The sequence below is a fragment of the Crinia signifera genome, chromosome 4, assembly GCF_055691185.1.
Source record: "Crinia signifera chromosome 4, ASM5569118v1, whole genome shotgun sequence".
Classification (NCBI taxonomy): Eukaryota; Metazoa; Chordata; class Amphibia; order Anura; family Myobatrachidae; genus Crinia; species Crinia signifera.
Window position 1 is genome coordinate 225536133 of NC_139220.1, and position 576716 is coordinate 226112848.

The window sequence follows — 576716 nt, forward strand, 5'->3', positions numbered from 1 at the left end:
CCCCGGCCCCTAATACATAGACAGTGATACAGGAACTGTGCTGATTGGAAACAACTAAGTGCAGATGGTCTGGGTGCACCAAGTAGGAATCTGTCTCCAAACGTACTTTACATACACAAATACAGAGAAAGGTGGGGAGGGGGGCTTGTAACCCTTATTATAAACATATTAAAAGGTACTACAATGCTAAGACTTGTAGTCCCATCCACCACATCCTGATGAATCCTAGCAGATTGCTTATTAACATTGGGCCTGATTCAGGTCTGTTTGCTGTGAGGGCAGTGTCACAAAGTACTAATGTACAATACACAGACACAAGCCCCGTACTACGCATATGCAGTCTGGCTCCTACATTGTCAGATGTGGGAGTGGAGAGGAGGTGGGAGTGGTCTCCAAACCTGAACAAGCCTTTGCTTTGCTGTTTTCATTTTGTGGTACAGGTTGAGTATCCCTTATCGGAAATGCTCGGGACCACAAGCATTTCAGATTAGGTTTTTCTTAAACATACTTGCCTGGTCCCCTGATGGTCCCACAGCGTCCCCCGGTGTCCAAGGCGGCCTTCAGGATCTTCTTCAGCGGTTCCAGTGGTGCATTGTGCGAGTTTGCAGGTGCACTGGTGATTTCACCATCGCAATGCAATCCTGGGACTGCTGAAGAAGCTCCTGAAGGCCGCCGTGGACATGGGAGGACTTGGTAAGTATAAACTATATATATATTTTTTGGAATATTTCGTATAGATATGGAAGACTCTACCTGTAGTACGCGGCCCTGGTCTCTGTCTTCCGACAGAGATTTCATGGTCTCATGGCTTACTCAACCAGACAATGGTGTTGCAGTGATCCGATGCTACATCCTTGGACTCAGCAGAGGATCACACATGTATCATGTATGCAGGAGGCCTCTACTACTTATACCAGACACTTCCTGCTACATTGCTATATGTAAGTATTGCTGCTGCTTCCAAGTAGGGGGTTTATGTACTAAGATGGGAGTTCTATTGAAGATGGGATGTTCATATGGCCATACAATCAGATTCTAACTATTACTGTGTACAAGTTGCTAAATAAATAGGAAATAGATTTGATAGGTTGCTATGGGCAACACCCCATCTTCTATAGAACTCCCATCTTAAAAAAAAAAAAGTGTGTGTGTTTTGGGACTTGGGCTGCACATCTTCATTTGAAAATAATAGGGGATATGTACTAAGCTTTGGAGTGGAGATACAGTTTAAAGAGATGAAGTACCCACCAATCAGCTCCTAACCATCTTGTTATGGACTGTTTGAAAAATGACAGTCAGGAACTGGTTGGTTGGTGCTTTATCTATGTATTTTATCTATGAACATTACTAGGCATAGACATGGACTTGTCAGCTCTTAAACTAAATTGAAATGCTGGTTTAAATAGTGAGGTAGATATTACTATGATTCATTTTAGTGATTTTAGACAGACCAGTGTCTTTGTTTTGATGGGCAGCTTGTGACACAGTTAGTGCATACTTTACAGACAAACATCTAAAAACTCCTGGAGAGGAGAAGCATCTGTGACATTATTAAGCCCCTCCCCATCACAGTAAACTGCCATGATTCACAGGTCCGAGGTGAAGTTGCGGGAATAAATTACGCAAATGAACTCAGACTCCAATTCTGCCCACTTCACTAGGCTCCTCCACATGCTGGCACTTGGTACCAGCATGTGGGGCATTAAGGTCCACTTGTATCTATTCTCCTTCTGTAATAGAAATATTACAATAAAGATAGTATATACATTATACACAGTATAACTTTAATATAAACACTTACATATACGGGTAAAAACCGGACCCGGACAAGAACCTGGAATGCTAAACCGGACATCAAACTCTGCATTCCAGAGCTTGTAGTGTCCTGTCTGGGGTTGTCCTGTCCGGTGGGGCTTTATGTGACAGCAGTCACCAGGGACAGGAGGAGGGGGAGAATAAAGCCTCCCTGTATGGTCCTGGCATGTAACAAAAAAGGAACGGTCCGGACCACACGAGGAGGCTGTAATCTCCCCTTCCCCAATGTCCCTGGTGAAATCTATCACAGGCATCTCCCTGGACAAGACACCCCTCGGATGGGACACCCCCTTGGATCATACAATACAAGCTCCGGAATGCAGAGTTTGATGTCCAGTCTGGCGTACTGGGGTCTTGTCCGGGCTGGTTTTTACTTAGTGGGTGTGGGAGGTTAGGACCGCACCCAGGGGTGACATTAAATTGCCGGTTCTTCTGCAGTGACCCGGTTGCTGCAGTGTGATATTCTCCTGTAGTACTCGGCTCCTGGCACGGATGAAGAGCTAGCAGTAAAGCATACCTCTTAACTTTGGTCCCCTCATAGTTGTGATGTTTCAATAAGGGGGCGGAGCCACAAAACCCCTGCCATGTCCTGCTCTCCCTGAACAACTGGGCACGGCATATATTCAGATATCACTGGCTGCCCTGCATAGCAGATCAGCAGTGATCACTGGCTCCCCCAACTGCCCCTTGTGGCACCAGCGACGCGTGGGTGGGACAGCGTCCAATAAGCATGAAGACCCTTCTTCAAAACGATAATTCAAGGCCACACCCCTTTAAATCATGCCATGCCCCTTTTCAGGTGTACCGTGTTTGGTAATGCAGAGCGCTCACTGGTGATATTTCTGACTCACCTTGTCTAGAGACAAATGTCCAAGAGGAATCCGCTACATAGGAGGGGGATCTATACGTACCAATCCTTGTGCTGTTTGGTCTTCTTATCCATGTGTGCATTCCAGGATTTAAAAAAAAAAAAACTGAACCAGGCTGTACCTAGAGGTGCTATACAGTATATGTATATATATCCAAGTATTTTCCGTCATTTGCAGAGCACGCATCGCCCGATGCTGGTTTTACTTTTAGAGGCAGACCCCACATCATTTTTTTTCTAAAGTGAACTTACAACACAAAAACATGCATACAGTAGATCTAAATGATCCACGCAGTCCACACTTCAAACACACTTGTTATATAAGCAAGTGCATTGATTTGGTAAATTGAGGTACATTTTTTCATGTGAGCTTCACAAAAATGATTCTTAGTAAATTCACGATTTGCTATGGATCCAATGCAATTTTAACAATGTTTGTTCTGATTGCCACTTTAAAGAGACTGGAGATTTATTACCAAATCTCTCACTTTCTGAATCTCTCATCCTATTAAATTTCCCCTATGATTTCAATGAGAATTGGTCTTTAGTAAATTCACAATTGGCAAAATCATGCACGTTATCACAAAACACTTGAAAATGTCCCCAAAACACTTGTTATTACGTTTCTTCCCTAGATTGTGAGTTGTTTATCTTCACCTGACAAGGTATAAAACCAGCTACAGGTTCAGTCACTCTGTAGCCTTGACAAAGACAGCAGGCCGCTGTCGAAATGCGTTTGCCACAGGAGTGACTAATCCTATTCTCACCTAGGTTGTGGCTTTTAACACTCCCAGCCACTTACACGGGTATTTAAGCTTTTTAAATTATTTTTTAATATTGTGTGTGAATAAATTTGTATATGTGCCCTAAGACGGTTCCTATATTTATTTTTATACACACTGCATATGAGACCAAGATTTGGTCCGATGGTCTGATGATTTGGCACCTAAAAAAGATACCCTGATGTTCTTCTTGAATGCTATGTGGCTGTAATTACGGTACGCATTATTGCTAATAGGAGACATTTACACAAAATGGTGATGTCCTTTAAAGATACCTGGTACTTGTGTAGTTTGGCGGCGCCCATCGCATCGCATACCATAAGGCATGCGATGGTATGCGATGCGACGCGATATCGCGCGATATTGTACAATGCCATACAATTTTAAAATTGTATGACATTGTATATGGCATACAATGCGATGCAATTAAACATTGTATAAGCACCCTAATGGGTGCTTACAATGTTAAATGCACCCCCCCACCACCCCCCCACTATAAACGTGAACCCGAAGCGTGGCGAGCGCAGCGAGCCCGCGAGGGGCGTCAGTACGCGTCCTCCGACCCTTTCATACCTCCACTATCCACGTCGGCGTGGAGTTGAGAATAGAAAGTGTGGCGAGCGCAGCGAGCCACCGAGCCCGAAGCTTGGCGAGGGGACGCGGATACCTGTGAAGGCCGCGAGGGGACTCCGATACCTGTGAAGGTATCCGCGTCCGCTTGCCACGCTTTGGGCTCGGTGGCTCACTGCGCTCACCACTTTTTCTATTCTCAACTCCACGCCGACGTGGATAGTGGGGGTATGAAAAGGTCGGAGGACGCGTACCGGCGCCCCGCGCGGGCTCGCTGCGCTCGCCACGCTTCGGGTTCACGTTTATGGAGGGGGGGTGGTGGGGGGGTGCATTTAACATTGTAAGCACCCATTAGGGTGCTTTAAAGCACCCTTTAGGGTGCTTATACTATCTTTCATCGCATAGGGGGCAAAAATCGCGTCGCATCGCATGCCATCGGGGGCATGGCATGCAATGCGATTAAAACATTGCGCGATAGAGATCGGAGGCGCCGCCAAAATACAAAAGTACCAGATACCTTTATGAACACATAACCATTAATCTCTGTGTGAGTTTGGTACGCATAAAGATCCCTACGATACCCCTATGCAAATGTGTACCTAATAAGGTCCTGAATCACACATATTGTTTTTTCGGTAATTGTTTCCTAGCACGGCCACACCGATTTACATCGGGGTGGTCGTGTCGGAAAAATCGGGTCGAACGCATCGCATGCGATTTGGTCGCATGCGATGCGATCGACGCGACCGACCGATTTTCGACCCGATTTTTTGATTGAATGAAATGTAAATCGGGTCCCTGGGACCCGATTTTACATTGGATTCAATGTAAAATATTCCCAACCCCCCCAAATTTAACGGCGTACACCCCACCCCACGATAGACGCCAACCCGAAGCGTGGCGAGCGCAGCGAGCCCGCGAGGGGCGGCGATGCGCGTCCTCCGACCTTTTCATTCCCCTACTATCCACGTCGGCGTGGAGTTGAGAATAGAATAGTGTGGCGAGCGCAGCGAGCGGACGTGTATACCTGTGAAGTTATACGCGTCCCCTCGCGGGGCTCGCTGCGCTCGCCACGCTTCGGGCTCGGTGGCGCGCTGCGCTCGCCACACTATTCTATTCTCAACTCCACGCCGACGTGGATAGTAGGGGAATGAAAAGGTCGGAGGACGCGCACCGCCGCCCCTCGCGGGCTCGCTGCGCTCGCCACGCTTCGGGTTGGCGTCTATCGTGGGGTGACGACGGGGACATCTATAATGTGAAATGGGTCATATTGGCCCATTTCACATTTTTCACATTTTCTCACGATTTCAATGTTAAAAAATATTTTAACATTGAAGCCTATGGAAAAATCGGGGGCATCGCGTCGGGACCAATGTTAATGGTCCCGACCGACGCGATGCCCCCGATATTTTACCTTTCCCGACACGATTTCAATGTTAAAATATTTTTTAACATTGAAGCGTATGGAAATATCGGGGGCATCGCGTCGGTCGCGTCGGGACCAATGTTAATGGTCCCGACCGACGCGATGCCCCCGATATTGTGTTCTAGCCGGCAAAATGGACCTGATTTCAAAGGAAATCGGGTCCATCGTATGGATCGTGTACCTTAACTTAAAGGTACACGATCCATAAGATTGTGGCCGTGCTAGGAAACAAGTACCGTTTTTTCTTTCTTCCATCATTCTGACACACCCATGTTCAATCATGTATGGAACCTAAATTAATGGTCCGAAGGGTAAAAGAAACCGCTACGAGAGTATAAAGATCCACTAATTAGTGAGTACGGTACGCGGCATACCTTCGACCTATAGCGCCTCTACACAGAAGGTGATCCACCTAAAAGAAACCTTTATACACGGGGTCTCACAACTAACCTTGTGAGTTCGGTACGAATATAGTTACCACCACCATTCCCTTCACTCACGTGTTCTAATCGAATAATCACCTGACACCGATTTTTTTCTATATCTTTATTCCATGTACACCACATCAAATTGAATTACCACCATTCTTCAACTGGAGTCAAGCGCCATCATTGTTGTTTTCCAAAGCACAGTGTTTATTTTCACTGCATTCCTTATTTATGCAAAAATAGAACATTTTAGAACTATCCAGTACATGATTTTAGCTTTCACATGTGGGCTGGGGAAGAGGCCTGTATTGTTACAGTATATTGAGTAACACACTGGGGCTGTCTGAATAAATACAATGTATTTGGTTTATTCACTAGAAGATCTGTCAGCATTTGTCACTTCTTCTATGGATAAAAGCTGTGAAATCACTTTTTAGAAACCGAGAGACAGCAGACTGCAATAATAATGGTGAATGACACACTATTATGTCTCTTGGAATGGCAATCTAACAGTTTCCTGTTTTTCAGGACAAAAGATCTACAGTTTCAGCATCTGGTAGCTTAAATTGAAGTGTTTGAAAATAATATGATGTACGATAAGTGGTTACATTGTCCCAGACAATGGTGGCAAGAATAGTAGCTGTACAAAATAAAAGCAATAATAACTATCTCTAACAAACGCAGAAATCAATTATTTTTAAGCAGAAATTAATTTGTAAAGGCTGCAGTGGGGCTTTGTGAAGATACAGTACGTAATTCAGCATCAGGTTTAGCATTAGGCACAAAGGGCCTGATTCAGACCTGATCGCTGGGCTGCAAATCTTCAAAGCCTAGCGATCAGGTAAATGCTGCCCCGCCAGAGTGTATCCCTGCCCCTGTGCACAGCTGCGAATACTTTCATAGATGTGCACACATAGGGGAATTCCATTCGCAATCGCTTGCCATCAAATGGATTTCCGAACCCTGTTCACAGGCATTGCGAGGTCAGCGGCCCTCCTTCGCAACACCCGTGCGCCGTCTGCGTTTTCCGAAAATGCCAGTGTACCACCCACAAATAGACCCCAGCTGTCAATCACATTGTCAGCCATCGTTCGATTTGTTCGCAGAAGGACTCGGCACATGCACCCCGCGTACGGTACGGTATGCCTATGTGGTCATTCGATAATCACTCGGGCTGCAAATTCGCAGCCCAGCGATTGGGTCTGAATCAGGCATAAGAGGTAGATCTACACTTATCCGATTTGGGCCGATTTTGCCCGATCCCCTCTGACCCAATGCACTGTCCCAGGCGCATTGGATTGGAGTTGGGAGCTCGGACAGGCTGCACATTAAATCTATCGGATCGGACACATCAGTGGCACATCGCAGGTGCTTTTTAACACCAGCGATGAGAATTCTCTCAGCCACTAACTGGCCGGCCATTCTTTTCAAAATATTTTTTTAAATTCAGCTGCTGCTCCCTGCCCCACCCGGAAAATGCCACTATGTGCTCCCCGCTGCTGTCTGGACCACGCTGCCAGCTACCCGGGAGTTTTTTTACATGCAATAAATTGAGTGCCAAATCGTAAGTGAGCCTCCCAGGGAGCTGCCGGGAAGCTCAAGGGCAAACTGGTCCGATTTGTCCTTATGACAAGTCCAGCCAGTGTATGGGGGTCTTAAGAGTTGGATCTTTTACAGAGTACGTTAATAATCTTTCCTTATCAAGGGTTACTATTGTGATGTTATTAGTGATTGTTTCACCAGCAAATGCTTTCTGGGCATAATATGGGGAAACCTGTATTACAAATATCCCATTCTTTAAGTAAATAAATATGTACTAGTAAATGTACTCAGCTTAAGTAACACAAAATATCACAAGTTACCACACCAAGGGCCTAATTCACACTGTAAAGCACATTTTTATCTAATGGATAAAACCATGCTGCACTGCAGATGGGGCCAATGTAACATGTGCCATAAGAGTAAACCTGGGTACAACCGATGCATTATATCTAAGAACGATGCTGTTAACAGATATATCGCACCTTTAGATTTGGGTGGGATGTGTTCAAACATGAATCGTCCAAATAATTCCACAACAAGTATGGATCATTAGGCCACCAGCAACACCATTATTGCATGGCTCGCTACGGTCTGCACACTTCGGGCACGGTGCCTCGCTACGCTCGGCACACTATTTTATTCTCCCACCACACCCTAGTGGATGGTAGGGCATGAAATACCACCTGTCGGCACATGTCGGCTCAAAAAATAGTACAAAAACCCCATGTCGACCTAATGACCCTGTCAACCTTACCCACGTCTACCTAATGACCCTGTCGACCTAACCCAGGTCGACCTAATGACCCTGTCGACCTAACCCATGTCGACCTTAAGTCATGTTGACCTTCCTGTATGTCGACCTTAAGTTAGGTCAGGGTTGCCGACCCTCCCGGAATTCCCGGGAGTCTCCCGAAAATCGGGTCCCCCTCCCGGCCCCCCGGAAGGGTGGGCAACCCTGCAACCCTCTCAGAATCTGGGGGACACCCCTGAGCCCCCCGAATCGCGGCATGTAAATGCCGCAATCCGCGGGTCTCAATCGTGTCATTTTAGCCCCGCCCCCTCCATGGAGATCAGTCATTTCTCCTATTTCCCGTAATGGGGGTGGGGCTTGATAACGTCACAGTCAAGCCCCGTCCCCCGATCGGGTAAGGAAAGTCTCCTCTCCGGGCTTCTCCCGGAAAGAAGCATTTAAAAGTCGGCAACCCTGAGTTAGGTCGAACTAAATGCATGTCGACCTAATGCTTGTCGACCATCACGCTGGTGACCCAATGACCGTATACCGCTCCAACAGATTTCACATGCATACTATTCAAGGCAGTGACCACACATGCTCTCAGCTGCTGTAACTCAGTAGTTAATGAGCACAATGTTTACAGTAAATACTTTCTTGCCCTGTGTTTACAGTGTACTCATTTATTCCGCCTGACACTGTAAAGTAATCAGGTATTGTGTATATAAACAGTAAGAATATCACAAACTAATATATCTATTCGGCCTTACAAGGATATCAGGAGGTGCAACACAGAACCTATTTAGTAAAAATGGTGCCACACCTTGTAATAAGTACATGTATAGAACTAAACAATTCTATTTTAGGAAAAATATTTTGGTTAGCAGCACTTAGGGTGGGGGCAATCCAAAAAGGTGTAATACTGTAACTTTTTGGACAACATGGTCATAATAATAATAATAATAATAATAATAATAATAATAATAATAATAAACATTCATATTTGCAATGCTTAGTAAAAGAACATTATTATCATAGATATCATATTTAAATAATAAATACTGTATGAATATAGGGCCTTATTCAGATCTGAGCTCAGTACAAATTTGTTCGGAAAATAGCCAAAACCACGTGCACTGCAGGTGGGGCAGATGTAACCTGTGCAAAGAGAGTTACATTTGGGTGTGGTGTGCTGAAACTGAAATCTAAATTGCAGTTTAAAAATAATGCAGCCAGTATTTACCCTGCACAGAAACAAAATAACTCACCCAAATCTAACTCTATTTGCACAGTTTACATCTGCCCCACCTGCACTGCACATGGTTTTGCCCATTTTCCGAACAAATTTGTACTGAGCTCAGATCTGAATTAGGCCCATAGTCCAAAGTACTGTTTTAGATTTTGAGTAAAGAGTTAATGTTCTGTATTTCGTGTGTCTATGTTGTGTGTCTGATGCTTCCTCTGTTTATCCTTACAACATAAATGCTCTTATTCTAGTGTAACCCAAAACATTCCTAACATCAGGTTATTCTCTTTCAGGACATACAACTAGACACAGAGGCTATGAGGGAAGAAGTGTGATACATCTCATAAGGTTTGTAAACTCTATTATTTTTTATAGTGAAAAAATATAATTTCTTATTCAAAAAGATAAACTCTGTACACACGGAGTGATTTGGTCGCTGAGCGGTTTTGGCTTAATATTGCTCAGTGATCAGTGACCAGCAATGGTTGCTGATGACCGCAATGGTTGCTGATGACCAGCATCAGTGACCAGCAATGGTTGCTGATGAAAATGGAGATAATGCAGGCAAAAGCCGCTGATTGCAGGAGCAGCTCCTGTGAGCAGTGACTATATACCCAGCAATACTGGTTGAAATCGCCCCATGTGTACGAGGCTTAAGACCGAAGAAAACAACTAGGCTTGATTGTTTACAGAATATGTCAATGTAAATTAATTATTTTCTAGTATATTTAGAAAACATGTCCTATTTTAATATAGTAAGTTTGCTTGTATGTGCTATATTATGTGTACAATATTGTAGTTTCTGTTTTGTTATATTTTATATCTAAAAACTGGATTGATATTATCGTTTCTAGAACCAAGCATATCAGAATAATTTTACTTCTATTATTGCCCAATTGTTTTCAATACTAGTGTTAAATATAACTAATTGGATCAAGAAATGTCAAAACTATGGTTTAGTTGTAACTGACTACAGTACAGTATATAATGTATAATGCATACGCATCACAGTGACAAGCAGAACGAGGGCGGAGCCGGTGGAGCACAAGCTCCAGGCGCCGATTGATCACAGGGCGCCAGGAGCTGTGCACTGCCAGCCTGCCTGCCTCGCCCGCTCCCCGTTGTGTTGTGTGCCGCTGTCTGCCACTATTTTTAATTTAAGTCTCCTGCTGGACTGCGATGCTCGCCAATAAGTCCTCGCAGTCCAGCAACCAATCAGAAGCATTGGTGGCTGCTGGACTGCGAGCGTCTATTGCTTAGCTCCGCGGTCCAGTAGGAGCCTTGAATTCAAAATAGCAGTGGACAGCCGGAGCAGGGTTGGCCGCTGTCCTGCAGGCTGGCTTGTGATTTGTTGTGCGGGGATCAGGTGGGCGGCTCTGCAAACAGCAGAGAACGAAGTGCTCCCTGTAGCTCCTGTATCTTCTCGTTGCCTCTCTTTTCTTCAGGGGCCCACGTGATAGATAGGAGGTAAGAACATTAGCAGCCACTCAGCCCTCCACATTCCCCATGCTTCCTAACTGCTGTACATTCCTTAGCAGCAGCAGGGAGGGGGAGGACGGGGGACTGAGGAGAGACAGAGCACTGATCTCTCCCTCTACTTCTGCTGAAAACATATAGTACCTATATCGTAGGTGCAGCAGGCAAAAAGCCCAACTGCACCATATGATCCTTCAGGGGAGGGGAGGTGGCGAGGAGGGGGATGCGCGAAACATGCCCGTGCTCCGGTCAACGTGGCACCTACCTACACCACTGAGCAGAACAACAGTATAAGAGCCCACACATGCGAGAGAGCTTTATTTGTACACTGCAATTTAGATCCCTACTCAAATCTAACTCTCTCTGCACATGTTACATCTATCCCAACTGCAGTTCAACATGGTTTTGTCCAGGTCACAGGAGCGTAACTTCCAGAGGCAATGGAGTCGCCTGCCTCAGGGCTCCAAGCCCTGAAGGGGCATCTGCATGTACAGCAGCAGTACAGCACCCGTGCAGTTCACAGCAGAATCCAATGGAGCTGCTCTTCCAATGGGGCTGCTGTTGCAGAATTAATCAGCTCTATCCCAGGAACCCTGCTAACACCTGCAATAGGGGACAGGGCGGCTCCTGCCTGGTACCGCTCAGCCTGCACTATGGCTGGAGTATGATATACTGTAGGACCCGCCGATAAAAACTGATTCTGCATGGTGCAGACGGCTGAATTTCATGAGTCTGACCCTGACCCACCGGCTGTTGACACACAGTATAGCTGGAGCCCTGACAATTCACTGTGGGCTCCGGTCACTGTAGACCAACAAGGGGATAACATTCTGTAAGAAATGTGTCATTTGTGAAACACACACACACACACACCATAATACTACAGGCAAGTTAGGAGGGATTCTTATACTGTGTCTCTGCACCTAAAAAATTGCAAATGATGTTTTACTGCTCTGTCACAGTGAACAGTGACAGGAAGACAGGTGAGGTGAGTCACTGAGAGGTAGATGTATGAAGCAGTGATAAGGGAGGAAAAGTGATAAAGTGCCTGGTACTACCCCTGAGTTTTGTATGAAGGGGAGGAGAAGGATTACTGTGCAAGCTGCCAGAAACTGTAAGAGTGATGTGTTTGCAGTGTGTGAGCTGATTTAAGGCCCCCATACACTAGAATGTTTTTTTGGCCGATTGTCTGATTTCCGAACGATCGTCCGATATATCGGCCGATTTTTAACGCTAATTGACAATAATCGGCCGATTATTGTCGATTATCAGTAAAAATCGGCCGATAAATCGGACGGTCGGTCAGAAATCGGACAATCGGCAAAAAAATCGTTCTAGTGTGTGGGTGCCTTTAGTTAAACACTTGCCGATGATGGTATCGGGTGGTGTGGGGGTGGGAGGAGCGATGTGGGGAGTGGGACACCATGCTGAAGCTGCAGCATGGCCCTAATTAATGAGCTCCTCTTTCATCTGTAAGAGTATTCATTAATGACTACGGGGTTGAACGCACACACTAGACTAGATAGTAAAAGATATCACTCCCTAGGACCCTTTTGTGCAATATCTTCCTTTCCTGTATAGTGTGATGAGCTTTACTGTATATCAGTGGCATATTTATAATGGGTGCAGTGTGTGCAGTGCACAGAGCCCCTGAAACTGGGGAGACCCACACCATACCTTCTAAATGTCCCGATTTTCATTAGACAGTCCAGTTTTTCCACTCAATCCACTTGCGGTCAGCAGTGTTGGCAGTTAAGATAAGAAACCTTACCAGAGCCGCGGTGAGTAGACACTTTGTGCATGCACACAGCATCTATTCACGGAGACAGAGGGGATGGGGCCATGACCAGCAGCTCACAGAGTGCTGACCATGCCCCCATAGTGATGATAGCAGGGACTTGGCTTGTGATTGCGGCGTTGGCACAAAGCCATGCTTCCTTTCTGAGAGGCCACAACCCTTTTTGGTAGCATGCGGCTTCCACCGTGCACAGGCGTCCTGCTTCCCACACTTCAAATGTAGGGAGGTATGCCCACACTGCACCCGTTTCTTTAAAACTAACCCCTCTGGAGTGCCACGATGAAGGTAGCAGCGCTGCGCAAATCACTGCAAAAAAGTATTTTGCTCCAAAAGAAATATGGAAAACTCATGTTGACCTTGCCATGCTGACCTTCCAACCCTGTCACCCTTAAGCTGGCCATACATCAGAAAGATCGATCTTAAGATCGATTGCACTCATGATTGTGTACAATTTCCCTTGAAATCCCCGGCAGTCCTTGGTGGTTTTTGGACACACAATCTACACACAATCCATCATACAATCAGTCATACAATCCATCTGCTGCATGATTTTGTACACAAGATGTGCACACAATCTGCATACAATCCATCATACAATCAGTCATACAATCCATCTTATGATGGATTGTATGATTGTGTACACAAGATGTGCACACAATCTGCATACAATCCATCTTACAATCAATTGAGATTGTATGATTGGGTACAATATCTTTCTGATGTATGGCCAGCTTTAGCCATGTCGACCTATTTCATGCGTCAACCTAAGCTATGTTAGCCTTCAGTGGTCCACCCAATGCATGTCGACCTAATATGGGTCGAGCTAATGACCCATACCCGGTGGCACAGTGCCCTCACTTCGGAACAGTAGTAGGGTGGTATACAAGTGACATCACTATGCTCTAGTGTAAAATATAGGGATGTTAGATGCCAATGCGTTTTGTGACCTGTTATACCACTTTCACACTGCCTAAACATTAAAAAAAACGGTATTTTGAAATGGTATTTAAAACGGGTCTGAGCCTTCACATTGCAGTAGATTACCGTTTTAAATACCGTTTAAATACCATTCACATCAAACAAGAAATTGACGGTAGCCACTCGCGCTCAAAGAAAGATTGCTGCTGGGAAAAACCACAAAATGGGATACCAAACCTAAATAAATACACCATGAAACAGAAAAATGTGGATCTCCACAGCGCTATCTCCTGGATCTCCTCAGTCTCCCTTATTACAAGTTTCCAAGCAAGGGGGGAGGGGGGGGGGGGGGGAGAGGGATTCTCCAGCCGTGTAAAGATAAAATAAGATAACACAATTTTCTGAGTTAACACAATCTGGAACACTTCGGATCCCAGATTGACTCACCTAGTCAAACTAGGAAGCGTTTACGTAGCGGTATCTTTACAGGTTACTATGTGTAAAACATATACAGGTAGACTCACCAAGGGACAAATCCCTATTTTTTTCAAAAGGTATCTTTTTATTATTTTTATTCCATCCTCCACAAATGACCATAGCTACTTATTCCAGAAAAGCAGATTTATTCCTTAAAAACAGGACCTCCACCCTTTTAGCACGCTGAATACTCCTCTCCCACCCGGAATGAGAAAAGCAGAATCCAGACCGTCTTCAGATGACAACTTCCAGACGGATAGGGCTTAGGTCCAAAGTAAAAGAGTCCTTAAACACCAACGCGTTTTGAACTGACAAGTCCTTCCTCAGGGTGTAGAATACATCAGTTAACCCGTTTAATCCCCTGAACATGTTTCAAGGCAGAGCGCAGGGGCCAGCCTATCACAGGTCTGTAGTCTGTTGTTTTTACTAAATACCGTTTCAGAGCCATTCTCACTGCATAAGAAACTGCTCTGAAATGTGTAGGACTCTGCTTTTAAACTTTTTGAAATACCGGTTATCTTTAACAGGTAAATGAACTCTGGTGCTTTTCCACTGCAGCCTTAAACATTTTAAAATGGAAAAAAAACGGCAATATACCGTTTAACAAGTGCGGTGTGAAAGGGGTATTAGATACATTTAAAATGTGATTACATTGGTATTTTGCTGTTATGCAGCTCCCAGGAGCCCAACGTATATATATCTTTAACCTTTTAACAGTTAGTGGTGACAAAAACAAGTTTATCAGGGGTAAACATGACTTTGAGAAGGATATATTTATTTTAGTATACTGTGGGCCTTATTCTGGTTGGAGCGGCCGGGCCGTACGCGCACGTCCCGGGGTTTTTAATGATCTGCGCATGCGTACATTCGCTAATGCGCAGGCGCGAACACTCCACAACGCTTACGGACGGGTCTCTACGTGCGAAAAAACCTGTACGTGAGTGTACGGGCATTGGGGGCGGCATAGGGGCGTGATGAGGGGTGCGGCCGAAATAATGAGGGAAAATGGGCGTAAATATGGGCGTACACGGGGGTGTGCACCAAAAATGAGCGGTGCTACTACCGCACGATCGACTAAAGCACCGTTCATTTCGGACACAAAACAGGCGGCCGCCAACCGCCATCTCAAACCACCCCTACAGATACCGCATGTCAGCGTGCGCCTGGGTTAGCTAATTTACGCGGATTACTACCAAACACATACACCTGAATGTAATAAGCAATGCTGCAGTCTATTAAGTCCAAACCATGATTTCACTACCTGCAAGCCACACACATCACTCTAACACATTGGAAGCTTATCTTTCTATACTTCTCTACATTTAAAGGTTTGTTTAAATTGAGGTAAGAATCTTTGTAAGACCTGCTTATATATGCTAAGGTAGGTATTTGTTAAACAGTTATACACATTCACTACGTGCTTTCATAGACTTTACACAGTAGCACACTCAATCGACACAAGTCGACATGTGTCGACGTGTTCACTCTAATACAAACATAGGTTTTGTATTTATGATACAATAACATAAACCACATCTATCACCTACAAAGGATGTTTCAGCAATGTTTTAATCCCATGGCCACTATTTTGCACATTAATTAATTCAATCAATTAATTCATTTTCATAATTATAGTTGAAAGGCAACATTTGCAGGTCCATATATATGAAGGGTATGTCAGCGTACACGGACGTACGCTCACTCTCACGAGCGGTGACATAAGCTGACTTTTCTATTGAAAACAATAGGGACCCATCCGTGCAAGCTGGCGTACGCTCAGATCTCCGCAAGAAGGCGGTGGGAAGACGGACGAGAGACGTCCGTAAACGGCGGCGTACGCTCAGTTGTACGCCAGTTGTCTGAGTGTAAGGGCTGGCCCGTCCGTGTACGTTGGCGTACGCTCATTAGTACGCCACTCCCCTTCTACGTTGTTTATGCCTGTACGTATGCGGCAGAGTAGTGGGTGGACTTAACCCCAACGGCCGCGTACGGCTAGCTTACGGTAATTGCGAACGTACGCACGTTTGGCCGCTCCGATCAGAATAACCTCCTGTATGTAGTAAATGAATGACTCAATCTTGCTGATCTACAAGAGCAGAGCTAGGAAGAGATTGTTAGATCAACAAACACACTATTCGGTTCTTATAGAGTGTATACTTGTGTGGAGTGATTGTGTGCTCCAGTGCCCAATTTTCCCCTTGTAGATGCAACATAAACCATTTTAATTAATATTGTGTCACCAAAAGGGATTGAAATGGGCAATTGAATTCTGCCAAGATAGAGTCTTCTGATGAAAACATATCTTTATTGATTGTAGAAAAAGAAAATCATTCTTAAAATGAAATCCTGAGAAAAATCATATCCCTGAGAGAAAATTTGTGAGTGGCAGGCTAAGATTAACATCATAAAATTGAATTTGTGCTGCAAAGCTTTGATGTAATCAGCAGCTGGGAGATGGTATTGCCCTCACCGTGCTCTCTTTGATTGTCGGGAATTATTGTGTGGAATGAAATAAATGTTTCTTGTGTCATTTTTTGTCTGGAAACACAAAGCTGGGCTACAAGTTGATTTTTTTTTCTAAACCATAAAATTGGTTGTATTTCGTTTATCATTTGTGATCGTCCTGCTTTTCTCTAAGCTCTTGTAATAAGAGTTGAATACAATTTACTTTACATTGTCTCAAATGGTCTAAACACTAAAGATTGTACTATTGCCAGACAGCTTTTGTAACAGACTGTATTGTATATACAGTAACTGAGTACATCACACATTTTTCCCCATGTAGCACCATTGTAATGGCTTATTAGCTCTGGGAATACCCTGATTACTGAACATCCACGCTTCAACATGCAATAGACATTTATTTTAGCTTAGACATGGGCATGAGAAGCAAATTTAGAAATGGCCTTCTTTACCATTTTTGGAATTTTTTCTTAATAAATTATTCCCCATAGTATAAAACTACAGAAAAAGAGGGAAAATACTACGCTATAATCTGTAATTCTTCTCACGGGATGCAGTTTAAATCCCGGTGGTCAGGATCCCGGCATTCAAAATCCCGAAGCCGGAATCCCGAACGCCGAAATCCCGACACTTTCTCCCCCCGTGGGTGTCCATGACACCCTCGGAGGGAGAATGAATTAGTGTGCCGAGCGTAGCGAGGCAACGGGCCCGCTGCGTGGCGAGCCCGCAAGGGGGGGCGATCCACGTCCCCCATTGTCGGGATTTCGGCGTTCGGGATTCCGGCGTCGGGATTTTGAACGCCGGGATCCCGACCGCCGGCTTTTCATGCCGAATCCCTTCTCACATATTAGTCACTTTTAATAGTTTTTCCCTTTTAGCACTGGAGGCCACTATTTGGCATTCAATCAGAAGAATGTACAATATAAAAGAAAATATATTTTTTAATTCTAACTCATAAAAAATGAATAAAATAATCATACAACAAATAATACAAAATATACAACACAATTAGACAGCAAATAATACAAAAGGACATAAATGCCAATAAGGCTATCGATGTAAAAATGGAATTTTTCAGCAAAAATATCCCTGTGCAATCAGTATTGGTACTCAAATATTAGTAGTATGAGCAAGCATGATTCAGCAGAGTCACTGTGTAATAGAAAGCAGCAATTATAATTTCTTGTTAGTAAGGCAGAGTGACACAAAAGCATAGATAGGTTAATCCATATTGGTTAGTAGTGCATAAGTGGTCAATTCCATGGGATAACGGAGAGTTGTTATATTTACCACTCCTTTGTGTATCAGCAATGTTAGTTATTGAATAATGAACAGGGGGACACCCCTCTCACCAATGCGTCAGCTCAATTTTAGACTGATTACTCAGTTTCAGTTCAATGGTTTGGAGGTTGTTGGTGGTGGGGGGGTAACCGTCCAAAAACAGAAACACTGGTACCAGGTCTTTTCCCTAACACGTTTCAACCGCCTAAATGCTCAGCGGCTTCCTCAGAGAGCATGTGAGGCTCTGATTGAATGCCAAATAGTGACCTCTAGTGGTAAAAGGGAAAACTATTAAAGTGACTAATATGTGAGAAGAAATACAGATTATAGAAACATAGAAACATAGAATTTGACGGCAGATAAGAACCATATGGCCCATCTAGTCTGCCCCTTTTTTTACCCTTCAGGTAAACTCAACCCTTTTTAATCCTTATTTCTTTGTAAGGATATTCAAATGCCTATCCCAAGCATGTTTAAATTGTTCTACTGTCTTAGCCTCTACCACCTCTGATGGGAGGCTATTCCACTTATCCACTCCCGGTTCTTTGAAGTAATTCTTTCTAACATTTCCCCTGAACCTCCCTCCCTCCAGTTTCAGTGCATGTCCTCGTGTTTTATTACTTCCTTTCCTTTGAAGAAAATTTCCCTCCTGTACTATGTTAAAACCCTATATTTGAAGATTTCTATTATGTCCCCCCTTTCCCTTCTCTGCTCCAAACTATACATGTTAAGATCTTTTAGTCTATCCAGGTAAGTTTAGTGATGTAGACCATTTTAGTTCCCCTTCTTTGTACACTCTCCAATGTATTTATATCCATCTGAAGATATGGTCTCCAGCACTGGACACAGCATTCCAGATGAGGCCGTACTAATGACCTATAAAGTGGCATTATAGCACAGTATATTCTCTCTTTCTCTGTTTTTTCAATTTTATATATGTGGTGAAGTACCCACATTTTTACTGCAGCTTTTACCTGTAATTTGGGTACTTGTTTCCTAGCACGGCGCCCATCTAGTTGATTGTATGCCTTAAGTTTAAGGCACTTAAGGCATTCAATCAACGCGATGGACACGATTTTCTGTCAATTAACAGCTAATTTACCGGTGAAAGACAAAATCGGGTTGATCGCGTCCATCGCGGCCCCTAATAAGGGGCCGCGATGCGACCGACGCGATTAACGCGATTTTCCCATAGGGAACAATGTTAAATTATTTTTAAAGTGAAAATCGGGTTGATTGCGTCGGTCGCGGGCCATTATAATGCGATCAACGCGATCAACCCGATTTTACATAGGTGACAATGTGAAATGGGCCATTTCACATTGAATATGTTTAAAAAAGTATGTTTAATGCCCCCCCATTTTTAACGCCACCCCACTATTGACGCCAACCCGAAGCGTGGCGAGCGCAGCGAGCCCCGCGAGGGGACGCGGATACCTGTGAAGGTATCCGCGTCCCCTCGCGGGGCTCGCCACGCTTCGGGGTCGGTGGCTCGCTGCGCTCGCCACACTTTATAAAATCAACTCCACGCCGACGTGGATAGTAGGGGTACGAAAAGGTCGGAGGACGCGTACCGCCGCCCCTCGCAGGCTCGCAGCGCACACCATGCTTCGGGTTGGCATCAATAGTGGGGTGGCGTTAACAATGGGGGGGCATTTCAAACATGAGGGGGCTTTGGTATAAAAATGGGGGGTTTGGGGGCTTTTTACATTGAAATCAAGGTAAAATCGGGTCGATCGCGTCGATCGCATCGCATGCGATTTGGTTGGCATGCGATGGACGCGATTTTTCCGACCCGATGGATACAATCAAAATCGGTGGCGCCGTGCTAGGAAACAAGTACCGTAATTTGTCCATTTTTCTATTAATTATTTGTATTGATTTGGACACATCTATGCAGTACACCCACAAGCGCACAGCCACACCCCATCCCATTCTCCATAGTTACCAGATTTCAGTATAAAAATGGGGGGTTTTGGGGCTTTTTACATTGAAATCAAGGTAAAATCGGGTCTCAGGGACCATTTTACATTGATTCCAATGTAAAAATCGGGTCGATCGCGTCGATCGCATCACATGCGATTTGGTTGGCATGCGATGCGATCGACGCGATTTTTCCGACCCGATGGATACAATCAAAATCGGTGGCGCCGTGCTAGGAAACAAGTACCGTAATTTGTCCATTTTTCTATTAATTATTTGTATTGATTTGGACACATCTATACAGTACATCCACAAGCGCACAGCCACACCCCATCCCATTCCCCATAGTTACCAGATTTCAGTATAAAAATTGGGGGTTTTGGGGCTTTTTACATTGAAATCAAGGTAAAATCGGGTCTCAGGGACCATTTTACATTGATTCCAATGTAAAAATCGGGTCGATCGCGTCGATCGCATCACATGCGATTTGGTTGGCATGCGATGCGATCGACGCGATTTTTCCGACCCGATGGATACAATCAAAATCGGTGGCGCCGTGCTAGGAAACAAGTACCGTAATTTGTCCATTTTTCTATTAATTATTTGTATTGATTTGGACACATCTATACAGTACATCCACAAGTGCACAGCCACACCCCATCCCATTCCCCATAGTTACCAGATTTCAGTGTGTCATCAGGAATATCTCTTGCCCTGGCACTACTATTTGTCTGTCTTGCTATTCCTTTTCCCCACACCACAGCAGAGAGGCAGAGGTCTCATCACACAGGCCAAATGCCAGATGATAATTATGCAACATCTATGCTGTACTTATTTATAAGAACCCCACCAAGGATGATAGGAGGAGGCACTTCATTAAAAGGTTTAATTGGCAGTGTATTCTTGAATAGGATATAGTATATATCTAAATATCATATTATCACAATCATAGATACTGTAGAATAACATTCACTTTGTATTGCAACGTTTAACACATCGTAGATGACAATGACACATTTTAGTACACATGGTATCTATGCAAACAATCCTAAATACCTATTCAATGTTACTAGAGAATTGTTTTCTACAAACCTATTTACTATACTAAAATATCTGAGTATATCTCTAAAAATGGTACATATCAAGCTTAAGAATGTCCCTTTTTAGAACTGAATGTCTCTTTCTTAAATGTCATTGTCTAGGGCACTTATGGCATGTTAGATTTTCTTAAATGACTTGATTGGTGGTAATTCCAGCCATGTTTGAATCTCTGTTTATGCGAAGGCTGCTAAATTGTACAAGAAAATAAAATGTCTTTCCCTAAATAATACCATTGCAGCACTGTATAGCATACCAAATAGATACTTAGGTATAGCAAAATGGTTTACTCTCGCTAACTTGGCAGATCCAGCTTCTCCTAAGCAGAAGGTTACAGCATACATTGGAACTACCTATTAAACATGCTTGGGATAGGCATATAAATATCCTTACAAAGAAATAAGGATTAAAAAGGGTTAAGATTAACTGAAGAATAAAAAAGGGGCAGACTAGATGGGCCCAATGGTTCTTATCTGCCGTCAAATTCTAGGTTTCTATGTTTCCTGTGACACTGCAAGTTCCTGTCTATCCTTTGTTTCACTGTTTTCAACAATAACTTCTCTTATACACAGGTTCCTACGCCTCCAAAATCATAGACTTTTCTAATCCTCCTCCTCTCCTTTAATGGGAAATTCTATAACTGCTCATGCTCTGGTGCCTTGTGGGGGCTGTAGTTCTCTGTAGTCATGAACCTTGCAGTTAATACAATGGTCCACATTGGAATGCAGTTAAAATTTGACTTCACAGAATGCAGGGTAACAAAAAACAACAATAGAGGTTGGGATGCCAGCGGTTAGAATAGGAAAGCCGGCTTCCTGCTGGAGGGAATCCCAACAGGAGTCTGGTAAGCATACTTTCCTGCACCTTCCTATCCCTAACTCTCCCCCATAGTCTAATCCAACCCCGTGAAGCCCAACCCGAACAATCCTTGATACTGCCTAATAATGCTATTCTACCACCTATAATACCCAACAGCCTCCACCTTCTAAGTGCCAAACCCTAACCCTCCCACCCCGCAGCCTAACTCTAACCTTAATCCTAACACACCCGCATACTTACGATTGGGATGCCAGCATTCTGGATTCCGGCAGTTGGGATACTGGCTCCAGTATCCTCTTTGATGTTGGCATTCGTTCACTGGTCTTCTGGCCACTGATTGTGGTTCATCAGTATTCTGAATGCCGGCATCCCTACCTGGGCTGCCATCAGAAATTGTGGTGTCAAATGTAATTGAAACATGGAGGACCCCTTGCAGAAATGTTACCTCCTTGAAAGTAATTATGTAAACAGCATCTAGAACCATCATCCAAAGTAATTCAGCGTGCTTTAGCGCAAGTGCCTGTTTTACCCCAAAGTCAAAAGGCACTGTAGGTGAGTAGATATGACATCTCAAGGAAGCACCTGAGCCTGTTGCATTCTTTTGGAAAATTCTATCTGTTTTCCTGTCTGCGTGTGATGGCTTAGGCTATATGTTTTATTGCTTGACATTGTGAGTATATTTGTTTAGTTTTCTAGCTCTAGGTTTAGCCATGTTTTCTGTAAATAATTCACCTGTAAGCAATACCTGCCTAGTGATTAATGTAATGTGCACAAGTATGTATAGAAAGTTTGCAAACTAAAGCTGGCCATACACGTACATATCTGGTAATATCTGAATGACAGTTTGTCAACCAGCCAGATCTGACAATAAATCTTTAAGTGTATGGCCACCTTAAAAATCTGCATTTCTGTGTCTGCAGTTATAAAATACCTGTCTGTTGCATAGTGTTATGTACAGTGACCTTCTCCATGAGTTTGACCTCAAAATGTAGAATAGCACTAAAACATGTTGGGCTTTGCACTTATTTAGGGATTGCCATTGACCATCGATGATTTGAAATCATCGATGGTTTATGGCCAATATTGAATACTTTTGCCATCGATGTGGGAGAACCAGATGGTTTCCCTACATCGATGGCAAAGGAGAACTGATGTTTCATTTTTTTCTTCAAGATGCCAGGAAACTGAGCATAGCTCCGCCCCCGACATCCAGAAGTCCCGCCCCTGAGTTCTGATTGGCCCATGGGTGATTCAGTCAAAGATAATGGATGACCATCGATGGTTGTCCATCAGATAGTTTATGACTATCAATGGCTGGTTGCAGAATCGCCATCGATGGCAACCATCAATAGTGACTGCACCGTCCCTACACTTAATATTAGGGTTGGTTTTGAAGTCAAGCCTGAAGAGATTCAGCTCTACTTCATAACTCCATATACCACCATTAAGTAATAATAGAGGGATTTAATTTAGGATGATCCTATAACGCTCACTGAGAAACATACTGTAGGCAGCGGTGTAGCTAGGTGCCATGGTGCCCGGAGCAAGGGCATATTTCGCGCCCCCCCCCCCCCCCCCCCCCCCCCTGGTAAGAACCTGTAACGGAATCTGCTGCGCTATATAAGACGCTCTAACAGAATATGCTGCGCTATACAAGATGCTGTAACTGAATCTGCTGCGCTATATAATACGCTGTAACAGAATCTACTGTGCTATACAAGACGCTGTAACGGATTCTGCTGCGCTATATAAGACACTGTAACGGAATCTGCTGCGCTATACAAGACGCTGTAACTGAATCTGCTGTGCTATATAAGACACTGTAACTGAATCTGCTGCGCTATATAAGTCACTAACGGAATCTGCTGCGCTATATAAGACACTGTAATGGAATCTGCTGCTCTATATAAGATGCTGTAACAGAATCTGCTGCACTATATAAGACACTGTAACGGAATCTGCTGCTCTATATAAGATGCTGTAACGGAATCTGCTGCGCTATATAAGACACTAACAGAATCTGCTGCACTATATAAGACACTGTAACGGAATCTGCTGCGCTATATAAGACACTGTAACGGAATCTGCTGGGCTATATAAGACACTGTAATGGAATCTGCTGCGCTATATAAGTCACTAACGGAATCTGCCACGCTATATAAGACACTGTAATGGAATCTGCTGCTCTATATAAGATGCTGTAACAGAATCTGCTGCACTATATAAGACACTGTAACGGAATCTGCTGCGCTATATAAGACACTGTAACGGAATCTGCTGCGCTATATAAGACACTGTAATGGAATCTGCTGCACTATATAAGTCACTAACGGAATCTGCTGCGGTATATAAGATGCTGTAACGGAATCTGCTGCGTGATATAAGACACTGTAACAGAATCTGCTGCGCTATATAAGACACTGTAACGGAATCTGCTGCGCTATATAAGACACTGTAACGGAATCTTCTGCCCTATATAAGACGCTGTAACGGAATCCGCTGCGCTATATAAGACGCTGTAACAGAATCTGCTGTGCTATATAAGACACTGTAACGGAATCTGCTGCGCTATATAAGACACTGTAACGGAATCTGCTGCCCTATACAAGACGCTGTAACGGAATCTGCTGCGCTATATAAGACACTGTAACAGAATCTGCTGCACTATATAAGACGCTGTAACGGAATCTGCTGCGCTATATAAGACACTGTAACGGAATCTGCTGCGCTATATAAGACACTGTAACGAAACCTGCTGCGCTATATAAGATGCTGACAGCTGTACATAAATAAATATATATATACAGATATATACCCCCCTTCCCCCCCCCCCGGCACCACGAATCCCCCAAACCCCAAGTTTACAAGTTTATCAACATCAGCTAAAAATGCACTGTCTGCAGGAGCCTATGATGAGTTGCAACTCACCATTAGGATCAGCATTAGGATGCTGCCACTGCTCTCCGTGAAAGGGGGGACTTCTAACCTCTGCACTTTCACATGCCTCAGCTCGTCAAGGAGGAAAACTCTCAAAGGCGGCTATTGTTCAGTACAGGTGGGCGCCACACTGTACGCGGCGCGCATAGGTCATCATATTCAAACGCAGGCCAGGACAGGAGGCTGACTGTCACTCATGTGATCAAGCGCAGGGTGGGCAGTTAGGTGGGTGAACCGTGTAACACGGACCCGGGCACAGCAGTGAGCCTCACAGTCATGGGGCAGCAGTGTCTGAAGGTGCTTCCTGCAGACCCCGCTGGTGGTGGCTCCTCCACGGGGTCTCTGACTGCCATACAATTACGCCACTGCTCCAGAGTTCCGGCTGATGATGTCCACCCGCAGGCGCTGCGTATTTCCTGTGCCCCTGCACAGTGAGTGACAGGTGCGTGCCGGGCAGCAAGCCGGGCTTTCATTGGAGATTGCTGGAGCTTGCCCAGCGGGGGGTGGGGGGCAGGGGGGGGCGAGTCCACGCAGCAGCCGGAGGTGGGGTGCGATGTGAGTGCGGCTAATAGCCGCACCCCCGCACCCACATTGTGATGCCCTGTATAGTACGATGCACTGGATCATTTGCGGAGGGAGGGGGGGGGCTGCCGGCGGTGCCAATTGACAATCGGCGCATGAGCTCCGGTGGCTCCGCCCTCCCTACGCCTCTGACTGTAGGTAAAAATTTACTATTGAAGATGGGATGTTGCCCATAGCAATCAATCAGAGTCTATCTGAGTGATTCCCAAACTGTGTGCCATGGCACCCTGGGGTGCCTCAGATCCCTTGCAGGGGTGCCTCATGTTGGTGGTCCAAGACCAATTCAAATTAATAATTGTTAATGTGATGTGAAATATCAGTGGCTGTGGCTGCCAGTCCTATATTATTTGGACAAACAGAAGCAAATCTTGTCCATCACTACATAAATAAAACTAAATATGTTATATAGACACATTTTATTTAATATACAATTTATCAAAAATTTCCATATCAAACTTTTGGCCTAGGGGTGCCATGGATAAAATTCTGATACTATGGGGTGCCATGATTCTAAAAAGTTTGGGAACCCCTGGTCAATCTAATAACTTAAAGGTGCTAAATAAATAGCAACAACTCATCTTCAATAGAACTTCCGTTTTAGTACATTTACCCCATAATTTCACATATTCAGTGTTTTTATTTTCCGAATGATGATCAGGTAGTGAGTGGGACAGACAGGTATGTAATGGAGACAGACAGCAAGGCTTCAGTAGTGTGTACAGTAAAATTCTGTATAAAATGTTATGTGCCAGGATTGTAGATCCAAGATTTCTTTATGTAAGCTGGGAATAATAAATAATGAAAATGCAAAGTACAATATTGGCTGCTGTCTACTGATGGTGACATTTGGCTTAGCAGTTGACCTAAGTCGTATTGATTCAGAAGACTGTTGCTGTAAATGAAATGTATTAACTGGTAGTACGCTAATCAGTGTAATAGCAGCAGTTTTTGTTATCTACATTTTTGTTAATGTAAATTAATAATTAGTGGTAACTGCACTAATAGAAATGACCAGGTGATTGCTAAAAAAGGGGGACATTTAATAAATGTGCAATAAAAACATAATAGTCTCATAAATCAATAAAGGAAAAAAGAGAAATATTCACCTAATTGGATATAAGTCCAGCTGCTATGCTGATATAGGTAGCAGAGTGTTTGTTCCTCTATTACCCTGGTGTTTGAGTGAAGGTCAGCACAACCTGTGTGGTTCCAGGTACCTCTGTGGATGCCATTGGTAGTTGTAGGGGGATGGCGTTCCCCCTCCTAAGAGTAGACTGCCATCGCAGTGGTGGAGAAAATGGTAGGTGCAGGCCACAAACTGGAAGAGGTGAATCCTGGGTGTAATGGAAATGGCTTCACTTGCCATGATTAGTCGATCCATAACCTACAAAAATGCAGATTCATATGTATTTGCCTACAAACAAGCATTAGACCCGTAGTCTGAAGGTATTTTATACAAGGTTTTAAATAATTTTGTGTATTAAACAAACTGGGCACATTGAACCATAAGAAACCAAAAATGTCACTATCACAGTCAGGCTAAAAAAAAATATGTAGATTTCAGATATTGGATTTTCAGATATGGGAAGCTCGACTTTTATTCTTATCATTCACATTTACCAATATACATTAGCAGAAGCATATTCCGTTACAATTTGCAAGAATAACCAAGGAGGCATAGACGTGTCCCCAGCATTAGTCATTGGCCCTTCATCATTCCTAATCCCAGGCTTTCATAAATTGAAAGGTAGAAGGTTTTGAAAGAGTAAACATAGGCACTGTACAGTAATGACATGCCAGAATACTAGGAATTTATAGGGTGTCTGCAGGTGATGGGTTGATGCTACAATATAAATATCCAATGCATACCCAGCACTGTCATCCAAGAGGACAGTATTCATTACACACATTTCAGAATGATCTAAGAAAAAATAGATTGATGAAAATATAAAATATACTTTAAACTGTACTGAAGCTAACTTTACAAAGATTTAACTTTCTACGTATGAAGTCTGGAGGTAAAATGCATCATTCCATCTCACACAGATGTTTCACTGTAGCCTTGTTAAAGGATGTTTCCTGAATAAATCTATATTTTTGTTGAAGAAAATATGTGTATCGCCAATGAAAAGACAGGAGGTGAAATGTAATAGGATGAGAGAATCAGAAAGTGAGAGATTTAGTAAGAAATCTCCAGGTTTTTTTTAAAGCGTCAATCATTTACACTGCAAAATCAAACTGGTTTTGCAGTGTAAAATGATAGTTGCTTTAAAAAAAAAGATTTCTTACCAAATCTCTCACTTTCTTATTCTCTCATCCTATTACATTTTGCCCCCCCCCCCCCCTATGTCTCTTCTTTCTATACAGGTACTTACAGGTAGCTAGATTCTCTCGTAGCTAAATTTTGTAGTGGTCCTTAATCCTAGAAGAATATCTGTCTGCAGTGCTGCACAGATGTTTTTTTTGATCATTTGCTTAATGGATAAACCCCCCTTTTTCCCTGTCCTAGTACTGACTTCCTATTGGAAGCCTCTCAACCACAGATACTACAGGCAGTACCATTGGAAGATGTTCCCTCCCTCTGGGACTGACAGTCTGGGCTGCAATTAGCAGAAAGCTGGTTTCTTGTAGGAAGCGACTCAATGCCTGATCATCAGCCCTAGTTGGCTCCCATGGGCTGCAGCCGATGGGCTTTTACTCATGCACAGTACTGTCACCACTACTGTACAAGCGTTGGGCCCAATGCCTGTCAACTGCATTATAAATGTGTCAGAACCCTGCCAGGGACCAAGCGGCAGGGAAAAGACGGCAGGTAGAAGCTGCTGCTGCATCTGTACATTTAGTATCTCTACATATTTTATTTCCCAGTGTATTTTAAGAAATCAGGAGGCATAAGCATAAATGTTGTTATTTGTATAAACTTCACACCACTAAATACTAAGATTCCAGAGCTAGTGTGTTAGAAAGCCCCCTTTGTGAAATCAGACTTCTCCACATGTCCCTAATATGTCATGAAAACCCTTTAAATGCCTCATTAATACTGTATGCCATGAAACTCTGATAAATGCCCATTATATGCCATCAGACCTGTCCATACAACCTTTATATGCCATCAGAAACCCCACACTCAGTGATTATTCAGTCCCCTACTGACTAAAACTCTAACATTGGGCGAGATTTACAAAAGGGTAAATGCCGTAAAACCCCCGTTTTACAGCATTTTCCTATGTATCAATCCCCGTCCGCCCCGTTTTCGCAAGGCTGTATATCGCCACCCCCTGGGTGGCGATACCCTATAGAAGCCTATGGGCTTCTTTCGCCTCCCGCCGTACGACGTCTGCGTGCCCCCCCCTCCCATCCTCCAAAATCTCCTCCCCCCCCTGGTGTGACAGCTGGGAGGACATCCGGCTTCAGGGGGGAGGAGGAGACGCAGGGGGACGCTGCCAGCCTCCGGGAGGTGACGGAGACCCCGGCAGACCGCATCACAGGTATCACGGGGGTCTCCGTCACCGCAACCCGATGCAGCATCGCGGCGGCTGCAGTGCGAAGGGCGGCGATGTATGTTAATACATCCCGCCCATTGTCACATAATGTTTTAAGATAAATTACATAATTTGTCTGAATTTCACACCACTATTTATAATGTTCCAGTGTTAATTTGAGTGGAAGAATGTTATAATGTACCTAGGTCTGTAACTTGGATGGTGCTGAGCGTGCCTCACACAGAGCGCAGGTCTCCCTGGGGTGGTGGAACAGCAGCTGCAATGATGTACTGTACCTCTTGCTTTGGTGCTTATTAGTGGTACACAGTGATTGTTTTTTCACCTTCCAGCTGCTGCATTCTGCTGAGGAGGCGGAGCTGTTAAGCAGCCAGGAGAGTGTAAGTGAACAGTGTGTTAGGTGCAGAAGACCTAAAACTATGCTACAGTATGAAAAAGGGATGAAGGTACTGTAGGAAACCTTTCTCTATTGGGACACACACTCTCCACCTTTACATTTAGGGTGCATGATAATTGAATGTATTATTCAATTATCACGCATAGGGATTTTAGAATTTCTCACCAAGCTACAACTGATGCTGAATTAGGCCCACTACTGTGTAGCATCACATGTATAAGGGGTGTTAATGTGTGGCATAATGTGAATAATGGGTACTTGTGTGTGGCATAACATACAGTAAATAGGGAGCTTTACTGTGTAAGATAATTTGTATAAGCGGGACTACTGTGTGAAGGAATCGGTATAAGGTTACATTACTGTGTGGTATCATTTGAATTGGGGTTACTATTTGTGGCCAAGCCCCTTCCCAGCAAGACCACAGTCTATTTTGACCTTTGGTGCCTACTACGAATGTACATATGTCGTTTCGGCTTCCTCAGCAGGTGAATGATGATCATTCACCCAAGGAAGCTGCTGAACAGACAAAAGGTGGAAAAACGCGTAGAGGGCACGGGGTATGGCTGGACAAGCTAAGGATTGGACCTCTGATTGTTCTCAGAAAAGACCGCAAACTAGGACAGCACCAGCAGTCGGAGACCATTAGCTGGATCCCCCCTGTTATATCTGGATACACCGAAGTATTGAGCAAGTTGAAAAATGTGCACATTCAATATTAATTACTAACAATACTAATTGATTATAACAGAGGAGATTCCGATACAAATATGCATGCATTTATTAACTGCTAAAGCCATACTAATTGAGTTGCGAAGAACATTTAAATTTTTTATCTTTTTGGAAATTCCCCTAAATGTGTGTGAGTCTTGTTTGTCTTATCGTTGGCCACGATATTATAAAAATTTTTAATAAATAATTGTTTACTCAGTACAGCGCTACTCCATTTTTTTCCTTTTTGCTTGGTTGGTTTTAAAAGGGGTTTGGTTATCCCCCTTTTTTGGAATCGCTGCAGTACAGAATATTATACAATCAGCGCTCAATATCATGTTTTTTTAAATCAGGAGTTTGCAAGGATCTGTACATAAAGCTCATCTTAAATCTTGCCAAGCAATTTCCTCTGGTTTAGAACATGTTAATTTGTCTGGATACTGTTTTTAAGACTCCATCTCTTCCACCTCTTGCTTTACTGCTGCCCGCTTCGCCTCAGGTATGCGATATGGCCTTTGTTTGCCTTCCCCGAATGGCAGAAAACGCATCTTGGTACTGTACTGTGCCATCAAATTCACCACATCGTGTTTCTGACCAGGACTAAGTGTGACTTCAATGGGTACCTGACATTCTGGAACCTTTTTAGTCACCAAAGAGGGCTGACCGGCACTTTCCTTTTTAACAACTTTTAACAAGTTTATATGGTAGATTTGTACCTCCCTTATTCTACCCTCCTGTCAAACCTTGTAACTGACCGGTCTTATCGCCTCTATGATGTCATAAGGGCCCCACCATGGAGTATATACATACCCTCCAACATTTGAAGGGCAAAAATTGGTACACATACAGAAAGGGGGCATGGCCATGGGCAAAGGGGGCGTGGTCACACCCACTTTCCGAATGTGTACTGGGCATTTTTTTGTGTGTGTGTGTATATATATATATGCCCACTCACTGTGTGCCGCTCACTGCTCCCCTCTCACTTTGTCCCGCCAGCCACCGCAGGTGCTCCAGAGTCCCCCTGCTCCGTGGCGCCTTGTATGCTCTGCAGACCATGCACCGGCGGAGGAGTGCGGAAGTCCTCCTGCTTCATGGTGCCTCAGCAGAGCATGCGCCGACGTAGGAGTGCGGGAGTGTACGCGCCGGAGTCGCGTGACGTCAGCGCGACTCACGCTGACAGCCGGCAGGGGCTCATAAAGGACCACTGGGAACGGGTGCTGGAACCAGGCTGAAATTCGGTACATCGGTACACTTTGTTTTTTGCTGGTACAGACCGTAAAAAAACGGTACTGTACCGGCAAAATCGGTACAGTTGGAGGGTATGTATATATTACTTACTATAGCACTTTGTCTCCCGGTTTAAAGGACCAGTTGACTGCGGTGATGACATAACTTTGCTTCGGACATTTTGGGGGCTTTTCCATGTGTTTGTTCATGAGTGGTGCAATCTGCTTTAAACGGTTGCACAATTGGGACACAATCTGAGCAATGTTAGGATCCTGACAAGGTTGTTGGTCCCACCCTTCTTTTAATAAATCCAGAAACCCTCTGGGCTGTCTCCCATAGAGGAGCTCAAAGAGACTAAACCATGTAGAGGATTGGGGTACCTTTCTTACCGCAAACCTCAAATAAGGTAGGAGCAATCCCAGTCTTGTTTTTTCTTGAGACACTGTCCTCTTTATTATTTGTTTCAGGGTTTGACTAAACCTTTCTACCAGACCATCTATTTGTGGGTGTTGCACTGAAGTGGTAATCCTGTCTACGTTTAACAACTGGCACAAATCCTTCAAAAGCTTGGAAACAAATGTGGTACCTTATAGAGATGTGCAGATTATGATTTACTCTGATTTAATCTGATTTCAAAGCAGGATCTTATTGGCTATCCCAAATCACATGACAGCCGATAGTCAATAAGATTCTGATTTCAAATCAGAGTAAATCAGAACCTACACATCTCTAGTACCTTGGTCTTCCCAAGCTCTCTCTAGCAATAGTGCAGTAGTGCCAGATTTCATGTTACGCAGGGGTATAGCCTCCGGGTATCGGGTGGCATAATCCACTACCACTAGTATGTATTGGTGCCCTTGGGCAGATTTTTCCACTGGCCTTATCAGATCCATACCAATTCACTCTAAAGGCATAAAATGATAGTGAGGGGTACCAGTGAAGCCCTAAACTCTGGCCGAGGGACTGTCTTCTGGCACACTGGGCATTCCTGACAATACCTCTTGACTAAGGCATAGATGACTGGCCAAAAGAACCGCAACTGTATGCGTTGGAGTGTGTTCTCCTCCCCTAAATGGCTAACCCACAAATGCATATGTGCAGCTTCTAATACATCTAAAGTTTTCAAGGAACTAACAACTGATCTACTCTCTTCACCTGTAAAGTAGTAAAACAATATAACAAATAATTTTTCAATACAAAATATGGCACATCCTCTGATGGTAAAGCAGTAACCACCCTACCATTAACCAATTTCACAGTCTCACCGGCGTGTACCAGATTACTGTCATTGCGTTGATCTCACCCAACGTCCTGCAATGATATCTTCTCACTAGCAGGGTTCCATTGGGCCTCAGACTCAGTTTCCTGCGGTGGTTCAGGAGCTGCAGTAGCTCTTCCGGATGCCAAGCTTTGGTAGTCTCAGCGGCTGACTGTCTGTTAGTGTCATGCAGGGGCTGACTGGCAACTTTTAGCCTAGGGGGCAAGTACTGAGCACCGGCCCAAAAAGGGGGTGTGGTTGCCATTAAGCTGACTGGGGCTGTGAGGCAGACTGGGGTGGTGACACTGGTACATAGACAGATGCTGACACTGTAATACAGACAGCTACTGAAACATTACACACAGAAGCAGGCAGATATTAACAATCTTACACATGGAAGTTGACACACAAATGCTGACACACAGACAGATGCTAACACACATACTGATATGCATACAAATTCTAACACACGGACAGAAGGACACTGACAGATGCTGACACACTAACCCTTGACACACAGACAGACAATGAAAGCAGACCATATACCGTTATGCCCAATAAACACAGGGTTGCCGACTTGCAAAAAATCCTCTCCGGATTCCTCTCCGCCCGGAGAGGAATCTTTCATTACGAGTTTGGGGGCCGGGGCTTAACAGTGACGTCATTAAGCCCCGCCCCCATTACGGCAAATAGACTAAATAACTGATCTCCATGGAGGGGGCGGGGCTAAAATGACATGATTGTGCCATTTTAGCTCCGCCCCCTCCTCTGAGACCCACGGATTGCGGCATTTAAATGCCGCGATCGGGGGGGCTCAGTTGGGGTCCTCCTGATTCCGGGAGGGTTGCCCACCCTTCCGGGTGCCGGGAGGGGGGACCCGATTTTCGGGAGACTCCCGCAAATTCCGGGAGGGACGGCAACCCTGAATAAACATAATGTCACACACCTTAATGCGATACAGTTATTTAAGATTAACGGTGCCCCCATCAGCTGTATATTCCCAGGTGCCAATCTCTGTAAACTGCACACAAAACAATACAGAAAGGCAAATCTTGGTTGGTTGCTTAAAAGTAAAACTTAGGTGTATTTATTGTCTTTAGTGAATACAGCTATGTTTGAAAAATAATTCTGATTTGGTCTTCTATTAACTTATTTTCCAGTGCTTTTATATAAAATGAGTCCATAGTACACAATGTTTTAATAATTATTAATAATACATTATGTTACCATCCATGCTTTTGGTACATTGATTTTAGCTCTGCATTATTTTTCCTTAGGTGACTGTGACACAGATCTGCCACACTGTGGTGCTACTGCGCTTTCCATTTATTATTTCATGTATTTTAATAAACCTAGTTAAAGATGAACCATGCAGCTTCTTTGAAGTTTTACAACTTGTTCATGTACAGGTGGGGCTTTAAATCCTTTAATGAACCAGCGTGCCCTTGTTAGAACATCCGATGTTGACTCTCTCATTAATAATCATAGTATATACTTGGCCAAAAATTGCCTATACCAGTGGGAACTATAAATGGTGCAGGGATGCAGCTGCTATGGTGCTCGGCAGCATGGGGGGCATATGAAGGCAATACCACTGCACCCTTTCCAATTATTTTTCTTGCATTTTTTTATTTCTGGTTGGTACTGCTGCATGCCAGGTTCGGAGCCTGGCAGTTTACTTGCTGGGAGGGAAGAGGGAGGCGTGAAGTTGCCCTTAATATGTGACCGGAGCCGCTTCTTGAACTTGGAAGCATATGTAGCGGTAGCAGTAGAGGTACAAGTGCTGCAAAGCTCGAGGATGCGGACTGATACCACATTATCCAGTAACAGTGAGATACCCTCACCCCTACTGTCCATCTAGTTCCCCCATCCATCTATGCCCCCATATGGTGCTATGTACATCCATCCATATGTCTGTCTGTACATCTAAACATCTATGGTCTCAGATGGGGTCTGTCCATCTGCCCTTCTGTCTGTCTGTCCAATTACATTTGAGTCCCTAGCCTCCATACCCCTTCTTATACACGCTAGTATCCTGTTGGCCTTATTTGTTGCTACATGACACTGAGCACTACACCCCAGTTTGTCAATTTGGACTCTTAGATCCTTTTCCAGTTCTAAAATACCCAAAGCAACCCCACTTAGGTTATAACTAGCACACTGGTTATGTCTCCCAAGCTGCATAACCTTGCATTTATCCACATTGAACCTCAGTTTCCAATTTTTTGCCCACTCTTCTAGTGATTGCTCTGAAGTGTGGAGACATCATTGATTGTTCTTATTACTTTTCTTTGCTGAGTATACCCACCCCAGTATTGTTAATAAATATGTTAAATAATAGGGGCTCTAGCACTAACCCCTGTGGCACTCCAGTACTGGTATCATACTAGCTTCTTACCCATCTACAAATCTTTACCCCTAGGCCCAAATCCTCAATTTTATTTATCAACCTATTATGTGGAATGGAATCAAAAGCCTTAATAAAATACAAGAAGACCACGTCTACAGCATTTCCATTATCTAGGTGGTTGTTTGGCACAAGCGATTTTTCACAAACCCATGTTGGTTGATACTGATTACACTATAGAGCTCTAAATGTTTTTGGATACCATCCCTTAAAATTCCCTCAAATAATTTACCCCCCTATTGATGTTATGCTCACAGGTCTATAATCCCTTTTTCCTTTTTTGACTATTGGTACTACCTCTGCTATGCTCCAGTCCTTAGGCACCTAACCAGCTGAAAATGAGTTCTCAAAAATGTAATACAGAAGGTTTGCTAATTCCACCCGGAATTAGAACCTGCAGTGTCTCTACTGCTCAGTCCTCCTACCTTTTCTCTCTCTCCTTAACACTCTCCCATTCTTGCTCCTCTCTCTCTCTTTCTCTCCCTGACACTGTCTCGCTCCCTTTCTCACACACACTTTTCCCATCACTCCCTCTGATATTGTCTCTCTTTCTCTCCCTGAAACTCTCATTGTTTCTTGCTTTGTATCTCTTTCTCCCCAACACCCTCTCTCTCTCTCTTTCTCACTCTCTCTTTTCTCATTTCCTCTTTATCCATGAAAAGGACGTGGGGTGAGTTTCTTTTAAGATTTTGCTATGAGGCCCCTAAATACTGTATTGTAGGTGAATGTGTAAGAGGCACGGGGCGTGGCCTACGCTGACGCTTGCTGCGCGTACTCACCTTGCAGCGCTCCGTCTCTCACCTTCGGGCCGACGATGGCCCCGGTACTTCCCTCTTGCTCCACTGGTTCCCGAAGCGACTGCACCTGTAAGGGAAACAGGGGAGGAGAATCCCCCGAGGGGGGGGGGAGGGGATGCTCATCACAGGCACTAATGGCCTCAGACTGGTTACACCCGCTTGTGGAACACGGCGGGTGTAACTTGGGTGGGGGAACGATCCGGGGAGGGGAAGGAGCACAAACAACACAACAACAGATGCAACACAGTTTACACTCACCAGTCGTCCACTGGTCTTCCGTCACGCTTCCGATGCGGATACCGGCACCTGAAAGTGAACTCACGTAACCTCCTGCTCCCTGGGGCAGGGCAATACGCCAACGCGCCTGTGGCCTAATGCCCGCGCAACCTGCAGCCTGAAGTGGTCTTACATAACCTGCGACCTAGCGCTGGATCCTTAGATGCCACAGCCTAGCGTCGCTCCACCTGCAACCTGAATTCGTGGCCTATTGCCGCAGACCGATTTATCCTACTGAGAGGCCCCAGACCTATGAGGGTCTGGGCCTAGTACACAAGGGACTAAGTTACTTGGATGAGGGCCAGGAGGACCCCAGCGGTGCTGGTTCACAGGCCTAGACGACCCGGCTGCAGCCTACCCAGGCCAACGGGCCTGACTCTGCTGCACGACTCTGTGGGCCTAAAGCCCAGGACACCAATGGGCCTGATGCCCAATCACAAATGGGCCTAATGCCCAGCACAGCCAACCTAAGGGCCTAATGCCCAACTATACCAAAGGGGCCTAATGCCCAATTATGCGCACAGGCCTAGTGCCTGAATTGGGCCCACGGGCCTACCGCCCGAACACCTGGTGGTCTAGGGAGGGGACCCACACATGGACTTACCCGTCCTGGGGTAGCTGCTGGACCAAGCCTGGTCCAGCTACACGTGCGGGGTAGTCTTCCTGAAGTCATCACCGGAGCAACAGGGGCCGAGGCAAGCTCTTTTGCGTTACACCCTGCTGCCCCTGGGCTTCCGGTGTCCGTCGCTCTGCACTTCGCCCGGCGGGTGGCAGCGTGTAGCAGTACCTCGCACACGACCGCTGCCTTCCAGGGCTTCCGCCGTCTTCTCTTCTCCGGCGGCAGATCCTCCTCCTCTCATCCCTGCCACTCTACTACTCTCTCGTTCCCGGGGCTGGTTAGTTCAAACCAGCGTCCGGGGGCGGAGCTATGACGCGGAGCTTTTTCATATTGGTAAATTTCCCCCAGCTTTGCAGGGGTTTGCAGTGATGATCACAACATATGGGATGCCGGCAGTCAGAAGGAGAGGGATTTAAGAGAAACACTGGTGTCAGATGAAAACACGGGGAGGGAGTGGCCAGAAATATACAGAGGAGGTGTGCCTTGTGATGTGTGGGTGTGGTCAGTTCTATGTGGGCATCTACACCCCTCAAAAATAGAAAATTTGCTTTATTTTATGAGTACATTTTGAATTGCAGTCTTTATACTTACTATGTTGGATGTGAATACTGATAAATGATCAGCCAATCAGTTCCTAACTGCCATGTTACATTCTATCTAAAAATGACAGATTGGAGTTGACTGTTTGGAACTTTATCTCCATCCACATAATGGGGCAGATGTATTAAGCCTTAACAAGAGATAAATGCAAGGGTGATAAGGAGAGATAAACGTCCAGCCAATCAGCTCCTTACTGACTTTTTTCAAACACAGCCTGTAACATGACAGTTGGCAGGTGATTGGCTGGATGTTTATCTCTCCTTATCACCCTTGGATTTATCTCTTGTTAAAGCTTCATACATCTGCCCCATTATCTCTTAACGGCTTAATACATAGACACCATAGACTTCAGATAGAGATTTCATGCACCAGCTTTCATGCACCAGCTATCCTGAGTAAGCAGATGGTTACAAAAGCTGCATACACACTGCACAAAGGCCCTTATTCTGATTCACTCGCAGAGGTAAATTCCTTCTCAAATGGACAAAACCATGTGCACTGCAGGGGGGGGGGGGGGGGCAGATGCTCTGGGCACGGTGGCTCACTGCGCTCGCCACACTTTATAAAATCAACTCCACGCCTACATAGATAGTGGGGGTATGAACAGGTTGGGAGGACACTTACCGCATCCGCTCGCCACACTTTGGGCTGATGTGGATAGTGGGGGTGTGCTAAATCGATTCGCGGAACGAATCGTATACAAATTGCATGAAAATCGTATGCAATTCGCCGGCGAGGTTTGCATATGAATTGGATACGATGCGATCTGCAGGGGAGTGCCACCGTTAAACTACACAAGGACCAAGGTTTCGTGCATGGGAGTTGGGTAGTGCTGCAGCTTCACCTATTATTATTATTATATTTTTATGCGCCACAAGTGGTACGCAGCGCCGTACATATAGAACACATTAGAACAGTACAGGGTAAACAGAACTAGACATAACAATGACAGAAGATCAAAACAGAGCACAATTAACAATTAACAGCACAAATCTTAGTGCACAATACAGCTGAGATATAGGGAAGTGAATGAGAATAGATGCAGGTATAGATTGCAGGTGAGTAAGAGAGCTGTAGTTGAAATGCAAGAAGGGTGCTGTGAGAACAGGAGGGAAGAGGGCCCTGCTCTAAGGAGCTTACAATCTATCTGCCACTGTGACAATGATTAAAGGTGCTGAGCCTCAGGAGCCAAGGCACACTGACTGCACAAGTGTGCAGTGCATTACTGGGAGTTGTCTAAGTCCCATGAGTCTTTGCAGAAGAGGTCAGAGGCTAAGAGGCTTGTGCTGAGCTCTGCTTGGTGGAGCTCATCACATGCTTCTCAGGCCCAAGGAGGACAGCAGCAGAATCCTCATCATGGGAGGGTTTTAAATTAGAGGCAGCGCTGAGCCTGTCAGGGCTCCAACAGAGTAAGATACAGAGGGACAAACATGGGCTATATATATATATATATATATATATGTGTTTATATTTACCCCCCCCCCCCCTGCGGTTACCCATTGACCAAGTTTATACTGCCTTTACTCTGTGTTTTGACAGTGTATTATTCTCCTGTACAGTTTGCTGCCAGTAATGACAAGTGGGAGTGGGCCTCCCTGTCTAAAGTGACCCCCCCCCCCCCCCCGATGGCTTAATCCGGCCCTGTTGATGAAGCATGCATTGTTAATAATATTAGGCCAGATTCAGGTTAATTTGCAAAGCAAGTTTGGTTTGCTAATGGACAAAACCATGTTCACTGCAGGTGGGGCAGATGTACCATGTGCTGAGAGAGTTAGATTTGGGGGAGTTATTTAGTCTCTGTGCAGGGTAAATACTGACTGCTTTATTTTTACACTGCAATATAGATATCAGTTTGAGTTCAGCAGAGTACCCAATTGTTATTGAACCTGACTTGAACTTACTTGAAATGTAATCGCTGTGATTGAAATGTGATCGCTGGCAATATATTGCTCAGCAATCATATTGCCCCGTGTCCAGTTTTCATCTGCGACCAGAGATGGTTGCAGATGAAAATTTAATCACTGCTGGGTGAAGAGGCAGGGGATGTCGCTGGTCGGAGGAGCATGCTCCTCCGACCAGCGACCATTCAGGGGCTGAAAACGGGAGCGCGCACCCGGCGATTTATCGCTGGTGCACACTCCAATCACTGGCAATATGGTCGCTCAGCGACCATATTCCCAGCGATTTCAGCCCCTATCGCCCCCGTGTGTACACAGCATAAGAGCATACATCTTTTAAACAGCAAATATATTTGTGCCAGTTTGTGTCATTGCTACAGTAAGACACACTACAAAGGTCAATAGCGGTTTATAGTACAAATTACAATGCAACTCTGTGGTGTGCAACAGGGTAGATATAAAGCTTGGGAGGAGTTCCCGAGTGTCTGTATATCCTGCCTATATGTGATTGTCTGGCTTAGCAGTGATCACCATCCACTGAGACAATATTGTTTTCAGTACTGTATTTTTTATCCGTGAAGCATTTGCCACTCAGTGGTTAAACTGTGTATTGCATGGCATGGATTCCCTTGTGACATACTGTACGCCATGAAATGCTGTGACAGGGATGCCACACCTTTACATGCTGTCACTGGGAGGCTTGCATGAAGCGCTATGAGCAAAGATGTAAGTGGACACATCTGTATTCACACCAAAATAGTCCACATGGCATCAACAAGGCTTGTAATTGAATAGTTAAACAATAAAAATCTTCCAATTTGGTGCATAATATTAGCTGACATGTTAATCCCTGCAGATATCTCAATCATGACAGTGGTCATACATGCTATGCATTACATAAGGTTTATCTCATGGTTGCCTACCTGAACCTCTCCTTCAGTGAGAAAATGCTCTGTTCCTGGACTTCCCTGGTAATGTATGATTGCCATCACCTGTGGGGAGCTAGGTAATTGATAAGAAAGGTGTTTCACCACAGGTGATGGCAATCCTACATTACCAGGGAAGCCCAGGAACAAGCATTTTCTCCTTGAAGGAGAGGGCCAGGAAGGCAACCATGGTTTATCTAAAATAATACTGTGAAAACCTCAAATAATATACAGTAAAATGCTAACATAAACAGCATAACTCTTAACAGAGGTACAAAATGTTCCGTTCCTAGATTTCCTTCTCAATTTATAATTGCCTTCACTTGTGTTTGAAAAACCTTTGTTATCAATTAACCTGATAAAACATTCCTAAAAAAGTCCAGGAACAGATCATTCTCCTGGAAAGGGTCATGTTGAGAGTTATAAACACATACCTACCAACATGACCCTCTCCAGGAGGGACAGATTGCTCTGCTCCTGGACTTCGCTCTTGATGTATGATTGCTATCACCAGTGGAGAAACACCTTTCTTATTAGTAAACCTGTTCAACACAGGTGCTGGCAATTATATATTAAAAGGAAAGTCCAGAAGCAGAGCATTGTGTCCCTCCTGGCATGGGTCATGTTGGGAGGTATGTAAACAATGTCACCCTCCTGTATTACTTTAGTGCAGTTAAACTTCCTCCTTCACTAAGAAACAGGAAGACATGAAAGTCCTGAACACATGACTGCAGCAGTGTCCTTGTTGCCTTAACAACCAACCACTGCTTGTGTTCCAAAGCCAGGAAGTACCAGTAAGAAGCACTTCCTGGTTGTCTAACACAGGCAAAGTTATGCAGTGGCTGCAAGATGAGTGCATATACACTTACAATGCTTAAATAATTCATCTTTTAAACACAATAGTTATGCTAAATATAATTATGGCACATTACTAATACCAAAATGAGGTAGTTTATGTAATAGCAAACTGATCTATTCTAACTTATCTGTCCATGGGATATTTAAAGGCGTAGCAGTACATTCCCCTGTACATGTGAAGATCCCAAGGACAAATAATTGGTTCTGTTTTTCTGGTTTCTTATACCTGTGCTACTTACTATATCGTAGATAAATCACTGCGTAATTTGAAACCTTTTTTTCCCAGTGGTAGTTTTACTCTATGGGGAGTAAGATATCCCTAATTATAGGTTTTTTTTTAATACAGTGTTATTTTATTTACCAGAGCACGTTAGGTTTTATTTCTTTTACCCTTTATATGCTGATCCTGATGGTTGGTCATGTGACCAAAGAAGCATAATGATAACCTATTTATATTTTATCCATTTTTTTTTCTCTCCATTTTCTTCAACTTGCTGACACCTACATTTGTGTGATATACACTAGTATGCGTTCTAACCTTTTTCTACTGTTTCCATTTTTCTATGTGTGAATTACCATCACATAATACTGGCCTTTCACATGTTCTGTGACAAGTGTTATAACTATATTATCTCAATACTGTCACAATCTGAGAAGTAATTAGTATATACCTGTGTGTCAATTGGTGAATCTGTGCACTACTAATATATATAGTAACAGTATTTTTGGGATGGTCATAAAATAACAATACTGACACCAAGGTATATTGTGAAAACAAAACAGTTTTATCAAATCACAGGTGCTTTTCTACATAAAGACCAAGTTATTTAACAACACTCTGGCACTGATTGTTTTTGCCCCCTCTCTTCTTTCTATCTATTCAGTGCTGTTGAATTATGCATTATAAATATGTTATATTACACTGCACAGGGCTATGGGGTATGGTAGAGGGTTCCGACAGTTGGGATACCGACATTCATTAGCCAGATGTCCAGATCCCGCAGTGTGGCGAGCTTTGTTGCGCTCGCCACACTGCTCTCGCCACGCTGCGCTCGCCACGCTGCAGTCGCCTCTATGGTGGTCGTGGATTCCCACAAGGGAGAATAGCTGGTGGCCGTCAGGAACCTGTCTGTCGGTATTTTAACAGTCGGGATCCCAACGTCGGGTAAATGACTGTCGGGATCCCGGCTGTCGGGACCTCGTCCGGCACCCAGGGCTATGATGTATTCTTTACAGTGCAATGCTGTATTTAACCCTTTGTTGCATGATTTATTTTATTTTTAAAAAAATTTCATGCTCCTTGTGTATTGTACTGACAAGGAAAAATAATGAAAAAAAATCACAGGCAAAAAATAAAAGATTTATTTTGAAAAAACCCTCTGTAGCAAATAGTCCACAGCATGAAACAGTTGACTGAGTTTCAAGTATTTAATAGTGAGATTTTGGGTATGTAGCAAATTTGGTATATAAATCTGGTATATTATCATGCATGCACTAACAATTAATACAGGGGTGGCCAAACCTGTCCTCAAGATCTGCCAGCAGTTCATGTTTTTTTGGCGCCCTGTGAATCTATAGTAGGAATGAATACAGCATGTTTGTAAAGGGTGCCAGATGGGGTCCCGACAGTCGGGATCCCGACTGTCAAAACACAGACAGCCGGGTTCCCGATGACCACCTGCTATTTTCCCCATAGAGTAGTAGAGAGCCACCGTGCCCGCAGCATGGTGAGTGCAGCGAGCCCGCAAGGGGCTTAGTTGCGCTCAGCATGCTGTCTGGGTCTGGCCAGTCGGGATCCCGATGTTGGGATAATGACTGTCGGGATCCCGACTGTCGGACCCCTATACCACACCCATTTGTAAATGTGACAGTTAGTAATGACTACTGCTGTGCACCAGCTAGGTGACTTGGAAAACGTGGACCTTTGGTAGATCTCAAAGACCGGTTTGGCCACCCCTGATTTACTATATATATCTATGGAGACCATGTACTCTCTAATAGTTAGCCTGCCACGCCCCCTCTGGAGACTGACCATACCCCTAAACATCAACCCCTACTACTACATCCCCCAGTAGGTCCTTGATGCATAAGTCCGACACTGGAGCACAGTGACATTTGTTTAGGCATATCTGCAGAATGCAGGGTGTATAATATATAGGCGCCTCTCCATTGGCACTGCCATGTTTCCAGAGATCTGAGCAACAGATTTTATTGGAAACTATAGAATTCTTAGGGAAAATGGTGCCTGTGCCATTTTCCTGGTGATCAGCATGTACCCAATAGAAGTGCCAGAGTCAGAGTCTGTATCAGTATTAAACCCTCCAAAAAGTTCTTTCTCCCCAAGTGCTAATGCAGCATTACAATGATTTTAGCCAACTGTAGTCTATGGGTCACATTTGCACATGGCTAATTACTGATTGAGTACAGTATATAAACTTACTCTGCTCATGTCCGAATCCAAAAGGAAAAAGATAGTGTTAGTAATCACTTAACTTTTTAGCCTTTGCGGGCATGGTCTCTTTCTGAAACCCATGTCCCAGCGGGACACCATTGGTAAATTGCCCAGATTAAATATTTCCTATTGCCACAATAATAATTTATTCTTATCTGGGCAAAACTGTCTGTGAACCTTGTTATATCACCTACTTAGGGCCAGATGTACTAAGCTTGAGAAGTGTTCAAATGGAGAGTGATAAACAACTAACCAGTCAGCTCCTAACTGCCATGTCATAGGCTGTCTTTGAAATATGACAGGTGCTGATTGGTTGGTTAGTGGTTTGTCACTCGCCAATTGGATGGTGAGCGAGACCATCCAGCACTCGAGTTCCTTTGGAAGTAATAGCCAAATGGTTAACAACAATACAAAGGCTCTTTCAGCGTGATCCCAGTGCAGAGGTATACCATTTATTGGATATACAGTATGTATGCACGATGTCCATTGCACAATATCATTGATGAAAAAATATTTCCACAATTTACAGCTTCTCTCAAGTGGTAAAATATATATTTTTTTAATTTGCTATATTGGTCATACAGTAAGTCATATAGGGCCTTATTCTAGTTCACTCTTTCTGACAAAATCCTTCTTAAATGGACAAAACCATGTGCACTGCAGGTGGGGCAGATGTTAATTGTGCAGAGAGAATTAGATTTGGGTGGGGTTTTACTTCAAAGTGAGATCTATATTGCAGTGTAAAAATAAAGCAGCCAGTATTTACCCTGCACAGAAACAAAATAACTCACCCAAATCTAATTCTCTCTGCACAAGTTACATCTGCCCCCCTGCAGTGCACATGGTTTTGTCCATCTAAGAAGGATTTTGTCAGAAAGAGTGAACTAGAATAAGGCCCATAGTTGTGTGTATGATTGACAGAAAAATATGATTTTCCTTTACTTACACTGTTGAAAATCATAGTTGATAAATATATTACTGCTGTAACACAGGACATTTATGGAACATGAGATGAAAGCGGGAAACTTCAAGTATGCTGATTGTTAATCCATAAAACATAACATTATGGTCAAATAAAAAGTAGACCTACTAGAAAAGTACACAGCATGTGCCATGTTTCTTTGCGACCCCCTCCAGCTGGCCTGTGACCCACAGCAAGGTAAAGTCAAAGGTCACCGTATCTTCCTTTTCTTTGTCTCTCTGTGATCTGCAGAGCAGCTGCTAGTGCAATAGAAGAAGAAATAGGCTACCTCTCCATACATTGCTCCTTGGTAATTAGAAGGGGACAGTAAAAAACAGATATTTTCTCTGGCTAAGCAGGAGAACTGGAAGGTGAATTCATTTTTACAACACACAAGCTAAATTTCCATCCTTCCTGAGCAGGGCCTAGTGATGAAAAGTTTGCTTAATGGGATGGGTATATGAATTATGAACATATAGTTTATTTTGTCACAAGTGGTATCATCTCCTGGAAACTGCTAAGGCTCATAATATTGCGCAGTAAATTACTGTTATTCTTTTGTAGGTGGGAGGATGGGATGTCGAGGTCATCTCTATGGTAGCTCATCAGTTATTTTTTTATTGTAGCATTTAGATTCCATCTTGGTGATGACGGTATATCTCATATTCTAATAGATTTATAGTTAAATCTATGTAGCAGCCATCGAGTGTTAAAAGAGTCTGAAGTATATTTCTCTCCAACACATAGTACTCCCCTCCAATTCTGAAGGAATAAAGCATCTTACTTTATTACAGGCTGCACAATGCAGCTTCAGATCCGAGTCACAAATTATTCTGACAGCTCAAGTCTGCACAGAAAAACCATGCAAAATCAACCATAGGCCGAAATCATCTTTTAAAATGTTTAAGCTTCTAACCATAGCACAAGAAGCAATGGAATAAGACATTAGTTTTTGTTCACTGAGATAGCCCGATGTAAAAAACCCATCACTCGTGTACTTTAAGTGCATTTGTTATGTTTTTCTATTGAGCATTAAATATCATTGTTATTATAGTTTTTGTAAACATATTATGCAGTACTGTACACATAAACTGATATAACATGTCAGTATAAGGTAAGGGTTCAGGATGTGGGGCCCCCTGTTTTGGTGTGGCAAGGCTGCTTTGGGACATCATTATTAAAACACTTAGGGGAGTTTTCAATCCCGGGTCACAACTGTTGGGACATCCCAACAGTTGTGACCCTGGCTCGTTCTCGGCCTGCTCGACTGATATAGGGATTCAATGTCCCACATGCCGAATGAGGAAAAGGGGACCGTGTCCTAAAGAAACAGCCGTGGATCGTCAAGATACGGCCGTGATCTCCACAATCCACAGCCGTTCTCGGCAAAATGGGCCAGACTGCTTTTAAAGTCAGGTCCGTTCTGCAGAGAATCCTCTTCAATGCTGTCGGAAACATTTTAGTACCTTAAACTGCTTCTTGTAACTAGTGTAATGCCTTGGGCGGTAAGGTTGTGGTTTAGGGGGTTCCGTGTTCTAGGCTTGAACATCATACTTGCCTACCCTCCTGGAATGGTCGGGAGGCTTCTGAAAATTGTGTCCCACTCCTGGCCCCCAGGAACGGTGGGCAAGCCTCCCGCATACCCTTGGATCCCAACATCCCCCCCCCCCCACCACCACCACATCCAGCTACCCTGCTGGTCAAATACCAGCAGGTCAACACAGAGGGGGTTGGCATAAATTATTATGCTGGGCTCTGTCCCCATAAAGCGCTGCTGAAAGTCTCCTCTCTGGGATGAAGAGAAGAGAAATAAAATGTTGGCAAGTATTTTGAACATTACCAATGTTGGGACTCACCTGATAAGGTCACCTGGCGTGGTAGGTGGGTTCATATTTTTCAGGCCAAAAATTACGCTCAGAAACTCCATGTTACATTTTTAAGTTTATTATTATTATTATTATTATTGTTCTGATTGCCAGTGCTATTGGTGTTTTAAATTTGTACCTGCATTTTCTCTCTCTTTTTTTCTCTAAAGCACCAAATCCATACAAACATTTCTACGTTTCCCAAGACAGTTATGAGTTTGGAGAACTGTCCTAAAATCAAGGTGTTTGTCCACTTGGTTCTGACCCATTTCTGTCAAATACACATCAGTATGCTACTGTACCTGCCTGCAGTAGTGCCAGTGTCCATCATAGTAGCCTAGACAGTGGGCCTGGGGTCTGCATATCAAGTGCAGCAAAGCCCAAACCCCCTTTGGAGGGGTCTCTAGTGTGAACCACTGATACATTAGACTCCTAACCTCTGATCTGGGTAGTAGCAAATTCTATGAATACAGATTTAAGATGTAGCCAGGCTCATCTATGCCATGATGCGTATGCATGGGCATACACATCATGGCATGATGCAGTATTCGCCAGGCTGCGACTATCCGGCAGCTGCCCATAAAAATGCATGGCATGCGCATGCATCTGCACATGTGTGTCTCATTTGTGGCCTCACTTCCATCCATCTGCATCTGTACATGTAACATCCATTCTAGGCAACAATAATGTAATGTGTACCTGCACTAGATGGTAATATTAGTCTTTAAAGTTGAGGTTAATGGAAAATATTTAAATCTACTGTGCATACTACTCTTACATTCATTTGCATACAATGCCCTTGTTATTATTGGGCTTTATTCTAGTTCACTCTTTCTGCCAGAATCCATCTTAGATGGACAAAACCATGTGCACTGCAGGGGGGCAGAGAGAATTAGATTTGGGTGAGTTATTTTGTTTCTGTGCAGGGTAAATACTGGCTGCTTTATTTTTACACTGCAATATAAATCTCACTTTGAAGTAAAACCCCACCCAAATCTAATTCTCTCTGCACATGTTACATCCGCCCCACCTGCAGTGCACATGGTTTTGTCCATCTAAGAAGGATTTTGTCAGAAAGAGTGAACTAGAATAACCCCCTATTATTATTATTATTATTATTATTATTATTATTATTATTATACCACAATACATCTACAGTTCTGTACATGAAGTGCACACAAGCATACAGTGCAAATACAGAACAAAAATATACTGTACACATGGTTGTCTAAAAGTACACTGATCATTGACGTTTAATAACCGTTGATGGGTTTTCCAGCATTTGCTGGATCCAATGTTTCTAGGTCCCACAGAGTTTAGCCTCACCTCCGTATTGCCTTTTCAAGGTACAGTAAAACTCTTAACCTAATTGGCCCGAGTCAAAACGTGCCCCACCCCCGCACCCCAAAATGGGATGGCCATCTATGAGTGCTAAGCATTGATGATTCATAGTTGATGTTTTCATGCCATCTATGTTACCACACATAGCACCACTGATAGTTTATTTAAAGATGGCCATCCCTAGTTAAGGTCCAATAATTACAAAATAAATGTCAAGGGGGAGGGGCTAAAGGAAAAAGGTGGAGATGCCTGTTCATGCCAGCTTACAATTATTAGGGAGACGCTACCAAGAAATGGGAAGAAAGAAACATATAAAAAGAAGCAACTGAAAGTAAGCAAGTGGCAAATATGATACATAGGCAATTTTGATATTAAGTTGAGCAACAAGTTTACGTTAATGGCATTCATTTAATTGGCACAAGCCAAGTATATAAATGTTATCAGACAGTGTCACAATGACCTTTATTGAGTTTGATTGTAGTTGATGCCAGCAAGGAGTCATTGTATTCTCCGGTTAAGGACTGGCAGAAAATGTGCATGACACTAGAGTAGTAGGAGATGAGGAATTTTCTGAATAACATATTTTGGGTTCTATTCATGAAGCACAGAGAAGCCCAGTTTTGTGTTAAACAGGATTTTTCACTGCCTAGTGATAGTCATAGAGTCTGATTCCGACCTGTTTACTGGCCTGAGAGTGTTCGGAGCCCAGCAAGCAGTTAGCCACCACCCTGCCGAATGCACGCCCCTGTGCATGGCATGCACACAGGGGGAAATTCATTCACTATCGAATGATTTTTTCCCCTGCTCGCAGTGCTGAGTGAGCCAGGACTCACTCTGCGCTGCAAGTGCCATGGGAAGAAGGAGGCCATTCAGGACGTCAGCGGCCCTCCCTCAAAATGGCCAGGGAACGCCTACGTTTTCTGGGGGATGCCCAGAAAACGTCGCTGTCATGACCCCAAATGCACGCAGGGTGTAAATCACCCAGAAAGCAGCAAGGGAAGGCTAGATGGCTCATACATGTGCACTATGTACCATGCATATGCGTGGTAGTTTGATAATTGATCGGGCTGCCAGCCAAAGCAGCCTATGCATGCTGGGAGTATGCTCTTGCGCAGTAACAAGGCTGATACTGGACATGTGCCGGTCATGGAGCTTGTCATCTACATTGTACAGACACTGGGACCACACGGGGATCAGGCGAGTGGCGGCTGTGGGAGTTCCGGCATCGCGGCTTTCCTCCTATGCTCAGATCGGAGCTGCTGCTAATGAGTACGTGGCTTAAGAGAGGAAAAGGCACATGAGGGGAGAGGAACCTGCTCATGAGAGCTTACATTCTAAAGGGGAGGGGCAGACAGACAGGCGTGGCACAGAAGGGGTAGAAGTGGGCATAAACAAAAGGTTGAGATGTCTTGGTTTAATTAAGAAGTGGGTCTTGAGAGCCCATTTATACAGTGTAAATGGTATCTGGTTCAATTGGACACCTGTTAACTCTGCCACATTGCATGGTTTCTACCCGGTTTGGATTATTGGTTCAATTGCCACAGGTTTTTCTTATTTTACATTGAGGCGAGACCCCAGTTGACCCAGAAAAATCACAGGTTATTTTGGCAGTGTAAAGGGGTATATGCAACACTTGTATGAATCTGTATATGTGCGTCTGAGTCTGTATATGATGCACAACTGAACATATTTTGGAAAAAAAACATGCACACAGATACTAAGAGTAAAGTACAAAGTAGAGACTAAGACGCATTTTCAAAGCACGCCTGATTTTAGGAGAGTCTCACTGGACCTGGTTTGGCAAGACTGCAGCAATGATGTACAGTAGATGGACACATCTGTAGCTTTAATAGAATTATTTTAATTATTATTAATAAAAAGTCCAGACCAATGTATTGTGGATGTAAAGTGTGGAGCATTTGTTCTTAAACTGTAGAAGTAAAAGGGTTAATGCTGGGACATTTCTGCCTGAGCAGTCAGACCTGGCGGTGTTACACACGTCATGATTAGCTCCAGTGCATTAGTCACAATTATGCCGCTGGCCCTATTTGACTTTGTAAAGTCAAATCTTTTTTTTTATTTTTTTTACAGTAGCGTGATAGAAACATTTGGTACATCCCGTGCACTTTACTATGCTGTGCTGCAATTATTCCTACCAGCTTTCATATATATTGTAATATAATAATTCTGTAATGAAGCATATCTAAACTAGAGACATCACGTTGTAAGGAATTGCGGGATTACTTCATCTTTGTGTCATGGATGATACAAAGTGGACTTTAAAGAAGTATGTGAGTAACTGCACTAATCTTTCTGCTTACTTCATAATCTTTTGAGAAATGTTGAAAAAAAATGTTGGAGTCAGTATATTAATTTATTGGTATAATTTATAAACTAGAGATAAAAGATCTTCATATAAAATTTAGTTTCAGATCTTTTATTTGTGGTGTGACTGATTTTCTGTAGCCTGCTTTCCACTGTGATGTCATTGCTATTTAGCACAATAATATTGGGGTGTCAAAGATCTTTGCAAGGCGTATGACAATTGCAGATACAACCTTTTAAAGCAAGCTGAAACTAAATGTGTCTTTATTAGTTTATTACTAGATTGCTGTTATTCTAGTAACAGTGCGTATGTAATACTATACTTTGTACATGTATATATAGGCATGATTCATACAGGTTCTGCAGCTGATTAAACTCAGGTGACATAGAGGCTTGCCACAGATAGCCACAGAACTTGTGCAAATCATAGGTGTCCCGGAGTAAAAGGATAGTCTATGTACATATGATTTATAATATGGCCAGGTCTATCTATCTATCTATCTATCTATCTATCTATCTATCTATCTATCTATCTATCTATCTATCTATCTATCTATCTATCTATCTATCTATCTATCTATCTATCTATGTGTCCATATACACTTATCCTCAATTCACTCCCAATAGCCCTGGGGGGTTCTATTGAAGATAGGTGTTGCCGTTAGTAACCAATCAGATTCTACTGATTTATTTATCAGCTTCTAAAAGATAATAGATAGTATCTGATTGGTTGCTATGGAAAACATTTTTAATAGAACTCCCATCTTAGTAAATTTACCCTTAAGCTGTGCCTTGTGTACTACTGTGTAGTTTTGTACTGAATTTGCATGTTATTTGCATCTCTAATGTGAAAAAAGTATAATACACTAGTACCCATGGCCCTGCCAGTGGCAAAGCATGGAGCAGCTGTGTGTACTCCTAGCACACTAACATGGGAAAAAAGGCCAAATAAATGCTGACTGGTACCAGTAAGCTGCACAACACTGGTATTACTAACCATGTAAGAGTGTCAAAGGCATGCCATATGGCACAAAAATGATGGGTTAACATCTATAGCTTTTCCTTTTGACTCCCTCCCCCCTCTCTATTTCACTCTCTGTGTCTCCATTTCTCTCTCTTTCTCTTCTCTTTCTCTTTGTCCTGCTGCTCACTCTAGCTTCATCTTTCCTCTTTATTGCTCAATTCTCTATCCCACTCTCCCATTCCTCTATGAGCGCATCTCTATCTCTCTCTGACCCTTTTGTTTGTTGTTCTCTTTTTTTCCATGCACTCTTTTTATACTTTAGTACAGCGGTCCTCAAACTATTTTGTTCTGGGACCCCATCAGGCAATAAATATAATGACCGGACCCCAGGAAGTTGCTGCAGAAGGACATCACATGTGTAGTCAGCAGACAGCACATACATGGCAGCATTGTTGAGGCACAAAATGATGTGAGGAGTCTGAAGTAACAGACAAGTCAACATATTTATCAGACTCCTTGGGCGAAATGTAATGGGAGGCGTTTTTTTTTTTGCGATTTTTTCCCCGCAAAATATGCCGTTTTCGGGCATTTCCCGAAAATCGCATATTTTATAGGGTGCGATTTGCGGCAAAAATCGCATTTTTTAAAGGTGCGATTTTTAGTTAGACTAAAAATCGCATCCAGATGTTTTCCCATTAAAAAGGATAGAACTCGCATATTTAATGGGTTGCGATTTTTAGTAAAGGTTACTAAAAATCGCAAAAAAAATAGACCAGGTTCTGCCTGGCGATTTTATCAGAAACATGCACAGATCATTGAGATCTGTGCATGGTTCTGTTGTAAAAAAAATAGTTAAAACAAAAAAAAGGAAAAAAAACGGCATGCGGTCCCCCCTCCTAAGCATAACCAGCCCCGGGCTCAAAAAGCCGGTGCTAGTGTCATAAAATCAGAGGGACAAACAAATAGGGGTTCCCTTGATTTAATGAAACCAGCACCAGGCTCAAGGTCCAGCGCTGGTTCCCAAAATACGGGGGACAAAATGACTAGGGGTCCCCCGTATTTTAAGAACCAGCATCAGACCCAACCAGCCAGCAGGGTAATGCCACAGCCGGGGGACACTTATTATATAAGGTCCCGCGGCCACAGCATTATCCCCGTGGCTGGTCAGCATGGGCAGGGGTCCTGGGGAAGTGGGACCCCCCCCCAATGAAGGGGTCCCCCCCCCTCCAGGACTTACCAGCCCATGCTGAAAGTCCGGGGCTGTCCCCGATGCCCCTGGGCGGTGGGCATCGGGCTGATGCAAAGTGTAAAAAAAAGAATAAAAACTATTGTTTTCTACTGTAGAACTATGAGTCCCAGCAAGCCTACTCCGCATGCTGGGACTTGGAGAACCACAAGTCCCAGCATGCGGGGCATTAAAGGGCCCGCTGGCACTTGTAGTTCTACAGTACAAAAAATAGTTAAATAAAACACACTGACACCCTGAAAAATAAAAGTTTAATACATACATAACACACAAATACTGATACTTACCTACCTTGAGCCCGTAGGTTGGTCCCTGGATCCGGGGTCCGGGGCTCCAGGGCAGACGAGTCCGGTTCCGGGGCCTTGGTCCTGGTTTCGGGGCTGGTCCGGGGTCCTGGGCTCCAGGGCAGAAGAGTCCGGTTCCGGGGCCTTGGTCCTGGTTCCGGGGCTGGTCCGGGGTCCTGGGCTCCAGGGCTGATGTCTCCGGGGTCCAGGATCCGAAGTAGTCCAAAAGGGGTACCTAAGGAAGGAAATCCTACTCACCTGGTCCCCGGCGACGACCCCGCAGAGATGTTTCATCTTCCGACTTTCTCGGCTCCTGATTGGCCGCTAGGCAGCCAATGGAATCATTCTGAGGAGAGGCGCGGAAGATGTAACATCTGTGCGCCTCTCCAGTCCGTGAGCGGGTACCAGCCAGGAGCAGCGCGTCTGCCGGAGAAGATGCCGGGGTCGTCGCCGGGGACCAGGTGAGTAGGATTTCCTTCCTTAGGTACCCCTTTTGGACTACTTCGGATCCTGGACCCCGGAGACATCAGCCCTGGAGCCCAGGACCCCGGACCAGCCCCGGAACCAGGACCAAGGCCCCGGAACCGGACTCTTCTGCCCTGGAGGCCAGGACCCTGGACCAGCCCCGGAACCAGGACCAAGGCCCCGGAACCAGACTCTTCTGCCCTGGAGCCCAGGTCCCCGGACCAGCTCCGGAACCAGGAACAAGGCCCCGGAACCGGACTCTTCTGCCCTGGAGCCCCGGACCCAGGATCCAGGGACCGACCTACGGGCTCAAGGTAGGTAAGTATCAGTATGTGTGTGTTATGTATGTATTAAACTTTTATTTTTCAGGGTGTCAGTGTGTTTTATTTAACTATTTTTTGTACTGTAGAACTACAAGTGCCAGCGGGCCCTTTAATGCTCCGCATGCTGGGACTTGTGGTTCTCCAAGTCCCAGCATGCGGGGTAGGCTTGCTGGGACTCATAGTTCTACAGTAGAAAACAATAGTTTTTATTCTTTTTTTTACACTTTGCATCAGCCCGATGCCCACCGCCCAGGGGCATCGGGGACAGCCCCGGACTTTCAGCATGGGCTGGTAAGTCCTGGAGGGGGGACCCCTTCATTGGGGGGGTCCCCACTTCCCCAGGACCCCTGCCCATGCTGACCAGCCACGGGGATAATGCTTTGGCCGCGGGACCTTCTATAATAAGTGTCCCCCGGCTGTGGCATTACCCTGCTGGCTGGTTGGGTCTGGTGCTGGTTCCTAAAATACGGGGGACCCCTAGTCATTTTGTCCCCTGTATTTTGGGAACCAGCGCTGGACCTTGAGCCTGGTGCTGGTTTCATTAAATCAAGGGAACCCCTATTTGTTTGTCCCCCTGATTTTATGACACCAGCACCGGCTTTTTGAGCCCGGGGCTGGTTATGCTTAGGAGGGGGGACCGCACGCCGATTTTTTTTCCTTTTTTTTTTTTTTACAACACAGCGCACTGTACTGAAAATGTGCCGATTTTCATGACTGAAAATCGCACATTTTCAGGACTTAAAAAGCGCCCGAAATCGCACCATATCGCACTTTTTTGCCGCAAATTCGCATCTCATTACATATGCGAATTCACTGCAAAAAACGCGATTTTTAAAGGTGCGATTTGGTGCGATTTTTTTCTTACGAAAAAAATCGCACCCTATTACATTTCGCCCCTTGTATCACTAAATAAGATTACAAAAGTCATCAGCCTGATGGTCAGCAGCATGGAGTCGCGACCCCATGCTGAGAAGGTAGGGACCCACTTTGGGCTCAGGACCCACAGTTTGAGAACTGCTGCTTTAATAAATCCTTTGCAGGCACATACATGTTGCAATAACAGCGTGCAATGCAACGCTTTATCGGGCGGATTGCATCGCAACGCATATGTTTTGCATGCGATGCAATCCACGGCCAGTACAAAAAGTATGTGCAGCACATACTTTTTATACTGTGCATTGCGATGCCCGCGGGAGCGCGCATCGCTTCGCATTGCTTATTATGGGCACCTTAAGTTCTAATAAAAATAAAGGACATGTGTTTTGATTAAGTAATGTTTAGTATAAACAATAGGGGTAATTGCAGTGTACTTATCACTATGTTATAAAGTTAGTTGTGTTCCCCAGAATCACACATACAATAGGTCCAACAGGACAGTTATTCTGTGCAAATCACAGAGAAAGAAGAAACTATTTTGTGGATGCACTATTTTGTATAATTAATATGTAAACATATAGCTTTTATTTATTTTAAAATATTTAAAATGTACTTACTGTTTAGCAGCATATGATTATGTGTCAAATGACAAAATATACAGTTTTAGCGTATGGCAAAAATATTAAGAGGCACACTAATAATGCAGAATTGTTATACAGTACATTGCATCTGGAAAGTATTAATATCGCTTCACTTTTGGTCAACATTTTGTTATGTTACAGTCTTATTCAAAAATGAAATTAATTATTTTTTTTCCATTAAAATTCTACACACAATACCCCATAGTGACCACTTGAAAAAAGTTTTGGGGAGATTCTTTTAATTCATTAAAAATAAAAAGATTAGGAAATTGCATGTACATACTAAGTATTCACTGCCTTTACTATGAAGCTCAAAATTGAGCTCAGGTGCATTGTGTTTCCACAGATCAACCTTGAGCTGTTCCTACAGATCATCATCTGCAGGTTTTTGGCGGATGGCAATCCAGCAGACGGGGATGAGATGTGGACGCCTGAGCATCTCACATGCTTGTGCGGCCATTGGCAAGAGAATGGGGCACGTGAGCATCTCAACATTTTGGCAGAAGGCGCCGGATGGCACATGTCGTAGTCGCGATGGGAGCCGCTCAGATGAGAGTGGCTCCATCTGTACAGCTTGATTGGTGTCCACCGGTGGTACTGTAAATTCAGTGGATTGGAAATGATTTGGAAAGGCAAACACCAGCATGAAGTCAATGGAATTGTCTGTAGACCTTCGAGACAGGATTGTCTCAAGGCACAAATCTTAGGAAGGGTACAGAAAAATATCTGCTGCGTTGTAGGTCCCAATGAGTACAGTGGCCTTCATCATCCATAAATAGAAGAAGTTCAGAACAGATCAGGGGAGAAGAGCCCTAGTTAGGGAGGTGACCAAGAACATGATGTCATAGCTAAAGCATTTATCTGTGGAGAAAGGAGAACCTTCCATAAGGACAACCATCTCTGCAGCAACCCACCAATCAGGCCTGTATGGTAGATTGGCCAGACAGAAGCCACTTCTTAGTCAGAGGCGTAGCTACGTTTTGGGCGCCCCCCCGCCGTTAGGGGGGGACGCCCCCCCCCCCGCCGCCGCCCCGCCAAGCACCCCTACCCCGCCGCCCATGCAAACCCCCCCTCAATCCCCCACAGCCTTACCTATCGCGCTGGTCCCGGCGGCTCCGTTCTTCTGCTGAGGACCACCAGAAAATGGCTGCCCCCATACAGCAGACAGTTTTAGAGAACTGTGTGCTATATGGGGGCGGCCATTTTGTGGTGGTCCTCAGCAGAAGAACGGAGCCGCCAGGACCAGCGAGATAGGTAAGTCTGCGGGGGATTGGGGGGGGGTTAACTATAGCACCGCAGCCCCCGGCGCTCCCACATGCACAGTGCCCCCCCGCGGTGGCGGGGGCTGCGGTGCTATAGTTACGCCGCTGTTCTTAGTAAAAAGCACATGGCAGCCCACCTGGAGTTTGCCAATATGCTCCTGAAGGACTCTCAGACCATGAGAAACAAAATTCTCTGGTCTGGTGAGACAAAGATTGAAGTCTTTGGTGTGAATGCTAGGCATCATGTTAGGAGGAAACCAGGCACCACTCTTTACCAGGCCAATACCCTCCCTACATGTTTTTCAGTGGCAGGAACTGGGAGACTACTCAGGATAAAGGGAAAGATGAATGCAGCAATGTACAAAGACATCCTGGATAAAAACCTGCTCCAGAGCGCTCTTGGCCTCAGACTGGGGTGACGGTTCATCTTTCAGCTGGTCAAGGATTCTAAACACACAGCCAAGATTTCAAAGCAGTGGCTTCAGGTTAGCTCTGTGAATATCCTTGAGTGGCCCAGTCAGAGCCCAAATTTGAATACGATTGAACATCTCTGGAGAGATCTGAAAATGGCTGTGCACCGACACTTCCCATCCAACCTGATGGAGCTTGAGAGGTGCTGCAAAGATGAATGGGTGAAACCACCCAAAGATACAGTAGGTGTGCCAAGCTTGTGGCATCATATTCAAAAAGACTTGAGGCTGTAATTGCTGCCAAAGGGGCATTATCAAGTATTGATTATTTTTCATACATATGCAAAAATTTAAGAATTTGGAGGGGAAAAAAAAATGAAATTATTCCATCTTGGAATAAGGCTGTAACATAACAAAATGTGGAAGAAGTGAAGCGCTGTGAATACTTTTCGGATGCACTGTATCTGAAATTTCTGAATATTATTATTAAATAGAGCTGCACTCAAAAAGTACTAATATGTCTTATGATTAACATGCTTTGGTCATTTAGGGGTGAAGCAGGGGAGGCTATATGGATGCTGTGTGTTCTGCATCTCTGAATCAGTCCCATTATCTCAAATACAATGTGCTCAAAAATTATATTAGTATTTCCAATATCAATAATTAGGAAAATGTACAATTCGATTTGCAAGTGTTTCAGTTGAAATATTGTAGATATACATTACTGTTTTACACCTATATAATCAGGGTTTCTGCTGTCCTACCATTTTCCCTCAAGAGCAATGGATGATGGACCAGAGAATCCTAGGATAATAAGGTGCATAGATAGAAAATAAGAGTCACTTCTACACTATAGTATTGCAGGGATTATCCTGTGGCCCAGGTGAGAGAGCACCTACAGTATATAGTAGAGAATGAAGATACCTGTGTGGTTTAGTTCAGGAAGGTTCTAAATATTCAATCCCATCTGTGCTGAAGGTCAGTCCCGGGCCAAAAGATTACTAGTGGCCCTGCATGTATGTAAAAAAGAAACTGTACGCACAATGGTACCAGCATGCGTACTGTTTCTTTTTTTATCAGCACATGATTTTATTATATAGATGTTCTGGTACTTGTTTCCTAGCACGGCCACAACGATTTAGATCGTTGTGGTCGGAAGATAAAAAATCGGATCGATCGCATCGCATGCGATTTGGTCGCATGCGATGCGACCGATCCGACCGACCGATTTTTCACCCGATTTTTTTTATTTTTTCACCCGATTTTTTTCAATTGCCCCCCCAAATGTTACTAAGTGGGCTAGACCCCACGATAGACGTCAACCCGAAGCGTGGCGAGCGCAGCGAGCCCGCGAGGGGCGGCGGTGCGCGTCCTCCGACCTTTTCATTCCCCTACTATCCACGTCGGCGTGGAGTTGAGAATATATAGTGTGGCGAGCGCAGCGAGCCACCGAGCCCGAAGCGTGGCGAGCGCAGCGAGCCCCGCGAGGGGACGCGTATAACTTCACAGGTATACGCGTCCCCTCGCGGGGCTCGCTGCGCTCGCCACGCTTCGGGCTCGGTGGCTCGCTGCGCTCGCCACACTATATATTCTCAACTCCACGCCGACGTGGATAGTAGGGGAATGAAAAGGTCGGAGGACGCGTACCGCCGCCCCTCGCGGGCTCGCTGCGCTCGCCACGCTTCGGGTTGACGTCTATCGTGGGGTCATGGCGGGCACATAAAAAATGTGAAATGGGTCATATTGGCCCATTTCACCTTTTTTATCATTTTTCCCTATGTGAGATGGACTTAATCAAGTCCATCTAATCTTGTGCCATTATAATGGCACAAGACCGACGCGATCCTCCCGATTTCAATGTTAAAAGATTTTTTAACATTGAAGTCTATGGAAAAATCGGGTGAATCGGTCGGTCGCATCGCGGCCGATTTTAATTGGTCGCGACCGACCGATTGACCCGATTTCTGTCATTCAAAGGGAAAAAATTGTAAAAAATCGGCCACATCGTGAGGATCGTGTCCCTTAACCCCTTCCTGACAGAGCCAGTTTTTGCGTTCCTGACAGAGCCCTTTTTTTCAAATCTGACATGTCTCACTTAAGTGGGGATAACTTTTTTTTGCTTTTACTTATCCCAGTGGTTTTGAGATTGTTTTCTCGTGACACATTGTACTTCAAATTAGTGGTAAATTTGGGTCGATACAGTCTGTGTTTTTTTGTGAAAAATACCAAAATATCGTGAAAAAATGGAAAATTTAGCGATTTGCAAAATGTTAAATTTTCTGCTTGTGAGACAAATAATCTCACCACTCAAAATAGTGAATAACTAACATAGACCATATGTCTACTTTATGTTGACATCATTATTTCAACTTCCTTTTAATTTTTTGGGACACTAGGAGGCTTCAAATATGACTAGCAAATTCTCAAATTTTCAAGAAAATTTCAAACACTGATTTTTTTAGGGACCAGTTCAGTTCTGATGTGACTTTGAGGGACTTGTATGTGAGACACCCCCATAAATGATGCCATTTCAAAAACTGCACCCCTCACAGTATTCAAAACAGCATTTTGGAAGTTTGTTAACCCTTTAGGTGTTTCACAGGAATTAAAACAAAGTGTAGGTGAAATTTCAAAATTTCTTTTTTTTTGCAGATTTGCAATTTTAATACATTTTTATAAGGAACACAGTACATTTTACTAGAGAAATGTGACTAAAAATTGATTCCCCCAATTCTTTGGTTTTCATAAATATCCTATATGTGGCCCTAGTGTGCACGGTGACCAAACCACAGGCTTCATAATAGAAGGAGCACCTACTTGATTTTGGAGACTCCTTTTTATGAGATTATTTTTTAGGCACCATGTAGGTTTCTAGGCACCATAAGATGCTAAAAGTTAGGAACCCCCCCACAAGTGACCCCATTTTGCAAACTACACCCCTCAGGGAATTTATCTAGGGGTATAGTGTACATTTCAAACCCCCAGGGGTTTCACCAATTGTGGTACAACTGGGCAGTGAAAATGAAAAAAAATAATTTTTCATTTTCACAGCTCAGTTGTATCAAAATTGGTGAAACCCCGGGGGGTTTGAAATGTACTCTATACCCCTAGATGAATTCCCTGAGGGGTGTAGTTTGCAAAATGGGGTCACTTGTGGGGGGGTTCCACTGTATGGGTGTTTCGGGGGTCATTCAACCAGAATCTGTGCTGCAAAATCCAAAAATCACTCCTTCCCTTCTGAGTCCTGCCATGCACCCAACTGGTATTTTTTGGTCACATGTGAGGCATTGCCGTACCCGGGAGAAATTGGGGCACAGATTTTGGGGTGCTTTGTCTCCTTCATTCCTTGTGAAAATGAAAAATTTTGAGCCAGATCTGCATTTTTGTGTAAAAAAATTTAATTTTTTACACAAAAATGCAGTTCTGGCTCAACATTTTTAATTTTCACAAGGAATGAAGGAGACAAAGCACCCCAAAATCTGTGCCCCAATTTCTCCCGGGTACGGCAATGCCTCACATGTGACCAAAAAATACCAGTTGGGTGCATGGCAGGACTCAGAAGGGAAGGAGTGATTTTTGGTGGTGGAATGAATGGCGGGTGCTATGTCGCATTAGCAAGACCCCCGAAGCACCAATACAGTGGAACCCCCCCACAAGTGACCCCATTTTGGTCACCAGCTTTGGGAGGGGGGCTGGCGCTGCGGCTGGCGGGGGGGTGGGAGGGGTGCTGGCGCTGCGGCAGCCGGGTGGGTGGGAGGGAGGGGGGCTGCCGGGTGGGAGGGGGGGGGGGCTGGCGATCGTTGGTGATCGGTGCGGTATACGCACACACACACACACACACACACACACACACACACACACATATATATATATATATATATATATATATATATATATATATATGTGTGTATATATATATATATATATATATATACATATATATACACACACATATATATATATATATATATATATATGTGTGTGTATATATATATATATATACACACATTTGCACATTATATTTTATTTTATTTTTAACTTTTCCAGCAGCAGCATGATGCTGCTGCTGCTGCTGCTGCGGGGGGGAGGGGGGAGGAGGGGAGCGCAGCGTGCGCTCCGGACGTAGCGGTGGAGCCGCTGGAGCTGCTGCTGCTGCCGGGTGAGTGCCCGGCGGGTGGGAGGGGGGTGCTGCCGCTCGGTGGTGATCGGTGCTGCACCGATCACCACCGATCCCTGTGTTACCGAGCGGCTTAGCCGCCGGTAACACAGGAAACGCTGTGAATGGCTGTTCAGATTTGAACAGCCAATCACAGCGATCGCCGACCGGGGGGGGCACCCCTGCCCCCCCTGGGCGGCGAGGGGGGATGTCTGCTGTCAGGGACAGCAGACATCACCTAACTGTCACTGCGTCTCTAGACGCAGTGACAGTTACAAACCATGACGTACATTTATGCCATGTGTCGGGAAGTACTTCCCGACCATGACGTAAATGTACGTCAAATGTCGGGAAGGGGTTAATTAAGAGCCACGATCACTCACGATTGTGGCCGTTCTAGGAAACAAGTACCGATGTTCTTAATGAAATAGGTATACAAGGATGCATAGACCACATACAAAAGATAAAAACACCCTGTAGTAATGAAAATGTTTGGAAATCACAAAAAGTACAATAGACAACAAGATAAATGATAATGCTATAGGTGAAATATATAATAAAATCATGCTGATAAGAGAAATAGACAGATGAGGAATAAGATAGAGATAGAGTAAGATTAGGATATAGAGGAGCTTAAACAGAGAGGTAGACAAAGAGAGACAGACAGAGAGAGAGTAAGAGAGAGAGAGAGAAAAGTGAGCTAATAAATTTGAACCAAGGTGCATAGAGAGGGGAGGCGGTGGTACTCATAACATGGGCCAAGCAAGTTGGAGGGGCCCATTGGTGATTGTCCCACTTTGCATCCCCTATAACAACTGCGCTGCTCATAGTGGGGTTTATTCTAGTTCACTCTTTCTGACAAAATCCTTCTTAGATGGACAAAACCATGTGCACAGCAGGGGGGCAGATGTAACATGTGCAGATAGAATTAGATTTGGGTGAGTTATTTTGTTTCTGTGCAGGGAAAATACTTACTGCTTTATTTTACACTGCAATATAGATCTCACTTTAAAGAAAAACCTCACCCAAATCTAATTCTCTCTGCACAAGTTACATCTGCCCCACCCGCAGTGCACATGGTTTTGTCCATCTAAGAAGGATTTTGTCAGAAAGAATGAACTAGAATAACCCCCAGTATATTTGGCCCTTTTGGTTATGTACCTCAATACCCATGTGCCGTTTAGCTTTTGATGGCTCTGATTTTGAATTAAACTGTCCTGGTAAAAGGACGGCACAGTGGAACCCTATACAAAATGCAGTTTACTAAACCATTTGTTTTTTTACCTCTTGTACTAAAGCTGCTCACACATAGTAAGATTTTGGATTAAACTGGCCACCCATTACACAAAATGTGGTTTAATTCAAAATCTGATCAGACTGAATTCAGTCACTTTAGATTTGATCAAGTTTGAAAATCCAGTTTTCCACTGAGCCCAATAAATGTGTGAGGCATACTTGCCTACTTTTACTATAAGCATGGATGTGTACTGCTACATCTGAGAGGCAGGTGTGTCATAAAAACATCTTACATCCAAATATATTCGAGCTCTAAAGCAGAAAGTAAAGGCCCCCTTACATTTGTCCGACTTGTCATAACAACGACAAGTCGGACCCGATTGTCCCAGCAGCTCCCCGGGAGGGAACACATGCGATGGCACTTCATGTGCCAAGTTTTGCATGTGATGAATCGCATGCGATTTATCACATGCCACTCCCGGGGAGCTGCAGGGACAATGGGAGCGGGGGACAGCAGCAGGAATATGCCCGCAGAGTGGGCAGGGGGGGGGGGCGGGGTGCAGGGAGCCGGGCAGGAAGCCGCTGGGCAGGGAGCAGGGGGGGCGGCGGCGCAGAGTACCAGGGAGCCGGGCAGGAGAACACGATGCAGCAGCAGCACTTCCAAAAAAAAAGAAAAACCCCATACAAACGAATAGGAAGCCATTAATTGGCTGAGACCTCTCTCAGCCAATCAGCGATTGGCTGAGAGAGGTCTCAGCCAATCGCTGATTGGCTGAGAGAGGTCTCAGCCAATGAATGGCTTCCTATGCGTTTGTATGGCCCTTTTTTTTTTAAGTGCTGCTGCTGCAGCGTCTTCTCCTGCCCGGCTCCCTGTACTCTGCGCCGCCCCCCCTGCTCCCGCTGATGCTGCCCGGCTCCCTGCGCCTGACTCTGGTAGGTCCCCTGTTGTGGGGGAGCACGGCTCCGGGCAGCACATAAGATTTAGCAAATCTTATTGCAGCCCGTCCGACCTCCCATCTCCGATCCGATGCGCACGGGGCCACGCATCGGGTCGGAGGGGATGTCACCATATGCGATTTGGGACGATTTCACGGCCCGATTCATCCGAATCGGGCAAAATCGTGCCCAAATCGCATAATGTAAGGGGGCCTTAAGATCTACTTGTTGATACTCCTGTATTATTTATTTATTTATTTAGTAACAGGTTCTTATTAAGCGCAGGAATTTTGTTGCACTCTACATTTGAAAACAGTCGGGATATGGTCAGTAGGTCTACAAGCATTGGGTCGACAAACATTAGGTCAACATGCATTAAGGTCGACATGCATTAAGGTCGACATGCATTAAGGTCGACATGCATTAAGGTCGACATGACTGAAGGTTGACATGGGGAAGGTCGACAGTCAAAAGGTCGACATGTGGTTTTTCAAATTTTTTTGAGCCAAGATGTGCCGACAGGCGGTATTTCATGCCCTATCATCCACTAGGATGTTGCGGGAGAATAAAATTGTGTGCCAAGCATAGTGAGGCACCGTGCCCAAAGTATGGCGTGCGCAGTGAGCCATGCAAGGGGACGTAGTGCTTCTCTTCAGTGTCCATGTCGACTGTGTCAAAATCCGGGACAAAAAAATGTGAAAACCCCCATGTCGACCTTTTGACTGTCGATCTTCCCCATGTTGACCTAATGATTGTGTCAACCTAATGACCCTGTCGACCTAACCCATGTCGACCTTAATGCATGTTAACCTAATGGTGTCGACCTAATGCTTGTCGACCAAAATGTTATCTACCCAATGATCCCAACCCAAACAAACTGGGCAAAACAATCAACACAGTAGTTAGTGTATTGGGTTTTATAAGCAGTTCCATATAAATGGATGCAATAAACCTTATTAAAAAAATCCATTTAGCCAGAGGGATCATTGTGCCTTTTAACCAAGTAGTGAAATAGCACTGTTGATCCCATTTCTCTGATTACTCCCCCCCCCCAAGAGTATAACAGCTACATAATGGGGGTAAGGTGTAATCTGGTAGATTTATAGACTCTTCAGGGAGTCAGGGAGATGGCTACTATTCAGGGAGTCTCCCTGACAATCAAGTGGTGGCAATACTTGTGTGCTCAGTGAGTACAGATTCTGAGCTAGCTGTTCCTTTGGAATGACAGACTAAAATTATATTATGCTTTTGACATTAAAATGTGGCCAATCTATTTTCAGACACTGTTACCATGGAAGTCAGGCAAACAGATACAGTAGAACAGTAGAAAGTTGCTGTGCCTCTGTGTGTATTTTGCATACCACAATGTTTTGTGTGTAATAGTAAATGTTTTTATACTACAGTATATTTCATTTCAATAGCCTAGAAAGTATTTTTTGACCCTCCATAGGAATCTGCTATATGAGGACTGCCTGCAGAAAATGCAGAACAATATGACAATATTAATTCCAAATTAAAACTATGAAAAATTGATATTACTTATCTCCTCCTTGCATTTCTAAGTTTTACCTAAATTACAGTTTTCTATGCTATCTGTACACTCCACTGCATATCATTTATCTGACTGCTATAATTAGCGGTGTTAATTATTATGTTGTAATAATGAGCCAAGCCTTTGAAAAGAAAGAAGAGTCTGATTGTGGCATCATTGCTCTTACGCTAAGCTATTCAGTAGAAAGATGCATCCCTATAAGATCCCGTTTATTTTTCTGTTTTTATTAGATATAACTGTGAATGCAAAGAAAGGTGATTGCTTTTGACTGCATGCAACAAGAATGGATAGAGTTCACGACTGAAATTATGTAGTGATGCTATAAAACTTTATTTTTAAAGCAGGTAAACTACCGTTTTATAGTAGGTCAAATATTCTATGGAACAATTGTATGGATTTCTGCATTAGCGCTGATAGGAATATATTTAGGAAATCAAAGGCACCTAGTACAGTCAGTAAGCAATTTGTTATCCTCTTTAAAAGCTGTACACGATAGGGGAGCAGAGAGCCATTAATACAGTAAATTGAATAGCTGTAGAATGTACTCGTTTGTAGGCATAGAGTGTGCTATCGGAAGATAGAGTGTTCACTCTCATCTTCGGCAATAAATTGTAATGGTACAGTGGCAGATAGCATCCACAGCAAAATTGTGTTTTTGTTTTCTTTAGATTCCAGCATCTTTATATTTTCCCTTGTCATATACTGCGTTTTGTCATTGTGGCTGAAAGTGACAAGATAGAACACTGGGCTCATCAAGATGCTATTGTGGTGTTTTATGTGGAGAATAGTGTAATAAAACAAGAAATTTCTAAGGAGTACCCAGGCTGTTTTATTTCCCTCTCTTTCTCTTTTTAAATGATATCTCTTATACAGTTGGATCATTTTCATTATTTAAGTTTGCTGACATATATTTCATGTAGCGGCTGTCTAGTAGGTTGTCACTTTTACAATTGGGTAGAAATGATCAAATATATTTTACACGGAGCAACAACAACAAAAAAAGGAACGACACAGATATAAAGTCTGATTGTGACAATATTTATACATTATTGTATAGTTCTCTCATTCACCCTAATTTCCAGGGACAGGTTTAGGTTTTATGGAATTGTTCCTGAAATGTCCATATTGTCAATACTGTGTTAAATTGCCACTATCTAGTCTTATTCCCTTGGCTTTATAAATGACTACTTATGGAGGTGCTTCATTTTAAAGGGATGTAGTTAATATGCCGACAGTCGGGAATCTGGCGTTCGGGATGCCGACACCAACATCCCTACTGCTGACATTAATACCACCCAGAATCCCAGTGCACAGGTACTATGGTGGATGGAGCTAGCCCGCAAGGGGCCTCATTGTGCTCCCCTGCTGCCGGCATTCCAGCAGCCAGAATCCCGCCTGTCGGGAAAACATTCGGAACCCATTTAAAATGCTCCAATTAAAACCAAGTTCAGTAAAATGTCATGATGTACTTGTGTGGGATTCCTCCGGGTACTCCGGTTCCCTCCCGCAATCCAAAAATATACTGGTAGGTTAATTGGCTCCCAACAAATTAACCCTAGAATGTCTGTGTGTGCGTGTACATGTGGTAGGGATTATAAAGTGTAAGCTCCACTGGGTCAGAGACTGATGTGAATGTTCAAATATTCTCTCTGTAAAGTGCTGCGGAATATGTGTGCGCTATATAAGAAACTGTTAATACATAAATTAATGATGGTAGCTGCAATGTTACATATATATAGAAAGCAGAAGAACATGGGCCTGATGTAGAGTTGAACCTGTTGGGTGTAATTTCTCACTTACTGCATGCACAGTACTAAATGCGTACTGTATGTGAGTTCTACGCATCGCTTCAATCACACTTACTGTAGTTTAGTGCCCTTTAACATTAGCAGTACACACATGTACCAGTGATTACATTTCCGTTCTGTTCGGCACCATTCTATTAACATGTTCTCTCTGCACTTTGCCAAGGTAGGAACATCCCAATACAGCTGAGATATTCCACCTATTCACATGTACAGATGCATCTATAAGTATCTTCCTCTGTGTTGCTCATACATAGGTGCTCTTTGTTCTAGAGCATGCACAGTGTAAATTTACAAAACATGCTTTGCAATGGACTTCTCCATTAGCAAAGGGTCCCTGGCAACTATAAGCCTGATCCAGAGCTGGGGGCATTACTGATGTTTGTGCAATTTACAGTAGTGATTATTTGCTGCCTATTATGTACAAAATGTCTTACTGCGCACATATGAACCAAGATGTGTGATGGCGTATGACATCACAACTGAATGATACGGACTCTGTTATGCGTGGGTGGTTCAGGGAGGAAACTTTGAGGTGACCTAAATTCATTGCAAAAAAAATTAGGTGTCATGGGCATGTAATGGGAGTATCATGGGTGTGTTTGGCAGGAGTTTATACTGTCACCGATGTTGCAAAGATGGTGGACTAATCTTTTACCCCAGCACACTAGTACACAAAAGACATTTTTAAACTGGCATTAGCTTATTTTCACACTTGAAAATCTGTGAGACATCATAGCATACTTGCCAACTTCTTAGCTGGGCTTTGCGGGAGAGAGGGGGCGTGGGAGCACTCAATTGTATTTTGGATAGCTCCACCCATGGACCCACCCCATTTGGCCCATGGGCGGAGCTATCCAAAGTACATTTCAGAGGGTACTTTAGAAAGTTTAGCACTACATTTTTCAAACTTGAAATCCTTCTTTCTTCACCTTCCACCCTCCACGCTGCTGCTTTATAAAAAGAATTGTTCCGCTCCTCCTGCACCCTCATTACTGCTTCATAAAAATGTTAGAAGGCAGTGAGGAGGGGAACAATTTTTATGAATCAGCGGCAGCGTGGGGTCTGTTGTGGGCGGGGGTTTGAGAGACAGCCTGAGCCTAAAGTAAACAGCGGGGAGAAGAGGGAGAGAAGCAGGAGGGAAGTGCCGAAGCAGCCAGCCGCTAGCTTACCATGTCATCTGTGGCGCTGCCAGGCTGCCCTCTGCTGCTCCTGAGTCCTTTTGCCTCCTCTGCTGCTTGCTTGTGGTGATCCCGCGGCTGCCCCATGCTGTGCTGTTGCCGCTATGATGGTGACCACGTCCTGTCCCACAGAACCCTGGCCGTCATTTAATAGGACAGCCGCATTTAGGAGGTTACCGTTGGCTCTGCACTTTGTGACTTGCGCATGCGCAATTTTGCCAGGCAGGCTAAAATCCGGGAGGATCCAATACATTCCCAGGAGAAAGGATCGAAAAGTGAGATACTCCCGCTAAATGTGGGAGGGTCGGCAACCCTGCATCATAGCCGTGCATGACCAGTGTCACCTCTGTATCAGGCCTATGTTTATATTATAAAGTATGTTGGCAAACTATAGTACAATAAAATTAAATACTGTATAAGCACGTCTGATTTCAGTAACATTGCTTTGTCTTTGAGGCGTAGATATTATACTGACTGTTTTTTCATGGTTCCATTATTACCAATTACCTCTCATTACAGTACACTATGTAACAAATGTACTTTATATTCCGTTACAATATAAATAAACATATAAATACAGTGGCACGCTGGCATGTGCTTTTACATGAATATAGGGACAAATTCAGACCCATTCATTAAGGGACGAATATGGCCCCGTCCCTGATGGACAGGGATTTTTCGCCAAGCCGTTCAATCCATAGTGGGAGGGAATGGGTGGGCAGGGGGTTGGAGTATGGGAATGATCAGTGTTTTATGGGCGTTTCCATAAAAATGTCCAATCGGGGCAGGCGGCTGATGTCACATGATGTCAACAGCCCGCAGTGTCATTCCACAGCCACTTTTTACGTAAGGTCCCCTGGCCATACCATGCGCACCATGACTGGTGAGCCCTATACGGGGTACCATCTAAGGCTGGAGCCCGGGGCTGTCCCCAGCGTTCCAGGGCGGTGGACGCCAGGCTGATACGTGTAAAATTACAAGAAAAAACATTTACAGCTTTTTACAGTCGAACTACAAGTCCCAGCAAGCATCCCCCGCATGCTGGGACTTGGTGAACCACAAGTTCCAGCATGTGGGACAATAATGGACCCCCTTGGACTTGTAGTTCACCTGTAAAAATGTTCAAATAAAAAAACAGACACATAGAATATTATAGCTTTAATACACACATATTACTTTTACTCCAGTATACAATACCATTCCAGGATCCAGTGGTGATCTCCCCTGCACTTCACCTGCACTGACAGCAGGGGTGAGCCGGCTCCCCTCGCACTCAGTGTTGGGTAAGGTGTCTTCCCATGCACTAATGACAGTGAGAAATGCCACTGTCATTGTGCTGTAGAAGCCCTCAGCCCTGATTGGCTCTAGGCATCTCCATGGAGGGGTGAAGCCTGGGGGGACCCCTTTATTGAGGGGGTCCCCACTCCCCCAGGTACCCCCTCCAGGGCTGACTAGCCACAATGCGCATGGTACGGCTGGGGGAGCTTACATAAAAAGTGTCCCTTACTGTGGCATGACACTGTGGGCTGTTGGAGCCCGGTGCTGGTTCAAAAACACAGGGGACCCCCAGTTTTTTTGTACCCCGTATTTTTGGAACCAGGACTGGTCCAAGAGTCCGGGGCTGGTTTCAGAAATACGTTGGGCCCCTACGCTTTTTGCTCCTCATATTTTTGGAATCAGGTCTGGCTCAATGATTTTTTTTTTTGCACGAGATTTAGTTTAAATCTCTCCTTAAATGGCTTTTTTCTAATTTCAAGATTTACTGGGGTCATCAGATTTCACAGAGTATCACAGGTGTTGGCTCTATGGTGACTGACCATCCCAATTTTAGTGAACAGCGCCGATTTGTGGACTTCAAGAGGTTGGGGATTACAGGCAAGTGCATGAAATTTCATAAAAAAATAAACAAACTTTGTAAGAAAGAGGACATGACTAAATAAATGAAGTAGGGTAAATGTAAACTGTAGACTTGATTTACATGGATCAGGGACTGGACTTTTTGTTCATACTTTTGTATTAAGTATTGGGAGATATGCATCTAAACAATTTTATTCTCTTCTGGATCAATCATGTGAGTAATTGTCAGCTTCAGATGGGTGACAGAATGACATATGAAACTCTGATGGGACTGGGACTTGTCATTGCCTTGGGCTGCTGAAATGTCTAATAATCTGATTCTTTTAAAAATAAAAATCTCTGAATTGAAAAAAAGACACTGACAAAAACAGGATCAAAATGGATGAGATTATCAGCATTGCCATAACCATAGCATGAAAATGAAAACTTGATTGATTAGTATTTTTGTCAACTGTAAATGAGAATCAGCATTTCGTGGGATATTTCAATAGTAAAAAAATATGTAAAACTGTATAGAGATATAGCTATAGAAATAAGAAATATAGTAGTATGGTCATCTGTACATAAGGCTATGTGGAATATTCTTAGTGTGCTCATGGCATCATTTGTTTTTTTATATATTGTTTTGGGTCATATACTGTAGACGTGCATAGAGAAACACAGACTTAACCAAAATCTGGATTTGATAAATATGCATGAAGTAGGTGTGCATAGGGTACCTTGAATCCAAAGGTATAACTACCATAGGTTCAAAGGATGCGGCTGCTATGGAGCCCATCTTTGCTGTCAGTTGTTAAATAGACGGCCCTTACAAACTTTTGCTATGGGGCCTACAAATATCTAGTTACGCCCCTGCTTGAATCATTAAGTGGCAAAATCCTACTTTTACAAGAATGCTTCTTTATCTGCTTTTTATATTACATCGACAGTTATCACAACATACTGTATGGTGTTGTTTTGTGCATGTGCTGGCTGGGTACTGTGCATAAAGTGCTCTTGTACAGGTACACAAACTGATACAGAGATGCATGTTCATCTGTTTGCAGAATAAGACCAGTGTGAACATATACAGACCTTGCCTAGAAACCTAATGTGCATATACTATATGCAGATATGGAGACCTTCAAACAGATCTGGATTACGGCCTAGCAGGGCCCAGGGTACTTAGTACAGGAATGCCAGGGTAAGAGAAGGGGCTATTTAGATGTGCATACCTTCCAACAGGATCCATCCTAGGAGGGACAAAATGCTCTCTATCTGGACCTCCCTCTTAATATATTATTGGTGTCACCTGTGTTGAACTATTTAATTTAAGTTATTTCAACACATTCATTCAATCATAAATTAATAAGGAAATCCATGTAGAGAGGATTTTGTCCCTCCTAGAATGTCAGGGTGGGAGGTTTAGATTGTGTATATTAAATTTCAACTACTTGAGTATAATTAATAATGTCTGGGTACTGTTTAAAGTTTCATCGAATTAAGAGACAACTATTTTTAAAAAGTTTTCTTGTAGTGAAATAAAGACGTCTTAAAGAACCTTAAAATACACGTAGAATAATAAAAATCTGTTTCATCTATCTTGTTACATGCACAGCAGCAGCCTCTGTTGTAACGTGCATGGGTGTAAGCAATGATAGTGTTGGGCTGAGCCCTCAGCCGGGACCGCTGTCACAGACACCAGAGCGAATAATAACGGGGTGCCACCAAAAAAACCACACGCCAACACAAAATGGTACACTTACAATAACGGTACCCCAAAACAGGCGTGAGCCCACAACTGTGAGCCTCTCCGAATCACGGAGAGCTGGACTAGGAAAATAGCAAAAACTAAGGACCATGGGCAGCTTGCACGCAAATATAAAAGTTAAGGAATCGGGCTCCACTGGAGCACTTACGTAACCAGACCGGTAATGAGCACGCCTGGGGGGACTTGGCAGGACCAGATGGGGATAACGCTGACCAAGATAGATCCGGACCAGGACTGGAGAACGACCGCAGCAAGGTGGCAGCTGGACCACGGCTGGACGGTGGCAGCAGCACCAGAGTTGGTGCACGGCTGCAACACAGTGAGGAAAGCACCTGGAGCAAGGCGGACCGGGACAGCAGAGTTCAGAAGGCACTCTGCAGTGAACAATATCACCGGCGGGGCTGTGCTGGGCCAGCTCCCTTAAAAGGGATGCACTGGCCAATCAGCCTCCGCCACTGGACCAGGCCCCCAGCAAGCCTTAATCTAAATCAGCTGGCCGGGCGCGCGCCACCCGGCATCCCCTGGTTGCCTGGCAGCCTCCAGGCAACGCGGGCCGATTACTGTCAGTGTCCCCCGGCCGGGCGGAAGTTATGTGCCGCGGCCGGGCGGACTTGTGCCCGCCTGCACGGACACCGCCGGGCGGAAGTACCCGAAATGCCCTTCTAAGAGTGCCGGGACGCTGCTGCGGCGGTGCCGCAAGAGAAGCATTGTCAGCGCGGCTGACATCTGTACTACACACTGTACACCTGGGACAGAAATCATGAGAGCTATCGATATCACTGACTGAGGGGGGCTTTGGGTAAAGTATTCCCTGCGTCCCCCCTTAACCTTGCTATGCCCACAAACATTGTGTACTTCTCAAATCTTATCACTGTAGAGGCAGAACTCCAGTCGGAAAGGGTGTTCTGAGTTAGGCAACACATTGAGGATGATGATTTGTAGTACTGTAAAGCAGGCAGACATGCTGCTGATGCAGAAGTGTAAGCACTATGAGATTTGCTATGCATACACCAGTGGTTATCAAATAATGTGCCGTGACACCCTGGGATGCCTTGGGACACTTCCAGAGGAGTTTGGTGGTTCAGGCCCAATACAAATATTTTATGGTCAATGTAATAGGCAAAACCAGTACTTGCCGTTGCCGATCAAAAAATATGTGGACAAATAAAAGTGAATCTTTTCCCTCATCATATAATTGAACCTAAATATGACATACTGTATAAACTCATTTACCCATAATTCAAAAACGTTTGGGAAGCACTGGCATACGCTATTTTCCAGTACACTTTTCTTTTCAGTCATTTATGATACAGCCTATGGGTGCTAACCGAATAGCTCTGAAATCCAGTAGCCCTTGGGTCAGCGGCGTAGCTTTGTTTGGGGCGCCCCCCGCCATTAATGGGGGCGCCCCCCGTGCCCTCCCCCCATTGCCGCATGCTTACCTGTCCGCGCGTCCTGGCTCCCCTCCTGGCTTCAATAAATTGTATGCAGACGGACCACGATAAAATGGCCACCCCCATACCGCAGACAGTTTCAGAGAACAGTCTGCTTTATGGGGCGGCCATTTTATCGTGGTCCGTCTCCATAGCATTGATTGAAGCCAGGAGGACGCGCGGACAGGTAAGCATGCGGTGGATGGGGGGCGGGGGATTACTATAGCACCGCAGCCCCCCCCCCGGCGCCCCCATATGCACAGCGCCCCCCCGCGACCGCGGGGGCTGCGGTGCTATAGTTACGCCACTGCCTTGTGAAGGGGCAGGGTATGAGCAGTGAAGGGGCAGGGTATGAGCAGACTGACATGTAACCTGTCTTAGTAAATATGTATACAGACTTAAAGTGAAATGTCATATCTCATGGCTTATTGGCTTATAAGGTTATATTATATCAAACTACCAAACACCCAAATTAGGGATTATAAGTAAACAAGACAAATAATAAACATGTATAGTACAGGGGGGGATAGCCATTACTATTGTGCTTATGGGGTGGGTGAAATCACTTTAATCAATAATTATTTTATTTTACCACTGGTCAAGTAGGGCTAAAGAGTAGTGGGGGACAGGACATGCCCTTGCTATACTTGCCAACTCTTGCGTGCCCACTCCAACCTCCATTCTGCCTTTCTAAGCATGAGGAGTCCTGATACCAAAATATGCTCCAGTCTATGGATGGATATATAAGAATTTATGTTGGGATGCACAGTACAGAAAAAGATTTTGGGAATGCTACAGTACACATTGTTATGTCCACATTTACATGAGCCCAAAAAGTTAATCTTGCCAGCAGTTTTCATATCATTGCCCTACTGGAGATGTAGTCAGGATCTCAGCAGTCAGGATCTCGACAGTCAGAATGCTGACAATGGTATCCCAATGGTTACAATGCTGGGGATCCTGACAGTAAGTACTGGGATTAGGGTTAAGCACTAGGGGGAAGATTAGGCTCTGGCTGCTGGGCAGGGCAGGGTTGGGCTGCAGGAGCATTGGTTAGGTGTACAGTTAACATACTCACTGCTATATTGTAGAATGCCGCTGTGTGTATTCTGACTGTAAGGATCCCAACAGCTGGAATTACAATACCCTATTACTAATTACCATCCTACTGATGCATGCAATAACTGCTGCTATGACAAACAGATACAAATATTTTCAACATGTGAGAAAATGCGTGTGTTTGTTTGTTGATTGAGATAACTCCTGTTGCTAATAAGCAATTTCAGTTTTTAGTACTATGGGTAATAATGAGTATTTAAATAAGGTCAAATGTTAAACTTAATAGTTAAACGAGTATTGAAAGAAAATATGTTTTAAAACTTTGATGGTGTCAGAATTTTCAGTATTTATATTCGTAACCTGAACTGTTGTAGAAATATAAAAAGTTTGTTATTTATTGCAGACTAAACTCATGATGAAGAGCAGTACCCAATCCGTGGCACTATGGGGAAATCGAGCCCCTGCTCACAGTATCACAGCCATGATGATAACTGATGATCAAAAAACCATTGTCACCGGAAGTCTGGAGGGACAGATATGTCTTTGGCATTTGTCAATGGAAATGAAGGTTTGTGAATAAAGACTTTTTTTTATTAAGTTGAGTGCATGGATCCATGTGTGTGATTGGGTTACATGAAATGGTTGCCAGTTATAGGATATGCAAACACCTTAAACTCAAAAATGTGTGTGTGTGTGTGTGTGTGTATATATATATTAGACCACTACTATAAATGTAAGTACCATATATATATATATATATATATATTAGAGATGTGCACCGGACACTTTTTCGCGTTTTGGGTTTTGGGTTCTGATTACCTTCAGGTTTTGGGTTCTAATGGGTTTTGCCAAAACACCCCCTAAAGGTTTTGGGTTTTGGGTTTTGGGTTTTGGGTTCTGATTTTTTTGAAAAAAGCATAAAAATGGTTAACATTGCATAATTTAGGTGTTTTTTTGCTCCTATGCTATTATTAACCCCATCAGCTTTCTTCTCCACTCATTTACAGTCTATTCTGAAGACCTCACACCTCACAATATTGTTTTTAGGCCAAAATGTTGCACCGAGGTAGCTGGATGACTATGATAAGCAAGACAAATGGGCGGCACAAACACGTGGCCCATCTAGGAGTGGCACTGCAGTGGCAGATAGAAAAACTAGGCCCCAAAGAGCACATTATTCAAAAGAAAAAAAGAGGTGCAAGATGGAATTGTCCAAGGGCCCTCCCACCCAAACTAGGCCCCAAAGAGCACATCATTCAAAAGACAAAAAAGAGGTGCAAGATGGAATTTGTAGAGTTTTATTTTAGGGATCATATATCTCTCTTATCCCAATAATGGTTATTGAGATTGAAATATTATATAAAATATATTTATTATATCTGGTATTGATATAATAACATATATATTTGACATCTGCAATTTTATTCTAATAGACCTTACAATACAATATGCAGAGTACTTGTCATAATTTGATTCCCCAAATATGAGAGTTCGAGACTTGTAATTTTAGCTCCAATTGGAGGATTTTATTTATAGGCAAAACAAACCATTACAGAATACATTAACACAGTAATTTATGTATATGCTATTATATATATATTTATATATACGCCTCCTTGCTTATATTACATAAAATTACATTAAACAATTGACAGACTTAGACTGCTACGATACTAACATAAATTGTAGACTTCAGTATTCCATAACTTTATCAACAACTGAACATTTATATCTACCATGATTACTCACTCACTCCAGCCCATCGCTTCTAGGTTCCGTTCCTCTCTCCTGCTCGTGGCTCACATCTCTCCTCCTGACTCACTGAATGGGTTTCTTGCTGACTGTCCGTGTGTGTCTGTGTGCGAATGTGAGTGAATGTCTACTCTATCTCTCTCCTTATATCACAAATACATGAATTGAAGTTCCCTGTTCTCATGACGTTATTGAATTTATGGATGCTAATGGTGACAGGGTCTCCTGCTTGTCTGGACGCTAGTGGTAATCTCCATTGCCTGTTTCTGGGCTCTTCCTGTGCATCAATCTATTTTACACTCCTGTTGTCAAAATACAATAGTGTCTTGTCTGTCCTGCAAAGTAACTTGGATGATGTACTAGCAGCTACATTCTCCAGAAAGGAAACCAGATGGCTGGAGTCTGGCCCATAGTGTATACATTGCTTAATTAATAAATATAGATATATCTGGGGAGGGTAACAACACTCTACTGTATCTGCTTAATAGTATGCCTTAGACATTTTGTCTCCTAAATTAATTCAGTTGCATTTGATATGTTACAAAGTGGTCATTCATATTATTTAGTAAACCCAAAAGCTATACTACGATGTCTAAACATTAAACTCTGATGTCCTAATTATTAAGCTATTCCTATTTTTATATACACATACATAATTTATACTATGGTTAAAATCACATTACATTAATGATGGTATAAAACAATATCTATATGCCTATATGGTAACAGTCCCCCGCTTGTGACCATGAGAAATTATTTTGATTGGTCACACAGAAAAATACCATACTTGCTTCATATATATTTCCAAACTTTCTTTTTCAAACTATCCTAAACATAAATTAACCATTAGTATGAAATATCCTTCATTTAATTAACCTGATTTACCCAATAATAACTAAATTTGACCAGGACAGAAGGTTTTTATATTCAGTATTCATGAGGAAAATATTTTCATTGCTACAGACAGTTATATGCCACGCCACGGCTTGCCTTGTAGATCTTGTTTGGTCGATGTGTGAGGACACTTTCCTTGTACTGTTGCTCACAGTGATTTCCTGGCTGAGGGCTGTCACCTGTGTGGGTTGTAGTTCTTGGAGACACTTTACATTTGCATTTAAATGCACGTAGAAGTAGAATTCTTCATAGAGGCTGTTGACTTGCTTGAAATGTTGCTTTACATGTATAGAGGCTGTTGACTTGCTTGAAATGTTGCTTTACTTGTGTGGCCCTTGGAGTGCTGTGGTCTTGATAAATTTCTTCACCACAGTTTTGCAAAACACAGTGCCTTTGATAAGCCTCATTAATGCAGTCCTTAGCGAGTTTGCTTTGTATGTCCTTTACGATCCTTTACGATTATCGCTGTGATCGTGACAAGTGTCCTTGTGCGTCCTTTAAGATTATCGCTGTGATCGTGACAAGTGTCCTTGTGCGTCCTTTAAGATTATCGCGCTGCAATCATGATAAGTGTCCATGTCTCTCTTTAACCCCAACCTCGTTGTGTTGAACAAAACAGTTTGTGACGTTGAATACAGCAGTTGAAACTTTAACCAAGTATTTTTGCTTTACTTGTTGATAAGAACATTTATCTTCAGGCATTGGCAGGTAAATGTCTGGGATAGATTCTAAAGGATCCACTCCGTCTATACTAAATTTCCTCACTGAATAATAATTTACCATTCAGTCTCTGATCTTTTACCTACCTTCCTATATACTATCTTATCTTAAACTAAAATAACCATACACCAGCTAAATCCAATAACTAACAATAATATTTTGATTTGGCATATCTATGAAAACATCCTATCAATACATATTTTGATTTAACGTATCTATGACAACATCCTATCAATACAACAAATGACTATGATTTTGCTTCAAACAAATATTAGATATCTATTAAGAATGGGTTTGGCTATATCTGATTCCTTCCAGTGTTGTGTGATATGCAGCCATGTGCATATACAATAACTACAATATTCTATCTATGCTATTATTCATTCTCTTAGACTTGGTTGAGTCTGTATTAAGAGAATGGTCCATCTCAACAACTAACAAAACATTTTTCTTTTCCAATTTGATGTAAGGCATACCATTCTTTGTCTGATATTTAAATTAGTTTGAAGCTTTTTAAGAAGGAAGCGTATATATAATCAGCATATACTCATATGAAGAATATGAAGAAAAAATAAAATATTTACAAGGTATATACAATGACATAAGAATGAGGATCATATGTGTGAATTGATCGGCAATTAAAAATGTATGTACAAAAGGATTCTGCATGCTTGGTGGTTAGAATAAAGCACACTGTAAATGGAATGTCCATGTGTCACAGTGTCCTGACAAACAAACAAACAATGATTGCTGTAGTGAGGGGGTTAATGAACTTCTCCTGAAGAAGAGAAAAGGGGATTTTGTCCATGTGTCCAGAAAACAAATAGTAGTTGCTGTATTTAAACCTTTTCCTTCTCTGAAGGACTGAAGAAAGAAAAATAAACTAATAAAAAAAAAGTCCTTTGATTTTTGTCCATGTGACAGTTTTTGGATCCTCCTTAGGTGACAAATACAAGCTGTGCGAGGTACTGGCTCTTTGCATAATTGCAGCAATAAAAGGGTTAGTAGAACTTTGGTGTAAATTGGAGCTTTGTTTGGGGTTTTGCATCCATTTGTATTAAAGCTGCTTGTGCAGAACTTGTAACCTAAAATTGAAACAAAAAGAAATACAATTACTATTATTGCTAGTGGTGTGACATTGCTAGCTATATCTTTTGTGCTATCTGCTGGTCCAACATTGCTGGCCATGTTTTCTGGTTTGTACCATTTCTCTCCTCTATGTAATAGTATATGTCACTGACAACATAAACTTTGCTGCAGGTATGATGCAGGTTACATTTAATCTGGATCTTGTATCCATTTAAACATGTGGCAGTTCCTTACACCACCCAATAACTAGATTTAATCTATAAAGTAAATGAACAATACTCCCTGTTGTCATTGCCAGGATGCATCTTTTCTCGATTTGCTTTTGGTGGTCCTGCGAGTTTCTTCAGTCTGGAAACTTGGAGCTTCTGAAAAATATACTTGTGTGGCGAAAAACTGGTTAAATATGCTTGGTATGACTCGGGGCTTCATGTTTGACCAAACCTAAAATAAAATGGTTAGGACTCCAGGACATATAAACCTTCTCATCCTGGTGATGCTTTTTAGCATTCCTGTACTTCTGTGTGGTGTTCACAGATTGACACTCTGCATGTGGTCTCTCTAAGAGACTGTGGACATTTGCTCCACCACTAGATGTCTCTAACTGCTGTGTGGGGGTTACAGAGATGGTGGAACCTTTTGTGTGATCATGCATGCTCAAATTCATGCCATTGCTCAGCTCAGACATATTTGTGGCTGAATACATTTGCTCATTTAATTCTGTGACAACTTTACCTACAATTGGAGTGTGTGTGTACAAGGTTATTGCCAGTTCCCTTTTCCCTGAGGGCAACACAATTCCTTTTGTCACAATAGGGACTATGAGTGTGGATTTTGCAGAATCACTCTCCTTATTGTACTGATCTCCCCCCTTAATCAAAACAGTGCAGGGGACATCTCTCATTGCTCCTGCCTTATTTGTAGTAATATTACGTTCTCTCTCTATTACAGAGCCCTGATTAGCATCTGTGACCATTTCAGACTTTGTAGTCTGTTTGTGAATGAGCCCCTCTGTGGTCTCATCCCTGCTCCTAACACCTTTGCTGGGTGCTTCTGTGATCCCTTCATGAGAGATCTGGGCAGTTTGTTCACAATCTACCAGAAAATTTACTTTTGTCTCAGAATTCTTCTGAGTACACTTCTTAACCTTTAGGGATTTTAAGAAGGAATGCACCTTTGCATTCATTTTCAGGCATGCGCTCTTAAGACGTGAACCTGATTTCTCTTTACATTCCTGCTTAACTTCTAAAGTCGCTGCTCTGTGCAGTTTCCTAAATGCTACAGCAACTCTTTTCATTTTCAACATTGCACTTATTTTACAATGCTGTATTTATATTTTGTACACAAGATATCCTCCCAATGAGAGTGTCCGGATTCTCAAAGTTAACTCTAATATCTGGTACTAATTATCATTTATTTGAAAATGCTCATTTCCACTTTTATTTATTCTAGGCCTTTACCATCATGAAGTGCCTATTAGTAACATACCCCACTGTGATCTTGCAATGTGTCAGCAGGCTAACCAGCCCTTGTGCTGATCCTAGTAAATATAGTATTAGTTAAAAATGTTTCTGAATGAGTCCATATTATCAATATCTAAGCGTGCACTCCCAGATAATGGTAACAATGGAATATCAGTTCTGTTTCACCAATACGTTATTCTAGGTCTACAAACAATGCAAGATAAAAATACACAATAGTATTACGTTTTCCTAGATACATCCTCACTGTGATTCTGTAGGTTAGGTAGCCAGCTTCACGCATCTGCTACTCCTTATAAATATTATAATCATACAATCAGATACCAAAATTCACAAGTCCTGCTGCGGTCGCCATTGTAGAGTTTTATTTTAGGGATCATATATCTCTCTTATCCCAATAATGGTTATTGAGATTGAAATATTATATAAAATATATTTATTATATCTGGTATTGATATAATAACATATATATTTGACATCTGCAATTATATTCTAATAGACCTTACAATACAATATGCAGAGTACTTGTCATAATTTGATTCCCCAAATATGAGAGTTCGAGACTTGTAATTTTAGCTCCAATTGGAGGATTTTATTTATAGGCAAAACAAACCATTACAGAATACATTAACACAGTAATTTATGTATATGCTATTATATATATATTTATATATACGCCTCCTTGCTTATATTACATAAAATTACATTAAACAATTGACAGACTTAGACTGCTACGATACTAACATAAATTGTAGACTTCAGTATTCCATAACTTTATCAACAACTGAACATTTATATCTACCATGATTACTCACTCACTCCAGCCCATCGCTTCTAGGTTCCGTTCCTCTCTCCTGCTCGTGGCTCACATCTCTCCTCCTGACTCACTGAATGGGTTTCTTGCTGACTGTCCGTGTGTGTCTGTGTGCGAATGTGAGTGAATGTCTACTCTATCTCTCTCCTTATATCACAAATACATGAATTGAAGTTCCCTGTTCTCATGACGTTATTGAATTTATGGATGCTAATGGTGACAGGGTCTCCTGCTTGTCTGGACGCTAGTGGTAATCTCCATTGCCTGTTTCTGGGCTCTTCCTGTGCATCAATCTATTTTACACTCCTGTTGTCAAAATACAATAGTGTCTTGTCTGTCCTGCAAAGTAACTTGGATGATGTACTAGCAGCTACATTCTCCAGAAAGGAAACCAGATGGCTGGAGTCTGGCCCATAGTGTATACATTGCTTAATTAATAAATATAGATATATCTGGGGAGGGTAACAACACTCTACTGTATCTGCTTAATAGTATGCCTTAGACATTTTGTCTCCTAAATTAATTCAGTTGCATTTGATATGTTACAAAGTGGTCATTCATATTATTTAGTAAACCCAAAAGCTATACTACGATGTCTAAACATTAAACTCTGATGTCCTAATTATTAAGCTATTCCTATTTTTATATACACATACATAATTTATACTATGGTTAAAATCACATTACATTAATGATGGTATAAAACAATATCTATATGCCTATATGGTAACAAATTGTCCTACGGCACTCCCACCCAAACTAGGCCCCAAAGAGCACATTATTCAAAAGACAAAAAAGAGGTGCAAGATGGAAGTGTCCAAGGGCACTCCCACCCAAACTAGGCCCCAAAGAGCACATTATTCAAAAGACAAAAAAGAGGTGCAAGATGGAATTGTCCTACGGCACTCCCACCCAAACTAGGCCCCAAAGAGCACATTATTCAAAAGACAAAAAAGAGGTGCAAGATGGAATTGTCCTACGGCACTCCCACCCAAACTAGGCCCCAAAGAGCACATTATTCAAAAGACAAAAAAGAGGTGCAAGATGGAAGTGTCCAAGGGCACTCCCACCCAAACTAGGCCCCAAAGAGCACATTATTCAAAAGACAAAAAAGAGGTGCAAGATGGAATTGTCCTACGGCACTCCCACCCAAACTAGGCCCCAAAGAGCACATTATTCAAAAGACAAAAAAGAGGTGCAAGATGGAATTGTCCTTGGGCCCTCCCACCCACCCTTATGTTGTATAAACAGGACACGCACACTTTAACAAACCAATCATTTCAGCCACAGGGTCTGCCACACGACTGTGGCTGAAATGATTGGTTCGTTTGGGCCCCCACATCACAAGCTGCCATTTAATATGTCCCTGCACAAACTGGCTCTACAGAGGCAAAAGGTCGTCCTCATCCTCATCCAGCGATTCCTCACCACCATCAGTATCTTGTTCTTCCTCACCCTCACAGAGTATTAATTCGTCCCCGCTGGAATCCACCACCACAGGTTCCTGTGTACTTTGTGGACGCTGGTCTTTCTCGTAGAATTGATAATTCATTTTTATGAACATCATCTTCTCCACATTTTTTGGAAGCAACCTCCTACGCTTATTGCTGACAAGGTTCCCAGCTGCACTAAAAACTCTTTCGGAGTACACACTGGAGGAAGGGCAACTGAGGTAATATAGAGCCAGTTTGTACAGGGGCTTCCAAATTTCCTTTTTTTTCTGCCAGTACTGGTAAGGACTCTCTGACATGCCTACTTGGGTGCTGTCACCCATATAATCCTCCACCATTCTGTCAATGGTGATAGCATCATAGGCAGTGGAAGTAGACATGTCAGAAATTGTTGGAAGGTCCTTCAGCCCAGACCAAATGTCCAAACTTGGTCCTTTATCACCACCAGCGGGGGGTTTAGGAAATCGCAGTTGTTTCCTTGCAGAACCAGTTGCTGGAGAAAATGAAGGAGAAGGTGCTGCTGAGTCACTTTCCACTTCAGAAGATGACAGTTTTCTAACCAGCAGTTCTTTGCACTTCTGCAGGCTTGTGTCCGCCGGAAAGAGTGACACCACGTAGGCTTTAAACCGAGGATCGAGCACGGTGGCCAAAATGTACTCCTCTGATTTCAAAATTTGTACCACCCTCGAATCCTGGCAAAGCGTATGAAGGACTTCATCCACAAGTCCCACATGCTTAGAGGACTCGCTCCGTCTCAGCTCCTCCTTCACTTTCTCCAACTGTTTCTGCAAAAGCCTGATGAGGGGAATGACCTGACTCAAGCTGGCAGTGTCTGAACTGACTTCACGTGTGGCAAGTTCGAAGGGTTGGAGAATCTTGCACAACACTGAAATCATTCTCCACTGTGCTTGAGTCAGGTGCATACCCCCTCCTTTGCCTATGTCATAGGTGGATGTATAGGCTTGAATGGCCCTTTGCTGCTCCTCCATCCTCTGAAGCATATAGAGGGTTGAGTTCCACCGCGTTACGACCTCTTGCTTCAGCTGATGGAGGGGCAGGTTCAACAGTGTTTGCTGCCGCTCCAGTCTTTGGCATGCAGCCGCCGAATGACGAAAGTGGCCACAAATTTTTCGGGCCACCGAAAGAGTCCCCTGCACAGCTCTGTTGTCTCTTAGAAAACTCTGGACCACCAAATTTATCGTGTGAGCAAAACAGGGCACATGCTGGAATTTGCCCTGCTTTAATGCCCGCACGATATTGCAGGCATTGTCTGACACCACAAATCCCCAGGAGAGTCTAAGAGGGGTAAGCCATTGCCCAATGATTACCCTCAGTTTCTGTAAGAGGTTATCGGCGGTGTGCCTCTTACGGAAAGCGGTTACACACAACGTAGCCTGCCTAGGAAGGAGCTGGCATTTCCCAGGTCCTACTACTGGTGCTGCTGCTGTTGTTGCTGCTGGACAAGGTGATTCATCTACCCAGTGGGCTGTCACGGTCATGTAATCCCTAGTCTGCCCTTTTCCACTTGTCCACATGTCCGTTGTTAAGTGGACAGTGGGTATGACCGCATTTTTCAGGGCACTGAGAACACTTTTATGCACTTTACTGTACAGCTTCGGTATCGCCTGTCTAGCGAAGTGGAATCTTGACGGTATTTTGTAACGGGGACACACTAAGTCCATCAATCGTCTAAATCCTACTCCAGCAGTTATGGACACCGGAAGCACATCTAATACAATCAGATCTGCTAAGGCCTCAGTTACCCGCTTTGCCATTGGATGACTGCTGTCATACTTCATCTTCATGGCAAAGGACTGTTGGACAGTCAATTGCTTAGTGAAATAAGTGTTCCGACTTCCCCTCCGGGATGATGAATGACTCCCAGCAGCAACAGCAGCAGCGGCAGCAGTAGGAGGCGTAGCAATGCAGGATCCTCCAGAAGAATCCCGGATAGGAGAGGAGTCAGTCAGGCAAGTAACATGGCCTATAGGACTACTCCCAATCCTCATTGAGGAAGAAATTGACGAGGAGGGACTTTGCGGTGTAGTTGGGCACGTGGACACAACAGGACAAAGGGATTTAGTTGTCCCTGGACTGTGTACATTCTTAGCCACAGTTTCTGAACTAAACAGCAACTTATGAACGCTCTTCAAGTGACGTAGAAGGGAGGATGTCCCTAGGTGGGAAACGTCCTTACCCCTGCTTATTTGAGCTTTGCATAAGCTACATATGGCAAAACAATTGTTGGACGGTTTGGGATAAAAATAATTCCAGACCGAAGAGGTGGATTTATTGGTCTTCTGTCCAGGCATGGTGATGCCCTTTGGGATCTCACGGACAACAACTGTCTTGCCCGGTGCCTCATTTAAGCAAACCGCATCAGCATCGTCCTCCTCGTCAATTTCTCCCTCAGCACCAGCTTCATCAATATCCTCCTCCTGGTGTACAACACTGACACCTTCATTATCGACATCTGCAACTGCACTGTCTGTGATCCTTCCAGCACATGCAGAGGGTGTGCTGCGAATGCTGAAAGGAGCATCCTCTTCCCGTACAGTGATGGGAAGGTCAGGCATCGCAACCACCAACACCCTTGGACTCTCCACTGGGATTTGTGATACCATGTCTTCTTTGGAAGGCAGAGTTGTTTGCTGGATTTTTGTTGGTGACACCTTAAATCTCTTAAATTTTAAAGTGGGAGAAGGAGGAGGAGGAGGAGGAGGAGGAGGAGGAGGAGGAGGACTTTGATCATCTTGTGAAGCTGAGCCACTAGTCATGAACATAGGCCATGGCCGTAGCCGTTCCTTGCCACTCCGCGTTGTAAATGGCACACTGGCAACTTTAAGTTTCTCCTCCAATGATTTGCTTTTTCTTTTTAAGGGCCTTTTACTCAACTTTGGCTTTTTGGATTTTACATGCCCTCTACTTTGACACTGGGCATCGGCCTTGGCAGACGACGTCGATGGCATTTCATCGCCTATGTCATGATGACTAGTGGCATCAGCTTCAGAAGCACGACGAAGTGGCTCCTCATCTTTTCCTTTTTTTTTATCCTCCATATTTTGGATATCTAACGGTAGGCAGCGGTGTCAGCAAACTGGATACCGAGATATCAGCTGGTTGTTGTCACTATCCAGTGACAACAGCAGCAAGATACAAAAGTGGATATATATCAGTAACACAACAAGTGGCGTCAGCAAACCAGAGTTATGTACTGCGATATCTAACGGTAGGCAGCGGTGGCAGCAAACTGGATACCGAGATATCAGCTGGTTGTTGTCACTAGCCAGTGACAACAGCAGCAAGATACAATATTTATTTTGTGGATAGTTACACTGGTAGGTAACACAACAGGTGGCGTCAGCAAACCGGAGTTATTTACTGCGATATATGTAACGGCAGCGGTGGCAGCAAACTGGATACCCAGATATCAGCTGGTTGTTGTCACTAGCCAGTGACAACAGCAGCAAGATACAATATTTATTTTGTGGATAGTTACACTGGTAGGTAACACAACAAGTGGCGTCAGCAAACCGGAGTTATTTACTGCGATATATGTAACGGCAGCAGTGGCAGCAAACTGGATACCCAGATATCAGCTGGTTGTTGTCACTAGCCAGTGACAACAGCAGCAAGATACAATATTTATTTTGTGGATAGTTACACTGGTAGGTAACACAACAAGTGGCGTCAGCAAACCGGAGTTATTTACTGCGATATATGTAACGGCAGCGGTGGCAGCAAACTGGATACCCAGATATCAGCTGGTTGTTGTCACTAGCCAGTGACAACAGCAGCAAGATACAATATTTATTTTGTGGATACACTGGTAGGTAACACAACAAGTGGCGTCAGCAAACCGGAGTTATTTACTGCGATATATGTAACGGCAGCAGTGGCAGCAAACTGGATACCCAGATATCAGCTGGTTGTTGTCACTAGCCAGTGACAACAGCAGCAAGATACAAAAGTGGATACACTGGTAGGTAACACAACAAGTGGCGTCAGCAAACCGGAGTTATTTACTGCGATATATGTAACGGCAGCAGTGGCAGCAAACTGGATACCCAGATATCAGCTGGTTGTTGTCACTAGCCAGTGACAACAGCAGCAAGATACAAAAGTGGATACACTGGTAGGTAACACAACAAGTGGCGTCAGCAAACCGGAGTTATTTACTGCGATATATGTAACGGCAGCAGTGGCAGCAAACTGGATACCCAGATATCAGCTGGTTGTTGTCACTAGCCAGTGACAACAGCAGCAAGATACAATATTTATTTTGTGGATAGTTACACTGGTAGGTAACACAACAGGTGGCGTCAGCAAACCGGAGTTATTTACTGCGATATATGTAACGGCAGCGGTGGCAGCAAACTGGATACCCAGATATCAGCTGGTTGTTGTCACTAGCCAGTGACAACAGCAGCAAGATACAATATTTATTTTGTGGATAGTTACACTGGTAGGTAACACAACAAGTGGCGTCAGCAAACCGGAGTTATTTACTGCGATATATGTAACGGCAGCAGTGGCAGCAAACTGGATACCCAGATATCAGCTGGTTGTTGTCACTAGCCAGTGACAACAGCAGCAAGATACAATATTTATTTTGTGGATACACTGGTAGGTAACACAACAAGTGGCGTCAGCAAACCGGAGTTATTTACTGCGATATATGTAACGGCAGCAGTGGCAGCAAACTGGATACCCAGATATCAGCTGGTTGTTGTCACTAGCCAGTGACAACAGCAGCAAGATACAATATTTATTTTGTGGATAGTTACACTGGTAGGTAACACAACAAGTGGCGTCAGCAAACCGGAGTTATTTACTGCGATATATGTAACGGCAGCGGTGGCAGCAAACTGGATACCCAGATATCAGCTGGTTGTTGTCACTAGCCAGTGACAACAGCAGCAAGATACAATATTTATTTTGTGGATACACTGGTAGGTAACACAACAAGTGGCGTCAGCAAACCGGAGTTATTTACTGCGATATATGTAACGGCAGCAGTGGCAGCAAACTGGATACCCAGATATCAGCTGGTTGTTGTCACTAGCCAGTGACAACAGCAGCAAGATACAAAAGTGGATACACTGGTAGGTAACACAACAAGTGGCGTCAGCAAACCGGAGTTATTTACTGCGATATATGTAACGGCAGCAGTGGCAGCAAACTGGATACCCAGATATCAGCTGGTTGTTGTCACTAGCCAGTGACAACAGCAGCAAGATACAATATTTATTTTGTGGATAGTTACACTGGTAGGTAACACAACAGGTGGCGTCAGCAAACCGGAGTTATTTACTGCGATATATGTAACGGCAGCGGTGGCAGCAAACTGGATACCCAGATATCAGCTGGTTGTTGTCACTAGCCAGTGACAACAGCAGCAAGATACAATATTTATTTTGTGGATAGTTACACTGGTAGGTAACACAACAGGTGGCGTCAGCAAACCGGAGTTATTTACTGCGATATATGTAACGGCAGCGGTGGCAGCAAACTGGATACCCAGATATCAGCTGGTTGTCACTAGCCAGTGACAACAGCAGCAAGATACAATATTTATTTTGTGGATAGTTACACTGGTAGGTAACACAACAAGTGGCGTCAGCAAACCGGAGTTATTTACTGCGATATATGTAACGGCAGCAGTGGCAGCAAACTGGATACCCAGATATCAGCTGGTTGTTGTCACTAGCCAGTGACAACAGCAGCAAGATACAATATTTATTTTGTGGATAGTTACACTGGTAGGTAACACAACAAGTGGCGTCAGCAAACCGGAGTTATTTACTGCGATATATGTAACGGCAGCAGTGGCAGCAAACTGGATACCCAGATATCAGCTGGTTGTCACTAGCCAGTGACAACAGCAGCAAGATACAATATTTATTTTGTGGATAGTTACACTGGTAGGTAACACAACAAGTGGCGTCAGCAAACCGGAGTTATTTACTGCGATATATGTAACGGCAGCGGTGGCAGCAAACTGGATACCCAGATATCAGCTGGTTGTCACTAGCCAGTGACAACAGCAGCAAGATACAATATTTATTTTGTGGATAGTTACACTGGTAGGTAACACAACAAGTGGCGTCAGCAAACCGGAGTTATTTACTGCGATATATGTAACGGCAGCGGTGGCAGCAAACTGGATACCCAGATATCAGCTGGTTGTCACTAGCCAGTGACAACAGCAGCAAGATACAATATTTATTTTGTGGATACACTGGTAGGTAACACAACAAGTGGCGTCAGCAAACCGGAGTTATTTACTGCGATATATGTAACGGCAGCGGTGGCAGCAAACTGGATACCCAGATATCAGCTGGTTGTTGTCACTAGCCAGTGACAACAGCAGCAAGATACAAAAGTGGATACACTGGTAGGTAACACAACAAGTGGCGTCAGCAAACCACAGTTAAAAATTTAATTACTGAGTCTGCGATATCTAACGGCAGCCAGTGGTGTCAGCAACAACAACAACTTAATTATTTTTTTTTATATTTTTATATATTTTTAATTTTTTTTTTATTTTTTTTATATACTCTGAGAGGTAGGTACAAGGTAGTGGCACTGGCAACAACAGAGGTGACTGCCTGGTAGGTGTTTACAACCATATAACAGGTAGCCAGGCAGCACAAAAACCCTCTCTGGCAGCACAATAAAAATTATTAAACCCCCCTCTGTCTGTAGTATTCTGTAGCAGGCTAGCAGCAGCAGTGACACAATTAGAGATGAGCAGGCTATAGCAATATAGAAAGAAAACCCCCTCTGCGGCAGTACAATAAACCCCCCTCTGTCTGTAGTATTCTGTAGCAGCAGCAGTGACACAAATTACAGATGAGCAGGCTACAGCAATATAGAAAAAAAAATCACTCTCCAGCAGCACAATAAAAATGATTAAACCCCCTCTGTACTTGCAGCTCTTTAGCAGCAAGCAGCACAGTGACACACACAACGCTCCAGCAAACCCCCCTCACGGAGCAATAAATAAAAACCCCCTCTCTGGCAGCACTGCTGCCTGCTCTGCGTCGCCCCACAGAATGAAGATGGCGGCGGCGGGTCCCGGCTTTTATGTAATCCGGATCTCGCGAGAATCCGACGTCACCAATGTGACGTCGGGCCTCGATTTCGGCTCCGGGCCTGCGCGGGAGTCCGCGGACGTCCTGGATCCGGATTCGGATTCAGGACGTCCGTGCGGATCCGGATCTCGGAGATCCGGACCCGCTCATCACTAATATATATGGTACTTGTTTCCTATCTGGGCGCCCAGGTTTTCTACGTACGGCACCGTAATGAAATCGGATCGCATCGCATCGTACACATACACGATATTGAACGATGCGATGCGATGCGATCCGATTCGATTTCCCATAGGAAACAATGTGAAATGGCTCAATTTAGCCAAATTCTCATAGGAACAATAGTAAATGGGCCAAAAACACCCCTGAACATTGAAATGTCCCCCCAAAAGTAGTTGACGCCACCCCGCCATCAACGTGAACCCGAAGTGTGGCGAGCGCAGCGAGCCCGCGAGGGGCAGCGGTACGCGTCCTCCGACCTTTTCATGCCCTACTATCCACTAGGGCGTGGAGTGAGAATAGAATAGTGTGGCGAGCGCAGCGAGCCACCGAGCCCGAAGCGTGGCGAGCGCAGCGAGCCCCGCGAGGGGACGCAGATACCTTCACAGGTATACGCGTCCCCTCGCGGGCTTCCCAGGTGTCCATGGCGACGCGGACACCTGGGAAGCCCGCGAAGGGACGCGTTTACCTGTGAAGGTATCCGCGTCCCCTCGCGGGGCTCGCTGCGCTCGCCACGCTTCGGGCTCGGTGGCTCGCTGCGCTCGCCACACTATTCTATTCTCACTCCACACCGACGTGGATAGTAGGGCATGAAAAGGTCGGAGGACGCGTACCGCCGCCCCTCGCGGGCTCGCTGCGCTCGCCACGCTTCGGGTTCACGTTGATGGCGGGGTGGCATCAACTACTTTTGGGGGGACATTTCAATGTTCAGGGGTGTTTTTGGCCCATTTACTATTGTTCCTATGATAATTTGGCTAAATTGAGCCATTTAACATTGTTTCCTATGGGAAATCGAATCGGATCGCATCGCATCGCATCGCATCGTTCAATATCGTGTATGTGTACGATGCGATGCGATCCGATTTCTCTACGGAGAATAGCATGGTGCGCAATTAACTTAGCGGGCGCCCAGATAGGAAACAAGTACCATATATATATATATATATATATATATATATATATATATATATATATTAGTGTTGGGCAACAATTACAATTTTTAATCGCGATTAATCGCATGAAATTATTCCGATTAACTGCGATTTATCGCACTGATAGGCACATAAGGGCTGCTTACTAAAATCTTGTTGCCAGGGGTTCCATGCTCGTTGCCAGGTGGGATTACATGCTTGTTGCCAAGGGAGATTGCTTGCTTGTTGCCATAGTGGGTTCCATGCTTGTTGCCAGGGGTTTCATGCTTGTTGCCAGGGGAGGTTTACTTGCTTGTTGCCAGGGGAGGGTTTACCTTGATTGTTGCAAGGGGGGTTTACATGCTCCATGCCAGGGGGGTGGGTTTACTTGTTCCATGCCAGGGGTTTTTTACTTGCTTCATGCCGGGGGGGGGCTACTTGCTCCATGCCAGGGAGGTGTTACTTGCTCCATGTCAGGGGTTGCAGTTTTACAGTGCTCCTGGAATCCACACTTCTGGGTAGGGCTGGGCACTCTGCACTTCCCCGACAGATGCTAGAGGTAAAGCGTCTGTTTCCTTCACAGTGGCAGCCATATTTGGAGGGGCGCAGGGTCTCTCTCAGTCATGTCACTCCATGTTGTAAATGGCATATTGGCAAGCTTACATTTCTCCTCAAACGATTTACATTTAATTTTTTCTTCCTGTTACTGAACTTTTGGGATTTTACATGCCCTCTACAATGACATTGGGCATCGGCCTTGGCAGACGACATTGATGGCATTTCATGTTCTACTGTATGTCATCATGACAAGTGGCAGCAGCTTCAGCACTAGGAGGAAGTGGTTCTTGTTCTCTCACTAGTTTTGGTTCTCCATAATCTTTAAAGGCAGTATCCCTGGACTGTACTTATGTAGCAGTATCACTGGACTGGACTATACAGCAGTATCACTGGACTTTAACTGCAGTATTACTGGACTTATGCAGAAGTACCAATGGACTTTAATGGCAGTGCCACTGGACTAGACTTATGCAGCAGTATCACTGGACTGGACTATACAGCAGTATCACAGGACTTGACTATACAGCTGTATCACTGGACTTTAATGGCAGTTTTACTGGACTTATGCAGCAGTACCAATGGACTTTAACGGCAGTGCCACTGGACTGGACTTTTGCAGCAGTATCACTGGACTGGACTATACAGCAGTATCACTGGACTTTAATGGCAGTAATGCTTGACTTATGCAGCAGTACCAATGGACTTTAATGGCAGTGCCACTGGAGTAGACTTTTGCAGCAGTATCACTGGACTGGACTTACTGTATGTCGCAGTATCACTGGACTTTAACGCCAGTACTACTTGCAGCAGTATTACCGGACTGGACTTATGTAGCAGTAACACTGGACTTATGCAGCAGTACCAATTGACTTTATTGGCAGTGCCACTGGACTGGACTTATGCAGCATTATCACTGGACTGGACTATACAGCACTATCACTGGACTTTAACGGCAGTATTATTGGACTTGTGCAGCAGTACTAATGGAATTTAGCGACAGTGCCACTGGACTGGATTTATGCAGCACTATCAATGGACTGGACTATACAGCAGTATGAAAAAAAAATGACAGAGCGCAAGTCTATTTTACACAGGTTTTGAATCTGCTGCTGTCCTTAAAAAGGGTATACTCCACCCCTTAATTTAAGAGAAACAAGGCAAAATAGAATAAAGACAGCGCTGATTCTGACTGTAATCTTAATGAAATGTATTACTAATAACAACAATCATTTGACATGAATCACACAAATCACCGGCCGGTAATGATCATAAAAAACATAAAAATTTTAATATACTGAATAGGAAAACACTCTATTCAATTTGAGGTAATGCCTGGGTTATTTTGTTAGTAAAGCATAGCAACTGTTATGAATCCTTTCCCTACTAAAGTAATTAAAATCAATTAATCCAGGTTTTGATTTTTTATTGTAATTTCTTTGTATGGAAAATGGGAATAATTACCAGTCAAAAGTTTATTAGCTCGCTCACAGCTTGGTTGGTTAATGAATCAAGTGTTAGTAACATGCATTTTAGCCAAATTTAGCAGGGAGATGCAATTTCAATCAATGCTCAGAAATAAGCTTAGTGCCTGGGCCCATAAGAGCTCGAACTTGCCAGTCGTCCCGTGTTGCTGCGGTCTAAAACCGTCGGCCCCGGCTGCTGGTCCTTTGTCAAAGTTTGCAGCCCTTCAGGGTTCTCTCCATGGGACAATCCGGGGTGGCAGGGTGTTCGGCAGGGTGATCGGCAGTGTACACAGAGTCCTTTACGCGTTTCTCCGCCTACAACTCGGCAGATTCCTCAGAAAGGTGTATCAGCAGTATCACTGAACTTTAACGGCCGTTTTACTGGACTTATGCAGCAGTACCAATGGACTTTAACGGCAGTGCCACTGGACTGGACTTATGTAGCAGTATCACTAGACTTAACAGCATTATTACTGGACTTATGCAGCAGTACCAATGGACTTTGACAGCAGTGCCACTGGAGTAGACTTGTGCAGCAGTATCATTGGACTGGACTTATGTCGCAGTATCACTGGACTTTAACGTCAGTATTATTTGACTTATGCAGCAGTATTACCAGACTGGACTTATGTAGCAGTATCAATGGACTTAACGGCAGGTGAGAGTCAGTGTGCTCTCACCTGGCTCACCTCTTTAATCTTTCCCTATCCCCTGGGATCTTCCCTTCCTCCTTCAAACACGCTCTTGTCTCCCCAATTCTCAAAAAAACAAATCTGGACCCCAACTCTCTGTCCAACTACAGGCCCATCTCCCTCCTCCCTTTTTCCTCCAAGCTCATAGAATGTCTGACCTATAATCGTCTTCTAAGCCACCTTACTGCTAACTCCATTCTAGACCCCCTCCAATCCGGGTTCCGCCCTTTACATTCCACTGAAACTGCCCTGACCAAAGTCACTAACGATCTACTATCGGCTAAATCCAAAGGCCTCTTCTCTATCCTCATCCAGCTTGATCTGTCGGCTGCCTTTGACACTGTTGACCACCCTCTCCTGCTCAACACCCTCCGCTCCTTTGGCATCACTGGCACGGTCTTCTCCTGGTTCACCTCATACCTCTCCGATCGCTTCTTCTCCGTCTCCACTCCGAGCTCCTCCTCTCCTACTACCCTGCAGCCAGTCGGTGTTCCCCAAGGGTCAGTCCTTGGCCCTCTCCTCTTCTCCCTCTACACCACCTCTCTGGGCACCCTCATCAGCTCCTATGGTTTCAATTACCACCTTTATGCTGATGATACCCTAATCTATCTCTCCTCCCCCGACCTATCCCCATCACTCCTGTCCAAGGTCTCCGAATGCCTCACGGCCATCTCAGCCTGGATCACCCAACGCTTCCTGAAACTAAACATGGCTAAAACTGAACTTCTAATCTTCCATCCCCCGAACATCCCCTCTTCTCCCACTATCTCCATCAGCATTGGTGAAACCGAGATCACCTCCACTGACCAAACGCGCTGCCTCGGTGTCATCATTGACTCCTCCCTCTCTTTCACCCCCCCACATTCGTGCTCTCTCACAGTCTTGCTGCCTTCACCTACGCAACATCTCGCGCATCAGACCATTCCTCTCCACTGATGCGACCAAAATTCTCATTCACTCTCTTGTCATCTCCCGCCTTAACTACTGCAACATCCTTCTCTCTGGGCTACCTCTCACCCGCCTCGCACCTCTCCAATCCATTCTCAACGCTGCTGCTAGGCTCATCTTCCTCTAGCGCCGCTCTACCTCCGCCTCTCCCCTCTGTCTATCTATTCACTGGCTCCCCATTCCTTTCCGAGTTCTCTTTAAACTCCTCACCACCACCTACAAGGCTCTCTCCTCCTTTACCGCTCCTTACCTCTCTTCACTGATCTCTATCCACACTCCCTCCTGTCCTCTTCGCTCCGCCGCTGACCTCCGAATGACCTCTCACCTAATCACCTCCTCCCACTCCCATGTCCAAGACTTCTCTTGCGCTGCCCCCCTGCACTGGAACAACCTCACGCCACCCATCAGGCTTTCTGATTCCCTTACCTCCTTCAAGCGCTCCCTCAAAACCCACTTTTTTCGACTAGCTTATCCCTCCTCCTAACCTCTTTTGATCCTCCTATCCTGCCTCCGTTCCCATCCGTTCCTACCTGTCCTATTGTTTTTCGTTCGTCCACCCACCTCCTTTTAGTATGTTAACTCTTATGAGTAGGGCCCTCCTTCCTCACGTACTCACCCTACCTCTTTACCTCACCTGTGCTCCTGTCCTGTTCTTCCCTTCCTCTACTTTATCTTCAGTCTCCTCGACAATTTCGACACCTACTACAGAACTGATGCTGATTTTAGTTCTACCAGCTATAACCCTATTTATGCTGTATTTTATCAACACACCCTGTACGTTACCTTGTAATTTGTTTTTTTGTTTGCTATGTACGGCGCTGCGGACACTTTGAGGCGCCTTATAAATAAACGTACTACTACTACTATTACTGGACTTATGCAGCAGTACCAATGGACTTTATTGGTAGAGCCACTGGCCTGGACTTATGCAGCACTATCACCGGACTGGACTATACAGCACTATCACTGGACTGGACTATACAGCACTATCACTGGACTGGCCTATACAGTACTATCACTGGACTTTAATGGCAGTATTATTGGACTTATCCAGCAGTACTAATGGAATATAGCGACAGTGCCACTGGACTGGACTTATGCAGCACTATCACTGGATTGGATTATACAACAGTATTACTGGACTGGACTATACAGCAGCATCACTGGACTTTAAAGACAGTTTTACTGGACTTATGCAGCAGTACCAATGGAATTTAACGGCAGTGCCACTGGACTGGACTTATGTAGCAGTATCACTAGACTTAACAGCAGTATTACTGGACTTATATAGCAGTATCACTAGACTTAACAGCAGTATTACTGGACTTATGTAGCAGTATCACTAGACTTAACAACAGTATTACTGGACTTATGCAGCAGTATCACTGGACTTTAACGGCATTGCCACTGGACTGTACTATACAGCAATATCACTAGACTGTATTATACAGCAGTATCACTGGACTGGACTTTACAGCAGTATTACTGGACTTATGTAGCAGTATCACTAGACTTAACAGCAGTATTACTGGACTTATGCAGCAGTATCACTGGACTTTAACAGCATTGCCACTGGACTGTACTATACAGCAATATCACTAGACTGTACTATACAGCAGTCTTACTGGACTGGACTTTACAGCAGTATCACTGGACTGAACTATACAGTACTATTACTGGACTGGACTATACAGCACTATCACTGGACTGGACTATACATAACTATTACTATACTGGATTATAAGCAGTATCACTGGACTGGACTTTAAGCACTATCACTGGACTGGACTTTAAGCACTATCACTGGACTTGGACTGGATTATAAATTTGCCGGGTGGGACAGCAGGTAGGTGGGCGGGCAGACAGGCAGGCAGGCAGAGAGGATGCTTCCTCGTCACTCTCCTAGACTGGAGTGAAGATGACACCTGGCTGCCCGCTCTTTTATTGGATCATCCGACATTCGTCAGCGGGATCTCGCAAGGTCCAGAACCCCGCGCTCCGAGTCTGGGCGGGAATGCCCAAACAGGCTCAGAGTGTGAGTTTGGATTGGAGGTGTACGGGGATGTCCGGATTCTCCCAGTCCAAACTTGCACATCCCTAATTTAAACCTGCTCTGACCTGTGCACATTGCCAGAGCAACACCTTCCTTCTAGCATAGTTCCTGGTCTCCGGACCGCAGTAAGTTCTGTACATGTTCTCTGTTCATATATTCGCTGCCTGTATCCTTCTGCAGCTTATCTTTGGATATTCATTCTTGTATTCCTGTTGGCTTATCCTTAACTGCTTTGACTCTGCTGTATCAGCTCACATGTGTACCAGACCATGTACCTGCTGCTGTCATTATCTCTGTAACAGTGTCAACTGCATCTATTCAGCCCTCAGTAATGCTCTGCCTCAAGGATGTTTTGAATTGCTCCGGCATTCAACTGCTATTGCTCCTATCCACTGTTATGCTCACCCTCTGTATACCATCTACTACGGTCCTCAACAGTGTCTCCTACATCTGGTGGTCACATTGACTTTTGCTCTGTCTCTCATTTTTTCCACACCCTGGTCCTATAGTTGACTTACCTTTTCTTCATTAGTTTGGGCTGTTTCTGAGTCTCATAGATTTGATTCCAGGGTTGTGGTAGTATATGGTTTCCATTTCTTTCTGGATGTGATAGCTGGTGCTTCTGGTTATCGAATCTCTGCTCTCAGCTCTGAGTGTCGGACTCTGAATCCAGTTTCATACTAGTTACTGTGGTTTGGATCCCAGGGTAATACAGCTCATATAGTTGGTCACTGTGAAATTCCTATTCCTAACATTAGTTGTGAGTTCTGTGATTCTGATTCCAGGTTTGGTACAATGCCACTTTGAGCTTGCCTGAGCTCTCATTATAATGTCCCAGCCTCTAGTGCCATAGACCTGGAGCTGACGTACATACATAGGCCACTGTTGCAGATTTTGGGGTTATTTTTTTTGTTTTTGTTTTAGCAGGAAGGCCTAACAGTTACATTAAAGGTGCCCATACACAGGTCCGATTTGGCCTGTTTTCACCTGATTCAGATTGATCTAGCCAACAGATTGTGTGAAAAGTGGCCAAATCAGACCTGTGTTGACATCCAATCTGATGTGCGGTCCCGTGCGCATCGGATCGGAGTCTGAGATCATACATGCTGCACATACAACCTCCGACTTGGCCCTCCTCCCTGCAGTGGGGAACATGTAGAAGGACCACATACATTGTACTCCATGCAATCATGCTGCCCGGGAAGGTCCCGGGTGGCTCAAGGGGGATTGGATGACAACACACTGCTCCGAGAAGCAGTGTATGGCCACCTTAACTTCCCATCAGTATGTGGGAATGCTATGGAACTTTTTGGAACAAAAACTCGTCAATCTTGGAAATCCGAATGTGTGGTTTCAACAGAATAGGGCCACCGCTCACATGGCGAGAAGATCTATGGAAGTATTGCAAGCACTGTTTCCAGGGCAATTGATCTCATTACATGGTGACTTTATGTGGCCTACACTTTCAGCCAATCTTGCCCCTTGTGACATTTTTTTTTGGAGACTTCTGAAAGCTGAGGTCTACAAACATTGATCAAGAACCATTAATGAATTGAAGGCTGGTATATGCCAAGAAATTGCAGCAATAATGATGAAATGACCTGCCAAGTGTTGTGAAATTTCAGAAATTGATAATATAAGTGTTTCATGAATGAAGGCCATAAAAAAACTGTATTCCTTGCATTTAGAATAGCATTTACCATGCCTCTTTTGTTAACCTTATTTTGCTGTACTTTGCACATCAGATGACGTACTTAGATATCTGCTATGATAGTACCCGCCTACTTTAGTGTAACGGCTACAAAAATGGGGAGGTACTCCTGATAACCCAGAATAATGGATAAGCAACACATGATGCAGTTTGAATTTAATTATGTCATCGTTGCCCCGCCCCCTTCCTCCCAGAGCCAGTAATCACTTCCAGCACTGCTCACTTCTGCCGTGCAATGCCCCCTGTTGGGCTGGCCTGGCCGCGTCCTCACATAAAGTATGTAGTACCGCTGGTAATATTTGTCTTTAAAGAGAATAAACTGTCATATAATTTAAAAATTCTGGTCTCCGTATCTGGTTGATAGTTCTACAGTGTCTAGGTCAACAGTCAATAGGTCAGCCCCAAAATGTTGACATTGACAATATGTCAACTTGCAAGATGTTGATACTGACAATAGGTCGACATGCAATAGATAAACATTGATAAAAGTTTGACACAAAGTCGACATGAAAAATGTTGACCAAAGAAATGGTCGACATGGGTTTTTCACTTTTGCTCATTTTTTCACTTTTTCATACTTTTGCCAATACTGACATTTGCTAATGTCGACATGTTGCATGCCAACCTTTTAGCATTGACCTATTCACTCTCGACCCAGACACTGTAGATCTTTCCATCCAGACGTCTGGATTCATGCATGAAAATGCTGAGTGGACAATGAGAAGTTGAGAAATACTAGATATTTCTATTTACATTCTCCATGCAGCAATTCTTACAGTTTCCTATTTAGTAATTTGGGGTATAGATATTTTGCCTTTTCAGTGTATTTTTTTCCTAAGGATAGTGGAAAGTTGCAAGTTGCTTTATTTGACGAAGACAGATATCTATAAAGTAATGTTCTTTGCTTGGACAATGTTTGTAATTTTGGTGAAATCATCGAAAAATATAATAGTTTCCCATTAGCAGTGTGTCTAGCATCAGTGATCTGGTACTTTGTTTCATTTGTGTCGTGGTTTCACCAACAAAAAATGTAATTACTCGAAAATACGAATTGAGTCAGTTTGAAATGAGAGAATCAGCCATTGAAAAGCATAATTTTATGGTTCACATCTCTTAAATTTGGACTATGTGGCTGTTTGACCGTGTGTGCTTTATTGCAGCTGACAGAAAAAAAAAATGTATATTTCGTTAACAATAAATGTTATATATAAGTGTATAGACAGTGCTGTCTTTCCCTGCGCTGTGGAGTCTGAGTACTAGAGCGCTCAGTCTCCACTGCGCATGTGCAGATCACCGGAAAAATTGCCATTTCCAGATTTCTGCAGCACCCCTGACGCACACTACACCCATTATAGATACGCCATTGTGGCTACATCTGCACATGGATAAACAGAAAAGTAGATATGAGATAAATATATATGAGATGGATACAGTCAGTGGTGTAACTACTGTAAGGCAGCCCCAGCTGCCGCTTGGGGGAGCAAGCCACAGTGGGGTCTGTGTGGGCGCCAGCACCCGCTGGACGCACTGACATTCTGCTGCCTGTCGCTGTCCACTGGCTGAGTACCAGAGGCTAGTCAGACACAGTGCGGGTGCGGCCATGGCAGAGATGACCAATCCCTCCACTGATTCAATTGACTGTACACAGAGCCGGCTATTGGCTACTGTGTACAGGATGGGCGGGCGGGTGGACGTGCTAGGGCGGCCTGGGATGCGTCGGAGCCAATGAAAGCAGCAGTGTCTGCTGGTCACTCTCCCTCTATCCTGCTTTAGGTTCTCCGTTATGCGTGTGACGTCATCACGTCACACACTGGGGAAACACGCTGGAGAGGAGACCGGGGGGGGGGAGGGGGGCACAAATTTTTTGGCAGGGGGAGCAAAATTTAAAGTTACGCCACTGGATACAGTATATATACAGGTTAATAGATATGAAATAGATTTATGTTTGATGGATATAGAGAGGATTTGATGTCAGTTAGAATGTAGATTTATGTATAGAAAGACACAGATATAAAGTATGACTGATAGACTTATGGATAAACCAATTTAAAATAGATACATTTATTCCAAATAAAGTATCATTTAGAAGCACATTTATAAAATGAAAAGTTTGTACAGAACACTGTCAGATTCCTAGCTTTGAGTACAGTTCTGTTTGTTAGAGATACTGTACATTTAATACCGCTTTCACACTGCCAAAATGTTTTAAAAAACGGTATTTTGAAACGGTATTTAAAACAGGTCTGAGCCTTCACATTGCAGTAGATTACCGTTTTAAATACCGTTTAAGTACCACTTCACATCAATCAACCCGTTTAATTCCCTGAACACGTTTCAAGGCAGCCAGCCTATCACAGGTCTGTAATCTGTTGTTTTTACTAAATACCATTTCAGAGCCATTCTCACTGCATAAAAAATGGCTCTGAAACATGTAGGACTCTGCTTTTTAAACGTTTTGAATTACCGGTTATCTTTAACCGGTAAATGAACTCTGGCGCTTTCCCACTGCAGCCTAAAACGTTTTAAAAGGGAAAAAAACGGCAATATACCGTTTAACAAGTGCAGTGTGAAAGGGGTATAACTTGACTTTATTGGGAACATTATAAGGCTGTGCGTGACGCCACACAATGATGTTGTGAAAAAACATAAACTCACCATCGGGTATCTTTATGCATACACTTTAACAAATCTTTAACGTTTATCAACTTAAACCTTTCCATCTTAACACTTAATATAAGACACGGACACAAGTGCTGGTGTTTCAAAATGAATGTCAAATTTATTGATTGACAACTATGATCTGAATATATATATATATATATATATATATATATATATATATATATATATATGGTGGCGGCAATAAAGAATGGTCAGGGGAAAGGGGTAACATCACCACACACGATTCACACAATGCTGGTGATCAACTCTCCCTTCACAACCCACCCGTGCAGGTGGTGTTAGCCATCTCCTGTCCAGGAGCATGGGCTAATGACATATCGATGTTGGGAGAGCAGACCCACTATCTACATACTACTGCATATAAACAGGGACCGTTCTTTACTGCCACTGAGAATAGGAAAATAGGGATGGAGGGAGGGGAAAACTTCACAAAGAGGCCGACCACCTGACTCCCTGTGCTCTCATAGACTGCCAACTCCTCCCCTGCTCATCCATTGGCTATTCCCTACCTCATTTGATCTCACTATACTAACAACATGCTACTTAAAGTGACAGCATCACAGAACCCTTCAGTGGTTTATAGCTACTCTGTGCTTAATCAGCCATTGGTTCTCTGAAATTTACTGTACATTTACACTGCAGCAATTACCTGGGACTGTGAACACCCACGTTGTGATAATGAATGCTGTGTTGCATTTGACTCATTTGATTTTTGTGTTTTTCAGATTAAATCTAAAGCAATTCTTCTAGGTCACACTTCTGCTGTAACGTGCTTAGCAAAGGCAAGAGATTTTGAAAAACAGCCGTATGTTGTTAGTGGAGCAGAGAATGGGTAAGCGACGGGTAATATTATTATTGCTTATTTGTATGGCACCACAAGGGTTCATCAGCACCTAACAGAATACATAAACAAATAAGCAAAAACTAGTCAACAATGATGTACAGTACAAGACAATTTAGGATAAGTACATGGTAAATAAGGATGGTTGCATCAGGGGACAGGACACTCATATAATAATTATGATGGCATAGACCTAGGATTGTGTGCTGTTGAAAGGAATGTGTAGTTAAAACTAGTCTGAGAGGAAAAAGCACATGAGGAGAGAGGGCCCTGCTCGTGAGAGCTTACATTTCATATGAGAGGGGCAGACATACAGGGTAGAAGGGTTATTTTACACTGTAGCTGCAATTGATGAATACCAAATATTGGGGCAGATGTATTAAGCCTTAACAAGAGATAAATGCAAGGGTGAAAAGGAGAGATAAACATCCAGCCAATCAGCTCCTTACTGACTTTTTTCAAACACAGCCTGTAACATGGCAGTTAGCAGGTGATTGGCTGGACGTTTATCTCTCCTTATCACCCTTGGATTTATCTCTTGTTAAAGTTTTATACATCTGCCCCATTGTTATCAGTTAATTGGGGGTTTATGTACTGAGATGGGAGTTCTATTACAGATGGGGTGTTAATATGGGAAATCAGTCATATTCTTCTATGTATTATCTTCTAGAAAGTGCTAAATAAATAAGAAGTAAATTCTGATTGGTTGCTATGGGCAACATATCCTATTTTCAATAGAACTCCCATCTTAGTAAATATCCCCCTTTATCGTCCGTTTTTGTATAAACACAGTAAATTATATAGGTTTCATTTTGCCTCTCCAACCTGTCAAGGACTCAAAACAGTAACAGGCACTATAACCACCACCAGCCAGTGCAAGCAAAATCTGAGATTTGTGGAAAAGACAAAAATAGATATAATAGTGTAAATACATACAATAAAATAATGAACATAATGCAAATGACAGTGCAGTTGTAATAGAACATACAAAGTAGCAATGCTAGTAATATTATTATTAACAGTTTCTAATATAGCGCATACATATTCTGCAGTGCTTTTAGAGAGAATATTTGAGCATTCACATCAGTCCCTGCCCTAGTGGAGTTTACACTCTATATTCCCTACCACATGTACACGCACACACAGAGTTAATTTTGTTAGGAGACAATTAACCTACCAGTATATTTTTGGATTGTGGGAGGAAACCAGAGTACCTGGAGGAAACCCATGCAAGTACGGGGAGAATATACAAACTCGGCACAGTTAGGGCCATGGTGGGAATAGAACCTATGACCTCGGCGCTGTGACACAGTAATGCTAACCATTACACTATCCGTGATAACACATATATTTGTTTAAAGGCCTGGAATCATCCATTCTGGGAGGTGCATTGACTTCTTCTGTATCCATAACACTGTAATTTAATACCTTATATGTTTGTACTACTATTATACAAATGCTAACTGAGTCCAACATATTATAGTTCAGGTCTCAGGTTTCCTGAGTGGAGATGGAGCTAAAAATATCTAAAAACATTTTTTTATTATAATAACATTACTCTAGTATTAACAATACTTACTGTTTCTTATTTTGTGATATAAATGTGTAATGTTAAGTTTCAGTAACCCAACACATCATTTTGGTGCCTTATCTGAATGCTACAAGATGATTTATTTTTAAGAGAAAGGTTGTAAGCAAACATACAATAATCCTCATGGTGGCGCTGTTTAATCTTAAGAGTAAATAATTGTCTTTAGAGAAAATGATAAAGAAGCAACATGTATAAAATGTGTGGTAGAGATTCTGTGAAATGACCCATTTTCTGCAGGATGTAGTCCTGAAGAATGATACTTCTGGTGACATGTTGATGAGACATAATAGCTGTATACCTACAATTTGGTTTATTCCAGGCATGGCCTTAAAGTTAGTTTGATATAAGAAAGCAGGGTGTAATTACCTAAACAAAAAAACATTTTGTCTATGCCGTCCCTCTCTTAATGACCACAATATTTTCTTCACCAGTAATCTGTAACAAAAAGCTACGTAAATGATTGCACTCACTTAAATACAGTCTGTATACGTAAAAAAGATCACAGAATTGTCTAAGTAAAACTGACAGTGAATAACCCAGGGTTATGTCTTACAGGGAAATGTGTGTGTGGAATGTCACCAGTGGGCACTGCATAGAGAATGCAAAGCTTCCGTTTAGGCACACTGCAATCTGCGTAAGTATCCCAGATTTGTCACAACATTTTATATGGGGAACTTCTTTGGAAGCCATTAAACTCCAATTAAAATAAATGCTACTAAACACTATTTATACAATTCAGTATCTGTCCCTGAAGCCCCTTGCTGAACATTTAGGGGTTTATTTACTAAGATGAGAGATCTATTGAAGATAGGATGTTGCTACGGGCAACCAATCAGATACTATCTATTATATCCTAGAACAGTGGTTCTCAATCTCTGTCCTCTGGACCCCCACACATTGCACGTTTTCTAGGTCACCCAGCATGTGCACATGTGCACTCATTACTCACTGACACATTTTAAAAGATCCACAGGTGGAGCTAAATATTTCACTTGTGATTCTGGGAGGAGACAGACCTGCAAAACATGCACTGCGTCCTGAGGATCAAGGTTGAGAACCTCTGTTCTAGAAGGTACTAAATAAATAGATACTGATTGGTTGCCCATAGCATCATCCCATCTCAATATAATTCCCACCTTAGTAAATAAAGACTCCAACAGATTTTTTTTAAACATGAATAGTAATAAAAATATCAATGGACAAGGAATGACTAGAACTATTCTATCAGTGATATTGTACTGTATGTTATCTGTGGAAATTAAAGTATAGGAGATAAATATATGTTATTCTGTTTAGAACGTCTTCTAATTGCAAAGGTGACAATTGTTATTAGCACATTGATAGTGTACTGTATTACCGCTGCCAGTCTGCTGCCACCACCATATGCAGAGAAGATCAGACAGCTACACCAGGGAAAAGCCTGAAATGACAATAGAGGGTGTAACTGTCTGGGCTGATAGAACAGGTAACAATCCATGAGCACCAGACTCTTTCAATTCCCATGACATATTTTTCTTATTTTTAATTATTTGTGACATTTCCTCGGCGTTACACAAGGTCCATTCTAATTAGTAAAGAATCCATTCTAGAGGGAGTAACTCTTGGGTATGCCCATGAACTCAATGGGCACATTATTATACAGACTTAAATAGTAACCAGCGGTCAGGATTAGATTTGTGGAAAGGCGACGGAAAGGTACCAGAATTGTAGGGCCCTCTGCTTCTCATTTTCCCCCATTTATTATTGCAAATATCTATAGATTTATTATTTATGAAGATATTTACATAGCATACCTTTATGTAGTACCATTTGTTTTTGCTTATAATTATACAATACAGGTATATTTATTTATTAATTATAATATACAGTATGTAAGTACATGCTGCTTTTTCGTTTAATTACTCACATCAGTTCCTGCCCCAGTACAATGAACAGTATATTTCCTGCCACTTGGAAACACACATACACACTTGTGTTGCGATTATTTTTTGTCACTTGAACTCATGACCTCAGGACTGTGAGGCAGTAATACTAACCACTATTACAGCCTCGAAGTCCTCATGCTAGCATAAAATAATCAAAGATTATATTAATTGTTAGAATACGTTATTCACAAGATCCATAAGATATAGTAGAGTTTGTCCATAGCGCTCTTCAGAAGCTGAAAAGGTATTGGGTGGTGTATAATAAAACCAGGGAAGGATTGTCCATAGCCCACGTAGGGAATGGTCAGTGAATATTTTTTAAGATGTGGCCCTGGCAACACTAGTTGCCTCTTCCCACTTCTGTCTCCCACACAGTTCACAGAGCAGAGAAAATCAGTATAATTTCTCGACTGAAGTTTTACCAACAGTCATTATACCGACACCCATTGATAATAATGTAGCAACTTGGTCAATATACCAATAATCATTACTCCGACATGTTCAATTTACCAACAGTCAAAATGCTGACATTTAACATGCTGACAAGCAACTTCAGGCATATATTTGAAAATGATTTGGGAAACTGAAATTTTCAAATATATGCCCTAATTCACTACATAGCTTATGGCCGGGAAACTGCATTCTGCGCATGTACAAGACTGGTCCTGTGATCACATAGCAAAAATGTGATCGCCTCTGCCTGATTTACAGTCAGAGGCGTTAGCAGCGAGGGGCAGCTGGCATTTTTAGGACTAGCCAGGCCAAGGACTGCATGGGTGCCGTTTCCTTGGCCTTGCAAGCCATCTTAAAACAGGCAACTTGAGTAAATTTAGACAATTGCATAACTATGGAGGGTGCACGGGGTGGAACTGCTATGGGGCCCAGGCCTTTAGGGGGCCAGAGGGCTCAGCAGGCAATCCCCTGCAACCTTTAGATTTTATTTAGTTGCCTTGGCATCCCGTCCCTAGTGTCTTCCCCTGCCGCCCGTGCCTCCTCTCTCACCCCTCCGCCAGCGGCTATGGTTTGGCTAATGAAGGGGGAGGAGCTGGCATGGCTAATCCAGCCTCTGCACTACCCTTATCCTACCCCTCTCTGGGGCTCAACGGCACTGTCTGGTGACCAGCTCGGGCACAAAATGAAAAAGCTGTGCTGCTTGCGCTGGCAACACGGGGCTGGCAGCGCTGATGTGCCAGAGATTTGCGCTGCTGAGGGGACCCGGCACTGCTGAGGAGGAGATCTGAAGCTTATCCGATGCCCTGGCGCGGATGCGGAGACCCGGTGCAGTGCAGATGGTAAACAAGGGTGGGGTGGTGGTGGCACAGGTCAACTGTAAGGGGGTGGATTAGGAGTGCATTAACTGATTATTTTCTCAATAGTTTCAAACTCCAGCTCCCCCCCCCCCCACGACACATCTCCATTCTCTCTCCTATCCTTATTTTTCTTGTCTTGCACTCTCTAACTCCCGAGCCCCCTCTCTTTCCTATTTTCCCTTTCCTCTTTAAGGGGCCCATTTATTAAGGATCGAATATATAACGTGAGCTGGGTTGAATATTACCACCCAGGACCTCATTGTAATATGCGATCCTATCGCGGGGATATGCCATCCCGCACACCGCAGGGATAGGGCCAAAAGGAGCACGTCCCCAATAGATGTGCTGTTTCTCTTAAACTGTGTTCACAAAAGGGGTTAAATACTTACTGAGATCCATCGGGATTTTGGCTGACGGGACGCTGCTGATGGCATTGTGACCATCATGATACTGAATTCTGAAGTTTCTAGCCAACACGTGTCCTCAGCCTTAGTGTAGTTAAAATCAAACTGTTCTCCATTAATATTAATATTGCACATATGTGCATTAATGATACTGAGGGAGGGAAAAATTTGATTTTTTTATTTTAGTTTTAAGGGGTCAACATTTGTAGTGGCAACTATTGCAGCACTCCAGGTGGACGTATTCCCCGGTGCACTATACTGGCCGCAACTTTAATTACAGCTGTGCTGACACAGAAGCAATAATCCCACTTGTATACTAAATTATTGCTAGTTGCTATTACTATTACTATAAAAATAACTGTTTTTCTTTAGATTTATTTAATATGGCTGATTTTTAATCTTAAAATATAAATGATTTCACATACTGTATGCTTGAATATAAGCACTGTGTCGGTAAATTTACTGTAGCTGATACTGAAGGCACACGTCCTTAACAGTATGGTGCTGTATTCAATAACTGTATTTATTTTTATTTTGCTATCGTTGGCTCACAGTACTACCATTGCTCATTCCGAATGACAGGGGAAGGCTGGCTGCTTTGCTGTGGTTACTATCAAGATGTCCTCATTGTCGATGCAAAGACCTTGCAAGTCCTTCATACTTTCAAGTCACAGTCTTCAGATTGGATTAGTTGCATGTGCATTGTCCATTCCACCAGGATTCAAGGTACCGCACTGACAGAGATACATTTATGAAAATAATTAACATTTGACCTCAGTCTTTCTCAGGGTACAGGTACCATGGCAGTGCCAGACTGTGAGTTTCATGGTTTAAGCAAGTATGACTTTTTACACGTAATGGATATGTTATATTTAGTTTTCTATTCAATTATTACAAGCAATATGTAATCATCCATTGTTGATATGAGCAATGATATAAATCTTAATATAAAGGTCAGTTTACTTAATTAAATGTCACAACATCTGATATACAGGAGAACAGAAATAAATTGTCATTATTCGGGTTAGTCTATTGTTACAGGTTAGTCAGCTGTTATAGTCAATAATTACATGGAACTCCCCCCGATTTTTATCTAATGCACATAGAATACCGTTAAGGTAGAATATGGGCTGTAACTAACTAAAGTAGGGAAGGGTAGGGTTGCGTCTTCTGTAACCCTAAGTTGGTGACTCATGGTGGTCGCTGGGTGGCAGCGCTGTTCCAGTATGCTGTCACCCATGTATGGTGTGCTCACCTATTTCTCAGGCATGTATGGTGCGTTCCTCTCCCCCACCCCCAGAATGTGTGGGGCACTCCTTCCCACCCCCTGGTATGTATGGTGTGCACTCCTCCTCCAGAGAGACAGTGTCCCAGTGTGCTGCAGCAATGTCCATGGAGGAACACACAATCACACACATAAACACTTTCTCTTTCTTTCTCAACTTACAAACATGCACACTATGATTTTTTTTCTAATTTTATCGCTCCCCACACGTTTGCACTGGGGAGCGATGTTTACCGTCTTCCCATGCGCATAAGCATTTATTTGCGTGTGTAGATGCTTGGTGCAAGCGGGTGCAGCAAACTGATTGTTCACTATCCTGTTCGCACCTAACAGTTCCCATGGTAATTTCCTGATGACAAGGGTGCAGACAGGTGATGTCATCGCCAGCTACCCGCACAGAGCAGCCGCGGATCTAAGACACCACAGAGGTTCATTCAATGGTTGCCGACCATCAAATAATTTTGTCCCGCAAGGCTGCAAATGGATGTATATGCAAAACATCCATTCGCATGCGTGCGGGGATATTCGGTGTGCGAGGGGGGGGGGGGTGGACGCTGGTAGTGCAGGCAGGCAGCTTTTGAATGACATGCAAAGCTGTGAATTTAGCAGCTTGCATGTAAACCAGAATACGCTCCTATATACGCACTGCTGCTGCACTGGATCCAGAAAACAATTAGACTAATTAAGTTAATTGGAAACTTCCACAGGGACAAAGAGCAAGTACCAATGATTTTTTCCTAAAATGAATGAGTTAAGGCAAAATCAAGCTTGCTCTGGAGATCCCATTTTCAGTCCAGCAGTTGAACAGAAAACCCCCAGGGCTTTGGGAAAACCAGGGTAGAATCACCAATCACCACACCGTTGTGTGTCAGCCGCCGTTCTCCGACAGAAGGGGACACGCGCGCACAAAATGCTCATGCGCAGCGGTGTAACTATAGCACCGCAGCCCCCGCCACCGCGGGGGGGGGGGGCGCTGTGCATGTGGGGGCGCCGGGGGCTGCTGTGCTATGGTTACACCCCCCCTGTGGTAGTCCTCAGCAGAAGAACGGAGCTGCTGGGACCAACGAGATAGGTAAGGCTGCAGGGGATTGGGGGGGGGGGGGGTTGCATGGGCGGTGGGGGGGGGTGCTTGGCAGGGCGGCGGGGGGGTGCTTGGCAGGGCGGCGGCGGTGGGGGGGGGTGCTCGTGCGCCCTGTTCTGTTGGAGACCTCCGCTGCCCTCCACCGGTCTCAAGCTGCTCCCCTGCAGCCCCCCCCCCCAGTATGCTCCCAGCCGCTCCCCGCTGCCTTGTTGATGAAGATGCGCGAGTGTGGGAGATATTCGCGCTTCCCCATCAGATGGAGCTCCTGTCCGCCAGCCTGCGCCAGCACAGGAGATCTGGCGATCCTGCAGGTTGGCTGACAGGCGCTCCATCTGTATGCTGCTTCTTGTTGTTGCTAAATTTAGATCAAACTCCCGAATCATATATACTGCAGGGCCATTAATCATATACATTATCTTTCATTTAGGTTCTGATTATGAGCTGCAGGCAAAGTGGCTGTAGTTGCCGCAGAAGCCGGATTTGCTAACATATAGTAATTCACACCAGTGGTTCTCAAACTCGGTCCCCACACAGTTCACGTTTTCCAGGTCACCCGGCAGGTGCACAGGTGTACTCATTAGTCACTGACACATGCTAAGGACCAACTTTGGGAACCTGTGCTTTATGCTAATGCAAGACACTGTTGGGCTAATGCATGGGTTTGCGCATCTGCAAGTAGACAGCTAAGCAGCCCATTGAATTTACTCCAACTGCCGGAACCATCATCATTAGTATTGAATCTTGCACCAGCCGCACGGTAGGTGCAAGAGATCCATTAGAAATATAAGTGGTAATGTAATTATGTAGTATTATTAAATAAATGCCAAAATACAGCAATTAAAAACATGTACTGTAAATCATACAGTGAATGACTGTAAAGGCCTACTAAGTGTAAATACTACTGATTTCAGCAATTGATTCCTTTATTTATTTATTTATTTCTGCAGAAGATTCACTGGTAGCAATATCTGCTGCAGGAGAACTTAAAGTGTGGGACCTGTCATCTTCTGTCAACAGCATACAGGTCAGCTGGAATAAATTAAAAGTTATTTGGGACAGTTATGAAATATTGACGTCAAGACAACACAGTATTATTTATGACAAAACATTAGATTTGTATCATCTTCTACACAGTACTATTAGGATTATATACTGTATACTGGGTTTTGTCACCTGCATTCTTCAATGTTCTTAAATGTTTTTTTTTATTTATTTTAGTAATACTCATACTTTATGAATAATATTACCATGATGGAAAATAACTTTATGTCCTAAAACAACTCTGGTATTTTTACATATATAAACCTATTTTTTGTACACAACACTTTCTCAGTTATTACTAATGCTTTCTAATCATAACACTTTTAGGCCCTGCAGTAATTACATTTATTTTATAATAAATCACTCTTGCAAGCAGCATTAATACAGTTGCAATATATGTGAAAGTGTGGCTTGCAAATGGAATTTCCCAGAAATCTATTGTCCACCACAGGAATAACATAAACCTCCCTCTAATCCTTTCCATTGTGTTGGTGGGGCTAACTATACAATGCTGCACATGCTGAGCAGAACACCCTATCATGCACTGATGAGCCCAAAAAAGGGTGAAAGAAAAGTCTTCCTGTAGGCTGGATCCTCTTTTAGCATTTGCCTGTGTAATGTTCTGAATGCCTGAGGCCGGAAGAATAGACTCAAAGAGTAGCAATGTAACTTGTATTGTAAGGGGCATTTATACAAATTTACCCCAGATGAGCTCTAAACTATCCAGAATCTTTTTTTACTATTGTAGTGGAGCTACCAGGTATATCCTGAGGAAAGTAAGAATATATACTTTATTTTACATTTTAGTAGAACTTAACCCATACCAAATATTTTAGCAGTAAAATCCCCTCCCCCTATGGCTGGTGCCACAAGTGGACGTGCTTGGCCGCAAGGAGGCTGTGTGGGGTCACTCACACACACACACATGCAGAAAAGGATCCGCCCACTGCTGACCTGATTTCAGGGGAAACACAGTGAGGCACAGCCGGATTGTGTGTACACATACAGTACATGGAATACATACATACATTACCGGTTGGCAACTCTGATTGGCTAGTTGGCAGCACTGACTGAATTCATAATACTACAATCAGTGTGTCAGTCCATAGATCCCTACCAATGGTCCCAATCAATGTTGCTGCTACCCAGGTCCCTTTTTGGTCTGAGCCCAGGACTGAAGTACTATCCCTCCCCCTTGATGAGTTCTAGCTATGCCCCTGAGTCTACGCAATACATTTCTTAATAATGTCCATTTAAATGGACAAGAATTTTTGTAATTTGTCATATGCTTTTCTTCAGTTCACAAAGCCAGTTTGCTGTGTTTCAGGAGAAGGGAAAAATATACAGAATGTCTCAATAAATATACAATAATGTATTAATGTTTTTCTGATATTGTTAACAGTTACAATAAGAATGCATACTGTAGTATCTAGTTTCTAATTCATTTTGGGTAGTTATTAGTATTTTATGTCTGTTCTTGCTCACAGGATAAGCAAAATGTTTTTGAAAGAGAATCAAAGTATCTGGAGGCGGCAAACCACTGCGCTGTGCGGTTCTGCACATACACAGAGCGTCTACTGCTAGTGATATGCTCCAGTTCCTGGAAGGTGATGATCTGCTTATTACGCCACATGTCCTCTCTGTCTAACAACAGGAACAGCCTCTTAAATAACTGCTTTTGTTGATGTTAGATTGATATCCATATTTTTCTCACTATATGGAGATGTTAAACAGGTAAAGTGTCACTTCAGATCTTCTGTAAAGATGAAATTACATGGCTGAGATGAGAAATCTTTTATTCTCGCTGTTTCGAAGGTTAGCACAGTAGATGCTCTCAACAAATTCAGTTTCTCATTATTCCAGTACATGGCCATATAACAGGTTTCTGAATGCCGTATTGTTTGGCTGAAAATTGGGAAGCGGTCTAAAAAGAAAATACTGTATATTGTGTTTATTACAATACTGCAGGCCAAATAATGTACAACATTGTAACATCATCATTTTAATGTAGAGCTAGTTTATGTATGCATGCATTTGCACAGTGTACTTGGGCCTCAGTCATGTTTGTACAGTAACTAAAGCAAAAAAATGGAAGCAATTGGGCAAAAGGATGTTGTAATGCATCTGGGGCAGTCTATTCAAAGAAGAGTCTATTCAAAGTCAAATCTAAAAGACAGTATAAAAACAAAACCTGTCCAGTTTTTGTGGGCTGCATGCAATAGCAGCCAGTATTTACCGTGCACAGAAAATATATATAACCCACCCAATTTTAAATCTCTCTGCACATGTCACATCTGCCCCACCTGTGCAACATGATTGTTTTGCTTTACTAACAAACATGAATCGAGTCGTAATTATCTTGCTTTGATCCCAAGTGTTATTGTGTTTGCAAACCTAGAAGAAGTTTTTTTGTGCTCTTTTGCAATATACAGTGTGAGTGTTGTTTAAATCCCCAAAGCAAAACAGAACCTTGTAAGCTGGCTGGGAATTAGTACTTATATTTAGAAGTAAATCAAAGTAGAAATACTAGCTCTTCAGAGCAGGGCCCTCTTCCCTCCTGTCGTCTAAGTCCTCTTCTCTTCACATTTCACTCACAGTTCTCCCATACTCGCACACTCAGTGTCCATCTTTGACCACTAGCCCCTAGTAGTACGTATCAAATCCTCACTACTTACATTTAAGCTGTAATGTGCATTGAACTGTGGCATTCACTTTACCTGTAATCTATTTCTGTTATTTATTTACTGTCATCTAAAAATTTTGTCTCCCTGTACTGATCCTTTGTATGGCGCTGCGTAACAGTTGTGGCTTCTTATAAATAAAATTATAATAATAATTATAAAAAAAAGTGCATTTTGCAGCATATGTACTATCCATTGTAGCATGGACCCAGTAATTGAATCACTGTAGGGCTGTGTAAGGGACGTGGGAAGCATTATGGGTTAGATGTATTATACACAGACGTATCCTGCGGTTATTACACTTCCAGCTTCACTTCTGTGCCAAGAACAGGTACCCCTGTTACCTTGCACTCATCTCCTCCTCCATACAATTGAGAGAATTAGTATCATAGCACATAATAGTGCTGACACCACTTTCACATGAAGACCATTTTACATGTCTCACATCTGGACGCTTTTCTCCCGGAGCTGTTTTTTTCTTAAAGTCTACAAATTTGTTTAAATCATGATGCCATAAGGTGATCCAAGGTGTATTTCATTAGAAATAGCATTAAAACATAGAAATGCAGATTGGCGGCTCGTACCTTATTGGGGGAGGGGGCCGCAGCAGGGGTACCATGATTCAGGCACCCCCCTCTGGCCGCATCAGGACTACCACGATTCAGGCACCCCCCCCCCCCTGTTGCCGCCGCCTCCTGGCGGGGGGGGGGGGTCTGCAGCTAAAAACCGCCACTGGAAATGTATCACAATAACTAAAATATTAACAGTATAACATTTAGCTTGTAGATAATATTATAGGTAGGTCATTAGGTCATTATCAGTTAGATACTGTATGCAGTTTATCATTATAGATTTGTAAAGCTACAAAGGTGTTTAAGTATTAGCATCAGATAACACTTTCTTACTGTACTGTACTGTATGTCTAATACCATTTGAATAAATCATCTCTAATGTGTTTAGTTATAGCTTTAATAATAATTGCAATAATGTGCAGTAATATTCTCCAGCTACCAGATTTTTTATTATGAGAATGCCTTACACATACAGTACTGACACAGAAAGTAGTGATACTGTATCTCGGAGGCACTGAGTGAATGAAGAGGTTCTGTAAACGCCACCCTCCGGAATGCCCCCCCAGGCCCCGAATCTCCTCACTAGCATGCGAAGGGATGTGAACTCAAACATAGGACAAAAATCATTCGATGGTCGTTGACTATCAAATAATTTTTCTCCCCTTCGTCTAATAAAGGTCAATCTAGACTGACTTTTATTCTGGGCACTCTCCGCCGAATTTGCCGTGCCTGCATTCTCAGGGTATCGTCCAGCATTTTTATGGGGATGCCCCTAAAACGCTGGGCGTTCCCATTTAAAGCTGTTTGCTCCAAGGGTTTGCGCATTAACATTGTGGAAGGGGACAAATTCGGCCCCTAAGGGATGGGTCTGAATCGGCCCCTAAATTCTTCTGAATATTTTCTCAGCTGTCATTTTTTGGATAGTTAGGAGATGGCGTTTAAAGGAGCAGGCATATTTTGAGTCTAGTAACACCCAATAACATAAAGAAGGGCTTCACTAACAGTAATTAATTTTCGTACAACAGCATGGCCAAATGTAATTAATTCCATCAGCATTTTCTGAGACTGTTCTCCAGGAAGAATGATGAAATAAAATATTCAAAGATTGAATTGCTGTTTTAATTACAAACTACTGTTTTTGTTTTCTGGATAGTTAATTATGATACATGGTGTGGCATTTTGCTTAGGACAGCAACATCCAATCCTGCGCCTTGGGATCCCTCATCTATGACACCTGATCCTCTCTTAGTATGAGGTTACAGCCTCTGATCATTTATTACTCACCGCCCACACGCAATATCCTTGCAAGTAATTAGAGATGTAAATAGACTTATTAGGGTTAGCTAGTTAACTTATTTTTTTTAATTAATAGGAAATATCAAAATTAGCATACATTTTCTAATTGTATGTATAATAATAACAATTGTTATATATTAAAGTGTTCTTTAAAATCTCAAATGCGACAAATGCAGGGACCCTTCATCTGGAGTCACACACACACACAGCCATACTAGTCCTATTCTGTGCCTCCCAAATGTCCTGATTTTGGCAGGGTGGTGCCTTTTTTTTGGGACTGTCCTGCTGTTCCATCCACAGGCAGCAGTGTCCTGTGGTGTTGGGGGGGGGGGGGGGCAGTTGGGTGCCCTTCTCTCACTCACTGCTCTGCGTATTAGAGCAGTGGTGTATACATGTTGTGCACAAATAAATCCGGAAAACTCATGTCGACCTTTGCATGTGTCAACCATTGCCAAGTCGACATGTTGCCTTTGTCGACATGTTGTCCATGTTGACCTTGTGCATGTCAACTACTGTATATGGTTTCGCTTATTCACTGTCAATCTAGACACTGTCATCAACCTATAACCAGATACCAAGAGGGAAGTTACAGAATGAACAATGCAAAACATTTTCACTCTTCTACTGTACAAACACATACCTAGGCCACTATACTATTAACCATATTTTCGGCTGATAAAAATGGACGAATATTGCAATTAATGATCATTATCGCGGTATCCAATTAATGGCCATTTTTATTGGCTGAAAATGGATTCGATCGGTGAGGGGGGGGGGCGAAAACAATTGGGATCAGGGATAACTGTCCGATCCCATGTGTTTTCGTTCATCCGGTGGCTGGTTATCGGGGATTCGGCACACGAAACATAATACCGATAACAGCGGGAATTGGAGCGAAGGGATGCCGGTATTGGGGCTAATAGGACAGCCCCGGTCAAACTTATTAGCAGCATTGCACTGCTACTTGTAGGATAGCGCCATTAGTCATAAATTACTGCTCTGAAGAAAGGAGACAATGTAAAGTTCTCTACAGTAATAGAAATAGTAATGCAACATGTTTTATTTCTTCAAACTCCTCTAAAGAGGGCTTGTCAACATCTGCATTATTTTTGAAAAATTTACTAATTTCAGACAGTCCTAGTTTTTTATTTCCATTTTGTTGTCATTTGTGCATGATTTTTATGACTTTATGTATGTACTGTATTGCTATTCCCTTTAGGTCTATGATTACTGTGATTTTTCCCTCCTCTGCACTGATGTCTGTAAAGATGGTCAGAGTTTTGGTGGGGGTGAGTTCCTGGCTGCTAACAGACTGATCATCTGGACCGAGGATGGGCACAGCTATATCTACCAGCTGCTGAACAGGTGGGCTCAAATAGGACTGGCATATGATAAATCCAGGTACAAAATAAGCTGTTTGTACGTGTATTGTAGAAAATCCCTGCTTGTCACACTTGATCAAAACCCATAACAAAACCCCTTTGACATTAGAACATTTGGCTTGAGTTTGGCACTCCTCAGTCTTTATGTGAAACAGCAGGACATGAAGAAATAAGATTACCCATGTAGAACTTGATTGGACAGATGGTGCTATGATTTCCAAGAACACAAAAGTAATTAGTTACCATCTTTGTAACTTCTTGCGGTGCTAAGAATTTTAACCCCGTCAGTCACCTTTTGTTTGATGTCATTTTAAAGCCTCATGTTGCTTTATTTCTACAGTGGCCTTCCCAAATCTATATGTCCGGTTGAAGGAGGATTACTTAAAGAAACAATCACTCCGCACTTACTCTGTTCTACAGGCATAAAGGAAAAGGTACATTATTACCAGTATACTGAAAAACAATCACTTATAGCACCACCTTAGCTTAATCACTCTAGTACTGAGAAACCTGTACAACATCATGAGCTATAGATAGATAGATAGATAGATAGATAGATAGAGATATATAGATGTAGATGCTGTTATCACACAACTACTGTATATAGATGACCTTCTGTATGATATAGCAAAACAACTAAATAAAAAACTTAGATGAGTGTTTGTGTATTAAAAAAGAGATGGGTGCAGCAAGTGCAGTGTGGGCCCCTCCTGGACTATGGGGCCTGTGTACACCTCACACACTGCATCCACTGTAAATACACCACTGGTGACACTATGGAAAATTTAATTGAATAGCTGTTTCCACCTTGCCCCAGTACAATGGACTTAAATCAATTTTATACCTTATCTTTAATGCTTTTTAACAATACATTGGGGTACACACACACACATGCGCGCGCACACACACACACACACACACACACACACACTCAAAAGTGACTTTACAGCATTACACCTGTTGATCTTAAAATAAAGCCATACTTACCTATTTTCTTAAATAATGTCATTAGCCAATCCCACCCACCAGTTTGCCTGCTATCCTTTGACACCGCCTTCCCACCTGCTGAGCCTTGACTCAAAGGGGACAGACAGAATGTTGGCAAAAGGGATAAAGCACAGTTCCAGGCCAGATACCTTCTTCCCATAGCACACTGAAGTCTGGCTCTATCAATAGTGTTCCTGGCTGTGTCCTGAGAAAGATACTGAGAATGGCATTGAGAAGTAATATGTTGAAATCCATGTTTATTCATAAATAGTAAAATAGCCAAAATAGCATTGTCTATTATAAAGGGGACATGACCTATCAGAGGCGTGGCCTCACAGGAAGTCCACGATAACATCACTTCGAGATTTCCCAGGATTCCTGGAGATGCTGGGCTTTCAGGGACTCTCCCTGCAATGCTGGCTCCTCATCAGTGATAGCAGCCAGTTGCTGCACAAGAATGTCACAGTGCAGCACCTGGCTCCCAACCACTGAGGAGAAGTCTGCATTTTGGTGTCACCCCCTGTCTGCACACCCCAAGTGATGCCTCTCTGAAAACCAGTTTGTGTATCACTTGCACAGCTGGCCCCTTAAACAAGCCCAGGCCTGGGTGATTAGTACTCCCCTTCATCCTCTCGACACCCCTCTGTCGACTTCTAATTAAAAGCATATAGCAAATATACTATATTATATGGTTTATGTAAAGAAAACTGAGGGATTTATGAAATGGAGGGTTCATTATCTATAAAAAAAGGACAGAGAAAAGTGCATTTGTATATTTTATTATTAAAAGACAAAACATCTCATCTTTTAACCACAAAACTCCCCTTTGGAGGCTTCACACAATTTTCAATTGTGCTCTTAGATAGTTACCAGAGTGGAGCAAGATGAGGGAATGATCGTCTATCTCCTTTAGGAAGCTAATAATGAATGGTGAGGGCTTTTCTTGTAGATAGAGGTTATTTCAAAAGAAGGTCAATGGAATTATTTAACCAAATCCTACTATGATTAAGTCCTACTATTATGCCTCACACAATGTTGAGCCTGCATGAAGGCCATGGGAGAAGGTCCTAAGTAGGTACTGCATGTATGATTGCTTAGTTGTGGTATCAACTAAATGAAGGACAGAATATACACCTCCCACCCTCCAAATTGTAAAGGGGTAAGAAGTCTTGAAAGTCTGGGTTGTGTAAGAAAGTCACACAAAGAGATTTAGGGCATTTAAGTGAACCTTGTGACTAAGGATATTCCATAATGTGTGCAATAAATGGTTGTCACTGATCTCTGGTGGAATATCCTGGTCATATTGGTGGAGAAAACTAATAAGGTTCAAAGGTTGAACAAAGTTCGCTCCAGGCCAGTGCAAATTAATATATCTTTGTCACTTAGCCAGTCACTTAGGTCATACCATTTGTTAATGCTTACTTTTGATACAAGTTATACTGTATCAGCTTTGTATTACATATGTTGTCACAGCCCAGGGTACGTATAACATAGGCTTTAAACGCTAAAGTTCATTTTGCTGTGAGCTTGACTCTTCCCATCTTGGGAAAATGAGCATACTTTTCATATTTCAGCCACAAGTGGAAAGGGATAGCTATAAGAGTCTGGAATGATAGTTGGAGGACTAATGGGCCCCATACATCAGCAATCACAATTTATGGATTTTCAGATATTGTGATATTTTTGCCAGATAAATGGATTTTCAGATCTATCCGACTTTGCCCACACATTACAGATTTTTTCAGTGATCGGCAGTTTTTGCCATCTAAAGATTGCATCTTCATATCTGGAAATTGCCCCAATCGATTGTCATTTCAGCTGTTCATAATGTAAATAGATGAAGACGACGAATTGGGAATGCCCACACATATAAAAAAGATCTGCAGATAATACCAGATTATTAAACATGTTTAAAAACCTGATTAAGCAATCGATTGGCGATTCTGATTGGGATTGCCAAAAGGGGGAGCCCACACATCTAAAATTAATTGTGGCAATCATCTCTATATCTGAAAATTGTCACAATTAATTGCTGATGTATGGGGCCCTTTAGTAAAAAAAAAGCATTTTTGTTTTTTTGCTGCAGAAGGTCAGAAGGTTAAATAAAAATGTGTTGCTTTCAAGAGTCAAAATTGCATGTAAATCATATGGACAACATTTCTCTGCCAAACGATGTGGGTGATCATCTGGTGAATTTTCTACTGCAAAGTCTTGCTACAGTAATTTCACTCTGCTCTAAGGAAAACTCTCCAGAGTCCCTCATTACTGCATGGTCACATGATGATGATGTCATATGCAGGAAGGCCTTCAGATATTGGCCTTATGATAGGTTCCCAAACACCTTGACTATGTATGACAGCCACAGTACTAAATGACAACCAGTGTTGTATATATGTTTAATAAGATTTTTTTCATTTACAGATAACACTCCTGGACCATGTTTATAGACAAATTTAAAAATGAAGGCAATGATTTTACTAAGACAACATGACTACAACAATCATTGTCCTTTCAGGCATGATCAGAAACCTTGGGTTGTAGTAAATAAATCCCATAGACTGCTTTAAATGCAACAGATGTGTATTCTGTATATCAGTTATCATATTTTGATAAAACATTTTCTGATATATTTATACAGAGCTATACATGTACCATGGGATTCATGAATGAGAGGAAAGAGCCATTTTTTAAGATCTTATATTCTGGGGATTCATCTGGCAGACTCAACTTCTGGCATATTCCTGATGTTCCTGTATCACAATGCGACGGCTCCCCAATGGGTAAGACATTGTGTATGACATGATGCAGTATAACATGGTGAACGCGAAACTTGTGAATAACATTGTAAGTGTAATTATGACTACATGTACACCAACAGGTGAGGCTGCATAGTGTAGGAGTCAGCTCCTGTCACAGTGTAGGAGTCAGCTCCGCATACTGACTGATCTTCAGGGGCAGCTGAATCTCAAGAGCCCCGGCAAGATGAATACAGTGTTCTAGGCCACAAGGCCATGTCTCCCACCTGTGAGGTCAGGCCCCTTTTCACCATCGTATGAAGAACAGGCCCCCTAATAACCACTGAATTACCACTGAAATGATAGCTTCCTAATTCATTGTTTTATACAGATATAACTTATGTATATTAATATGCGGATATAGCTTTCTGTTAGGTGACAGAGAAATTACTTTGTTCTAGTTTTAATTATGTGCTCGTTATCTTCTAGTTTTTAAATGACTGGATCAGTTTATTCCAATAGTGCAGGATTTATGATCACATGTTACTCCATAGAGGCTTACGGCAGTACAAACTGTAAATGCAGCGAATAAAGAATTTACTAATTGTACTATTAAATTGCAAAATGATAATGAAATGTGGTGTACATGTAACTATGCAGAAAAGAGCTGGAAACGAGAGCTGCTGAGCTAGGCTGTGCTTGGCAGATTAGCATCTTGGAAGTTCATTTAATAATTGCCTATTCAAAGGATTATGATTGGCGCTATAGGAGTCAATTAATACAAAATTCAATTTAAAAATGTATAACTATCAATAAGATTGAATAGAAGATGCAGCCAAGATAAAGGAATTGCTAACCATTAAGATAATAAAACAAGACGATTCAATATTCTGGCACTGTCTCAGCCCAACATAAATATTAATAAATATAAATAGATTTAAAAACTCTCATTAAAATGAAATAATATTTTCATATGTTAGTAAAAACGAAATAGATCAATAAAAACCTGAGGAGCCCCACTGATATTATGTAGACAGACGATGCCAACTATTCATACAAGTGTTGTGAACAACCGAATTATAAAAGTGGAAGACTTTTTCTACAATAAAGTGCTAACACTGTGTTCACTTTTAAAAACTAGTAAGATGCTATCAGTACTTTGCAGTGCTTTCTGGTGGTTCTCAGGGAACACCCTTTTTTGGTATAATTTTTAAATTCTTATGACTAGTTTGATAAAAAATAATACTAATTTTAGAAATAAAAATTGTATCTGAATTCTTTTCCAGAGGATGGAAGCAAATACAAATCATATATCAACTTGTAACTTTAGGTGAAAAAACACACTGGTACTTTATATAGAACAGTTTGGCAAGACAATGCAAACATCCGAACAGAACCAAATAATGTGAAGGTGTGGTATAGTAGGTCAACAATGTCTAGGTCAGTGGTAGCCAACCACGGTCCTCGAGAGCTACCAACAGTTCACATTTACCAGACAACCTAGCTGCTGCACAGCTGCACTCATTACTAGCTGAAACATTTTCAAAGATCCACAGGTGGAGCTAATTACTTCACTTGTGATTCTGTGAGGAGATCTGGAAAACATTAACTGTTGGTAGCTCTCGAGGACTGGAGTTGGCTACCCCAGGTCTAGGTCAACCACAAAAGATCAATATGCACAAGGTCAACACTGAAATTTTTTTTGGGTCAACCCAGAAAAAGTCACCGAATGAAAAGGTTGACATGCATTTTTCACACTTTATGGACACCTCAGTGCGTGGACCCAAAATTAGTGTACTGTAACCCCTTACAGCCTTGCTTCCTAATCAGAATCCACATGGATGGTAAAGTATGAAAATAATCCTATAAAACCCACATCGACCTTTGGCTTTTGTCGACATTTTCACCATCTTGACCATATATGTGTTGACCATATAGCATCAACCTATTGTCTGTCAGCCATCCTGATACCATAAAGTGACAAAAGAGAACCAGAGGCAGTACTGCCATTGGTGAAGCAAGTATAGTTCCCTGAGGATTAAGGGGCCCACTGATACGCCATTCCTGTCACCCACTGTTTTTCCCTGTCACCCTCTGCCTCTCCCAGTCACTCACAGCCATGTTGCATATTGTGAACTTGGGTTGGTATAAGTGGTGTTTTTTACCTATGGGCTGCAGGGCTGCAGCCCCCCCAGGTAAAATACGCTACTGTTCTCTGCCTAGTGAAGTCAGATGCAGTCTGTGAGACTGCTCTGGCTTCATGTGACTGGCAGTGACTTCCTCTGGAATGCCTCTATATGGGCTGCTGAGTGGCAGCTCATAAAACATGGGTTCCACACATGCGCAGTACAAAGACGATACTGCACATGCGCCAGACCCAGGGCACTGATCATGCCGCTGTGGGCTGCTACAAAAGCAGCCCATAGAGGCTGGGGGCAGCGCATGCGAAGTACCGCAAAAGCTACTGAGCAGGCACCAGCCCTGTGGCGGGGACCAAGACCAGCGGTCGGGAGCAGGAGTGGTGGTAACCAGAAGCACGGCAGCAGTGGCACCAGCTGAGGGGGGGGGGGGGGCATTGTGGAAGTCCCCCTCCTCTGCAGAGGTAGGAGCCGCCACTGGTTGGTATATTTTTGCACCTGGGCACACCACCCATAAATTCTGCCACTGAAGAGAACTATACTCTGAAACCTAGCTGGCATCAAGATTATCAGGTTAACAAATTACATGTCATCAGTGCCTCTGTCTGAAAAAGGAATCTGCAAATATTTGCTTATTGTAAACAACAAAATACATTTAACAGATAAGAAATTCAATACATTGTTATTTTCTAGATAAAATGTTTTATGTCTGTACAATGACTAAACTTTCATTATATTTAGTTATTGATAACTTATTTTTTTTCCATTAGAGATACCACTAAAGGTAACAATGACACTTCAGGAAATGTTTGACAAGCATAAATCAATGTCTGAAGGAATCATAGATCACCTCTGTAATCCCGAGGAAGGAGCGTCATTTTCTGCAATCACGGCATCTCTCTACATCCCCGGCCTTGATAAGTTGGTGTGTGGCTGTGAAGATGGCAACATTGTCATTACATTTGCATTGCATGCTGCCAGGGCAAGACTTCTTCTAGACCACCCGTTACTCAGAGGTAATAATACACTGTGAAGCTGCAAATACCACATACAGTAAAACCACAAAAGTCTCTATAAAATATTACTTTTAAATTCATTCATGTGCTGTACTCAATGCTGTGTTTCGGATGCTGTAGATGCACCTAAGTTGATCTTGCTCCCAGGCCCACCGGGTGTGCTCAAAGTGTATAACATGTCTCCTTAAACACCCCAGTCCCTTTATCTTTCAAAATACTGTAGCACCAGCCAGAAGCATCTACTCTCCACAATAAGCAGCTGAAAGGTCTAACTGTTCCATCTGTCTCTCTCTATCGCTCTTGATGCTGGGTGTCCCTACTTATTAAGGTCTATTGAGAGTATTAGATTCTGATATGAATATCAAGCTACATCTTATTTTTTCTGGTTTACTACTATGTTTAGCAATTTGTCTGACTTGGAGCTCATTTGATTGCTGCTTGCTCTGGCTGCTACCTGGATTACTATCACTTTTTTACTTATTTATTAGTACTTATCTATTTTAAGCTTTTGCCAACAAAACCTGACTGATATTACTTTGGGGGGTTGACTGATGTTCGTATATATTATTATTATTATAATTGTTTATTTATATGGTGCCACAAGTGTTTCTGCAGCCTAACAATACATAAATGAGCAAAAACAAGATAACAATGCCTTACAGCACTAGTGTGGCCAATCCCGGGATCGGGATCGGCGGGATCCCGGGATTTGGCCTAAAAAAGTCCGGGATTTCAATCCCGGGATTGGAGAATCCAATCCCGGGATTTCGGGATTAGACTGCGCATGCGCAGTCTAATGCCGGGCAGCGTCTGAGCACTAGCTCAGACGCTGCCCGGCTGTTCCCGTAACCTGACCCGGCGTGCGGCCTGCGTAGCGTGACAGTAGAGGTCACGCTGCGCAGGCCACCCGTCACCAGTGACCGCCGGCCTGCCTCCGCCTGCCCGCCTCCCGACAGCACGCCGGCCCGCCTCCGCCTGCCAGCCTCGTCTCCGCCGCCCGCCTGCCGTCTTCTATGGAGGTGCACTTGCCGGGAGGCACCGTGCACCTCCAAACCCACTCCCGGCCACCCGCCCGCACCCTAATGTAAGTAGATGTGCGGGTCGGCCGGGGTGGGTACTATGCTAAAAATGGGTTTTTTTTTGCTGGGGATGCCAATCCCGGGATCCCGGGAATCCCGGGATTGAGCATTTTTCAATCCCGGATCCCGGGATTGAAAAAATGCCCCGGGATTGGCATCCCTATACAGCACAAGGCAATTTAGGACAAGTACAAAGTAAATAGAGACAGTTGCATCAGGGGGAAGGCCACTGAAGTAATAATTAGTGTGCCAGAGGTCTAGGGTAAGGTGCCATTAAATTGAGTAAGGAGTAAAAAATAAATGATATATTCGAAGAAAGCACATGAGGAGAGAGGGCCGTGCTTTTGAAAGCTAAAATGTTAAATCCTTGATTTTGATTTTTTTTTGTGATCTGATCTTTGTCTTAGATGTATTTGTGTTGGTTGGCTTTCTTGCCAATGACTGTTACTAAACTGAAAATATGGACAATGCTGTTTTGTTTCCATTATCTGTATTTGTACCATTGTTTATCTTGTACAATATGTAAAAAAAAGATTTTTCAATCAGAATGGCCACACAAGTACTAATCAGGTTTCCTCCGATCATATTTTCTCAAGTCTAACTTCTGTCTGGATCAGGCTGCCAGACAACTCTTTGGGGACCCACAAAATGATCATAGCTTTTAACCCTTTCAATGCCGAAGTTTTTCTGAGAGATCCTCAAAATATTGGCTAAGAATCCCAGCTTCGCTCACAGCGACTGTTTTTTGGGTGCAATATTCAACTAAACTTCAATCAATTGACTTAGCTGTATTTGTATTTATTTATACTGAAAGAACAGTCACTGGACCTTATTCTGGTTGACACGCAAGGCTGAGTATTCAGGTTGGGATCATTTGGTCTACAGCATTATGGTCAACAGTCATTAAGTCAACACCATTAGGTCGACATGTGAAAAGGTCAACATGGGTCTAGGTCGACATGGGAAAAGGTCGACATGGTTATAGGTCGAAAGGTCATTAGTTCGACAGGTCATTAGTTCGACAATGGATAGGTCGACAGTCAAAAGGTCGACATGGGGTTTTTCACTGTGTTTTGACCTTAATGTCAACACAGTCAACTTGGACACAGTTTAAAGTGCACCGCATCCCCTCGCATCGTTCGCTGTGCTCGCGATGTGTCAGGCACGGTCAGGGGCGGATCCAGGATAAAATGACAGGGGGGGCACCATGATAAAAGAGTGTTTAGGTGGGGGAGGGCCAGTGTTAGTGGTGCCAGTGTACATGCTAAGAGAGCGGCAGAGAGAGGGTGGCAATGGGATTAAAAATAGGCCCACCATGGCAACAAAAGTGAAGGATGTAGTTGTGCGCGTACAACACCATATACAACTTCTACACATTATGCTACAAAATACAAGACCCCATTATACTTGCCCCTTACACATGATGCCAAATGGAATGAGCCAAAATTCAAACAATGCCACATGGATTGTGTCAAAATTCACATAATGCCACACGGATTGAGCCAAAATTTACATAATAACACACGGATTGAGCCAAAATTCACAAAATGCCAAATGGATTGAGCCAAAATTCACATAATGCCAAATGGATTGAGCCAAAATTCACATAATGCCACATGGATTGTGTCAAAATTCACATAATGCCACACGGATTGAGCCAAATTCATAAAATGCCATATGGATTGAGCCAAAATTCACATAATGCCACACATATTGAGCCAAAATTCACATAATGCCACACGGATTGAGACAAAATTCACATAATGCCACACGGTTTGAGACAAAATTCACATAATGCCACACGGATTGAGCCAGAATTCACATAATGCCACACAGATTAAGACAAAATTCACAATACGCTTCATAAACAGGGACATTGTCCCCCAAAGGCGCGCATTAAATATTTACACCATGTTAAGCTACACGCCATTATGTCCATTATGTATTATGCCAAACACCATAATGCCTATTAAAAATTATGCTACATACAGTAAGTGCTGCTTATCTACATGCTCATTGCCAAGGGTTCCATGCTCATTGCCAGAGGTTCCATGCTCATTGCCATGTGGTATTACATGCTCATTGCCAATGGGGAATACATGCTCGTGGTAAATGGGGGACAGCCGCCGCCAGGCAGAAGTGATAGCCACTGACAGTGGCAGAGCCTGGCTGTATTCCGAGCACTGCAGGTCCCAGCTATTTGAAATAATACCCATTTCACACCAGAAAATGCATTCCCAGGTTGGCCCCTTTTACACGAGCCTAGTCCCTGCATTTTCTGGTTTGAGGGGGAGAGAAAACCACCCCTCCCCCCCTTTAACCAGTTATCTCATTTAACCGGCTATATCTTAACTAACTGACCCATTTACATGAGACAAGTATCATATTGAAGAACTTTTGAGTGGGCTTTGAATGATTTTGGTCCAGTGAAACTGGAACGTTTGGTTCCAGAGTAATCTGCCCTCAAAGAACATGAACAGCCATGAAATTACATTTCAAAAATAAAAAAATCGATTTACACGCTATATCTCTGGAACCGATTGACCGATATGGACCATCCTGGTATCATATTGAAGGCCCAGCGATTTGAAATTGAATGACATCACAAACCACAAGCTCCTGTGATGTCAGGGGGGGAACTGGCAGCCGTCGGAACCGGGTGGGGGTCGGAATTGACGGGTCCCATATTATCCTATGGGGAAAAAATGTTACAGCTTTGCCAGGCGATATCTCCGGTTCCCGGGGGGCTAGAGACATGGGGCTGGGCTCGTTGGAAAGCTCTGGTCCTCATCTACAAAAAGAATGACAGGGGCACGTGCCCGGGTGCCCCCCCTGAATCCGCCACTGGGCACGGTGCCTCGCTACGCTCGGCACACTATTTTATTCTCCCACCACGCCCTCGTGGATGGTAGGGCATGAAATACTGCCTGCCGGCACATGTCAGCTCAAAAAACCCCATGTCGACCTTTTGACTGTCGACTTAGACACTGTCGAACTAATGACCTGTCGAACTAACGACCTGTCGAACTAATGTCCTTTCGACCTAGAACAATGTCGAACTTTCCCCATGTCAACGTAGACCCATGCCGTCCTTTTCACAATGACGACCTAATGACTGTCGACCATCATGCTGTAGGCCAAATGACCGCTTCCCGAGTATTCGCAGCCTTGCGAGTCCACCAGACGCCGCCCTACGAATGCCGGGTCGCCTGCCCACCTTCGCACGCCGATGTTACTGCATCCCGCCCATAATCATTTACACTCAACAATTAAATCATATTCGCTCATTAATTTTCCTAGAAGTTCCATTATTAAACAGTATAACCCTCATATAGATTTAGAATTAAGGTGTTTATTCTAGTTCATTCTTTCTGACAAAATCCTTCTTAGATGGACAAAACCATTTGCACTGCAGGGGGGCAGATGTAACATGTGCAGAGAGAATTAGATTTGGGTGAGTTTTTTTGTTTCTGTGCAGGGAAAATACTGACTGCATGATTTTACACTGCAATATAGATCTCACTTTGAAGAAAAACCCCACCCAAATCTAATTCTCTCTGCACAACTTACATCTGCCCCACCCGCAGTGCACATGGTTTTGTCCATCTAAGAAGGATTTTGTCAGAAAGAGTGAACTAGAATAACCCCCTAAGTGCTTACATGAAATCAGGATGTCTTTAACCCTTTGAATGCCAAGGGAATTTGACAAAATAGGTGTGAAAATTGCTAAGCAAACATTTTTTTAATACATTTTTTATTGAAACCTTTACATCACAGTACAGTAAGTCATACACATCACTACATACAACATGAATATGCAATGCAGATACAGTACATGTGCATGATGTATGTACATTCATACAAAAATGCAAGCAGTACAAATGCAATATCAAATAGTATTATAAATCTTGTTTAACGTAGAAAAAGCAGATTTATCCTTTCCAAGAGGGTTATGAAAAAGTTACACTATTTTAATACCTATAAACTAAATGATGCAATGTTTCTCTACCATGTTTTCTTAATTTTCAAAACCCAACTAAGTGAACAGAGTTCAACAAGTAATTATATTAAATATTCAAAAACAAACCGGACACAATATGCCGGGTAGGTATGGCACATATATATATACATATGCGCCAAATATATAGAAGATTACGTCTAAAGCACCACACTACATTAAACATCAAGACAAAATATACCCAGCTGATAAGTAATCTAATGATTTATTGGACAATGTAGTGTCCAAAAGTAGGTATAGCTTGAATAATATAAGGAAAACCTGGCTAATTTAAGCATATGGTAATATCGGGATCTGAGTATATGAAGGAAGTAACCTGCAAAATAGTACTTTATAAACAGCTATAATATTTATGGGGGATGTTCCTATGATATATTAAATGTTCGAAGCAAAATATCCTAGACTTAGACAATAAACTTTTCGAGTGTGCCATGGCATTTAAGAGAGGTCATAACAAAGCAGTCAGTCCAACTCAATGTGTAAATAATACTACCTAAGCATTCATGTCACTAGACCAAAACGGCCCTGAAACAAGGACAACATATACCGAAAGGGGCTTGGGGACATAAGGAGCCAATTCCGAATCAGGTTTATCATTTCGGAAGGAAATAAAGTTAAGGGAATTCCATAGTAGGTTGGATTAAATGTGTTGTTGTCAATGAAAGGCTTCTGGTTTTAATCAGGAGAAATCTGCACTGGCAGTTCTTCCATGTTTAAGTATGTATCTTTTGTCATGGGTAAATCTGATGTCTTTGTATTCAAAGGTGTACAAAAGTCTTTATACCCACAATATGTAACAGAGATGGATTTAGGTATGCTTGTGTCAACCATGTGTGTAGAGACAGTGGGTGTAAGGATGTCCCCAGGGCTCACATCCAAACACTCAGCAGTTAGAGGAATTTTGTGTGAAGGTGGGAGTTTCAACACTAGGAGACTGATTATCCAAAGAGACCTCCAAGCGGTCGAAAAGAGATAATATACTATGATTTTTTCGTGATACTTTGGTCGCCAGCATGATCGCAATAACATTGTTACCAATTTTGGGGGTATTGGTACTTTCAATGTTTATGAAGTAAAATCTGTGTGGAAAGCAATATTGAAATATACAGGTAGAAATGCACCAATAATTGTACTTTATATTAGAGTGCAATCAGATTGTTCAACATTATACAGTTAGCCCAGTAGATTACACAGTAGGGGGTGACCAGATTAGGAGGTTTCAGCACTATAAAGTGAAATAACCGTATTATTACCACTAGGCGGAGATATTGTTATGCAGAGTGTACACAATAAACTGCAGTAGTGAAGTAACCAGTTAAAATAACAGATCAGAACAACGTCTATATTAATATTAGCAAATAACTGTAGAAATTATAGTAATTGGAAGATCAAAAAGGTTCTTCTGCAGTTGCAATATCTTCCTCTTGACTGGGCAGTGTATTTAAGAGAACTGACGCTGAGCAAACATTTTTATTCATCCTAAGGATCTGTAATGTTTACCTTGAATAGGAAATACACAACATTTTTAACTTGAATTTATATAACAAATGTTAGCAACATCTCACTCACGGAGATGTTGGCACTCAAAGGGTTAAAACTGAGTTTTGTCTCCCATATGCTTTCCCATGGCTGCTGTTGAAAGATTTAATGGTTATTATCATTAATATTCTTTTGAGTCTCTGCACGGCATACAGTAGATTTTAGGACTGTGCTATTGATCTCTTCCCCAAATGTATGTCCTGGGAGGGTAAAATGTATACTAGGATAGTAAAATAAGAAAGCCCCGTACAGTTAATTTGAGGTGGGGATCAAATAATACCCCTTTTACACCAACGAAAAACCCAGGTCGGACCCAGGTCGGACCCAGGTCAGTGTTGGTGTAAATGGGACCGACCCAGGTCCATTGACACTGGTCTCCTACCCAGGTCCTGACCAGGATTGAACACTGGTCGGACCTGGGTCGTGAGCGGTGTAAATGGTCCCAACCCAGGTCGGGACATCTGGGTAGTGCTGAAAGGATACCAGAAGCATGGGACGCCTTTCTGTAAGTCAGTACCATGCGTTCCACAGTGCATTGCAGCAGCAGAAGACAGCAACCCGTGCGGACAGTGCACACAGGTGGACCTGCCACAACCCTATCTGGCACTAGGATGCAGCACTGTCAGGCAGTAGTGGGACCAAGAGCTGAAAGGAGGAGGGTGTGTGATGTGCCTCCCACTCCAGTGACTCCATTTTTTAAGGGATATATACTCTACCTACAGAAATCATTTATGTTTGTTTTGGGGGGGCTGGGGGGAGGGGTATGGATTGTATGGTCGACCTAAAGATTGTCGACAGTCATAAGGTCGACAGGTGTCTAGGTCGACATGGGATAAGATTGACAGGTCATTAGGTCGACACAAGCATTAGGTCGACATGGTCTAGGTCGACAGTCAAAAGGTCAATATGGGGTTTTTCACTGGTTTTTTTTTATAGTCGACATGGACACAGTTTTAAGTGTCCATGCACTCTGCACACTATTTTATTCCCCCACACTGCTCCAGTGCAGTGATGGCTAACCTTGACACTCCAGCTGTTGTTGAACTACACATCCAAGCATGCCCTGCATCAGTTTTAGTATGGCCAAATAGTAAAACTGTAGCAGGGCATGCTGGGATGTGTAGTTCAATAACAGCTGGAGTGTCAAGGTTTCATCCATCACTGCCCTGGTGGATATTAGGGCATGAAATACCGCCTGTCGGTATATGTCGGCTCATTAAACAGTGAAAAATCCTATGCCGACCTAATGCTTGTGTCGACCTAATGACCTATTGACCTTGTCCCATGTGAACCTTGCAGTATGTCGACCTAGTGGTGTCGACCTAATGACTGTCGACCATCTTTAGGTCGACCAACTGACTGCTGCTGCAGGGGCAGAGGACTGGGGGGAGCACATGGGTGATGCTGCACTTTTATACCGCTATGTGCGCTTCATCACTGAATATAACTTTTTGAAAAAATATTTTGCTAAATAAACCAACCAACATTTTTCAATGCTAACTTTTCATGTCTTTTAATTTTTATTTAAATCATTGAGGGAAGGTTGGCTGGCAGTTTATCAGTCCTAAAATTGACATTTTTAATGTCATTCATAGGGAAAAGCAGGGCTGACCCAGGTTCAGTGTAAATGGTGCAGACCCAGGTCCGACCCAGGTTGAAGTGCTGTGTAAATGGGGTATGAAGCAGGGTCCGACCCTGGAAACTTCCGTGTTCAAAGACCAGGGTCCGACCAGGGATTTTGGTGTAAAAGGGGTATAAGTTACCTACCTCTCCAACCACAGCAGGATTTTCCATTGTAAACCAAAAAATATATCAAAGGGCCCCTTACACTTGTGAGATTTTGTCAGATTTCCCCCAATTCAGGTGGATTGGGTCAATTTATCTGACAAAATCGTATGTGCTTGATGAGTAGGACCCAATGCACAATCCCGTGTCATTGGGTATAACCAAGAGATTGCACGAGATTGATCCTCCTGCACATAGGATAAATCTCGAGTCAATCAGGTCCAACTTGTTGGACAATAAGTTGGACAAGTGTAAGGGGGCCTTAAGAAAGGCTATGTATTTATGTTTTTCAATACTTTTCAATATATTTATATTTTACCACTAGCAATTTCATAAAAGAGGAAGTCTGTCAACCTCACATATATACAAATCCGCAACATTGGAAATAGTTCTAGCTAAATATCAAGACCGTGGTTCACATTTAAACTAAATGGGAAAATAATTTACAAATCAATAAACTCAATAAAAAATATCCTCCTGTCTACAAGTATGCTTTAAAAAGTACGAGTCAGTAGCATTGATTTGTTTAGTTCTGATATAAACTGTAGTAGTAGTGCACCTTTTCTGAATTTATCAATAAGAGGATTTGCCTGAGTGTGTCTTGTTAAAATGTATTGTTAAGGTGGATCCAGCCCCAGGGTGTTCAGCACAGATTCCTACCCTAGCACACTACCACAACTATAGCCCTCTTATCCAAATTAGCTCTTACATATTCAATGGGAAATCCTGGTATTTGGCAAAAAAACACACTATATATATATATATATTCACAGTGAAAATTGACAAGCAAACCTTTTTATTAAACCCTTTGAATGCCAATGTTGCCATGAGAGATCCTCAAAATATCCACTAAAAATGCCAGCGCCACTTACAGCGACTGTTCTTATTTTGGGGGTGAAATGTTTAACTAAACTTCAATTAAATGACTTGGCTGTATTTGCATTTATTTATACTTAAAGAACAGTTGGTGTGAGCTGGCATTTTTAGCGGATATTTTGAGGATTGCTCACACTCAATTCCCCTAAAGGCTCACATTCTTTCCTCCCAATAATGCATAACAATCTTAAAACTTAACAACTTAGAATTTAAATAAAGACTAGAAGACACTGATTAAGGCAAATGAAAACATGTTTTCCTAACGAAGTGCCTCCACCAAAAACATTAACTTATGTAGGTATCTGCAATTTCCTGATGATTTCAAATACACTCAATTAAATATGTTCCACTGTGGCAACTGTTTGTCACATTGTACTGCCCCACACAAACAAGGAGACAAACAGCAAAAACATCTCACGCACCAGCAAAAATAGCAAGCACAAATGGGTAGCGAGGGAACATTTTCTGTAAAAATAGATCACATACCGAAATTCCCAACCCCAGACTAAATAACTTTCAGATAAGTCACACCCCTCAACTTTAATTGGCCAATGGATGGCATAAATAAATTCTGGCAGCAACAATTATCTTACCTCTTTCCCACCCATTGTTTGGAGACCCCTAACCAGCCTTGTGGAATTATGTTTCTTCTTATTGCACAGCTTCTACATTTCTTTAAATGGTATTTGGATTCTGTGTGGGAATATGCAAAGGGAAAGCTGAAGAGTGAGGATTGACTGTAAAATGGAATAACCAATGGGAATATATACTGTATATGGAATGTGCTTTTTTATAATGAACTAAAAAAAATTGTTGTAAGATTTACTAAAAATGAAAAGAGGGGATGTTGCCCATAGCAACCAATCAGACTGGCTATCATTTCACTATTGAATCCTATAAAACGACAGACAGAATCTGATTGGTTGCTATGGGTAACATCACCTCTTTAAATTTTTAGAAGCTTTAGTAAATTTACCTCTAAGTAACCCTAAGTAACTCTTTCTTTTACCACCAGAATCTAATATAAACTACAGATGGAGCCGCTGTCATGCTTGCTGGGGATGGCGATAGAATCGCTAGCCCCCACCAGCCGCCGGAAAGGGGCGCACGTGCATGAGACGATTGTGTGCCCTGTTCCGACATAGCTCCATGTCGGTCCCTGCCGCCTCGCGGCCAGTCTCCATCCTGCTGACAGTCCTTCCTAACCCTGCCCGTCTCCCTGAAGCCGTCCTGGCGCCCAGCCGCCGACTGACTGGGACACGCGTGCGTGTGAGATGCTCACGCATCCCAGTCTATGGAGTCCCTCTCCACTAGCACTCACCAGTGGGGACATTCTGGTGAGCGCTGGCAGAGAATGAGAGGGGCTTCATCTGTAAGTGGTACACCATTAGGTGGAGATGTTCTCCACTATATCTTTGTCTAGGGTTTGATATATCTCTCCAAATGTCTCATTGTATTTATCAGACATGTATGTTTATATGGGTAGTCACTTACCTATTAATATATATACATATGTACAGAAGATCAAAAAGAAACATTATCTAGCTCTTATAAACTGAGGGTGTGATATTTATATAAATATTGAGTGGGATTTATTTTAAATTATGTTTTTTAACCAATTTGCAAGGTATGTGTACATGTCAGAGATATGCAGTAACTACAGTAGTTAATTAAAATGTAACTATTTCTGGCAATTAAATGTAAAATTGTATCTTTTATCAACGTTACAGCTAATATTTTTTTTCTCATAGGTTCGTTGCTACACAAGGTATTTTCAGGCCATTTCTGCAGTGTGACCAGCTTACTTTATCCACATGAGCGGTCGGAGAAGTTTGATCCAAGTTGGCTCATCTCTGGTGATCAGAATTCATCTATAATTTGGAGAGACGTGTTCACAGGAGAAATATTTCACACGTTCACACTACAGTCTGGATCAATACTGAAACTACTTGTTTCCCCATGTGACTATAAAGTAAGAAGATTGGTTTTAGTCATATCTACTTTGAAATTCTCCCCTCTGTGCAATCCCTAAGGGCAGGTAGAGGTGGGAATCGGAAGGGTTGGGGTGCACCATTTGCACCATTGTGGCATCCCCTACTTTGCAATGCTGTGACTATGGGCCTTATTCAGATCTGATCACAGTACAAATTTGTTCTCAAAATGGGCACTGCAGATGAGGTAGATGTAACATGTGCAGAGGATTTGGGTGAGTTATTTTGTTTCTGTGCAGGGTAAATACTGGCTGCATTATTTTTACACTGCAATTTAGATTTCAGTTTCAACACACCCCACCCAAATCTAACTCTCTCTGCACATGTTACATCTGCCCCACATGCAGTGCACATGGTTTTGCCCATTTTGAGAACAAATTTGTACTGCGATCTGAATAAGGCCCTATATGGGGTCTCAAGAGCCATGATAAGGCTAATCCCTTACTTAGAGACCAGTGTACTCTACTGGGAGTGCAGAATAATGCCTCATAATTTGTTATTCTTCCAGTCATTTTGGGACAAGTATGGTGTAAATGCTACTATTTGGTGGTTAAATGTGTATGCTTGGACAGTACAGTTACATTATCAGAATCAGAATAGCTTTGTTGGCCATGTATACTCTTGTATAGTAGGAATTTTTTTGTGGATACAGTGCAGCTTCAAGCATGGTACAAGAGGGATATCAGGACATACATACATACATTGCATCAGTTGCGCATACAAATGTCAATTCACATGTTATGATTTGCAAGGTTAGACAGAGCAGTTAGGTGTTTAGATTTGCAGTATCTTAGAGTACATTGTTCAATAGCTGAATAGCTATCGGGAAGAAGCTTTTTGCAGTTCTTGACGACTTGGCAGGGATGGACCTGAAGCATCTACCTGATGGGAGACTATCAAACAAGTTATGTCCAGGGTGGAGTTTGTCCGCCACGATCTTCCCAGTTCGCTTCTTGACCCTGCTTAAGTATTGTTCCCTTACAGGGTGAGGTCCGTCCCAATAATCTTCTCTGCTGTCTTCAACACTCTTTGCAGGCTTCGTTTGTCAGATTCATTGGACCCTTCATACCAGATTGTAATAGAGGAGCATAGAACAGACTCCACGATAGCAGTGTAAAAGAGCTGCAGCAGTTCCTGCGGAATGTTGAATATTTTCAGTTGACTCAGGAAGAACAGCCGCTGTTGGGCCTTTTTGACAATGGAAGCTATGTTGGGCTCCCATCTGAGGTTGCGAGAAATTTTTGTCCCAGGGAATTTGAAGGTCTCTACCCATGAAACCACTGTGTTGGAAATTACTAGTGGGATCTTCACATTTGGTTTTCTCCTGAAGTCTACTATCATCTCAACTGTTTTGATGGAGTTTAGGTCCAAGTTGTTTCTGCCGCACCACTGTGAAAGTCTGTCCACTTCCCGTCTGTATGCAGACTCATCTGCCTCCTTGATTAGGTCGATGATGGTGGTGTCATCAGCAAATTTTATGATTTTTACTGACTGGTCACTCGAGATGCAGTCATTAGTGTAGAGGGAGAAGAGTAGGAGGGAAAGAACACAACCCTGGGGAGCACCAGTGCTGATCGTACGAATGGCGGATGTGAAGGCTCCGGGTTTCACCACCTGTTTCTGTGCCATCAGGAAGTCCACAATCGAGGAGCAGATAGATTCTGGAACTCCTAGCAAGAGAAGTTTGGGCTTTAGGATAGCGCGGGCAATTGTATTAAATGCCGAGCTGAAGTCAATGAATAGGACCCTCGTGTAGGTGCCTGGATGATCCAGGTGTTCCAGGATATAATGCAGCCCTAGGTTAACTGCATCCTCAATGTTTCTGTTGCTTGGTAGGCGAACTGCAGGGGGTCGAGATGCGTGTTTGTCACCTCCCTCAGATGGTTCAATACCAATCTTTCGAATGTCTTCATGACCACTGATGTTAGTGCGACTGGCCTGTAGTCATTTAGATCCTTCACAGCCAACTTCTTGGGAACCGGAATATTAACTGAGCGTTTGAAGCAGACGGTGACCCTACTTGTTTCCAGTGAGGTGTTAAAGATCACAGTGAAGATGGGGAAAGCTGCGTCGCACAGGCCTTAAGGGTATATAACACACATACACATACACAAATATTTTATCTGGAATTCTGTTCTAGTTCTTTGCAGTGATTTTCGGTTTTAATTATTGATTAAAGCACCTTTGTTTTGGCACAGTTAAAAATAATTTAAAAAGGCAGCTTTAGGTCAGCTAAAGCTGACATTTAAAAAAAATGCCTGACCTTTTAAATAAAATACATAGAACTCTGATAGACAGTTAACACGCAACACAAAAGTCTCTATCCTGCAGTGGAAAATATCTACAGTATGTACTTTTAAAGATAACTGTCAAAGGAGCTGCCTATCTAAACAATATTTTATTTTTATATATATATAATATTTTTCATTCTACCTGACATAGAGAATGTCAATGCCAATGTGTTGTTTAATGGTTTGCACAGGAGAACATTGCCTTACCAGAGACCATTAAAAACAGGCAAAAGCATAAAACATATATATTTTTATAATGTTTTCAATTGTCACTCTTGCATATTACGAATTTTCATAAAAAATATCTCTAACATATATTCATGTAGTTCACATGAGCACTGGAATACTTAATATACATTCTTTAAATAAGGTTATGGCACATGTGCCCAACAAATCCTTTTCTGTAGTTGCAGTTTGCACTTTTATCTCCTTATGCTTAGAGAATTGGAATGGACAATAAAGAGTGAACCTTATTCAGGTCTGTTTGTTTGCACGGAGACCGATGTTATGCGTATGCACAGGCGCATTTCTGCACATGTGCATATGCTGGGTGCATGCGGCCACAGCAAACAGATTGTTCGCAAGGTGCATATACACAAGACTTTTTGGCGGGGGTGTGAGGCGGTGGCTGATAGTTGCGCCCATGGGAACGCCCAGCGTTTCATAGGCATCCCCATGAAAATGCTGGGCTTTCCCATGGAAATCACCCGGTAACGTGGGTGCCGGGCAGCTGACATCACCGGATGTCAGCTGCCTGCCCACTTCCAGCCGAATGTCTACGCATATCTAAGGTTACCTGAGAGTAACCTTAGATGTGCGTGGGCCTTCAATATCATTCGATGGTCGGCGACCATCAAAGGATGTGGGTGTTCCCACTGGCCTGCGAATGGATGTTTACATTAAACATCCATTTGCAGCCCGTGAAGGCATATGCAGCGTGCGAGGGGGGGTGGGCGTACCGGAATTCGGCAGGCAGCGTCTGGTGGACAAGGCTTGCACATCAACCAGAATAACCCCCAGTTTGTACAAGCATACATCAATGGCAGGGAGGATGTTCACACAAATGCGTGTCAAGGACACCGCAAATGTATAAAAGCGAGTGTCAGCGCTGTGGATACCAATAAATGGATCAGACGGTTCTCAAAAATATAACAAATTTAATAATACAGTATAATATACAATAATATATGTAAAAAATAAAAATAATATTAAAAGGTGTGAATCAATAGACTGAATGTCCAATAATTTCTTTAAAAAGAATATCACCGGGATATTTGAATAAATTGGCACTTATTAACTGACATGAATGTTACCATCCTGGGTGGTCTGGTTGGTAGATGGATCCAGACTGGTGATTGATTGTGTCCTTAGGTGTCCTATAATTTCAAGGACTCACGGTTCCCACTTGTACAGATTGCCTCTTGTTTTGCTGGAGAAATTAGGGATAGTGCTGTTATCCCAATACGATAGGTCCAGTATTATTGAGGAGCATCCGTGGGTGGATCGGACAGGTCACCAAATGGGCAGGGATGGAGTCAGTCGGCCAGGTATTGTGCAGCTCAACGCGTTTCCCCGGAAGATTTGTGCATCCGGCTTCTTCAGAATACCAACCAGACCACCCAGGATGGTAACATTCATGTCAGTTAATAAGTGCCAATTTATTCAAATATCCCGGTGATATTCTTTTTAAAGAAATTATTGGACATTCAGTCTATTGATTCACACCTTTTAATATTATTTTTATTTTTTACATATATTATTGTATATTATACTGTATTATTAAATTTGTTATATTTTTGAGAACCGTCTGATCCATTTATTGGTATAGCCAGCGCTGACACTCCTTGCTTTTTTATCTTTTCTACCCCCTGGGGTCTGACAACCCCGTGTCAGCTGCTGATTGGTTGCGCACCACGCACACACACTTCTTTTTCACACCTCAAATGTATATACACCTATCAGGGGGCAGATCACATGTGGGTGTTCAACCACCAGTTCAAGAGACACATTGATAATAAATATCAGCCACATCTGATTCTTTGAATGTGTCATGTTCACTCCCCCTGAAGTGTGCAGACGGGGGCGTGGAGGTGTGTGAGGCGGCGGCCCGGACCATTTGCATATGGGAACGCCCAGAGTTTCATGGGTGTTCCCATGAGAACGCTAGGCATTCTCATGCAAATGCCCTGATGACCTGGGTGCGGGGGGCAGCCAGCTGACATCACCGGATATCAGCTGCCCGCCCACTTCCTCCCGAGCGTCCATGCATATGTAAGTGACTTCAGAGTCACTTTCATATGCCTGCACCTTCGCCATCATTCGATGGTCGGCGACCATCGAATGATGTGGGTGGATACCACTAGGCTGCGAATGGATGTTACTGTGTAACATCCATTTGCAGGCCATGTGAGGGAATCGCCCTTGCAATTGGGTGCCGGCCAGGCCACCATTCGCAAGGCTGGGTTTGGCGGACTTGCAAGGCTGCAAATTCGCAAGGCTGCAAATCAATCAGAATAATCCCCTACATTTATTAGTTGTAGGGCTGCTGTGAACACTTAAAATGATTTGACATTTGCAATCAGTCTGCAACAGGAAAATAGGTTCCTAATTCAAGGGAAAGACAAAAAAAATATTTTGTATTTAATCAAATTAAATTAGTATTTTGTTTTGTATGTGGATCTGCATTTACCTGTATTTTGCATGACTTTAAGAACATTGCCAGGGCATAGACCGTCTTAAGTGCATTATACTTAATACAGTAAAGTATTATATTGTATGCAAATAGCATTTACTAATCCCATAGCCAGATTAAAGGGGATACACACACAGGGCATACTGTACCCCAGGCCCCCCTTTTTAGGGGGCCCCCTAGCTGTTCCGTTTATGCAGCAGCAGAACCTGTCAGTCAGGATGCGAGCAGGACAGTATGGAGTGCAGGTAGAGATACATGTCCCCAGTGAGTTTTTAGCAAAAAAAATAAATTTTTTTCACTTTCTGGAATGTCCGTATTTCGGAATAATTCAGATAACGGATATTCGGATACGGGATACTCGACCTGTACAAGAGTATCAGGTTTCAAAATCTGGAACTGGAATGGGTCATGGTATATGCATAATCTAATACTGGGGTAGCCAACCCTGGTCCTCGAGAGCTACCAACAGTGCATGTTTTGCAGGTCTCCTCACAGAATCACAAGTGAGCTAATTAGCTCCATCTGTGTATCTTTTAAAATGTGTCAGTGATTAATGAGTGCAGCTGTGCAGCAGCTAGGTTGTTTGGAAAATGTGCACTTTTGGTAGCTCTTGAGGGCTAGGGTTGGCTACCACTGATCTAATATAACCCACCACCACCATTTCCACTGGTGTCCCTATGTCTCAAGTGCCCCGGGCAACCCCAAGGCTTAATCTGGCCTTGACTATTACCAATCAAAGACGTAAGTTGGATCCAGAGAAAGGAATGCTAGTATTAGAAGTAATAGACTGCCCCCAACCGTCTTCTGGGACATACACCACTAACCTGGGTCACCCATGGAGCGGGTCTTAGAAACCATTGCAGCTCCCTGTTTGCCAGCTTCTTTGTAAGATTTAAAAACAAACACATTTTGCACCTGTATTTTTGGCACAAAAAGTACATGCAACTCAGCATGAGCCCCCATATAGGGGGAAGTGGACAGTTGTGTACATTTGTACAAATTGTAAGCACCTGGATAATTTGTGATTTGTACAGTAAATTACATTTCAGAACTTGATCCTAGTATAATGACCCTCATGAGTCATAAAAACACCACAAGACCTTATGCTATTGACTGAATCCATTGAAATTGCTATAAAAGCAGGTTGATAGCTTCAGAACTATTTATATCCTATTTATATTCTGTCATTTATTTTTTTTCCCTCTTTTTCACTCACAGGTGAAATTGTTCCAGAGCATATTTTGTATGTGTAGCGATAATTCAGTGGCACTTCTAAATCTACAGGAGCGAATTTGCTTTTTCCATGCTAGAAAACATCTATTTCCCGTAAAGACAATGAAATGGCACCCTGTAGAAGACGTCTTGGTTGTTGGCTGTGAAGATGACTCTGTATACATATGGGAAATTGAAACAGGTACTTTTATACTTTTAACAGCCTCATCACATTATACATTTAACCAGTGTTATTGATATTCTGGTTATAAAACAATTTATTTAATGTATATATAGTGATCATCATTTAAAGTAACACATTGGGCTACTTTAAATGATTGTAGATAAATACATTTTTGTATATGTAATTACATGGTCAGGGGGGTATTAACAAATATTAAGGAGGGGGCCATGTGAAGATGACATTCATGCCCCATTTCTCTCCCCGACCCTTCCATTTTACCTGTGATTTATGCAGCACTGCTGTTGCTGGACCCACAAAAGGCAAGTATTGAAGAAATGGGTGTGGTCTGTGTGGTGTGGGTGTTTTACTACAGTGTAGGGAAAAACTTTTTATACTTAATATCCGTTAACTGAAAATACAAATGTATTGGTATATATATATATATATATATATATATATATATATATATATATATATATATATATATATATATACCATTCCAGGAGTACTTTAGCAAAGCACTGAGGCGGCACCACGGATATTTGAAGCAAGTAAAAAGTTTTATTAACGTTTCGGGGAACGTCAGTCCCCGTCGTCAGAACATCAGATAATACAAACATGAATTCGCTCACCTTATATCCCCACCGTAAGTGACACACAGACGGAGCCGGGCTGCTGGGCGGCACGCTGCACTGGGACGCACAAGGGGTCGCTCCCCAATGATGTCATAATGTATTGAATATTCATGAGAAGTGAATGGCGTCTCCGCTGTCTTAGCAACGCGGCTCCGGCTGTCAAAAAATAAATGAAATAAAAACGGCAATCAATGAAAGGTACAGCTGACAGAGTGTCCACATTTACAGTCAAACAACCAGATACATTTCAGCACAATCAATGCATAATGCTGTTCCATGAGATGCGTTCATTGAGCCCTTTAGGGGACACTGTTTGTAAAGTGTGGATCCAGAAAGATTCACGTTTGAGCAAGAGATTGGCTCTATCACCGCCTCTTGGGAGAGGGGGGATATGATCAATAATTTTGTATCTAAGGGTAGATATCTGGTGTCCTGCTTCTCGAAAATGAGATGCAACGGGTTGCTCCATAGGTTTACCGGCCAAAGCCGCTTTGATGGCTGACCGATGGAGACCCATTCTCTCCTTGAACGTGCGGGTTGTCATACCCACATAATGTTTGCCACAAGGACAAATAATCATGTATACAACGTAGGCAGTGTTACATGATACCACATGGTTAATTTTATATTTTTTACCTGAATGGGGGTGGCAAAAGGAATTGCCTACAAGCAAGTAATTACAGGTAGTACAGGAGGGGCAGCGATAACAACCAGGTTTTTTAAAGGATTGGAGAGGGTTGTGATATTTGGTAATGTCTGCATGTACCAAATAATCGCGTAAATTCTTGTTACGGCGATATGCTGTCATGGGTCTTTTATTTTGGAGTCCGGGTAATTTCGCATCTGATGCTATAATGGGCCAAATCGCCCTAGTAGCTTTGGGGATCACTGAACTAGAGGTGTCATAGGTGGTAACCCAAGTAAATTTGTCCTCATTAGATGTTTTAATTTTAGGTTTTAATAGACTTTGCCTATTCAGTTGAAGCACCTTTTGTTGGCTTTCAATTAAGTCAGAATTCTTATAACCCCGGACCAGAAATTTATTTCTGATTATTTCCAATTCATTGAATAATAATCCATGGTCACTAGTAATGCGTGCCGCTCTTAACATTTGTGAATAAGGTAATCCACGTTTCAAGGAGGGGGGATGTTGGCTGCCAAAATGTAAGAGTGTATTTCTGTCGGTGGGCTTGTAAAAAATTGATGTTTGTAAAGAGTTGTCATTTAAAGATACACATACATCAAGGAAATCAATTTGACTTTTGCTACTCCTATAAGTAAATTTCACAGGAGATTGCGCATTGTTGATACAAGACATCATTTCATCAAATAACTTTACATCGCCCTGCCATAATAAAAATACATCGTCGATATATCGGGAAAACATCGAAATATGACATGCAAAATTATCATTTTGAAAAAACAACAATTGTTCCTGATGGAACATGAAGATATTTGCATACGATGGGGCCACAGGGGACCCCATCGCACACCCGGACACCTGTAAATAATGGCAACCATCAAAACGAAAAAAATTCCTGTTTAGAACTAATTCAAGCAGGGTCAGAAATACCTGTTTGTCAAAATCAAATGTGTCACCCAGTTCATCAATGAATAAACTCATGGCCTGTAATCCCAAATGGTGGGGGATACAGGTGTAAAGACTGTTCACGTCTAATACACACAGCACAGACTCCGAGTCAAGTGTGTCTTTGGCTTTGGTATCCAGTATATTCAAAAAGGTGGTTGTGTCTTTTAAGAAGGAGGGTTTTGTCGCGAGGAACGGTTGTATAATCAAGTCCAAAAACTCAGAAACAGGGTGAAAAAGAGAACCTCTCGCAGATATAATGGGGCGAGGTGGGGGTTCTGTAGCGTTTTTATGCAGTTTAGGCAACGAATATAAAATAGGCATAATAGGGAATTTTTGGGTCAATGCATCGGCCAATCTTTGATCTATCTTCTGTTGTTTCACAAAATTTGTTAAGATGGCTGTTAATTCCATTTGGTACTCACTGGTCGGATCTTTATACAATTTCTGGTATGTAGAGGTGTCAGATACATGTTCCAATAACACCCGTCTGTAAGATTCCGTGTCCTGCAGGACAATTCCGCCCCCTTTGTCCGCAGGACGGATTATAATAGAATGATCCTTACTAAGAGTAAGCAAGGATTGTCTCTCAGATCTTGACAGATTGTAATTGGTTTTGGTGTTAGCTTGGGTGTATTTACTCATAGTTAGGTCTAGCATGCGGGTATAAGTTTTGATGGAAGCATTCATCGAAGGTGGTTCAAATTTTGATTTGATTCTTTGATTACAAAAACGGTCTTTAGGCGATAATACTTGTGTCTCAGTTGAGTTTTGAAAAAACTCCTTAAGTCGAAGACCCCTGTTCATACGATGCATGTCAATTTGCCATTCAAAGTCCTTGTGTGCTGATGTTGGAACAAATGATAAACCTTTATTTAACACCACCAATTCCGATTGTGTGAGTACTCTGGACGATAAATTGAAGATTAGTTGCCCTTTTTGTTCGTTGCTTTTCTGGAACCTTTGGGTTTGACCGCCTCTTCTGGTTCTGGTTCTATTGGATTGTTTACCCGTGCTTTGCGGGTGCGTACCCCTAAAGGGGGCCGTGACTGTACAGATGTGGTTGGCTCATCAGAATCCATAACGTTGAAGTCACTGTCTGAATGGGATGATTGTCCTTGTTCAGGTCTGGATTTTTTATTGCGCCAGGATTGTCTGTTAGTAGGACGTTGGCCACGGAATTGCTCACGATTACCGCTCAACCATCTATAGACCATGTTAGTTTCATAGTCTTGTTTCACCGTGATTAATTTGGATTTTTTGAAACGCAGTAGTTCTTTACGGTATTGGTCGCATTGCGTAGATAGTTTAGACCACCATCTATCATAATTAGTATCATTTAATTTGTCTTGATTAGAAGACGTAATATCTGCAATCTTAGATCTGACTATTTTTAACTCTTTGCCTGATTCTTCTATTACGAGTAGCATCAGATCAAAGCTGCACCGGTTTAGTACAGCCACCCATCTCCTGCAGAATTCAGGACACATCCTGCCAAGAGGCGGTCAAACCCAAAGGTTCCAGAAAAGCAACGAACAAAAAGGGCAACTAATCTTCAATTTATCGTCCAGAGTACTCACACAATCGGAATTGGTGGTGTTAAATAAAGGTTTATCATTTGTTCCAACATCAGCACACAAGGACTTTGAATGGCAAATTGACATGCATCGTATGAACAGGGGTCTTCGACTTAAGGAGTTTTTTCAAAACTCAACTGAGACACAAGTATTATCGCCTAAAGACCGTTTTTGTAATCAAAGAATCAAATCAAAATTTGAACCACCTTCGATGAATGCTTCCATCAAAACTTATACCCGCATGCTAGACCTAACTATGAGTAAATACACCCAAGCTAACACCAAAACCAATTACAATCTGTCAAGATCTGAGAGACAATCCTTGCTTACTCTTAGTAAGGATCATTCTATTATAATCCGTCCTGCGGACAAAGGGGGCGGAATTGTCCTGCAGGACACGGAATCTTACAGACGGGTGTTATTGGAACATGTATCTGACACCTCTACATACCAGAAATTGTATAAAGATCCGACCAGTGAGTACCAAATGGAATTAACAGCCATCTTAACAAATTTTGTGAAACAACAGAAGATAGATCAAAGATTGGCCGATGCATTGACCCAAAAATTCCCTATTATGCCTATTTTATATTCGTTGCCTAAACTGCATAAAAACGCTACAGAACCCCCACCTCGCCCCATTATATCTGCGAGAGGTTCTCTTTTTCACCCTGTTTCTGAGTTTTTGGACTTGATTATACAACCGTTCCTCGCGACAAAACCCTCCTTCTTAAAAGACACAACCACCTTTTTGAATATACTGGATACCAAAGCCAAAGACACACTTGACTCGGAGTCTGTGCTGTGTGTATTAGACGTGAACAGTCTTTACACCTGTATCCCCCACCATTTGGGATTACAGGCCATGAGTTTATTCATTGATGAACTGGGTGACACATTTGATTTTGACAAACAGGTATTTCTGACCCTGCTTGAATTAGTTCTAAACAGGAATTTTTTTCGTTTTGATGGTTGCCATTATTTACAGGTGTCCGGGTGTGCGATGGGGTCCCCTGTGGCCCCATCGTATGCAAATATCTTCATGTTCCATCAGGAACAATTGTTGTTTTTTCAAAATGATAATTTTGCATGTCATATTTCGATGTTTTCCCGATATATCGACGATGTATTTTTATTATGGCAGGGCGATGTAAAGTTATTTGATGAAATGATGTCTTGTATCAACAATGCGCAATCTCCTGTGAAATTTACTTATAGGAGTAGCAAAAGTCAAATTGATTTCCTTGATGTATGTGTATCTTTAAATGACAACTCTTTACAAACATCAATTTTTTACAAGCCCACCGACAGAAATACACTCTTACATTTTGGCAGCCAACATCCCCCCTCCTTGAAACGTGGATTACCTTATTCACAAATGTTAAGAGCGGCACGCATTACTAGTGACCATGGATTATTATTCAATGAATTGGAAATAATCAGAAATAAATTTCTGGTCCGGGGTTATAAGAATTCTGACTTAATTGAAAGCCAACAAAAGGTGCTTCAACTGAATAGGCAAAGTCTATTAAAACCTAAAATTAAAACATCTAATGAGGACAAATTTACTTGGGTTACCACCTATGACACCTCTAGTTCAGTGATCCCCAAAGCTACTAGGGCGATTTGGCCCATTATAGCATCAGATGCGAAATTACCCGGACTCCAAAATAAAAGACCCATGACAGCATATCGCCGTAACAAGAATTTACGCGATTATTTGGTACATGCAGACATTACCAAATATCACAACCCTCTCCAATCCTTTAAAAAACCTGGTTGTTATCGCTGCCCCTCCTGTACTACCTGGAATTACTTGCTTGTAGGCAATTCCTTTTGCCACCCCCATTCAGGTAAAAAATATAAAATTAACCATGTGGTATCATGTAACACTGCCTACGTTGTATACATGATTATTTGTCCTTGTGGCAAACATTATGTGGGTATGACAACCCGCACGTTCAAGGAGAGAATGGGTCTCCATCGGTCAGCCATCAAAGCGGCTTTGGCCGGTAAACCTATGGAGCAACCCGTTGCATCTCATTTTCGAGAAGCAGGACACCAGATATCTACCCTTAGATACAAAATTATTGATCATATCCCCCCTCTCCCAAGAGGCGGTGATAGAGCCAATCTCTTGCTCAAACGTGAATCTTTCTGGATCCACACTTTACAAACAGTGTCCCCTAAAGGGCTCAATGAACGCATCTCATGGAACAGCATTATGCATTGATTGTGCTGAAATGTATCTGGTTGTTTGACTGTAAATGTGGACACTCTGTCAGCTGTACCTTTCATTGATTGCCGTTTTTATTTCATTTATTTTTTGACAGCCGGAGCCGCGTTGCTAAGACAGCGGAGACGCCATTCACTTCTCATGAATATTCAATACATTATGACATCATTGGGGAGCGACCCCTTGTGCGTCCCAGTGCAGCGTGCCGCCCAGCAGCCCGGCTCCGTCTGTGTGTCACTTACGGTGGGGATATAAGGTGAGCGAATTCATGTTTGTATTATCTGATGTTCTGACGACGGGGACTGACGTTCCCCGAAACGTTAATAAAACTTTTTACTTGCTTCAAATATCCGTGGTGCCGCCTCAGTGCTTTGCTAAAGTACTCCTGGAATGGTATTCAATTGAATGGGCTGAGCACACGGTAATTTATACATTGATTGTAGAGTGCCGGACCGACAAGACTTCTATATATATATATATATATATATATATATATAGTCCAGAGATCCCTCCTTTTTGGGGGGGGAAATTGAACACTCTCCTTAGAAATATGACAAAGTCATTCGTTTTGTAAAAAATGGTAATAGTAGTATAGTTTATTTAATTCTCCTCAAGCCCCGACGTTTCGGTCCATATTCAGACCTTTATCAATTGAAGCAATTATTGATGAGACCGACCCTCAATCCTAAATCCGAACACAAAACCACGTGGCTTTACAGTAAGCGTCCAGGCTGTTTTCGGTGTACAGGGTGCACCACGTGCAGCAGCATGATGCAGGGCCCCACCTTCCCACATCCCCACTCTGGGAAACCGATAAAAATTAAATATCGCCTACATTGTCAGATGGACTTTGTGATATACCTCCTCAATTGCCCATGTGGGTTGGCCTATGTAGGAATGACCTCACGGAAATTTCGTGAGAGGATGGCCAACCATCGAAATTCCATCAGAACAGCATTAGAAACAGGGAAGGCTGAGCTCCCAGTGCCCCGACATTTCTTGTCAGCGGGCCATCAAATATCAACATTAAGATGCCGTCTGATAGATTGGGTCCCCCCGATGGCAAGGGGAGGTGATCGAGGACTACTGTTGAGAAAAACGGAATGCAGGTGGATCCACCAATTGGGTACATTGTCCCCACGGGGCCTCAACGAACACAATCCCCTAGCTATATTTCTTAAAGACTAAAACCGCCATCCATCTGAAATACCGTGAGAGATTATTCTTCTTCACTACCCAAGACTTTTCGTGAATAGTATCTCTATGTTATGCACTTTAACATCTGTCAGGACCATGGCACTAGGGATGTGACTATATTTGGATCCACCCACATCAATTGTAATTATATTGTAATGTATAGAACCACCCATTGTGAATCACATATAATCGTAATCAAAAAATTTTTTTTATAAAAATATCTATAATTGTATATATAAAATATACTATAAATATTATATTAAATAATCTAAAAATTTAAAAATTTAAAAAATAATAAATAATAAAAATAAATTTAATCCAATTATCTTTTCATCATTTAAGGGTCCATTACAATATCCTTGTAAACTAAACGTCAGTTTTGACGAATTTCTATCATATCTCCCAATGGGTGGTCCCTTGTTAAGTCACATCCTATTATGGTCAGGCTTTATCCACATTCACAACGGACTTAAAAGCAGTGCATATGTTCTTATAATGTTATTGTGTCCTTTTTTAATGTATTATACCCTTCAACCTCTAGGTGGCGCTAAAACATTATGCGTTCCACTTGCGGCTCAAACAGACGCCATCTTTGTTTACCCTCCGATATACGACCAAGTTTCTTTTCACATAAATATGCGCTGCAGCAAATCACAGTAGCGATTTGCTAACTGTCCGCTGTAACTACATTTAGCATATATCCATGGCCCCCCGAGCCTGTAACACATCGACTGATACCTTCAGCCGATGTGCGGCTCATCTGTGCGTTCCACCAGGAGTCACTTCCTGGTTACGCACTTCCGGTTTTGCCGGAAGTGCGTGCGCGCAGTGCCGCGCCAATCAATTGATTGGCGCCAAAATGCCGCTTGTTTAGATGATTCATTTGGGTATAAAAGCCCGACCAGGACAGTCCTATGATGTGGCTGATCCGGTCTCCTGGGCTGAGGCGTTTGCCTCCATGTATGCGCTGATGACTCTTCACTAAAGTATGTAACTTTGTCTTTTTTGCTGTATGGATGTTTGCTTAATGGTCTATGTGCAGACATCTAAATTGCATCTTTTGTATATGTATTGTTGTTATAGGCTCCTTGATAAAGGTCTGAATATGGACCGAAACGTCGGGGCTTGAGGAGAATTAAATAAACTATACTACTATTACCATTTTTACAAAACGAATGACTTTGTCATATTTCTAAGGAGAGTGTTCAATTTCCCCCCCCAAAAAGGAGGGATCTCTGGACTATATATTAGAGGGACATGGTTCACATGTCTCCTCTTTTGAACACCCCTACAAGTTGTCCACAAGCAAGTGTGAGTGCGGTCTCACTGTGGTCTATATATATATATATATATATATATATATATATATATATATATATATATATATATATATATATGAATGAAAAGGGAGCGCCACACACCTGGAAAATACAAATGTATTGGTATATATATATATATATATATATATATATATATATATATATATATATATATATATATATATATATATATATATATATATATGAATGAAAAGGGAGCGCCACACACCTGGAAAAATTTAGAATAATAAACTATTTTACTGTAATATAATTGTATAAAAATCAATAAACATAAAATATCATTCAGTACAGCATAATTAGCTCCTGATAAAAAATATGAAAGTAATTAATAAAATTAAACTGGACCACCTCCGGAATGATAAAGTGCCTGTGGAATAGTTTATATGACAAAATGTCTTTAGGATGACGGCATGAGGCGATTATATTAAGTCAATACTCTGTAGTCGCAGATATTAATAAAGGTTGATGTTCATCCAATATTTGTAACATCCACGATCAGATGCAGGAATAAATTTCAACCCTTAGTTGAATTTGTGGTAATACCTTTAGTCTGCCCAGACTCTGAGACCTGCGGTAGCCAGTGGAGGATGTCCTTAGTGCGGCTCTAACTACGACCCGCACAGCGGTCGGCAAATTGCCGGTTGGCCGCCAGTGATGAATCAGCAGGGAGTGAGCCGCACTAACCTGTGATGTTTGTGCAGGTTCTCCGTACGCGGCTTTCCAAAGATAAACAGGTGGGAGCCTGTCTGCGATGCGTGGCTGAGGCAGAGAAAAGGTGGCCGTCTCCAGAAGATGGTGAACAATCCGGGATGATGACAAATAAGGGGGTCTAAAAAGTGGGTTTTACAGTGTAGCCTTCCCCCCAGCACTCAAGGGCCTATGTGCACTGTACATCTTGCAACCATTTTAGATACGCCACTGCATCCCCACTGGTTGGCCAAGATGGCACTTACTAGTGGTGCCAAGGGTGTAAAGTGTGTGGGGGATGGATGCACAGAGAGGGAGTTTGTGACATTGGGGAAGGCCCTCCAATACTGTTCCCAGCCTTGCCTTTCATTCTGAGATTCTAACTTTGATGTCTGTCACAAAATTTCCTTGATGGTGCTGCTGAGAATTTCACTGCACATGACAACTTGATCTCACAACTCCGAGCCAGTCCTTATATTGTGCCAGGCTTGAGCACAGAGAGTTACATTTAAATAAAGTTACTAATTATGTTGCCTCTGTTCAAGTATTTCTATACTTAAAGCTGGATTGTTAGAGTACCTTGAGATTGGGAAGAATTCCTTGAGGTTGGGAATCCCTGCTTTATGCCTACTTGTATGTACATTTAAAAACACATTCCGTTATTGGAAAACATCAGCTATAATATTGTTCTCTCTGTGGGGCTTAGTTATCATATAGCTGTTAAATAAGTTTTGGCCTATTTGCCCAAAATCAGCAGGTTCATAGATTGTAGAAGTGTTAATTAAGTAGCAGACTTTTACAAAAGCACTGCTTTCATTGCTGCTGAAAGAGATATTGGTTCTGAATACATTTATAGATGTTATTGAAGATGGCTACCTGATTGCGGTAGGAGATGATGGTTCAGCTTCTTTCTCTGACACCAACCTTTAGCATTACCTATCACATGCCGCCATGTGGCGACACGGCGGGCACAGTACTCACCCATCCGTGTCCGCCGCTGGCTGGCATGTGTCTGGTGGGGTCCCCGGGCAGTCTGGCAGCAGCATGTCATTGTGGTTCAGGATGCTGGCCCTGAGGGTTTTGCTGGAGGCGTGGCAGTCTGACTGTGTGTTGGTTGGTGCCGGGAGGCCGGCACCGCCATCTTGGAAAAGGGCAAAACAGTGATTGGCCAGGTCTGGGTCTTTCCCTCCTCCTTTGTCAAGGTGGCAAATGGCAGTAACCTCCATGCTATAAAGAGGATCTGCCTAGGCAGTGCAAATAGTCTCTTGGGCAGTAGACACCTCTGGGAAGATCCTGACTCTTGTGTCCTGTCGGTCAGTAGCCCTGGTGGCCTCTGACCTCATCGCAGCCTCTTCCTGGTAGTCCGGTCCATTGATCCACCTCCATTCCCAGGGAGCCACTGGACCTTCACAGTACCCTCCAGTTCCACTTCATCCAGATCCAATCTTCCAACCAACTAATCTTCCAACCAACCAATCTTCCAACCAACCAATCTTCCAACCAATTCCAATATTTATGCAAAGACTTGCTTCTCAGTTTGTTCCAAGTTTTATGCAAAGACTTATTTATGATTTCTATGACATCAAAGAAGGGTACTTGTGAGTTATCCGGGCTGCCGATTTTGTCCTTAAGTTTGGTTAACTTAAGGACACCCGACCGACGCGATGCCCACGATTTAGCTCCAAATCGGGGACATTGCGTCGGTCGTGGCCGTTATAAGGGGCCGCGACGCGATGCCCCCGATTTCCCATAGACAGTAATGTTAAAAGACACGATATCGGGGGCATCGCGTCGGTCGTGGCCGTTATAAGGGGCCGCGACGCGATGCCCACGATTTCCCATAGACAGTAATGTTAAAAGACACGATGGACCCGATTTCCCATAGACAGTAATGTTAAAAGACGCGATGGACCCGATTTCCCATAGACAGCAATGTTAAAATAAAATTACAATGTGAAATTGGGCAATATGTTTTAAAAAAAAATGTTTCATGGCCCCCCACCACCGTTAACGCCACCTCGCTATTGACGCCAACCCGAAGCGTGGCGAGCGCAGCGAGCCCGCGAGGGGCGGCGGTACGCGTCCTCCGACCTTTTCATGCCCTACTATCCACTAGGGCGTGGAGTGAGAATAGAATAGTGTGGCGAGCGCAGCGAGCCACCGAGCCCGAAGCGTGGCGAGCGGACGCGGACACCTGTGAAGCCCGCAAGGGCACGCGTATACCTGTGACCAAGACCTGATTGCTCATCTGCAAATATGCAGATGACTGCGAATAGTTAGCCGCCGCCAGAGTGAAAGCTTCCTTGTGGAAGCTGCAAGTTATCTGTCCACCCTCCATCTCTCCCCTGCCCATCTCTCAACTCAGTCACCTATACCCCATTTCACTCTCTTTTCACCATTTCAGGGTAGGGGGGTAATAAGGTTGATCGGAAGTATGTGTCTGGGAAGGGGGGGGGGCACTAACTTGTGCCTCTCTCCCTTCCCATCTCTGCCCCTTCTCCTACTCTTTCGTTCAGCTCTACCTCCTTCCTATATTTCTTTCACGCGAATGCCCCATCTTCTATCTCTCTCAACTTTGTCTTTTGTCTTTGTTTCTTTCATTAACCTTTCTCTCTCATCTATGTCCACTCCTTCTCCTCTATCTTTCATTTTTGTCTTCTTCCCCCTTTCTCCCTTTCATCTCTGTCCTCTCATACTCACCATGTTTCTCATCTTTGGACTTTTCAGCTTTGGGGAGAAAGATTGGAAGGGGTGCTGTTACAGGGACATGCAGGGAGGGGGCATCAAGTTTCAGCATTGTCTAGAGGGTAGAGAGCTATTTGTAGCAGGCAGCCATTGAGAGCTGTGAATGGAGGTAAGGGGCGGGACCTCCTTGCAGCTTTGTAAAGTACAACTGTTAGATGCACAGATAGAGCATTATGTAATCTCTTATATATTTGGCTACATCTGTCACTCAAAGTGTGTCTGGAGCTGTAACGCTGGGTTGTGGACTTCCATCTTAATTTATGATTGTCATCACCTGTTTTAAACAGGGTAATTGATAAGAAAGGTGTTTAAGCACAGGTGACGGTAATCCATAAATTAAGAAGAAAGTCCAGAAACAGAGCAATGTGTCCCTCCTGGAGAGGGTCATGTTGGGAGGTATGCACCTACCCCCCCCCCCCCATTCACGGCATCCCCACGATAAAATGGAACATGCAAAACACTAACATGGCTATGGTCGACAATGAAAAAGGTTGACAAGATTTATTTTTCACTTTTTCAATGTTTTCATATTCATTCTCATGTGTCGACATGGACACCAATGAAGTGCCACACTTATGTCAACATTTACATGTGTTGACCTTTCTGTGTTGATTTTTTCTTGTGGCAATTCGCGGCACCCCCCGCAACCCCCCTCCCGCGATTTGCAGCACACCCCCCGCAATTCGCGGCACCCCCGGTGACTCCCGCGATTCGCGGTCCCACCCCGTGACACCCCCCCTCCTGCGATTCGCGGCACCCCACGACCCCCCCTCCCACGATTCGCACCAACCCCCCCGGGCCCCCCCTCCCATGGTTCACGGTGCCCCCCACGACCCCCCCTATTGCAATTCCCCACCCCTGACCCCCCCTCCTGTCATTGCGGCAACCCCCTGCCCCCGCGACCCACCCTCCCGCGATTCACTGCAACCCCCCGCGCCCCCCCCTCCCACAATTCGCGGCACCCACACCCCCCCCCGCGACCCCCCCTCCCGCAATTCACGGCATCCACCCACGACCCCTCCTCCCGTGATTCGCGGACACCCCTCACCTCCTCCCTCCCCCCCACCCCCGCGCGCGATTCACGGCAACCCCAGGATTAAATGGCACATGCAAAACACTGGCACGGCTATGGTCGACAATGAAAAAGGTTGACATGAGTTTTTGAAGATTTATTTTTCTTTTTTTTAATGTTTTCATATTCATTCTCATGTGTCGACATGGACACCGATGAAGTGCCACACTTATGTCAACATTTACACGTGTTGAACTTTCTGTGTTGATTTTTTCTTGTGGCGATTCGCGGCACCCCCGCGACCCCCCTCCCGCGATTTGCAGCACACCCCCCGCAATTTGCGGCACCCCCGGTGACTCCCGCGATTCGCGGCCCCACCCCGTGACACACCCCCCCTCCTGCGATTGCGGCACCCCGCGACCCCCCCTCCCACGATTCGCGCCAACCCCCCGGGCCCCCCCTCCCGCTGTTCACGGTGCCCCCCACGACCCCCCTACCGCGATTCCCCACCCCTGACCCCCCCTCCTGTCATTGCGGCAACCCCCCGCCCCCGCGACCCACCCTCCCGCGATTCACTGCAACCCCCCGCGCCCCCCCCCCTCCCACAATTTGCGGTACCCACACCCCCCCCCTCGCGACCCCCCCTCCCGCAATTCACGGCATCCACCCACGGCAGCACCCCTAAGCCCCACTTTAGTCCCCCGTATACTCACACACCCCTATCACTACCCAGCTTCCTGCTCTCCTGAACCGTAACTTCCACCACTGGGGAGTCGCTGACGCTGTTTTGCCCACATGCCCCTATCATGCCTCATAGCCCAGCCTCCTGCTCTCATGCACCCGAACTCCCACCCAGTAGGAGGAGACACTGACTCAGGGCCACCATCCTGTACTCCTGTACTGCCATGCTGGACCCTCACCCACTGGCAGAAGCTGCACAGTATCTCCCACCCTCCTCTTTAGTCCCCCTTATGCCCACACACCCCTATCACTACCCAGCCTCCTGTTTTCCTGTGTCGTGACCTCCGCCAGTGGGGAACCACTGACTCAGAAACACCCTACTATACTATTGCACACACACACCTAAACAACATGCACACACAGCCCCCCCCACACCCACAAATGTCACTGTACCATCCACACTATCAATGTACATCTTACTCTGTAACCGCTTTTTAATTAAACAAAACAATACACACCCCCTTCCACATCATATGCTCTCTATTTAACACATTTTACCTATAACTCAAGTTGCAATACAGGCATCTTTCATACAATTCTAACCATCTTTCTCATATGCAAATGTTCACAAATTAAGGGGGCGCAGCCCCTTACGACGGTGTGAAGAGCGCCCGTAGGGCGCGATGAATCACCTAGTATATATATATATATATATATATATATATATATATATATATATATATATATATGAAAAAATAGGAGAAGTGCACCAATGAGCAGAATGTAAAACAATTCCTTTACTAATAAAAAAAGCTCACATACATAGAGGTTTCAGCTTGCCAGTGACAGGTGGATATAACATCAGCGTTACATAGATATAACAGCCCTCATGGTCTCTGTCTGATTCCAACAGCCTCTCACGCTGTGAAAGCGGACCTCTCGCCGACACCTGCACTCATTCACCCAGGTAGTAAGACGCAACCACGTCCTCCGTCTTAGGCCACGCCCAACGCGTTTCCTCACGCCAAAGGACTTCGTCAGGGGATGAGATCTAGTACAAAAAGTATGTGCAACTTCCCAAAAAACTGTCTGCTGTTAGGGGGCAGCCATTTTCTCATAGTTATTTTTCATTAGAAGTACTGCAGGAGGAGATGGAGTCAGGACAAGATCTGCGCTGCGGCCGGGAGTCGGGACCCTTAATGCGGCGGCGCTGGCGGCGGCATGCGGAGGGGTAAGGGGGGGTTGTTAAATATAGTTGTAACTATAGCCCCGCAGATCGGCGCCCACAGCCCCTCAGCGCCTCCCCGTCACCGCGGGGGCTGCGAGGCTATAGTTACGCCACTGATATATACTTTTCCATATAGCCGGCACTCGCACATTTGCAAAACACCTGCTCCAGGTGCCCTCAATCTTCGTGTTAGGAAGAAAAATATAACTGCTGTAGTCCAGCAGCACTCTGAAGACTTATATCAATCATGCAATAAATACAATGAACTCTGTAGAGCTTTTTGCCTAAAGGCTACCCTTCAAGTGTACTGTTAAGTATCCAGTATCCAGGTACAGACTATTTCAGTCTGAATAGAGGGCACTCAACAAACTACAGCAATTTTGAAGAAAAAGTTGAATACATCACCATAAATCGATAGTCGACATTTCGGACTGGAATAGTCCTTAATCGAAACAAGCACAGAGACAACAACCTTGCAGCAAATGAGAAGGGCAGCACATAAATACTCATATATATACTCAGGTAATGTCCTGCACTCACAATATAGGACCAGCGTGTCTGGTGCTCTCTCTTCCTCAATGTGGAAAAATATATCTTTGGCAGTGAGAGGCACTCATAACAAAATTAATCTCTAAACAGCTACATCAAAGAAGACCCAAGGCAAAGGGATATGATATCGACATTTTGGGCGATAAAGGACTTTATCGCCCGAAATGTCGATATGATATTCCTTCCTTCTTTGATGTAGCTGTTTAGAGATTAATTTTGTTATGAGTGCCTCTCACTGCCAAAGATATATATATATATATATATATATATATATATATATATATATATATATATATATATACTGTATGTCTATCATTTGTTATAATATCAAAGTTCTTCAGCATTGGCATGTTTATCTATATAAATAAGACTAGTTTATAAATATAACTGAAATATTGATGCTTTGTATAGCAGACCAATTTACAAACTGCAAACTATCCCATTTAGCATTTATGGTTACATTATAAATGTTGTTTGTTAATAGAATATTGATCTTCTCCAAATACATCTAGATAAATGTGTTTTTATATTCCGACCAATAGACACATTAAACCAATTACTCAGCTATGAGATTTTTGAAGTATTCATAAACAATAATTTAGATCACAAATAAAAAAAAACATACATATCTAGAATAAATGAAAGAAATTAAAATGCAAATGAATATCAAAATAGGTTTTTATGCGTGTTTATGAAAAAATATCTAGGATTTAGGAGAACACAAGTTAACCAGTGTTCACCTATGTCTGCTTGTCATAAGCAGTATCTGTCAGATCCTCTATTTGACCTTTGTAGCTCGTGATTCTGTCTGTCTACTGCACTCATGCTCTCTGCCATACCTGCTCTTAGCGTAATTGTTTGTCTGTTCAGTGACAATGAGTGGCAGATTGAGACAGTTAGGATGGGTACTGTGTTTTCAAGTAAGAGGCAATATCAGCTTTGTATTCGCTCATACTGTGTGCTTTAAATTAACTGGCTATGTTCCACAAATCTTGTCAAATGCTTGACTGTTCTAGATCTATTAAAATGATCTGAAATTATGTTTCTGCTGGTGCAAATGGTATCCTGCACATTTGATACATGGTTTTGCTGGGTAAATTTGCTCATATTTTTTTATTTCTAGTCTTGCTATTCTTCTAAAATTCAGCTTTCCAGAATGACTTCTTCAGAATATATGATACATTTATAGGAAATGATACAGAAGGATGCTCTTTGTTAAATACCACTCTCAGAATGTATATAGGATTTGGCACTTTTTAAAAATGACACATGGTTACATGCATATGCATGTTCACCATGTAAATGTTCAACTATACTCTGTAAAGCGCTGCAGAATATGTATGCGCTATAAAAGAAACTGTTAATAAATAAATGCATATATTTATTAAGTGGAGTAAAGGTCTGTAATGTAAACACTATTTTGCACCAACTGCATTCATTTTCATAAAATTGTAGAACAAGGATGTACTAACATGTGCTTCGTGCCACTCAAATCTGGTCACATTGCAACAATCCACATGTAAAGTTTGTAAACACACTAGTAAGCCCGTTCAAAGCAAATGCTTCGAAAGCTAGTCTGCTACCTTGTTACATTGGTCATTCTGTAATTGAATCTTATGAATCTTATAGCATAAATTTAAAATTGGAACACAGGGCTGCGAATTTATAGGCCTGCCGATTATCGGATGACCACGCATGCACCTGGTACGATGTGTGAAGGTAGCCTGCGATTGCCCTCAGGATGAGTGACACCCTGCGGGCGTTTCAGGTGGTAACATAGGGTTCTCCAGGAGTGTCCCGGAAAATGCAGGCGTTCCCCGCCATTGGGAGGGAAGACAGCTGCCGTCTTCTCCCCACAGCCATTGCAGCACTGAATCTAGACTTACTCGACACTGTGAACAGAGGGGAAAACCGTTTGATGGTTAGTTATTTGAAATGGTTTTTGCCTCATGTGCATGGCTGCAAATGCAGTTGCAGCTGTGCACATGGGCTGGAGGAATGTGACTGGCGTGTCAGGGCTGCATTTACCTGATCGCTGGGCTTTGAAATCTTGCAGCCCAGCAATCAGGTCTGAATAACCTCTATGTCACTTGTGGAAGGGGGTTCCGAGGCACATACAGAAATGGGTATATTTCGATGGGAGGTCAGATGCACACTTGGGAGGGGGGCCGGAGGTAAATTTGTGGAAATAAGGGTCAGAGGCACACTTGGGAAGGAACAGGAATATTGGCACACTTGGGGAGGGATGGGAAGCTTCTGCATTTCTTTACATTGTGGAAGCATTATAGCACTGCATGTGTAACGGAAGCATTATGTTGGCGGTGGAGGAAAATTAACTAGAAGGAGAGTTGGGGACAGCGAAATGGATCATTATCTCAGAAATTAGATCATCTCTGTTCAGAGAGGAATTCCATTACATGGCTGTTGGCAGAACTGCATGATACGTTGCACCACATGCCCAACATTCATGTACTCGGGGAATTTCAAAACCACATATGTCAGCAGATTATGCAGTAGTCATATTTGCATAAGATTCCCAAGAGATGTGCCTCAGTAACAAATATTAAGATACTGCTGGGAACACATTGAGCGATATGTCAGATTGGACCGACATATCGCCTACTCAGAGCGTATACTCAATATGTGGGCTCCCATGGTTGCTATCTTTCTGCAGGTTTGATGTGTTGCAATATTACATAAGGCTTGTTTCTAGTGTGTACAGGAGCAGTGATAAATCCCATATGACCAAATGACGCGATATATCATTTGGTCCTTGGCAAGATTGAAGTGTGTGCATGCTCAATTTATCTTGTACTTGGCTCAAAGGAATTTGTCAGTCAAGTTGAAGTGATTGGTGGTCTTTCCAATGCTGATGCCCAGCTGATGCATTCTATTACAAAATATGTCCAGCAATTCTAAGTTATTGGCAAAATAGATTATATGAGTTTAATTGTATTTTTTTTTAAATCACATTGATGAGTGTGTTCATAAAAATGTTTGCAGATGTTCTTAATTTTACTTTTATATACTTTTCATACAGCAACAGTGGTCAATGACCAATCTTCTGTGTATAAGCCATGTCTTTGGTCTTCTTTTGTTCTCCTCATCCTTTGTCTCTCACTCAGCAATAGTCATCAGTCAGAATTAGATTTGAGTTGGGATGTAGGACCAGACTGATAAATTCTGCAAGGGCTTTTCAGCTGCTGGAGGCTGGGACATTGCTGGGGTCGGGGTCACAGTGGTCAGCAGCATGTATTTGAAATAACTGTGTTTACCCTTAAGGCTCATATGCGTGCAAAGCTTTGTTACAGGCTTGTGAGTTTGGCTTAGAACGTTAACTCTTGCCATACGGCTAAATTTACTGCACTATCCTTTGTTACATCGGTCATTCTGTAATTGAATCTTATGTTCGGTGCATCTGTTGTAAAATAGCAAATGACAATAGATTTGTTTCCTTATATTTGTAATGATTATTAATGTTTCCAAAAGTCCCAGCTTTATTTTTTTTATTTTTTTAATATAAACTTAAATACATTTCTTACATAAAAATAACATTATTGTAGATTTAACACTGTTAACTAATTTAATGATATAGTAACATTTATCTAATTTTATTGTATTGATTTGCTTTGAAACCTATTCAACCTATTAATATCTTAAATGTTTTATTATATATTAATCCAACCATGGAAACTATGTTTTTTAAATATCTTTGAATAAACTAGAATATAATATTTTTATGATGAATCAAACAATAAACACAAGTTCTGATTCAGGATTTGTACGTTAAACCAATTACTGTACAGTAGCTTGTCAAATAACCTTAGCTACATTCACAGCACAAATTGAACCGTAAATCTAATCAATAGTTGAATCAGTACAAAACAGCTTACAGTTTAATTGTGGATGTTTTGTTCATGTCTAAATGTAACATGTACAGTATATACCATTAATTTAACATATAGTGTAAGTTTGTATTGCTTGTATATGTGTAAAAAATATATGTGTACAGTATGTGTGTATATATATATGTATATATATATATATATATATATATATATATAGTTACATAGTTACATAGTAGGTAAGGCTGAAAAAAGACTTGCGTCCATCTAGTTCAACCTGGTATAGATATCCATTGCTGATTTGGTAGGTTCTGGTATTTTACAGACAAATTATATTTCTTATTTGTACCCATGGATGTTTTTCTCCAGTAAATGTTCGTCCAACTTTGCCTTGAACGCATTTAATGAGCCAGCCATTACCACCTCTCTGGGAAGAGAGTTCCAGAGTTTGACTGTTCTGACCGTAAAGAAATTCTTTCTACTAGCTGAATGAAATCTTTTTTCTTCTAATCTATACTCATGCCCTCGCGTCCTAGATTCCTTTCTAGTAGAAAATAGGGTGTGTGACAGTTCCTTATATTGGCCCTTGATATACTTGTACATGTTGAGCATGTCCCCCCTTAAACGTCTCTTTTCTAATGTAAATAGTCCCAAATTGCTTAATCTCTCCCCGTAGCTTAAATTCTCCATTCCCCTAATAAGCTTTGTTGCTCGCCTTTGGACTTTTTCTAATTCTATGATGTCCTTTTTATAGTGTGGGGCCCAGAACTGTACTCCATACTCTAGGTGAGGTCTCACCAATGCTTTATATAGTGGCATAATTACCCTTGAGTCCCTAGTTTCCATTCCCCTCTTAATACATGCCAGAATTTTGTTGGCCTTTTTTGTAGCTACATTACAATGGGCACTACATCCTAGATTGCTGTCTATTTGGACTCCTAGATCCTTTTCAAGTATGGAATTACCCAGTTCCTCTCCGCTAAGGTTGTAACTTGCACACTGGTTGTGTCTCCCAAGGTGCATAACCTTACATTTATCTACATTGAACCTCATCTTCCATTTTTTAGCCCACTCATCTAGAATTGCAAGATCATTTTGAAGCATGGTGACATCTTCTGGTGATTTGATGACTTTGCTAAGTTTTGTATCGTGCGCAAAGATGGATACATTGCTGAGTAACCCTATCCCAATATCGTTAATAAAAATGTTAAACAAAATGGGCCCCAAAACCGAGCCCTGGGGCACTCCACTTAGTACCGGTATCATATCTGATACGGCACCATTCACAACCACTCTTTGTTCTCTATTACATAGCCAATTCCCTACCCATCTGCAGATATTTTCACCCAATCCTAGGTTCTCCATTTTATTAATCAATCTCTTGTGTGGGACAGTATCAAATGCTTTAGCGAAATCTAGGAAAATCACATCTACAGCATTTCCATTATCGAGGTTTTTGCTAACCTCTTCATAGAACCCTAGTAGATTAGTTTGGCATGAACGATTTTTCACGAACCCATGTTGGTTAGTACTGAGTAGACGGTGATGATCTAAATATTCCTGGATACCATCCCTTAAAAATCCTTCAAATAGTTTACCCACAATTGATGTTAAACTAACGGGTCTGTAATTAGCGGGATCTTCCTTTTTTCCTTTTTTGAATATTGGCACTACCTCTGCTATTCTCCAATCTTTTGGTACTATACCTGATGATAGTGACTTGCTAAAGATATAATGTAGGGGGGTAGCTAGTTCATCCCTTAATTCCATTAATACCCTCGGATGAATCCCATCTGGCCCTGGTGACTTATTTGTTTTGAGTTTGCTTAGCCTCAGTATTATTTCCTTCGGCGTGAAATCCACAATGAGATCTGGCTTATTTGTCCCGTTTGTGGTAAATGTTCGTTCCACAGTCTGCTCTCCCTTAGTAAATACTGATGAGAAGAACTCATTTAACAGTTTTGCTTTTCCCTTGTCCTCAGTAACACTTTTTCCACTAGTATCAGTTAGTGGGCCTATGTTTTCCTTAATTAAACGTTTACTATTTATGTATTTAAAAAACTTCTTTGGGTTGGTTTTGCTTTCAGTGGCTATGCACTCTTCATATAATATTTTAGCAGCTTTGATTACCCCTTTACAAGTTTTGTTTGATTCTTTGTATTTTGCGAACGCCTCCTCATTGAAGTTATTTTTATAGAATTTAAAGGCTCTGATTTTATTGTTGATAGCTGACCTTACTTCTTTGTCCAACCATGGTGGCTTTTTTTTGTTGAATTTACCTTTAATTACTTTAGGAATGTATTCAATAGTTAGTGAATCAAGCACCTTTTTTAGAGTATCCCACATTTCCTCTGCATTTTTTCCCTCCATAACCGTTTCCCACCCAATTCCTGTAAGGGCTTCCCTGAATAATTCAAAGTTCGCTTTTCTGAAGTTTAGTATTTTTGCAGATCCTTTTTGATGTAATTTACTGAAGTTGATTTCCAGTGAAACCATATTGTGATCACTATTCCCTAATTGTTCAATTACTTTTGTGTTTGAAACTAAGTCTGTGTTATTTGTTAATACTAAGTCCAAGAGCGCCTCATCACGAGTTGGAGTTTCTACCGTTTGTGTAATAAACTGGTCTTTAAGTAAGCTTAAGAACCCATTGCTTCTTGCTGATTTACCTGTTTCGTTTTCCCAATCAATGTCGGGTAAATTAAAATCCCCCATAATTAATACCTGACCCTGATTTGATGCTTGTTTGATTTGGTTTAAAAGAAGAGACTCTTCCCTTTCATTTATATTTGGTGGTCTATAGCATACCCCTATTATAAATTTGTTTTTTGGTTTCTTATTATTGTCGGTTATCTCTGCCCACACTGTCTCTGAGTTGTTGTCTTCCAGGTCTGTGCTCATATTTTTCTCACATGATGTTAAGTTATTATTTACATATAGGCACACACCCCCGCCCCTTCTATTTTCCCTGTCTTTCCTGTAGAGTGTATATCCCTCCATGTTTAATGCCCAGTCATGCGACTCATTACACCATGTTTCTGAAATACCAATGATGTCGTAGTCATCCCTACTGATCACTGTTTCAAGCTCCCCGATTTTACTCACTAAGCTTCTTGCATTAGCCAGTAAGCATTTTAATTTATGTTTATTTTTAGATATGGCTCTAATATTGTGATTAGTTTCACCCCAGGACCCATTTGAATTCTTTACTAGCTTCCCCTTTCCCCTCTCCCCTTCAATAGACTCTCTACAGGCCTCCCCACCATGCACACTGCCTGCCCTCTCCATAGTTCCGGGAATTCTTCCTCTGTCATTCCCTCCTTCCCGTATACTAAGATCATCTGTACCTAAGAACTGTAATGGGGTAACGTGACTGTTACAACATAACATTTTATTACATGACATTCCTGATGCACCCTGAGAGTTACCCCCGATTTTACCCTTGTTATGTCCCAGGGCTTTGTCTATGTCTCCGTCCCCCCCCCCATCTCCTTCCCCCATATGATTCCTGATCCCAGTCCGGCTTCTCTCCCTGATGGTCCCATAATGTCTTGCTGCCCCCACCCCCCCGTCGCCTAGTTTAAAATCTCCTCCAACCCTCTAACCATCCTTCCCCCCAGCACCAGTTGATATATATATCAACTCTCTCTCTCTCTCTCTCTCTCTCTCTCTCTATATATATATATATATATATATATATATATATCTATCTATCTATCTATCTATCTATCTATCTATCTATATATATATATATATATATATATATATATATATATATATATATATACACAGTACAAGTCAAAATTTTGGACACACCTTCTCATTCTATGGTGTTTGTTTATTTAAATTATTTTCTACATTGTAAAGTAGATTAATGCTGAAGTCAATGAAACTATGAAAGAACACACATGAAATTATGTTGTAAATCAAGAAGTTTTAAACAAATCAAATATATTGGATTCCTCAAAAAAGCCCCATTTTGCTTTGATGACAACTTTGCACACTCTTGGCATTCTCTCACCAGCTACCCAGAGGTGCTGAGCACTTGGATGCTTTTCCCTTATTCTGCGTTCCACCTTATCCAAAACCATCTCACTTGGTTTTAGGTCTTTGAGGAATATAAAATATAAAAAAATATTTTTGTCTAAAATGTTTTGGTTTACAACATATGTGTTCTTTTTGATGTCTTCAGTATTAATCTACAATGTAGAAGAGAATTTAAATAAACAAAAACCATTGAATGAGAAGGTGTGTCCAAACTTTTGATTGGTACCGTATCTGTATAAAAATATATATGTGTGTGTATTTGTGTTAACTGAAAAAGTCAAGCACATTCATTGTCAAGTAAACATGCACTAACTCACAAGAGCTCACACATACACTCCCTTATATGCACATCTAGACTCACAAAGACACACCCGCATAGGACTTTTGTGTTGGTGTGGGGAAATTATGGAAGAGCTTGCTTTATATTCCAGAGATTGCATCTAGGATAATTTTGCACATACTATTCAGGTCTAGGTAGTCAATAGAAGCACAGTGCTTTCCTCACCAGGCACTGGTTGCCTCTTTGGAATCATAGCTCAATGGAGATCGGTTATCATTCTTTTCTTTCTTGGGAGATCAAATGAGGCTATGACAGTGGAGAGGCTCCACTCTGATTTAATAGGATGAGAGATTCAGAAAGTGAGAGATTTGGCAAGAAATCTCGTTTTTTTTAAAGCAGCAATCATTTACACGGCAAAACAAGTTTGATTTTGAAGTGTAAATGATTGCCGCTTTAAAAAAAGTGGAGATTTCTTACCAAATATCTCATTGTATTAAATTTCACCTGTGGGCTCCATAGCACACTGATATTCTGATTTTCTGGGGTTTTTCTTGCTTTACTTTGATCTCAGTGATCTCAATGTATTGTGCCCAAAAGTAATAGAATGGGTGTGCTACTGTGCTCCCATACAACTAGAGACAGGTGGCTGGTCTCCATATAAATCCACATAACATGTCCTGTTTACACTGTAGATTCATCTTTTTATCTATAATTTGTGTTGTAATGTATTAATGTATTCCTACCATAGCATGCAGCACTGTAAAGAGAATGCTTTTCAGTCACACCCGTCCCTACCTTATTGGAATTTACAATTTGAACAACCACACACATGCACACATACACACAAACAGGTCCATTTTAGTCATAAGCCAATTCACCTACCAGGAAATCTTTAAGGGGACATTCAATCTTGGGCAATATATCCGCCAGGCAGAAATATCATCCATTTCCAACAAGATTAGGTCAAATTGACAATTGACCTAGTCAATCTCAGGTACATATTTTCCGACTGTAACAATAGATTCCAACAGTCGGAAACTCCATGGATCAGAAAAACGAAGGCCGATAGTCAAAAATGGCCAGAGATTTAACAATCCAGCGGCTGTTTTGACTTTAAACAAATCTACATGAAGGTAGTCCCGTCCATATAATATATCAAATGTGGCAGAGACAGCATAAGTTCACATGTGGGGAAGGTGAACTATCCGGTCCAGGTTTTAGAGCAGCAGCAGGATAATTAGATCCAGTCCAGGTGTCCTAGGCTGATGTGATCAGGGTTTGGCTGATTAGTAGCACTTGTGGCTTTCTGTTAAACACGTGTCTTTCATGAGCATTCTACATGACGCTAGTGATATCACTTGGTGCAGCACATCAAACTTAAGATCCATTCACACTGAGTGATTTTCACCCATATAAGCAATTTTTTAGGGCAGGACACTATGGAGAGCTGTCCACCCAGATGCTCATCTTCTGGTAATACCAGCAGATGAGCGGCGGCCGCCTGGATTGATGTAGGAGTGCGCATCAGCGCTCACCACTGGCCTGTACACACTGGGCAGCTTTTGAGTTGAAAGCAGCTCAAATGACAAAACTGTGCTGCTTTCAGCTCAATATCACCCAGTGTGTATGGGCCTTAAGGGTATAGACAACATGCCGTTACCAAACAGCATTTTGTGCCGACTTCACACCAGTGTGTACCCAGCTTACAAATTCATACCAACTAATTTGGAACTAAATGTAGAACAGCATTTGAATGTAGTTTTTGTTATATGTAGGCCCTCAAAGGGTAACTGATTGTGTTATATTTACACTAATGCAATATATTTGTATACTGTATTGAACAGTTAACACAGCAAGCAGTCACTGGCCATTCATGTATTCCTGCACTCAGATGCAGTAAGTGTGAAATGACTTTGCTAGAAAGAGGGCACCAGGTTGATCTTTATGCAGTTCCTGTGAGCGAGGCAATGAACTTCATCTGTAAGTGATGAAAAAATGATACATCTTCAATTGCTCAAAGTTCCATGATAGATACAGCACGATTCAACTGTCACTCACTAGCTTCTTGAACTCTGACAGAAGACTTAAAATAATAAGCAACCCTGTCAATGAAACACATTTTATTGTTTGACAGAAGAAACCTTATTTTGTCAAAGCAAACAAGATGCTTCACCAAAGGCACTTTCTCCTGTTTCATTGTGTTTTATTTACAGCTAATTATGACTAAATCATGTATGCATTAAGAAATGTCTGCATAGTTCAATAAAACAATGAAGGGTTTTCATGTTACATTTGAAAGCTTATGACTTGCACTGTCAGACAGGAAAAAAAAAGCTTGAAAAACATATTCAGATCATTACTGCACAGAGCACAATCGTCAAGATGCTTCTCAGTGTGTAAATGTCAGCACAGTAAACAATATATTAGCATTGGTAGTGGAGAATATTGTATTTTTTTCCATAATTTATTTATGACATATGCCACAGGGGTGTACAACGTGGGAGACCATAGCTAGACAGAAAATTGTTTATATCTAACAAAATAACAGATTTTACTTGGATATGTATGTAAAAAGGCAAGAGAGTATCTGTAAAATACTGTGCAAAAGTTTTAGGCAGGAGTAGGGAAAAAAATATTGCAAAGTAAGAATGATTTCAAAACTAGAAGTGATAATAGTTTATATCAGTCAATGCAAAGTAAGAATGATTTTAAAACTAGTAGTGATAATAGTTTATATCGGTTAATGCAAAGTGAATGAACAGAAGATAAATCTAAATCAAATCAGTATTTGATGTGGCCACCTTTAAAACAGCATCAATTCTTCTATGTACAGTACACAAAGTTAGGGATATCAGGTGTATAAAATGTGGGATAATGAGCATCATTTTAATGTAGGTTGAAAAACAGTTAATAGCCGAAATAGAAACAGCTGTGTAGGAGGCTTACTACTGGGTGAGGAACAGCCAAACTCTGCTACAAAGGTGAGGTTGTGTAAGACAGTTTCATGTCAAAGTTTATATACCATGGCAAGACAGAGCAGCACGAAGGCAAATTATATTTATACTGCATCAGCAAGGTCTCTCCAAGGCAAAGATTTCAAAGCAGACTGGGTTTTCAAGGTGTTCTAGTCAAACTCTTTTGAAAAAGCAAGATATTGATAAGAAGTTATCATGTAAGGCCCCATTTAAAATGAGTTGCTTTAACTAGATGAGGTAAAATACTTATTTAATGAACAATATAATAATAAAGAAAATCGTACATAGCTAAAATTATTGATAAAAATGTATAGGTGCATATAAGTGTTGATATAGTCACCTGTATCAATAGAAGTTTAAAGTCAGTGACTCGGTGGCAGGATTTTAAACTTTTATTGATACAGGTGACAATATCAACACTTATATGCACCTATGCATTTTACCAATAATTTTTATTATGTATGATTTCCTTTGTTATTATATTATTTATTAATTGTTTTACCTCATCCATTGCATTTTAAATATTCAGCGAAGCACACTTTCCATTTTATTTTGAAAAAGCACAAAGAAACTGGCAATGTTGAGGACCGTATATGCAGTGATCCGCCAAGGAAACTATGTCAGATGAAAAATGCATCATGCTTACTTACCTTTGAAATTGGAAGATGTCCAGCAGTGCCATCCACTCAGACCTGGCAGAAACCAGTGGGAACCAGATACATCCATCCACTGATCAGAGAAGTCTAAGAAGAAGTGTTCTTCATATAAGAATTGCAGCCAATTGCATATGCAGAATTGCAGCCATAAAGCCATACCTTTGATATGGAAACAAATCAACTCAACTATGCATGAAAACATAGGAACTGGGGTGCAGAACAATGTCAGCAGGTGCTCTGGACTGATGACTCAAAAGTTTAAATATTTGTCTGTAACAGAAGGCAATTTGTTCACCAAAGGGCTTGAGAATTGTACAATAAAGAGTATCTGCAGGCAACAGTGAATTATGGTGGAGATTCCATGCAAGTTTGGGGCTGTATTTCGGCAAATGGAGTTGGGGATTTGGTGAGGATTAATAATGTCTTTAATACTGAAATGTCTTTAATACTGTCTTTAATAATGAAATATAAACAGGTACTTATCCATAAGACTGCTCCATGCAATATCATCAGATTTCTCTTCTGTTCATGCACTTTGGATTTTGTTAATTGATAAAAATAAACTATTACCACTTCTATTAAAAAAAAAATATATATACAGGTGGGGATCCGGCTCTCCCTGTATGGAAACTCCTGCTGCGCTGGGTGCCCACTTCAATGAAGCAATAGAAGGTTTCAGGGGGTGGAAGTAGCACTCCAAAACGGCTTTGAAAAACGGCTCTTAGTCAGTCATGAGTATGACAACGTTTCATTGCTCTTTATTGAGCAATTTCCTCAGGTCATGTTACATATATATATATATATATATATATATATATAGAGAGAGAGAGAGAGAGAAAGCAGTTTTTGGAGGCTTTCCACTATATTTGGTGTACATTCCCCCCTTTAGCCTTATATGAATATTGTGTACAAACTGGCGTGATCTAGGGTCGATTTGCCCGCGATCACCGTGTCTTGTGCACACTGTGTGTAGTAGTATTGCCCACATCAAACACAAGGGGCCTGATGTTGGCTTGCTGGTTAGTGTACATTCACTGCCTAGTGAGCACCTTAATGCAGCCCCACCGAATAAATGGCCACCCCCCGGTGCCTGAATCCCTTTGCTAGCATGTGAGCGGATGTGTTCACTAACAGATCCCCTCCCATGCGTCAGCTAGTACTCACCATCAAATGATTTCTCATGCTTTCGGTAATAAATATCAGTCTGAACTGACTTTTATGACAGCCGCTATCTGCCATGACATTGATGTCATGTGAGGTCAGCTGCTCACCATACGCAGGCATTTGCCCGTCTTTGTTCCCAGTCTTCATCTTCATGGTAATAAAATGCTGAGTCTACCCCTGCAGCCGCCCCCTGCACGCTCACAGCCCTCCCCTTAGTGTGTGAATGAGTGTGATACTTGCCGAAGCCATTCACACAGCCGGTCTGCATATGCAAATTCTCGCCCATATGCATGCACAGGACCAGCAACATTAGTCACTGGGCCGAATTCGGTCCACACTGATCCAACCTGAAACTGCAATGCAGTGGCTACATGCACATTTCTGTAGAAGTTTCTTATAGATCATGACATCTGGATGGATGTGCATCCCTACTAATCTGAGTTTCCCACATAAAAGATGGGCCTAGTATTGGTTTAAGGAGCTGGAGAAAAAGAGTTGATCAAATGGTGTTGTGGTCTCCTAGACACGTATGTAGCTCATTCATTAGGTGTATCTTCCTGCATGCTGCTGACTGGCCAATATGTCTGACATGCAAGAACGTGATGTATGAGAACTCAGATTGGGCCCATTGATGCAATCTCTGTTAATCTAGTTGGCCAAATAGTAGTCTACGTTCTAGGCTAAGACCATCTTTGAGTATGATGCATTTATTCTGCTCATTATCCTAAGGCTTTGGATGGTGACAAATAATGCACAAGCGATCTACTTGTCAAATATAAATGTATAATTATAGCGCATGCTGGCCAGGTTATGGAAAGGTTGAGAATAGAAGGCGAGAAAGCAAGAGAGATGGTTTTAAAACATGTCAATGAAGCGTGAATCTATAGATTGTTGCATTGTATGCAAGGAAAGGCTTTTATTAAAAGATCATGTCACTTGGGTAAAACAGTTTGTTTTAAAATGATGTGATCTCTTGCTGTTAATACTATTAGCATCGAACAACATTTTTACTTGCCAGGCTGGTAACGTACAGGTCAAATGGCAGCCAGAGGCACCATATATCTTCTTGTTGTACACTTGACAACAAGGATTTTTAATAGGGTTGCTAATTTAATATATAGAATGGTTGGCACCTGATGTGACAATAAAACATAGGCCTGATTCAGTGTACATGCAGTTGTATGAGTAGCTGCGATTTAATTTGCATCAGACCAGCATAAATATGCTAATGACTCCACTGCGGTTTTGTGCAGAGATGCCCACTGTTGGCACCTCAAAAATCAGCCACTCACATACATTAACATCGGGTGCACATCAGCCACACCATCGGACCTCTATGCTGTCTCAGACAAAGCACATTTCCTAGAACTCTGGGGCCTCTCAAGCTTTGAATGAATTAGCAGTCTATAACATGCCCTCAAAATGGTCCTGACATGCCTGCGGTTTTCCATCTCTCTATTTGCTAACAAATCTTCTGTGTGTGCGCCATAGTATATTGCTGCTTCTGCACATTGCGGGTTTGGTGCATGTGCAGTTGCAAAAATTTCAATATAAATTGTTCGACATTGACATCATGTGCACCTCTAAATCAGACCCAGAGTCCATGTGATCGCTTTAGGGAACCAGACGTTTCAACAGAAAATTAGATTTGTATTATATATACCCTACACACATCTTGATGCAAATCCCTGTCATATAAAGACCATCCCTTACTCATCTATAATAATCAAGTAAGCCATGTCCTGAGACTGAGTGGGAGTGCTAACAGCTGGTGGCTGGTGTAAATGTTGCACACAGGGGATATAGGGTGCTGAGGTTCAATGGTATATGCAGGACCATTTTATTCCTTTATTTCATTTATGTGTCTCCAGCAAGGTCAGCGCCTCATTTTGTTATAGATCAGCTGTGATTATTCTGATCACTAAAGACCTAAATGAATCAGCATTTTAAGAACAAAAATACAATTATGTACAAAATATGTTGTCTTGGACTCCAACTGTACACATTTAAGAAAGATTAAATGAAGATTAAATCAATGAGGGGAAAGGTTAGAACGTTGCATACATGAACTTAGTGACACTTTCACTTTTCTACCATGCAAATTCAGCCATCTTAAAAAGTCTTCCAGAACAGTTTACAGCGGCTGATCCAAATTGTGTGAACACTTATTTACGGTACAGTTTATTTACAGTTTCTTATAGAACGCAGCTTATTCGGTTGTGCTTTACAATTGGAAACAGTGATAAAAAAACTGGGTAGTAACAAACTGACACTGTATAGAGATAGGAGGGCCCTGCTCGCAAGCTTACATAAAGAGATCTTGGATAAGATCTTTTTGCACAGTGGGTCCACAACATATGTCTTTATTTAATCATATCTTTTTTTGCAGTAATAGTTTTTAAATTCTAGAAATACATTTTTTACTTATGAGATGACATGAAAGACTTCTCCGCATTTCTGCTGCTTATAAACCATGTACTACTGTATACTACAGTAGCTCACAGCAGAAAATAGCATGAGCAAACCCTGTTAAATATTGTATGGATGAACTATCAACCACACAAAGAGTTCTTTTCTGCAAGGATAACAGCAAGGTCTTTTTCAACAGTCACTTGTATTTACTCAGTATACTGTATGTATGTATGTACGTACGTACGTACGTGTGTGTGTGTGTGTGTGCGTCAACACATATAGCTATATATCTGTTTAGCTATATATATATATCTGTTTAGCTATATATATATATATATATATGTATAGTATCCAATTTTTATTATTACTTGGCAACACAATTGTCATAAATAAATAAAGATATCATAGAACCAATATTATTATAGATATTTGTTCTCCGTGTGTTTGGCTGTAATGTTTGAAGGTTGTTTTATGTTACAAGATCAAAGTCATTGATCAGTTTTGCCTGAAAACAAATACACCTCTGCGGGAGTTATTGGGGAAAAGTGATAGTAGACAGGGAATTGTGTCTGATTCAGGTTCATCTTCTTTATGAAAGCAAAGTCCATATAGAATGGTGAAGATATGTTAATGATCATTTAAAAAAATGAAAAACCTATTTTGGAAAATTTAGTGGCATGTTACAGATATAGCGCAGGCTATTGCCTGGTCCTTTCATGGAAGCTGATGAACAGGATGTGCAGGGGCTTTGATGCCATTCTGTACAAAGAACATCTATGGGAGAAACTATATTACATCTGGCCAGAGTGGCCTCAAGTCACCCTTTTCAAGGCCTCTTTCTACATGACCTTCAAGCTACCTGTTACCACTACTGATCTATAGAAAGGCCAAAATCAATAGTCTGGCCTTCTTCTATTTTACGCCAGCTGGGAAATGAGCCAAACAGCTGATTTTTAACTTGTGGAATAAAAAGTAAAATAATCAGCAGGCCTCCTCTAACATCTAGATAAATAGTCATATCAGTGACAATTGCATAAAATTTTTCTGTCCTCCAAACACACCGTAGAGGAAACTCGCCCTCAATAATATGCCATGTGAAGATTCTAAATATGTTCTAGTGTTATTGTAACACTCGGGCCTGAGGTTACAGAGATTTACCTTTCAGGAACATCTTCAGTGGCAACTCAGAATTATTCACAGAGAGGCAGGAGTTAAACAGGTGACAGTAAAATAAAGGGGGTTTTATTACAATTTCAGCTTCTTCAATAAATAATAGCAATTGTCACCATTTACTTAGAATACAGGTTCTGAGGTCTGCATTAGTCTGTATGTCTCTTTAAAGAAGCTCTTGGACAGTTAAACAGTCTCTTTGTCATTAAGGCTCTGAATCCTTGCTTTTGCAGTATTAGGACTAAACTTTGTAGCACTATAACGCAAACAGCAGTAGCTGAAACTTGCAAATGCTGGGTGACAAACACAGACTAGTCATATATAAGTTCTGCTTCAGCTGCTTTACTGGGAATGTCTTTACTTGCTGGGTCTGTATCACAAACAAATGCCTGTCCATCACTGGTTACTCACAGCAGCCAGGGTGCTCATCTCCTCTCAGCACTACCTTATAGCTTCACTCACTGTGGCTATGGAGGGATCACATAAACTCCAGGGCCTCCCAAAGTCTTTCTCTGCAGCTTAGCTGGCTATCTTCATGAGAGGTCAGTGCCCTTGCTCCTTGTAATGCTCCAGCAGCTATCACTCTGCAACCATGCTCTCTACATATGCTGGCTGACTCTGTCCTCTCTTTACTTTCACTTTCTAAAAACCTCCTCACCTCATCCTGTGCATGTGTAGCCAGCTTCTGACTCTGAGCCAATCCGTGCACTAGGAAGTGCATGCTATACAGTTAAGTTAACCTCTGCAGTACTCAGAGTGTCCCTGAAATGAGGCAGCAGAATAAATAAAGCACATGGATGTTTTCCATAACAAAACAACAAATATTCATACACATTCCTGTATATTGCAAAAAAAAAACAGTCCCAGTATTTCTTTCTGGGGTGCTACAAACTCCCACACTAAAAGGTTGCATGTCCTCATGCAAAACGGTAAGGTTCAAGGTCCCGAATAAACAATCTGTGTCCATATGATCTCTGATTGGCACTTTGTGTCACATTTTCCATTCCTGTGCGCCCCTCTCCACCAACATTGCATTGGTAGTCAAGTGGAGGACCTCTGTGATGTGAATAGCGCCAATACCGTCTGCGATGTGTTACATATCTGCTGCCTTGAACTGCTGCACCATTAGGACCGGTGACATTTACAGCCTGTTGACCTTTAGATCCAATGATAACATCAAATTCCACAATTTCTCCATCTCCCAGGCTACGAAAATATTTTCTAGGGTTATACCTCTGGATGTCTGTATAATGAACAAACACTTGTTTCTTCATGTCGTGTCGATTTATGAAGCCATAGCCATATTGCCTGTTAAACCAAATAACTTTTCCCCTAACTCTTCTTGCAGTGACTTCACACTCTGGGTCTGTAGCTGGTGTGGTAACCACTTTAATTTGATTTTGGATTATAGGATGGATATCCACATCTCTGATCTGCTCTTCTTTGGTGCGCCATTTTGTCTCTCCTCTGCACTTCCCTTCTTGTTGCATGAGGTATCGCAATTGCTGTGACATTTCGGTGATTCCGTGGTTCAGTTCAGCCACTTGCTTTTCTATAGTACTTAATGGATCAGGACCTATGGCCGGAGCACCCTGTGCAGCCGCTCCTTTCGGTGTATGCAGATCCATGATTTCCATCTTTGCATTCTCTGGGGCATATTTATTTTCTTGGTACCCCAACATTTCTGGACAGGACAGTTCTTGACTGTTTAATTTCCCTACTATTTTAATGGCAGATTCTTTGAAGGATGAAAAGGAGTTCGTAGATAACTGTAACTGAAGGAGGCGTAAATGCACCTTCACCATCTCACCGTGGGAACCCTCTATAAATTGATTTATCAATACTTCGTCTGTTGGTCGGATTTCTGTTGGATCAATGGCCTGAAGTGTTCTAAGTGCCTTCTGTAATGCGAGGGCAAAATCACGCAGTGTTTCTCCTGGCTGCTGCTTTCTTGTGTAAAAGGCCACCTTCAGTTCAGACAATGTTCTTGTATCAAACGTTGTGGCTATTCGTTGTAGGATCAGGTTGACTGTTTTTCTTTGCTCCTCTGGCCATGAAGTCACCTCTTCTAAGGCTGTGCCTTTCAACTGCCCAATTAAGATCTCCACTTGTTGCTGGTCTGATAATGTGTAAAGGATAAACATCGACTCCATTTTTCTTTTAAAGTCTGTTAAGGTATTTGCCTCTGAAGCTTCTCCACTATAAACTGGGAGCCATGTGACCCCAAAGTGATAGGGCAGCATTATTGGGTTTATGTTGGTCATGGTTGGAACAGTATTTGGAGAATCTCCCGCAGCTTGTTCATTGGATGACATGTTGATATTGTGTTTGTATCCTGTTCGTAGGACGCCAATTGTAACACTCGGGCCCGAGTGTTACATTATTAGAAGTCCTCAAAAACATTTAATAGATTTTCCAAAAGAATCAAATTTGCCTTCAATATTTTGCTTAATGACCATGCTACTGGGGCCACTAAGGCTGATCTTTATGTTAAACCTCTGCTAAATATTATGGACGTTCCAGGAAGGAGTAGTACTGTATGTATTGACATTTGTTTTGGAAATTACTGGTAGATTGGTTATTACTATATCATAGCACTGAGGTCTTGAGTTAGATTCCCATCACCATCCTAACTATTTGGATTTTGTATATTCTCCCTGTACTTGCGTAGGTTACTACCAGTGTTTTGGTTTCTACCCACAATCCCAATATATAGTGGCAGGCTAGTTGGGTCCCAAGTATATTAACCATAGTATGTATTTGTATTTGTACAGTATGTGTCACATTATGGCCCTTATTCAGATCTGATCGCAGTACAAATTTGTTTGGAAACTGGGAAAAACCATATGCACTGCAGGTGGGGCAGATGTAACATCTGTAGAGAGAGTAAAATTTGGGTGGGGTGTGTTGAAACTGAAATCAGTGTAAAAATAATGCAGCCAGTATTTACCCTGCACAGAAACAAAATAACTCACTCAAATCTAACTCTCTCTGCACATGTTACATTTGCCCCACCTGCAGTGCACATGGTTTTGCCCATTTTCCAAACAAATTTGTACTGCGATCAGATCTGAATAAAGACCAATGTCCCTGTGGTACATACCAACTCTGCACAGATAGTGCCTTAGTCAGGAATTGAATGAGCTCAGGGCAATGAAGCTGTAATGCTAACCATTACACCAAATCTGCTGCTATAATATAAGTTTTTAATTCTGTACAATCAAAAGTCAGCAGAAGATATATTATTATCACCAGATTGAAGGCATGAAAAGTGGTGATGTTGAGAGACTACAAAAATCAGCAATGATTATTTTTTTCTTTTTTACACAAGCAGTTTGACCCAACAACATCCATAAAATTGAATTAAAACCATACACTATAGTTTTTATTAGTCACCATCATGTGCTCTATCACTGATGGAGACTCACAAATGACCTCTATTAAGCAACAGAGTTTTATCTTAGATTCTTTATAATTCTGTGAATGAAGTTTGTAGTTTCTATGTCAAAAAGTATGTTGTACAGTGTTTTGTGCAGTAAGTTATGATGTGGAAACACAAGTAATACCCGTAATTAGACCACAAGGGGATTTTGAAGTATCTCAGAGCCCAAACCTCAATTTATGGCGAATTTTAGGTGAGAACTAAAAAGATGGTGGTGAGTTTACGATTTGGTCTCTTGACATCTGTAATCACAGAAGGGTTTGGAATTAAATATTATTCAAAAAATGTACTGCCTAATTGATATGTAAAATTAATAATTAGAAATGTTGTGTATCCCAACAAATCAGTGGTTTGTGCCGATTTGGTAGTTAAAATGAGGAAAGCACAAGTAGCCTCCAACCAAACAAGAAATGCCCCTGCACCCCTTTATCTCACACTAATAATCTCTCAATGCTTTTGTACAGGTTCACAAAAACTGGAAGGTACCTGGCTCTGCCCAATGCTCCCATAAGCCAGGGACAACAGTACTATCTTGTCCCACAAATCCATGAACGTGGTGGAAGACACTTTCTCTCTGAAATTTTCTGACCTCTTTAGCGTTTAAGGTGGTGTATTCAATCTCCTGCTGCTATTCCAGATGGGGGAAATAGCAGTGGGTCCCTATTCAATGCTGTCTTTCCCGACAGCATTGAGCAGGAATGTCGACAGTTGGGCCTGTTCTGCCAAGAATGGCCATGGATTGTTGAGCTCCTGGAAGCAGCACAACGATCCATGTCCATATCTCACGGCCATGCCCCCTTTTCGGCTTTCGGCAGGTGGGACATTGAATCCTGCCTACCGATTTCACGTCAAGCCGGCCAAGAATGGGACAGGGTGACTGCTGTTGGGCCAGCCCGACAGTCATTGAATATACCCCTAATGTATAGTTGTAAGCTATGCCAATGTTTTTGCAGTTGAGCCGTTATCAGCTGACTGTGCATACACTCTGTATGTGCCACAATGGTCATGCGTAGGCACTCACAGTGAGGTATCATTTACAAAGTGATTGATAAGCAGGGGACATTTGGGGGAGAGACTGTGTAGTTATAGCACAAATGCAGGAGTGTAGCAATGGTTTCTGGAGTGTGTCTAAACCAAAGCCGGAAAAAGGTTTGTGGGTGCCCTGGACAACACGGTTTGTGGGCCCCCACCCTCCACTCCAAACACCTCCCTTCCCGGCCAGTCGGTCGGTCAGAGGCACAGACAGTCCACACACACACACACACAGACCCCCCCCCCCCCCCCCCTGACGGTACCTTGCGGGGATCAGTTCTGCGCTGGGTCCCTGCGGCGGATGTGAGGTCAGCAGCGGGGTTCCTGTGGCGGATGGGAACTACTAGTTCCCATCCGCTGCAGGGACCCTGCTGCGGACTTCACATCCACCGCAGGGGCCCCCTGCAGCGGATGGGAACTGCTAGTTCCCATCCACAGCAGGGACCTCATATACACCGCAGGGACATGCTGCCCGCCCTGCTGACTGGCACCCACCCGCTGCCTGTCCCGCTGCCTGGCACCCACCCACCACCGCCGCAGCAGTGGGGTGGTGGGTGTGGGGGCCCTAGAATGTGTGGGGGCCCCAGGGTGACCGCCCCTGTTGCCCCGTGGGTAATCTGCTACTGGTCTAAACCTGCATCTTTAGTCAAAGATAGCTCTGCGTGACTATAGAGGTACAGTACTCAGAAGGCCACAAACTCAGCAGTTCTCAAAGGTTTTTGCTAAATAATAAAACTAAATAGTTATGCCACTAAATGTGTATGTGTATGGATATGTGCATGTATATACAGATGTGCCCACGGACATCTTGTCTATTTTTCTCAATTTGACATTGCAAACATGCAAAACACAGCTTAGCTGTTTTTCCATATGTAGCAAGTAGATGGATTCTAATTATTTTTCCAGCGGTATAATTTGTATAAAGTAATAGATTAGAGAAGCAAATTTTTTGAAAAATCAGTATGTATATATACACAGGGGTTTTCCACTAGCACTTGCGGGCGGGGAAAAGGGAGACTGTCATGTTGAGAAAAAGAAATAAAGGGCCCCATTATATTTAAGGCATAAATTAGAGTATCTAAGGCATGTCATGGGGAACAAGATACATGCAATGAGAGCCACGGGTTCTGGTCTTTGGGGAGTATTCAATGCATTTTTTCTCCATGTGCAGCGAATCCTGTTTAGGATTCGCTGCACATTTGCAGGGTTCCGGAGGGCTGCAGCATTTGCTGCCAGCCCTTCCTGTCATCCTATTCAACGCCGCAGGGGCTCACTGGCCATGACTGCACATTTTAACCCCTGCAGCGAATTCCCCCAGAATTTGTGGGGGAGAAGGAGGGCTCTTGGGGACACAGGCAGCAGAAGCTGCCCCCCCCCCCCCCCACGGGAGAGCTGGCAGAGGACAGGGGTAGGAAGCCGCTTCACTGCTCGTAATAAGCCGGGACCAGTGTAAAGTGAAATATATGAATATTTAATGAGCAGCTCCCGGCTCCCTGCTGGCGAATGTATAAAAAAAAATGTATATATAAAAAAATTAAATATATAGTAATGTGCTCAAGCACATGAATAAAAATAGCATGCCCCTTCACAGAAAAAAAATTCTGATTTTTTTACACCAAAAACCCCCCAAAAACCCTATATTTTAAAAGATCGCTTTCCAGTTCACCTAAAAAAGACGTCGAAAGCAAAACGGTGAATCATGGCAAAAATCAGGGAGAAAGCAGTTCTCCATCCTAGCATTGAATACACTCTTGGCGAATCCCAGTGAAAACCCCGTTGAAATGCACCAGCGAATTGCAGCGAGCATGAAACGGAGAACTGGCCGGCATTCACTGTTCACTTTCGGTGAACAGTGAACATTGAATAGGGTGAATCAGATTTTCAGTGAAGAAAATTCACTGCAAGGAGTGAAAACAGCCCGATTCACTGAAAAAAACGGTAGTGAACGTACCATATTCTTTATATTATTATGCCTTCTCATTATTATAATTGTTCATTCTTTGTCATGTGCTTGATGTGAGGCTATTACTTGTTTAGCACATTTATAGAGAGTCAGGGACATTCTGAATATGAAAGTTGGACAATTTACACAATAGGATAAATTAAATTGCCAATTTTTATTTATAATGACTAAAATACAAATCTTATTCGCTAGCAAGGTTGCCAGATCTATACATTCATAAATCAATGCATAGTTCATTATTTTCATTTGAAAGAATATTGCCGTGATTTTAGTGATAGTCTTAAAGACCAAAACGAGCAACCTTCTTACAGCAACAAAGTTTTGCTTTATCTATTACTGAAACCATGTAAGCAACAGCGGGTGGCCATCTCTGGTATAATTGAAAAGAAATTTATCACTTCCCTCAAAAAGGGCTGACAATAACATAGAGCATGTCATTCAATGTGCGATGACAAGTATGGAAATGACTGGTTCAGACACATAAGACCACCTTACCGCTGCATAGAGATGAATATCCTGCTGAGAGAATGAGTGCTGTCTAGATAGGCTGCCAAGGCTTTTCGTCAGAATACAAATCGTTGCTACTTATTGCCTCATAGAATGTTCCTGTATTTATTACAAAGATTTTATCTCCCAATATGAACACAAGAGGGCAGCGCCTGTGCTCATACATTGTTTATTTATCTACAATACTTATTTCCGATAGTGTATAAGCTAAGGCAGTTGTGGGGAGATCATAGCGTACATGGAGTACAGACTAGGGGTCTTATTCAGGATTGATGGCTAATCAGAGAATTTGCAAATTGAGCAATTATCGAATGACTCTGCAGGACCATATAGCAGGAAGTTATCATTACACATACAGATAGAGCCATCCTCATCTAGCCCTTTAATAGGATTAAGTGAGTAATAGGATAACTCTGCTATTCCGCTACTGTATTGTGTTATGTATTGTATTGCAGCTGAGAACAATAGGCCTTATCTCACCATGGCTATCCAGAGGAGGCTGGCTGGGGAGGGCTCATCTGTAGATGCCGCAGAATACTGCAGGTTGATTGACTGACTGGAAGCTGGCGTTTAGGGGAGGAAATATAGGAGTGTTTGTGAAAACGCAGCCATGCCCAGATGTTTTTCAGTATGTCTCTGATGTCAGTGATGACCGCTTCCAGCCTGATTCTTGAGAAGATTAGTGGAAGCCCTAGACTGGGGCAGATGGAAAAAACTTTTCGATGGCAAGATGATATGATTCCATTGCAAATTCTCCATGCAGAATTAGGCTTTAGATACTGAAGCTGGCTGCATGCTCACATGCAAGAGCTAGTGGTGGTTATCCACCTAAAGGGAATTACCTATGCTTAGGGTTACCACCTCATCCCTTTAATTCCGGACACATATTAATTACACAGGTTCAGTGACTGATTAAAACCAGGTGAAATTGAGTCTTGAAGTCAGCCACAGAAGCTGTGTAATTAATATGTGTCCATAATTAAAGTGATGAGGTGGTAACCCTACCCATAGTTTCAATGGGATAGTGCAGCTTTTTCAGGTTTTCAGTTTTCCATGTGCATTTCCAGATGGACCTCCCATCTCACAAAAATACATACTGTAGATTTGTATTACTGGGGTAATGCATGGTGCATACATATGTATGTTGTGCAACAATACCTACATGCCTATAATTTGCTCCTTTTGCTTGTTCCTAAATTACTTTTTCAGTTTGTTTGTTTTAACCCTTTGAGTTGCACATCTCTGTGCAAAATATCCTCTAAAATGCCAGTTTTGCTCACATATTCTATACAAATTCAAATAAAAAATGGTTGTGTATATAAAAAAGCATATTTCCTATATAAGGTAAACATAAGAGGTCATTATGATGAATAAAAATGTTTGCCTATTTTGACAAATTCACTTGGCACGCAAAGGGTTAATCAAAGTAACAACCAATTAGATGTTTTTATGCCATTGTCTATCTTGCACTAGAATTACACTTGCTTATTGTTCATTGGTTGCTCTGAGTTACTATACTTTTGTACTTTGGGTAAAGTTTAGATCCCCTAGTAATTGCAAGGTATTCTGCACAAATACAAGATCAATTCTGTTCATGCACGAATACATCCTGTGATGTTGGAAGCTGGATGGCAGCAGACTGTCAATGTTGCCATCTGTGGGACAGGGACAGTGCAGCAATGGCCTCTAGTTGTGAAAATGGAGGAATGATGCCCCTGTTTGGGGGGTGCAGAGTTCTACATCATTGGGTGGATATTACCTTGCTTCTGTGGTATGCAGCTTGCAGGGCACCATGGGTGCAGCAGGTCAGATACTGTATCTATTGGGGGCACATGGTACACAAAAACTCTGGGGTCCTTAGGGGCCTACATTCCACTCAGTCATGCACTCTGGCATTGGTTCTTCAGAAATTTCTGGAAAAATGACATGGACATCTTTTCCCCAGTGATTTGTGCATGCGCAGTAGACATATCACTGTGCCATGTTCCCAGATACCTGTGCATGCCCAGTAGACTCTGGTCCAGTGCCAGTCTACTCACAAGATAAATGGAGCACCCACATAGAGACTGAACACAGGGCCCTCCTCTCTTAAAATTCCACTGGTGAGAACGCCCTGGCACTACCCTGCTTTACATCTTTGGTTGCATGTAATTACATGCAACAATTTTCTGAGCATCAACAGTGTAAATTCACAAAGGGTACATACTCTACAATGAGGGTGCACCCAACTCTACATCACCCTCTATATTGGCATTCCCAACCCCGGTCCTCAAGGCACACTACCAGAACAGGTTTTACTGATATCCAGGCTTCAGTACAGATGGTTAGAACAAGACAACAGCACGCTATGAAGGGGGCTCTCACAAGTTCTTCAGTAACGGCATTTGAACTAACATTGGTCCTGAAAAATGCTCTTTCACTTACATTGGAATTAATAGATTTTACATTACAATGTATTTGAAGAAAAATCTTGTAACTGGCACAGAATAGGGTGTATGTAGTTTTAATTCAGTATAAATTATAGGTCAGTGATGGCTAACCTTGACACTCCAGCTGTTGTTGAACTACACATCCCAGCATGCCCTATGGCCAAATAGTAAAACTGTAGGAGGGCATGCTCGAATTTGTAGTTCAACAACAGCTGGAGTGTCAAGGTTAGCCATCACTGGTATAGGTCATACTCTATCTAAAAATATTATTTGCAATAAAGATATAATAAATGTTCAATACTTTAATAAGAATATTTCATTGTGTATTATTAATTTTAATTCATTTACATGTGTGTGTGTTTTTTGTTTTGTTTTTACCAGGCACTTTAGAGCGCCATGAAACAGGAGATATGGCAAAAGCAATTCTTGCTGCTTGTGAGGACTTCACCGTTGACGTGACAAACTCCATAGTAAGCACCTCTCAGGAGACACAGCGAAACATGAAGATGACACTCAAGTCATCAAACTCCAATAAACTGGGAGCCCTGTCCCATAATGTAATGCACCATGACAAGTCCCCAAACAAGGTAAGCAAAATTTATATTTTTATTGAAATGTCTCAAGATATGATCTGGAGAAGCCCCATAGTAAACTTAAGTGTACAGTGCACTACAAAAATAACTATTCTCTGACATGTAAACCACATGGATATTTCTGCTGGAGAGGTGCGGTTATTCATTTACAAAAGAAAGAGTTTGTCCAGAGATCTGCTATATCTAAATACAGCTATTTGGAACAGGTACAGCAACTGGGACCGGTATATACAATGAGAATGCAAACTTCCTGGACCCGGCAGAGCAGTTCCAATGGCCATTCGGAGTAAGCTTTGGTTTACGTAGTATGGTCAAGGGCTTCCTTGTGGCTGTGCAGTACCACATTGGATCAGGCTCTATATTTGCCAGCCAAACTCCATGCTGCAAATGAATATGCATGACTCTACATGCCCTTTGTACTATTGGTCAATTAAAGGACAAGAAAAGATGGAGAGAGCACCATGGTGGCCTAACATTTCTGTACACTAGATATTGCCGAACATTTTTTGCTTTTCCAGCCCACATTCTACATTTCAATTGAAAGAGAATAAAGACAAGAAAATAAAGCTAGGCTCAAGAACATATACTGTACCAAATATTTTTTATGGGCCTCTGTTTTGCTAGGCATCAGGAGGGGACAAATATTAGGAAGGAAAGTATGTACATGGGTGGATTTAGAGTGGCACAAAAAGTGGCCATATTACTTTATGAATAAGTCACTATTCTGTCTATATGGTACATGCCCACAGCACAATTTTGTTGACTCAGTACTGAGTGTGAATACTTGTTCCCACACTGTTGCACTCATGTAGCAGCACGTGGACATCCAGCCGACGACTGTGCCACTCTGCGGAGCTTGCAGGTCTGCGGAGATACAGAGGTACAGTATGCCTTGGGCAGCTGATCCTTCAGTCATGGGAAAGGTCGGTACTCTTTAATAAATCAGGATTTGTAAATGACACACTATTTTAGTGGATTATAAAATATAGAAACATAGAATTTGACGGCAGATAAGAACCACTTGGCCCATCTAGTCTGCCCCTTTTCTAAACATGTTACCTCAAACCATATTTGATCCTTATTTATTTGTAAGGATATCAATATGCCTATCCCAAGCATGGTTAAATTACGCTACTGTATTTGCGTCTACCACCTCTGATGGGAGGCTATTCCACTTTTCTACTACTCTTTCTGTGAAGCAGTAACTTTACTTCCGATTGCATTTATGTTCCGATTGCATTAAGTAAATGTATCCTTAAGAGAGTAATTTTGAGTTGGAAGCATTTGTCAAAAAGGATAAATATTCTGATTTTGAACTGACTGTGCCAAACAATACTAATCGCATATGTACTAACTTATCACATATGTACAGTACATGTACTAACTGATATATATATATATATATATATATATATATATATATATAAATATAACTGATATACAGTATACTTGTCAACCCTGTTGGAAATGATTATTAGTCTCCTGTAAATCAGGTGGCCTTCCCAGCCCCCTGAAAGGTGGGTAAGCATACCATATCTTATTGGAGCCCCCCCCCCCTCTGCCACCCACATACAGAGCATAATTGGGCAGACTGAGGGGGTCTCGATGAAAGGATTCTTGCTAAATCACGTCACCTTAGCCTCACCACTACTAAGCCCATGCCTGTTTTTAAGGTGCAGTATAGCAGGGGTCGGAGCCATGATGGCCAATGCACAATTAAAATAATTGAAGTAGCATTTCAACCATGTATGAATCCTGACACTTGCTTTTTTATAACTATATGGTCAGTACACATACGTTCTGTAATCCTACTATGCTAACTGCATCCCTACCACCGGGTTTTTGATTTAAAACAAGTGTATATGTTTAGTACAGATTGGTGCAATAAAAGGTTGGGGGGCGGATGCACTAAGCCTCAAAAGTGATAAAATCTAGAGTGATAAACAACCAACCAATCAGCTCCTGCCTGACAATTTTCAAACACAGTCTGTGACATGGCAGGTAAGAGCTGATTGGCTGGCTGTTTATCACTCTTCATTTTATCACTTTTGAAGCTTAGTGCATCTAGCCCTAAATCCTTTGGTGTGTGTCCTGTATGTCCACAAATTATTTCTGTATGGCATACACTTCCAGAAGAATCAGCACTGGAAGGAAGTGTGTGCCATACAGACAAGTGTCTGGTTACGTGCTCATACATGCTGATTACATACTTTTTATCAACACTTGATTATATTTGATAGATTTTCCTTAATTTGATCTATTTTCTTACAATTTGACATGTTGCTGACTAAAAAAAAGACTGAAGCGAATGTGAATGTGTGTAAGATCAGGTTCCAGTGGTCATAGACATAGTGTACAGCAATGTGTCATATTGAGATGTCATGTAATTAGACAAAAAAAAAACAATAACAGAAGATTATTATTAAGTGTGAACAATTAGAGGCAGATTAAATTAGGTGCATTGGCCCATTAGAGCAGCTGATTTCTGCTTACATGTCTATGGTCAACACCATATGGTCAAAAAGTCAGAACAATCAAAAGATCAACATGGCGATGGCCGACAAATAAAAAGTTTTCATGTTTATTTTATTCTTTATGGTTTTGAATCTTTTAATACTTTACCATCCTTGTGGACTCCGATTAGGAATTGTAAAGTTTAGTCATTGCACAGACATAAAATATTCTATCTAAAAATAACAATTCATTGAATTTCTAATCTGTAAAACATTTCTTTTGTTGTTGTTTTTGTGGATGCCAGATTCCTTCAGACAAAGCTACTGATGAAATAGGTCATTTTATTCTATAGTTCTCGTTTATCACTTTACGATAGCTGAGTGGCTGACAGACAATGTCTAGGTCGACAATAGTCAATAGGTCAACACCATATGGTCGACATACATATTGTCGACATGGTTAAAAGGTCGACATAACCAAAAGTTAACATACTTGAGCCATGCCAGGGAACGTCGTACAAATATTGGGGCTCCACATGCCAAGGAGTCAACATTGACACAAAAAAACTTGAAAAACTCACGTTGACCTTTTCATGTGTAGTCCTTTTTTTGTGGCAACATTTTGTTTTTATTGACCTTTTCCAGTGTTGACCTAGTGCATATTGACCTTTTGGGGTCAGCCTATTGGCTGTCAGCCTAGACATTGTGAGCTATACCCCACCCCATGTTCATAATCTGTGAACAACCAGCTATAAGACCTATGCTACACAGCTGTTCCAGCGGCTAATAGAATTCAGCCCTCAAACGTGATTTCCTATGAGGCTGGCCTCAATAATACAATTTTATCGTAAATAATGTACATTCAGTTCACTCATACAGAGCATACATAAATGCATCCTAAAGAATTGCCCTACGTGTCATTCTCTGTGTTTTAGGTTCAATGTAGAATGGACTGATTATCTTATTCCTATATCTAAATACACATCTAAAAACATTTTATCAGCGAGTAATAAATAAAAGAGATGTTAGTTATTAGCCTTAACATTTCTTTCAACGTGTAAGTTACACTATTTCTACAAGTGTCACTATTCAAAGTTAAATGTGAGGTTACCGAGGACAATCGCTGAAGCAAAGTAACTCCCCTTGTTATATCTCAGTTACCGCTGTTGTCGTGCTCACAGAGAGACCTGCAGGTTAATCTATTCAGATTTGCGTATCAATGCACGGAGAGGCCTGTTCAGCACAGCTGAACTTCAAAGATTCGACCGTGTCACAGCATTTGTGCTCATGTAAATTTGGGTTACAAAAAGAAGAATGCCTCAATTTCATGGTCCCCTGTCCTTTCCTATTTGATTATTGTAGTGCACGTGCCAAGTGGACTCCCAGTAACAGAAGGCTACTGCCTGGTCTTGTGTGACAAATGCAGTTGACACAAGATCCATATTAATGTTGTCAAGGATCTTTGATGTATCTAAGCAGATTTTAATTATTTTTAACACCGCAATCCCTATGTTATATGGTTTAATAGTTTTTTTTTTTTTTTTTTTTATAGGATCACTTTTAACCCATTCAGATCTAGAGCAGGCTGTAGTGCACTACTGTAGCCACAAGATACTTTATATTATTAAAAAAAAAAAAAAAAAACACACAGAAAAAGAAAGAACTTGATATTTGCTTCCTTCGCCAACAAAGGACATTCATCAAGTCAGCGATTTGTGTGGCAAAGTGCCATTTGAATAGTGTATTGTTAGAATACTTATGGTCCGCTTGACAAGGACTCTTGCTGTAAATAGTGCAATTTGACTCCAGCTGTTAAAGAGTGTCTCTGACAGGAGCCAAATAGAATGGAGATGCTTTACTGCACCGCAGAAAAATCAATATTGGGTTTTTGTTCACAGTAACCTGCTCTTTTCTGCAGATTTATACAATCATATATGGACCGTACTGAAAAGAATAGAGAAGAGTCTTAACTATAAATAATATTAGTGCGATTTCTATGCATAGAAAGTATTCGTGTTTTGGAACAATAAAGGCGACTGTTATCATTTTTCCTTTAATTTCCTTGTATATTTTATTTGTCTTTATTCCGCAGTTAGTGCCAGTAATCAAAGCCATCCATAAAGTATTTTATGTTGCTTTGTTATTCTACAAAGGTAGATGCAGCTTCCTGTAGGGTTGGGAGCCATGCAGGAGCACACTCTGAAATGTATGACGGGATGAGACCAATGTTGCGTCATTTCTGTTGAGCGATGCGACTATTTCTCTTTCATGAAATAGATAAATAAAATATATATGTTTTTAATAAAACACAATCACTGTGCATTGTGGATTGTGACTTGCATTCTTTTTATAGAATATACCAATATATCTATGTGAAAATCAACTCTTTTTTTCCAAGACTACAATATCTGTACATGCTTTCTTCAAGTCTTGGAGGCAGGATAAATTAATGTAAAGATTATTTGATTTTCAATGTGCTTTTTAATCTACAGTGTAGATCATAATGGTGTTTACTGATAATATGTGTTGATAATATGGAGCACATAAAAATGAAATAGTTTACAATTAAAAATGTGGCACCTGCAGCAGCAGAGATAACGTATAATCTATCTAACAAAATACATATCAAAACGTCATTCTAAATATTTTTCGCATTTTTTTTGTCTTTCAACATTTGTTCATTTTATGGTTTGACTTTTTTACAGTATATAAAGTACCTCAAATGTTTAATTCCTTTTTGCAGAGTATATTTCAGGCACTTTGTAATCTGGGTTTATACACCACATTTCTGCTTAGTACACACCCATTTTGTTTAATATGCTATTGTTATACTGTTATTGTTTATACATTCTAAAATAAAAAAGGCAGCTGCTAGGAATCCTCCAATGCTGTTTACTCAATGATCTTTTATGTAAATGTGAAATAATTGCTTATAATTCTTTACTTATTGCTGGATTTTACTTGTGTTGAAGCAGGAAAAAGTAAGAAAAAACAAATAAATATATATTTTAGGCAGTTTCACTATATATATTATCTCTCTCTCTCTCTCTATCTATCTATCTATCTATCTATCTATCTATATATTATATATATATATACATACACAGACACACACACACGGTGATATATATATATATATATATATATATATATATTATATACAGGTCGAGTATCCCGTACCCGAATATCCGTTATCCGAATTATTCGAAAACCAGACATTCCAGAAAGTGAAAAAAAAATATTTTTTTTGCAAAAAACTCACTGGGGACATTTGTAACAGCATCACTGGGGACATGATATGTAACTGGCACTATATATGTGCAAGACAATGATTGCTTGGCATTCAAATTCAGTGCTGAGATAGTACACACATTTTGTTTCATGTTTTGAAACCTTGTTTTTTGAACAAATAAAATATATTTGTGTGCATTTCATGTGGTAATACAATATATTTGTGTGTATTTTATGTGTTTATACAGCATAAATGCAAGATACTTCAAAATACATCATTGAAATATTAAAATATTCTGAAATACGGAATAATCCGTTATCCAAAATTCTCCTGGTCCCGAGCATTTTGGATAAGGGATACTCAACCTGTATATATATATATATATATATAAAATCAAATAAATGACAACAATGTAGATACAATCTTTAATGCCCAGTTTTTTTAATTATTATTATTTTGTGGCGATGGTCAGAATAAATGTTATTTATGTATGACCACGTCCCATGTCCTATTGAAAAATGATGTTGCACAGAGGTCACCTAGAAAACCAGGCATTTCATCTACAGCTGCAGGACAGTTCACTAATTAAAAATAAAGTGAACCTATTGCTTCTCATTAAAGGGGTAAAAAAGCCTTTTAGTAATGTTCTTGGCAGCTGAAATATAAGTAAAAGACAATATACACACTTGCTAAAATACATATACTGGGAATGGATGCCTTTACCATATCTCTTTCTTCAATGTTTCGGTCTGCCTGATGAGGGAGTAGGCCGTGACGCTGCGTGCCATGTGCATTGGTTCAACCTTAGAGACTGTTAAAGGGTCATCTGGCCTGGGGCAGCCAATTTGCTTTATCTCTAAGCCTACAGTAGTTCAGCTTCAAATAGTCCTATCATAGATCTGATTTTACACCCCCCCTCCCAAATCCCAAAATTAAAATATTTAAAAAAATGCTTTGTTCTAGATTTCTGGCAACCTATTCTGAGGTTCCCTCATGTTCAGAGCCAGCCCTAAGAATTTTAATGACCTAGGCAAGATTATTGTTGGTGCCACTACCCGATAATCCTGTCCATAATCTCAGAAGGCCGTGCACAGCCAGTAGAGACTAGCTAGAGAATTAGCTACAGTGGCCACCTTTCAGTTGAACTGTTGACTTCACTGTCGTCGGCCCAATCAGAGTTTCTGAAATTACTCCATGACAGAGCAGGTGTGAAGGCTATCCATGTTTGAGTGCATACATTGAAATCAAATTGACTGAGGCACTAAGGGCCCGATTCAGGTTTAATCACATGACTGCATTGTCGATTATCGAATGACTGTTGATGCATACGGCCCACAGTACGCATGCGCGAGCAATTCGTCCATAGGGAGCCTGCGATGGCTAGCCATCCCTGGCTGCCTGCAGGAGGAGTGACACCCTGCACGCTTTTAGGGGCGGAAACTCAGCATTATTTGGGAGTGTCCCAGAAAACATAGGCATTCCCCGGCTGTAGAGAGGGAGGGTAGCTGACATCATCTGCAGCCTCCTTTGGCCCCACGGCCATCGCAGTGCTGAGTAAATAAAAATTTGGCGCTGTGATGACAGGGGAAAAAAACATTCAATGGTGGATGCTTTTGAGGTTTTCCCCTCATGTACATGGCTGCGATCACTATGCGTTGGTGTGGCGGTTGGCGGCATTTTCCTGCTCGCTGGGTGCAGAAATCCCGCAGCCCAGCGATCAGGTCTGAATCAGGGCCTTAGTCACGTGTGCTCATGCACGTCTATGCTTGAAACCTGGACTGAAAGGCACAGTATGCAATACTCATTACATTGAAAAAAAGAGATCAACACAAATATTGTATACATTGAAAAACCCAGATCCACTAAAATACATAAAAAGCCAGATGCACATAAAAATATATTAAAAAAGTGATATTCACATAAAATTATATTAATAAAAACCTAGATTAATATAAAAATACATTATATGTGTGTATTGTGTCTGCTGACACCACCTTATCAGGAAGATGAGGAAGGAAGGATGAGTTCCATTGTTTAACTGCCCTGACCGTAAAAATTGATTTTCTTCTTAGGGTATGAAATCTTCTCTCCTCTAGTCTAAATGCATGCCCATGTGTCCTAGAGTCCTTCCTCAAAGCAAAAAGGGTGCCTGAGAGTTCCTTATATTGACCCCTGATATATTTGTACATGTTAAGCATGTTTCCCCTTAAAAGTCTCTTTTCTAGCGTAAATAATCCCAATTTGTCCAATCGGTCCTTATAGCTTAAATTCTCCAACCCTTTTATTAGCTTGGTTGCTCTTCTCTGGACTGTTTCCAGTTCTATGATGTCATTTTTATAATGTGGGGTACAGAATTGCACTCCATATTCTAGATGTAGTCTAACCAATGCCTTGTAAAGTGGCATGATTACATTTAAGTCCCTAGCCTCCAAGACCCTTCTTATACAGACTAGTATCCTGTTGGCCACATTTGCTCCTACAAGACACTGAGCACTACACCCCTGTTTGTTGTCAATTTGGACTCCTAAATACATTTCTAGTTCTGATTTACCCAATGCCTCAGTGCTTAGATTATGACTAGAACATTGGTTATGTCTCCCAAGATGCATAACTTTGCATTTATCAACTTTGAACCTCATTTTCCATTTTTTTGCACCCACTCATAGTTTATATAGATCGTTCTGAAGCGTGGAGACATCCTTGTCAGTTCTAATCACCCTGCTCAATTTTGTGTCATCAGCAAAGATGTAAACAACCCAGATCCACATACTTTTTTTTTTATAGTATTAGAGGTTGTCTGGTAGCAGCAGCGCCTGATTAAGGTCTGTGGGGCCCTGGAAAATAAATATTGTGGGGGCACCCTCCTCTAACCCCCCTTACCCCCACAGCACTCACCAGAGTAGTTATTCTCGCTGCCCATCGGAGTCGGAGCTGCTGCACGGCCACGGCCTCTTCATGGCGCATGGGACATGGGGTGATCTGGCTGGGAGAGCGGGGTAGGTTCCCCCCACTTCCCCGGAGACAGTGTGACAAGAGAGCGGGGAGATGCAGGGCTGGCAGGTGAGTGGGAGAACCTGGCATCTATCCCCCAGCACTGCTGCAATTCTTCCCATGCTGCGGTGGATGGGCAGTGACAGGGTCCCTGTGGCAGATGGGGACTAGTTCCCATCCGCCACAGGGACCCCGATGCTGACTGTCCAGCCGCCGCAGGGATACCCTGCCTGCTCCATGCTGCCCGGACCCCAGGGACGCATTGCCCGGACCTCGGTGCCTGCCACCCACACACCTCCCACCTGGAGTGTGGGGGCCCCTGATGTGTGGGGGCCCTGGGGCAACCGCCCCTAGTCGCCCCTTAGTAGATCCTCCACTGGGTAGCAGGCTAGGGGGACTGAGGTTGTGGGGGTGATGGACTGTGACTAATGGGTAGATGGTGTGGGGTGTGTAATACACAAGGGGAAGTAGGGAGGCACTGGGTGTCACACAGGTAGGGGGTGAACAATGCGACATACATGGGGGTACAGGATGTTGCATGCAGCAGAATGGAGTGTACAGAATGACACACAGGGATGTACAGGTTGTCATGTACACTTAAGTAGGTGGGTACAGAGTGTCAAATATTTAGAAGGGGAGCTAGAAGTATACAAATTGTCACACATCTCTGTGAAGGGGGGTAGAGGGGTCACACATACAGTAGTAGTGGGTACAGGAAGTAATAAACTGGGGGGAGGTGGACGTGGGTAGGCTAGGTACAGGGCTTCCTGGACACTTGTCTAGTAGCAGTATAGAGTGACTGGGTGCACTCTTACAGTAGGGGGGTTCCCCATGTGTTTAGCCTATGGATACACAATTTATATGTGTGTGTGTGTGTAAAATCTATAATCTTTTTTTTTGCACTCAATTACAGCCTTGGCTACACACACATACACAACACATGCACTCAGTCATAGCCATACCCACACATATCCACCACCCACCCGCACTCTCTATCCCACCACAGTGCTGCTCACATACGTCCCTCCTGCAGTGCACTTAATCCCACATGCCCACTCTCCCACCACAGCCCTGCTCAAACATGTCCACTCACCATTGCACTCACCCACCAAAGCACACTGTACTGCTCACATGCCTGGTGGCTGGTACCAACAGGAAACTGGATGTAGTGAGTATGTTTGTGCACTTCCTGTACAGTGCACAATGGGGGTCATTCTGGTTGGCTCACTAAGCAGCGGTAGTTCGCTGCTTAGCTAGCCTTCTAACGCCGCCCGCCACCCAGCGAATATCCCTGCCGCTTTGCAAATTAATGTTTAGCATAAACATCTATTCGCAGGGTAGTGTGCGGGCCCGGAATCATTCGATGGTCGTCCGGAAGGCAGGTGCCCGTCTGTGTTCACATGTAGATGCCCTTAATGGGATGTGATTTTATTGCATTTCCCAAAATCGCACCACATCGCATTATTTGACCGATTTTTGCAAATTTAATGAGATGCAAAAAAGTGCGATTTATGGTCATGAAAATGTGCGATTTTTCAGTCATAAACTGCGCATTTTGTCAGACATGTGCGATTTTGGGGAAATTTAAAAAATAAAAAATAAGTGTAAAACTTTTAATATCTATATATTGTATAGGATATAATATTGTGACTAGTAATGTTTTGGACTTTATTGTCATGATTTCTGTTTATGTGTACATGTAGATTAAACATCAAACAGCCCACCTTACAGGGTTAGGGGGGGGGGGTGCGGGGAGGCGGTGGGGACCCCGGGTGACCGCCGACAAGCCGGCGGGGACCCTGGGGAAGCCGTCGGAAGGGGAAACGCGCGCATCTCGTGCGTGCGCGTCCCCTTGCGCAGATACAGATGGCTGGTGGCGGGGGATGGGGGCTGGCATCGCCATCGCCATCCCCTGCAAAGAAGAGACCCACTCCATCTGTATGTCCAACCAATCAGAACCTACTTCTTCTTAGCACCCTCTAGAAGATAACAGACAGGATATGATTGGTTGCCCCTAGCAACAACCCATGTGAAATAACTCCCATTTTAGTATATTTTCCCCATATGTGTCTGCTTTGTGAACAGTTTCAGCACCATCTAGGTTGAGTTGGGTACATACCTGTATCTTTTTTTTTTTTTTTTTTTTTTGAGAGCCCAGCACATCAGTATAGGTGTCATTCCTTAAACTTGAGCCAAGTGTGGATAATGGCATAGTCAAAACCCAGCAGATATAGGCTATGGAGACCTTATGTCATAATTGCACGACTTTAACACCATGTAAACTGATACTGTATTTGCGCAATTCACCACATTATTCTGTAGAACTGCAGAAGGATGTCATTACTAGCTGCAGTAATGCTAATCAAATGGCTGCTGAGGAAATTTCTTCTGTAAAACAAACGCTTCCTTCCCTAAAAGTAGGGATGTGCAGATCTGGATTTAGCTGTATCTCAAAATGGGATCTTATTGGCTATTCGGCTTTCACATGTTTTGGAGCCAAAACATGTGGCAGCTGATAACCAATTAAGTACCCATTTTAAAATTCTGGTAAATCTGGCTAAGGGCGGGATATATTAAAATACATCGCCGCCCGTCCGCAGCGAAGCAAGCGCATTTGTATTAACATATGCACCTAGCATCATAATGCAGTGAATGAGGCCCCCCGCGATACCTGTGATATGGTGTGCGGAGGGTCTCCGTCACATTCCTGGGCACCTCCTCCTCCCCTAACGCTGGGAAGCCTAAACAGGCTGTCTCCAGCGCCTCCTACTCCCCCCTGCAACTGGAAGGACATCCGGCCACATTGTTATGGGTAGGAGGAGGAGTTTACCTTCCAGGAGGAAGGTAAGCCAGGGGGAAGGGGGTCGGCATCTGTGGCGGAGGTGGTGGGTTAAGGCGGGTGGCTATAGAAGTCCATAGGCTTCTATAGGGCCAGCGAAGATGGGACGGCTGGGTTTTGGTACATTTGAAAATACGGTAAAAACCCTAAAAACTGACGTTTTTCTGCAGTTTTTTTTACCTTAGTACATCCTGCCCTAAATCCGGATCTGCACATCCCTAAGAGTGTATGGCAATAATGCGATTTCCACCATCCACACACAGTAAACATTTGCACTTGCTGAATCTTGGTGACACAAGGCAAGAGTTGTCTTGTGACAATGGCCCTTATTCAGATCTGATCACAGTACAAATGTGGTCTCAAAATGGGAAAAACCATGTGCACTGCAGGTGTGGCAGATGTAACATATGCAGAGAGAGGGTTAAATTTGGGTGGGGTGTGTTGAAACTGAAATCTATATTGCAGTGTAAAAATAATACAGCCAGTATTTACCCTGCACAGAAACAAAATAACTCACACAAATCGAACTTTCTCTGAGCATATTACATCTGCCCCACCTGCAGTGCACATGGTTTTGTCCATTTTGAGAAAAAAATTTGTACTGCGATCAGATCTAAATAAGGGCCAATGTTATTTGCATGAAGCTAAAGCCATAGTTGCCTACCTCCTGCATTCTGCAGGAGACTCCCTGAAATAGCAGCAATCTCCCTCTTTCCCTCATTAGTCTAACAATCTCCCTCATTTCACCTAGCCCACATTACACTGTTACATTTTTGGGGAAAAAAGGAATGAGAGATAGATACATTTACATTGAATCATCAGCACCATTTCCCAGCACTTTAGTAAGTATAGTAGCTCTTATTAACTGCTTTGGGGCTCATCTACATTTGGATATAAGTCATTTTAAAAGATTCCTCTCAGATGTAGCAGTACACACCCACGCTTCTAGGTGTCATGTTCACAATCTCTTTTCACAATCTCTCCATATATGGAACTACACATGCCCTTTGGGTGGAGCATGACACGCCCTCTCAATGTGGCACTGTGGAAAATTCTACCACCAACTATAATCTCCCTGAAACTCGTTTTCAAAAGTAGGCAAGTATGGCTTAAGCTCCTTGTGATTCTGAGTCAAGCATATGTAGAATTGAAGATTGTTTGTGATGGATATATTGCACCTAGCATGATGCGGTACAATTTGCCAAAACTAACAATGACTATAGCATGTGATTGCAAGTCCCGAGGACACACATTTAATAATAACAATACTGTGACTTATTTTGAATGACTGCTGAATGCCTGAATGCCTGAAGTACAATGCAGTCACCTACTGCTCCTAACAATAACTACAGTATTTGTAAGCAATATGAGTTCTGGTTGCTAAATAAACAATGAATAGGTTGAAACCATAAAGGATACATGCATTAGGTTTACAGGTGCAAAAAGTCGACTGTGTTTAAGGTCAACATGAATAAAAGGTCAACATGTTCAAAATGTCGACACATGACTTTTCAAAATTTTTAGGGTTAGGCTGTTTGAGGGGATGGTCAGGGTTAAGGCACTGGGGTTGGGGGACAGTTAGGGTTAGGCACTAGGGGCAGAGCCGGCCTTAGGCATAGGCAAACTAGGCAATTGCCTAGGGCATTTGGAATGCCTATGGGCATCATCAGCTTCTGCTGATTAAAATGATATGCAGCATGCCTATATTCTGTGTGTGAGTGAGGCTGTATCTGCATATGAAATAGTGTATTCATGGAAATCACTGTAACATAGCATTCTCTATGCAGGTACAGCCACAGTCGCACACAGAATACATACCCTCCAACATTTCATGGACAGAAATCGGTACACAATTGGAAAGGGGGCGTGGCTGTGGGCAAATGGGCGTGGTCAATGGTAAAGGGGGCGTGGTTACGCTCCCTTTCCAAATGTGTATTTGCCATTTTTTTCATTATATCAGCCGGGCACTCCGTGGGTTCCTGAAGCAACTGCCGGGGGGCCCTCCAGGCACAATTGACTGTGATACGGTAATTAACAGAGGCACTCCAGCGGTCCCCTCACCACCCCGCTGAATATACGGCTGAGCGCTCCCCCTCACCTCCCAGCTGAATATGCCGCTGCTGCTGGGGGCTCCCGCTCAACTCCCACCTCAGAGACGCTGCTGCCCCGCCGCGTCCGCCAAGAATTTCAAAACCTGTGTGAGGCAGCGTTCGGGAGCAGGGCCGTGGGCTGCGTGATGTCATTGCGCTACGCACGCTGTCCCAGGCCGCAATGCACTTGGCTAGATCTTAACCTGCGCAGTGCCTGGATCAAGTGCACCCGTCCAGCTTCACTGGAGTGAGAGGAGCGGCTGGGAAATGTAAAAAAAACGGTACATTCGGTACATTTGTATTTAGCCGGTACAGACCATAAAAAAACGGTACTGTACCGGCTAAATCGGTACAGTTGGAGGGTATGAGAATATATTCATGCCACATATAATTTTAATCATCGGAAGCTCCTTGTGTGTGCTGGTCATAACAATGCAAATAAGACAAATTTTCAGCAAAAAAGGCACCCAACGTTAGCAGAACTGGCCAGGAGCTGCATGGCCTATTGAGTCAAGATGTATGAGGAAACATCTGTATCCAAGCAGAGGCAGAGGTCACAGTGTTAGTGGCTGTGCGAGTGCTGTCTGTGGGTGGGTTGGTTGTGCAATAGTGTTCGGCATATGTGTAAGGGGCATTATGTGTGTCATGTATAAATGCATTAATAATGTGCGACATATGTGTAACAGGCATTATGTGTGTCATGTGTATAAGGGCATTAATAATGTGCAACATATGTGTAAGGGGCATTATGTGTGTCATTATGTGTATAAAGGGCATTAATAAAGGTTGGCATAATGTGTAAGGGGCATTATGGTTATAAGGACATTAATAATGTGTGTCATGTGTAAGGGGCATTACTGTGTGGTATTATCAGGGGTACCCAGAGAAAGGGGTAGGGGGTACAAATTACTCAGGCCAAAGTCTGATGGAAGGGCCCAGTGGGGGCCCCGGGCCCCCACTCCTTTTGTGACAGAAGCAGCTGCAGCTCTACTCCTCTGCACACCACACACTGATTTGTGCTGGGTTGCAGTGTGGCCATGGAGGTGCTTAAAATACCATATTTTCTCAGGATTTTTTTGTAAGGGAATAATTTGAGAAGTAATGTACATAAAGTAAAGTGGTACTACTGTGTGATGTAACGTAAATAAGAGGCACTATCGCATGATATATTGTGAATAAAGTTGCACTACTTTGTGGCATAATTTGAATTGGGGGTATTATTGTGTGGCCATGCCCCTTCCCAGCAAGAACACACCCCTGTTTGGGCTGCGCACCGAATGTGTGCACTGTTTCTATTTAAAATAGTGCCGGTAGGAGCACAAAAATGATGACTTATGATGAGGGTTGATGGTGCTGGGAAAGGGGAGCAGGGTCAGAGGCGAAACTAGTGGCGGTGCTAGGGGGCAACAGCCAAAATTTTGCCTAGGGCATCATTTAGGCTAGGGCCGACTCTGACTAGGGGAATGGTTACAGATCTAGGCTAAAAAACATGTAAACATCTATGTGATGACCATTTATATGTAAACTCTTTGAATGTGTTGACCTTTCTTACCTGTCAACCCTACACAACGTTACAAGCCCGAATCCCGATGCTAGCATGTGCGTCGCTAGCTAACACATCCCCTTGCATGCGGCCAAATGGGAGATAAATCATTTGATTGGTCGCACACCGTTGAATGATTTCTCTCCCCTCCGGTAATAAAATTCAGTCTAAATCAAAAAGGGGGCGGGCGATGATGTCATGTGATGTCAACCACCCACCCCGAGCAGGCAGCGCCACGCCTGCATGTGCAGGGGAACGTCCAGTGTTTTTATGGGGATGCCCATAAAACACTGGGCATCCCCCTGCTTGTTGCCCCCTGCCCACCCCCAATCTGCCCCTTCTGGAGTGAACAGCTTGGGGAGTGCGAAAATAGCCAGAGCTGCTCGCTCCCTGGGTTTGCCCATGCGCATTTACATGTATGCACATGCACAAATCCCCCTGCATTGGACACAGTGACAAATATGGACCCGAATGAACTTTCTGAATTGGCCCCATTGTGTAATATAATTTCTTACGGTATATACCTGGAGTTTGTTTGGTGTGCTGAATATTGCGCCGCACTGTACAGAAATCATTTGTATTTACTTTTATCCTTTTTATTGTCTCTAATGCTTCCAAGCACCATCAAAAGGGTCACTGGATTGTGTTATATATTTCCTCTCTTATATGTGTGACTGTATTCATTTTGTAGGTTTATGCCAGTGACAGGCATTCATTAATGTAGGTTCCTGTGCTCTGTATGGAGCATGATGTATGATGGCTTCTTCCTATCTGCCAGACTGATAAAGAGGTCTGTCATACACAGAGAGCTGATAAAGCTGTGCTGCCCAAAAGAGGCTCATGAGGGAAGACAAACATTTGCATTGTGCAGCTGAGACAAGTGCTGGGAGACTGGAGAGATTCCCCCTGTGCTGAGAATGCTCACCTGGAACTAGAGAGCTGCTATTTATTATTCCTGGAAGCAGTTCTCCGCAGGTGCACTTATCAAGCTATGTGTTCTTCCACACACTTTACAAATGACAAATATATTGGATTAAAGCAATAGAAAACTATGTAAGGCAGTGGTAGCCAACCCTAGCCCTCGAGAGCTACCAACAGTGCACATTTTCCAGACAACCTAGCTGCTGCACAGCTGCACTCATTAATCACTGACACATTTTAAAAGATACACAGATGGAGCTAATTAGCTCACTTGTGATTCTGTGAGGAGACTTGCAAAACATGCACTGTTGGTAGCTCTTGAGGACTAGGGTTGGCTACCCCAGATGTAAGGGGATGGCACATTAGAAAGGTATTGGAAATATAATGTATAAATGCCTATGTATGAATGCGGACTATTATGGGCCTGATTCAGATTTGTTCGCTAGGCAGCGTATGTCATAGTTGCCTACCCTCCTGCATTCTGCAGGAGACTCCCTGAAACAGCAGCAATCTCCTTCTCTCCCTGATTAGTCTAGCAATCTCCCTCATTTCACCTAACCCACATTAAACTGTTACACCATAGTTACCTCCCCTCCTGCATTCTGCAGGAGACTCCCTGAAACAGCAGCAATCTCCTGCTCTCCCTGATTAGTCTAGCAATCTCCCTCATTTCACCTAGCCCTCATTATATAGCTGTTACATTTTTTGGGGAAAAAAATGGAATGAGAGATGGATACATTTACATTGCATCATCAGCTCCATTTCCCAGCATTTGTGATGAAACACAATGATCCCTATGGCTACATGCATGTCTTGTGGCCATTTATATGGAACCACGTTTAAAACACAAAAGATGAACGATCCCTGACACGTATCAATGACTTTTCTTTAGTAATTATAGTAGCTCTTACTAACTACATTGAGGCTCATCTACTGTATATTTGGATATACTGTAAGTCATTTAAAAAGATTCCTCTCAGATGTACTAGTCCACACCCACACTTCTAGGTTCCACCTTCACAATTTCTCCATATATGGAATAAGACACGCCCTTTGGGTGGAGCATGACATGTCCCCTCTATGGGGTGCTGTGAAAATTTTTGCTACCAACTATAATCTCCCTGAAACTAGTTTGGCGTATGTTCGCAGTCTAGCGAACAGGTAAACGTCACCTGCCTGAATGCTGCCCCCCTCCTGGCTCCCCGAAATCCCATCACTAGCATGAAAGAGGATGTGTACGCGAAGACATCTCCTCACATGCAGCCGAAAGGAGGAGAAATATTTTGTTCGTCACCATTGAATGATTTCTTCAGCCTTCGCTCTGAAAAGTAAGTCAATACGCAAATGAACAGGTCTGATTTGGCGTCTATGTGTCCTGGTATCTCTAGGGCAATCTTTGTATATATGGAGTTATTTACTATATATGCTTATTTGCACAGTATCACTAGGTAAAGTGTTTATAGTATTCTGTATTGGAAGTTAACATTTTATGAGGTAGAAAATTAACAAGCAGTGGTAGGCATACATGTAATATCCTCTCTTCTCTTTTTACTGCCACTCAGATATATAAAATCTTTACACATTAATAAATATCAGCATTACATACTGTATTGCACACCAGCATCTTGTTTAGCACCACGTAATGTGCTCTTACTCATTGTGCACCTGTGTCCAGCTTACAATGAGGTAGTCTGTGTAATCAGGCGTGTTTTGTTTCTCATTGTATTTCATTTGCTGTTTCACCATGGTGCATACTGTGCAGAGGTGAGAATGTCAGCTAGAACAGCTGAGGTTGAGGAAGAGCCAAAATCCATCCAAAGTCAAATATTATAGGCACAGAGCCTACAGTAAGGAGCACTTACTGTAGGCTCTGTGTGTAGAGGTACCGGTAAGAATGGTTGGTCTTCACTGCAGGATGTAGGGGTACCGGTACGAATGGTTGGTCTTCACTGCATGATGCCTATAGGTCTCAACTCCAGTCAGTACTCCTAGGTAGCTTCTGTCTGATGTTATACAGATAAGGCAATAGCAGAAACCAGGGACACAGGTCAGGGCTTGGGAAAATTATCAGTATTGAGGCCATGGAAATCTATGAGAGATGCAAGGTTAATGAATTGCTTTATCTAATGAAATGAGTCATTGTTAGTTGGGTGAATATTTGCTTAGCATATTAATCCATTTATTAGACCACGGACATAGACAAAATGATATGCTAGCTAATGAAGTGCTGTGTTAAATACCTTGCATTTCCTTTTGTTTTGGTATGCGATTATCTCTTTTGTATCTCATTGACGGTAAAGTGACATACTGTACTTCTCTCTTGCCCTTACTATTAATGGTTAATTCAATATGAAGGAAACGGTTACCTCATATTTGCCTAGTATGCTGCCACCTCCTCCGGAAGAAGGCAGTGCAGGAAGGAGTTAAGGGGCATGACTATGTGGAAAGGTGGGTTAGTTGGGGGAGTGGCTCTATTAATGCATAAGTGGCTCCAACTGCCTCTATACAGTGCCAAAAACCAGGCACTGTAAAGTGGGGTTGTGGCTACAATGACACGATTAAGCACGAATTGCGTTATCGAGGCCGCCTGGGACTGCCCACTTATACTGTCTTGTGGGAACACAAACTAAAGCATAATAATAATAACAATATTTAGCTAGTTCTCTATTTAGATACAGCAGTGCTTTTTTTGTTATCAAAGCACTATAAATCATACTTTTTCTATGTCTTACATTTCCAATCATGTATTGAAATAAACTGTATTATTTGGTATTTTGTGTATGGGTGGAGAAAAATCTCACAAATAGGTCATGATTTAGGAATTTTGCACGGTTCTTTTGCAACCAGTAAGACACTTGGGACCAAATGTAATAGGGTGTAAGAATCAGAATGTGAAATATTTTGGGGGAGTTTTTCTATTTTTTCAAGTGGCGATCATTTACGAAAAACCATGGTGGTTTTGCCATATAATTGATTGCCAATTTAAAAAATGGGGCAAACGCACATGTAATAGGATGCAAACTGCAGTAAAAATCGTACTTTTTCCTGCGAAATTCGCATAAAATATACAACTCACAAATGTATTAGGGTGCGATTTCTGGTAAACGTGACCAAAAATCGGAAAAACAAATTCAAGCTGGTGAGTTTGACAGAATCATGCACAGATCAGTGAGATCTGTGCATGTTCTGTCCAAAAATTGTGTTAAAGTGAGCATAACCAGCCCCAGGCTCAATAAACTGGTCCTGGCTTCAAAAATACAGGGAAAATGTGTAGGAGTCCCCTGGATTTAAAAAAAACAGCACCAGACCGGCTCTGGTTCCAAAAAGTACGGTAGACAAAAAAAGCTGGGGGTTCCCCATATTTTTAAACCAGCACTGGGCTCCAACAGCTAACGATGTCATGCCACAGCCAGGGGACACATTTTATACAAGGTCCCCCGGCCTAAAATGTGTAGGGGTCCCCTGGATTTAAGAAACCAGCATCAGGCTTTTGGACTGGCCCTGGTTCCAAAAATATGGGGGCCAAAAAAACTGGGGGTTCCCCATATTTTTGAATCAGCAACGGGCTCCAACTGTCAGCGATGTCATGCCACAACCAGGAGACACATTTTATTCAAAGTCCCCCGGCCGTACCATGACCACCGTGGCTGGTCAACCCTGAACAGGGTCAGTGGATGAGTCAGAACCCCCATCCAGGGCTAAAGCCCAGGCTGTCCCCAGTGACCCAGGGCGGTAGATGCTGGGCTGATGTGTGGAAAATTGGAAAAAAATTGTTTAATACATGTGAACTGCAAGACCCAGCATGTGGGGCATTAATATGCCCGCTGGGTCTCATAGTTCACCAGTAAAAAGAATGGGGAAATAACAACACATCAGTCCCTGGGACACCAGGGACAGTCCCGGCTTCAGCCCTTGATGGGGGACCCCCTATAATGGGGGGTTTCTGACTCCCACACTGACACCATCCATGGCTGGCCAGTCATGGTGGTCATGGAATGGCCATGGGACCTTTTATAAGATGTGTTCCCCAGCTGTGGCATGACATTGCTGGCTGTTGGAGCCCAGTGCTGGTTTCAAAATACGGGGGATCCCAAGTTTTTTTGTCCCCTGTTTTTATGAGCCCGGGGCTGGTTATACTCAGGAAGGGGGACCCCACGCCACTTTTTTTTACTAAATAAATGTTTAAAAAATCACTTATGTACATTATTTGAACATTTTCGTGACTAAAATGGGTACTTGTGTATTATAGCGGCACCCATCGCATCGCATACCATAAGGTATGCGATGGTATGCAATGCAACGCAATATCGCGCGATATTGTACAATGTCATACAATTTTAAAATTGTATGACATTGTGCATGGCATACAATGCCATACAATGCGATGCGATTAAAAATTGTATAAGCACCCTAATGGGTGCTTACAATGTTAAATGCACCCCCACGCCACCCCCCACTATAAACGTGAACCCGAAGCGTGGCGAGCGCAGCGAGCCCGCGAGGGGCGGTGGTACGTGTCCTCCGACCTTTTCATACTCCCACTAGGGATGCAGTTAAAATCCCGGCGGTCGGGATCCCGGCGTTCAGAATCCCGACGCCGGAATCCCGACCGCCGAAATCCTGACACATTCTCCCTCCGTGGGTATCCACGACACCCCTGGAGGGAGAATAAATTAGTGTGCTGAGCGTAGCGAGGCACCGGGCCCGCTGCGTGGCGATCCACGTCCCCCCCTTGTCGTCATTTCGGCTGTCGGGATTCCAGCGTCGGGATTCTGAACGCCGGGATCCCGACCGCCAGGATTCAGTACTGAATCCCCCCACTATCCACGTCGGCGTGGAGTTGAGAATAGAAAGTGTGGCGAGCGCAGCGAGCCACCGAGCCTGAAGCGTGGCGAGCGCAGCGAACCCCGCAAGGGGACGCGGATACCTTCACAGGTATCTGCGTCCCCTCACGGGCTTCACAGGTATCTGCGTCCCCTCGCAGGGCTCGCTGCGCTCGCCACGCTTCGGGCTAGGTGGCTCGCTGCGCTTGCCACATTTTCTATTCTCAACTCCACGCCGACGTGGATAGTGGGGGTATGAAAAGGTCGGAGGACGCGTACCGCCGCCCCTCGCGGGCTCGCTGTGCTCGCCACACTTCGGGTTCACGTTTATAGTGGGGGGGGGGTGGCGTGGGGGTGCATTTAACATTGTAAGCACCCATTTTGGTGCTTAAAAGCACCCTTTAGAGTGCTTATACAATGTTTCATCGCATAGGGGGCCAAAATCTCGTTGCGATGCGATAAAAACATTGCGCGATGTACATCGGGGGCGCTGCTATAATACACAAGTACCCAAAAATGTGCACTTTTTCATGAGTGGACACATACGGCCAGATTCTCTAAGCTTCAAAAGTGATAAAATAGAGAGTGATAAACAGCCAGCCAATCAGCTCCTGCCTGACATTTTTCAAACACAGTCTGTGACATGGCAGGTAGGAGCTGATTGGCTGGCTGTTTATCACTCTCCATTTTATCACTTTTGAAGCTTAGAAGATCTGGCCCATAGCCACTCATGAGCAAGTTGCTGAACTGGATGTGAATTTAGATGCTTAATCGCTTACAATGGTGGCGATACCCTGGTGGAGATTCTGCACCTCGCATAGGGAGGTGCAAATTTTGATGGTGCAATTGATTGTTGTGTCTAAAGATGCACCAAACGGTAGTTTACCATTTAAAGAACATTCACATCAGTCCCTGACCCAGTGGAGCGTACAATCTATATTCCCTACCACATGTACACGCACAAACAGACATTCTAGGGTTAATTTTTCGGGGAACCAATTCTCCTACCAGTATATTTTTTGATTGTGGGAGGAAACTGGAGTACCCAGAGGAAACCCACACAAGCATTGGGAGAATATACAAACTCCGAACAGTTAGGGTCATGGTGGGAATCGAACCCATTACCTCAGTGCTGTGAAGCAGTAATGTTTACACTGTTCATGCTGCCCTGCATAGCATAGAGTCACACACAGTACACCAGTAAAAGATTCTCACACAGATGAGCCTTGGGTAGGCGGCGGGTAGTTGTGCCCATGGGATTGCCAAGCATTTCCTGGGTGTTCCCATGAAAATGCTGGCCATTCCCATGGTAATGAGCCAGTGAAGCGGGTGCAAGGTGCGGGCAGCTGACATCACAAGATGTCAGCTGCCCGCCATGTTCCCCTCCAGGACACAAGCAAAGCTAAGAAACCTGAGAGTGTCTTAGTTTTGCGTGTACCTTCCACATCATTCGATGGTCGGCGACCATTGAATGACATGGGTTTGGCCCCGTAGGCTGCGGATGGATGTTTATGCAAAACATCCATTCACAGCTGTGCGGGCGAATTTGCCCTGCGAAGGAGAGCAGCGGCATGTGCGAGTGGCAGCCGGTCGTAAAAAGACACGCAGCACTGCGAACTTCGCAGCACTGTGTGTGAACCAGAATAACCTCCAAAGTAGAAATGTGACAGTAGTAGAAAGATTAAGGGTGCATTTACATCATTATATGCCCATGTTTAGGTGATCAGAGCTTGTTACCACATTATTATTTGCAGTAGAACAAAAGACCCTTTGCAACAAGTTGGCATTAATTTCCTGAAAGCACTCTGCACTGTTATATTACCACTCCCAGCAGGCACCTCATCAGTCACAATATGTTAATGGTAAGCACTTATATGTAATAACGCATTCTGTATGTTTTGCCCATATTAGCACACTTGCTTATATTTACCAATTCTAATTTGGACATCATGCACAATCGCAATGTTTTTAGCAACTCTTTTAGTGCCTTTAGGAAAGACTCGTCTACATAGCGTCTGGCCACAGACAAGGGTCGGTAGAAAATCCTAACCCAGTAATTCGTGCCAAGTCAAGTGAAGCAGAAGAATTGCCTGTCTGCTAAGCAAACCCCACTTTAATTGGTAATGATAGCAGGTATTCTCAGTAAAGTCTTTGCTGAAAGAAAACAAAAAGTATCCAATATAGTAATTTATTACCAGTCAGTGGGTTTTGCACACTGGGTTGTTTTACCCCTGCAGTGGTCAGAGAAAGCGAAAAGGTACTCTAACACTTAGCCGAAAATGGAAGCCCTGCTGCTACCAGAGATGCATGGTGGTCAAATGATTGCGTATGCCATTAGCTTGGTAATGTTTTCTCTATTGTAAACTCAGATCCCTGTGTTCCTTGTGTGCATCAGCTGCAGATTGAAGGCTTTCACGTTTGTGTTCTATTTGTGCTGCCAATCATCGCTCTGCTATCCACTAAGTGAATTTTAAGAAGCCAAGTTATTTTTCCTTATTGGCAGACATCTGTTGAACAAACTGTGTGCTCTGACATGCAGGCGGGGGAGAGTTATGTATTAATTCAGGGCATCAAGATTACTTTTTTCTAATCAATGTGGGTATAGTCTACAATTTTTACTTTACACATTTACTTATGTTTTGATTTTAGAAGGGTTTTACTGTAATTTTACTTATGCAACATTGTGATTGTAATCTAATTTGTGTTCTACACTAAAACAGTATAATACAATATTGCATAAGTGCAAGTGTATAAGGTCGATATTGGTCTGCATACCCAGATACTGTGGTTGTCAGATATGTGTTGATGATAGGTTTATTTCTGTATATAACTTCTGAATGTGCACAATTAAGTATAGACCATACTCATACTTCCAAACATGACCAGGAGGGACACAATGTTCTGTTCATGGACTTCCCTGGTAATGTATGATTGCCATCACCTGTGGGGAGTTAGGTAATTGATAAGAAAGGTGTTTCACCACAGGTGATGGCATTCATTACCATGGAACGGAAGTCCAGGAACAGAGCATGGTGTCCCTCCTGGAATGGGTCATGTAGGGAGGTATGCCATACTTCCTGTTCCTACTCTAAATAATATCCAAGTAGGAGGTGTAGGGTGCAGAGCCCCTTCTGATGTAATGCTGAAATTCCAAGTGATGTGCACAGGGGCAACAATATCCCCCAAATCACTGTATTTCAAATACTGTATATAAATCTTTGGTGGCTTTACTTTATAGACCTAAGATCCACAACCACTATAATACTGTAACTATAGTAGCTGCAGCAATGGGGCAAGGGCCACTTCAAGGTTCCAGTGCACCCCATGCACCCAATTATTTCTCATTTGTCATCTCCAGGAGCTCTTGCTGGTCTCTCATTGGTGGCCTGAGTGGCTCCTCCACACTGTGCTGATTCATAGCCAGCTCGGCTGAAATGTTCATGGGTGGTGGAGCAGCAGAAATTGTCATGTTACTGTTTTGTCCCTGGTAGGTCATGGAGTCTCCTGGAGAACCCTTGGTTTTGTGCTGTCAGACATTTTTGATGTGGGCATATTGGGATATATCTCGGTGACTGGTGCTCAGAGCACTATCACTTGTTTATTTAATTTCAATGCACCCAATGTGGCACAGTGTAGGCATGTTGTTGGAGTGATGCATGTGTGTTGCTGGAGGTAGAAGCTCGCAGAGATGCTAGGCTTACTAACATTAGGGTCATGCTCGGACAGACGGTCTGCACATAGCTTGTGGCTGGTGTGGGTTTTGGTGGTGCAACTGATGTTGGTGTCTATTGAAATTTTGCTATGGAGCCCGCAAAGGTCTAGTTATGCCCCTGTCTCTAACAACAAATTACTGAGTACTTATCCCCCAAGCAGTCATATGCTGTCTCAAAGCATACCTTGTACTGTAATAGTTATTATTATTATTATTATTATTATTATTATTATTATTATTATATTATCTTTTAAAAAAGGCACCATAAGGGTTCTGTAATTCTGTAGAAGGGGACAAAACTGACAACAAATAATGATTGAAGAAGACTAATAATGAGTATACATAATTACAGTGTGCAGCTAGTATAATTCTATAGAGAAGTGCAATTCAGAAAAGAAAGTCCAGAAATGAAGATTGTCTAACCACTTCATCATTAAATTGTATGCACCACCATAACTGTAGCCACTACTACATTCTACCACCACCATTATATACAGTACTGTAATTTGACAAAAACCTATAACGCAACAGCATACAGCGCTGTCTTGGTCATAAGGACTTATATTCTCCCAGGCGCTCTTGAAAGAAAAAGTTTACTGCTGATATATGTCAGCAGGGTTGAGTAAAATGTTGTCAGTTTTAAAGAAAGAAATAAGGAGGATATTTGTCTTTCTGAAGGATTGCTCTCTGTGCATTCAATAATAATCTTGAAAGAAATTTATTTTAGAACTGTTATGTTTCAAGTCTATAAAGAAGGAAATCACAATGGGGGGAGTTCTGTGACTTGTGCGTGATAGCTGCAGGGGGAACTGGTCACATCCAGGAAGGCTGTCAAGTCTGCTGGCAATGGCAAGCCACTTGTGTTCACGCAGGCATCTGTAAGTCACCACTACTGTGAGTTGAGATAGCCAAATAAAACTCCTATGGTTAAAACTGCTGGTGTTGAAAATATGAAATGCGGCTGGCATGTTAAAGGATATGTATTATAGTCAGTACCCAGTTGCTGTAAAAGCATGGCATTGTAGAGTGTATTAAGTTTGATTCATGCTGTTACAGATTGGAAGCTTTTCCTTCAACATTATAGTGTTTTTTATTTGACTGTTGCCAGGCCTCAGACAAATGGAAAAAGTATTGTACAGCTGCGAAAATCACACTTACTGAACCTCTGTTTAAAGTCTAGGCAAACATAAGTGCTGGATGGGCTTGGTAGGGACATTGGGGTATCTACAATCTGCGCAAGGTATGCGGTGCACATGGGCCCCTGGTGCAGTGCCTGGTGCAGCGGGGCCCACACCCACATCCTGCATCCATAGAAGTATATATACCCCTCTGGTGGCCAGCAGTGCAGACAGAACTCACTTACATTTTCCCATGCACAATAGAGGAGTCCCTGGGAACAAGGAGTGGGTTCTTCGTTCAGGGGTCTTGCGCATGGCAAGTAGACACTGACACAAAGTCAGCCTCTACTTCACTGTGAGGGGCCTGCATGGAGCCTGCACATGGGTTACCTCTTCTGTTAAACCGCCCCTGCCTTGGGATCACTGGCAGCTCTTGAGGTGGGGCTTAAACACAGTTCAAATGTAAAAAAATAGAAGCCACATCAACTGCCAGTGAGTCCCAACCGGTGATGTTTGACAGCCCCAGCTCTTAAGCCACCACTGTTAGTGAACATACATTGGGTAGGATGCAACAAGCATCACATTTTGCTTGCGATACATCCCGCCACTCTTCATTTATGAATAAACAACAAGAGAAGCACAGGAGGAGGAATAATCACCATGGGATGTAGAATTAAAATGTATTTATTATTATAAAACCTAGTACATTTACTGATAATGAATAAAGTTCAGGTAATAAAATTGTATAAAATCTCACTGTCAGGAAGGATGTTGGAGCCAACAAGATTTGGGACTTGGATCTGAGTCCTGATGGTAAGTGCACTTTACCGTGGCCAATAAATTGTATTTCCACTGTTTGGAATGTGTGGTACTGGAAAATCCAGACAGGGCCATCAGAGATGGATGGAATTGAAGTGGCGGAAGTTGGGGGTCCAATCTCTGTGGGGGGGGATCTGGGGCCAGCCGTGGATACTGGGATGGGGCAAGATGGTTTCAGGGGATATTCTCCTTGGAATGACGGTGGTGGTAATGCACCTGACGATGTCCAAAGGTGATGGTGGTCCTTAAAGTTGCCCGGGGGGGGGGCTTGACTATAACAGGTGGCTAGGATGGATACTCCTACCTGGAGTTATCTCTGTCAGTGGCCCCGTGCTGTTGTCCTCAATGGAGGTTGTAGCAACAGATGGTTGGGTGGTCCTCAAATTGGCCCGGGAGGGAACTTGACTTGAACAGGTGGCTGAGATGTATGAGCCCACCTGGAGAGAACTGAGAACTCTGTCTCAGTTGGTGGTCCTGTACTGGTGTTATTGATGGGGAATGTCTCAACAGGTGGCTTAGGTGGATGGCTTACCTGGAGATGGATCTCAAGGAGGGGTTCCAGTAGCAAAGGTGGTGGTATGGTGAGTGGATGTCCAGATTCTCAAAAAAGGGAAATGAGTGGCTTGGGTCCAATCCTGGAAGTGAGAGGGTCTCAGCCTTAATTTATGAATGACGTAAGCTTGAACAACATCACAAAAGATGGCTTTTGTGGCAAGAGCCGTCCTTTGCAGTGATAGAACTTCCAGGTTTATGACCCAACTGCACATGCGTCTAGTAATTAACGCATCACGATTGGATCCTTCTCAGTGGGAAAATGTGAAAGAAATCCATAGGCTTCTATAGGGCAATGAATTGCCACTGCATACAAGCCCTGGAATCAATTGCATTCTAGGAATTGGTGCCAGAGGCGTAATTACCATTGGTGCTGCAGATGCAGTGCAACGGGGCCCTTAAGGACTGAGGGGCCTACTGCTGCCCCTGTCACCCTCTTCCTGTCACCAACTATTTTTCTTGTTACAAAGGGCCTGCTGCTGCCTCTTCCTGTCCCCTTGCCTCTCCCTGTCACCATTTGCCATGTTGCATATTGTAAACTTGGGTTGAGGTGAAGGCTCATTACCCACAAGTTCCTCTACTGCTTGATGCAGTTTCAGCGGCTTGTCCACATATTTTACACCTGCATACATCCTACCCTGTCTGCTTTACTACTGCTGAAGATCTATTTGCATCCTATTTACTTATTTCTTCAAGTAATGAGAGTAAAGAGTCTTCTTCCATTAGTTACATTTGCACATTTTACCAGAGCAGAATATGAATCATTAGGAGTAATTGCCCATGCTCAATTTTTAACCTCTGAGGGTGAATAAATCATATCCCGGTATGGTGCTGTTTTAAGACTACTAATCCACTATACATTTTAAGGATGAATCTATCCAGTTTTCTACCATATGCACTAATATTTAGACAGTTTAAAAATCTGCAGATATTTTATGAATTCTACCCATTATATTAGATATATTATCTAGGGGCAATAAAGATTATATAATGTGTTTATAAAGATAATTCACATTGACACTTTTCAGGTATATGCTTTCTAATCTGATTGTCACACGATTTTTTGCGACTATGCATACGCATAGTTAGTTATCCGCACGTGCAGCCGGTGTGTGTGAGTGACCATGGCGAAAAGATTATTCACCGGGCACTCGCACAGAACAGGGCGGAGCATGGGGCGGCAGGCTGGGGGATTCACCCATGGGAATGCCCAGCGTTTCATGGGCGTTCCCATGAACCACTGAGCGTTCTCATGGTAATAGGCCGGTGGTGCAAGGGCCGAGCAGCTGACATCAGCGGATGTCAGCTACCCACCCACTTCCTGCACAGGGCACACGCAGATCAGAGACACCACAGAGGTGTCACAGATGTGCGAGCGCTGGAGAAGTCATTCAATGGTCGCTGACCATCGAATGATTTCTCCCCCGCACCCAAGGCTGCAAATTAATGTATATGCCACCGTGTGGTGGCGTCTGGTTGAATCGCAAGGCTGCGAAATTCACAGCCTTGTGAATCAACCAGAATAACCTCAATTGTTCAGTTGGTTATATTATATGCATGGTGGGATTTGTTTATTTGGAATAAAATAATTTTTTATCAATTAAAATATTTGTATAATATTTTTTGTTAGTTGTACAGCGCTTCGTAGGAGAAACTTTGGATTTCAACTATATTGTTTAAAGGTGCGAAGCAGCCTGCAATGCCCCACCAACATATTGCCCATTCTGAGGCACAATCGCAACAGTTTATGTAATGTTTTATTGTTCCCAAAGTAGTTGATAAAATCACAAATCACATAGTGCCAGGTCCACTGAATTCAAATTGTCACTGTTCCTCTATGTTCTTCTGTTTAGATAATTAGTAATAATTAATTATAGGGGTTGAGTTAGTATTTACTTCAAGTATTTTAATATGGTCCCCTATTTTAGTGGGACCAGACAAATCCAGGGCTGCTGAGAGCGGCCAAAGGCCCAGGAGCAGATGAGGGGGTGCTGGCAAATCCAGGAAGGCCTAGAAGGCCCAAAGGGTCTGTGTTTAAATACAGGGCTCAATGGCCAAGCCCCTAATAAAATTAGAAAAAATATTAAGCTCTGGTGCCCTGCGCACGGGGGTGCTGACAGCTACACATCTGCCCCTCTCTATCCCCCATAGCAGCTAGGCCCCACCGATAAGTCCAGGAAATGAGTACAAACTCTCTTTCTCTCAGTGCCAATGGCCAAACATGCCATACAGTAGCTTGATACTGATTACAGATTTGGCAATGACAACTCTGTGAAGCAGCAGTCAAACCGGTGGGGGTTGTTTTCCCGCCATTTCTCACTTTTTTGAGAGGCACCGCAGATATACCAGCGGCAGTGTTATATATATTTTTCATGTACACTGGTATTAACCAGAAAGTAATTTGAATATACCAATATTCTTGTATCGTTATCAGGTTTTCAATATAGTTAATCTATTACCCATATCTGCCACCCAACAAACACTTCAATCGAACAGTGTTCAGAAATATCTGTTATGAAACGTTACTAAGCACAGGGGAAGATATACCGCTATCTCCCATTGTGCTCTAACATACAGTGCATGCACTAATATCTATTGATTCTTGCATTTGCAAACCTGACTCTTTATTATATATGCAGTCAGAGACTAAAATTTAGAGGAAAATCTCACTGATCACAGGGAGAGATATTCCGCTATCTCCCACTGTGCTCTTTTTCACAGTGCATGCACCAATACTCTGTCTGTAACGAACTTGACTGTTGAAAATACACACAGTCAAAAGATTGAAAGTCACAAGAGGATATTTACAACATTGGAGTAATACATTAACCAAAAAGTATATATTTTCGCAAAACTTAAAAAGTTAATTCATCTGTCAGTCGCTCTAAAACCGCCCAATATTTATAAAAAGTGACGATATCATACCAAGGTATCACTTTATTATTATTAATATTTGTTTCATGTATGTGTATGTCATTGTATATGTGTTGTAAGTCAATTTTATTCTTTATTACAGATATAATTAAAAGTTAAATTTTAAAAGAATTTCTGAAAAAGTTGTGCCCCCAAAACCAGAGAGTACTGTTCCTGTCTATTTCTGTACTGTTCTAATCCACTCTCAGGGGAGCACCTCCACCCTGTTACTGTGTAGCGGCAATCTAGCTCACTATTGTTTATATTGTGGAAAATCATATTGAAGGTTATCATAATTAATAATTTTCGTGCCTATGACTAGTGCATCGGTATCCTTCCATCTTCCCCATTCCCTTGTTCATCATCAACTCTGTGATGTTCATGATTTGCTTGTTTTTTAACATCAGTAATGTTTATTAATACCTATTATTAGCGGAAAACAGAAGAAAAGGTGGGAGGTATAAGGAAGGTATGCACAACAATGTTTAATTGAACAGTCCTTTAAAACAGTATAAACAGTACAAACAAAAGAATGAACGATCTCATCGTGAAAGGGGTCAGCAAAAAAATCAACTTAATTTAAACTGAGCAGTAAAAGAACTTGAGACATGCTTTATAGACAAATTGGGCATCTTCCCCATCAGTAAAAATTATTTTCAAGCTATCCATTTCCTTATTGGGGAGAAAGCGGAAGAATAGTATGGTATAAATTCTGTGTCCATTATAAAATAATAGTAAACTTTTTGGAATACCTTAATTAAAGGAGGTGGAAAGGGCCGTGTCCATCCAGCACTGAGCTAGGGCAGCTAGCACTGTTATACAAATATGACCGAGCATGTATTTCTGATGGTGTTAACCAATACAGTACGGATGGTGTAATAGTTAGCAATACTGCCTCACAGGTCATGGGTTCGATTCCCAACATGGCTCTAACTGTGCAGAGTTTGTATAGTCTCCCCGTGAGTGCATGGGTTTACTCCGGGTACTCCGGTTTCCTCCCACAATCCAAAAATATACTGGTAGGCTAATTGGCTCGAAAACAAAATTAGCCCTAAATTGAATGTGTGTGTGGGTGTACAAGTGGTAGGGAATATAGATTGTAAGCTCCACTGGGGCAGGGATTGATGTGAATGTTCAAATTTTCTCTGTAAAGAGCTGTGTAATATGTATGCGCTATATAAATAACTGGTATTAAATAAATAAATAAAATAAATAATACAGGATAGATGTGCAGCAGAGCTAGAGAAGGAGAGGGAGGTAACATACTGTAACACTTTATTAACCCTTTGAGTGCCTAGTGAATTTGTCAAAATGGGTGTGAAAATTGCCAAGCAAAATTTTTGGTACTTGTGTAGTTTCACGGCGCCACCTAACTGTCAGTGTAGCTCAATGGCAGCCTAGTGTAGTTAGCGTAGTGTCCCAGCGGCAGCCCTGCATAGTCAGCGTAGTGTCCCTGTCAGGCAGCATAGTCACTGTACTGTCTCCGAGAGATGCCGCTCTTTCCCCTGTGTCCCTGGCAAGCCTAGTAAGTGCCTCACACACAGCGCCGGTAACTGCCAGATCCCCTGCGCTGGAGGATGCTGGCTGAGAGGTGAGCATGGGGGAGTTAGCGGCGAGGCGCCCCACCGGCCTGAGATGCACAATCGTCTCAAACGCTTGTGCGTCTCAGTAATTCATGCGGCAGGGTACGACAAACCTGCCCGTTTCCGCTTCAGGGAGATGGTCAGGGTTAGGGGTTGATATTACAAAAGTGTGGCGGGCACAGCGAGCCACTGAGTCCAAAGCGCGGCAAGCGAAAGCATAAAAGGAGCCCAAAGTGTGGCAGGCGCAGCGAGCCCCGCGAGGGGACACGGAATACACATTAAGTAATCCAAATCCCCTCACGGTGGCTGGCTGTGTTCGCCATGCTTCGGGCTCGTCTTGTGCGTGCACTCACCCACACTTCGGGCTCAGTGGATATTACCATAGAAACCAAGTAACCCTGAAAAGTCATATAAGAATCATTAATAAACCATCGGGTCCAGAAGTCTTATAATATGGAAGGGACTTAATTGCCACCTCTACCACCTTGGACATCCAAGGGGTGTTTAAATCAGTTGCAGTAGGTGGTTTGCAGTCAAGGAGGGTAAACCAATTTCTGACAGAAAATAGCCAATAGAAGATAGAACATAAACACATCAAAGCCACTCATGTATCCCAATGGTAACCTGCGGACAGAGACAATGCCAGGTTCAGAATTATATGTTAGGTCCAACACATTCCCACAATGTAATGTCTAAAAACTGCCAACTTGACAATTATGTCCCTAATATAGAGGAGTTTAGCCACAGCTTCCATAGTGGAGATAGTGATGAGCCACCATGGTTGATAATCAATTTCATAGGAAATCCCTGGCTAATTGGGGTGTCTTGAAATTGAAGAGCAAAGGTGACAGGGGTCAAGAGTCTACATTTGGAGATAACCAAGTCAGGGAAGAGTTATAGACACCCCAGATCCCTATATGATCTGGGGTCTTCGGATATTGTCGATACTGTAGAAGTTGCAGATGTATAAGCACCATTAATCTCAAGCATCCAAGTGATAGGAATACAGCATAGGCTGTGCTGTCTGGATTTGTTCAAAAAGAGTGTTGTCCCACAACTGCAAACTCCTTTGGAAAATGTAGAAATTGTATAATTAATGCAAGGCATTTATAACTGCTCCAATTCCCCAACACTAATCCGATACACCGTTTAGTGATCCATCTGTAACTGTGGAAATTCAGCATGTTAAAAATCCCTGACACAGATTTTCACAAATTAACCGGTGCTTGCAGAATTGGGAAAAAAGGGCAACCCATAGCAGATGTATGGGCACCATAAATATTAACAAACAATAATAATCCCATTGTACTGTATGGAGTTTATTAAGATACTTTTTTTTTTTAAATAGTTAATCATGGAACAGATTCACAGAATAGTTATTGTTAGCATAAACTGTGATGAGTTGTTATCATCATCAATAGCTCTTTCTACACTTTATTTATTCCAACATTCACAATGTTTTCAATGCACTTACTGTTTATAAAAGTTCCCTATGTTGACAATGTAAAATTATTTTTGTCCTAGGTTGTGGATTCCAGCTACTCTTCCAACCCCTTTACTGTTCTACCAGTGAATTCTAAGTATAGCATCAATCTACATTTGCTTCTGTTTGACCTGGAAAAAGTTTTGGAACTTTTGCAGTCTTCTCGAGCCTATGGGTTAAAGTCTGCAAACTCCTTCCAGAGCTATGATGCCCTAAAAACATCTAAAACGTCTTCCGAGAAAAGACCTCTGACACTTAAAAGAAATAAAACTGCTGGTTCTCTGTATCAGATGGAGGGCCCAGTCTCGGAATCAGCAACAAAAGAAAATGTTAGCCGACCTCTAGAAGAAAGTGGTGGCATCAAAAGACACAAGAAATTCAAAAGTACTAAAAAAAACAAAAGTCAGACTTCAGGAAAAGTAGATGTAAACATGGTTACGGATGCTGCAAAGCTGCTACTGTCTTGCCTCTTACCTTGGGGTGTAGATAAAGAGCTGGACAATTTCTGCATTAGGCACCTAGACATCCGAAAGCTGCAAGATTCAGTCACCTTTGGGGTGATATCAGACATGGATCATGTGTGTTTGATGCTACCTGGTTGGAATCAAATAAATCATGACATGGTTGGAGAATATTCCCATAATCTTTTGTCAAAGAAAGTGATTGAACTGTCAGCTAAATATTCTCTTCTGGCACAAAAACAAGGTATTAAAAAAGAGCCACCAGGGGACTATTTCACATCCACTTTAGGCCTGGACACTCTTCTCCATTTTCTAAAGAAGGTATTATGTGTCAATTATGCAATGAGCATGGCTTCAGTATCAAAACTGAATAATCATTCTGGCAGGTAAAATATTGCTTACAAAAGTTTAAAATGTATCTAAACATGTATTCGTTGTATTGTCTTGTCTTGTTGGGCAGTGCTTCCAGGAGAACGTACAGTACTCTGTAACTAAAATCTTTGCTATGCACTCCATAGAGGTTCACAGGAAAATCAAAAGTGGCCTACCATAGTAAACAATAATGTGCTGTTATGTTCATCTTGGTGATGTCGGGCGGTGCAATGCTAGGAATTTAATCCCCTCCCCCCCAAGTGTTTTTTCTTGGTGCATCCCAGGCAGAGCGCTGTCCATCTATAATAAATTTGTTTTGTAGGCATGGACAGCAGTAAGATACCCAGCTCACTTAAACAATTTATGTTACTAGAAACTAGTAACATCACTGAGACATGAGGAACGTCTGCGTCTCAGTGATGTCACAATTATCTAGTTATTTTATAGGCACCATCCTTTTAGTTGTTTGTCCAGCCAACAATATGGCTTCCTCCACTGTGCGCAGGATATAGACCCACTGAGCTAGATGTATCAAGCTTCAAAAAGTGATAAAATGGAGACTAATAAACAGCCAGCCAATCAGCTCTTAACTGCCATGTTACAGACTGGTTTTGAAAAATGACAGGTAGGAGCTGATTGGCTGGTTGTTTATCACTCCTTACTGTGTCACTTTTTGAAGTTTGATACATCTGGCCCACTAAGTTTCCATTTCTTTCAGATAATGAAGCTGAGTAATATGGATCAAGGCAATGATTGTTTTTTTTTCTTTTTAGACAAATTGCCAGGCTTTTAATGATATTTCCGTGCATCCTGATTTCATTATTCTCATTTAGCTCCTTAATTGTTTATTTCAGCATTTGATACCTATTAAATAATGAATTATTGATCATATTCAGATGATAAGTGTTGACATAGAATATGATGGAGAAACTAGATTTCCAGGAGAGAGAGAGAAGGCTAAGGGAAATGGATTAAACAGAATACACAATTAGTGTAACAAATGAATGAACATCTAAATAATTTTAACTTAAGGCAGAATGATTAAGGTGAACATTATTGACTTACTATTATCATATTTCCTTAACTGATTTTCAGAAATATTCTGTGAATTAGTATTAGTAGGTTTTTCTTTGATACTGAATGAACACATCAGATTTACCTTTGGGAAATTCCAGATAAACTGTAAACGCACATAAATGAAATGATATGCTTACAGAATTTAGATTCTGTATTTGGATTTTTTTCCAAGTGCTCTGGTTGTATTAGATATTTTGATGTTTAGTTAAACTGTGTGTGTCACAGAAAGTTAAACATAGAAGTAGAAGGAACAGTATTATAGTGAGAGTATACAGTGCTAAACCAAATTACAATGTTTATAAAACGATAGATTACATGCAGTGTTCACATAATTATGAAATGCCCATGCTAAACTGAGTGCATAGAACCTTTTACTAAAGTGGTAAAATCAGATAAAAATATTTTAAAAGCCTTAAGACAGGCATATCCAAATTATGGCCCTCCAGCTGTTGTGAAACTACAAGTCCCATCATGCCTTGTCACAAATTTGCCTTGCCTTGTAGTTTCACAACAGCTGGAGGGCCACAGTTTGGACAAGCCTGCCTTAAGACATACAGTAGGAGTCTATTTAACATCAGTTTCCCGTGGGCATCCTCAACTACCATTATTCAACATGGGCCTGTAAACCATCAGTTTATTTAGCCTATTTTTTGATTAAAGTTTATTTTTCGTATCGTAACCACTTTATTTGATGTATCCATTTTGCAAATAAAAAAGTGAGGTTAAGTATTTTGGGCTATTGCTGGACATGCCTAGTATTGGAGCTAGATTTCATTTTACATGTGAGGACCACTGATAACGTGATTGGGGATGTGGGAACTCTATTACGTACAGGGGGATGTGGGAAGGAATAAATATATATATTCATTTCATGCTTTATGTAAAAAAAATGATTTATATTAAAAAACAGCAGGAAAAAAGTAATTCACTTGGTAAGATGTCTTTCAATTTTATTAACATACGAACATGCAATATATGTGTGTCTATGCAGTCAAGAGAAGATGGAGTTTACGCGCAGCAAATGGAAAAGCTCAGAACCTTTTGGATCCTCATTTCCCGCTTTTACAGATAACTTGCAGGGTAAGTTTAATGGTTACTTACAACAATAAATAATGTTACATATTGCAATTTTCACTATTTCCACTTTAATATTAGTTTAACTGCAAGACAGTAAACAATTTATTATATTTCTGTTTTATCATCCTACTGTAGCTACAGTATTATATACCTTACTAGGGGCCTGGTTCAAAATTGGGTACTTGTTTCCTAGCACGGCGCTCCCGATTTTGATTGTATCCATCGGGTCGGAAAAATCGCGTCGATCGCATCGCATGCCAACCAAATCGCATGCGATGCGATCGACCAGATTTTTACATTGGAATCAATGTAAAATGGTCCCTGAGACCCGATTTTACATTGATTTCAATGTAAAAAGCCCCAAAACCCCCCAATTTAATACCAACCCCCCCATATGTTTGAAATCCCCCCCCATTGTTAACACCACCCCGCTATTGACACCAACCCGAAGCGTGGCGAGCGCAGCAAGCCCGCGAGGGGTGGCGGTACGCGTCCTCCGACCTTTTTATACCCCCACTATCCACGTCGGCATGGAGTTGATTTTATAAAGTGTAGCGAGGGCAGCGAGCCACCGAGCCTGAAGCGTGGCGAGCTCCGCGAGGAGACGCGCATAACTTCACAGGTATACGCGTCCCCTCGCTGCGCTCGCCACACTTTATAAAATAAACTCCACGCCGATGTGGATAGTAGGGGTATGAAAAGGTCGGAGGACACGTACAGCCGCCCCTTGCGGGCTCGCTGCGCTCGCCACGCTTCGGGTTGGCGTCAATAGCGGGGTGGCGTTAATAATGATGGGGGCATTAAACATACTTTACAACTATATTAAGGGCCGCGATGGACGCGATCAACGTGATTTTCTCTTTCACCAGCAAATTAGCTGGTGATTGACAGAAAATTGGGTCCATCGCATTGATTGTATGCCTTAAGTACCTTAAAGTTAAGGCATACAATCAACGAGATGGGCGCCGTGCTAGGAAACAAGTACCCAAAATTGTATGCAACCCTTATAGTTTGCGTACAAATCCAATGTTGAGAGATCTGCACATGTGCAGATTTCATGCAGTTCCTCCCAAGAACTAGTATCATTCACATTCTGCTGCTATTTGGCGGTGAGACGGGGTGGCATCGGGGACTATTTTACAAAATGTAGCATGCCAAGACAAGAGATTGTATCTTCCGAATCGGCTTTCCTTGCCCCGGCAGAAGAGTTCCAGTGTTCAGTCTGAGTTAGCTTTGTCTTACTCAGCTAACTCTAACTAATGGTCACAATAGTTTTCCAGTACTGCGTCTTCAGATGCAGAGACATCTTTTTTTCAGGTGCCTCCTGCAGCATTAACATATTTTCACATTCTACTATGTCCAAAGATGCAGCAGTGATGTAAATAGTATCTACCTCTGAACCATGCTCTTACTTGTTTCTTCAGCACTCAATCATGATAGGATCATCAACCCATTCATACCTATTGTACAACCACTACTGTCATCATCAAATCATAATTATTACTAGTAACTCCTAACTAATTGTATAGACAAAATTAAATATAAATAACATTTGTTCATTATATCCATCCAGATCGAAATGGGTTCAGTTTTTCGGATCCAGAAAACATTTCTTTAATGAGAATAGTTTCTACTTGGAAAGACCAAGCAGTGCAGGTAAGTGTCCATTGTTTTGTTTTAATAAACACAATTTTGAGGTTATTGCAAAGTGTCATTAGGGTTGTTAAAAGCAAAAGGTGATTTTGAGTTAACATGGCGTATTATCTAAGGAGGGGCAAAGGAGGACTGTTTCTATCTGTGTAAATGGGACATTGCCTTTGTTCAAGTACTGTGACACCAAGAAATGGAGAAGTGCTGCAGACCCATAAAATAACTGAGCAGAGCTCCAAATAATTTGCACTAGTTTGCAAAGTTCTATCTGTTTACAAGTGAATCACCCAAAAGCCAGTGTATGGTTCAAACATCATAAAAAAATAAAATAAAAGGTTTTCTGTGATTCGGACATCTTTGACATTGTTGCGGGCACTGTTTAGATAGCTTCCATAGCATCCACTCAGTGATTTTAATACAATAAAGTGTTTCTGCGGGATGCGGTCATTTGGTCTACAGCATGATGGTCGACAGTCATTAGGTCGACACCATTAGTTCGACATGGGAAAAGGTCCACATAAGGTCAACATGGTTCTAGGTCGAAAGGTCATTAGTTCGACAGGTCGTTAGTTCGACAGGTCATTAGTTCGACAGTCTAGGTCGACAGTGAAAAGGTCGACAGGGGGTTTTTCACTGTTTTTTGAGCCGACATGTGCCGACAGGAGGTATTTCATGCCCTACCATCCACTAGGATGCACTGTGTCCATGTTGACTGTGTTGACATTCAGGTAAAAAAACAGTGAATATATATATTCTAAGAAAACCACATGAGGACAGAGGGCCCTGCTCATAAGAGCATGGGATGCAAGCATGGGGGGGGGGGGGTGTTATTTAATATAATTTAAGTTATTGACTAAAGCAAAAAGAGGAAATATTCTACTGGGGAATGTCGGACCTTGCAGATAGATAAATTGGAGGGGGATAAAGTACTTATCAATCAGATTTTAACTTCCATATTACAGGATGTGTTTGAAAAAATGACAGAAGCTGATTGGTGAACCTATAATACCTCTTATTTACAGTATATTCAATCTATAGTCCACTAAAAAGTGTTACAATCAAGAAAAGTCAGATGAAGCGCTCCGACTTGGGATATTCAATCCACAACTTCAAAGATATTCCTTTGTATTCAATATCTTGAGAGTTCTTAGACCTCAAAGAGAAGAAAAACAAAATGCCCTATTTATATTGTATAATTGTGTTTTTTGGGGGCACATTTAACTTCTTTACATAGTGAATAGGAATACAGTATGTAAGTGGTGACTATCATGGACCTTGGACATATATAAGCTCTATGCAGGCAGATAAGAAAAAATCCCACCATGCAATGCAGGAGGGAGTGACTATTGGTAAAGGGTATAAAAGCCTACCAGGGGAGGCAGACCATACACCCTGAGGAAGGCTTGTTTAAGCAGAAACACGTTGGTGGATTGGTGAGGGATAATATACCTAAGGCTGGACTAAAGGGGCATATGTGATTATTCCTTTCTAAAGGAAAATAGCTTTGACTAACATCTTCACATAGCCATACAGTATATGGTACTATGCCCATAACTACTATTTTATCATTGTAGATTGTTATATTAACAAAACCCAGATGTATCTGATTAGTTCATGGGGTTTGTCTTGTGGCCTAAGCTAGGACCCTTCTTTGGTATGGAGTTTATACATTAGATGTGTACTATTTTGGATTGTCTACACTGTGAGAAGGGCGTTTTGTTTTTCTTCTCTTTGAGGTCTATGGCCTCTACAGATATTGAATACAAAGGATCATTGTTGAAGTTGTGGATTTAATATCCAAAGTGGGAGCGCTTCATCTGACTTTTCATGTTTGTATCATTATATATGAATAGTTGGTGACTATTCGCCATGTATAACTGCACCCTTTGTTTATATGATGGGTCTTCCATTTTTCCATTTGCACAAAAAGTGTTGACTGCCACTCTAGTACCAATTGGGGATTAAAATGATACCTTAAAATAAAAGAAACAATACACATTAAGTAATAGAAGCACTGTCAAACATTAGCTGTTAGTGATAAATAAAATATAAATAAAAATTCAAGCAAACAATAACAAGGAGCTTTATAATGACCTAGTCTTTATTTGTGTAATTCAATTAAGCAAAAGCAGAGTGAAATAATTAACACAATATTGTAGCATCCACTTTTTCAAAGGAATAATCTTGATGGTAACAAAAGATTAACTTAATGTTGTATGAAGTGTTGAAATTAGCATAGTTCATGCAGCTCCTAGCAATCAAGGCAAACACATGCACTCCTTTCCATGTAAGTCCCCACAGGTCTTATAATAATATCCCTTTCAAACCGCAAATCCGGGTCACACCCATGATTTGGTCATGAGTCATTTGCTGTCTGAACGCTCCCTGCAACAATCCAGCTTATTGCTGGGTTGCTGACGTCAGACAAGGCAGAGTGGTGGTGCGTCATCAAGGACCTGGGGAGATGGCAGCACTTAGAGCTGACGCTTTCTAGAAGCACTGCCTCCTCCATAGTGTAAACAGGACCCAGGTTGCTAGACCTGGGTTACCCGTTCACCCAGCACAGCAACCTGGGTCACAGTCATGTTCAACCCTGGTCATGACCAGGGTTGAAATTCCAGGTTCCTCAACCTGGGAAACATGGCTGTGGCACTTTCAGACCACAGATCAATCCTGGTTAACACAGCAATAACCCAATTTGATTTGGTGGTCTGAAAGTGGTATTAGTCACTTAACAATTTTTTTTTAGGTAGATATACTGTAAATTGATACTGTATGTTTATCCAGCAATTTTACGGTTGATTGTTCTATTATTTATTTATTGTACGTAAAGCTCTTTTTTTTTACCTGAATGGTCTACAGTAGTTCAGCAATTATGGTATATCCTGTTATGGAAAAATTGCATTTTAACAGTCCAATTCTAGTTTTCTTAGATTAATTTAAGTCAAATATTTAAATTAAATCGAATGTTTACTGTAAATCTTTACTGGAGTTAGAATAGTTTTGAAATGTGATATGTATTAATGCAAATAATGATGAATGTTGCTGTCAAATGATATTCACTTATGCTCAAGGGGTCTTGTCCTCAATGACTCATAGGTAACAGAAGCAATACAAGCAGTGTTACTAGTGGAAGTCAGGCGTTGGATGGAGTCTTCAAGAAAAAGCATTATAATATCTCAGCCAGTTTCCGTTATGGACAATGGTTGTCCACAACTACCTTTAAACATGGAATTCTCCTACAATGTCGAACATTTGTTTGAAGACGCTTCACTGCAAAGTAAGTAGGAAGCATGGCATACTATTCTGAATCCTTTATGAGAAGCATGTTACTCTTTTACCACTTACTGTACTGTGATATTATACTGATTTATTACTTTGTTATTACTACTGTATGGGGTATATAACAAACGTTATTACAGTCTGCAGGGATTCCTAAACTTTTTCAATTAACAGCGCCCCTAGACCATAATTATAATTTTCCAAGCACCACTAGGCCAATGTTGAAATGTAATTTACTGTGAGGTTCCATGGGAACATTACTTATTAATCCATCAGGAAACAGTGACATCATAGAGGATAAAAGCAAAAATGATTAAGGTTTTACTACAGCTTTGTGCTTAAATGAATTTCCCCAAAAAGTTTCCTATTGAGATACTCAACAAAACTATAAAAATTGCAAAACTTTGCTTAGCTGCCATCTTTAGGATCAGTTATACCTGTATGATGTGGTGCTTCTGTTTGTCCATATCATTTATAATTGGCAGCCAACAGCATGTGATTTGTGACAACCCTAGTGGATTGTGCATGGTGTTCAATGCTCTTCTTAGTTGTCTTTGTGATAGGACAAGCCAGAGGAACAGAGAACCCCAAATTCCCAAGCGCAAGAACACCAGTAAATAAAGTGGCATTTAAATTAGCTAAACTCCAACACTGCGTCACTTTAGCTGTTTGAAGAAAAGGAGTAATAAGCCAATGTATAATTTACCAATGCTTCAATTTCGCAAACCCTTATTGGCCACAGTTAATGTAATACTGTATTACTTTAATTCCAGGCCATTGATATGGTCAACACTCATTTGAATAGACAATCCAATGTCAATTAAAGCAATATTTAAAATAGTTTCTAAAAATACATACAGTATACTCTTGATACTGTGCACAATGGGAGTAACTTTGATATCCTACATCCAGAATACTTACGGGGCCATATAAACTGCACTCTGGACCTCTTACAGTATTTTACCTTGTGTGGGGTTTTCTCTAGGTGGGAAAATGACTATGTTTAATGTGTTACATAATAGGCATATAGGTAGGACAAGAATAGAATGAGTTAATAGTCGATTTATTCCTCAAGATACCTATTGTGTTCATCACATGAACAATAATTCAATGGTTGGCATGTAGCTGACAATATAATACAATATATTGTATTATACTTATGTTTTTGTGATGAACACAATTTGTATGTTTATGCAATACATTGTATGTCTATGCATTACATTGTGTGGGTCAAATTTGTGGTATTATAACATAGCCATTCTCACTAAACCTTTTAGCACATTGCTGTTTGGTGCAGGTGCTTTTTTAATGGTCCTACCTGGAAATTGGTGTACACCACACTTTTATCTTAGTACCTTGGCAATGTACCAATGTAGGACTTCTATATAGTGCAGGGTGAAAACTCACTGTATATCGATTGACTTTGTCTATTTTTCATTGGTCCTGACATTTTAGTGACTATATAAGTAATCCTAATGTATGAAGATTTGAGTATAACCCTACAAAAAAGGGCAGGTATAATTAATAATACAGTATTTTAATCCTACTGTATATAGATTCATGAATCAGTTTAGTAGTGCCAATAGTCAATTGTATTTCTACTGATCCAGTGTTTCCTATTCCTATGACAACAAAGATTTCTGTTTGTATAGAAACTTTCAGTGTATGTAATAATGCTAAGAAATAAGAGAGATCAGTTCTTTACCAAATGCATCGTATGCTGCTTACTTAAATAAGGGGTAAAGTCCATGGTTTGTGGTAAATTAATATGAGGTACTCAGATTAATACTTTATTTCCCTGGGTTCATTGTTAGATGCAGAAAGTCTTTATTTATCCTCATTGGAAACTGCTCCATTAAGTCATTACAATGTATCTCAATTCCTGTCCCTCAGTGTATTTGACATGGCCTCCAGTTAGCATTTAACTGATTGGCCAATCTGATTTACAGACAATCAGATCACAGTAATTACCCATACAAGTGGATTTACTGAGTCCTACAACAAATTTATCAGATGAAAGTTTATATTGTAGTGTTTGATACAAGAGATTCCTAACCTATATGGAAGCAATAATGTCAGAAGCAGGACCCACCTCATTTTAATGCAAGTCTGCCCACTCACAGTATAACTATTTTTACAAATTAAATGCCCTTTTCTCACGCAATTGGAGAGTATTGTTGTGGAACATAGGGGACAATGCTGCTTATTCTTATACTTATGTGTTATGTAACTGTGGGCAGCTGTTCATGTAATTAAGTCCCTTGAACTTACCATGGGGCTAAGCAGTGCCTGATTACCAAATGGGCTGATTAGGCTGCAGTCTAGGGCGCCAGGACTGGGGGCTTTCAGGTGGCACTCAGGGATTAATATTACAGGCTATTTTCTTTCATGCTTGTTAGAAATCGCCTGTCCCGATGTAACGTGGAGGTTAAAGTTCTTAAGGTGGCTGTGCCAATGTGACCGTTTTACTTGCTGATGGAACCATTACTTTATGTTAATTGCGCTACAGCGCCAGCTGGTCAGCCTAAAACTGAAGACTCCTTCCCATGCCACAAGCATTAGATCCTACATGCCAATTCTTCATTACATACACATGAGCAGTATAAAGGATGTGTCTCTGAGCGCTAATACATGTGCAGCATTACAAAAAGAGCAACATGTGTATTAGCCTAGAACACCTGGAACCTTTAATCAGGCCCTGGGGCTAAAGGTGCCCATACACGTACCAATTACCCGGTACTTTTTGTGCTAAAATAGCATCGCATCCCATGCACAACACATGCACAACGATGCTATTTTAGCACAAAAAGTACCGGGTAATTGGTACGTGTATGGGCACCTTTAGGCTAATCTGTATGAGTATGTGACTTAATAATACTTTCACGCAACTGTCTATCCTGCTTTTTGTTCAAGCTGCTATTAGATTATTGCAATGCACATTAATCCAAGTGTTTTTCTATTTGTGTTGGAGATATTGTAGAATATGAATACAAAACAGTCGTCATCATGCAACACCAATGTCTAGGGACTTCTATTTGAGCACTGTGAATAGAGAACAGAAAAGGAAGGTCCTTTGGTTCATCTATGTGCTTTGCTAGTTAGCTTGGATCATAGGTGCCGATTTATGTTTTTGCTGGTGGGTGCTCAAGCAAAAAATGTAGGGGAGTGGCTTCATGGAAAAGGGGCATGGCCACCAAATAATACTGATTTATATTACGCAGCACAGTTGTCTCCAATATTAAAATTATGGCAACAGTGCTAAATACATAAATGCCCACAAAGTGCAGGTACAAATATCCCCCCCCCACAGTGCCAAATACATAAATGCCCCCACAGTACCTGTGCAAGCGACGACGGAGGGGGAGTGCAGTGGGACACGGTCAAGTGGGCCGCTGCTGAGCGGGTGGGTGCTCATCAATTTCCATGGGTGCTCGGGCCCTCAAGCACACACAGAATCGGCACCTATGGCTTGGATAACAAATTATACTGAGCTGTTTGTTGTCGTGAGGTGATGGGTGCAGCAGTCCTGTGCCTGACAGATGCATGAAAATAGCTAATGAAAAATAAATTGACATGCAATTTTAGAAAATATAATAATTCATAATTCACTGTATTTAACATTTAATGCAAATAACATATATATTTTTCTCTATTAATACCACTCCACTTGCCATACAACATTAGGAAATCTAAAACTATCCGACACAAATTCGACTTAGTGCTCTTCTTTGAGATCCTTCTTTACCCATTATTAGTTTTTAGTTTACCCCCTTTTGGGGTTGTTTTGTACTAGAAAGATTGTAATGTTTTATTTATTGCCTGTTTGATTCTGCAATACTGTATCTTGGCTGGTACCAGAGTGGAACTGATACTGGGCCTATTTTACTAAGCTCCAAAAAGTGCCAAAGTGGTCAGTGATCAACTAGCAGCTCCTATCTGCCATTTTTCAAACCAAACCTGTAGCATGGCAGTTTGGAGCTGATTGCCCGGCACTTTATCACTATCACTTTTTGAAGTTTAGTACCTCTGGCCCTTTGAATGAAAACATATAGGCCTCAAACAAGGTTGTTTATTTTCCCAAGTTTGTTTCTTTCTTGTTACTTTTGTATTAATAAATTTCTAAATAGTGTTTGCATTCAGGGGACTCGAGGGGGATGGGGAGGTTATTAATTACTGGTAAAAATGTAATGAGTGGTTATGGCCACAAATGTATGTCTGGCCATGCCTCCGTCTTTAGCACCCGAGCACACCGTATTTCTCAGCAGCCCCGATTATGTGTAAACACAGTTAAGGTCTTCAATGGTGGAAGCGGCATAAGAATTTTAGGTACTTATGTAGTATCTGGGCTGCCGATTTTTTGATTGTATGCCTTAAGTTAAGGCATACAATCAGATGCGATGCGATGCGATATCGCATCGCATCGCATCGCATGCGACCATCGGATGCGATGACCCGATTTTTCCATAGGAATCAATGTTAAAATGGACTGAGTCCATTTTAACATGGAATTCAATGGGAAAAAGGGGTCCTTTTCATACCCCTACTATCCAAGTGGGCATGGAGTTGGATATAAACCTGTGGCGAGCGCAGCGAGCCACCGAGCCCGAAGCGTGGCGAGCGAAGCGAGCCCCGCGAGGGGACGGTATTCTGTGTCCCCTTGCGGGGCTCGCTACGCTCGCCACGCTTCGGGCTCGGTGGCTCGCTACGCTCGCCACAGGTTTATATCCAACTCCATGCCCACTTGGATAGTAGGGGTATGAAAAGGACCCCTTTTTCCCATTGAATTCCATGTTAAAATGGACTCAGTCCATTTTAACATTGATTCCTATGGAAAAATCGGGTCATCGCATCGCATCGCATCCGATGGTCGCATGCGATGCGATGCGATGTACCCGATTTAGAAATCGGCAGCCCAGATACTACATAAGTACCGAATTTTACTATGACTATAATCCATTGGTAGTTGTCCAGCTCAAGGATAGTATTGAATTATTCTTATATAATAGCGAAAGAGGGGGTAGGGGGTTCACCAACAAATATACCAATCACTAAGAAATTTCGGTACTTGTTTCCCCAGCACGGCGCCACCGATTTTAATTGTATGAAATCGGGTCGCAAAAATCGGGTCGATCGGATCGCATGCAACCAAATCGCATGCGATGCGATCGACCCGACTGACCCGATTTTACATTGGCCCCAATGTTAAATGCCCCCCAGACCCCATTTTTCATTGTATGCCCCCCCCATTGTTTACGCCACGCCACGATCAATGTCAACCCGAAGCGTGGTGAGCCCAGCGAGCCCGCGAGGGGCGGCGGTACGTGTCCTCTGACCTTTTCATACCTCCACTATCCACGTCGGCGTCGAGTTTATATAGTGTGGTGCGTGCAGCGAGCCACCGAGCCCGAAGCGTGGCGAGCACAGCGAGCCCCGCGAGGGGCCACGCATTACTCCAGACGTATTATGCGTCCCTGCGTGGGGCTCGCTGCGCTTGCCACGCTTCGGGCTCGGTGGCTCGCTGTGCTCGCCACACTACATAAAATCAACTCCACGCCGACGTGGATAGTGGGGTATGAAAAGGTCGGAGGATGCGTACCGCCGCCCCTCGCGGGCTAGCTGCACTTGCCACGCTTCGGGTTGACGTTGATCGTGGCGTGGCGTTAACAATGGGCGGGCATTTGACATAATTCACCATCAGGGTGGGTTTACAATTAAAAATCGGGTCTGGGGGCCATTTAACATTGGGTCCAATGTTAAATCGGATCTCAGGGACCCAATGTAAAAATCGGGTCGGTCGCGTCGGTCGCATCGCATGCCATTATAATGGCATGCAATGCGACTGATTTTCAAAGTGCGTTAAAAACGTGTTTAAAGCACTAAAATCAGGTCGGTCGGGTCCCATCGCATAACTTAAGTTAAGGTATGCGATGGGACCCGACCGGCGCCGTGCTAGGAAACAAGTACCGAAATTTCTTCTATTGGAAAAAATATATATTTCTTACAATGGAAACAGTAAAAAGACAGTATTTCTAAAAAGAGTATTAAAAAAAAAAAAAAAAAAAAGCATAAAAAAATTAGGGGACACAGAAGATTTTGGGCCAGATGTATCAACCTTCAAAAAGTGATAAACTAGCCAATCAGCTCCTATCTGTAATTTTTAAACCCAACCTGTAACATGGCAGTTAGCAGCTGATTGGCTGGCTGTCCATCACTCACCAATTTATCACTTTTTGAAGCTTGATACCTCTGGCCCTTTGAGAGAAAAATATTATAAATAAAAACAATGTATTAGGGCAATGGTATATCGTGGAAAGGGGTCAGAGGCAACACCCAACGCATTTCATCGTTAGATTTCTTCAAGTATTATATAATTATTTACTTCCACATCGCCTATAAAGATTTTTGTTTAAGACAGACAGACAGAGCTTAAAGTTTAATAATCATGGATCTTGGATGGAACGTGACCTACATCAATGCTCTTATTTTTACAGTTACCATTCATAACCATTATTGCTTAATCACAAACTAGTCCTCAGTTGTAAATGGAGACCTCACTACCCAGCCATTTATATACATAATTCCCAACGCTGTTATTGTTAGAGGATAAGATGGATATTTAACTAGTTTAATATTTATTTACATCAACAATATGTAATAAACTGTTGAAATGACTGAAATGGAGTTTCCTTATTTAATATTCCCTAGAGTATTTTCAGTTTATTTTTAATTCTATTTTTCCTCTTCAAAATGACGAGCATAATATTTTGGGTTTCAAATTGCACTTACTGTATTTCTTGTAAGAGAGAGCACATCCATTATGTTTCAGCTTCCAGCCTTTGACTTCAACTTAATATTAAATCATCTTCATTTTACTCAAATGAAATGTTTTTTTTTTTTTTTTCATACCTTATTCCTTTCTTATTGCTAAAAGTCCTGTATGATAGAAAGCAAGCCTGCTGAATCCTCACATTCCTTCTCTCTTTCCCCTTTGTGTATTTTACTGGAGAACGCCTTAATGTAGTAGAAATCAGATTTGGTGTGTATTTTTACACAAAATCAAATTGCACAGGCGCCACTCCAGCACTTCAGCCTTCTTCCAAACACTAAGAGGATAAGGTTCCACCTGCACTTCTTACCGCAGTGAAACATCCTTACAGGAAAGGCCTTCCTGTAAAGAAAGCTGACTTGTTCCAAATGAGAAATCATTTACTGTATTGCTTCTCAATTTACGACATGCAGAACATTATACAGAACTCTGCCTGTATCCATTTTTCCTAAAATAGGGATCATATAGAATTTATTGGAAGGTGCTGCAAAGCGAAGCCGCTGTGCATCGCAACATTACACCTTGTGGGATATTCTGGCTGGGGCCACCCATTCGCAAGGGCGACTCGCTCGCAGGGGTTTGAAAATGGATATTACGCAGTAACAATTATTCGCAGGGCAGGGGGACCCTCCCACATATTTCGAAAGATGTGTAAGGTGCACGCATATAAAAGTGACTCTTAACAAGTCTCTTACATATGCGTGCACGCTGAGAAGGAAATGGGCAGGCAACTAACATCCGCTGATGTCAGCTGCCCGCGCCCCGCACCTGTGTCATGGCCTCATTAGAAAACGCAGGGCAGTTCCTAAGCAACCAGAATAAGGCCCCTTGTTTTTGAAATGCTGTGACTTAATGGTCTAACCAGTGTTCATCCAGGTTCATGCCAATCCACTACCCATGGAAGACACCTCAATAACATAAAAGTGCACCTACAGTTTGTGTAATGACAATCAGAAAAATTGCCTCTTAAGCACTGGGTAAAGCTATAGATGTCACATTTAATATTTCAGGTAAAATTGGCTCGATTAGGCTCGATCATTTCAGTATAGTAGGTACTAACATTTTTACACTGAGCCTGTAGGTACTGCTTACACTGAGCCTGTAGGTACTGCTTACACTGAGCCTGTAGGAACTGCTTACACTGAGCCTGTAGGTACTGCTTACACTGAGCCTGTAGGTACTGCTTACACTGAGCCTGTAGGTACTGCTAACACTGAGCCTGTAGGTACTGCTTACACTGAGCCTGTAGGTACTGCTTACACTGAGCCTGTAGGTACTGCTTACACTGAGCCTGTAGGTACTGCTTACACTGAGCCTGTAGGTACTGCTTACACTGAGCCTGTAGGTACTGCTTACACTGAGCCTGTAGGTACTGCTTACACTGAGCCTGTAGGTACTGCTTACACTGAGCCTGTAGGTAATGCTTACACTGAGCCTGTAGGTACTGCTTACACTGAGCCTGTAGGTACTGCTTACACTGAGCCTGTCAGTGATTTTCAACCTTTTTACCTTGCAGCACACTAAATAAGATTTTAAAATCGTCAAGGCACACCATGAGATCCCCACAGGTCAAAACACATTGGTCCCCACAGGAAAAAACCAAACCTATTGCCCCCCATATAAAAAAACAATCACACTGGTCCCCACAGGTAACACAAATAAAATACATTGGCCCTTTACATGAAAAGAAGAGACCACTAAATAACACTTGAACTGGTGGTGGCTGTAAACTAGTTTGGGCATCTCTAGATCTGGGGGCACACTTGAGAACAGCTCAAGGCACACTAGTGTGCCATGGCACAGTGGTTGATAAACACTGCTGTAGGTACTGCTTAATGGTGCAGAATTCTGATCATTAAAAGTATAGGGTCAGAGCCAAAAAACATCAAAACAATCATGTATACTGTTTGTGGTTCTTATCTGCTGCAAACTAAGGGATGTATTCATTGCGGCCGGCAAAGGGGGTTAAACAGCGGGGATTGCCAAAAACAAGCGATCCTCGCTGTGTAACCTCCGCCCTTGCCGTTAACACTATTCAATGCGGCAGGGTAATCCTCGCTGTCAGATACCCCCAAACAGTGAGGCACGCCGCTAATGCAGAGAGCCCGCTGCATTTTGCAGCGAGCCTCGCTGTTTCAGCGGCTGCATATGGCGCTTGCCCCTTGCTTCAAAAATGGAGCGAGGGGGAAACAGCGTACGCAGCGGGGTCAGTTGAAAACTGACCCTGCTTGCTTTCACAGCTCGCCCCCAGCATTGAATACACCCCTATATGTTTCTTTGGCTTTTAGATGAACGTACAATACACTTTCAGCTATTGTTTTCAATATATCTGCTTATAAGTGTGCACTGGCCCCACCATTAATATACGAGAAAGATGCAATTGGCTATTTGTCTGCACTTTATTTGTTGGCTTAACTTGGCTAGCCTCTCTACAGATCTGCAGGATATTGCAGTGTTTCATGTATTCCTTGCCAACTGAAAAACACCCTCTCAGATACCACTTTTAAGTGAAAGCAACCAGCCCAAGCGCCGCTGCGCCACATACCTGCCTGCGATAAATGAAGAAAATATCGTAACACAGCTGGCTAAGTGTCTACCACATTTTTCTGCTTTTAGCAGGATAAGAGTTTATTTTTTAATCCTTTTTTTATTCAGACATATTATGTGATGTTAGCAGGCAGTTCTAGCAAATTCTATACCAGAAAAGCATTTGTTTTTCCTTTGTGACTTTTTTACTTTTCAATCTCCTGTTGTTTTCTAGCAAACTAAAGGTCAAGTGAAACAGTTTTGTTTAGAACACTGCAGTACTAACTGTGAGAAAATACCATTGTACACACAAGTTCCTTAACCCTTTCAGAGATGTGCATTATGGCATTGTCCCCCTTTTATTAATAAGACAAATGTCACAGACCTCCAGCTTTTCAATATGATTCTGATTTCTAAGCACAAACGTACAAATAGGTTTTAAAACTCAACTAATCGTAAACAACACAACGAAATGGTAAAAGCTGTTTAAAAAAACAGAAAACTTGAAATGTCATTCCAACCAAGTGTTTGCCCTTTATTACTCTATATGGCACTGAATGAGAGGATGGATGGGATTTGCATAATAAATGGATCTGGTCAGTGTAGGATGGGGCATGACGGACCCACCAATGGAAAGCAGTTGTAAGGGCCTATATTAAGGGGTGGGCCCATTTTCCTTCAAGAGCGTGGCCAGCTGCCACATTGGTTTTCCTAACCATAAGTAAGTGCATGGGCTATATATAGGGAGGCCAATCCCGGGCCATTTTTTCAATCCCGGATTCGGGATTGAAAAACTGTCAATCCCGGGATTGGCCTCTTGATATGCTCAATAACTGATAAATTACCTCTAAGCATAGAGGAAATGCGTGGCAGGCAGGCGGCATGCGGCATTTGAGGCGGGCCGGGGAGGAGGCGGGTGACAATGTCTCCGAGCAGACACGGTGGAGGAGGCGAGGTGACTCGGCGAGCCGGGGAGGAGGCGGGTAACTTGGCTAATTCGGTGGCGTGTGAATCAGTGTGTGGTTGCGCAGCGTGATGTGATCTATCACATCACGCTGCGCAGCCACACAACCTTGTTGCCAGGCAGCGCAGCGTGATGTTAGAGGTCACGCTGCACAACCACAGTTTTCGAACACCGCCGCGTTTGCCCGGAGTTCAAGTTAACCGCCTCCTCCCCGGCCCGCTCAGCGGTACACATAAGAAGGGGATCAAATGCGCATGCGCATTTGAATCCCGTAGTCCTGGGATTGGAGCCGCCAATCCCGGGATTCAAATCCCGGCAAAATATGCCCTAAATCCCGGGATACCGACGATCCCGATCCTGGGATTGGCATCCCTAGATATATATAGTGTCTGGTTTTTATCACCGGCCAATCAGCTCCTACCTGTCATTTTTTAAACCAAGCCTGTAACTTCACAGTTAGGAACTGATTGGCCGGTGATAAAAACCAGACACTTTATCACTTCACCGAGCTTAATAAATCTGCCCATCAAATCTGTGGTCATAAATGAGAAACTCACAACCACAAGCTGGTCACATGCACACAGACTTGGAACCTATACAGTGATACTGCTTAAAAAATTGGAAATGTAACCTGAGCAGTAGCCCCGGCTACCAGACACCCAGAACATAGAAACCTATCACCTGCCACCAATAGTAATTATAAAGGGAGCATTAGCTTGTTGTTAGGAAACTGACACAGTAAGTATACGTAAGTGAAGTACTTGCTAAGATATAGTCGTTTTTTAGAACGCAATCATAGTGCCTGATTCAGACGCTGAAGTGCGGAAATCGCTATTTAGATATTTCTGCACTTCTACCCACGTGCTGGATCATACACATGTGCAATCCCTGAAACTGTGACAGACCATAGGGAGTGTGGTGACTGACCGTTTTGAGGGAGTGGTCCGGACAACAAAAATGTGCCCAGATCGTTTGGGGGGAGAGTTGCGGTGGCTGCATGACGTCACACACAGCCGCTGCCACCCGAAACATGGACAGCTTGCCGCTGGCTTTGCTGCTAGGCTGCGCAGTCAGGGGGTAGTCGGTAATGTCCCAGCACTTTGATGTGTAGTGAAGAGCTTGCACACTTTTGGCAGGCACATTATGGGAAGGAACCCATTGAGCAGGGCAGCCTTGCCCTGTATTGGGCAGCCCCCTACAGCCTAGCGCTGACAGTTGTAATTTTGCGGCATCTGAATTAAGCCCACAGAGTGGTAATCAATTGTTATATTGGGCCCGATCTCCCATCTAAACTGATTTTTGGGTGATATTCAGCTAATTTTTTCAAGCATATGGGCAGCTAAACCCGACTAATGAGTGCAATGTGAAAATCCTGTTTAAGCACTTAACTTGGCATGCATTTCATTTCACCACCCCGGGGGTAGCGAACTGAAAAGATGTTAGCGAACCTGTTGGTAGAACCAATTGAATACCGCTGAGGGTGCGCATGGGTGGGGGAATGGGCAGAAGCAATTGAATATCACCCTCAGTGTAAATGGAGCACTTGCTGAGAAACACACAAATACCACTGGATACAACTGAAACCTAGAGCTAGGGAACTATTATCATGAGAAGAAAGTGACTTGTTTTGGTATTGTGTTATAATCTGGAGCTGTTTTAGATAAGGTACGGTTAATAATTATTGGAGCCCAGTTGGACTGGGAGTAAAAACAGACAAATGCTAATATGGCCACACCCAAGCAGCCAAACTCTTTGTCTACAACGGGACATGCAGCATCAAGAATGCCTCGGACAATAGTGAGATGACACCTACTAAACACAATGGGGGAAATATACTAAGATGGGCGTTCTATTTCACATGGGATGTTGCTATGGGAAACCAATTAGAATATATATTTTTTATTTGTATTTGGATAGTATCTGATATGCCCATAGCAACATCCCATGTGATATAGAACTTCCATCTTAGTAAGATTTCACCCATTGCAGCAATGCAGACTGTAAAGTGAAAATCCTTTGAGTACAAGTAAAGACCTTTGTCATCTCCTGCAGGTACATACTGGCACACAATACTGACACAGTACTGACCCTTAATGGCATTATATCAGGGAAGATATTGGACCATGTAAGAACAGATAGACCACCAGGGAACACAGAAAGTGAAATACTGGTTTTGAAAAATCTACTTTACAATTTTAGATGTGAATAAAACTATGACTGAATTAACTTCGACTGGAGGATGTCTTTTAATCTTCCTAATCTTGCTTCCTACTTGGAAAAAACAACACGCATGCCTTTTAGAGAACTATGCTTTTTGGGTTTTATTGATTCGTGCTTAAAACGGCTTCATTTTTGTCTCTGAAGACAGAAGTGCTGGCTGGGGTTTACATTGTACCAGGATAGAGAGGCAAATATTAACAATGGCGATCAATAAATCTTTATGTTCACTAAAAACCAAATCTATTTTTGTACAGTTACATAACTTAAGTGGATTCTGCTTTTATCTATGTTTTTCAAAGAGCAATGTAGTTAAACATAAAACAGCGCTATCCCAGATATAAATGTTCTGCAAAGTACAAGTGAAATACATGAGATAGAAGGTTTTGCTAGTCCTAATTACATTTAGCAACAACAATGAACTATTATTTAAACTCTGCTGGAAGAAAGTGCAGAGGAAGAGCGAGAGCGACGATGTAATAGAGCACCTGATCTAATGTTTATGCTACTTATGAGGAAACTTGCAAGGTAGTATTCCTAGTGCATATACTTTGTATAGAACCGTTAGGCATTTATGAATAAAATGGATCTCATATTTCACTCTTTGACCTTAATTCATTATCCATTTTCTTCTCCAACCAATGTTTCATATGGATCCAGGAATACCAATTCCTCTGCATCCTAAACAATTTATTTGACTGCAGTTCTTAGTCATGGTTTTCACTTTGTCAATATATAAATAGCTCATTTTGCCAAGAAACCATCTCTTGGCAATATCACTGTCTCCCTTTTCCCCATGCCAGCTGCCTTGGTGTCATCAATGAGTCTGCCCCAGCATTGTTCCTCACATACAGTCATGTAACATAACAAAAACACCAGAGCACTTGCTCATTACCTCTAGCCTCAATTACTGTAACCTTCTCCTCAGAGGCATTTCTGGCACCTGCCTCTTCTGTCTCCATATCATCATAAATGCGGTATCTATACTAATCTTCTTCTTACCAACTGTACCCATCTGCAATTTCCTTCACTGGCTTTCCCTTCAGACCAGAATTACAGTTAAGCTGCTCAGCCTTATTACAAAACCCTAACCAATGCTTCCCCAACACACATCTCACACCTTATCACAATCTGTACCCCTAGTCGAGGACTCCCCTCCTCCTCTTACCTTTGTCTCTCCTCCCATAACTTTGTCTCATTCAATCCCCAAGTCTTCTCTCACACTCCTACCCAACATCCAAACACTCTAAAATATTTGAAACGCTCACTCAAAACCAACCTCTTTACAGTATGTCTACCTACCATTTCCCATAATAATGTGGTCATGTACCCATCATGCAATAACCATACATCTATTCCGATTTACCATCTCAAAACTTTGTGAGGTACAGTATGGCTCACAACTTTTTTAAGAATATAACATTTTGAATTTCAGAGTTAAATTAAATTAGAGTTAAAGAGTTGGCACGGTATTAGGTTATTATCCTAAATTTACAGAACACCAAAATGTTGCTTCTATAAACTATTTTCAGGTATAGTCTTTTATTAACACATTTTAATGATACTCTGATTATGCTTGCAGCAGTTGTGTGCAGTGACGTTACTATCATGGGTGCCTGGGAGGCATCTGCACCCTGACTCCATGGCCCATGGGGACCTAGTGTCATGAAGTTCCACCATCAGAGACCTGTGATAATATTATATACTATATTGTAGTCAGGAACTACTTAATCCCCCTACATCTCTCTGTCTCCCCCGACATTCTCTCACACCTATCTCTCTCTTTCTGACTGTATCACTATGACAGTCTCTCTCTGTCTCTCTCTCTAGTTCTCTCTATCTCTCTCTCTCTCCCTGACACACTCTCTCTGGGTCAGTTGTACTAAGCCTTGAAAAGTGATAATGTGGACAGTGATGAAGTACCAGCCAATCAGCTCCCAACTTCAATGTTTCAGGCTGGGTTTGAAAAATGACAGGAGCTGGTTGGTTGGTAGTTTATCACTCTTCACTTTATCACTGTTCATGGCTTAGTACATCTCACCCCCTGACACTCTTTCACTGTCTCTTGCTACCCTCTTTTTGTATCTTCTCCCATTCCTGATACTCTTTTGCACATCTCCCTTTTTCTGATGCTCACTATCCCAGATGTTGTTTCTCTCTCTCCCCTGTGTTTTTCTCTCTCTCACCTTCCGCAGGGTGGGGGTCAGAGAATATAGTTTGGGAACCTTTTCAAGATTGTGTTGTGACGCCCTCTGAGTTGTAGTTATTCCCCTGGATGTGTATATACTGTATATGTTTATATACATACCCTGACAAAAGGTGTGCTACCATTTACACATGTTTTTATACTATGGAACATTGCATACACCCAGGTATTAATATCTTTTAATATGTGGAGTGACAGTTATTGCACCCATATATGTATAATATAGTGTAAAGGGAGAGAGAGATAGACTGTAGCTATAGTATGTATGCAGATAGATACACACACACACACACACACACACACACACACACACACACACACACAACATACATACTTACATGCATAAATACTTGTAGTAAGATTACTTTTGAATAAGATACTGTAGAACAGAATCATTTGTGATATTATTGCATCTTACTTTCGGTTATATAATATTTAGTCTTATGTTCAGCGATGCCAGTGTAATATTACTATAAAGATAAAGAAATACATCTCTTATCACTACTATTACCACTGCAAAAACTATTTCTTATTTTTTCCATTTAAGCACATAAAACAAAAATGTCTGAATGATGGTCAGGATTTTTTCAACCAAAGGACACCTTACTTATATATCATGTTGTTCATGGTAGCAGTCTAATCACAAACCTGTAATTATGTGAACAACAATTTCTTATTGTGAACAGTATTGTGGCTTTTATGTTCATTTAGGTCAGCCTAAGATTGCTGATGCACCATATGTTTCAACCAGGAATGATGGATGATATCCTCTGATGCCCGGCCCTAAGTGATTGCAAAGATTGAAGACACAAAGTTCACTTAAGCTTGCTTACTATTACATCAAGTAATCAGTGTGGTAGGGAAACCCACGCTCATTGTCACCTCGCCAAACAGCTTGCTTTCTGAAAAGATACTGTGGCAGATTATTAGTAACATAGCAATATACTTAAAGCATGTGCAATACATGCAGCTGGACACAGCTAAATATATATTTATGTTGCAGTACATTTGCCATTGAAGTAGATCACATACGTTTCTAACGATTGGTAGATGTGTCCCAGAAATGAGTACAGCTGCTGTTTCTTGCATTTCTTCCTTGCCCCTTCCATCGTTCTGGCATTTTCTTATGTTCCTCTCAGGGAGGGTATGTTACCTATACTTACCAACTGTAAGAAAGTTCATGACAATTCAAAATTAATGGCTTGATTCAGAGCCGCTCGCTAAGCAGCTTTCTTTCGCTGTCTAGCTAGTGGGAGCGACGATGTAATAGAGCACTATGGAACATTGCCAGCCGAATGCCCACCACCTGCTGACATCGCCGCCCGCATCCCCTCAGTAACATGCGAGAACACATCCCCTTGCATGCGACTGAAGGGAAGATAAATCATTCGATGGTCACCGACCAGTGAATGATTTCTCTACCCTTCGGAAATAAAAGTCGGTGAAAACTGACTTTTATTTCTGCCACTGTTAGCCGAAAAGGGGGGAGGGGCGGGCGCTGACATCCTGTGAGGTCAGCCACCCGCCCTGAGCAGGCATCAGACCACCTGCGTTCCCAGTGGAATACCCAGCATTTTCATGAGGGTTTTATGGGCATCCCCCGCTGCTGCCTGCAGTTCATCCCCGCCAACCCCTTCTGGAGCCAACGGCTCAGTGAGTGTGAAATGAATTGTTGGAGTTGGTATGTACTGTTGGTGATGATATGGGAAAGTGAAAGTATGCTCCAGCAGATTTCCAAAATCACAAGGCAGCCCAGTACTTACCCAATGGAGTGGTTTACTTAACAGCAATGTGGGTAATATTTATACAACGATACTTACAGCTACAGTATTTATGTAAGATATAGTCACTAATGGAGCAGATCATACAGTCCATCAGCTGGTAACGGCAAGAACAGAAGTACAATAGCACAAGAAATGCAGTATATGGAAGTGTCTCACTGAGCTAAATGGAACACATCCCTGTCTTACTATGATGCACCAACACATGGCCTTATTCAGATCTGATCACAGTACAAATTTGTTTGGAAAATGGGCAAAACCATGTGCACTACAGGTGGGGCAGATGTAACATGTGCAGAGAGAGTTAGATTTGGGTGAGTTATTTTGTTTCTGTGCAGGGTAAATACTGGCTGCATTATTTTTACACTGCAATTTAGATTTCAGTATCAACGCACCCCACCCAAATTTAACTCTCTCTGCACATGTTACATCTGCTCCACCTGCAGTGCACATGGTTTTGCCCATTTTCCAAACAAATTTGTACTGTTATCAGATCTGAATAAGGGCCACAGTGACAAGGTGGTGCTGCACATTCGCAGAAGACCAAATGGTGGCCATCTTGTTAAAGGATTTGATGTCTTCACGAAGGAGCATCTTGGAGACTGTGCATTAGAGCTCTTCAGACTTGAACATCAATTCCCCAATATTTCTTCTTCCAAGTGTGCTCTGTTCTCAGTGAACTGAACCCACCTGAACATCCGTGATTTTCCAGATTAGCATTGTGCAACTACCGCATGATGTCATGACATCATATGGGCCTGCTTACACACGTCCCTTTTATGTTCTTTGATAGGATTAAAAATGTTTGGATACACAAAATGGTCTCAACCAATATATGTGGGCAGTCAGTTTACTATAAATGTGACACTGGTATTAAGTCTACATCCAAAAGACCTAGTGCCCGATTCAGATTTGTACACAATGCCGGTGTTCACACAGCTGAGCATTTATCAGTAGTGCACGCCCCAAGATACTCTATCCATGCTGCCTACAATCAGCAGCAAAAATATAGGCCCTTATTCTGGTTGGTGCGGCCGGAGCCGCACACGGTGCTCCGGCCGCACAAACCAATCCCCGCCCACGAGACGGATCGCCACGGCCGTCCGTACACGGACGGCTGGCGATCCGCATAAAAATGGTGGGGCGTACGCCTCCACCATGGTGGGAGCTGCCCCCTGCATTCGATGGTCGTCGACCATCGAAGGCAGGGCCGCACGCCACAGCAGCTCCCGCAAGCTGAGACCACACGGACAATCGTCCGTGTGATAGCTTGTATGGGGGCTGAGAGCTGACATCCGGCGACGTCAGCTTTCCGCCCCCATCAGTGGCGTCATACCCTGATTAGCATGCATACGCCCCGCGTTTGCATGGGAACGCCCATGAAACGCGGGGCGTATACATAGGGAAATGAGGGTATGAAGCCCCTCACGCCCCTATACGCCCCCTTTGCGGCGGACGAAATACGTCTGCGGCGAATGGGGCTGCACATGCGCAGATTGACCTTTGCGCATGTGCAGACTCAAAACATCGGCGGTACGGCCGCACGCGGGCCGTACCGTCCGATACAGAATAAGGGCCATAGTGCTATGGATTGTTTGAAGGAGGAAGTTCCCAAACCGTTGTTTTGCCTATGGCCACAAACAGATGGAGCTGCGCTTGTTTATCTCGCCGGCGTGCCAGAGCATTCAGTCTAGTTTTGCCGTACACCGAGACCGGGACGCGCATGCGTGTCAAAGTGTCTCTCACGCCAGTCCCATTGCCACGAATGAGGTGTGCGAGCATTTCAAACACACACACGTGGGACACACAATGGGACATTCTCAGCGGACGGTACGCCAAGACGGAATGCTCTGGCGCACCAGTGAGATGAACAAGCGTGGTTCCATCTGTAAGGTCTAAATCCGCCTCTGGCACACTAAAGGGTAAATTTATTTAAAGTTGCGAGTTCTATTGAAGATGGATGTTTCTCATAACAACCAATTATCTTTTAAAAGGTGCTAAATAAATAAGAAGTACAATCTGATTGGTTGCTAAGGGCAATATCCTATCGGTAATAGAACTTCAATCTTAGTAAAGATGCAGCTGTCCCCAAACCTGTCCCCTGAAGATGAATAGGCCCTTAAATACTCTCTATCCTTAACAATATTATAATATTATATGGTATTGTGAAACTACTGTACAAAGCATAGTATTAATTTTTAGGGTTCTATTTATTAATTAATATTTGTGGGCTATAATCTGAGTACACCTATTTTTGGGGTGTACTTGCAGTTATTGAGTGTCCTCCAAATGTACCTATGGTGAACTGCTGCAATTCTCCATTTTCAATGACAAAAGCAATACAAACTATAGGGTTTACTTATTGCCCAAATGTATAGGCTGCTATCCACCACTTGCTCAGTTTAGGGGTGGGATGTATCAGGTACTGATTTTTCTTAGCTTTTTTTCATGTCCCCGGACAGTGTGAGCGACCACGGGGTAGAGGCGGACATTGTGGGAGACCACAGGGGAGAGGCGGACATTGTGAGAGACTGCAGGGGAGAGGTGGACAATGTGAGAGCGCAGGAAAGAGGCAGACAGTGTGAGAGATGGTAGGAGATAGGCAGACAGTGTGAGAGACAGCAAGGGATAGGCGCACAGAGAGAGACAGCAGGTGATAGGCACACAGTGTGAGAGACAGCAAGGGATAGGCACACAGAGAGAGAGAGACAGCAGGAGATAGGCACACACTGTGAGTAAGCAGGGGAGTGGGAATACCTTTGTGTGTGGTTTTGCGCTCCGCAGTCAGCCTTCTTCTCTGTGCTGTGAATGGAACCCAGGAGGAAGGAGAAGATGACAACAGGAGAAGTGATGGGGGTGGGGCTACTGCAGTGCAGGCTAGAACACAGTAGATGCTAAATCGTAGTGGGCTAAAGGACCTTCCACACCCAGGGAGAGGAGAAAGGCTGGGGGGCTTGCTCCTTCACTATCCACGCCACTGCTCGTTGCCTTTAGTAACCGTTTGGGACCCTTCTTCCAACCTTGCTCCTCCTCTCTCCACCCCCTCTCCTCCCCTGTAATGTCAGGAGGTCCTTTAACCCACTACAATTTAGACCTAACCGCTAGAACACAGGAAGGAAAGCTTATCTGGTGGGTGGGGCCTGAGGGGGAAACTGTTGGACTCAGAGCCTGCCTGACACAGTGTGCAGTGCAGCAGCTGGAGCTTGAAACTGACAGGCAACAGCAGCCCTACTGATGCAGAATTGTAGTGGCTTGGGGGGGGGGGGGGGGCACCCTGCTCCCCGGCCCAGCCCACTACTGCTAGCAATCTAAAATTGTTATTGTGGCTAATAGCAGTGATAAGAAATGATCATTTTCAAATCAAGAACGTGATCATTCATACATAGGCCTCTAACTCTTATGCCATCTTTACAAGTAATTGTCAGAAGCAGATTTTCTGGAATAAAAATGAATCAAACTATCCATAACCATGTGCACTGCAGCGAATACAGGTAAATCTGCGGGTCTGTGGTGGTGGTGGCGGCATTACAATAGCCCCGCAGCCCCCCGGCGCCCACACTTACACAGCGCCTCCCCGCTACCGCGCGGGCTGCGGGGCTATTGTTATGCCACTACACCTACAGTTCACATGGTTTGAATGACAGTGGTTGGAAATTAATGGGAGGGGGAGACAGTGGATGATGAAGTGGGTGGGAAGCAGAGGGTAACATAGAGTATGAGAGGGAGACACTGGGGTAATGGGTGACAGGGAGAGTCAGGGATGTTGAAGATAGTGGGTGGTAGAGAGATAAATGACAGTATATGACAGATTTAAGGTAGCTGCAGGCAGACATAAGGTTACTTACTGTAGAGGGATGAGCCCACAACAGAGCAGCCTGGGAGAATGGCACAGGGAACACAGCTCAGAAAATTCTGGTAGGATGGATTGTGATGTTACGTGGCAACACTGTCTCCCCCTCAACACGCAGCCAACAGAAGACATACAGGAGGTAGAGAGAGGGTTGGGCCTCCGCTTCCTCCCTCTGGGTCACAGAGTGGAGGGTTTGGTGGCATTCTAAAGATTAATTCATGTTGACTCATTATATGGCTTCTGGCTGCATAAGAGCAACATCACTGGCCTTGGAAGGGCTGATTGGCTGAATGACAACCAGCAGCCATTGATGGAAAAAAATAAATCTCCTACATGACAGGTGGGTTTTTGCCTTGGTGACCCCCCCCCCCACCTCACTGAATCTGTGTGTGCCTCTATGTACAGTATACATATTTTTACTCATAACATAACAACAAATAAAAATTGTATATGGGTGTATTTAATAAAGGGCCTAATTCACGTGCAGCTCAAGGGAGCATTGCATGCAACTTCTCTGTGGACAGAAGTCACTTTAATTTATGGGGCCTTAAGCCCCCATGGAAGTCCACAGAGGAGGCGCTGAGTGGGGACAGGGCCTGAAGCCATCAGCCCCGCTCGAATTCCAGCCAAATGCAGTAATTTGTAAATCTACAAAGAGGGGCTAAAATGATGTAACATTATGCTATTTACGTAATTTTAGCCCTCCCAAAGAGCTGCAAATTCTAATATTTGCCTTGATGGCCAAGGGCAGTGCTGAAAGGGTCACTTGCATTTTGGGAGGCTCCTGGCCATTCTGGGAAGGTAGACAAGTGTGCTCAGTGCCAGTTAGCTGTATACATATTTTCATAAATGTCCCCTAATTTGAAATTTGAGTGACATTTATGAAGCTGGTCTGGAAATCAAATAATTTGCTAACCTGTTATATGCAGGGCATTTATTTAATTCCCGACATAACCTACGTAAAAGAAGTACAGCAGTTACCTCTGACCATGAATGTGTACCTACAGTTTATTCTTAATTTTCCTGTGAGCAAGCAGAATAGCAATTGCTTTGGGGTAATAATACATACAAGGATGTTCTTCGCAAGATTATATTTCTATATTTCCGATATGAGCAACCTGTACTGGTTGTTAGCCGGCGCAGATATAGAGAATATTTGTGGGCATTGTTTGTTCTACCGTAGAATTCCAGAGTTATTATATCACTGGGTTATAGTTACAGCAGAGGCAAATAATAACGTGCATTCAAATGTAGCGCACCAAAGAATATGGTAAATTTTGAATCTGTGCCTTAATAAAGAAGCTGTTCCTCTGTGGTCAGAGATCACCATAAAAGTCCTTGAGTTCCTTCACTTTATTTTGCAGAAAGGTCATCAGACAGCTTTGCATCATCTAACTCTATCAATCAAGGACCTCAACCACTGCTTTCTGCTGAAAGCCTTCCTGTTTGGCTCTGCTTTTCATAGACAGCTCAATAACTTGTCTGTGAAGCTGTGATAAATGTGGCATGTTCTCTTAAACTATGCCTTTAACATTGGGCAGAATTTCAATACGGTCTTCCTCGTACGAAGCAGTTTATATGTAAGGCATTTTTATTTACTTGAAACGATCGTCTTATCAGCTCATATTTTCGCTGTCCCTATTTCCCTCTACAAAGCGGTTACGTTCTTACATTTTGTTCAGCAGCACATCAATGAGGCTTGTTTTAGCCCCAGAGTTTTTATAAGGAAGTGTTCCGAGCCTTTTGTAACGCAGCTCAAAATCGCTGGACTAATGCAGGCCATCTAATCCAAGTGTCTGCTATTAAAGTTCTCTACGAATAGTACACATCAGAAAATATCGTTTAATGGCAACTTTTTTTTCCTTTTCAGTCTTATTCACTTGGATCAAAAGTGAAATGGGTTAAGTGTTGTTCTATCCGAACAGTTGTCAATATCTCTAAACCGTCCCAGTTTTGCACAATTATCTATCTCTGGAAGAAGCCCTGAAATAGAGCTATTACAGCAAATGAATAACTTCTCGCTCTGAAAGAAGATGGCTGGGGTTAAGGTTGGGGGTCAATGGCAGGGCAGAAGAGCTCACAGTGCAGCTGCCTGCAAATGAGCTGTACCTAAACACACTGCAGACAGCATAGGGGGTGTGAATATACAGGGGCCTCTCTGCCCTAGGTAAGTTACACGCAAAGCACACACTCCAACAGGCTCTAGAAGATATTAGGTGTATACAATATATCAATACAGAATTTAACAATATTATTATTTTGATATATTATATAATGAAAATATTTTATCACGACTGGTCGCTACATAATAGTATTACTGTAATAATCTTAGATTAGTCAGACACCCTACACTATTCCAATATTCATTTATTATGATCCGATTTGGTGTCAGTATAACTTCTATTAAGTATCACATACTGTAGCATAGCAGATATAGCAGATTCATGGAGACCCTGGAGAGCAGAACGATGTGCACCGAATCCACGTCATTAAGTCCCCAGAATTTCCCTGTGGAGTATGGGGTCCAGGAGGCTGCCCTACTCTCATCATAATTAAGGAGTTTCCTGGCCAGTTTGCAATAAATAAAGCAGCTTACAATGATATAAAAATATAGTTTACAGTGAATGAGTTAAGATATGTTTCGATAGTTCCTTTAAAAGAAACCTCTTAAAGTGTACATACAGTACTAACAGCAGGAAATGAGTGTTTAGCATTGCTGAAATGTTCAGAGATGTGGGGGTGAGTTTAGCCTGTGATAATTACTGCCTTAACATCTGTGGAATGAGGCCAAGAACAAGATGAATACATGTTCTCCTTCTCCTGCCACTATTACACTTACAGGGACAATAATTGTGGTCCTAGTACAGCGAGAGCAGGAAGGATCATTAGTGAATGTTTAACCCCGAACGTCATCCTTAAATCAATTATTGTAGAGCACAAGTGTCCAGTAAGTTTGGGGGCAATGTACTAGAGCTTGGGGTGAAATCACAATAGCCGACTCTTGCAGCTCCTAGATTACATTAGATATTCAAGTGATAAAAAAAAATCTTCAAAGTTAAAATAATCTTAGTTATTGCTCAGTATTATCGTGGGGTAAGATGAAGCAGAAATAGATATGAGACCCTTTGTTCGGTGGTGGGACGTTTTGTAATTTATTGATGTGCCTCATCATTATTTATATTTAACATTTCATTTAAATTCATTAGGTTACTTCAGTTCTACAGGATAGAGGCAATGTTGGCACTACTGTAAATGTCTGATATGTACTCACACAGGGATCACCAAGATCAGGGGCTGGCTGGCAACTTTTAGCCTAGGGGGCAAGTCCAGAGCAGTGGCCCATACGCCCATCCTTCTGGATAGGTGAATGCTTGCTGAAAAATTAGGTGTGTGGCCTATCATAAGGGGGCGTGGCCTGTACCTTGATTGTATTGTGTACCTGCAGATTGCACATTGTGATGCTAATTACACATTATGCCGCACACCTTGATGCCCATTGCACCCCATACTGTGATGGCAATTACCCAATGCTCCCCACACCGTAATGCCCATTACATGCCATACCATGATGCCTATTACACCGCACAATGTGATGTCCACAGTGCCAGATATTCCGCCACAGTGCCAAATACACATATGCCCCCACAGTGCCAGATATGTCCCCACAGTGACAGATACACATATGCCCCCACAGTGACAGATATTCCCCCACAGTGCCAAATACACATATGCTCCCACAGTGCCAGATATGCTCCCACAGTGCCAGAGACACATATGCCCCCACAGTGCCAGATATTCCCCCACAGTGGCAAATACACATATGCCCCCACAGTGCCAGAAACACATATGCCCCACAGTGCCAGAATTTCCCACCAGCAACTCACTATTGTTGTGCTGTCTCCTCCTGCTCCCCCGGGCCGCTTAGCCAGTCACTGGCTGCGGGCCGCACTGGATCACCATCCACCTCCTCCAGGCAGCCCTCCTGCGCTGGCCGCGGCTTCCAGAACACGGCCGCGGCTACAGGAAGATGGCCGCCGGCACAGTCCGCCCCTGACCAAGATGCGACATCTTCTCCCCTTTTGCTTTTGTGATCCATACTGAATCAGATCCATAGCATTGTGGTACAAAAACAGCTTTATATTAATTTACATGCTCAGTTTGACCATACCACCCAATTGTGCGTCCCAGTCTCTCGGCGGCTAGGCAGCGGGTCCCTGCCCATCTCCGCCTCGGGGAGAGAGACGCGGTTAGGGGGTGAGGGCAGCGATAGGGACCGGCGTTGGAGATGGCAATGGGAAGCTCTGTTGCCAGATGCATACAGCATCTATTCACTGTGAGAGAGGGGGCTGGGGGCGTGACCAGCAGCTCTCTCAGCACTGGCCTTGCCCCTACAGTGGCAAAATGAGGGTGTGGCCTTGCAAATGCAAACATTCTCACAAGGCCAAGCCACCTTTTCTCAAGACCACACCCTCTGGCCGCAAACCTCAATGTTGGGAGGTATGATTTGACTTCTCCTCTGGCGAATGCTGGCAGACAGTGATGCCATTAAACTCACGTGCACACGCATCCCAGTCTCTCGAAGGCTGGGCAGCGGGTCCCTGCCTATCTCCGCTTCAGGGAGACGGGCATGGTTAGGGGGGGTCAATGCGGCGATAGGGACTGGCGGGGGAGATGGCAGTGTGGAGCTCTGTTGCCACGGGGCACAGGAGCATCTTGTGTGCATGTCCCCCCTGGCGAGGGCTGGTGATAGTTTCACCAACCCCTGCAAGGAAGAGGTCGGCTACATCTGTATATGTTTATCTTTCAGGCATTTTATCTTCCTGTAGTTCATTAGTGTGAATAAGCCCTAAAACAATGATTTGGTGCTGGCTTTAAGCATTCGTTTCTCACTAATTTGAATGATTCTCTGCAGCTTATTTGGTAGTATCTCAATACAGTCTATGATAGCTGTCTTTTGCAGTTGTCTGAATGAAAGATCACAGATAGAACGTTCACCTATTGCTGCATTTATGAGTTGTAGCAAGAAGCATGCTATCACGCCCTGCAGAGATTATGTAAGGCTGCTCTTATCAGTGGATATGTCACTTTCATTTAACAGTACTGGTAAGTGCAAAAGCTTTGTGTCAACGCAAGGTATACAATCACATACTCTGTGGTAAATGGATTACGCAAACAAAAAAAATGACCCTTTAAAGAGACCTTGTCACTTTTCAGGAAATAGGTTTTCACGTATTTCCTAGTGAGCTACTGTATATAAGTTTTTCTATATTTTGTTATCCGCACGGGAAACTTATTAATAAACATATTACTATCAAATTTAAATACGCAACAAACACATCTTGGAAACAGGCTATGACCGTCTAACTTCCTCTCACCCTTATATGGTGGTGCAGTGGGCTATGCTGATGATGCATATAGATCAGGGTTAACTACTTTTAAAGTCTCTCCCAGAGAGGAGACTGTCAGCAGCACTTGGGGGGCAGGGCCTGGGGGACGTCATTAACCCCGTCCCCCAGTATGGCAAATCCCACAATTTGCGGGTCTTTGGAGACTAAATAACGCGATTTGCATCTTTAGTCCGGCCCTCTCCCCTGAAAAGCCAAAAGTCGTGGGAAAATTAACACTGCCACAGGGGAGATGTGTGCAGCGGCGTAACTATAGCACCGCAGCCCCCGCCACCGCGGGGGGGGGGCGCTGTGCATGTGGGGGCGCCGGGGGCTGCGGTGCTATAGTTACTCCCCCGCAGACTTACCTATCTCGCTGGTCCCAGCGGCTCCGTTCTTCTGCTGAGGACCACCACAAAATGGCCGCCCCCATATAGCACACAGTTCTCTGAAACTGTCTGCTGTATGGGGGCGGCCATTTTGTGGTGGTCCTCAGCAGAAGAAGAACGGAGCCACCGGGACCAGTGCGATAGGTAAGGCTGCAGGGGATTGGGGGGGGTTGCATGGGCGGCGGGGGATTGGGGGTGCGGGACGGCGGCGGGGCGGGGTGCCCCCCCTAACAGCGTGGGGGCGCCCAAAACTTAGTTACGCCACTGGATGTGTGTGTGTGTGTGTGTGTGGGGGGGGGGGGTAGCGCACCGGTAACTGGGAGGGTTACTCACCTTTCCGGGGGGCTGGAATGGGGACCCGATTTTAGGGAGATAGTCGCAGGCAGTCAGCTTGGCACCACTGCAGATGGTATAGAACCGGGGTCGCCAACCCTTCGCTCGCGAGCTACCGGTAGCTCGCCTGAGCGAAACGGGTGGCTTGACCACTGCTGCCTGCCCGGTCCGCCCGCCCGCTGTTGCCGCTGGCTTGCGGCGCTATAGCCGCCGCTATAGCCGCCGCCTTGCCCCCCTACAGCCGCCGCCACCTTCCCCCACTGTAGTCCTCCTTGTTACGGGGACCAGAGGAGACAGCAGGCGCTAGAAGTCATATTTGACCTCTAGCGTCTGACAGGGAGCACCGCACTAAGCGCTCCCGGCACTTCCGGGTAACGCTGCAGCAGTGCAGCTCTGTGTTCCCAGTCATAGGCTAGAAGTCAAATATGACTTCTAGCATGGTGTGGGGGGAAGAACGGACGGACTCCAATTGCCAGCAGGGTGATGATGGAGCTGAGCTCCGAACGCACCAGCAGCCAGCAGCAATGACTAATTTATTATGCCCATGTGAAGACGGGCATAGTGGAGGGGGCAAGCAGTGACCCCCTTGTCAATGAGCATTAACCCCTGACAACAAAAATGAACCCCTGACAGCAAGCAGGTAATTTACATTTTTTTATTAGAAGCCATACTGTGGGACATTGGAGGTTATTCTTATCGGTGCGGCCAAACGTGCGTACGTTCCCTATTAACGTACGCTAGCCGTACGCGGCCGTTGGGGTTAAGTCCACCCACAACTCAGCCGCATACGTACGGGCATAAACAACGTAGAAGGGGAGTGGCGTACAAATGAGCGTACGCCAACGTACACGGACGGGCCAGCCCTTACACTCCGACAACTGGCGTACAACTGAGCGTACGCCGCCGTTTACGGACGTCTCTCGTCCGTCTTCCCACCGCCTTCTTGCGGAGATCTGAGCGTACGCCAGCTTGCACGGACGGGTCCCTATTGTTTTCAATGGAAAACTCAGCTTATGTCACCGCTCGTGAGAGTGAGCGTACGTCCCTGCACGCTGGCATACCCTTCACATATATGGACCTGCAAATCTTGCCTTTCAACTACAAATCAGACAATTAATTAATTATTCTAATTGTTATTCAATGATTGTTTTCTATTAACTCAATTGTCTACCTTAATAAAGACAGTTCTGTATTTTGGGTACTATACAAAGATTGTGTGCAAAATAGTGGTCATGGGCTTAAAACATTGCTGAAACATTCTTTGTAGGTGTTAGATGTGGTTTATGTTATTGTATCCTAAATACAAAACCTATGTTTGTATTAGAGTGAACACGTTGACACATGTCGACTTGTGTAGATTGAGTGTGCTACTGTGTAAAGTCTATGAAAGCACGTAGTGAATGTGTCTAACTGTTTAGCAAATAGCTACCTTAGCATATATAAGCAGGTCTTAAAAAGATTCTTACCTTAAATTAAACAAACCTTTAAATGTCGAGAAGTATAGAAAGATAAGCTTCCAATGTGTTTGAGTGCTGTGTGTGGCTTGCAGGTAGTGAAATCATGGTTTGGACTTAATAGACTGCAGCATTGCTTATTACATTCAGGTGTATGTATTTGAGTAGGAATCAGCGTTAATTAGCAAACTCAGGCGCACGCTGGCATGCGGTATCTGTAGGGGTGGTTTGAGATGGCGGTTGGCGGCCGCCTGTTTTGTGTCCGAAATGAACGGTGCCTTAGTCGATCGTGCGGTAGTAGCACCGCTCATTTTTGGTGCACACCCCCGTGTACGCCCATATTTACGCCCATTTTCCCTCATTATTTCGGCCGCTCCCCTCTTCACGCCCCTATGCCGCCCCCAATACCCGTACACTCGCGTACAGGTTTTTTCGCACGTAGAGACCCGTCCGTAAGCGTTGGTGAGTGGTCGCGCCTGCGCATTAGCGAATGTACGCATGCGCAGATCATAAAAAAACCCGGGACGTACGCGTACGGCCCGGCCGCTCCAACCAGAATAAGGCCCATTGTGTGCAATATGTGTAATGGGCATCATTTGTGTGGCACATGTTTAATGAGCATCAAGGTGTGGGGCATATGTATAAAGGAGCTTCACGTTGTGGGTCATAGGCATAATCGGCATCACGGTGTGTGGCATATGTATAATGGAGTATCATGGTGTGTGGCATATGTATAATGGAGTATCACGGTGTGTGGCATATGTATAATGGAGTATCACGGTGTGGCATATGTATAATGGTGCATCACGGTGTGTGGCATATGTATAATGGAGTATCACGGTGTGGCATATGTATAATGGTGCATCACGGTGTGGGGCATTTGTATAACGGAGTATCACATTGTTGGGCATATGTATAATGGGCATCGTGTGTGTGTGTGTGTGTGTGTGTGTGTGTGGAAAAAATGGGGGATGTAGCCTCGCAGGAGTTCCACGGTAGTAGCTGAACCTTCTAATTTTTGGCGCGTGCCGAAGGCTCAGCTACTACCGTGGAACTCCTGCGAGGCTACATCCCCCATTTTTTCCACACACACACACACACACACACACGATGCCCATTATACATATGCCCAACAACGTGATACTCCGTTATACAAATGCCCCACACCGTGATGCACCATTATACATATGCCACACCGTGATACTCCATTATACATATGCCACACACCGTGATGCACCATTATACATATGCCACACCGTGATACTCCATTATACATATGCCACACACTCTTCTCCTCTGCCTCCAGTGTTGGGAGGTATGTTTTGGGGCATTGCAGTGTGTGGCATAATGTGTCAGGGGCATTACAGTTTGTGGCATTATGTGTAAAGGGCATTTTTTGGGATATTATGCAGATTTTTTTTACTTTAGTAGCTCTTCGGGCGGTTTATTTTGTCGCGAGTAGCTCCCGACCCAAAAAAGGTTGGAGACCACTGGTATAGAAGATTGGTCAAAGTTTAACAGTCCCCTTGCTTTTCCATCCTGACTTACGTGCAAGATAGAAACACTATAAATTTGTATTTATAATGTCAGAAATGGCGGTGCACTTTCGCATCTGCGCACGCGATCGTGTTCCTTACCCGCTCGCTGGTGTGTCTTGTCCTGTGCCGTCCCCAGGTACTTACCCTGCGTGCCTGTGGTTACCCTGTGCAAAACCCTGTGCAATGTGCTGCTGTCATCTGCTGCTGATAAGAAAGCTCCTTGGCTCTCATCACCTGCCAGGTTACCTTCCTCGCTGCCTATCATCTCCAGCTCTCAAGGGAAGAGCACTACAGCATCCCTCAGCAGAGTTTGCTACTGCCCTTAAAGGGCCAATCCATCTGCGACTACCAAGTTGACACAGGTGTCTACTCTGCAGTTCCTGTATACCCCGTGTCAGTTTCCAAGCCTTCAACTCCAGTGTCGACTCCCAAGTCATCAACAGCTGAGTCGGCTCCCAGGTCATCAAATCTCATGTCGACTCCCAGTTTGTCAACAAGCCTCTGTCAACTCCCAGGCTGTCTACAGTACCGTGTTGCCAACACACCTCTAGCTTCCAAGCCGCCGACCTCCGTGCCGGCTCCCAGGCCGTCAACACCTCCATGCTGGCTACCAGGCCGTTAACACCGTGTCGGCTCCCAGGCCATCGACTGCTCACCGGCTCCCAAGCCACTGTCATCTCTCCAGCCTCCCAGGCCAATGCAGACCAAGCTCTAAGTTCCAAGCTCCAAGCTCACTATCCATCTCCTGTGACTGGCCCGTTAGAGACCCAAGCCCTGACATATAACTGTTATTATTTTGAGAATTTCCATTGAATTCACAGTAAAAGGTACTTACTAAACAGGTGTACATCTTCTATTGGTCTAGTGCCATTTGATCACATAATCATGGTCTTCATTGTTACTGAGAGACTCTGGGGGTTATTCAGACCTGATTGCTGGGCTGCAAATTCACGTCCTGGCCGATTATTGCTCGGCTGCTCATGTGTACGGATCATAGCACACATGCGCATGGCCATCCTGCAATAAAATCCAGCATCTGTTTTAATCACAAGTCGATCACAAGTTGACTTAGAGGAAGCAGGAATTTGGGGATTGTAAGTGGATGTATTCTGGTAGTCAGGGAACATGCAGATGTGCCCAGGCATTTTCAGGGAAGGTGTGTGATGTCAGCTCCGGCCTCGGTCAATTTGTTTCTTTTTCACTGGTCGACTGCACAGATTGCACACCCTGTAAAAATCATTTGATGGTAAGTGAGTTGCAAATACATTTGCAGCTATTCTCCATTCTGTGATATTTTCACAAGCCTTTCACAGTCTTGCACAGGGCTCTGTAAATTAGCAGAGAAGCCATCAGGTCTGAATAACCCTCTGTGTTTCTCTCTGTCTATGAAGAAATGGCTGCTTCTCCTAGGGTTTATTTTGTGCAAATACACATCAAGTAATGTAAGTTCATCCCAGTTGCCCAGAGGCCAGATACATGTTGGTGCCCCCCTCTCCATACCTGATTTAACCAATTGTAATCCCAATAGGTAAATCCAAATATGTAATGTTGAAAAGATCCAGGAGAGCCATTATTACATTGTTAGATATTATATACAGATAGGATTGAGAGTTGGGGGGGGCAGATATTACCTCCTTTGGGATGCTGATCTCAGTGTGTGTGTGTGTCTGTGTGTGTGTGGGGGAATGATACAGAGGGATTAGTGAAAGGAGGGTGAGGGGGCATACACTAATCTGGAAAAAGGGTGTTACTGTACAGGCAGTGGGATGAAGTTGGCCAATTGGGGTGGGAAGGGGTACTAGATAGCAGGAGGTGACACTGGGATGGAAGAGATAGTTAGATGGTGATGGGGGGTGGGGCACTGGGCTGGGTACAGGGGATGGTAACACTAACCTGGGGCTAGCCCCTCAGCGCTGGATGAAACTGCTCTTCAGTCACGGCTTTGCCTCTGTTGACTCTCTTGTTGTGCCAGCCTCCGCGTAGGCTCGTGCAGCCAGTACTTGAGCTCAGATCTGTGATCTCCCGCAAGCGGGAGGGAGTTGGAACTTCTTTACTACAGAGTTGATCATCGCTGGCGGGTGGGGGAGCAGCGATCAGCTGCGCTTTACAGGTGGAGGCTTATGGACGATTAATGCTGAGAGGGGGGGCCCAGCCGAAGAACACTGTAGGGTGGGGTGGCTTATGGAGCCGGGGGAGCTGAGCTGTACAGCGCTGCAGGGTGGGTGTGGAGGACTTGGAGCCGGACATCGCTGCAGGGTGGGGGTGGCAGACTTGGAGCCAGACAGCGCTGCAGGGTGGGGGTAGCTTATGGAGCTAGTCAGCATTGCTTTGTGCTGCTGCTGCTGCGTGAGTGATTCTGCCACTGCCGCTCGTGCATATCTAATGAGCGGGGACCCGGAGCAGTGCATATCTAATGAGCCGCTCATTGCATATGCATGGGCGGGAACCCGCTCATTTGATATGCATAAGCGGACGCCACAGCGCATAATAAATGGGTCCAGTTTGTGTTGGGGCTCTGGCTAAGACACTTAGTCTTACCCACAGGGGCTGGGAGTCTCCCACCAGACTCAGGCAGAGAGATGGAAGTCTCTCTGCCTGCCCCAGAACGTTTGTGGGGGGGAGGTGGGCTCCCCGGGTGCCAGGCAGCACAGGCTGCCCCCCGGGGGTGCCAGCAGGGGACCTATATTCACTACACCCGATCGTAAGTGAATATATGAATATGTAATGAGCGGCTCGGCTCTGGCGCCCCCTGCTGGCTGCTGTGTAAAAAAAAAAAAAAAGAAAAAAATATATTTTTTTTTTAAATTAAATATATATTCATGTGCTTACAGCACATGAATAAAAGTAGCATGCCCCTCCTCAGAATAAAATTCCTGATTTTTTGACACCAAATGTAAAAAACAAAACACTTTATTTTAAAAGTTCACATTCCACTTCTCCACCAAAAGATAGCGATTGCTACTCGGTGAATCATGGCGAAAAAAACCTTCAAATGTATTCGCCATGTGGTCATTGAATAGGGTGATTCACCGTTTTAGTCCAAAATTCGCCAAACAGCACAAATTCGCCATAAAAACATGGCGAATCAGGCTCATTGAATACCGCCCAACATGTAACAATTTTTATTTATATGTTACAGTAAACTTCTAGTGTAATAAATCTTATCATTTTTATATATGTTCTGTTTCTAGCGCGATTTATATTTTCTGTACTGAGCTAATTGAATATCTTCTTTTGTGTTATTGTTTTTACAGTAAATAACACATTTTATCTCTGACTAAATAAATAATAAGAGAGGATGTTTTAGCTTTGGATCCTCATTCACTAACTTCAACACAATACAGTACACCATATAGTTCTCCGAGGGGGAAGTCACAAGCTGGGAGGCTCCATCATCTCACCCAGGGGATTCAAGCTTTTGCCATCAGGCTGGGATTTGAGCCTGTTTGCAAGCTTCCGGGCTGTGCACCACCAGTCCCTCTGATGGAATAGAGCAAACAGGTTGCTACATCTTTTTGCCTCCACATGGTGACTCCTGCTCAGCTACTGGGAGTCAATGTGGTTTTGCCAGAGGGCCTCTTCCATTTCCCTGGCATGCTCTTGGTGTGCTGTTGTTGAGAGCCAAGACCACCAACACAGCTGAGCCATCCTAGGAGGCCTTATTTTCCATGCAGCTGCACAATGCATCCTGCTGCTAGCCTGTGAGATACCCGGCTGACAGGGGGCCAGGTGTACTAAGCTTAAAAGTGATGAAGTGGAGAGTGATAAACTAGCAGTCACTCAGCTTCTAACCGCCATGCTACAGGCTGTGTTGGAAAAATCTGGCGAAGGGCACAAAGAAGCAAAGCAGACTACTCTACATTCTTTTCTGGGGCACACTTCTAACTTATTTAACATGGGAAAGCAAAAATTCTAGGCAAGTTTTTTAAAAAGTTAGCACAATCGTTAGTTGCCTAATTACAGTAAATCACAACACAATATTTGCCACTACACAAAATCAACAAATTATGCGCAAAAATCAACAAATTATGCGCATTCAATTTCAACAGTAATCTAGAAAAGAACAGCGAGTGCTGTCTTCCTCTTATAACCCAAAAGTGTAACCTATACCTTATTAAGTGACCAAACAGGGCTAAGTCAAATGGTACCACTGGGGACACTACTTTCTATTTTGCCTCCGAACATCTGGTATAAATGTATGCCACTGATTCATGCAGAGCATGGAATACTACTACTCACAAGTCAGTCTTCCCACATATGCTTTGGGCCCTTGTATGGCTTATCTCATACAGTGTAAGCTTCATAGTGCACCCAACATGGCTGCCTCCTATTTTATCGTGGCTAGGACAACAAAAATACATGTATCTGACTGTTGTGTTGGGACACCACTTATAGGGGTATTTTAAATGGATTTTGTGAGCTGTGACCGCTATCACAGCTCGCATGGTGAGTATTCAACTGCCCCCCTACACACGCTGTTTACACATCGCTGGGTTTTTACAGCAACGTGGAAACGATGTGTGAGGCCACTAAAACAGCAAGGTTCACCGCTAAATGCAGCAGGCTTCCTGTATTAGCCACGAGCCTCGCTGTTTGGGGAAGCGAGGGTTCCCCCGGAACATTGAGCGACCAGCAGTTGTTAAACGTTAAGGGTCGGTTGTTTTTGGCAATCCCCACCATTTAACCCCCTCGCTGGCCACATTGAATACTTCCCATAGCATTAGGACCAGTGGCAGCTCGTGCCTTTAGTCTTAAGGAGGGCTGCAGTTTCCTGGTTACTGCTCGTTGCAAACGGTCATTAATTATTTGCAGGTTATCAGTTTTATTTGCTCTGCACCAGTGTTTGTATGCATTTACTGTAAACAAATGATGTACTCATATGCACAGAACACAGGTAAAGAGCAAAACACACACTTTTATTAACTTTAATAGTAATTGAAGCACACAAAATGATACTCTTTATAAAGATCTACACACAAATATTATTAAAATAGAAAAAACTTCCATGCACCTCTCTAGTGCAATGCATGTCTTCCTTCAGCTGCATCACACTGAGTGACTGAAGTCTGGGCATGCTCACTGCAGAGGAATTGCTTCTGGGCTGCACAGACAGCAGCCCATAAAAACACTGTAGCTCTTGAGATTTACACAGAATGGCTTCCTGTTGGAAGCTATTGCTGTAATCGCTTCATGTATTGGCAGCCCAAGAGGAGGAGGAGTTTCCAGCACTGGGTATGATGAGCAGTAGCAGCTTCCAATAGGAAGCTACTACATGCTGAACTCCTCCCCACAGGGCTGGGCTGTTGCTGTGTCTTCCCTGCTGCTTCATGGAGTCTGATGAGAGAAGGTTACCAGCGTGTCAGAGACACAGACAGCCAGCACCAGAGCTCTTGAGGAAGGGGGGGGGGGGGGGGCTGCGGGGGGAAGCATCGGAGCCAAGGTAATCTACTTAGTGAGCCCAAAAGGGAAGGTTTACCTGGTACCTTTCGTTGGAATAAATAATATATGACCCAAAAGGTCTGCACCAACCTGACAGTATACTTGTTGTGCTTCCTAGGTTTAATTTTCGTTCATTACTTTCTTTGATTCTTATACTGGCTGTAATACTAAATGTACATACTTTATTTGAGGTCTGCAGTGACTTTGAGTCCTAAGAGAGTAAAGAACTGTATAAACAAAATGATTATTATTATTAGTTCTAAGCTTGATGAGCTTGACAGGAGCATGTACCAGGCAAGAGTCAGGTCAGGAACTGCCCAGAGAAACGTTAGTCTCAATGGCCTGAAATAATGGTCTGTAAACAAGCAAAAAGTTGGTTCACATGGGAAATAACAATTGCTAAAATGAGATATAAAAAAGACATCAGGATCACTGTCTAGCGAGGTAACCAGGTGATTTGTGGACAGATGAACTAAAATGACAAGTATTTATAGCCTGTTTTTCTGCTGTAACAGTACAGTCCTGTTAGAGAAGAGAGAAGATATTTCAGATGCTTTTTCTTAGAAAGGTTCACAAGCCATTAGTACAGTAGTTCTCTCTCTAAGATTTTTCTTTACCATAGTCTGCAACATTCTTTCCTGCTATTGTATGAATTTTGTTTGTCATAAGTTTTTATTTCATTTTTTTAAAAGCACTATTACCCGAAAAAAAGGCCAGTGCCATAGAATAGTACCATTGTTTAAATGTGTTAACATATAACAAAAACCTTTATGTATCATTTTTCTAAACTTACATTTCTTTAATCTGGCTTAAAATGACCACAGTTTCAGAGCTGTTATTACAGCATTTAATTAGGCTTTTAAGGACAAGTAATATTGATTATGTGTATGCAATTTCACCTTTCTCACTGATGATTCATGAATCAGTTGTTTTCTATGGGAAATACCCTTTTTTTGAACATATTTGAGTAATTTCACACTAAATTAAGCATCTGCAAAGTTTCGAAATAGAATTATCTTGTCTGCAGCAAACCTGTAGTTACCGATGCTTGGATCATAAAATAAACCAAAATCAATCACTAGAAGCAGGGATTGGCACGCCTTTAGGCAAAATAATACTCACTAAAGGACACTGAAACAAACAATGTTAACAATATAAAATATCATCCTGCATTAATGTTTTACTGCAGCTGGATATTCCATTCAGCACCATTCTGTGCATAAGAGCTTCAAATTAGAGAGGTGCATTTATGGATTTACCCAGTTCTTATTGCCAGATTATTATTATTTGAGATCTGAGTAAATCTGGGTAAAACCGAACTCGCTCATCTCCAATTCAAATATGTAACAAATAAAGCTATAGCTGTTCAAACACGGAGCCAGCAGACAATCCCACTGCACCCTCTATAAAAAAATCAATTGTCTAATTTTCCATTATTGCGGCTGCTGCCGTGCTGGGTTCGGTCCCCTGCAGTGTTATTACAGCAAAGAAGGAGCAGGCAGAGGCGCTGCAGTATCCTGAGCAGGGGCCGGAAAAGAAGCGCACTGTATAAGCACAATCAGTGCGCGTCCTGTCCGTCAGCCGTGCAGCTCCGGCCCTGCATGTCATCTGGCTGCTAGTACCCCGGTGCAGTGTCCCACCAGCCATTGGCACTTCAGTGTTGGTGATGCAGCGGCTCGTGGAGCAGTGACTGGTAGCCGCTGCAGGAGCCAGAGGGACTGTAAGTATCTGAACGCACTGCCACCACAGTCTCGCCCCTGCTCGGACAATTTTAAAGGTGAGGTTTGGGCACTGCTACGCTTGGGGTGGGAATATAACATATATTTAAAAATCGATATTATATACCAGCCGCCAGGCACCAGGGGAGGGGGGGGAGCAGGGGTACCGGCTGCCAGGTACCAGGGGAGGGGGGGGCAAGGAGTACCAGCTGCCAGGTACCAGGGGAGGGGGGGCGGGGGTACCAGCTGCCAGATACCAGGGAGGGGGGGGGGGGCAGGACAGAGGACAGGTACCCGGGGAGGGGGAAGACTAGTGAGGGATCTTTAATACCATTTAAGACCTTTTCTCACTGCCAAAAAAATGGCTCTTAAATGGGTAGGACACTGCTTTTTACCCGTTTAACAAATACCAGTACTTGTTAAATGGGTAAAGCACCCTGGAGCTTTCCCACTGCAGCTCTACCCATTTAAAAAGGCTAAAAAAAAATGTAAATTTACCATTTAAGAGCTGCAGTGGGAAAGGAGTATTATGTGAATAAGACATAAAGATGGAAATTTACTAAGATGGGAGTTCTATTTCACATGGGATGTTGCTATGGGCAACCAATCAGATACTATCTATTATCTTCTAGAAGGTGCTAAATAAATAAGTAGATCCTGATAGGTTGCCGATAGCAATATACCATGTGAAATAGAACTCCCATCTTGGTAAATTTCCCTCAACTTTCCCCCAAAATGTAAAGAAGAGCGACTCAGTAACGCTGGGCGTCTTAGGTTGAATGGTGTATTGACGCTAGGTGTATTATGATTCATAATAAACTACTGTAAGGCAATCTGAGTAACATTTATCAGGCAGAACAATAGGGGTGTGATAAAGAGGAGGTTAATTTGGAGTAATCTCCCACACAACACAGTCATAGAGTTGCATAATTGTACTATAATTGTACTATGTCCTCCAGAAGTCTTGCTTAGTAAAACATTTTAGTGGTTGAAGAGCAAACAGTCTTTTTGAAACAGAAACATTACTTTTATTGTGTCCATTCTTTAAATAAAATTAACATAATGATAAGTATAATGTAATGGTTGGGTACAGTAGGTTGAGTGCAGCCTTTGACTTGCCTTAGAAGACATGGTCACCAATAACTGTCCTTGGTGATGGATATACCAGTAGCATTGGATGTGGGTGATCTCCTCTGACAAAAAATGTACTTGTAGTTGAAGTATTCTGACTGACTGCTGTGACTGACTATTGCTGTGATGCTGAATCACGTTTGATCTACAATTTGTGGCAATCTCAGCTAGGGAAAGCTGTCTTCTGTGGTAGCAGATGGTATGCTTCAACAAGCAGTCCTAGCTGCTAACAAGAAACAGAAAGGGACAACATCCTTTGCTTGTCTGGCTCTAACTAAACATTAGACTTTCCCTCTCTGTTATAGAGTGGTCCTAGCAAGCAGCCAACACAAACACAAACAAGCTCCACCAACTTACAGGTCATTAGCCACTAATCAGTGCCACCACAAGGGGGCACCAAAGTGACGACTCCTGGTCAATGACAGGAGTCTGGAGCCGCACAGCAACATTATGTGCAGCACCCGGCTCCTGTCAGTGTTGAAACTGACACTCTACAAAGACTGGTAAACAGGGACAGCACACATCTCCTGGACCCCTGATGCATGAAAACAGGGGTTTGGACCCCAAGGCGATGCACCCAGCTCATGAGGCCACACTCCTACTTTTGAGGCCGTGCCTCTTTTTGCCAATGCGCATCTTTAGCAAGCGGGCATCATATGAGGCTGCACTTAATGTCACCAGAGGTTATTTTTGTTGTTACCAATAAAATTTAAATGCGGTCATAAAAAAAAACAGCACGAATGGTGTAATGGTCAGAATTACTGTCTCACAGCATTGATGTCATGAGTTTGATTTCCACCATGGCCCTAACTGTTCAGAGTTTGTATATTCGTACTTCTGTGGGTTTCTTCCGGGTACGCCGGTTTCCTCCCACAATTCAAAAATATACTGGTAGGATAATTGGCTCTTAAGGAAAAAATGGACTTTAGTGCAGGAGCAGAAGTTCGTAACAGGAGCTCGGAGGTGAGACTGTTGTTGATGCCCATTGCATGGGCATTTCTAACACCCCGAGACCCTTTTATGTTGGGTAAACAGGAAAGCGGATGTGCAATACCGCACAAATAATATGCTGATGTAGGGATTGATAAATGCTCAATCACGGGATTCCAAGGATCTTAGAATTGGCCTCGCTAATTTAATTCCCCCCCCCCCCTCGCCAGGAGGTGGTAAGCGGTGAGGATGCAGCTGTGCAGCCAGGAGGTGGCGAGTGGTGGGGATGCGGCGGTGCTCGGGAGCGCAATGCCAATCTAATCCTGGGATTTGAAACTCCCAGGATTTTAGGGCCAACTCCCTGGATCTTGCCGATCCTGATCCTGGGATTCGCCATCATACGTTGATCCCTCATGAGGAATTTATATGGAAAAGATGCATCCTGCCAGCATCAAAGATGAAGCACAATTGTAAGCATCCCAAATAATGCATTCAGTTGTAGTTGGCTGGACAAGTTGGTGAGCTGACACTTCCAACACCTACATACAAGCCTGATACACAGATTTTGCAACTCTGACAAAACACCACATGTTCTCCTCTCACCATACACTGACCCACAGGTGACATCTTTATTTGCCAGATAAAGCAAAATGTCCCTGAAAAATGAGTTTGAGACTGTTGCAATTCATGAAGGTTCTGTAATACCCTGCCAGCCTGCAGCAGGGATGTATCGGCATGCGCTCACTGCCAGGGGATGCAGGCATAAACCACTTAACAGCATCTTATTATACAAACTTATACCTACTGTAGTACAGTTCCCTATAGGTGGGTGCTGAGAAGTGCTGGGAAGCCATGCACTGCCTTCCTCTGGATAGAGACAATAGGATTTTGTAGTGGGGGTATGAGTGGAAATAGCAGTAGTTGGGGGTGGCTAAACTGTAATAAATAGATGTATACCAGTGTATGTGTGTGTGTATTTTGGGGGATAGGTATAGAGTGTGACTGACTGCAAGGACTCATCCCAGGGTATGGATGACCGGACACATTCCACATCATGTCCACCACCGCTGCCCCCGCAGCACCAGACACACAATGACACCTGGAGCCAGAGTGACAGGTTTTCCTAAGATCTATTGTGAATCACTGTCTTATAATTAACAACACTTGTGGTTTACTGCTATATGGTTGTTCAGAACAGAGGGTCAGGATTCCCAATACCTTTTAGCGGCTAGGCGATAGGCTGGAGAAAATGTAGGGAATTATGCTATGGATCTCTCCATTGTACCCGCAGTGTGAAGCCTATGTGTTGCCTACTTGAAACCTGCAAAGCTGTAACATGTGAATTGCCAAGCTGGTAACCTGGTATGCTGTCTACCTGTTACAAATAAGGAACTAGACTTTACTTTCATCCAGTGTATGTGATTCCTGGTCACATTGGGCAGCAGCATTCAGACCGGAGTAATTATAGGGAGGGGCCTGAATGTACCAGAATCAAAGGGTGCCCCATTTGGAACTAAATCCTGACAGTGACTGACTGGCATTTCCTCCTGTACTTCTGCTATGACCTAGTTTGCAAGTGTATTTGTATTTTTTGTTTTCATTTGGTAGTTTGGCTACTTGATGGTGCTGTGTTATTACTGTTTCTGGATCACCGAAAAGTAAAGATACATAGGAGAGAGAGAGTAAAGTGAAGATAGGCTAAGGAGCACCATGACACTCCTGTGGAAAGTAGTATACAGTAATTGGAGAACAACAGGTATATGAGAGACCTTTGGGTTGTTGTTATCATGACAAGACTGCAGTTTGAAATATTAGATAATACTATAACAATCAAGTAATCAGTTTTCTTTTAAAATCATTATAATGTATATACTCCTTTGTACACTCCTTTGTGTTTACCTCTCTAATTGGATTGAAAACAGCTTATGCATTTAGATCTTAAGAGTCAGATGATCCCAGCTGTTTTTTGGGACTTAAGGAAAGCAGGCAATATGATTGTGCCAAGGCTCATACAAAGGACTTTAATCTTTTTTTTTTCATCAAGTAATTCCACATAAGTGTCTAAAACCTCATAAGTACTATACGTGTCCTAGATTTTCCTCGCTTACACGGGTGATTTGTTCACAGCAGAATCTTACATTATCCAAATGACCAGATCAAGGAAAATATTTTACGTTCTACATCCTTCTGTTTTTGATACACCTCTAATTCCTCCGCTAACTCCTGCATTTCCTGTGCAAGCAAAATAGCCAAACTGTAGCTAACAATTATTTAAAAATAGCTTTCTAAAAATGTACTTGCTTGCTTCATGAGTACAAAGATAAACTATAAAAAAAAGTTTTGGTACTTATGTAGTATCTGGGCTGCCGATTTCTAAATCGGGTACATCGCATCGCATCGCATGCGACCATCGGATGCGATGCGATGCGATGCGATGACCCGATTTTTCCATAGGAATCAATGTTAAAATGGACTGAGTCCATTTTAACATGGAATTCAATGGGAAAAAGGGGTCCTTTTCATACCCCTACTATCCAAGTGGGCATGGAGTTGGATATAAACCTGTGGCGAGCGTAGCGAGCCACCGAGCCCGAAGCGTGGCGAGCGGACACAGAATACCGTCCCCTCGCGGGGCTCGCTTCGCTCGCCACGCTTCGGGCTCGGTGGCTCGCTGCGCTCGCCACAGGTTTATATCCAACTCCATGCCCACTTGGATAGTAGGGGTATGAAAAGGACCCCTTTTTCCCATTGAATTCCATGTTAAAATGGACTCAGTCCATTTTAACATTGATTCCTATGGAAAAATCGGGTCATCGCATCCGATGGTCGCATGCGATGCGATGCGATGCGATATCGCATCGCATCGCATCTGATTGTATGCCTTAACTTAAGGCATACAATCAAAAAATCGGCAGCCCAGATACTACATAAGTACCAAAGTTTTATATGTATTTTTTATATACAGTATATACACTATATACTTTATTTTGAACCAAGTGTACTTGAAAGTCATTGCTAGCAGTTCTACTGCATAGGCTATAAATGCCTAACAGGAGCAGGCATGTGCATATTCCTAGGGTCTGACCTGGCAAAGCCAATGCAGCCAAAGCAGCTGAGCATCACAGTGTGCAATCAGTTATGTATAAATTATGGTGATGTGATTGTGTAAAAAAAAAACAAAAAAAAAAAAGGGGCTCTACAATCAAATGTTGACAAGTAAAATACTTTTATACTTTTACAAGGTCCCAGTCGGTTGGTCTGATGGGATGAAAACACTTAAGGAAGTTGTGTGGATGCTGTGTGTGTGTGTGTGTGTGGGGGGGGGGGGGTCGACTGTGAAAAATATTTCTACACATGCACCTTGGTAGTGCTAGCAGTGTTGCCCGTAAATTGTTTGCTTACTGTCATATTTTGATCAGGGTCCCACATCACTGTTGTCTTGATGACCCTTTAGCATTATCCACCAGTGCGAGCTGCACAGTGAATCAGTTTGTAATGGCAGTTGCCGGTAAGCAGGTGTGGCTCTCCTATTTGAATTTTGAACTGTGCTGCAGCTCCTCCTCCGGAGCCTCCCCTGTTTTCATAGTCCTCCAATGTACTATAACCCGCCCCTCCCTCCCAGGGGCGCTGGAACGTTTTTAGGTTGGGGGGGGGGGCAAGATATAATCTCATTTTGGCGCCCCCTAAATTGCTATATGTTACCCCCGGGCACTATACACACTGGCAGCGGTATATACACGTGGGCATTATACACAGGGCAGCGGCATATATGCATGGGCATTATACACAGGCCAGCGGCATATATGCATGGGCATTATACACAAGGCAGCGGCATTTACGCATGGGCATTATACACAGGGCAGCGGCATATACAGCCACTGTGATTGGCGGGCGCTGGTTCTCAACATCTCCCCGCAGCAGTCATCCATGTGGGCGGACGGCTGCGAATAGGAATCTGATTCTTGCTGAGGCGCTAAAGCAGCTGTGCGGGCGGCGGCTGCGATTAATCAGTAATATAGGCTGACGGGCGGGAGGCTGGGTCAAGCTTAATCAGCCCACCGCCCGCCCGCCTATATTACTGATTAATCAGCCGCCCGCCTGCACAGCTGCTTTAGCGCCTCAGTAATTTCGGGGGGGGGGGGGGGGCAATCTGCCCCCTCGCCCCCCCCCCCCCGTTCCGGCGCCACTGCTCCCTCCGTGTCTATAAGTTAGCCCTAATGGTTTTCCCCTTCTCCACCCCCCAGTTGCAATGGATGTCACCCAGTGACATTACTGCCTCCCCCTTATGTATAAAGGCCCCCATACATTAGTCCGACTTGTCCTAAGGACAAGTCGGACCTGATTTCACCCTGCAGCTCCCCGGGAGGGGGACACACGATTAGCCACTTGATGTGCCAAGGTTTGCATATGACAAATCGCATGGATTTATCATATGCGGTCCCCGGGGAGCTGCAGGAGGAGGGAGCCGTGCGGGGGAGTCATCAGCGGGCGGGGGATGCCGGCTAATAGAGAGCCGAGCAGGGGGAGGCTGCATAGGGAGCCGGGTAGGAGGAGGGTGACAGCGGGAGCAGCGAGCTGGGCAGGAAGGATGACGCTGGCTGCCGGGCAGTGGCGGGAGCCGGGAGGAACACAGATAACTTGAAAAAAAAAAAAAGCCCATACAGAATGACTAGCAAGCCATTGATTGGCTGAGACCTCTCTCAGCCAATCGCTGATTGGCTGAGAGAGGTCTCAGCCAATCAATGGCTTGCTAGTCATCTGTATGAGCTTTTTTTTTTTTTCAAGTTAGTGTGTTCCTCCCGGCTGCCGCCGCTGCCCGGCAGCCAGCGTCATCCTCCCTGCCCAGCGTGCTGCTCCCTCTGTCACCCTCCTCCTGCCCGGCTCCCTATGCAGCCTCCCCCTGCTCGGCTCTCTATAGCTGGCATCCCCCGCCCGCTGTCATCCCCCGCACGGCTCCGGGGCTGGGCTGCACATAAGATTTAGCAAATCTTATGTGCAGCCCGTCCGACCTCCCGACCCCGATCCGATGCGCACGGGACCGCGCATCGGATCGGACGGGGTGTCTGCAAGTGCGATTTGGGCCGATTTCACGGCCCGATTCATCCGAATCGGGTGAAATCGTGCGCAAATCGCATAGTGTATGGGGGCCTTAACACAGGAAAGTGTGTCAGGAAAGACTGATCATCAACAAATCTCTGCATGAGCAAAGATTAGCATAATGGTTCTCAGAGGGGAACTTATGTCCTTTCTTTGCATACTTAAAATGGGCTCAACATAGTTTCATTGTAATTTATAAATATTTACATGACCCCCCTGAATCTGAGAGTAAATACAAAGTTTTTTTATTCGTAACTTTATTCTGTGTTTTTTAGCAATGTGTTTTATTTATCAGGTATTATTTAAGTTCATTTGGGACTTACAGTAAATATGTAATCTAGAAACAACTATACTCAGGCTCGGACTGGCCTGGCGGATACCCGGGGGATCCCCCAGTAGGCCCCGGTGATTTATGACCCCGCCCTCTTGTTTAGGGGGTGGTGCCTTTGCAGGCTATCGCTCATAGCAATAGCTATTGGCTGACCCGGCTGCAAGCTAGTAGGCAGAGGAGCACTACAGGCAGGGGACGCTGTCACGCTGCGTCATGACATCAGACGCATCATGACGTTGCACAGTGGCCCCACCAGCGCAGCACTTGGGAGTATGCAGTTGCACACAACGGGAGCAGCCGCCACCGGGGCCCCAACCACAGATCCCCGAACGCACAGTCACCACCTCCCCCGGCTGCAGGATGCCTCTGGGGCTGCGGAGGAAGAAGAAGAAGTCCCGGGAGGCCTCCTCCCAGCTGGTGGAGAGTGAGTTTTTTTTTTTTAAAGGGGGGTATGTGCTGTATAGTGTGTGTGTGTGGGGGGGGGGGAGGGGACCTATGTGCCATATTATCTGGGTGGGGAGGATCTATGTGATGTATTATATGTGGGGGTACATATTTGCAGTATTATCTGATTATATGTGGGGAGACCTATGTGCTGTACTATTATCTGAGTGGGGGGACCTACTATGTGCTGTATTATATGGGAGGGTCTATGTGCTGTACTATAATCTGAGTGGGGGGGACCTATGTAATGTATTATATGGGGGGCCTATGTGCTGTACTATTATCTGAGTGGGGGACCTATATAATGTATTTTATGGGGGGGGGCTATGTGCTGTACTATTTACTGAGTGGGGGACCTATATAATGTATTTTATGGGGGGGGGGGCTATGTGCTGTACTATTATATGGTTGGGGAGGACCTACTGTATGTGCTGTATTATATGTGCTGTATTATATGTGGGGGTACATTATGTGCCATATTATCTGGGTGGGGAGGACTTATCTGCTGTACTATTATCTGAGTGGGGGAACCTATGTAATGTATTATATGGGGGGGCCTATGTGCCATACTATTATATGGGTGGGGAGGACCTATGTGCTGTATTATATGTGGGGGTACATATGTGCCGTATTATCTGGGTGGGGAGGACCTATGTGCTGTACCATTATCTTGGTGGGGAGGACCTATGTAATGTATTATATGGGGGGGCCAATGTGCTGTACTATTATCTGAGTGGGGGGACCTATGTAATGTATTATATGGGGGGGGGGCAATGTGCTGTACTATTATCTGAGTGGGGGGACCTATCTAATGTATTATATGGGGGGGTCTATGTGCTGTCCTATTATCTGAGTGGGGGAACCTATGTAATGTATTATATGGGGGGCCTATGTGCTGTACTATTATATGGGTGGGGAGGACCTATGTGCTGTAGTATATGTGCTGTGCTATATGTGGGGGTACATATGTGCTGTATTATCTGGGTGGGGAGGAGGACCTATGTGCTGTACTATTATCTGAGTGGGGGACCTATGTAATGTATTATATAGGGGGGGGGGCTATGTGCTGTACTATTATCTGAGTGGGGGACCTATGTAATGTATTATATAGGGGGGACTATGTGCTGTACTATTATCTGAGTGGGGGGGGGACATATGTAATGTATTATATGGGGCGGCCTATGTGCTGTACTATTATCTGAGTGGGGGGACCTATGTAATGTATTATATGGGGGGGGGGCTATGTGCTTCACCATTATCTGGATGGGGGGGGGGGCAATGTGCTGTATTAAATGGGGGGGGGGGCTATGTGCTGTACTGTTATCTGGGTTGGGAGGACAAATGTGCTGTATTATATGGGGGGGGGGGGCTATATGCTGTACTATAATCTGGGTGTGGAGGACCTATGTGCTGTGTTATATGGGGGAGGGCTATGTGCTGTACTATTATCTGTGTGGGGAGGACCCAATGTGTACTTATAGGAATACCCCACAAACTTAGCAGGAAAGACAGGGCAAGCACGGTTTTTACTTGTGGGCGATGGCGCCGTGTGGGACTGTACATCATCATTGCTGGTGGGCATACACACGGAGTGATCCGTGCCCCATTTCTAAGCAATCTTGATAGGTCCCTTAGAAATGGGTCTGAAATCGCCCCATGTACTGTATATGCCCATGTACAGTCAATGTAGTGCACATCAGAGTGATGATTCCAAGTAAAACTTGGCTGCTATGCTTCGAGTACAACAATTCTTACAATACATTGGACACAACAAACTTATATAGAATAATTCTGCTGCTGTCAGGTGCTTCAAACTTAATTATATCTTATATGAATTTTGTACATTTTTAATGGGGCAATATAAAAAAAATATTTTTATATTGATGATAATAAGCTACAGTAGATTTCATGGTTAGAGTAAAGGGTGAGAGTCCTTGCAAGTTCTGCTAGTTATTTTTAACATACAGTATACAGTATGACAGTTTTTGCTGCATTGTTGCTGATTTGAGCGAATGTATTACATTGTTTACCAGTGCTCCCATCCTCACTGCCACTTGGTGTTGCACGTTCCTTGGTGACAGTGGCAGTGGGTTGTTGTTTTGATTTGCTCTAGTGACACAAGGGTGATAGCAGCAAATCAAGGGCACTTAATGCTCAGTTGCTCTATCGAGTCAGGGAAGATGCAAGTCCCAGCTGTTCTGCTTGATGCTTTTTGATTGCAACCAGTGCTTAATCTGTGAACTCTTTTCTGGACAGTAGATTTCTCAAGCTCTAGGGCTTTAAAATCTCATGCAGGCAAGCAGCTGCAGATATGCCATTATTAGCTGCAGCCAGGGGTTCTTCCAGGAGATAAATGACATTTTATGTGAAGTAAATTAGAGTGAACTAGTCAATCTGTCTGTCAGCACTAAATGTTGGGTAACTAGCCAGCAGACACCAAATCCTTAGCTTTGGTTGTAGGGGTGGCTTGCAAGTGACCCTAAAAGTGATTTCTTCAATTTTCATATGCTTACAAAATCAGTACTGAACAAGCCCACTTACCAGGAAATCCTGCGTCTGGGGACTGGGAGAACATGTTACGTGGTGGGATGGAGTGGTGCAGGGTTGCCTACCTGACCCTGTCCTTCAGGGAGAAAATGCTCTGTTCCTGGACTTCCCTGGTAATGTATGATTTATGGGGGGGGGGGGGGGGGGGCTTTGCTCCTGTGGGGAGCTGGGTAATTGTTAAAAAAGATGTTTCACCACAGGTGATGGTAATCATACTGTAGATTACCAGGGAAGCCCAGGAACAGAGCATGTAGAGCAGGGGTGGGGAACCTCAGGCCCTGGGGCCGTATGCGGCCCCCGTAGCCGTCTGAGTGGCCCTCCCACCCACCAGACGGCTTTGCCGGTAGTCAAGTAAAGGGGAATTCTCGAGAGAGGTCGGTAGTTCTCGCAAGATTTCTCTTAATCAACAGCAACTGGAGACTGTCAGTCCTATTCAGCGGCAGCCGCCGAAGCGTGGGACGGCTGCAGCAGGACAATTTGTAAGAGACATTTTTACATATGGCCCCCCGAAGGATTTTTTCCCCATACAAACGGCCCTTGGCACAAAAAAGGTTCCCCACCCCTGATGTAGAGGGTCAGGCAGGCAACCCTGGGATAGTGGTGGAGGTGAAGGGGAAATAATAATTTATTTCTGAAAAAATTCATGAATTAATTGTGAAGAAATGCTAGAAAATTTAATGATTCCAAGGGGTAGATTTACAAACTAGGATAAATCAAGGTGTTGTTCAATTGCTATTGTTAGGAGCATTCATATATGTTTTGATGAGACTGCTATAGGTATAATGGTGAGGTCTTTGACACTGTAACCCCACACTGTGACCCTGTTGTTACCAGACACATTCAACGGTACTTAAGCAGCCACCAGGATTTATGCTCTCAAGCTACAGTAGGGCGGGAAGGGTTCAGCAGAAGTAATTGGGGTACTTGTTTCCTAGCATGGCACCCACTACTCCATTTACGTAGTGGGCTATTCAGGGTAAGGAAATCGCATCACATGCCTTTACTGGCATGCGATGCTATTTTTTATCGCATCCTATCTTATTAATGTATTCACTGACTTAGCCCATTAAAAAGATAGGATGCGATAAAAAATCACATCGCATCGCATGCCATTAGTGGCATGAGATGCAATGGGATGCGATTTTTTATCGCATCCTATCTTTTTAATGGGCTAAGTCAGTGAATACATGTAAAAGGTAGGATCCCCCACTATCTACTCCACCCCGAAGCGCGGCAAGCGCATTTTCATTACCCCACTATCCACGTCGGCGAGGAGTTGATTCTATATAGTGTGGTGAGCGCAGCGAGCCACCGAGCCCGAAGCATGGCGAGCGGACTCGGAATCCATGTAAAGTAATCCGCGTCCCCTCGCGGGGTTCGCTGCGCTCGCCACACTTCGGGCTCAGAGGCTCGCTGCGCTCGCCACACTTTATAGAATCAACTGGGATTGGGGAGCAGCACTGGTTGGTAATGAAGACAGTACCGGATTGTGGAGTAGCACCAGTAGGTCATGCAGACAGTTTCTAATTGCTGACCAGTACTGGTGGGTAATGCAGACAGTACCGGACTGCTGAGCAGCATCGGTTCAGGTAATGCAGGCAGTACTGGACTGCTGAGCAGCATCAGATCGGGTACTGCAGGCAGTACCGGATTGTGGAACAGCACCTTGTTGGGTAATCCCAATTGTACCGGATTGGCCAAGATGGACCAAGAAAAGACAAACATAGTGCCCCTGGGTAACCTCACCGCAAGGACGAGCAACAGATGTGAAACCACAAACTATAACCGGCAGGATTGTGTTGGCTGGATGGGGAATTTAAAGGACAGCCCACCAATTAATTCCACATCACTGACATGGCAGCACATAGCAGCACTTGTAGTAAATAAGCAATCAGAGATTCTGCCATGCTCTGGCATCCAGGTTGCCGGGCAGCAGGCGCGACCATCAGTCTCTGCGCATATCAGATGCGGCTTCCCAGACATTTGCTAGGTATTCATTAATAGCGGACTGCTGAATACTGAATCTGGAGGGAGAGCCAACCGGTGACTTGTAACCGCTATGTGCAACACCTCAAATTTTCATCCCCAGCCTATCGCTTGGGCAGCTATTCCACCATCAAGAGCAAGGTGACTCTGCCCTGGAAACCCTTACATCAGGAAATCTCAGATGCTGCTGATTACACACCTGGGATTCTTCTACTGCTTCCAAAACCTGCTCTGGATCCTCCACATTACTTTAATTTGGGGAGATGCTGTCAGCAGGTTAAAACATAGTTTTTACCTGCAGCAGAAAAAGCTCTGTGTGAGGCTTCAACCAGATGAATTCTGCTACAACATTAAGATACAGTAGTGGAAAACAGTTTTATGGCAAATCGCAGCAAGGCACAAGTTACTTGAAATGCATCAGTAATGTCTCTCCCAGGCAAATATTTCAAAGCAGACTGGGGTTTCAAGATGTGCTGTTCAAACTCCAAACGGATTCAGTATTGAATCCCGGCGGTCGGGATCCCGGCGTTCAGAATCCCAACGCCGGAATCCCGACAGCCGAAATGCCGACAAAGGGGGGACGTGGTTCGCCCCCCCCTTGCGGGCTCACTGCGCTCGCCACGCAGCGGGCCCGGTGCCTCGCTACGCTCGGCATACTAATTTATTCTCCCTCCAGGGGTGTCGTGGACACCCACGGAGGGAGAATGTGTCGGCATTTCGGCGGTCGGGATTCCGGCGTCGGGATTCTGAACGCCGGGATCCCGACCGCCGGGATTGTAACTGCATCCCCTCCAAACTGGGTAAAAGAAGAAGCACAAAGTTCAAACTGGGGATGTCGCTATTGTAGGGACCACTGGAGCTTTTGAAAAAGTCTGTGATGCTGAGATTGCTTGTATGCTACTGCCTGTAACAACAATTGCATATGAATTAACCTAAGATGCTGTGACCTGCTGTCTAAAATAAACAACAAAGTCTTCATCTGGTTCCCCTTGTTGGTGATCCTTGTCACAAGTGGTGTAGAATGCTGCACATCGCCGGCGAAACGCTTAATGCAAGAGCTGTCCTTTGCAATAATTATTGCATATGTTAGTGCATATAGCATGCAATACTTATCTCTGCGGTAGCTGGCGATGTACGGCAAAGTGGGGGCGTGGATGTTAGTGCATCTTCCTCTAAAGCGTAGATTTTCAAAAGTTTCTAAAAATTACAAGAAAGTACACATATTGTTCATAGCAACAATTCAGATTTGGACAATCATGTCTCTTGAATTCTAGAAAATTGTTGAAACTGATTGGTTGCTATGGGCAACATCCCATCTTCAATGGACCTCCCAACTTAGTAAATAAACCCCTATGACCCAAGTATACTTTTATCCCAATAAATGCAAAAAACCACCTGTAATTTCCTCAGTACAGTACTTTACCATATTGCCTGGAATTTCTATAAAGTGCAAATATCCACAATCAAATACATTATTTTCAAATGTAAAAATTACATGTAAAACAATAAGCAGAAAACAAACTGGAGTACTGGATGGATGTGACTACATTATATGAACACATTTTTTTTTTAATTATCACTAAAAACATACTAAGGGGGATATTCAGTCCCGGTCATGACTGTCGGCCTGGCCCGACAGCAGTCACCCTATCCCGTTCTCAGCTGGCTCGACTAGAAATCGCCAGGCGGGGAACGCTGAAAAGGGGATGTGGCCACGAGATACACCCGTGGATCGTCGATCTACGGCTGGGAGCTTGACCATCCACGGCCGTTCTCGGCAGAACGGGCCTGACTGCTTCTGAAGTCTGGTCCGTTCTCCCGAGATCCCTGTTCAATGCTGTCAGGAAAGACAGCATTGAATAGGGCCCCGCCGCTAATTCACCTGTCGGTAATAGCGGCGGGAGATCGAATACCCCCGTAAATCACCAGAAAACATTATTAGTTTTTTTTCTGGACAATTCAAGCTGTACTTTGAATGGTAATGATACATGAATGTAATCTGATTTTAACTTGCACAGTATGGCCAGAATAAGCTACATATAGCATGCCGAACTCGGCATATTTAATGTTCCTGCCATCCTAGACTTTTTGGGACAGGTTTTGAATTAAATTATATTTAAAGTAATTATTTGATGCGGTGATACAGAATACTTACATATTATACCTGCCTGCACAGTTTCCCTTGTGTAGCGCAGTTGATACAGTGTCACTATAATGCAGACACTAAGATGCATCCTTTTAGGCAGAATACCATTTTAAGGTTTCAAGTTTAAATGCAACTTCAACTTAATTATTCAACTATAAATTTAAATGTCAAATCAGGTTGGAAATAACATGTGTGTCTGACCTCCTCTGGGCAATGAAGTTGTGTTTTATGGAACCAGTAGAATAGAATGTTGTTGTCTGAGAGCAGGTCTGTCTTTCTGTGTCTTTTTTTTTTTTATAATCATCTCAAAGGATTTTGTTTTAAAATAAAATAAAATATTCCTATTTATTTCTACTTGTTTCATAATTTCATAGCTATACAATCTGGCAGAAACTATAAAAAATATATATATATTAACTATTTTGTTTGATTATTTCATGTTACAGGGAGTTTTCTTGTAAACTATTTTGGCAAAGACTGTTTGAAATAGCTTCTATTTTATTAATGTCCTGTGCTTTCATGTTCAAAAATGATTTTGGTGGAGGAAGACATGTTGACAGAATTTGTTGAAGTGTATTAGAATCCTTTATTATTTTATCCAGTATACGGACACTGTTTTGTAGGGAGCACTGAAATCTTGAAAAGCATGACAGGCATAAATATATGTAGTAAAAACTCTACAGGTTTGCAAGTGTCTTGTACAAGCGGTGGCTGAAAACAAGATAGGGAATGTGGTTAACAGGAGGACCAATCCCAAGCTGCAGATTTAGATTTAGACTTGTGATTGGTCCTTCTCCTCAAAACGCTCTGTATTACTTTAATATAGCTATCAGAATTAAAGTGGCTGTAATACTTCGGCTAAAAGAAAAGGCTTTATAAAAGGCTAGTAAAATATATTGACTAAGTAATCATGTAGTTTTAAAGGATAAGTCCACACATGTACACACATGGAGCTTGCCATATGTGTACATCTGCTATTATTGAGCTCCATGTAATCTGTCTTGAAAATGATTTTTCTGAATCGAATCGATTCAATGAATTGAATTAAAAGATATCAAACTTTTATATATAGAATAGCTGGGTCACAGGGTGGCACTTCTATAGAGTCTGTAACAATCCCGGTGCCTGGTCCATAAAACAAGTAGACCGTACACTTACCCCCCCACGGCATGGAAGGAGTCAGCTGCTGCTGCTACAGTACCTGCTTCTGCCTTTATGGAATAAACAACTTTTTCTTCACACCAGAGTGCCGGATCTGACTCCTTCCATGCCATGTGGCGTGAAGGCGTGACCAAACACTGCATGAATCTTTGCACAGTGGTGTTATAAAGGTATGTTATTCTGTTGTTTTTTTCTTGTATCCTGACGATAGTGCCGAATAAAAGAGCACTGAAACGTTGATAAACAGACGGTGAGAGCACCGTCACCATTGTCTGCCATTGTATTGGGAGTGCTGGTCCCCCATCTCCTGTCTATTTACATATGCAGGTTTGTTGGGGTGCCTTCCCCAAAAGATAGCCTGTATCTGTCTTTATATATATATATATATATATATATATATATATATATATATATATATATATATATATATATATATATATATATATATATATATATATATATATATATGAAAAAATAAGTTATAGAGCGCGCTAAATCAGTACACCACCTTTCACAATACTAGCGCGTAGGGTTTTCAAGCATCTATTTTATTGAAAATATAATGCTGCTTTGTTTTACATTTTTAAGAAGACAATTATGCTCTTCATAAACATTTTTATATAATAAATGTGAAAAAATTGTCCACGTTGGAGACCTTTCTTTCCCTCTATTTGAAATGAGGTGTTATTGTGAAAGGTGGTGGTACTGATTTAGCACGCTCTATAACTTATTTTTTCATATTTTCTTTGCATCCTCCACTAACAGGGGGGCCTATAGAGCTGCTGCTACAACTCTCAAGCTCACCTAAGGGTCACCCTCATATATATATATAGTGAAGAAAGGACAGAGCTGCACACCTTTAGATTTTCAGCGTTGAAGTGCTGTGGCCACGTAGATGAATGGTAGATTGGAAGAATTGAAGCCAGCACATCCAGAAAGCGTTTTAAATGCAATTTTTATGTAGGTGAAGTCCAAAAATGACAAAAGGAATCCATGGAATACAAACGATACATCCAATGATAAGGTATTCAAATCGACAGGTTGTTACATCATGGAAATCCTCAAGGCAGTTCATTCATGCCCGACGGCCGTTTCGGTAGTCTCTCACCGTCCTCAGGAGCATGAATGAACTGTCTGGCTGACCCAGTATATATGCCATACATAATTAGCCAAGAAAATGCCAACACCTGCCTACCTGAATTTCAAGCGCGGGAGCACGTCAGTGTAAGCCATTGTGAGATCAGGTGTGCCTCTGATAGCGTGGAGCCGGCGCCGTGCAGGATTACAGCAGACGCTGTTCACTGCACTCGTCTCTAGCTTCCGCATTAGGCTCACCGCAGTGACGTCATCACATGTACGCTAACGTCTGGTAGGGAACTGCCCCCGTTACAGACGCGCGTTGGCATGGAGACTGTCATAACAAAACAAGGAGCGATGTCTGCTGTGGGGAGAGAGCACGGACTGAAACTACTCAGAATCGACCCCATCACCTATTGCAGCGTCACTCATATTAAGAGCAGCGGACAATAGCAAAGTGGATCTGGACTTGTAATCCGATACCACTGAGGTCCCGCTCAAAAATACATAATCACCTTGTGGCACACTGTGTTGGCTCCCACTACTTGTATGACAGGCAGACAATGCCGGCACAAACTTTAGCCAAAACATAAGCAACATACAATTCAGTACATCTTGCATGGTCAATCCAAGTCATGAATATACAATAGAAAATGTGCAAAAAAATAAAAGCATCTGAATAAATTTCATAGAAAGCAGTGAAAGGAATGCTCCTCATTTAGTCCTTTAGGCGAGATACAGTCAAGCTGGTGAATCCAAAAGCTTTCTCTTTGTAACAAAAGGGTACCTCTGTCACCCCCTCTTCTTAAGGGGGGGACGTGATCAATGGGAAGGAAACGAAAATCTTTCATTGTATGCTTTTGCTCAAAAAAATGCTTTGCCACAGGTGGAGTGGTGGCATCAATGATTGTGAGAGCCTTTTTTAGAGATGAGCGGTGCATAGCTATCCTCTCTTTTAGTGTCCGAATAGTTTTACCAATATAGATTTTATTACATGTACAGATAATGGCGTATACTACATAGCGACTGTCACAGTCTAGATGGTATCTGATTGGATAAGATACTCTAGAACGTGGATCAAGGAAGGACTCAGTTACAATCAGGAATTGACAATTTATACATTTAGTACATTTAAAGCTTCCATTTTTAGGAGTTAACCAAGTACGTGTCTGAATAGGTAACAAGTCGGATTTGGCTATAACATCCTTAACATTTTTACTTCTTTTATAACAGAACATGGGAGTATTTTGACAATATTGTCCCATGATGTTATCCAACTGTAGAATGTGCCAATGCTGTAATATTACCTCACGAATCTTTTTGGAAGCTATAGAATATGTACTAATGAAAGTTAATCTGTTTAGATCACTATTCTTACTAGTAGGAGTCAATGCTTGCGTTTGGGGTAAAGCCAAGCAATGTGAAATGGCATCATCAATTTCATGTTGTGGATACCCCCTATCCGTGAATTTCTTGCCCATCGTTGTCAGAGCAGCTGACAGTTCTCCATCATTAGAAGTGATACGCCTCACTCTCAGTAATTGAGATAGTGGTAATCCATGTTTAAGCGGCATGGGATGAAAACTGTCAGCTGCCAACAACGTATTTTTGTCAGTGGGCTTTCGGTACACCCTGGTGAGGATGGTGCCATTAGAAACAACCACATTCACATCCAAAAAGCTAATCTGCACCTCACTAAATGCCATGGTGAAACGAATGGTAGTGGGCAGAGCATTTAAGTAATCAATGAACTCAGTCAGTAGCTGGGCGCCCCCAGTCCACACCATAAACAGGTCGTCAATATATCTAACATAAAAAAATATACTTGAAGAAAAAATGGAATTGGACATGATATACTGATTTTCATACATATGCATGAACAGGTTGGCATACGATGGGGCCATATTGGACCCCATCGCCGTGCCCTGTAATTGCAAATAAAAAGAATTTTCAAAAAGAAAATAATTTTTGGTTAAAACAATTTCAATCAGTAACATAAGAAAATTCACATTAGGACCTGTATAGTGTGGACTGGAGGAGACCAAGCCCCTGACTGCATCTATTCCCTCTCTGTGTACTATATTAGTGTACAAACTTGACACGTCGAGCGTTACCAGTAACGCATTGGGGGGTAGTGTACCCAGATTTTTTAATTTTAGAATAAAGTCTGTCGTATCTTGTAGATAGTATGCGGTGTTTTGTACTATAGGCTGGAGACAGAAGTCTATGTATTGGGAGAGCGGTTGACAGATTGAGCCGCATGACGACACAATCGGTCGACCTGGAGGTTTGGTCAATGCTTTATGTATTTTAGGCAAAATATATAAAATCGGGGTGCGGGGGTGAGATTGTGTTAGAAAAGCCGCAGTGGCCTCATCTAACCAATGATTGCCCAATCCTAATTTAATGATGGCATCGATTTCTTTTTTGTAAGGATATGTGGGGTCATAAGTCAAGACTTTGTAACAAGTAGTATCTGATAACTGTCTGCATACTTCAGCCACGTAATCCTGTCTATTGAGTATAACCACTCCACCCCCCTTATCGGCGGGGCGAATGGTTATAGCCGTATTTTGTTTAAGACTGGTAAGGGCAAGGTTCTGTTTGGCAGTTAAATTGGAATAGGAGATTTTTTGGTGTTGCATAAAGTTTAAAGTATCCCTTTTAACCAGTTTCATAAATATGTCGATAGAAGGATTCAGACAAGGGGGCTCAAAAGTACTACGAGGTTTAAATTGACTAGTCTGTATGTCAGGTTTAGGATTCCTGGCAAAGAAGTCTTTTAATTTTAACAATCGTTGGAAACGATACAGTTCTATTTCGAAATCAAAAGGACGTTGCTTGTATGTCTTGACAAAAGAAAGCCCCTTGTTCAAGACATCAATTTCGTCACTATTGGGACTGTAGTCAGATAAGTTAAAGATCACTTGTTCCCTTTCTTGTTGTACCTGCGACCTGTCTGTTTTCCCTCTCTTTCTCTTGACTCCACCCCTCCTGCAAGGCCTTCTTCTGGATTTGCTTTGTATTTTGATCTGGTCATGCTGCCCTTTGGAAAAACCCGATTCTGGGATTGATCCGAATCACTCGCAGAAGTGTGCGGATCAATGTCAGAAAAATCCTTCTCACCTCTCCCTGTGCGTTTTCTACGGGACCTAAAATTCTCTCTCCAATTAGTTCTTTGTTCATTACCCTGAACCCAGCCATACACACGCATTTCTTTGTAGTCCTCTTTGACTACTTTATATTTGCTTTTTTTAAAGGCAAGCAGTTCCATACGGAAAGCATTAACAGATTCATCAAGTTTAACAAGTAAATCGCCAGCTGGATCTGTTTTAAGTTGTTCAATACCATTACTATCATAAGCAGCTATTTCTTGATCTAACAGTTCTAAATCTGCATTAACCTGTTCTATCACCAAGAGTATTAACTGAAAAGAACATTCGTTTAGTATTTGGCACCATTGTTTACAAAATAACAAGTTGGTCCTCCCTATAGTTGGCTGGTTGCGTATCCGGAAACCACGCGGAATCATCTTATCTTTGAAATATTGAGACAAAGTTAAACCATGCAAAGTCAATTCAACCTTTCTCCTCTTCAACTTAAGCAAATCCGAATAAATCTCAGTAGGTGTATCCACATCAAAAGCAAGGGAGTCTGTATCTGTAAACAATATACGTGCTTCATCTTTACTATCGAACCTCTTGGTACTAGATAGAGCCTCAGATAAAGAACTTGAAGTGTCCATACTTTCCACAAAGCGTGATTGACAATGCCAAACAATGTATAGAAATAAGTCAAAAAAGATAAAAAAATAAAGAAAATGAAAAAAATGAAAAAATGAAAAAATGAAAAAATGTATATACAATGTCTCTTTAAGACAGGGTGCAATCATGCATAAATTGGTAATAGTGAAGAAAGGACAGAGCTGCACACCTTTAGATTTTCAGCGTTGAAGTGCTGTGGCCACGTAGATGAATGGTAGATTGGAAGAATTGAAGCCAGCACATCCAGAAAGCGTTTTAAATGCAATTTTTATGTAGGTGAAGTCCAAAAATGACAAAAGGAATCCATGGAATACAAACGATACATCCAATGATAAGGTATTCAAATCGACAGGTTGTTACATCATGGAAATCCTCAAGGCAGTTCATTCATGCCCGACGGCCGTTTCGGTAGTCTCTCACCGTCCTCAGGAGCATGAATGAACTGTCTGGCTGACCCAGTATATATGCCATACATAATTAGCCAAGAAAATGCCAACACCTGCCTACCTGAATTTCAAGCGCGGGAGCACGTCAGTGTAAGCCATTGTGAGATCAGGTGTGCCTCTGATAGCGTGGAGCCGGCGCCGTGCAGGATTACAGCAGACGCTGTTCACTGCACTCGTCTCTAGCTTCCGCATTGGGCTCACCGCAGTGACGTCATCACATGTACGCTAACGTCTGGTAGGGAACTGCCCCCGTTACAGACGCGCGTTGGCATGGAGACTGTCATAACAAAACAAGGAGCGATGTCTGCTGCGGGGAGAGAGCACGGACTGAAACTACTCAGAATCGACCCCATCACCTATTGCAGCGTCACTCATATTAAGAGCAGCGGACAATAGCAAAGTGGATCTGGACTTGTAATCCGATACCACTGAGGTCCCGCTCAAAAATACATAATCACCTTGTGGCACACTGTGTTGGCTCCCACTACTTGTATGACAGGCAGACAATGCCGGCACAAACTTTAGCCAAAACATAAGCAACATACAATTCAGTACATCTTGCATGGTCAATCCAAGTCATGAATATACAATAGAAAATGTGCAAAAAAATAAAAGCATCTGAATAAATTTCATAGAAAGCAGTGAAAGGAATGCTCCTCATTTAGTCCTTTAGGCGAGATACAGTCAAGCTGGTGAATCCAAAAGCTTTCTCTTTGTAACAAAAGGGTACCTCTGTCACCCCCTCTTCTTAAGGGGGGGACGTGATCAATGGGAAGGAAACGAAAATCTTTCATTGTATGCTTTTGCTCAAAAAAATGCTTTGCCACAGGTGGAGTGGTGGCATCAATGATTGTGAGAGCCTTTTTTAGAGATGAGCGGTGCATAGCTATCCTCTCTTTTAGTGTCCGAATAGTTTTACCAATATAGATTTTATTACATGTACAGATAATGGCGTATACTACATAGCGACTGTCACAGTCTAGATGGTATCTGATTGGATAAGATACTCTAGAACGTGGATCAAGGAAGGACTCAGTTACAATCAGGAATTGACAATTTATACATTTAGTACATTTAAAGCTTCCATTTTTAGGAGTTAACCAAGTACGTGTCTGAATAGGTAACAAGTCGGATTTGGCTATAACATCCTTAACATTTTTACTTCTTTTATAACAGAACATGGGAGTATTTTGACAATATTGTCCCATGATGTTATCCAACTGTAGAATGTGCCAATGCTGTAATATTACCTCACGAATCTTTTTGGAAGCTATAGAATATGTACTAATGAAAGTTAATCTGTTTAGATCACTATTCTTACTAGTAGGAGTCAATGCTTGCGTTTGGGGTAAAGCCAAGCAATGTGAAATGGCATCATCAATTTCATGTTGTGGATACCCCCTATCCGTGAATTTCTTGCCCATCGTTGTCAGAGCAGCTGACAGTTCTCCATCATTAGAAGTGATACGCCTCACTCTCAGTAATTGAGATAGTGGTAATCCATGTTTAAGCGGCATGGGATGAAAACTGTCAGCTGCCAACAACGTATTTTTGTCAGTGGGCTTTCGGTACACCCTGGTGAGGATGGTGCCATTAGAAACAACCACATTCACATCCAAAAAGCTAATCTGCACCTCACTAAATGCCATGGTGAAACGAATGGTAGTGGGCAGAGCATTTAAGTAATCAATGAACTCAGTCAGTAGCTGGGCGCCCCCAGTCCACACCATAAACAGGTCGTCAATATATCTAACATAAAAAAATATACTTGAAGAAAAAATGGAATTGGACATGATATACTGATTTTCATACATATGCATGAACAGGTTGGCATACGATGGGGCCATATTGGACCCCATCGCCGTGCCCTGTAATTGCAAATAAAAAGAATTTTCAAAAAGAAAATAATTTTTGGTTAAAACAATTTCAATCAGTAACATAAGAAAATTCACATTAGGACCTGTATAGTGTGGACTGGAGGAGACCAAGCCCCTGACTGCATCTATTCCCTCTCTGTGTACTATATTAGTGTACAAACTTGACACGTCGAGCGTTACCAGTAACGCATTGGGGGGTAGTGTACCCAGATTTTTTAATTTTAGAATAAAGTCTGTCGTATCTTGTAGATAGTATGCGGTGTTTTGTACTATAGGCTGGAGACAGAAGTCTATGTATTGGGAGAGCGGTTGACAGATTGAGCCGCATGACGACACAATCGGTCGACCTGGAGGTTTGGTCAATGCTTTATGTATTTTAGGCAAAATATATAAAATCGGGGTGCGGGGGTGAGATTGTGTTAGAAAAGCCGCAGTGGCCTCATCTAACCAATGATTGCCCAATCCTAATTTAATGATGGCATCGATTTCTTTTTTGTAAGGATATGTGGGGTCATAAGTCAAGACTTTGTAACAAGTAGTATCTGATAACTGTCTGCATACTTCAGCCACGTAATCCTGTCTATTGAGTATAACCACTCCACCCCCCTTATCGGCGGGGCGAATGGTTATAGCCGTATTTTGTTTAAGACTGGTAAGGGCAAGGTTCTGTTTGGCAGTTAAATTGGAATAGGAGATTTTTTGGTGTTGCATAAAGTTTAAAGTATCCCTTTTAACCAGTTTCATAAATATGTCGATAGAAGGATTCAGACAAGGGGGCTCAAAAGTACTACGAGGTTTAAATTAACTAGTCTGTATGTCAGGTTTAGGATTCCTGGCAAAGAAGTCTTTTAATTTTAACAATCGTTGGAAACGATACAGTTCTATTTCGAAATCAAAAGGACGTTGCTTGTATGTCTTGACAAAAGAAAGCCCCTTGTTCAAGACATCAATTTCGTCACTATTGGGACTGTAGTCAGATAAGTTAAAGATCACTTGTTCCCTTTCTTGTTGTACCTGCGACCTGTCTGTTTTCCCTCTCTTTCTCTTGACTCCACCCCTCCTGCAAGGCCTTCTTCTGGATTTGCTTTGTATTTTGATCTGGTCATGCTGCCCTTTGGAAAAACCCGATTCTGGGATTGATCCGAATCACTCGCAGAAGTGTGCGGATCAATGTCAGAAAAATCCTTCTCACCTCTCCCTGTGCGTTTTCTACGGGACCTAAAATTCTCTCTCCAATTAGTTCTTTGTTCATTACCCTGAACCCAGCCATACACACGCATTTCTTTGTAGTCCTCTTTGACTACTTTATATTTGCTTTTTTTAAAGGCAAGCAGTTCCATACGGAAAGCATTAACAGATTCATCAAGTTTAACAAGTAAATCGCCAGCTGGATCTGTTTTAAGTTGTTCAATACCATTACTATCATAAGCAGCTATTTCTTGATCTAACAGTTCTAAATCTGCATTAACCTGTTCTATCACCAAGAGTATTAACTGAAAAGAACATTCGTTTAGTATTTGGCACCATTGTTTACAAAATAACAAGTTGGTCCTCCCTATAGTTGGCTGGTTGCGTATCCGGAAACCACGCGGAATCATCTTATCTTTGAAATATTGAGACAAAGTTAAACCATGCAAAGTCAATTCAACCTTTCTCCTCTTCAACTTAAGCAAATCCGAATAAATCTCAGTAGGTGTATCCACATCAAAAGCAAGGGAGTCTGTATCTGTAAACAATATACGTGCTTCATCTTTACTATCGAACCTCTTGGTACTAGATAGAGCCTCAGATAAAGAACTTGAAGTGTCCATACTTTCCACAAAGCGTGATTGACAATGCCAAACAATGTATAGAAATAAGTCAAAAAAGATAAAAAAATAAAGAAAATGAAAAAAATGAAAAAATGTATATACAATGTCTCTTTAAGACAGGGTGCAATCATGCATAAATTGGTAATAGTGAAGAAAGGACAGAGCTGCACACCTTTAGATTTTCAGCGTTGAAGTGCTGTGGCCACGTAGATGAATGGTAGATTGGAAGAATTGAAGCCAGCACATCCAGAAAGCGTTTTAAATGCAATTTTTATGTAGGTGAAGTCCAAAAATGACAAAAGGAATCCATGGAATACAAACGATACATCCAATGATAAGGTATTCAAATCGACAGGTTGTTACATCATGGAAATCCTCAAGGCAGTTCATTCATGCCCGACGGCCGTTTCGGTAGTCTCTCACCGTCCTCAGGAGCATGAATGAACTGTCTGGCTGACCCAGTATATATGCCATACATAATTAGCCAAGAAAATGCCAACACCTGCCTACCTGAATTTCAAGCGCGGGAGCACGTCAGTGTAAGCCATTGTGAGATCAGGTGTGCCTCTGATAGCGTGGAGCCGGCGCCGTGCAGGATTACAGCAGACGCTGTTCACTGCACTCGTCTCTAGCTTCCGCATTGGGCTCACCGCAGTGACGTCATCACATGTACGCTAACGTCTGGTAGGGAACTGCCCCCGTTACAGACGCGCGTTGGCATGGAGACTGTCATAACAAAACAAGGAGCGATGTCTGCTGCGGGGAGAGAGCACGGACTGAAACTACTCAGAATCGACCCCATCACCTATTGCAGCGTCACTCATATTAAGAGCAGCGGACAATAGCAAAGTGGATCTGGACTTGTAATCCGATACCACTGAGGTCCCGCTCAAAAATACATAATCACCTTGTGGCACACTGTGTTGGCTCCCACTACTTGTATGACAGGCAGACAATGCCGGCACAAACTTTAGCCAAAACATAAGCAACATACAATTCAGTACATCTTGCATGGTCAATCCAAGTCATGAATATACAATAGAAAATGTGCAAAAAAATAAAAGCATCTGAATAAATTTCATAGAAAGCAGTGAAAGGAATGCTCCTCATTTAGTCCTTTAGGCGAGATACAGTCAAGCTGGTGAATCCAAAAGCTTTCTCTTTGTAACAAAAGGGTACCTCTGTCACCCCCTCTTCTTAAGGGGGGGACGTGATCAATGGGAAGGAAACGAAAATCTTTCATTGTATGCTTTTGCTCAAAAAAATGCTTTGCCACAGGTGGAGTGGTGGCATCAATGATTGTGAGAGCCTTTTTTAGAGATGAGCGGTGCATAGCTATCCTCTCTTTTAGTGTCCGAATAGTTTTACCAATATAGATTTTATTACATGTACAGATAATGGCGTATACTACATAGCGACTGTCACAGTCTAGATGGTATCTGATTGGATAAGATACTCTAGAACGTGGATCAAGGAAGGACTCAGTTACAATCAGGAATTGACAATTTATACATTTAGTACATTTAAAGCTTCCATTTTTAGGAGTTAACCAAGTACGTGTCTGAATAGGTAACAAGTCGGATTTGGCTATAACATCCTTAACATTTTTACTTCTTTTATAACAGAACATGGGAGTATTTTGACAATATTGTCCCATGATGTTATCCAACTGTAGAATGTGCCAATGCTGTAATATTACCTCACGAATCTTTTTGGAAGCTATAGAATATGTACTAATGAAAGTTAATCTGTTTAGATCACTATTCTTACTAGTAGGAGTCAATGCTTGCGTTTGGGGTAAAGCCAAGCAATGTGAAATGGCATCATCAATTTCATGTTGTGGATACCCCCTATCCGTGAATTTCTTGCCCATCGTTGTCAGAGCAGCTGACAGTTCTCCATCATTAGAAGTGATACGCCTCACTCTCAGTAATTGAGATAGTGGTAATCCATGTTTAAGCGGCATGGGATGAAAACTGTCAGCTGCCAACAACGTATTTTTGTCAGTGGGCTTTCGGTACACCCTGGTGAGGATGGTGCCATTAGAAACAACCACATTCACATCCAAAAAGCTAATCTGCACCTCACTAAATGCCATGGTGAAACGAATGGTAGTGGGCAGAGCATTTAAGTAATCAATGAACTCAGTCAGTAGCTGGGCGCCCCCAGTCCACACCATAAACAGGTCGTCAATATATCTAACATAAAAAAATATACTTGAAGAAAAAATGGAATTGGACATGATATACTGATTTTCATACATATGCATGAACAGGTTGGCATACGATGGGGCCATATTGGACCCCATCGCCGTGCCCTGTAATTGCAAATAAAAAGAATTTTCAAAAAGAAAATAATTTTTGGTTAAAACAATTTCAATCAGTAACATAAGAAAATTCACATTAGGACCTGTATAGTGTGGACTGGAGGAGACCAAGCCCCTGACTGCATCTATTCCCTCTCTGTGTACTATATTAGTGTACAAACTTGACACGTCGAGCGTTACCAGTAACGCATTGGGGGGTAGTGTACCCAGATTTTTTAATTTTAGAATAAAGTCTGTCGTATCTTGTAGATAGTATGCGGTGTTTTGTACTATAGGCTGGAGACAGAAGTCTATGTATTGGGAGAGCGGTTGACAGATTGAGCCGCATGACGACACAATCGGTCGACCTGGAGGTTTGGTCAATGCTTTATGTATTTTAGGCAAAATATATAAAATCGGGGTGCGGGGGTGAGATTGTGTTAGAAAAGCCGCAGTGGCCTCATCTAACCAATGATTGCCCAATCCTAATTTAATGATGGCATCGATTTCTTTTTTGTAAGGATATGTGGGGTCATAAGTCAAGACTTTGTAACAAGTAGTATCTGATAACTGTCTGCATACTTCAGCCACGTAATCCTGTCTATTGAGTATAACCACTCCACCCCCCTTATCGGCGGGGCGAATGGTTATAGCCGTATTTTGTTTAAGACTGGTAAGGGCAAGGTTCTGTTTGGCAGTTAAATTGGAATAGGAGATTTTTTGGTGTTGCATAAAGTTTAAAGTATCCCTTTTAACCAGTTTCATAAATATGTCGATAGAAGGATTCAGACAAGGGGGCTCAAAAGTACTACGAGGTTTAAATTAACTAGTCTGTATGTCAGGTTTAGGATTCCTGGCAAAGAAGTCTTTTAATTTTAACAATCGTTGGAAACGATACAGTTCTATTTCGAAATCAAAAGGACGTTGCTTGTATGTCTTGACAAAAGAAAGCCCCTTGTTCAAGACATCAATTTCGTCACTATTGGGACTGTAGTCAGATAAGTTAAAGATCACTTGTTCCCTTTCTTGTTGTACCTGCGACCTGTCTGTTTTCCCTCTCTTTCTCTTGACTCCACCCCTCCTGCAAGGCCTTCTTCTGGATTTGCTTTGTATTTTGATCTGGTCATGCTGCCCTTTGGAAAAACCCGATTCTGGGATTGATCCGAATCACTCGCAGAAGTGTGCGGATCAATGTCAGAAAAATCCTTCTCACCTCTCCCTGTGCGTTTTCTACGGGACCTAAAATTCTCTCTCCAATTAGTTCTTTGTTCATTACCCTGAACCCAGCCATACACACGCATTTCTTTGTAGTCCTCTTTGACTACTTTATATTTGCTTTTTTTAAAGGCAAGCAGTTCCATACGGAAAGCATTAACAGATTCATCAAGTTTAACAAGTAAATCGCCAGCTGGATCTGTTTTAAGTTGTTCAATACCATTACTATCATAAGCAGCTATTTCTTGATCTAACAGTTCTAAATCTGCATTAACCTGTTCTATCACCAAGAGTATTAACTGAAAAGAACATTCGTTTAGTATTTGGCACCATTGTTTACAAAATAACAAGTTGGTCCTCCCTATAGTTGGCTGGTTGCGTATCCGGAAACCACGCGGAATCATCTTATCTTTGAAATATTGAGACAAAGTTAAACCATGCAAAGTCAATTCAACCTTTCTCCTCTTCAACTTAAGCAAATCCGAATAAATCTCAGTAGGTGTATCCACATCAAAAGCAAGGGAGTCTGTATCTGTAAACAATATACGTGCTTCATCTTTACTATCGAACCTCTTGGTACTAGATAGAGCCTCAGATAAAGAACTTGAAGTGTCCATACTTTCCACAAAGCGTGATTGACAATGCCAAACAATGTATAGAAATAAGTCAAAAAAGATAAAAAAATAAAGAAAATGAAAAAAATGAAAAAATGTATATACAATGTCTCTTTAAGACAGGGTGCAATCATGCATAAATTGGTAATAGTGAAGAAAGGACAGAGCTGCACACCTTTAGATTTTCAGCGTTGAAGTGCTGTGGCCACGTAGATGAATGGTAGATTGGAAGAATTGAAGCCAGCACATCCAGAAAGCGTTTTAAATGCAATTTTTATGTAGGTGAAGTCCAAAAATGACAAAAGGAATCCATGGAATACAAACGATACATCCAATGATAAGGTATTCAAATCGACAGGTTGTTACATCATGGAAATCCTCAAGGCAGTTCATTCATGCCCGACGGCCGTTTCGGTAGTCTCTCACCGTCCTCAGGAGCATGAATGAACTGTCTGGCTGACCCAGTATATATGCCATACATAATTAGCCAAGAAAATGCCAACACCTGCCTACCTGAATTTCAAGCGCGGGAGCACGTCAGTGTAAGCCATTGTGAGATCAGGTGTGCCTCTGATAGCGTGGAGCCGGCGCCGTGCAGGATTACAGCAGACGCTGTTCACTGCACTCGTCTCTAGCTTCCGCATTGGGCTCACCGCAGTGACGTCATCACATGTACGCTAACGTCTGGTAGGGAACTGCCCCCGTTACAGACGCGCGTTGGCATGGAGACTGTCATAACAAAACAAGGAGCGATGTCTGCTGCGGGGAGAGAGCACGGACTGAAACTACTCAGAATCGACCCCATCACCTATTGCAGCGTCACTCATATTAAGAGCAGCGGACAATAGCAAAGTGGATCTGGACTTGTAATCCGATACCACTGAGGTCCCGCTCAAAAATACATAATCACCTTGTGGCACACTGTGTTGGCTCCCACTACTTGTATGACAGGCAGACAATGCCGGCACAAACTTTAGCCAAAACATAAGCAACATACAATTCAGTACATCTTGCATGGTCAATCCAAGTCATGAATATACAATAGAAAATGTGCAAAAAAATAAAAGCATCTGAATAAATTTCATAGAAAGCAGTGAAAGGAATGCTCCTCATTTAGTCCTTTAGGCGAGATACAGTCAAGCTGGTGAATCCAAAAGCTTTCTCTTTGTAACAAAAGGGTACCTCTGTCACCCCCTCTTCTTAAGGGGGGGACGTGATCAATGGGAAGGAAACGAAAATCTTTCATTGTATGCTTTTGCTCAAAAAAATGCTTTGCCACAGGTGGAGTGGTGGCATCAATGATTGTGAGAGCCTTTTTTAGAGATGAGCGGTGCATAGCTATCCTCTCTTTTAGTGTCCGAATAGTTTTACCAATATAGATTTTATTACATGTACAGATAATGGCGTATACTACATAGCGACTGTCACAGTCTAGATGGTATCTGATTGGATAAGATACTCTAGAACGTGGATCAAGGAAGGACTCAGTTACAATCAGGAATTGACAATTTATACATTTAGTACATTTAAAGCTTCCATTTTTAGGAGTTAACCAAGTACGTGTCTGAATAGGTAACAAGTCGGATTTGGCTATAACATCCTTAACATTTTTACTTCTTTTATAACAGAACATGGGAGTATTTTGACAATATTGTCCCATGATGTTATCCAACTGTAGAATGTGCCAATGCTGTAATATTACCTCACGAATCTTTTTGGAAGCTATAGAATATGTACTAATGAAAGTTAATCTGTTTAGATCACTATTCTTACTAGTAGGAGTCAATGCTTGCGTTTGGGGTAAAGCCAAGCAATGTGAAATGGCATCATCAATTTCATGTTGTGGATACCCCCTATCCGTGAATTTCTTGCCCATCGTTGTCAGAGCAGCTGACAGTTCTCCATCATTAGAAGTGATACGCCTCACTCTCAGTAATTGAGATAGTGGTAATCCATGTTTAAGCGGCATGGGATGAAAACTGTCAGCTGCCAACAACGTATTTTTGTCAGTGGGCTTTCGGTACACCCTGGTGAGGATGGTGCCATTAGAAACAACCACATTCACATCCAAAAAGCTAATCTGCACCTCACTAAATGCCATGGTGAAACGAATGGTAGTGGGCAGAGCATTTAAGTAATCAATGAACTCAGTCAGTAGCTGGGCGCCCCCAGTCCACACCATAAACAGGTCGTCAATATATCTAACATAAAAAAATATACTTGAAGAAAAAATGGAATTGGACATGATATACTGATTTTCATACATATGCATGAACAGGTTGGCATACGATGGGGCCATATTGGACCCCATCGCCGTGCCCTGTAATTGCAAATAAAAAGAATTTTCAAAAAGAAAATAATTTTTGGTTAAAACAATTTCAATCAGTAACATAAGAAAATTCACATTAGGACCTGTATAGTGTGGACTGGAGGAGACCAAGCCCCTGACTGCATCTATTCCCTCTCTGTGTACTATATTAGTGTACAAACTTGACACGTCGAGCGTTACCAGTAACGCATTGGGGGGTAGTGTACCCAGATTTTTTAATTTTAGAATAAAGTCTGTCGTATCTTGTAGATAGTATGCGGTGTTTTGTACTATAGGCTGGAGACAGAAGTCTATGTATTGGGAGAGCGGTTGACAGATTGAGCCGCATGACGACACAATCGGTCGACCTGGAGGTTTGGTCAATGCTTTATGTATTTTAGGCAAAATATATAAAATCGGGGTGCGGGGGTGAGATTGTGTTAGAAAAGCCGCAGTGGCCTCATCTAACCAATGATTGCCCAATCCTAATTTAATGATGGCATCGATTTCTTTTTTGTAAGGATATGTGGGGTCATAAGTCAAGACTTTGTAACAAGTAGTATCTGATAACTGTCTGCATACTTCAGCCACGTAATCCTGTCTATTGAGTATAACCACTCCACCCCCCTTATCGGCGGGGCGAATGGTTATAGCCGTATTTTGTTTAAGACTGGTAAGGGCAAGGTTCTGTTTGGCAGTTAAATTGGAATAGGAGATTTTTTGGTGTTGCATAAAGTTTAAAGTATCCCTTTTAACCAGTTTCATAAATATGTCGATAGAAGGATTCAGACAAGGGGGCTCAAAAGTACTACGAGGTTTAAATTGACTAGTCTGTATGTCAGGTTTAGGATTCCTGGCAAAGAAGTCTTTTAATTTTAACAATCGTTGGAAACGATACAGTTCTATTTCGAAATCAAAAGGACGTTGCTTGTATGTCTTGACAAAAGAAAGCCCCTTGTTCAAGACATCAATTTCGTCACTATTGGGACTGTAGTCAGATAAGTTAAAGATCACTTGTTCCCTTTCTTGTTGTACCTGCGACCTGTCTGTTTTCCCTCTCTTTCTCTTGACTCCACCCCTCCTGCAAGGCCTTCTTCTGGATTTGCTTTGTATTTTGATCTGGTCATGCTGCCCTTTGGAAAAACCCGATTCTGGGATTGATCCGAATCACTCGCAGAAGTGTGCGGATCAATGTCAGAAAAATCCTTCTCACCTCTCCCTGTGCGTTTTCTACGGGACCTAAAATTCTCTCTCCAATTAGTTCTTTGTTCATTACCCTGAACCCAGCCATACACACGCATTTCTTTGTAGTCCTCTTTGACTACTTTATATTTGCTTTTTTTAAAGGCAAGCAGTTCCATACGGAAAGCATTAACAGATTCATCAAGTTTAACAAGTAAATCGCCAGCTGGATCTGTTTTAAGTTGTTCAATACCATTACTATCATAAGCAGCTATTTCTTGATCTAACAGTTCTAAATCTGCATTAACCTGTTCTATCACCAAGAGTATTAACTGAAAAGAACATTCGTTTAGTATTTGGCACCATTGTTTACAAAATAACAAGTTGGTCCTCCCTATAGTTGGCTGGTTGCGTATCCGGAAACCACGCGGAATCATCTTATCTTTGAAATATTGAGACAAAGTTAAACCATGCAAAGTCAATTCAACCTTTCTCCTCTTCAACTTAAGCAAATCCGAATAAATCTCAGTAGGTGTATCCACATCAAAAGCAAGGGAGTCTGTATCTGTAAACAATATACGTGCTTCATCTTTACTATCGAACCTCTTGGTACTAGATAGAGCCTCAGATAAAGAACTTGAAGTGTCCATACTTTCCACAAAGCGTGATTGACAATGCCAAACAATGTATAGAAATAAGTCAAAAAAGATAAAAAAATAAAGAAAATGAAAAAAATGAAAAAATGTATATACAATGTCTCTTTAAGACAGGGTGCAATCATGCATAAATTGGTAATAGTGAAGAAAGGACAGAGCTGCACACCTTTAGATTTTCAGCGTTGAAGTGCTGTGGCCACGTAGATGAATGGTAGATTGGAAGAATTGAAGCCAGCACATCCAGAAAGCGTTTTAAATGCAATTTTTATGTAGGTGAAGTCCAAAAATGACAAAAGGAATCCATGGAATACAAACGATACATCCAATGATAAGGTATTCAAATCGACAGGTTGTTACATCATGGAAATCCTCAAGGCAGTTCATTCATGCCCGACGGCCGTTTCGGTAGTCTCTCACCGTCCTCAGGAGCATGAATGAACTGTCTGGCTGACCCAGTATATATGCCATACATAATTAGCCAAGAAAATGCCAACACCTGCCTACCTGAATTTCAAGCGCGGGAGCACGTCAGTGTAAGCCATTGTGAGATCAGGTGTGCCTCTGATAGCGTGGAGCCGGCGCCGTGCAGGATTACAGCAGACGCTGTTCACTGCACTCGTCTCTAGCTTCCGCATTGGGCTCACCGCAGTGACGTCATCACATGTACGCTAACGTCTGGTAGGGAACTGCCCCCGTTACAGACGCGCGTTGGCATGGAGACTGTCATAACAAAACAAGGAGCGATGTCTGCTGCGGGGAGAGAGCACGGACTGAAACTACTCAGAATCGACCCCATCACCTATTGCAGCGTCACTCATATTAAGAGCAGCGGACAATAGCAAAGTGGATCTGGACTTGTAATCCGATACCACTGAGGTCCCGCTCAAAAATACATAATCACCTTGTGGCACACTGTGTTGGCTCCCACTACTTGTATGACAGGCAGACAATGCCGGCACAAACTTTAGCCAAAACATAAGCAACATACAATTCAGTACATCTTGCATGGTCAATCCAAGTCATGAATATACAATAGAAAATGTGCAAAAAAATAAAAGCATCTGAATAAATTTCATAGAAAGCAGTGAAAGGAATGTTCCTCATTTAGTCCTTTAGGCGAGATACAGTCAAGCTGGTGAATCCAAAAGCTTTCTCTTTGTAACAAAAGGGTACCTCTGTCACCCCCTCTTCTTAAGGGGGGGACGTGATCAATGGGAAGGAAACGAAAATCTTTCATTGTATGCTTTTGCTCAAAAAAATGCTTTGCCACAGGTGGAGTGGTGGCATCAATGATTGTGAGAGCCTTTTTTAGAGATGAGCGGTGCATAGCTATCCTCTCTTTTAGTGTCCGAATAGTTTTACCAATATAGATTTTATTACATGTACAGATAATGGCGTATACTACATAGCGACTGTCACAGTCTAGATGGTATCTGATTGGATAAGATACTCTAGAACGTGGATCAAGGAAGGACTCAGTTACAATCAGGAATTGACAATTTATACATTTAGTACATTTAAAGCTTCCATTTTTAGGAGTTAACCAAGTACGTGTCTGAATAGGTAACAAGTCGGATTTGGCTATAACATCCTTAACATTTTTACTTCTTTTATAACAGAACATGGGAGTATTTTGACAATATTGTCCCATGATGTTATCCAACTGTAGAATGTGCCAATGCTGTAATATTACCTCACGAATCTTTTTGGAAGCTATAGAATATGTACTAATGAAAGTTAATCTGTTTAGATCACTATTCTTACTAGTAGGAGTCAATGCTTGCGTTTGGGGTAAAGCCAAGCAATGTGAAATGGCATCATCAATTTCATGTTGTGGATACCCCCTATCCGTGAATTTCTTGCCCATCGTTGTCAGAGCAGCTGACAGTTCTCCATCATTAGAAGTGATACGCCTCACTCTCAGTAATTGAGATAGTGGTAATCCATGTTTAAGCGGCATGGGATGAAAACTGTCAGCTGCCAACAACGTATTTTTGTCAGTGGGCTTTCGGTACACCCTGGTGAGGATGGTGCCATTAGAAACAACCACATTCACATCCAAAAAGCTAATCTGCACCTCACTAAATGCCATGGTGAAACGAATGGTAGTGGGCAGAGCATTTAAGTAATCAATGAACTCAGTCAGTAGCTGGGCGCCCCCAGTCCACACCATAAACAGGTCGTCAATATATCTAACATAAAAAAATATACTTGAAGAAAAAATGGAATTGGACATGATATACTGATTTTCATACATATGCATGAACAGGTTGGCATACGATGGGGCCATATTGGACCCCATCGCCGTGCCCTGTAATTGCAAATAAAAAGAATTTTCAAAAAGAAAATAATTTTTGGTTAAAACAATTTCAATCAGTAACATAAGAAAATTCACATTAGGACCTGTATAGTGTGGACTGGAGGAGACCAAGCCCCTGACTGCATCTATTCCCTCTCTGTGTACTATATTAGTGTACAAACTTGACACGTCGAGCGTTACCAGTAACGCATTGGGGGGTAGTGTACCCAGATTTTTTAATTTTAGAATAAAGTCTGTCGTATCTTGTAGATAGTATGCGGTGTTTTGTACTATAGGCTGGAGACAGAAGTCTATGTATTGGGAGAGCGGTTGACAGATTGAGCCGCATGACGACACAATCGGTCGACCTGGAGGTTTGGTCAATGCTTTATGTATTTTAGGCAAAATATATAAAATCGGGGTGCGGGGGTGAGATTGTGTTAGAAAAGCCGCAGTGGCCTCATCTAACCAATGATTGCCCAATCCTAATTTAATGATGGCATCGATTTCTTTTTTGTAAGGATATGTGGGGTCATAAGTCAAGACTTTGTAACAAGTAGTATCTGATAACTGTCTGCATACTTCAGCCACGTAATCCTGTCTATTGAGTATAACCACTCCACCCCCCTTATCGGCGGGGCGAATGGTTATAGCCGTATTTTGTTTAAGACTGGTAAGGGCAAGGTTCTGTTTGGCAGTTAAATTGGAATAGGAGATTTTTTGGTGTTGCATAAAGTTTAAAGTATCCCTTTTAACCAGTTTCATAAATATGTCGATAGAAGGATTCAGACAAGGGGGCTCAAAAGTACTACGAGGTTTAAATTAACTAGTCTGTATGTCAGGTTTAGGATTCCTGGCAAAGAAGTCTTTTAATTTTAACAATCGTTGGAAACGATACAGTTCTATTTCGAAATCAAAAGGACGTTGCTTGTATGTCTTGACAAAAGAAAGCCCCTTGTTCAAGACATCAATTTCGTCACTATTGGGACTGTAGTCAGATAAGTTAAAGATCACTTGTTCCCTTTCTTGTTGTACCTGCGACCTGTCTGTTTTCCCTCTCTTTCTCTTGACTCCACCCCTCCTGCAAGGCCTTCTTCTGGATTTGCTTTGTATTTTGATCTGGTCATGCTGCCCTTTGGAAAAACCCGATTCTGGGATTGATCCGAATCACTCGCAGAAGTGTGCGGATCAATGTCAGAAAAATCCTTCTCACCTCTCCCTGTGCGTTTTCTACGGGACCTAAAATTCTCTCTCCAATTAGTTCTTTGTTCATTACCCTGAACCCAGCCATACACACGCATTTCTTTGTAGTCCTCTTTGACTACTTTATATTTGCTTTTTTTAAAGGCAAGCAGTTCCATACGGAAAGCATTAACAGATTCATCAAGTTTAACAAGTAAATCGCCAGCTGGATCTGTTTTAAGTTGTTCAATACCATTACTATCATAAGCAGCTATTTCTTGATCTAACAGTTCTAAATCTGCATTAACCTGTTCTATCACCAAGAGTATTAACTGAAAAGAACATTCGTTTAGTATTTGGCACCATTGTTTACAAAATAACAAGTTGGTCCTCCCTATAGTTGGCTGGTTGCGTATCCGGAAACCACGCGGAATCATCTTATCTTTGAAATATTGAGACAAAGTTAAACCATGCAAAGTCAATTCAACCTTTCTCCTCTTCAACTTAAGCAAATCCGAATAAATCTCAGTAGGTGTATCCACATCAAAAGCAAGGGAGTCTGTATCTGTAAACAATATACGTGCTTCATCTTTACTATCGAACCTCTTGGTACTAGATAGAGCCTCAGATAAAGAACTTGAAGTGTCCATACTTTCCACAAAGCGTGATTGACAATGCCAAACAATGTATAGAAATAAGTCAAAAAAGATAAAAAAATAAAGAAAATGAAAAAAATGAAAAAATGTATATACAATGTCTCTTTAAGACAGGGTGCAATCATGCATAAATTGGTAATAGTGAAGAAAGGACAGAGCTGCACACCTTTAGATTTTCAGCGTTGAAGTGCTGTGGCCACGTAGATGAATGGTAGATTGGAAGAATTGAAGCCAGCACATCCAGAAAGCGTTTTAAATGCAATTTTTATGTAGGTGAAGTCCAAAAATGACAAAAGGAATCCATGGAATACAAACGATACATCCAATGATAAGGTATTCAAATCGACAGGTTGTTACATCATGGAAATCCTCAAGGCAGTTCATTCATGCCCGACGGCCGTTTCGGTAGTCTCTCACCGTCCTCAGGAGCATGAATGAACTGTCTGGCTGACCCAGTATATATGCCATACATAATTAGCCAAGAAAATGCCAACACCTGCCTACCTGAATTTCAAGCGCGGGAGCACGTCAGTGTAAGCCATTGTGAGATCAGGTGTGCCTCTGATAGCGTGGAGCCGGCGCCGTGCAGGATTACAGCAGACGCTGTTCACTGCACTCGTCTCTAGCTTCCGCATTGGGCTCACCGCAGTGACGTCATCACATGTACGCTAACGTCTGGTAGGGAACTGCCCCCGTTACAGACGCGCGTTGGCATGGAGACTGTCATAACAAAACAAGGAGCGATGTCTGCTGCGGGGAGAGAGCACGGACTGAAACTACTCAGAATCGACCCCATCACCTATTGCAGCGTCACTCATATTAAGAGCAGCGGACAATAGCAAAGTGGATCTGGACTTGTAATCCGATACCACTGAGGTCCCGCTCAAAAATACATAATCACCTTGTGGCACACTGTGTTGGCTCCCACTACTTGTATGACAGGCAGACAATGCCGGCACAAACTTTAGCCAAAACATAAGCAACATACAATTCAGTACATCTTGCATGGTCAATCCAAGTCATGAATATACAATAGAAAATGTGCAAAAAAATAAAAGCATCTGAATAAATTTCATAGAAAGCAGTGAAAGGAATGCTCCTCATTTAGTCCTTTAGGCGAGATACAGTCAAGCTGGTGAATCCAAAAGCTTTCTCTTTGTAACAAAAGGGTACCTCTGTCACCCCCTCTTCTTAAGGGGGGGACGTGATCAATGGGAAGGAAACGAAAATCTTTCATTGTATGCTTTTGCTCAAAAAAATGCTTTGCCACAGGTGGAGTGGTGGCATCAATGATTGTGAGAGCCTTTTTTAGAGATGAGCGGTGCATAGCTATCCTCTCTTTTAGTGTCCGAATAGTTTTACCAATATAGATTTTATTACATGTACAGATAATGGCGTATACTACATAGCGACTGTCACAGTCTAGATGGTATCTGATTGGATAAGATACTCTAGAACGTGGATCAAGGAAGGACTCAGTTACAATCAGGAATTGACAATTTATACATTTAGTACATTTAAAGCTTCCATTTTTAGGAGTTAACCAAGTACGTGTCTGAATAGGTAACAAGTCGGATTTGGCTATAACATCCTTAACATTTTTACTTCTTTTATAACAGAACATGGGAGTATTTTGACAATATTGTCCCATGATGTTATCCAACTGTAGAATGTGCCAATGCTGTAATATTACCTCACGAATCTTTTTGGAAGCTATAGAATATGTACTAATGAAAGTTAATCTGTTTAGATCACTATTCTTACTAGTAGGAGTCAATGCTTGCGTTTGGGGTAAAGCCAAGCAATGTGAAATGGCATCATCAATTTCATGTTGTGGATACCCCCTATCCGTGAATTTCTTGCCCATCGTTGTCAGAGCAGCTGACAGTTCTCCATCATTAGAAGTGATACGCCTCACTCTCAGTAATTGAGATAGTGGTAATCCATGTTTAAGCGGCATGGGATGAAAACTGTCAGCTGCCAACAACGTATTTTTGTCAGTGGGCTTTCGGTACACCCTGGTGAGGATGGTGCCATTAGAAACAACCACATTCACATCCAAAAAGCTAATCTGCACCTCACTAAATGCCATGGTGAAACGAATGGTAGTGGGCAGAGCATTTAAGTAATCAATGAACTCAGTCAGTAGCTGGGCGCCCCCAGTCCACACCATAAACAGGTCGTCAATATATCTAACATAAAAAAATATACTTGAAGAAAAAATGGAATTGGACATGATATACTGATTTTCATACATATGCATGAACAGGTTGGCATACGATGGGGCCATATTGGACCCCATCGCCGTGCCCTGTAATTGCAAATAAAAAGAATTTTCAAAAAGAAAATAATTTTTGGTTAAAACAATTTCAATCAGTAACATAAGAAAATTCACATTAGGACCTGTATAGTGTGGACTGGAGGAGACCAAGCCCCTGACTGCATCTATTCCCTCTCTGTGTACTATATTAGTGTACAAACTTGACACGTCGAGCGTTACCAGTAACGCATTGGGGGGTAGTGTACCCAGATTTTTTAATTTTAGAATAAAGTCTGTCGTATCTTGTAGATAGTATGCGGTGTTTTGTACTATAGGCTGGAGACAGAAGTCTATGTATTGGGAGAGCGGTTGACAGATTGAGCCGCATGACGACACAATCGGTCGACCTGGAGGTTTGGTCAATGCTTTATGTATTTTAGGCAAAATATATAAAATCGGGGTGCGGGGGTGAGATTGTGTTAGAAAAGCCGCAGTGGCCTCATCTAACCAATGATTGCCCAATCCTAATTTAATGATGGCATCGATTTCTTTTTTGTAAGGATATGTGGGGTCATAAGTCAAGACTTTGTAACAAGTAGTATCTGATAACTGTCTGCATACTTCAGCCACGTAATCCTGTCTATTGAGTATAACCACTCCACCCCCCTTATCGGCGGGGCGAATGGTTATAGCCGTATTTTGTTTAAGACTGGTAAGGGCAAGGTTCTGTTTGGCAGTTAAATTGGAATAGGAGATTTTTTGGTGTTGCATAAAGTTTAAAGTATCCCTTTTAACCAGTTTCATAAATATGTCGATAGAAGGATTCAGACAAGGGGGCTCAAAAGTACTACGAGGTTTAAATTGACTAGTCTGTATGTCAGGTTTAGGATTCCTGGCAAAGAAGTCTTTTAATTTTAACAATCGTTGGAAACGATACAGTTCTATTTCGAAATCAAAAGGACGTTGCTTGTATGTCTTGACAAAAGAAAGCCCCTTGTTCAAGACATCAATTTCGTCACTATTGGGACTGTAGTCAGATAAGTTAAAGATCACTTGTTCCCTTTCTTGTTGTACCTGCGACCTGTCTGTTTTCCCTCTCTTTCTCTTGACTCCACCCCTCCTGCAAGGCCTTCTTCTGGATTTGCTTTGTATTTTGATCTGGTCATGCTGCCCTTTGGAAAAACCCGATTCTGGGATTGATCCGAATCACTCGCAGAAGTGTGCGGATCAATGTCAGAAAAATCCTTCTCACCTCTCCCTGTGCGTTTTCTACGGGACCTAAAATTCTCTCTCCAATTAGTTCTTTGTTCATTACCCTGAACCCAGCCATACACACGCATTTCTTTGTAGTCCTCTTTGACTACTTTATATTTGCTTTTTTTAAAGGCAAGCAGTTCCATACGGAAAGCATTAACAGATTCATCAAGTTTAACAAGTAAATCGCCAGCTGGATCTGTTTTAAGTTGTTCAATACCATTACTATCATAAGCAGCTATTTCTTGATCTAACAGTTCTAAATCTGCATTAACCTGTTCTATCACCAAGAGTATTAACTGAAAAGAACATTCGTTTAGTATTTGGCACCATTGTTTACAAAATAACAAGTTGGTCCTCCCTATAGTTGGCTGGTTGCGTATCCGGAAACCACGCGGAATCATCTTATCTTTGAAATATTGAGACAAAGTTAAACCATGCAAAGTCAATTCAACCTTTCTCCTCTTCAACTTAAGCAAATCCGAATAAATCTCAGTAGGTGTATCCACATCAAAAGCAAGGGAGTCTGTATCTGTAAACAATATACGTGCTTCATCTTTACTATCGAACCTCTTGGTACTAGATAGAGCCTCAGATAAAGAACTTGAAGTGTCCATACTTTCCACAAAGCGTGATTGACAATGCCAAACAATGTATAGAAATAAGTCAAAAAAGATAAAAAAATAAAGAAAATGAAAAAAATGAAAAAATGTATATACAATGTCTCTTTAAGACAGGGTGCAATCATGCATAAATTGGTAATAGTGAAGAAAGGACAGAGCTGCACACCTTTAGATTTTCAGCGTTGAAGTGCTGTGGCCACGTAGATGAATGGTAGATTGGAAGAATTGAAGCCAGCACATCCAGAAAGCGTTTTAAATGCAATTTTTATGTAGGTGAAGTCCAAAAATGACAAAAGGAATCCATGGAATACAAACGATACATCCAATGATAAGGTATTCAAATCGACAGGTTGTTACATCATGGAAATCCTCAAGGCAGTTCATTCATGCCCGACGGCCGTTTCGGTAGTCTCTCACCGTCCTCAGGAGCATGAATGAACTGTCTGGCTGACCCAGTATATATGCCATACATAATTAGCCAAGAAAATGCCAACACCTGCCTACCTGAATTTCAAGCGCGGGAGCACGTCAGTGTAAGCCATTGTGAGATCAGGTGTGCCTCTGATAGCGTGGAGCCGGCGCCGTGCAGGATTACAGCAGACGCTGTTCACTGCACTCGTCTCTAGCTTCCGCATTGGGCTCACCGCAGTGACGTCATCACATGTACGCTAACGTCTGGTAGGGAACTGCCCCCGTTACAGACGCGCGTTGGCATGGAGACTGTCATAACAAAACAAGGAGCGATGTCTGCTGCGGGGAGAGAGCACGGACTGAAACTACTCAGAATCGACCCCATCACCTATTGCAGCGTCACTCATATTAAGAGCAGCGGACAATAGCAAAGTGGATCTGGACTTGTAATCCGATACCACTGAGGTCCCGCTCAAAAATACATAATCACCTTGTGGCACACTGTGTTGGCTCCCACTACTTGTATGACAGGCAGACAATGCCGGCACAAACTTTAGCCAAAACATAAGCAACATACAATTCAGTACATCTTGCATGGTCAATCCAAGTCATGAATATACAATAGAAAATGTGCAAAAAAATAAAAGCATCTGAATAAATTTCATAGAAAGCAGTGAAAGGAATGTTCCTCATTTAGTCCTTTAGGCGAGATACAGTCAAGCTGGTGAATCCAAAAGCTTTCTCTTTGTAACAAAAGGGTACCTCTGTCACCCCCTCTTCTTAAGGGGGGGACGTGATCAATGGGAAGGAAACGAAAATCTTTCATTGTATGCTTTTGCTCAAAAAAATGCTTTGCCACAGGTGGAGTGGTGGCATCAATGATTGTGAGAGCCTTTTTTAGAGATGAGCGGTGCATAGCTATCCTCTCTTTTAGTGTCCGAATAGTTTTACCAATATAGATTTTATTACATGTACAGATAATGGCGTATACTACATAGCGACTGTCACAGTCTAGATGGTATCTGATTGGATAAGATACTCTAGAACGTGGATCAAGGAAGGACTCAGTTACAATCAGGAATTGACAATTTATACATTTAGTACATTTAAAGCTTCCATTTTTAGGAGTTAACCAAGTACGTGTCTGAATAGGTAACAAGTCGGATTTGGCTATAACATCCTTAACATTTTTACTTCTTTTATAACAGAACATGGGAGTATTTTGACAATATTGTCCCATGATGTTATCCAACTGTAGAATGTGCCAATGCTGTAATATTACCTCACGAATCTTTTTGGAAGCTATAGAATATGTACTAATGAAAGTTAATCTGTTTAGATCACTATTCTTACTAGTAGGAGTCAATGCTTGCGTTTGGGGTAAAGCCAAGCAATGTGAAATGGCATCATCAATTTCATGTTGTGGATACCCCCTATCCGTGAATTTCTTGCCCATCGTTGTCAGAGCAGCTGACAGTTCTCCATCATTAGAAGTGATACGCCTCACTCTCAGTAATTGAGATAGTGGTAATCCATGTTTAAGCGGCATGGGATGAAAACTGTCAGCTGCCAACAACGTATTTTTGTCAGTGGGCTTTCGGTACACCCTGGTGAGGATGGTGCCATTAGAAACAACCACATTCACATCCAAAAAGCTAATCTGCACCTCACTAAATGCCATGGTGAAACGAATGGTAGTGGGCAGAGCATTTAAGTAATCAATGAACTCAGTCAGTAGCTGGGCGCCCCCAGTCCACACCATAAACAGGTCGTCAATATATCTAACATAAAAAAATATACTTGAAGAAAAAATGGAATTGGACATGATATACTGATTTTCATACATATGCATGAACAGGTTGGCATACGATGGGGCCATATTGGACCCCATCGCCGTGCCCTGTAATTGCAAATAAAAAGAATTTTCAAAAAGAAAATAATTTTTGGTTAAAACAATTTCAATCAGTAACATAAGAAAATTCACATTAGGACCTGTATAGTGTGGACTGGAGGAGACCAAGCCCCTGACTGCATCTATTCCCTCTCTGTGTACTATATTAGTGTACAAACTTGACACGTCGAGCGTTACCAGTAACGCATTGGGGGGTAGTGTACCCAGATTTTTTAATTTTAGAATAAAGTCTGTCGTATCTTGTAGATAGTATGCGGTGTTTTGTACTATAGGCTGGAGACAGAAGTCTATGTATTGGGAGAGCGGTTGACAGATTGAGCCGCATGACGACACAATCGGTCGACCTGGAGGTTTGGTCAATGCTTTATGTATTTTAGGCAAAATATATAAAATCGGGGTGCGGGGGTGAGATTGTGTTAGAAAAGCCGCAGTGGCCTCATCTAACCAATGATTGCCCAATCCTAATTTAATGATGGCATCGATTTCTTTTTTGTAAGGATATGTGGGGTCATAAGTCAAGACTTTGTAACAAGTAGTATCTGATAACTGTCTGCATACTTCAGCCACGTAATCCTGTCTATTGAGTATAACCACTCCACCCCCCTTATCGGCGGGGCGAATGGTTATAGCCGTATTTTGTTTAAGACTGGTAAGGGCAAGGTTCTGTTTGGCAGTTAAATTGGAATAGGAGATTTTTTGGTGTTGCATAAAGTTTAAAGTATCCCTTTTAACCAGTTTCATAAATATGTCGATAGAAGGATTCAGACAAGGGGGCTCAAAAGTACTACGAGGTTTAAATTAACTAGTCTGTATGTCAGGTTTAGGATTCCTGGCAAAGAAGTCTTTTAATTTTAACAATCGTTGGAAACGATACAGTTCTATTTCGAAATCAAAAGGACGTTGCTTGTATGTCTTGACAAAAGAAAGCCCCTTGTTCAAGACATCAATTTCGTCACTATTGGGACTGTAGTCAGATAAGTTAAAGATCACTTGTTCCCTTTCTTGTTGTACCTGCGACCTGTCTGTTTTCCCTCTCTTTCTCTTGACTCCACCCCTCCTGCAAGGCCTTCTTCTGGATTTGCTTTGTATTTTGATCTGGTCATGCTGCCCTTTGGAAAAACCCGATTCTGGGATTGATCCGAATCACTCGCAGAAGTGTGCGGATCAATGTCAGAAAAATCCTTCTCACCTCTCCCTGTGCGTTTTCTACGGGACCTAAAATTCTCTCTCCAATTAGTTCTTTGTTCATTACCCTGAACCCAGCCATACACACGCATTTCTTTGTAGTCCTCTTTGACTACTTTATATTTGCTTTTTTTAAAGGCAAGCAGTTCCATACGGAAAGCATTAACAGATTCATCAAGTTTAACAAGTAAATCGCCAGCTGGATCTGTTTTAAGTTGTTCAATACCATTACTATCATAAGCAGCTATTTCTTGATCTAACAGTTCTAAATCTGCATTAACCTGTTCTATCACCAAGAGTATTAACTGAAAAGAACATTCGTTTAGTATTTGGCACCATTGTTTACAAAATAACAAGTTGGTCCTCCCTATAGTTGGCTGGTTGCGTATCCGGAAACCACGCGGAATCATCTTATCTTTGAAATATTGAGACAAAGTTAAACCATGCAAAGTCAATTCAACCTTTCTCCTCTTCAACTTAAGCAAATCCGAATAAATCTCAGTAGGTGTATCCACATCAAAAGCAAGGGAGTCTGTATCTGTAAACAATATACGTGCTTCATCTTTACTATCGAACCTCTTGGTACTAGATAGAGCCTCAGATAAAGAACTTGAAGTGTCCATACTTTCCACAAAGCGTGATTGACAATGCCAAACAATGTATAGAAATAAGTCAAAAAAGATAAAAAAATAAAGAAAATGAAAAAAATGAAAAAATGTATATACAATGTCTCTTTAAGACAGGGTGCAATCATGCATAAATTGGTAATAGTGAAGAAAGGACAGAGCTGCACACCTTTAGATTTTCAGCGTTGAAGTGCTGTGGCCACGTAGATGAATGGTAGATTGGAAGAATTGAAGCCAGCACATCCAGAAAGCGTTTTAAATGCAATTTTTATGTAGGTGAAGTCCAAAAATGACAAAAGGAATCCATGGAATACAAACGATACATCCAATGATAAGGTATTCAAATCGACAGGTTGTTACATCATGGAAATCCTCAAGGCAGTTCATTCATGCCCGACGGCCGTTTCGGTAGTCTCTCACCGTCCTCAGGAGCATGAATGAACTGTCTGGCTGACCCAGTATATATGCCATACATAATTAGCCAAGAAAATGCCAACACCTGCCTACCTGAATTTCAAGCGCGGGAGCACGTCAGTGTAAGCCATTGTGAGATCAGGTGTGCCTCTGATAGCGTGGAGCCGGCGCCGTGCAGGATTACAGCAGACGCTGTTCACTGCACTCGTCTCTAGCTTCCGCATTGGGCTCACCGCAGTGACGTCATCACATGTACGCTAACGTCTGGTAGGGAACTGCCCCCGTTACAGACGCGCGTTGGCATGGAGACTGTCATAACAAAACAAGGAGCGATGTCTGCTGCGGGGAGAGAGCACGGACTGAAACTACTCAGAATCGACCCCATCACCTATTGCAGCGTCACTCATATTAAGAGCAGCGGACAATAGCAAAGTGGATCTGGACTTGTAATCCGATACCACTGAGGTCCCGCTCAAAAATACATAATCACCTTGTGGCACACTGTGTTGGCTCCCACTACTTGTATGACAGGCAGACAATGCCGGCACAAACTTTAGCCAAAACATAAGCAACATACAATTCAGTACATCTTGCATGGTCAATCCAAGTCATGAATATACAATAGAAAATGTGCAAAAAAATAAAAGCATCTGAATAAATTTCATAGAAAGCAGTGAAAGGAATGCTCCTCATTTAGTCCTTTAGGCGAGATACAGTCAAGCTGGTGAATCCAAAAGCTTTCTCTTTGTAACAAAAGGGTACCTCTGTCACCCCCTCTTCTTAAGGGGGGGACGTGATCAATGGGAAGGAAACGAAAATCTTTCATTGTATGCTTTTGCTCAAAAAAATGCTTTGCCACAGGTGGAGTGGTGGCATCAATGATTGTGAGAGCCTTTTTTAGAGATGAGCGGTGCATAGCTATCCTCTCTTTTAGTGTCCGAATAGTTTTACCAATATAGATTTTATTACATGTACAGATAATGGCGTATACTACATAGCGACTGTCACAGTCTAGATGGTATCTGATTGGATAAGATACTCTAGAACGTGGATCAAGGAAGGACTCAGTTACAATCAGGAATTGACAATTTATACATTTAGTACATTTAAAGCTTCCATTTTTAGGAGTTAACCAAGTACGTGTCTGAATAGGTAACAAGTTGGATTTGGCTATAACATCCTTAACATTTTTACTTCTTTTATAACAGAACATGGGAGTATTTTGACAATATTGTCCCATGATGTTATCCAACTGTAGAATGTGCCAATGCTGTAATATTACCTCACGAATCTTTTTGGAAGCTATAGAATATGTACTAATGAAAGTTAATCTGTTTAGATCACTATTCTTACTAGTAGGAGTCAATGCTTGCGTTTGGGGTAAAGCCAAGCAATGTGAAATGGCATCATCAATTTCATGTTGTGGATACCCCCTATCCGTGAATTTCTTGCCCATCGTTGTCAGAGCAGCTGACAGTTCTCCATCATTAGAAGTCATACGCCTCACTCTCAGTAATTGAGATAGTGGTAATCCATGTTTAAGCGGCATGGGATGAAAACTGTCAGCTGCCAACAACGTATTTTTGTCAGTGGGCTTTCGGTACACCCTGGTGAGGATGGTGCCATTAGAAACAACCACATTCACATCCAAAAAGCTAATCTGCACCTCACTAAATGCCATGGTGAAACGAATGGTAGTGGGCAGAGCATTTAAGTAATCAATGAACTCAGTCAGTAGCTGGGCGCCCCCAGTCCACACCATAAACAGGTCGTCAATATATCTAACATAAAAAAATATACTTGAAGAAAAAATGGAATTGGACATGATATACTGATTTTCATACATATGCATGAACAGGTTGGCATACGATGGGGCCATATTGGACCCCATCGCCGTGCCCTGTAATTGCAAATAAAAAGAATTTTCAAAAAGAAAATAATTTTTGGTTAAAACAATTTCAATCAGTAACATAAGAAAATTCACATTAGGACCTGTATAGTGTGGACTGGAGGAGACCAAGCCCCTGACTGCATCTATTCCCTCTCTGTGTACTATATTAGTGTACAAACTTGACACGTCGAGCGTTACCAGTAACGCATTGGGGGGTAGTGTACCCAGATTTTTTAATTTTAGAATAAAGTCTGTCGTATCTTGTAGATAGTATGCGGTGTTTTGTACTATAGGCTGGAGACAGAAGTCTATGTATTGGGAGAGCGGTTGACAGATTGAGCCGCATGACGACACAATCGGTCGACCTGGAGGTTTGGTCAATGCTTTATGTATTTTAGGCAAAATATATAAAATCGGGGTGCGGGGGTGAGATTGTGTTAGAAAAGCCGCAGTGGCCTCATCTAACCAATGATTGCCCAATCCTAATTTAATGATGGCATCGATTTCTTTTTTGTAAGGATATGTGGGGTCATAAGTCAAGACTTTGTAACAAGTAGTATCTGATAACTGTCTGCATACTTCAGCCACGTAATCCTGTCTATTGAGTATAACCACTCCACCCCCCTTATCGGCGGGGCGAATGGTTATAGCCGTATTTTGTTTAAGACTGGTAAGGGCAAGGTTCTGTTTGGCAGTTAAATTGGAATAGGAGATTTTTTGGTGTTGCATAAAGTTTAAAGTATCCCTTTTAACCAGTTTCATAAATATGTCGATAGAAGGATTCAGACAAGGGGGCTCAAAAGTACTACGAGGTTTAAATTGACTAGTCTGTATGTCAGGTTTAGGATTCCTGGCAAAGAAGTCTTTTAATTTTAACAATCGTTGGAAACGATACAGTTCTATTTCGAAATCAAAAGGACGTTGCTTGTATGTCTTGACAAAAGAAAGCCCCTTGTTCAAGACATCAATTTCGTCACTATTGGGACTGTAGTCAGATAAGTTAAAGATCACTTGTTCCCTTTCTTGTTGTACCTGCGACCTGTCTGTTTTCCCTCTCTTTCTCTTGACTCCACCCCTCCTGCAAGGCCTTCTTCTGGATTTGCTTTGTATTTTGATCTGGTCATGCTGCCCTTTGGAAAAACCCGATTCTGGGATTGATCCGAATCACTCGCAGAAGTGTGCGGATCAATGTCAGAAAAATCCTTCTCACCTCTCCCTGTGCGTTTTCTACGGGACCTAAAATTCTCTCTCCAATTAGTTCTTTGTTCATTACCCTGAACCCAGCCATACACACGCATTTCTTTGTAGTCCTCTTTGACTACTTTATATTTGCTTTTTTTAAAGGCAAGCAGTTCCATACGGAAAGCATTAACAGATTCATCAAGTTTAACAAGTAAATCGCCAGCTGGATCTGTTTTAAGTTGTTCAATACCATTACTATCATAAGCAGCTATTTCTTGATCTAACAGTTCTAAATCTGCATTAACCTGTTCTATCACCAAGAGTATTAACTGAAAAGAACATTCGTTTAGTATTTGGCACCATTGTTTACAAAATAACAAGTTGGTCCTCCCTATAGTTGGCTGGTTGCGTATCCGGAAACCACGCGGAATCATCTTATCTTTGAAATATTGAGACAAAGTTAAACCATGCAAAGTCAATTCAACCTTTCTCCTCTTCAACTTAAGCAAATCCGAATAAATCTCAGTAGGTGTATCCACATCAAAAGCAAGGGAGTCTGTATCTGTAAACAATATACGTGCTTCATCTTTACTATCGAACCTCTTGGTACTAGATAGAGCCTCAGATAAAGAACTTGAAGTGTCCATACTTTCCACAAAGCGTGATTGACAATGCCAAACAATGTATAGAAATAAGTCAAAAAAGATAAAAAAATAAAGAAAATGAAAAAAATGAAAAAATGTATATACAATGTCTCTTTAAGACAGGGTGCAATCATGCATAAATTGGTAATAGTGAAGAAAGGACAGAGCTGCACACCTTTAGATTTTCAGCGTTGAAGTGCTGTGGCCACGTAGATGAATGGTAGATTGGAAGAATTGAAGCCAGCACATCCAGAAAGCGTTTTAAATGCAATTTTTATGTAGGTGAAGTCCAAAAATGACAAAAGGAATCCATGGAATACAAACGATACATCCAATGATAAGGTATTCAAATCGACAGGTTGTTACATCATGGAAATCCTCAAGGCAGTTCATTCATGCCCGACGGCCGTTTCGGTAGTCTCTCACCGTCCTCAGGAGCATGAATGAACTGTCTGGCTGACCCAGTATATATGCCATACATAATTAGCCAAGAAAATGCCAACACCTGCCTACCTGAATTTCAAGCGCGGGAGCACGTCAGTGTAAGCCATTGTGAGATCAGGTGTGCCTCTGATAGCGTGGAGCCGGCGCCGTGCAGGATTACAGCAGACGCTGTTCACTGCACTCGTCTCTAGCTTCCGCATTGGGCTCACCGCAGTGACGTCATCACATGTACGCTAACGTCTGGTAGGGAACTGCCCCCGTTACAGACGCGCGTTGGCATGGAGACTGTCATAACAAAACAAGGAGCGATGTCTGCTGCGGGGAGAGAGCACGGACTGAAACTACTCAGAATCGACCCCATCACCTATTGCAGCGTCACTCATATTAAGAGCAGCGGACAATAGCAAAGTGGATCTGGACTTGTAATCCGATACCACTGAGGTCCCGCTCAAAAATACATAATCACCTTGTGGCACACTGTGTTGGCTCCCACTACTTGTATGACAGGCAGACAATGCCGGCACAAACTTTAGCCAAAACATAAGCAACATACAATTCAGTACATCTTGCATGGTCAATCCAAGTCATGAATATACAATAGAAAATGTGCAAAAAAATAAAAGCATCTGAATAAATTTCATAGAAAGCAGTGAAAGGAATGCTCCTCATTTAGTCCTTTAGGCGAGATACAGTCAAGCTGGTGAATCCAAAAGCTTTCTCTTTGTAACAAAAGGGTACCTCTGTCACCCCCTCTTCTTAAGGGGGGGACGTGATCAATGGGAAGGAAACGAAAATCTTTCATTGTATGCTTTGTTTTACATTTTTAAGAAGACAATTATGCTCTTCATAAACATTTTTATATAATAAATGTGAAAAAATTGTCCACGTTGGAGACCTTTCTTTCCCTCTATTTGAAATGAGGTGTTATTGTGAAAGGTGGTGGTACTGATTTAGCACGCTCTATAACTTATTTTTTCATATTTTCTTTGCATCCTCCACTAACAGGGGGGCCTATAGAGCTGCTGCTACAACTCTCAAGCTCACCTAAGGGTCACCCTCATATATATATATATATATATACACACAGCAGCATATATATATATATATATATATATATATATATATATATATATATATATATATATATATATATATATAGTTCCAATACGCCAGCACCCTCCTATTCCATAAAGGTATGCAAACCATATCCATGGAGCGGTACCAGTTGGGTTCAATAACTCAGAAATAATGCCAGTGTGCGACATAATGCCAGTGTGCGCGTTTATCCCCTTCTTCAGGCAAGTAATGCAAGACATATAAGAAACTGATAATAAATAAATAATAATAATTTTTTATATATACTGTATATATATATATAAATTCTTTTTTACAAAATCTTACAAAATGTAATTACCATTTGTAATTAGCAAGTACATGAGTATGAATAGTTTATTGTGTAATATTGTTAATGTTTTTGGTTTTGCTGTCACGTATAATTGTACTTGTAATACATTTATAGCACCTGAGAACTTGTCAAAAAGTGAGAAGGCTGTAAACTTCAGAGAGCCCGAATCCATTCAAGAGAAGAGTGTATTGGAGGACACCGATAGTCCAGGTAAGATATTCCATTTGGACTAAATACTCCATCAGTTATCACCGCTCATAAAATGCAACAGACGTATAATACCTTTTTTAGCAGCTGTTGCAGCAAATTAATTAGCACCTCTAGGGGTCAAGTAATGCAGAGATGTTTCATTTTGCTCTTTCATCAAGAATTCACGTCTCAGATTGGCCAAAGGCTTTATGACTACAGAGAGCTGACACTATCACTTCATTATAATTAGTTTTAGACTGAAGCATTTTTTAAATATATGTGAAAGACCCAACCTCTGAACGAACACTTGGTATCAGAATGGCTAAATAAGGAGCTGATTTTACAGAGGCTGACACCGGAAAACTAGTTCTTACATAACCTTAATTAATTTGAAGCAAGCCCAATACAGATTGCTTGTCATATCTGATTTTACCTTTTTTTATTTTAACGAGTAGGTAATAATTTTTTTTTTAAAATGATGATGTTAAATATTGTACTTTGCAGATGATTGTGTTTGTATTTCTCCATTGGATTAGCAAAATAATCATTTGTGGAATAATACTATGTGACAGCAATTTAGTTATAATGTGTTGGTTGGTTTAATTTCACTTTAAATCTCGCAAGCATATATATAAAAGTGGTGTAGCAGCATTGCCAGAGCACAGTTGTCAGTAGTCTAATGATCTGTCCGCAACAAGACATAGCTTACATTTCCAGTTCTAGTGCAGCCTGGTACTGTATGTGTTACTGTATGTGTTCTAGGTTGTTTCAGATTTTGATGATGCTCTTATGGTCCCACACTTATGGTCCCACCAATTGCATGGTCTTGTGCAACATATTTGCTATATTATATCACTAACACAGGTAGAACCATGGTTCAGCTACAGTGTGAGACACTACCAGTCATACACAATCACTTCATACATATTTAATATGAAATATACCTTTTACAGTATCTCGCATTACAGTGCATGCTTGCAGTGTGTGTAGTATGTGGACTGCAGTTGATGAAATCAGCTGTGTGCCATAGCTTTTATCTAAACATCTTGTCATAAACAAGAAACAGTTACATTTTGTGAAGGCAGTGACAAGTTATAGAGCAGGCATGTCCAAAGTCAGGCCCGGGGGCCAATTGCGGCCCGTGCAGTCATTTCAAGTGGCCCGCAGCCTCCAGCTGGAAGCGGGCAGAGCATCAGATGTGAGAAGCACAGCACAGGACACTAAAGGTGGGGCCCCGGCGAGCGCGCCTTTAAGGTGGCCATACACACGCAGATTGATCTACAGATCTGTCTGGTTGGAACAAAAACATGGTTATGGATGAGAGCAAATGACAGTTGACCATTTGCTTGGAAATGCTGGAAAACTGACAAACTGTCACTCATCCATAACCAGTCAGATGTGTTTGGCGTCCTACCCCTGCTGCTGCAATCGTATATCACCCTACTCCACAATCACAGTGACAGCAGTGTGTGGGGAGGGGGTGCAGCAAGGGGGAAGCTTGCTCCCATAACATGCAGAGCAGAGGAGGGCAGCAATGGGGGCCCAAGCATCTCCTGTCCTTGCAGTGCCTGCTTTGCCTCTCCTTCCTCTGGCTCACACAAGGGGCTGGAAAACATACAAAGAAGGGAGGGGGCAGAGTGGGGGACATACAGTGAAGGAGGGTCAGGCTTGGGGACATACAGTGAATGGAGGCAGAGTGGGGTACATAGTGAAAGGGGGTCATACAGTGAAGGAGGGTCAGGCTTGGGGACATACAATGAATGTAGGCACTGATGGACATTAAGAGAAGGGGGGCAGGCTGGGGGACAGAGTGAATGGGTGCAGAGTGGGGAACATACAGTGAATAGGGGACATACAGTGAAGGAGGGGCAGGCTGGGGGACATACAGTAAATGGGGGCAGGCTATGGGAAATACAGTGAATGGGGGCAGGCTGGGGGACTATTCTGATGTGATTAATGATTCAAAGAATGTCAGGCTGAATGGTCGGCCCCCACACATTTACACTTCACCGAATCTGGCCCTCGTCGCAAAAAGTTTGGACACCCCTGTTATAGAGTATTACCAAGGAGTGTACTGAAACCATAATTAGGGCTGTTTCATAGATCTTCTGAATATCTTTTCCATTCTATAGTATGTAAAGCTGCTAAACCCATTGAATTCAACTTTTATGGGGTATGAATAATTGGATAGACATGAACTAAGTCGACAAGCATTAGGTCGACACCACTAGGTCGATATGCATGAAGGTCGACATGACTGAAGGTCAACATGGGTTAGGTCAACAGGGTCATTCGGTTGACACAAGCATTAGGTCGACATGGAGAAGGTCAGCAGTCAAAAGGTCTACATGGGGTTTTGACATTTTTTTTGTCCCGAATGTCGACATTGAAACTGAAATTTAGCCCCGCTGCGCTTGCCATGCTTTGGGCACGATGCCTCGATACGCTCGGCACACTCTTTTATTCTCCCACCATGGTACATGACGGCTTAAAAAAAAAGTGAAAATCCCTTGTCGACCTTTTGACTGTCGACCTTCCCCATGTCGACCTAATGCTTGTGTCGACCTAATGACCCTGTTGACCTAACCCATGTCGACCTTCCTGCATGTCAACCTTCCTGCATGTCGGCCTCCAGTCAAGTCAACCTTCATGCATTTCGACCTAGTGGTGTCGACCTAATGCTTGCAGACCTAGTGACCGTATCCCCTATTATTACTGCTGTCATCTTTGCTGTACCTTTAGTGATTTTTACTGTGTTTATGGTGGCATCAGCTGCCACCACTATATTTATTGGGAACAAGTTTCCTTGTTCTCTGTCAGCCATGACATGTATACCGGGGACCAAATCCCTAGGTTTATAATACTTCTGTCATACATCAATATTCTCCACCTCCATCATCAATTGTTTTTCAGCCACTTTATGTATCAATTGAACCCAGCACCCCAGACAGGCTTATTTTTTGTTTCACTTCTTTGTATGTCTTTGTATCTCTATCTTGATGCAATATGTTGTTACTTTGAAACTAAATTATAAGAATAAATAGAATGGCAATTATATTAATATATAGTGCCGTAGCTCACCCCTCCCCCTGAACGCAGAGAAAACGACTGCATTCAGTGGCAGCAGCCTCTCTGGACCCACAGCAGTCCAGTAACAGCAGCATGTCCGGTGCTGGGAAGAGAGGCTGCAGTGCTGCTGGTTGATAGGTAAGACGAGAGGGGGGAGACAAGCAGACCCCTCCTAAGAGAGCAGGCCTAGTTAATTTGTACCCCCCTATCTGCACCACTGGTTGTATATATTGTTGTTATGTATTGCTCTCAACTGTATTCAACTGGCCATGAACATTGCAGGTACCACATTCCAAAGTTTTGATCTGGGGTTTTCATTTAATGTCCTGTGTGTACTGGTGGTTTGTTTATTAAAAGGATCAATGATTCTAGATCAGGAACACAAGAACACCACAATCAGCAGGGTGATCCAAGTCTGAGCCACTACTAGTTTATAAATACAGGCAGCAATCACCTTTAACTAGCAGATATACATCAAAATCTTTACCATAATACATTATTTAATGGATTTTAAATTTGCTCCTAAAGTCTATTGTACAGTGAATACAAAATTTTATGAATGCTTATGTTTAAAAAGGAATAAAACATACAGCACGATCTCACTACAGATGATATTGGTCTTTCAATAGAATTGATGACATAGTTCCAGATTGAGAATAGGATTCTTCATATATGGTATCATTATATTGGCAGTAAACAATGAATTGCTCATTCTTCCCTGTGTGTCCATCCCTGAATTTCCAAACACTGTTCCTTATAAGTCGAAAAACCTCTGGAGAATTGAAAACTGGTCTCAGTGCCTTCCACTAAGAATTTGTGGCTTGGTTGCCATGGAGACATCGTATTTCTCTAAGAATTGTTCATATTGATCCGTGGACAGGCGTAAATGGCCAGGCTAGTGAGGAGAATAAAGGAGGTGGGCAGCACGGAAAATGACCAGAGGTTACGGGTTGGAAATAAGCAGACACAAACACTTTTAGGTGATGACAAAGAAACTGTATCATTTTTTGGGGCGGAATTTGGATTTTGTATGTTATGTCATTGTCTTCATTCGCTATAGAGGGAAAGAAACTTGTTAGTCACTTGTCATGTCAGATCTTTGGTGCTTGTCCTGACACAGCTGTCAGCCTCTGAGCTCTGTGTGCAGTTCAGGGACACACAACAAAGAGCCAGTAATATGAATTATTTATTGACTCCTGTGTGGATGCAATTCTGTGATAAGAAATTAAGACACTTCCAATAGGAGGGTGGGCGAAACAGGTTTGATCATGTAATTGTGTGCTTACATTTGTAATTTAAGAGTCAAAAGAAAAAAAAATGTCTATACACCAGACACAATGTACATTTTCAGTCTGTACTTACATTGTGTGGCGTTTGACCAGAGTTGACCCTCATAAATAAATGACTAAAGAATTCTACACAAAGCCTTAGAATTAAATAGGAATAAAGACAGGACTATGATAAGCAGTAAATACAACAAAGAATACACACACACACAAGTTAAGAGGAATACATCATAGCATAGATGTAATGTTGCCTAAAAGGATGCAGTGACTGTAATTTGAAAGTGAAATATTGGAGATACAGATTCTCTAAGCTTCAAAGGTGATAAAATGGAGAGTGATAAACAGCCAGCCAATCAGCTCCTGCCTGACATGTCACAGACTGTGTTTGAAAAATCTCAGACAGGAGCTGATTGGCTGGCTGTTTATCACTCTCCATTTTATCACTTTTGAAGCTTAGAGAATCTGGCCCACAGACTGTACACAGTATACAGTATTTACAGGGGAGTACCGCGGGTGGTTTTGGTGGAGCACAAGCTCCAGGCCCCAAAAACTAAAGTGCTGAGACTTTAACCCACAGAAAGAGGTGATTGGTTCAGTTTACATGAAAACCCACCCAAACCTACCTGAACTCAGAAGTACTCTGAGTTTGGATCCAATAACAAGGCAAAACACTAAGATCCCAACATTGGATCGCAGTGTTTCTTTCAGGAAAGCTGGCTGCTATCAGATCAAATCAACAGCTACTGCCATGTCAATAGACTGCTAGTTGGCTCAGAATGGCTTTCTCTCAGCCAACCAGCAGCCTGTTACCATGACAGCAGATGCTGATTGGATCCGACAGGCAGGTCATCCTTCACCTTCTTGTCCTCTTTTATAACCGGAGGGAGGGAGGATCTGTGGGGGAGTTGCTGAAGCTTCTGGTGAGAAGTGGGAAAGAATTTCTGCTCTGCAGCCCCTTTGTATAGTGCTGCCCCGGCAGTTGGAAGGCAGCAAACCAACTAGCAAGCAGCCAGCAGGTAGTCGGGGAGCATACAGGGTGTATTATATTTGATAAAGGTTGTATGTGACTGGGAAGCATCATGTGCTCTGCCTTGTTTTTACATTTACTCAGCCCATTGGGTGCAACAGGAGCAGCAGGTCTAAACCAGACTCTCTGCCGGTTTCCTCTCATTTGTGAAAGATACAGCTCCTGGAATCTGTGTACTCCTTAGTGGGGCATCACATAATAGGCACTATTATTAAATGTAAATGACACTAATACTGTGTGGCATAACGTGTATAAGGTATACTACTGTGGTGTTACATGAATACAGGGGTCTACTGTGTGTTATCACATTTATAAGAGTGCTACTGTGGCATAATATGTATTAGGGGTAATTCTCTGGTATAACATGAATAAGGGACAGTACTGTATGGCATTACATGTATAAGGAGCACTATTTTAAGGCATACTGTTTATTAGGAGCTATACTGTGTGGCAGCACATGTATAAGGAGTACTACTATGTGGTGTAACATGTATAAGCACATGTATTAGGACATGGTCATCATTGTCTTGTCTTTATGTGCTGCTTTTATGGTTTATACTTAAATGCATTGTATAGGAAACATTGTATGGGAAACATTTGAAATAGATTTACAGTATACAGTGCCATGTATGCCAGGCCTTGAGATCTTCTAGGACTTGTGGTATATATCTTTTAGTTTGTACAACAGCATCAGTTTATATTTTTATAAAATAGCAAATTTCATGAAATGATCATGTTCTCCCAACATTTTTTTCTCTTGTGGGAGACATTGTGTATGTTTGTATATGGAAGGGCGCATGCCATGAGCTTGCTTCAGGTGCCGTGGCTCTACTCTACGTATATTTATATAGTATGTAAATATTGGGAGTCTTTTTAAGCCATTGACCACACATTATTCCCTGCAGTTTTCTTCCTACATTGTAAGTCCTAATTGGCCATTCAAAAATGGAAAGTATTGCAATGCAGTGCTTCTAGTCATTCTTACTGGCTTTTAGGCTGCCCCTTTCAGGAGGGGGGAGTCAAATCATTATACAGTAGGTGCAATTGCATGGGCATGCAAATGCATCATTGTAATGCCTAGATTACCAGCAATATGAAGCAAGGGGCAGGGCTGCGATTAAACAATTCAGTACAAATCACATCATCACCATACGCTTTTGCAGAGGGCTGTAGGAGGGTGATGGTGGCTGCCAGGAGTGCCACCTGATATTCGGGAGCCTCCTGGCCTTTCCAAGTAGGCAAGTATGTTTTTAGGGAGTGCAGCAATTTCAAAGCCTAAAGGTGAGAGGCAGAGTTTAATGTAGGGGGAACAGAGTAGAACGGGGGGGGGGGGGTGTTCCGTCACCTGTAATGGTACGGTTAAACTAGTACAATCTCCATCTTGGCTCTGCACAGTAATTCTAACAAGAAAGCATTATAGTTTGCAGGGCCAACAACCCTTCCACTGGCCCTGGCTTTGCCTAAGGGGGTGGTGAGAGGGGCTAATTAGGTGGCAGAAGGAAATGAGTTCCACCACCTCTCCAGGACCACTTTAAGCCCTGGTCAGTGAGGCCCACAATACTGGGTCACAGCTTCCATCCCGAGACATCTGACTTGGCTCTGTAGGCCTCATATCAGCAGCTCATGTACAATGGGCTAATGCACCATACTGTATATGCATGTGCACCACAGATGCTTAGAGCAGAAACCAGAAGTGGGAGGGTGTTCTTGGAGGTTAATGAGGTCTAATGCTAGATATTGCTATGGGTTGCAGCCATATGCAGTCTCACTCTCTACTGGTCAGGACCAGCCATGGACTATGGCCCTTATTCTGGTTGACTCACAAGGCTACCGAGGGCCGCACACACACACACGACTGCCCCCCCCCCCCCTCTGAACCCCCGCAGGCAAGCAAATGGATTATTTGAGTAATAATCTAATCGCAGCCTTGGGTGCGTAGGAGAAATCATCCGATGGTTGGTGGCCATCAAAAGATTTTGTCAGCGCTCGCAGATCTGAGACACCTCTATGGTGTCTCTGCTCTACGGGCACCCTGTGCAAGGACAGGGCGGGCTGCTGATGTCAGCGGCCTGCACCCGCATCTATGGACAATTATAATTGAAACACTCAGCATTCTCATGGGAACTCCCATGAACTCCCATGAAACGCTGAGTATTCCCATATGCAAATTGCCCAGCCCACTGCCCCAGGCCCCTCGTCCTGACTTCTGTGTGAGAGCACTGTGGATGCTTGCACACAGCGACTGCACATTCGCATAAAAACCTATGCAGTCAGAATACCCCCCTAAGTACAGACTCTGGGCCTAATTCAGACTTGATCACATTTGTCAAATGGGCAAAACCATGTTAAACTGTAGGTGAGGCAAATGTAACATGTGCAGCGTTAGATTTGGGTGGAGTGTGTTCAAATTGAAATCTAAATTGCAGTGTAAAAAAAAGTAGCCAGTATTTACCCTGCACGGAAACAAAATATCTCATTGGAATCTAACTTTCTGCACATATTACATCTGCCCTACCTGCAGTAAACGTGGTTTTGCCCATTTTGAGAACATATTTGTCCTGCACTCATATCTGAATTACGCCCTCTGTGAATGTTATTGGGGAGGTACATTTGTCTGTGGATTTATACTTTCCTCACAGATAATCCAATTTTATCAGTGACGTGCGGTGAGCTACAGATGGAGCCAAGTTTATTCATCCGCCCGACGCGACGGACCTTTCTGTCTTGACACGCCATTCAGATGAATAACGGGGAACGGAGAATGGGGCACCCATGTGTGTGAGACACTAGTGCGCCCTATTCGCGGCAATGGGCGTGTGAGTGTGTGAGACGCTTGTGCGTCCATTTCCGAAAATCAGGCGTACAAGCTTCTCACACGCGCCTCGGCGAATGGCGTGCCGAGAGCGGTATAGATCAAGGTATAGATAAAGGTGATCTGTAAATGGCTGGGGAGGTACTGCCTAGTATCAGAGCCAGATTTAGACTCGTATATGAACCCAAGAGTTGGTGTGAGCATTATAAAAAGGTATAGCAGTACACACTGCTGGAAATTTGTTGGGCTTTGATAAGATTTGTTGGGCTTATACATATATATATATATATATATATATATATATATATATATATATATATATGTCCCTCATTTTGTGGCAGGCATACTGTATGTCACGTATGTTTAAAAACAAATCTGCATAAGGGCATTTGCATATATCCACGCGCACTGAGCTACATTATGCTATATGTGCGTGCAAGCTGACGCAGGCTAATTCTGCATCAGTCTCATAGTGTATGCAGTTACTCTACAGCAATTATTCATGCCTTAATTCGTAAGTAAGCAGACATCAGTAACATGTCTGTCCTTACAACGTTGTGTTCATTTGTTAACGCTCTCAATCCATTTGCAGAATTCTGCCTGTAAATGTGCTTTCCTCTCCCAGATAATATAGGATGGTTGGTGTAAAAGCTGTCCCTTGGAAAGTATAAGGTGATGTCCATTTACTAGCGCAAGAGAGAATAAACATAAAGCAAATTGGTTTGCAAGTTGCTGCACTTTCCTATGTACAGGTGCAATCACACAATAAGATGCACAGGACATACATTTGTACAGTGAGGACACAATTGTGTAGCTTAATCCTGTACTAATTCCAGCTACACAATTTATTGACTACTTTGTGTAATGATAATCCCATACCTCCGAACATGACCCTCTCCCGGAGGGACACAATTCTCTGCTCCTGGACTTCCCTTCATTTATGATTACCATCACCTGTGGCGAGACACCTTTCTTATCCAATCACCTGTTTAAAGCAGGTGATGGCAGTCATACATTAAGAAGGAAGTGCATAAACAGAGAATGGTGTCCTTCCTGGCATGGGTCATGTTGGGAGGTACTGTATGTATTCACCAGATATTTAAGGTATTCCCAACCTCGGTCCTCAAGACACACTAACAGTCTAGGTTTTTGGTGATAGCCATGCTTGAGTACAAGTGACTTTAGGGCCTGATTCAGACCTGTGCATTAGGCTGCGTATGTTCGCAGCCTAGAAAACAGGTAAACACCGCCTAAATGAACGCCCCTCACATGCGGCCGAACAGGCTAAAAATCACTGAGCATTGAATGTTTTTTTTCAGGCTTCGGGATCAGATGCACTAAGCTTCAAAAGTGATAAAAGGGAGAGTGATAAACAGCCAGCCAATCAGCTTCTACCTGCCATGTCACAGACTGTGTTTGAAAAATGTCAGACAGGAGCTGATTGGCTGGCTGTTTATCACTCTCCATTTCATCACTTTTGAAGCTTAGTGCATCTGGCCCTCAGTCTGAAAAAGTAAGTCAGTACTTACTATTCAGATGGCTGCTGATCTCTGAATTGGGGGCAGTGATGTCAGCCACCCACCCTGAGCATGCATTCTCAGGGGAAAGCCCAGCATTTTTATTGGGCTGCCCGTAAATGGCTGTGCATTCCCCTGCTGCCGTCCCTGCCCACCCCTGGCCCTCCCTGTCCATAGCAAACCCGTTCCCTCCCATGGTTTGTGCATGCGCATGCTCAGAACCCAAACATCGGGCAAGGGGCCGAATTCGGACCCGTACGAATGTGTCTAAATCGGCCCCTTAATTAGTACCTCAGTTATAGTATATTGATTTACCAATCTGTGCTGAAGCCTGGATATCACTAAATTAGTAAGCTTGCTCAATGCAAAAGCTTCGAAAGCTAGTCTGCTACCTTCTGTGTTTGTGCATGTGTGAGAAAGAGATGTAGTTTCACTCTCTGCCAGTAGATGGCAGTGTTTTGGAGACTCACGGACACTAGACATATATATAGATGATCCCGCACTGTTGGTGTGCCTTGAGGACCAAGGTTGGGAATGCCTGCCACTGTACACAGTTACTATTTTCTTACAGACGCTGTAGGTTCAGTTGTCTTTCAAAAAAAAAACACATTGATGTTTTCTCGTTTTATTATATCATTATTTTATTCTTGTCTTTTTCAGACGAAATGAAGCAAAATCCTTGGATGTCCAAAGTGTGTTACTGCAAAGTCTGTTAACCATACAAATATGTGGTGTAATAGTAATATAAACGATATATAAAGTCAAGAAAACACTACATAAAACTGTCAGGTAATTTGAAGAGACTGTAAAAAAAAAGTTCATAGACAAGAAAAATCTAAATAAAATGATAGTAAGTGAATAAATAAAAAAGCTGCATTATCATTTGTGCATTGAAGAAGTTTTTTTTTAAACATTTACAATATGTGCTAATTTCATGCGTGATAGAAATGACTGTGTGTGCACGTATGATTACTTGTATTATAGACATGCTACCTACATAATCTTATAGAGGAAACCTTTAGGCACCTAGGACCTCATTCGGAGTTGCTATCTTTTACATTGTGCAAGATTTTTTTTTTCTTTTGTGATAGCAATTAACTGCCACGACTACTATTTTGCTCTCTGCACCAAGGTGTTGGAAAGGGGTGTATATGCACAGCCACGGTACATAAAGGGCATGTCAATGTGAAAAATAAATCCCAAGGTGGTAACCTAACAGGCACAAATACAGTAATCAAGCAAATATGATACAACCCCTACAGCTGTATTGATTGTATTCTGTATTTTTGAGCATCCTCTGTACTCACTGAAGCCGTAACTCCTGTTGTATTCCTGGTGTGTCTGCAACTGTAACCTACAGGGGGATGGAGGCACATTTTTAAAACCATTTTTTACCAAAGCAGGGTTGGTTACATCTCCTGTTTGTGGGCAACCAGTGGCGGAGCTTGTGGGTCGTGAGTCCAAGTGCAAAAATATAATTTCGGACCCTCCTCCTCCCCAACCCAAGTTCATAATATGCAGCATGGCAGTGGGTGACAGGGGGAGGCAGAGGGTGACAGGAATAGACAGGTGGAGGCAGAGTGTGACAGGGAGAAACAGTGTGTGACAGGAAGAGGGCAGGGGCGGATCCAGGATAAAATGACAGGGGGGGCACCATGATAAAAGAGGGTTTGGGTGGGGGAGCGGCTGTGTTAGTGGTGCCAGTGTACATGCTAAGCGAGCGGCAGAAAGAGGGTGGGAATGGGATTAAAAATAGGCCCTGGCATTTAAAGTATGCAAGCCCACTATGGCGACAAAAGTGAACTACAACTACATCCAGTTGTGCTCGCGCCGAAGGCACGCTCCGGAAAAGGGTGTGTGGCCACTCAACAGGGGGCGTGTCTTTGAGTGTAGTGTACCACACCATATACAACAAAATACATTATGCAACAAAATACTAGACCCCATTATACTTGCCCCTTACACATGATGCCAAATGGAATGAGCCAAAATTCACATAATGCTACATGGATTGAGCCAAAATTCAAAGAATGCCACCTGGAATGTGTCAAAATTCACATAATGCCACATGGATTGAGCCAAAATTCACATAATAACACACAGATTGAGCGAAAATTCACATAATGCCAAATGGATTGAGCCAAAATTCACATAATGCCACATGGATTGTGTCAAAATTCACATAATGCCACATGGATTGAGCCACAATTCACATAATGCCACACGGATTGAGACAAAATTCACATAATGCCAAATGGATTGAGCCAAAATTCACATAATGCCACATGGATTGTGTCAAAATTCACATAATGCCACATGGATTGAGCCAAAATTCACATAATGCCACACGGATTGAGCCAGAATTCACATAATGCCACACAGATTAAGTCAAAATTCACAATACGCTTCATAAACAGGGATTGTCTGCCAAAGGCGCGCATTAAACATTTACACTATAATGTCCATTACATGTTAAGTTACACGCCATTATGTCCATTATGTATTATGCCAAACACCATAATGCCTCACCTTATCTACATGCTCATTGCTAAGGGTTCCATGCTCACTGCCAGAGGTTCCATGCTCGTTGCCATGTGGGATTACATGCTCATTGCCAAGGGGGAATACATGCTCGCGGTAAACGGGGGACAGCCGCCGCCAGGCAGAAGTGATAGCCACTGACAGTGGCAGAGCCTGGCTGTATTCAGGTCCCGGCTATTTGAAATAATACCCCTTTCACACCAGAAAATGCATTCCCAGGTTGGCCCCTTTTATACCAGCATAGTCCCTGCAATTTCTGGTGTGAGGGGGAGAGAAAACCACCCCTCCCCCTTTAATCAGTTATCTCATTTACCCGGTTATATCTTGAATGAGATCAACCACAAGCTTCTGTGATGCCAGGGGAGGAACTGGCAGCCGTCGGAACCGGGTGAGGGTCGGAATTAACGGGTCCCATATTATCCTATGGGGAAAAACGTTATAGCTTTGCCAGGCGATATCTCTGGTTCCCAGGGGGGCTAGAGACACGGAGCTGGACTCGTTGAAAAGCCCTGGTCCTCAGCTACAAAAATAACGAATCCGCCAATGGAAGAAGGTGACAGGGGCAGCAGTGAACCATTGACTGCTCTGGGGCCCGGTGTACTGCTGCACCAATGGTTGCGCTTCTGTGGGCCACTCTTCATACAGCAATTTTTTTTTTCTGGTGCTTTCACCAGGTGTGAAACAATACTCCAAACTTCTTTTTGACACTATACTATGTGCAAATCTACTAAATCAACGGTATCAAGTCCAATGTGGTGCAGAACTTATTCTGATATTTAGCTATTATTTATTGCAGAGTATTTTTTCTTTTGCACTTTATATTTATTAATATATATACTTTGCTAATTAAATATATGAAATTATTTGTGTTTATGTCGAAAGCAGTCAGGTTATATAGAAATAAAATATGGACATAAACTTAAAATATGGACATAAACTTGCAAGCAGGGCTAAAAACTAAGCCTTTAGTAAAATATTCACTAATCTACAGTATGGTAGTCCTATTATGATACAGGATTGATTTCTCTTTACTACTAATGCACTTGTTAGGAATGACCTTCTAATTTACTAAGAGAAAAATGAGAAGAGAGATTCTGTGGCCCTCGTTACCACCTTCAGTCAGCATGAAACAAAAATGACAAAATCCCTAAAGGAACATTGGGATATATTGTTAATGGACCCAATCCTCAAAGAACTATTACCACCACATCCAGAAATCATCTTAAAAAAGTCAAAAAGTTTTCAAGACATTCTGGCACCCAGTCTTCTTTCTTCAAACAGCAATCATAGTACAACCGGGCCAATCAAATTAGGATCCAGAGGAGGGACCTGGTAAATAGGGATGTGCACCGGCCACTTTTTGTGTTTTGTGTTTTGGGTTCTGATTACCTTCAGGTTTTGGGTTCTAATGGGTTTTGCCAAAACACCCCCTTAACGTTTTGTGTTTGGATTTTTGTGTTTTGGGTTTTGATTTTTTTTTTAAAAAGCATAAAAGCTGCTAAAATCACAGAATTTTTTTTTCTCCTACGCTATTATTAACCTCACTAACATTCATTTCCACTCATTTCCAGTCTATTCTGAACACCTCACACCTCTCAATATTGTTTTTAGGGCAAAAGGTTGCACCGAGGTAGCTGGATAACTATGCTAAGCCACACAAGTGTGCGGCACAAACACGTGGCTCATGTAAGAGTGGCACTGCAGTGATAGATACGGCAGTACTAGGCACCAGACAGGTAGATATGGCAGTACTAGGCACAAGACAGGAAGATAAGGCAGTACTAGGCAGTACTAGGCACCAGACGGTAAATACAGCAGTATTAGGCAGTGGGCACCAGACCAGACAGGTAGATACGGCAGTACTAGGCACCAGACGGTAGTTATGGCAGTATTAGGCAGTGGGCACCAGACAGGTAGATATGGCAGTACTAGGCACAAGACAGGTAGATACGGCAGTACTAGGCACAAGACAGGTAGATACGTCAGCAATACTAGTATATGTGCACCAGCAGAATTTATAATAATTAATTTTATTAGGTACTGGTTGGCAGTGGCACACTTCAGTGCACCAGCAGCATGGAATAATTTTTACAGTTCCACGCAGCACTGCAGGACATGTAATATTTTTTAAATTAAATTATATATAGCAGCCTAGTATGTACTAGGTAGGTACACTTAGGCAGTAGCACTGCCAGTGGCAACAGTGGACTGAGTAAATAATACTGACAGCCTCTATTCAGTGCAGGCAGCACCAGTGTATTATATATAATTAAATTAATTAAATATGAATATAACAGCCTAGTAGGTAGAGAAACTACTAGGTAGGTATGCAGTAGCACTGCCAGTGGCCACCACAAAAAGTAGTTACAGCAGTAGCAGACTACTATATGCACCAGCAGAATTTATAATAATTCATTTTATTAGGTACTGGTTGGCATTCAGTGGCACACGTCAGTGCACCAGCAGCATGGAATTATTTATTACAGTTCCACGCAGCACTGCAGGACAGGTATTATTTTTTTATTAAATTATATATAGCAGCCTAGTATGTACTAGGTAGGTTCACTTAGACAGTAGCACTGCCAGTGGCAACAGTGGAATGAGTAAATAATACTGGCAGCCTCTATTCAGTGCAGGCAGCACCAGTGGACTATATATATAATTAACTATTAATATAATATATAATAATAATTACAGCACAGCACCAGAGGTAGGCCCCAGCACAGAGGAGACAGTAGTACTACAAGTACACAGTTAGACTATCCTCCTTGCTAGGGTGATCCCACCCTAAGCAGAGAGGAGAACAGAGTACACAGCAGCACTGAGGGAGACAGCCCCAGCGAATAAAATATTGCGTTCAAGCTCAAGCTCAAGTTGAAGCCCCAGCAGCAGCACCAACACACCCTCTCCCAACCCACTACTAGACTGGAGTGAGGATGGCGGGCACGGGAGCTGCTATTTAAAGGCTCACGAAATCCAGCGCCGGGCGATGACGTTTTGCCCGCGCGGCCAGACCCGAGTCAGGTGGGAATCTCCGAGCGCTGCTCGGAACCGTGCTCGGATTGATGACATTCGTGGGGGCTTGGATCTCCGGAATCCGAGTCTGCACATCTCTACTGGTAAATAAACTTTCCTAATGAGAGATGTACTGGATATTCAAGCTTAAAACCCATGAATCCGTTGGGATTTAATAAAAGCTATGAGATTGCACTGTTTTTATAAGATCAACCTCCTACAAAATTATTTTACATTTTAACATACCCCCTTTTTTCTTATATTTATTACCTTCCCTTTTAACACATGTATCCCATTACTAAATAATAGAATGGTCATAAGCTCAGAGTCTGGTTCGTTTCTCTACAGTCAAACCACACAAAGCAGTGTTTGGCCAGGTTAGTACCAGGATGGAAGACCTCTTGGGAACACCCGGTACTGTAGTAATTCTAGTGAACAAAACATTTGGTTGCACACTAAAAAATGACCACATAATTTTTTTTAAACTTAATTAAATACTACATTTATGATATTAGCACATCAGAAATATTTCTTCTTCTTTTTTAACATACAGTATAGACACAATTGCACTTTATGTGTAAAAACTTATGCAATTATGAATAAAATAAAGCACTCCTACATTAATAATCATTTTCCCGCAATGTGTATTCTTTGTTGTAACCATAGGATCTAATAATAAATAAATAAAATAGCACATATATGCCATCATTTACTATGTTTTTCTATTTATTTTATATCTCCACTGAGAAATACACATAAGATGGCCGCCAACTTTTACTCCTTCAATAAAATACAAAAACTTCAATAAAATGGCCACTGCTATATATATCAATAAACAAATCATGGACTTTACCCTGCTTGCAGACACAATGGGGTGTATACAATACTGCTTGCTCGCTGTCACAGCTTGCAGGGCAATATTCAACTACTCCCCTGCATATGCAGATTCCCCCTTGCTCCAAAAATTATATGTGGCCGCTAAAACAGAGAGACCCGCGGCTAAATGCAGCGGGCTCCCTGCATTAGCCGTGAGCCTTGCTGTTTTGGGGGAATCTTCACCATCCTCTGACAGCGAGGTTTCCCTCTGAACTTTGAATAGGGTAAGCGGCCAGTGTGGGGGTTAAACAGTGAGGATTGCTTGTTTTCTGTGATCCCCGCCATTCAATCCCCTCGCCGGCAGCATTGAATATGGTCCTATGTCGGGATATAGTAGAACACTCGGATCCCTAAGCATTGAACAGACATGCGCCACACCACATAGACGGAGATGGGCACATGCGCAATGGCACCGGTCCCGATACAGGAAGTGTGACAGAAGTCCTGCACACTTAAGACTTTTCACTTATTTACATAGTTTAACACTTTATTATTTATTCATACCGATGGTTCCTGCCTTAGAATACTATAAAAGAGTACCAACAGGGTACTAAGGGAGCATTTGTTGTGCATATATATAGCTCTATTTGCACTAATTACAAAATCGCTAACAGGATATGATGTCATAATTAAGGAAATAGACATACAGGTATAAATACTGGCCGTGTCACACTCTGCTTGCACCCCGCACACAATCCGGCACTGCAGCCAATTATCACATAAACTGCATGTGATATCATACATGTTGAATAATGCTTCTGGGTTATGGTTGTGGCATTGTTGTATAATATATTATTGATATTATGTTTTTATTAGAATAGAATGTGAAAATCTTAGGAATGTACAAAATGTTGTGAAATATAGAATGGTGGAGTAAATAATGGGGTGGTTGGAAAAAATAGATGCAGCAGTCACATCATAATTTCCACAAAAGGTACCATAATCTCTTCTTGTTCCAACTGAAACACTATCATTTTCTCTCTAACATAAACCAATTATTTAGAGGTGTTCAATAAACAACAGTGGTTTTGTCTTAAAACCAGCATGCGCCCAGTCCATGAAGTGTTTATAATATAAAACTTTGCACACAAAACAAAAGGAAAAAATGCAAAGAAGTACCAGAGGAAAAAAACACAGACACAGATATCAAATTTAATTGAGCTTGAGCGATCAATATGCGATCAGCCAGCCTGAGTGGCTTCTCCATTCTTCAGCCAATCAGACATAAGTCGCTCCAATTAGTTGCTCACATCTTGACTCCTTCTGTCATCTGGTTTAACAGGAAACAGCTTAGCCTATAGCTCTGGTGCTGGGTACTTATTTTAGGAGGGACTCTTGCCACGTAAAAAAAAGAAATACTTTTTTTTTCATATGGTTCACTTATATAATGATGTTGTCCTTATAATCAGCTCCATGAATGTGGAGGAACGTTATGTCTGCACATCTCTACACTATTTAAATTGCACTTGCACACACCCGATATGCATTGCCTGCCACATGGGCCACAATGTGGCTGCATTTTACTGTGCATGTGCTTTGCGAGTATCTAATCCTAAATTAAGCTTCAGGACTGTAACTCTTTTAGGGCAAGATGCACTAAGCTTCAAAAGTGATAAAATGGAGAGTGATAAACAACCAACCAATCAGCTGCTAACTGCCATGTCACAGGCTGGGTTTGAAGACTGTCAGGCAGGAGCTGATTGGTTGCTTGTTTATCACTCTCCATTTTATCACTTTTGAAGCTTAGTGCATCTGGTCCATAGTGCTTTGTTTGTCTTTTTTAGGTGCAATTGAATGTATTGCTCTTAAATTGGCATTTTTTGTTATCAATCTTCATCACCTGTTCATCGATTGTCTACTCTGCACGAAAATGGGCATACATAGACACCTTAATCAGAGTAAATAAATCATTAGAATGCTCAAAGAAGTCACATAATTTCAATAGATGACCGTGCTTGCGGGAGGTGATTATGCTCAGGGAACAGATCTGCATGTAGAGATGAGCCGAATTCTGGTACAAGTTCGCATGAGCCAATTTTGCAGCAGAATAGATACAGGGTTAGACAAATGTTTGTCATAAAAAAAAATCCAGGTTTATAACCTTAATCTTAATGAACTATAGTGGATCAGTAATAAATAAATAGACACCCAGGTACTTGTTTCCTAGCACGGCCACCACGATTTTTATCGTGGTGGTCGTGTCGGAAAAAATTGTGTCGGTCGCGTCGGGTGCATACCAAAACGCACACGACGCGACCGACGCGATGTACCCGATTTCTCCATAGGCTTCAATGTTAAAATAATTTAACATTGAAGCCTATGGAGAAATCGGGTACATCGTGTCAATAGGCTTCAATGGTAAATTTTTTTAACATTGAAACTGAGTCCATTTAACATAGTAAAAAATGGTAAAAGGGCCAATATGGGCCATTTCTCATTGGGTATGGCCTCGTCATGTGTGTAAAAAATAATGGCCCCCCATTGTGGCCGCCACCCCCACGATTGACGCAAACCCGAAGCGTGGCGAGCGCAGCGAGCCCACGAGGGGTGGCGGTGCGCGTCCTCCGACCTTTTCATTCCCCTACTATCCACGTCGACGTGGAGTTGAGAATAGATTAGTGTGGCGAGTGCAGCGAGCCACCGAGCCCGAAGCGTGGCGAGCGGACGCTGATACCTTCACAGATCCCTGCGTCCCCTCGCGGGCTTCACAGGTATCAGCGTCCGCTCGCCACGCTTCGGGCTCAGTGGCTCGCTGCGCTCGCCACACTAATCTATTCTCAGCTCCACGCCGACGTGGATAGTAGGGGAATGAAAAGGTCGGAGGACGCGCACCGCCGCCCCTCGCGGGCTCGCTGCGCTCGCCACGCTTCGGGTTCGCGTTAATCGTGGGGGTGGCGGCCACAATGGGGGGCCATTATTTTTTACACACATGACGGGGCCATAGCCAATGAGAAATGGCCCTTATTTGGCCTTTTCCCATTTTTTACTATGTTAAATGGACTCAGTTTCAATGTTAAAATAATTTAACATTGAAGCCTATGGACAAATCGGGTCCATCGCATAGGCTTCAATGTTAAATATTTTAACATTGAAGCCTATGGGAAAATCGTGGGCATCGCGTCGCATCGTGTGCCTTAAAGTTAAGGCACACGATGCCCGCGATTGTGGCCGTGATAAGAAACAAGTACCGACACCCATTTGGGGTTATCAGGGATTCTAGTTTATAATAGATAGGTAGTAACCCTATCTGGGTCATAACACTGCAGGAAATCATATATTGTTTAAACTTGGACTAAAGTTTTTTTTCAACCTCAACTACTATTTATCTAGGAAAGGAAAAAATATTATTTGATGCTGCAGATTGTGGAGACCCCTCTCTCCAAAGTAGGCAGCAGTACAACACCCCCTTTGCACTGCAGGACTGTGTGCCCGCCATCAACAGCAGATTGGTTGGAAGGTATGCAGCCTTTCCAATTTTATTCTGTATTTCTAATTTACTGTATTGTGTGTTCTATAAATTAAGCTGCAATGAGAGTGTGAATACATTTGATCCATGGTGTACTTGGGATAGAAGTTCAGGAGGAACAAATGATAGGGGAAGTTCCAGACAGCAAAAAATGCATATACAGCAGTAGTGGTTTTGACCTATGGGCTGCAGGGCTTGCTGCCCCCTCAGGTAAAAATGGGTGCCAGACGCGGTCCCAACAGTCGGGATCCCGACAGTCCTTTACCCGACGTCGGGATCCCGACTGTCAAAACGCCGACAGACAGGTGCCCGACGGCCACCCGCTATTTTCCCTTGTGGGGTCCACGACCACATAGATGGAGAATAGAATAGGTAGCTCGCCACCGTGCCCGCGAGCCCACAAGGGGCTTTGTTGTACTCACCATGCTGTCTGAGTCTGGGCAGTCGGGACCCCGACATCGGGCTAATGACTGTCGGGATCCCGACTGTCGGAACCCTTTACCACACCCGGTAAAATCTGACACTGTGTGAAGCCATATGCAGTCTGTGAGACTGCCCTGGCTTCACTGTGAGTGGCAGTAGCTTCTTTTTGGAAGTATTACCTAACAATCACCCAAGGCAGTCCCATTGGGAGGTGTTCCCTCCCTCTGGGATGCATCTATGGGCTGCTGCTGAAGGCCATAAAAATGGGTTCTGCACATGCACAGTACCGAGGACGATACTGCTCATGCACCGGACCTGGGACCATGAATAATGAGCTTTTGAATGAAATTGATAGGGAGGTTGTTGCAAACATCTTGGAGAATACACAGATCTTCTGTAAATGTATGCTTGCTCAAATCCTTAGGTATGGCTCTGCCATCGGGTCTTAAATCCCTCCTTGCAGGGGTGATTCCCCGTAGGCTGGCATAACTGTGAGGCATACCTGTGAGACTCCTGCAGTAGACTCCTGTGCTCATTAATCGGAAGATTGCACAGTGTGTACGACCCACGTATATGTGCCACATGAATTGTATGTAGAGCACCTTATAGGATCAGCATAGATCCAATTGGAAGATCGCACAGTGTGCACGGCACTAATTGAGTGCACACCCTTTGACAATTACCAGTGACTCTGCCTGACAGATTGTGAGCACTAGTACAAGTGTAGGACAAACCTGTCCGTACGGATTATACATCTGCACCATATGCAGTGGTTCAGATAGAACTATCGTGGGCAGAATCAACCCCATTTGAGGAATATATACGCAGAGGGCAATACATTGCTTTGATTAGACAACAGACAGTGAGAATATCACCGTGTCAATCAAACACCCTACACAGGCACTGCATTAATCCACTATCACACTGTGGAATTTAAGCAGTAACTAGACAAGTATACTCAAGCTACAATATTCACAGAGTGATTTTTAATCTTTAAAATTTCTTTTTCTCTTTAAATCTATATCTTGTTTTAATATTTTCACTACTTACCTTAAGGTCTCATATCATTGACAAACTGTATTATCGAGCACCATTACAGAATGATGACCTACTAGCTCTTAATAAAGTTTAATAAATAAAACTTCTAAAAATAATCAAATACGTCAACAAATAAAGTATACACCTTTTATAGGTAAAAATAATATTTTATTACTGTGGAACAGGAGTGCATCCCAGTCAAACTGATTCACCTTTTTTCTCTTCCATTGTTATTGCTCATTTTTGAATCAGGGGATCAGCACCCTAAATTGCCAGGAAAGATATTTATAAAAATTTCCAGCGAATATAAGCACAATTATTCCACGATACCATACATTGCTTCAAAAGCACCTTATGGTGCGGGTCTCTCCACTTCTTCTCTTCTCGCATTTACTTAAGAGTGATAATACCACTCGACTCCAGACCCTGCACATAACGCGAACAGTGCATCATTGCACAAGAAACTAAAACGAAATCAACTCCCTACCTTTTAGTAGGTCCAATTCTGACAAAGTACCTACCCTCATCATTATGAGCAATTTCAGTCTTAGCCAAGAGCTGGGGAACAGAAGGGAGAGATGGAATGATGCATCAGGTAGTTTGTTTGGGGATAACCAACCAATGATCCAGGACAATCACTGGAGTACAGATTTAACCAATTTAAAGAATCTACTATACAAACAAACGAAGGCACATTGGAATAAGGTGACCTTTGAGAATTATCTTAAATTTGACATGACACCGAGAGGACTGAGACCCAAACTATTCCCATCCTTCGAATTGGATGAAGATCTGAGGAAAGAATGGGAGACAGTCCTCCTCAAATGTTCCAAAGAATGCATAGAGATTCTTATAAAACATGACACAAGGAATTTAGAGAAGTACACGGTGGAAATTGATAAAATCAGTGAAAAACTTAAATCGTCTGAAAAAGAGGAAGAATTCCAAAAGATGTATAGCAAATACAAGGAAGATCTGGATAGATTTGAAAAAACTATTTTAGAAAGGAAAAGATCAAAATTTCACAGAGATAAAGGGGACTATACCCAAAACACGGTATACAAATGGAATATTAGGCAGAAACGGAAAGATCCTGATAACTCCTTTAATATCAGCACCTCAGAGGTTGAATCCTCAGATGGAGAAGAACTCAATCTGGCCTCATCCAACAAATGGCAAAGGGCCCGTTTTTTAGGACAGGGCACAGCCCGAGAGGGGGATCGAGGTCCAGAAAGCCTAAGAAAATCCGAAGAGGAGGGAAGAAACATAAGGAAAAGAGAGAGAAGAGAGTGGGAGAGATACCCGCAGAGAAACAGACGTCAAGCAAAGAGATATTAAGTAAGGACGAATTACAAATCATTAACCTCACCAAAAGAATCCTCACAGACTCACAAATCAGTGTCCTTTCTAAGGGACTTAGCTTCTCACCAGACCACCAAATGGATAGATTTACGGTTGAAAAAGATGTTCATTTATACGCTAGAAAACTACTCCTGAAAAAACTGTTTACCAAAAAGGAACAGGAGGGAGATAGTGAACCAACCTCCAATAGCTTCACAGAAGAGGATGAACGAATCCTAAAAATACTGGAAGATCTGGAAGCAGAGCGAGAGGATAGTGAAGAACCGTATAATCTCAATCTAAAACCCCTTAAGAAAAAATCAACATTTACCCCCGATGCAAAAATCTGCCCTCAAGTACACATCTTCACGGAATTGGTGTCAAGGGACCTTGACAAATTATTACATAACAAACAATCCAAATGCTGTAATAACATCAGCAGAGAAGAACAATTAGCTCTGAGGGAGATGCAAACTTGGGAAGACACGATTTTCAAATCATCCGACAAGGGGGGTAATATTGTGCTGTGGGATAAGGAGCTCTACCTGAAAGAGGCGAATCGGCAGCTGTTGGACACCACAACATATAAAAGACTCATCTTCAACCCAACTGCCAACTTCCTGAAGCAATATGAAAGGATGATAAAAACTGCATATGATAAAGGTACCATCTCCAAGACTGAAATGGAATATTTAGGGGTCACTAACCCGAAAATGGCTACCTTTTATATGCTACCCAAAATCCACAAAAACAGAAATAACCCATCAGGAAGGCCAATTATTTCAGGAATATCCAACCTAACAGAAAGAGCATCCACATTTGTAGACCACCATTTGAGGAGATTTGTGGTAGAATTACCGTCTTACATCAGAGACTCTATGGACATCCTCAGGAAGCTAGAGGATGTGCATGTCCTGGAAAATACATTGCTTTGTACACTCGACGTAGAATCACTGTACACGAGTATCAGCCATGAGAGAGGTATCCAAGCCACTGAATATTTCCTCAGAATGAGAAAATTTGAGGAAATAGATGAATTTGCACTGGAGCTACTAGAATTTGTCCTCACCCACAATTGCTTCACTTTCGATGACAGGTACTACCTGCAGGTCCGTGGGACTGCAATGGGTAGTACCTGTGCCCCGACGTATGCCAACATATACCTTGGCTGGTGGGAGAAGGAGTGGGTTTTTAGAGCTGAAAATGAGAGATATACCAACTGTGTAGTAGGCTGGTACAGATTCATAGACGATATCTTAATCGTATGGGAAGGGAGCATGGACCTACTCAAAGAAATGATTAACAACCTCAACACCAACACACTGAATTTAAAACTTACCTCCTGCATCAGCAATGAAGAAATCACCTTTCTGGACCTAAAAATAAGAAAAACAGACGAAAACAAGTTGACAACTGACATATTTCGCAAGGCCACTGCAACTATCAGTATACTACATGAAACCAGCTCACACTTTCCAGCAACCCTCAGAGGAATACCTAAGGGGGAATACATACGTCTAAGACGTAACTGTTCGGAAGACGGTACATTTGAGCAGAGAGCTAAAGAACTGAGACAGAGACTGCTGTCTCGGGGATACAGTAACAAGTTACTAAAACAGGCATACGGAGCAGCCAAGAAGATGCCAAGGAGGACACTACTCACACCCAAGGCCAAAAAGAGTGATGACTCCATCCCCAGATTCATTAGCACGTACTGCACGGACTGGAAAGAAATAAATAAGATCCTAGCAAGACACCAACACATCCTCACTACGGATGAAGATCTCAAAAACAGCATTGGGGATCGCATTCAAAGTAGCTGGAGGAGATCACCCAATTTGAGGAACCAATTAACAAAAAGTCACTTCACGCGAAAATCGAAGAAGACACCCGCCACAGTAGGCTGCTACAAATGCGGCAGATGCAAGGCCTGTGAATATGTATCCAACACTAAAGAAATGAAGAACAGGTACGACCAGGTCATAAAGATCAAGGACTTCATCAATTGTGAATCCATGGGAGTGATCTACTGTTTAATATGCCCTTGCGAACAAAAGTACATAGGAATGACCAAGAGACCGTGGAAAAAAAGAATCCTGGAACATGTAGGAAACATTAAAAATGCAGAGAAAGATTGGGAAAAAATGAAAAAAATCACCAGTGTGGCGAGGCACTTCAGGAAGTACCATCAAAGTAACCCCAAAGGTCTGAAGGCCATTGCCTTGGAGAGAATTACACTGGGTATCAGAGGTGGGGACATTACACTCGAACTTCTGAAGAAAGAATCCAGATACATCTTTCTAATGGATAGCCTCAAACCACATGGTCTGAATGAAGAAATCCATTACTCTGCTTATCTGTAAAGTAATAAAAATTTGGGTACTGTGCTGGAGGTGGAGGCCACCCTTGGGACCCCCAGAAAAAGCACAGTCACACACCTTTACATGTCTTTTAATTCTCAAAGGCCAGTATCCCCACTGCCCTTAAATATCCAGCAATTAGTACAACAAATGTATCATGCCGGTGTACTATGTTCGTGATTACTATACCCATTACTTCTACACATGTTCTCCCGGACTAATCAAAAACACCACGAGTTGTCATATAACAGTATTCTCCACATCATGTTACTCCACCAATTATTCAGACACTGTACACCAATTGGGACCCAATAGAGGGATGGATCAGCACAGTAAAATATCATCATACTGTTCCAATATTTCTTTATTCAATACCACAGACTCTCACAGACACGTTATTGTGTAGTATAATTTTGGTCACTTAATACTCTCACAACCAGCACCAACATCAAGGTCAAATCACTGTTGGCCTCATCAGCACCGTGGGTAAACTCATCTCAGTATAACACCTAACACTTTTTAATTATTTATTCAGAGCAATTGTCACAATTAAAAAACTTCTTTAGGAATTTCATTTCAAGGGTAATCAGTATTAATCCCTGTACATGCACAGCTAATTTAATAGGCATTGTCACCAGCACATTTTTTTTATCTATCACTTTTATTTTATTTTTAGTGTGTCTCACCTCTCGTGTGTCATATTTTTTATTTTTTATTTTTTTATTTATTTATGCCTGAACATTCCACGCTCAGCAACAGCATAGTTTTCACTACACACACAGTTCACAACATGCACATAACATATCAGTGCATTTATGAATTTATAATAGGACCAAGTGGAGTCTTAATATAATTAGGGATGAACATGGTAAAATAATATATAACAAAATAATATATATAAACAAGCGACAACAGTACAGTGGCAGCATCACCATTTGTATTTATTAATTGCAGTTAACAAACCAGGTAACCTTAATTACCATATATTTAATAGTGACACATTGGTAATGTGTTACTTCTACCATGCAATAATTTGCAATAACATTGTACAATGTGTTGCCATATCTGTATAAAAATGATGCAATGTGACTTCTCTCACATTCTATGATGGATCAGACAAATCCTCCCCTATTCCCTGGGAAGCTCAAGCAACCAATGAGAATGCCAAAGTCCATTTGAATAGTGAAAAAACGGACTACCATTGGCTCCAAGCAAAATACGCCCATTTTAGACTGATCCCATAAATATCACCAATCCAGGGGGGGCCAGGTACTTAGGTGATAGCCTTGAAAAAGCTACTTAGTGAAATGCGCATTGGCAGCCCTCCTCTGTGAAATTGTAGCAATTTAGCCTGTTAAATTATGTAATGTCTGTTTGTCTCATGTAAAAATACCTCTGTTTAGTTAGCTCAGCAGCTCCTGTGCGAGTAGCGCTGAGGCGCAGCAGCACACGCCGGCCAAGGGGATTACATCCCTGGCAACAGGCATTAATAGGAGAGTGAGCGTCCTTGCCCACACTGGCGTATAGCCACAATCATTACTCGTGTACAGCAGCGCATAGTGTCATGTTCTGACAGCGCTAGCAGCACGTGTACACTCAGTGATCACTGTCAACAGTGAAGGAGATCCTGGCATAGAATCTAGTGTATACGATCTGACACAAGTTCCATTCACATATATATGTTATACTAACCCTTAATAGCGCATTGGTTATTTAAAACACAGAAGCGCAACACTAGTGGGGATACAATCTTAGGATTGCACAGTGTGTAGGGCAATCAGTGTTTGCACATTTATTGCGACATCTACCAGTAACTGTGCCTGTTAGAGAACTGTTTTGCTGTGCACATATAATCCATTTAAGCCTGTCAAATACGTCACTGGTATTGGCTTTCACTCTTGTATATGTGATATCAGAACTCGTTAATAGCGCATCAGAAAGCGTATGAGTTATCAAAACATAGAAGCACAGTGCGAGTGTTGATCCAATCTTAGGATTGCACAGTGTGTATGGCAATCAGTGATTGAAGACCCATCTTGGCAGTTAACAGTGACTCACTGTGTGCAGTACACCACTGGCATTTGCTTTCATTGATGTATATGTGATATATTAACTTGTCAACAGCGCATTGCAAAATGCAGTAGCTATTTTAGCACAAAAACACAATGCTAGTGTAGATCCAACTTGAGGATTGCATAGTGTGTATGACATCCAGCGATCACACATTCGTACTGGCAGCCTACCAGTGATCTTGCCCAATAAAGAAATGCATGTATGTGAACACGTGATTCATTAAACTGTGCACAACATACCATCAATACTGTTCCTACCTATGTATACGTGCCACATGAACTGTATGTAGTGCACCATAAAGCACATCAGCCATTTAAGCTCAGAAGTACAGGATCATTACAGATCCAATCGGAAGATTGCACAGTGTGTACGACCCACGTATATGTGCCACATGAATTGTATGTAGAGCACCTTATAGGATCAGCATAGATCCAATTGGAAGATCGCACAGTGTGCACGGCACTAATTGAGTGCACACCCTTTGACAATTACCAGTGACTCTGCCTGACAGATTGTGAGCACTAGTACAAGTGTAGGACAAACCTGTCCGTACGGATTATACATCTGCACCATATGCAGTGGTTCAGATAGAACTATCGTGGGCAGAATCAACCCCATTTGAGGAATATATACGCAGAGGGCAACACATTGCTTTGATTAGACAACAGACAGTGAGAATATCACCGTGTTAATCAAACACCCTACACAGGCAATGGATCACTGTCAATAGTAAAGGAGATCCTGGCATAGAATCTAGTGTATACGATCTGACACAAATTCCATTCACATATATATGTTATACTAACCCTTAATAGCGCATTGGTTATTTAAAACACAGAAGCGCAACACTAGTGGGGATACAATCTGAGGATTGCACAGTGTGTAGGGCAATCAGTGTTTGCACATTTATTGCGACATCTACCAGTAACTGTGCCCGTTAGAGAACTGTTTTGCTGTGCACATATAATCCATTTAAGCCTGTCAAATACGTCACTGGTATTGGCTTTCACTCTTGTATATGTGATATCAGAACTCGTTAATAAGCGCATCAGAAAGCGTATGAGTTATCAAAACATAGAAGCACAGTGCGAGTGTTGATCCAATCTTAGGATTGCACAGTGTGTATGGCAATCAGTGATTGAAGATCCATCTTGGCAGTTAACAGTGACTCACTGTGTGCAGTACACCACTGGCATTTGCTTTCATTGATGTATATGTGATATATTAACTTGTTAACAGCGCATTACAAAATGCAGTAGCTATTTTAGCACAAAAACACAATGCTAGTGTAGATCCAACCTGAGGATTGCATAGTGTGTATGACATCCAGCGATCACACATTCGTACTGGCAGCCTACCAGTGATCTTGCCCAATAAAGAAATGCATGTATGTGAACACGTGATTCATTAAACTGTGCACAACATACCATCAGTACTGTTCCTACCTATGTATACGTGCCACATGAACTGTATGTAGTGCACCATAAAGCACATCAGCCATTTAAGCTCAGAAGCACAGGATCATTACAGATCCAATCGGAAGATTGCACAGTGTGTACGACCCACGTATATGTGCCACATGAATTGTATGTAGAGCACCTTATAGGATCAGCATAGATCCAATTGGAAGATCGCACAGTGTGCACGGCACTAATTGAGTGCACACCCTTTGACAATTACCAGTGACTCTGCCTGACAGATTGTGAGCACTAGTACAAGTGTAGGACAAACCTGTCCGTACGGATTATACATCTGCACCATATGCAGTGGTTCAGATAGAACTATCGTGGGCAGAATCAACCCCATTTGAGGAATATATACGCAGAGGGCAATACATTGCTTTGATTAGACAACAGACAGTGAGAATATCACCGTGTCAATCAAACACCCTACACAGGCACTGCATTAATCCACTATCACACTGTGGAATTTAAGCAGTAACTAGACAAGTATACTCAAGCTACAATATTCACAGAGTGATTTTTAATCTTTAAAATTTCTTTTTCTCTTTAAATCTATATCTTGTTTTAATATTTTCACTACTTACCTTAAGGTCTCATATCATTGACAAACTGTATTATCCAGCACCATTACAGAATGATGACCTACTAGCTCTTAATAAAGTTTAATAAATAAAACTTCTAAAAATAATCAAATACGTCAACAAATAAAGTATACACCTTTTATAGGTAAAAATAATATTTTATTACTGTGGAACAGGAGTGCATCCCAGTCAAACTGATTCACCTTTTTTCTCTTCCATTGTTATTGCTCATTAAAGCATTGCCAGATGTCCTGAATCCCACCTGTTTCTTAGTGAAGTGGGCGGTACAAATAGATTATCCAAGGAATATCAGCTATGTACAGTATGGAAGGGTGGAACCAAATTTGCAACATTTAGCTCCACCCCCTCATATAAGCCAACAAATTGTGTCATTTTTAGAGTGAAGCCTGTTAGTGTTACTGATTCTCATAAATGCTTCTTGTAGAATATTAGAGGGATAATCTTTTTTCTCAAATCTTTTTTTATTTATCTCCAGCTGTATTTCAAAATCTTCTGCTTTATTACAATTCCTTTTAATTCTATGAAATTGTGAATACAGAATATTTTCCTTCCCTTTTTGTTGATGATTGCTCCTGTAGTGCTGGTAACTGTTGGTATCTAGAGTTTTTATGAAATTTTTGGTATTCACTTTGTTATTTTCTCCTTGTAATATCAAGTCCAGGAATTCAATTTGATTATTATTGATGTTGGAGGTGAAGTGGAGATTCATCTCATTGTTCTCTATGTATTTCAAGAATTCATGAAAAAGTTTCTCAGTGCCTTCGCCGATTATTAAAATATCGTCAACGTAATGCTTATAAAACTTGATGTTGTCCTTAAAAACGTGATCCATATATATGTAGCATTTTTCCAACTCTTCAAGTGCAGACGGGACCGGAAATGTGGCAGAAGAGCTGCACCACATAGAAGGAGATGGGCGCATGCGCAACGGCAATGCGCAAGAACTGATAGCTGAAGTGTGGCGGAAGTCCCGCACACTTAAGACTTTTCACTTATTTACATGGTTTAACACTTTATTATTTATTCATACCGATGGTTCCTGCCTTAGAATATTATAATAGTACCAACAAAGTACTAATAGAGCATTTGTTGTGCATATATAGCTCTATTTGCACTAATTACAAAATTGCTGACAGGATATGATGTCATAATTAAGGAAATACTGTAGACATACAGGTACAGTTTAAGTATCCCTTATCCAAAATGCTCGGGACCAGAAGCATTTTGGATAATGGATTATTCCATATTTCAGAATAGTTTTATATTTCAATGATGTATCTTGAGGTATCCTGCATTTATGTTGTACAGACACATGAAATACATGAAATACACACACATATATTTTATTTGTGTTTAAAACAAGGTTTCAAAACATGAAAAATAGTTTGTGTACTATCTCAGGTACTTAATTTGAATGCCAATCAAGCATTTTCTTACACACATTTAGTGCCATTTACATATCATGTCCTCAGTAGCGCTGTTATAGAATCCCCAGTAGTGCTTTTGGCAAGAATAATTTTTTCTGGAATGTTTGGTTTTCTGAATAATTTGGATAATGGATATTTTGATAAGGGATACTCAGCCTGTATAAATACCAGTCTGGTCACACTCTGCTTGCACCCCTTGATGAAGTCAGAAAGATGACTGCCTCACTAAGATAAGTTTTTGCTACTCTTGTCCTTCTTTATTTTATTTTTTTAATATTGTAGTATTAAATTAATTTATATTTTATATATATTTTAGACCCTAGTATTTAATTCATTGCTATAACCCTAGTGTATATTGGCACATATAACAGTTCATCTATACCATATGTAAACAATTAGTCACCGCATCCTCATCCACTGTTCACATTTTTAACCTGAGTAACTGACCACTACTTTTTATATGAAGATTGGCTGACACCCTCTAAAAATGGGATTATTGTTTTCAATTATAATTGACCAAGGACACACAAATGGTACCACCCATCCCGTTTCTACATATGCTAGTCTGCTACCTTGTGATTATCTCTGTGTTTGTGCATGTGTAAGATAGAAAGAGATGTAGTTTTACACGCTGCCAACAGATGTCAGTGTTTTGGAGACACACGTTCGGACACTAGATTTACTGTATACATAGAAAGAAATATAACAATGTTCTGTTTTTCTGTGCGCTAATAATCAACACTGGGGGCTGCTGTGAAAAGCACCTGGAGCCTTCACCATATAACTTCAAAGGGAAAACAAAAACCGTGCACTATATAGTGTTTTCAAATAGCGCAGCCAGTGGTTACCATTCACCAAATGAGTTACACCATGGTATAAATATAACTTTCCTTTTTATGCAAAAGTAAGTCCTTCTCAGTTTTGTATATTCTTTAGTTCTGCACATAACTCCAAAAGAGGAAAGACAGTGCAATATTGCCATAACAACTTGGTATCTTTTATTGGTTAAAATTTACACTCACATATTCATTTATAGGGAATTGCATATAAATCCACTATTTAAGTGGATAGATCATGGGTCCTCAAACTGCGGCCCTCCAGATGTTGTGAAACTACAAATCCCAGCATGCCTTGCCACAGTTTAACACTCCCTTATAGCAAAACTGTGGCAAGGCATGCTGGGATTTGTAGTTTTACAACATCTGGAGGGCCGCAGTTTGAGGACCCATGGGATAGATGGATATTTCTTTCTCAGGGTTCTCCTTATGTCAAGACAATAAGAAAATGATAAAATCGCATATCACCAATATACTGGTAGATGTCCCTTTGAGGATCCAAAGTCCAAAAGGTGAGGGTCTTCAGATGGTATAGTGGGAGTCCTGGTCACCAGTCCCAGAAACTGCTTACAGATTTCACTTTCTGGAATGTATGGTTTTCAGAATAATTTGTATAATGGATATTTGGATAAGAGATACTCAACCTGTGTGTATATATATATATATATATATATATATATATATATAGGCGACGAAAAGAATGGGCACTCAGGGACTTGCAAGTTGCGTGGTGAAGGTAGGACGGAATTTAATCCAAATATCAACGTTTCGGGGTCTCCCCCATCGTCAGGATAAACAAACAGTGGGTGTACAAGTGAATCATACAGTGCAATAAATACCCTCCGTTACTTGCCCCCTCCTGTTGGCAGCTCACACACACCGGGACCGCTGGGCTCACTTCCGGGCTGGATCGCGCGTTGATGACATCATCAGCGTCAGGCAGTGTCGCACGTGCCGAAACGTTGATATTTGGATTAAATTCTGTCCTACCCTCACCAAGCAACTTGCAAGTCCCTGAGTGCCCATTCTTTTCGTCGCCTATCTACAAGGGGCTGCAAAATCCCAATAGCTGGCACCAGGGCAAGCTACGTCGTTTGGGCTCAATCTTAATCCTGAGTGCCGGTCCAATAACTTGGATATATATATATATATATATGACGTTTGTACGGACTGGCACTCAGTCCTGCTGTTGTTGAAATTGTCCCGGTGCCATCAAAGCATGATGATGTATAGAGTAATAAAAAGCGGCACTAGGAGAGTTCCAATAAAGTGCAAAACAAACTTTATCCCATGAATGGTAACTCCAACTTTTGGGGGTACGCAGCACCCTTTGTCAAGGTGCAGATCACCCATCTACTGTTTAGAGAAGACTGGCTAAATGTAACGTTCGACAGCCGTGTGTGATGCCCAGCGAGGTTTTTTAAAGGGGCAGTAACTTACAAGGCATGGTTTTGTTTGTAAATGATAAATAAAAACCTCTGAGCTTGGCGGACAACCTAGTTGTATCAGAGGTGTAACTAAAATTGGTGTATTAGGTGCCATGGCCCACTGGTCACCATTTTATTTATCATAAAATGCACCACATGTGATGACCTTTAAATGAAAATAAAATGTAACCAATACAGACAAGAACAAAAACTATGAAAGACGACATCAGTCCCTCCTGCAGTGACAAGGTTTTGTCTAGTAAAGAATGAGTTTGCACACACCAACCAGAATCACCCCATAAGTGTCATGAAAAATGTCACAGTATATTATTGAAATATTTTGATATTGCATTTTGACCTGTATTATAAGTATACAGTATACATTGTTGGAGATGGGTTTTCTCGCCTTTTTCTGCCATGCACATTATTTAAACAAGATCATAGTAAAGAAAAGCATGTACGGGAAAATGTTCTCACTATGTACCCAGCGTTCTCTGCTGAACATTGGACCCATGTGGGCTTTTCAGTGCATCAGACATTTTCAAAACAGCAAGTAAAACATTTTGTGACCTCAATAAATTCTGCTGCATCATTTGTACTGGCAGAGCTGTACTGCATCTGTGCCATCCGACCTACAGAGCTGTTTAGATGTATTATAATAATGGCTATATTCACAAGCTTTGTGAACATGACAAGTGACACGAAAAGATGAGCCTATTTTACTTTAAATGTGCAGTGGAACAGAGGGTCATTTTGGTTTCTAAGTAACTTGTGAGCTTCCTACAGCTGAGACAGATAATCGGCAATAAGTTATTTATTCTATGCATATGATCCATGGAGAGTCTGGAGAATAGGCCACAGGTTAGGATGCTCAACTAACACAACAACTAAAAAAATGCAACTGATCCAATATATATATACTCTCACCATAATAAACTAACTCACCATAACATACAAATAATCAATTTAATAAATAATGGGGTTTTAGTTCATGACTTGATCAATTCATTTAAGCTTGCAGCCCATCGCCAAGGGACCCCATTTCACTGCAAGTCCTACACTAACAACTGGTCTCTCAAGAACCTGGTAACTACTGACACATCATAGCTAAAATGAACATGTGGTTTTTTTCTTGGTTTAGAGCTCACCTGCCAAGTACCTTATGGCTCTTAAAGATGAGGCAACCACCTAATATATATATATATATATATATATATATATATATATATATATATATATATATATAGACATGTGTGGGGTGGCGGCACTCGGATAAAGAAAGACACTACACAGATGCCTTGTTCACCAACGTTTCAATGCTGGTCGCATTTTCGTCAGGGCAGTGACGAAAATGCGACCAGCATTGAAACGTTGGTGAACAAGGCATCTGTGTTGTGTCTTTCTTTATCCGAGTGCCGCCACCCCACACATGTCTAGATTGGGAGCCTCAGTGGCAAACGCAGGATTTTCAGAAGGGGGTTTCCAGAGGGGCGGAGCAAAGCACGGAGATGGACACTTAGGTGACCCAGTATATATCGGTTCATTTAAAGTATTATATATATATATATACATACAGGGGCGTCAACAGCAGTGCAGACCCCTGGGCATAGCAATGTATTGAGGCACCTACCGATCCTCCAGCGGTAGGGGTGGGGGAAGTTTTGATGTCCCGCGGGTGGTAGGGGGTATTATATCAACCGCTCAGCATGTAGCGCCTGGATCAGTAATTTCCACTAATTACCCCTTTACTGCACAGATGGTGGGAGATGAGGTGGGAGAAGGGGGCATTCGGCTGAATGAAGGGGCCCTGATACATAACTTCCAGGGTGGTAGAGGATGTTTAATATGCAGAGGAGGGGTGTATAGTGGAGTGGGCATATTATTCATAATTTTCTGGTGGGAGACAGCTTGCTTGACTGCAGATATCTCCAGTTCCCAGAAATACATTTATTAGATTTTAATGGATTTAAAAACTATAGAATCCCCCCTACCAAATGGTAATGGGGACTAGGGGATCAGAGTTCTGGAGGCAGAGCAATCTGCCAACGAGTATATAAAATACATACCAGGTGTGTGGAGCTGGAGCAGCAACCAGCTGCTGGAAGGCTGATATCTCTGGTTCTGGGAACAGTAGAGACAAGCTTCTAGTGTCCACCAATGGGGGAGAGTCCCAGCTTTTGGAATATACCCTTAGAGAAACTCTGAGTTAGACAGAACCTGAAATATCTGACTTGGAAGAGCAAATAACAGGCTTGGATGGGGACCACTGCTTTGAAGTCAGATATCTCCGGATCCCAAGGGCCGTTTTATAAAATTCTTGTACCCATGGAAATAGGGGACCCTCAGCTTTCAGCCTAGGGCCCTTAGACTCCTGGGGGGGTTTCTGGGTACCCAGAAACCCCCCCTGCGTGCGCTACTGAGCCTATTCGTATGGAGTCCTAAGCCTGGAGGAAGGCCCCGGAGCTTCATACAGTACGTTATCACTGAGTGCCTTATAACCACAGACTCTATATATATATATATATATATATATATATATATATATATATATAGCATACAGACGGCGGCACTCGACTCAAATAAAGGCAGGAATACTCAACGTTTCGAACCAACTTTATTGGGTTCTTCTTCAGGATATAAAATACATGACACATACATTTATACATACCACCGAGTACCGCCCCATACCGAGATTCCTGCCGTTTACAGCTCTCCACGGATGCGCACTGACGTCAGATCCTCCCGCGCATCACATGCGCATCATTGCGTCAGCGTCACGGCGCTCCCCGTAAGCCGGACCCAGCACATGGTACCTTAGCAGCATGTAAACAGTGCGGCTTACAAAGCCAACTACATTAAACGGCAATAATTACTACCCCATCTAAAAAACAATGGAGTGTGCAATGTTACTAGGCACTGGGGGAAAAAACATTCTTACAATACTAATACAAATAATACATCAAAACCATAAAAATAAATGACCGTGCGAAAACAGTAAAAAACTGTTACATAATGCCCCCAAAAAATTATCATTACATAAAAGACATAAAAATACATGAAAAAAATTATATATTCCCACAACACAGCAGTGAATCAATACAAAATAAAAAATAACAAAAATACAAAAGAAAAAGAAAAACTGGATGCTGCATAATAGAACCCGATATCAATATAGACATAAATAACTAAGAGGTATTTACCCCTATCACAAAAAAAATTCTATAATCAGCAGTACAAGAATAACAGGAACCTTCTCAAAGAATCCTAGCTGGAATTATTATTAAACCCATATGCATGCTACAACAAACAGTGTAATCACTTACTCTCATTCAAACCTCTAGGAGAGAGGGTATTAAGGCGATGGATCCATTGGGCTTCACACTTTAACAATGCTTTAGACCTATTCCCCCCACGTTTTGATGCAGGGATATGGTCAATGATCATGTATTTAAGCATGGGTATAGTATGATGGGCCTCCAGAAAGTGGTGAGCCACCGGCTGGTCGCTGGAGCCTTTTTCTAAAGCTAACTTGATTGAAGAGCGGTGCCCCCCCATGCATTCGCGCAGTGTACATTGTGTCTTACCAATATAATGCAATGAACACGGACACTTGATCATGTACATTATATATTTAGTGGTGCACGTAACACGATGTCTGATGCAGTAGTGTTTGCCGCTCAATGGATGGCAGAAGGTGTCACCAGTCATGAGAGCCAAACAAGTAACGCAACCCAGACACTTAAAACATCCTAATTTAGCAGACAGAACTTGTTCACTACTAGACTCCCTGAGCTTAGAAACGTCGGTCTTCATGACAATGTCGCACACACTCCTCCCTCTTGTGTAACACGGCATTATCCTAGTATCTGACAGGCTCAGAGAGGTGTCCATTTGTATCAATGGCCATAGTTTATTAGTGATAGAGCTAACAGTAGAACTAAGGGTACTGAAATGGTTGACCCATGGTAGTTTTTTACTTTTAACAGAATGATCCTGATACAGTAGCAGAGATGACCTAAAACTGTAAGCGCAGAGACAGAGAGGGGACCCCCATACCTTGTTATATATATATATATATATATATATATATATATATATAACACAAGCTTACCTACCCTCCCGGAATTGCTGGGAGGCTCCTGAAAATCGGATTCCCCCCCCCCCCCCCCCGGGTCCGCGCAAGGGACGGGGTTAAAATGATGCGAATGGCATAATTTTCGCTCCTCCCCCAATCTGCGGACCCGCAAATTGCCTTGTTTGACTGCATTGGGGGGTGGGGCTTGGTGATGTCTGCCTAGTCCCGCCCCCCTGACATGCTACTATCTGGTCTCCTCTCCGGGAGAAAAAAAAAGTTGGCAAGTATGATATAACACAATACTATCGGGTTGTTGGCTTGGAGTTGGGAGCGGACTGTTGATGTTGTTATTCTTTGTTTTTTATTTTTATGATTATATCTGTTATTGTTGATTGTTTTTGGTAACCCTCCTCTTCAATGATTGGTGATACCTCTGGCTTCACACACGCCATATATATTCCTACACCAATATTATGTCCAACATTGAATTAATACTAGAGTTACGATATTCTGTTCCTTCCTCTGTTTATATATGTTTTGGAAAATTAGAAAATGGTGGATTGTTCCTCACTTGGTACCTTTATACTAGCTCTATTGTATGTATCAATTATGACTTGTGAGGATCAATAAAACATATTTTGAAAAAAAAAAAACACAATACTATGGAGCTCCCAATTGGCAATCTAGATGATTTAATATAAGATTATAATCAGTGGCGTATCAATAATGGGTGCAATGTACGTGGTCTCTGGGGGTTTTAGATATAAGCATGTGTAGTAGGGTCTGAGCACTCTAGAAGCTGTTTGGCTAGTACTTTATCTCTTTCACGTATTTTTTCTCTTGTCAAGCTTTGAAAACTCCCCCCTTATTTGAGGAAATAATCTTTACGCTTGAAGTGAAATAGACACTATGCTTTGTTTGGTACCAATTCTGGGGTCATCATAACTAATACATTCTACTGGTAACCTGGGTAAAACAAGTAGCAGTATTTTTGGGGTGATTAGGTTACAGTGAGGCCGTGGTGCTGTCTACATAAGAGGTGTACAGTATACTGGGTTTATGATGAAGGGCATTGTAAATGGCTTAGCAAAAGCAGATACAAACAAGAATGCGTAAATTGTACAGGGAGTCATAGCAGTGTTAAGTGTTTTCGCCGGCCAAGTGGAACATTGTACTCAGCAACAAACATTTTTTTGAAGACTCAGACACCAGTGATATTAGTGCAATGTTCCCATAGCTGCAGCAGCATCAAGAAGAGACAGGAGACAATATTAATTGAAAATGATTTTTTTTTCAAAGCTGTGTTCCATATTCCTTCCATAACTGTACTAGATGGTAAGTTGGTTAGCAATCTAAAATAACTAAGTAAAATATAGAAAATAATAAAGGATACAATTTTTACTGTTATTGTTATTACTATAATTAGGATATTAGGTACATTTGACTCCCACCTATTGGGGGGCATAAGCATATTGCAGTAGTGCCATAGACCTCCCACCAGGGGCATAACTCCCTGAGGCAATGGAGTTGCCTGCCTCAATCATGACTTTTATGGATGAATATAACACAGATACAGTACACATTTATTTTTAATGTATCTTTTGAGCACACTTAAGAGACTGATTAAAGAAAATTCAAATATACCTGAATTAATTGACTGTTTCAGCTGCTCAGTACTGTGGATATTCAGGCCAGGGGGACACTTGTACAGGAAGATAATATGCCAGTGGCATAAGTTCATCCCAGTTGCCCGGAGGCTAGCACAATATTGCTGACCCTCCCCTCCCCACCCCCCACCCACACAGCATCTTATATAAATATATGTATGTATGCATGTGTGTATGTATGTATGTATAAAGTGTGATGTCTATGGTTCTGCTAGGACGGGGAGTCAGCCACAGAAGTGATATCGACGGCTCCAATGAACTTATTTAAACTTGCAGGGGAGAAGTGATGACCCCTTGGGAGAAGGAAACCGGCGGCAGATGACTCCAGTGCTTCCCAGAGTTACGCCTCTATAATGTGCCCAGATGCCCCTATGTAAACACAATGGTCTTATGCTAAATGCACATGAACATACTGTAGAGATCATGCAGCTAATAGTGTGGGGGAATAGGAGCTTCCTGGAAGCTGGGGTAGGCTTATTATTTAGGTAGACCTGGAAGAGTAGGTCGACAGAACTGTGTGATAAACAGAGGCAATTGCAGTTCCATGGGAATGAGAGGCGAAATGCCTGGAATTATGTAATTTAGCTCTGCCTTCTCACTGCAGACCCTCCAATTGCGGGTGTTTCCTTGTGTTGGGGTGGGGCTAATGAGTATAGAGTGCAGCCCATCCCCTAAAGTGGCCTGCAGTGTCTCCTATTCAGGCTTCATAGGTAAGTATAATGTTGCTCCAACTTGAGCCATGGGCAATCTTCCATGTTGCCAGCTGGGTGGCTGCTCATCGTCATGATGAAGGGCCTCAATTTATGTGAAGGACGTGGGCTGCAGTACTATCAGCTAATCTGGTCCTGTGTTAATGCTTGAAACTTAAAGAACTAACTTTCAGAGAAGTTAGAAGTTGCAAAAGTAAGTTATTTTGTGGAATAATTGAAGATACTTTTATGCAGATTCCTTGGCCATTATTTCCAGAAATGGTCTATTATTTTCCTGGTTTGATTTTTATGGTCTTCCTGGCTACTTGGCGGTGGCATCAATAATTTTTTTTTTTTTTAAACTGCATAAATAAAATAATTCAGTGAAACAAAGACTTTCTGAAGTAATACAATTTGCATGCAATGATTTTTGTTTTTGACATTGCCAAGTGCATTTTCATACATATCCACAAAAGAAATACAATGTTTCTCTGCTGAAATGCTAGACTTTATTATAGGATGTTAGAATTCATGATAAACCACCTGCCAGCAGCTTAATAGAAACAGCTCCCTGGAGCTCTCTCTGCCTCTCAGCCTTCACAAAATGCAAGTTATTATAAGTAACATATTCTAACAAAACCTAGGACTGAGACTATTATCTTGTATCATGATTTTGGTCCTGCATTAATATATATTTTCTTTTAGCACTGCAAGCTTCTGCCTTTGTACTCCAGTAGGAATCTGTGGAAGAGTAAAGCTTCTATGGTTTAGGGATGTGTTGCTCTATTTTGTAATTGTCACATCAAAATATTTGAGTAAATCTAACTAAAGCTGAGAATACGCTATAGAAGGGTAGATGTATGAGGCAGTGATAAGGGAAGAGAAGTGATAAAGTGCCTGGTACTTTATCACCGGCAAATAAGCTCCTAAATGTCCCTTTTTAAACCCAGCCTGTTACATAACAGTCAGGAGCTGATTGGCCATTGATAAAGTACCCGGCACTTTATCACTTATCCTCCCTTATCCCTGCTTCATACATCTACCCCATAGTTATCTGACATGTTCATATAATTTTTCAGTTTATTCGGCAGTGCTGTAATTAAGGCTCATGGCACCCTTTTCATGTCACATCACGTACAGTGGGCGGGCACACCGGCACCCAATAAGCATAGTGGTCTCCGATTTCCAGGCCACTTTGGGAGGCACTACTGTCACAATATTGGCTTGCAGGGTGTGCGCCAACTGGTTTTCTACTCAGATATAGTGACCAATACAATGTGAGAAATCTCACAGTGTATGTCCTTGAAATCTGCAGGGTCTGCGGATGTCAGCTAAAATGTCAACCATTTGATGCTGTGTATTTCTCTGTCCTAAGTTGATATCTATATAGAGATGGAGCCCCTCTCATTCAGCTCCAAAGCTTGCCAGAATGTCTCCGCTGGCGAGCACTGGCTGAGTGGGACTCCATCTGACTAGAACAGGCAAGCGTTTCCCCCCCAGCCACCTCCAAGTCACTTGGCGGTAGAGATCGGGAACCCTGCTGGTCTCCGCTTCAGGGAGACTGGCAGGGTTAGGGGTGCGGTGAGGTGGCAGCAACCTGCGGGGACTGACGGGGAGCTCTGCCAGAATGGGGTGCGCACGTGCCCCCTTCTGGCGGCAGATGGCGGAGGCTGGCGGCTGGCAATTCGATCGCCAGCCCCAGCCTGAATGAGAGGGGCTCCATCTGTAGTTCAGTGCTTACATATAAATATATAGGGCGAAATGTAATAGGGGGCGATTTTTTAGACATGTGCGATTTTTGGTCAAAAACGTCAGAAATCGCACGTTTTCCAAAAATAATAGGGTGTGATTCGCAGTAAAAAAGCACATTTTGAAGTGGCGATTTTTAGTCACACTTCAATTCGCATCCAGATGTTTTCCCATTGGAAAGCATCTAACTCGCATATGTAATAGGGTGCGATTTTGGTAAATGTTACCAAAAAGCGCCAAAAAATTAGACCAGGTTCTGGCTGGCAAATTTCACAGAACCATGCACAGATCATTGTGATCTGTGCATGGTTCTGTCCAAAAAAAGGGTTTTTAAAAAAAAAATGGTCCCCCCCTCCTAAGCATAACCAGGCCTGGGCTCAAAGAACCGGTCCTGGTTTCATAAAATCACAGGGACAAACATGATTTTACAAAACCAGCACCAGACACAAGGGCCAGTCCTGGTTCCCAAAATATGGGGGACAAAATGACTAGGGGACCAGCACCGGGCCCAACCAGCCAGCCAGTAGGGTAATGCCAAGCCGGGGGGAGACTTTTTATACAAGTCCCACCAGCCAAAGCATTCACACCCTGACCGGTCAGCATGGGCAGGGGTCCTGGGGGAGTGGGACCCCCCCAAAGAAGGCCCCCCCTCCATAACTTACATGCCCATGCTGAAGCCCGGGGCTGTCCTCGATGCCCCTGGGTGGTGGGCATCGAGCTGATAAATGGTGTAAAAAAAAAGAAAAACTATTCTATACTGCTGTGGAACTACGAATCCCAGCAAGCCTGCACCACATGTAGGGACTTGGAGAACCACATGTCCCAGCATGTGGGGCAATAAAGGGCCTGCTGTGTCTTGTAGTCCCACAGTAGCACAAATAGTTAAAGAAATACACACACACACACACTGACCGTAAAACTTTATTACATTTGGAGCCCATTCTTCCTGCCACGAAGCATCAGTCCCCTTCTCCAGTAGAATCCACTGGAGTACCTGTGGAGAGAAAACATACTCACCAGCCGTCTTCAGCACTTCTCCGGGAGCCCTGCAGCACTCTTCCCACAGTCTTCCCACAGTGTTCTGTTTACATCTGGGGCTCCGCCCCCAGACTGGGACTTAGGCCCGCCCACCAGCCAATCATGGTACGGGAAACCCCCATACCGGTCCATGATTGGCTGTTGGGCGGGCCTAAGTCCCGGTCTGGACTTAAAAAATTTTAAAGGTGCGATTTGGGGCGATTTTTGTACATGCCCATCTAAACTCTTTGTGCTGTTTTTCAAGAGGTAACATTTAAATTCCCGAAATGTTGCTTACTCCACTAATGAAGACATGTTATGGGATTTACTCTGGATGCAAAATTGGAGACCAAGATAAAATTGGGCCCCCCATTTTTGTTGTATTGCATGAATCCAACTCCTCATAGGTTGGTCAAAGGGTTCTCATCACATGAATTTAAACTTCCTGTTTGTCTTCTGATTCACATTATCTCAATGTCCTTATCCGATATTTGAACCCATCTAAAAGGCAAGCAGAACTTTTGATCTCCAGACTGAAAGGCTGAAATCTAGTCCACAAATAAATAAAAGTGTGTGGTTTTAGATATAGCAGTAGTAACTTTAAAGATTTATTTTCCCTTGAAGATGTACTTGTTTTTGTGCAATGATGTTAATTTTGTTCTGAAAGCACTTTGTCATGAGTACCAAACAGAGGATTGGTGTTTATTTATTGATTCTCCTAAAGTTATTTTGAAAGCTGTGCTTCTCTCCACAATGGAAATAAGTTTCCATCATTACCAGTAGCTCATGCTGCTCATATGAAAGAAACACACGAGTGCATGAAACTCCTGCTGGATAAAATCAAGTATGAAGAATACAAATGGACTGTCTGTGGAGAGTTAACAGTCATAGCTATTTTGATAGAACTACAACTTGGTTTTATGAAGTACTGTTGTTTAATTTGTGAGTGGGACAGCAGAGACGGGAGAAATCATTATGCTCATAAGTAGTGGCTAAAGCAAACACCACTGACCCCAGAAAAGAAGAATATTTTCAGAACCACTGTTGATCTTGAACAGTGGTCCTCAAGTACCCCATGTTTCATGTTTTCTAGGTCTCCAAACAAGTGATATAATTAGCTCTACCTGTGGGGCTTTTAAAATGTGTTAGTGGACCTGCCGGGTGACTAGTAAAATGTGAACTGTTGGAGGTACCTGAGGACCGAAGTTGGGAAGCACTGATCGAGAAAAACTATGTTTATCTACATTCCATATAAAGCTTAGTCTTATGCAAAACTTTATTAAAGTAATGAATCTAAGTGAACGTGGATTTAAATACAAAAAAATCTTGACAAAAAGTTCCACGAGATCAACGATACAAAGATCTAAGTAGGACCTCAACTAAGAGAACTGATTCAAGATTAGAGCATTGATGGTCAGTTGAATCAGGCTGTAAGAGTTGCATGGAAGTCTTTCTCGAGTATGTGCCAGAACTTATGGAAACAAACTATGAAATGTTACAAGAGCATGAAAAGTAACAAAATCCATTTCTTGGACTCTTACTCTTATTCTTCTAAGCAAATCTTGGATCAGTCAATGATTAACATGGTTAATGGTTCCTCCTGGATATTTCTGTAATTTAAGTGGTATCAGGGCAAGTGGAGTCCATGTATTATTCTTGCTGACTATTGTTGAACCATAAAAGGGATGTTCCTGAGGCAAAATACAGCAGGAAGTCTTATACTTTTACATTTTACGTATTTTTCTATTATTATGTATGTATTGTTAATAAACTTACTTTAATTCGGGCATGTCCAAACTGAGGCCCTTCAGCTGTTGTGAAACTACACATCCCAGCATGCCTTGCCATAGTTTTAGCATTCCCTAATATCGAAACTGTGGGAGGGCATGATGGGACTTGTAGTTTCACAACAGCTGGCGGACCATAGTTCGGATATGCCTGCTGTAATTACTGTATGTGATAGAGACATTCTAAAATGATGTTGGAATTCAGCATAAAAGATACTGGCCCTTATTCTGGTTGGTGCGGCCGGAGCCGCACACGGTGCTCCGGCCGCACAAACCAATCCCCGCCCACGAGACGGATCGCCACGGCCGTCCGTACACGGACGGCTGGCGATCCGCATAAAAATGGTGGGGCGTACGCCTCCACCATGGTGGGAGCTGCCCCCTGCATTCGATGGTCGTCGACCATCGAAGGCAGGGCCGCACGCCACAGCAGCTCCCGCAAGCTGAGACCACACGGACAATCGTCCGTGTGATAGCTTGTATGGGGGCTGAGAGCTGACATCCGGCGACGTCAGCTTTCCGCCCCCATCAGTGGCGTCATGCCCTGATTAGCATGCATACGCCCCGCGTTTGCATGGGAACGCCCATGAAACGCGGGGCGTATACATAGGGAAATGAGGGTATGAAGCCCCTCACGCCCCTATACGCCCCCTTTGCGGCAGACGAAATACGTCTGCGGCGAATGGGGCTGCACATGCGCAGATTGACCTCTGCGCATGTGCAGACTAAAAACATCGGCGGTACGGCCGCACGCGGGCCGTACCGTCCGATACAGAATAAGGGCCACTGTTAGAATTACCTACTGTATATATACTCTTGTGACAAAACTTAAGAAACATTTTAAACAGAGTAATTAGCAGTCACATAAACAGGATTATTGAAGAACCAACTAAAAATGTAATTCAAATATGAAAGTCACTCATGTTCCCTTTGATACATCCATTTGTTACATTTAACTTTGAATTGTAATTGAAGCTGCTTGTATTGATTGTCCTGCAAATATTCAGATACATGTTAGATAAAAAAGCTGGTGTACCTACAGTAATGTGATATTCGCCACTGTTGTTCTGAAGTAAGTAGTGAATGATTCACGCTGGAAAATAATAAATTAATAACTATAGTATGATAATGTTTATGCAAGCTTTCAATACGCATTGCACGTTTTATACATACCATTTTATTATACCACAACAAATCAATAATTATAAGAAATTTAGATCTCCAGCAATACCTGAAAAATAAGACCTGGGCAAGCTTTGCCAAGTATCGCCCAATAGTCTTAAAGTAATGCTGGCATAAGTACTACTTATTTACTTATCGTCCCTTCAAATTATTCATTATTCCCAAATCTTTGAAATACTGTACATGTTTAACAATAATATGTATTCCAAAAATCGACACTATCTTATCTAAATGGTACTGTTTATGTAATATGAATATACCAAGAACTACTGTAGCATTATTTTTTAAAGCCATATGGTTCTAACTATCGATCCTGCATTACTGGTATTTTCTGATTCTGACTGCACATTGCAAGACGGGTCGATAAAGCAAAATTAAGTATCCAATAAAACAAATAGTTGTTTCTGTTTGTTGTTTATCTCCTTTATACTATGCAATCCAATAAAATGCTTCTTTATAGTTTATACAATAAAATGAAAATAATGGTAAAGTTTTGACAGTGTGGTTGGTTTAATGGTTAGCATTACTTCCTCACAGCACTAAGGTCTAGGTATTGATTACACCAGGGGTCTTCAACCCGTGGCCCGCCACCTGCTACCAGCCCTGTAAAAAAAATCCTTCCACATTAGTCCACTTTGCTGTGGGACGCGGCGAAAGTTAGATGTGCAGTGGCTGGGGGGGGGGGGGGGAACTGTGCGCAGACATGCGCATTGTATATTTATGGATGCCATGTACCCAGCCCGCCTCCGCCCTTTCACTCTGTTAAGCGGGAGTGACAGCCGCCGCAACCACCAGCCCTCTGACGGAGCACTCCTGCCTCTGACGGACAGTGCAGCACATTCATGCAGGTTCTCAAGGGAAGGGGGAGGGGTGCTGTCTGCAATGCGGTGCTGTCTATGGGGAAAGGGGCGGGCTGCAATGCGGTGCTGACTATGAGGGGGCAATACTGGGGCATTTTGTGAGGGACACTTCTGGTGGTATTTTGTGAGAGGCACTGCTGGGGGCATCATATGTGTAAGCAGGAGTATTGGGGGCATTATAGTGCAATGGGCATTATGGTGTGAGGCATAATGTGCAATGGGCATCATGGTGTGTGGATTAATGTGTAATGGGCATCCAAGGTGTGTGGCATACTGTGTAATGGGCATTACAGTGTGTGGCACAATGTGTAATGGCCATTACAGTGTGTGGCACAATGTGTAATGGGCATTATGGATAAACAGTGTATATTGATTTAAGTAGCCTGTCATTGTTTGGGCTTGATTTGTAAAGCATACTAGGTCACTTTGTGGGCCTTCATGTTTTTATGTCACTGTGCGACCTTCAGCCAGCCAACTTAAGCATGGAAGGATAACAACCATTCCTGAGGTAACCAATGTCTGGGAAAAAGGGTGATATCCAAGGGAGGATATCGAAAAAGTCTCCCGGGTGGGGCACAACCTTCTTAGTAGTATAGTATCAGTTAAGATTTAAACTTTATTAATACTAAAAATGATCCTATAAGTGGATCAAAAAATGACGGACATAGGACAAAGACATACAAATAACATATAAATATATACAATGAGAAAGGTAGTGAAATATAATGTTGTGGAAGTCTGAAATAAGATCTGGAATGCCTCTATGTTTTAAATATACGGGTAAATTTCAATGTATTTCCAAATTTAAAAAAAAAAATTTCAGACAAAAAACACGCCTTCACTGACCAGAATTGGTCTTCACGTAGATAAATATCAGTAAGTAATTATATCAGAAAAAGGGTTCCCTGTCAGACAACACAGTATTTCCTTGTATAAGTCAGAAATAGAAGGTGTAGTTACTAGTAGGTACTATTTAGGTTATAATACAATGTTAGGACGATAGGGTATGAATAGGGATGAAGTATCTGAGCTGTTGGTACTCACAAAGTGGCTGCTACCTGTGCATATGACGGGTGTCAGATAAGTGCACAGTTGAGCGGACCCTGCGAGCGTCACAGGTACAAGAATCTAGAGAAAGGGGGTTTCTGCTGTTTCCAGGGGTGACCAAACTGGCTCTGTTATACAAAGACAGCGCAGAGTCAGATATTGGGTCCCCAGGGAATGAGAGAACCCTGATTCAAAGAAATAAAAAAGTAAAGAGAGCACATTCACTCTATTCCTTGGTATATGCTGCTATCCACTGTGTACGTGAATTTGCATAGTGAACAGTGGTTGAGGAGTATACCCTGGTGATGAAGTGCAGAAGGAAGTGTAGATTGCACTATGGTATTTAGGATCCACTTGCTTGTTGTAACAATACCGTGCAAAGGTGGTAATCTCAGGAGAGAGTAAAAGCCAAAAAACAATACCTAGTATAAGGATAAATTGCCTGGGTTTTATAATACCCTAGAGAGAGGTAAGGTGGTGGTCTCAGAACAGGGTAGAAGCTGAGAAAACAATATCTATCGTCCAATAATATGGGGATAACTTGCCTGGATTCAATAATCCCCTAAAGAGAGACAGTGCTAATGTCTAGTGCTGTGATGTATTCTACATAATATATAAACGGGATGCGGTCATCTATTAGAATGAACTTAGGTCTACAGTCATTAGGTCTACCCCACTAGGTCGACTGGCAGGAAGGTCGACCTGACTTAAGGTCGACATGGGCCAAGGTCGACATGACTTAAGGTCGAATTTGCATAAAGGTCGACATGAGGAAGGTCGACTGGTCATAAGGTCGACATGGGTTTTTCACTGTTTTTTGAGCCGACATGTGCCGACAGGCGGTATTTCATGCCCTACCATCCACTAGGGCGTGGTGGGAGAATAAAATAGTGTGCCGAGCTCAGCGAGGCACCGTGCCCGAAGCATTGCGAGCGAAGCGAGGGTCCGATTCTCATTGCCAACTGTGTCCATGTCGACTGTGTCGACATTCGGATAAAAAAACAGTGAAAAACCCATGTCGACATTATGACCAGTCGACCTTCCTCATGTCGACCTTTATGCAAATTCGACCTTAAGTCATGTCGACCTTGGCCCATGTCGACCTTAAGTCAGGTCGACCTTCCTGCCAGTCGACCTAGTGGGGTAGACCTAATGACTGTAGACCTAAGTTCATTCTGACAGATGTCCCGATTCCATATAAACATACATATATTAATCCCAATTGTAACAGGAGAAAAAACACCAAACAAGATTCTACCTATAGGATGGAAGATCAGGATTTTATAATGCAATTAGTAATCACCAGATATTTAAGATGTTTGCATATGGTATAATTGTAAGGTAGAATAAGATCATATTAGCCCTCCGTAACTTTAGATAGCAATGAATATACAATTAGTATTATAGCGATAACAATGCCCTTGAGGGCTGTTTGAACTCACGGACACCACCGCCAAGGTGTGTTGCTCGGGAGATCGTCCCGCACTACCTTTCTCATGGTATATATTTATATGTTATTTGTATGTCTTTGTCCTATGTCCGTCATTTTTTGATCCACTTATAGGATCATTTTTAGTATTAATAAAGTTTAAATCTTAACTGATACTATACTACTAAGAAGGTTGTGCCCCACCCGGGAGACTTTTTCGATATCCTCCCTTGGATATCACCCTTTTTCTATTGCATTTATTCTACTCCCTGGGAGCACCTCCACAACTATATAATGCTATTTTTTTATTTACTGTGTTGATTGGAGCAAACCTTCTAACCAATAACCAAATTAGCCCAGTGCCCTTGGCCTCATCCTATTTTCCCTTTTTCCCTTTTTCTGTAACCAATGTCTGGTCATTCAGGTTGCAAAAGTGAGGTGTCAGGTAATTGTTTTCCTGCTAGTTCACACTCCTTACAATTAGACCACTACCATTATAATTAGGACACACCCCTTTTTGGGAGCTCACACCGTAGGCGTTCAAACGGCAGAAGGAGTGCTGCCAGTACTGGCATCCCTAAGCTGCACCGTCCTCCCCCTTCCGAAAATCCATATATATATACAACAACTGAACTAAAGGGGTACCTGAAGACTAATCCACTTAAATCTGATCAGCGGGACGCCGCTATCAGATGCACTTTTAACTGAGAGACTACAATCAAAACTTTAGATTCCTCTCTCTAAGAGGAAAATTTAGGACATACAATTACTTATTGCAGACAGTTATAGAGACAACCGACCCACCCATTTGGCAGGACGGACTGTGAGTTCGATGCACAAAGATTAGGGTCCTGAGTCCATATCTGGTACCAATAAGACATGAAGATACTGCAGAAAACTGCAGACTGTGATATTTTATTTTATTTGATTGTAACACTCACCTTTAAATCAGTAAATTTGTTGCAATTTACACTGTGGTTTTTGTATCATTGTGCACACAAGAGTACAAAGTGTACACAGATAAACTGGAACACATAAGGACAGAGCGCAGCACTAAATCAAAATCCTATATATGTTCAAACCACCATACGGAAATAGTCAAACCGTTTAAAGTGCATACAGCTAGTCCAGACCACACTCACTCAGTGCACAGATATACCACCATACACCATATTATAATTTTGCTAACTCTTATCATTATTTTCAATTCTTTAATTATGCTTAGCAATTCATATCCCACTAGTTAAAAAGCCTTCATTGCATCTGGGAGTTACGCCCCTGCCTCCAGATAAGTCAGTCACAGATGAGGCTGATTTGTGTGCTTAGAAATATACAGGATTCTTCAACTGTAAAAGTGATGTCCACATCTAAGCGGCTACATTCATTCAATCCATCCATCCACTTTTTAATGTATTCATCATCATTACTTTGGTGCATTTTACCAGCACTATGGGCCAGATGTATTAAGCATGAAAGGTGATAATTACCATGTTACAGGCTGTGTTTGAAAAATGACAGGTAGGAGCTGATTGGTTGGTGGTTTATCACACTCAATTTTAAGACTTTTCAAGGCTTAGGACATCTTGCCCTATATGTGGTGCAAGAGATAAGTCTGATTTCTGCAATGAACATTGTGCCACTCTACGAATGCATTCATGGTACACTTATCCTACATGTGAAACCAGCTATATACATTCAACTGCATGTAGAGATGTGGCTAACTAATCTGCACTTGAAAGAATGAGGTCTTCCTTAGTCATAGAACAATCAACCCGAGAAGACCAATCATTTTAAGAGAGAGAGTGAGAGAGTATGTGTGCGTGTGCATGTGTTGAGGATTTCCATTGTGTAGGAATCATCACCCTAGATCAGGGGTCCTCAAACTATTTGCTCTGGGACCCCATCAGACAATAAAAATAATGACTGGACCCCAGCAAGTTACTACAGAAGGTCATCACATCACATGTGTAGTCAGCAGACAGCACATACATGGAAGCATTTTGTAGGCACAACACGATGTGAGGAGTCTCAAATAACAGACAATTAAACAGATTGTTCAGACTCCTTGAATCTCTGACTGAGATTAGAAAAGTCATCAGCCTGATGGTCAGCAACATAGAGTGGCAACCCCATGCTTGGAAGGTCTGGACTTACTTTGGAGTCAGGACCCACAGTTTGAGAACCGCTTCCCTAGATGCATTGCTAAGGTGATGTAATAGAAAGTGTCTTACCTAAAGGTATCTCCCAAATTCCACTCCAACCAGTTTAAATCTCTGAAAAACTGACAGCTGAAGACACCATGAAGACACCAGCTGGCTGTACCTAAAGATTTCCTCAGTGGCCCAAGATTGAAAGTCAGCCATCTGTACACCCAGTGCTAAATTGAATTGTGCATAAAAGATGTTAGGGTTTAAATTCAGAGGAAAGCTGAGGAGAGCATCTACTCTTCACCATTGAAAGGTAAAGGTTATGGTAGGATAAGTGAGAATGGGTAAGTGCATCTGACAAGGAGATAGTTCAGAGAGCATAGAAAGACTTTGTTCCAAAATGCTGGCATGATAGTTACACAGAATACTACAGTATATGTGGTAACTGAACAACATTCTTATGTTCATGTCTATATAAAAAAACACCTCAAATTTTAGATGGGGTATTTTCCCTGCCTAGATAGAATGAAGCTTTTGTGGTATGTAACTGAGATGGAGGAGCACAATTGGGTATTGTCTGTAGGATATATAGAATTTTGGGAGAAAAATAATCTTTACCACACTTAATCATACCATCCAAGAAAGTCCTTTAGATTGCCAGGAAGAGTAATCTACTTCTGACAGGAGGGGGGAATAATTGGCCTTAAAAACATGTGGTAAAACTTTGATGATTGTGACTCCAAGGTACTTAAGGTTGGTAGGGATGCTGGTGTTCACCATGGCATCTGTACTGCCATCAGAAGACCAGTGCAAGAACATTGAATAGATCAGGATGCCGTTGCCATAATACTGACAGATGGCATCTCAATCGATAAGTAGATGAGAGCGGTAGTGGGCGGCTGGATACTGGGGGTTCAGGTTTAGGTACTAGTGGGGGAATTAGGATGAAGCTGTGGTGGTAGCGTTAGGCTGTGTGGAGGGAAGGGTAGGGATACTTAGAAAGGGGAGTTAGGCTGCATGCAGGCCAGGGGTTACATTTAGGCAACAGGATAGGAAGGTAATTGTTATTCACTGGTTAGGATCAGACTGCATGGGGGGAGGGTTAGCGGTAGGCTGCTAGAAACAAGGGCTGGGGTTTGGGGGGAGGGTAAGTACACTTAGCTGACCCCTGCCGGGATCCCCACCTTCAGAATCCTTGTGTCAGTATACTGACCGAGGAATGCCTCCTGCAGACCTTTTACAGTGCATGAGAGGAGTAGATATTAAAAGCTGTGGATTTAGAGTAATTTATTTCGTAATTTGAAAATCTATCATATTTTCATATTTTAGTAACTAGATCAGAGAGTGCAATTATTAGGTTAGTGATCTTTGCCAGGAGATCATACGCAATTGGGCCCGCTTGGATACCAAACGGTGCCTGTCAGGTGCTCCACAAACTCTGTCAAGTTGAGCCAACCCTAGGCTTAGGAAGCATGTCTCTAGGCATTCCAAATACCCTAGACATTTGCCTAGTTTTCCTATGCCTAGGGGCGGCTCCGAAACAGATAATCTTGATATATTTACACTTGACGTATTTTATTTCCCAGAAAAGCAGTTAAGAAAAATATCACACCATTAAATGCTTGTGTTATACAGTAGATAAAGTTTCTACTAATTTATATTATACAGTACCTACATTTTGTGCATTCTCATAGAGCACAGGATGTTTTTAGCACTGTTATTTTATCCAGTTACAATATATGGTACGCTTTTCATCAGGAAGATGAAATTATCTTTGTACCTGCTCAGTAACATCTTAGATTAAGTATAGAACATAACTGTCTGCTAAATGGAGTCACTTCTGTGGCTTCCTGCTTCTTCAGTGCATGCGGAAACAGGAAACTTAAGGCATTTGGATTGAAAAGATGATAATCGTTTGCTTTTATGTATTGATCCACCACTGGCTTCTCACAATTGAGTCTTCGTTTCGAATGTTTACTGGGTAACTCACAAAATTGGTCATCTGCCTCAAACCAAGACATTTACAGCTGTTTCCTACTTTAGAAGACATAGGTGCTTTAACTGAACATTTCAAAGAGTACTATGCAAGTACTGTACTCCAACAACATGGGCGATTTACAGATAGAAAGCTGTGCAAGTGGTAGTTATTGCCTTATTTCCAAGGACAGTACCAGTTACGTATTTCTTTGTATTTTCAATGTTTTGTCATTATTAATACAATATTATTTTTCATTGCACTATGGTTAAGATGAGAATTATAGTACATTAAGGTTATGATGAGAACAGTAGTGCTGTAAGGTTATGATGAGGATTGTATTGCTGTAAGGTTATGATGACGCTTGTAGTCCAGTGAGGTTATGATGAGGACTCTAGTGTAGTAAGATTTCAAAGATTGTTTTTGATTGTTATACCTCTTGTAAGGTGCATTTGACTAGGATTAAAAAATCTTATCATGTCACACAGGGGCGGATTTAGGGGTGATGGCACCCCTAGGCACAACAATAACGGCTGCCCCCCCCCCCCCGCCTAATTGTATTATTTTTATTGATTACTTATAAGCCCTCATTTGATAATAGCAAATTTAATGGATTAATTTAAAAAAAGCCACTAACTGTGACATGTTCTTCTATTATGAATACATATTTACTATATAGGACATTTTACAGGGGCAGTATCTGCATGTCCTATCCATTTACACTCTATTTAAGATGGAATATGGTACAGTACAGTGTATATTTTGCACTTAATGGTATATTTCAGGGTGACAGTACTATCACAAGCATCCAAGTGCTGCCCCCAAACATGTGCCGCCCCTAGGCACGTGCCTCATGGGAAATTCAGCACTGATGTTACAGTTACATCTCTTGGTCCCATGTTTATTAGTCAATCAGATGATTGGAATAATTACAGCCTTAGATAATTAGTGCATATAAGAGACAATGACCATCTCATCATCTGTCTATGCATATGAGGATAAGGCTGCAGGAACAATGAAGGAAGTCACAGACTAAGACATCAGTACCGTTCTCCTAAAATTTGATGGAGCTGCAGATCCAGGCCTCCACATAAAAATAGGCCCATCATTGTGATTATTACCAGACACCAGCTGGCCGCACGTTGGCCATAAATCATAAGTATTAAAATCACATTTCTGTTTTCCACACAAAATTATGTGATTGTTGTACTTTTATATATTTAGGGAGACATTGGGGCTTATACTGCATGAGTTCTATATGCATACATGGCCTTGGGCTCATCTATGCTGCTTCTCATAATAGGCCTTTGAACATTTTCAGCTCCAGGCCCATGAGGCACTTAATCCTTTCTGCACTCAAAAGGTCATAGTTTCAAATATCTGACTGTGGAAACCGGTGGAATAATAACTGGCCAAACAAAACCGATCAATTCACCTGTGTGCGATTCAAGAAATGCACTAACATGACCTGTTGGAGGTTCTTCATTACTAGAGTTAGTTACCATTGCACATAATCGTGGCTGTGATGGGGACATCCGTCTCCACAGTCTGTACTTTTGTTCTTGTCATCATAGGGTCAGGGCCATATTTGTCACTAGGAGGCACGGGCCTAGGGGTGGCACCTTTTATGGGCGGCAGCTGTCCCCTGCACCCTTTGAAGCTTTTTTTTTAAATATATATATATAGTCCTGTGGACAGTCCTGTGCTCCCCCCTTCAATACCACAGAAGCAGTCCCCTCCCAAGCTCCCACCATCCCATGCTCCCCCACCGGGGCTGGTGAGAGAAAGCACTGCTGGTCCCATGCTCAGTGCTCACTCCTCCTGCAATCCTACTCCTGCCAGCAGCGCCTTCTTAGTCCTGCGATCCCGCTCCAGCAGAGCAGCTGCAGTCACGCTCCCACCGCACCGCCACCTCTCCATGCTTTCCCCCCATCAGCGCTTGTGAGTGAGAGCTACCAAAGGCAGTGACTGAGCCGCGGTCCCATTGTACTACCGCCAGCAGTGCGCTACCTCTGTCCCACGCTCCTCTCTCCAGCCATTGTGTCATCTGCTCTGCTGTGAGCTTACAGGTACCTGTATGTGGGGAGGAAGGGGGGCGGAAAGTCTGCCTTAGCAGGGGAGGGAAAGGGGGGGCGGCCAAGAATGTTGTGCCTATGGGTGGCCTAACACCTAATCACCTGCATAGGGTGATATCCTTTGCTAATGGATTCTGAGACTTCCACAGCAGCACTAATACTAAAATATTTAAATACTTTTAAATACTTTTAAATGGGAAAACATCTGGATGCAATTTTTGATGTGCGATTTCTTGGTCATGGCAAAATGTGCGATTTAAGCACAAATCGCACCCTATTACATGTGTGATTTTTTGTAAAAGTGCGATTTTGGTCGTTTATTACCCGAAAATTGCACATTTAAAAGAATTGTACCGTATTACATTTGCCCCATGGGATTGGAAACGTATCATGGATCCCATATGTATCAGGTGGTCCCATCACCTGAAAAAAATTGCCCTAATTTTCCAATGATGACTATAAGTCATACATCAGCAACTTTTTTTTTCATGGGCAAAAAATCATCAAGACTAATTGAAAACCCTCCTCAGTTTCTGTCTTACGCATTATTGGACAGTCCCTTAAATGTGGGAATGTCCTGCTTATATAGGAACAGTTGAAAAGTAGAGGCTCCAATAAAATGGATGCACGAAGACTGAGTTGTAAAGCATTTTATATTAAGCAGTAAATGCATCAGGGTATTGAGTGCTATTGTGTAAATAAATAAAGAATATGGCACCTGTAAAATCAAAATTTGGTTAGTAAAAACAAATGTTTACAACTTTGAGAGACTTTTTGTGAGGTGATGCAATAGTCCAGCCAGGTTTCTGCTGATGACTTCACTCGCCCGCTGATCTCAATGTGCATCTGCAATGTCGCCGCTGCTGGTGTACTGTGTCCCCACGTACTGTGACCAACTTGTTTTGTGCAGTTCCCAAGCACTTATTTCCACATGGAAAAAAACAGCAGACTCTGCTCGACAGAAGCAGGCGTTCCATCAAGGGCATACAACTTCACCCCCATTCAGTGGCGGAACTTGTGGGTTGTGGGCCCAGGTGCAAAAATATAGTTTTAATAATATAATATAACCAACCCAGGTTCAGAATATGTAATAGGGCAGTGTGTGACAGGGAGAGGCAGAGTGTGACAGAGAATAACAATGAGTGACAGGATGAGGGTGACAAGGGCAGCAGTGGGCCTTTTACTGTAGACCTCAGGGGCCTCAGTGCACTGCACCTGTTGCACATAATAGCGCTTAACTCCCCCATACTTTCATGTCTTTTTTTCAGCAGCTGGCACTTGCAAGCGTGGCTATAAATTATACCTACTAGCAATCCAAGCTTATATTAAGCAATGTTCACAATTTATTTGTCAATGCATTAGAGATGTGTATAACATTTTAAGTCTATGTTATACAGACCTAACATCTAGGGTTAAAGTTCTTTTTATTTCAAACACAGTTGACTTATCTGTGCAGTCGGACTTATCTGTATACTGCAAAATCTATATACGGTATAACAGACACAGAACTGGGTATTCCAAAGATAAGCAAAACCTGTTTCTGCTTTTTGCTGATAGGCCAAACATAAAAACGCTGACTTTCCAAATAAAGGGTCATTTCAGAGACAGCTTTTAGGGAGCATTTCTCCTTTGTAGTGTATGCTGCCTAAAATGAGTGCCGTATAAAGTCTTGGCCAGCCATTTAATGATACTATCAGAGAGCCAAAGCCGGAGTATATTGCATTTCATTTAGGTGAGCAATTGCTGCACTGGCTCACTGCAGACATGTCAATATCATAAAGCACTGACTGATCTCCTCTGAACAAAGCCTAACAAAGCACTTGTCCTATTGTTGTGCCTGAAGTGAGCAGACCAATGTAGAGTCTCATCTGCACAAAACAAAGGTGGATTGAGAAAGTATAGGAAGCAGCTGTATATGATGACTGGGCTGCTCTCAGCTAAGTGTAGTGTGAGTGCAGTGCAATAAATAATGGCCCATCCTGATAGCAGACACTCATTTCCACTAAAAGAGACTGAAATAATAGTAAGAGCTTAAATGTATTATTTTCCCTCTTTAGCAAACTTCCTAATGCCTTGCAAACACAGAAATGTCACAGAGAGGGAGACGTCGGAGACAAAGACAATTGTAGCAGACGTCTAAGGACTTTACTTGACCCACAAGGTGCCAGTTATTATTTGTGGAGTCACACATAGACTTGTTAGGGATTTTGTTTTCAGTCACAAGAGTTTGATGAATGAGGATTTAACATTCATGGTTCTTACTGGGAATCATGGTCTAATTCTAATTCTGATGGAAAGAGAATTCTGGGCTTCCACAGGGAACATACTCTCAGGTAACACTGTAGTTACCCGTAGGTAGAATGGAAATCTTGCTGCTGTGTGAGCCTCTTTCTAGTCATAGGGGGTCTATTTATCGTTGGAAATAGTCTCTTAAATCTATTGAGAACAGTGCATAATAAATGTCTGTGCAAGTATGCCTGATCTTTTAAAGGGGCAATCATTTAAATGTCAACACCAGGTTGCTGTTGACTTTTAAATGATTGTCCTTTTAAAACAGCAGGCAACCTCGCAAGGAACTCGCTGATGCCTGCAAGTGGCAGGTTATTGCATTTACCCCCAAGTGTTTTCTTATGATAGACAGGACTTCTCCCTATTTATCAAGCCCTGAAGCCAAGGAGCCCTATTGCCATATAGACTTTGCTAGCCACCTCCTGTACAAACTTTCCACATTCTGAAAGTATATTTAACAGATATTATGTACTATCAACATCTCAGGATGTTAATAGAAGGGTGCGATAGAAGAAAGACAAATGCTTTATTTAAATTAAGCACTTTACTCATTTAAACTGAATTTATTACCTTTTTTAAATATTTAATGTCAGCACTGGAAGCTGACGCAGAGGATTCCAGCGCAGTGCAGAAGTGTGACCTGATGTGACCCAGATGACACATGCACAGAACAGATGTCCTGTAATAAACTAGCAAGTAGCTTACATCTTTCAGACCAATATCATTCTGTACAATTTTATCACAAACCTAATTTTAACTCATTAACACCCAGTGGAGCTGCATTTCATTCTATTGATAATGATGGCCAAATGCACTAAGCTTCAAAAAGTGATAAAGTGGAGAGTGATAAACTACCAGCCAACCAGCTCCTAGCTTCCATGTTACAGACAGACACTATACCCACATCCTAACCCTCCCCTGTAGAGCCTAAACTGAACCATCCCCCCACAGCCTAACCCTAAGTGTATCCCTTTAGTGCCTAACCTTAAACCTCCATTCTAAGGCCGGGAAGTATCAAACAAAAACTCCGGTAAAAAAATAAATTCTTGGAGATTTTACCACATTTTCAAATATATTACCGCAGGACTACCGCGTTTTCAATGCGGAGGCTAATGCCAGATATTTCTGGCTTTACCAAATAAAAACTTATGGGCTTAATACCGCATCCCTCCGTTGACCCGCACTCCTGGTGTGCTGCCCGGACCCAGTAACCTACTTCACCCTAGCAACACCTTATTCCCCTTACTGGTGCACTAGTTGCCTATTCTTGGACTTTATATAGCCCGGGAATGCCACCCCTCCGGACTCTGGTCTTAATTACTGGACTGTCCAGAGTAATCCTGGACGGATTGTGGAAACCCTACACCACATCCGCATCCTTACATGCGGATGGTGATAAATGGAACACATAATCTCAAAATATCAGCAAGAATAAAAGGAGCTGACATAGCAGCTCATGTTAGAGCTGAAAACAAACCAGGGAACATGTGATTATCAGAGTGATTGTGGCTGTGGAAGCAGTACATCTTACTGTCACAGCACTGCAGAAGTGATCTGTTGGTTTTCAGCTGTTCGTAACGGTTGCTTACTGTCTCTCTGGAGGGAAAGTTGTACAGCTGCTCATAGCAGATTTAATCCCCATGTCTGCCCAACATTAAATGATTTTGGGCATTGATAAGCTTAACTGCATCCCTTTTTTCAGATTTTTTTATAGCTTGGATGATAATGCTGCTTGTGGCCAATGTAATACTCTGCATACTTTATGTTTGTTCCAGGTAACAAAAACTTCTATGTTTAGCTGAAGTACGTAGGCTAAAAGAGAATTAGTGATGATGTCCAGGGCTGTAGTGATGGCTGTGCAACCAGACCCCAGGGCACAAGGCTGAGGGGGCAGCATGATCACTGCCCTCACTGCGCTATTTTCCACATTGCAATGTTCCCTACGGAGGCACCCCTCTATATATACGATACCCTTCTTCTTGCTCCAGTGCACCCCTTCAGCCTGATCTGTGATGTAATTTGTATCTGGGGACGTGTTGGATTCAGTGGCGGACTTTACCTGTGGACTGCAGCCCTACAGTAAAATCTGCCACCCCGCTCAGTGTCAGTGAAGCCAAAAGCAGTCTGTGTGACAGCACCGGCCTCACTGTGACTGGCAGTGATGTCCTATTGGAAGTCCTACCTGCAGGTTACCCACAGCCCTGTTGGCCACTAATAGCTGTGGTGAGAAGAGAATTGGCTTACTGTAGGAAACCACTCTCTTTTTCTTACTATGTAGCCCTAGCTGGCTTCTATGGGTTGTAACCGATGCAGCCACTAGAAGCCATGCATTTGCTCATGTGCAGTACTATTGCTGGTACTGTGCATGTGCCTTGCCCGGCTCCTGTCTGCTGCATTGTACAGGTGCTGGGACTCAGGACGGTTTGCAGGGACTCTAGACAGCAGAAGCCCGGCAGTGCAGCCAGCTTCAGCCCCTCTCCTATGCTCAGGTAGGAGTTGCCGCTGGTTGGATCTGTGCATGTAATAATAGTACAATGTTATTTTACAATACAATGTAGAGTTTATTTCCCATTAATAACACATAAGGATGTGATATGACAACAATAAGAATAAGAGTAGGCAACTGCAAAAAGTACCAACCTAGAAAACCGGATGTAGTCATTATGTTGACATTAACATTCACAATGTTGATGTGGACATAATGTCGACATTGTGCATTTCAAAAGTCACAGTGTGAATGTTACAGTTTTATGGTTAGGGTTAAGCTGTCTTTAGGATTAAGGTTGGGTTAGGGTTCTAATACTTGAAAAACATTTTCAACATTCTGGAGTTACCAATACTAATGTCGACATGACACACCGCACACATGGGAAACCACTATTGGGATTTATAGAGAAATGTTTACAATAATTATTTGATCACATACTGTAAAAAAAAAAAGGAAGACATATTCTCTTTGGCAAATATTAGCATTATTGCAGATTATGAGTAAAAAAAATAAATGATCTTTCAAATGAAGTGTAAAAAAAATATGACCACACTATTTAAAGTGCCGTGACCATTATCGTTCATTTTTGCATTAATTATCTTTACCTACAATAAATGCAGAAGTTCTGATAATGCAGATTGATCAATACAATGTACTTAGCCCTATGTCTTAGCTAGCACTCTTGGGGGAAATCTACACATTGGTTCATATTGTGATAGCTGCAGTCATTCCCTTTACTAATTCATAGGTCACAGAGACATAAAAGAGCTCAGTCCAGCAAAAATCTGTTTCCACAATGCATCTTTTAGGCCTTTAGTGCATCCAGGCTGCAGAGTTGCTTTGATACAGGGCAATTTCACTGTACGTTCTTTCTAAATATCAATTATATGCATTTAAAGTGCTAGTTAAAACATTATTTCTGTCTATTCTATATGAGACAGTTTTCATAGAACAAATCAATAATAGCAACAACTGGCTGAAACGTAACTGATTTTATTTTTATAACTAAAGGCTATTAATAAAAAACTTATATATGTTTTATATTTATGCTTTTATTAATATGTGTATGTCTTTTGATTTTAGTTTTTTTCTTTTTTTTCAACTGTTTTATTGATTTACAGCTTCCATAAGTAATACATTTTAATATAAGACACAAATTACAATTTAACAAAACAACCACTTTGTAACACAAGTCTGTAATTTCCAAAGAACTTGTGTAATATGTATTTATGTTTTACCAACAAAGTTATTGTTTTATTTGTTCTTTACATATTTTGTTGCATAGTGGTATTATGTCAATTGTGTGTTTGTTTTATTTTCACTTGTTTTCCCTTTTTTTCGATGTTTAGTAGCAACAATAACGACATTAATATTATGATTTAGGATCTGGGGTCTCTACTGCTCTGGAGGTATAAAATAGAAGAACTTTTGCATTATTTTTGTTAACATCGGAACCTAATACAGTCCAGCAAGCATCCAGCAGATTGAACAGAGTTCTTAAAATGTTTTGGTACCTAGATCCTGAGAGATTACGGAGAATATCTGTTTGGGCCTCTATTGATTTTTCCATTGCTGTGACAATACACACAACTATGTGACATATGTGGCAGGCTTGTCCCGTGGTTCACTGACTTTGGGATAAGGTAGTTGAGATGATAAAAGTATTTGCTACAGAGCCCTGGGATTTGAAATGACTCCTGCTGCTTGTCAGTAAGACCATAGAGATGACTGGGCATGCAGCATGGTGCTCTAATCAGATGTATCGTTAATTGCATTGTTCTAGTTCTGCTGTTATTATTATTATTATTATTATTATTATTTTAATATCATGTAAATTTATAATGGGACCTTAGCTTTGTTATCATGCACGTATGTTTTTTTGTGCCATCTCCATCGGATCACCTCTTTGTCTAACTTTAGCCTTTTCAAAATCTTATCCCTCCATTTATTTTGCTATTCTATAATGTCTTTCTGAAATGGTATATGTGATCTATATGCTATTTGTATCTGTATCTGTATGGCAATTTGTCATTGAGGGTATTGTTTGTGTACAATGTTATTTGTCTGTAAATGTTGTAAAACAATCAATGATAAAAAGGCTTTACAAACCATATTCTCATGTTGGATTCTATTTATATCTTTTTTTTTGGGGGGGGGGGGGGGGCAGATTTGATTCGCTTATTGAATCCCAGTGTGATTTTTTGCCTGGGCAAATAATCCAACATGGGCGAAAACCACGTGTATCGACGAGATTGCTGCAAATGGTTTGGCAAATTTGTTTTCACCTATTTTTGCGTCCGTTTTCTAAAATGCAATTTAAAAATTTCATCCGGGATTGAATACGGGCCTTTATATCTATTTATAAAATCCCTGCAATAAAGCATTGTTTGCTAAATAATTAAGAGAAACATCTTTTAAACTGATATAAAGAATAAAAAATAACTAAAAGCTATTAATAAAGAAAACATGTTTTATATTTATGCTTTTATCAATATGTGTATGTCTTTTGGTTGTAAGTTTTTTTATTACTCTGTTTTATTGATTCATTTTAATATAACACACACATTACAATTCAACAAAACAACCACTTTGTAACACAAGTCTATAATTTCCAAAGAATTTGTGTATATGTGTTTATGTTTTACCTAAAATAATTTAAAAATACAAAATTAGTCATTTTAACTCCCTTTTTGTATTGTAAATTTATATTGTATTGCTCACTATATTGTCATTTTGCATGATTATTTGTCTCGACTGAGACATAAGACAAAGCCACTGCCAAGGTGGACAGATTTCTCAAATCACCTACATTATTGTCTCGACTGGATCATAGTTGTGGTGGATCAATACTAGCGTATTTAATGGTAGAACCTGAATCTGATATTCTCCATGTTTAACTCTGCAAACAAATCAATGAATAGCATTGATCGCCATTGATATTTGACAGTTTTTAAATACAATTAAACTACTTTTGCACCACTAAAAGTACTTCAAATAAACAACTGAGATCTATTTATACCTTAAAGAGCTACTCAAAAAATACAATAGATCAAGTGTTTGTTTTGACAGTGTCAATGTCAAGGGAAGCACTGAGATCTATAATGTTATGTAAAAATAGTAACTGAGATATGCTGTATCCTTTAGCACTCACTACTCTTTATAAGGCACAATTATGCTGTTTAATGCTGACACTGTGGTGGTGTTATTTGTTAATTATTTATTAGCGTTAGCTTGCAAATAAGAAGCTTTGATCAAACGCTGCTTATAAAACCACTAATTGTACCAGCAGTGTCAAGCTGCCAGAGTCTGCATAAAATACAGTATGACCTTCTAAGTAAATTCCATAATCACAAACCTACTGTACAGGTCATTTTAGGGGAAAATATGCATAAACACATGTATATCTATCTATCTATCTATCTATCTATCTATCTATCTATCTATCTATCTATATATATATATATATATATATATTTGTAAATTTCTCCATTGTGAGACGAATAAAGGAATTCTATCTTCTATCTTCTATCTTTATATACATACAGAGGGGTCGGGTTGGCACTCACCGCAATAAGTCAGCCTTGCTGCGTGCCTTTGCCAAAATAACATATGGACAGTGTTCCCAGGTAGATGAAGACTTCCCCAGAAACAAGCACGTCACTGCAGCTTCAATTCAATAGGCATGTTTATTACCTCAACGTTTCAGGGCTACAACCCTGTTTTCAAGAGGAACATTTTTCAGGGTTGTAGCCCTGAAACCTTGAGGTAATAAACATGCCTATTGAATTGAAGCTGCAGTGACGTGCTTGTTTCTGGGGAAGTCTTCATCTACCTGGGAACACTGTCCATATATATATATATATATATATATATATATATATTATGTATGGGTGATTGCAGTGTGGACCATTTTGGGAAATCAGCAGCAAACTGCACAGCTATTTTTGAGCCTAGTGTACTAGTATTCATTCTAGCACCCTGCTCCTTGAAAAATCCTTGCAGTTCTGCCTTCCTGCCTGGGGTGTCACTCTCTGCAGTGGTGTTTCTACAACAGTCTGATTTGTATCTTAACATTAAGATACAAACCAGACTTTTCTTGAAGTACCACAGCAAACAGCGACACCCCCAGGCAGAAAGAAGGAACTAAAAGGATTTTGCAAGGAGCAGGGTGCTAGAATGAACACTAGTGTACTGCACTTTTATTACATGCATACAAGTGGTATTAAATATATATCTAGTTAATGGTTTTTACATATCAGGCAGAAACAAAGTTTCTTGTTTTTTAGTCTGGCATTGCAAACTGGAACTCCACTCATTGGTTTAATTATGACCCCTTACTCCTTGCAGCTAGTAGGAGAGATCCCATATTCTGGTGCCTCACTAGTGTGAGTTGTCATTTCTCTTCAAGATAATAATCTTTATATTCGTGCATCAATGTCATAAAGTAGGGTTTTCGGAGTACAAAAACAGTATTCAAACTATGAAAAAGTAAATCAATGCAGGGAAGTTTAGAAACACAAACACACACACAGACTTGAAGATTTGAGACTTGAAGATTGGATTTAAAGAAGCAACTTGGCATAGGAGTGGGGTATGCGGGGGCATGGCTTAGTATAGGGGTGGAGAGCGTTCTAGGTAGGGGTGTGGCTGTGTGTTTATATCATCGTAGCCATGCCCCACCTCCCTATATAATGCCCAAATTACCAGCTGTTAGGACTCTAGGAATATCCCCGAACCAATGCACTAACTCTGTTGCCTCAGACTGAGATTGACTGATGCGTACGATGCTAGGCTTCACCTATAATAGCCGCGTTCGAAGGAGCTGGTTACGCCGGCTCCAACCCCGATGCCACCAGGTCTTATGGGTGACAACGCATCCGTCAAGGCAGAAGACAGCAAGGGGAACACTGACTAAAGACCCCACAGGGGATGGGGTATTCCCAGAGATCCCAGAGGAAATGCTCAGGAGATGACCCACAGGAAATGACTGACTGCACCGGTTGCAATAATAAAACAATACACGGTGTAGGTGCAACAATGCATGCCGAATTAAAGGAATGCGTTGGTAACCCTATGATTAGATCCTATGACCTGTCTATGTAATGAGTAATTGGATCTATTATTAATAGCACACCTGCATGTTTCATTCTAAGTAGCAAATTACAACGCTAAACTTGCTGCTAAAAAACACTATGGTGGAAATTTACTAAGATGTGTATTCTACTTCACATGTGATGTTGCTAAGGGCAACCAATCAGATCCTGTCTACTATCTTCTAGAGCAGGCATGTCCAAACTCTGGCCCTCCAGCTGTTGTGAAACTACTGTACAAGTCCCATCATGCCCTGCCACAGTTTTGCTATTAGGTAATGCTAAAACTATGGCAAGGCATACTGGGATGTGTAGTTTCACAACAGCTGGAGGGCCACAGTTTGGACATGCCTGTTCTAGAGGGCGCTAAATAAATAAGAAGTCGATTCTGATTGGTTGCCTATAGCAACATCACATGTGAAGTAGAATACCCATCTTAGTAAATTTCCCCCTTTGCACAGAACTAATACTAAGCACCTCACACCAAAATCTGGATCCTAGTCTGTGCTGCATTGCGATCTCCAGTACTTGCAGTGGTGATTGGACTTGGACAAGGTTCTCCTTCCCTTATAGCAATTCAAATGTTCTAAGCCTGAAATGAAAGTAAGTTGGAAGTTTTGCTGTCAGAGTAGAAGATGACTTATAACCTACAATATATAATATTTCTCTTTTGCACTTGCAGCAGACTACATTATTTATGTTATACTATGCAGGGAAAGTCTTCCATTTTCCAAAACTGACATCCTATTTAAAAGCGAAGAAATTAAGGCCTTAGAGATTCCATCAGCAACTTTTTTTTTGCTCCTGCCATACCTTGGCAGCAACTACAAAATCTGGTCCCTAAAGACAATTTATCATTTTCCAGCCTTTTGAGAAAATGCACAATAACATAAAGAGATGTCCAAGTACTGCTGATTACCTGTTTGGACTCGATCAGACTTATTTTCAATCATTTTAATATTTTGATTGTTTTCCAGATGCTGTTGAAGTGCCAGTTCATGCCACAGAAATAATTTATAAGGTGTGGAAAGTTTACTGCAGGGTAAATCGCTCGTACTCTTCTTGTATTGTTTCATTAAAAAGGCATACAAGGAATTGGAAAGTAGGGTGTTTTTCACATAAATCACAAAAAGACGCATTCTAATTTTTTTCTTTAAATTTTGATTGAAGTTGCTATTAATGATTTAAAGTTTGCTCAGTGCTATGCGCGTATCATGGCAACCATGATAACATAATACACAATGCAATCAGCAGAGAGGCTTTGCTATGCTTATCTTGTCAGCCATCATATCCCCCACTATCTGCTGTCATGTGACCACAAAGAGTGTTCATGACTGACGGGCCCAGACTCAGAATTTATGTTGCACTCTGCTGGTAACAAGACTGAATCAAATGCCTATATTTGTCATATATATTTGTTAAGTCTTTTTTTTTTCTTGTTTGTTTTATTGCAGTGACAGCCACTTCAGCAATGTAAAAGTGCCCTACACAGAGAAGTTTGCAAAAACATTATTGGATTGCATTATCATCTTTAGCTTCATGCAGTGGTGTCTCTAACTTGCATGGCATGTTCTAACTTGTGTGACATGTTCCTTGGCAAGTACATAGGAAAAGGGGGTAGGGGATTGGCCTCGTAGCCCATTCCCTATTTTTTGTCTCTCTAGTGGTCTGGAAATGCAGCCGCCCCTGGAGACCGCTGTATGGACCTTATTCTGGTCCGTTTGCAGTAGCCGTTCATTTGCACGGAGACAGAAGTGTGGCGTATACACGGCAAATAGACTGTTCACCGGGTGCACGCACTCCACATTATGGGCGGTGGGCAGGGGGGGGTTATGGTGGGCCAGGGTACTTGCCCATGGGAACGCCCATGAAAACGATGGGCGTTCCCATGGTAATCGCCTGGTGATGTGGGTGCGGGGGGTGGGCCTCCCAAATGTGCACTCTAACTTAATTACATTATTACTAAATGTGCGTAGTGGACCCCAATTACAAGACATCCCTTATAGTACACATACCTGCAATAATCAGGATAAATTAGGCTACACAAACCACAGCCAGACCCTTCAAAAACCAGTAAAATAAACTATGGCCATAAACAATGACTACCTCTATGAACATCGGAATGTTGGCAATTAATATAGCAAAATAGTCCATATTCTGGAGTCCAATGACTGCTCACATAACGTAAACTTTCTAGTTCTCATTTACAAAACAAAAAATACAGATGTGTCCACATACATCTTTGTTTTATTGTGCCATGTATGGGCACTTCATCTTGTAAAGCAGTGCAAGAAATAGACTTAAAATTTCAATGCAAGATTATTAAGACTATGTATAAAGACATAATGCCATTTGTTCTATTCTGGTTAGAAGATGCCAGGCTCTGGTGCTCTGAATTGATTATTGTGTACAGTATGGTATGCTTTGCCCTGTATACCTAGTCCAGTGGCGTGCGGTGGGGTGAGGCAGGTGAGGCACAGCCTTCGCTGTCATACTAACGTATATGCCAGAGTTTGTAATTTTTAAAATAATGTCAAAAATACAAATAAAATATAAAAAAACGTATTTTTATTATTCTAATAATTTTTATAGTCAAAACCCTGGAGTAAAAAGTCTATGGCAGGTGAGGCAGTGCCTCACCTGGCTATCTTTTCGGCACATCTCTTATCAAAACTCATCAAATCTCCAGCAGTATATACTTCTGCACATGTGTATAATGCCAGCATGTACCCCATGGCTCATATATATTGTGTGCAAATCTGGCTCTGGTACTTGCCAGGGACTCCTCAGCCATTTACCTCACCGCACATCCCATTGCCTACAGGATATGACCTCTGTGGAACTGGGGCCACATTAATAAATCCTGGGACAATTGAATTCATTACACAAACATAAGGTTCCATTGTATACAAAAGATTAAAAATATGGGTGCTTGTTGTCTTTGTATTTCTACCTCAAAATATATATTTAAGTTTATTACCAAATAAATAGATTGGAGTCCTTTAAAATATATGTCAATGTATATTCTATACAGATTTCCCATATCTTTTTATCACAGGTTGGATGAGGGCAGTAAAAGAGCTGGTCATTCCGTATTGTAGTGGTAAAAGAGAAGAGGTAGCACTTTCAGAACATATACAGTTTAGAGATCACATTCTCCCTTTTACTAAAGTTTTCATGTGAACCAGTCAATAGAGATAATGTACCCTTTGATGTGACTGATTCTTATTCAATGTACAGTATGGTCCATGTTTACTTCCCAAGCCACAAACATACTTTTTGGAGTCTCTTATAGTTATTGCCTAATGGATGTGGAGAGGCTAATCGAGTATTGCCAGTAACTTGCTCGGGCTTTTAAACACAGATCTTCATTCGCAGACATTTTAGCTTTCAAGTACAGAGCCTTTGAATGTCCATTTCAGATGAAAAGGTAGAGTGTCACATCTGTAACCTTTCTGCCTCTATGTAACGCAGTTATAGCTCCACAAGCCTTTGAATTCTTAGCAATACTTTATATTTCTTTTTATATTTAAGATTTTGTTGATGGCCAGTTTATTTACAGTATGACAATCATAGTAAATGTATAATATCTATAGAATTGACGTTAAGGTAGTTTCACTGCTATCTAAATCTGTGTGTTTGCAAAGTAGGTAACTGCTTGTCTGTTATTTAAAACCACATTTTAGGCACTTTAATAGCATATGAGAAATCTCCAGCTCTGAGAACTGGGATACTGTGCCCTTACAAAAATCACAGTGATAGAAGTGTAGAAAAGGTATATTTCACTTTAAAAACATACTGAAATAATATAAAACCTAAATATTGAAGCATAAATAAATTCAACAAAATAGTATCAGTATTCATGTTTGGTGCAACAATTGGAAAACAGTCATTTAGTCAGTTCTGTTTAAAGAAATATGAGGGAAAGAGGTGGTGGTTCCACTGAATTTAATTTGAATCAGCACTGGATCCTGGTTACAAATATAGGGGTGATAAATTGCTTAGGGGTCCCCCTTATTTCCAATAACCAGCACTAGGATCATACTAGTAGAGAAGTTGGGGTTAATGCCACAGCCAGGGGACAAGCTCATCGGGGTCACCCCAGCCAAAGCATTAACCGCCTAGTAGTCATTCCAGGCTGGGGGTTCCTGGAGAAGTGGGAGTCCCCCCTATACAGAGCACCCAAGGTCTGGGATGGAGCCTTGGGCCATTCCTGGCAGCCACAGGAGGTGATAGTATTCAGTTAAAGATAGAGATGTGCACCAATTCCCATGTTTTGGTTTTAGCTATATATTGACTCATGTTTTGGTTTTGTCAAAACTGCCCTCACATGTTTTGGTTATAGATTTGTGTTTTTTATTTATTTAATAAAAACAGCAACATTTACATAAATTAGGCTTTTTTTGTTCCTACAGTATTATTAACTCCAATAACATAAATTTTCAGTAAATGTTCATAATCTCACAAATAACAATATTGTTTTCATCATATTAATGCCAAAAAGTTTGCATTGAGCTAGTTGGATAACTAAGCTAAGGACAGCAGTGGGCATCACAAACACATGGCAGCTAAACTTCAAACACAGCACATCTTGGAAACAGAGTCCTTCAGTAGCAGATTACAGTAATATAACCCCATAAAAAGTGCAACCAATAATATTTTCATTAATCAAGAACTAGATCAAAAGGAAGAAGGATTGTTTTGTAAGTCAATTTAATTGTTTGATTCCAAAACATTTTAATCAATGGGGGCATTAATGAGCAAACATTTTTCTTTCATTACCTTTTCTCTCCTGAGTTTATGTAAAAGAAGGATTGATTTGTTAGATGTTGCTGATGATTTACTAAAATTAATTTCTAATCTGACAAATTACCTTCCAAATTTAGTGCAGGAAATCCAGAATTTTGTCAATCTCTCAAATTTCAAAATAAATTGTTCCAAAACGATTGTCCTAAATCTAACCCTCACATGCATAATCAACAATTTAAAAATCTCTTTCCCATTTACTTGGCATAATCATAAACTGAAGTATTTGAGAGTCATACTCTTAAATGACCTCTACCGGTTGTTTCACCTAAAGTTTAGACCTCTACAAAAAACTATTCGGTCTGATTATCAAAAATGGCGGTCCTTACATGTATCATGGTTAAAATTTATTTGCGCCCCAAAATACTTTATATCTTTCAAACTGTCTCTATTCATACTGTATTTCACCTCATGGTTTCAGGCAATCCAAAGCCTTATACGTAAATTTATTTGGGGTCATATAAACCCTAGATTCAAACATGGGGCCAAATGTAATAGGGTTTGAGAATCAGCAAGTGAGACATTTCGGGAGAGTTTTCACATTTTTTTAAAGCGCCAATCACTTACACTGAAAAACCAGGATGATTTTGTCATGTAATTGATTGCCACTTTCAAAAAATGGGAAAACTCTCCCAAAATCTCATTTTAATTTTTTCACACTATTACATTTGGCCCATGATGTCCTCTTTAGAGGAAGCATAAGGGAGGACTGCAACTTCCTCATATTCCCAGCTATTACCAAGAGGTACTATTGAATCAAATAATAAACTGGTCTCATGTTAAAGACACAAAACTATGGGTGGAACTAGAGAAAATCTACTTCACACATTTCATAGCAATAGTACCCTGCTACCTTCTTTACCCCTAATAAGTCAACCCACTGTCATACCTACCCTAAAGTTTTGGAAAAGATCTACAATATTCCCACAGATTTCTTCAAAGATCTCCCCTCTTCCCTGCTTTCTCTTCAACTCGGATTTTATTCCAGGCTTGGATTACTCACAATATAAGTTATGGTCAGAAATAGGTATTTTTGGAATGGGCAGCTGATGTGTTCGATTGGGGTTTGCTCTTTTCCAGATATCAATCCTTATGGAGACACCCGAAGTCCGAATTTTGGAAATATCTCCAGCTTAGAGAGTTTATTACCTCAACGGAAACATTAACGTCAATCACAAGAAACCTCACCAACTTTGAACAACTATGTATTTCCCCACACACCCATTCTCACACTATTTCTCAAATATATGCTCTACTAATAAAGGATTTATTTTCCCAGCATCTCAAATTCCAAACTTCTTGGGAGAAGGATTTACAGTGGTTAGTTTCCTACATTTATTGGAAAGTAGTCTACAAAAATATGCACAAAAGCTCCATTAGCCTTTTCACTCTAGAAAATGTATACAAGATTTTATCTAAATGCTATGGAATCCCCACTAAACTCCACAAAATGTATCCCAGTCTTTCTAATCAATGCTGGAGATGCAATTCTGCCCCAGGTAACTTTTTGCATGTTTGGTGGCAGTGCTCAGCGATATCCCCATTTTTGATTCAAGTGTTTAAATCTCAGAATGCATATTAAAAGGTGATGTTCCAAAATATCCATGTTTCTGGCTAATAAACATAACATTCTCACCTATAAGCGTATACAAATACTTACTTAGGCCCTTAAACAAAGCGACTAAAGCAATTATTCCGATCTTATTGAGATCAACAAAACCCCCCTTGATAAAATATTGGTTCAAAAAAATAGACCACTTGGATATGGATGATATTATAACCTTTGCAACAGAGAGGGCTTCTAAAATCATAGCGACTTAGTCACCCTGGATGGAATTTAAGGAAACTCCCCTATATTGCTCTTATTACAATTTATACATTACATACACAATTTATAAAATTGATTTTGGATGTAAGGACTCAATTTATTTTTTTCCTTGGGGACACACATTAACGACCCTCTACCCAACATTATTACCCCCTTTTTTATTATCTATCCTCCCTTTTTCACTCACTTTCCCCTCATTATTATTCTGTTATGTACTTTCTGTATTATATCATTTTTGTAAAGTCATGTTTATAATATATATTATATATAAATATTAAAATATATTGCAAAATTAATTAAATAGTTTTTTTCACTAATGTTCATCAAGAGAAATGGGCTGATTCTATTTTGAATTACAGTACTCCTGAATTATATTATAATATTGTCCTGTTCTTAGTAACTGTTCAATGTATATAAAAATTACTTTTTCTTCAATAAAAAAGATTGCAAAAAAAATTACAGGCATGCAGGACATGCTGTTTGCGTCCCCCAAAAAATCTGGACGTTTTTAGCATTCATTCAGCAACTGTATGTGTGATTAAAGCAGCTGCAAGAATAGTTACATTTGCCATGCCATCAACTGAAACAAGAGGTAGTGACCAGAAGAAATTGTACCTTTTTATGCTTTAGTGAATGGAAGAACAATAACCATCAAAACCTACAAAAAGAACTATAACATAGGGAGAGAGGGAAAGTGTACCTTACTTCAGCATAATAGAGAAACTCTCTTGTTTATGCAAGCTAGTGAAAACATTCGAAGTAGCAATTACTGAAGAAGACTTATGTTCATAAAAATTAAATACAAATTCTATAAGAAAACTTGTGCAATTCAATGCAACAAAATTCAGCAACAATGGCTGATTCTAGTGTTAGCAATTTTATAGTTTTCAAAAGTAAACTTTATTAAAGTGTTATTATTGTAATTTTGTTTTGATTTCAGGTGCCCTATCCTAAATCCTCTATGCCTCAGCTATAGTTAATGTTGAAGTACTATGTACTATTACTGTATAACGATCATCATGAATGGCAGCAGCCTTAGAACTAGTACTTGGTTTCTGCTCCTGTTTTTCTATCAACTGATTGGGATCAGTATGGATTCACAGTTCTCAATTAACGCACTGTCGACCATTTCATGTTTTGACCATTGCCATGTCTACCTTTTGCTTGTGTCAACCTTTTTTCTAAATTTTGACTTTCTGCATGTCAAACTTTTGTCAATGTCAAATTTTGTTGACCTTGTGCATGTTGATCTTTTGGTGTCAATCTATACATTGTCAACCTATCACTCGAATCCCCACCAATGTCCTTTGTACACCAAAAAAGTATAATGCTGTTGCCATGTATTAGTCACAAAAAAACACCAGTGTGCACCAAAGAGTATTGCTGTCTTATATGGAGTTTTGGGCTGCAATGTATGCAACTCAAAACACAATGAAAAGACTTTCAACCAGCCAAAACACATGTTAGTAAGTGTGCAATTTGCAATGAAATATATTTTAGTGATGTGGGACAATTAGGGATCTCACACCCATACAATTTTTAGTAAATTCCCCCCCCCCCCAAGGAATCTTTTAGTCATTGAGAACAAATGCCAGTTATTTACTATCATGACACAGTATAGGAATAACTTTCAGTCCAACATTCAGAAAAATTGCAAATGGGGAGAACTATGCCTGGTAGACCCATATCTCAAATTCTTATGTCAGATCGATGAAAACATTTTGTATATGAGTCATGTGTGTGTTGCAATATGTTACCCTTTTTTTTTTCAAAATGTTATGCAAAGAGTAGCTAGGAAGGGAACCTTACTGCATGGGGTGAAAAAAAACCTCATAAAGAAATAGAGGTCCAGCCTACTCCATAAACAAAAGGAAAAAGACTAACTTGCCTTTTACCCATCATATGCTAGTTCAATGGTTCCCAAACTTTTTTTAATTAAGGTGTCCTGGAGTATCAGAATTTTTTTTTCATTGCACCCAAAAGACAGTAGTTTCTTATTGAGAAATTCAGAAAAATATTAAATGAAGTAAATTGTTTTTATATGTCATTCTTAGGTTAATGTGGCGGGGACAGGATTCACTTCTGTTTGTCCACATATTTTATAAGTGGAAGCCACCACCACTGGTTTTGCCTATTACACTGATCATAAATAATATGAATTGGTCTTGGACCACTAACCAAGGGCACCTCTACAAGCGCATGGAGGCACAACAGGGTTCCAAGGTACAAAGTTTGGGAAGAACTGCACTAGGCCATATTACTCACTCCATTAAAGTAGTAATGATGTCAGTTATCACTGTCTGTTGACATACGCAGGCTCTCTTGATGTTATCAGATTATTGCAAACTCATGCACAACAGAGGTCATCTTCTCACTGCATTTATTGGCAAGTTAAATAGTCTATAGTTTTCAAAAGGGTGATTATTGGACCTCACATTGGTTTAAAACAGCAATATCAGAACAAGTGTTAAATATCACCACATAACAGTGGGGAAGATATATTAAGCCTGGTGAAGTGATAAAGTGGTGATAACATGAAAGGCGATAATGCACCAGTCAATCAGCTCAGTCAATCAATCAAGAGTCAAGTTCCAGACTGCGATTGAAAAATAGCAGTTAGGAGCTGATTGACTGGTGCATTATCACCCTCCACTTTATCACTTCACCAGGCTTAGTACATCTGCCCCAATGCATCATAGTATTATTATTAGTAGTAGTAGTAGTAGTATTATTATTGTTTATATGGCGCCACAAGGGTTCCACAGTGCCTGACAATTCGTAGATAAACTAATAAATAAATAAAAAAGAATAGAGTGATTTACAGTACAAATGCAAATTAGGAAGAGTACATGGTAAATAAAAGATAGTTGCAGCAGCGGACACTGACGCAATTATAGCAGTGGCAGAGATATATTCTAAGAAAAGCACATGAGGAGAGAGGGCCCTGCTCATTAAAGCTTACATTCTAAATGATAACTGTGTTGGGAATTAAGATTAGGTAAGCAGTCCACTGCTGCATGCTGATTTTCTTTTGCAAAAAATGTAGATGTGAATGAGGATTTCTTAAATATCTGCTGCTGTGATGTAGTCCATCCTGAGTACAAATCACCAAGGGGAATATATATATGGATGGATGGGATGCCGGCGGCCAGAATGCCGACACCAGAATCCTGATAGAGGAAAACTTGACAGGGGTCCGGTAAGTATGCTTACCTTCCCCCAGCCCACCTTAACCATCCCTCCCCATAGCCTACCCCCCCGCCCCTCACAGCCTATACCTAACCCTCCAGTCCCACAGCCATATCCCTAATCCCAAATCTTAGTGCCTAACTATAACTTTCCCTCCCCTCGGCCCAGCATACCACTCCCCCACACAGCCTAGCTCTAGTACTCCACTTGTGCCTAATCCTAACCTCCCTGACCTAACACTTGCCCACACTGCATTCTTATGTTTGGGATGCCGGCAGTTGGTACTCCGGCATCACCATACTCATTTATATTGGGATGCTGGTGCTGGTCTTGTGGTTGCAAGTCTGGATGCTGAAGGTTGACTTCATCCAGGGCAGTAAAGAGCCTGGCTGGGCCCAGGTACCTTTCAAAGGGCATGATCTGATTTTAGAAGGCGTGGCCATGCACCATTTGATTAAAAACAGGAAAAAATAGTATGTTAAGCACCTACGTGCCACACTGCGGACCAGCACACAGCCGCATGTGTGGGTTAAGAAGAGCTTCTGCAGCTGCTTCTGCAAGGTAACACATTCCCCTCCATTATACTGTCCGCATACCCACCAGAGGGGCATTTGTGGGTATCCGATCGGTATTACAGTATGTGAAATTTAAATGTTCTGTAGAGATAGTTTATTTTAAATAACCTATTATACAAAGTTACATTACTCAGCTACAGTAACAGGACTTTATTAGAATTATGTTTGCCTTTGTTTTCTCCCTAATCTTCTGTAAATATTTGAAATGTCCGGTTCCTTATTCCTGATATCATTATGAAAATGTGAAGAAATGCCCTGCTTGATAACCTTTCTCCAGACTAAATAGTTGCATTTACTAAAAGAAATTATTGATTGACCCGAAGCAAATGACTTACCTCAGGAAAAATGTTTCAATGACAATACTCTACTTTTCTTCCCTTATTTTTTATCTCTCCTTCTCAAGGACAAAGATAAGATGTTATTTAAGATTTACTTGGAAATCACTTTGTTATGACCCATAGGCCTGCAACAGAAGCATCCACATATTTGATAGAAGCACTGAGCACTATGTACACATTCGTGGTTGGCTCAGCTGTCTCTCCAGAGCTAAGCCTCCAATTATTCTTAAAATAAACTATACTAACCAATCTCTAAGGTTCTGCAGTTTCTCTATAAACTAATTCAGCAGCATTCTGTATCCTTATGCTAAAAAAAAAAAAAAAAAAAAAAGATTTATGTCCGACTATACACGAAACCAATAATTCAGAGAAATGTATAATTGTTTTTAGTAATTTGCCATAAACATAATATCTTGGTGCCATATAATGAACAATGTGCCATCCAGAGACCATAAGACCCTTACCATCCTTTATGGAAGCAATAATAAACATTATGAATAAGTTGTGAGCAATTGAAGGAAATCTTTACAAATATTTTGTAATGACATATTTATGGCAATTTTACATCAGAAATAAAAAAATATGCTGCGATTTTGCTGGCAACACATTGCAGCATGTGTAGGCAGGTCACATAGACTAAACTGATCAATATCTAAATGGCATTCAGATTTCAACTGGGACTGTTTGTAAGTCCGTTCACAAAAGAACACATACTGTAAAGTAGGTATGAGTATCCTCCCGAACATCGGATTCTCGCAGGACTTGCATCCTATATAAGGCGCAGAGGCCTCATTATATGGGAATGCAGGCTGATGCATGTTGCGCTATACTCTGCTGTGGCTCACTACTAATTATTCTGAAGTTGAACTGAATATATTAATTATATACTATATTAGTTTACTGCTGTGTCCAGACTCCAGAGGACTCGAGTCTTACAAGGCTTATAACCAGGGCTATTTTTGTGCAGGCTCTAGCAGGAACTGAGGCCCTTATTCTAGTTCACTCTTTCTGACAAAATGTTTCTTAGATGGACAAAACCATGAGCACTGCAGGTGAGGCAGGTGTTACTTGTGCAGAGATAATTAGATTTGGGTGGGGTTTTACACCTGCCTCACCTGCAGTGCACATGGTTTTGTCCATCTAAGAAACATTTTGTCAGAAAGAGTGAACTAGAATAAGGGCCACAGTTCCTGCTGGAGCCTGCACAAAAATAGCCCTGCTTATAACTGTTCTGTGTCCAGACCCCAGGGTCTCATAAGGGGCTGTGCTGAATAGCCTGCTCTGTGCTACGTGTGTGGCCTAGTTGAAAGAGGGCCTGGTTTCACAGGCAGCTGCTGGCCATGACCCTGTCCTTCAGGTGCAGGTGCACAGAGGCTATTCCCCGCTGCTCTGCTAAACAGAGGAACTGGTAGCAGGGGGGACTCCTAACTGCCCCCCATTGCAGAACACTGCCGGCTCCGGTAATACATGGGACAGTCCCAAAAAACAGGACTTTCCTGTGCAATTCAGGACAGTTGGAAGGTACTATATACCCAACAGTACTGTGACTGCTGGCCATGTCCAACTATGCGTACAAGTACTGTGACTGCTGGCTGTCCCTCACTGTGCATACAAGTACTGTGACTCTGCAGGCCTTACTCCACTTTGCATACAATTACTGTGACTTTGCAGGCCTTACCCCACTGTATATACAAGTATTGTGACTCTGCAGGTTGTAGCCCATTGTGTGTTGTTCACAACACACAAGTACAAGTTAACACAACAGTATAAAAAATATAAAAGTTTAAAAAAAAATTGTTTTTGTGTGCTGTACCCCATTATGCACAAAACTACTGTGACTCTGCAGGCCATACACCCACTGTGTATTCAAGCAGGGACGGCAACAGAAATCTTGGGGCTCAGTACATAATAATCTCTGCCACAATCACAAGACTCCTGTTACTTCCTATTGGGGTGCCTGCACTCAGACTCCACAATGTGCCACATACAATTCTTCCTATAGAGGGCACATTCCTGTCCTTTAACAGGAGCCCCATTGCTGTCTTTAGCAGAGATCTCTAGCTGCTGCTCCCAGTACAGAGACCACAGACCCACGTTGGTCAGGAGGCCAACCCTACTGCAGCCTCTTCGGTACTTGTGAGTTATCTGGGCGCCCGATTTCTAAATCGGGTCGGATCGGGCACATCGCATCGCATCGCATGCGACCATCGGATGCGATGCAATGCGATGCGATGACCCGATTTTTCCATAGGAATCAATGTTAAAATGGACTGAGTCCATTTTAACATGGAATTCAATGGGAAAAAGGGGTCCTTTTCATACCCCTACTATCCAAGTGGGCATGGAGTTGGATATAAACCTGTGGCGAGCGTAGCGAGCCACCGAGCCCGAAGCGTGGCGAGCGTAGCGAGCCCCGCGAGGGGACACAGAATACCGTCCCCTCGCGGGGCTCGCTTCGCTCGCCACGCTTCGGGCTCGGTGGCTCGCTACGCTCGCCACAGGTTTATATCCATCTCCATGCCCACTTGGATAGTAGGGGTATGAAAAGGACCCCTTTTTCCCATTGAATTCCATGTTAAAATGGACTCCGTCCATTTTAACATTGATTCCTATGGAAAAATCGGGTCATCGCATCCGATGGTCGCATGCGATGCGATGCGATGCGATATCGCATCGCATCGCATCTGATTGTATGCCTTAACTTAAGGCATACAATCAAAAAATCGGGTGCCCAGATAACTCATAAGTACCGCCTCTTCTCCTTCTGCCACATGGAGAAACCCATGCCCAGATTCTCCTCTGCCTCACACTGCGCTCTCCCAGAGCAACATGCCTGACAGTTGGATAGCCCCAGCTAGCTGTGGCAGGCAGCTATAGGAGAACAATGCTGATGGCAATTCAGATGTGGCGCCACCATGACCATGGTAAATGCGGATGAGCAGCCAATCAGGCAGAAGGGCCTGCACAACACATCGTCATGACATTAGAGGGATGCTACCAAGTGACGGGTAACCCGGGGTGGGGAGGTGTGGGGGGGGTGGGGGACACACACCAAGGAAGAGGAGATTGCCCTGCATGTTTGTTGTCTGCTCCGACCCGGCTGCGGAGCGGACAGCAGAAAAACAAAATGGCCATATCCCTCTGTGCAAACAAGTACTGTGACTGTGCAGCGCATACCCCATCAGCCACCTAGCTGCGGACTTTGGTCTAAGTGGATGAAAACAAATACTGAAAGGTGGTCATAATTGTCAGCAAATTACTTGAAATTAATATTATTAAAGTATATAATACTCTAGTGACAAAAAAGACCCAAATTATGTAATTTTAGCTTTTAAATATTTTTTTTTTAACGAAATCCAAATCCAAAGCCAGTCACGATGTTTTGGCAAATCCGGACATCGTATCAGAGCCAAGTCCAAATCCAGCAAAAATGATCTGGTGCACATCCACTGCCCAAATAAGGGCCACCACCTCACTGACCTGAGCATAATGCCCAGGATTACTAATGGGGCACAACGTAAAAGCATAACATAATGACCCATTCCCAGGGGTACTGCTAAAATACCTTGGCATAAAAAACACATTCATCTAATGTGTAACACAGAGGTCTTTGATAAATTACCTATAAGGTGTGTGAACTTTGTTTCTTCTGCATATTGTGACATGAGTCGTGTACATTCCTTCTAGGAACAATGGGGCAGATGTATTAAGCTTTAACAAGAGATAAATCCAAGGGTGATAAGAAGAGATAAACGTCCAGCCAATCACCTGCTAACTGCCATGTTACAGCCTGTGTTTGAAAAAAGTCAGTAAGGAGCTGATTGGCTGGACGTTTTATCTCTCCTTATCACCCTTGCATTTATCTCTTGTTAAGGCTTAATACATCTGCCCCAAAATGTACAAAAGTGCAAGGGGAGAAAGGACAATGCTTTATTTTCCCTTACCTAACTTGAACCATCATCTTTTCCTCACTGCCAATGGGTTGAGTATATTCTGTCTACATTCATCATATCAACAATCATCAACAATGTCAAATTCGTATTTGCCAATATTATGATTATTGACATTTTAAATATGGACATGACCAAGAATCACATTAAATCTTTGGTTTTAAGATTTATGGTTATTATTACTGAATTTGCAGCAATAGTTATATAGTTTGTATGCCATCTTCTACAGGGTTTTGTACTGTATTTTACACTCTTTTCTTGTTTTAATTGCACTGATTCTGTGTATGTAGGACTCCTTGTGGGACCATATAAGTACAGACTGTTACTAATAATAACAACTAATATTATTGCAGCCTGGCATATGCTAGGCCATCTCAGTCTCTGCCTGTGGATATCCCCAACAGCAGCCCACATGTACATTGGTGTCTAGTCAAAATATTATTGCCTGCAGTGTCTATTCGACAGGGTGATATGCTGTGGGGCCGTGCATTGCTATTGCTTGCTTTGTACACATGGGGTGATTCAGGGACACATTCTAAGCAATTTTGACTATGTAATCAAAATCACTTATAACAATTGTCCCATGCATACACAGCTTTAGATCTGTTCTGTGTCACTCGCAGTTGGAGCCGCTTGGTAGCGCACACGGGATTCCACTGTGTGCACATCAATGTGATGGAACAGAGCTTCTGCAATTACTATAAAGATAATACTACACTTCAGCCTCTTTTTGTGGCTGCTCTGTGTGTATGTGGACTTACACTATTTCAAGAGCTGCCCCATTTTCCGATAGGCGAACAATCTACATAATCCTAATACAGTGATTATACATACGAGCATTGGTAACTTGTGATACCCTGCACTTATTTCTGCAGCAGTTCTTACCAGTGACTGGATCAACTGGAGAAAAACAAGTGCCAGCTTAGCTGCATAAGTGGACTTTTACCATGAAAGGTATCATTAGACCAGTAATGGCTAACCTTGACACTCCAGCTGTTGTTCAACTACACATCCCAGCATGCCCTGTGACAGTTTTACTTTTTGGCCATGCTAAAATGGAAGCAGGGCATGCTGGGATGTGTAGTTCAACAACAGCTGGTGTGTCCAGGTTAGACATCACTGCATTAGACTATACATACAGCCATGTCTGCAAATGTTTTTTCCACAATCCAGCATCAGAAGAAAATCAAACTTCCACTCCATTGTCAGTCTATCCCTAGCTACATTTTAAACCCAGACTCCAGTCTCCTGGAAATGCTAGCGCTACTTAACCAAAACTTTTATTCCACATTTATAACTTCCTCCTACCGAGCCATCTCTCAGGGAAACCATGCGCCCGCAAAGTCTTCCATTAGAAACCACTGTCTCCTATTTCCCAGTCTCATCACCTGTTATTTGTGATCACTCTCCAGACCTGGAGAACGGAACGTCCATGTCTTATTCCTTTTCAGGCATCCACACAATCAATAGATTCCACATGAAATATCTCGCATTGCAACACTTATATCCAGTATTTATATATTAATACATATCATAAATTAAGATGACTGATAATGTACGTATTAGTGTACTTGATATGACTATTTAATCACTTTTAATGTTGTTTCCTTGTCCGTTACTGAGTTGTGTAACTGTATAATTCTGCTAATGTACACTTCTGCCGGGAAGCTTGCAGAGGTGGAGCAGAGAGGATGCTGAGTGTCAGGGAAGATGGCTTGAAAGCTATTAACACTCTACCAGCAAGGTCATATCTGATGCTTCCTTTTGTGTGCAGTATCCAGATTAAGCAGCCACTTCTGTATTTTCCCTGTTACCTCACTGTCCTAAATAGACTCCTGGGTCACCACAGAATGGGTCATCTCTTACTATTAGACAACCATTAACAAGCCGGTTGAAAAGAAGAAAGAGAGTGGTTTACTCACAAAGTGCTTCCATTTTTCTGGGAACATTACATTTCTCATCAGCTTCATCAACATGTTAATGTATTAATGGGGAAACCTCAAATATTGACAAAAGGAAAAAAAATTATATTATTTTATATTTTTGTTATCTTTTATTTAATTTTTGTTCCAAAAAACCTGAAGTTGCTCTAGCGGTTTCACTTGCTGCTTTTCTTCGCCCCTTTTCCAAAACCAATATTATCAGCAGACATTTTGCGAGTACTTTGCTGTTATTATCTGGGTGATGGTTGTGACATGTTGATCATACATGGCAGTAAGAAAATTGATTTCCCTCAACAGAAACGCATCCAATTTTCCGAGGCCCATAATTTTATGTCCACAACAAAATAAAAAGGGCCATTTTCGTGAAGATGAGCAGAATTGAAATCTTTCATAAAAAGCTTCTGTCAGTGTCTTACTTGTGCTGATTTTAGTTTTTATTTCAAACGTTTAGAAAAGAGAATAAAAAAAGTGCTAATTGGGAAAGATAAAATGTAAATCAGTATGTGATTGTATTGTATTCAGCTAGTTAAAAAGTGACATTTTCATTTCAACTAGGGTAGTCAATGCTTACAGTAATTAATACACTGATGGATTTTTCTATTTTGCTATCTGATATTGTATCAAAGGCTGTCTTGAACAAAAATAAAAACTACTAGAACAAAAGGTGCAAGTATTGTAATTGGTTCTATTACTTTTTTTATTATTGATGAGTGAAAAATTGTTGCATGTGTACTGCCTGTCAGTAAATGTATCAATGCCAGCCTTGCTATGTGTTTAGAATTATAAATTAGATAATGAAGATGTAGCTTTGACACGTATTTCATGGTATTATTAAAACAACATTAACTACAATGAAAAGTACAAAACAAGCTGTAGGATCTGGTCAAACCAGTAGATATACCTTTAGATGACAACTAAATCAAATCCCTTTAGAAACAGCATATTAAAAAAATAAGAGTATTTAAATTAGAAATGTCTATTTTTAAAAGGCCATAAGGGGTACATTTCCTTCGATGGGAGTCTTATTAAAGATGTTGCTCATAGCAACCAATCAGAATCTACTTTTAATTTATTTAGCGCATTCTAGTAAATAATAGATAGAATCTGATTGGTTGCCCATAGCAACATCCCATCTTCAATAGAACTCCGATCTTAGTAAATAAACCGCATAGGGAGGGGAGAACTTTGGTGGTATCATTGTATGTATGAGGATACAACATGAGAACAATCAGGAATTGTGGTCATACACTGTGAGATATTTGCAGTGTTGGCTATTGTGTCTGTGTTTTTTGCTTACCCGTTCTCCCCGTGAAGGAATAGTGGTTGGCAGCAGCACATATACTGTAATGTCAGATGTGGCAGATCAATTATCAGATCTTTTAGGCATGCTGGACAATTTCAGCACGTCCGAGATGCGATAATTACTGCACGGTCATGGCAATACGACTAGCTTGAGCAGCTGATTGGACTGATAAAGAACAGTGCATCACGCATTGGTGATATTGTGGGCTTTTAGGTGTGAAATTTGTATTCGATTCTGTAAAACACAGGGAACCTGTATACAGACTGGCAGTGTGGTGCAACTGCGCCTGCTTTAGCATACCTCCCAACATGACCCTCTCCAGGAGGGACACAATGCTCTGCTTCTGGACTTCCTTGTTAAAGTAAGATTGCCATCATCTGATTTGAACAGGTAAATTGGTAAGAAAGGGGTTTCACCATAGATGATACTAATTACACATTAACAAGCATGTCCAGGACCAGATCATTCTGTCCCTCCTGGAGAGGATCATATTGGGAGGTATGCTTTAGAGAAACTCTCATTGAGAGTAATGAAAACCATTGATAACACTGATATACTGTATGTATGGCTTATTGACATTTAGAAAGTCCTCAAACACAAGAGGCACAGTGATATGTTAATCCTGGATCAGAAAAAAGTTAGAAAATGTAAGGATTCTCTTATGCCAATAAAATCTAAAGCTGAAACGTATTAGCTAATAAGTTGAAATTCACAAACTTCAATGATAAAATCTAATTTAAATAACCTGCCTCCAGAAAAAATCATATTGGCATTGCATATACAATACTTGTACAACTAGGCATACAGTATGCACTCCCCGAAAGCTGTGATCCACCTTTCATCTACAACCTTGCATCTGCATCTTGCCACAGATTGCAAGCATTGCGTCATTTAGTAACTCCATGAGTTTGAACAATTGCAGGTAAAATACCACAGAACAGCTCTCCCGAAGGTGCTGTCCTTTGCAGTACAGGTTGATTATCCCTAATCCAAATATTCGTTATCCAAATTATTCCAAAAACCATAGTCTCCAAAATGTACATCTGTAACTGGCACTACTGGGGAAATGATATGTATGTACATTTATTATGTGTAACTGGCACTATATGTGCACGAAATTGATACTCAAATTCAATGTCTGAGATTGTACACAAACTTTGTTACATGTTTTAAAACCTTGTTTCAAGCACAAATAAAATATATTTGTGTGTATTTCATGAGAATTATGTGGTTATACAACATAAATGCAAGATACCTCAAGATACCTCATTGAAATATTCCAAAATACAGAATAATCTGTTTTCTGGTCCTGAGCATACAGGTCGGGTATCCCGTATCCGGGCATCCCGTGTCCGAATTATTCCAAAAACCATGTTTTTTTGGAATAATTAAAAAAAAAAAGATTTTCTCCCCCCTAACCCTCTTTTAATACTTACCAAGTCCTCCGGCGTCCATAGCAGGCCTTCAGCATCCTCTCCGGCGTCTCCAGCGGTCCCAGGAGTGCCTTGCGCGAGTGCGCACGCGCGCGGGTGACGTCACCGGCGCGCCTGGGAACTTGCGCAAAGCACTCCTGGGACCGCTGGAGACGCCGGAGACGGTGCTGGTGGCCTGCCGTGGATGCCGGAGGACTCCATGGACGCCGAGGGACCATCGGGGACCCACCAGGGGCAGGTAAGTATGGCTAAAAAAAAAATATTCCAAAAAACGGAATATTCCCTTATCCGGAATGCTCATGGTCCCGAGCATTTCGGATAAGGGATACTGTATTGGATTAGGGATACTCAACCTGTATAAGGATTTACAGGTTTATGATCCACAGAGACATATAAAGTTTTCCCAGGCTCCTATATGGGAGTGTGGAGGTATGATCATGCCCTCTTAGAATATAACTTTAAAACAAGTGCCTTTGCTCCCCTCCCCCTGCAGGCAGCGAAGGCTGCTGCACGTTTTTACAAAAGAAGCCTCCCTGAACCTACTGCATCCCAGCACATAGCACCATGTGATAGGTTGGAAAGAGAAGCTGCTGCCAACTGACAGGTAAGTGGAGGGCATGTGGACCCTCTCAAAGAATAGCAACACCATCTATAGATGACATTGCATTCCTGGTCCAAGCTCTGAAGCTTTCTGGAGTTTGGTATATATAGGAAATGTAGTCAAACCACATTTTTTACATCAAAATATTTAGGGAGTCACTGCGTTGGTTCTACATGCTTACATAGCATTGGCCTTACCATTATATGCCCTTGAACATTTTTAGCTCCAGTTCCATGAGGACCATAATCCAGTCAAGGAGCGCCACTGAGTTTGCCTATAACAATATTAAGGATGTCAATGTCTTGTACTTAATGCAGGTGGCATCTGTGAATATTCTAAGATGCCACCTCCACACCCTCACTTGAGGGGCTGGAAACTGGGTCATGGAAACAGTGTGGGGGTTGGGTATGGGCTTTGGATTTAAGTTTTGCCTAGAGTTTCAAGAAGCCTTATACCGGCCCTGGAGGCGGACTCATCTGCTATCACTGCTGTGTTGAGCTGTTTGTTTTTAAATCCTTGGTGGAATTGTTGTGGAACTTTATCTTCTACAAGGACTTCCTGTTTGGACCGCTACCTGCATTTTGCTTCTGCGCTATACTTACCTTTTCTGTGTATTATCTATTTCTGTGTGAAGTAAAAAAGAAATCATTATTTTGGCTTCATCTGCTCATTGTCTGGGTGATTTAAAGAACTCCATATCCTCAGAGATAGTGTCACGCCTGAGGGCTGAATCTGGCTTGGGTGGGCTAGGGGTGTTGAAGCTGGAGCAGAAGGTACATGAATGAATCTGGGCGGTCTGATCCAGATCTTGCTCACAGAGCAAATGGTGTCAGTGGTTAGTGTTTACTGAGACTTGGAAAAAGCAGAAGTTGTCCCGAGGGCATACAACAAAACTTACGGGAAAGCTATATTGTACAGGAACTGTGAGTGACTGGAACTTCACTAAATGAGCTGGAAATGATAAGTAGCCAGTACTACACGTAAAACAGCTTGAGCAGGACTGGACCTGGAATATAACAAGAGCTGAGCAAAAGAGTAGTACAGTTGGAAATTAATTGAACCTGGAATAGGAATGGAGCTTGACTGGATAATGAATAGCACTGGACTGGACCCAGTTAAAACTGGAGCAGTGTACAACTTGAACCGGATCGGACCAGAATACAACTGGACTTGAACTGAAGCAGAGTATAGCTTGGACCTGACTGGAATTGAGTACAGACAGGGGCGTAGGGAGGGCGGAGCGGGTGGAGTACAAGCTCCGGGTGCCAAAGGGTTGCAGGACGGCCGCAGAAGTGCTGGCGCGCACCGCAAATGATCCCCTGTGCCTGCTTGACTGTATGCTGCCCGGTGCTTGACGGCGTGCTTGCCAGCGCCTGCCCGTCCGGCTGCAGTCGACTGCAACCTGATTTCACCTGTTCCCCACTCCCTGCGCTGTCCTCCTGACTCCTGCTCAGCTGTGATGATGAGTCACGGCCGAGCAGTGCCGAAATCAGGACACTCCCCCCTCAGCACTCCCAAGCATATAACATGGTGTGCTGGCTGTGCCACATGCGCTTGGAGGAGGCTGGAGCCATGGATAGCTTTGCTGCTTGCTGCCTGCCTGGGGCTGTTTAAGCTGTTAAGGTGAGTTTTACAAACTAATCATCATTGATGTGGGGTGGGGGTGGGGGTGGGGGTGGTGATGGTGGAGGGCTCTCTCTAAATAAATAATATATGTAATGGGAAAGTGGTTGTGGGGAGCCTGGCTGCTACAAATTGGGTGGGGAGAGGGTGTTGAGAACTCAACTTAATTAATAATATAAAAAAATAAAAAATATATTGAAATATTAATATTGAAAAAATGCCTCTGGCAAACAGCATACACCAGGCATGTCCAAACTGTGGCCCTCCAGCTGTTGTGAAACTACACATCCCAGCATGCCTTGCCATAGTTTTAGCATTCCCTAATAGCAAAACTGTGGCAAGGCATGATGGGACATGTAGTTTCACAACAGCTGGAGGGCCATAGTTTGGACATGCCTGGCATACACAGTGCCTTAGTCACCACTTTAGATGGTGAACTCACGGGACCTCCTGCTCACGTCTCCGGACCGCCTGCATCTCTCGGAGCTGCAGGGATGATGTTACACAGGCACGCATATACAGAGTACCAGGGGGCTTAGAGCACGTCACAATGGCCACGTCCCTATGCGTTTTGTCATGGACTTTGTCTGTATGTTTTTTATTTTAGACACACCCTTTATAACTATTTGTTGCTTACACATACCCTACATTCTATGGCACTTAACACTCTATTACATTTCACAGCTATATTTTATTTATGTGATGCCCTGGGGTGATTTTGCTGGACTGGTTTGGGGGTGCTTTGCACCCCAGGAATGAACCCCATAGTGCTAGGGACCTGCTCTAAAGAGGTGACCTTAATGTGGTGGGCAGGTACATATCTTTGGCCAAATGTATGCTAACAACCTCATAAATGAATTATAAAAGGAATTTATGTTAGCAGTAATGATTGCATAGTGTGCCTGCAAACCCCCTCTGTCTTGCATATAGCTAAAAATCTCAACAAGGTAGCACCTCACATTACAGGGTGTGCAGTCTAGGCCCTCCTCTTCCCATATAACATATAGAAAGGAGCTGATACAGTTCAAAAAGGAGAAACTGTCAAAAGTAAACGCAAATTAGAAATATAATCGCGTTTACCAGTGGTGCACACCATGATGACAATTACACATTATGTCGCACACCTTGACGACAATTACACATTATGTCACACACCATGATGCCCATTAGACCCCACACTATGATGCCCATTACACCCCACACTGTGATGGCAATTACACAATACTCCCCACACCGTAATGCCTATTACACATTATGCACCACGCGCCGCTGCCGTTTACTAATATGCCCCCCACAGTGCCAAATATGCCCCTACAGTGCCATACATATATGCCCCCACAGTGGCAGATATGCCCCCACAGTGCCACACATATGCCCCCACAGTGCCAGAAGCAGCACAACTCACTGTCTCTGGCCCTGGGTCTCCCCCTCCAGTCCCCTGCCGCTGCCATCGCTGCCATATGCCCCTACAGTGCCAGATATACCCCCACAGTGCCACAGATATGCCCCCATAGTGCCATAGATATGCCCCCACAGTGCCACACATATGCCAGTACAGTGCCAGATATACCCCCACAGTGCCACATATATGCCCCCACAGTGCCACATGTATGCCCCCACAGTGCCACACATATGCCCCCAAAGTGCCACACATATGCCCCCAAAGTGCCAGAAGCAGCACAACTCACTGTCTCTGGCCCTGGGTCTCCCCCTCCAGACCTCTGCCATCACTGGTGTTGGTGCTGCTTTCCTGGGGAGGGGAGCGGAGCGCACGTCTCTCCTTCCCCTTCACTGTGTACCTGAGCCGTCAGCCATTCATACCTCGCGGGTTGGCTCCTGATTGGCTGCTGGCCCACGAGCTCTGATTGGCTGACAGCCCAGTGAGCGAGGGGAAGGAGAGACACACGATGCGCTCCCCTCCCCAGGGAAATCAGCTGAGCCTGTGGCGGACGGGGAGAGTGGGAGGAAGGGAGGTGGCACCAGCGGCGTTGGGGGGAGCTGCCGGGCGCCCCGGCTGCTTAACAGAGCTGCCGTACGGCTCCCCGGACTGTCCGCCTCTAGAAACGGCCCTGCTTTTGTAGCCCAAAAAAAGGAGGAGAAGGATGGGTCCATCACATGGCCGCACCACCGAGCATTCTGACTAGCTTGACAATGCAGCTAATGGCAGTAGTGCCAATTGTAATGATTGCCTTATACTAGTATTATTTGGCCCTTTTCGACACATTGTCCCGATAAATTGTGTGAAAAAATGTCAAGTGGTATGTAATTTACTCAATATATCAATCTGACGTGCGGTCCTGTGCACATCGGATCTGCAGTTTGTCACTTCTGAACAAGGGCATTGAATAGAATCACATGCAATAAATTTTATGCAAACTGACTGAATGTGATACCTCAGCTTAATGTATGGGGGCCTTTAGGTGATTGGGGGAATTGAGTAGTGGCTACTAATTTCATAATGATAAGCTGTACTGGCCCATACCAACATACTTGCACTACTCCACTACATGCATAACCATCTTGGCAGAGCACACTTATTCTGAAGGGAAGGAAATTTGTAAAGGGTGGTTAGTGTTTTCTAGTTTTTGTCATATAGAGGGTACACACGGTGAGATTTCTACTATTTTTCTATTCGATTGTGCTTATAGAAACAAAATCGAATAGAAATTGAATTAAAAAAATCAAATGGGCAATGAATAGTTGTTCTACATTAGATGCAGATTTAATCCCAATGTGCGCTCCCATTTAGTGTAAATCGAATAGAAAAATAGTTTTAGCAGGCAAGACTATCTAGTACAGATCTGTACTACATAGTCAAAATTGAATGTGAACACTGTAACCAAGCCAGATCCATGCTAGTGTATTTGGCATCCTCGTGTAATTGATACATTTGTACCCTATCTCCCATAGGGCCAGATGCACTAAGCTTCAAAAGTGATAAAATGGAGAGTGATAAACAGCCAGCCAATCAGCTCCTGCCTGACATTTTTCAAACACACCCTGTGACATAACAGGCAGGAGCTGATTGGCTGGCTGTTTATCACTCTCCATTTTATCACTTTTGAAGCTTAGTGCATCTGGCCCATAGTATCTAAATGAAGAATACTCACCATAGGCACACAGCAATAAAGGGGTATGGTCTCACAAGGAAGGGGCATGGCCCCACAATAATAACCCCAATACAAATTACATCACACAGTAGACCAATATTAATCTCATAGGGACCCTAATTTATTTTACACCGTATAGTACTGCTCCTTACTAACATTACTGCACACAGTCAGGGCTGCCGTCAGAAATTGTGACGCTTGGGACAGACGAAATCCCAGCCCCCCTGACAACCCCCCTTTCCCTTCCCCTACCAACACCCCGTGTATTAAAAGCTTACCTGAAGCCGCGACGGTGGTCCATCTGAGTCATCCGGCATCTGGCATCTATGATCTAGCATGCTGGACACCTGCACTGTAACCCGTGCGATGACGTCACACCATGCGCAGCTTACAGTGCGGGCACCCAGCAGTAGGATCTCACTGGGCCCTGGGGACAGTCTATGTGCGGCGGGCTGCGGAGGACCTGCGGCCCGCCGCTGTGTATTCGGGAGGGTTGCTGAAGTGAATGGGGGTGCTGGCGGGCTGCCCGGGCCCTACCGTCTGTCAGAGCGGCCGGGCCTGGGACAGTTGTACCCATAGCATACCCCTGTCAGCAGCCCTGCACACAGTAGTGCCCTTTGCTCACATTACAACACACATTAGTGTCCCTTATTCAGTTTACAACACAAAGTAGTGCCCTATATTCACGTTATGCCACACAGTAATGCCTCTAATATGCAATGCCCAAAGAACAGTGCTGCCTCTCCACATAATGCCTACAATAGTAGTGCCCCTTACACATAATGCCCACAGTAGTAGTACCGCTTACACATAATGGCCTTTAGTTAGATCTTATGGGAGTACAAAATTTGTTTGGAAAATGGGCAAAACCATGTGCACTGCAGGTGGGGCAGATGTGACATGTGCAGAGAGAGTTAGATTTGTGTGAGTTATTTTCTTTCTGTGCAGGGTAAATACTGGCTGCATTATTTTTACACTGCAATTTAAATTTCAGTTTTAACACACCCCACCCAAATTTAACTCTCTCTGCACATGTTACATCTGCCCCACCTGCAGTGCATATGGTTTTGCTCATTTTCCAAACAAATGCAATCAGATCTGAATAAAGGCCAATGCCTACACTTTTAGTTGAATTCAATTGCTATGGCCACCTGTTATCTCATCTAAAGTGGATGGGTGATCATGGGGAATCACTCATTTTTTCTGTAGCGTACAGCAGGTCCGCTGGAATAGCCATAGTTTAGCCCTAAAGCTAGCATGAGTCTCCATGCCGCATCTATGCGCAGCCATTCATTTATGTATATGCCTGTAAATTCGTATTTACACATTTACAAAGGCTAGTATATGGCCATTTGTATTCTTTTGAGAGGTGTATTAGTACTCTAATTCAGGAATACAAATGCATAACCCATCAAGAGAATATGAATAGGAATCACCATTCATTCGAATGGTGAGTCCAAATTTACTAACCAGACGTATGTAACATATGCCCAGTATTTGACCCAAAAATATGGCTGGAAAATATTCCTAATTTTCCAGCCATATTTGGCAGAAGCCTACATGGATCAGTAAATCCTGTTTGTATTTTAATATGGATCCTTAAATAGATCAGGATGTCGATGCTGGAATTCGGACAGGTGGCATCCCGACCGATAGTATGTTGGGCTAACTAGCTTGTGCTTCAGCAAGGGGAGTTAGGTTTAGGCACTATTTGGTGGATATAGTGTTAGGCTACTGGGATGGGAGTTAGGATAAGGCACTTACAATGTGTGGTTAGGCTGCAGGACGGAGGGGTAGGTTTAGGTGGCAGTGTACGGGGGTTAGGGTGAAGCACCAGTGGGCACTGTTTTGGTTGCTACAAAGGACGGTTAGATTGTAGGGGGAAAGAGTAAAGGTGCCTTCGGAGCCCCTGTTGAGATTTGAACTAAAAGGATGCCGGGGTCGGTCTTATAACCGCCGGCATCCACAACACCGGAATACCATATGTATCCCCTTGATATTCATTCTGGATATTGAATGTATTTGTGTCACAGATGTATAATGCTCTATCTAAAAATCTGCAGTTGGTGTGCAAAGTTAAACATATGACAAGTCTGAACTAATAGCATATGGCACTGGTTCCAACAGGCAATCCCCTGCATACTTTAAACATTTATTTTATTAGAAAAATACACATTCACAATGCAGCATTAAGTGGGTTACCTTCTGGATGTTCGCTCTGTGACAGTGGTCATGGCCTCTGTTAGGCGTCCCCTCTAAGGTTCTTTACTAGGCTGTTTGTGGCTGATCACTGATGAAGGTGGCGGTGTGCTCTTGTGGCATTTGGCACTCCTCTGTGAGCTCCACATGCCAGCTGTAAAGCAGCACGGTCAGGAGGAGATCTATAGGGTGGCAAGGTGGGGCCATGTGATTCCGGCTCCTCTCAAGTTGGTGGGCACTGTGACCACTGTTTACAGCAGGATTGACTTGCGGGTGGACTAATTACAACTGAAAGAACACAGTTACGCCTTGTTCCAGCCCACTTTAACCCCTTCCTAATTGTGTGAACTTCGTTGAATCCTTGTTTCCAATCTTCCACAGCCACAAATGCCTTTTTTAGTAGATGTTTGAAGTGAGGTTGACCCACCCGTCTATTGAGCACTTCCAGATTCTTTGTAATAATTACTTTACTATTGTTACTGTGTCACCAAGTATATCAAACTATAGGCCAAATTCAGGACGGCATGGCCACCATATAAGTGTACAGTGTCAACTTGCATGGCTCGTTGCGCTCGCCATGCTTCGGGCGCGGTGCCTCGCTGCGCTAGGCACACTAATATATTCTCCCTCTATGCCCACTGGGATGGTAAAGTATGAACAGGTCTTGTTTTTTTTTTTAAATCATGAAAGACTCATGTCAACCTTTTTTCATGTTGTTCTTTTGACCATGTCGACTTGTCAACCATGTCGACCTAAAGCACATTGACCTTTTTCATGTGGCAACCTATTAATTGTCGGTCAACCTTTTGGCTGTCACCCTAGACACTGTCAACCTAATGACTGCACACTTGCCACACCACCTACCCATGAGGCCATGCCCCTTTTTGCCATTGCTGCACAAAAGAAAAGCGCTAATGCACCTTGTGTCTCCAGAGATAGGGATGCCACTGCACAGCACCCATTCTGCACATGCACAGGACAGGTCCTCCGCAGTTGCGTCACCATTGGAGATGTATGTAAACCATTGGGTATACATACGTCTCTGAATCAGATGCAATGCATTAATGATTTGGGTTTGTGTTTCTACTTGTCTTTTAGTTAAAATGATCATTTAACCAGATTGACATAGATTACAGCACAACTAATACAATGAGAAACATTTGTGTATGACTTCAAGTGAATGTATTGTTTTTATTTGATGCAAGTTAGTTTTTAAAGGTGAGTTGTTTTATTTTGAAGAAAAGAATTGGAATTTTCTATATTTGTTTGTTAATATTTGATCAACAATATCACCCAACCAACCAACCAACAACTCTGACAAAGATATGTGGGATGATAATCTCACTCAAAATGTACTTTATTTTGTCATGATCGTGCTAAAGGTTTGTGGGTAATGTTACATTATCCATTTTGTTTTCTACAAATGGGTTTACTGTAGAAAAGTATTTTTTTATTTTAAAGTAAGTAAATATATATATATATATGTGTATGTGTATATATATATATATATATATATATATATATATATATATATATAGCAATAGGTGGTGAGCCCGGCACTCGTGCAAGAAATTCCAAGTTGGTGCTGAGGTGCCTTCCCAGGAAACAAACCAGTTGCTACAATGTACAAATGCGAAGAAAGCGGCACTCTGCAGACTGTTTGAAGTGAAGTAAAATGCCTTTAATCCGACGGCGTTTCGGGTGTTACCCCGTTCTCAAGGACATACAAGTGCAACTAACATACAGCAATACATATATAGTCAACAGAAAATCCCGCCCCCAAATCAGTCAGGTAGCACCTGGGCTTACCGGTTTCACCTGCCAGTGACTGCGGATGCCAGCGTCTGTTACACAGCCAGCGTGTGCATGTCGCATCCTGAAGACGCATCACGCTACAATAGCGCGATGACGGCACCACTCAGCTATCCACACACCAACCAAGCTGCTCCCAGCCTGCTTAGCGATACCCCACGTCACTTAGCTGCGTCCCGGATTCGCCAGCGTAACCTGGCAACCTACAAAACATAAACACAACATTCAGGTGCTACCTGACTGATTTGGGGGCGGGATTTTCTGTTGACTATATATGTATTGCTGTATGTTAGTTGCACTTGTATGTCCTTGAGAACGGGGAAACACCCGAAACGCCGTCGGATTAAAGGCATTTTACTTCACTTCAAACAGTCTGCAGAGTGCCGCTTTCTTCGCATTTATATATATATATATATATATATTACAGATATAGTTACCATTTCATGAAACTATTCTTTATATATATATATATATATATATATATATAATCGACAGGCGGCGACACAGGATAGCAGTATAAGTCTATATATATAATATTAAGAATAGTTTCATGAAATGGTAACTATATCTGTTATAGTCACAGAATGTGTCAAATGTTCCTTTTTTCAGTATGTAAGGAAGGATGTATGTATGTGCTCTTTACCTTTTGCAGTCTGCTCCTTAAAACAAACCTATCCATTCGTGCTCTATAACCTCTAACCTACTTTACCTTTCTAGTGACATCTGTCAGCCAGTGTTGATGTGCATTTGGGATACTGGACTTATTAATGTATATGGAACTGTGACTGACTCCCTGACCCCATCAAGTCCTCATTTTAGCTGCCACACCTCACATCTATTAAATTGAAGGTTGCCTATATGTGTTTATGTGTGTGTGTAATGTGCGTGTATATAGTAGTGGGGTGGGGGATTATGTAATTTCATGCTCTAAATTGCCTATTTTATTGGTTAACTGTCTTGTAACATGCTTTAGCAAGTGCAGTATAGTAGCATTCTAATCATGTTGTAGAACACTAATACTAAATTGTGTTTTTGTAATTGGGTGTTAAGCTGCACAAGCAGTGAACGATAAAGGCAGACATCAATATCGTTAACGATTTCCCTTGGACTACCCTTAGCAACAGGATGAACAATATAGTACATACGCACTGAATGATTTAAAATTATAAAGATAAATTGTTTGCTGTACCACTGGTTTTACCATATCAAATAGGTATCTTTTACTTTATTATTCATACAGTACACACTGAATGATATACACCTACTCACCAAATAGGCCAAATTTGACTGCATGTACAGTACCTGGCTTTTGTCTCTTTCAGCAGCTATTTTTGAATTTTGTTTAGTTTCCATCATAACAGACTTGCACTATACTTGCTCTGCTTTGTGTACTGGGCTCTTCTTTGGTAACCTGCTACAAGAATGAGCTACACCAGGCATGGCCAAACTGTGGCCCTCCAGCTGTTGTGAAACTACACATCCCAGCATGCCATGCTATAATTTTAGCATTCCCTAATGGCTAAATTGTGGCAACAGCTGGAGGTCATACTCTATACCTGGATTGTAATGGAAAACTCTGCCATAGGAGGTCCAACTGGAAAGTTTGATAACATATTTATTACAGTGGAGCATTTCTATCCATAAATGGAAATACTTAAAGGGGCTCATTTTTAGTCGCACCCCATAGAGGTGCTGAAATAGGTAGTCTTGGCCTGACTATTGATATCAATTCAAAGTATAAACATTCTAAGACAGTAATTTTGTTTTTATTCTTTTCTTTTTCTAATGTTATTTATATTCTTATTTTTGGTATTATTTCAATGTTTTTGCTGGGTCTTTTTTACCCTAGTAGCAGCATTCATGAAAAAGGTACAGTAGACAAAACCAGCAGATTAAGTAAATGAAAAAGCGGTTATTGGAGCTGATTGTTTGAATGCAGTTTCGCAAATATGGAGATGACAAAGGGACAGATGTGTTTTTCCTCTCCTGAGTGCTGAAGGATGACTCTGTGAGTCTTGAGTCTACCACCAGCTTGGTCGTGTTATAAGACAAGCTTGTAAAACTGTCAGCCAATCTTGGTCAAAAATTTCATAATTTACATTTTTTATTAATGTAGTTTCTGAGAAAGTAAAGAGGTTGTGAGGCCTATCCAGGCCAAATACACCATAATGGTTAGGAAATAATACAGTTGTTGGTGCATTATAGAGCATGGGGAAAGGTGATAATAAAAATGGGGATGTTAATGGAAAAATTCAGAAATGGATAGATGCTTCTGATAGGTGGTCAATAAATAGGTAGAGAAACATTATATTTGTTTATGAAAAGCATTAATAATTACATCATAACTGGGGGATAAATGTTTAACTATATCAGCTGCTACATCATCAAGAAGAGAATCCAGTGACATTTTGTAAATGAAGAAAGAAAGAGATGAAAGAAAAAAAATGAAAGAGAAAAAAAAAGAAACAAAAAAGAAAGAAACTAAATCGGACCACAAAATAAGAACAAAATAAAATATTGTAAAACCAAAAATATTAATTCCACAAAATAAGAACAAATTAAAATACTGTAAAACCAAAAATATATTTTTGAATTATTTGTCTTGGTTGTACCTCCAATAGTCTCCATGTTTTACATGTTTGCATGTTTTACTTAGAAACATTGAATTTGATAAAAGATGAGAACCACTTGGCCCATATATTCTAATCTAAACAAATGTACATGCATATACTTACACACTAGGGTTCATTTGTGTTGGGAGCCAATTCATCTACCTGTATTTTTTAAATGTGAGAGGGTATCGGAATACCCAGTGTAAACCTAGGCAAGCATGGGGAGAATATACAAAATCCACACCAAGAGGGCCAAGTTGGGAATAGAACCCATGACTTCTCAAAACAACAAAATAACAATTGAAAACATTTTGTGAAGCTGGATAGAACGTTTGTGAATGTGCAATACAAGTGCACTGCAGGTGGGGCAAATGTAACGTGCTAATTTGCAATGTAAAAATAAAGCAGCCAGTATTTACCCTGCACAGAAACAAAATAACTCACCCCAAACTAACTTTCTCTGCAAATGTTACATCAGCCCCATCAGCAGTCCTGCATGGTTTTGCCCATTTTTTAGAACAAACTTGTTCTCCGATCAGGTCTGACATAGGCCTTTTTGCGATTAGTTTGGGGAATATTTACATATGATGAATCTAACAATGGGAGCATGATAGGAAGTACATATCATATTTGTGTTTGCATGCATTCAAGCGCATTTTTTGCTGTGGAGTGTATCGAAAACAGCGTTGTCCAACAGAGTTTGGAGCAGACAATGGCACGACATGAAAAAACTAAGCATGAACATCAGAAAATATGATACAGTCAAACAGAATTGTTAGTAAATCCATGTGTTTTAAAAAAAAACATCTTGCACATAACCCAGCATGTTTGTTCCTGACCAAACAAAATTCTTATTAAATATACCCTTCAGCATCAAATATGACCCATGTTAGTTCAGAACCAAGAAGTTGTGGAAATATAGCAAACATGGATCTGAGGGGGTTATTCTAGTTCATTCTTTCTGACAAAATCCTTCTTAGATGGACAAAACCATGTGCACTGCGGGTGGGGCAGATGTAACTTGTGCAGAGAGAATTAGATTTGGGTGGGGTTATTCTTCAAAGTGAGATCTATATTGCAGTGTAAAATAAAACAGTCAGTATTTTCCCTGCACAGAAACAAAATAACTCACCCAAATCTAATTCTATCTGCACATGTTACATCTGCCCCCCTGCAGTGCACATGGTTTTGTCCATCTAAGAAGGATTTTGTCAGAAAGAATGAACTAGAAAAAAACCCTGAATGGGCATTTTGGGCAGGTTGGAGGGATTACAGAGTACTGCACAACAATATTGTAATACCTGGACATACTGAGTCTCAAAGGAATGTTGTGTTTCTTTTAACCTAAAATAAATGTAGCAGACACACTGGAGAAAAACTTTATTATAAATAGAGAGCTTGCTGATTCTTACAAAGCACAGGAAGGTTATTAAAAGATATATAACTGCTTTCAGTTTGGAATTTTAGCTGCCAGAAAAATAATTAGTAAACGGAAGTTGATGACGTGACACCCAGATCTGGAAGACCCAAAAATGTCTCTGATCGGAAAGCTCATAACCTGCTTAGTTATGCAAAGGAGTACTCACATATCATTGTCATAGGCTGTAAGTTTACTACAGCTAAAATGCTACATTTGTTTAATTGGATGGAAATGTGCCTGGTTAGCCTTATAAACAGAACATCTAGATACTAATTGGTGCCAATCTCTCAGAGTTTATATAAACACAAAATAGGTAAGGATTATGTGCAAATATACAGTATATAATACAATTATAAAAAAAAATGGTACGTCTGAGTCCCCTTGCGGGGCTCGCTTCGCTCGCCCACGCTGCGGGCTTGGTGGCTCGCTACGCTCGCCACGCTATCTAAAATCAACTCCATGCCAACATGTATAGTGGGGGTATGAACTATCCATGTTGGCATGGAGTTAAGTTAGTTTATTTTAGATAGTTTGCCGAGCGTAGAAACCGGAAGTAGCACGTGGCGCCGGTAAACTACACAAGTACCAAAAAAACTTGATACAGTACAGTATATCAGCTCTTTACTGATGACATTTTCGACATACAGTACATAGTAATGTCATTGTACTAAATGTTTTAATTTGATTTTGATATATTTAGAAATTAAATTTTAAACGTGTTTTGTATTTGAATATAACCTGTAAAACAAGTCATGTATCCTAATGTGAATAGATTTAGAAGCTCCTGTGCAGCGGCAGGAAGAGAATCTTCTTGCAATTGCCCCACGCCCCCAAGTGCCTGCCGTGAAGTGGGTCACTGATGATCGGTCAGCCTGGCAGAACGCCCTACCACCAACACACACACACATCCACACATCCAGTGACTGCAGACATTAGCAGCCACTGGGGAAATGTGAAAAGGCAGCCCCATCATTTTCTAATCTGGACCCAAAGAGAGAAGAGGGTGTACAAAAAGTGAAGTTGTGATTGTTGCAATGTTCAGACCATCAATGTTCAGACATTCCAAATTACTTTTAACCTTATTCAATCATAAAAAAAAATATTTCTGTGCAGTTTTTGGGAAAAATATTAGCAAGTTAAGTGGTTAAAGATAACCCACCAGATCACTGAGATCTGACCTGAAGACTACAGCTCTTCAGAACATTTACCCTGGATGAAATCCATTGGTGTTCTCTAGGACTAACACAGATTAACAGGACCATTTATTGGCAAGATGCTCAATCAGATTTTGATGTTACTCAGGTGCCAAAAGGGAGGGTTTATTCTGGTTAGGAAAAAACTTTTTGTATCCCAATTGCACACTGTGAGTGAGTGAGAAATATCTACGTAATAATCACAAAATACAGAGATCTTGATTGCATATATCGCAGATATAGGGCTAAGTCCCCAGGTCATACGTCAAGGCATCTCTGTGTCACTGGGGGTCCCTAATACTGGGTACCCAAGACCCATATCCAGTATTAGGGACCCCCCAGTGACACAGAGATGCCTTAATGTACACACTTATTGTCCCCTGATGGCAAAAAGGAATAGAACTACAGTATATCTACAAGTGTCCAGTAGTAATCAGATAAGCACTTTTTATTTGTGTATATATGACTTATTTTATATTAAATATATATTTTTTCAATCTTATTGTGCCATAACTATTGTTGTTTGTGACCGGATTGAATACCCCGTATACTCTATTTGTACAATATATGAAGAAGGTTTGAAAACTGAAGATAATTTAAGAAGAGAAGATTCAAAGGCGATGCAGTATGTCTTTATATATTGTTGTGATGAGGCCTTGCCCAACTGCACATCGTACATTTCCACTTATCTATTGAGGTCCCTTTGTTACTTAATTCTTTATTTCTCTGTCTCTGGGTGAGATGCACTCAGCCTTGAATAGTGATAAAATAGGGGGTGATAAACCTCCAACCAATTAGTTCCTATCTAAATGTTTCAAAACACAGCCTGTGACATGACAGTTAGGAGCTGATTGGCTGGAAGTTTATCACACTCCATTTTATCGTTTTTCAAGCTTAGTAAGTCTCTATCTTTTGTGTGGGTAGATTCATATACACAGACAAGGGTGGTTCAATAAGTACTGTAAAGCATCAATAACTCTCATTTGTCTAATTTTCTCTATTTTCATTCTAATTTCCCATCGGGTCAGAGCAGGTAGGCCACTGCTTCCACTCACATCTGTTAGACTGCACCTACTATCCATCATATAGTGCCAACATCAGGTGGAAGGTGGAAGGGCTAGAGGGCACATTGTCAATATAGAGGTGTGTAGAAGGGACATAAGGATGGTCTTTATTACATTTATTGCCAGCAGAGGCAAAACTACCATCTGAGGACTAAGGCCCACAGCTGACCAAACCAGCAATGAGTTATCCCCTGGTCCTCCTGCAGACCATTTTGAGCAATGATGAATTAATGGCCCACTGCAGGGAGCAGGGTGGGCCCCACTGCATGAGGGACCTGGCCCTTACCATAGATAGGTTGGGATGACCTTGTGTTCTGGACTGAAGGAAGAATCCTTCCACCTTTGAGCCCTGATGATCGCAGTCACATGCTACCTCTATTTTACAGACAGCTGTACATTTTTTCTGATTAATTTCTGTCTGTGAATTAAGTGCAGCTCACAACTGGTGTTATTGGCACTGTCAGAGTATGTCTGCCCAAGTGCCAAACTGGGGAAAACCAAGGGGTGGGGGCCTGTCAAAGACTGAACAGGGGCCCCTGTGTTCCTGCCTCCACCAAGGTACATACCCATGTTATATGCACCATGCAGGACATTGTGCTTTTACCCACCATCCACTGTCTTCCCCTGCCACCCACCCTGTATCCCTGACACACTCTGCCTTACAATGTCTTCCTCTCTCTGCCAGCCGCTGCCGTGTTGCATATTGTGAACTTGGATTGAGGGGCCTAGATTATAAATTTGCACCTGGGCTCACCAACCATGTCTCCTGTGGATATTTAAAGTGACAGCTTGCTATACAGCTGTGCAGCTGCTGGTAGTCACAAAAATATAAAATGTTTGGAGTCGTGAGGACTGAGTTTGAGAATCACTATTCTTATCAACTCAGCTCATCCTATTGGTAGCATATTCCAGCACTAATGGCAGACACTTATCATCCTCCGCCATAAAATCTGTCTGCTTCCCAGGGATCAGGGGCATTTTGGCCAAATCGTTTAAATTCCAATATAAGTTTCCAGCATTGAAGGCCTTTACCATTTTGAAATTTGAATCAGTTTTTCAGTACTTACTGTAGCTCCACGTTTATTAAAAGGGGGAGAGTGCGGCTGAACATCACTGCTTGATTTTGTGAAGATATTGGTCTCAAAAAGACTTCACCCATCACAAGTAATTAAAATCCCCCATAGTGTCTGTAAAACAAAATTAACTAGTTTATCATATGATTAATATAATCATCTGATGGCTGTATACTGTTTTTTATATTTTGACATCACAATATCACTTTTATAGAATTTCTTAAAACATCTTGACATAATTTTGCCATTATCTTGACATCACACTCTGGCTCCTAAGATATTATGTTGACATTAGAAGATGTCTTCAAATTCTCTCTAAGGACATATTTTAACACTCTTTTTGACATTTTGTATCCTGACAAAATTATCACTCAAAATGTGTCAAAATATTTTTTTTTGCCACTAGCATTGTTGGGATTTAATAGACAGTTCTTTATAAAGCATACTACCATCAGTATTTCCATTTAGAGCATCACAATTGTTTTACAGAACTAAATGCAATTTACAATAGATTTTTAAATAGCTATCAACATTATCAATACTCACTTGCAAAACATATGCCTGAAAACTAGATATTTGTAAAACGGTTCTTTAGAAATCAAAACCAATCCAAATTTTTCAGATCCAGTGAGAATCTTCCTGGTGTTGGGAATTTCTGGTTTGGATTGCAAAAATGACAGGATTTTTGCTGGTTTTTATCCATTTTCTAGAAATCCAAAATCCAAGATTTAAATTTTAAATTAGAATTCCAAACCAGAACACCTTGAAAGTGGTTTTGCAAAACCAAAACTGAAACAAAAGCACAACAATAAAATTAGAATCAAAACACAAGACTCTGGGCACATCTTTACTTAAAACAGGTATATTTATTTATACAGTATGCGCAACTCTGCATAGTCAGCATTTTCACCGACCGAACATAGCACATGTGTTAAAAAAAAGCTGAAACCCAACTACTCCTATTACTCACAAGTGAGATGCGTTTAAACAACTATGCAGTTTGCACAGTTCTGGAGCATACTATTGGCGGGATGAAATAGAGTCCAAGATCAACGGACGTGCAGGATGCCAGACTATCTAGGATGCTTTTTTTAAAGGAGCAATCGTTTACATGTCCCATGGCATTTAAAAAAAATCAGAGATTGGCCGGCAACCCGCAAATCTGACGATCTTGGACTCAATTACATCCTGTCCTCAAAGTAAATAAATGCAAGATGCACTCCGCAAATTGACTTGCATTCCACTCTGCATCAGTAACTTGATGCTTAATAATGTCCTACAATGTACAGTATTTACTACATACATACTATATTTTACAACTTTTTCAAAATACAAAAGCAGATTGGTGCCCTGATAAATTGGCCTTATGTTTCTTAATATCTGCTAATTGTCTTGGGGTTCAATGACTCATTTTATTTGCTTATAAAATTATTTTAATGGCCTTTTGTTCACAATACAAATAGGATTCCCATTAAAATTAGTCTGAGGCTTTTAAGGGGAGAACCCGAGGCCAAAGTAAAAATCCGAGTCAGAGGTCATGACCTTGACTATTGATCTGGTCTCTCTAATTTTCACAGCTTGCTGAGGTTTGTTCTTCCAACCTGCTGGTGTACATTAGAGAAGAAATCCATAACACAGCCATGTTCATCCAAGCACAGGAAGAAACTAAATTAAATGTTAAAAAACAATCTGAGGATGGAGTTGGGGACAATTCATCATGATCCAAGATGTCAGGTAGGTAGGATGACCAGCAGTTTCTCAGTCAGTAGTAGCCATATATAATATGGAAGGTCCACAATGTCTCATTTGTCAGGTACTGAGTGTTATGTCCTAAAACCATTAAACAATGATCCAGCTAATGTGGGTTTTAAGCCACAAGCCGTGTAAAAATAGCATTCAATTACTGCCCTGTATCTATGACTGCATGTATGTATGCATGTATGTATGTACAGTATGTATGTACTGTATATATATATATATATATATATATAAAATATATTCTAAACACACTCAAATGTGATGTCACTTTTCACTTTCCTGTCTGATCATGTTCCTGGTACAGCTGCCAGGAGGAAAGATTTGCCCGCAGTGACAGCCAGGGGGGAAAGAAAATGCCGGAATCTTTCTGCTTTGCATTTATTTATAAACTGTTACTGTACTTGGTTTACAGATGTGACCTCATACATCTGTGTAACAGCCCTTCTAGTCTTTGCATGTGGATATGATGCACAATCAGCTTCTGCTGATGAACATATATGCGGCAGTGTGAGTGCGACTGTATCTGCATAAAACATTGTAACATAGCATTTCATATGCAGATATAGCAGCAGTCACACACAGAATATCATCATGCCTAATATCATTTTAATCAGTAGAAGCTGCTTGTGCATCCCAGGTGCACCGTTTTATGAATAAGACATACTGTAATGGTAAAAGTTGCATGCATAGACGCTTAGCACTACGAGTCACATGCAGCTTGCGCATTATGTGTAACATGGCTTTTAGCGCACGGAGGATAGATGTATTTTGACACATCTGTATGTTAAAAAGCTCCTAACCAGCACTGATCCATTGAAGTACAGGAAGGCATAAGTGGTAGAATCATGCTAATCTGCAAAGGTGCATATACTCACTGTGCTGGGAATGTGCAATGCAAATTCATATACAGTAAGACTACACCCCGTTTTGTTGTACTCCCTTTGCATCAGTCACTATATAATGACATTAACTGGGAACTCTGTTTATGGTATGCAGTCAGTATGTCATTGATCACAGGCTGACATTCAAAAGATATATATATATATATATATATATATATATATATATATATATATATATATATATATATACACAGGGCTATTTTTCAGCAGGCTCCAGCAGGAACTGAGGCCCTTATTCTAGTTCACTCTTTCTGACAAAATATTTCTTAGATGGACAAAACCATGTGCACTGCAGGTGGGGCAGGTGTTACTTGTGCAGAGATAATTAGATTTGGGTGGGGTTTTACACCTGCCCCACCTGCAGTGCACATGGTTTTGTCCATCTAAGAAATATTTTGTCAGAAAGAGTGAACTAGAATAAGGGCCTCAGTTCCTGCTGGAGCCTACTGAAAAATAGCCCTATATATATATATATACACACATAGATAAGAGGTGCGCTAGCTTCTTTGGCTTAGCAAATTTAAAACCACTACACCTGAATCAGTGGTGTTTTAAAAGTCACAGTCCTCGCTCAGGGTCTGCTATAAAGTGGGCACTAGATCCTTATTCCTCCAGGACCGCTGCTTCCAACCAAATAGGGAATCCCTGGATCCAATGGGATTAAGACAATCTGTATGAACAATACAGAAGGAAGCGCTTCTTAGTGCAATAACGTTTTTATTAAAAGGCAATCTGCCACTTCAAAAAAGTGATGTGGCAGATTGCCTTTTAATAAAAACGTTATTGCACTAAGAAGCACTTCCTTCTGTATTGTTCATATATATATATATATATATATATATATATATCATATTTTTGTTCTCTATCTATATGTTTGAAACAAATTTACCTACTTTGAAGGTCTTTTTTCCAGGAGAAGCCTGAAGAAAAGACCTGCAGGCCACTTCGGGGGCAGGGCGGTTGCATCATTAGGCCACGCCACCCTTTGGCAAAGTTTGTGGGTCTGCGGGTGGTTCGCGGGACTACAGGGAGGAGGTGGGGCTAAATTATGCAATTACATGTCATTTAGCCCCCTACATATGGAGCCATGACTCCTGAGTATAATCTCCTCATCCTGCCCACTAAGAAGTGGGTGGGATGCTGGAGAAGATCTGGTCACTCTTTGGGGTATGACCTAAAAAAAATGTAAGAGATTAAGCAAGCATGATTTTAAACCTAAAGATTTCTAACTTGACATAAATCATCAGAGCCTAAGACAGTGGCAGATTGGCCACAAAAGATTCCCGGAAGGCCGATGCACCTATGAGGCCACCTGACCAGAATTTTGTCCATGTCATTCTGTATTCCACACAAGCAACCTTTGTCTGTTCCCAGAGCAGAGTACCGAACACTCCAAATACTCATCTGGCGCCAATCTATATCCATTGTGACATCTATTAAAGGGACAGGAGTGGGTGCTATTTTGGTGTGTAACAATTTCTGGGGTGTTTCTGGGCTGCACTTGGGGAGGGGTGAGATATAGTTATGATATTTGGGGGATTATGGTAATGATTTGTTAATATGCATCGATGGAGGTTTGGTGTCTGTTTTCAGTCTCAGTGGGGGAGGTGGGGTATTACGCAAATATGGAGGTTTGTGGTTTGTCACAGCAGCGTAGACTGCCAAGTGTATTGAAAACAACAGCTTCCACACAGGTATACTGATGGGTTACTCCCGCCTATTTTGGTGCTGGTCCGGCCTACATTTCATTTGGTGTCACCCATAGTTTTCAATCGGCCCCTGGCTTTTGTACATGTTGAATAAAATGGTGGATTTTCAAACAGGAATATAGAGTGAGATTTATTAAAGCTTAGTATTTTTAACACACAGTCTGTAAACTGACAGAAGCTGATTTGTTGTTATTGTATCTCTTTCCACTTTACCTCTCTCCAAAGTTTGATAAATCTCTCCCAATACCAGGTAAGTTTACTGAAAATGGCCCAAAATATAATAGTATCAGATAATAAAATTAATATGCCTCTGTTCTGATCATCCCGAAGATGTTTAATCATTATCTAAAGCTGAAAAAGGTACAGTACTGTGCCTGGCGCTGTTGTGATGGAGGGGAAGTAAATATTCTATCATACAGATGGAGCTGCCTTTATCCATACCGCTCTCTGCATGCCCTTCACCAAGGGGCATGTACGCGTGAGACGCTTGCGTGCCCCATTCGTGGCAATAGGCGCGCAAGTGTGTGAGGCGCTCGTGCATCCCCATCTTAACGAATTGCACACTGAGACGGAAAGCTTCGGCGTGCTGGCCGGATGAATAAACTTGACTCCATCTGTATATGACCTTTTGGCAAACTTGCCAAAGACATGACTAGATTAATTATAGCATTTCATCTTCAAAATTCCAAAATTTTATTTTTGTCTTCAATTGTGCAATGAGGCCAATCAGGATTGATGTCCACAGTTTCTTCATAGATTGGTTATAATTTAAACTTCTGATGATGCAGTGCCAATGATTCTACAGGTGCCGTACAATTTGTTTACCAGCAATCAAAGACATATATTTCACCTTTTTATCAAAAGAACCCAAATACAAGATAACCCAGATCTTTAATATTCCGTTGTGCTTTCTTAAGAAGCATCTCCATTAATATTACATGTGACAAGGAGGAGGTGGTGATACTGAGAAATTACAATGGAAGCTTGTTGCTCATTTCCTATGGGAGCTGTGCTCCCTAAATTAATGCTATTTCTTTCATTGTGAAACCCATGTAAGGTTGCCAGTCAGTTTAGCACCGTTTTTAATGACCAAGATGGTCATTTTTATTGTGGAAGTGTCAAATTATTCCCTAGAGGTAACACATTTCATGGATATTATTCCTCTGGGTGCAGCCTACGTAGGGCAGGATGTTGTGCTGTAGGCAAATGTAACAAGCAAAGTGAAGGAGATGAATCTGTACTCTGTATCTGCACTTTTGAGACATACATTATATAGATAATCAGGAGAAGCTTCAAACAGGAGATGGTCGATAAGATGGGCCCAATGAACTCACGCTGTCCCTCATGAACAGTTCTGCCAGTCATTCAGCAGTGCTCTGAATGAAGTATCTTAATTAAGTCGACCATGCACAGCTTGCATGCACATTCAGAATGACTTGCCATGGCGTCACAAAGCATTGTAATGTGAGTACAGCAATAGCTAGGCCAGATGTACTAAGCCTTGAAAAGTGATAAATTGGAGAGTGATAAACCACCAACCAATCAGCTCCTACCTGTCATTTTTTATACACAGTCAAGGAGAGGGATTGGTATAGTGGGTGGCACTTCGCCTAGGTCAATAAAGTGAAAACTGAGTAGTGAAGGTATAAGGAATACTTAACTCAGGGATTTCTTTGCGGTCCTGGTGTTTCCTTTCAGGGGTTTACCCCACTGGTGCTCCCGTCCCAAATGTTGGGTAAATGGGGGAATATATATATAAGTTTTTTTGCTGTTCAGAATTAAAACACTTTGTGGAATTTGTTATTATGCTATGGAGATAGCGATGTAGCTTTTGACGCATCTAGGTATCTTTTTAGGTGGGGTTCAAATATTGGTGTACCAGTACTCACTGTTGTTCATGTCTGGCTCCTCCCATCAAGGTATCTTTGAATGGATGATACACTCCAGTATCTTTTAGAAGATTTTTTATTTAAAAAGTGAATTTTTAAAAAACACAGTAATACAAAATAAAGAGTATAAGAGAGGGTCACAGTTATCCTGGAAAAGCTGGCAAACACAGACACCTTGATAAAAGGAACCTTGATTCCCTAAACGCGTTGGTCAGAGGGGACCATATAGAAAAGGGGAGGACTTTCAGTATCACAGGATCCTGGGAAAAATGTAACACACTGCTTTAGAAAACCTTGGTACTTTTCACGGATTGACCGGGTTTGTGTTTGCCAGCTTTTCCAGGATAACTAGACCCGGGAATTTGCCTAGCAGCGATAACGGGGTATTAATAAAGTATAAAAGCAAGCAAATGGGCAAAACCACTGCAGGTGGGGCAGATATGACATGTGTTTAAAGATTTAGTCTGCTTTTGCCTATAGCCCACAAATGTTACAAAGCTTAATTTTTATACTATAATTTAGATTTCAGTTTGAACACACCTCACCTAAATCTTAAGGTATGTATAAATGATGCAATATTTCAAATTATATCACTGTTTTGGCTCTTCTAGACAATATTTGAATATGGGGGTTATTCTGATTTAATCAGTCCCTCACGTGTTTGCACGGGTGACCAATTTTTTGCATTATGCACATATGCAGACACTTGGTGCGAGCAGGCATGACAAACTGCATGGGGGGCACAGCCCATGGGAATGCCCAGCATTTCATGGGCGCTCCCATGAAAACGCTGTGCGTTCCCATGATAAATGCTGGGCGTTCCCATGGTAATTATGCAAATCATTCATTCGTAGTCCTGCAGGGATTGCGGCGTGGTGCGAGGGGGGGGGGGGAGGCGCCGGCTTCTGGGGGACTCGCAAGACTGCGAAATTCATAACCTTGAGAGTTAACCAGGCTAAGGTCCTATATCTGCAATGACTGCATGTATGGAGTGGGGACCGGATGAAGTCACTGCTATTGTTAGGGTATCGTTCAGTGTGCATGCATTATATTATTCACTAGGAGTTCAGTGGGAGATCATTGGTGATATTGCTCCTGGAGCGCATTCTCTATTGTGTATACACCCTAAATCTGTCTGCACATGTTGGGGAAAATTTACTAAGAAAAATTAGTGAAAAAAAATGGTATTTTCATACAAAAATACAATTTTTTTTGGAATATACGCATTTTTGGCATTTACTTTGCCAAAAATACGAATTTTAGTATTCATATTGATGGGACATTCGTATTTGTATTTACAGACGCCGCCGACATGGGCCTGGACGTCGACATGGAGCCGAACGCCAACATGGACACCGGACCAAGAACCAGGGACCTACCTACGGGCTCAAGATAGGTAAGTATCAGTATGTATGGGCTTTGGATGTATTAAAGTTTTATTTTTATTGTGTGTCAGTGTGTTTATTTGACTATTTTTATTACTGTGGAACTACAAGTGCCAGTGGGCCATTCAATGCCCTGCATGCTGGGACTTGTGGTTCTCCAAGTCCCAGCTTGCGGGGGAGGCTTGCTGAGACTCATATTTCCACAGTAAAAGACAATAGTTTTTATTCTATTTTTTTTACACTGAAATCAGCCCGGTGACCACCGCACAGGGTCACCGTGGACAGCACCAGGCTTCAGCCTGGTCAGGTAAGTCCTGGAGGGGGGGACCCCTTTATTGGGGGGGTCCCCACTCCCCCAGGGCCCCTGGCCAGGCTGACTGGTCAGTAGGGTGATGTTTTGGCCGCGGGACCTTATCTAATAAGTGTCCCCGGCTGTGACATTACCCTGCTGGCTGGTTTGGCCTGGGGCTGGTTGTTAAAATACGGGGGACCCCTATTTGTCGGGTTTCCTGATTTTTTATTACCGGCCCCAGCTCTTTCAGCCTGGTGCTGGTTACGGCTGTGGGGGGGACCCCACGCCGTTTTTTTTATTAATTTATTTATTTTTCTTCACTTTCACCTTGCAGCCTGCACGGATCTGATTGATTCGTGCAGACTGCCTGTAGGAATTCGTATTAGCGGCCATATATACGGCCGTTAATACGAATTAATACGACATCGGAGGGTTACAAAGCAGTCGTATTTGACTGCGTTGTAAATTCCCCTCCGGAACACGAATTGCATACGACGTATGCAGTCATATTCATTCATAGTAAGAATACGAATTCAATTTTTTGTATTCGTATTCTTAGTCAATTTCCCCCGTTATGTCTGCCCTACCTGCAGGGTAACATGGTTTTGCCCAGTTCCTTGCTGCTTTACTTAGAACCAAGAATCAATCTCACAGATTGCAGAACACCTTCATTTCTGATTGTGCAATTGCTGTTATAAATATGTGCTCATTTGTGAATGACCTATTATTCATTAATTTTAACATTTTTGTCACATGTATTGTTTTTATTTGTTGTAATGCTTCTATTCTATTGGTATAAATCATATAGACATATGTTTATGTAAAATACTCTTCCTCATGTCAAATCTATTTAGAAGCCATAATGGAATCTAATTTGCCAAGACTTGGTTTCCAACCCCTCTGAACAGACATCAAAACATTCTCATGCATGTATTTCAAGGTTATTATTATTATTACAATTTTATATATAAGGCGCCACTAGTGTTTCACAGCGCCGTACAAAGCAACAGTACAGGGAGACAAAACTTTGCATAACATTGAATAAATAACAAAATAGAGTACAAATAAAGAGCACCACAGTTCAATATACATATCACAGCTTAAATATAACTAGTGAGGACTCAATCAACATACTATAAGAGGCATGAGGCCAATGATGGAGATGAGTATGCGGACGGAGATGGTCACTGAGTGTTTGAGTATAGGAGAGCTGTGAGTGAAATGTGAAGAGAAGTGGGCTTTGACAACAGGAGGGAAGAGGGCCCTGCTCGGAGGAGCTTACAATCTAGTAGAAAGGAGAGACAGACAGATTACAAGAGGTGCAAGCAAGTGGGTGGTGGCTAGATAGCAGGATGTATACAAGAGGTGCAAGCAAGTGGGTGGTGGCTAGATAGCAGGATGTAAACAGGCAAGGGGTCGGAGAACCAGTTAGTTTATGCAGGACTAGTTTATGCAGTGGAAGGGTACGCTTTGATGAATAGGTGAGTTTTCAGTGCCCGTTTGAAGCTTTGCAAGGCCGGGGAGAGTCTAATGGAGCGAGGGAGTGCGTTCCACTGAAAGGGTGCAGAACGGGCAAAGTCCTGTACTCTAGCGTGGGAAGCAGTGATCAAAGTGGAGGAGAGACGTCAGTCTTCGGCTGACCATAGAGGGCGGGAGGGTGTATGAATGGAGATGAGGTTAACCAGATATATGGAGCAATGGAATTAGAGATGACCCTGTATGTGAGTGTGAGGTGTTTGAAGAGGATTCTGTAGGGGAATGGGAGCCAGTACAGATTTTGTTGTCTTCAAGGTTGTCTTGAAGAATCTGTGCCATCTTTGTACTTGACTTGTTGATTTGGCTTCTGTGCCTAGATATCAATGTAGCTCACCTGGAACACTGCCAAAATGAATTTAAGTTGCTAGTTCAATTCATATATATATATATATGTATATTTAAGCATATTCCATAGGGGGGGTACCCGGCAGATTTGAAAAAAAAAAGCCCACTCACATAGCAGCTATATTACAAGCTTTCAGGATTTTATTTCCCTTTGTCAGGCAGCATAAACAGTAGATAACAACTGACAAAAAGTGCTCACCTTTAATACATAAGTTCTATAGCTGAAAGGCGCATGTGAGACTCCCTTTGGCGTCCGGGGGTTCTGCCCATCGTCATTGGGTCACACCCTGCCTGTTGGTCACCAAGAAAACACACACACACACTGTTCAGGCTATTTCTTAAATACATAATGCTGTATGTTAATAAGGTCATTAAAAGACCGAAACGTTGCCCCCAGACCCCGTGTCTAAGATTATTTCTTTAAAGTCCTACGAGTGCCGCTGTATTTACCCTATTGTATATTGCGTGTGCACACATGCTGGAAGGCACCAAGGCACATAACTAATCTGGTCACACTTGGAGTGCCGATCGTCTTTGCTACTATATATTCAGTAGGTGGGGCTGCCATGTTATGGAATCCTATCCTTATGTATCCCTTCTATTATCCCTATAAATTGTAAGCTTGCGAGCAGGGCCATCCTACCTCTATGTCGGTTTGTATCTACCCAGTTTGTTTAATCACCGTTGTTTCCAATTGTAAAGCGCAATGGAATATGCTGCGCTATAAAATAAACTGTAAATATATATACATATATATATATATATATATATATATATATATATATATATATATATAAATGTGTGTGTGTGTGCATGTGTTTGTGTGTCAAATCTTCCTTGCACTGTTAAACTTTTCCAAGGGTACAGGATACTTTTATACACACATGAACGCACTGTAAGCATAATATGTAAGGGGCACTACAACTGAAGGCATGAAGTGTAATGGGTACTACAACTATGGGCATAATATTTAAAGGGCACTACTATGGTGGGCATAATGTGTAAGGGGCACTACACCACACACTCCGGGGGGGGGTGCCAAAATATATATTCGATTACCAAAATAATATTTCCTCTGGCCCTGATCAGTAGTAGACAACCTTCTTATGATTCTTTTTTTGCAAAGTACCTCCAGGTATATTATGAAATCTGAAATTAATATGGCTCCTGTTTGCTGCACTGTACCATGAGACAACGGATGATGAATGGGCCCCTATGAAACAACTGTCAGATGAGCCTTAAGTTTTGGTTACCAAATGTGTTTTGGTTATAGAAATAAATTGTTTCCACGCCTATGAAATGGCAACTAACAAATAACAGTTAGTTTCTTGCAATATATTATTTATACATAATTGCACTTGATTCCAAGCACATACTGAGCTAAACAATTCATTTAAGCAATGCCTACATTTGTGGCATCAGCACAGACTCCTATTCAGTAATAAATGTCTTATGCTGTCAGATACCTTCAGGCTTTTGGTTCAGTATTTTGAGTTATAGGATCATGAAAAAAAATAAAGTATTTTTCAGGCTTGTAAATAAGTGACAAATGATGGCAGAAGCAGCACTATTAATTTTAATCACAGTGTCCCAATGTTTCATAGTCACAGCACTGTTCTGCCTCTACAAATTACTCATAGGAATAAAACTACACTGCATGCCTGTATTTATATTAATTATTCTCCATGTGTGGTCTTTTCACATATAGGGCCTTCAATAATAGACATTTAAACTTGAGGCCTTACTTGTAAATTATTAATACATGTTTCTTATATTTCTTATATTCTGCTACTTCTAGCACCTGTAAGCCCAGATTTTATTATATTTCCTTTGTCTTTAGAACTGAATGTACTGCAAAGTGTTTTGCTATAACACTTTAATGTTTGTTTGTGTATGTATGTATGTATGTATGTATGTATGTATTTATTTGTGTATGCGTGTGTGTATGTATCTGTGTGTGTATTTATGTATGAGTGTGTGTGTCAACAAGTACATATCATTAGAAATTCATGTAATCTCCGAAAGCAATGTCTTTGCCTTGATTTTTGAGTATGTTCCACCTATGCTTTGATCTAGCATGAAACAGGGGTGCCGTGTTGTCCATACTCTTCTCCCCTTTAAGAGGCTATATCAAGTGCAGGTGACGTGACAACGAAAATAATATAATAATGGCTGATTCCCATGCTGTACAATCAGGGGCATTTTAAGAGAGGAAAAGGCCCGTGTGCAGCCTTTTTCATCTGGGCCCCCTCCTCTCTGCAGGAAGCAGCGCCTTGCAGCAATATAGAGTCTAAGGGCCCCCATACACACGCAGATTTATCTTCAGATCTGGCTGGTTTGAACAAAAACATGGTTATGGATGAGTGACAGTTTGTCAGTTTTCCAGCATTTCCAAGCAAATGTTCAACTGTCATTTGCTCTCATCCATAACCATGTTTTTGTTCCAACCAGACAGATCTGCAGATAAATCTGCGTGTGTATGGCCACCTTTAGTGCTGGAGGGCTGACTCTAATGCGCATGTACAGATTTCTGGAAACATGGAACGACAGCCATTTTTCAGTAGTTTCCGGGGGGTTGGGGTTGTAAGTTTAAAAAAAGTGGATGGTTTGTGCGGTGTGGGCCACTGTGGACACTGCACCCACTGCACCATTTTGTTTGTAAAAGGAAACCCCCACTGAATAACATGGAGATTCCTATGAAAGAGTAGATAGCAGTGGCAGAACTGATGCCATTGAAGGGGGCTTACAGAGCCTCAGAGCACATACACAGGTCCCAGGCATACTCAGAGCATAGCAAGATTTAGGGAAGCAAAACAGAGATCACCTTAGTAATGTCGTTTTTGTAGAAAGGATCTGTTAATATACTTTAGATCATACCTCCCAACATGACCCTTTCCAAGAGGGACTCTTTGCTCTGTTTCTGAACTTCCCTCTTAGGGTAGTATTCAATGATATGTTTCACTATTCATTCACCAGCATTCTACATCCTCCCGGTCCCCCGCCAGCCCTCCCTCTCCCCCTATTCAACGCGTCCTCCAAACTTTCATACCCCCACTATCCAAGTCGGCATGGAGTTGATCTAATATAGTGTGGCGATCGCAGCAAGCCACCGAGCCGGAAGCGTGGCGAGCGGACGCGGATGACCTTACATGTAATTTAATGTTGGGGATTTATGTAATCCCCAACATTTGCATGAAACAGAGAATTCACTGTTCGCTTTTGAGTGTGAAAACCACCCGATTCGCCGAAAGAAACGGTGAATCCAGAGCATTGAATACTGCCCTTAATGTTGCTTAAAGTTGCTATCAACTGTTTTACACAGGTTCATGTGTAAGAAAGGAATTTCCACACAGGTGATCGCAATCATAAATAAAGAAGAGAGAAGTCCAGAAACAGAGCATTGTGTCCCTCCTGGAGAGGGTCATGTTGGGAGGTATGTTAGATGTAAATTTCCATTTTAAAGAAATGCTATTAAATCCATACAAAATCATGAAAAATGTATTTCACTATGAATTATCCAACAATTGTGAGATATTTAAGTAAACATGCAAGTATAAAAATTACTTCAAATATATTAAATGAGATTTTAAATAATTATGCCCTCTTCATGGGCTGGATATGTTCACTCGAAAATCAAGCATTTGGCAACCTCCCTTTAGAAAATATAATAATAATAATAATAATAATAATAATAATAATAATAATAATAATACAGGTTGAGTATCCCGTATCCGAATATCCGTTATCTGAATTATTCCGAAAACCATACATTCCAGTAAGTGAACAAAAACATTTTTTTTTGCTCAAAAATTACTGGGGACATCTGTAACAGCACTACTGAGGTAATGATATGTAACTGCTATTATATATGTGCAAGACAATGATTGCTTGGCATTTAAATTCAGTGGCTGAGATTGTACACAAAATGTTTTGAAACCTTGTTTTATGCACAAATAAAATATATTTGTGTTTATTTCAAGTGTTTGATGTATATGTACAACATAAATGCAAGATACCTCAAGATACATAATTGAAATATTAAAATATTCCGAAATACGGAATAATCCGTTATCCAAAATTCTCCGGGTCCCGAGCATTTTGGATAAGGGATACTCAACCTGTAATAATAATCTGCAGGACTCAAAGTCATTTTACATACAGTACATGAAAAACATGGTATTTTGAACAAATGGTGCACATTATGGCCCTTATTCTGGTTCACTCGCAAAGGCAAATTCCTTCTCAAATGGGCGAAACTATTTGCACTGCAGGGGGGGGGGGGGCAGATGTAACATGTGCAGAGAGAGTCAGATTTGGGGTAGTTATTTTATTTTTTGTGCAGGGTAAATACTGACTGCTTTATTTTTACACTGCAATATAGATCTCACTTTGAAGTAAATCCCCACCCAAATCTAACACTCTCTTCACATGTTACATCTACCCCACCTGCAGTGCACATGGTTTTGTCCATTTGAGAAGGAAATTGCCTTTGCGAGTGAACCAGAATAAGGGCCTATGTACGATTACCATGGTTGTCATATCTAGAAGAGATTACACAAAATGGGTGGTTGCAGTGTCCCTCAATGACTGTCAGTTCCATGTATTTTCATCCCATCCACAAGCACACCAAATGAGCAAGTCATACTGTGGGCGCTCTATAAAGGTTAGCATACCTCCCAACATGACCCTCTCCAGGAGGGACACAATGCTCTGTTTCTGGACTTTTGTGGTAATGTATGATTGCCATCACCTTTTTAAAACAGGTTAATGCAGAGGTTCCCAAACGCGGTCCTCAAGGCACCCCAACGGTCCAGGTTTTAGATATATCCATGGCGCAGCACAGATAGTTAAATCAGACTGACTGAGTTACTAATTAAGTCACCTGTGGCCAGGCATGGATATACTTAATACCTGGACTGTTGGGGTGCCTTGAGGACCGCGTTTGGGAACCTCTGGGTTAATGTATAAGAGAGGTGTTTCACCACAGATGATGGCAATCATACATTAAGAGGGAAGTCCAGGAATAGAGTGTTCTATCCCTCCTGGAGAGGGTCGTGTTGGGAGGTATGGGTTAGGTTAGGTTATGTTAGATAAGCCATATAAGGACATGAGGTATACTGTATATAGGAAAACTAAAATTTGTGTAATAGTACAATATACCTTGTATGATAGATGCATATATAGCTCATCCTGCCCAATGTGTAACCATTCGAGGCAGCCATCTGGGCCCACTGCATAGGATGATGCTAATAGAATGTGCACTCAGTGGAGGGGAAGGGGGAGTTGAGGAAGTTTATTAGAGCAGTTAAAGCAGATTGAAATTAAACTGGCAGTCTGTTAGTAGGAAGCACAGAAGCCTCTGTAGCCCAAATATACTGCTAGAAACGTAAGCTGCTGCTAATAAACCTGTCTGATGCAATGGAGGGTGACTGCCATTTGGGTAGATAGCATGGTCCTGCAGATAGAAAGTGGCTGGGTAGCACAGTGGGCAGGATAATGTTGAGCTGCTTTGTCCTTACCTCCCAATGCAGCCATGAAGGGGGTTTCCATTGGCAGATGGGGGTAACGTGTTACCATAATTATTGGTCTGGCCCCAGTTAATGGGCATGATTGTGGTGCATGAATGTTTCTGTTGATGGACCAATCCTGTGGCTGAATGCTGCTGCCATTTTAGTATAATATATATTTATCAATGAGAATAGTTATCAAAACCACTATGAATTATAATAAATGTGTGTCCGTCAAAGTGGCGGTCTTTATAGCTTTCCAAGCAGTGCTGCACTGGCACACAGTGGAACAGGGCAAAACCCTGGTGGACCTTACTGCCTGTGGGCCCACCTCTTCCTCCAGGGATCAATTTCCAGATTCTTAGTCCACTTGAATTATGCATATGTTAGATTATACTGCACAGGCCTATGGTGTATGCACTACAGTGCACTACTATTTTTACCATGCATACACTAGCAGTATTTACTAAAAATATATTTATCAAGGGCCCAGATCATACTCTCTCTATGTGGTGGCTAGCAACACCCCAACTAGAGGATGGCCACACCGTTTTTCATGGTCCCCTGCCATAGCAAACCCCCTGGTGTGCCCTTCATGCCCCAGTCAAACACTGTTCCCACAATATGTATTTATAATGTTTATTGAATGATGCAACACTATGTGTTTTTTTTTTTTGCAATTTTGTAGAGTACTGCGTGCATACCAATGAATTTGTAAACCAACTCCTGATAAAAAGTAAGAAGTGGCATCATTAATTTGCCAACTGAACTAACGTGCTACATTATTTTGTAATTGATAAATTAAAGGATTTAGAGAAGCCAAGCGAAAACAAGAATAAAACTGAGTTTTAGTGACAGGATAATAATTTTTGAGAAAATCAAGTAGAGTTAAAATCTTCTATGTTAAATTTGTGAGTGATAAAACCAAAAACGAAAAAAAAAAAAAAAATAATGAAAGCAATAGTCAATAAGACATTATAAAGTAAAACAATAAACGTCAAAATTGAACGTTTATTACAAGCCAAAAATTCCTTAATTGATTCTCCATTAAAATATAAAACTGCATTAATCAATCATTTAAAGCTATGGTACATAAAATGTCATAGGACTGTGACTATAGAACCATAGCAAATAATGTCATTGGTTCTTCTAAGCAGGTCATGTGTCACTTCCTGACCTCCTTTATGTGCATGGAGTCAAAAGAATTGGAAGAACCAATGACTTGAAATATTTTGTTATATTAGGGATCAATTGCTTGAGTTTATTTTACAGTTCTAGAACACCCAATTATAAGCATTCACTCAGCCACACAAGTCAGGTCACGTTTATAATCTCCCATGGGGTGCAACTCTGGCTGGAATCTATTTGTTTTGATGCTTCACTTGGTTCATCAATAGGTTCCATTCAGCTTTAGAACTGAGTAGTGTTTTTTGTGTGTGCAGATACTGTATATCTGAGACATAGACTAGAACTATACATACTAAAGGCATACAGTACTTGCCTACTTTTGAAAACTACTATAGTTTCAAAGTGTTTCTACTTGTAGTAGAATGTTGCACTGCTCGCCGTTGAGCGGTGTGTGCTTCTCCCAAAGAGCATAGGTAGCTACATATATGCTTGTTGCAAGACATTTCTATATTATTTATTTATTGCCAGTTATTTATTCGGTGCACTCATATTTGCAGCACTTTACAGAGAATTTTTGTCCATTCATATCAGTCCCAGTTGCCCATGTGCAATCGGCGATTGCAAACAGTCTTGGAGATTTACAATATCGCTGGGCCATTCACAGGAAGGGAGGGACGGGGTGGACGGGGTCGGTGGTGGCACTGAAGGGAGGGACGGGGGGATGGGGGCGGTGGTGGCACTGAACATTACCATGGGAATGTGGATGAGATGAAGTCTTCTGGGGGCAAGTGGCTGGCGTCACAGTACGGCAGGGATGTACGGGGTGGAACTGAACATTCATACGGCAGGGATGTACTGTACAGTATGTACTACTGGAAATTAGCGATAACTTTGCTATCACTTCCCATTTGCTCAGGACATGTGTCAGTGGAGACTACGTGTGTGTGTGTGTGTGTGTGTGTGGGGGGGGGGTGTCCTATGAATTTCACAGTTTTTAAATCATCAGGAATGCAGCCCCCATATTGTAGTTTTCTATGGGGATTGATTTTGTGAACAAAATCATGACATTGCAGCACATATCTCCAATATCTCCTGTGGTCCCCTGAATGTATAGTATTGGGATATTTGTGGATACCCCCTGTAAGTAGGTATTTTGGGGGATATGCAAATAATAATGGATACATAAACCCCTGGGTATTACTTATTGTGGCTATTGAAGTAAGATACCTAACAAATCCTCCTTCCTCCAAGCAGCATATACTTAATTCTACTAATTTTCTTTATATTTCCTTTGGCATCAGGCTAACCTTAGTGCATTATAGGATATCCCAAACTTCCTCATACTAACTACGGGCCTTATTCTACAAGGGAGGCAGGGCAGGCCTTCCCAGAAGAGCAGAGCAGAACCGATAGTACATTAGGTATCGGTTCTGTAGAACCGGTGCGAACCGACTGAATCCCACCACTGCCCAAATCTAATTCTCTCTGCACAAGTTACATCTGCCTCACCTGCAGTGCACATGGTTTTGTCCACCTAAGAAGGATTTTGTCAGAAAGAGTGAACTAGAATAAGGCCCTATGTGAGAAGTAAACCCTTAGCAAAGTATAAGACCATCATTATTTTATTGGTATAATATTCTAAAATTATTGTTTGCCTTTTATTTATTATTTATAGTGTGTCATTTTTTCTGCTGTCTTTTCTTCTGTATTACTATGTTCATAGGAAACATTTCCATATATCTTACCAGTTGTCTTTATTATCTATGGTAACATAAAAATCTTTCTGTTAAATTGAATATGTGCATCAGGTTCATCTCTTAAGATAACGGCAATAAGTCATTTTCACTGAGTAATGTCACCCTTTTAACTAATGAAATGAATCCATAATAGAGCTATATTTTAGAAGGCATGTAATGAGAATGTGAAATGTAATAAGGGTTCTGGCTAGTTCATCAGAACTTATATTTTCATCCTAATGACTTAAATACTTGTATTGCCTTCTGGCAGGTACAATTTGTCGAAGACATCATGTGTAAAACACAACTTTACAGCTGAAATTGTACTAATAGAACCTTGTAATACTAATGGCTAATGTGTTTTAAAGTCAAAGGAACAATATAGAAATCATTTGGCAAATGAGGCAATAGTATAATAAGACTATTTATTAAATATCTTGTGCAATCTATTATAGGGTCTTAAATAATTATTATGTTAATAACAATAATCATTAACTCTAGTAAGGGAGTTTGTCAAAGGGAAAAGAAAATGATGGAACTTGCCTGTAATTACATGGGCTATTTTCTTGTGCCAATTTCATCAGTTTAGAAATGTTCAGAATGGAATTCGTACAATAATAGCACTATTCTCTCTGAGCCATCTGGAAGTCACAGCGGGGGATATGATTATCTTGCCTCCGCATATGAGGGTGGTGAGTAGTCATTGTAACGGCATGTACATGGCAGCAACAATATTTTTGCTCAAAGCCCTATGGAAGTTGACACTGAGGCAGGTATTCAATGCTGTGGGCGAGCGGCGACTTCCTGCTTACTGTCACCACTCACCCTATCAGTATTCAACGCAACCCCCCTCATACGCCAATTCCCCCCCCGCTCCATTTTTTGAGCGAGAGGGAATTGAATAGAGCGAGCGGCCGGTGCGGGGGTTAAACAGCGAGGATCGCTGGTTTTCTGCAATCCTCGCTGTTTAACCCCCTCACCGGCCGCATTGAATACCTGCCTGAGAACTCACTCGAGGAGGCGATGAAAAGCAAGTGCAAATAGCACAAGCGTTGATAAACTTCTAGGCTGAGGGATTGTGTGAGCTTTGCATAGTTCTGTTAGGTAGGGAAACAGTTAACAGGCTAGGCATGTAGGTTATTTAAAGAAGGGGAGTGTTAGGAAGGGGTTAATAGACATTTTGTATGATGCACTAGGTACTTCATCTCTTTCTCTGGAATTTTCCCCGCCCTCCCATCCCAAGTCACCTTTTTGTCCCCACCCAGTTTTTATTTTTCTTTGGCGGTTGGGGTTTGTCAACCTATATTGTGGGGAGAAAGAATGGCAGTTACAGTGGCTATTGCGCTGCTGTTTTTAGGGTGTGCTCTTTGCCCAATAAATTGTATACAGTGGCTTTCCTAACGGGGGTCATTGGGGCTTGGCTGTATGGCCGGCTCTATTATGGTGTATTGGGGGGAGAGTTGGAGACCCGGCATGTGTTGGCATTGCCAATAAATTAAAGAATATCATGTAGTGGACATAAGTGTCGGTGTTAAGTCGTAATGTCACTGTGGGTCTGGCCGTACTTTCTTATTGACATACTTAGTTTAAAGATTTTAAAAAATTCCGGTTGACCAATTTAAAAAGGCATTTCAGTTGTCTGTGTGATTATTTCTAGTTAAATTAGTAATTTTGGGATAAGATTATTGTGCAATGATGTCACACAATACATATATTCCAATCTGTATTTCACAGTGGTGCTAATGTACATTAGGTACGGTGATGGAATACAATGCTGGGGGGTTTGCTACTCCCCTTCAACAAAATCTGCACTGGCTTCCATTCCCCTACAGAATCCTCTTCAAACACCTCACACTCACATACAGGGCCATCTCTAATTCCATTGCTCCATATATCTCTAACCTCATCTCCATTCATACACCCTCCCGCCCTCTTCGGTCAGCTGACGACTGTCGTCTCTCCTCCACCCTGATCACTGCTTCCCATGCTAGAGTACAGGACTTTGCCCGTGCTGCACCCCTTCAGTGGAACGCACTCCCTCGCTCCATTAGACTCTCCCCGACCTTGCAAAGCTTCAAACGGGCACTGAAAACTCACCTATTCATCAAAGCGTACCCTTCCACTGCATAAACCAGCTGGTTCTCCGACCCCTTGCCTGTTTCCTGTTTACATCCTGCTATCTAACCACCACCCCCTCGCTTGCACCTCTTGTAATCTGTCTGTCTCCCCTTCCTACTAGATTGTAAGCTCCTCCGAGTAGGGCCCTCTTCCCTCCTGTTGTCAAAGCCCACTTCTCTTCACATTTCACTCACAGCTCTCCTTTATTCCAACACTCAGTGACCATCTTCATACTCATCTCCATCATTGGCCTCAAGCCTCTAGTTGTATGTTGATTGGGTCCTCACTACTTACATTTAAGCTGTAATGTGTATTGAACTGTGGCGCTCTTTATTTGTACTGTATTTTTGTTATTTATTCAATGTTATACCAAGTTTTTGTCTCCCTGTATTGTTCCTTTGTACGGCGCTGCGAAACACTTGTGGCGCCTTATAAATAAAATTATAATAATAATAATAATAATAATAATGTTGCGCTGAGTTTAGAAAGAAAGATGGCAGTTAGTTAAAGGTGTTTACTCATTATTACTGGCATGACAATTAATCTCAGTCCTGTTTGGGTTGGATGTTGTTCTGTTTGCTAAATGTGGATACTAGTTATTATTAATTTATTTTTGGTTACAAGGAGGACACTTGACTATTGACTTTAACAGTATGGTTGGTTGGTAGTCTAAGAAAGCCAAGGAAGCAAATTTGATTCTAAATCTTTTACTTATAACATGACACAACTAAAATGCCATTCATTTTCTCACACCTGATACAGGATATGTGATGTTGGGATACCATAATTCCAAATAATGTGAGCAGTTATAAATTGCCATCAGACATTGTTTACAATTAGATTGCCTCATAGAAGTGTTCATTCATTTCTAGGATTCCCAATTTTATGTACCTATGTATAGGAAAACAACCAAGGGTACAGACAGGCAGTTTAGGGGCAGTACATGTGGTGTAATGGTTAGCATTACTGCCTCATGGCACTAAGGTCATGAGTTCAGTAACCACATTTGTCCTAACAGTGTGGATTTTCTGTATTCTTCCTGTGCTTGCATGGGTTTCCTTTGAGTACTCTGGTTTCCTTTCACAATCCAAAACTATACTGTAGGTTGTTTGGCTGCTAACAAAAATTAACCCTAGTGTATGCATTTTAATGGGCAGACCAGATGGGCCAAATGATTCTTATCTGCCGTCAAATTCTATATTTCTGTTTCTACTTAGCTTAACATGAGCAGTAGAAGGTGTAAGCTGTAAGAACAGGTAGTTGGAGCAAAACGGTCTGCCAAATGTCTTGATTATAATAATGAGCCATTCCTGGCTTTGGGTACCTGTCCTGCCTTGTCAGAATCTTGCTGAAACTTTAAAGACAGGTTGTTTGCTCTGCTCCAACAAGGGGAGCTGGTTGGTGGAAATGCTGCATTAGAAACCTTGGGTGACATTTATTAGAATGCGATTTTTAGACACTTTCAAATTCGTTTTTTTTTTAGACTCCACTCGCTCCGGGTGCCGCCGACATCAGTTCACAGGTGCCTGCCATGTTGTCTTGGGACAGAGAGTGTGCAGGCCCGCTGGCTGAGAGGCAGGGTGGGTGGAGTGATGATTGGCCATCGGGGCTGTCACTCCAGCGGAGGCTGGGCTGCAGTTAAGGCCCCCATACATTAAGCGGGGCAGCGCCAGCGGCAGGAGAACAGAACTTTAAAAAAAATGCCCATAGTGAATGGGCAGCCACTGCTTGGCTGAGACCTCTCTCAGCTAATCGCTGAATGGCTGAGAGAGGTCTCAGCCAATGAATGGCTTTCCATTCATTTGTATGTTTTTTTTTTAAGTACTGTTCTCCCACCGGTGGCACTGCGCCGCTGCGCCCTGCAGGATCTTCTCCTGCCCGGTTCCCTGCGCCACCCAACCGTTCTCCCGCTGTCACGCTGCTAGTCGCCCTTGAGAGCAGTGGACCGAAACGCCGCCTCCCGGGCCGCTGCGCTTTGATTCCTGATTGGGTTCCTGATAGCAAAAAAATGGTACATTCAGTACACATTTATTTAGCTGGTACAGACCGTGAAAAAACAGTACTGTACCGGCTAAATCGGTACAGTTGGAGGGTATGACGCCGCTGTCAGTGTTAGGAATGTGTGAATTAACCATATCAGCCATGGTGCTCATGTTTCGTCCGGGGGACCTTATATAAAAAGTGTACCTCGGCTGTGGCATGACACCGCGGGCTGTTGGAGGCCAGTGCTGGTTTCAAAATACGGGGGACCCCCAGATTTTTTGTCCCCCGTATTTTTGGAACCAGGACCGGTCCAAGAGTCTGTGGCTGGTTTCAGAAATACGGGGGACCCCTACGCTTTTTGTCCCCCGTATTTTTGGAACCCCACGGCATTTTTTTTTAAAAACACACTTTTACACATTTTTTACACAGGAGCATGCACAGATCGCAATGATCTGTGCAGGGTTTTGGCCAATTCGCCTGTCAGAACCGGGTCTACATATGTGGCGAATTTTAGACACATTTTCCTGATTTCGCATCTCATTAAATATGTGAATTCGGGAAAAAGTGTGATTTCGGATGTTTTTGGTGAAAAAAATCACAAAAATCACATTTTCGCATCCTATTAAATGTCACCCCTTGTCCTTACTATATGTTGTCTTAATTAATCATTACTATAGCAACATTTATAACAGAAAATTAATTTTCCTAGCAATCTTTCGAATTCTAAAAATAATTTATATTGGAAACACCTCTTGTATATGCTGAATACTGAATTTAGCATCAATGTTTATCTGTTGATGTAGCATGGATGTACAGTAGTATAAATTACTAATTTCTTCCAGGGCAGAGTACTGGTCATTTAACAAATCTTCAGCAATTAAGTTTTATCATGACATTCTATGATGTCCCCAAACACATATTCCACATTGCCCTAAGGAGTTATTGTTAGTGTACATCAAACTCCGATTATTATTAATGACTAGGAACATATTGACAAACTACAGAGCTCCCTAATCAATATATGATACAATGGCAAAAGTCAAAACCCTTATTCTTCTCTCCGATTGTTAAACTTCTTAATTGACATCAGGGGACCTCATCTTTCGTTGACCGGTACAGATATGTCTGTAAAGGTACCTCCCTCACACAAACACTGTGTCCCCCGATGTGATAACCCTATACATTTTTAAAATTAGCATTTTTTTCATTTTGTGCAATATATGTCAACACCAGCCTATTGACATATCTGTTGGGAACACGTGTACTAAATGTACAAGACAGCACTTATTGACTTAGTATAGCTGAAAGACATCCTCGTACCAGCAGATGGTCATGAATCCCAGAAGTCTGCCAACGCCTTAGTGCATAGGAGGCATGTGCAGTGATTTTTACATGCCTATTACATATAACAGCAATTCCAAATGTCAGAAAGCAGCAATAAAAAATAAAAAAAACATCTGCAATCTCCTCTTTTAAATTATGTCTATCTGTTCTTTTTAAACGTAGGCAGTAAATCCTAAATGACTAGAAATGACAGGGCTGAGCTTCACACTGTAATGCCCACAAGCCTAGCATGGGGAGTTTTATCCCAAAGGTAGGATTACCGGAAGAAACTTTAGCCTGATGTTATTTTTATTGTTACTCCTTTGCAATAAAAAATGGATCACAGTTGTAAAGAGAAAAGAGCAATGGTAGTGGTTATTGCACTGTGATTGTTACTGAATTCCATAATGTCCCTACAGTATACAGTACATATCCAGTTACATTGCATGAATTTCTATTTCTGCAGTACAGTCATTTGTGTGCACTGTTGCATGCGATAAGCAGAGTGAATATCTTCAGACAATCTAAGTACAAATAACCCAAAATTTAAATGCGCAGCACAATTATGTCTGCACAAAGCACCCATGTTAATTGTAGGACAAGTTACCAAAAGTTACCAAAAGGATGGTGTTAAGTCCTTTTGTTTACTTATAACTTACAGCACTACTAATTTGGGCCTCATTTATGTAAATTATGTTTTACAAATTTTAGTGAGTGAGGGGGCTGGTATATATGTTGTGCCTCATTATGGGGTTTATTCTAGTTCATTCTTTCTGACAAAATCCTTCTTAGATGGACAAAACCATGTGCACTGCAGGGGGGCAGATGTAACATGTGCAGAGAGAATTAGATTTGGGTGAGTTATTTTGTTTCTGTGCAGGGAAAATACTGACTGCATGATTTTACACTTCAATATAGATCTCACTTTGAAGAAAAACCCCACCAAATCTAATTCTCTCTGCACAAGTTACATCTGCCCCACCCGCAGTGCACATGGTTTTGTCCATCTAAGAAGGATTTTGTCAGAAAGAATGGACTAGAATAACCCCCTATGTGCTATACTTGGTGTTTTATTGGCTGACCTCTCAAAGAGGTGGGTAGCCAGGTTATAATAGTGGAGGGCTTGGTGTGACATAGATGAGTGGAACATGAAGACATACAGTAATTGCATCTTCAGCCATCTTGACGATCCACTTTACATTGGGCACATGTGGGCAGTTCCAGGTAATCAGGATCACCTCCCAGACTTTCAAGGATAGTAGTTTTTATTAAATTGTAATTTGCACCCTAATACATGCACACTTACATTGAAATCTGTGTAAACGTTTGTAACAATCTACAAGCATAAAATGTTGCAGGGCTAGAGTTCACTGGACTGCCAGCTACAACTGAAGCGATGATGAATTGCTCGTTACTGTGGTATATGCAGGCCCGGTGACAGGGGGGGGTCAAGGGGGACATATATATATATATGTGTGTAAGAAATGGAAAGATATATATATATATATATATATATATATATATATATATAGTGGGTTAGGCTGAGGGGAGAGGGGGGTGGGTTAAGCCATGCGTTAGGCACTAGCAAGGAGGGTCAGGATTAGGCTGCAGGGGGTTTACGAAGCGCGTCAGTGTGAGGGATTGCATCAGTGTGATAGAACGCAGGATGCAGGGTGACTGATTGCATCAGTGTGATAGAATACAGGCCGTAGGGTGAGGGATTGCGCCAGTGTGGTAGAACTAAAGCCGGAGGGTAAGGGTTTGCATCAGTGTGAGAGAACGCAGGCCGCAGGGTGAGGGATTGCATCAGTGTGATAGAACGCAGGCCGCAGGGTGAGGGATTGCATCAGTGTGATAGAACGCAGGCCGCAGGGTAAGGGTTTGCATCAGTGTGAGAGAACGCAGGCTGCAGGGTGAGGAATTGCATCAGTGTGATAGAACGCAGGGTGAGGGATTGCGTCAGTGTGACAGAACGCAGGCTGCAGGGTGAGGGTTTACGTCAGTGTTATAGAGTGTAGGCCGCAAGGTGAGGTAGAGCGTGAGTGTGATAGAGCGCAGGCTACAGAAATAGGGCTGCTCCCAGAAATTTCCCAGCCTGGTCTTCCATCCCAATCTAACCCTCCCTCATCTGGTGAGCTGCGGCACAGAAAGTACCACGATTAGCATGGTTCCATCTGTAGGGTCGCTTGCCATTTAAAATGTTTAAAATAAGATACCTTATCAACGCAATTTGCGGCAATAATGAATTTTTATTCACCTGAATATAATATTACTGAGTCCCCGTACAATTTCTCCAATAGAATCCCAACCCAGTGATCACTGAGAAGTGAAGTGATCACATTGCAAACACATTACTTATTGCTTTGTACCCCCAGATGTGATGCTGCTCATGTGCTGTGGAATTGCATCTGTTTAAAATAAAAAATTGCACCGAAATACACTGATTATTTGAATTATTTTTTGGGGGGGATTTAGCTCACACTTTTAATGGTTCTTATGTAGGTGATAAGAGGTGAATAATTGTTGTTGATCAAAATCAAACAGGAAATGTATACTGTACTTTGGGGACGTCAATGCCCTGCATTTGCTAAGGTTACCATAAAGCATGAACACAAACATACAGTTCATATTTCTTCAGTCTGTATATAGTATTGACAATATAAAATAAAAATCCAACAAATAAGCACTTGATTTTGATTTAGAGAAAATAAGGAGAACAGTATGTGCGCTACCAACATTCCATTCCATTACACAATACTTGAGAAAGAACAACAATGGGAGCAGAGACCAACTAGGTTTAAGAAAATCATCAACAATCATAGTTCAAGTCCCCCTCACATTAAAGAGAAGATTTTTACACCTGAGCCACATCACTTCTCTTCAAAAAGGATCACAAGGACTGTGCAGACACAACAAAGTACATAATTAACAGAGGTCACAGAGGCCACATCCATTGTGGTGAATAGTATGGCATTCTGAGCAATATACAGTTTCTTAACAATTCTTGCCTATATAGAAATTCATTCAGAATTCCCTTATCAACAACCCATTTAGAGAAATATTTGTTTTTTTCTATGGTGCCATCATAATCCCCAATTCTGTACAATTAGATAAGATAATCAATTTAAATTTAAAATTGGTATGAAATGACTTATAAATACAATAAATTCAGGTTTCATAAATTGGTCCCAAATCATTGAAGATTCCTTCTTGTGGAATAAGATACGTGTTAAGCAAACAAAAAGGAGCCAATTATAACACAACAGCCACCATCAAACTATAACAGTAGCACACATTCAGAGACAAACTCATGGCGAGAGGGGTGTGGTATCGGGGTCCGACAGTCGGGATCCCGACAATCATTATGCCAAAGTCGGGATCCCGAATGGCCGGACCCAGACAGCATGGTGAGTGCAACTAAGCCCCTTGCGGGCTCGCTGCGCTGTGCTCGCCATTCTATTCTCCCTCTATATGGGTTGTGGACCTCCACGAGGGAAAATAGCAGATGGCCGTCGGGAACCCAGCTGTCTGTGTTTTGACAGTCGGGATCCCAACGTCGGGTGAATACCTGTCGGGATCCTGACTGTCGGGACCCCGTCCGGCACCCAGCGAGAGGGTGCCCCTCAAACCTAACCACCCGTGGAATATTGCAAACCATGATAGGATAGCAGGACAGTGCTCAAAAATAGGAATTGTCCTACCAAACTATCCTACAAAAAGTGCACCTACTGTAACTGCTTGCACTGTAACTTCCTATTAATATGCACCTAGATTTGCGGGGTAGAGAAAATACTTGCAAATACTGGTTAAAATGTTGCTTTAAATAATTTCACACTACCACATTAGGACCACCACTTTTATTAACTGGAGTGGTCACAGTAATAGGCATAGCCAGTGAATTGTTGCACTAACTGGCAGTTGTAGGGGAAATGACTCTGTAGGGAACTTGCAGTAGCGCAGTTCCTCCTGGTAATTCAGGATCACAGACCTGTGGGCTACAGAGTGCTTGCACCCCTTCCTATGTGACAAGAGATGAGAGAGGTGGTAGGACATATTTGACATATGTCCTCCTCAATCTAGGATTTCCATCCAGTAACTTGTCTTCTCTCCATCTCCCCCCTATGCATGTACATATGGGTATCTTATCCAGCATCTAGGGCATGCAATCCCTGCTAGTTGCGGCCCTTTATTACATAAGCTCCTATTTTTATACTCTCCCGGGAAAGAGGTCAAGCTTTCTAGAGGCGGGCCTCCTACTGTCTGCTTTCATCTCACTTAAATAATCTCATCTCACAAAATTAGGTACATTTCTAATCCTCATCCTCACTCAGCAAGAAATACTACCGGCCCAGCCAACTCCTTCCATCAGAAGGTTCACAAATGTGTATTCAGCAAATGCACCTCTCCTATCCATGATAATTGTCTTTGGGAATTCATAAATTAGCCTTGAGTGTGAATAATAAACACTGTTAGTAGTTTATTTTATAATTGATATAATAACTCTAATAATGCCTATTTTTCCAGTAGCATCACTGCACTACCATATGTGTGATTGGAGAGTAGTGGTAAACTATGTAGTAGTAGTAGTTTGTTTATTTATATTAAACTATTAATAGAACAAATAAAAATATCAGATAAAACACAATGCACACAGAGGCGTAATTATCGACCGCGTGCATGTTGACCTTTTGTCTCTGTCAACTTTGGCCCTTATTCTAGTTGAATCAGATGGATGTGAATTTCGGACAGGAACCGAGTGTTCTTAGCCCCGCCTATCATATGGATCGCTCACACCGACCGAATGCGGTAAGACGCTGACCGAACGGACTGCGAGTGGATGTTTCATGTGAACACCTCCTCCCTCTGTGGGAACCTCCCCCATCCTCCGATGGTTGCAGGCAGCATCGAGTGCTCCAGACCACTCAGACATTTTTCCGAATGAAAGCAGGGATATGGGTGGCCAGCTGACATCCGGCTATGTTAGCTGTCCGCCCCCCACACGTTCGTCACGGCCGGATTACCATATGTACGCCCAGCGTTTTCATGGGAATGTCCATGAAATGTGGGGCGTACGCATTTGTTAATGAGCCCAAACAGCCCATCACGCCCCTCTCCACCCCCTGATTGGATGGTTCCGTATGATCATTTTCTGCACGGAATTCACGCCGTGTTCGTACGTGTGAGGCGTTCGCACATGTGCAGATACACCTCTGCACATGCGCAAACACCAACCATCGGCCATCCGTCTGCATTCGGAGCCATCCGACTCAATCAGAATAAGGGCCTTTGTGCCTGCCAACCATTTGGTGTCGACCTATTGACTATCTATACACTGTTGACCCTCTATTCCGGAACCTTATAACATATAGTCACTTCATAATTTACAAAATATTTTCTGCAAAAAAATTTTTTTTATTATTTATAATGTATCAAATTCTAGAACGGATCTCTTTGAAATCTTTTGTATTTTTTGTAAATGCAGAGCTAGGCATGATTAAGTTACCTCCACACAATCTAGGAAGAGATCCTATATCCAATCTACTGTATGTGTGGTTATAAAGGACATAAGTAGAAGCTATTTTGTGGTAACCTTATTGACCCTTTAGCAGATAAGGACCACGTTACCATAACGCAAGACAAGGTTTTAATTAAAATTCTCTGGGAAGTTAAGTAAATTGACCTATTAAAGATTAATGCATGTGATTATCTTGATGGTTTAGTGGACAGTAAATTATATTAGGATGCTTTAAAATAATTGATTATGTCCTGTTAATTGTGGATACGAAGGCTTAGGAAAGCAATCTGCAAAGAATGTTTTTATTCCCAATATAATGCTTATGTGATACTCATTCATGTTTAAAAAATTCCTAAAAACAAGGAGTCATTTTGTCACGGAACCAGCTAGGGATTTTTGTTTTGGCTAAGTATAACTTATTGCTTAGAACACTTGTAAAACAGTATCATTAGTATATTTGCACAGTTTCACATGGATATTCATTAATTATGTCTGTTTGCTAAAAACCATACCAAATAACGTGGGCATCACATTAGTGTTTGGGGGTGTGGCCTTGCGCACAGCGTCTATTCGCTGCTGCTTTGCTAAGCCAGTACACCCATTCCATCATGGCCCTTCTGTACCATCTTGTGTTTACCAACCGTCTCTGTGCTATCTCCACTTGGATTATGTAATGCTACATTTAGAATGTAAGCTCTCACGAGCAGGGCCCTCTCTCCTCATGTGTTTTCTTTAAATATATATCTCTGCCACCCTAATAATTGCTTCAGTGTCCGGTCCCCTGATGGAACTGTCTTTATTTATCATGTTCTTGTCCTAAATTGTCTTGTAATGTAATTAGTTATTGCATTGTTTTTTTTATTTTGCTCATTTATATATTGTTAGGCACTGCATCTGTGATGTGTATATGACACACACTTAAAAGAAAAGTATAATACACTACACCTTTTAGAATGTCTCAGTCACATCAGGCTCTTTGCACTGTATGGCAAAAGTGAAACAATGGAGACTGATAAACAACCAATCAGCTTCTGTCTGACATTTTTCAAACACAGTCTGTGACATTACAGGTAGGAGCTGATTGGTTGCCTGCAGTGGCGACTCCTACCTTTTTCAGGGAGGGGGGCTGCCTCTGGCCACAGGAACCCCCTCCCCTGTCACTGCCACAGCCGCTGCCTTCAGGTCCCGACGCCTGTCCAATATTGACAGGCGCTGGGCAGGTGCATGCGCAGTACAAACATATGTACTGCGCATATGGCCAGCTTCTATGGGCTGCTTCGGCAGCAGCCCATAGAAGTAATCATGGTTCTGGCACCTGTACAATATAAGTTACAGGCCCTGGGACAAGCGTGTGCGCAGTACCGATATACAGGGCCGGCGCTACCCACTCAGCAGCTCCTGCAAAGCAGGGAGGCGCCATGCTGAAAAGGCGCTGTCTCCCTCCCTGCTCTGCTAAAGCTGCCTCAGCCCTCACTGTCACTGCCTCCTGCATGCCGCCTGCAGCGCCTGTCTGACAGCGGGGGGCGGCAGTATGGAGAGGCTGAGCAGCTCCCTCTTCCTCACGGACACTTGCGCTGAGGCATGTAGGGCTGTCTGTGAATTCCTGGATGACATGTCATGTCCGGATCTGCCCCCTACCCATTGCTCCGTGCGCCTGTCAGCTGTCAATCAAATGACGAACAGGCAGCAGCGCCGCCTCCCCTTCCTTCCCTCTTCTCGGTGGGCTCTGCCAGTGCCGCTGCCAGTCCTCAACACTCCGCCCCCTCTATCTCCTCTTCTTCCATCTCCTCCTGCTCTCCCCTTCTTTCCCCCTCAGTCACGAGAGGGGTGTAATGTGCTGCACATACTTTTTGCACTGCTTTCGGATCGCATCGCACACACATTGCATGCATGCCGTGTGATGCGATCTAGCCGATAACTATGCGATTCTCGCAGCGTGTATGGGCACCTTTAGTGCCTGCAACATTTTGTGGACACAGCACTGAGATGGTGTATGCATACATGTACATTCACCCGAGATCCTCCATAGGATCGCATGTTGCATACACTCCCATAATCGGGCTGCAGCTTGTTGCAATGGCAATGTGAAAGGGCGCAAAATGTATGGTTTGCAGGAGGGCGCCGGACACCCTAGCACCGGCCCTGCCGATATAGGTACTGTGCTTGTGCATTTGCCATTTTTGCACAGCAGCCCGCAGCAAGGCATCCCAGAGGAAGGTAACCCCTCCCAATGGGACTGCCTTTGTGACTGGCAGGTCGGACTTCCAATAGTGAAGCCAGTCACAGTGATGCCAGTGCAGTCTCAGAGACTGCATCTGGCTTCACTATAGTGGCGGATTTTACCTGGGGGAGCTGCATCCCTGCAGCCCATAGGTAAAAACCGCCACTGGTTGCCTGTTTATTACTCTACATTTTATCACTTTTGATGCTTAGTGCATCTGACCAAAGATCAGATTAGAAAGAGAGATAGAGAGAGGGCCAGATGTATCATGCTTTAAAAAGTGATAAACAACCACCCAATCAGCTCCTACCTGTCATTTTTCAGACTTTGGGGCAGATGCACTAAGATTCAAAAGTGATAAAATGGAGAGTGATAAACAGCCAGCCAATCAGCTCCTACCTGCCATGTCACAGACTGTAGTTGAACAATGTCAGGCAGGAGCTGATCGGATGGTTGTTTTTCACTCTCCATTTGATCACTTTTTAAGCTTAGTGCATCTGGCCCACTGTCTGTGACATGGCAGTTACGGGCTGATTGGCTGGCTGTTTTTCACTCTCCATTTGATCACTTTTCAAGCTTAGTACATCTGGCCGAGAGATAGAGGTGGAGGAGAATAAAAATCAGAGAAAGGGGAGAAAGAATACAAATATCAGAAAGAAAGCGACGAGTCAAAACAGTTGCAATGATAACCAAGGAAGAGAAGCAATATACAAATCATCTACATATTTGTATCCATTTAGATGCATCTTCATATTTTTATATTTAATTATTTGTAAGGAACATTACAAAAGTGAAATTCTTCATGATAATATAATGTATTAGTTGATGACAATCAAGGTTACACTGACCTATTATAGGTGTCAAATCTATCATACACCAAGTATTCACCAAGGAGGTTCAAACTTTGGTGCAGAATGTCAGTAGATTGCAACTCCATGATTTGCCCCTTCATGTGACACTGTGATAGAAAGTCTAGGAAGCATTGAAGGTGGTTTACTGTGATGCAAGCTACAGTAAACAGTCAGGACATGAAAAGATCAGGAACCAAAGATCATGGAGCACAATACCAAATCAGGAAATGGAATCATAATTAGGCACAAACAAAGAACTGGAGCACTGAAATTAAATAAACAGGCTGCAGGGAAGGGAACACTATAATTAGTGGACGTAACACTCTAGAAGTCAACAGTAAAGGAGATACTACTTATATATGTGTAAGCAGGTTCGAATTCAGCATTCTAATGATGGCCAGTTTAATGCAATTAACAGGGAATCTAGAAGTTTGGCCATGCCAGAAAGAAAAAGATCACTGAAGAAACTAGTTTGTGGTCTGTTAAGTGCAAATATGTAATCCTTGTATTCACTGGAACAAACATGTGTGAAAATGCACATGGACTGAACTATCTTCCAAGTAAATAATAAATTGCTGACAAACTCAAAGATTTGATGAGCATTTGTGGATGTTGACATACAGTACATATTCTTTTACTCTAATTTCATTAAATCCTATTAAAACACTCCAACGCCTGCTTTAATTATTTTTAGCGTAACGCATGTACAACATAATGTATAAATGACACGCTGTGCTCAGAGCTCTATTAAATCTATTCAATATGTGTTCTCCATAAATGACATTTAGTGTTTGCAAATAAAATATCAGTAATTAGGTTATTGATATAATGCAAAGTCCTTATTGCAATCAATTATATAATGGTTTAGTGAAAGCCAAATGACTTTACATGAACTGTATTGCTTATTGCAGCAGATACAAAACAAAAACATTTCAACGGTTTCTTAATAATCCCCAAGGATACAGTTTAGTCAAAACCATTGTCTTGATATTTCATAATTAGGTTCAATATTAAAGCTTGTTTTGCTGACCTAGGTCAGACCACGGTGTCCACTGCATCTGTGCACAGCGACCTTGCTGTGAGTGTGTATTGTTGGAAAATCCATTATTATCATCGTATACACTTCAGAGAAGTGGCTGCTTTGTGAATTGATGGTGTGATGTTGCCACTTTAGATAAAAGAGCCCATGAATTATTGACTTAATGAGTTAATGTTGCTTGATTTCACAACAAGGTCTTTATAGTCAACATGCTTTTTACTGAATGTATAATCTCTTACCCTATGAAGGAGAGTACGACGAATAGACTGTACATGACACTGTAACTCACAGCCAATTTTCTTTACAAAGAAAATGGTTCTGAAAACAGATTTTCCCATTTTCTTAAAAAAAAAAAAAGAAAAAGAAATAAGAATACAGTAAAGTCAAGAAGAATGAGTGAATTAACTTTGAGTGGAGCGTTACACACATTAGTATGTTCTAAAAACTAACAATAAAAGCAACCAATCACTAACATAAGCAATGTTAATAACTAAATAAAAACAAAAATAATAGTACTGTATATAGCATACTCACGCTGTACAATTTCTGTAACCAGTCTCTGCACTAATCAGCCCAAGTTGATTAGCATGATATGGCGTTTTACAGGACAATGAAATACTATTAATTTAAAAAATCAAGTCCTTGGCAGCAGGGTGGCTTGAGGCCCATTCAAGGGCCTTTCTCCATCCATCTTTTCTCACCACACACTCCTAAGCTCAACTTCCCAGTCACCACAGTCCTCAGCCTGCATTCTTGAACCCGAGATCCCTTCACAACCTGTCTTCTCCTTCCTAGTTCCTACAACCCATCTAAGGGGATCAAATCATGATGTCAGATTGGCAGGTGCCCTTCCTAGTTGATCCTTCCGTCAATATTCTGCAGATGGGCGGAACTCCGGTGTCTAATGATAATGAAATGCTGGGTGTTCCCATGGGCGCATCCAGATACTGACGCCACCCCACACCCCCTGCCCGCACCAATGGGTGCTAATGAGACGGTGAACTTGCACTTTGCCATGCCCTTTCACAACCGGCGTCTGCACATGAGCAGAAATGAGCATTAGCAAGCGCCAAAACATTGGTCCCCCATGCGAACCAACCAGAATAAGGTCCCAGGTCTCAGCAAGGCTGTGAGTGAGGAAGAGCAAGGGTAATATAGAGGCAGGGAGATATGGAGCATTGGCAAACACAGGATTCTTAGAGGGGGTTTCCAAATGTAATTCAAAATCTCACACTCTGCAGTGCATTGAAGTAAGTACAGGAGTCTAGGGGGAGTGGTAACAGCCCTAAAAATTATTATTTTTATACACTGCACAAAAGTGGAAGAAAATACATCAGTATTAGGGACATTTATGGAAACACTCTTAAAACAAAGAGTTGTAGATTATCTCAAAACCAGCAATTTACAGGATCTGAAACAGCATGGGTTTACTGGGGGAAGATCATGTCAAACAAATCTTATTGACTTTTTTGACTGGGTGACTAAAGTAATAGATCAAGGTGGGGCTGTAGATGTAGCTTATCTAAACTTTAGTAAGGCTTTTGACACTGTCCCACATCGCAGACTGTTAAATAAACTTGAGAGCTTGGGATCGGATTCTAAGATAGTTGAATGGATAAGATCGTGGTTGCAGGACAGAAAACAGAGAGTTGTAGTAAACGGAGTACAGTCAAAGGAGGGAAAGGTTACAAGTGGAGTACCCCAGGGATCTGTACTTGGATCAGTTCTTTTTAATATCTTTATTGGTGATATTGGAATTGAGGGTAAAATTTGCCTTTTTGCAGATAACACAAAGGTATGCAATAGGGTAGACACACCAGGAGGGGGTAAAACAAATGATTGATGATCTAGGTAGATTAGAGGAATGGGCAAAAAATGCAAAATCATGCACTTGGGTCTCAAAAATCCAAAGACTAAATATAGTATAAATGGCACTATAATGAAAACTACTGAGGAAGAGGGAAATGTAACAAAGCAATGAAGAAGGCAAGTCAGATGCTTGGTTGCATAGGGAGATGTATCAGCAGTAGAAAGAAAGAAGTACTGTAATAATGCCACTGTATAGGTCATTGGTACGACCTCATCTAGAGTACTGTGTTCAGTTCTGGAGGCCATATCTCCAGAAGGATATAAATACATTAGAGACTGTACAAAGAAGGGCAACTAAAATGGTGCATGGCCTACATCACAAAACGTACCAGGAAAGACTAAAAGATCTTAATATGTATACTTTGGAGCAGAGAAGGGAAACGGGGGACATGATAGAAACTTTCAAATAAGGGTTTTAACAAGGTACAGGTGGGAGACATTCTTCACAGGAATAGGAGCAGCAGAACACGGGGACATGCACTGAAACTAGAGGGATAAAGATTCGGTGGAAATCTGAGGAAGAATTGCTTCACAGAAAGAGTAGTAGATAAGTGGAATAGCCTCCCTTCAGAGGTGGTAGAGGCAAATACAGTAGTACAATTTAAACATGCTTGGGATAGGCATATTGATACTTTTACAAAAAAATAAGGATCAAATATGGTTTGCAGTAACATTTTTACAAAAGGGGCAGACTAGATGGGCCATGTGGTTCTTATCTGCCGTCAAATTCTATGTTTCTATGCCGCCCATTTCTCATACAGGTACTCACATATCTAAAGCACCAGAGTGTGACTTAGATATGCGAACACCTTCTAAATCATTGTCAACCATCAAATGATTTTGCCCCCGCACGCAAGGATGCAAATGGATTTTTATAAAAAACAATCAATCGGTGTGCGAGGTGGGGGGCGACCGTCCACCATGGCAGACGGCGTTAAAATGACTTGCAAAGCTACGAAGTTTGCAGCTTTGCGAGTCAAGCAGAATAACCTCCTACTTCGGTAACAGCAAGCATTGCAATCTTGTTAAACTTTTTATGCATGGATAGCAAGAAGAGTTCAGGCCCCCATACACCTGAAAGACATTGCACCCAATCCTACAATCTTGAGGGATTGAATGATGGATTGCATGCAGATTGTGTGCACATCATCTGCACGCAATTGTGCAATGCACGGTCCCATGGGCTGGAGGATTGCTCCTTTAATCAGATGTGCCTGATCAGTTGGGATTGGGAATCGGATTTTAAGGGTCAGACGGCAAGGAGGAAGTGCTTTGCTGCCCTGAAGTCATGTGACCCGCACAGAAGCAGGAAGGAGAGAAGTCCACCACTGCTGCTGTTGGGTGCTGTGCTGGATGTTCCAGGACAACTGAAAATGCTGGAAGTATGTGAATATGTCTGCTTCAAATGAAGTGCACTTAGGTAAAATGGTTCCTGGCTCATAAACACCCTAGTAGGCAAGCCCCTTATTTAAAAGAAGCTTCAAGCAATACAATAATGCAGCAGATTGATTGTATGGCGGATTGTATGATGGTGTGTGAGTACATTGTGTGTCCAAAAACCACCAAGGACTTCCGGGGAGTTGAAGGGAAAGTTGGACACAATCATGATAGAAAGCAGGTCTTTCTGATGTATGGACAATTGTCCTAGCAGCATGATCTGCAGTTGCGGGCAATGTGAGGGGAGAGGGGGCACTGAATGGCACTCGAAAACTGCCACACATAATCAGACAGGGTCCCACATAGAGACATATATGTGCCACCCCAAGTGTGCCTTAGGTGGCACACTATAATATTTAATTAGTACTTTTTTTTTAATACCATTAAATAAGTTTTCTACTATTACACTTTCTAGCATTTTTTACACGACTTTAGAGAGTAATGATCAAATTAGGCGCAGAGAAGGGGCCATCATTAATAGTAAATCCTCAAGTATAAGCAAAAAGATGGATTTATGATTTTTGTTTCTTAAAAAGGTATAAGTGAAACATCAAATTAGGTGCGAGTTTCTCACATACTGCACATCACGGAAAAGTGTGACCCTTAGGGATACCAGCTCCAATTCAAATTGCCAGTTTGCAGTAGTTGCAGTGTGATTGTGCAGCTATTGTACAAATCACATCCTGCAAGAAAAAGTGGGGAAACCATCCTGAACTAAGATAGCAGGATGATATAGAAGACTTTTAGTTCCCATAGGAGAACCACTGGAGGTTTTTGAAAGGTGTCAAATGGATAATTCAGCTCTTGTATTAATGGAGCAAAAATAATACCCAGAACGTGTTTTTCTTAAAAATTAAGTCTTTCCAGGAGACTTACGGTAAAATGGATACTGCCACTACTGGTCCTCACGGGTTACTTAATCTACCTGATACCCTGAAAGTCTGTAGTCTGTAGTCATCATGTAGATGAGACTTTTACACTCCAATTTACTGTACCTGCATCAGTTTGTAAAAAGCCTATTACTGTTCTCTTATGTGAACCTTCCACTGCCTATCTCATAGCCTGTGGCTTATTCCTTATCTCCTTTCTCCTATTCACATCATGAAAAGGCCTCTGTTTAATGCAGACCTTCTTCACTAACATAATCACACGGGTGGACAAGTCACTGTCTTGCAGTACCAGCACACTCGTCTCCTGAAATGCCCTCTGCTGCTTTGTGCAACCTACTGATCTGATACAAATTCCCATTTCACACTGAGTACATACTGGGCAAACAGAGGATGCAGATTATAATAGGATAACCAAACTCTAACCAAACACTTTCATTCATTTAAAAACTCAATTTGGGCTTGACTAAGATTTTTCCCCTGCTTGTATTCCACTCAACTGTATGTAGAATGTTTTAATTTATAGAATATAATTTTTCAGCTTGCTTTATTTTACCTTTTTGTTACTGTTACATCTTTGTCTTTATAATATGCCTGAGGTACAAAAAAAAAACAAAACCCTTAAAAAATTATATATATATCTTGACTCATTTGACTATGTTCCAAATGTGTCACAGCCTTCTACTAATTACATTAGATTCCATTATATAGCTATTGCTTTTTTTAAGTTTCAAATGATCAATTTAAATGAAGAATAATTTACTTGAAACCGTGTTTGTCATTTTACTCATCACTATCCAATGAATGTACTCTGGGGCAGATTTAACAATGAGTGATATTCCTGTTATCACACAGAACTAACAACTGGTGCTCCATCCAGTCAGCTCCAAACTGCCATTTGTTTAAAAACACTGGGGTAGATGTATTAAGCCTTAACAAGAGATAAATGCAAGGGTGATAAAGGGGCAGATTTATTAAGCTTGGAGAAGAGATAAACTGGAGATAAAGCAGAGAAAATGTAAAAGGAGATAAAGCACCAGCCAATCAGCTGTGTTTGAAAAAGACAGTTGGGAGTTGATTGGCTGGTGCTTTATCTCCTTTTACCTTTTCTCCGCTTTATCTCCAGTTTATCTCTTCTCCAAGCTTAATAAATCTGCCCCAAAGAGAGATAAATGTCCAGCCAATCAGCTGCTTACTGACTTTTTCAAACACAGCCTGTAACATGGCAGTTAGCAGGTGATTGGCTTGACGTTTATCTCTCTTTATCACCCTTGCATTTATCTCTTGTTAAAGCTAAATACATCTGCCCCAATGACAGTTATGAGCTGATTGGTTGGAGCACTATTTAAGATTAGTACAATACTTGCAAGTGATCATATACCACTTCCTACCATAATATAAACTATGACTTGCATAAACGTGTTCTGTATAATACATGCATTGTGAACAATTTGTTTTAGTCACAGTAGGAACTGCAGGTTACCTTGTAAAATTAGCAGCGTTAACCATCCGCATCAGAAATTTGCCTATTACTTTAAATATGTACAAAACGTTTCCCTGTGTTCAGCACATGCATTTATAACCATTTTTGATAATCGTGTGAAAGAGCTCTAAGTCTCAATCATTTAAGGAAAACTGATTGATTTAGCATAGGCAAGCCTGACTGTCGAATCCCCTTTGCAGATGAAGATGTCAAAAGACAATCTATTGAGGGAATGACAGTGTGATTAACCAGAATGAGGCCTAAGTCAGATGCTGCATGGACCACTGGGAAATTAAGGCACCAGTTTTCACTGTCAAGATCATCTGTGATAGGGTGAAATATCCTAGCAACACAAGATGCCTCAGTCTCTCCTCCACAGTGAAAACTAATTTTGTTGTTATCCGCACCACTGTCTTTTAATCCAAAAGTCTTAAACACATAATACTCACATTATCGGTTTTCCAGTCATTCTTTTCTTCTCCAGTGACCTTAATTTAAAGAATTTGGCTTTAAAACTGTATTCAAATTACTTTCTGTTTTAAAGCATCCTGCATAAGCACGCTTTTTTTGTAAAGAGAATTTCGTCTAGCAGTCAATGTACTGTATTAGCAACATCAAGTGTAATTATGTGAGCTAGGCAGAGTAATAAGCTTAGGAAGCAATTACTTTTATGTGGGATGTTAATTCAGATTTAAACTATTTATTAAGTCATTGCTGTATTTTAGAAGCACTAATACTAAAATGATGATTTTATGGAAATGATGTGTGAACAATCTATTATATCACATTTAAGTACATCCAATACGCTTTTTACACATATTAGAAATGATAAAATATGCAAAATCAGAAACTTTTACTATGAAATCCTACAGTATTTTTTGTATTATTTACATCACTTAAGTTCATTCTGCTATTGACAATTAGTATAGGGTTTGGCCGAACGGAGCTACTGCTTACATGGAATAGTATTGACAGCACTAATATGGTAATGCAGCAGGAGTCATCAAGGCCTCCTACTTGTATTAAGGATTCAAGCTGCGTCCTTGGGGTTGTGCAAGCCGGCAGATGCAACAAAGAGGCCAGGAAATCATGGCATGTCTCGCTACGTTCACATCGCATTCCCGCAACAGCACACTGCTATATGTAGCAGGACACATTGTATCACATTTGAGAGAATGTAATTAGAAAATTTTAATGGACCCCAATCTGAGCTATTTCCATTGTTACTGAGCTAATGTTGGAAACAATACGGTGAAGAGGGCACATTTACTCAAACATGGTGGTCTTGCCCAATTATAAAGATGTTTTTTGAACAAGTGTGGGACATCTTGAAGCGGATCAGGCATGTCCCTATCGAATGATGTACGGGAACAGGACGGGCAACTGACATCATGTGAAGCTGTATCACTTCCATATACTTGGGAACCCCCAGCGTTTTCATGGGAACACCCATAAAGCCCTGGGCATTCCCATGGGCGCGTCCTGTCACCGCCACTGCCCGCTCACCGCCCGCACTGGAGCCCATTCACACCCAGCGCATGCACATGTGCATTAAAGCACATGCGCATGCGCCTTAGGAAAACATCAGTCCCTTGTGCGGACTCGCGGGGGACCGAGCAACTTATAATCAGGCCCCAAGGCCAAAAGCAATATATTTTTATTATGGTGTGCAATATTCTGCATCTGGGAATGTTGCTGAAATGTTGTTGGAAGCCCATTACAGTTCATGTGGACATATGCAAACAATGTAAATTTCAATTAAGTGAACAATCAGAATCAATTTAAATATTACTATTGTGATATTACTGTATATACAATTAATTAATATAGGGCCAAATTCATATTTGTACACTATGGGCCTAATTTAGCATGGATAGCTAATCAGAGAATTTGTAGTGGACTGCAACCAAAAAGCCAGATAGATGGAAAAGTTGCCCCTTGCAAAATCATGGCAAACATATATCAAACAGCGGTCATGTGCGTCAACAGTTTCAGGGTATACACCCCTTCCTCAGGACGACCAGCATAAATTCAAAGTACAGTAATAGATACAATAAAACACTTTTGTACCTAGCACTTTGAATTTATGGTGGTCGTCCTGAGCAAGGGGTGTATATCCCGAAAATTTTGATGTTTGCCATGATTTAATACAACATATTCACAAAATCCAAGGTGAATTTTGGTGACGAACCATTTTTCTCCCTTCATACTTAACCAAAATCGATAAATAAGGTACCATTTTAAAGATTAAGTTCTTCGCTTCTGACAAATTGTTAATTTACAATTGCACATTGTATTGCTTGTTTGAAAATCGAAGTTAAAAATTCACTTTTCGACCTAGAATTCTAAGATGATCAGTTTATTTGCATGCAAAATTTTTGCATGGGCCATCTAGTGTATATATTATATAATAGAATTGCACAGGCCATCTCGTACAATGAACAATTTAAAAATGTATGCAATTATGAAAATGAACAATATAAAAATGTATGCAATTTATAGCCCTATAGATATAATCATTAATATATGAAGTTCTGATTATATCTATGGGGCTATAACAGAACAGATGTATGCACTGTTGTAGGAGTTTTTGACAGTTTATTATGCAAACTTTAAGCTTTAAGAATATAGTTTTCCATATATATGAATCCTTAACAAACATAAGCTAAACATAAGAATATAAAAAAGCATTATGGTACATAGATTGTCATCATCAGCTACCTAATATTCTCCAGGAATCCCCAAGAGAATATTGCTATTCCTTGAACCAAGGAATGTCTCTGGTCTTGGCTACACTAATAGAAGTCAAAACTTCAATCAGGAACGTATTAGTTACCTTGCACACTCCATATGACACGCTATTGTTGGCGGCAAGAGAGTACAATTGGTTGTCGGGAATGGACATATACACTTTTTTTTCTCTTTGTGTCTGTTCAATACAAGGTTAGTGTTAGGTCATGTTTCTGGGTTATTCTCAAATTAATGCTATCAGGAGGTTCACGTCGAAATGGAATTCTTTCCATCTAGACAATTTTTATTTTTTCCATTCTATGTCCCCTCAGAAATACAACTATAGTCCAGATGCAAGCTTTCCTCCACAATCCGGCTGTTGGTAAATTGTTTCTCCCATGTTGTTCGGTCAGCCATGTAAATGATTATAGGAATGCATGCAAACATCAGGGGTAAGTAAAGAATTGATGCCACCACATGGGTAGCACTCTATTACAAAACAAAAAAGCTCAACCTCATCAATATTAAATAATCCATATCATCTCTTCTTCTATTTACCAATTTTTCTATTGAATATTTCCACCGGTGTGGTTTGACATACCGACAGCCGGGATTCTGACTATCAGTATATCGACACCGGAATCCTGGCAGCTGGTACTCCGACAGGGGAGTGAGTGCAAAGAAGCCCATTGCGGGCTCTGTGGCTTGCTGTGCTCACCACAGGTTCTATTCTCCCTCTATAGGGCCATGAGGGGGTTTGCCCCAGTCAGCTGGGCATATGAACAATTGGGATTTCAATGTCGGTATACTGACAGTTAGGACCATCATCCAGCACCCGATTCCCACCTACCCCATGTACCCAATATAACCCAATCACTTCCAATTCAATTTTTCGGGGAATACTAAAGATCATTAAAACTTACATATGAAATAAGAGAGAAAGATCTGATCATTCTTCAGTAATACTAACAGCCATTCGCTGTCTGACTGCATGCTATGAATCACATATAGAATGCTGCCTCACCATTCTAATGATATGACCATCACCAGCCCCTGCTTTGAAGACCCTAGATTTGTGGGACCATGGGCAGTTGCCCAGTGTGCCTAAACATTAAAATGACCCTGTTTGTGTACAAGATCCCTTTGGTGAGGAGGCTCAATTGGGCTGGCATTACCCATACAGTGGGCAGGCAATGCAGTGCACTTCTTACTTGTATGACAATGAAGTGATCAATGTTACATATGGGGCATGAGAAAGGAGTTCTCTCTGTTTACCAAGCCATCAGAGATTTTTTGGACTTGGCACTTCAGTGTACAGTATTCCAGCCACAGAAAAAAATAGAGAGATTTATCATGCAAACATAGATTCCTGATTTAGGAGTTGAGCTGTGCACTCTTCCCTCACTGAATCACTATATGATTGTTGACTGCAATTAAGGTCACAAAACACCCTTTCACCAACCTGAATAAAGCAAAGAACTTCTTTAACTTTGAGGAACCATCGTTGGTGGACATCTTTCAAACTGATATATAAAGTATCCATGGGATTCACTTATATTGGACCACTATATCTTTTATGAGGAACTACATTTCCTTAAAATAGATTGTGTGGTCATCTAAATAAACTGCTGTATCTTTGCCCCTGATGAAACGCGTTGGTATCACTACGTTGTTTGATTGACTGTTTTGCCAACACGCTAAGAGGATCTCACATTGTTGATTCATTGAACTGTAATACAAAACCTGTATGCCCTCAGGGCATTTTTTATGAAATATTATTTGAGCATACTCTGTATATATTTTAAGGTTAGCGCACTTTGAACCCATTCTTTATCTTCATATATATATTTGCTTTGGTTGCATAGCTCCAATGCTACCAACCAAAATCAGTTTGTTGTGTACTTGTCACATCACCAAACTAGTTTCTGCTTGGTAAAATAGCTATGAGAAAGTGATCACCAGACGGGTGTTTGTTTAGTAGTCTTATAGAAAGACCTCACTTAGCTTTCTATACTGAGCACTAGAATGTCCTCTTCCTCATATGCTGCTCCTTAGTGTAGATGCTGTTGTGTTTGTACATATACTGTAAAAGCCACCGCAGTTGGTACTGCTTTGAATATTGTATTGACCATCAGAATATGGTCATATTTTTTGGTAATGCACAAAATAATTACGAAACTGGTATGTAACATACTAGGAAATGAGCATAACATTGCCTTATTTAGAGGTGCGCGCAGTTAATACACAGCCAGGATTTTGTACGCAGCATATGCAGTAAAGCCCCACCGCTGGTCTTCGCCACGGGGGGTTACTACAGCTCTAGCTGGTGAAACCCCATAGAAGCTATGGGCTTCCTTTCGCTACCCTTGCCAATTCGTACCAAACCCCCCCTCACCTTTGTCCAGGCAGCATCCTGCTGTGCTGCCTGGACCAGTGACCTCCTCCCTGCACCTCCTCTGGGTGCAGGGAGGAGGAGGCGGAGCCCAGCAGCTCCTGCAGACTGTGCAGGAGGCTGCCGGGCACAACAGGATGGGGAAAGCTCTTATTACAAACGCTGCCCTTTGCGATACTAATCACAAATGTTAGTACATATGCGATTAGTATCATTGCAATGTGTGGCAGGCTGTACCTCCATTACTTGGTACATCCCACCCAAATGGAGAGTCAGAATAAGGGAGTGAAGGTTCAAGCAAATTAGACAAAATAAGGTAAAGGTTAAAAGTGAGAAGAACTAGATCTAGAGCCAGACTTTCTGTATGTGCTGGAGGATTGGTTTTGTTCATGGGAGTGGGGTAGTGCTGCAGCTTCACCTATCTGCCAATGTGACCATGATTAATGGTGCTGAGCATCGGGAGCCAAGGCACACTTACTGCACAAGTGTGCAGTGCATTGCTAGGAGTTGACTAAGTCCCATGAGATTTTGCACAAGAGGTCAGAGGCTGAGCGGCTTGTGCTGAGCTCTGCTTGGTGAAGCTCATCATATGATTCTCAGGCCCATGGAGGACAGCAGCAGCCTCATCATGGGAGGGTTTTTAATCAGAGGCAGCGCTGAGCATGTCAGGGCTCCTACAGAGTAAGGTACAAAGGGACAAACTGGCTTTTCATATTTATGTTTATATTAATCCCACCCCCTGCAGTTACCCATTGACCAAGTTTATACTGCCTTTACTCTGTGTTTTGACAGTGTAGTATTCTCCCTTACAGTTTGAGGCCAGTAATGACAAGTGGGAGGGAAGTCCCCTGTCTAAATTGTCCCGGGCCCCCTGAAGGCTTAATCCGGCCCTGGGTTAGCTATCTGTGATTGTGTAGCATAGGCTAATACTAAAGAATTGAGGAAGGGCACATCCAGTACACCGTTGGCATGAATTTTACGTGCAGGCCTATGTGAGCAATATTCTACCAATGTCAGTGCAAGAGGTTAGAAATAGAACTGAAATCAAATTAATTGCTGGATCCCTGTGCTCTACTACTATGTGTTCGCACTTATTCTTGTGTCTAAAGTGTAGCTATAAACTTACATCTGATATTTTATGTTATAGTATATTTTTGTTGCAACATAGCAGTAAGGGTAAAAAAACGTAGCTTAAAACTAAATTGGTGTTAAAGTGGATGTGAATTAGCCCCTATTAATTTAATCTAACGTTTAATGTTGAAAACCAATCAGTAAGCTCGGAAGTCTAATAATTGTTCATTTTAAACAAAACTTTATTATAGTGTAGCAGAGGTTGCAAAAACAGTGCAATGGTAACATACAGAATGGGGTGAGGGATGTAAGCAAATCCGTGCTGGCAGGGTTAAAGTCTCATGCACTTGTGTCCAGTTAAAAGTTCAATTGGGTTATGTACCCATTCATGTGACAATTTAGCATCGCTGAGTCTCAGCAATCCATGTTGTATTGGTTGCCCATACCACATGAAATTGAACTCCCATCTTAGTAATGGAACCCCTAAGTGTGAATACATAACTGTAGTCTAGCAACCCACTTGAATTCTGTCTATATACATAACCTACAGCGACATGGAAATAGATCTGATTTGGAATTATGGCTAAAGCTGGCTTTGATGGCTGTGGTAAAATATACCTGTTATTTGAATGCAGGTCCTGCACTGGTGTGTCCATACCAAACACCAGCCTGTGCTGAAGCATCTACCACAGTTTGCACTACCACATATGAATGGGTAAAGACCAATGAGTTGTGTTTCTGGTCAATGCTTGGGTAGACACTGGCTAAAATCAGAGCCAGATTTACCCCCACACACATATATATGATATGGTGGTAAGTTTTGACTGTACAAATTATTTAAATTATAAAAAAAAACTATATGAATAATACACAGATGATTTATAGATATCATCTTTGTATTTTTTTTATCATTTTTATAATCAAAACTCTGGAGTGTACGGGAGTATGACTAGTGAGGCTCTGCTTTCCCTGCCTCCCCTGACCACCAGTCACTGGCGGATACAAGGTGTTGCAACCACTCTCTGTACTTGTATAGGTTCACGGCGCCACTAGATCGCATGCGATATGGCATGCGATTTGACATGTGATTAACTATCCATTTCATTACCCCACTATCCACTAGGGCGTGGAGTTGATTCTATATAGTGTGGCGAGCGCAGTGAGCCACCGAGCCCGAAGTGTGGCAAGCGCAGGGAGCCCCGCGTGGGGACATGGAATGTATTCCACGGAATTGCATGCAAATAGCATGTGATATCGTGAGTTGCTGTGAAACAACACAAGTAGCGTCATCCGTGTCCGCTCGCCTCGCTTCGGGTTCGGTGGCTAGCTGCACTTGCCACACTATATAAAATCAACTCCACGCCCTAGTGGATAGTGGGGTAATGAAATGAATGTGATATCGATCTAGTGGCGCCGTGAAACTACACAAGTACCCCACTCTCTTCTATTGTTGCTTGTGCTCTTTTATAAGTATTGCACAGTATAGTTGATATGTTTGGTTGTTATTATTATAATGTGGAGATTTCTGCAATTTCCTAGGTCAATAATGATGAGTTGTTAATTGGTTATTTGCCTAGGTGATATTGTATTCCGACAAGTCCAGTGTTTTTCAGGCAACAACGAAGGCTCAGGGAATGCCTGTAATAATGGTCAGCTCATAAATCCTGGGATAGACAGAGGGATAGTTTATAATAATACAGATTACTTTCAATCTAATATCACACCTTGTAAATGGTCTTCTCAACCAAATGTATGCACAGGGCATTATGCACCATTTAGTTCTTCTCTTCACTGATTTAAATGACATTGTCATTATGAAGTGTTGTGGGCTCTACTCCCTCAAGAAATCCACATTGTAAATAGACACTTTTCTTGTTTGTTGGTGTCATAAGTACTCCTCTGGCCCTTTATCATCTTAAAAGTGAACTTTTAACCTCTCCAAGGGGCTGTGATTTTTATAGTGCTTTAATAATGGACATAAACTATTCAACAAGAAGCATTTGCTAAATGTCAAATTATAAATTTGCTAGGATGTTTTATTTCTTGATTTGATTTTCAATATTTAAACCTATTTCATCAAAGCTGTTATAGTGAATTGACTATAATCTGCTTTGTATCTATGATTTCATAAATTTGATTCATAAACTTTAATTACAATCTGAAAAACTCAGATTTATAGGCAATGCTTTTAAATTAGGTGGAATACCCTGTCTGAACTTACAATGATTATTTTTCATTAATGTGCTTTTACTTTCCTGCTTTCAAGAAACTCCAGGTTATTTAGGAAAAATCTTTGTAATGTTACATGCATATGTGAAATGTAGATTCGAAATGTAATGTACAATTCATTTATTTACATTTTTAGAGTGCTAATATGTAAATGCTTTTATGAAAATGAACATTTTTGCAGTATATTCTCATTAAATATTCAGAATGTTATGGCAGCTATAAACATATACATGTAATATGGATGGTGTAATGGTAAGCATTATTGCCCTGCAGCACTAAGATCATGGGTTCAACTCCTACCACAGCTCTAACTGTGCAGAGTTTGTATATTATCCTCGTGCTTGTGTGGTTTTCCTCCGGGTACTCCGGTTTCCTGCCACAATACAATAATATACCGGTAGGTAATTATCTATTGACAAAAACACATTAACTCTAGTGTGTAAGTGGCACATACAGCAAACTAGATGGGCAAAATGGTTCTTATCTGCCATCAAAATCTAATCTAATAATGTACTTATAACAAACTGGGTGCCAAAAATATGAAATATATATATGAAAAACTTTATATTCCATAGTACAGATAGAGTTAAAATTAGGGCTGGCCCCAGTTCTACTTTCACACTGCATTAGACATTTTTCCACTTCTCCGGCACTCTCCCCAGGCTAAAACATATGTACAGTACGATCTTTTATAATCCTGCTAAACACATGTGTATGGGTGCTTAGGGACTTGCCAGTCATACTGCCCATGTGCATGAAATGAAGGTTATACAAATGGCATATAGGTTCCAATGCTTATGGTGTGTGAAGGAGACTTTGGCTTTCGGCTGCCCAGTTGGCATTGTTGCACAATGTACTGTATATAAAGTAATGGTTCCATCAGTAGGTTACCCTGGCGCAGCCATTTGGCAGTCACCTTAAAAACTTTACCCCACAAAGTACATCGGGACGGGTGATAGCTAACAAGCATGGAATAAATTAGGCCTTAAATTTACTCCTTGGCTGTCAACTAAACATACATCGTGAACAACAAATATAAGCCCATATATAAGAGTCCTGCAGCATAATTATTTCCCTGTCACAAGACAATTTCAATAGTGCTAGCGCTTAATATTAAAAATTCAAAGTGAAACTTCAAACATGCAAAACAAATATAGAATAATTACTGCAGCCCAAATACTAATGCTGATACAAATGGCTACCTATATACCATCCGGGTAAATACAAAACATAAAACCTACTGTATACTAAGCGGTTCACCTGTTTTCTCTTATTCCTGATATATTTTGCATGATATTAAAACCTGTCTAACTAGACCCTCGATGAAAGGCATTAACATGGGTAACACAAACAGCCTAAATGGGATTACACAAAGTTAACTAATCCCAGGCATTCATTGAGCCCCTTGGGCTTCAATGTATCCAAACAAAAGATCCATCTGGCTTTAAAAGTTGTCTCGTTCTGTCTCCTTCCCTTAAAGAACTGGGTATGTGATCAATTGCTTTATACTGTAACGTGGCCATGCCATTTCGATACTCGGTGAAATGCCTGGCCACTGGCTGGTCACCAGTGCCTGCTGATAGTGCCGCCCGTATGGCTGTACGAGGGTGAGCCATGCGTACCTTTAGTTGGCACTCAGTCTTCCCCGCATAATATAATCCGCAGGGACAGATTATGACATACACCATGTACTTAGTGCTGCAGGTAAGTGGCCATCTGATCTCATGTTTTTTGCCATTATGTGGATGTGTAATGTAGCTGCCAGTCATCAAGTAATTACAAGTCGTGCAGCCTAAACATCGAAAACATCCATTCTTGCGGCTTAAAAAATTTAAACTTTGGGGTTTTTTAAATTTACAAATATCAGTCTTAACTACTAGGTCTCTAATGCTCCTGCTACGAGTGTACCTTGGCAGGATTTTTTTGTGCTTCAAGGATTTTTAATCTGGACCCATTGTGATAAAGGGCCACATTTCCCTAGCTTTTTTGCTGACCCTCTCACTATTAACATTGTATTGTTGGACCCACGGAAATGGTTCTGCTTTATTCTTGTTCCCACTAGAGGCTCCATTGAGAATATCCTGTCTGGGGATGGCTAAAGCCTTATCCCTAGCTTGTTTAAGTTCCCTTCGTGGATAACCCCTAAGGGCCAGTTTATCCATCATCTTATCTAGCTGAATATAAGTTGTGGGCAGATCACTGTTAGACCGACAGACTCTCAAAAATTGTGAAAAGGGGAGACCCTTAATGGTTGCCCTACGGTGGAAACTCTCATGCCTTAACATGGAGTTCCTGTCTGTGGGCTTAGTGTAAAGTTTAGTCCTGATCTGTCCATCCTGCAGCATTATTTGAAGATCCAAATAAAAAATAATTACTCTGATATGTAAATTTGACTGGACTATCTGATCTGTTGTGTGACGTGATGACTTGTTCTAACTCTTTGTCTGTGCCCAACCAAAAAAGAAGCAGATCATCACTATATCTGTAGTAGATAAAAACATATCCTCATGTAGAAAGAAGATGTCCCTTTCGACCTCCCACAAAAACAAATTGACAAAAGTGGGGGCCACAGCGGGCCCCATAGCACATCCTTTTAATTGCCTGTAGAATTGACCGTGAAATAAGAAATAATTATGCTGCAAAGTAAACTGTAAGAGAAGCATAAAAAAAAATCAATGTCTGGGCCTTGATATAAATTGTTGCCAGTGATAAGTCTTTTTGTAGATACTAGACCTTCCCCATGGGGAATACAGGTATATAGACTAGTCCAGCGGTTCTGAAACTGTGCGCCGTGGCTCCCTGGGGTGCTGCAGCACTGTCACTGGGGTGCCATGGCCGGTGACCTTTAACAAGGCAGCCCAATAAATAGCCTCATGATTTTTTTTTTTTCAATGTATGAGGGTCAGGCATTGAGCGCCAAGTGGAGTTGGCCAGCCAGTTACAACGGGAATCTTGTCCATATGTGCGCTGCTCCCGGAGGCTGCAGGTGGGAGCAGAGACCCGTCCTCTCAGCAGAGATCTCAGTGGGTACAGGCCATGGACCCGTCCTTGCCACTGGAGAAGCAGGGACCCTGCCCTCTCAATGGAGAGCTCAGTGAGAGCAGGGACACGGCCATATCAGTAGAGGCTGCAGATGGGAGCAGAGGGATGCCGCTGTCAGTGGAGGCTGCTTTAAGAGAACAGGGACCATGTGCTGCCATCCAAGACTGCAGGGACCCGACGCTGCCATTGGAGATGGGAGCAGGGACCCAGCGCTGCCACCGAAGGCTGCTGGGGGGAGCAGGGACCCAGCCCTGTCAGCGGAGACAGCCGTCGGAGCAGGGACCCAGCCCTGCTCCCGGAGGCTGCAAGCGGGAGCAGGAAGCCAGGGACCCGGGCCTCTGGTGAGCTCGGCGGTAGCAGGGACTCCTTCATTCTCTATTTCTTTTCTTTTTTTAAATAGTGCCACCATCAGCGGAGTCGTGGTGGGAGGAGGGACCCAGCACTGCCGGCACCAGTCCCAGAGGTACACAGTGCTCTCTGTTTTGGAGGGGTTGTGGGGTCTGTACTTGCCTGGGGGGTTGGGGTTTGATTACAAGGGTCAGAAATGCCTGTGACAACACTTTTAAACTCCTTCTCTCCCCTCTCACCCCCTCCACTCTTTCTACCCCACCATCTCTCCCCTCATCAAACGTCTCTTTGTTTTTTTCTATCTCTCACCATCCCCTCTTTTTATTTATTTACTTCCTCTCCCTTTCTCTCTGTCCCCTCTCTACCTGATGCTGTCTCTATCTCACTCTATCCCATCTTTCTCTCCCTGACACCTTCTCTTACTTTCTGTATCGCCCCAATTCCCTCCCTAAAAGCCACTCTCACTCCCTCCCCCGCTTTCTCTCCCGGACACCCTCTCTGGCTCTCTCATACCATTTCTCCTACTTTCACTTCCTGATACGCACTCCCGTACTGGGACTATGTAAAAACCGGACCTGGACTAAACCCCGGACCGCCGGACCGGACATCAAAATCTGCAGTCCGGAACTTGTAGTGTCCGGTCCGGGGGGTGTCCTGTCCGGGGGGTGTCTTGTCCGGGGGGTTCCCTGTGATAGCTATCATCAGGGATATGGGGAAGGGAAAATTGCTGCCTCCCCGTGTGGTCTGGACCGTCTGTTTTTTGCTACATGCCCGGACCATACAGGGAGGCTTTATTCTCCCTCTCCTCCACTCACTGGTGACAGGTGTCACAGGCCGCCCCCCCCCCCCCCCTGGCAGGACACCCCCAGACAGGACACCCCCTGGACCGGACGCTACAAGCTCCGGACTGCAGAATTTGATGTCCGATCCGGAAGTCTGGGGTCTTGTCCTGGTCCTGCTTTTACCCATACCCCTCCCGTACTCTCTCCCCGACATTCACTTTCTTGCTCTACGCTTTCTCCCTCCCTGACATTTTCTCTTTTGTCCTGCTCACACCCGAACTTTCTCTGTGTTGCTCCTCACCCTCTCTCTTTTCTCCTCACGTTCTCTCTTTTTCCATGAAGCCCTCTCTCTCCCTGACCCACCCTCTCTCACTCCACTCTTTATTTCTCTCTTTCCCTAACACCCTGTTAGAAGGGTATCGTTGGCTTAAGCTTTGTACACACGGGCATAACTCGCTTGCAATATGGTCGCTGAATGACCATATTGCCAGCGATTAAAGTGTGCACCAGAATTGCTAAATCGCTGCGTGCTCCCCCTAATGGTCGCTGGTTGGAATAGCATGCTCCTTCGACCAACGACATCCCCCGCCTCTTCTCCCGGCAGTGTGTCATTTTCATCAGAGACCATCTGTGGTCACTGATGAATACGGGACACTGGACAATATGATTGCTGAGCAATATATTGCTTGCTCCGTGTGTACGCACCTTTAGAAGGACCTGCAATCAGGCTATAAATGTTGACCCAACTACTTTAAGAAATGGAACCTTGTGGCTTATGGGTGCCTTGAAAAAATCATGGAGCCCCTAAGGGTGCCTTGAACTGAAAAAGTTTGGGAACCACTGGACTAGTCACGTCAATGGCAACCATGATTGTTTCTGGTGGAATGATCGTGACTTCCTGTAATTTTTTCAAAAGACTATTAGAATCCTTTAAATGAGTGATGATCTACACTGAACACCCAGTTGTCCCGATCTTTTACACAATCCCAAAAATACATAAGGACAATAAATCTCCACCCAGTCAACCCATAATTCCGGCGAGAGGATCACTTTGCGAACCCATTACCATATACCTGGACACTTACCTACAACCATGCATCCAGAAAACATTCACTCATTTAAAGGATTCTAATACTCTTTTAAAAAATTACAGTAAGTCACGATCATTCCACAAGAGACAATCATGGTCACCATTGACGTGACTTGTCTATATACCTGTATCCCCATGGGGAAGTTCTAGCATCTACAATAAGACTTATCACTGGCAACAGTTTATATCAAGGCCCGGACATTGATTTTTTTATGTTCTCTTACAGTTTACTTTGCAGCATAATTATTTCTTATTTAACGGTCAATTCTACAGGCAATTAACAGGATGTGCTATGGGGCCCGCTGTGGCCCCCACTTTTGTCAATTTGTTTTTGTGGGAGGTCGAAAGGGACATCTTCTTTCTACATGAGGATATGCTTTTTTCTACTACAGATATAGTGACGATCTGCTTCTTTTTTGGTTGGGCACAGACAAAGAGTTAGAACAAGTCATCACATCACACAACAGGTCAGATAGTCCTGTCAAATTTACATATCAGAGTAGTAAGGATTCCATTTTTTATTTGGATCTTCAAATAATGCTGCAGGATGGACAGATCAGGACTAAACTTTACACTAAGCCCACAGACAGGAACTCCATGTTAAGGCATGAGAGTTTCCACCCTAGGGCAACCATTAAGGGTCTCCTTTTTTCACAGTTTTTGAGAGTCTGTCAGTCTAACAGTGATCTGCCCACAACTTATATTCCGCTAGATGAGATGATGGATAAACTGGCGCTTAGGGGTTATCCACGAAGGGAACTTAAACAAGCAAGGGCTTTAGCCATCCCCAGACAGGATATTCTCAATGGAGCCTCTAGTGGGAACAAGAATATAGCAGAACCATTTCCTTGGATCCAACAATACAATGTTAATAGTGAGAGGGTCAGCAAAAAAGCTAGTTAAATGTGGCCCTTTATCACCACGGATCCAGATTTAAAATCCTTGAAGCACAAAAAAATCATGCCAAGCTACACTTGTAGCAGGAGCATTAGAGACCTAGTAGTTAAGACTGATATTGGTAAATGTAAAAAAAAAACAAAGTTTACATGTTTTAAGCCGCAGGAATGGATGTTTTCGAGGTTTAGGCTACACAACTTGTAATTACTTGATGACTGGCAGCTACTTTACACATCCACATACAGTAATAGCAAAAAACATGAGATCAGATGGCCACTTACCTGCAGCACCAAGTACATGGTGTATGTCATAATCTGTCCCTGTGGATTATATTATGTGAGGAAGACCAACTAAAGGTACACATGGCTCAACATCGTACAGCCATACGGGCGGCACTATCGGCAGGCACTGGTGACCAGCCAGTGGCCAGGCATTTTATCGAGTATCGAAATGGCATGGCCACGTTACAGTATAAAGTAATTGATCACGTACCCAGTTCGTTAAGGGAAGGAGACAGAACGAGACAACTTTTAAAGCCAGATGGATCTTTCGTTTGGATACCTTGAAGCCCAAGGGGCTCAATGAATCCCTGGGATTAGATAACTTTGTGTAATCTCATTTAGGCTGTTTGTGTTACCCATGTTAATGCCTTTCATAGAGGGTCTAGTTACACAGGTTTTAATATCATGCAAAATATGTCAGGAATAAGAGGAAACAGGTGAACCGCTTAGTATACAGTAGGCTAGCGGTGCGCAGGCAGTTCTGTTTTTCTGATTTATTATTTTTCATACAAATGTATTTTGATTGATGTCTTAGCAGTGTGTGTAGACTCCATAGTCCTTATCAGGGCTACTACCCACTGGTGTGCTGGTATTAGAGACACCCTACTGGGTCTCTACTATTTTCTTTAGCGAGGAAATCTCTTGGAGGTGTATATGCCCGTACAGTATATATTGGGCGAACTTATCACCCCAGAGTTACCTTCATTTATATTACCTGCTGAGCCTACACTGATTCACTGGTGTCGAGATCTCTCTGTTATTTACACGGAGGTGATACACCATATGAACCAGAGAGGCTTTTATTGCAACATTACCTGCTGAGCCTACACTGATTCACTGGTGGCGAGATCTCTTTGTTACTAACACGGAGTAGATACACCATATGAACCAGTAAAGCTTTAATTGCAAAATTGCCAGTGATCAGCATAAACACAGCATTTGCAACAGGTCCTTACCCCGTAAGCACATCGTGTTAAATATTTGGTAGAGAGGGTCGCCAGCCAGTAGGGCACCTACCCAGACCCTGTCTGCGGAGCTATATTCACTACCGCATACGACAGTGACCTGGGGAACTTACCCTGGTAGCCCTGCGGTACTGCTACCTCACACAGTATTAATAAAGATTAAAGAATATTGTCAGCAAACACCTGCCTGCCACCCCCCATTTTTTATGTGTGTCTACCTACCCTTGTTTGTTATATGGTTTTAATAATTTCGCAGCCTTTTACAAATGAACTAATAAAAGTTATATTTTAGAATCTAATTCTTTAAGGTGCACCTAATAAAAGGACATTCTTCTCTTTCCTTGCATGTCTACACACCGTGTCCTGAGGTAGCACACCCCTATATTACGTACCCACTATTGTTACACAGGGGTCCTCTTAGTACTCAAGTCTTGTGCGATCACCCCAAACAACTCTCCCCTTTTCGAACCGCTTAGTATATAGTAGCTTTTATGTTTTGTATTTACCCGGATGGTATATAGGTAGCCATTTGTATCAGCATTAGTATTTGGGCTGCAGTATTTTTTCTGTATGTGTTTTGCACGTTTGAAGTTTCACTTTGAATATTTAACATTAAGCGCTAGCACTATTGAAATTGTCTTGTGACAGGGAAATATTCATGCCGCAGGACTCTTATATATGGACTGATTGCCCTCTTACACGATATTTGTTGTTCACGATGTATGTTTATATGTTTGTATACAGGTTGCCATGACGATTCTCCCTCGCATCACTGGGTAGATGCTCCGGCCTCCAGGAATATGTCACTTCCGCCGGATGGGAGATCCGAAACCGGAAGTGCAGGGACCGCGGACGGTTGGCGCGATCCACGGGCGGGAGAATGGAAGACGTCAATTGGTAAATATTTGTATTTAAGATGCCCCTATGACACTTGTATTGAATCCTGATGAAGGGGACGTAGTCACCGAAACGTCGCACTTGATGGATTAAAGCACTATTCACCATTGTTTGATCCTTTGTAGGCTCCGATTGCCATCTTTATTTTGGACTGTGTATTGGGGGAAGTTTCAACCCTAAGCACGGTACCGGAGCAAGATATCCCCTTGGGGGTCCAGAGTGCCAGGAGATTGTTGGAAGATATCAATTGGCAATAGGTATCCCAGTCTTTACGCATTTCTCCGTAAAGAGTTAAGCAAACAGGTGGTTCTTAACAAAGGTGTGCATTTAGCACAGGTGAGCTCTAATTATTGCTTCACAAGGATTGGATGATCCACCTTTAAATACTAAGTAAGCCACCATGTCTCCCATATCTTCTAAGGAAACCGTCAGATCCTTATGATGGAGAAACGCGTAAAGTCGGGATACCTATCGCCAATTGATCACCTCCTGTTTCATCCCTGAATTTTATTTTCCAAGCTGATATCCAATAAGGAGCCGGCATCTGCGAGCCTGAGGGAGACCTGCGGCAAACCCCCTGTGCCAATTCCATCCAGGACGCAGAGAGCAGCAGCCGGGTGTTGAGAACATTGCAAGTGAGTTTGCGGCTGGGTAGTAGTAGTCAATCCTGGCGCCGGCGCTCGTACATCAGCACTACGCCGGTAGAAGAGACCGTCCCTTATATCATCTGCTGCTTTGCCAGCCTTGTGTGTACTCCCGGCCGTGGGGCCGTCCATCCACTCCATGCCGGTTGAGCAATATCATCATTACTCCACCACATCATTCTACACCATAACTGCAATTTATTTGATCCATTTGTCTGGAATCAGCTTACCATCTGGACAGATTTACCTTACAGTATAAATTTATACCGATTTTACATCATTAAAAATAAAACAGCTCCCTGCTCGTTCCATGGACATACCATCAACCAATGAAAGTGGGTAAGAGCACCATTGGATATTCAGTTATTAATGAACATAAATTATTTGATACTGTAATAATCAGAATAATACACCAGCTGTGTGATCAAATTGAGCTTAAGTACTAATAATAACTACAGTATGATAGAGAAGACTAACTAATAATGAGAAGAGTACACCTGATAACAAGCAGGAAGATGACAAGCAGGACTGGGTCTCAGCAAGACAAAAGCATTCAGCACACAGGACTGGAGGGCTTCTGGACTTTGAAGAAAATATCACCAGCACAGTTCTGTGTTCAGGAAGCAATTTTAATTTTGCACTTCACCCAATCCCTGAAGTGCATGCCTAATAACTAAACAGTGTGCAGCTGCCCTGCTGCACAACCTGACACAAACACCTGCTCAATCAATTACCCAGCAACAGGGGAACGCCGTCTGACACTAGTGTCCCCGTTGCTAGGTGATCAGCGGCTCCCCAGCTCTGTAGCGTCTGTGCTGTCAGACGCCAGGCGGAAGCTGCGAGCCACTGTATCCGGAGGTGGCTTCTAACACTTAGGCTCTTCATGCTTTTGTTTCTACAGCCTCTTCTAATTTATCAGCACTTATCTGGTTGCCTGCATCCCATCCATCCCCCTGCCATGTGAGTGAACCAAGCAAAAATAATTGTTCAGATTCATATTTGTCTCCGAACTGACACAAACTGGCATGGTCTGTCGCCACAAAATGCTTTGTTATTCTAGTCAATTCAGACATGAGTATTGTTTGAATGTCATCCTTTAATTTATTGTTCCTTCATCTTCTTAAGTTAGAAAAAATTACAATAAATATGATATTTAATACATTCCATTCTTTTAGTTTAGCTTTGTTTCCTATTCAGTGAGAGACCGAGAGCCAAGATGTACTAAGCCATGAAAAGTTATAAAATGGAGAGTGATAAACCACCAGCCAATCAGCTCCTATCTGTCATTTTTCAAGCACATTCTGTGACATGGCACGTAGGAGATGATTGGCTGGTGGTTTATCCCTCTACATTTGATCACTTTTCAAGCATAGAACATCTGGCCCTGAGACTGACATTTGGATTGGATTCAGTGAAGAGACTGACATATTGGGCTTAAATGTTAATGGCAAATATGTCCCAGTGTCATTAACATTAACTAGAACTTTTGAGCTTCTCATAAAGTACTTTTTAATTATAGAATGTTAATAGGAAATAACTACAGTAATCTACAGTATTTCTTGCCATAATAAAAAACTGAAACAGAACTACAGTACAAATAAACATTTGAATGATTTTCTAAAGGAAAAATAAAGTTGAAAATGAATTACAAATGTCATGTAGATAGAATAAATATTGGACATACCCAGAAAGCACATTGGTAGCAAAACGAAAATGCTCTTTTTCTAAATTAGGAAGATTAAGAAAATGTATAAAATTGTCTGAGCAGAGCTGACTTAAAGATGACCCTTTTTAGAGAAGTAAAGATAAATTTACCCTGTGCTAATAAAGCTGCCAATCACACTGACAGCATGTATAGTGGAACCATTAAAATGCTGACCTGAAGCCCATCACACATAGAATTACAGGCAGGTCCTGAACCAGGATTTCAGTGTGAAAGGTTGTTTAGGAGCCAAGAAACTATCTCTTGATAATATATATTCTGACTTCATAACTGTTCTTTGGTACCTCTCATATCAGTACTTCGTAAACATTTACCAAGAGGTTGTATAACTGTTCTAAATTCACGTATAGATAAATACAAAGATATTTTATTATTGGGTGATGAATCATCTAGTTTTTCAACCAATAAATAAAATGCTGCTCAGATGGATTATGCAAGTGCTTTTTGTAAAAGTGAAAAACCTCAAATGAGTAAACAGCATTAAAAATGCTTAAATGATTTTATGGCTTGCTACATTCGTATGAGTTAAAAACTCCTGAGGTAAGTTCTAGGGATAGGATACAATGGGGTAACAGTTATGGTTCAGGTTAGGGTTAGGTAACGGGAGTGGTGAGTTAGGGGTAGAACTAGAGAATAAATACTTACTGGGATGGGTTGAGATTTTAACCTTTGGCATTCGGCTGTTGGTCTACTGGCTGTCATGATACCTATTCCCAATATTTTGTACCCTATCCATGGACATAGTAATTCATCAGATGCATTTTGATCCTTAATATTATTCTAATTATTATTCACAGTTGCTTATATACTGTAGTGCCAGCATATTACGTTGCGCTTTAAAATCGGTTAAAAAACTAAGAAAACAAGTCTGGGTAATAATAGTCTTATACAGAGGTCAGAGGGCCCTGCTCGCCATCTTACAATCTATAGATTTTGTGAAATACTAACAATGTAATTGAACATATTCAAATTTTTTAGGTTTAAAACGTATTACAAATTCACAAAATAAACTATACATTTTAGTTAGAAAATAGTAATTCCTTATTGTTGTTTATTTTAATCCACTCCCCAAATTGACATGGTGTGAAATTTTGACCTTCGGCATCCCACTGTTGGTCTCCTGACTGACAGGATACCTATTCGAAGGATTTCATTCCCCAAATTGACATAATATGAATGTCTGCTGCCTGTTCTCGACCCTATAACATGGAGTGTTAAAAGTATGAAACAGCAGTGCATCAGTCCAGAAAACAGAGACACAGGGGTGTATGAAGGAGTCCAAGTGCCCCAGACAAAGTAAAGTACCAGGGCACCCCTTCGAACCTCCAGACAGAGACATTGAGGATTCAGTAACAGGGAGGATGAGCATACTGCATGGGACTGTTGGGAAGTGGAGCAGAGGAGGAAGAACAGGTGCCTTGCACCCTTCCCATAACTGGAACCGTCCAGCTCCCTGGCGAAAGAAACCATTGTGACAGCAGTCACAGTGAGTGTAATGAGCTTCCAATCCACTTACAATTGGCATTGCCTGCTGCTGGTGCATGCGGACTGCAGAAGCATGGAACCGGCAATGTATAATCACTGTTAAGGGATTCTACCCATTGTCGCATGGCGGCCGCCCCTGGCAGGTGTCAACCTGGCCAATGGATAGATATGTCCCTAGATATGTCCCTAAACAGGCAATTAGCTGGTAGTAGAGAAATCCCAGAAGTACAGGACTATACCTTCCAACATGACCCATTCCATTAGGTACAAAATGCTCTGTTCCTGGACTTCCCTGCCAGTGGCAGTTACAGATGTGAGCCTGCAGCACAGTCCAATATTCAAAAGGGGAGCCACACCTACTGCCACCCCAAACATCACTGTCCTGGACTCACTGCCAGTAGATGTGACCCCCCTCTTTGAATATTGGACTGTGCTTAAGACCCACGTCTGTAACTGCTACTGGCAGGGAAGTCCGGGAACAGAGCATTTTGTACCTAATGGAATGGGTCATGTTGGAGGGTATACAGGACAGCAAATAATAGAGGAATGTGCGGTATAGCAAACTGACTTACAGCTGCACTAGCAGATCGCTGAATGATAAGTTCCAGTAGGGGAACTTCAAGATGCTAAATTTTTTCATTAATACCCATTGTCTGCCGCCACAATAGTCTGGGTTATTGCTGGATCTCAGTGCAAAACAGTCCTAAAAAAAAAAACCTGGGTGAAATTCCCACTTGGATTCGGTGACCGTCACCTCTATGATAGAATTCATGATTTTAATTCTCATGTGCCATTGTTGGTATATTATTTTCTCTATACTAAGTTTATGTTGTTCATCATAAAATCCCTTAGAAATTTGTAATTATCATTATTGAAAGCAAAGTTTTAGACAAATTATAAAGGTGCCCCCACAAAGAAGAGTAATTTTCTCTTTTGTTTTGTAACTTAAAACACATCTCATGGGGCGCACCTCCATTGCCTCCAGTCCTATTTTTCTGGAAAAATAGATTCAGAAACTCATGGGGTGCCCTGGAACTGAAGGTAATGTGGGAGGAGCTACATTAGGTGGGTTTCTCTAGGAGACATATACCATGGTTACTGGGGGTGGGTCAGTGAGACATACAGCACACTGGTAACTGGTCAGGGATAAATACAGTACATGGGTCTCTGGGTGTGGGTGAGGGAGACATACAGCACACTGGGGCCTGAGGAGGGGACAGAGACATACACAGTTGTTACTGGCGGCAGATAAAAAAAATTACACACACTGGGGAATGCAGGTGCAAAGAACCATACAGATTGGAGACTGGGGGGAGCCTAAGGAGGGACATGTAGACATATACACAGGAGCCTGGGTGAGATATAACAATGTACAATATGAAGAACTGTAAAAAGAGTAGGGCAGGGGCAGAGGTGCTCAGCCACTAAGGGACAGATTTATCAAGCTTCAAAAAGTGATAAAATAAAGAGTGCTAAACAGCCAGCCAATCAGCTCCCAACTGTCATGTCACAGGCTGGGTTTGAAAAATAACAAGTAGGAGCTGATTGGCTGGTTGTTTATCCACAACCAGCTTGATACATCTGGCACCATCATCTCCTGCTGTCCTGGGGCTAAAGGTGAAGCCACCACAATGAATCTCTCTGCAGGCTCCCTCTCCATCAATGCTGGTGTCTCCACCAACACAATACCCTTGCGACTGGAAGCAACCATATTAGCTTGCTTCAGGTGTCACAACACAATACCCGATGACTGGAGGTTCTGGAGTGTCGTTCCTAATTATGTATTTTTTTTTCAAAAGACCTTCAGGAACAGCATTCTGGCACAAAAATAGCCATGTATAAGAACTATAAGTGATTATACTATAATACATAGTGGATTTATTATACATACAGTATATATTGCAACCAACTAGAAGATATACTTTCTTCTCGTTGCTCAAGTTCACCCATTCCCTTTTCCTGGAATTATACAATTGTGGAAAATATCTAAACTGTAAACCTCTTTATGTGCATGATGTGACTGAGATGCACAATTTTTTAGAAAGTACACATCTCTCTACCCACTTGTGTTAAGCCAAGCACCTAGCACAAATGACACAAAGACACAAGGTGTCGAGCATTTTTTTGTGCTAACAAAAACAATATAATTCAAGACCTGACCATCACACAGGTGGCAGGTGTTTTTGAAAATATTGTTTGTTACTATTAACAACAACAGTGGTTGACAACCTTTTTTCTCTCACGTACACCTTATTTAGGCTTTTCAATTTGAAATATCCACAGTATTTACGAGTGGAGTGGAAGTGAGCAGTATGTGTATCCGTATGCGTGTCCTTATATTACGGAGTAGTGGAGGAGGAGTGTGCGGTCACCCTCTGTGTCTGGCCAATGGCTGTGTACTGCTTCTGGGGTTCCCGCTTACGCCTGTAGGAGTAATGCTGTTGCTACCTCCACCCATATCAGTGCAGGGCAAATGAATGCTGAGGTCTGAGGGCAGTGCGAGAAGTTCCCAGTGGATTGCTGGTCTGGCAAAAATACAAGGAGACGCTGATGACACTGCAGACTCTGTAGACAGAAGCGGAAGTGATGCAGCATGTTTAATCTCCAATGCAACAGGAGACTTCTTTCACCATCTGGAGACTTCATCCTCTTCTTCTGCCATTACCAATATTATTTTTAAGTACCCCCAAGTGGTCTGCAGAGTCCCCCCAGGGGTCCATGTACCCCAGGTTCGGAACCACTGAACCGCAATATAGACTGGAAATTACATCATAATCACTGAGCTATAGAACAAACTAAGGGAAATGGTTCAATCATTAACTATTAATTGCTTGTAAGAAAAATTACCATAATAACACTAATACCTCCTGGCACTCCCACAAGAGCATTAGAGTTGTGTCTATTTTGGAAATGAGGATCTATAACTTACCAATGCTTAGTACATCTCTCCCACAGTAGAAAATCATTTTTAATCTGTGACACTGTTGACACAAATACAGATTTTCTAGCTGATCCATTCTAGATAGATGTTACTGGCCCCACTCCCATTGTAATCAATTAAACTTTCTAAGCATTGATGGATCTTAGCACTAAAATTATTATTTATATAAAAAAAAACTCATAAAGATTTATCTTAGAAGGAATTTGTTATCTGAATCTGCTTTTGCTAAATGAGAAAAAAAACATTAACCTGACACTAAGAAAGCAGAAGCAGTGTTGAATGTAATAAATGTAATTTTAGTTAAATTTGTGCCCAATCTAATTATTTGTGTCTAAATGACCATTTCACACTGAAGACTAACCAAAATCAATCAAACAATGCAGGAAGATGAAGCTTACATGGACCTGTACTAATCTAAGCGAAGTGACAGAGATTTCAATTTCATCCCAGTGCCAGAGAAATACACATTACATATGTCTTCTAGTAGGGAACATACCGGCATTGTGACAATAATATAAATAATTCTCTCCAGCACATTTTTTTAATAGCAATAACTGTTGTTCTTAATCTACAGAGGGTGTCAACTTAATGGAAAAAAACAAGTTGCATATTTAAAATAAGCTGAGGACATGGCGCTGTTTGTAGAGTGCCATCTCATCTCAGAAATTCACAGCTCACTGTGGTAGCTGCCTGATAATTATTATTGATCCACCCTCAGACTGTCAATCTAGGTAAAGCTCTAGAGCAGCTGCTGATGGACAGAAAGAGGATTGGACAGCCACTATCCAACAAGGAAACTTCATCTTGAAAATGAACTTAGATGAGATGGTGCAGGTGGATAAGCGTAATTGATGATTGTTTCAGAAGTGAAAAGGAAAGCGTAATAACAAAAAAATAAACACACACATACACACAAAAAAGCAAATGGCCCTCCCAGTTTCAAATTAGAACACCATACTGTCACATAGCACCATGTGTTCCAAACTAACAAGTTAACATATTATCACGTTCATAAGATATAGATAACTATATGAACTTCTATTAGTGAATTAGTGTCAAGTTCTGGTTATTGTGGGGTTAATTGTTTGCTGTTGACATTATATATAGCAGGCATTAAACCCATTGTAATGTCACTGCTTTGTGACTTCTTAACCCTAAAATCTTATAGATTGATGCAAAGCTTATGGCAATTGTCCATGTTACAATTGGTGCATGGGAGACATCCAAATACACAGTCTGATTGTATTAAATAGACATTGATCTGATATGATACTTAACCCCAGAACACATCTATAGAAAATAAAATGCGTAGAGCAATGACCCTGTCTGCTGACTGTCCTCCGTGACAGAAGAGAGAGAGAGGCTATGGAAGTGTTCCTGATTTTGTGTCATCGCTGCGATACATTGCACTCACTGATGAGGAACATGGTAATTACTCTGGAGGTAGAGGCGGAGCTTCAGCTACCCATAGTCAATTAAGAGTATTCTACAGTGATTTGGCTGACAGTCTGACAATGCAGATACACAGCTGTAAAAAGCTGCAGGAAATATGCCTTTTGCTTTCCATGGTGCTGATTTCCTTTGATAAATCTAATGTACAAAAGGACTTTGTTAAATATCCCATACAAAGCCATCATTCCTGATTTTCTAATTTGTAAGCACAACTAAAATTTAGCAATGTTTAATATTTTTTAATATTAATTTGCCATGGTATTTGAAATATGTTGTAATTATAATTTAGATGTTAAATTGTCAGTGTCAGTTTACAAAAGCTTTGGACATGTTCTTTGTTGCTTAGAAATAAAGAGTGTCAGCTAAAAGAAGGCTTATTGCATTATTGCTCAACCCTTTCCCGGGACAAACACTTGTGTCTGTCCTGATGATAGTGTAGCTGTATTTGTTTTCCAATTACATGCTAAGAGAACTCAATAGAGTACAAGGCATGATGGGAGAAATCCACTTTGATTGCAATTACTCTTCACTTTACTCAGAGATGGACCTGCAGTCTTACTAACCAAATATTTATGTACAGTACAAAAGATGGACACCAGTATAAAAATATAAAAACAAAAAACATTTTTATTGCCCTTTTGAAAAAAAGAAAGATAAAAAAGAAATAAATTGACACCATCATTAATGAGAGAATATAATTTTGTTTATACTGAATATGTTTCTACCATTTACTGTCCAAATACACCTGAGACAACTAATTAACAATAAAAAAAAAAACAGAATAGTAATAAAATAAATGTCATATTTAAACTAACTTTAAATAAAATGCTACCAGTGCTACAAAACTTTATATTATGACTGCATAACTGCTAAGGTTTGTCCCAGGGCGAATTTGATGACACCATGATGATGGATGCTGCTCAGAGTCAAAAAAAGGGAAAATGCCCATGGTTTAGTGTGTGTGTATATATATATATATATATATATATATATATATATATATATATATATATATATATATATAAGAAACAACAAATAACAGTGCGCAAAAGGTCAAATAAATAAAAAGTCTCAGACTAGGAGAGCTTAATCCCACAAGTTTCCACTCTCAGTCAATTCCACTTTTTCAGAGGGAAACGGATAGTATTTGAACAAAATTTGTCCAGTCAATAGAATGCACTCAGTTCGTTTGGAAAACCGGCTGCTCCGTCTTCAACCCACAAAGGGTGTCCTGTATCCCACAGGTAACCAAATCTACAACACAAAAAACGGGTGCTTCATAGTGCAATTATCAGATGTAAAAAAGATATTTATTTTCTAAAAGGAATCCACCACAAAGGTCAGGGTGACGTACCACATGTGGCGGTATACAATCACCGCAGAAGAAAAAGCATAAAATCGGATAAAATTGGTGCGCAGCACCAGGTTACCACTGTCGGAGCGGTCACTCTCGCCTGGGCTCCACAGTCTGAACTTCGCTAGGCCACGCCCCTACGCGTTTCGTCACGCTGGACTTCGTCAGAGGGCTGGCCTAGCTACACTCAGTCTCCTCATATATAGCCACAACTCAGGTGTTGTGGGTTGGTGCTAATGATCTCAGTACAACTCATCAGAGTTTCTTTCAGTGTTGAATAAACACCTGTGGTTGCTGCTAGCAACATGAACATTTTGTATATATATTCAAGCAGACATACATTGCCAGTACATAGTGCGTAAAATCAACAATCACTGTAAAACATATATATAGCATAAATATACCACGCAAGATGCATATATCCATACGATACAATTAATATCACAATGAAGAAAAAAATATAATAAAATTATCTTATTTGCAACAATTAATTAATAAAAAACTCATAGAATATTATAGATCCCGGTTTTACATATATACATAGGAAAAAGATAAAGAGAAAAAAAATCGAAAACAACCCTTATCTATTTAAAAAAAGGGGTAATTTCTAGACCGTCATTCATTCCATGGGGCGACACGGTGTTCAGGTGATACATCCACCATGATTCTTTTTTTGCAAGAAGAATATCCCTATTACCTCCCCGTATGTCCAGCCTCACATGCTCCAGTCCCACAAATCTTAAACCAGATGGATCGCCTGCCTGGCAGGCAGAGCCGGCCTTAGGCATAGGCAAACTAGGCAATTGCCTAGGGCATTTGGAATGCCTAGGGGCATCAGCAGCTTCTGCTGATTAAAATGATATGCAGCATGCCTATATTCTGTGTGTGAGTGAGGCTGAATCTGCACATAAAATAGTGTATTCATGGAAATCACTGTAACATAGCATTCTGTATGCATGTACAGCCACAGTCGCACACAGAATATAGGCATGCCACATATAATTTTAATCATTGGAAGCTCCTTGTGTGTGCTGGTCATAACAATGCAAATAAGATGAATTTTCAACAAAAAAGGCAAACAATGTTAGCAGATTTGGCCAGGAGCTGCATGGCTTATTAAGTCAAAATGTATGAGGAAATATCTGTATCCAAGCAGAGGTCACAGTGTTAGTGGCTGTGCGAGTGCTATCTGCAGGTGGGTTGCTTGTGCAATAGTGTTCGGCATATGTGTAAGTGTGTCATGTATAAATGCATTAATAATGTGCAACATATGTGTAACAGGCATTATGTGTGTCATGTGTATTAGTGCATTAATAATGTGCAACATATGTGTAATGGGCATTATGTGTGTCATTATGTGTATGAAGGGCTTTAATAAATGTTGGCATAATGTGTAAGGGGCATTATGGTTATAAGGACATTAATAATGTGTGTCATGTGTAAGGGGCATTACTGTGTGGTATTATCAGGGGTGCCGAGAGAAAGGGGTAGGGGGTATAAATTACCCAGGCCAAAGTCTGATGGAAGGGCCCAATGGGGGCCCTGGGCCACCTCCCCTTAGGTGACAGCAGCAGCTGCAGCTCTTCTCCTCTGTCCAGCACACACTGCTTTGTGCTGGGTTGCAGTGTGGCCATGGAGGTGCTTAAAATACAATATTTCTCAGGATTTTTTTCTAAGGGTATAATGTGAATAATGTGAGGAGTAATGTACATAAGGTTAAGTGGTACTACTGTGTGATGTAACATGAATAAAGGACACCATCGCAAGATATAATGTGAATAAAGTTGCACCCCTGTTTGGGCTGAGCACCGAATGTGTGCACTGTTTCTATTTAAAATATTGCGTGTAGGAGCACCGAAATGATGACTGCTATGATGAGGGTTGATGGTGCTGGGAAAGGGGAGCAGGGTCAGAGGTGGAACTAGTTGTGGTGCTAGGGGGCACCAGCCAAAATCTTGCCTAGGGCGTCATTTAGGCTAGGGCCGGCTCTGCTGGCAGGTCTCAAAGTGACGTGGGACACTATGATGTTTTACTTTATTTTTTACATTACGGTAATGTTCCAATATGCGGATTTTTAGCATACGTTTAGTTTGGCCGATGTATTTGGCTCCACAGGGACAGAGGAGGAGATAGACAACATATGTTGTTACACAATTGATCACTCCATGGATTTTTATCTCTCTCCCGTTTATGTCCTTAATACTTTTCATCCCTTTAATGCAATGAGCACACATCTTGCACTTCCCGCATTCAAAGAATCCCTGAGGTGGGGGTATGTTATAAATTGTGGACTGTTTCGGGACCTCAAGAGGCAACAGGCTTGGGGTTAAACGGTTTTTTAAGGTGCTTGCTCTTTTAAATACTAATTCAGGACGATCTCCTACTAAATCTTTTAGATAAGGGTCCATTTTGATAATAGGCCAGTGTTTAGTTAATATTTTACGTATTTCTTTATTTCTTACGTTATAGTTAGTAACAAATGGACAAAAGCCTTCACCTCGAGAGTTTTTTTCTTTTTTCGGTTTATATTCAATTAATTGTGCCCGTTCCAGTCTCCTACATTTGTCAACAGCAGCTTCTACCATATCTGCAGGATACCCTTTTTCAGAAAATCGTGTTCTATATGTTTCAGTTTGCTGGTCAAACAATTCTAGGGTGCTGCAGTTGCGTCTCAGTCTTAAAAGCTGTGAATAAGGCAAATTATCTTTCCATTTTTTTAAATGGCAACTGTCATATTCCAAATAGTTGTTAGAATCGACTTTTTAAAAAAAAAGTACATGTTTCTATGGACCAAGTGTTGGAAACCATATCTTGTTTTGCAGTGAGAGTGAGATCTAAAAACTCTATACTGCTCTTGTCGTATTTGGATGTAAAAGAAAGATTATACGTGTTAATATTTAAACGCTGTACAAATTCACCAAACTGCACCTCTGTACCGGACCATATTATCACGATATCATCTATGTACTGCTTATATAATTTAAGGTACATAGAAAATGGGTTGTTTTCATAGATATGTTCTTCTTCCCACAGGCTAAGGTACAAATTTGCGAATCCCGGGGCACAAACTGTCCCCATCGCCGTCACACACTTCTGTATATAGTATACCCCCAAAAAAGTAAAATAATTGTATCTTAACACAAATTTCAAACACTGCAGGATAAAGGTTATTTTTACATTTGTCAACTCGCTGTCACGCAACAAAACTTTTTTGATACATTCTAATCCCTTATCATGCGGGATTGACGTATATAACGAGTTAAAGATTCCACTTCGGTGTTACAACTGATGAAAAACGTTATTTGGGATCACAATGCCAGTTGGGGGACAATAGACGTCAACTCGTTATATACGTCAATCCCGCATGATAAGGGATTAGAATGTATCAAAAAAGTTTTGTTGCGTGACAGCGAGTTGACAAATGTAAAAATAACCTTTATCCTGCAGTGTTTGAAATTTGTGTTAAGATACAATTATTTTACTTTTTTGGGGGTATACTATATACAGAAGTGTGGGACGGCGATGGGGACAGTTTGTGCCCCGGGATTCGCAAATTTGTACCTTAGCCTGTGGGAAGAAGAACATATCTATGAAAACAACCCATTTTCTATGTACCTTAAATTATATAAGCGGTACATAGATGATATCGTGATAATATGGTCCGGTACAGAGGTGCAGTTTGGTGAATTTGTACAGCGTTTAAATATTAACACGTATAATCTTTCTTTTACATCCAAATACGACAAGAGCAGTATAGAGTTTTTAGATCTCACTCTCACTGCAAAACAAGATATGGTTTCCAACACTTGGTCCATAGAAACATGTACTTTTTTTAAAAAAGTCGATTCTAACAACTATTTGGAATATGACAGTTGCCATTTAAAAAAATGGAAAGATAATTTGCCTTATTCACAGCTTTTAAGACTGAGACGCAACTGCAGCACCCTAGAATTGTTTGACCAGCAAACTGAAACATATAGAACACGATTTTCTGAAAAAGGGTATCCTGCAGATATGGTAGAAGCTGCTGTTGACAAATGTAGGAGACTGGAACGGGCACAATTAATTGAATATAAACCGAAAAAAAGAAAAAAACTCTCGAGGTGAAGGCTTTTGTCCATTTGTTACTAACTATAACGTAAGAAATAAAGAAATACGTAAAATATTAACTAAACACTGGCCTATTATCAAAATGGACCCTTATCTAAAAGATTTAGTAGGAGATCATCCTGAATTAGTATTTAAAAAAGCAAGCACCTTAAAAAACCGTTTAGCCCCAAGCCTGTTGCCTCTTGAGGTCCCGAAACAGTCCACAATTTATAACATACCCCCACCTCAGGGATTCTTTGAATGCGGGAAGTGCAAGATGTGCGCTCATTGCATTAAAGGGATGAAAAGTATTAAGGACAAAAACGGGAGAGAGATCAAAATCCATGGAGTGATCAATTGTGTAACAACATATGTTGTCTATCTCCTCCTCTGTCCCTGTGGAGCCAAATACATCGGCCAAACTAAACGTATGCTAAAAATCCGCATATTGGAACATTACCGTAATGTAAAAAATAAAGTAAAACATCATAGTGTCCCACGTCACTTTGAGACCTGCCAGGCAGGTGATCCATCTGGTTTAAGATTTGTGGGACTGGAGCATGTGAGGCTGGACATACGGGGAGGTAATAGGGATATTCTTCTTGCAAAAAAAGAATCATGGTGGATGTATCACCTGAACACCGTGTCGCCCCATGGAATGAATGACGGTCTAGAAATTACCCCTTTTTTGAAATAGATAAGGGTTGTTTTAGTTTTTTTTCTCTTTATCTTTTTCCTATGTATATATGTAAAACCGGGATCTATAATATTCTATGAGTTTTTTATTAATTAATTGTTGCAAATATGATAATTTTATTATATTTTTTTCTTCATTGTGATATTAATTGTATCGTATGGATATATGCATCTTGCGTGGTATATTTATGCTATATACAGGTTGAGTATCCCGTATCCAAAATGCTCGGGACCAGGAGAATTTTGGATAACGGATTGTTCCGTATTTCGGAATATTTCAATTATGTATTTTGAAGTATCTTGCATTTATGCTGTATAAACACATAATATACACACAAATATATTTTATTACCACATAAAATACACACAAACATATTTTAATTGTTCAAAAAACAAGGTTTCAAAACGTGAAACAAAATGTGTGTACTATCTCAGCACTGAATTTGAAGGCCAAGCAATCATTGTCTTGCACATATATAGTGCCAGTTACATATCATGTCCCCAGTGATGCTGTTACATATGTCCCCAGTGAGTTTTTAGCAAAAAAAAAAAAATTGTTTCACTTTCTGGAATGTCCGTATTTCGGAATAATTCGGATAACGGATATTCGGATACGGGATACTCGACCTGTATATGTTTTACAGTGATTGTTGATTTTACGCACTATGTACTGGCAATGTATGTCTGCTTGTATATATATATACAAAATGTTCATGTTGCTAGCAGCAACCACAGGTGTTTATTCAACACTGAAAGAAACTCTGATGAGTTGTACTGAGATCATTAGCACCAACCCACAACACCTGAGTTGTGGCTATATATGAGGAGACTGAGTGTAGCTAGGCCAGCCCTCTGACGAAGTCAAGCGTGACGAAACGCGTAGGGGCGTGGCCTAGCGACGTTCAGACTGTGGAGCCCAGGCGAGAGTGACCGCTCCGGCAGTGGTAACCTGGTGCTGCGCACCAATTTTATCCGATTTTATGCTTTTTCTTCTGCGGTGATTGTATACCGCCACATGTGGTACGTCACCCTGACCTTTGTGGTGGATTCCTTTTAGAAAATAAATATCTTTTTTACATCTGATAATTGCACTATGAAGCGCCCGTTTTTTGTGTTGTATATATATATATATATATATATATTTATATATATATATATATATATATATATACAGTAGGAGCCCATCTTATCTATCCTCCTTAGGCCACGGCTCACCGTGGCTCACCATGGCTATCCTATTGTTCTCAGCTGCAATACAATACATGGAACAATAGAGTAGGGGATTAGCACAGAGTAATCCATTTACTCACAGTGGCTCCCACTGTATATGCATATACTGTATATATGTTTGTGGGTTTTTAACACTAATGTGCAATAAATCCAGAGCTCTTCTAAGGCCTTGAGAAAAGTGGGTGTTGATTGGTAGATAGACATTGTCTACATAGACAGTCAATAGGTTGACAGGGTGAAAAGGTCAATATGGGAAAGGTCAACATGGGAAAGGTTGACGGTGTCAAAAGGTCGACATGAAAAGGTAAACACATGAAAAGATCAACATGAGTTTTTCACATTTTTGTGTCAATGTCAACAACTCTCAACATGGACCTCCAAATAGTGTAACACTCGCCATGCTTCAGGCTCGATGGTAAAGTAAAAACAAGCTGGTTTAAAAAAATCAAAAATACTCATGTAAACCTTGTCACGTGTCTACCTTTTTTATGTCAACCTTTTGAAACCATGGACCTTTTATCCCTGTTGAACTAATGCATGGTGACTTTTTCATGTCAGCTTTTTGATCTTGTCAACCGTTTGACCCCTTGGACCTTTTGAACTTTTGGGGTAGACCTATTGGTTTTCTATCTAGACACTGTAGATCTATACCAGTGGTAGCCAACCCTAGCCCTGGAGAGCTACCAACAGTTCACATTTTCCAGACAACCTAGCTGCTGCACAGCTGCACTCATTAATCACTGACACATTTTAAAAGATACACAGATGGAGCTAATTAGCTCACTTGTGATTCTGTGAGGAGACCTGCAAAACATGCACTGTTGGTAGCACTCGAGGACTAGGGTTGGCTACCCCAGATCTATACACAGGTACCAGAGAAAAGTATATGTGTTCTGATGTCTTAGTTGTAATTTAGACAATATGTTTGATTAATTAAATCATATGGACTTCTGTTCATCATTACTATTCTGCGTAGACGTATTAATTTGCACATGTGCTATAGGATAAACTGATGACCAATTAGGCATAGATTAGAGCAAGGCCTGGACAACCCAGTCCTTGAGATCTACTAAAAGTTCACATTTTCCAGACCACCCAGCTGGGGTACAGGTGTCAAATCTTCAAACATGTGCTGCATTTATTCCTAACCAACACATTCTGCAGATCATCAGGTGATTTAAAAACAAACTTTTGGTGTATCTTAAAGACCAGTTGGGCCACCCCTGGACTACGGGGTATTGCATGGAGCTGCAACATTTTGTGTTAGCTTGTTTGGTTCAGGGTGCTAGTCACCAACCTGAGATCCAGCAAAAGAGCCACAGACCATCATACTTCCTCCTCCATACAGTAGTTGACAGTGTCACAATAGTTCACTCACTAAAACCTATCACTTCCCAGAGTGCTAAATAATATATAAATCATCATGAAACACACGGTAAAACATGAGATTCTACTGTACCCATTTTGAAAAAAAAAAAAATACAACTCTTCATCCAAACTGACAAGTGATTGTATATAGATTGATATCTACACTACACTATTTCTAAGCCAAATTCTTGTAGGTATCCATTTACAGTATGTGAATTCAGCTTGCTACTGTGCAGTGGCGTAAGTTTGTCCCAGTTGCCCGGTGTCAAGATAATTATTGGTGCCCCCCATCTACAGTATATACATATATAAAAAAACAATCCAGACAATATTTCTATAAATCTTGATACATTGCAGGACATGTATTTACATTATGTTTTATTTGAAACAAATCGAGGTGGTAAGTCAGGGTTGATCACACAGCTGCGAATTTGCAGCAATCCATTAAGCTGTCGTCCTGCCCAGTGTATTCCTGCCTTGTGAATGAATGAGCTCGGTGTGCGAATGGATGTGTATGGGTGCACATTCGTTCGCACCCCTGCGAATATGTCCCTTCATAATAGGCTCACCATCTAATGATTTCTATGTAGAGTACAAGTCATCACAGGCGCAGCAGCCGAGACTCTCTCTCAGCGGTGCAATAAAAAAAATCAAACCCTCCCTTAAGGCAGCTTGACACGCCTGCGGTTTCCCCAACACTCCCAGCATTTTTCTAGGCACACCCTGCGTTTTTCTTAGCCAAAAAATGGTTGATTTCCACCCTGCACACCCACTCCATGTTAATAACCTTGCGAACGGCCAGCAGCGTGCATCTAAGAGAGGTGGGTGTGGTTTAGGCCAGAGGTTCCCAAACACGGTCCTCAAGGCAACCCAACGGTCCATGTTTTAGGTATATCCATGGCTCAGCACAGATGGTTATATCAGACTGACTGAGTTCCTAATTAAGTCACCTGTGGCCAAGCATGGATATATTTAATACCTGGACCGTTGGGGTGCCTTGAGGACTGCGTTTGGGAACCTATGGTTTAGGCATTAGTTGGGGCACTTAGATTAAGGGTGCACGGAGGGGAAGGTAAGAGTTAGGCTGCAGGGGGGATAGTTAGGGTTAGGTACATAGAAGCAGGTTAGTGTAAGGCTGCAAGGCAGAGGCTTAGGTGGTGGGGAGCAGAAGTTAGGTTTAGGCACTAGCAGGGAGGGTTATGGTCAAGATGAGGGAGGGCGGGAGGATTAGGGTTAGGCTGCTAGAAGCTAACCTAACTCCTGCTGGGATTCCCTCTTTTAGGATGCCGGTGTCAGCGTACTCCATATGTATCCCCTAACAGCATACTATTGCAGTATTACTCTATTTTCCCAGCCTGAGAGTCTCCAAGTATCTCTCTTAGTGGAGACATCTTATGAAGTGGCAGCATGTAGCTGGAGTGCCCAGTGACATTCATGCTGCATAACCAAGGTAGCTGGGACACATATCTTCAGATCCCAGTCCTCACATTTGTATAAGATACATTAGTTTTAAATAATATCAGTCAAAAGATACCCCACCAAACAGGTATATTTATGATAATGTCCAACTCTACATATAGTAACCTGCTGTTGCAGTAACACGCCTTCCCTGAATTATGCTCATGTGGGAATGCATGCACCTTATTCTGGTTGAGTCACAACATCAGTGGGTGATTACCATGGGAAGTTGCCTCATTGGTCCGTTTGCTCAGACCCCTTCGTTCCGATGGTGGGCATATGTGCATGCGCATTTCTGCGCATCTGTATACACCGCCCCCCGCTGTATACAGATGTGCAGAAATGTGCATACGCCCACCATCGGAGCCCTAGCGAACTAAGGGGTCTGAGCAAATGGACCAGAATAACCCCTTAGTTCCAGAGAGCAAATGCACAAAACAGATATTCTTTATAAAATGTGTAAGTTTCACTCAGCATCACCCCCACAATAACACGTGTTACATTTACTGTAGGGGGTGTAAAACTTAGATTAATGGAAGTATTTCCAGGCTAGCAGTTATGTTCAGAACCCAGGGCTGGTGCAAGATTTTTCAGCATCCCAGCCAAAATTTCAGCTTTCTTCTCCCACCACCACCACCCACACATCAATACCAACTGATTATGTACATCATCCATTCGCAGGCATGTGTGTGTGTGTGTTTGGGGGGGGGGGGGCGCATGTGAGGGTGGGCAGTTGGCACTGCTGCTGGTGGACGGCCCCTGATGGACTGGCAAGGCTGCGAAATTTGCAGCCTTGCGAGTCAATCAGAATAAGGTCCATAGTCTTCCTTAATTTTGTGATAGTTTTTTGTGATAGTCAGATTCAGGGGAACCCTCACATTATGGAGCCCCTAGGCAGCTGGCAAAAGCAGAACCTTTTAACTTGTTTTGAAATGTTCTTTAATGTAACAGAAATCTGAAACTATTCATATGCACACATTACCAATATGTGTGATAGCAAAAACAGAGGTGCCCAAGGTATAAAAGTGAATCAGAATTGTATAGTAGGCTTTTATTATAAAGGACAAATTAAAAAATGTTCACATTATAAAGGGCCTGATTTTGGTTTGCTCGGTAAGCTGCGGGCACCTGACACACCACCCCACTGCCCTGCTGAATATCCCCCGCCGCTGATTCCTCTTGGTACCATTCAAGGGAATATGTAACGGAAACACATCCCCTTGTATTCATCCATCGAATGATTTATCCTGCCTCCAAATAGAAGTCAGTGAAAACAGACTTTTATTTGCGTGCAGCTGGATGACATCCTGTGACTTCTGACCTGCCCGCGTACCCATGGGAACAGCCAGCATTTTCATGAGGAAGCCCATAAAACGTTGGACATTCCCACGAGCAGGCCCCATTCCCGCCGCCGTCCGCCATCGGCCCGCCCCAATGGTTGCATAAGCCATCTGCAAGAAGGAGCTGCACATGTGCGTAATAGACCATGCACATGTGCAGTCTCAAATCATCAGGACGGGGCTGAACTCGCTATATAGTGAGTAAATCCAAATCACCCCCAAAATTAGGAACAGTTTAGACATGTGCGATAAACATCCTAGATGCGACTCTTCTGGACATACAGAGCAATGAGTAACAGTAGTAAGGTACAATGGTCAGTGAGAGGGGAGAGCAGCCCTCCAACCATATGTGTTTCCTCTGTGGGATTTTATCCCAGAACTGCGCCAATATGTATAAAATATTACATTGTACAAAAGTGACATTGGAATGGAAAAATGCTCTGTTGTCCATTTATACTCATCATCTACAACAATATGGAAACGTCATTAATTACATTGATAGACCATACATAATAGCAGACATGACTCTGCATTCCTATAACACACTGTATAACACTGTGTATGCCCGAGCCTCATTTCTTAAAAAAAAAAAACACATATGTGCTAAATCTCAATGGTTGCATTGAATAAAATTGCACGTTTTAAATTACACACAAATGCTATGTCTCGAAATGTGTGGCCATTCCATTTATTTATCATATACTAGGGTTGTTTTACAATGGTACTTGGATTTTATGTACATTTATAATTTAAGATAGAAGCCAATCAGAACTGTTTCCATCTTCCTTTGTTTTAATTTGATATTCTCCTCTTTCCCATCAGGTTGTATTGACAGGCTTTCTCTTATGCTCAGATTGGTGTCCATTCAGTGATGAGCTTGCACTGGCTGGGTCATGACCTCTTCTCTTATCTGGACAGCTCTCAGTTTCATGAATATTTTTTTTTAGCTGCGGGGTGTTATTAATAGAGTGCTGAAGAACAAAGGGATGAAGCAATGGGAGACAAAGCAATACAGTATATGAAGTTTCCAGTATTAGCACAGCTTATGGTCTACATAATTCAGAATGATATGTTATGGGCTGTGCTAGGTTACACCGACGTTTCTTAGCGAGGGCTGGGGAAATCATTTGATGTGAGAGACCATCAAACGATTTCTCCTCCTTGCGGCCGCATGCGAGGGAATGTGTTACCTTACACATCCCCTCACGTTAGAGAGGAAATCCACGTGACGGGGGGTGGGCATTCGGGCATTCGGACTGGCGGTGTTTACCTGTGAACATACTCAGCCTAGCAAACAGGTCTGAACCAGGCCCTATATCATAATTCGGATGCACTGTTAACAAAAGGCAAACCTTTTTGCCACTGAGCGATGTCCTCATACATTAATCAATATCTACAAGTGAAACTAAATAAACACACTGTGCCTGATTCGGAGCCATGCGCAATCTCCATGAATTGCCAGTGTAACGTTACACAGAACGTAGGCAGAAAGTTGCAGTTTTGAGAGGTTCAGATGGTATCATAAAAGTGGCAGAATAGTGATGGGCGGAGACTGGGAGTTGGCTACTAGGGTACACAATACTAGGCGGTCACATTATGGCAGGGTCGGGAGTGTAGCAATGTAAGCGACTGCATTCGCAGATGCACAGCCACAAGTATAGGAGGCCATGATCAGATGGATAAGCTGTACATGCCACAAGGTTGGTGCAAGTTCCCTTATTGTAACCAATGGTGGTGTAGAAGGATGTACTAATCGGTTTTACACCATGCACGTGTGATAAAGTGGGCGTCTCAGCCCTTGCACACAGATGTACACAAGGGATTGAGTTTGTATAGACACTGTAATGTTGACACGTTTAGAATATTGATTTTATGACTTATAGATTATTGACTTTATAAATATCGGCACTTGAACTGACAGCTAAGATGCAATGATGGAAGTTAAGGTGCCCACACATGGTGTGATGTGTTCTGTGCGTTTTGTACTAGATCACATCACATCTAGATCATAACGCATGCGATACGCTACAAGAGCATGCGTTTTGAACTAGGGGGTGATTCTGGTTAACTCTTAGTGAACTGAATTCAGCCCCTGCTCCGATGACCGGGGTTTGTACATTCGCTGCTTACTGAGACAGTAAACGCCACTCGCTGGATGAGCAAACGCCCTCCGATGTGTGATTGTCCACTTACAGATCCATTTGCATGGGGGCATACGGTCTGAAAAAGCATTCGATAATCACCGACCATCGAACCATTTTTGTGGACACGCCTAGGAAATATTTGGCTTCCCAACATGATAGCCCCCTGTCTTCCCCATGGGACAGCCCCCTGTGATAGTCACCGAAGGCGTTCGCACATCAGGTTTGCACATGCATATATTAGCTGATATACATGGGCGGACCCAAAATATCGCCCCCCGCAGCAAATTAGATGGAGGATATAACATCTAGAACTTACTCCAAAGAGTTGCTATGTGCCGAACAGAATCATCTTTATTTAGCACCTTTTTAAAGAATATAGATAGTATCTGATTGGTTAACTATAGCAACATTCCATGTGAAATAGAACTCCCATCTTAGTAAATTTCCCCCATTATATCATAATTGTCTACTTTTGAAAAAAAATGTCAGGTTGTGAAAGCAAGAACTGTAAGTGTGGTGTTAACGGGGGCGAGTACTGCTACATCTGAGAGGCGTGTCATAAAAATACTTACAGTACAACCAAATAGCAGTTAGTAAGATCTACCTTTCAGGGCTTGCTTGTGTATTGTGTTTTACAAGTACAGTAATTCCATATACTGTAAGTGGCCACAATAAACCATATTCTACAAAGCATGTAGCCATAGGGATCATTGGGGCAGATATATTAAGCCTGGTAGAGTGATAAAGTGGTGATAAAGTGGAAGGTGATAATGCCCCTGCAAATCAGCTGTGTTTCTAAGATGTCAGGAGTTGATTGGCTAGTGCGCTATCACTTTATCACTTTACCAGGCTTACTACAACTGGCCCATTGTGCCTTAAAACCAATGCAGATAAATGACAGTGATGATACCATTTGCATACCTCCCAACATGACCCTCTCCAGGAGGGACACAATGCTCTATTTCTGGACTTCTTCTGAATGAATAACTGCCATCACCTGTGTTGAAAAACAGGAGACTTCCTGAAATAACAACAATCTCCCTCTCTCCCTCATTAGTTTAGCAATATCCCTCATTTCACCTAGCCCACATTACACTGTTAAATTTTTTGGGATAAAATGAATGAGAGATAGATACATTTACATTGAATCATCAGCACCATTTCCCTGCACTTTACTAAATATAGTAGCTCTTTCTAACTGCTTTGGGGCTTATCTACATTTGCATACCTCCCAACATGACCCTCTCCAGTGGGGACACAATGCTCTCTTCCTGGGCTTCCCTGGTAATTTTGATTGCCATCATCTGTGTTGAAACACCTGTCTTATCAAGTAACCTGTTTAAAACAGGTGATGGCAATCATTAATTAAGAGGAAGTCCAGAAACACAGAAGCATAGCATTGTGTCCCTCCTGGCATGGGTCATGTTGGGAGGTATGCAATTGGATATCAGTCATATTAAAATATTCCTCTCAGATGTAGCAGTACACATCCACAATTCTAGGTGCCACATTCACAATCTCTTTTCACAATCTCTCCTTATATGGAACTAGACATGCCCTTTAGGTGGAGCATGACATGCCCCCTCAATGGGGCGCTGTGCAAAAGTCTACTACCAACTACAATCTCCCTGAAACTAGTTTCAAAAGTAGGCCAGTATGATTGTGTCCCTTCTGAAGAGGGTCATGTTTGGAGGTATGCATTTGAATGTACATATCTCTAATAAGTTGCAATTAGGAAGATTACTCGACTCTTCAGTGAGTCAGGGAGATTGCTACAATTTCATGAAGTTAGCAAGTATGTGTTATGATCCTCTGTTGAAAAAACAAACACATACTGTTGCAGGTGATTGCAGAGCAGTTGGGTGTTGTGGTAAATACACAAAAAGTTGTCACTCTTTTGCTAAGTTGAAGTAAAACATGTATTTTCATTTAGTTTCTTGAATCTCTGGAAAACAACAAACATGAAATGCTGACTACTGTCACTACAAATCTGTAATAACAGCTCATTCCAAGAATACATATAGTTTTCTCTGATATTGTGGGTTTCAATTTTTTTATTTAAATTACCTCAAACTATTGGAGTGTGAGCATCAACAACAATAAAACAAATGCAGTCAAGAACAGTCCTGCAATGTCAGTGTGCACCAGCTACTGCAGGGAATATGGCAACTCACAGGAGCATTGCTTGATCATCCATTAGTCTGATTGGCTGCAGCCTAGGGCTTCAGGACTCGGGGGTTCGCAGCGGGGGAATAAAATTAAGACCTACTTAAATCCATGCTGGCTGCACAACATAAAAAGAAGCTTTTTGTTGTCCAGCCATCTCATGTTGGAGTTAAGGGGAAAGTATTTGCTTATGTGGCTACGGGCCTGATTCAGAGATGCAAAAAATATACAATTGTGCGATTTTCTCAGCCTCACAACTGTACATATCAGCAAGAGAAGCTGCCAACCAGAAATGATAAGAGGTGACCACCTGAGCTACTGTATCGTGACTCATCCGCAATTGCATACACATAGGCAGCCTATATGCAAAACCAAGGAACATTGGGCGTAAGGGCAGCCCTATGGCTATGCAGATATGGCAGTAGGCATGCAGGCACCATGTTTTGCATGTTAGAGCTCACAGCTGGCATCAGATTCATGCCATGATATGCCTGCGTTTTGCTGCCACTCCCTAAAAAAGTCACTTTCTGTCAACCACTTTTTAATGAAATCCTGATTGTGAGTCAGATTTCAGAGGTACTTTGGCGAATGTGTAATGTTATCACAGCACATGCGAAGTTTGACGATAATCGGTCATTACCGTGGGACCTTGGCCTTGCGTCCATCTCTGAACCAGGCCTTATGTAACTTGGGCTGGGTATGCACCAAACAGCGACATCGACAGACCTGCTGTCGCATCAACCAGCGAGATGTACTAAACCTTGAAAAGTGATAAAATGGAGAGTGATAAACCCCCCATCCAATCAGCTCCTACCTGTCATTTTTTAAGCCTGTGACATGGCAGTTAGGAGCTGATTGGTAATGCATGTGGAACTTAAATATGATAGGCTTGCCTGAAGAGGTGAGTTTTTATGGAATTGTTGAAAATTGAAGGCATTCTGTAGGGTGGGAGCAGCCCAATGAAAGTCGTGTAATAGTGAATGGGAATGGGAGCTAGTAATGATAAATATGCAAGAGCAACTAGTCATAATCACTTGCACTTGTTACAAACAATGCTGAATCGGTCTCTAAAGCCATTTTTAGTTGTATTCCCTCTACTTCACGGGAAACACAGATCATTTGGCTGTCCCATGCTTTAATGCTATTCAGTTGCAGACAAGACACTTCCATTTCTGGATAAGTATTGACAGTGGAGTCTATTTCAGTGCCAAGCACCTGGTGCACACTAGTCTTTATAAATCTGTCCCTCATCATTTTCTGATTATGGTGCTGATTCAGTGCTTTCTCAGAAAAGCACACACATACTATGTGACCCCACTTCTGGCATCTTAAACAGACCTTGTCACAGAACCAACAATACCTGGCATCATGCATGGGTTTCATATAATTAAAAAGTTTCTATGGCAAGAAATCATATTATTTTTGGCATACTCTGGACCTTTCTGCTGTAGTTTAGCTACATTCCTTCCCTCTGCTTCCATAGACATAGCAAGGTCAGAGTCCAGTCTAGACATAGTTTGGTTTGGACAGTCTTTTTCAAATATTTTTATGAATCATCCACATAGAAACATAGAATTTGACGGCAGATAAGAACCACTTGGCCCATCTAGTCTGCCCCACATTCTAGAGAATGTCTTCTGCTAGTCCTACTGCTTCCGCTGGAAGTAATCTGATAAATTCCTTAATTTCGCCATATATTTTGTTAGGGGCACACACTAGCGCATACTTGCCTAACCTCCTAAATATCTGGGTGTCTCCTGAAAGTCGAATGGCACTCCCATCCCACCAAAAAGGTGGAAAAGAAACCCCATTTTTCCCAACAGCCCCCTGCTGAGGAAGGTGATGAGAGACTTAGGATAGTGTATACAGCTGAGGAAAGTGATGAGATGCTGAGTTGACGAGAGCTGAGGATGGTAAGGTAATGATGTGCTGAGGGGTCAGGGATGGAGGGTGTGGGGTAAAGCTTCAACCCTCTGGCCTAGTCTGCACTAGGAGTCACTAGAGGCTGTTCTCCTGTGATTAGCTCTACAGCTACAATATTTGTGTCACTCCAGCAGATGAGGTCAGTCTTCTACATGGGGCTGGGGGAAGCAATATTGTTTTCTGGCTCTAGGGGCAATGAATCAATGAGTTATTTTTTTCTGTGGGAGCAATCATTGAATCTACAGTACATGAAAAAAGGGGGGTTAGAGACTGTGATGGCGCTATACCAACTTAATCATAGAGGTCTTGAGTACTTAGCTTCAATTCTTGGTCCTGTCCTTGTTGTCCTTGTTCTATATTCTATGGGTGTATCCTCATGGAATATGTTTAGCCTCTATAGTTTAGCCGGGTGTATGTATATGGCTGCCCAGGGATTCTTAGTACATTAATTGGGTGTACATAATTGATTATCTATATTGCTTGCACAATTCCAAAAATAAAATTTCTCTTCAAATTGAAAAAAGGCTTTTTAATCGCCTTCCCTGCAAATTTCTTGTCTTCACATATTCCATGAGGATACATAGAATATAGAACAAGGACAACAGGGACAGGACCAAGAATTGAAGCTCAAGTACTCAAGACCTCTATGATTAAGTTGGTATAGCGCCATCACAGTCACTAACCCCCCCCTTTTTTTTCTAGTAAACAATTTTGTGGGGACTGTAAGGAATAGTCCCCATTGTGACAGTGAGGCAGCATAACACCATAAGCATAGGCGAATCTAGGGGGTGGTCCGGGGGTGCACAGGACCACCCATTAGCCCATTTTATAGCTGAGGGATGGGGCTTTCCAACGAGCCCAGCCCCGTGTCTCTAGCCCCCTGGGAACCAGAGATACGGCCAGGCAAAGCTGGAAGTCGTTTTCCCTATAGGATAAGATGGGACCCGCTAATTGCGACCCCCCACCCAGTTCAACGGCTGCCAGTTCCCCCTTCAGCATCACTGAAGCTCGGGATTAATCTTAGTTGAACCCAAATCTCCGCGCCAATTCTTCTGCTAGATTTCACCTCAGCCTGCCCCCCCTTTAATCATGTGGTGCCGGCGCCCGGTGTGCTCCCCCGATGTCACGCACAACAACAGCGCAACAACAGCGCACACAATATTTAAAATGTCCACTCGGCTAGAGGGGACACCAGGAGGGGAGTGGGAGCGTGCTCTGCGCTGCGCTCTGCTCCTGTCCCCATAGAAGCAGCTGCACCGCTATCCATCTCTCCCTGCAGCAGCAGCGAAGGCTCATATAAAAATTTACAGTACAGTAAGTGGCACTTTTGGGGGCATTGCTTAAGGGATGCTACAAGTGGCAGTATGTGGGGGCATTACGCATAATGTGTGGCTTAATGTGTAAGGGGCATTACAGTGTGCAGCATCATGTGTAAGGGGCATTATGTGTGCAGCATCATGTGTAAGGGGCATTATGTGTGCAGCATCATGTGTAAGGGGCATTATGGTGTACAGCATCATGTGGAAGGGACATTATGTGTGCAGCATCATGTGTAATGGGTACTATGGTGTGCGGCATCATGTGTAATGGGTACTATGGTGTGCGGCATCATGTGTAATGGGTACTATGGTGTGCGGCATCATGTGTAATGGGTACTATGGTGTGCAGCATCATGTGTAATGGGTACTATGATGTGCGGCATCATGTGTAATGGGTACTATGGTGTGCGGCATCATGTGTAATGGGTACTATGGTGGGATTCAGTATTGAATCCTGGCGGTCGGGATCCCGGTGTTCAGAATCCCGACGCCGGAATCCCGACAGCCGAAATGCCGACAAGGGGGGGACGTGGATCGCCCCCCCTTGCGGGCTCGCTGCGCTCGCCACGCAGCGGGCCCGGTGCCTCGCTACGCTCGGCACACTAATTTATTCTCCCTCCAGGGGTGTCGTGGACATTGGCATTACGGCATGTGGCTTTATGTGTAATGGGCATTACGGAGTTTGCTAAAAGTTGTAATGGACATTACTGTGTATGGTCTAAAGTGTAATACCACACCCCTTTTTGTGATGCCACGCCTCCTTCACATGAGCCCACGCCCCTTTTTGCCACGCGGCTACGCCGCGCAAAGGTCCCCCTGCTGTTGTCTCTAGATCTGGGACCACCCATTACCATAATTCTAGATTCGCCTATGACCATAAGCAGCACCCAAAAACCTTGCCAAAAACAATCTATCCACATTGAATCTACATGTCTATTTTTATTGTTTAGGCCCGTGTGTGTGTGTGTGTGTGTGTGAGTGTGTGTGTGTGTTTCCATGTGGGGGCCAATCTGTGTGACTTTTTCCCTGTGGAAGCTAAAGTGTATGTTTTTTTCGTGTGAGGGACATCGTTTTTTTCCAGTTTTTATTGAGTGATTCAGTGATAAAAGGTTAAAGGTGCCCATACACTATTAAGATTTATCTTCAGATCTGGCTGGTTGGAACAAAAACATGGTTATGGATGAGTAACAGTTTGTCAGTTTTCCAGCATTTCCAAGCAAATAGTCAACTGTCATTTGCTCTCATCCATAACCAGGTTTTTGTTCCAACCAGCCAGATCTGAAGATAAATCTGCGTGTGTATGGCCACCTTAACACAAGCAACAGGTTGACATGGAAACTGGCGACATATGAAAAGGTGGACATGTTTTTCATGTTTTTTTGTTGTCAATGATGGCACATGAGCACGTGGACCACCATTTAGTGTAGTGCATAATCATGCATGGCCCACTGCATTTACCATGCTTTCGGTCAGGTGTCTCAGCCATGTGGATGATAAAGCATGAAAAGTCCCCAAAAACTGGAAACATTTTGAAAAACTCATGTGGTACTTTTTAATGTGTCAGCCATTGGCAAGTTGACCTTTTGCTTGTATCGAATCTTTGTTAATGTCAACTTAGTGCATGTTGGACTTTTGGGGTGACATTCTATGGATTATGATAAATCCGCATTTTTTTTATCGCACCACTTCGCACTTTTGAAAATCGCAAGATTGGCCCGTTTTTCGCATATTTAATGAGATGCGAAAAACGGGCCAAATACTGCGAATAGGTGCGAGTTGGTGCGATGTGTTTAGTCCTGAAAATGTGCGATTTTCATGTCTGAAAATCGCACGTTTGCAGGAAATCGCAAATTAAAATAAAAAAAAAAACAGCGCGGGGTCCCCCGCCAGAGCATTACCAGCCCCGGGCTCATTGAGCCGGTGCTGGTGACATAAAATCAGGGTCCCCGACAAATAGGGGTCCCCTTGATTTAATGAAACCAGCACCAGGCTCAAGGTCCGGCGCTGGTTCCCGAAATACGGGGGACAAAATGACTAGGGGTCCCCCGTATTTTAAGAACCAGCACCAGACCCAACCAGCCAGCAGGGTAATGCCACAGCCGGGGGACACTTATTATATAAGGTCCCGCGGCCAAAGCATTATCCCCCTGGCTGGTCAGCATGGGCAGGGGTCCTGGGGAAGTGGGGACCCCCCCAATGAAGGGCTTCCCCCCCTCCAGGACTTACCAGCCCATGCTGAAAGTCCGAAGCTGTCCCCGATGCCCCTGGGCAGTGGGCATCGGGCTGATGGATAGTGTAAACAATAGAAGAAAAACAATTGTTTTCTATTGTAGAACTATGAGTCCCAGCAAGCCTACCCCGCATGCTGGGACTTGGAGAACCACAAGTCCCAGCATGCGGGGCATTAAAGGGCCCGCTGGCACTTGTAGTTCTACAGTACAAAAAATAGTTAAATAAAACACACTGACACCCTGAAAAATTTAAGTTTAATACACACATAACACACACACTGATACTTACCTACCTTGAGCCCGTAGGTCGGTCCCTGGATCCTGGGTCAGGGGCTCCTGGACAGAAGAGTCCGGTTCCGGGGCCTTGGTCCTGGTTCCGGGGCTGGTCCGGGGTCCTGGGCTCTAGGGCTGATGTCTCCGGGGGCCAGGATCCGAAGAAGTCCAAAAGGGGTACCTGAGGAAGGAAATCCTACTCACCTGGTCCCCGGCGACAACCTCGGCATCCTCTCCGGCAGACGCGCTGCTCCCGGCTGGTACCCGCTCTCGGACTGAAGAGGCGCAGAGATGTTTCATCTTCCGCGCCTCTTCTCAGAATGATTCCATTGGCCGCCTAGCGGCCAATCAGGAGACAAGAAAGTCGGTAAGTATCAGTGTGTGTGCTATGTGTGTATTAAACTTTTATTTTTCAGGGTGTCAGTGTGTTTTATTTAACTATTTTTGTACTGTAAAACTACAAGTGCCAGCGGGCCCTTTAATGCCCCGCATGCTGGGACTTGGAGTTCTCCAAGTCCCAGCATGCAGGGTAGGCTTGCTGGGACTCATAGTTCTACAGTAGAAAACAATAGTTTTTCTTCTATTTTTTACACTATCCATCAGCCCGATGCCCACCGCCCAGGGGCATCGGGGACAGCCCCGGACTTTCAGCATGGGCTGGTAAGTCCTGGAGGGGGGGGACCCCTTCATTGGGGGGGTCCCCACTTCCCCAGGACCCCTGCCCATGCTGACCAGCCAGGGGGATAATGCTTTGGCCGCGGGACCTTATATAATAAGTGTCCCCCGGCTGTGGCATTACCCTGCTGGCTGGTTGGGTCTGGTGCTGGTTCTTAAAATACGGGGGACCCCTAGTCATTTTGTCCACCGTATTTCGGGAACCAGCGCCGGACCTTGAGGCTGGTGCTGGTTTCATTAAATCAAGGGGACCCCTATTTGTCGGGGACCCTGATTTTATGTCACCAGCACCGGCTCAATGAGCCCGGGGCTGGATATGCTCTGGCGGGGGACCCCGCGCTGGTTATTTTTTTTATTTTAACTGTTTAAACTTATTTTTACACCATAACCCTGCACAGATCATTGCGATCTGTGCAGGGTTCTGGCTAATTCGCCCATCAGAACCTGGTCTGATTTTTGGGCGAATTATAGACACACTTTATACAAATCGCATACCATTAAATATGCGATTTGTATATTTTTTCATGTGAAAACATCTGGATGTGATGTGCTGTGAAAAGCAGCCATCGCATTTCCAGTGTGTCCAACTTGTTGGCCAAAATCGCACTTTTTTCACATTTTCGCAGCTCATTAAATATGCGAAAAATGGAAAAAATGCGATTTCCGGCGTTTTTGCGAAAAAACTCGCAAAAGTCTAATATTCTCAACCCATAGAATGTCACCCTTGGTGTCGGCTTATTGACTGTCTACCTAGAGAATGGCCGGATTCAAAAGGAGCTGAGCTAGGTCCGATATTGTGAAAGGTCCAAAAACCAACGTCCAGGGGGCCGTATGTTTGGCGGGGTGACGTTTACATGCTCGCTAGGCAGCGAATATACACAGCTTAGTGAGCAGGTCTGAATCAGGCCCCATGATTAATGCACAATACAATACAAAATTGCTCTAAACTCCAATCATTGACATTGGAATCGGGACATGGGACTATTGGTGAATCACTGGCAAGTCATTAATGGTTGTCACATGTGCAGGATGGGTCCTGCACTATCATTGCAGAATAGCTATCTCCTGTTCCTGATTGATAGGCAGTGGTATTCTGAGGGAGGGACTGGGGACAGAGGAGGAAAGCCCCCATTTTCCAGGAGTGGCGAGGCCATGTGTGATTACGGGCAGACTGTGATCACAGGTTTTTTTAGCACATCAGACAGGAGGTAGTAGTAGGTCATTTAGACATTAAGCATTCATGGAAAGATTGAATGAGTGAATATTCTGTGTAATATGGTTGTGCTGAACAAAACAAGATAATGATAATTATGCTGATGATAGTAGAATGAGCAGAGCCCCTTTGCTAGGGCAGCGGATGTTTATGCTCTGAAACACGGGTAGCCTCAAGTTCTCTGATAGCAGCCTCAGGTGGCTAATTTCTGGGATTAAAAGGACATGACCCTGATGGTGAAAGAGGAGAAGTTGACCTCTAACCGTAGAGTGAAAGAAGAGAAAAGGTAAACACCACTCTGTACTGTACCGTGCTATCAATTGGAAAAGAGAAGATGGAAAAGCTTACAAAATGCTATATTTGGTATAAATACTTAACAAGGACATTGTTTCCATTCTTCTCTGTAAAGTGCATTCTACAGGCCTGCTGTATGCACAAAGCTTGGAAACTGTTTGCACTAAGATTACTTTAGGTTTAAAGGTGCTAAAGTTACCCTGAAACAGAGATATTTTAGCGTTCCTCAGAGGCTCACTTGTTTTATTTCCTTCTACTCTGGATTTACTGTAGTATAATTGTGTCAGCATTGTTTATATAGTGTACTTTGGAGCATATTTCCTTTCTCTCAGGACTATATCCTTATTGAAGAATCTTGGAAAATATTATTAACAGAATAATGTACACACTGACTTCAAAGGTTTTATACTTTATACATCTATAGCAAACATTGTGGTACTGATGCAGGCAGTAAATCACTAGAAAATCCTCCTCTTTAGCACTTTAGCACTGATAATTATTAGTTTAACTAGTCAGCAGTTAGTTCTAAAGGATCCATGATGCATCACATATGCAATGATTCATGAATGCAATGAAGAACTAACTCTTTAACTACACACATCTCTCACTGGCTGCCTGCCATCACATAGCCTCCCACTAACTGGACACAGCACCATGCCTCTTCCACCTCATACTGCAGCTCACACTGGCCCCTGTCTCCTCCCCTCCTAGCTGGATGGCCACACATCCATTCCAACCTCTCCTGACAGCAGACACCAATCCTCTATTTCTCCACTTCTCACCCTGCTTTTACCCTTAGCTGCTCTGGAAGTCAAACCTAGCAGACACAAGCCTACACACAGGTAGTGGTTCTCTGCGCAGACTACCAGCGTGCAGATGAAAGCTGAGGAATAAAATAAAGGCCTAATTTATTCCATGCTTATTAACTATCACCCATTCCGATGTACTGTTTGGAGTAAAGTTCTTAAGGTGACTGCCAGATGGTTGCCCCAATGTAACTTACTAATGGAAGTAGCCTAAAGCCAAAGTATCCTTCATACGCCACAAGCATTAGATCATACATACCAGTTAAATAACCTTTGTTACATGCACATGGGCAGTATAGATGGTGAGTCCCTTAGCGCTTATACACATGTGTTTGTCAGCATTACAACGGGAGCTACATGTGTATTTACCTAGGGCACCAGGAACCTTCAATCAGGCCCTGTCTGTATGTAAATTGTGCATCCTAGTGTGCCTTTCTCCTTTGTGCTCTGCTGTTATATAGTAGTTTTGGTTGTGGAGGTTAATGTCGTGATGTTGTTATTGTTTGACTGTGTCCACATCATTACATGGTACAATGGTGAGTAGGAATGGGAAGTAACAGAAGGGTTCGGAGACTGTAGATGTCTAATATGCCAGAACGTTCCGAAAGTAACATCACTGGAGGGATGGGCCAGACTTCATACCGACTATATGCCGATGTATGTCATTTTTAACACTATTTGGTACATTCTACACAATGATGGATAGAGTCAGCTTGGTTTCTGTGGGCAATATCTCCATTTCTTTTTAGAAGCTTTCATACAGTTTTCCTGCAAAATGGTTACAACTCAATACCAGCTGATGTTCTTAAGTGTGGTTACATTACATATTGTACCGTATTCTTATTGTTAGAAAATATACCAAGCCTTATCATCAATCGTCAATAAACCCTCCACCTTCCCCTATGCAGTGATTTTGCAGAATGGTATGGGCAGTAAATAAATTGACCAGAGATAAGCAAAACAATTCCACAAGGGTAACATAACAAATTCTGGGGGAAATTTAAAGCGGCATTACGGGCAGTATGGATGGTGTAATGGTTAGCATTGCTGCCTCACAGCGCTGAGGTCATAGGTTCGAATCCCACCATGGCCCTAACTGTGCGGAGTTTGTATATTCTCCCAGTACTTGTGGGGGTTTACTCCGGGTACTCCTGTTTCCTCCAACAAGCCAAAAATGTACAGGTAGGATAATTGGCTCCCAACAAAATTACCCCTAGAATGAATGTGTATGGTGTACACGTGGTAGGGAATATAGATTTGAGGGAAAAGAAGAAAAGACTCTCTTTTTTTGGCGCTCTTATATGGAAATTATGTGACATAATTTCTAATCTATAAAAAGAAATGAAGGTAGGTAGGACTATTAGTAAATTAGTATTTATTTTAGAGAAATTAATAAAAGTTATTTCTTAATACACTTCAACTCTTATCCCCATTCCCTTACGTTGTGATACTAGCGTTGACTGCCGAATCAGGGACATTGATAGATTGAGTCTTTCTGGTCTTCCTTCCATTCCATCATTCATTTTTATAGATTAGAAATTACATCACATCATTTCCATATAAGAGTGCCCCAACAAAAAAGAGAGTATTTTCTTCTTTTCCCTCAAATACTCAAGTTACTCTCAAGGGTGCACCTCCACATCTCTCAAATTGTCTGAGAAACTAAGTATTGTCTTCAAAAGGCTATATTTGTGGAAATTAATATTTTGCTTCAACTATATCAAAACTAAAACCTGTGCACTGGTCTGCTTCCCCATTCCCCTTTTCCCACCAAATGATAGGGAATATAGATTGTAAGCTCTACTGGGACAGGGACTGATGTGAATGTTCAAGTATTCTCTGTAAAGCGCTGCGGAATATGTAAGAAACTGTTACTAAATAAATAATACTAAATAAATCATTTACACTGCAAAACCAGTTTGGTTTTGCAGTGTAAATGATTGCCGCTTTAATAAAAACGGGAGATTTCTTACCAAATCCCTCACTTTCTGAATCTCTCTTCCTATTAAATTTCATCCTTAGAATGTATTGGTGGTCCTGACTTAATAGCAAACTAACACACATGACCTGATAATATGATAAGCGAGACTATTATAAATATCAGCAATTATTTACAGAATTCAAAGATAACAGTAAATTAGAGAAATTATAAAGTAATTGTATTTCTTACCATTAGAACAGCTTCTGCATGGATTAACTCTGCAAAATATAACTATTGACCCAATATTGCAAATAATTATATTCAAGATAATCAAATTCAATCAGCACTATTTCTTGCCATGTTGACACACATGATCTGGATACAGGAAAATGGAAATCAATTTAAATGCAAATACTCATTTTCAAACGGTTTACGTTATTAAAGACAAGAATCTAGAGTTCATATCTCATATAATACCCCATAGCCAACTTATTCAAAATAACGAGGCTTCTCTGCAACAGCAAATGGTTTCACAATTGCATTAGCAGTAAAAATTGTCAATTTTAAAGTAAAACATTTTTAGAACAACATTTAAATGATCAGATATCTATGAATACAGAAGGTAAACTATGTTGTCCGGTGTTAAGGTGAATATCAAAAGCAACGGTGGTAGCACAGTGTTCAAAGGTTTAATGAACATTAAAAAAATGTTGGAAAACCAACTGGACTGATTTCACCAAATATATATATAATGATTTATAATGATTTAATAGACACACAAAATAATTCATTTGTCAATATCCATTAATGATTTTAAATCACATCTTAAATACAGTGCTTGCACTCATGGAATCCTTGGTACTATGGTTGTATCTGTCCTCCTATAATGCCCCAGAAAGGCTATATAGATTATGCCAAGATGGAACAAATATTAGTAATAATAATAATAATAATAATAATAATAATAAGTGTTCGTTACTGTCCACCATAGATGGAGAGATGAAAGGATGCTCCTGTTTGCCTCCTAAGCTGGGTGTATAAGCTGGTCTATATTAAGTCCAGTGCACCATGGAGGATTGGATAGAGCGAATGTGACAGATCCGGGTGGGGGAGTTTTAAGTTCCAAGCATTAGGCGCACTGATGTAGATGGTATCTGGGGCTGGTTCGGAAGGGTCCAAGGTTCAAATGTTGCAAGCAATGGGATCCTGATGCATATCAAAGTGGAAGCATCTGCACCGGCATCTAGGTCAGAGGCGGAACTACCATTAAGCAGCAGGTGCATTACACCGGGGCACCTAAAGACTAAGGGGCCACTGCTGCCTAAACCAGCAATGAGTTATCCCCTGGCCCACAGACCATTTTGAGCAATGTTGAATTAATGGCCCAGTGCAGAGAGCAGGGTGGGCCCAATGCCTAAGGGACCTGGAGGGATAGCAGAGTCCTGCCACCTATAGGCGCTGATAATCGCAGTCACATACTGCCTCTTATTAACATATAACAGTACATTTTTTTCTGGTTCACTTCTGTCTGTGAATTAAAGGCAGCTCGCAACTGGTGTTATTGGCACTGTAGAGCAGGCATTTCCAACCACGGTCCTCAAGGCACACCAACAGTGCAGGTTTTAGTGATATCCAGGCTTGAGCACAGGTGACTTAATTAGTACCTAAGTGATTCTGATTAAACCATCTGTGTTGAAGCCTGGATATCACTAAAACCTGCATTGTTGGTGTGCCTTGAGGACCGTGGTTGGGAAAGCCTGCTGTAGAGTATATCTGACTGATCTGAAACTGAGGAAAGCCATGGGGTCTGAGACATGTCAAAGACAGAGCAGGGGGCACTGTGTTACTTCCTCTACCAAGGTTCATGGCCCCGTTCTACACACCGTGCAGGACATTGTACTTAAAAACTGTCACCCACTTTCTTACCCTGCCACTCTCTCCCTGTTACCCACTCTTTCTTCATGTCACACCTTGTCTGACAACCCTGTTTTTGTCAGCCTTTTAATTCCATTCCATTAGAAATTAGATACAAATTAGATCCCTGTTCTGTCCTTCCTTAACATATATAGTGTTGCAAGGCTCGATGGCTCGACCGCGAGAGCATGCATATCGCACATACACACTGAGCAATATGTGTGATGAGCCAGTCCGATCTGATGCAGTATCCAACTGTGATTCCTGTTATATTTGGAAATCAATGAGAACACTTTGTGGAGTACTAGCAATTAATTATGTGTTCCATGACAGCAACTGATTCCTGGTAGATTTATTCAGGGGTATATTAGCAAAGGAAGTTAATACTTATGTATCCCATCATTGATTTTTTTTCTTTTCTTTTTATAATGACTAAGAGTTCTAGGGGAAAATATAGTATGCGGCGCCATTGAAAGCCAGCCAGTGTTTTCTTCTGATAGAGTTAAAATGCCAAAATGATTACATTAAAAATAATAGTTTTTTATTTAATATCATTGCCCTTTCAAATTAAGCATGCCAAATCTACAGAAGATGCATATGAAATGTCAGTTTGGGGGATATCTGCATTTTGGGGGATATCTGTCATAAGGTGCGTATACACGGGGACGATTTTGTGTAAAATCGTGGGAAATATGGTCGCTGAGCGACCATATTGCCCTCAATGGGAGTGTGCACCGGGGATATATCGCCGGGTGCGCGCTCCCGTTTTTACCCCTGTAGTGATCGCTGGCCGCAGAAACATGCTCCTGCGACCAGCTGATTTCCACTGCCGGGCTCCCCCCGGCAGTTTCTTTTTCATCAATGACCATCTCTGGTCGCTGATGAACAGGAGACACAGAGCAATATATTGCTCCCCCATGTGTACGGGGCTATAGCTGGCAGCTGCAAGATTTCAGTGGTTAAACCACGGTGGTTTTGCCATTTTTTTTTAATGCCACTTATAATAGCCAAATTGGTGAAATCTTGCAGCTGCCTGCAATTCTAATACATATACACCTATAACTATTTTCGCTGTCTTCTTTGGATAGTATTTATGACTAAAGCAGCATGAATGACAGGAGGTAACATCATAGCATCAATATTAAGTGATACTATTACATAGGTATAGTAACTGGAACAGTATTTCCGTTGCAGAATGATTTTCCAGCGTCAAATTTAACACATTTCCCAAATAAAATAGAATGCAAGCATGTAATAAGTACCGATATATTGTGGGATATGTTTCACATGTGTTAACTATCTTTCTTCTAATTTAACAGCTAGCGTATTGATCTTCTTCTGTTTCCTTCCCTGGCTGTCTCCTGAAAGCCCAGTCAGAGTGGAACACGCAGTGTGTGTTAGGTAGAGCAAGCAAGCTGCATATCAGATTCACTGATAATTCTGTGCTCTCATATTCACATGACTTGTTTGCATAACTCCACATGATTGATTGCGTCTTTATTCATCGATGGATTTAAACCCACAGTGCCATGTTATACGTCAGTTTAAAAACCAAATCTGACAATCACTGTAACATTTAGTTTGTTGGGTCTTGCCCAACAACAAAAAAGTAGTCTGTTCGCAGGCCTGAGGCAACGTGCATGCTTATTACAAAACACACACCCAAGAGATCTCCTGCGATCCCTGCCTCCCGCTGCTGGATTTCTGCATATCTAAAACCAGAACCAAAACTGCCACGATACTGTAAATAACGGCAGCACAACACTTTGACATCTGAAGTAATAGGAGTAAATTCAGCATTCCGTGGATACAAATGTTATGTTATATGTTGCTTGCTATTATTTAAAAAGCTAAATATGTATGGAAAGTCTATAGATCAAATGTACTAAGCCTAGGAGAATGATAATGTAGAGAAATAAAGTATCGATCAATCAATCAGCTCTGGTCATATTTACAACAAAGCCTGTGACATGACAGGCGCTGATTGTCTGCTACTCATATCTCTCTCAATTTTATCACTCGCCAAGGCTTTATACATAGCACACTATACATATAAATTAGTAGTATTCTATTACCATGATTGTATACGATTGTCACTGTTCTATTGCTTATATTGTCACTGGCCTGCCTTGTTACAGTTTGAGGCATAGAGGGAGCTGCAGACGAGGGATAAGTGGAAATGAGTCATGTCTGAAGGAACTGCTACAACAATGTTATGTATCTGCATATAAACACTAAGGTGATGGAGACAGTGAGGGAGAGAGGGATAGGGGGAGAGAGAGCACAGATAGCATGAGAGAGAGAGAGTGTGGCAGACAGTACCGTATGTAACTGAGAGAATATGAAAGCATGAGAGTATGAAAATGAGGATGTTGATGTGCATGAGAGAGAGAAAAGAGGGACTTATGGAGGTGATTCTGGTTGGCCTGCAAAGGTGCAAAATGTGCAGCTTTGTGGGTCATCCGAACGCTGTCTGCCGCCCTCACTAATGCACCCCCTCACACGCCACCCTGACCTTACATGGGCGTGACCATGAACCGCCGTCCCACACCCCCAACCCGCACTGCTGTGTGCGAGCAGCCGGCAAGTAATCGATTCGCCATGCCCACTCGCACAATGAGGCTGCACATGCACAATCACTAAACATCGCTCCCCTGTGCGAACCTGCAGGGGAGCGATCCAAATAGAATAATGGCCTTTGTGAGAGTGTGAGTATGAGTGCGCACACAGATGGTAGAAGAGAGAAGGAGAGCAATGAGAGAGTATGGGAGAGAGAGAAAATGTATGGGAGATCCTCTGACAAGTGTATATAGTAATATAACTAGATATGTATTTATTAATATCGCATAAACTTTTACAAATATCATTTTTTTCACAAGCTTATTTCTTAAAGCAGATACTGTGGAAATCCATTTTATATTGGCATTGTGTAGCAAAACACAAATACTTTACAAGTTCAGCTCCATTTTATTCTGCACATACAGTAGTAGACTTTCTAGTGCAGTTTGAGGCTCATTTGTAAGATTGACATACCCAGGGGAGGATTGTCATATGCAGTGGAACGGTTTCCTGGTGGGAGCTGTCTGTGGCCAGGAGAGTGACAGACTGGTGCTGTGGGCAAGGGTATAACTACTTTAGGTGCAGAGGGTGCAGCTGCTATGGGGCCCAGAGCTGAGAGGGGCCCACTTTGCCTGTCAAAGTATCATGTGATATATACATTTTTCAGCATTAGGTGATAAATAGGGGCCCTAACAAACTTCTGCTATGGGGCCCACATGTATTTAGTTACGCCACTGGCTGTGGGTATGTTAGGGATTAGAGGGTAACATGATGGTGTGGGTGTTATGGATTAGAGGATGGCATGTTGGTGTGGGTATGTTAGTGGATGAAAGGTGGCAGGTTATAGTTGGGGCCACTTTTTGGAAATAATTGGTGCCACTTTTTGGAAATTTTTCCAGGGCTACATAAAATTTCCAATCTGCCCATGACACCAGGGAAGGGCAATGTAGTGGAATTTGCCTTTTTAGTAAACAATCTCTCTCTGTGGAAATGGTATATTTTCTACATATTTATCACAAGTCGCTCTTCGGAACAAGTGGTTCAGATGGAAAAAACATTTCCTGGTTGTTTGGCACAAGAGTTCTCATGCAAAGCAACCATTACAACCACACTCATCCTGTTCCATCGTGTTATTCAATTAAAAAATACTTTATTTCAATATGAATCTAATACCTTTTTGTTAATAAATAGGCTGCTAGTCTCAGTCTAGAACCGTGATGGCTAACCTATGACTCGCGTGTCACTCGTGACACGCCAAGGCACTTTGAGTGACATGCGTGCTGACCAATCGGTGTGTGGAGAGGAGGTGAAGCTGCTAAGCCAGCACGCATGCTGTGCCGCTGCCTGGAAGGGGACAGAGGGGGCTTCACCTGTCCGCTAAAGAGAGCAGAGATAGCTCCCGCTCTAGTCCACCCCCACTGCTGTAGTCGGGCCTGTGCTGGGGACTACAGACCCGCCTCCAGTCCTGGCACCTGATCGACAGAGGCTACCAGAGGAGCTTTGGGCGAGGACTGGGCTCCAGCATCCATTTTGAATGGTGAGACACCTTTCCCACACATGGTCTCTGTTGAAAACTCTGCAGGCTTTTAAATTATATCTTGCTCTTTCACATTGACTTTCATATTTATAATGGGCATCATGGTGTGTGGCATATGTATAATGGAGCATCACAGTGTGTGGCATATGTATAATGGAGCATCACAGTGTGTGGCATATGTATAATGGGCATCACGGTGTGTGGCATATGTATAATGGAGCATCACAGTGTGTGGCATATGTATAATGGGCATCACGGTGTGTGGCATATGTATAATGGGCATCATGGTGTGTGGCATATGTATAATGGAGCATCACGGTGTGTGGCATATGTATAATGGCTGCAAATATCACCAAATTATTGATATTTCTTGAAGTGACACGTGACTCGAGGAAGGCTACACTTTTTTTACAATTTTCGACACACCAAGCTTAAAAGGTTAGCCATCACTGGTCTAGAACACGGTAGGATAATACAACCCAAATCTAACAAGTTCTCTGTTGTAACCAATAGTATTTTGGTTACCAATAAGCATTTATGCTGCACAGTTGGGTTTATTTAATAGTATAATAACTGGATAAAGCAATAAAGACTACTATTAAACTGCTCTGCATACACTTGCATTATTTTTACTATGAAAATGGTGCTTCTGAACAAAAGGGAGAAAAGTAGAGGTACATTTAACAATGCGCACGTGTATGTTAATAAAAGCTATCCTTTCTTTTCATATATTTCATCAATTTACTCATGTTTCAGTCATGACTGTGCTCACAACACAATGTGTGTGCCCATTGAGAAGTCTGATATACTCTATACCTAGTCAGGGTGATCGTGTTGGAACCTTAGTTCTCAGTATTTTTATTTAGTATAAACATTACTAGCTAAAATACAGTTCAACTATACAACTGTATCATAAAGCTGGCCAGTACGGAATTACTAACATCCAGTGGTGGCAGGGCCAGATTAACCCTTGGAAGGGGGTGTTGAGGGGGGCCTAGGTGAAGGGGGAGGTGTATAATAGATTGTGCATACCTCCCGACATACTCATTTCAGGAGAGACTAGAAACTATTATTAATATATTGGGTACTTGTGTAGTTTCACGGCGCTACGCTCGCCACGCTATCTAAAATCAACTCAATGCCAATGTGAATAGTGGGGGTATGAACTATCCACGTTGGCATGGAGTTAAGTTACTTTATTTTAGATAGTTTGGCGAGTGTAGAACCCTGAAACTACACAAGAACCATATATTGTTAGTGCATTATATTCTTGTAGTTGATCATCCTCAGTTTAATAGCCCACACCATCATCATCAATCCACTCTTGCATCAGCCTATGCTTGCTGCATCTTGAAATGCAGCGTTTTGTACTTTTACACAGCCCGCACATGCATTAGCATTCCTTCTCTGAACGCTCCCTCCATAAGAAGGCCACTTATGCGCCTTTAGTCGCAAGTGTAATGATATATGTGACTCAGCATAGCCTATAGCAGTGTACACTAGCTCCAGAGCATGCACAGTGTGATGTAATCAGCAAGCAGATATATTCACCTCTTCAATTGCCCCTATGTGAGAAAAATATTATAGGGCAGGGTGGTTATAAAGCATCTGATGACATCAGCAGTAATATACAGTAGCTCTGGATATATACTGTATGGTGAGCAAGAATACAGCACATGCAGATTATTAAATCATACTTTGTGCATTTTGTTACTTATGTACCTGGGTGTCAGGTTTTAAAAGACATTGTGTGCCTGAAGGATCCTGTAAGAGATTATCTGGTACATGCAGCGAATGGCCCAGCCCCCATTGTGGAGACATAGATTCTCCTGAGATCACACTAGAAGAAATTGCTTGTGGTCAGCAGAGGCAGCGAGAACAATAGAGACCAAAAATGGACAGTGCAAGCAGTTTACTGGCCAGGGTGGGGCACTGACTCTGTGCCTAGTACACAGTAAATTGCGCTGTCATTGGAATTGTACAGAAGACCCTAAATTAGCACCTGTTATTAACAGTGCCACCGGCAGAAAGCTGATACGAAAAAAATAATTGGAAGTTTTACGGCAGCACATGACGGAGGCTATATGTAATTAATGTATAGATGATTGTCTTCAATCTCTTTGCAAAAGCCATCTGCTATAGTGCTAATAAAGATACATTATGTAAGTTAATGAGATAAAACTGATACACTTCCAACCCACTGCTAATTCCTATACAAATGCTACAGTATTTTTGGCTAGTTGACTGCCGAGTGAAGCTAGCATGGACACCATGAGTGGAAGTGCTAAGATTTTGCATCACAAGTGATCGGATGAGGTATATTCTGCCAAATGGATTGTTGTTTCTGCAACACTAGATGCTGGTATGCATTTGATCACTATTTAAAGATACTTTTATTTATCCACTCTACATCATTGCTTTTTTATTTTGTGTGTGTGCTTTTGCAGACGTTATGCTGAGTCTGGATGAAACCCCTTCTGATGGTGGGATGCATGCTGAACAGTAGATTTCTGAATTATGTTCTCTAAATTATCCCAAGCTCAGAGAGCAAGTATTGATTTTGAAAATGACTGAGGCAGATCTAGCACTGCAGCCCAATCCCCCCCTCATCATCCCCCAAAGCACAACAAACAGGAGTCGTGCTTCATCTACCATAGGGGACCTTAGCTGGTATTGTTTCAGAAATCAAAAACTCATCAATCTGCCAAATGGTAATCACAAGAAATATTTGCTATCAAAACATTTTGTCTACTGAAATGTCCCCCCCCCCCCCCTCCTCCTGCCCTCCACAGTAAAAAGTACTGTATACTGTATAAGGTTGAACTGTTAACCCCTGTTGTACTAGTGATTGATTTATCATTGGCAAGTGTGATAAAACATTAAGTCTAAATGAAAACGCATTCTTGGTTTTTAATATTGTGTTTTCAATAGTAAATGTGCAAATTGATACTACATATAGAAGTGATGCAATTATTCTTACTACTAAATAACACTTATCAAAAAATACAAATGATTTATGTTTAGAAATGTACCATCGACCCTGTATTTGAAGCAATGTGTCAGCAGATTTCTGGTACCAAACAAGAAGGTATTGCATTAGGCATATTTTATTTAGTCTGGGAAAATCAACACTCGGCTAGAAGGCTAGGAGAACATATCAGGGCACCAATTAGCAGTGATGTGAACATACATACAGACACACAGCCTTAAGTGAATAGCATGTAAATCTATTGTAGGAACTATCCATCTCAGAGGCAGCGGGGAGCAGACCGATACAGACTACTGATTTATAAAGATTGGATGTTTGAATAAAGGCTGGACATTTACAATTACACAGGATTTTGGAACAAAACAAAAAAGAGCAGGTAACTGTGAACATTGGCAAAGCCATGTTGCATTACCGGTGGAACAGAGATATTTAGGTTTGGGAAGTGTCCATACGCAAATTAAAATTTCAGTGTAATAATATTAATTCGGTATATCCAAGCATAGTGTTGTGGGATACATGCAAAAGAATCCAGTATTTATGCTGCATGGAAAGCATGATACAAATAAAATGTATTTGCAACCCCTGCACTGCAACATGGTCTGTTCCAGAAACCAAGTTAATTGATTTTTTTTTTTGCATTGTTCCCAACTGAGAATGATGCCCTTACAGTAGTGTGGAACAGAATGATACAAGGGCAAATCTGCCAAATACCGTATGAAGATATGAATTGATGCTGTGTGGTTGCATCCAGTGCTATTTTTCAGCAAGCTCCAGCAGGAACTGAGGCCCTTATTCTAGTTCACTCTTTCTGACAAAATCCTTCTTAGATGGACAAAACCATGGCCCTTATTCTGATCGGTGCGGCCGGATCAGAATATGCGGCCAGCACCGTGCGTCCTAAACCCCGCCTTCCATACGGATCGCCAACTCCGTCCGTACGCGGTAAGAAGCTGTCCGAACGGACCGCACGTGTATTTCTCATGAATACACCTCCTCCATCTCAGGGAACATCCCCCATCATTCGATGGTCGCAGAACATCGAATGCAGGGCCGAGTGGTCCGCCAGCTCCCGCAACCTCAGACCACACGGGCATTTCTCCGTGCAAAAGCAGGGATCTGGGCGGGCAGCTGACATCCGGCAATGTCATATGTCCGCCCCCTACACGTGCGTCACGGCCGCATTACCATACGTACACCCAGCGTTTGCATGGGAACGCCCATGAAACGCGGGGTGTAAACATATGGTAATTAGCCCAAACAGCCCTTCACACCCCTCTCCACCCCTTGTTCGTAGTGTACACATTACATGCAGAATGTGGCCGTGCGTCCCGCTCGCACATGCGCAGAGACGCCTCTGCACATGCGCAGACACAAAACATCGGCGTCACGAACGCACACGGATATTACCGCACCAACCAGAATAAGGGCCCATGTGCACTGCAGGGGGGCAGATTTAAAATTTGCAGAGAGAATGAGATTTGGGTGAGTCATTTTGTTTCTGTACAGGGTAAATACTGGCTGCTTTATTTTTACACTGCAATATAGATCTCACTTTGAAGTAAAACCCCACCCAAATCTAATTCTCTCTGCACAAGTAACACCTGCCCCACCTGCAGTGCACATGGTTTTGTCCATCTAAAGCTGCCCATACACGCTGCTAAGCATGCTGAGCCGATGTGTGCTTTGAAGTGCACGCTCCCGCGCACCTCATCGCACAGTACAAAAAGTATGTGTTTGCATAATAAGGCCCTCAGTTCCTGCTGGAGCCTGCTGAAAAATAGCACTGGTTGCAGCCATTAAAATAAGTTTACATTTATTTATTTTGTTGTTGGGACCAATTCAAAATATCAATGATTTGTTCATTCACTTATTAGTCAGTGGCAAACGCAGAATTTATAAAAGGGGGTTTCCAGATGTAATCCAAAATCTCCCATTCTGCATTGGAGTAAGCACGGGAGTCTGGGGAGTGGTAACAGTCCTAAAAATTGGTGTGTTTATACACTGGACACTGTATGAAATTAATGTGCTGACCTAACAAAGCATACAGACAGTATCCCCTGTGCATGATTCTTTACCTTTTTTCTACCAGCGTGCCCACCTCTATTCTCACCTTCCGTCTGCTCTTTGAAGACAGTAGGCAGCAGAAAGACTTGGGATAAGACACGTTGTATTACTCTCTACCCTGGATTTTGTTGCAGACATTGTATCATCATTTGATCTCATACACGACTACATTATTATTTTATTAGAGTCTACTGTGTGATACATTGTATACAAAGATTATGCAACCAGTGGTAACAGATACCAACTATGATGATGTTATATACTCGATAACACTATTCATGCTACTGTATAAAAGCAAGGCTGGCAATCTGGGTGCAAAAAGCCTGTCTTAGCAGGCTCACTTGAAGATTGAGGATTTTCCTTAACACAAGTGAGCCCTAGACTACAGCTGTATACTCTTTTTTTGTATCCAATATAACACCATGATCCCCAAAGCTACCATGCTTATTAAGACGTATGAAGTAAGTGCAAATATCTATTAGTTATAAATATAAATATATATATAGTCCAAATAAGACCGCACTCTCACTCCGTAGGGTCGGCTTTGGGGTGTTTGACAAGAGGTTCATGTGCTAGCATGAGTCTCAAACATAGTCCATAGATCCCCACAATATAGTGCAGGGAGTCGAGCACTCTCCATATAACAAGTCAAATCCACTTTGTTATATAAATATAGAGATGTATTTATTTCATCATCAGCATCATATTATACAGTGGTCATTCATATTCATATTCCATCATGCCCCGATGTTTTTGGTCCATATTAAAACCTTTATAGAGGAGTCTAGAATACATATACAAAAACATATTTCTAATATTTGGATACATTCAAAACAAGATGTAACATATATCCAAAACAAAGTATACAAAAAGTTACATACTTTTATGATGGGAAAACAGCGTGCATCATAGTGTCTGGATAAGCCCTGGAAGGTCAGGAACAGCTACAAAATAAGGCTGTCCATGCCCAGCTTATATACCCCTATGACTAAGTGCTTAATTAGCTTAATTTGGCACCAAACGCGGTCAGCAAATGTCTGCGCTGATGCACTTCCGGTGATGCCGGAAATGCGTCACCCGGAAGGACCCTCCAGTGGAAAGCACATTTGAGCCATACACTGACCGGAAGCACCGGCAGTCTGTGTTTACTCTTAAATGTTGTGTGTTTATTCTTATGCGGGCATGGTATAAATGCACTATTACTACCTTAAATATGGACATAAAAGATATTAGATGATGGGCATGTCTACGGCAAAATAGCCTAAGATGGCGGCTATTTGACACGCAGGATGGAACGCACAGGTGATGGCGCCACCTGCTGGACATGAGTGTGACATTATGTTAATAATATGAAACTCAAGATTGCCAGTCTCGCCTGCTGTCACATGGGGTAATGCCGGGTCATTACTAATGTATAAAATACAGGCTCAATGCGACAATATAAAGTTAATATGAATATATAAATGAAAAAAAATAAGTTTCAGATTGTGATCAATGATGTTATAACTATGCTAATCTTCTTTATATCATGTTGTCACTATCACCTAGTATTATCATACATTAAAGTGCAAATCTACCAATTCGTATTCAAATATATGTGTATAAACATTCTATTTCTAAGGTCAATCACTCTTATGATTATTAATAAGATATGCTCTTTTAATTTATTGATATTTTTAACAGTTTTAATCTTTTTAATCTTTTTAATAATTATCTTATTAATTTTTTAAATTTTATTAAAAAAAATGTTTTTAAGATTTTTAGTTATTTATTATTATTAATTATTATTATTATTGAAATATGGATCTGATGAGTGCTATCATATACCTAAAGTGGTTGCTCGGCAAAGACATGTCTTTGACGAATCACAGAAATGAGGGTCCTACAGTATGTCAATACCATTATGGGCGGTGTGGGTTAAACCACAGTCGAATACTTTAAACAGAACCACGCAATATATAATAGCAAACTACCAATCATGACAAAAATCGCAGTATATAGACATGGCAATGATGGTTAATGTTCAGTCCAATGGGCTTACATGGCTGACACTTCAAAAATATTGACATTGCATTCTATTAGCTACCCTGGGAGGAGACAGAGCAATTAAACAGAGATTTTGTTTACTGGTATCAATTCGGGAGCTTGGACTACTATCCCAATATTATTGGTCCAGTTATAGGATCCCTAAAACAAAAGTTTTTTATTTGCCCGGCACCCCTAGAGTCGGTTCTATACAGTATCTCATTTATTCTCATATATTGTCAGAAATTATTCACCCCAACACGGGGATAGTGAATACTCACATGAAGGAAAAACACAAGACTCCGATCATCGGACAAAAATTATTTTATTCATCTACCCAATCATCGGACAACAATTCTATCTTTCATCTACTCAATAAAAAGAGTGTTAAATGTGCCCCTGATTGTCTTGTTAGACGAAACGCCTCCTGACGAAGTCCATTGTGTGACGAAACGCATTGAGGCGTGGCTAAACTTCATACAACACCGTGCCTAGACCGGACTGGTCTCCTGATCCGAATAGAGACGCACCATCTGCGGGGAACAGGTCCCGGTCTCTTCCGCTCCCTGGATGCTTTGGTGGATCTCGTTTGTCGGGCAAGCTGATTGCTGCTTTTCTCTATGTATGTGAGCTTGATTTTTATTAGTAAAATACTTTTAGACAAGGCTTGTGTGTATTTCTTCAAATCCGCCGGGTGCCGCTTATTGGAGTCTGCTTGTATCATATTTGAGCCTGGACACCGTGGTAGCTGCTGCTGACGATTAGGAGGGTGTCGGTCGTTTGGATTCGTATATATATAACATGATTGCTGCTTTATCGTACACCTACAGGGAGAAATATTTATTTATGCGTAACATTATCTTGATGTAACAAAGAATAGGCATTAGTTTGATCCTTTAGTGATTGGCTGTTGCGTTAAGACTAGAGTCACATTTGTTTCTGCAAGCAATAACATTCTATTTCCTAACTACCATGTGAAAAATAACTGGTTAATTGTTTGAAAATCACAGTAGGTTAATGTTATAAAATATGTTTAGAGGCAGTTTTAAAATGTAATCAATTCAATTAAATTCACATATAATCCCATTAAGTCTTGTCAATAAAATCGGATGGGCTCCAGCCAGCAAAACAGTTTCTCAGAGAGAAAAATCTGGTTTACATACATTAATATAGATATTATGCAGCATTCTATTACAAGTGGATTTAATTAATATAATCTTCCTCTATTATATAGCATGGTGCATTAAAACAACATACATTATTGAAACATTTTTTATTAATTGAATACAATACTTGATTAACTGAATATATTGTGGACAATTAGTTAACTTTAATAATATTCCGGCAAAATTGCTTTGATTTTTGTGTCAACAAAAATAAATGTAGCTTTCTCTTTGGGGAAGGCAAACATTCATGTTTCATGATCTCCATTTTTTATCCTACAAATCATGATAAATGAAGGCAAATGATTTTTTTCTTTTACGGCTGCTACATGGCACAAAACATGCTACTTTGCTTAAAGGCACAAAAGGAAAAAAAATCAATACAGCGAGGTTCAATTACAACATTTAAGTCATGTGACTTCCAGCAAACTTACCCATTTTTATCAAAAATTCATACAGCAGCTTAAATATTCATCTCCATAGATAAGAAGTAAATTATGGCGGAAGCCCACAACAAGATATGACAAACAGAGCAGAGTATGTATGTCGGTTCCAGGTTTCTTGCCTGGAAAGCTATTAGCATTCACAAGTGAAAATAAAAGTCAGAGAGGCTGCTATGTAATCGCAGAAGAAGACATCTAGATGTATGCTGCATGTGTCTGTTTCTACAGATGTATTAGGTTAGATTGTTTGTTTATTTTTTCCCCTTGACAAGACAGAAAAGAGCTGAAACACCCCAGGTGTTGTACCATAGACTGCTTTGGAAGTTTGCGTTCTGGATGTGTTGTACCATAGAATGCTTTGGAGGTTTGCGATCTTGATGTGTTGTACCATAGACTGCTTTGGAGGTTTGCGTTCTTGATGTGTTGTACCATAGACTGCTTTGGAGGTTTGCGTTCTTGATGTGTTGTACCATAGACTGCTTTGGAGGTTTGTTTTCTTGATGTGTTGTACCATAGACTGCTTTGGAGGTTTGCGTTCTTGATGTGTGTACCATAGACTGCTTTGGAGGTTTGCTTTCTTGATGTGTTGTACCATAGACTGCTTTGGAGGTTTCCGTTCTTGATGTGTTGTACCATAGACTGCTTTGGAGGTTTGCGTTCTTGATGTGTTGTACCATAGACTGCTTTGGAGGTTTGCGTTCTTGATGTGTTGTACCATAGACTGCTTTAGAGGTTTGCGTACTTGATGTGTGTACCACAGACTGCTTTGGAAGTTTGTGTTCTTGAACCCAACTGCTACTACATTATCTTCAGTACCAGATTAAGGGCCTGATGGATCTGGAACTGAAAACATTTGAAGGCCTATTATCAGGAGTATGTGAGCCCAATGCCATGTAGGCATGTAGAACCCATACACTATAAGCTCCAATGTCTCCCTAATTATATAAAATATGTGTGGAAAATAGAAATGCAATTGTAATACTAATGATTTATGGCTAAATCATGTTTCCTGCTGGTGATCATCATGATGTCATGATGATGGGCATATTATTATGTGGAGGCCTGGAGCAGCTCCATTAGTCCCATTGTTAATCTGGACCTGATTATTTTTACAATCCAACCATATACTGTATGTATCTTATTAGATAACAAGATATAGGGCTTGAGCCCATATTACGATTTTAAAATGGTATAGGGATGATAGATTTACAGTGTCTAGGTAGACAGTCATTTGGTCAGCACCTTACGGCCAACATACATTAGGTCTATAAGTACAGGAAGTCAACAGATAAAATGTTGACAGTGCTTAAGGTCGACATGTTGACATGACAATGCTCAACACACAAATGGTCGATATTTTATTTCATTTTTTTTTTAAATTTGCTTGATTTTCTATGAAGGTATACGTTTGTACTGATGGTTACATATTTTCAAACATAAAAGATTGGACCCCCCAAAAAACTGAAAAAACATGCATCGACTATGTGTGTAGACCATTTTGACATTTTGACCTTTCGATGTCATCCTCTGTGGACCTTTTATATGTTGACTTTTAGTACCTGTCAACCTTTTGTACTTGGCGTCCTAATGTATGTCAGCCATATGGTTTTGACCTATTTACAGTCTGCCCAGACACGCATCTTAAATCAACTTATTCAGCAGTCGAGGGAGGGAAGTCAAATAAAACATGAAATACAGTATACAAAACTAAAATTGATTCTGTAAAAATGTACACTGTTGTGTAAAAAAAGATTATATTTCCTATATAAGCTAGTCATTATGATGAATAAAAAGAGTTTGCTCTGCTTTTTTTACACATATTTTGATAAATTCACTTGGCACTTGCCACCTCCCAACATCTTAAAAGTCAGGACTTCTCTCGCCCCAAAGACTTGTGCTCCCGAAAAAAGGGGACATCAACTCCATTTTCCATCACTGTCTCCAGTAAATTGATACTATGCCGATCATCAAGTGACAGGGGGACTGCTCCACCACCGCAGGACACTGTACAGCAAAAATCGAGACAATGGGAATCTTGGTGTATATCATTTTAATCATTGGAAGCTGCTTGTGTGTCTGATTAGCTTCCCGATGCACACAATATGAATTTAATGGGGGGAGAGGGGGGATTGCATGACCTAATTTGACAAATAAAAGTATATTTTGTTTTTTAAAGTTTAGAAATCATTTTTAAATGTTTATTTGTTACAAATATGCTGGAGGGGGGAATTGCATGACCTATTTTGACAAATTAAAGTATATTTTGTTTTTTAAAGTTTAGAAATCATTTTTAAATGTTTATTTGTTACAAATATACTGTCATTTTAAATTTATAATATAATTTAAACTGAATACAACTCACCCAAACAAACAAGCTCTAATTATATCCGTCTTTATAGAACTATTTGTGTTTACAGCTGCCACTAATACTACTTTCAGACCGCAAATGCCGTGTCGCACACGGGATTAGGACACGGGTCCCATCCCCAGAGCAACACGGCATTGCGGTCTGAAAGTTCCGACACCGACACGGCATATTGCCGAGTCGGTGACGTCACATGGGGCGGAGCTGGGCGGCGGCGCGTCATCGGGGGCTCGGGAGGAGGCAGTACTTGGAGCTGACAGTGCTGCCTCCTCCATACTGTGAACGGGACACGGGTCGCACCCGTTCACACTGCACTTGACACGGGTCATAGCCGTGTTCAACCCTGGTCAATACCAGGGTTGAACACCCGTGTTGCTCGACCCGTGGTGGCCTTTTCAGACCGCACCTTGACCCGTGTTGGGGCCGCAAGAACACGGCAATAACCCGGGTCTAGAGTGCGGTCTGAAAGCGGCATAATTCATCACCTACAACTAATATCGGCACTCATCATCTATATACATGTCTAGTGTCCATGAGTCTCTGAAATACTGCAATCTGCTGGCAGGGAGTGAAACTACATCTCTTTCTCACACATGCACAAACACTGAAGGTAGCAGACTAGCTTTCAAAGCTTTTGCTTTGAGCGGTCTTACTAGTGTAATCATGAAGTATAGCTTTTAAGATATTTTTGATTTGATAAAACAATAATAATAAATACATTTTCATAGAGTATATTTAGTTCTGACAAGTTCCTGAAACATACAGAGATGTGTGAAGGTCACAAGTGGGCAGTTCTCTCCAACAACCTATTATATTAGTTTGTTTATGGATAAAAGGTAAAAGTCAATAAATGTTTTCTTTTGACTGATTTTATTTTTAGAGATAATCAAATATTAACTAGGAACATATTGTTTTTAAGATCTAACTATATATTGCTAAATAGATGGAGGAGTAGAGAAAAATCTCTTTTGAAGTGATCATTTTATACATTGCAGGTACAAAGAACAACTGAGATTATTGCACTATGGAGGCTGTTGATTGCCCGGTTCCTCAGTTTGATGCTATTGATCCAAAGAGTGTTCTTATCTTGCAAATGGCAGCTAGACACATTAACTGGTGCATGATTTATTCAGCGTGATCAGTTGGTTATGATATTCACAGTTAATGAGATGTACAGGTCTTTCTTTTATTATTTACTTAGCTTTAATGCTTTAATTTATTTGTAATTGAAAGGGTATCAGTTTAACATAAGGCCACCCATTTCTGCCTATATTGTTTGAATAGTTCATTAATCATTCCTGAAGGACTACACCTTATTACTAGCAAGGAATTGTGGTTGCTCAGTGGTGGACAAGAAATATACATTATGTTAAGGCAAACAATCTTCACTATAATGTACAATTACTGCATGCATAACTCAATTTATTTAGTTATACATTTGTTTTAGCCAGTACATCTTTACAGTATGTGGAATCTAGTGTTCATTCTAGCACCCACCATCTTTGAAAACCCATGCAGTTCCTGTTCCCTGCCTGGGGTGTCGCTGTCTGCTGTGGTGTTTCTAGCACTGATCTGGTTTGCATATCAATGCTTATATACAAACCACATTGTACTAGAAGCACTACAGAAGACAGTGACACCCCAGACAGGGAAGAGGAACTGCATGGGTTTTCAAAGATGGCGGGTGCTAGAATGAACACTAGAATCTGCTCTTATTCATTTTTGTGGCAGACCAGGATGGTAAAGGGAACCAGTATAGAAACGCTAAGTTGGCCTTATGTTCAGAAGGTGTCCTTGTGCTCAGTGGTAACTTCCTATGATAACATTATTTCAGAAAATTCAATAAAACATGTACACTAACAGTATTATTTTTGCATTATGTACCACTCCAGCGCTCAAAGTGGAATATACAATACAATATACAGCAGGATATGTTGAAAAACCTTTGATAATCCCAGCTCGCCGACCAGCTACCAGTCAAAAGAAGGTGCCTTTTTTTAATCTGTCACCAATGAGAGGGCGCTGCCTGGCAGCTTCTCATGGGCTTCTCATGGGCTGGAAGTCTGCAAGTTGTGATTGACTCACACCAGGTTTTGAGTGGCAGCTGGATAACGAACCAGGATTGGGTGGTGGCCTGTGCCAACTTTAAACTGCACTGCAGGAGGGACCAGATGCTCCCTGCTCAGCTTCCATACCAGCTTCCCCACCCTCACAATGCCACTGCTGTTTCAGCACTGGGATCACATAATCGATCCCAGCATTGATACATACTTGACTTGGGCAAAAATGATGTAGTGGCAGGTAGTAATGGTATGTCATACCCAGAGATGGAATTAGACCTTATAGGACCCTAGGCAAGATACTGGTTTGACACCCTCCTCCTTCCAACAATCCATAGCACTATATTCTTGCTGCTGATTGCAGGTGGCATCGAGTACATTGGAACATACACAGTCTACCAATAAATGTTCAGTTGTGTAAACATTGCATACATATCCGAACCAGACTCTAGGTATTTTGGAAGTAGGCTTAATGCCTGTGTCACATTTACAGTAACCTGGCTGCCCACATACAGTGTATGAAACTATTTTGTGTGTCCAAATATTTATTTATTTTTTATCTTATAAAAGAACATAGCTATAAACCACTGTGGAATATGTGTGCACTATATAGAGAACGGTTAATAAATAAACAAGTCATTAAATAAATCAAAGGGACTGTGGGAGAGTGGGCAGGTCCATGTGATGATGTCATGCCTTGTGAAAAATTCACCTATGGTCATAACGTCATATACTGCCCCACTATGTGCACCATATCGCTCACAATTAGCCACGTATAATGGTAAAGTACCAATGAATTTGCCCACATCTATCTATATGTATATATAAAGACAAATACAAGTCTTATAAAGATATATATTGGATCCTCTACATACAAGGATTGGAAGGCTTACTAATTAGGCAGGCCATATGCCAGATTATGCTGCTGAACAGAGGCAGGGAATGTACTTCCATATGTTTCCATTCATTAATGTTTTTTTCTTTCAAAAGACTTTTTAAAAGTACATCTGCAGTTCTAGCCTTGAAAATGGTCCATTTATTGTGAATTTTGGAATTAGGGGCAAAGCAAGATGGGATTTATATGGGGTATGGAGATTTTGGATGGTGAGCTATTAATAAATATTGGATGAAAGTTGGACTGTCAGAGATATACGGCAGCACTCAGCAGTATGCAAGACAATTTATGTTCCGTATTCAGAGCTGTTCTGTTTACAATACAGTTCAGCATCAAGTATTTTCCTTTTTATTCACTATTGAAGGGTGCCACTTGGAAAAGTGACTGGAAAAGGAATAAAAATTTAATAAAATAAATAAATATATATTATTATAGTAATATCAAAATACAATATTAATGACAAAGAAACCAATAATGTCGGTTTTGTTCCCCTTAAGAAGTATAACCCTAAATAGTGATAAAGCAAATTGAAGACTGTTCAGTTTGTTCATCAGAAATGAGAAACACACTAATTCAGAAGCATTGCCTCAGCTTCCGATAAGGACCACAACGCACACTATTTGTTAAGAGCATTTAAACTGCCCATAAAACAACAAATGATTGCTGATCTTCTTAATTAAAGCAAGATTTTTTCTGTCACGGTTACAAAGATAAATTGAATAATCAACTTTGGGCTAATGAGAGATAATTAGATTATTCCATCATTTGAAAAAAAGAAAAGAAAATACAAGAAATTACCTGATCAAGGCAGGAATAGTGTTGCTATTACTATTTGTCTTTAAAAATAGTATATGACTTAGTACACTAGTACATTAGTACAAAGATCATATATATATATATATATATATATATATATATATATACTGTATATATATATATACACACACATTGTAGTATTCAGAATTGAGTCAATGGGAAATGGCTACATGTGGACACTTATGTAGACACATCAGACAGACATACAAACTGACATAATGATAACAAGAACATTTTTATTTACTGTGATCAACATGAAGACAAATGAATCATGTAGCCTGTATTCACTGCTCTAATGATAACATAATTAGATTCACTCTTGTACCTTCCATGCCGCCGGACAGGTTGCAGTAGGGTAATCCAAGAAAGAGAGAGAAAGACTACTTAATGTACTATAGCCAACAGTGAGAAAGAAAATGAGGAATCTCAAGTCTCAATTTACCCTGATAAGTAACCAGATATAATGTAACCACAACAGGGCATTTCGGAAATGTCTTCATTTATTACTGACTCTTGTTGTAACAGATACATTACTAGCCTGCTAAAGAAATATGTATATTTATCAAACATGATTGTGCCTATAGTGAAGCAGACTACAGGAAACAATGAGACTGAGTACTGGAGCACAGCTAAAGCTGGCAGCAAAAATACACTTGTATTGGGTGCCAGAGACACAAGTAAAAAGAACCTGCAAGAAACAATGGGATTGGGTGCTGAAGCACTACTGGAGTGCGGGGATCACTACCTATATCTCTATGTACTTGCAGGTGTGTACGCACAGGTGCTACCCATATGCTGGCGCAATAGTAACATCAGAAATGCCAAATCTGTTCATGGCTGCATCTTTATATGGTGTGAAGCAATACTGGGCAAGATTTGCTGGTTTACACTGGTATGTAAAGCTGTGGAGCTATAGTGAAGCAGAATTGCTGGATTACACTGGAGGTGAATGATGTGAAGCAATACTGAAGCAGGTGTGCTGAAACACACTGAGACATAAAATTGTGAAGCAAATAATGAAGCAGGTTTCTTGGTATACAATGAGGCAGAGTGCTGTGTAGTAAATTCTGAAGTTGAATTCTTGTTTGTTGGAGTCAGCAGGCTGTGAAGCAAAACTGGACCAGTTACTGAACCAGGAACAAGGTTACTGGGGGGTAGATGTATGAAGCAGTGATAAGGGAGGAGAAGTGAGCCAGAGGAGAAGTGGCCCATGGCAACCAATCAGCAAACCAATATAATATTTATTATGCAAATTATAGATTTTTCTTCAGTGCTGATTGGTTGCCATGGACCACCTGGCTCACTTTTCCTGTTTTATCACTGCTTCATACATCTACCCTTAAGTCACCAAAATAGATGTTGTACTGGCTATGTATTGTCAACTATTCATGTTTTAAATTGGGTTCTTTATAATCTAATAGGCTAAGCTGAACATGAGACTAAAGTTGCTGGAAACTGCTTGGCAGATCAGGCATGTGCTCTAATCCAAGTTGGTGGCAACCATGGTTTAGAACAGTGGGAACCAACCACAATAACCTATCAGTGCCCAAACACTTTTGGGGTGCCGCAGGTGGCCAGCAGGGAGATCGAGGGCTACAAAGTGACTGACACAGTAACGTATCCCAGACTTAGGCCTATGACAATATGATATTAATGATGTTTGTTGATTGTTCAAGGCATCTTTTTCCTATAGGAATTTTTTTGAATGTCTCATATACATCTTATAAATGAGAATGTCTGTTTGTCTGATAAACCCTGAAACCACTGAACCAATTGCAGTGTGATTTTCACCATTGTGTAGGTAAGTAAGGTTATAGGCTTAGTATCATCACAATTGGTCACCAGGGGGCTGTGGGGTGAATTTAAACTTTGCTGCACTGCTCTCAGCAAGTCTGCAGTGACAGGCATACATGCCTCAAAAGCAACTGATTGGTCACAGGGAACTGTGGGTGGGGTACGTAGGAAGGTGTCCCCTTTAGTGTTCTTGGGCAAGACAGCAACAACAGGTGTACATGCCTCAATTTAAATACATTTAAATTAAGGTTGGACAAACATTTATTGGATTAAAACATCCAGGGTTGCAACATAATTTAGCGCAAAGTGGAATCGAAGAACACAATAGCGACCAGCAGCACATGTGTACAGAGGTACAACAAATGGGATGAACTCAGAGGTACAACAAATGGGACGAGCCAACTTGACATTAGTATTGAGTTCTCCACAGATGAGTTTAAAAAGAGGCTATGCAAAATCAAAACAAACAAATCCCCAGGTCCGGATGGGATTCATTCTTGGGTTCTAAAGGAATTAAGGGAGGAAATAGCATGCCCTTTGTAACACATTTTCGTGAAGTCATTTTGATCCGGTAATGTGCCAAAGGACTGGAGAATAGCAGAGTTAGTACCATTATTCAAAAAAGGTAAAAGGGATGAGCCAGAAAATTATAGACATGTCAGCTTAACATCAATAGTTGGTAAATTATTCAAGGGAATTTAAAGGGATAGTATCCAAAAACATTTAGAACTGCAGAGTATATTCAGTATTAACCAACATGGGTTTGTAAAGAAATGCTTATGCCAAACAAATCTAATAAGCTTTTATGATGAAGTTAGCAACAATTTAGACAGCGGAAATGCTGTAAACATGATCTTCAAGGATTTTGATACTGTGTCACATAGGAGGTTGATAAATAATTTGGAGAAACTGGGCCTTGAGGTAAAAATTTGTAGATTGATAGGTAACTGGCTGTGGCATAGAGAACAGAGAGTGGTTGTAAATGGTGCAGCTTCTAATATGATACCTGTACTAAGTGGAGTGCCTCAGGGTTTAGTGCTAGGGCCTCTTTTATTTAACATATTCATTAATGACATTGGGGTGGGTACACTCAGTAATGTCTCAATCTTCGTGATGACACAAAACTGAGCAGGGTAATTAGAACAGACAAGGATGTAGCTACACTTCAGAGTGATCTGAATAAACTAGGTGAGTGGGCAAAAAACTGTGAAATGATGTTCAATGTGGATAAATGCAGGGTTATGCATCTTGGGAGACATAACCAGTGAGCTAGTTATAACCAAAATGGGTTGGCATTTGGTAAATCAGAATTGGAAAAGGATTTAGGAGTTCAAATAGACAACAAACTGGGGTGTAGTTCTCAGTGTCACGTAGCAACTAAAAAGGCCAATAGGATACTAGTCTTTATAAGAAGAGGTATGGAGACTAGGGACGCAAATTTATTTATTTACAGTTCCTTATATAGCGCAGCATATTCCGTTGCGCTTTACAATTGGAAACAACAGAGATTAAACAAACTGGGTAGATACAAACTGAAATTAAGTTAGTAGGGCCCTGCTTGCAAGCTTACACTCTATAGGTATAATAGAAGGGATACATAAGGATAGAATTCCATAGCATGGCAGTCCCATCAGATTAAAGGACAGTCCTGATGGGATGCAATTAGATATAAATGCTACTGGAGGTTGTGAGGGAGTCCTGAGTATGATAAGCTTGTCTAAAGAGGTGAGTTTTCATTAACACTTGAAAGTTTGGAGGCTAGAGGAGAGTCTTAGTCTGCGTGGAAGGGCATTCCATAAGGTGGGTGCTGCCCGACAAAAATCATGCAAGTGGGAGCAAGTAATGAGTGTGGATATGTAATTATGCCTCTTTATAACACATTGGTCAGACGCACCTTGAATATGGAGTACATTTCTTGGATCCGCACTACAAAAAAGATATCATAGAACTGGAAAAAGTCCAAAGAAGAGCAACAAAGCTAATAAAAGGGTTGGAGAAATTAAATTATGAAGACAAACTGGACAAATTGGGATTATTTACGCTAGAAAAGACGTTTAAGGGGAGACATGCTGAACATGTACATATATATCAGGGGTCAATAAAGCGAACTGTTGGGCACCCTTTTTGCTTTGAGTAAGGATTCTAGGACACATGGGCATGAGTTCAGACTAGAGGAGAGAAGATTTCGTACCCTTAAAATAAAATAATTTTTTTATGGTCAGGGCAGCCACATTGGGGAACTCTCTTCCCAGGGAGATGGTGTCGGCTAAGATAATAAATTAATTCTAAATAAGGTTGGACAATCATCTATTGGGCAAACACATACAGGTGTACATAATCTGTATATAATTAAATCAGATTTCAGTGTATATGAGGGATGTATTAAATAGATAATGTGCTTTAATAACGAAGGTTGAACTTGATGGACCAATATTTATCCTGCCTCCGAGCAAATGGGATGAACTTACACCCCTGCAATCTACCCCAGGAGAGGTTACCCCCTACACTGATTTCCTCACACATGTTAGCCTTATTTGCAGGTAAGCATCATCATTTAGTTCTTCTTTGGACAAACATCTATAAATACAGTATAGGTCAAAGAGCTATATATCATTTTTTTAACAGTTTGTTTTATTGAGATTTCTCAATGTCTAAGAGAAGATATTTACTTAAAATTAATAATTGTGCTTCTATCCTTGCAAAAGAGCAAAACCGTTTACATAAGAAAGAGGAAACCTCTGAAGAAAATGTGGCTTTCCGCTCTTTGCAAAGAGAGAGTACCTGAATAAATAAGGAGAACAAAACCTCTAAAGAAAGTGAAGTCTGCATAGTATGTAAATAGAGCAAACCAGGATAAAAATACCTTTTCCCAACATCCTCCAACCCACCCTACTGTATATTACCAAATTCGGAAAACCCTTCATTAATGGCTTCCATTATAAATAACTGGGGGAAATTCACTAAGATGGTAGGTATATTTTAGATGTTGCTATGGGCAGCCAATCATACTACAGTATCTATTATTTTCTAGAAGGTGCTAAATAAATAAGAAGTAGATTCTGATTGGTTACCATAGCAACATCCCATGTGAAATAGAACTCCCATCTTTGTAAATTTCCTCTACTTTCACCAGGGACTGGAGCTATATACTGTATGATATATATATATATATATATATATATATATATATATATAGATTACAAATAGGTCCGGCACTCCTGCTGGGCTGTGTCAGCTGCTCCGGTGCCCCCCGCAGAATGAACAGATACAGCAGTGGAAGGGCAGTGGCACTCAGGAGACTTCAAACGTGCAAAAACGAGTTTAATGAATAAAAACTGACATCTCAAATGCCGACGTTTCGGGGTCAGACCTTGGGCTCTCACCTTGAAAACGGGGCTTGTCTGACCCCGAAACGTCGGCATTTGAGATGTCAGTTTTTATTCATTAAAAACTCGTTTTTGCACGTTTGAAGTCTCCTGAGTGCCACTGCCCTTCCACTGCTGTATAAATATATATATATATATATATATATATATATATATATATATATATTTGCTTTCCCCACCTACTGTTTTTGTGTTAACAAGCTGACCTTTCCTCACATAAGTAGCACATGGGCAACTAAGTAATTTTTTCTATGTTCCTGTGCTGTAGGATTGAAATTCATTCAGTGTTTTATCTGATGATGCCATAAGAATCTCATTCCAATTTGTTCCAAATTAAGATATAATTGGATTTGCAAAATTTTACATTTTTAGATGAGTTAATTAATTTGTTCAAAGTTACTTGTTTTTTGTGCTTTACTACTAATTGCTAATTGAAATATAGATCTTCAGATGCCACACAACGTCTCCCTGGCAGCTAAGGAGGGTGGCACGTGATTTAGAAATGGATGCAATTGCACAGCTACTGTAACTTTGGGCCGAATTCTTTTTGGCTCGGTAAGCAGGGAAATTCATTGCTTACCAAGTGCTGAAATGCTGCCATGCCAAATGTCTGCCCCGCCTCTGAATCCCCTCGGTACCATGCCAGGGATGTGTTCGCTAACACATCCCCCTGCATGTGTCTGCTAGCAGGAGAAATCATTTGATGGTCACCGACCATCGAATGATTTCTCCTGCCATCGGAAATAAAAGTCAGTCTGAACTGACTTTATTTCCTTTGGTGTCTCCCGAAGAGGGGGAGGGCCCTGACATCCTGTGACATCAGCCGCCTGTCCCCAGAATGAATCAGCCTGCCTGTGCTCCCATGGGAACACACAGCATTTTCATGGGGACTCCCATAAAATGCTGGGCATTCCCCTGGTCCAACTCCATTTCCGCACCCATCCACATCTGGCCCTGCCTTCCCGCATCAAACAGCCCAGCGCATGCGCAGACCTCCAACCATCTGAATGGGGCCTAATTCGGCCAATTATTCTAGAATCACCCCCTTTGTATGCAATAATAGGCTTATGCCTCTGAGGTGTTTTCTAAAATGCTGCTCATCTCCGCCCCTTCCCTCCCCCATCAATCCTACTGTGGCATGGCATTGGAAGCACTGCGGCCATCTTTGCAGAAACAAATCTGCAAATGTTCAGTTGTTTGCATGCAGACTGCATGCCCATCATATTTGTATACATCTCTGAATTAGGCTCAGTATTACTACCACTCTGTAATATATACTTAATGGCAGAGTCTGTTTTTAACCCCTTCCCGACATTTGACGTATATATACATCATGGCCGGGATGTACTTCCCGACACATGACGTATATATACGTCATGACTTGAAACTGTCCCCGCGTCTATAGACGCGGGGACAGAGGGACGATGTCTGCTGTCCCTGACAGCAGACATGTCCCTGCATGCCCAGGGGGGGCTGCGATGCCGCCCCCCCGTCGGCGATCGCTGTGATTGGCTGTTCAGTGTGAACAGCCATTCACAGCGTTTTCTGTGTCACCGGCGAATAACGTTCGCCGGTGACACAGGGATCGGAGGTGATTGGTGCTGTAAAGTACAGCACCAATCACCGCGGGGTGTAAGGGTGACACTGGTGTCACCCCACCTCACCCCGCCCGCCCCCAAAGGCCGTGATTGGTTCGTCGGACCGACGGACCAATCACAGCCATGGAGGGGGGTTTAAACTAACGGTGACTGCACTGCAGACGCCATTCCGGTCTGGAATTGCGTGCAGTGCGGTCACCGTGCCTAGCTGCCGCAGTATACTGACCTGAACCTTGCCAAATACTTACCTGATCACTGCCTGGATCTTGCTATATCTTGTGACTTCCTGTGCTGTGTTGTGCTGTGTTGTGCTGCTGCAGTATCATCGAGTTATAGATAGAGAGATAGAGAGAGAGAGATAGAGAGAGATAGAGAGGGCTAGGGACAGAGAGTGCTATATTTTGTGCTGCTGCAGTGTGATAGAGTTATAGATAGAGAGATAGAGAGAGATAGAGAGAGATAGAGAGAGATAGTGACAGATTGTGCTATATATTTTTTATATAACTGACTGCTGCCCCCCCTTTTGTGCTGATCAGTATAAATTAACTGATCAGCAATTTTTTGGGGGCGCAGGTTTTTTTTTTATATATATATACCTGTCAGTGCTGCTGCTGCAGTGTCATAGAGTGAGAGATAGAGAGATAGAGAGAGATAGTGACAGAGAGTGATAGAGACTGCTATATTTTGTGTCTGCTGCCCCCCTTTTGTGCACCCCCAGCAACTTTTTGGGGGTGCAGGGGTTATTTTTCATATATATAACTGTCAGTGCTGCTGCTGCAGTGTCATAGAGTGATAGATAGTGAGAGATAGAGAGATAGAGAGAGATAGTGACAGAGAGTGATAGAGAGTGCTATATTTTGTGTCTGCTGCCCCCGCCTTTTGTGCTGATCACTATGGCCCTTATTCTGATCGGTGCGGAAATTCCCGCATGCGGACGGACCGCCGATGTTGATCGTCTGCGCATGTGCAGAGGTCAATCTGCGCATGTGCAGGCGATTTCGCCGCACGGATTCTTTATACGCCGCACAGGGGGCGTAGAGGGGCGTGAGGGGCTACTTAGCCTCATTACCCTATGCATACGCCCCGCGTTTCATGGGCGTTCCCATGCAAACGCGGGGCGTATGCATGGTAATGAGGCCGTGACGCGTGGGTACGGGGCGGGCATCTGACATCGCCGGATGTCAGCTGCCCGCCCCCATACATGATTTCACACGGACAACTGTCCGTGTGGTCTTGTGTTGCGGGACCTGGTGGAGCGTGCGGCCCTGCATTCGATGTTCGGCGACCATCGAATGCAGGGGCTGCTCCCAAGACGGAGGAGGCGTATCCCCGTCCAATTTCATGCGGATCGCCACATATCCGCATACGGACGGCAGGTGGCGATCCGTATGGAAGGCGGGGATTCGCCTGCACGGTTGCGGCCGCATATTCTGATCGGGCCGCACCGATCAGAATAAGGGCCTATATCTGAGGTGATCAGCAACTTTTTGGGGGTGCAGATTTTTTTTTTTTATATATATATACCTGTCAGTTGCTGCCAGTTGCACTGTCAGTTGCACCAAAGGTTGTGCACCTGCTGCCCCTCACTGGTAATCAGTGTCGCATCACTGATCACCTTTTTTTTTTTTTGAGGGTGCTGTGGGGTCTTTTTTTAATTTTTTTTTTACACACACTGTGATTTTGTGGGTGTCCTGTGGCCACTGTGCGCTGATCAGTGACGTACATCACTGATCAGCTTTTTCGGCACAGGGTTGATCTATTTTTTTTTTTTTTTTGATCAAATTCCTGTTGCCTTTGAGCGCTGTTCAGTGACGGACGTTACTGACCAACATCTGTGCTCAATTTTTGGCGCAGGACCTTTTTTTTTTTTTTTTTTAACCCCTTCAATTTTTTTTTTTTTTAACCCCTTCAATTTTTTTTTTTTTTTATTGGGATCAAATTCCTATATAAAGTATTTTTTTTTCTGCACTACATACACACTACACACTACATACCCCCCGGGTTGAAATAAAGTTTGTACCCCCCCCTACACTATACACGTGTTGAAACATTTCACTACCAGTAACACAAAAATAAAAATGGCATCCCAAATGTCATCCCAAATGTCATCCCAAATGTCATCCCAGTCATCCAGAAGAATGTATTCAGTGGAGGAGGCATATGCCATGCTTGCCTCTGACTCTGACACAGCCAGGGAGGCAAGCGGGGAATTTGAAGGATTCGTCTTAAGCTCCTCTTCCTCCTCTGGTGATGAGGGACCCCCTCAAAGACGCCCCCGTAGAGCAGCTGAGACCCCCCCCCAATAATTGATCTCGTATGGACCCCACCACCAGACAATTTTGAGCCCCAGGTTCCTGAGTTTTTGGCCATGCCAGGAATTCAATTTGATTCCACAGGTCTCAGAGAAATTGACTTTTTCAAATTATTTTTCTCTGATGATTTTATAAATTTAATGGTGGACCAAACTAATTTATATGCCCAGCAGTTTATTGCTCAAAACCCCACGTCATCATTTGCTAGGTGGACCCCTGTAGATGCAGTAGAGATGATGACGTTTTGGGGTCTGGTGTTTCATATGGGCATAGTAAAAAAGCCAGAAATTAGGCAATATTGGAGTACAGATGTTCTGTACAGCACCCCATTTTACCGTATGGCCATGACTCGGGCTCGTTTTGAGATGATCCTTAAATTTTTGCATTACAACGATAATGCACAGTGCCCACCCAGAGATGATCCCACCTTTGACCGGCTATTCAAAGTCAGGCCGGTCATTGATCATTTCAGTGCCAAATTTGCAGAGATGTACATCCCTGAAAAATTTATTTGTATCGACGAGTCCCTTATACATTTTAAAGGAAGGGTTAAATTCCGCCAGTACCTTCCCAGTAAGAGGGCAAGGTATGGCATAAAAATGTATAAGCTGTGTGAAAGCACCTCAGGGTACACCCACATGTTTAGGGTATATGAAGGGAAGGATTCAAGAATTGAACCGCCAGAATGCCCCCCCTCCCTCGTAGGTGTTAGTGGAAAAATTGTCTGGGATTTAGTGCACCCCTTCCTGGATAAAGGTTATCACCTCTATGTGGATAACTTTTACACTAGCATCCCCCTGTTTAAGGCCCTTGGTTCAAGAGGTACAGCAGCTTGCGGTACTGTGCGCAAGAACCAAAGAGGCCTCCCAAAAACGCACATTGCCCAAGTAATGAGAAGGGGTGAAAGCAGGGGAATATGCACCGAAAATATGTTGTTGGTCAAATATAAGGACAAGAGGGATGTCCTTATACTGACAACAATTCACGGAGACAGTACCACCTCCGTCCCTGTACGAGGTACCAGTACCCACACCTCAAAACCTAATTGTATCCTGGATTACAATAGGTACATGGGCGGAGTGGATCTTTCAGATCAGGTACTGAAGCCGTACAGTGCCCTGCGGAAAACAAAAATCTGGTACAAGAAGCTGGCCGTGTATATCATCCAGATGGCACTGTATAACGCTTACGTGCTATTCCGTTCTACCAGCCAGAGGGGGACATTTATGCACTTTCAAGAGGAGGTCATAAAGGGCCTAATATTTGGGAACCAGCAGGCAGAGGGCCCCAGTACTTCTGGTACTGGCCCCCGTATTGTACCAGGGCAGCATTTTCCGAACGAAATCCCCTCCACTGCAAGAAAGGGCAGGACACAAAAAAGGTGCAAAGTTTGCTATAAAAAGGGAATAAGAAAGGAAACTATTTTCCACTGTGAAACTTGCCCCGACAAACCCGGCCTATGTATAAAGGAGTGTTTTAAAATATACCACACATCTATGGATTATTAGGTTCATCATTTCACCGTGCTTCGGGGGTCTTGCTAATGCCACATAGCACCCACCATTCATTCCACCAGAATCTGAGCTGCAAAATCCAAAAATCACTCCTTCCCTTCTGAGTACTGCCATGCACCCAACTGGTATTTTTTGGTCACATATGAGGCATTGCCATACTCGGGAGAAATTGGGGCACAGATTTTGGGGTGCTTTTTCTCCTTCATACCTTCTGAAAATGAAAAATTTTGAGCCAGAACTGCATTTTTGTGTAAAAAAATGTAATTTTTCATTTTCACTGCCCAGTTGTATCAAAATTGGTGAAACCCCTGGGGGTTTGAAATGTACACTATACCCCTAGATGAATTCCCTGAGGGGTGTAGTTTGCAAAATGGGGTCACTTGTGGGGGGGTTCCACTGTATTGGTGCTTTGGGGATCTTGCTAATGCGACATAGCACCCACCAACATTCCACCAGAATCTGTGCTGCAAAATCCAAATATCACTCCTTCCCTTCTGAGTCCTGCCACTTTTTGGTCACACATGAGGCATTGCCGTACTCGGGAGAAATTGGGGCACAGATTTTGGGGTGCTTTGTCTCCTTCCTTCCTTGGGAAAATGAAAAATTTTGAGCCAGAACTGCATTTTTTGTGTAAAAAATTTAATTTTTCATTTTCACTGCCCAGTTGTACCACAATTGGTGAAACCCCTGGGGGTTTGAAATGTACACTATACCCCTAGATGAATTCCCTGAGGGGTTTAGTTTGCAAAATGGGGTCACTTGTGGGGGGTTCCACTGTATTGGTGCTTTGGGGGTCTTGCTAATGCGACATAGCACCCACCAACATTCCACCAGAATCTGTGCTGCAAAATCCAAATATCACTCCTTCCCTTCTGAGTCCTGCCACTTTTTGGTCACACATGAGGCATTGCCGTACTCGGGAGAAATTGGGGCACAGATTTTGGGGTGCTTTTTCTCCTTCATACCTTCTGAAAATGAAAAATTTTGAGCCAGAACTGCATTTTTGTGTAAAAAATGTAATTTTTCATTTTCACTGCCCAGTTGTATCAAAATTGGTGAAACCCCTGGGGGTTTGAAATGTACACTATACCCCTAGATGAATTCGCTGAGGGGTGTAGTTTGCAAAATGGGGTCAATTGTGGGGGGGTTCCACTGTATTGGTGCTTGGGGGGTCTTGCTAATGCGACATAGCACCCACCAACATTCCACCAGAATCTGAGCTGCAAAATCCAAAAATCACTCCTTCCCTTCTGAGTCCTGCCATGCACCCAAATGGTATTTTTTGGTCACATGTGAGGCATTGCCGTACTCGGGAGAAATTGGGGCACAGATTTTGGGGTGCTTTGTCTCCATCATTCCTTGTGAAAATGAAAAATTTTGAGCCAGAACTGCATTTTTGTGTAAAAAATGTAATTTTTCATTTTCACTGCCCAGTTGTATCAAAATTGGTGAAACCCCTGGGGGTTTGAAATGTACACTATACCCCTAGATGAATTCCCTGAGGGGTGTAGTTTGCAACTTGGGGTCACTTGTGGGGGGGTTCCACTGTATTGGTGCTTGGGGGGTCTTGCTAATGCGACATAGCACCCACCAACATTCCACCAGAATCTGAGCTGCAAAATCCAAAAATCACTCCTTCCCTTCTGAGTCCTGCCATGCACCCAAATGGTATTTTTTGGTCACATGTGAGGCATTGCCGTACTCGGGAGAAATTGGGGCACAGATTCTGGGGTGCTTTGTCTCCATCATTCCTTGTGAAAATGAACAATTTTGAGCCAGAACTGCATATTTGTGTAAAAAATGTAATTTTTCATTTGCACAGCCCAGTTGTATCAAAATTGGTGAAACCCCTGGGGGTTTGAAATGTACACTATACCCCTAGATGAATTCCCTGAGGGGTGTAGTTTGCAAAATGGGGTCACTTGTGGGGGGGTTCCACTGTATTGGTGCTTGGGGGGTCTTGCTAATGCGACATAGCACCCACCAACATTCCACCAGAATCTGAGCTGCAAAATCCAAATATCACTCCTTCCCTTCTGAGTCCTGCCACTTTTTGGTCACACATGAGGCATTGCCGTACTCGGGAGAAATTGGGGCACAGATTTTGGGGTGCTTTTTCTCCTTCATACCTTCTGAAAATGAAAAATTTTGAGCCAGAACTGCATTTTTGTGTAAAAAAATTAAATTTTTCATTTGCACAGCCCAGTTGTATCAAAATTGGTGAAACCCCTGGGGGTTTGAAATGTACACTATACCCCTAGATGAATTCCCTGAGGGGTGTAGTTTGCAAAATGGGGTCACTTGTGGGGGGGTTCCACTGTATTGGTGCTTGGGGGGTCTTGCTAATGCGACATAGCACCCACCAACATTCCACCAGAATCTGAGCTGCAAAATCCAAAAATCACTCCTTCCCTTCTGAGTCCTGCCATGCACCCAAATGGTATTTTTTGGTCACATGTGAGGCATTGCCGTACTCGGGAGAAATTGGGGCACAGATTCTGGGGTGCTTTTTCTCCATCATTCCTTGTGAAAATGAAAAATTTTGAGCCAGAACTGCATTTTTGTGTAAAAAATGTAATTTTTCATTTTCACTGCCCAGTTGTATCAAAATTGGTGAAACCCCTGGGGGTTTGAAATGTACACTATACCCCTAGATGAATTCCCTGAGGGGTGTAGTTTGCAAAATGGGGTCACTTGTGGGGGGGTTCCACTGTATTGGTGCTTGGGGGGTCTTGCTAATGCGACATAGCACCCACCAACATTCCACCAGAATCTGAGCTGCAAAATCCAAAAATCACTCCTTCCCTTCTGAGTCCTGCCATGCACCCAAATGGTATTTTTTGGTCACATGTGAGGCATTGCCGTACTCGGGAGAAATTGGGGCACAGATTTTGGGGTGCTTTTTCTCCTTCATACCTTCTGAAAATGAAAAATTTTGAGCCAGAACTGCATTTTTGTGTAAAAAATTTAATTTTTCATTTTCACTGCCCAGTTGTACCACAATTGGTGAAACCCCTGGGGGTTTGAAATGTACACCATACCCCTAGATGAATTCCCTGAGGGGTGTAGTTTGCAAAATGGGGTCACTTGTGGGGGGGTTCCTAACTTTTAGCATCTTATGGTGCCTAGAATCCTACATGGTGCCTAAAAAATAATCTCATAAAAAGGAGGCTCCAAAATCAAGTAGGTGCTCCTTCTATTATGAAGCCTGTGGTTTGGTCAACGTGCACACTAGGGCCACATATAGGATATTTATGAAAACAAAAGAATTGGGGGAATCAATTTTTAGTCACATTTCTCTAGTAAAATCTACTGTGTTCCTTAGAAAAATGTATTAAAATTGCAAATCTGCAAAAAAAATGAAATTCTGAAATTTCACCTACACTTTGTTTTAATTCCTGTGAAACACCTAAAGGGTTAACAAACTTCCAAAATGCTGTTTTGAATACTGTGAGGGGTGCAGTTTTTGAAATGGCATCATTTATGGGGGTGTCTCACATACAAGTCCCTCAAAGTCACATCAGAACTGAACTGGTCCCTAAAAAAATCAGTGTTTGAAATTTTCTTGAAAATTTGAGAATTTGCTATTCATATTGTAAGCCTCCTAGTGTCCAAAAAAATTAAAAGGAAGTTGAAATAATGATGGAAACATAAAGTAGACATATGGTCTATGTTAGTTATTAACTATTTTGAGTGGTATGATTATTTGTCTCACAAGCAGAAAATTTAACATTTTGCAAATTGCTAAATTTTCCATTTTTTTACGACATTTTGGTATTTTTCACAAAAAAACACAGACTGTATCGACCCAAATTTACCACTAATTTGAAGTACAATGTGTCACGAGAAAACAATCTCAAAATCACTGGGATAAGTAAAAGCAAAAAAAAGTTATCCCCACTTAAGTGATACATGTCAGATTTGAAAAAAAGGGCTCTGTCAGGAAGGCAAAAACTGGCTGTGTCAGGAAGGGGTTAATTGTCATATAGATAGTGCCAATCTTTCTACTTTTTAATTGCTGTTTCTGTCAGGAGCAATGAAGTGAGCATTCCATAGCTTATTGTTAAAAGCAATGAGCAACAAAGTCCTTTCCCTGCTTCCATGATGATACTTCTAGAGAGTTCCAGCATAACACACTTTTTCAGTCCTCAAGCAGTTGGGATATTTTGTATAATTGTTCATCACATACCACCTTATTATTATTATTATTATTATTATTAACAGTTTCTGGTACTTGTGTATTATAGCGGTGCCCCCGATATTGGTCGTAAGATGTTTTTATCGAATCGCATCGCATGCCATACACCCGATGGCATGCGCTGCAACGCGATTTTGCCCCTATACGATGGAAAATTGTATAAGCACCCTAAAGGGTGCTTTTAAGCACCCAAATGGGTGCTTACAATGTTAAATGCACCCCCACGCCACCCCCCCACTATAAACGTGAACCCGAAGCGTGGCGAGTGCAGCCAGCCCGCGAGGGGGCGGCGGTATGCGTCCTACGACCTTTTCATAGCTCCACTATCCACGTCGGCATGGAGTTGAGTATATAAAGTGTACCGAGCGCAGCGAGCCACCGAGCCCGAAGCGTGGTGAGCGCACGCGGATACCTTCACAGGTATCCGCGTCCCCTCGCGGGCTTCACAGGTATCCGCGTCCACTCGTGGGGCTCGCTGCGCTCGCCACGCTTCGGGCTCGGTGGCTGGCTGCGCTCTCCACACTTTATATTCTCAACTCCATGCCGACGTGGATAGTGGGGGTATAAAAAGGTCGTAGGACGCGTACCGCCACCCCTCGTGGGCTCGCTGCGCTCGCCACGCTTTGGGTTCACGTTTATAGTGTGGGGGGGTGCATTTAACATTTTAAGCACCCATTAGGGTGCTTATACGATTTTTAACCGCATCGCATACCATCGTATGCCTTTTGGTATGTGATGCGATGGGTGCCACTATTATACACAAGTACCCAGTTTCTTATATAGCGTATACATATTCCGCAGCGCTTTACAGAGTATAGTTCAACATTCACATCAGTCCCTGCCCCAGTGGAGCTTACAATCTATATTCCCTACCACATGTACACGCACACACAGACATTCTAGGGTTAATTTTGTTGGAAGTCAATTAACCTACCAGTATATTTTTGGATTGTGGGAGGAAACCGGAGCACCCAGAGTAAACCCACGCAAACACGGGGAGAATATACAAGCTCCGCACAGTTAGGGCCATGGTCGGAATCGAACCCATGACCTCAGCATTGTAAGGCACCTCATGATAAAAACACAAACTAGTGACAATATTCCAGTAAGAGCATCACAACCATATCCATATTCATAAAATATATAACATTATAAAAGAAAGAGAAATGGCACACAGGAATGCAAAGGTCACATACAGAGTAAGTCGCAAAAAGCACAATAGTAAAAAGAAAAAGGGTAATCTAGATAATAAATCCAAGTGCTGATAAAAAAAAACCACTGTGCATGTGCATGTCAGACATATCATGTATGATAGGGACTTTTTTATTTTAAAAGGCTTACACACACTATGAGTACCCTGCAGCCCTACCTCTGCACTCCTCTAAACACACACAGAACAATTACACTAGCCCCCATAAAAGTTTAAATACACAATCAACTGTGCGTGATGTACACATGTACAGGCCATTACAGTGACATACACAGCTCATCCTGCAGTCAGTGTAAGGTCAGCACAACGACAACTGGAAGAACTGAAGTGAAGCCTGCAGAGGAGGAGGTACACTGCACATGCTGAAATCTAGAAAAAAAATGAGAAAAAAAACACCCAAAAACCAGAGGCTCAGTAGAGAAACATAGACACAGAGAGGCAGGGAGTGAGACAGGGAAAAAAACAAGACAGAGGAGGATGGAAGATAGACAAAGTAGAGTGACAGAAGTAAAGTGGAAATTAGAAAAATATATAAAAAAGGAGAGAGGAAGATTTGAATGGGTGCCATAGGGAGAGGGAGAAATAGACAGAGGAGCAAAGATGAAGAAGTGGAATAAAAAGGGAGAGGGGAGAAAAATAAAGGTATGACAAACAGTGAGTGGGGACTATGGCAGTTTTTAGGAACTGCATAACTTTATGTTAAGTTAAAAGGAAGTATTTGTTAAAAATAATATGTTTTTGTGTTTAAATTATCCCTTAATAAATTTGTTTAGAATTGATTCATTAAATATACATAAGCAATTTTATCAGTTAGTATATGGAGTGCCTGTTTTTTATTATAAGGCAATATTAGGCAAAGACCTGTTAAGAAACATTCAAGGAAACTAGCCCACAGTAAAACTGTAGTTTTATCCAGAAGCAACCAATCAAATGTTTGCTTTCATTTTCTAAACAGTACTGCAATATTTGTATCTAAATAGCTGCTTTTGGCATCACCACCCTATATCTGTGCCCTAGTTGGAATTTAGTTCTCCAGTTGTGGTCATTTGACCCATCTGCCCGTCCATATGTGAATTTGTGATTCTTTGCATGAAGACACTCTGACTTTAAATCTAGAAGTGCAGCATTGCCCCATATCATATAGCTAACAGCTATGTCTCATTACAGAAGGAATATAACACCACAATTTCCTACCTCCCTGAGGACACACACACATAACATAAATAAATTATGTACGAACTGTTAGAAATCAAATCACATTGCTGACACATAATATTGGCACAATAAGTGTAATGCAGACTGAAGAATATTCAGGCTTTCTAGAAATGATTTGACTGCGATGTTGCAATCTAGGCAAAGCTTACAAAAGCATCTTACAGGCTTTCATTAATTAAATGGCTCTTCAATTACCGTAAAAAATAAATCATGGAATATTTACAACTGTCTTATAATTTAAGTAAGTTTGCAAATGGTCATAAAGGAATAGGACTCATTCTGCTTGTGTTTTCATCAAAGCTTCCCAGCAGTGGTTGAGTTCTGATCGAAGGCAAAATCCATTTCAGTTAACATAGTAACCTCAAGGGGATGTTAAAATGATTCTTGAATAATTTTCAAATCTAATTGTGTTTGTTCTTCAAACTGCTGTAAGGCCTTTTCAAAATTCATTGGCAAACAAGTAAAATCCTACAGGATTTTATGATTTATCCGGTAAGATTTCACCGTGAGCGTTAAAGCTGAAATAAGCATCAGCTTCTGAAATGTCGCGTCTTTAAACACACAGTTTTAAAGATCAATTTGTCTTTCAGCACGGTTCTTTACTGATTTACTATGAATATGCAGGAGGTACTAGATGTGTACTGCGGACTAGAGTCTTAAGGTAGGAAAAGCATAAAAACTCACAATATATAATGTAAGACTATAGAGTGTTGTCTATCTATCTATCTATCTATCTATCTATCTATCTATCTCTATGTTTAGAACAGTAAAGTTGCATACACAAAATGTGCAAATAGTGTGTTATATAAAGGCTACTGCATTACTCTTCAGAATATTATTCATTTTCTAATTAGCTTCTGTCCATCCTTAGCGCCTTCCAGTCAATAACTTGTAGCTGAACGCTGCTTTCTCTCATCATTCAGGAGATAAGTAAATGATGCTCATTAGCATTAAGCACAGCAAAACCTCAACGGCTTCCAGTCAATAGGAAATAAGGGACTAATGTTACAAGTTTGCTTCTTTTTTTTTTTTTTAAGAGGTTACAGGATGTAAAAGCACATGCAGCTAATTGCTACTTTTTCCACAAGCAAATCCTCCAACAGCAGTCAATAAATTTGGCCTTATACAACGTAGCAGTAAGTATTTTTAGGGAAGAAATACATACTCCGCAGTGCAGTAGTCTATTACCCACAAATCTAGAAAAAACAGTATGATTGAATTAAAAAAAATCAAAATATAAATATACCGTACATAAAAAAAATGGTATTACCACAAACATACTTACTAATTTAATACGTGGAATAGATGTAATTCTGTTTTTTGAAAGTTGTCATATTTAGGATCCACTATTATCCTTTTTCAAATCATATTTTTTCACTTAACATAAGGATCCTTTACTAGTTCCATAGAGTATGTCTGACCATTTTCACATTCCCTCTATCACCTGAGGTGTTCCAACTTCAGTAGTAAGGTTATTAGTAAACAGGACTTACAGTAAATGCTTCTTGTAATACATATTCCAACAGGAAGTACATTAGAAAGTATCCTGCAATCAATGTCTACTTTTGAAAAATGTGCCATGTGCATACTAACTACTTTTCCCATAAATCAATCATCCCTACTATGAGGTGTGTTATACTAGGATGAATGTCGATTGCTATAGTTTTATATGTCTTTGAGGTTCACAGTTTGATCATCCACACACAGTGGTGTTTTTCTCCATTAAGTTAACTGAATAAATTTCTGACATGCCTGAAGAAAATAGCATAGAAAAAAAAACGTACATTTTTGGAACTTGACATTTTGTATATTCACAAAAAACATACGTATGTTGTTAATTTGAAAGGCTTTTGTACTGAATATGATAAACTAAATCAAAATCACACATCTAGCTGTTTATTAAGTGTACTTTAGCGGTCTCTTATTATTATTATTACCTGTTATTTATATGGCGCACGCATATTCCGCAGCATTTTTCAAAAATTATTTGAACATTCCCATCAATCCCTGCCCCAGTGGAGCCTATAAACTGTATTCCTTACCACATGTACATGCACACACATTTAATCTACTAGTATATTTTTGGAATGTGGGAGGAAACTGGAGTAACAGGAGTAAACCCACGCAAGCACGGGGAGAATATACAAACTCTGCACAGTAAGAGCCATGGTTGGGATCGAACCCATGTCCTCAGTGCTGTGAGGCAGTAATGCTAACTGTTACACCATCCATGTAGTCTAGTCACTGAAAGTTTAATATATATATTGCCCTGAACAGTATAGGGACATCAAGGATGTGTCAAGTTTGTGTCCAAGGAGCCTATTTATCAAACAATATTATGCATCCTTGCAATATATCCGATACCTGCTGTGATCCCTATGGGGAATGTGATCCTGCCAGATTTACCAATATCGGAAATGTGAAGGATTCCTAATATTGGCCCTCACAGCCACAGCCATTTTTTTTCATTGTGGTAGCCAATTGTAACCTATGGGCACTTCACCAGGAACTATTCACCAGAAAATGGCCGCTGATTGCACATACACCACACTCGGCACATTGCAAGGATACGCTCTTTTAGAGTACCTACCCCGGCTCTGTCGGGTGATACATACACCCAATATGATCGCAGCAAATATTGCACCAAGTTGTATTGCAAATTTGATCATTGATTAATAGGCGCCCAAAAGAAAACTATACTCTTTGTTTAATCGGTCTCAATACAGCCATAGAAAGTGAGTCTAAATATGATTCCCAACAACTTTTATTGGAGATAAATTAGAATAACATTTTCACTGCTCGCTGCATAAATCTTCGTCAACCCCTAAAGCTGTCTTCTCTTTAATTTGTTATTGAATTCATGCAAATGAGCTAAGAATAAATGAGTGGGGTCCTTTTGAGTGCATGTCAATTGAGTTGCATGGTAATTTAGAGATGTCTTATGTAGTACAATACAACATTGACTTCTGCATTTTTGCTACAAGTTGTAACCTAGTTTCCTATTGTCAAATAAGAAGTCAGAATTAATTTACTTACATCATTGACATGACATCTTCTTTTTGTATTTCTTCCCACTAAAGCGCTTAATGACATCTCTCCTAACCATTCATGTCAGTATAAGTCTTTCAGCCACATCACATGTAGGGCTAAACTCATATTTTTTCTCTTATCTGTTAACTCCCCCTTAAATGGGATTTTCCATTTCTGAATAACCCCCTGCCCCACGTTAGGGAGACTCAATATAGCTTCCAGCAGAGATTGCTCCTCTTAATCTGCCTCTGTACTTGCATGGAGACATTGGCCAAGCCATGCTGGCAGTATAGAGATGACAGGGATGATTCACTGACAGATCTAACAGATCAAGCGCATCCAATTTATTCAAGCAGTTAAGAAAAAAAAAAGGGGGGGGGGGCGAGCAGTTATCCAAAAGTGGACAATACCTTTAACAGTCTGTTTGGTCTGCATGCTAGAACTATTCAATTATAAGCTTATGCAATTACACCTTTTTGCATCTTTGCACAATTTATGTTAGTTTGCATGTTGCTCACGTGATTTATATCTGTGACATTACACAAAATAATAAATTGTACATATTATGGAAAAAAATAAGTGCGCAAAAACACCTTGAGTGGTTGTATAAAAATGGCAGTCCACAGATACAGAGCGTTAATAGTCCCGATCAGTCTAATAAAATGCACTTTGGGTTTAAATGTTCACCCGGCTGCTCTTGATTGCCTGGATTCCACAGGTAGAATGATTCTAACTGAATAAATTAGAGCGCTCCATAGTGCAATATCAAACAGGTAACAAAGTTTTATTTAAAACAATTTCCAAGCACAGACATATGCGGGGTAACGTACCGAGATAGGCGGTTCAACAACCGCAACATAACAGCATGTATCTCTGTGTATGCTACACAGGTTATGTTGGAGCGATTACACTCAGGTTCGGTGGACAGACAGCAATGCCAGGCCACGCCCCAACGTGTTTCGTAACCAGGTACTTCATCAGAGGGCTGCTCAGCCCTCTGACAAAGTATGTGGTTATGAAACGCGTTGGGGCGTGGCCTGGCGTTGCTGTATATATATATATATATATATATATATATACACACACACACACACATATACACTGTATACATAATATACACATACTGTAGTATATTTTTGCTTTAATGCAAGATAATTATTTTCTCATTAGCAATCTGATTTAGAAAGCTGTACATGTAGTATATAAAATGGTGGTATTACGCTAATGCTTACAAGTGTTTGACAGCGTAATAAAGTCACTCAGCAGTATGTTGTTTATGTTAATATTTTCACTCTTTTTTATACTTGTTTTAACTCAATACACTAAAAAAGAAACACTTAAACCCTCTTACCGTTCACCATCTGTGATAGCCAGTGTAATTAAGTTAGGCTGGCATTAAATTAATTAGAATGCTTGTTATACGGGACACTGTTCTAAGCTAAGGGTCACACTCATGAGCTGGTGTACATATTATAGCATTCTATTGCTGCTATCTTTGCTTGTCCTCAGTTCAGAGCTATATAAAATATGTTTTTAAAATGTATTTAATTAAATTAACATAATGAAAGGTTTTCTATACTCATATAAATGCTTAACCCTTTGAGTGCCAATTGAATTTGTCAAAATAGGTGTACAAATTGCAAACATATTTATTCATCATCATGACCTGTTATGTGCACATTTATAGGAAATATAATTTTACACAATATTTTTTATTTGAATTTATATAACAAATGTGAGCGACGCTGGCATTTTTTGCTGATATTCTGAACATCTCTCAGAGAGATGTTATCACTCAAAGGGTTAAGTACTGAGAAGTTATGAATTATTTATTTAAATGATGAGGTCTCTATAATATTTATATATTTAAAATCATTGTACATTTTAAATATTGTAGCTTCCGTTCCTTTGGAGTGTATTTTACTTTATTGTTTTATTTATATTTAATTTTTGACATTGTACATAACAATATGTTCAGGTTAATTTAAGAACAGCAACAATTATATTAGAAGTGTACAGAGGGACATTTATTAAAAATAAAAATAAAAAAAAAACCTTAGCAGTATATTTATTTTTTAACAATATTTTTATCAAATAAAAAGCTTAAATATAATGTATAAAAATATACATAAATAGGAAGCACATGCATTAATAAGTATTGGGATGGTGAGGGGGAGACACAACCAGTCAACAACATTAAAACTGCATTGTACGGGGGGCGTGGCCTAGCCAAGCTGGACGCAGGACGCAAGATCGAGGGCTCCTGTGGCAATTTAACTAAAAGTGCCTTTGTGCCCACAGAGACCTGCCCCACACCGCCAGCGGTACTTAGGCAGACCCTCGGGCACCCTCCGGATCGGTAGTGGGAGCGCTGCGGAGCCGGGGACTGGAGAAATCCGGTCCTGCGGGTTGCGGCCCTCACCTACCCAGAAGCCACGGCCTCAATTTCTGCCTGGACCCGCCGGCGGAGCTCCATAGCCGTTTCGCGGCTCAAAACGGGTCCCGGAGACGGCCTGTTGTGAGCCCCTGCCCTCCCAGAGGTAAGCGGAGGGCACCCCTGCCTCCCCCCAGCGCAGATTACCTGAAAGAGCAGCCTACAAAACGGGAAACGGCGGGGGGGCTCTGGGCTTCCTCCTCCAAGCTAAGCTGCGGCGGCCATCTTGGGGTTGGCTGATAGTCAGTTTCCCCTTCCACGATCAGCTGCACCTGTCTGTGCCTAGCCTGCCTCAGGCAGAAATACAGTACCCCAGCCTCCCACCTATAAAACACTAAGGGAGCTGGGTCCCCAGAGCTCCCCTCTGACTCACTAGAGAAACTCATCATATAAGTGCAACATAACCCACACTACCTGCTGCACCACACTGTGCTACAGTGCCCCCAGCGCACCTGCAATATAGGAGTACCCCCAGTGCTGTGCACATTCAATGGTGACATCATCTGCACATTGGGCACCCTACGGTACTGCTCCCTCTGAAGTACACTATACCCTAACTGCACCCAAGTTTTATTACGTAGACCCCTATACAGAGCTCCAGTTTAGTGCTCTTTTTCTGCGCTTCTCGCCGTGTCCTGGCGGCTGGACCGGGGATGCGGAGGTATGAACGCTATGTAAACTAAATCTGGATCCCCTATAGAGAGCCGGACCCATCTGACCTGCAAAGGCTGCTCTTACCTCCATATAAGTGCTTCTATAGCCTTTATTATAGATGGACTTCATCTTTACCGGTACTCTGCCATCTGGTGGTCAAATCTGACCTCTACAAGCTCGATATACTGGATATTACTAATAACACCTGAACGTGATATAACTCAGCTGCACTACTTCACGTAGTTCTCTCCAATGAAATCAATATGGCCGCCAGCATGACCTATTATGCTTAGGCCATCCGGACCACCGCCTCCACCATAAAGCTAACCTGAACGCGGCTGCCTTGCTCGACCTCACTTTCCACTTGTCACTATTTCTAATACCACCATAATGGCGCCTGGGAAAAAGAACAAAGACTCCAAGTCCACTCCACAAGTTCATTTCTTCGGGACCTCTTCAACTGGGAAAAAACCCCGCCCTTCTCCCTCAACGCCTGACCCAATGTCAACACCCCCTTCAGCCTCCCCGGCTTCACACCCTACTGGACCTAATACCCAGGAACCAATGGACTCACTAGATGGGCCAGTTACACTCCGCTCTATTCATTCTATGCTAACTACCTTCAAATCAGATATATCTGCCGAACTAAAATCCAGTATTCAGGCTCTCAGAACTGACATCTCAGAGATCGGAGACAGAACCGACCATATTGAGAGCAAAATGGAAGAGCTGGTCACCTCCCATAACAACCTAATAACTACTCATGACTCCCTACAGGAAGAAGTAGCATCTATCCGCGATAAGCTCACAGACCTGGAGGACCGCTCCAGGAGAAACAACATAAAGATCAGAGGCGTCCCTGATTCTGTCACAAATGCCGAACTATACCAATATGTCACAGATATCTTCCAGAAGCTCCTGCCGAATGCCTCTCCGGCAGACTTATTGATTGACAGAATCCATAGACTCCCAAAATCAAAACAAGCCCCTTCTCATGTCCCCCGGGACACACTCCTTAGGGTTCATTACTTTCATATCAAAGAAAAACTTCTGCAAGCTGCACTCCCATCCTCTTCCACAGCGGACTCCCTGGATAACCTGCAGCTTTTCGCAGATCTGTCCCCAACGACGCTTGCCAAACGTAGATCTTTCCACGACGTCACCACCGCTTTGAGGAAAGCTAATGTCCAATACAAATGGGGCTTCCCTACCAAATTAGTCATCCTCCGAAACGGCACTACCACCATTATAAACTCCCCCGAAGATGGTCCTGATCAACTAGAAAAATGGTCAATTCCGATTATTAACACTTCTTCAACCGCAGCAGCACCACCTAAGAGAATTCTTCATGAGTGGTCACTGGCCCAGACCTGAAGATCGACAAGTATTCTCTCTCTATATTGCTAATTTTAGAATAGTAAGAGCATCGCTAAACATCTTTACCGATATTTTGTTAGTAAGATTCTATGCTATGGGACAGTTTATAGTCATCACTATGTTTACAGTTGGATATGATAAGTTATAGTTATGTTCTTCACTGCCTGTTGAGGCAGCCGTGTATACCCTATATATGCTCTTGATTAATGATATGGAGGTGGCGGTGGGCACCTATCTTAGCCCGCCCTCCTACTGTTAGTACCTTTCCGTCACGAGCCCTAAAGTGACGGCATATCTAGCTCCTATATGGAGTCTATTTTTGTTTCTACCTTTCTATGTCTGTTTATTTTTGTTTTGTTCTTTCTTTTCCTTGATACCTCCTACAGTGTTAAGTTGCAACTCCCCACTACAACAGAGTTACGTACATGCCCTACCTTCAAGGCAATGTTGTCTATACTACCTGTACAGCTGTTAAACGACCACACTACTTCCCCTCTCCATGGTTAAATTTTTGAGCCTCAATGTGAAAGGTCTAAACTCACCTCAGAAGAGACGCTTAGCCTTAAAATATTTTGCAGATCAGAAAGCAGAAATAATTGCTATTCAGGAAACCCATTTTCCTTTACACTCTCCCCCACAATTTCATGACTGTAATTACCCTGTGTCTTATATTTCCTCTGGACCCTTTAAAAAAAATGGAGTGGCTATACTGTTCCACAAATCATGCCTCTTCAAACTAGAAGGAAAGTGGGTAGATAGTAATGGCAGATATTTAATATTAGTGGGCAAGATAGGATCACGCACAGTTACTTTAGTATCTCTCTATGCCCCAAACTCCAGACAACCCCGATTCCTGAAAACCTTCCTTCAGAAACTACATGAGGTGAAAAGAGGTGCAGTTTTTGTCATGGGAGACTTTAACCTGGCTCCTGACCCTTCCCTAGATAAATCTACAACACCCGATAAATCCATAAACAACCTCTCTTGGTCTTTGGCCGCTGCTTTTACACAATTACTAGCTGAGTTTGACCTATACGATGCCTGGAGAATTCGAAACCCTGGTTCTAGAGACTATACCTACTTCTCGGCGGTACATAAGTCCTACTCGAGAATTGATCTGTTACTCACTGACAAATGGTCACTACAGTCAATCCCCAAGGCTCAAATATTACCCATAACTTGGTCAGACCATGCTCCCCTTACATGGTCATGGCATCACACTCCAAGTAATCCTCCCCCTAGACCTTGGAGACTACAAGATTATATCTTAAAAGATGAAGATGGTCTCTCTATCTTAAGAGAAGCCCTAACTTCTTATTTGGAACTTAATGACCCAGCTGACACATCCACCACTAATCATTGGTGTGCCCTGAAAGCGGTTATGAGAGGTGCTGCCATACAAGCCGCAGCTCGAATCTCACGCAGAAACCACGAAGTCCAACTAGCCTATGAACTAGAACTCTCAAAACTAGAATCCCAACATAAACGGGCCCCCAAGGATCCTGTAATATCTGCTGCCTTAAAGACAGCCAAACAGAAACTTAACGATCTATATCTTACCAGAACCCAGAGAGCCCTTTCCAAGCTACACCAAAAATTCTACACCCTAGGGAATAGAGCCAGTAAATTACTAGCGAGGAAACTAAGAGGCAAAAACGTGATAAATAGAATTAAAAAACTCTCCAATCCAGATGGCTCTCTGGCCACTAACCCCAAGGATATTGCCAACTTATTTGCTGCTTACTATGAAAACCTCTACAATTTGAAAAAAGACCCTTGCACACCTCAACCTTCCACTCCCCTTATAAGATCCTTTCTAGACTCTATAACACTACCCTCGTTAACCCCAACTGACTCTGGCGCACTCTGCTCTCCGTGGACTACTGAGGAAGTCTGCAATGCTCTGAAATCTTTAAAGAAAGATAAAGCCCCAGGCCCTGACGGGTTTATCAACTCTTTTTATGAAGTCTTTCAGGAATCTCTCTCTCCCGTCCTTCTTAACCTGTACAACGACATCTCTGAAAACCCCTTTCCGGCAGAAATGTTGGAGGCACAAATAGTAACGATACATAAATCAGGCAAGGATCCATCCTTACCCCAAAATTATAGGCCTATAGCACTCCTGAACACCGATCTAAAGCTATACGCTAAACTGTTAGCAACTAGAATGAACCTCCTACTCCCTAATTTAGTTAACCAAGACCAAGTTGGTTTTACATTGGGCCGTCAGGCTCCAGATAATACAAGAAGAGTGTTCTCCCTACTGGAAGCACGCTCTACCATTCGAAAGCCTTTGCTGATGTTGTCCTTAGACGCAGAAAAGGCTTTCGACAGGATTCACTGGCATTATATGCATGAGGTCCTTATCAAGTTTGGGTTCTCAGGCATTTTCTTGCAAAACATCCTTCGACTATACTCTAACCCCACAGCCCGTGTTTTCAGCAATGGTTTTCTGTCCAACCCTTTCCATATTACTAATGGTACACGTCAGGGATGTCCCCTATCCCCCCTTATCTTTGCGTTGGCAATAGAACCACTAGCAGAAAAGATCAGGTTATCTCCATCTATTGAGGGCATCCAGATTGGTGACCTACAGCACAAAATTTGCCTCTTTGCTGACGATGTCCTTCTATTTGTAACAAACCCTGAATCCTCTCTCCCGGCTGTCCACTCTATCCTCCAAGAATACTCTAATGTGTCATTCTATAAATTGAACACCACAAAGACAGAGGCACTCCCCTTTGATATAGAGGACTCTCTTCTTCTGTCCCTAAAATCAAAATATAAATATGCCTGGCAAACCTCATCTCTCCAATACTTAGGAATCAAAATCCCATTAAGCCTTCCTGATGCGATCACACTTAACTATCTCCCCTTACTAACCCAATTTCATAACTTCACTAAACAATGGATGACATATACTATATCCTGGATGGGCCGATTAGCCTCAATTAAAATGATGCTTCTCCCCAAAATTATATACCTATTCCGAGCAATTCCATACCTAGTACCCCTTAACGTGCTTAACAAGTTCTACACTACGATCTCTCGATTTATCTGGAAGGGGAAAAAGCCACGAATAGCCAGAACTAGGTTATATAGATCCAAAAACAAAGGTGGTCTTGCCTTCCCATGTCTTGAACTATACCAGTCTGCTTCCTTACTAGACCAATTGAGGGACTGGCTGGCACCAACACCTATTAAACCGTGGGTAAACATAGAGCAATCCTTATGCGCGGATTTCCCCCTTTCAGATCTCATTTGGACTAACCCCTCCAATAGACCCCATTCAGCTACATCCACAAATATTATATCTCATACACTCCGTGTCTGGGATAAACTAATTAATACACTAGGGGGTTTCTCTCTCCCCTCCTCTAGACTGTCCCTACTGGCGGTCTCGAAAATGATGCCTGACCTGCCCATACATAATTGGATAGAATCAGGGATACTACACATCAGTGAACTCTTTGATGCTTCAGGCCTCCTCTCTTTTCAACAACTGCAATCCCAGTATAATATCCCAACAAAAGACTTTTACAAATACCTGCGTATTAGGCATTGGGTGCTGACGCAGATTCATACTCCACAATCTCTACCACCGCCCCCCCCTCCCTATGTGCTTTCCAAATTAAATACTAAAGACCACAAACATGGTATAACTTATTGGTACACTACACTCCTCTCTCCTCAGGAGGATACTAAGCTTCTAATCCAAACTAGATGGGAATCTGATCTAAACATCTGTCTGTCAGATGAGGAATGGAACAGTACCTTCCTCAACGTATTCAAAATGTCTAGATGTATTAACCACTCTGAAATGATGTTTAAACTCCTACATGGTCTGTACCTTACTCCTGAGAGACTCCACAAGATTTGGCCTGAATCCTCTAAATTTTGCTGGAGGCAATGTGGATCAGTGGGAACAATGGTACACATATTCTGGTCCTGCCCAGCCCTTCAACAACTGTGGACGGAGATCTTTGACTTAATCAAACACATCACTAAAGTATCCCTACCGAGGTCTCCAGAAATTATATTTCTACATAGATTCCCTCTAGGGCTTCCGAAACATTATACTTATGTGGTGAGACATATTCTCATAGCTGCCCGAGCAGCTATCGCCCAATATTGGAAGAGACCTGACCCCCCCAGACTATCCAAGGTTATAACAGCCATCCAACGTAGCTATGAAATGGAAACCATAGGCTTCAAATACTCTATGTCCCCGAACTCTCCCCTGATTAATTGGCTCCCGTGGTCTGACCATTACGAATCTCTAATGAGGCCACTACCTTCTTGAGTAGACCAGGCTATTGTAGGTATCTCTGTTTACCATATCCCATGTGAAATTATTAACTGGAATATTATTCTCTTAAATATGGTGTCATGTTTACCCTATGTCCTTTTACCCATGTATTGCTCTGTTGTGTTTCCCCTTCCCCCTTTTGTTTGTTATATTTTATTCAAATGGATCCTACCACTTAATTCTATATTTTATGTACTAGAAGCAGACATATTATTATCTGTACTATTGTTCTTACAAATACTCAGTACTACTTTTATGTTATGTAACTGAAAAAATTCTCAATAAATATACTTTGTTAAAAAAAAAAAAACTGCATTGTACTTTGCACAAGAAACACAACATGATAGCAAAGACAGGGGTTTCTTTTCCAAAGGGAGGGAGGATCTAGACTTCAAAAAAAATTACACAACTGAAATGTTGCTTAACCCTTTCAAGTCCAAAGTCTAGTCAGACTCAACGGCCCTAGCGCTAGTAGCAGATCCAATGGTGAGCCATGTAGACCACTTTTGAATAAAAAACAAAAATTACAATTAATTTAAACATACGAACCACACTGTTTGAATTGCAAAAAAAAAATTGCACTGCAAAATGTTAAAAAGGGAAAATACAGTATTTATTTTCTAAAAAAGACTTATTCTTTAAATAGCAATTCATAGCAAATGTTCTAATGGTTTAAACAGATGTAACAGTCTAAACCAGTTTCCCAAACTTTGCCATTACAGTCCAGGTTATAAGGATGTCCACACTTGAGCACAGGTGACTACATTAGTACCTCAGTCAATTTGATTTACCATCTGTACTTAAGCATAGATATCCTTAGAACCTGGACTGTAATGGCAGCGTTTGGGAAATGTAAGGTTGGCCATTTGTGTTGGCAATGATGAAATGTTAATATGATTAGAACAAAACAGTGTTCTAGTGCAGTGGTCACTTACCTGGTAGCAGATCTCCATAGACTGCAACCTTGTCCTTCTAAGACCAGCAATCAGGGGGTGGTGACTTTTGTCATCCAGCGGTTTTGGCAACAAGAAACACTAGCTTATTTGCGGTTGTGCAATTCAATGCAATCATGAAATATGTCCTGTGTGTTGATAAGATGTATGAGGTGAATCTTGCTCAGTTTGCCATAAGAACATAATTTCTCATACTTGGTGTATTCCATTGAGCACAGTCTTCATAACCCAAAGCTACAGTATCTCACAATCATATTTGTTGTATAACTCCCATTATAACTATAGCACTCTTTCAGCACAGTAATAGAGTAACTAATCTCATTCTATCTTATCATCACCATTAACCACTGTGCAGCTCAGGACACAAAATATCTGTCTTCTTTTGCCTCACTACCAATAATGTTGACAGATTCTAAGTAATGCCACAGTGGACATACCTATAATATAGTACAGTGTATAAGGCAAGATATTATATCACTGACTAAGCTACTGTCAGATGTGGGTTTTCTGATATTAAACTTCTCTTTATGAAAATTAAAATCCCTAATTAGGTTTGCTGAAATTCAACCTATAGTTCTTTGGCAATCATAATTCAGACACCTACAGTATATTATGTCTTTATAATCTACAGGTATCTCACAATTGCAATCAAATCTTTTGTATTTCATTCTGCAGAGTACTACAATAACTAATCACGCCATTTGTTGCCATCATATTAATCATTACATGCTGTGCTGACCATATACAAAGAATATCTGTCTTACTGTAGCATACACAATCATTCTGCTCTATATGAAGCATCCCAGACATAGCGTTACCTCTAGATAGACACCATTAATATTGAGACACAAACTCCACAGTGCAATTCACACTATGAGTGGGATGTACTGAGTTTGGCGGCAGTGAGGGAACATGGCTGAACTCCAGATTGCCCCTTTAAAAAAATATATCCAAGTTCTGGCCGCCGAACTCGGGTGTCAGTAGATCCTGCTCCATAATATTATAATGCATTGGCACTGTAAATAGTTCATGCCATCCCCCATTTTTTGCAATTACTTTTATTTTTGTATCATAGCACCTATTGTATAACCAATTTAAATATAAGATAAGTAATTGTTTAGTACAGCAGTGGGGGTGGCCTTGTCTATTCTTATTGGTTGATAAGGGCAAGAAGGATTAAGGGTACTTGTTTAGTTTCACAGCGGCAGTTACGTAGTTTACGTAGTGCTGTATTGAGAATAATGCTGGAAGGTTATATACACTACCGTTCAAAAGTTTGTGATCACTTTTTCAACAATTTCCTTGTTTTTGAAAAAAAAAGCACTGCACTGTTTTTTCAATGAAGATGACAATAAATTAATCCGAAATACACTTAATAAATTGTTAATGTGGTAAATGACTATACTAGCTGCAAACGTCTGATTTTTAAAGGAATATCTACATAGGTTTATAGAGGCCTATTTCCAGGTAAAAGGGATTTTGAATAAGGAAGGCTATCATTCCATTCCATACCCTGTGGACAGAGCTTGATTGGAGCCAATTTCCTCCTCCAACAGGACAATGAACTAAAGCACACCTCCAAATTATGCAAGAACTATTTAGGGAAGAAGCAGGCAGCTGGTATTCTGTCTGTAATGGAGTGGCCAGCGCAGTCACTAGATCTCAACGCCATTGAGCTGTTGTGGGAGAAGCTTGACCGTATGGTAAGCAAGAAGTGCCAAACAAGCCAACCCAACTTGTGGGAGGTGCTTTCGGAATCGTGGGGTGAAATATCTTCAGATTACCTCAACAAATTAACAGCAAGAATGCCAAAGGTCTGCAATGCTGTAATTGCTGCAAAATTTGCATTCTTTGATGAAAGCAAAGTTGAAGTGACCCCAAACTTTTGAATGGTAGTGTACATGCAGTTATAAAATAATTCTTGAAGTATATTTAATATGACCAAAGCCTCCGGTGTGCTTAACGAATATGCTTCATTAAAGCATATCAAAGCTGCACTGCCTCAACGTGTACTGCAGTGTTTTGCCATGCATTTTCACAGAACTTCATTGTGTTTTATTGTGACATAAATAGGTAAAAAAATCAATGCTCAGTAGATAATTGTGATTTCAGATAAATACAGAAGCATAGGATAAAGCCATAGCTTCACAACACACACATGCTATGGTGCCCTCTTCCCTTTAGTACTTAGGTGCACCATAGTTTGCATGGCCAGCATGTTGGGCAAGTCAAAGAAAATAAAAAATGCAAGTGTGGACAGAATATGGAAGAAAGCATGAGAAATGAGGGGAGTGGAGAAGATAGAGAGAAAGAGGCTGCTACCTTGTGTTGCAGGTTTCCAAGACTGCTGCTGTTTTTGTATGCCCTAGTTGTCTGAGAAAATTTGGATGATGTGTAGGTACAAAAAATACACATGCCACAACTACCAGAGTACACTTGTGTCCAACACCAATACAGAAAGTTTTACACACATAATGGTACTTGTGTATTATAGCGGCGCCCACCGAATCGCATACCAAAAGGCATGCGATGGTATGCGATGCGATGCGATATCGCGCGATATTGGACAATGTCATACAATTTTTAAATTGTATGACATTGTATATGGCATACAATGCCATACAATGCGATGCGATTAAAAATAGTATAGGCACCCTAATGGGTGCTTACAATGTTAAATGCACCCCCACGCCACCCCCCCACTATAAACGTGAACCCGAAGCGTGGCGAGCACAGCAAGCCAGTGAGGGGCGGCGGTACGCGTCCTCCGACCTTTTCATACCCCCACTATCCACGTCGGCGTGGAGTTGAGAATAGAAAGTGTAGTGAGCACAGCGAGCCACCGAGCCCGAAGCGTGGCGAGCGCAGCAAGCCCAGCGAGGGGACGTGGATACCTGTGAAGCCCACGAAGGGACGCGGATACCTGTGAAGGTATCCGTGTCCCCTCGCGGGGCTCGCTCCAACAGCCCCCGGTGTCCTGCCACAGCTGGGGGACACTTTTTATATAAGGTCCCCTGGCTGAAACATGAGCACCGTGGCTTGTAAGCCTTGGACGGGATACCAGGAGGAGTGGGGACCCCCCAATAAAGGGGTTCCCCCCCCCCCCAGGATTCACCCATCCAGGGCTGAAGCCAGGAGCTGTCACCGGCGTCCGTGGGCCTTGGAGAACCACAAGTTCCAGCTTGCAGGGCATTAATGGGCCGGCTGGGACTTGTAGTCCACCTGTTAAAAGAATGTTAAAATAAAACACACACACACAGAAAAGTATAACTTTATTTCACACACACAAACACACACCTCACTTTTACACCAATATACTTACCAATCCAGGATCCAGGGCTGGTCTGTCTCCTGCATAGCCAGCTCAACTCCGACCAAGGAGCCAAACAAACATACAATGTAGTGGGGGCGGCGGCACTCGGTTCAAATAAAAGTCACGGCAGACGTAGTTACCAACGTTTCGTGGCCAGAGTTGCCACTTTATCAAGGTGCCAGTGAACAGACAAAACATGTAAAGCACTTACTTAAATATTGGCCTGATCGTGATCTACCTCCTTAGCTGTCCCTGCGGTCAACATTATGTCGGCAATACCGACAGGGCATTTAAGGAGCGGGCTGCGGCCCACAGATCTAACATTAAAATTGCTCTAACCTCTGGACATGGTGAACATCCTGTTAGTAAGCATTTTGTAGAGGCCAGACACTCATTAACATCGTTGCGTTATCACATCATAGATCATGTACCACCACTCTCGCGTGGAGGTGACAGATCATTGGTATTATTAAAAGCAGAGAGCCGGTGGATCTACTTCTTGGATACACTGGCACCCCATGGATTAAATGAAAATTTAGGTCTGGCATGCTTTTTATAATGCTTTTATAACTATGTGTGGCTGATTGCACTTTATATACTGTTCAATATCTGTAATGTGATATATATTGCCCACTTTCCTATTCTGTTTATGTATATAGTTATTCCTAATTAGGTTCTGGTGTTTAGATCATGTGCTCCCTCCGTGGCACACTGTGCCGCTTGCAGCAGATGACGTCATCATTTGACGCAGCGGGGCTGGACGCTGTGCCTCATGGATGGCTCAGTGGGCTATTTAAAAGTGCTTTACATGTTTTGTCTGATCAATGGCACCTTGATAAAGTGGCAACTCTGGCCACGAAATGTTGGTAACTACGTCTGCCGTGTCTTTTATTTGAACCGAGTGCCGCCGCCCCCACTACATTGCATATATATATATATATATATATATATATATATATATATACTGTATTAATGACGCAAGTGGAGGCAGGTACATATAATTTTAAAAAATCATAATTGTATTTATGTATAATGGCCTATCCAAGTTCGATCAATTATAAGATTTTATCATACAACCAGGTGATGGTGCCATCTTTGCTTGTGAGCCATGGAAGACACTGGTAGAGATGTGTGAGAAGGAATCTTTATTGGTCTGGGACTATTAAGTACATTGTCATGGAAGACATAGGTTAAAAAGTGGTCTTTGGTTGTCTCAGCACTCTTGAACACTTTACACTTGTACGTATTGTTCACAAACAATTGTGTTGAGAATGCAGAAGGGACAATTTTATCGATATTGTACATTTTTAGCATCTTTATTCAAGAACATATGATTTCAGGTATAACACAGGCCCATTTGTGCATGTACTGTATAGAGTGGGAGTACAGTATGTTCAAAGTGTATATGTCAGTGAGGGTGTTGCCTGCCATTAAGATACTGAGTGGCATGCAGCTTAGGGAACCACTTCTGTAACAAAGAGGTTAAAATCAATAAGGAATCTTTATTGCTATAATTTGTGCTACTGCATAACCTCAGTGAGTCTTCCTATAATTTCCTCAGCATTATACTCTTCAGCAAGCCTATGTCCTATTATACACATGTCCTTTACCACTAACGTAGATTTACTGGCAATGTAAAAAAAATGTAGGAACGATTAGTAGAGAGTGTTCATTACTACACCGGTGGCTTGCAGATAATGTTACTGACTAAGGGAAAACTGTCCTGGATACAGATATCCTTTTTTCCATTGCTGCTGATGAAGAACATTAGCATTAGAAGCAATAACATGTGTCAAATATGATACTAGAATATTGTTTGTATTATTATTATTATTATTATTATTATTATTATTATTGTTATTATTATTTAAAGAAATGCAATAAAGTAACTGAGCTAAAGATTTAGTCAGATATAACATAATACATCATTTGATTATGAGGGCACAAATGTTTAAATGTAAAATTATAAATATGTATATATTCTTACATACAGTAGTATAAAAAAATAAGTCCTCAAAAGCACGCCTGTCTTTCTAAACGCACTCATCTCAAAAACCATTGGATGAATTTTTGTGCAGTTTCCACTATCTAATTGCGCAGTTCTCGAGGAAGGTATAGGTATATTATATTAGTATACTATTATTATTATTATATATTATTATTATAGTACACCTTTGGCTATCGTATATGGGAGCCGAGCAATAATCATTTTTATTAATCAAATCCAAGAAAAATCACTGTGGCAGGGCCAGGAATTGTATGTGAGAAGACTCGGCGAGGGGCAGACGGGTTATGTCAGCACACCTGGCAACAGCCGTGGGCTACATAGGTGAATCTAGAAATATGGTAATGGGTGGTCCCAGATCCAAATACTCAAGGAGGTTGGACCCTTGTGCGGCAAAGCTGCGCAATGAAAAGGAGGCGTGGCATCATGGAAAGGTGTGACATCACAAAAGGGGCGTGATATTACACATTAGACCACACCGTAATGCCCATTACAGATTTTAGCAAACTCCGTAACACCCATTACACATAAAGCCACATGCCGTAATGCCAATTACACATAAGGCCTCCACACACCGTAATGCGCATTACACAGTGTGCCACACATCATGATGCCCATTACATACTATGGGTGAGATGTACCAAGCGCTGAAAAGTGATAAACTGGAGAGATCTAAACCTCTAACCAATCAGCTACTACCTGTTATTTTTCAAACACCATCTGTGACATGGCAGGTAGGAGCTTTATCACCCTCCATTTTATCACATTTCAAGCTTAGTACATCTGTCCGTTAATAAAAAACCATAACGTCCATTACATATTTGACACATAAGTGCTAGGGTGTTCTTGCTTAATGCCAGGAGCTTAATACTCGATGCCAGGGGGGCTTCATGCTCGTTGCCAAGGGGGAATACATGCTTGTTGCCAAGAGGAAGTGAAATACTCATTGCAAAGAGGGAGTGAAATTGCTCGTTGCAAAGGGGGGGGGGGGGTTGCTTGTTGCCTAGGAGGAATACATGCTTGTTAATAAGGGGGAATGAATTGCTCATTGCCAAGGTGGAGTGAAATTGCTTGTTGCCAGGGGGGGGGTTGCTCGTTGCCAAAGGGGGGTGCTCATTTCCAAGGGGGAGTGAAATTGCTCGTTGCCCAGGGGGGGAGGGAAATGCTCATTGCCAAGGGTGAGGAATTGCTTGTTGCTAAGGGGGAGTGAGACCGATAGCCACTGGACGCACACAATCCCAATGAGCCCCAACTCCTGTCCCTGGCCTCACTGACTCTCACTGACTGATCCCCCACATGCTGACTCTTCCCCCCAGCTGTGGTTCCAGCCTGGGCCCCTGATACACTGGTCCACCCCCATCCTCACAGAGAAACAGCTGAAGGGGAGATGTTGTGCCCCTCTTTTTCTGAACTGTGAGTAGCAATGACCAATATGGCCCTGCTAATGGCTGCCTAGGAACTATGCTGCTCAGCCTAAATTTGTTGTCTGTGTCTCCCCTGTCTTGTCCATCACCCTCCCAGGGTACATCTAGAGTATATCTGTACTTGTAATATATGTATCTGTACTGTTCAGTTTTTACTTTTACCTACCTGGCTGTTGCAATGACCAAGTGGCGCTGCTGATCAGGGGCGTAGATTGTGTAAGGCAGCCCCCGCTGCTGCTTGGGGGAGCAGGGGCTGCGTGGGCGCCGGGTGCCACCTGTGTGCTGGGAGACAGAGCACAGAACAGGAGCTCCAGCCTCCGCTTTTCAGGCTGCTCCGCAGGTTTCACTTCCGGCGCTCTGTTATGCCATATGATGGCCGGGGGAGCTGAGTAAGTGCTGAATGCTGTCAGAGCCGGAGTTCTGCTGCCGGGAGCACTGATACACTGTAGCAGCCAGGTAAACACAGCAGGAGATAAGACTGACAGCGCTGTGAGACTTATCTGCAGCCCCGCTGGGATGGATGACCTCAGGTCACTGGTTCCTTGCTTCGTAAGTAATGTGATCTACCCATCTGCATACAGTAGCTCACGTTGTTAGCAAGGGACTGTCTGCAAACTACTTGCACCTTTACAAGTGTATTCAAACATTGTTGAATACACTTCTGTAGTAGCGAGTAGTTTGCAAACTGTCCCTTTCTCCCTGCATAAGTAAGATCTACACATACTGTAGTAGAATATAGAGCTCTTTTTCAGCTACAGATGTAGCGGGTCTTATTGTTGCTGGCGATCCGCCAGCAACATGGCGCTCCATCTGACTGAGACGCGCGTGCGTCCCCCACGCACGCCTGTCTCAGTATCCGGGCGGCGGGGTGGCGAGGCGGACGCAATCCTGTCCGCCTCCCGCTTCAGGGGGCTGCGGGGACCCGGTGTAGACACTGGGCGACTGCTGGCAGCACCGTCGGAAGGGGACGCGCGCGCACCCCCTTCCGGCATACAGATGGTGCGGGGCAGGGGATGGCGGCTGGCGTCGCCATCGCCATCCCCTGGATAGATAAGTCCCGCTCCATCTGTTGGATAAATGCCCCCCCCTCCCCCCATGTAGGGACCAACTCTGCTTGCCACCCCACCATGTGTTTTATATACCCTCATGGTTTTCCACTGTGCCCCTTGAGAATCTGGACTGTGCATGCATAAGTCCATAATTGCCAGGAGCAGGGCCTGTATGGGACAAATGCTGGCCACAATGGAGTTGTGTGTAGTGATGGCCACCTAATAGTGCACATTCGGAAGGACACCCACAATACTCCCAGACACTGCTCAGGGCCTCATCAGTCAGAGATGCTCCACTATGCTGACTCAGATGCCGCTGAGCCGCCAGCATTGTCCCTGACATTGGGGCACTACAAGTGCAGCATCACATCACACTTTCCTACCTACCTCTAAACTGTAAGTGCTATGAAATTAGCAGCATCTTTTATTATTATATATAATAACCGTATTAGCTACCTATGTCTGCATACACCACTTTCAATTGCGCCATATACCAAGCTCTGGCAAAGTATATTATCTGGCCACTAACAGCATCAGCGCTTGAGTTTGTACAGGTTAGCAGTACTTTTGTGTCCAATGACTGTGGGAGGGGAGGTTAGGGTTAGGCTAAGCCTGTGGGAGGGGAAGGTTAGGGTCTACGGGAGGGGAGGGTGATTTTGTAATTAAATTACATGACCTCACCTTGTTGGTACCCTGCACTGGGAACCACACAGATACTTAACCCAGTAGCTCAGCTGCAGAGCACTCCCCAGAGTGGCATAGAAATGCCCATGAGTGAAGCTAGACACACAGTTTGAGTGAAGCATGACACGGCGAGCTGCGCTTAACAAGGCACATACGGTGTCCACATGTAATCTCCCTGAAACTAATTTTCAAAAGTAGGTAAGTATGCTCTGAGTCTGTCACACTACATAGAGATGCTGCTTGTACCACGGGCACGGGTGAGTCGGCTGTGGTGCCGCGCGAGACTCCCTTCTTCCTCCTATCACTGTGCAGTGCTAGTCTCTTTCCACCCTATGCTGCACGGCACAGCGCATTAACTTCCTCCACTCTCTACTCTTCTAGATCCATCACCGGTGCAGTGTGAGTCTCCCCCATTCTTTGCCGCATTAACTCCCTCCAATCTCCATCGTCGCAACACTGTGCAGCGCAAGTCTCGTCCGCCCTCAGCCGTCCACACCCCCTCCGCTTCTCCTGCCTTCACCATCCACAAGGCCCATACTCCCTCTGCCTCCATCCACCGTCTGACCTGCTGTGTACTGCGTAGAGACTCAGGGGCAGAGAGGACCGGTAACTCTGCTGGAAAATGGATGCTTAATGAAAAACGACGATAAAAGGTGCGTTCAGGCAGAGCAGCACTGCCTGTCTGTATGTGTTCAAAATGTTTAAAGATACAGTATTTGTGTATGTCTCTATCTATCTCTCTCTCTCTCTCTCCTCCACTGGTGCCTAATCCTAACTACCCTCCCCCTTAACCATGTTCACCCTAACCTGGCATATTTACATTCTGGATATCGGCTGTCTGTATTCTGGCATTGGCATCATGATTTGTTTTGAAGTCCTGGCGCCAGTGTTCTGACAGCAACCAGGTTGCTGGTGTCGGTATACTGAATACCCACATCTTTACTACTACAGGCATTACGATTTGTGGCATAATGTATAAGGGGCATTACGGTGTGCGGCACATTGTGTAATGGGCATTACGGTGTGTGTGGCATAATGTGTATTGAGCATTACGGTGTCTTGCATACTGTGTAATGGGTATTATGGTATTGCATAATGTGTTATGGGCATTACGGTGTGTAGCATACTGTGTAATGGGCATGACAATGTTTAGCATTATTAGTAATGACTATTACGGTGTGTGGCATAATGTGTAATGGCATTACACCTTAAACCGAGGCCACACACCCATTTTTGTAATGTGCACATTTTTTTTTTATATCTGTTGGAGGGGCACACTTTTAATGGGGGGGGGGCGCCAAAAATTTTTTGGCTTGGGGGAGCAAAATTTATAGTTACGCCACTGCTGCTGATGGCTGCCTGGGTGCTGTGCAACTCAGCAAATACTGTATATGTTCCTGTGTCTCCCCTGTGCTTGCCAATCAGCCTCCCCTGGGTACATCTAGTGTATATCTGTATGTGTTATACAGTATATGCATCTGTACTGTTCACTGTTTACTTGTTCCTACCTGGCTGGTGCACAGTAATCTAAATCTAATTCCTAGTATTCGCAAGTATACCTGGCCAAATAAAGATGATTCCATTTTGAGTTTGTGTGCCTTTTTCTCTGCATTGTGGATGTATTTTATGTCCTTATCTCATTGTATTCCTGTCTCTCTTCACCCCTTTAACCATATTGTGCCATCCTAAGTACTCCAGGAGGTTGGACCCTTGTGCAGTAAAGCTGCGCAATGAAAAGGAGGCATGGCCTCATGGAAAGGAGGTGTGATTTCACAAAAAGGGGCGTGGTATTACACATTAGACCAAACACCTTAATGTCATTTACCCATTTTAGCAAACTCCGCAATACTCATTACACACACTGTAAAGCCACATGCCGTATTGCCAATTACACATAAGGCCACACACCGTAATGCCCATTACACATTGTGCCACGCTTCATGATGCCCATTGCATACTATATAACAAACCGTAATGCCCATTACATGTTTGACACATAAGTGCTGATTACCTAAATGCTCATTGCTAGGGGGTTCATGCTTGATGCCAGGGGCTTCCTACTCGATGCCAGGGGCAGTGAATTGCTCATTGTCAAGGGTGAGGGGGGGGTTTGTTCTTTGCCAGGGGGGAGTGCTCATTGCCAAGGGTGAGTGAAATTGCCTGTTGCCAAGGGGAATTGCTTGTTGCTAAGGGGGAGTGAGACCGACAGCTGCTGGACGCACACAATTTAAACCATTTGAGCAAGTTGAAGCTTACTCATAATAGCAGCACAAGCTTTGCAGCAAAGGCCTATAAATCTGAGACAGAAGTTGCAGACACATTTCGGAAACCACCACCATCCCCACCCCAAAAAAGGCTGCTGCTTTCCCAAAACTGTGACTGAACCCGTAACTTCATCGCAGCATATGCACACTGCAGATCTGCAAAAATGGTGCGATTTTCAACATCACTTCTGCCGAAACTTCCAGAACGGCACTTCTGGTGGAAGTGATGCCGAAAATCATGCCTTTTTTGCTGATTCCTCTCAATTAAGAGGGGTATTGATGGAGATAGAGCCCATCCAAACCTGAAGAAGGGGATGTATACCTGAAATGCGTAGATTGGAGGACTCTATCTTACAGTATATATTTTAAAGATTCTTTTGCACCAGCACTTTACTACTCACTGGACTCTGAATGGAGTGGCAATCCCCTGGATAAAGACTCAAGCCTACTGCGGTGGTGCTGGGCAATTCAGGCACGGTCCACGTTGGTTTGAGAGCATAAGTCCACCGCAGTGCATAGCTAGGGTGAGAATGATTGTTTTTGCTTATCCAGTTGACTGTCCAGTTGTATTGCTGAGAGCATATGGTAGTAATTTTTCATGTCAATTTTAAAGGTAATATTTTAACAATATTGTCATATTTTCCCCTGTTAAAGGGAGTTTCTGAACATTTTTTATGGTGACTGTGCCAGAACAAGTGCAAAATTTGTCTTTTTCTATTGATTTGAAGAGTTGGTGTACTGTGGGCTGCAACTAACCAGAATTGATTGCGCAATTTATATAGAACACTATTGCCTAAATGATTTCTTTAGTAATAACTTTATGACATAATTAATTAAAAATAAAAGTCTGTCATAATTTCCACCTTTATATTCAATCTCACCCATAATGTTCTCAGCTATTTTGGCAGACACACATTATGGAATCATCATATTATGTAAATCAGTTATATGATGATCGCACAACATTTGGATGCCATGGCTCTCAACCATCCCCATGCATACATTTTTTTAATTGGGTAATGAATGTTTATCCATTGCCCAACTATAAATTATCGGCCTCCTTTTACAGTTCCCCTCAATAATTGCAATATCATGATTGGCTGCCATCTTAGTTTTTGGCCCTTCTTCTCCTATTCTTCTCCTATGGTTTACCTTCTTTCTTTGACCTCTCCCCTGTATGCCTCCCCCTCTCTGCATCAATTTAATATACATTTCTATGTATAATATGGGTAACATATATTCAAATATAAGTATAGCATGCATGCAATTAGATATTCCAACTGAGATACATTACACAATGACACCCCTAACTGCATTCAGAGCTCTAGCTGCAACTGTCTGGAGGTGTAAACACATTACCAGTATGCAGCAATAATCAGGCAGATATTCAGTGAGTACAGTACTAAGTAGGAATTAGTATGCCTTAGGGCATGACTTTAATAGCTTAAATAATCCCCCCCAAAAAAGTCTTGCTCAAATTCCACTACCGGCACCTCATGTTCTATCTCTTATATAGATTATGTTTCAGTGCATTTTAATGCCTATCTCTGTCAGAACCTCACTTGCAAAGATTTAGAGGGAAAGGATTGGATAAAAGGGCTTGTAATCTTTTGGGCAAAACTACTACAATAACTTACCGCCATCCCCGTGTGCACCTACAGTGAAATGTGCGCAAGTGGCACTGTATGGAGTAATGTGAATAACGGACACTACTATGTGGTGCAATGTGAATTGGTTCTAATCAGGGCCGCCGAGAGGGGGGGATCCGGTACTTATTACCTGGGCCTGGGCTTGCTGGAGGGGCCCGGCATGGGGCCCTGGTCCCACCTTTCCCCCATACCTTCCATCCTCTGTAACTCCCGGGCAGCAGTCCACACCTACAGCATGAGTAGCAGGCTCATCATGAGTGTCTCATTGACAGCATGATAGCTCATGCTGAGCCTGCTGTCAGCACAGCACATGCTGTAGGTTTGTGCTGCTGCTGAGGGGGGAATAACACTCCCTCCTCGACTTTAGTCACACACCGTAAACATTTTTGGGGCGTGGACTAATTGTGGGCTGTGGCCACATCTCCTGCGATTAGACCACACCCCCAACATTTTACTGGGGCCCGGCATACCTCTCGGGGTCCCTTGTCCTAATATATAGTCATGACCCTTCCCTGTGAAATCACACCACTAAATTTTAGGAGTGCAACTTCGGCACGCATTGTCCATATATTCAGTATGTGTGTGTGTGAGGGGGGGGGGGGCACCAATTCCCTTTCTGGCAGAGGGTACAAAATGTAGAAACTATTTGTACAGTAGGACTAGATGAAATTATGCATAATGTAGGGGGTAGAGAAATGGAAATAAAGTCATTTTTTGTATCAGGGGCAAGTAAAGAAAGTCATTTAGTTTGCATTTGTAGTTATCAAAAGCTGAGTCTGAAATGTAATAATATTACTGTAATATTGTAGGAACTGGGTTGTGTTAAAATTTTGGCAATCAGATATTGTACTTTGTAAATTACTGTGAATTACTTTTTGTTATAAACAAATGCCTTAATAATTTAATTTTTGACATAAAATCTGCAAAGTGAGCTTCCAGTTTATTATGCTGTCTTGAAAAGGGCAATTTAATAAAGTATCAGTACACATACTTAATTGCAAAATAGTTATTGACAATGCCTTAAATAGTTGTATATTTGCCAAATGTAGCTAATGGAAGTAGAATTGCCACTTAATGTCTTAACTTGCACTGATAGCAAATAAATTGTCTTTGGCATCTCTTTGGCTTTTTAAGAATATTTAACTGATGATGTTGTGAGCCAGATTTATCTAGAGATGCTCTTGGCTCATTGTTGATGAGCAAAATTTATATAATCATACAGCTACATCAGCTATTTAATTACTATCAGCCATCTCTTTTAAAAAGTATATATGAACTGACCCCTCCTTTATTCTTCTTTCACTAGCCCATTTTGCCATATACTTCTCCTCTTGCATATGTAGGAGGGACTGAAATCTTCTACAGAAATTATATCAACACACACTCCAACTGACAGGCTACTTTAACCTTCTATGGGGCAGTCTTCTCTACTGACTGTATTAGACTTTTCTTTTCTCAGTATGCGCCAGCCCTCTCTCCTGGCCCTCTTTGTACCTCCCTGTTATCTCTTCCTCTGTCAGTTCCAGCTTCCATGCCAGTCGTTTTTCCCATAAATTGTTGTTATTTCTCTCTCCTGCCAGCCTAACATACACTTAAGTATATATGGCAGTCAATTTTGCCATCTGTTCCTGTTTCTATCTCCTTCCACTGTCTCTTCCAGTCTTTTTTCTCTTTTTTTTGTCTCTTTTTGTTCCTCTCCTTTCCTCTGTGTGTATCTCTTCCTAAATGTATATATACACCTATGTCTCCTCTATTGCTTGTCTTTATCACCTGTTATCGCTCCCATCCTCGGCCCCCAAGGAGGGGAAGCACTGGTGTGCTGTTGCAGAAGACCACCTCGGAGGAGCAGAACGGAGCGTGGGTGCCAAGTGGAGGAAGGTGGAGCATGGGTGCTGAGTGCTCCCGGTGCAGGATGTGGCAAACCGTGACCTGGAAGAGATGGGTGGCGCCACAGCGGGCATGACCTTCAGCAAAGGCCCCCCGGCAGTAAGATGCAGAGGATCTCTGACCAAGGCCCATCCTGGCCAGCAAGAGCCGCTGCTGCGACTCCTGGCGGCAGATGCTGTAAATGACCCCTGGCCGTAGGATCCCCTGCAGAGATGGCAGAGAAGAGTCCTGGCCTTTAGGCCCCGTCCGAGTCCACTGGGCTGAGCATGCCTGTCTGCCCCCACGCAAAGTCCCAGCTCAGAGTAAACCCAGTGGCATCCCCATGGGAAAGATGCTGCCCCCCGATGTAGGTATGGCTCCTACATCGGGGGGGGGGGGGGCAGCAATAATGTACCTCTTCCCAGTGTGGCCCAACTCCTGTCCCCGGCCTCAATGACTCTCACTGACTGACTCCCCCCACATGCTGGCTCTCCTCCCCCGGCTGTGGCTCCAGCCAGGGCCCCTGACACACTGACCCACCCCAGCCTCACAGAGGAACAGCCTCAGGATTCATCTGCCTGGCTGACTCCGGTGGTGTGCTTAAGGGGAGATGTTGAGCCCCTCTACTGCTGCCCTGTACATAGCAATGACTAATGGCTACCTAGGACTATACAGCTCAGCCCAAATTTGTTCCCATGTCTCCCCTGTCTTGTCCATCACCCTCCCAGGGTACATCTAGTGCATATCTGTACGTATAATATATGTATCTGTACTGTTACTACTGTATATCTATACTGTGTATCTTTTTGCTGTTACCTAACTGGTTGTTGCAATGACCAAATGGTGCCGCTGATGGCTGCCTGGGTGCTGTGCAACTCAGCAATATATGTTCCTGTGTCTCCCCTGTCCTTGTCCATCAGCCTCCCCAGGGTACATCTAGTGTATATATGTACGTGTTATATATGTATCTGTACTGTTCACTGTTTACTTGTTCCTACCTGGCTGTTGCACAGCAATAAAAATCTATATCCTAGTATATACAAGTATACCTGGCCCAATAAAGCTGATTCTGATTTGAGTTTGTGTGCCTTTTTCTCTGCATTGTGGATGTATTTTATGTCTTTATCTCATTGTATTCCTGTCTCTCTTCACCCCTTTAACCATATTGTGCCATCCTAAGTACTCAAGGAGGTTGGACCCTTGTGCAGTAAAGCCGCGCAATGAAAAGGAGGCATGGCCTCATGGAAAGGAGGTGTGATGTCACAAAAAGGGGCGTGGTATTACACATTAGACCAAACACCTTAATGTCATTTACCCAATTTAGCAAACTCCGCAATACTCATTACACACACTGTAAAGCCACATGCCGTATTGCCAATTACACATAAGGCCACACACCGTAATGCCCATTACACATTGTGCCACGCTTCATGATGCCCATTGCATACTATATAACAAACCGTAATGCCCATTACATAATTGACACATAAGTGCTAATTACCTAAATGCTCATTGCTAGGGGGTTCATGCTTGATGCCAGGGGCTTCCTACTCGATGCCAGGGGCAGTGAATTGCTCATTGTCAAGGGTGAGGGGGGGTTTGTTCTTTGCCAGGGGGGAGTGCTCATTGCCAAGGGTGAGTGAAATTGCCTGTTGCCAAGGGGAATTGCTTGTTGCTAAGGGGGAGTGAGACCGACAGCTGCTGGACGCACACAATTTAAACCATTTGAGCAAGTTGAAGCTTACTCAGAATAGCAGCACAAGCTTTGCAGCAAAGGCCTATAAATCTGAGACAGAAGTTGCAGACACATTTCGGAAACCACCACCATCCCCACCCCAAAAAAGGCTGCTGCTTTCCGAAAACTGTGACTGAACCCGTAACTTCATCGCAGCATATGCACACTGCAGATCTGCAAAAATGGTGCGATTTTCAACATCACTTCTGCCGAAACTTCCAGAACGGCACTTCTGGTGGAAGTGATGCCGAAAATCACGCCTTTTTTGCTGATTCCTCTCAATTAAGAGGGGTATTGATGGAGATAGAGCCCATCCAAACCTGAAGAAGGGGATGTATACCTGAAATGCGTAGATTGGAGGACTCTATCTTACAGTATATATTTTAAAGATTCTTTTGCACCAGCACTTTACTACTCACTGGACTCTGAATGGAGTGGCAATCCCCTGGATAAAGACTCAAGCCTACTGCGGTGGTGCTGGGCAATTCAGGCACGGTCCGCGTTGGTTTGAGAGCATAAGTCCACCGCAGTGCATCGCTAGGGTGAGAATGATTGTTTTTGCTTATCCAGTTGACTGTCCAGTTGTATTGCTGAGAGCATATGGTATTCCTTTTTCATGTCAATTTTAAAGGTAATATTTTAACAATATTGTCATATTTTCCCCTGTTAAGGGGAGTTTCTGAACATTTTTTATGGTGACTGTGCCAGAACAAGTGCAAAATTTGTCTTTTTCTATTGATTTGAAGAGTTGGTGTACTGTGGACTGCAACTAACCAGAATTGATTGCGCAATTTATATAGAACACTATTGCCTAAAATCTATATCCTAGTATATACAAGTATACCTGGCCCAATAAAGCTGATTCTGATTTGAGTTTGTGTGCCTTTTTCTCTGCATTGTGGATGTCTTTTATGTCCTTATCTCATTATGTTCCTGTCTCTCTTCACTCCTTTTACCATATTGTGCCATCCTAAGTCTTCATGGTGAGCACATGTTACTATTCTCCAATTGTAATTTTCACAAGAAATTTGATTTGCAAGACATCGATTTGCCCGCTTGCACAGGGTGAAATTTCACTCTGACAGGTGAAGATCACCAAATTAGCAGCGCAGCAATCAGGTTTGAATAGTCCCCAATATTCTTTTCACAAAATGTGTAAATTGATCTCTAGTCATTCACAATCTGGTTAATTTTCACTATTCAGTGGCCATATTTACTCTTAACCACCTTATCCATTGAGTCACTGGCCTAAGATGTTTACCTTTACCTACTAATAAATGTGGTTTGCCCTTTCTTCTGTGGTCTGTATTTCAGTATTTAATCAAAAGTTATTATCTTTGGAGTTAAAATATTATTCCAAGGAGACAGGCTCATTGCGGATACATTAATGACAGAGCAAAGGTGATGTAATAGCCACAGCAACATAACGGATGTAATCTAAAGGGCAGGGTCTTCTATAAAATGGATAAGGGCTAATTATTTTCACAGTAGGACTACAACATTTTCAAGAGAATCATCTCAGAAGTGAAAGAGGAGGGACGAGTTGGCCTAGCCACCCTAGTGGAGCACTGATTTATAGGAGTCAGCTTGGACGGCACTGAAGTGAAGTATGTTTGTCCTGTGATGTTGGACAGCAGAAAGATAGAAACCACACAGGAAATAAAGCACCAAGTCCAGGAGAGTGAGTTAAACTGAAGAATATGAGCTGCCTTCTGACCACTGGTGTTAAGCAGACCTTGTTAATAAGGAGCTCACACTCTACTAAACTTTCATATATAGGCCGATATGTAATAGGGTGCGATTTTTGGACTAGTCCAAAAATCGCACCATATCGCACAAAATCGCACCTTTCCAAATCGCATTTTTTGCCGCAAATTCGCATATGTAATGAGATGCGAATTTGCGGCAAAAAAGTGCGATATGGTGCGATTTCGGGCGCTTTTTTAGTCCTGAAAATGTGCGATTTTCAGTCATGAAAATCGGCACATTTTCAGTACTGTGCGCTGTGTTGTAAAAAAAAAATAGAAAAAAAACGGCGTGCGCTCCCCCCCCTAAGCATTACCAGCCCCGGGCTCAAAAAGCCGGTGCTGGTATCATAAAATCAAAGGAACAATCAAGTTGGGGTTCCCTGGATTTTATAAAACCAGCACCAGGCTCAAGGTCCGGCGCTGGTTCCCAAAATACGGGGGACAAAATGACTAGGGGTCCCCCGTATTTTAAGAACCAGCACCGGACACAACCAGCCAGCAGGGTAATGCCACAGCCGGGGGAAACTTATTATATAAGCTCCCGCGGCCAAAGCATTAACCCCCTGGCTGGTCAGCATGGGCAGGGGTCCTGGGGAAGTGGGGACCCCCCCAATGAAGGGGTCCCCCCCCTCCAGGACTTACCAGCCCATGCTGATAGTCCGGGGCTGTCCCCGATGCCCCTGGCCGGTGGGCATCGGGCTGATGACTTGTGTAAAAAAAAGAATGGAAACTATTGTTTTACACTGGCGAACTATGAGTCCCAGCAAGCCTACCCCGCATGCTGGGACTTGGGGAACCACAAGTCCCAGCATGCGGGGCATTAAAGGGCCCGCTGGCACTTGTAGTTCTGCAGTGAAAAAAATAGTGCACAAAATCACACTGACACCCTGTAAAATAAAACTTTAATACACACAAAACACACACACACTGATACTTACCTACCTTGAGCCCGTAGGTCGGTCCCTGGATCCTGGGTCCGGGCTCCGGGGCTCCAGGGCAGAAGAGTCCGGTTCCGGGGCCTTGGTCCTGGTTCCGGGGCTGGTCCTGGGGTTCCAGGGCTCCTGGCGTGAAGAATCCGGGGTCCGGGATCCGTGGTTGTCCCCAGGGGTACCTAAGGAGGCAAATCCTACTCACCTGCTCCCCGGCGGCGACCTCCGGTGACAGCGCTGCTCCAGACTGGTACCCGGCTTGCAGGAGTTTGTCAGGCGCTGAGATGTTTCCTCCTCGCCGTCTCTGAACAGAATGATTTCTCGGCCAATCAGGAGCCGAGAAAGTCGGCTCCTGATTGGCCAGAAATCATTCTGAATACAGACGCAGACGAAGTAACATCTCTGCTCTGGATGCGCTGAGATGTTACTTCGTCGGCGTCTGTATTCAGAATGATTTCTGGCCAATCAGGAGCCGACTTTCTCGGCTCCTGATTGGCCGAGAAATCATTCTGTTCAGAGACGGCGAGGAGGAAACATCTCAGCGCCGGACAAACTCCTGCAAGCCGGGTACCAGTCTGGAGCAGCGCTGTCACCGGAGGTCGCCGCCGGGGAGCAGGTGAGTAGGATTTGCCTCCTTAGGTACCCGGATCCCGGACCCCGGATTCTTCACGCCAGGAGCCCCGGAACCCCAGGACCAGCCCCGGAACCAGGACCAAGGCCCCGGAACCGGACTCTTCTGCCCTGGAGCCCCGGAGCCCGGACCCAGGATCCAGGGACCGACCTACGGGCTCAAGGTAGGTAAGTATCAGTGTGTGTGTGTTTTGTGTGTATTAAAGTTTTATTTTACAGGGTGTCAGTGTGATTTTGTGCACTATTTTTTTCACTGCAGAACTACAAGTGCCAGCGGGCCCTTTAATGCCCCGCATGCTGGGACTTGTGGTTCCCCAAGTCCCAGCATGCGGGGTAGGCTTGCTGGGACTCATAGTACGCCAGTGTAAAACAATAGTTTCCATTCTTTTTTTTTACACAAGTCATCAGCCCGATGCCCACCGGGCAGGGGCATCGGGGACAGCCCCGGACTATCAGCATGGGCTGGTAAGTCCTGGAGGGGGGGGACCCCTTCATTGGGGGGGTCCCCACTTCGCCAGGACCCCTGCCCTTGCTGACCAGCCAGGGGGTTAATGCTTTGGCCGCGGGAGCTTATATAATAAGTTTCCCCCGGCTGTGGCATTACCCTGCTGGCTGGTTGTGTCCGGTGCTGGTTCTTAAAATACGGGGGACCCCTAGTCATTTTGTCCCCCGTATTTTGGGAACCAGCGCCGGACCTTGAGCCTGGTGCTGGTTTTATAAAATCCAGGGAACCCCAACTTGATTGTTCCTTTGATTTTATGATACCAGCACCGGCTTTTTGAGCCCGGGGCTGGTAATGCTTAGGAGGGGGACCGCACGCCAGTTTTTTATTTAAATTTCTTTTTTAACTATTTTTTTACAGCAGAAGCATGCACAGATCTCAATGATCTGTGCATGTTTCTGCCTAACTCGCCAGTCAGAAGCTGGTCTATTTTTTTTGCGATTTTTTTGAAGCTCCCATATGCGACTTTAGAACTCGCATCCTATTACATATGCGAGTTCTATAGTTTACTATGGGAAAACATCTGGATGCGATTTTCAGTGTGCCTGAAAATCGCATCTTTAAAATGTGCGATTTCGCGGTAAAAAATGCGATTTTTACCGCGACTCGCATCCTATTACATGTGCGATTTTTAGAAAAAATGCGATTTTGGTCAATTTTGACCAAAAATCGCAAAAGTCTAAAAATCACACCCTATTACATATCGGCCATAGTATGTATAATAAAAATACACATCCAGCCTGCTGAGCTTGACTTATAAAAATGGCATTACCCATCAGATTCAAACTCACCAATATGAGCTTGGAAAATAGGAAAATATGGGAAGGCATTTACACAGGAAATGGGATTCTAAGAGCATCAAGAAGGAGGTACTCTGAGGAGGCTCTGACTTGCGGAGATGCCCAGCATCGGCTCGAGTCAGTTGCTTAGTAGTGTTGATGGTGAGATGATGGCTCCTGTCAGAGTTGCTGAGGGGGAAATTGTTCCTTTTCGGAGTTGCTACTGAGGAGGGGGGGCAAAGTTTTTTTTGTTCACATATTTTTGAGTGGGTGTGGTCAAATCTCCTGGATTTGCCCACATTCCACCGGTACCACTCCATCCCATATTTAGGGCTGCTTCCAGAAATTTTCTGGGCTGGTTTTTCCTGCCAGTCCACCTCTGGACTTACTACTCCAAGTACTGCATAACAGTGGCCAGAAATAATCATTAATCAGTTATGCCCTGTGGGCATAACAGGGAGTGTGGGGGGGGGGGCTGTGTTCTAGCAGGCATCAAGTGATAGCTGTGAGGGGGTGCAGGGGATAGTTAATCCCTCAGACTCAAGCTCCTTGTTCCCGTTCACTCTAACCACAGTGGGGATGTGAGGAGGTCCAGTGTCCAGTGCTCCCGCACTGAACCGACATCAACACGATTATATAATGGATGATCCTGGCAAGTAAAGTGGGCCTATGAAGTGTAATAAATGTTAGTGGTGCTTTCTACATTTATTGTTATATGTCTTATTCCTCACTGGCTTAAATTACATTTTCTTAAAGTGGTATTTATTCAATCATTGTAAAGTTTCTCACCATTACAGATTCCAATACTTCAACAGTGGAGGACATTCATAGGTGTTTAACACCAAATTATATTTACAGATATTTCTCCTGAGCTGTTTTATTGTAATTCAACATTGGTTAATGTATGTACAATATAGTGTTGCCTCCCCTATTACCAACTGGAGCATAAACCACTCAATAGCTATTTACTTAAAGATCTTTAATAGTATTACATGGCAGCAGTTTGATCTAGTGCATTTGCTGGCAGCTTGTAATATTTACAAACTTGCTCTTTATCTGAATATACATGCATGGTAAATAAGTATTGACAGCTCTATCATCTTGCTTTTATTCCTCTTAAAGGAACAACATTGCAGCCAACAGTTTCAGGGTGCCAGAGCTTATCAAGTCAATAATAAAATGTTCCAAATAGAATCATACTATAAAAAGGATATTGTAATTATAGAATTCCCAGTTACTAATATACACAGGTTAACAGACTTGGGAAAGATGTTGTAAGCTTTGTACAGTGATAGCGTGTAAAGAGAAAGTACCAACCAGTCAGCTCCTAACTGGCATGTTACAGGCTGTGATTGAAAATGAGCAGTTAGGAGCTCATTGGTTAGTACTTTATTTTTCTTCACTTTATTACTCTCCAAGGCTATACGATTATTGTGCAGTAGACATGTAAGGTATCAGTGCTGGTTCTTGGAATATGGGGGACCCCTAGTCATTTTGCCCCCCATATTTTGGGAACCAGGAACGTCCCTTGAATTCTGGTGCTGGTTTTGTAAAATCAAGGGAACCCCAACTTGTTTGTCCCTGTGATTTTATGAAACCAGGACCGGCTCTTTGAGCCCGGGGCTGGTTATGCTCAGGAGTGGGGACCCCACGCCATTTTTTCCCCGTTTTTTTGTATTTAACCCTTTTTTGGACAGAACTATGCACAGATCACAATGATCTGTGCATGGTTCTGTCACGTTCGCCAGTCAGAACCTGGTCTAATTTTTTGGCGATTTTTGGTAACTTTTACCAAAAATTGCACCCTATTACATGTGCGAGTTAGATACTTTATAATGGGAAAACATCTCGATGCAAATTGAAGTGTGACTAAAAATCGCCACTTCAAAATGTGCGACTTTGCGGCAAAAAAGTGCAGCGAATCGCACCCTATTACATTTGAGATTTTTGTAAAACGTGCGATTTCGGCCATTTTTTAACAAAAATTGCACATGTCTAAAAAAACGACCCCTATTACATTTCGCCCCATGAGTCACATGCACCATAGACGTTCTTACATGCAAGTCTTTTAAGCAATACCACAGTTATAGCTAGCGAAATAAATCCATCCTTACCTCATAAAAGAGTTATGTACCGTACAAATGTCCTAATACAGTCATTGTTTCCCCTGTAATGCTGCAGTTATGATTATGCAGCTCTTCTAGTCATGTAAGAGGGAGAGTTCCTGGATAGAACTGCGATTTTCTTCACATGGGGTAACCTTAGATTATGAGGTGGTTAGCTTTTATTACAGTGACTTGTTAGCAAGGTGTGCACTGTACAGTGGCCATCTTTAGAATAAAACACAGCTGAAGCCTTAGAAGTCTATTTGAGTAATAGGGATGAAGAGTTTTTGAAATTATGCGCATGATCATTAAAACACATGATCTGGGAACTCACATGACAATTAAAAAATTTTATGTGAAAAAAGACAGGTAATTGAATTGCCCCATAATGAATATCTGGCAAAAGTCACACAAAAAATTCACAAAAAAGTCACAAACTTTTGCTACGCTTCATTTTACATCCTACATGCACTCATAATAGATTAAGTTATCAAGCAATATGCTGACAGGAATGCTACATCCACAAAAAGGCATGTATCATAATTGAAACCAAGACAGGTTGAGTCTCAAATACCCAAAATACCAAAAGACAGGGTATTCCAAAATATAGAACTTTTGGAGCATGACTGAGATAGTGACACCTTTGCTTTCTGTTGGTTCAGTACACAAACTTGAAAAACTAGTAATCCTGCTGGAAGCAAATGCAAAAGCTAGTCTGCTACCTTGTGATTGGCTCTGTGTTTGTGCATGTGTGAGAGAGAGAATGAGATGTAGTTTCACTCGCTGCCAACAGATGGCAGTGTTTCAGAGACACACAAATGGACACTAGACATAAATATGATTTTGTATAAAATGACCTGTGAGTATAACGTGTGTATGAAACATAAATGTCTACTGTGTTTAGACTTGGTTCTCATCCTCATTATCCTATGTTAATATCCAATAAAGCAATATACTGTATATCAGATATAGGAGGCTCAACCTGTAAACCATCGTCATGTCACAGTTACTAGCATGGACAGGGCAGACGGGTCACACACATCCATTGCTAGTAAATTCATTGACAGTCAATAAATACATTTATTAAGAAAGTTAGTTTGATAAACAATCTGATATCAATCTAATAAACAATCTGATATTCTTTGACTATACTCAAGTTCACAATTTTTAAGGCCCTTTCACTTTTTAAAGTATTTTCATAGACAAACCAATTGACAAAATTAACCATTAGTAAATATTTGTCAGTAAAAAAATATTTTGAAATGTACGTATAACTGCTAAGTACATGTTACACAGTATAATAAAATAGTGAGGGAAATGGTTATTTGCTTTTCTTTACTTATACATATACTTGTTATGAGTTGCAGACAAATAGGAATCTTGAAGTAAAAAGATATAAAAGTATTTGGGTTTAAAAAGTGACAACCTGAAATTAGGACAAAATATCAGGTACAGTACTTGAAAAGCAATTCTCTGAAAATAAGAAAATACATGTTTAGATAGGAAATAATGCTCCGTATGTTACATTTGAAAGATGGATATGGCTGTGTTTGCATAATTTTCCTTAGGGACTATGCACTTATAACAGTAGGGAACTTTATCTGTCCCTATAAGTGGTATTTTAGAAAAATGGTTAAACCATTTCCAGTTTTACATTTTATCGTAGCGAAGTATGGTTGTCTGATGTTTAACACTTGCTTATTTTTTATTTTTGCAAGAAAGTAACCTCGCCAATAGTGCCATGTGCGATTTATGCAATATATCCAGTGGCGTATTTATAATGGTTGCAATAGGAACCTTGAATCCCGGGGGGGGGGGGGACGACATTGCACATGCAGCACCCTTTTTTAAAATATTTAACCTCCGGAGTCTTGCG

The 576716-nt window shown here is 42.1% G+C and overlaps 1 protein-coding gene across 4 annotated transcripts; it reads left to right on the forward strand.

Annotated features, from left to right (window-relative positions):
- The first annotated feature begins 9696 nt into the window (after positions 1–9696).
- On the forward strand, positions 9697–321289 carry WDR72 (WD repeat domain 72). Of its 4 annotated transcripts, none has more exons than XM_083183885.1 (21): positions 9698–9755; positions 29559–29777; positions 73434–73598; positions 100288–100394; positions 102550–102628; positions 106188–106359; positions 108947–109023; positions 110528–110647; positions 114809–114954; positions 115312–115405; positions 118597–118738; positions 121602–121847; positions 132896–133116; positions 139337–139532; positions 181293–181498; positions 214618–215423; positions 217478–217566; positions 219137–219219; positions 222313–222493; positions 310651–310746; positions 321097–321289. In XM_083183885.1, exons 3-21 carry the CDS (start codon positions 73443–73445, stop codon positions 321150–321152), a joined length of 3273 nt encoding a protein of 1090 aa, XP_083040011.1. In that variant the 5' UTR covers positions 9698–9755; positions 29559–29777; positions 73434–73442; the 3' UTR covers positions 321153–321289. The 4 variants fall into 4 exon arrangements, with proteins under 4 accessions (XP_083040008.1, XP_083040011.1, XP_083040010.1 ...); XM_083183884.1 differs by having other exon boundaries at positions 29559–29756; XM_083183886.1 differs by lacking the exon at positions 9698–9755 and adding an exon at positions 29023–29059.
- The last annotated feature ends 255427 nt before the right edge of the window (positions 321290–576716 follow it).

Coding starts and splice junctions, on each gene's coding strand:
- WDR72 (XM_083183882.1), top strand. CDS start 73,443: ATGATGAAGAGCAGTACCCAATCCGTGGCACTATGGGGAAATCGAGCC. Junction 109,024..110,527: donor CTTCTGTCAACAGCATACAG/GTCAGCTGGAAT, acceptor TCTTGCTCACAG/GATAAGCAAAATGTTTTTGA. Junction 215,424..217,477: donor CTGAATAATCATTCTGGCAG/GTAAAATATTGC, acceptor GTGTCTATGCAG/TCAAGAGAAGATGGAGTTTA.